Source organism: Stegostoma tigrinum, chromosome 15, assembly GCF_030684315.1.
Source record: "Stegostoma tigrinum isolate sSteTig4 chromosome 15, sSteTig4.hap1, whole genome shotgun sequence".
In the NCBI taxonomy this organism is placed as follows: Eukaryota; Metazoa; Chordata; class Chondrichthyes; order Orectolobiformes; family Stegostomatidae; genus Stegostoma; species Stegostoma tigrinum.
In genome coordinates, this window is record NC_081368.1 from 72,619,087 (window position 1) to 73,181,375 (window position 562,289).

The following is a 562,289-nucleotide window of genomic DNA, read 5'->3' on the forward strand; positions in this document are numbered from 1 at the left end:
CCATCAATTCCCCTCCGCCATTTAAATCATGGCTGATAGGCATTTCAACTCCACTTCCCTGCACTCTCCCCACAGCCCTTGATTCCTTGTGAGATCAAGAATTTGTCGATCTCTGCCTTGAAGACATCCAACGTCCCGACCTCCACTGCACTCTGTGGCAATGAATTCCACAAGCCCACCACTCTCTGGCTGAAGAAATGTCGTCTCATTTCAGTTTTAAATTTACCCCCTCTAAGTTTAAGGCTGCGCCCACAGGTCCCAGTCACCCCCCCCCCAGCGGAAACAACTTCCCAGTGTCCACCCCTTCTAAGCCATTCATTATCTTGTAGGTTTCTATTAGATCTCCCCTCAACCTTCTAAACTCTAATGAGTACAATCCCAGGATCCTTAGCCGTTCATCATATGTTAAACCTACCATTCCAGGGATCAGCCATGTGAATCTCCACTGGGCACACTCCAGGGCTAGTATGTCCTTTCTGAGGTTTGGGGCCCAAAATTGGACACAGTATTCAAAATGGGGCCTAACTAGAGCTTTATAAAGCCTCAGAAGCACATCGCTGCTTTTATATTCCTACCCTCTTCAGATAAACGACAACATTACATTTGCTTTCTTAATCACGGACTCTACCTGCAAGTTGACTCTTAGAGAATCCTGGACCAACACTCCCAGATCCCTTTGTACTTCTGCTTTACGAATTTTCTCACTATTTAGAAAATAGTCCATGCCTGTATTCTTTTTTCCAAAGTGCAAAACCTCACATTTACTCACATTGAATTTCATCAACCATTTCCTGGACCACTCTCCTAAACTATCTAAATCTTTCTGCGGCTTCCCCACCTCCTCAGCACTACCTGCCTGTCCACCTATCTTCGTATCATCGGCAAACTTCACCAGACTGCCCCCAGTCCCTTCATCCAGATCATTAATATACAAGGTGAACAGCTGCGGCCCCAACTCTGAACCCTGCGGGACACTACTCGTCACCAGTTGCAATTCCGAAAAAGAGGCTTTTATCCCAACTCTCTGCCTTCTATCAGACAACCAATCCCCAGACCAAGCCAGTAGCTCACCTCGAACACCATGGGCCCTCACCTTGCTCAGCAGCCTCCCGTGAGGCACCGTATCAAAGGCCTTTTGGAAGTCTAGATAGATAACATCTACTGGGTTTCCCTGGTCTTGTTACCTCTTCAAAGAATTCTAACAGATTTGTCAGGCACGACCTCCCCTTACTAAATCCATGCTGACTTGTTCTAATCTGACCCTGCACTTCCAGGAATTTAGAAATCTCATCCTTGACAATGGATTCAAGAATTTTACCAACTACCAAGATTAGGCTAATTGGCCTATAATTTTCCATTTTTTGCCTTGATCGCTTCTTAAACAAGGGAGCTACAACAACAATTTTCCAATCATCTGGGACTTTTCCCGACTCCAGTGACTTTTGAAAGCCTCTGCTATTTCCTCAGCCACCTCCCTCAGAACTGTAGGATATAACCCATCGGGGCCAGGAGATTTTTCAATTTTTAGACCTTTTAGCTTTTCTAGCACTTTCTATTTTGTAATGCCTACCATACTCAACTCTGCCCCCTAACTCTCCCTAATTGTTGGCATACTACTCATGTCTTCCACTGTGAAGACCGGCGCAAAGTATTTATTAAGTTCTTCAGCTATTTCCTTATCTCCCATCACTAGCCTTCCAGCATCAATTTGGAGCAGCCCAATGTCCACTTTTGCCTCTCGTTTGTTTCTTATGTATTGAAAGAAGCTTTTACTATCATTTCTAGTATTACTAGCTAGCTTACCTTTATATTTGATCCTCTCCTTCCTTATTGCTCTCTTTGTTATCCTCTGTTTGATTTTGTAGCCTTCCCAATCTTCTGATTTCCCAGTGCTCTTGGCCACTTTATAGGCTGTCTCTTATTTTTTGATATATTTCCTGACTTCCTTTGTCAGCCATGGCTGTCTAATCCCACCCCAGATAATATTTCTTTTCTTTGGGATGAACCTCTGTTCTGTGTCCTCAATTACACCCAGAAACTCCTGCCATTGTTGCTTTACTGTGTAGTACAATCATACCGGCACAGAAGTAAAGTCAGAAGCCTGCTACTTAAAGCAGTGAACTATTGCAAATCCTGCCCAAGACACTTTATTCCTCTATCACCTCAGAGGGCAGAAATCAGTCATCCACATTGCTGCAAGTCTGGAGTCACATTTAAGACAGATTTGGTAAGGATGACAAGTTTTGTCCCCAGAAGAATATTAGCTCAGAGTCAGATGAGCTTTTGCAATGATCAATTATTATTTCATTGTTACTATTTCTGAAACTAGATTTTAATTCCAGATAATTTGATTTCCAAGTTCCACCAGTTAGTCTGGCGGGATACATGACACCAGATAATTGCCCTCTGAATTGGCCTGAGCAAACTGCTCAGTTTGAGGGCATTTGGGGTTGGCCACTAAATGTTGGATTTACCAACATTGCCACAAACCCCATTAAGAACAAAGGAAAAGAAAGGCAAAGTTAGTGTGAAAGATTTCCTTCACTACAGTATAATAATGAGCCAGTGATATTTTTCGATAGTCTGACAGATCTCAAGGTCATCCTAACTTGCTGCTTATGCCAGTTATGTTCAATTTAACCGAGTTTAAATCCTGCAGTTGTTGTGGTTGAATTTGAAGCCATGTCTTTGGAGAGTTTATGTCAGATCCAAATTATTAATCCAGGATCATGTTACTGTGCACAACAACATAATAAGGACCACATTCCCCACTTACCATTTGAGGAGAAAGCAGCAATCATTTGGTGACAAACTGCAGACAATTAACTGATGGCCACATGAGAAATTGTTGGGAAGGGCCAGGTACATATTACTGGAGACTAAAGAGACTCAGATATCCCTTCTGTTCCAAACAAAAATCTTTGGATTTGAAACATTAACTCTGTTTCTCTCTTCACAGATGCTGTTGAGCTCATTTAGTTTCACCAGCACTTTCTGTTATTATTGCAAACATAACTTTGCATTTATTATAAAACTGTGCTCATTTTTGTATTATTTTTGGAAGCTCTTATTTTTGTTTAAGCATTTTTTATGTGAAGTTTGAGGGCACATCTCATCATAATATATTACCCCTCTCCCATTTCAAACACTATAGCACAAGCTCTGCCTATTAGAAAACTGAGCATTTGTAAGTGGGTCCCTGTCCAATTGGCTGTATGTGATAAGTGAGCTCCTGCAGGGGTCTGTGCTAGACCCTCAACCTTTTACAATTTATATCAATGTCTTAGATGAGGAGATTGAAGTCATGATGGTTAAGTTTGCAAATGACATAAATATAGTTAGGCAAGTATGTTGTGAAGATGACTTAACAAAGATGTAGATTGCTATAGATAGGTTTAGGGGATGGGCAAAAATCCAGCAAATGGATAATAATGTGGGAAAATGTAAAGTTGTTCATTTTGTCAGGTAGAACAAAGAAATAGGATACTACTTAAATGGAGAATAATTTACTGTGGAATTTTGATTTGCAGAGGGACTTAAGTGCCTAGTGCTTAAATTACAAAAGATTGGTATGTAGGTACAGCATGTAAATAGAATTCTATCATTTACTATCAGAGGAACTGAGCATGAAAATAAGGATGTTATGTTTCAGGTATGCAGGGCATTGATGAGACTACAACTTGAATACTGTGTGTAGTAGGAGAGGGCACTGTTTAAAAATTAAGGGTTGCCCTTTCGAGACACAGATGAGAGAATTTTATTTTCTTTCAGTGGATTGTGACTCTGCCTCATGAGGCAGTGAAGATGGGTCATTAATTTTTTTTAAGACAAAGGTGGACAGATTTTTGTCAGGCAAGGGAATCAAGGGACTACCAGTGGTAGATAGGAATATGAAATTCGAAATACAAACATATCAGATGAGAAGTTATTGAATTATTAAGCAGACTTGATGGGCAGAACCCATCCTACTTCTGCTCCTAATTTGTAATTTTTTGTGTTATTGACCCCAAATGTTAACCCCGTTTCTGTGCACTTAGATGCAGCTTGATCTGCTGAATATTCCGCGCATTCATGATTTTTATTTCCATTATCTGTAGTATTCTGCTTTTGTATTGTTCCACTGACTTATCCCTTTGTATAATCCCACGTTTTCATTGGTTTCATTTTTTCAATTATGGCATCATACCCAAAAGTGCTGGCTCGACCCAGACTAGCAACTTCAAAGTAATAATTAATGAATTGTCATTCCCACTTGTATTATCTTGTAGGAAAACATCTTTCTAATATGTAAACTATTCAGTCCCCCGTGTGCTTTGTACCCTTGACTTTCAACAATCTCCATCCTCTGAAGAGTTTTGCTTAATGAGTGGAAGTGACACACGATAATTCAAAAGAGGAATAAATGACAAGGAATGACTGATGTTAGGAAACAAGGTCATGCCTGGTTACGTCACTCCACTCAGTCTCATTTGCAGAATGATCAGAATTTGATACCAGCTCAGAAGGGTTTGGGTGACAGAGAAGAGACCAGGGATCATTTGATGCCCTGACTCCTGACTCCAGGCTTCGGTAAGGAGCTGCCTACAGACCTCATGTTTGCAGCAAGGCATTCTCTAATGGCTATCGTCTTGTATTAGCCAGCAGGTAGCAATGAGGGAACAGCAATTTCCTTAAACAGGGGCTAGAAGTCTTAAGAGATAATGGGAACTGCAGATGCTGGAGAATTCCAAGATAATAAAATGTGAGGCTGGATGAACACAGCAGGCCAAGCAGCATCTCAGGAGCACAAAAGCTGACGTTTCGTGATGAAGGGTCTAGGCCCGAAACGTCAGCTTTTGTGCTCTAGAAGTCTTAAGTATGGGTTGAAGAGTGGGGAAGAGCCAAAACCTACAATGAGGGAGTGAGAAACAAAGCAGCAGCTGGCAGATAGAAGTAGAAATCATTAACTAGTCAGTTGCAGCATAGTGGAAATAAGAGCCATGAATAGTGCTACCAAAGACTTTTGTGTTACCTGGAGGAACAGTGAGGGGAACTGGGACAGGCATAAAGATGTACCAGGCCTCAACACAACAACACACCTCATGAATCTGAGTAACTCCAAGGTGAAGAAGGGAACAGTGATACAGATTTTTGCCTTTCAGAGGATATTTTATCTGATGCAGCAATACTTTTGTTGCCCCCTGTAATTTAAGAAATAACTTGATAATAAGGTATTGAAGAGAACAACAGACACTTTACAACCTACCTTTACAGGTACTTTAGTGCCAGTGCTAGTATTAAGTTATACAGAGCAATATGCTTCTAATGATGTATCAGGTTTTACGACAGTGCGGTTAGGATGGAGTCTAAGACCTTTATAGCCCCGAGTTACATGTTATGATGTCGTGAAAGTATCATGAATATGTCCTTCAAAGGTACATTAACATACTGACCGTGAGACAGAACAGAACAAAGGCTGGTTCATGCATTTCAGAATGGCTACATTTATTGTGAAGGGAATCGAATGCAAGATTAGGGGTGTTATGCTTCAGTTATGCTGAGCATTGCTGAGACCACACCTGGAGTACTGTGCACAACAGAGGGATCTGTGTATGAAGCAGTTCAGAGAAAGCTTACTAAACTAATACCTGGAATGAGTGGTTGCCTTATGAGGAAAGATTAGACAGGCTAGGCTGTATCTTCTGTAGTTTAGAAGAGTCAGAGATGACTCAATTGAAGCACATAAGATCCTAAGGGGACTTAACTGGCTGGATGTGGAAAAGATGTTTTCTTTTGTGAGAGAATCTAGAATTAGGAGCTCACTGTTTAAAAACAAAGGGTTACCCATTTAAGGCAGATATGAAGAAAAAGTCTGAGGTGTGAGTCATTGGAATTCCTTCTCTCAAAAGGCAGTGGATGCCGAATCTTTAAAGATTTTTAAGGTAGATGGAGATAGATTCTTGATTATCAATGGGATGAATGATCATTGGGGATATGCAAGAATGTAGATTTAAGGTTAAAATCCAACCATCCATATTGAATGGTGCAGTATGCTCAAAGGACCAAGTGGCCTTATCTTGTTCCTCGTTAAACAGACAATGCAGACACTGCAACAACAGATGAATGTAGTCTGTGCAACAATCACCGACAGGACTGTTCCCTCCCAGTTGGGGAATACTTCAGTGGTCAAAGACATTCAGCCTCTGATTTTTTAATAGGAGTCCTCCAAGGTGGACTTTGAGATACACAACTGCATAGAATTGTTGAACATGGGGCTATCAGTTCAAGTTCTATACCCATGAAAATGGCCTTAACTGTGATGTTGGGTTCAAGGTGTGCTACATGTGATCTCATCACACTTCTGTATCTGTAAAATCTTCCTTAGTGTCCTGTTTTGACACCATCACCTCAATAAATTGTTATGATCTCTCTACTTTAATTAGTTTGTACAGTTTTGGATTACTTATCACTTTGGTTAGACACCCAGCATATTATACTAATCATGTTATTCTAGCCATTTAGATTGTCTCCAGCATTACCTTATTTCAAGTTTTTGTAATTATCTCTCTGCTTCATTAAATTGGATTTTTGGTCATCCCATCTCTTCTTATTCAGCTGTTGACACTTTACTCACACAGTCTGGCACTCTTGGTGACCTGCAAAAACTTATTATTCAACACTCCACTCGCACCATTGGTATGATCTTTTGATCTCTCTACCTATAAATTCTGCGCCTGTTTACTCTTTTCTCACCTGATGAAGGGGCTTTGGTGAGAAAGTTGATGACTTCAAAAGACCTATTGGATGATAATCTGGTGTGGTGTGACTTCTGACTTTACTGTAATCATTAACTGTCATTTCTTCTGGATGTAATGATCACAGCTCCCATTAGTACACAACTAACTCTTCTGCCTGGCTGATTCTCGGTCAGAAGCAATAGAAACATAGAAGATAGGAGCAGGAGGAGGATAGTATGGCCCTTCAAGCCTCCCTGGCATTCTTCATGATCATGGTTAATCATGATCTCAATGGTTTACTGGTGTGTCCGTAATGTCTGTTGTAAGACTGTCACTTCTTTAAGTTTCTTGTGAAGATGCTCATGGGCTTGGAACTGGATGAACAAAGGATTGTTGATCCAAACTTTGTGCAAGTTATGCTTTAATCCTGTTTAGCACCAAAAGAAAGGTTTATCTCCAAAAATGTGAGGCAATTGAATAGATCAATGTGAACGAGTGGGCTTTTGCTCTCACAATACCAAACTGCTTCACTGAAAAGTTATTCCGAGAGCACTAGCTCAGATTCCTGCAAGTTTCTGCGTACCTCCAATCCTAGCCTTGTGCACATCTTTGATGTTAATTGATCTAGCATTGACAGGTGTGCTTTTAGCTGCCTTGGTGCTAAGTCTTGAAATATCTATTCCTCCTTCTCCCTTCATTTCACATTACTGTTTGATCAAATTATCAGTGACTAGTCCAAACATAATGATTTGACTTGATGTTTGATAATCTGACTTGATGGCAATTTGCAAGTTGTCAAATGCATTGTATCACAATAAAGTCATGGTACATCTTAGGGGGGCTGTCAATTGTGGACAGGAGGTGAGCTACTCACTGCCGTATTCCCAGACTCTGAACTGCTCTTATAGGCAATGTAATTTTATGATGAGTTCACTACAGTTTCTGATCATCAATCCCAGGATGTTGTTTGTAGAGGACATTGCGATAGTGATGCCATTGAAATGTCAAGAAGTGATGGTTAGATTCTCTCTTGTTGGAGATGGTCATTTCCTGGTATTTGTGTGGCACGAGTGTTACTTGCCACCTGTCAGCCCAATCCTGGAAACTGTCTACGTCATATTGCATTTGGGCATGAAGTGCTTCAGTATCACAAATCGGGAGTCATGAATGGTGCTGACTTTATGATGGAGGGAATGTCATTGATGAAGTAGCGGAAGATGGTTAGGCCCAGGACACCACCCTGAGGAACCCCTGCAGAGATAACTTGGGGCTGATATGACTGACCTCCAATCACCATAGCCATCTTCCTGTATGCCAAGTAAGACTCCCACCAGCATTGAGTTTCCCTGATTCCCATTAATGCTAGTTTCATGCGGCCCTCTGTCAAATGCAGCCTTGTGTCAAGGGCAGTCACTCTCACCTCACTTCTGCAATTCAGATCTTTGGCCCAACGCTGTAATGAGATCCAGAGCTGAATGAACCTTGCAGAATCAGAACTAAGTATCAGTGATAACAGGGCGTAGAGCTGGATGAACACAGCAGGCCAAGCGGCATCAGAGGAGCAGGAAGGCTGACATTTTGGGCCTAGACCCTTCTTCAGAAATGACCCTTCTGAAGCAGAGTCTAGGCCCGAAACATCATCCTTCCCCCTCCTCTGATGCTGCTTGGCCTGCAGTGTTCATTCAGTTCTACACCTTGTCATCTCAGATTCTCCAGCATCTGACTTCCTACTATCACTAAGTATCAGTGAGCAGGTTATTCTTTTGAAGTGCTGCTTGCTAGCACGGTTAATGACACTTCCATCATTTTGTCAATGAGACAGTAGATTGAAGATGCGGTAATTGGCTTGGTGCGATTTAGACGAATGCTGTATTGATATCAGGGGCTGAGAGGCCCTGAAAGAACCTAAACTATGCATCAGTGAGAAGTTTATTGATAAATAAATTCTGAACAATAGGACTGTAAGCAACTTCTTCCATCACTCTGCTCATGATTACAGTATGGAGATAAGGCTACATAACAGGGCCAAAAGTTGCTGGAAAAGCTCAGCAGGTCTGGCAGTATCTGTGAAGAAAAATCAGAGTTAATATTTCGGGTACGGTGACCCTAGGAAAATGTAGGCTTATATGCAGAAGATAGGATTGGGAGAACAGATAATGAATAAACAACAGGTGGGGATACAGGCCGAAGAGAGAGAAGAGCAATTGGACAGTCAAAGGAGTCAACAACAATCTGGCTAGGAGGGCAAATGGCTATTAATGGAGACTGTTAATGGCTAACAATAGCTAGTGTGCATTAGCAGACTATGTGATAACAAGGCCTGGCGTGTGGGGCAGGGACTTGGACCTGGGAGAGGTCATGTCCTAAAATTATTGAACTCAATATTGAATCCGGAGGGCTATTGGGTCTCAAAGCAGAAAATGAGGTGTGATTCTTTCAGCTTGCACTGAGCTTTTCTGGAACACTACAGCAAGCCTGAGACAGAAATGTTAACCAGTGAACAGGGTGGTGTATTAAAGTGGCAGGCAACTGGAAGCTCAGGGTCATTTTTGCGGGCAGAACGTAAATGTTCTGAGAAGCAGCCATCCAGTCTACCCTTTGTTTCCCCAGTATAGATGGGGCCACATTGTGAATAGTGAATGCAATAGACTTAATTGTGCAAAGTGCCGGTGAAGTATTGCTTCACCCGGAAGATATGACAAGGCCCTTGGATTCTGAGGAGGGAGGAGGTAAATGGGTAAGTGTTACACCTTTGGCAATTGCAGGGGAAGAAGTCGTGTGGCCATGGCAGTGAAGGAAGAGTGGCCAGGGTATCCCAGAGGGAATGGTTCCTGCAGTAGGCAGACAAGAGAAGGGAGGGGAATACGTGTCTGGTGTAGCATTGCGGGAGATAGCGGAAATGGCAACTGATGATCTTCTGGATGTGGATGCTGGTGGAATGGTAGGTAAGTACAAGGGGAATGCTATCGCTATTGCAGGAGACGAGAGAGTGGGTGAGGGCTAAAGTGCGGGAGATGGGTTGGGCCCGGCTGAGGGCCTTGTTGATATTGGTGCAAGTGAATCCATGCTGGGCATTTTGGAGGCTGCCTTGTTGAAGTTTACCGAATTGGAACATACGTGATGATGATGGAGGAACTGGGAGAATGGAATGGAGTCTTTGCAGGAAGCAAGTTGCGAAGATGTATAGTCAGGTAGCTGTGGGAGTCAGTGGGTTTGTAATGGATATTAATAGCCAGTCTATCCCCAAAAAAGGAATCAGAGACATCAAGGAAGAGAATGGAGGAGTCAGAGATAGACCAGGTGGAAGTGAGACAAGGAATTTGGAAACAAAATCGATGAAATTTTCCAATTCCAGAAAAGAGAGAGAAGCAGCACCAATGATATCAATATATCAGAGAAAGAGTTGTGGGAGGTGTTCAGAGTAGGACTGGAACACGGAATGTTCTGTATACCCTACAAAGAGACAGGTATAAGCAGGGCTCATGCAGGTACTTATAGCCACTCCTCAGACTGCAAGGAAACGAAAGGAGTTAAAAGAGAAGTTGTTGAAAGTGAAGACGAACTCGGCCAAGGAGGAGGGTGGTGGTGGATGGGGACAGTTCAGGCCTTTGCTCCAGGAAGAAGCAGAGAGCCCTGAGAGCATCATGGTGGGGATGGACGTGTAAAGGGTTTACACATCCATGTTAAAGAAGAAGTGGCTGGATCCTGAAAATGGAAAATTCCGAAGCTGGCATAAGGCATCAGAGAAATATGGATGTGTGGGCCCTCTACCCTACACACTAGGCCTTGTTATCACATAGTCTGCCAGTGCACATTACCTATTGTGAGCCATTAGCAGTCTTCATTAAGAGCTATTCGCATTCCTAACCAGATCATTATCTACTCCTTTGTCTGTCCAACTGCTCTTCTCTCTCTTTGGCTCCATCCCCACCTATTGTTTACTCCTTATCCTTTTCCCCAAGGCTATCTTCTGCATATAAAGCCACACTTTCCTAGCTACCATCAGTTCTGAGAAAGAGTCACCAGACCTGAAACATTAGTTCTGATTTCTCTTCACAGATACTGCCAGACCTGCTGAACTTTTCCAGAAACTTCTGTTTTTTGTTTCTAATTTACAGCATCCACCATTCTTTTGGTTCTTATTCTGTCAACCCCCCATGTTCTGACATTCAATGTCCATGACCCCCCATGTTCTAAAATTTCCAAGTTTTTCCCATTCATTTAACCTGAAAAATCGCCTTGTCGACTCTCTACCTTCTTCACCACTTGCTTTCCCGCCTACTTTTCCCACAAACTTTGCAAAAGTACATTTACTTCTATTAACCAAGTTATTAATATTTATTCTAAGTAACTGTGATTCCAGCACTCATTCATGTGACACCCCACTAGTTACAGGTTACCACCCTGAAAATGTCCTGTATCCCAACTCTCCATCTTATATCAGTTAGCTATACATTTATCCATGCTAATTACGAGCTCCAACACGATGGCCTCTGATCTTCGATAGACTCATGCGTAGCACTTTTTAGAAATTTAAATATTACATCCATTGTTTCCCCATTATCCTGTTGTTACCTCCTCAAAGAACCCTGGAAAGGCAGACATGATTTTCCCTTTATGGACCCACAACAGTAAGATGGAGATGATAAAATGTGAGGCTGGATGAACACAGCAGGCCAAGCAGCATCTCAGGAGATGCTGCTTGGCCTGCTGTGTTCATCCAGCCTCACATTTTATCATCTTGGAATTCTCCAGCATCTGCAGTTCCCATTATCTCTCACAGTAAGATGGAGGCCTTTTTATACTAGAGTCTTTTATACTAGAGCAAGTTGGTTAAGTTAGTCAAGGAACTCAAGTTGGTGAGACATGACCTTAAGATGACCTCCCCATGCTGACTGTTCTTCATTAATCCCTGCCTCTTCAAGTGAAGTTTAATCCTGTCCCTCAGAATTATGGAGACTGCAGGTTTCTTAACAGGACTCTGCCTGTTGCATACGGTTTACTAACAATGTTATTGTGTGCCCAATGGTGCACTGTGTGCCCTGACAGCACTACAGAGGAAGAAGGAACCCTGTCTGTTGATCCACATCATGGACAGGAGATGGAAACGCCGAGATCTGGACTGTGATCTTCAAATGTACCCTTTCTGCTTAGGCAGCTAGCTGTCCCAATTCAATCACCTCTCCCTCATGTGATTATCCTGAAGCTGTGAAGGCACTTTGATTCAGAACTTGTGGAGTGAGTTCCTTATCTGAGGAAGAGGCACTTTCAATTAAACCCAACTGCAGGACCCTGTTGTTGTATATGATAATGGTTCTTCAAGAGCTAATGGTGGAGACCACATCAAGCTCCATAGTCAATCCATAGATGTTATAAGGCCATGCTTGATACAATGTAAAATTATGTTTGGATCTTGTCCTCCAATCCTTAGTAACAATCTTTAACTTTCTACCATAACCTGTACCTTACTTATGTCATAAATAAACTCACTCATTTACACCAAGAGCCTCTTCTTATTAAGATTCACCAGGGGTTTTCCTCTTCCACTGTAAAGCAAGTAGGACTTTGGTACAATTGAGAGAAGAGGATGGTGGCAGCAAACTACCCCAACCACAAGTTGGTATCGATTGGCATCACAGCGTATATCTACACATATTGATCCTCAATATAAGCATATAAATGAATTCCAACTGATAAGTATAATTTTATAAATTTATTCATGGAATGTGCATGTCATCAGCTATGTTTATTGCCCATCCCTAAATGCCCAGAGGACAGTTAAGAATCAACCAAATCATGGGTCTGGAGTCACGTATAGGCCAGCTCAGGTAAGGATGGCAGATTGCCTTCCATAAAAGACATTAGTGACCTAGATAGGAGTTTACAACAATCAACATTGGTTAAATGATCATCATGAGGATTTTTGTTTAAGTCAGATTTCAAACCTGTCTCCCCAGAACATTAGCCGGTGGTTCTGGATGATTAATCCAGTGATTAACCCAAACCCTTTCTCCAAAGTACAGAGAAGGAACTAGAGCTGAGCACAGGACAAAACTCAAAAGAAATCATTCAGCCATCATACACCTCTCAAACATCATAGCAATTGGCATAAGGTCCACAATATCAGGTTCAACTCAATAGATACTTATTCATGATTCTTACATTGCCAATAGCGAGATGAGAATTAGTTAGGGCAGATTTAGGAGAGGAATCAAGATTAATGAGACATTTGTTCACACAGGATGAACCTGGTAAAAATTAACAATTCACTAATGCTTGAAAGTGCAGAAAGGCTTCCACTGTTTTCTCAGCACTGAAAAGAGACACCACCTACTGAGTGACCCAGAGGTAGAGAGTGCTCCCCGTCACTGATCCTGAGACAGACACACATCCTGCTTTCTGTTCCAGAGAGACAATATTCCCTCGCTTACTGAACCCAAGAGAGAAATGCCCCACTAATTCTCACTAAATGTTTTACATGCATGTTAAACAAAATGTCAATTTCCCTTTGTCAAAACAATAATGAGCAAAATAGCAATCTATGATCCTATATGTCTGCAGTAATTTTAACCTGGGCTAGATTTAATTAGGAGTGATTAATAATTCCAGCCTTGCATTCCCTAGTGTTCCATGGATCCTGCTAATTCACCGTCTCATTAATGTAAATTGTGGCCTTCCCTGACACAAGTTGACATTTAATTTAGGTTTAAGAACTAAACAGTCTCATTGTCACATCGGCAATCACGCTTCTCCTCCTGAGTCACCATAGTGACAATATCATTACCGTGCACACACCCATCTCTCTTCACAATCTGATGTAATCCTGAGCCAAGCAAATCAGGGTTTCTCGAGTTCTGTGATAATAAAATGTGAGGCTGGATGAACACAGCAGGCCAAGCAGCATCTCAGGAGCACAAAAGCTGACGTTTCGGGCCTAGACCCTTCATCAGAGAGGGGGATGGGGAGAGGGAACTGGAATAAATAGGGAGAGAGGGGGAGGCGGACCGAAGATGGAGAGTAAAGAAGATAGGTGGAGAGAGTATAGGTGGGGAGGTAGGGAGGGGATAGGTCAGTCCAGGGAAGACGGACAGGTCAAGGAGGTGGGATGAGGTTAGTAGGTAGATGGGGGTGCGGCTTGGGGTGGGAGGAAGGGATGGGTGAGAGGAAGAACCGGTTAGGGAGGCAGAGACAGGTTGGACTGGTTTTGGGATGCAGTGGGTGGGGGGGAAGAGCTGGGCTGGTTGTGTGGTGCAGTGGGGGTAGGGGATGAATTGGGCTGGTTTAGGGATGCAGTAGGGGAAAGGGAGATTTTGAAACTGGTGAAGTCCACATTGATACCATTAGGCTGCAGGGTTCTCAGGCGGAATATGAGTTGCTGTTCCTGCAACCTTCGGGTGGCATCAATGTGGCAGTGCAGGAGGCCCATGATGGACATGTCATCTAGAGAATGGGAGGGGGAGTGGAAATGGTTTGCGACTGGGAGGTGCAGTTGTTTGTTGCGAACTGAGCGGAGGTGTTCTGCAAAGCGGTCTCCAAGCCTCCGCTTGGTTTCCCCAATGTAGAGGAAGCCACACCGGGTACAGTGGATGCAGTATACCACATTGGCAGATGTGCAGGTGAACCTCTGCTTAATGTGGAATGTCATCTTGGGGCCTGGGATAGGGGTGAGGGAGGAGGTGTGGGGGCAAGTGTAGCATTTCTTGCGGTTGCAGGGGAAGGTGCCGGGTGTGGTGGGGTTGAAGGGCAGTGTGGAGCGAACAAGGGAGTCAAGGAGAGAGTGGTCTCTCCGGAATTCTCCAAGTTCTTCAAGGACCGCAACTTTCCCCCCACAGTGGTCGAGAACGTCCTTGACCGTGAATCCCATATTTCCCGCAACACATCCCTCACACCCCGCCCCCGCTACAACCGCCCTAAGAGGATCCCCCTCGTTCTCACACACCACCCTACCAACCTCCGGATACAACGCATCATCCTCCGACACTTTCGTCATTTACAATCCGACCCCACCACCCAAGACATTTTTCTATCCCCACCCCTGTCTGCTTTCCGGAGAGACCACTCTCTCCATGACTCACTTGTTCGCTCCACACTGCCCTCCAACACCACCACACCCGGCACCTTCCCCTGCAACCGCAGGAAATGCTACACTTGCCCCCACACCTCCTCCCTCACCCCTATCCCAGGCCCCAAGATGACATTCCACATTAAGCAGAGGTTCACCTGCACATCTGCCAATGTGGTATACTGCATTCACTGTACCCGGTGTGGCTTCCTCTACATTGGGGAAACCAAGCGGAAGCTTGGAGACCGCTTTGCAGAACACCTCCGCTCAGTTCGCAACAAACAACTGCATCTCCCAGTCGCAAACCATTTCCACTCCCCCTCCCATTCTCTAGATGACATGTCCATCATGGGCCTCCTGCACTGCCACAATGATGCCACCCGAAGGTTGCAGGAACAGCAACTCATATTCCGCGTGGGAACCCTGCAGCCATATGGTATCAATGTGGACTTCACCAGTTTCAAAATCTCCCTTTCCCCTACTGCATCCCTAAACCAGCCCAATTCGTCCCCTACCCCCACTGCACCACACAACCAGCCCAGCTCTTCCCCCCCACCCACTGCATCCCAAAACCAGTCCAACCTGTCTCTGCCTCCCTAACCGGTTCTTCCTCTCACCCATCCCTTCCTCCCACCCCAAGCCGCACCCCCATCTACCTACTAACCTCATCCCACCTCCTTGACCTGTCCGTCTTCCCTGGACTGACCTATCCCCTCCCTACCTCCCCACCTATACTCTCTCCACCTATCTTCTTTACTCTCCATCTTCGGTCCGCCTCCCCCTCTCTCCCTATTTATTCCAGTTCCCTCTCCCCATCCCCCTCTCTGATGAAGGGTCTAGGCCCGAAACGTCAGCTTTTGTGCTCCTGAGATGCTGCTGGGCCTGCTGTGTTCATCCAGCCTCACATTTTATTATCTTGAAATTCTCTAGCATCTGCAGTTCCCATTATCTCTTTCTCCAGTTCTGTGATGATTTAGTCTGAATGGAAACCAAGCTAGCTCTAAGCTGAGTTCATTTAGGTGCCTAAGTTGTTTTCATAGAATCCTTACAGTGTGGAAACAGGTCATTGAGCCCAACAAGTCCACACTGACTCTACAAGGTGCATCCCATCCAGACTCTCCCCCATAACCCTCCACTTCCTATGCTAATCCACTTAGTTTGCACATCCCTGGGCATTACAGGCAATTTAGCATAGCCACCTAATCTGCACATCTTTGGACTGTGGGAGGAAACCCACACAGGGAAAATGTGAAAACTCCATGCAGTCAAGGCTGGAATCAAACCCTGGTTCCTGGCACAGTGAGGTAGCAGAGCTAACCACTGTGCCACCATGCAGCTCCCATTGATGATGTAAGTCAGCTTCTTGAGAGTTTGGAAAGCAAATATTTTTAAGCATTTTCCACACATTCTCAAAAAGATTTTGTACAACAATCTTGATGAGCTGCCTACCTTCTTACTGTGCTGTAATACCCTGTAGTTCCATGTCTTTAAATGTGAGAGATCAGCCAGAAATCCTGTTTCTAATTACTGCCCATTGAGCCTTGCTGGGATGTGCACTGATGGGAGCAAGGAAACGATTGGGTGATGCATTTGCAGTCAAGCATCCACTCGATGTTAGTTGGCTAAACTCACACGGAAAGAATGTGGAAAGATAGCAGAGTTGGACGGTGCCATTGGAAACTGCCTCCCAGCATGAGTTAGCGGCTTGAAGAGTCTTGAAAAAGAATCTTTAATTTGGAGAAATGAATTCTCAATCCCCTGGCCACAGTTTCTTTTATTGATCGTGAGCTGCTTTAGAAAGATCCCTCTCAGATTGGCAGGCAAGTGAAATATCAGGCATTATTACCAGGGTTTATTCTTTCACAGACTAGCGAAATTCTTTCTTGGTATCCCTGTGAGAATGTTTCATTAAACATTCATCCAAGTCATTGAGGCCATGTCTGAGGATCAATGAATCTGGATCTTGGATCCGTGCTCAGACAAATGATGAAAAGCAGTCACAGTGTTTGATCATTGATGCAACCAACCTGTGTTCTGAACTACAAACACTTTCTCACAAAAGGCATGACAAGGTACCTTACACCCATGCATCAAGCGTCACATCACTCTGACTGATCTCTCCCCTCATTTCCAGGATAAACTCAGTGGATGAATGGATGTGACCTGCCTTATCACAGTGATTCTGTCTTTAATGACATGCAAAAGATGTTCTTCTTTTTTGGGGGGGAATGCAGTATTATACCCTGTGTTGAAATGTAGACCTTCCAATATGCCAAAGCCAAAACTATGATTTAGACCTTATCAATGAATGTAGTGACAATATTTATTCACAAAGGCTTTTACCACCAAGCCTGAAGCCCTGTCCTGGCAACATCAGTGCAATAGTTAACACTGGATGACCTGAGAAATCAGTGTCCTGTTGTCAGAAATGAGGGGAAGGGAAGCCAGTACATTGTCACATTCAGTCACAACAGGTGGTGGACCTTGGTGTTTGGGTAGATGAATTTTGACTTTCAAATGAGCATTAACATTTTTGTGAAGGAAATGGAGTTTGGTGGTTGTGAAAGTTCGGTGCTGATGGGAATTCAGGTTAGACACATGATCCAGTCTCAACACTGAGCTGGAAGTTCTGAGAGTACTCTTGATTGTGTGGAGTGTCTGTGGTCAACACTTTGCTGTGGAGTGATGGAAAGTTAAGGGAGCCATCATTCTTGCAACTTTGGAAGTGATTAACAGCAGAATTGGGGAAGATTTCTGGTCATGCTTATGTTCTATAATGATGCGAATCAAGGGAATCCTCAAGGCATAAAGGTAAATGGTGGAGGATATCAGAAGTAAGGCTGCTGTGAAACTGACAAGGCAAAACAAGTTCCAGACACAAATGAAGTAACAACAGCAATTTACATGGAGAAACAGAAGTAGAAGCTTGTGATCAACTATAAACCAAAGGAGGCTCTGCAAGTGACTTGAGATATTTATTATTGTTCATTTATCACAGAATACTAAAACAATCATTTTTCAGTGAAAGCTTAATGAATTATCTAATTAAAACTGTCTTGAAAATAATAATAGAAAGAAATAATAACATCCTGAAAGCAGAGATAGGAGAAGTATTATCTAGATTTAGACCAGCAGTTGGAAAATAAAGGTGGAATATTTAACCTGACAGCAAAGTTTGAAGTTAACCAGGTCATTTGCAGATGGTTCATGAACTGAAATAAAGGGCTTGATTGTGTTCACCACCCAACAGTAATTGACATGTTGCTGAACTCTGACGCTGATAGTAAACTTGTGACATTTTGCCAGAATCTGTACTGAACCAAATAGCAAGGGCCGGTCTAGGAGAAAGACAATCAGACAAGTTTCCAATGGAGAGACGAGGACAACAAGGCAGTGAAGTGTCACCAAAATTGTTTGATCTGCACAAAACAATTACTTAGAAAATGAAATCTACTTCCAGCAGAAGGAACTGATGGCCAGAGTGTAATAAAGAATGTGGTACACTGAAGATATAAACTTGTGATATCAAGGCATACAAGGCGAAGAGCTGGAAAATAGTGTCCGAACAGTTAGGTACTTTAATTGACCAGTGCAGGTTTGATAGGCCAAAGGGCCTTTATTTTTCACCTGGATCTCAGTGACTTTATGACAACATCACAGGGAGGCCCTGCAAAATATCACTGAAGAAGTAACATCAAAAGTTTAGAACATGGAAGAAGCATGGACACCAAAAAGATGCAAATGGTGATAGTGAGAAGGCAACACTGAGAATGAAGAATGACATGGATGGTGTAGCACTGGAATAAGTTGATAAGCTTGCCCATTTAGTACAAATGATAACAGAAAGCAGCAGATGTAATGCAAAAGTTAGAAGAAGAATAGAGATAGCCAGACGTAATTTTGTAAAGACGAATAATGTGATAAAACAAGAAAACTCAAGATGGTAAGAAGGAAAACATTGAAAATATGGTATTTTCTATTCAGCTTCCTGAAGCTTCAGAAACTAGTATAAGAAGCAAAGATCTAGGGAAGAAAATAAAGACTTTTTAGAATTTGTTGATTTTATGACATATGCCAAAAGTTCCACATACAGATTAAAAGACAAAAGAAGTGCTGCTTGAAATTGCAAGAAGAAAAAGGAACTCTAAAATGCTCATCCAGGAAAGAAGAAGTTAACATTTTACCATTTGATCAGAGCTGAAAAGTGCAGTGTGAGGCGGCGAAGTGGAGGGCAGCAGAGGGAGGGGCAACCTAAATGTACTTGGACATTGGGTATCACAGAGTGACTTCAGATGGTTTACTATGGATACATGAGAATGACACAAGATAGACAAGAGGTAATCAACCTGTGGCTGGAAGAGCAGTGAGTAGTTAGGAAAGTAAGTGTTGGTAATGAGAGAATCACCAGAAGTGTGTCTACTGGAAGCGAAGACTGGGAGGTACTTCCCCGCAGGAATTTTAGTTGACAGGAATTGACAATCTACCATTGGGAGTGTGGGGAATAGGCAGGTGCAAAATGGTTGTAATGTGACAAGATCAAGTTGGTGGGGGTTGGGCAGCAAGGGGATAGTATGCTGCAAGGGGATAGAGGGGAAGGAAGCTGCAAAAGAGAGATTCAAATTTTCACCTCAACAAAGGAACATTCAGCTAATGAGAATCCAAAGAAATCTTGAACTCAATGAGGTAATTAATCTCTTGCAAATGAATGTGGAATCCCTAGTATAAGGCTACATCAAGTTCAAGAGCGATTGTACTTAGGAATAAAATGCCATGGGTCTGACTGTAAGAAACATGCATAACTGTTCAACTGAAACTTGAGCTTGAGGTTTGAGGTGCAGTAATCAGAGTAATAACTTATTGTTTAAAATTGTCGAGTTCTGTGCACGTATAGTGGCAAAACATTAACTATTGTCTTGCCAGTTTATGGAAGATATATTTAGGGTGATGGTCTTTTGTGTATAAAATTGAGAGTCATTTATTTTGGGGAGTAAAGTGTTGCTAAATTATGTCCATAGTTTTGCATGAGTTTAAATACCATGTGCCTGACAAATTAATGCTTTCCTTCATGACCACAGTCCAAAAAATATGCAGGCTAGGTGGATTGGCCATGCTAAATTTCCTGAAGTATTCGGGGATATATAGCTTAGGTGGGTTATGGGGGGATAGGTCTGGGTGGGATGCTCCAAGTGTTGATGTGAACTTGTTGGGCTGAAGGGTCTGTTTCCACACTATAGGGATTCTATGATGATCCTATGATTCTATGATGATTTCCTTGTATTTTGTGGCTTTAAATTTAAGGATGATTATTGAGGATATTGATAAATTCTTCTAATTCTGTTCCTGTGAGAGTTCAAATCGCCCATTTACCAACTCAAATATAGAATATTATGGAAATGTGACTGCATCACACAATAAATGAGTGAGTGAAAATGATAAGGTGACGTCTGAAATTGAAGAGGTTGGAAAAGCTCTAAGAGGAGATTTTTATAAAAAAACCCTGCATTCATTGACTTTTATTTAGGAAGATAATTTTTCTTATTTTGATCAATAATCAATCATTAAGATTGAGGTCCAGAATGTCAAACCAATTCATCTTGAAAGCTGTTAGCACTTCTTTGAAGAGAATATTTCCACACATGGAATCCCAGATATAGTCATCTCCATCAATTTGTCACAATTCATTCATGAGTATCTACATTCTTTGCAGCTATATATAGGGTTGTCACATTACAAACTCACTAAGGCACTATCAAGCTAATAATGAGGTTGGGTGAGGGTGATATACCATAAATATCTTCCTGGGAAAAAATGAAAATTTTCATTTTACTTGAATCATTTAGCATTACAGGCTGAAGAGCCAACTTGTGTCTCTTTCCTAGACACTAATGCAAAGCATCAGAGTGTTTGGGAGTAGACCAAATCTGCACCTTCAACCCAGGACACAGAGTTATGACCTGTCCACATTATGTGCATACCTGTCCAAGTGTGACTCAAGGACCAGCAATCAGAAGATGCCATGATTGCAAGGAGGCAACAATTGGTGTTGTACTAAGTCTGATTGCTAAATGGTAACTGACCAGTGACAAAGGAGCTAGAACAACAGAGACCATGATGTTGCTTCTCGAAGAGGGAGCTTAGAATGCACTGATCCTCCTTAATATCCAAAGGAACTCTGTGCACATTCAGAGATTGGTGAAACTATCCATTTCCTTGAGAAGTACTGAAGATTTGAACGGAGACGTATAGAAAGATGTGAAAACCGTGTTTAAGATAAATGAGGATAAAGACTTGAGTGAATATGTAGACAATGAAGAGTTAACTATGCCTTTACAATTGACTATGTGCATTAGGAGCTGTATAATAGTGATGTCTGAACTCTGTCTCTCTCACCATCTTGGGTATATACTTCAGAAAGTTTGCTGGTCTTCACTGAGAGTGAATCTTCAATTGGCAACCCAAGCATCATCGTAGAAGAGGAAAACCACAAGCAGGGCAGGCCAAGAGGGCAGCAGGAGCACCAACTAACATCTCCTAAAATGGGCAGTGCCTCCAAAGGTGGCACATTCTTTCAGAACTACCTGGATTACATGCTGGGGGGTCTTATACTCAAGATTCTTGAACATATGATCACTGATTCAGAGATCAGAGACTGGTTCCCCTTGAGCCAGAGCTGACAACGCAGGATAGGCTCATGGACCCCTCTGAGTTACTGGAACAATTCAATAGAGATGACAGAGAAATTTTCACTGCATTGAACATGAATGTCCCCAGGTGAGAGGTTCTAATGGATTGACTACATTTTTCTGTGACTTGCTGATTTTGGTAATGCCAAAGGAGAGAGTGCTGGAAGCTGAGAACCTGGGGTCAGAGTCTGATAATTAGGTTTATATAATGGCTTCAGTAAATCATGAGTTGGGATGATTGTGGCTTTCCCATTAGGAAGGAAACAAGTCTCCTGACAACACATCCTTTGGATCAGCCTGAATCTTTCAGGCTCAGAGAAGCTGCAGTGTTCTATTTCATTCCGATGTGAAAATCACAGCCTCACCTACCCTGACTAGCCCCTCCTTGGGCCTCTCCCTTCTGTCCTCAACCTCACCCCAGACTCAGGCAGGGGCTACAGACCAGTCAATCTTCACCTGCTTATCTCTCCTTGCTTAAAACTGTGGCTAATAACTGACTCTCATAACTGTTTGGAATCATTGTTGCTTCTTGTGTTTTGAGGAGCTACTACATACCTTATCAGGGTGTTTAGATTACGAACATGCAGTAAAGGTATAAAACTTACATCTAATCTGTCAAAATTTAAACTTAAAAAATTTACATCTGAAAGGATTGATCTCTTTGATCAGGTTCTCTTCACTGGTTAGTCTTTACTTTATTCATAGGAGAAAACTTTGCATCAATGAACGCTGTTTCTGGTTTTGTCAAAGACAAACTCACCAAAACTTCATGGACTCTTCCAGCAGGAGGGAGAGGACAGTGTCACATCATAGGCACAGATCCATCATTTCAGATTTGTTGGTAATGTCCCAGTCTGCTCCACTGTATAGGGGAAGGGTTCTGCTGTTGCGTTTTTAAATTAATCCATTGTCTGGAGAGAGTGCTGCAGTTCACAGTCTCTGTCTTTCAGGACCTGCATCTAAGATTATGGCAGATCTTTCAATATTTGATCCTTTCGTGTGGGTGTATTTAAATCCATGGGTTTCAAGTTACCTTCAATGTATACTAAAGAAACTAGGCGATAATCATGTGCAACCTGTGAGCTGTGTAAATATATACTGTCCTCACTAAACATGTGTGTTACATTGTGAGTGCCTTTAGTTTTTAGTTTGGTTTGAAGTACAGACCCCATAGTTTAGGCATTTCCTAAATCAAACCATTCAAAGATGTTACCATATTACATACCTCTGCAGCCGGGTGGGACTTGAGCCAGGGCCTCCTGGATCAGTGATTAAGACATTACCAGTGTTCCTCAAGAACTCTCTCCACTACATAACTCATTTTCCTACTGTACTACGTCTGGGTCAATGGTTGCAGACAAGGCCAACATTTCTTTTCATCCTTTGTTGACATTGAAAAGGTGGTGCCTGACTGTGTTCTTAAACTGCTGCAGTCTAGGTATTTCCCAAACCAACCAGTTTCAAGATGTTGACCAGTTGCTACATCTTTCATCTGTACCTACGATCAAGCATAATGGGAGGGGAGGCAATATCAGACTGTTACGTAAGGTGAATTGCTTATGCTTGATCATCAGAGAGACATAGATAAGCTGCAGAGCTGGGCTGAGAGGTGGCAAATGGAGTTTAATGCAGACAAGTGTGAGGTGATGCACTTTGGTAGGAGTAACCGGAAGGCAAAGTGCAGGGCTAATGGTAAGATTCTTAGTAGCGTAGTTGAGCAGAGAGATCTCGGTGTCCATGTACATAAATCCTTGAAAGTTGCCACCAAGGTTGACAGGGCTATTAAGAAGGCATACAGTGTTTTAGCTTTTATTAATAGAGGGATCGAGTTCCGGAACCAAGAGGTTATGGTGAAGCTGTACAAAACTCTGGTGCGGCCGCACTTGGAGTATTGCGTACAGTTCTGGTAACCACATTATAAGAAGGATGTGGAAGCTTTGGAAAGGGTGCAGAGGAGATTTACTAGGATGTTGCCTGGTATGGAGGGAAGGTCTTACGAGGAAAGGCTGAGGGACTTGAGGCTGTTTTCATTAGAGAGAATGTTGAGAGGTGACTTAATTGAGACATATAAAATAATCAGAGGGTTAGATAGGGTGGATAGGGAGAGCCTTTTTCCTAGGATGGTGACGGCGAGCACGAGGGGGCATAGCTTTAAATTGAGGGGTGAAGATATAGGCCAGATGTCAGAGGTAGTTTCTTTACTCAGAGAGTAGTAAGGGAATGGAATGCTTTGCCTGCAACGGCAGTAGATTTGCCAACTTTAGGTACATTTAAGTCGTCATTGGACAAGCATATGGATGTATGTGGAATAGTTTAGGTTAGATGGGCTTGAGGTCGGTATGACAGGTTGGCACAACATCGAGGGCCGAAGGGCCTGTACTGTGCTGTAATGTTCTATGTTCTATGTTCTAAAGCTTACTGGTGAATGCTGCAATACTACTGTTTTTTTGTAAAATCACAAAACATGTTAATTGTAGAACATAACATTTTCAAAGATGTGGAATGTTGAGCAAGAGGCCAGAAGTCATGAAAACAAATTGAAACTAACTAAAGAAAAGCTCTGTAATTCGGGTGAAATGTTATAACTGTAAAACACAAAAAGAACAGGGAGATGTAGTTGTGTCCTGAATTGCTGTAAAATGAAGTCACACAAGATTGAAGGTAGATGTGATGGAATATGGTTAAAAGATGTTAATTTGGATGGTTTCTCTGATCCACAGAATACTTTGAGGGTGCAGAATGGGACACAAACTGATTTAGTTTGAAGATGTCAGACTGTCTTTTTTTGAAATGTAGGGGAACTAACTCCAAGAAATCATGACAGAGACTCTTTTTAATTCACCCAGCAACAACTCATAAGTATTCAGCAATTCAAAAGACTTTATAAAACTGATCTTGTTGACCTGGAATGTGTATGACCAAGAAAGGAAACTGGTGTACATGTTGGCAATATAAAGTCACTGCAGGGTCAATGTGGGAATTGAACACATGCTGTTGGCAAAACTCACCAGCTGTCCAGCCACCATATGTGCTGGCACTGGTATAAAAAAAATTGCAAAATTACTGATCAGAGATAATGGGAACTGCAGATGCTGGAGAATCCAAGATAACAAAATGTGGAACTGAATGAACACAGGAGGCCAAGCAGCATCTTAGGAGCACAAAAGTGGGCTTTGAATGTACATTGCATGCCACTTTGTGGTTTAAGGTGAATTTTAATGGATATTCTAAACAAACATGCTGCTCATCTTGGAAGAAAGGATTTCAAAATCATTGCCATCACAAGGAAATTGGTAAGTTTATGAAGAATACAATCAACGGGAGTTTGACCACTAGCTGGAGGATCATATGCAGACAGATATTTATGAATAGTGTGCTTTGATAGCAGTTCTGTTGTAATTGTTAACTGGGATATCTAAAAAATCCAGTGAAGTCATTTGTTTTGAATTTGGCCTTTAATTTGGAATGTTGTCTCTGTTTCTAGTAATTGCCAAGTCTGAGTAGTGAAGTAATCTGTCAAGTACAATAGTATCAAGTATTTTTGTGCCTTGCATTCTCTCACTTAAATCAGTGAAGGACAGCCACCCATTTTCAATACAGATTCCAGCATCTACAGTAAATTGCTCCTACTTTGTTGTTTTCAGAACCAGTTCCCTTCTTGTGTGTGTCTTTCATTTGTCTTTCTACCAGCAATTCCTGTAGCAAACAGGAAAGGAAAAATAAACATTGTGAATTTACTCTTGAAAATATAATCACATGAAGTGACTTACGGAGTGAAAGGAAATGTGCTTTCAATTATGGGAAGAGCAAGACTAAATACTGTCAGAATGAAATAATTGTCTAAAAATCAAACAGCTCTTTTTATGCAAGATCAGGTGAGAATGTGGGACTCATTCTCAAAGAGTAACGTTCTGGTGAATTCTATATATAAATCAGTAAGCCTCACATGATCAGGAAGGAGAGATCACATGTGAGTGAGGCAAAGTATGAGTGGAAATATATTTTGGATGCAGCATGGGAATTTGGTGCAAAGAAGAAATTCTATGTGTGCGCTTTTTGGCTCATAGCTTATAAGTTTATTTTTCAAAAGGATACATTGAAGCCCAGGATGGGAATCAGCATAAAAGAAAATCACAGGAAACTAACTTCTTTGGTTGATAATAGCTACATTGTTAATAGGTTACTTCCAGTTTGAAAATAAATGGGACAAATATTTACAAACTCAAAACTTAAACACCAGTAGGGTATTTAAAAACTCCAATCAAAAACCAAGTAAATAAAATAGAGATGCAAGGCCAGGTGGTGTGTTGTACTTACATGATGTGGGATTGTCAGACCCCACTGTCGTTCTCAGTGACCATGCCCGTAGGCCCCTGTTTGTTTGAAGAAATTGTGGAGCTGGAGTCTGAGCTTTGATCACTTTGATATATTAGGGAGGGGAGAATTATCTGGATGTTGTGTCTCAGGAGACAGTCACATCCCTTAGATAATTTACCACTCAGTCAGTGGTTAGGGGCAGGAGGGACACAGGTAGAGGAATGCAGGAGATAACGCTGAAGGACCCTCAGTCCTTAAGCTTCTCAAACAGGTTTGAGAATTTTGCTGTCTGTGTCAAGAATAGTGGGAACCAAGGAGGGAATGCACAAACTGACCGTAGCACTATGATACAGAGAACCATTCAAGGAGCGGTAAGAAAATAGAAATGCATTTGTAACCAGGGATAGTTTACTCAGGGGACTAGGCACCATTCTCTGTGGCCAGAATCAAGACTCCCAAGGGTGTGTTGTCTGCCTGGTGCCTAGGTTCAGGCTATTTCATCCAGGCTGCAGAGGGGCTTGGAGTGGAAGGGAAAAGATCCAGTTGTTGTGGCCCATGTACATACAAACTACAGAAGGAAGAAAAGGAGTTCTGCCGACAGAATATGAACAGCTGGGGACCAAATTGCAAAGTAGAACCAAAAAGGTAATAATAGTCAGATGACTACTTGAACCACAAGCTAATTGGCACAGCATTAAGATTAAAAGGGGAAACTCATAGCTCAAAAATTAGTGTGGGAGAAATGGGCTCAAATTTATGGTTGATCGTCACCAGTACTGAGGAAGGTGGGGTTGGTTCTGACGAGATGGGATCCACCTGAATCAAGCTGGGACCAGACTCCCATGGAATCAGATAATCAGGGCTATGCATAGGGCTTTAAACTAAATAGTTGCAGGTGGGTTCATTTGCATGGAAAATGATAAAATCAAAAGTGAAGGTGAAGGTAGGATTGCAGCTTACTGATGGAGCTGATGATGCAGAAAATAAAAGGAAGGGACAGAATGTCAGAGTGTCATTGTACCAGGAACCATGGAAATATGTTAAAAGCTTTGTATCATAACACACAAACCACTTGGATTGAGCTAGATGAACTAATGCTGCAAGTTGAGCTAAATGAATATGAATTTCATAGCAATCACAAAAATGGTTACTCTGCCTAGCTTGTCTTAGGGTTTTGGTGTTGTCCCAGTTGAAATGGTGGTTCTCCTTATCCATGTGGATTGAGATGAATGAATATTAGTTGTCTTTCTGTAGCCAGTTGGTGTTCATATACTCTTGTTGGTTTCTCTCTTGTTTGTCTGATGTATGATACAGAGAACCATTCAAGGAGCAGCAGGAAAATAGAAATGCATTTGTAACCAGTGATAGTTTAGTCAGGGGACTAGGCACCATTCTCTGTGGCCAGAATCAAGACTCCCAAGGGTGTGTTGTCTGCCTGGTGCCTAGGTTCAGGCTATTTCATCCAGGCTGCAGAGGGGCTTAGAGTGGAAGGGAAAAGATCCAGTGGAAACTGGAACTTAACATTCAGATATTTGATTTTTTGGAGTGCCAGGAAAGATGGAAAAGGTGGTGGGTTAGCACGATAATAAGAAATGAAACAAGGACAGTTGTGTGTGATGTTGGTCCTGTCCATGGCAGGGAGTGTGTCTTTAGTTCTGGTGAGCAGTTGTGGTAGGGTTGACATGGGCTTGTGTGCCACTCTGATGCCCAGCAGTCACGAGTCTTGGTGAGTTCTGATGAGATCCTGATGTAGGTTATTGTAGGGTAGGGTAGTGGTACTCCAAAGAGACCTATGGGCATAACACATTCAAATTGGCAAGAAAATGGGAAAACTACACCATATGAGAGAGCACAACCCACAAACAACTTTACTTCCTACACGGATGCCTCAGGAACCAGATATTACCACATAGTGTGAAGTACAAACCAACGATCACCCAAAGGAACAAACCCACTGATTCTACAGCCTCCCAAAAGTGCACAATACCCCTTAGACCCATAGTCTCCCCATCAGGCACTCCATCACACAGATTAGCCAAGGAACTACAAAGGAGACTCAGGTATCTAGTCAACTAGTCACCCCACCCTATCCACTCAGCCCAAGAATTCCTCAACTCCATTGACATCACACATTGGACAGGACTAATGTCATCTACAAGATCCCCTGCAAAGACTGTGAGATACGTTACATCAGACAAACAGGAGAGAAACTAACAAGAGTATATGAACACCAACTGGCTACAGAAAGACAACTAATACTCACTCATCTCAATCCACATGGATAAGAAGAACCACCATTTCAACTGGGACAACACCAAAACCCTGGGACAAGCAAGGCAGAGTGGAAGATAGTTCAAAGTACTAAAGAATATGGGAGAGGAATTTAGTACAATCATCATCACTAGAGAAGTATTAGACAAACTAATTGGACTAAGGACAAGTATGTTCCTTGTCCCAGATGCTTGCATCATAGGATCCTAGAAGAGGTAGCTACAGAGATAGTTGATGTATTGACTGTGGATTTCCAAAATTCATCAGATTCTGGAGAAGTACCAGAGGATTGGAAAAGTGCTAATGTGACACACCATGTCAAAAAGGGAGGGAAGCAAAAAGCAGTTAATTATAGGCCAACATCTGTTGTTGGAAAACTTTTGGAATCAATTATTAAGGGAGTAATAGAACATTTGGAAAATCACAATCTAATCAAGCAGAGTCCTCATGGCTCCATGAAAGGGATATTATGTCTAACTAATTCATGAGAGTTTGTTTTGAGGAAGCCTCAGCCAGAGTGGATAGAGTAGAACAAGTGATAACAGCTTGGAGCTGGAGGGACATAGCAGACCAGACAGCATGAGAGGAGCAGGAAAGCTGACATGTTGAATCAAGACCCTTTTTCAAAAATGGGGGAGGGAGAAGGGAGCTCTGAAATAAATAGAGAGGAGGGGTGGGGCTGGGGAAGGTAGGTGGGTTGGTGATAGGTGATTGGTCAGTGAGGTGGGGGAGTGGATGGGGGGGAGAGAAGACAGACAGGTCAAGGAGGCGGGGATGAGAGGGAGGGTTGGTCATGGGATGAGGCAGGGGGTAGAGTGATTTTGAACATGTTTGAAACAAACAGATGGGGAAAGTGGTTAGTAACTGCACATGGCTAAGTATGCAGTGAATCCCAGGCATGAGCTATAGTTTCCACAATCATTAAGTGCTCAAACAGAACTGGAGTTCAATCTACCTGGATGCTGGTGAAATCTCAAATTTTGGAGAATAGAGGAACATAAAGAAGAATCAAAGCAAATTCTTGAGAGATGTGACATGCCCTACTTTGGCCTCAGGAGACTTGAAGGACTGTTCAAGATTCTGGCATTCTTGACTGGAATTACAAACAGAATGCAAAGTGGTCTGTCAATATTTTCACATTGAAAAAAAATAGCATTTTGTAATATGGTTAACTAGGCAGAAGTTGCTTTGTCTAATGCTGTTTTTATTTGTTCAAAATTTAATCTGCAGTCATTTCTCTAGTTAACAGCTGAAAGTTAAAATTAAACAGATTGAATCCACTGAATGATGAACTCACTTAACTGTTCTCGATCTGGTTGGATTGAACCAGTTTGGAGTTTTTATGATTTGATTGAGTTGATTTGCTTCATATTACTATATGGAGACAGATTAGATAGGATCAAGCACTTTTTGTATTGGCTCATGGAAGGTGACTGTTACTAGCCTGGAAGGTGACTCTCATAGAAAGATAACATTGGGCAAGAATAACTTCGTGATTATTAAGATGAAAAAATGCAATCAGTTATGTGCTTTCTATATTCCAATGACATATGTTATTCTTCTGTAGAGTGAGATGGAATCTTGGAATAGTTTCAGCATGATTTTGTATCTTCTCATTTTTACAGTGTTATCTAATAGCCATGAATAGAACATGCAAAACTTGATGTAAAGTGATAATTCAACGACTTCATGTATTGTGTCACCATGAATTTAAACAAAGACCTTATGTATTAAGCCAGGTCTTGCATTCCAGCATTTTAATCATTAAGTACATTGTATAACATTAGCATAGGTTAAGTTACAACATTTTCAAGATAATATACATCCATGTGGTAAACCTGCTGTTGAGCATCTCACAGTTGTTATTTACAGATGTAGGTCTGGATACAGTGAGAGATGCATTATCTGATGCGTTGCAGTTATTTAAAGTACTTTTAATGATTTGAGACAAAGACAATTGAGAATAAGCTCAATGCACAAGTACGTATTTGATAATAGTAGCATTAATATCAAGACAGTAGCTCGGAGAGAACGCAGGTAGTTCAGGACAATGTTACTATTGGAGAAGCTTTAAAGTAATTCTGCCGAGTCTTATTTAGGAACCAAGATACAAAGCGTCAAAATACACAGTGCTGGAAGAAACAAATATAGTTGTAAAATATACATCAGGGATAGCAGGAACTGCAGATTCTGGAGAATCTGAGAGAACAAGGGGTACAACTGGATGAACACAGCAGGCCAAGCAGCATCAGAGGAGCAGGAAGGCTGATGTTTCAAGCCTAAACCTTTGGGTCTAGGCCAGAAAAGACAATTAGCTGCAATTCTAGAAAATATAGATATCTTTATTCAACCTGTTCAAACATACTACATCACTTTCTTAGAGCTGATATCTCCTTCCTTTATGAGTAGGAACATGACCACTTCACCACAACAGCCCATCTCCAGATAATACAAAGTGGTCAAAATGCAGCAATGTGATTAATAAGATTGTTAAGTTACAGGCACGGGCAGTTGCATGCATTTATGACAGAAGACTAGATTAAAAAAAGTGAAGGATTGGATACTTATTTGTCCTGATGGCAATTTACTTGGAAAAGATGGGGAAAGAAACAGAGAACTCAGAACACAGGACATTACAATACAGTACAAGACCTTCGGCCCTCGATGTTGTGCCGACCTGTCATACCAATCTCAAGCCCATCTAACCTACACTATTCCATGTACGTCCATATGCTTGTCCAACGATGAATGAAATGTACCTAAAGTTGGCGAATCTACTACCGTTGCAGGCAAAGCGTTCCATTCCCTTACTACTCTCTGAGTAAAGAAACTACCTCTGACATCTGTCCTATATCTTTCACCCATTAATTTAAAGCTATGCCCCCTCGTGCTCATCGTTGCCATCCTAGGAAAAAGGTTCTCCCTATCCACCCTATCTAACCCTCTGATTATTTTATATGTTTCAATTAAGTCACCTGTCAACCTTCTTCTCTCTAACGAAAACAGCCTCAAGTCCCTCAGCCTTTCCTCGTAAGACCATACCAGGCAACATCCTAATAAATCTCCTCTGCACCCTTTCCAAAGCTTCCACATCCTTCTTATAATGCAGTGACCAAAACTGTACGCAATACTCCAAGTGCGACCACACCAGAGTTTTGTACAACTGCAGCATAACCTTTCGGCTCCAGAACTCGATCCCTCTGTTAATAAAAGCTAAAACACTGTATGCCTTCTTAACAGCCCTGTCAAACTGGGTGGCAACTTGCAATGATCTATGTACATGGACACCGAGATCTCTCTGCTCATCTACAGTACCAAGAATCTTACCATTAGCCCACTACTTTGCCTTCCGGTTACTCCTACCAAAGTGCATCACCTCAATCTTGTCTGCATTAAACTCCATTTGCCACCTCTCAACCCAGCTCTGCAGCTTATCTGTGTCTCTCTGCAACCTACAGCATCCTTCGTCACTATCCACAACTCCACCGACCTTAGTGTCGTCTGCAAATTTACTAACCCATCCTTCTACGCCCTCATCCAGGTCATTTATAAAAATGACAAACAGCAGTGGACCCAACACTGACCCTAGCGGTACACCACTAGTAACTGGTCTCCAGGATGAACATTTCCCATCAACTACCACCCTCTGTCTTCTTTCAGCAAGCCAATTTCCAATCCAAACTGCTATATCTCCCACAATTTCATTCCTCCGCATTTTGTAAAATAGCCTATTGTGGGGAACCTTATCGAACGCCTTGCTGAAATCTATATACACCACATCAACCGGTTTACTCTCATCTACCTTCTCAAAGAACTCAATAAGGTTTCTGAGGCACGACCTACCCTTCACAAAACCATGCTGACTATCCCTACTCAATTTATTCTTTTCTAGATGATTATAAATCCTATCTCTTATGACCTTTTCCAACACTTTACCAACAACTGAAGTAAGGCTCACTGGTCTATAATTACCAGGATTGTCTCTACTCCCCTTCTTGAACAGGGGAACCACATTTGCTATCCTCCAGTCATCTGGCACTATTCCTGTAGAAAATGACAAGTTAAAGATCAATGCCAAAGGCTCGGCAATCCCCTTTCTGGCTTCCCAGAGGATCCGAGGATAAATCCCATCCGGCCCAGGGGACTTATCTATCTTCACACTCTGTAGGATTTCTCTTCCTTGTGAACCTTAATCCCACCTAGTCTAGTAGCCTGTATCTCAGTATTCTCCTCGACAACATTGTCATTTTCTAGAGTGAATACTGTTGAAAAATATTCATTTAGCGCTTCCCCTATCTCATCTGACTCCACACACAACTTACCACTACTATCCTTGATTGGCCCTAATCTTACTTTCGTCATTCTTTTATTCCTTAAATACCTATAGAAAGCCTTAGGATTTACCCTGATCCTATCTGCCAACAACTTCTCATGTCTCCTCCTGGCTCTTCTGAGCTCTCTCTTTAGGCCTTTCCTGGCTACCTCATAGCCCTCAAGCGCCCTAACTAGGCCTTCACATCTCATCCTAACATAAACCTTCTTCTTCCTCTTGACCAGAGATTCCACTTCCTTCATAAACCACAGCTCCTGCGCTCTACAGCTTCCTCCCTGCCTGACAGGTACATACATATCTAGGACACACAGGAGCTTTTCCTTGAACAGGCTCCACATTTCTAATGTGCCCATCCCCTGCAGTTTCCTTCCCCATCCTATGCTCCCTAAATCTTGCCCAATCTCATTGTAATTGCCTTTCCCCCAGCTATAACTCTTGCCCAGTGGTATATACCTATCCATTTCCTTCACTAAAGTAAACATAACAGAATTGTGATTGCTATCACCAAAGTGCTCACCTACTTCCAAATCTATCACCTGGCTGGGCTCATTACCCAGTACCAAATCTAATGTGGCTTCGCCCCTTGTTGGCCTGTCTACATACTGTGTCAGGAAGCCCTCCTGCACACACTGGACAAAAACTGACCCATCTATAGTATTTGAACTATAGTGTTCCCAGTCAATATTTGGAAAGTTGAACCACAGCAGTGGACCCAACAACTACCCTGTCTCTCTCACTCCCATCGATAATCATCTTTGCTATCCTTTCCTCTACATATCTGGGACTATTCGGAGGCCTATAGAAAATTCCCAACAGGGTGACCTCTCCTTTCCTGTTTCTAACCTCAGCCCATACTACCTCAGTTGACGAGTCCCCAAACATCCTTTCTGCAACTGTAATACTGTCCTTGACCAACAATGCCACACCTCTGCCCCTTTTACCATCTTCTCTGTTCTTACTGAAACATCTAAATCCCGGAACCTGCAAAACCATTCCTGTCCCTGCTCTATCCATGTCTCCGAAATGGCCACAACATCTAAGTTCCAGGTACTAACCCATGCTGCAAGATCACCCACCTTATTCCGGATGCTCCTGGCATTGAAGTAGACAAACTTCAAACCAATTTCCTGCTTGCCGGTGCCATCTTGCGTCCCTGAAACTTTATTTCAGACCACCCTACTCTCAACCTTTTCTGTATTCGAACTACAATTTTGGTTCCCATCCCCCAGCTGAATTAGTTTAAACCCACCCGAATAGCCTTAGCAAATTTTCCCCCCAGGATATCGGTACCCCTCTGGTTCAGGTGAAGACCATCTTGCTTGTAGAGGTCCCACCTAGCCCAGAAAGAGCCCCAATTATCCAAGAATCCAAAGCCCTCCCTCCTGCACCATCCCTGCAGCCACGTGTTCAACTCCTCTCTCTCCCTATTCCTCACCTCACTAGCACGTGGCACGGGCCACAAACCAGAGACAACAACTTTGTTCATCCTAGACCCCAGCTTCCATCCTAGCTCCCTGGATTTCTGCCTTAAATCCCCATCTCTCTTCCTACCTATGTCATTGGTGCCAATGTGGACCACGACTTGGGGCTGCTCCCCCTCCCCCTTAAGGATCCCAAAAATACGATCAGAGACATCACGCACCCTGGCACCTTGGAGGCAACACGCCAACCGTGAGTCTCTCTCGTCCCCACAGAACCTCCTATCTGTCCCTCTAACTATGGAGTCCCCAATGACTAATGCTCTGCTCCTCTTCCCCTTTCCCTTCTGAGCAGCAGGGACAGACTCTGTCCCAGAGACCTGTGCCCCACTGCTTTCCCCTGGTAAGTCCCCCCTCCAACAGTATCCAAAACGGTATACTTATTGTTGAGGGGAATGGCCACAGGGGATCCCTGTACTGCTTGCCGGTTCCCATTCTGTCCCCTGACCGTATCTGAGGAGTGACTACCTCCCTGTAACTCCTCTCAATAACCCCCTCCACCTCCCGAATGATCCGAAGTTCATCCAGCTCCAGCTCCAGTTCCCTAACGCGGTTTTCGAGGAGCTGGAGTTAGGGGCACCTCCCACAGATGTAGTCAGCAGGGACACTAGTGGTGACCCTTACCTCCCACATTCTGCAGGAGGAACATTCAACTGGCCTGACCTCCGTTCCCATTATTCTAAATTCCCAAAGAGACTGTTAAAAAATAAAGAATAAAAAATAAACTTGTAACCTTACCGATCAGGCACACAGAACGTTTTTTCTGGCTAGAGGAGGAGGATGGGTGGGAGGCACTACCCGAGTAGTGTTTCGGGTAACGCAACCACACAAATATATTACCTCACTTACTCAGCAATCCTGTGTCCGCTCCTGGTCAGCGTACCTCCGCCTATTCATGAGGTAAGCTTTTTATAGGAGGAAGGGCAGCAATTTTGAAGGAAAGTGAGGCAACATTGGAAGAAGAGTCTTTAAGGTCTCAAAGATAGAGATTATATGGATGGAGAAAAGAAATGACAGGGAAGCTATTCCACTGGCTGTATTTTGTAGGTCAACAAATTGTGGGATGAGATAGAAACAGAAACAGATTTTCAATGAAATTTCTGGGAGTTCCACGAACAATAGAACAGTAAACATGGGAGTTCTTAAAGATAGTGATTGTGATTGAAATCAGCAGAGTAAGGATGTTCTGAACAGTATTCAGGAGAATTTTTTTGATTAGTCTATTTCCTACCCAATTAGAGGGAGGCATTGTTGAATCTAGCCCCGGGGAATGAAATCAGTGAAGTGGAGGGTCTTGCAGTGGGGAAGTATTTCAGGAACAGTGATCATGGTGTCACAGAGTTTAAATTAGACAAGAAGACAAGAAGAAGAACTAGGAGCAAACTAAAGCAGAAATACTCACCAAGTGGAGTAATAATTTTCAATGAGTTGTGGAGGGATCGTGTTCCAAACAAAGACTGGCAGGCAGAAATGAAATAAATCGAGGGTGAAATGTGAAAAGAGACATGGTTTAAGAGATTCTAGTACAGTCCCACAGGGTGAAGTGAGGGCATCTACATGGGAACACCACCACCTTCAAGTTCCCCTCTTAGCCACGCACCGCCCTGACTTGTAAATATATCGCTGTTCACTTGCTGGGTACAGCAGGTACGGTTCAAGACGGCAGCTCATCACCACCTTCTGTAGGGCCGCTGGAGGCAAGCAATAAATGCTGGCCCAGCCAACGACATCCACATCCCACACATGAATAAATAAAAGCCAGACCTCCCAGATGATAAAGGAGTTGCAAAGTAAGATGAAGCAGAAAAAGAAGGTACATGACAGACATAAGCATGATAACACAAAGGAATAAAATGTATGTAAAACAGTACTGATGACAAATTAAATAAACAATAAAGCAACAAAGAAGCAGATGAGAACAGATTGGTAGCTACCTTTTAAAAGGGATCATAAAGAGCCGTAAAGGTATAATAACATGAAAAGGGCTATCAGGGCAGGTAAAGACATTTCCAGAAAAATATGCAGATCTACCACTAGAGGCAGGAGGCTGGGCTGAGGTATTGAATGAGTACTTTGGTAAGGTCATAATAAACAAGGAGGTGAGATAAAGGTGGCCCCAGAAAGGTTGGTGGTAGTTAAAGTGTGCAAGTCTCCAGATCTGGATGGGATGTATCCGAGGTTCCTGAGGGATACAAGGATAGAAACCACGGATGTGCTGTCACGTTCTTCCAACCCTTTTTGAAACATGGTCAGAATTAGAGGCCTGGAAGATTGCAAATATTACATTCTTGTTCAAAACGAGGTGGGGCAAACCTGGCAAACCAGCCAGTTTAACAATATTTGGGGGGGAAGCTGTCAGAAACAATAACCAAAAGAACACCTACCGTCATTAGGACAAACATAGACAAAGAATGGAGAATCAACATAGATTTCTGAAGGGCAAATCACAATTAGCTAAGTTGAGTTTTTGATGTAAACATGATCAGGCTGGAGGTAGGACTGGCAAACAGGCATGAGACATGACAAATGAAAACTGAGCGGAAATGTCTCGGTTAGTGAAATGAGGAGAGACAATCAAAGGTAAAGTTTGAGAACAAACCTTAAAAGCCACTAGGCCAGAATGGCAAAGCTGTTAATAAGCTTCGTGGGAATTAAACCAATGAGCCTTGTCTGCACTCCATACTTTTCCATTATCTGATTATTTTATGTTCAACAGACAAAGACCCAATTTGTTATGGATTACTCTAAGATTGAGAGTGGATACTCCACGGAATAAGATACCTTTTGATATCTGTATTCAGTTGTTTGCTTTCTGTCATTCATTTTATAATTGAGTCTTGCATTTCTAATAAGCAACAATGTCCTTCAGACTTGATAGTCAGCAGAGAATCCACTAGAAAGCTGTTTAGGACATGAGAAGTAATTCTGAAATTTCTTATCAAATGGAGAAAAGCAGGTGATGATCTCTAAATATAAAAGAATATAAGTTCTTGGGAATGTCTCTAAGTAGAAATGTTGAAGGGCATATGCCTTTAAGGTGGATAAGCCTTGTAAGTTTGTTGTTTTTCAGTTGGAGGGTGACTCAAAAGGTTTCTCAGCTGAAGGAGGCTGGAGGTTGTCAAGTGCAATTATATTTGATTAATTGATGAAGATTTGGAGATGCCTTAGGTTGAAACCGCTTCTCACTCGCAGACTGAGAAGTGTGTACAACAGTGAAGAGGGCTACAAAGCGAACAGCTTTTTATTTTCATCAAAGATGTTTACTTTCTAATATGGCCCTTTCTCTCTTCAATGTGCTAGAGTAAATGAACATCCACACTAGGCTGGTATAGGTCAGTCACTTCAGACTTCCCGGAAATCACTCGACCAGGAATTGTTGAATGTCCCTTCAATGTCACTTAGAGATGGTTGTGTGGGAGAAAGAGGGCTGGGTTTGCACCACTGTGACTCCTACTGTGCTTTACCTTCCACACACCCTGCCCCCACCCTCTTCTCTCTCACAACTGCCTACCATGGTCATTGAGTATCTTGCAGAAACTGTCCAATGTTTCATCCATTTATGTGGACAGCCCCAGCAGTGAGATTAGCAAATTTAATGCAGTCAGATAGTGCATTCTTGTCATCATGGATATTGATCACTTGGATCAGTCCAAACAAAAGTAATACTGGACGCTGTTTCTTACCAGAAATGCTGACTTTGTCTCCAACACCTTTCTTCAGTTTTGAGGTATTAGCTTATTGTTGTTCCATTCAGTCCATTGAGCATGCTATGGTGTTCAAATTGATCGTGGATAATCTGTATGTTAACACCCATTACCCAGCTTCAATCAGTAACTCTTAATGTCCTTGCTGAACAAAAATATATTATTGTCAATTTCCATTTGATTTTCTCTTCTCAACAGCTTCACCAGGGAGTAAGAATTCTAGCTGCCATCAAGCAGGAGTTCAGTACCTGGGATGTAGCTTGTGTGGCTATAGGTCAGTGTTACGCTGGCACCAGCTCTCAACCAGGAACCTGGGTGTGGGCAAGAGGAAATTCCAGGCTACAAGACGATGTAAAATTCCTTATTGGACATTATTTAGGTCTCTTCATCAAAGTGCTCCCAGGACTCTTTAGACCATTCTCACTCAGGCTATAGTTAAAATATGGTTGAAGTCCAATTGGTATCCAAGAAGTTTGATTCTGGTCATTATCAATTTCTTCTTTTAAAAAACATTTCATTTCCCATCCTCTCAAACTACTAGGGCAATTTCAATCCTCTTTCCCCTCCAAACTCTACAAACAAGTTGTTATGCCTTGAATGCATTCTCATTTTTCCTAACACTCCACCTATAAATGCCTCTAATGTCTGCTCCTGGAACAGGCCCGAAAGAATTTTGTTCAGGGCAACATTTGACATCCTCTATGACTGATAAACAATCCCTCCTCATCCTTCTGGACCTGTCTGAATCCTTCAAAATGGTTGACCATGGCATTCTCCTCCAGAGCTACTCCGCTGTTGCCCAGCTGTGGGCACCACCCTCACCTGGATCTATTCCTATCTGGCTGATGGTAACCATACAAATCATCTTCAATGGCTTCTCACCTTACTCCTACCTGATTACCTTCAGTAGTCCCCAAGTCTTCCATGCCGCCTCTGAATTCTCACTAACATGTTTTCACTGGGTGAGATTTTCCAAACAAAAATGCAGCATTGGATTCTACATGTATCCAAACACTGAAGGAGGCCATTCAATCCATCATATCAATGCATGCTGATTGTTCCCAGTTCTACCTCACCACCACTTCTGCCAACCCTTCCACTCTGTCCAAATGATCCTACTTCTTTTTTGACATCCAGAACATAACGAGAAAGTTTTTTTTTTGGGTTTAAGTTTTGGGAAACGGAAGTTTGGGAAAACGGCCTTTGAGTCCTGTTACGGCTCCACGCTGTGTCAGGATCAATCTCTCTCCTGACAACTGTCTGAGTTTTGACAGAATCAGAATTGTATTGGACTCCAAGATGAACTTGTAAGCTCATATCCACACCTGCACAAGGACTGGATATTCTCATCTCCGTAACTGCATCTATTTAAGGATAGGATTCTTGGCAGCGTGGAGGAACAGAGGGATCTTGGTGTGCAGATACATAGATCCCTTAAAATGGCCACCCAAGTGGACAGGGTTGTTAAGAAAGCATATGGTGTTTTGGCTTTCATTAACAGGGGGATTGAGTTTAGGAGTCGTGAGATCTTGTTGCAGCTCTATAAAACTTTGGTTAGACCGCACTTGGAATACTGCGTCCAGTTCTGGGCGCCCTATTATAGGAAAGATGTGGATGCTTTGGAGAGGGTTCAGAGGAGGTTTACCAGGATGCTGCCTGGACTGGAGGGCTTATCTTATGAAGAGAGGTTGACTGAGCTCGGTCTCTTTTCATTGGAGAAAAGGAGGAGGAGAGGGGACCTAATTGAGGTATACAAGATAATGAGAGGCATAGATAGAGTTGATAGCCAGAGACTATTTCCCAGGGCAGAAATGGCTAGCACGAGGGGTCATAGTTTTAAGCTGGTTGGTGGAAAGTATAGAGGGGATGTCAGAGGCAGGTTCTTTACGCAGAGAGTTGTGAGAGCATGGAATGCGTTGCCAGCAGCAGTTGTGGAAGCAAGGTCATTGGGGTCATTTAAGAGACTGCTGGACATGAATATGGTCACAGAAATTTGAGGGTGCATACATGAGGATCAACGGTCGGCACAACATTGTGGGCTGAAGGGCCTGTTCTGTGCTGTACTGTTCTATGTTCTATGTTCTACATCTGTGTAGCAGCTCATCAGTTGCTGAACCTTCATCAATATTTGTGATGTTACTAGAATTGACAACTCCACACTCTTTGTTAATCCTCTGCCAGCTTGTGGTTATACAAAACCTTAATTGTTCCAATCCTATGTACACTGCCAGGGATGTTTTGTTGCATTAAAAGAACTAAGTAAGTACACGTTCTTTTTGATGCGTGTATTTTGACGCTTTCTTCTGGAACTGGAAAGCAAAGTATGTCTTTTTGCTGTACTGAGACAATGCACCTGCATGGCATGTAATACTGCAAGGCATTGTACCTGGACACTTGCAGCACTGTGATGCACAGGGCCTGCATGCTTGGACAACAAAGATGCATTGTATTTTCAATCCTCAATCTGTTGTCCCTGTTGTGTAAGAGCATAGGGACCCTGGAGCAAATTTGTGATGATGTCATGGAACTGTGCATCATTGAGTATAAGTGAGGGACAGTGGGTGGTGTTAAAACATTCTAGAAGAATACCATCAGACTGTGATATTCTGGATTGAGGCAGAGCTTTGAAAGTACATGGAGATAGAGTCCTTATCTAAAGTAACTATAACTTAGCCTGACATTTTAGCTCCTTACAGTATTGGGCTGGGAATGGACACTTCTGTCCTGAGCTACCTTAATTCAACAGTTTTTTTCATGTAAATAGCAAATAATTATTAATAACGCAATAAATCAGTTCTATTATAGACTGTGAATGTCTACAACATTACATGAAATGGTGAAGCATGTGTCAGACAGACTGGTTACTTCATCACCAGGCTATAACTCAACACTCGATTGCGAACTAGTGGTTGAAGCAGACATAGCTTTCCTTATTGCACTGTTAACCCTGCTTTATTACTGATGATCAATCCAAAAAATCCATTTAATAATCACAGTTTTAATTGTACATCTATTTTAAAAGAACAGGAATGCCACTGGTGTCAGAGCCAATGAACACAGCCCCAAGTGTGACACCAAGCTGCTCAGACCCAATGTCCCAGCCAACGAATACAGCACCTAGTATGACACCAAGCTGGTCAGAGCCAATGAGCTTATAGGATCAATTCTCATTCTATGTTGAGTTCACTGGTTACAATGAGGGGTGTCACTGTAACTACCATGGGTGTAAAGGGAGGAAGATGTAGCATCAGTCACAGGCTTCTGCTCCTGATCACTATTTGGGACCTCGTTGAGAAGTGTGTGGGATCTGGTATGAGTGTGTTTGTGTACCCAGATGAGGTGTGTATGCTTGTTTAGAGGATGCAAACAATCAAATTGGAGGAGAGGGTGTCAGTGTATGTGTGTGTGTCAGTGTGTGTGATGTGCAGTCCAAGGCCTGCATTTGAGAAGCAGATTTATTCTTTCCTCAAGAGGAAGAAGGACGCTTACCTAATGTTGAGGAAGCAAGGATTCGACAGGGCTCTAAAGAGCTGCATGGAAATGAAGAATAGACTTAGGAGAGTGAGAAAGGGGAATGGAAAAGCCTTGGCAGGTAGGAAAAGGAAAATCCCAAGGCACTTTATATTTTTGTGAGGAACAAGAGGATTGGTAGGGCCAATCAGGGAGAGCGGAGGGAACTTGTGCGCTGAGTCAGAGGAGGTAGGGGAGGTCCTTACTGAATATTTCACTTCAGTATTCACTATGAGAGGAACCTTGACGTTTGCGAGGTCAGTGTGAAACGGGCTTATATGCTCAAATAGGTTGATATTAGGAAGGAGGGTGTGCCAGAAATTTTGAAAAACATGAGGATAGATAAGTCCCCTGGGCCAGACAGGATATGCCCAAGGTTGCCACGGGAAGCGAGAGAAGAGATTGCTGAACCTTTGGTGATGATCATTGTGTCCTCACTGGGGTAGTACATTAGAGAGTGGCAAATCTTATTCCCTTGTTCAAGAAAGGGAATAGGGATAATCCTGGGAATGACAGAAATAGTCTGCTTGGCTTTGTGAGGGGCATGTCATGTCTCACAAGGCTTATCGAATTCTTTGATGATGTGACAAAACAGGACAAAGGTCATGCAGTGGATGTGGTGTATATGGATTTTAACAAGATATTTGATAATGTTCCCCATGGGAGGCTCATTCAAAAAGTAACAAGGCATGATATTCAGGAAATTTGGCTGTCTAGATACAGAATTAGTTATCCAATTGAAGACAGGGAGTGGTAGTAGATGGAAAATATTCAGCCTGGAGCTCAGTGAACAGTGTTGATCTACAAAGATCTTTTCTTGGGCCTTGTAATCTTTATAAATTACTTCGCTAAGGAAGTGGAAGAGTGGGTTAGTGGCTTGCCAATTACACAAAGATTGGTGAAGTTGCGCGTAGTGTGGCGGGCTGTTGTAGGGTGCAATGTGACATTGACAGGATGCAGAGCTGGGCAAAGAAGTGGCAGATGGAATTCAACCCAGAAAAGTGTGAACATAGAACATAGAACAGTACAGCACAGAGCAGGCCCTTCAGCCCATGATGTTGTGCCGACCATTGATCCTCATGTATGCACCCTCAAATTTCTGTGACCATATGCATGTCCAGCAGTCTCTTAAATGACCCCAATGACCTTGCTTCCACAACTGCTGCTGGCAACGCATTCCATGCTCTCACAACTCTCTGTGTAAAGAACCCGCCTCTGACATCCCTTCTATACTTTCCTCCAACCAGCTTAAAACTATGACCCCTCATGTTAGCCATTTCTGCCCTGGGAAATAGTCTCTGGCTATCAACTCTGTCGATGCCTCTCATTATCTTGTATACCTCAATTAGGTCCCCTCTCCTCCTCCTTTTCTCCAATGAAAAAAGTCCGAGCTCAGTCAACCTCTCTTCATAAAATAAGCCCTCCAGTCCAGGCAGCATCCTGGTAAACCTCCTATGAACCTTCTCCAAAGCATCCACATCTTTCCTATAATAGGGCGACCAGAACTGGACGCAGTATTCCAAGTGCGGTCTAACCAAAGTTTTATAGAGCTGAAACAAGATCTCACGACTCTTAAACTCAATCCCCCTGTTAATGAAAGCCAAAACACCATATGCTTTCTTAACAACCCTGTCCACTTGGGTGGCCATTTTAAGGGATCTATGTATCTGCACACCAAGATCCCTCTGTTCCTCCACACTGCCAAGAATCCTATCCTTAATCCTGTACTCAGCTTTCAAATTCAACCTTCCAAAATGCATCACCTCGCATTTATCCAGGTTGAACTCCATCTGCCACCTCTCAGCCCATCTCTGCATCCTGTCAATGTCCCGCTGCAGCCTACAACAGCCCTCTATACTGTCAACGACACCTCCAACCTTTGTGTCATCTGCAAACTTGCTGACCCATCCTTTAATCCCCTCATCCAAGTCATTAATAAAAATTACAAACAGTAGAGGCCCAAGGACAGAGCCCTGTGGAACATCACTCCCCACTGACTTCCAGGCAGAATATTTTCCTTCTACTACCACTCGCTGTCTTCTGTTGGCCAGCCAATTCTGTATCCAGACAGCTAAGTTCCCCTGTATCCCATTACTCCTGACCTTCTGAATGAGCCTACCATGGGGAACCTTATCAAATGCCTTGCTGAAGTCCATATACACCACATCCACAGCTCGACCCTCATCAACTTTTCTAGTCACATCCTCAAAGAACTCGATAAGGTTTGTGAGGTATGATCTGCCCCTCACAAAGCCATGTTGACTGCATTTGATCAAGCCATGCTCTTCCAGATGGTCATAAATCCTATCCCTCAGAATCCTTTCTAACACCTTGCAGACGACAGACGTGAGACTTACTGGTCTGTAATTGCCGGGGATTTCCCTATTTCCTTTTTTGAAGAGAGGAATTACATTTGCCTCTCTCCAGTCCTCAGGTATGACTCCAGCGGAGAGCGAGGATGCAAAGATCTTCGCAAGTGGCCAAGCAATTGCATTTCTCGCTTCCCAAAGCAGCCGAGGACAAATCTGGTCCGGGACTGGCGACTTGTCAATCTTAATGTTTGACAAAATTTTCAGCACATCAGATTCCTCTATCTCTATCCATTCCAGCATGCACACCTGCTCTTCAAAGGTTTCATTCACTACAAAGTTCGTTTCTTTCATAAAGACAGAAGCAAAAAACTCATTTAGGGCTTCCCCTACTTCCTCAGACTCCACACACAAGTTCCCTATGCTATCCCTGATCGGTCCTACTCTTTCTTTGACCATTCTCTTATTCCTCACATAAGTGTAAAATGCCTTTGTGTTTTCCCTAATCCGTTCTGCCAAGCCTTTCTCGTGCCCCCTCCTGGCTCTCCTCAGACCATTTTTGAGCTCCTTCCTTGCCTGCGTGTAATCCTCTCTAACTGAACTTGACCCTAGCTTCCTCCACCTTATGTAAGCTACCTTCTTCCTTTTCACGAGAAGTTCCACCGCTCTCGTCATCCAAGGTTCCTTTATCTTACCCCTTCCTGCCTGTCTCAGAGGGACATATTTATTCATCACTCGCAACAACTGTTCCTTAAACAGTCTCCACATGTCTATAGTGCCCTTACCATGGAACAATTGCTCCCAGTCCATGCTTCCTAACTCATGTCTAATCGCGTCATAGTTTTGTCTTCCCCAATTAAATATCCTCCCATTTTGCCTAATCCTCTCCTTCTCCATAGCTATGTAGAATGTGAGGCAGTTATGGTCACTATCACCAAAATGCTCTCCCACCACAAGATCTGATACCTGCCCCGGCTCGTTTCCGAACACCAAGTCTAGAATGGCCTCTCCCCTCGTCGGCCTGTCAACGTACTGTGTTAGGAAACCCTCCTGAATACACCTTACAAAAACAGCTCCATTCAAATCTTCTGCTCGAAGCAGGTTCCAATCAATATTGGGAAAGTTAAAGTCACCCATTACAACAACCCTACTATGTCCACACTTTTCCAAAATCTGTCGACCTATGCTTTCTTCAAGCTCCCTGCTGCTATTGGTGGGCCTGTAGTAAACCCCTAACGAGGTGACTACTCCCTTGCTGTTCCTAATTTCCACCCATACTGACCCAGTAGGCAGATCTTCCTCAACAAAGGAAGCTTCTGTAGCTGTGATACCCTCTCTGATTAGTAGTGCTACACCCCCTCCTCTTTTTCTCCCCTCCCTATTCTTTTTAAATGTTCTAAACCCTGGAAAGTGATTCATTTTGGAAGGTCGAATTTGAATGCAGAATATTAGGTTAAAGGCAGGAATCTTGGCAGTATGGAGGAACAGAGGAATCTTGGGGTCCACATCCATTGATCCTCAAAATTGCTACCTAAGTTAATAGGGTTGTAAAGAAGGCGTATGGTGCGTTGGCTTTCCTTGGTAGTGGAATTGAGTTTAAGAGCTGTGAGGTTATGCTGCAGCTCCATAAAACCCTGGTTAGACCACACTTGGAATATTGCGTTCAGTTCTGGTCACCTCATTACAGGAACAATGTGGAAGTTTTAGAGAAGGTGCAGAGGAAATTTACCAGGATGCTCCTGGACTGGAGGGCTGGTCTTATGAGGAAAGGTTGGTGGAGCCACGGCTTTTTTCATTGGAGTGAAGTAGAATGAGAAGTGACTTGATAGATGCGTACAAGATGATGAGAGGCATAGGTGAGTGGATACTCCAGAGACTTTTTCCCAGGGTGGGAACGACTATTACAAGGGGTCATAATTTTAAGTTGATTGAAGGATAGTATAGGGGAGATGTAGGAGGTAGGTTCTTTATACAGTGAGTGGTGGGTGCGTGGAATGCACTGCCAGCAGTGGTCGTAGAATGAGATACATTAGAGATGTCTAAGCAATTCTTGGATAGGCACATGGATGGTATATAGGGTATGCAGGGTAGTTTGATCTTGGAGGCACAACATTATGGGCCAAAGGGCCTATACTGTTCTGTGTTTTATGCTATTCAGTCACTGGGCACTTTACATCATGAATAAAGTGTGGATGGAAATTAATTCTTCAACAGGATCAAAAGAAACAGTCAGCCAGTAACTGACTAAGGGGAGACAATAGTCTAGTGCTATTGTCGCTAGACTATTAATCCAGAGACACTGGTAATGTTCTGGGGATATTGGTTCAAATCTCTCCAGTGAAAATGAAATTTGAATTCAGTTTTTAATGAGGATCCATTGTCAATTGCTGGGAAGAACCTACTAGGTTTGCTAATGTTCTTTAGGGAAGGAAAGCTGCCATCTTTACCCGGTCTGGCCTGAATGTGTCTCCAGGCTCTCAGCAATGTGGTTGACTCTTAACTGCCCTCTAGGCAATTAGGGATAGGCAATAAATGCTAACCTCACCAGAAATGCCCACATCCTCTGAATGACTGTTTTTTTTTCAATGTCAGCTATATTGAATACACTAGCAGTGCCTATTGTGACAGACACAATGTCAGTGCCCCGTCTGGGGAAGATGGTGTCCAGCTTTAGGGCATCAATGAAGAAAATCAGATACACACAGTGGCAGAAATACCCTCATAGCCATCAGCTCAAGGTAACCAGTTCTGTAAGAACATGCCTCTGTTTCTATGACATGCAAACAGTGAAGTACAACTTCAGTAAGACTGATACAATGAACAGGCACATTCCTTCAAGCACATCAAACAGCTTTCTTTAGAAAACACCAAATAAAGAAACCACGTGAGATCATGCCTTAAGTGGAGTCTTTTTCTGTGGAATCATACCTTCAATGACTGGCTCTCTGCTGACATATGTGGCCCAATAAACCAGGTTGAAAATGACAAAGAGAACAGGAAATACAATTCGGGACATTTTGTCGACTTTGCTGACGCTGTTATAGGTCTTCCTGCTCTCGAGCAGTTTCTCCTCCACTTTGGCCAGTTTGGTGTGGGTGTGTGTCCCTGCACTCTTCGAGATGGTGGCCAGACTGGGATCCTTGGTGATGTTCAGAGTGTATGTCGTCCCCACAATGTTGTATGTGTTGTTGGTTTTCTTGGCCAGGTTGACTGGTTCCCGTTTCTAGAATGGAAATTGTCAATTTAGTGAGCGAAAGAGAAAACAGGGTGGGATTTGCAGGTGAACAGGGGAATGTGGGGGCTGCAGTCAGACAATGCCACAAGAGAAGGATAAATGGAACAAAAATTAGGAAGTGCTGGAGGGACTGAGCAGCTTTGGGAGAATACACTGCTTTTGAGATTTTTCCTTATTTTTCAAGCAAGCCTGATAGTTTGTACTAAATCAATCGATAACTAAGATGGTCAGCAAAGTTGAAGCAGTTCACTTAGATTTTTTTTCATCTGCTCACATTGTTTCATGCTACTCCAGTCTCAGTCTGATTGGAAATGCAAACAGAATCATCTGGAGGGAATGTACACATGTTGTTTAACAGGAAATGGGGGAGAGACACGTGGGATATATCCCCATCTGCCTATATTTCATTCTGAACAAATGAAGAATGTCTGAGCTTCTTCGATGGTAACACCTTGTGATGGTTGTCTCATGTGAACCACTTCATTTGGCTAGTTAAAGGAATATTGAAGAGGAATACATGAATTGCAGATCTGTAATGCAGTTGATTGTGAATGACAAGCTTTGTTTCTGGAGTGCAAATTGAACCCAGAGTGAAAACAGTAGGCCATTCAGATCATTGAGGTTGCTACTCCATTCAACTAGAACATGGCTGATCATCTATCTCACTGCTTCTTTCCCGAAAACCCTGCATGTTAATAGATTCCAAAAATCTAATGAATTCTGTCTTCAATGACTGAGGTCCCATAATCCTCCAGAGTAGGGAATTCCAAAGATTCACAACCTCACAGTGAAGAAATTCCTCTTTATTTCAGTCTTAAATGACCTGGTTCCTTTCTTAACCTTATGTCCCCTTAAGCCCGACTAACCAGCCAAGGGCAACAATCCATCCACGTTCACTCTGTCATGTCCTGTAAGAATTTTCAATCAGATCACTGTTTGTTCTTCAAAATTCAGAAAATACAGATCACATTTCCTCAACAATAAGACAATCCCACCATCCCATGGATTAGTCTGCTGAACCTCTGTTGCACTACTTCTCTGACAGGTATATCCTTCCTTAGATAAGGAGAGCGAAACTGTACACTATACTCCAGGTAAGGTCACAAAGGTTCTCTATAACTGTGGTGGGAATCTTGTACTGAAATCCCCGTATGATGAAGACCACAATGCTATATGACTTTCTAAATGTTTGCTCCATTTAGGTACCAACAGCGCAGCTGCAGGAACTGGTCAAAAGCTAAAATATTCCTCGGCACGTAAGTCACTTGGTGACTCCCCAGGCTCTGTCCATCATTTACAAGGTATAAGACAGGAGTGTGGTAGAATATTCCCCACTTGCCTGGATGAGGTGCAGCTCCATGAATAATGAGGAGGCTTGATACCATCCAGGAGAAAGCAGTTTGGTTGAATGGTTTCACATCCACTAACATTCACTTCCTCCATCACCAACCCTCATCTACGAGATGTACTGCATCAGAAGCACCTAGCACAATCATTACCACTATCACACCAAGAAGGACAAGGGCTGCAGATAATTGGGAGCATCACCAACTGCAAGTTTTCCTTTAAGTCACCCACCATCCTGATTTGGAAATATGTCGTCATTCCTTCAATGTCTGAGGTGGCACAGTGGCTCAGTGGTTAGCACTACTGCCTCACAACAATAGGGACTAGGTTTAATTTCAACCTCGGGCAACTGTCTGTGTGGAGTTTGTACATTCTCCCTGTGTCTGCATGGGTATCCTCCAGGTGCTCCGGTTTCTGTCCAAAGATGTGCAGATCAGGTGGATTGGCCATGCTAAATTGCCCATAATGTTCAGGGTGGGAAATGACAGTTAGAGTGGGTTTGGGTCGGATGCTCTTTGGGGTGGGGTCAGTGTGGACTCGATGGGCTGAATGGCCTGAATCCACATTGCAGGGATTCTATGAAATGATTGTATGTCACAGAGTCAAAATCCTGGAAGTGCCTCCTTAACAGCATATCAAGGACTGCAGTGATTCATGAAGGCAGAAACACCAACATCTTGTCTGGGCAACTAAGGACAAGAAATAAATTTTGGATCAGTCAGTAATGCCTGTGTCCAAGGATGAATATGAAATAAAAGGCATTAGCTATGATTCCTTGAGTCATCGAGATCTGCAGCACAGAAAAAGGCCCTTCAGCCCATCACTTGATTAGTCTTTGTCATGTTAACATTTGATTGAGGTTAATAGATGGTGTGTTTTACTGGAATGAAATCTGATCCACCTGATCACTGCAAACCCAGTGAAATGCTCAATGCTTCATACAAACTGATCTTATGCCCCAGAACCACTATTTCTACATTAGTGAATAGTTTCTTCTAATACTGGCATGGTATCAAGCTACCTTGGAATTATAAAATTTCAAAAAGTCCCGAGATTGGAAATCGTCCAGTCTAAGAATTTAGAGCAGCCAGATTGCCAAATATGAGACTATTACTGAAATGAAATGTATAAAACAGGGTCATACACCTTGGGTATTGGCAAGAAGAAGGTACTCTGCTCTTCATGTGGTTGTGAATATAAAAGTGGGTGACCAGGGTATATTTACTCATTATCGGGCAGAAATTGGACCCTGCTGTTCAAAGTTTATTCAGTGTAAACATATCACATCAGCATTTTGTTCTTTGTCTCAAGGAATAGTTTATGGTATAGACTTGATAGACCAAAGGACATCTACTGTACCCTATGATTTGAAAAAAACTGGAAATATTTAACAGAATATTGGATCTAGTCACTTTTATCCTGGTTGCCTCGGGCATGAGTTGTATCATATGAATACATTACCAGGAGATAATAAAAATAAGACTGGCATTAGGCAATTCAGTCCTTCAAAACTGCTCTGGCATTCAAAACTGGATTGTAACCTAACTCCATTTTGCTGCCTGCTTTCCTTGATTTCCTCCTCCATCAGAATAATCTATTTCTCTCAGCGTTGAAGATCCTCAATGAGTTAGCCTTCACTGCTCTTTGGGGGAGAATTCCAAACATAAATAACCATCTGCCACCTTAAATGAGAGAACTATTATTTTTAAACTGCCCCAAAACCCCCACCATTTCAACAATTTTCCAACTATTTACTATGTTAACATGTGTGTATGTGAGAGCACGCATGCTTGACTGCAAGACTGCAAGTGTGCACTGGGGGAAGCATGAGTGCGCACAAGCATGTGTGTATGAGAGAGATGCATGTATGGCTGACTGTAGGTTTCATGTGTGAGTGTATGTAGAATGTGGATAGGAGTGTGTGTGGAGAGTACGGCTATGAGGGAGTGTGTGGGTGTTGGTTTGTGTGTTGTATAGGGGTACAGATATCCTGGGGGGGAATTTTGCTAAGGCTATTTGGGTGGGTTTAAACTAATTCAGCAGGGGGATGGGCACCAAAATTGTAGTTTGACTATAGAAAAGGTTGAGAGTAGGGTGGTCCGAAATAAAGTTTCAGGGAGGCAAGATGGCAACAGCAAGCAAGAAATTGGTTTGAAGTGTGTCTACTTCAATGCCAGGAGTGTCCGGAATAAGGTGGGTGAACTTGCAGCATGGCTTAGTACCTGGGACTTCGATGTTGTGGCCATTTCAAAGACATGGATAGAGCAGGGACAGGAATGGTTGTTGCAGGTTCCGGGATTTAGATGTTTCAGTAAGAACAGAGAAGATAGTAAAAGGGGGGGGGGGGGGGGGGGGAGGTGTGGCATTGTTGGTCAAGGACAGTATTACAGTTGCAGAAAGCATGTTTGGGGACTCGTCAACTGAGGTAGTATGGGCTGAGTTTAGAAACAGGAAAGGAGAGGTCACCCTGTTGGGAATTTTCCAAAGGCCTCCGAATAGTTCCAGATATGTAGAGGAAAGGATAGCAAAGATGATTCTCAATAGGAGTGAGAGAGACAGGGTAGTTGTCATGGGGGACTTCAGCTTTCCAAATATTGACTAGGAACACTATAGTTCGAGTACTATAGATGGGTCAGTTTTTGTCCAGTGTGTGCAGGAGGGCTTCCTGACATAGTATGTAGACACGGCAACAAGGGGCGAAGCCACATTAGATTTAGTACTGGGTAATGAGCCCGGACAGGAGTTAGATTTGGAAGTAGGTGAGCACTTTGGTGATAGCAATCACAATTCTGTTATGTTTACTTTAGTGATGGAAAGGGATAGGTGTATACCACTGGGCAAGAGTTATAGCTGGGGGAAAGGCACTTACGATGAGATTAGGCAAGATTTAGCAAGCATAGGATGGGGAAGGAAACTGCAGGGGATGGGCACATTAGAAATGTGGAGCTTATCCAAAGAAAAGCTCCTGTGTGTCCGAGATAAGTATGTACCTGTCAGGCAGGGAGGAAGCTGTAGAACGCAGGAGCCATGGTTTACGAAGGAGGTGGAATCTCTGGTCAAGAGGAAGAAGAAGGTTTATGTTGAGATGTGAAGGCCTAGTTAGGGCGCTTGAGGGCTACGAGGTAGCCAGGAAAGACCTTAAGAGAGAGCTCAGAAGACCCAGGAGGACACATGAGAAATTTGTGGTGGATAGGATCAGGGTAAACCATAAGGCTTTCTTTCGGTACTTAAGGAATAAAAGAATGACAAAAGTAAGATTAGGGCCAATCAAGGATTGTAGTGGTAAGTTGTGTGTGGAGTCAGATGAGATAGGGGAAGCACGAAATGAATATTTTTCAACAGTATTCACTCTAGAAAACGACAATGTTGTCGAGGAGAATACTGAGATACAGGCTACTAGAATAGGTGGGATTGAGGTTCACAAGGAAGAGGTATTAGAAATCCTACAGAGGGTGAGGATAGATAAAGTCCCCTGGGCCGGATGGGATTTATCCTCAGATCGTCTGGGAAGCCAGGGAGGAGATTGCCGAGCCTTTGGCATTGATCTTTAACTTGTCATTGTCTACAGGAATAGTGCCAGATGACTAGACGATAGCATATGTGGTTCCCCTGTTCAAGAAGGGGAGTAGAGACAACCCTGGTAATTATAGACCAGTGAGCCTTACCTCAGTTGTTGGTAAAGTGTTGGAAAAGGTCATAAGAGATAGGATTTATAATCATCTAGAAAAGAATAAATTGAGTAGGGATAGTCAGCACGCATTTTGTACAATAGCCTATTGTGGGGAACCTTATTGAACGCCTTGCTGAAATCCATATACACCACATCAACCGGTTTACTCTCATCTACCTGTTTGGTCACCTTCTCAAAGAACTCAATAAGGTTTGTGAGGCACGACCTACCCTTCACAAAACCGTGCTGACTATCCCTAATCAATTCATTCTTTTCTAGATGATTATAAATCCTATCCCTTATGACCTTTTCCAACACTTTACCAACAACTGAGGTGAGGCTCACTGGTCTATAATTACCAGGGTTGTCTCTACTCCCCTTCTTGAACAGGGGAACCACATTTGCTATCCTCCAGCCATCTGGCACTATTCCTGTAGACACTGACGAGTTAAAGATCAATGCCAAAGGCTCGGCAATCTCCTCCCTGGCTTCCCAGAGGATCCTAGCATAAATCCCATCCGGCCCAGGGGGCTTATCTATCTTCACACTCTGTAGGATTTCTAATACCTCTTCCTTGTGAACCTCAATCCCACCTAGTCTAGTAGCCTGTATCTCAGTATTCTCCTCGACAACATTGTCGTTTTCTAGAGTGAATACTGTTGAAAAATATTCATTTAGCGCTTCCCCTATCTCATCTGACTCCACACACAACTTACCACTACTATCCTTGATTGGGCCTAATCTTCCTTTCATCATTCTTTTATTCCTTAAATACCTATAGATCCAGAATAAGGGAGGTGAGCTTGCAGCATGGACAGGTATCTGGGACTTCGATGTTGTGGTCATTTCATAGACATGGGTAGAGTAGTGTCAGGAATGGGTGTTCAGTTTCCATGGTTTTGATCTTTCATTAAGATCAGGGAAGGTGTTAAACGAGGGGGAGGTGTGGCTTTGTTAGTCAAGGACAGGATAATGGTGGCTGAAAGAACTTTTGACGAGGACTCGTCTACTGAGGTGGTATGGGCTGAGGTCACACTGCTGGGAGTTTTTTATCGGGCTCCGCAAAGTTCCAGGGATGTGGAGCAGAAGATTGGCAAAACAATTCTGGGCAAGAGTAAAAGGAACAGGGTGTTCATTATGGGAGACTTCAATTTCCCCAACATTGACTGGAAATGCTATAACTCTGGTACGTTGTTTGGATAAGCTTTTGTCCAATGTGTGCAGGAGAGTTTTCTGACACAGCATTGTCGAAGGGCCAGCAAGAGGGGAGGCCACACTGGATCTGGTGCTTAGTCATGAACCAGGCCAAGTGTTTGATTGAGTGGTGGGTGCACTTTGGAGAAAGTGACCATAATTCGGTTACATTTAGTTTAGTGATGGAAAGGGATAGGAACATGCCACAGGGCAAGAGTTATAGATGGGGAAAGGGCAATTATAAAGCAATTAGGCAAGACTTAAGTGGCATAGAATGGGGTAGCAAAATGCAGGGGATGGGGACAATTGAAATTTGGAGCTGGTTTAAGGAACAGATATTGCGTGTCCTGGATAGGTGTACCCTGTCTGGCAGGGAGGAAGTGATAAGGTAAGGGAACCGTGGTTTACTAAAGAAATTGTATCTCTTGTTAAGCAGAAGGGAGGCTTACATGACATTGAGATGAGATGGTTCAGATGAGGCGATGGAGAGTTACAGATTAGCTCGGAAGGATTTAAAGAGAGAGTTAAGAACAGCAAGGAGGGGACATGAGCAGACATTAGCAGGTAGAATAAAGGAGAACCTTAAAGCTTTCTATAGGTATGTGAGGAATAAGAGGATGACTAGGGTAGGAATAGGGCCAGTCAAAGACAGAAGTGGGAAGTTGTGCGTGGACCCAGTGGAAATCGGAGAGGTGCTAAAAGAATATTTCTCATCTGTTTTCACTCAGGAGAAGGAAAATATTGTGGAGGAGAAGACTGAGTTACGGGTTATTTGAATTGAAAGGATTGAGGTTAATAAGCAGGAGGTGTTATCAATTTTAGAAGGTATGAAGGTAGATAAATCCCCTGGGCCGGATGGGATTTTTCCAAGGATTCTCCGGGAAGCTAGGGAGGAGATGGCGGAGCCTTTGGCCTTGATCTTTGAGTCATCATTGTCTCCAGGTTTAGTACTAGAGGACTGGAGGATTGCAAATGTTGTGCCCTTGTTCATGAAGGCAGTAGGGATGATCCAGGTAATTATAGATCAGTGAGCCTTACGTCTGTTGTAGGAAGAACTTTGGAAAGGATTACAGGAGATAGGATTTATAATCATCTAGCAAGCAACAATTTGATTGGAGATAGTCAACATGGATTTGTCAAGGGCAGGTTGTGTCTCACAAACCTCATTGAGTTTTCTGAGAAGGTGACCAAGCATGTGGATGAGGGAGTGGCAGTTGACTTGATGTACATGGGCTTCAGCCAAGCTGTTGATAAGGTTCCACACGAAAGGCTATTGGAGAAAATGCAGGGCATAGGATTGAGGGAGATTTAGCAGTTTGGATTAGAAACTGTCTTTCTGTAAGAAGGCAACGTGTGGTGGTTGATGGAAATATTCAGCCTGGAATCCAGTTACTAGTGGTGTGCCTCAAGGATCTGTTTTGGGACCACTGCTGTTCGTCATTTTATAAATGACTTGGACGCAGGCATAGGTGGATGGGTTAGTAAGTTTGCAGATGATACTAAAGTCGGTAGAGTGGCGGACAGTATGGAAGAATGTTGCAGGTTGCAGGAAGACTTGGATAAACTGCAAAATTGGGTGAAAGGTGGCAAATGGAATTCAATGCAGATATATGTGAGGTGATTCACTTTGGGAAGAATAATAGGAAGACAGAATACTGGGTCAATGGAAAGATTCTTGGTAGTGTGGATGTGCAGAGGGATCTTGGTGTCCATGTACATAGATGACTAATCATGATAGTGCTCTTAAGAAGGCATACGGTGTTCTAGGATTTATTGGTAGAGGGATTGAGTTCCGGAGCCATGATGTCATGCTGCAACTGTGCAAAATGCTAGTGTGGCCTCATTTGGAATATTGTGTACAGTTCTGGTCACCCCATTACAGGAAGGATGTGGAAGCAATGGAAAAGGTGCAGAGGAGATTTACCAGGATGTTGCCTGGTCTGGCTATGAGGAAAGGCTGAGGGACTTCGGTCTGTTCTCATTGGAGAAAAGGAGGATAAGAGGGGATTTAATACAGACATACAAGATGATCAGAGGATGAGATAGGGTGGACAGTGAGTCTTTTTCCTAGGATGACGACGTTAGCTTGTACGAGGGGGCATAGCTACAAATTGAGGGGTGATAGATTTAAGACAGATGTCAGATGCAGGTTCTTTACTCAGAGTGGTAAGGGTGTGAAATGCCCTGCCTGCCAGTGTAGTTAACTCAGCCACATTCGGGGCATTTAAACAGTCCTTGGATAAGCATATGGATGATGTTGGGATAGTGTAGGGGGATGGGCTTAGATTAGTTCACAGGTCGGCGCAACATCGAGGGCCAAATGGCCTGTTCTGCACCGTATTGCTCTCTGTTTTGTGTTCTATTATGAGAAAACTGTTAACTCTAAAGGCTGATAAGTCCCTGCGACCTGATGGCCTGCATCCTAGAATATTAAGAAATAAAACAGAGAAAATATAGCAGAAATGGCAAAGGAATTTGGTTAAAATCTTTTGAACTTCCTTACATTGTGGAAGTTTCCCAGCAAATTTTCCAAGTAAAATTGTAATATTACTTTACTTGAGAGGAGGAAGGCAGAAAGCAGGAAACTGCAGTCCAATGAGCATAGCAAAGGGAAAATTGTAGAGCTCATGGTTAAAGAGATTACAACGGGATATTTGGAAAATCATAATGGAATCAGACAAAGTCAGCATGGTTCAGTGACAGGGAAATTGTGTTTAAATTATTTATTAGAGTTTTTGTGAAGATGAAGGGAAACCAATAGGTTTGGTGTACTTGGATTTCCAGAAAATGTTTGACAATTTCTTTCGAAGGAGACCCAAATTTCCATCAACATCTGCATGAAAATGTGCCTCCTGACATCAGCTCTGGGTAGTCAAACAATAATTTAGAAGGTATTTCCTTTCCCTTGGTCCCCCCACTGTTGAAGAAATTATCTCTCTCTATCTATCGCACCAAATTCTTTCTCACCTCATTTTAGAAGCTGCTTAATCTCTTACATTGAAAAGAGTACAAATCTAATGTTTACAACATCATTTATTGCTTTTAATATCTTTCGTAGATAAATCATTGTCTCAACATCTGTTTCAGGTCACCAACAGATTCTCAATTCTGATGAACTCAGCATATGTTGCGTCTTTTCATTCAGCATTCTTAAGTATCCTCAGTAGCAGCCACCAACAGAAGCAAGGTAGTTATGAACTACCTTCCTGAAATACAGCAGTCTATGTTCTATAGATAGACACACAATGCGGTTCGGGAAGGAGTACCAGGATTTTGACCCAACGACAATTAAGGAATCGTGGTATATTTCCAAGTCAGCATGGTGAATAGCTTGGAGGGGTTCTTGCAGGGGGTGGTGTTCCTGCATATTTGCTGCCCTTGTCCTTTTAGATAGAAGAGGGCATGGGTTTAGAAGGTGCTGTCTAAGGAGCCTCAGTGAATTTCTGCAGTATATCTTGTAATGGTACACACTGCTGCTACTGATCGTCAGTGGTTAGAGGGTATGAAATTTTGTGGATGTGGTGCCAATAAAGAGGGCTGCTTAATCCTTAATAGTGTCAAGCTTCTTGAGTGATGTTGAAGCTCCACCCATCTAGTAACTGGGGAGTATTCCATTACTTCCCTAACTTGTGCCTTGTAGATATTCATCAGGCTTTGGAGATTGAGGAGATGAGTGACATGTTACTGTATTCCTTGTCTCTGAGCTGCTCTTGTAATCACAGTATTCAAATGGCATGTCAAGTTTTGTTTGGTTGATTCTCTCTTACTGGACATGGTCATAGTCTGGTATTTGTGTGGCCTGAATATTACTTGCCACTTGTCAGCCCAAATCTGGACATTACCTAGTTCTGCAAATAGACATGGACTGCTTCAATATCTGAGGAGTTGCAAATGGTGCTGAACATTGTACAATCATCAGTGATCGTCTGACCTTATGATCCAGGTCATTGAGGAAATTGTTTGTGGATGTGTGTCAGGCTTCGGCACAAGTTGTTGTCAATAAAGATCAAGGTCCAATATTGAGCTGGGCATTAGGTCCACATGGTGAGGGGAAAACAGCATCCACAACCGCACCAAATGTGGATCCATTTGGGGAGGCACGGTGGCTCAGTGGTTAGCACTGCAGCCTCACAGTGCCAAGGACCTGGTTCAAATCCAGCCTCGGGTAACTGTCTGTGCGGAGTTTGCATGTTCTCCCCGTGTCTGCGTGGGTTTCCTCCAGGTGCTCCGGTTTCTGCCCACAGTCCAAAGATGTGCAGGCTAGGTGGATCGGCCATGCTAAATTGTTTATAGTGTTCAGCGGTGTGTGGGTTATAGGGGGATGGGTCTGGGTGGGACGCTCCAAGGGGCGGTGCAGGCTTGTTGGGCCGAAAGGCCTGCTTCCACACTGTAGGGAATCTAATCTAATCTGATCCCAGAAATGCAACCAAAACCACATAGGACGTTCGTGCTACTTAGATAGCCAGTGCTCTCGACCAGCACTACACTGATTTTCAATGTTTCAATCTGAAAAGGAAAGAAGCTAGTTTGACAAGACTACAAATACTTCAGCAAGAAGGTAATGGGGAATTACCATGTTGGAAATCAAGTTCCGGGGGTTATTGCTTTGTGTTCACTGTTGGAGAAGGACTTCAGAATCCTGGAGCAATACTGTGATTCTGCCACTGAGTTGCTCTCCACTGAATACAAGTAGGGCATTATGGACAGAATTATTTAGGACAGACTAGAATGGAACAAGTAAGAGCCCAATAGAGAAGAATAGAAAAGAAAGGTGGTTAGAAGAGAAAAATACATGCAGGGAACTGCCCAACAACACAACAGTCAGATTACAGCCTGGTATATGATAGATTACTATGTATTTAGTATGAATGCACCACAACCAGTGTGCTGACAGACAGCTGAAAGCTAACATCTAATAAACTGGCCCCTAAAAGCTTTCTGTCAGAGCGAATTCCACAGGTTCATAAGTCTGAGTGAAATTCTTCCTTAACTCAGTCCTGAATGGTTTATCAATTATTCTTAGACTGTGACCCCTAGTTCTGGACATCCCCAACAATGGGAACATTCTTCCCGCATCTAGCCTGTCCAGTTCCATCAGCATTTTATATATTTTGAAACCACCTCTCTATATTCTAAATTCCATTGAGTACAAGCCCAGCCACTCCAGTCTTTCCTCATATGGCTAACACGAGGGGTCATAGTTTTAAGCTGGTTGGAGGAAAATATAGAGGGGATGTCAGAGGCGGGGTCTTTACACAGAGAGTTGTGACAGCATGGAATGCGTTGCCAGCAGCAGTTGTGGAAGCAAGGTCATTGGGGTCATTTAAGACACTGCTGGACATGCATATGGTCACAGAAATTTGAGGGTGCATACATGAGGATCAATGGTCGGCACAACATCGTGGGCTGAAGGGCCTGTTCTGTGCTGTACTGTTCTATGTTCTCTATGTTCTCTATGCCAGTCCTGCTGTCCCAGGTATCAGTCTGGTGAACCTTCATTGGACTCCGTCAATAGCAAGAATGTACTTTCTCAGACGAGGAGTCTAAAACTGCATACAAAATTAAAGGTGTGGATTTCCAAGGTCCTGTATAACTGCAGCAATGTATCCTTAATCCAATACTCAAATCCGCTCACTAAAAAGGCCAGCAGGCCATTAGTTTTTCCGATTGTCTGCTACACCTGCATGCCAACATTCAGCGACTGTTCCACCATGATACCCAATCTCATTGCACCTCACTTTTTTTCCTAAACTACCACAATTTAGATAATAATCTGACTTCTCATTTTTGCAACCAAAGTAGATAACCTCACATTGATCCACATCATGTTGCATTTGCCAAGTATTCTCAACTCACCCAGTTTGTTCAAGTCACCCTGTAGCCACTTAACATCCTCCTCACAGCACACACCGTGGCCCAGCTTAATGTTGTCTGCACATTTGGAGATATTGCATTCAATTCCTTCATCCAAATTGTTAATATTCAGTCCTACCACTGATTCCTACAGCATCCTACCACCCTGAAAAGGACCCAAACTCTCTGCCAACCAGTTCTCAATTCATGTCAATACATTACCTTCGATACCATGAGTTTTAGCTTTCCTCACTAATTTCTCATAAGGATCCTTGTCAAAAGCCTTTTGAAAGCCCAGATACACAATATCTACTGATTCACTCCTATCTACTCTACTGGTGACATCCTCAAAAATTCCCAGAAGATTTAACAAGCATGATTTCCCTTTAGTGAATCCATGCTGAGTAAGACTGATTCTGTCATCACTTTCCAAATGCTCAGTTGCTACATCCTTAATAAGTAATTCACACATTTTTCCCTACCACTGACATCAAGTTAAATGGCCTATAATTCCCCATTTTCTCTCTCCCTGCTTTTTTTTAAAGAGTGTGGCCATGTTAGCTACTCTCCAGTCCATTGGGATTTCTCCAGAGTTTATAGAATGCTAGATAATGATCAGCGATGCATCTGTTATTTCTAGGGCCACTTCCTTAAGTACTCTGGGAAGCAGAGAATCAGGCTCTGGAGACTGATTTGGGTTTTAATCCCATTGATTTCCCAATATTATTTCCTGAATAAAAAGGATTTTCTTCAGTTTCTCCTTCCTGGTTAACCCTCTGTTCCATAGCATTTCCTGAAGGTTATTTGTGTCCTCCTTAGTGAAGACAGATCAGATTTGTTCAACTGGTCTGCCATCTCTTTGTTGACCATTATGAAATCACCTGATTCTAACTGTAAGAGCTATATTTTTCTGCACCCGTCTTTTTCTTTTCATATACCTGTAGAAGCTTAATGTTTCCCTCTCCTTGCCATGACACAGATTTTAGATGTGGGCAGAAAACCACATGCCAAAAGCTGAGGTATGTGGGAACTCACCCAATGAAGTTCAATGATAATGGGAACTGCAGATGCTGGAGAATTCCAAGATAATAAAATGTGAGGCTGGATGAACACAGCAGGCCAAGCAGCATCTCAGGAGCACAAAAGCTGACGTTTCGGGCCTAGACCCTTCATCAGAGAGGGGGTGGGGAGAGGGAACTGGAATAAATAGGGAGAGAGGGGGAGGCGGACCGAAGATGGAGAGTAAAGAAGATAGGTGGAGAGAGTATAGGTGGGGAAGTAGAGAGGGGATAGGTCAGTCCAGGGAAGACGGACAGGTCAAGGAGGTGGGATGAGGTTAGTAGGTAGATGGGGGTGTGGCTTGGGGTGGGAGGAAGGGATGGGTGAGAGGAAGAACCGGTTAGGGAGGCAGAGACAGGTTGGACTGGTTTTGGGATGCAGTGGGTGGGGGGGAAGAGCTGGGCTGGTTGTGTGGTGCAGTGTGGGGAGGGGACGAACTGGGCTGGTTTAGGGATGCAGTAGGGGAAGGGGAGATGTTGAAACTGGTGAAGTCCACATTGATACCATTAGGCTGCAGGGTTTCCAGGCGGAATATGAGTTGCTGTTCCTGCAACCTTCGGGTGGCATCATTGTGGCAGTGCAGGAGGCCCATGATGGACATGTCATCTAGAGAATGGGAGGGGGAGTGGAAATGGTTTGCGACTGGGAGGTGGAGTTGTTTGTTGCAAACTGAGCGGAGGTGTTCTGCAAAGCGGTCTCCAAGCCTCCGCTTGGTTTCCGCAATGTGGAGGAAGCCACACCGGGTACAGTGGATGCAGTATACCACATTGGCAGATGTGCAGGTGAACATCTGCTTAATGTGGAATGTCATCTTGGGGCCTGGGATAGGGGTGAGGGAGGAGGTATGGGGGCAAGTGTAGCATTTCCTGCGGTTGCAGGGGAAGGTGCCGGGTGTGGTGGGGTTGGAGGGCAGTGTGGAGCGAACAAGGGAGTCAAGGAGAGAGTGGTCTCTCCGGAATTCTCCAAGTTCTTCAAGGACCGTAACTTTCCCCCCACAGTGATCAAGAACGCCCTTGACCGCGTCTCCCGTATTTCCCGCAACACATCCCTCACACCCCGCCCCCGCTACAACCGCCCTAAGAGGACCCCTCTCGTTCCCACACACCACCCTACCAACCTCCGGATACAACGCATCATCCTCCGACACTTTCGCCATTTACAATCCGACCCCACCACCCAAGACATTTTTCCATCCCCTCCCCTGTCTGCTTTCCGGAGACACCCCTCTCTCCATGACTCCCTTGTTCGCTCCACACTGCCCTCCAACCCCACCACACCCGGCACCTTCCCCTGCAACCGCAGGAAATGCTACACTTGCCCCCACACCTTCTCCCTCACCCCTATCCCAGGCCCCAAGATGACATTCCACATTAAGCAGAGGTTCACCTGCACATCTGCCAATGTGGTGTACTGCATCCACTGTACCCGGTGTGGCTTCCTCTACATTGGGGAAACCAAGCGGAGGCTTGGAGACCGCTTTGCAGAACACCTCCGCTCAGTTTGCAACAAACAACTCCACCTCCCAGTCGCAAACCATTTCCACTCCCCCTCCCATTCTCTAGATGACATGTCCATCATGGGCCTCCTGCACTGCCACAATGATGCCACCCGAAGGTTGCAGGAACAGCAAGTCATATTCCGCCTGGGAACCCTGCAGTCTAATGGTATCAATGTGGACTTAACCAGTTTCAAAATCTCCCCTTCCCCTACTGCATCCCTAAACCAGCCCAGTTCGTCCCCTCCCCCCACTGCACCACACAACCAGCCCAGCTCTTCCCCCCCACCCACTGCATCCCAAAACCAGTCCAACCTGTCTCTGCTTCCCTAACCGGTTCTTCCTCTCACCCATCCCTTCCTCCCACAACAAGCCGCACCCCCATCTACCTACTAACCTCATCCCACCTCCTTGACCTGTCCGTCTTCCCTGGACTGACCTATCCCCTCCCTACCTCCCCACCTATACTCTCTCCACCTATCTTCTTTACTCTCCATCTTCGGTCCGCATCCCCCTCTCTCCCTATTTATTCCAGTTCCCTCTCCCCACCCCCTCTCTGATGAAGGGTCTAGGCCCGAAACGTCAGCTTTTGTGCTCCTGAGATGCTGCTTGGCCTGCTGTGTTCATCCAGCCTCACATTTTATTACAATGAAGTTCAATGTAGTGTTATGAGGCTCACCTTCAGCTCCTGAACTTCCATTGCTTTCCTGCCATCCCATGGCCAGCTCCGCTTGGTGAAGTAGTTCACGGTCGCAAATTCAATCAATGCTGAGAACACAAATGCGTAGCAAACGGCAATAAACCAATCCATGGCTGTTGCATAGGCAACCTTAGGCAAGGAGTTCCTGGCACTGATACTCAGTGTGGTCATGGTCAGCACTGTGGTGACCCCTGTGGAAAAAAAATCCATGAGACCAGTTTGAATCATATTATCTTAGTAGATTCCGTAGTGATTACCATTGTGATAAGAAATTCCTTTGCGATTCATATTGGAGTTGTTTTGACAACAACAAAATTCTTTAAAATGATTAATTTGGTCTTCCATTTATATTAAATAACATGCTCCGGTTTCCTCCCACAGACCAAAGATGTGCAGGGTAGGTGGATTGGCTAAACTACGTTGCCCATAGGGCTCAGGGATATTTAGGTTAGTTGGGTTAGACATGGGAAATGCAGAGCTAGGGGAGTGGGTCTGGGTAGGATGCTCTCAGAGGGGTGGTGGGGACTTATTGGGTCAAATGGCCTTTTTCCACACTGCAGGGATTCTATGGTAATAAAATGTGAGGCTGGATGAACACAGCAGGCTCAGCAGCATCTCAGGAGCACAAAAGCTGACGTTTCGGGCCTAGACCCTTCATCAGAGAGGGGGATGGGGTGAGGGTTCTGGAGGGTTTTGTGCTCCTGAGATGCTGCTGGGCCTGCTGTGTTCATCCAGCCTCACATTTTATTATCTTGGATTCTCCAGCATCTGCAGTTCCCATTATCAGGGATTCTATGTTCCTAAGTCAACATGCAAATATTCACAACCACAGAATCACAAATTTGTTACAGTTCAGGAGGAGGCCATTTGTTCCATCATGACTGCTTTTGAAACGAGCATCATCGCCTAGTGTCAATTTTCATTTCGCCATATCCCTAAATATATTTACCATCCAAACAATTACTCAATGCCCTCTTGAATACTTCGATTGAACCCCCCTTCACTGCATTTCCAGACAGTGTATTCCAGACCCTAACTACCTGGTGTATGAAAAAGAGTTCCTATTTCACCTGTTTACACATCACTTTAAATCTCATTTGTCTCATTTATTTGTGCCTTTCATGAGTCAAAACAGTTTCTCCCTATCTACTCCTAACTAGATCATAGATCATTGGCTCCCTACAATCTGGAAATAGGCCCTTTGACCCAACAAGTCCACACCGACCCTTACAGCATTCCACCCAGACAAATCCCCCTATAAGTCAGAGCAAACCCATGCAGACACGAGGAGAATGTGCAAACTCCACACAGACAGTTGCCCAAGGGTGGAATTGAACCTGGGTCCCAGGCACTGTGAGTCACAGTGCTAACAATTGAGCTTGCTGAACCCCTAGCCTGCTAATAATTTTGAAAATATTTATCAGGTCCGTTCTCAACTTTCTTGTCTCCAGGGAGAAGGTTCCCAACTTCTTTAATCTATCCTCAAGACTAAAAATTCTCAATTTTGCAGTCTCTCAGTCCCTTCCTAACAGCACTGTTGGTGAATTTACACCACATGGGCGACAGTGGTTGAAAAAGCAGCTCACCACCATCTTCTCCTGGTCAATGCGGGAAATGTAGTAGGCAGTAAATATTGACCCAGCCAGGGCACTCTCATCCCCTAAACTAATAAAAGAAATGTTACTTGCACACCAGCAAATCTTTTCTGAGTCTTTGCTTCTGTGTTACGAGCTTTGCTTTTCACACAATATGTTCCTCGGACCCTGAAGATTTAACTTCTTTATCTTTGGATTTCAAAGCTGTCCATTGTTCAGATTTGGAGGAGAGATTAAGATTTGCTCCAACATCAAAAGTGTTAAGAGAGAGTTAAGTTAGATTGACTCTTTAAATCATTCCACATTAACATGAAGTTATGAAATTTGTTAGCATGTTGAACGATTGAAAGGGTCAATCCCTTGGATTACAGTTAAGGCTCATCCCTTAAAGATGGTGTTGTGTCACAGGTGCCACTATTAGCCTCATGGTGTTCTCGAGAGTGCTGCACATCAATATGGACCAAGGGCAGGCAGAAAGAATTAGTTTAATTTGGTGTCGTATTCAGCAGAACATCATGGGCTGAAGGGCCCATTTCTGTGCTGTACGATTCTATGATTTAAACTAGCGACTCTGATCTCACATGGATTATCACAGATTAATACACACCATGTGTTTGATCAAAGCTCCACCTGCAATCTGGGGCTAGAATTTAAAGATGAGAGCTGTCACATTAAAATGTTTGAACTTAATATAAGCCACACATAAGGAACAGCTTGAATGTTTTGGCCTACTGGAGAAGATAATCTGATAAACATGCAACCTGGGAGTCATGAGTTTAAGTCATAATTGTCCTGGAAACTCCAAGAGACAAAGTTTAATCTCACCAGATTCTGCTGTAAATAACACCACAACTGGGCAGGATTTGCCTTACCTGTTGGGGCTTGTGAACCTGCTCAATAAACTAGTCACCAGGATAGAAGAAATACGACTGGTAACCGTTCATTTTTGGAACAGCCAGGACTGTTGATAGCAAATGTAGCTGATCTGATAGCACACTCTGGGGCTGTACATTCTTCTCATATGATACGATCCTCTTGTAACACACGATCTTCCGTTGCTACATTCTATGAATTCACTCGAGACCATTTCACTTTCCTCTTGTCCTTCAACATCTACCTCAAAACCTATCTGATTGATAAGCGTTTGAAATTTGACCTGGCTTCTATTTTCATTTGGATTCTGTCCTGGTGAAGTGTTGCATTTCTATCTAAAAGGGTTAATATTTGTTTGAGTGCAATAAACAACACCCACTGTGTCATGAGGACGTGGTTGAAGAATAAAGTAGAATCTTGTGATAGTCAAGCCTGACGCAAGGTTCTCCCAACAGTCTTCCAGAATATTTTCTAACCAACCTGTTCAGAAATGTTAATATACACCTCTGGGACAGGTGGGGCTTGAACCCGGGCCAACCCTGCTGCAGAAATTCAGACACTACCACATCACTGCTCTCCCAAAATTTTTGACAAGCTATAGAGCCTATTATTATAACATTTAATGGTGCAGCGATGCAACGCATTACATTTTGTTTAGTCTGCAATACTTGCCTTGTTTGCCCAGAAAGTGGCTACCTCTCACACAGACTAGATCACATAAGCCACTAAAGAAACCACATACTTAGATTTAAGCTTCACTAAATAATCCACAAATTCAGAAGACGTGGTTGGCAGCACAAATAAACATTAAGTCCTTTTTGCTATCCTTCGGAATTGGTACATACGTTATCAGGTCAGAAACTGAATCACGTTGTCAGGATTCAAACAATTCAGAATTGTCCTGGAAACTCCAAGAGACAAAGTCTAATCTCACCAGATTCTGCTGTAAATAACACCACAACTGGGCAGGATTTGCCTTACCTGTTGGGGCTTGTGAACCTGCTCAATAAACTAGTCACCAGGATAGAAGAAATACGACTGGTAACGCTTATTTTTGGAACAGCCTGGACTGTTGATAGCAAACGTAGCTGATTGTAAGCATATCCATGTGATGAGCTATTTATCTAGTCCTTGCTCTCCAGGATGTGGATCGTAAAAGCATAATCTTAAATCATCAGCTTATTTAAATTCAATTACATAATTTACTATGGTGACACTTAAACTCATGACTCCCAGGTTGCAGGTTCATCAGATTATCTTCTCCAGTAGGCCAAAACATTCGAGATGTTCCTTATATGTGGCTTATGTCAAGTTCAAACATTTTAACGTGACTGCTATCAACTTTAAATTCTAGCCTCAGATTGCAGGTGGAGATTTGAGCAAATGCATGGTGTGTTTTAATCTGTGATAATCCATGTGAGGTCGGAGTCACTAGTTTAAATCCCAACATAGATCATAGAATCGTACAGCACAGAAATGGGCCCTTCAGCCCACGATGTTCTGTTGAATATGACGCCAAATTAAACTAATCCTTTCTGCCTGCCCTTCGTCCATATTGATGTGCTTATGTAAAAGTCCCTTAAATGCTCCTATCATATCTGGCTCCACCACCATCCCAGCAGTAAGTTCCAGACTCCTACCACTCCAGGAAAAACACTTGCCCCTCATATCTCCTTTGAATTTTCCCCCTGTCATCTTAAATGCATGCCCCTGGAATTAGACATTTCAGCTCTCGGGAAAAGATTCTGACCATCAACGCTATCTACACATCTCATAATTTTATGGACTTCTATCAAGTCTCCCCTCAGCCTTCACTGCTCCAGAGAAAACAACACAAGTTATTCTAGCATCTCCTTATAGTTCATACCAGCTATTCCAGGCAACATCCTGGTAAATCTCTTCTGCATGCTCTCCAAACCCTTTACATTCTTCCCGTAATGTGACCAGAACTGAACACAATACTCTTAAGTGTGACCTAACCAAAGTCTTCGTAATAACAATAACAATAATAAATGATGAAATGGAACTCAGTCAATCTGAGAGTATGGTGTCCTTTTTGGGTGCCATTCGTTCTGCATTGCTGAGCCCAAAGTTGCAGGAAATAAGTCTAGTTCTCATATACTGCATGTGCAAAATAAGAACTGATTTTCATTTGCCAGCATTGTCACAGAAGGAGTTAAGGGCTGTTAATTGGTGGTGTATGAATGTCTGTTATAACAGTGTGATTTTTCAGGACTGGATGGAGTTTAGATGTAAACAAGCAACAGTGCCAGCTGATTATTTGACCTCAGACACCTTGAGATGCGTCGTCTCGATAGTTTCCCCTCATCAGGGACTAGTGAGGATTCCCTATCTGCTCTATGCCTGGGGATCTGTGCCAGTTCAACAACAAAAGACCACAGAGAGCAACACTGCCACCACTACAAGCAACTCTCTTGGACTGTTTGTCCAGTCTCTTTGAGAAGTCCTAACCTAAAGCACCATGACAAATGTTGGAGCAGAAGGGGAATTCAGATCGCTGGTATTGAAGATCAGATGTGAACATGAAATTGGGAACATTAGAGCAGTATTAAACTAGCCACGCAATTGCCTGACTCAGTTTGGTCTCAGCTGATCTGCATTTTAACTCCAGGACCTGCCTTTCACAGTATTCCTTAATATAATTTTACAAAACAAATAAATTATTTGGCTCTTTTGGTGTTGTGGTAGCTCCAGTGGTATGTAACAAAATCAGTTGATTAGGAAAATATATAAAAAGGTCAGTCTGTTTCACTGGAAAAAGAATAGGATGCCTAACTATTCCATCTCATGCTCATCAGGACAGGTTCAAGAAAACCCAACTTCAATGACAGCACAGATTTATATTACAGGAAATAGGGGTATTGATTGGTTAGCAAGTGGACTCTTGCTTGGTTGAGGCATCTCCATGATCTACCATGCATTATTTTAGTTAAAAAGGCACAATGAGTGGATCAGAGAAAGTTTATAGCACAGAAAGAGGTAATTCAGTCCATTGTGGCTGTGCTGGTTGAATATCCTAGACCTTCATTCTAATCTCACTTTCTAGCACCTGGTTCATAGCCTTGCAGGCTCCAGTGTTTCAGACGCAGATTGAGGTACCTTTTTAAGTGAGTTGATGGTTTGTTCCTTAATTCCAAAACTGGGCAGTGAATTCCAGACACACATCACTGTCTGGATGAAAAGGATTTTCCTCATGTCCCCTCGAGTCCTTCCAGCAATCGCCTTAAATCTTTCCAATCTTTCCTCTTGGCTTCATTCTTCAAACCCTAGCCACATTCTTGTAAATCTCCCTTCTATTCTCACTAAAATAATAGTATCCTTCCTGTAACATGGTAACCAGAACTGAACAAAAAAATCTAGTGTGATCTAACCAGGGTGAAGGCCTCTGTTCTGTCCGTTCTTTTCATTTTTCTCTTTTCTCGTTTTTTTTTCTTCATACTTTTAACTTCCAAAACTTATCCAGAGGGGAATGGACCAGAGACCGTCGTGGGCAAGTGGGTCCTGGAGGTGAGTCCTAGACAAAAGGCCATTGTGGGAAGGTGGGTCCTGGACAGGATGCTGCTGTGGGGAGGTGACACCCCTGCAGACTGGAACTGAGGCATTGGGCTTTGAAGCCCCGTGTGGTCTAGAGACTTGGCCCAGTGCATTCTGGAGGCTACGTGCTGGCATCAGCTTGGTGAAAAGGGCTGTAAATTGAGTGCTTTGTTTTAAATGTTTTATTCTTATGCAGGACTTTTTTTATTCTTTCAATTCTGTACCAAGTACTTAAGCATCTGATGGGTAACTTGCACCTAAAATAGCACCGTAAGCAGCAACATTACAAACTTTTCACTGCACTCATTCGAGTACACGTGACAATAAAGATAATTCAATTCAGTGTTTTATATAGTTCTAACACTGCATGTCTGCTTTTATGTTCAAAATCTAACTCTGTACGCCTTCTCTACCAATTTGTGGACTTGCACTTCAAGGTCTCTCACTTCCTCTAGCTGTCTCAATACCCTCCTGTTTATTGTGCATCCCTTTTCTTTGTTTGCTCTCCCCAAATGCATAACTTTGCACCTTTACAGATAAACAAGCTTCTTCCCATGCACTGAAGTAAGTGTCAGGTCCAGGAGGCTGAAAACTGTAAAAGATGAAAAGACATTCCTCACATAATTCCTTCAAAATGCACCAAACTCCCACTTTACACTCTGCACAACCATAGCAGCACTGGGCAGGCAAGACAGCATTGAGGGCGGCCCTCTAGCCTTCCTGAAAACAACTGACAAGGCTACATTAAACTAGCTCCTATTCAAGGGAGGCAGTAGCGTAGTGGTAACGTAAGTAGCTTAGTGGAGTGTCATTAGTAACAAAAAACACTAGAACAATCATTTTGGACATGGACGCAAATCTCATCGCAGCAGATGCTGACATTTGAATTCAACAATCATTTGGAATTAATATCTTGTCTAATGATGATCATGTAACCATTGCTGTAATAAAATCAACAAATGATAGACAGAATTCTGCAATTCCATGGCTAAATGATCAGACCTCGGCTCCACAGTCCTATTACATCCAGTCATAAATGACAGTGGACAATTAAACAACTCACTGGAAGAGGAGGCTCCTCAAATATCCCCATCTTCAATGATGGAAGAAACTAGCACATCAGTGCAAAAGATAAGGCTGAAGCATTTGCAGCAATCTTTGGCCAGAAGTGCTGAGTGCCATCCTTATCAGCACCATCTGGAGATCCCCAGCATTACAGGTACCAGTCTGCAACCAATTCAATTCAATCTACGTGATATCAAGAAACGGTTGAAGCCACTGGATACTGCAAAGTCTATGGACCCTCACAACATTCTGGCAACATTATTGATGACTTGTGCTCCAGAAATTGCTAAACCTCTAGCCAAGCTGCTCTATACAGTTACAATACTGACATCTACCTGACAATGAAGAAAATTGCTCAGGTATGTCTTGTTCGCAAAAAGCAGGACAAATCCAGACTGGACAATACCACCCCATCAAGCTACTCTCGATCCATCAGTAAAGCGATGGAAAGTCACCAACAGTGCTATCAAGCAGCACCTGCTCAGCAGTAACTTGCTCAGTGACACCCAGTATCGGTTCCACCAGGGCCACTCATCTCCTGACCTCATTATAGCCTTGGTTCCAATAAAGTAGAATAATAAACCTGACAACAAAGTTGAGACACATCGATTATTGGTAATATGGGCACAACGTGAGCTGAGTGGCAGAAAATGGACAAGATCAAAATGTATTGAGAAGCAAATGGGCTTTTTAGCAAGATTCAGCACAGTTTTGTTTGGAAGAGGTTGTGCCTCACTAACTTGATCAAGCTTTTTGAGGCGGTGACAAAGATGATTGATGGGAAACCATTGTTGATGTTGTCTACATGGTCTTCAGTAAAGCCTTTGACAAGGTCCCTTATGGCAGACTGGTACAAAAGATGAAATCAAATGGTAACAGGGTGAGCTAGTAAGATGCATACAGAACTGGCCTAGTCATAGGAGACAGAGGGTAGCAGCGAAGGATGCTTTTTGGAATGGAGAGTTGTGACTAGTGGTGTTTTACAGGGATTGATGCTGGGACCTATGCTGTTCATGGTATACATAATGATTTGGAGCAAAATGTAGCTGGTCTAATTAGTAAGGTTGCAGACAATACAAAGATTGGTGGAATTACGGATAGTGAGGAAGAAGATTGTCAGAGGATACAACAGGATGTAGATCAATTGGAGGCATGGGCAGGAAAATGGTGGATGGAGTTTAACAGACAAATGTGAGGTGATGCAGCTGGTAAGTCAAGTATAGGTGGAATAGCAGAGCCCTTAGGAGTATTGATATGCAGAGGAATCTGTGTGTGCAGGTTCACAGATGACTGAAGGTGGCAGTGCAGGTAGGTAAGGTTGTTTAAAAAGGCTTATGGCATGCTTGCCTTCATTGGAAGGGACATTGAGTATAAGGGTAGGCAAGTTATGCTGTAGCTTTATAGAACTTTAGTTACACCACACTTGAAATATTGCATACAGTTCTGGTCACCACACTATCATAAGGATACAGAGAGAGTTCAGAAAATGTTCACTAGGATTTTGCGCGGTATGGGGAATTTAGCATTGGAGGAAGGTTGGATAGACTGGGCTTGTTTTCACTGGAACACGGGAGGTTGAGGGTCAACATGATAGAAGTTTATAAGATTGTGAATGGCATGGTTCGAATGGAAAATATGAGGCTTTTTCCTATGGTCAAGGGGTCAGTTACTAGGGACGCAAATTCAAAGTGCTGGGAGATTAATGGATAGCAGTGTCTCTATATCTGTATCATGATTAGTAGATAGATTATTGCCTCTGAATATTGATTGGTAATATTAGTTACAGCTCCCTTGAACCAGAATCTGCTGCTTCATGCAGCATGAAGCTGATTGCCAGGGTGTTGGAGATTTGTTTATCAGAGTAGCCTCCCTGATGTTTCCAACCAAAATATTCCAGACATATGAAAAGCAGCACTTGAAATCAATGGTATTCACAAGTAGATTTTAAAACAGAATCCATCCTCCACTTCTTTCCATCTGGCTACAATTGACCGACTTTGAAAAGGCCTTTACATTCACAAAACACATACACAAACAGCCATTTATATTTATGTAGCACTTTTAATGTAATGAGACATCCCAAAGTGTTTCACTGAAGCATTATAAGACAAAAATAACTCCAAGCTAGATCAGGGAAGGCTCATTCCGGTGAAGAAAATTTTAGTGAAAGAGGTAGGACTCACTTTGTGTCTTAAAGGTGGAGAGGTGTGGGGACCAAAATCCCAGAGCATGGGGCTAAGGAAAAAACACCAATGATGTACAAGGCATGATTTATGTACTTATGCAATGATGGAGGATTTGTAGCTGGGGTATCAAAGAAGCTATGATTACAGAAGTGCATTTATTTTGGAGTACTGCAATACTGGAGCTAACAACATTGGGAAGAAGGAGGTCATAGGTGGATTTGAAAGCATGGATGATAATTTTAAACTAAAGAAGTTTCTTAACCAAGAGCAAATGTAGGTCACTAAACACAGGGTGCTTGAGTAGCAGGACTCTGTTAGAGTGAAAGCACAGCAGAATTTTGGATGACATTAAGTTTATGAGAATGTAAAAGTGCATTAGAATGAAGGAACTGATTATATCCTGTGTGCATATGGAAATGACAGTTTACTCACCAAACACAGTGCGTGCAGGGACAGATTCTCTGTTCAGCCAGAAGGAGACCTGGGAGAGAATCACTGTCATAATGCAGGGCAGGTACGTCTGGATCACAAAGTAACCAATCTTCCTCTTTAGATGGAAGTGGGTTGTCATGATAATGTATTCACCTGGAAGGACATGAAAAGTAAAGAATTAGGCAAAGGTAGTAAAAATGTCCATATGACATGCAATAAATCAAAATCTGAGAAACTGTGACACACAGTGACAAGCCCCATTATCTACGATAACACATTCATGAGGATTTCCCTATGTGTACTGAGTTGTAGGGACACCCTGTAAATATTCAACAACTTTCAAGAATCTTTAATAAAATAATACATTATTTGATATAGCTTGAGTATTGACACCATTTGATGAAGCTTTTCATCATTACTCAACAGGGACAAACACCTGAAATACCAATCCAAAGGGGAATATCAAACTTTCTACCTTTTTATGTTAGTATTCCTACAAATTGTCTCATGAGTGTAGAATAAACACCTTTGACAAATATATCTTAATGTAGAAATGTTCCGAGGCATTTCACAGAAGCATTGTGAAGAAACATTTGAGGCCAAGTCATATTGATTGGTGACATCAGGAAAGACTGCTAAATTGTAATATCAACGTTATGGCATCACTTAACCAAGAGCTAATGTAGGTTCATGAACACAACTGTGATAGACAAATGGCAGCGTTGAAAGTATGAACATAAGCAGCAGAGATTTGGATGACATCAAGATTCCCTGTGAAGCGGCACCTATTTGGTACCTTGTTGGCCTTATTGCATCTTTAGAGCACATGTTCCAAAGTGCTTCATGACTTGATAAATTAAATACTTTTTGAAGTTTAGTCACTATTTTTCTGTAGGTGAATGACACAGTCAATTGCTTGATAGCGAAGTTTGACAGCTACAAATGAATGAGCAACTGATGGACAATAATTCTGCCTTCATTTCCAAAATTTCCAAACTGCCCAATCATGCTGTGACTGATCCATTTCAAAGGTAGAATGGCATCAACCTACACCCAAAGCACATGAGGCAGGCTGATCAGGTTCTAGATTGGCAGAAGGTTGGGGAATAGCGCTGAATGAAATACTCCAGCTGGAGAGCAGATCTCCTGAAACAGTTCAGTTGTCTGCTTCAGTCCTGTATTGACTTTGTAAATGACTGCATGTACTGTATAGTATAATATAAAATGAAAATTGCGACTTTGGATTGCTAGTATTTTTACACACCTAGAAGGAACAGCGGAACTGTATACCATTCTTTTGATTAAAATGGATTTGATACTTTTGTGAGACCAGTTGGCACAAGATGATTTTGGGGATAGATGTTAATCATCCAGCAAAATGTAGGAGAATTGTTTAATTATGGTTTGTCACAGAGCTTAGGGAAGAAAGGGAGAGTTACAACTCAGACCTATAATAAGGACTGATAAAAAGCAAGATCGCTTTCACTCTCGCTCTACCCCATCTCTCTCTCTGTCTCTCTCAGTCTCTCCCTCTCTCTCTACTTGCTCTCTCTCTCACTCTCTCACACTCTCTCGCTGTCTCTCTAGCTGAGCAGGAAAGAAAGTAACACTCAAAGACTTCTGAAAAAGGAAGAACTGCTCACTCAATCCAAGGCTTCAGTCCAAATAACCAGCTAGCAAATTGAGAATTGCTGCAGTAGAGAATAATATATCATCACCAAAAAGCAAAAATTAATTCTGATAAAAATCTCCTCACTTCCCTTTTGTGGCTTAGAATCTGAATGACAGATTTTGTGCCGTTTTATCTCTACTTTATACCCATGATATACCTGGAAGAACAGTTTGGCATTTCAGTCTTGTACATTCCCTGTGCGAATGAATATCTTGTACTTGGAGTTAAGGTGTCAAGTTTAAATTTGAATTTTAATAATTAATAACCTGTCATGGCACATGTTAGAGGATTATTTTGTATAATAAAGAGGTTTTTTTTATTTTTGCTTCATTGATTGAATCTGGTGTGAGTTTATTTTATCCGAGAGAGAAATCACAGTCAGACAGAGGTGCTATCTTTCAGATGAGAAGTTAAAGCAAGACAAGTTCTGTCTATCAGGTGGTTCAAAAAAGGCCCCATAGCACCACTCCAGAGCTGCCAAAAACTTCAATACTCTTTTATTGTTTGTTTCTTAACATTAACTAAATTAGATGTACAGTTAGTTATAAATCTTGTTAATAGCTCAAGTAAAATTGAAAGGCGAATTCAGAGTCATACAGACCTTTAGACTGCATCCAAAAGCTAATACAAAAGCAAAATATGGCCAGTGTTGTAAATCTTACATAAAAACAGAAATTCCGTACCAGCAATTTTGCTTTTGTTGCCTATACCAAAAGTGCTTTTCAACCTTTTCAACTTTACAACCATAGCTGTTATTCAGTTAGACCAGTTAGATGGTCGGGTTTACAGCTCGGGTAACTCTGATTGTAGAGTAGGTGAATAACGCAGACTTCTTCAGAATATTCTGTTTAAGATTTTGTAGCCAAAAGCTTCCTAAAGCTGGATGTAGTAATTGCTTGGAAGGCACAACATTTGTCGTGCACATGTGCAATTCATTGGTTGTGTCTGCACATTCAGCTAGGCTCTTGAGAGCAAGCTGCTGAGGTAATTGCAACTGAAGGCTGCTGAAGCACATCACCTTACCTGTGCCTGGAGCCTGAATCACAGTTGTGCAAATTCCAGGAAGCCACAAATCACTACCACGACAAAAGCAACAATTAAATTATGATCAACTCATTTATAACATGACAAATTGCAAGAAAACAACTCCGCAACTATCCTAGTATCTGTTACCAGCTTTACAGGGAAGTGGTGGTAACATCACTGATCATCCAGAGGCTCAAGCTAATGGCCTGGGGCTACATGTCCAAACATCACCACAACAGCTGGTGAAATTTACAAACTCTACTGGTAAATTAAATTAATTAATGAATCAAAGGAAGCTAGTCTCAGCAATAGCAACCATGAAACTATTATTGATTGCTATTAAAACCAATATGGCTCCCTAATGTCCTCGAGGGAGGGTAATTTGATATAGTCAGGCCTACATGTGACACCAGACCTACAGTGATGTGTTTAATTCTTAACTACTCTGAAAGGAAATTTAGAGATGGGCAACAAAAAACTGACCAGGCCAACATTCCATAAATGGATCTTGAAAATTACAATTGAGGTTAACATGCAACAAATACAAACTCACAAAATACCACTTAAAACAATCAACACTCCACCAATTACAATGATAAGTTTCCATTAGCATCATCACAAATTCCTGTTGAGGTTAGCTAGTAAAGCAGCAACCTACAAAGTACTCTTAACTCCTTCGCACAACATAGTCAAAAGAAGTGTGGTTCAAGCAGCTACTATAATTTCAGGGTCCTGGTCCCACATATTTTAAAGAGTTTCAGGTTCCTTGGGATTCAGTCTCCAGCCAAGACACATCAATTAGTTTGATCTCACTCAGCAACATGCTGCACTACAACAGGCCCCACCTTTACTTCCTCTGCAGCAACTAATTTGACATACACTTGCAATCAAAACCTTACCGTTATGAACACTGTATGATTCATAGATATGTCTAACATCATGTATTTTAAGTTTTACTGTGTGTCTGAAAAGTTTAATGATGAAGTTTTAGATACTTCTGTAGTCATGGTGATTTCTTTTAAAACTGGTTGAGGGAGTAGCTTTCAGAACTAATCAGTTTTTATTAAATCTCAGGATGGTTTATGACCAAGCAAGACAAACAACTGTGCACCCAATTCTGGAATTTTTTTTCTATTTAAGCTGAAGGGAAATACCCATAGGTTGAAGAATAAAATAAGTGTTTTTGGTTTTAAATTTGAGGCAGTTCTGCAGAAGTCTTTGCATAAAAGTGAATGTATAAAACAGTGCTTTGAGAAGGGGAAAAGATAGAAAAACTGGATTATCTTAGAGTAACATGTTTAGAGAGAATCCCAGAACAAAAGCAGTTGCATAAAACCCTGAAGAGGTTACTTGAATCTGAAAACATTTAAACCCAGGAAGATGACAGCTTGAGGAAAAGCCTATCCAATTTTCCAGACTGGGATTTAAAGAACTACAGATGCTGTAAATCAGAAACAAAAACACAAATTTCTGGAAAAACTCAGCAGGTCTGGCAGCATCTGTGGAGAGAAATCAGAGTTAACATTTTGGGTTGAATGACCCTACCTCAGACTGTTCTGAGAAAGAGCCACTTGACCTGAAATGTTAACTGTAATGTATATATAAATAGTCTGATCTATTGATATGCCTCTTATTTCATTTGCTGAATAAATTTTGTTTTTTTTTGTTAAAACTGAATCTGTCATAATATGTGTCTTTGTTTCCGTGGGAGATCACTTTTCTTTACAAGCAAAACAAAACTAGATTTGGTCTATCAAGCCAGTTTTAAGTCTTGGATCCAACTTTTTCTAGAAATAACATCGGCTGAGATCATAACAGTACAGAGAAGAACTAACAAAAATCTAAAGTTACTTTTCGAGCTGTCTTGTGAGACTGCAAGTGAAGATTAATCCTGCTGTGAAATCATGTCTCCCACAATCAATTTGTGAAAATTGACATATAGATTATGTTAAAAAAACAGCAGGTATGTTCTCCCCCTTTCATCTGGACAATATTTATCATTCGGCAGAACCATCAGAAACAGTGACCTTGTCACTTACTGCATGGCTGTTTATGGGAAATAACTGTGCATAAATTGGTCGCTGTGTTCAGTACAATAATGAAGTTATGAAAGTGAGTCTATATAAATGCAAGCTATTTTCTCTTTGATGAGGTCAGATTGCTCCTGAGTTGTAGAAGAGAAAAAATGGTTCTGAATTCCTGCATAAGATCTTCATCCAACAAGATTTAAGGAGGCTGCAGGTACAAATAATACTCTGGGACGTGCCAACATTGCTTCTGAGTAAAGGGACTCACAGAGAGAAAATATTCTATTGGACTGGGATACAAACTGATACATAATGTAGGCTAGGGCTAATGTCCTGATCAATTGTAGAACTAGGACTTTAAATTAAGGAGGTTTTGAATGAAGAGAAATTAAGAAATTCAAAGAGAAATATTGAAGATTCAGAGCAGTATAATGAAATGAGCAAAGATAGGTAGAACATGGCAGGAATGGAGTTTAGCATAAACTGTAAATACAGTCAAAGTAGGCAGAAGTATGCAGAAAATTTCTTTACCAGGATGCATGAAGATATCGAACCAGTGGCACAAATAGCATTAAATGTTTAGATTTAATCACTGTTAGAGAGGCATGGGTGCTAAGTGATCAAGTTTATAAAGTAAATATTGCAGCAAACACAATACATTGGAAGACAAATGGAGTGGCAAAGGAGGAGAGATGGCTCTGATTGTAAAGAATGACATACAAGCAACTAAAATAATCATCTAAATGCTATTAAGTGTCATGTTTTGTTTGAAAAGTAAATACTCCATTTACAAATAGGAATCTTACTTAAGCAAAGCCAGTTTAGTGGATACAAGGGAAGAACTGGCAACAGTTAATTGGGTAAATTGGCTGCAAACGTTTGCTGTAAATGTACAGTAAAACACAAATAAAGATTTCAAAATGTTCAACATAATGCATTCCACTGGAGAAAAAAATACAGTAAGACAAACTTATCTGTGGTTTCTCAGGATGCCATGTATGAGTTCAGATTAAAAGAAGAACTTTCTAATGTTGTAAAGGATAGTAAATTCTGAGGATTGGAAATGTTTTAGAAGTCAACAGAGAGATTCCAAGATGATAAAAAAAAATGGAACAAACAAAATGAGAACAAACTAGCTAGGAATACAAAACCAGATTGTAAAATCTTTTATGGATACATAAAAAGCAAAAAGGTACTTCAAGTAAATGTTGGACCCCTAGAAGCAACAATACATGAAGGACACCATTAGTATTCAAATGTTTGCCAGATCTTTATGGTTTCTGCAGTTTCCTTCCAGTTGCCAAATGAAGTATGTTCGTACAATTTAAAATGTTCATCTTTAAATGCGCCTTCATCATCTCTTATCTGTAAGCACTGCTCACCTTTGAGTCTTTGGACTCTCAGCTGCTCAGTTTAGGTTGATTCTAACGTCATTCCCTAAAGCCCTGAAATATTTCTCCTCTGATAACAAAAAATTAATGTCCATGACTGGATGGATAGATCAAGAACTTGACATGAGAACTTTCCTTCACTTTCAGTATTGTTTGTGTTGAGGCCTGCATGCTTTTATTGTGCAATGAGTTTGTGAGATTGTGGGGCTGCTGGTGTGATGTGGGACAATCAAGAATCAACCTGCTTCTTCTGTCCTGTTCCAAAAGCATTGGTCTGTCAATCCTCAAATTAATTTGACTAAATAAGTGGTGTATGAGGTTGCACTGACTCTGCCTCTGAAGCCACCTACCTGTATTTGATTGAATAATCTCCATCCCAACTGTCTGTCCCAACAGATCGTATTGGTTCAATCTGGATCCATCCTCAGCAACAACTACTGATTCCTTCTGTCCATGTGTCCAGACGTAGACCACCTCAGACCTGGTGTAGGCATCTGTTGAAACAGTCCCCAGAATCATCATTCCATGTAACTTCATAGTCTGCTTTGCTCCCTGTGTCAAAATGACCAACACTGGCATTGCAACTGCCCCCCTCCTGCTGGTGACAAAAGGATACCTGGACATTATAACACGAGGGGAATGAGCTATCTGGTCTACTCCTTTAATCTGCCAAGTTAGACAAATGAGCTCCAATTGGTGTAAGTGCATTGATGGTGCATTTGACTAGCCAGACTTACAACTGCCGAATTTCAGTGGGCAGGCATGTGTATCCATGGGGAAGTCCTCCAGATGCATTGGGCACTCTGCATTGATTGTAAGCCTGCGGACACAGGAGCAAGAAAAGAACCAGTTACTGCATGAAACCTGGCAGCCAATTTGCCATATTTCCTAAAGGTGACCGGGGTTTCAGCTTCTTCTAACATTCCAAGCAGCGAGTCCCAGACCTCCATCAGAATTTGGGTGAAAATAGTTCTCCCCATCATTTTGACAATTACTTTAAATCTCTGTCCCTTGTTATGGAATTAGGTCTTTGCCTATCTATTCTTGTCTGGGCATCTCATCATTTTGTATACCTCAATTAATTCTCCCCTAAAGCCTTTTCCATTTCAAAGTAAACAACAAAAACCTCTGATAATTCCATATAGTGAAAATATCCATTCCTGGCAACAGCCTCATAAATCTTTGTGTCTTCACCAGTGCAATCAATACTCCAGCTATAGTCTGGCTTGCAGTTTATCCAATTCTAGCATTATTTATTTTGTGAATGCCAAACCTGGAGTCAAGTAAACATCTCCTCATTTGCTGAGTTTGGGGCGATGAGTTCACCCCTTAGTCTGTGTAGCAACACTCCTTGGTAACGTGCAGCATTGTCTCTGGCTGTCCACAGATGCCCCAGAGGTGCTCACTATTAACAATATATCAACTGATGCATCATCTGTAGATTTCTTTATCATGCATAAAAACTTTACATACACCATCAAGGAACTTAGCGCTGAGTCCTGTGGAGCACCAATGGAAGCAGTCTTCCAGTCACAAAAAAGCAGTCATCAAGCATTACCCTTTGTCTCCTGCCACTGAGCAAATTTTCCATCCTATTTCCACTTTGTCTTGGATGCCATGAGTTAAAAAATTTCTGTTCAGCCTGCCAGCAGGGACCTTGTCTTAAATTTTGCTGAAGTCTCCAGATTACATGACATGTACTACCTTCATTGATTCTCCTTATTACTTCAACCGAAACCCTACTCCGATCAGGCAGACTTGACTTTCTCTTCAAAGATTCTTGCTAACTGCCTTTGATAAATCCAATGCTTTCTTACTGTAACACCATGTTGTTTGATTTCTCTGCACAGTTAATTTTGAACTGAAATAAGAAAAGAAGTGTATTTTTTTCAATGAGGATTACTTCATGTTTGGAAAATGATGTGGAGGCATTCTTCATAGATAACAAAGTGTGGAGCTGGATGAACACAGCAGGCAAAGCAGCATCTTAGGAGGACAAAAGCTGGCGTTTCGGGCCTGAACCCTTCATTAGAAAAGGGTCTAGGCCCGAAACATCAGCGTTTGTGCTCCTAAGATGCTGCTTTGCCCGCTGTGTTCGTCCAGCTCCACACTTTGTTATCTCGGATTCTCCAGCATCTGCAGTTCCCATTATCTCTGGAGGCATTATTCATGTCATTTCAAAAAAATGGCTAGACAAATAAATTACACCAAAAAATTTGTACATTGTTAATGCAAAGAAATTTGACAAGTAAAGTGCAGGAAGTTTACGGTTAACTGTCAAAGGCATTTAGAGTCACAGAGATCTACAGCATAGAAACAGGCACCTCAGCACAATTTGCCATTGCTGCTCAGTTTTCACAATTAAATTAGCCCCATTTGTCTGCATTTACAAAGAACAAAGAAAATTACAGCACAGGAACAGGCCCTTCGGCCCTCCAAGCCTGCGCCATATCCCTCCATACTTATTACATTCATGTACCTGTCTAAATGTTTCTTAAGTGACAAAGTTGTATTCACCTTCACTGATTCCAGTAGCCTGTTCCAGATATTCATCATCCTCTGTTTGAAAAAATTGCCTCTCTGAAAAATTTTGTACTTCTCTCCTCTCATCTTAAACCAATGCCCTCTAGTTTGAGGATCCCCTATTGTGGGGAAAAGCTGTTGACTATCTACCTTATCTATGCCTCTCATGATTTTACAAGCCTCAATAAGGTCACCCCTTAGTCATTGGTGGCACGGTGGCTCAGTGGTTAGCACTATAGTCTCACAGCACCAGGGACCCGGGTTCAATTCCAGCCTCAGGCGATCGTCTGTGTGGAGTGTTGCACATTCTCCCTGTGTCTGCGTGGGTTTCCTCCGGGTGCTCCGGTTTCCTCCCACAGTCCAAAGATGTGCAGGCTAGGTGGATCGGCCATGCTAAATTGCCCATAGTGTTCAGGGGTGTGTGGGTTATTGGGGGATGGGTCTGGGTGGGATTCTCCAAGGGGTGGTGTGGACTTGTTGAGCCGAAGGGCCTGTTTCCACACTGTAGAGAATCTAATCTAATCCCCTAGGCTGTGGGGTAAAAGTCCAAGGGTATCCAACCTCTCCCTATAACTCAAACTTTCCAGTCTAGGTAGCATCCTAGTAAATCCTTTTCTGTAGTCTTTCTAGTTTACTAATATGCTTTCTACAGTAGGGTGACCAGAACTGCAAACAGTCCTCCAAATGTGGCCTCAGCAACATCTCGTACAGATGCTATCAGAGATAGTGGGAACTGCAGACGCTGGAGAATCCAAGATAACAAAGTGTAGAGCTGGATGAACACAGCAGGCCAAGCAGCGTCTTAGGAACACAAAAGCTGACATTTTGGGACTAGACCCTTCATCAGAAGAATCCTTTTTCTGATGAAGCGAAGAGGTCCGAAACGTCAGCTTTTGAGCTTCTAAGATGCTGATTGGCCTACTGTGTTCATCCAGCTCCACACTTTGTTATCTCGTACAGCTGCAACAAGATGTCCCAACTCCAATATTCGATGCTCTGACTGATGAAAGCAAGCATGCCGCAAGTCTTCTTCGCCAGTCTGTCTAACTGCAACTCCACTTTCAAGAAGCTATACACCTGTACCCCGTCTTTGTTTGATGACACTCCCCAGGGCCCTTTTCTCTTGGGATTATAATGCTGAAACGAAAACTATCAGCAGTATACGAGAGTTATTGCCTGAGGCAAAGATGCAAATGACCTGGAATTTAAGGAAATATCCTAGGCAAACCAAAAATGAAATTGAAAATCTTAAGCAAATTCATTTTTTCAGGTGAATATTAGCATTAGAAACTGAAACCATGTAGAAGCTCTTAGGGACATTATTCTCTTGGCAGAATTTTAAAAACTCGTGACTTTCCATGACAAGAACTCATCGAGAAGCAAATAATTGATAGTTTTGGGCAGACATCAATAATGGCTGAAGAGAATGTTAGTTAATAAAACAAAACTTTCTATCAATCCCACAAAAATGGAAGAGTGAATGGAAGGCCTTGGTCAGAGTAAAGAGTGGACAGCTGGGAATGACCTAGAGATAATGGGAACTGCAGATGCTGGAGAATCCGAAATAACAAAGCATGGAGCTGGATGAACACAGCAGGCCAAGCAGCATCTTAGGAGCACAAAAGCTGACGTTTCGGGCCTAGACCCTTCATCTGAGCTAGGTCTCTTCCTCAGGTCAAAAAGGAAAGTACTGAGAGTGGGGATGAAAATCAGAACTGAGGTGTTTCATTGTAACAAGGTGGGACACATTTGTTCAGAATACTGGCAGTTGAGAGAGAAACCCTGGGGACGTAATGAATTTCATAAGAACAAGTCGGAAAATAAAACTCATAAGGAAAAGGTCATGCATCAGACTGTATCTTTAACTACAACTAAGAGACTGGAGCTAAACTCTTCTGTGGTGCAGAAAAAGCACAGAGGGTAGATAAGAGATATGAAACGTAAAAAAAAGTCCTTTGACCTTAATAGGATTCTTCTAAACCCACAATAATATCAAGGGAAGGAACATAGAACATAGAACAGTACAGCACAGAACAGGCCCTTCAGCCCACGATGTTGTGCAGACCATTGATCCTCATGTATGCACCCTCAAATTTCTGTGACCATATGCATGTCCAGCAGTCTCTTAAACGTCCCCAGTGACCTTGCTTCCACAACTGCTGCTGGCAATGCATTCCATGCTCTCACAACTCTCTGTGTAAAGAACCCGCCTCTGACATCCCCTCTATACTTTCTACCAACCAGCTTAAAACTATGACCCCTCGTGCTAGCCATTTCTGCCCTAGGAAATAGTCTCTGGCTATCAAATCTATCTATGCCTCTCATTATCTTGTAGACCTCAATTAGGTCCCCTCTCCTCCTCCTTTTCTCCAATGAAAAAAGTCCGAGCTCAGTCAACCTCTCTTCATAAGATAAGCCCTCCAGTCCAGGCAGCATCCTGGTAAACCTCCTCTGAACCCTCTCCAAAGCATCCACATCTTTCCTATAATACGCCGACCAGAACTGGACGCAGTATTCCAAGTGCGGTCTAACCAAAGTTTTATAGAGCTGAAACAAGATCTCACGACTCTTAAACTCAATCCCCCTGTTAATGAAAGCCAAAACACCATATGCTTTCTTAACAACCCTGTCCACTTGGGTGGCCATTTTAAGGGATCTATGTATCTGCACACCAAGATCCCCCTGTTCCTCCACACTGCCAAGAATCCTAACCTTAATCCTGTAATCAGCTTTCAAATTCAACCTTCCAAAATGCATCACCTCGCATTTATCCAGGTTGAACTCCATCTGCCACCTCTCAGCCCATCTCCGCATCCTGTCAATGTCCTGCTGCAGCCTACAACAGCCCTCTATACTGTCAACGACACCTCCAACCTTTGTGTTGTCTGCAAACTTGCTGACCCATCCTTCAATCCCCTCATCCAAGTTATTAATAAAAATTACAAACAGTAGAGGTCCAAGGACAGAGCCCTGTGGAACACCACTCGCCATTGACTTCCAGGCAGAATATTTTCCTTCTACTACCACTCGCTGACTTCTGTTGGCCAGCCAATTCTGTATCCAGACAGCTAAGTTCCCCAGTATCCCATTCCTCCTGACCTTCTGAATGAGCCTACCATGGGGAACCTTATCAAATGCCTTGCTGAAGTCCATATACACCACATCCACAGCTCGACCCTCATCAACTTTTCTAGTCACATCCTCAAAGAACTCGATAAGGTTTGTGAGGCATGACCTGCCCCTCACAAAGCCATGTTGACTGCATTTGATCAAGCCATGCTCTTCCAGATGGTCATAAATCCTATCCCTCAGAATCCTTTCTAACACCTTGCAGACGACAGACGTGAGACTTACTGGACTGTAATTGCTGGGGATTTCCCTATTTCCTTTCTTGAAGAGAGGAATTACATTTGCCTCTCTCCAGTCCTCAGGTACGACTCCAGTGGAGAGCGAGGATGCAAAGATCCTTGCAAGTGGCGAAGCAATTGCATTTCTCACGTCCCAAAGCAGCCGAGGACAAATCTGGTCCGGGCCTGGCGACTTGTCAATCTTAATGTTTGACAAAACTTTCAGCACATCAGCTTCCTCTATCTCTATCCATTCCAGCATGCACACCTGCTCTTCAAAGGTTTCATTCACTACAAAGTTCGTTTCTTTCGTAAAGACAGAAGCAAAAAACTCATTTAGGGCTTCCCCTACCTCCTCAGACTCCACACACAAGTTCCCTATGCTATCCCTGATCGGCCCTACTCTTTCTTTGACCATTCTCTTATTCCTCACATGAGTGTAAAATGCTTTTGTGTTTTCCCTAATTCGTTCTGCCAAGCCTTTCTCGTGCCCCCTCCTGGCTCTCCTCAGACCATTTTTGAGCTCCTTCCTTGCCTGTGTGTAAATCTCTCTAGCTGAACTTGACCCTAGCTTCCTCCACCTTATGTAAGCTACCTTCTTCCTTTTCACGAGAAGCTCCACCGCTCTCGTCATCCAAGGTTCCTTTATCTTACCCCTTCTTGCCTGTCTCAGAGGGACATATTTACTCATCACTCGCAACAACTGTTCCTTAAACATTCTCCACATGTCTATAGTGCCCTTACCATGGAACAATTTCTCCCAGTCCATGCTTCCTAACTCATGTCTAATCGCGTCAAAGTTTTGTCTTCCCCAATTAAATATCCTCCCATTTTGCCTAATCCTCTTCTTCTCCATAGCTATGTAGAATGTGAGGCAGTTATGGTCACTATCACCAAAATGTTCTCCCACCACAAGATCTGATACCTGCCCCGGATCATTTCCGAGCACCAAGTCTAGAATGGCCTCTCCCCTCGTCGGCCTGTCAACATACTGCGTTAGGAAACCCTCCTGAACACACCTTACAAAAACAGCTCCATTCAAATCTTCTGCAGGGACTACCCAAATTACCCAGCTGGTGAAGGACTTAGTTTCCCTCCATAGTGTTCAATGAAAGTCAAAGTGTTGATACCTGACATTAGTGGAGAGGATATCCCAGTCTCCCTCCATAGTGTTCAATGAAAGTCAAAGTGTTGATACCTGATATTCGTGGAGAGTATAATCCAGCTCCATTGTACAAAGTCCAACAGGAGCATGACTTTGTTGTCTGGACTAGTGATAATTGACTTACTTCTGGGGAATGATTTAGCAGGAGTGAAAAATCATACCTTCGCCTATAACCATGGAAAGCCTAGTTAAATTTGAAGAGATGGAACAGTTGGAGGAGCATGTTCCAGGTCCTATTCTATTGTATGTAGGGACCAATCAATAGCTCAACAAAGACCATCATCAGATTTCACACAAAATCCACAAACGGATGTTAGGGCAGCTATCTTCTATTTAAGAATGGGTGACAGTGGCTCAGTAATTAGCACTGCTGCCTTACAGCAGCAGGGACCCTGTTCAATTCCAATCTGTCTGTGTGGAGTTTGCACGCTCTCCCCATGTCTGTGTGGGTTTCCCCAGGTGCTCCAGTTTCCATAGTCCAAAGAAATTGGCTATCTGTAAGAAGTCAGAAAGTGGTGATTGATTGGAAATGTTCATCCTGGAGTTCAGTTACCAGTGGTGTACCACAAGGATCTGTTTTGGGGCCACTGTTGATTGTCATATTTATAAATGACCTGGATGAGGGTGTAGAAGGATTGGTTAGTAAATTTGCGGCTGACACTAAAGTTGGTGGAGTTGTGGATAGTGAGGAAGGATGTTGCAGGTTACAGAGGGACATAGATTAGCCGCAGAGCAGGGCTGAGCGGTGGCAAATGGAGTTTAATGCAGAACAGTATGAGGTAATTCACTTTGGAAGGCGTAACAGGAATACAGAATATTAGGCTAATGGTAAGATTCTTGGTAGTGTGGATGAGCAGATAGATCTCGGTGTCCATGTGCATAGATCCCTGAAAGTTGCCACCCAGGTTGATAGGGTTGTTAGGAAGGTGTACAGTGTGTTAGATGGATTGAGTTTTGGAGCCATGAGGTGTGTTAGAGGGATTACGTTTCGGAACCATGAGGTCATGTTGCAGCTGTACAAAACTCTGGTGCGGCCGCAGTTGAAGTATTGCGTACATTTCTGGTCGCCGCATCGTAGGAATGATGTGGAAGCATCGGAAAAGGTTCAGTGGAGATTTACCAGGATGTTGCCTGGTATGGAGGGAAGGTCTTATGAGGAAAGGCTGAGGGACCTGAGGCTGTTTCCGTTAGAGTGAAGAAGGTTAAGAGGTGACTTAATAGAGACATACAAGATGATCAGAGGATTAGATCGGGTGGGCAGTGAGAACCTTTTTCTTCGGATGGTGATGGCTAGCATGAGGGGACATAGCTTTAAATTAAGGGGTGATAGATATCAGACAGATGTCAGAGGTAGGTTCTTCACTCAGGGAGTAGTAAGGGCGTGGAATGCCCTGCCTGCAACAGTAATAGACTCACCAACTTTAAGGGCAGTTAAGTGGTCATTGGATAAACAAACGGAAGATAACAGAATAGTGTAGGTTAGATGGGCTTCAGATTAGTTTCACAGGTTGGCGTAACATCGAGGGCCGAAGGGCCTGTGCTGCACTGTAATGTTCTATGTTTTATGTTCTAAATTGCCCATCGTGTTCAGGAATGTGTAGGTTAAAAGTGTATTAGCTGTGGGAAATAAAGAGTTACATGGAAAGGGGAGAAGGTTGGATCTGGATGGAATGCTCCTTGGAGGGTTGGTGTAGACTTGTGGGGCCAAATGGCTTGTTTCCACACTGTGGAGATTCTATGATCTAAGTATTCAGTGTGTCCTCATTAATTAAGGTTTGGGAAGCAGATCCAGAGTTGATTTAGACAGAGACAGCTTACTCTGGAGGTGAGACTGAAGGAGCCCCAGCGTGTTGTTATATTAAAAAGTGTTCTGCTGAGGAAATGGAGATGTCCTCACAGACATGCAAGTGGTCTGATATTCATGAAATTGTGATACTGCTAGATATCAGGAGATATTGTGAATGGCACATGAAATTTCTATGGCAAGGCACAAAGGAATGCAGAAAACACGGCCATTGATAAGCACGTATTTTACATGGCCAGGACTTCATAAAGATATAGCGCAGTTCTGTAAACCATATCTTCAATGTTCGATGGTAGGAAAATTCCAACCCGTCATCAGACCAGTACCTTTGTCATCCAAACCAGTTTTTAAAGACCATTCAGTCCAGTGTTAATGAATTGTGTAGGACCATTAACAAAAATGAAAGCAGGATGTCCTTATAACCGTACAATTATGGATGTGGCAGTGTGAATTTTAGAAAAAAAAGCATTCATGGGATCTGGGTGTTGCTGGCTAGGCCAGCATTTATTGTCTGTCCCTAACTTCCAAGAGAGCAATTAAGAGTTAACCTCATTGCTCTGCATGTGCAGTCACATGTAAGCCATGTAAGGACCATAGTTTAATACCCTTTACTAAAGGGCATTTGTGAACTCAATGGAGTTTTCCTGGCAATCAGCAATGTTCTTATGATCATTATTAAAATCTTAATTCCAGACTTTTACTGGTTTTAAATTCCATCTTCTACCAAGGCAGGTACTCAAACCCATGTTCCTGGAACATTTCCTCGGTCTTTGGATTAATCATTCAGTGATAATACCACTGAGCCACTACCTCACGTTCTCAAAAACTATTCCTTTTAGGAATGATTACAGTTAGGATAGTAGCGGAAAAATTAAGGCAGTTTTTTCTTTCTGTTTTTAGACAGTTGAGATACAGTCTAGTCAGAATTTGAGTTTCATATCTAAAATTTTCCAGTAAATCATTAGCAGATTGGATATAAAACAAATGAAGTCAAAAGCATATCATCCAGAAATGCTAGAAGCATTAGAGAGATACCATCAGATTCTCAAAAACACAATGGTACAGATGGTATCAAAATGAATGAAAAGACATGGAATGCTATGAAGATTGGCAGTAGGGATCAGGCAAGTTTTGGAAATAGCAAGTGTTTACAGTAAAATGATATTTTGGCTCAGATTAGCATTTGTGAGTAAAGATAGCAGCAATATTTTCAAAAAATACATGCTTCTTCAAATCTATGAAAGATAAAGAGAAGGTAAAGTGAATGTTGGAGGATGAGACTGGGAAATAAAAATTGACGAAAATGGTAAAGATTTGATCAAATATTTTATGACTATCTCTGCAGAAAACTATCCCAATGATAAATCAAAGTTAAGGGACAAAAGAGGGGAGGGTACCTAAAACAACTTGAATCAGAAGGAAAATGTAACAATAAAGTTAATAACCTCTCAGTAATGATTTGGGGTTATGGGATGCAAATAGGAAAATGGTCACACTCAGACTGTATTGAATGTAAACAGCATTTGAAGGGCCAAACAGCCTGTGCTGCTTCAAAGACCCATGCTCCTAAGTGTTTTCCCTACCTGTTACCATCCTGTTTTATCATAAAATCATGAAGTACAGTAGAGGCCCTCAGCCCACTAGGTCTGAAGCTGCTCTAAATGCACTAGTACCATTTTCCAGAACCAGGTCAGAATGCTAAAACACTTCAAGTGCTCCAATACTTTCTACAGGTTGTGAGGTTACCTTCCTTAACTACATTCCCATGCAGTGCTTTCCAGACTCTTACTAAACGCTGGTGAAAACTCTTTTCCTCAAATCTCCTCTAAGCCTTCTGCCTTTCACTTTAAAAGTGGGCTCCTTTCGTCATTGATCCTTCAGCAAGTGTTTTCTCTTTACAAGTACACAATTACTCTCCCACATCTCCTGCATCCGATTGCTTTTTTCCCTGATGCTACTCCGTCTAGCTTGTATTCTGTTGCACCATTCTGCATCCTACTGTCCTCTTTAATCTCACCTTCTCACAGTTCTGCCTTCTGCAATGGTGCTCCTTCAGAAGGCTCTACACTCCAAAGGATGAATAAGTTTGTTCTAAAGAATCAGAGATATTAAGGACTGCAGATCCTGGAGTCAGAGATAACACAGCATAAAGCTGGAGAAACACAGCAAGCCAGGCAGCATCAGAGGAACAGTAAAGTTGATGTTTTGCATCGGAGCCCTTCTTCATTTTCTGAAGAAGGGTTCTGGCCCAAAACGTCAACTTCCCTGCTCCTCTGATGCTGCCTGACATGATGTATTATTCCAGGTCCACACTGTGTTATCTTTGTCCTAAAGAATACTGAGTTAAGTGAAGCCCCACAGGGACAAGAGGGAGACTGCGTATTGTTTCACGTTCACAGCCAGAGTCAGGCTGGGCTGCAGGCCATTTACATCAGCGGTAAATCCTGCAGCAGTCACTCCTTTTTTTTTCCATTTCCCTTCTACATCTCAACATTAAAATACCTGCAGGCAGCAGAGCACTGCTGTGTCAGATTGTCGTGTTGGGCAATGGGTGTCTACTCACTGTTTCTTTCCCTAAGCACTCTGAACTTCAGGTAAATTGACTGAATTCCTTTAGTTTATTTTATATACAACAATCTTCCACAGTAATCTCTCTGCAGTCATCGACTACCACTTTATTCTATGTTCTACATCAAAGGCTGAATCTAATGTCTACACACTGTCACACTCTCTCCTACCCTCCCTTTCTGAAATATTCTACCTCACTGCCTTTTTGTCTGCCACTCCTGGCCTCTTTGTCTCTCCCTTTATTGTTATCTGTCACTGTCTGTATATCTCTGCCTGTGTCACTCTCTCCGTCAATCATTATCTCGTTGTCTGTCTCTCTTTTTTACCTGCGTGTATCCACTTAACTCTGTCTTATAAATCTTTATCTCTGTACACCTTTCCATTTCTCTACCAGCCTGTGCCTTTCTGTCGCTCTTTTTCAGCTGTTCTCACTTTCACTGTATGCACATGGTAACAAACACCTGCATATACATTCATGGTTAAAAAAAATTATACATGGACATGTGTGCACACACAGTTGCACATATTCAAATGATTACAGATTACAAATTATTACAGATGATTACAAAAACAGACAATCACACAATTACTACTGCATACAAACATGGGAAGAAACACAAAGGTTAACAGTCAGTTACAAATACACACAGATATTCAGATATGGTTCCAACACAGTATAAACATGACCATGAACAAATATATGTACACACAGACTTACAAACACACAGCTACAAATCTACTCTTATAAACAGCTTATTTACATTGTGAGCACATGCACACACTTGGTTGGAAATGTGGGCTCATGTTCAAATGGTTACAAGCATGCAGATATTAAAAATAATCAAAGAGATGTAAAGACTGTTAACAATATAGACATGTAATCTCACACTTAAAATCTGCATAATAGAAGCAACACACAGATGAAAATACAAGGACAAATATACGCACACAATGGAATTTAAATTTTATGGGCAGTCCATCCAAACGTTGCATAACCTATCTAATTGCGGATGCGGACCTTGCCTCCATCCTATTTCAGTCCTGATTTGGTCAGCAGGTGGACATGCCAATTAAGGTCCGTATTCTATTAATCCAGCAACAGGGGAGGAGTTGACCACACAGAAAGTATGGCATGTGGGCTCTCAGAAGATCCCCTCGCTCAAAGGCACTCGGTGCAGAATGAGGTACCTGGCATCCGCTGAGAGCCAGCTCTGTGCCAGTGGCACCAAGTTTGCCCAGATCATCACACACCCTGATCTGAGGTTGCTGAGACCCGTGCCACCTCGACAAGATTCCTTCTCAGATGTAAAGAGGCACAAGCATAAACACACTGGCACTAACTCAAAGCTAGACACAAACATTACAAACACACATGTACATACACAAAGTAGAGCTTGACACTCTCTGTGGAGATCCTGAGAAATAGGGTCAACAAATAATGGAGCGGGAAGGTGCGGCGTGGAGACTCACTCACATTTCTGGCCTCCTCTGAATAAATACAGGGTAGGAAAGGGCCGAGGCCATTAAGGGCAGACATTTATCCTACCTATCTATTAAACTGGCACTCTTATCACCTCCCCACAACCTCTTCTTCCAATTACTGGACCTTCCGTTATGGTTCTATGTGATTCTGTCTTAGCTACCTCTCCTCCAGCATTGATCTTCAACTTAGGCCTCTTGTAATACGTGCACTGGCCACTGCTTCAGCAGTGCTGGAAAGCCATCAGCCATTGATTGGCCAACTACTCTCAAAGTTAGCCAATCCTTTTGAAAATTCTGAGGACTTCCTGTCTAGCAGGGTAGGTACCTCAGTACCGGTAAGGTTGGGGGGCAGGGGTTGGTACCTTAACAGCAATAAATCTTTTGTTTGTTTCACCATAATCTTTATCACACATCATCTAAGGGGTCTTGTGATTGGCTCCCTTACTCTTATTCTTGAATGTGTACCTGAAGCATCTCATCTTTAAATATCATCTTATTCTGTTAAAGGTTTTCCCTGTCAGTTTCTGGTTCCATTTTAATTCTGGCTGGATCTCATCTCATCCCATTTAAATAAAAAACCCTGTTACAATTGAAAAAAATCACTCTAAATTGCTCCTTGTTCTTCTCCGCTTCTCTTCTCAAAACCATGTTATTCAATGATCACTCTCACCCAAGTGCTCCTCCACAGACACTTGGTTTACTTAGTCCACTGTCTCATAACTATCACCCCTCAATTTGTAGCTATGCCCCCTCATACAAGCTGACGTCATCATCCTTGGAAAAAGACTCTCACTGTCCACCCTATCTAATCCTCTGATCATCTTGTATGTCTCTATTAAATCCCCTCTTAGCCTTCTTCTCTCCAATGAGAACAGACCCAAGTCCCTCAGCTTTTCTTCATAAGGCCTTCACTCCAGACCAGGCAACATCCTGGTAAATCTCCTCTGCACCTTTTCCAATGCTTCCACATCCTTCCTGTAATAGGGTGACCAGAACAGCACGCAATATTCCAGGTTTCCAATATTCCATTTTGAAGGCTTTGATCCATCAGAGGAGCTCTCAAGAATCAAAGCATATTGTATTGATCTTGCAGGCCAAGTTGGATTTGAGGAAGTGGAGAGTGAGGGTGTTGAAGAGCTGCTTGAGTCCCACTGTGAAGACTTCTCTACAGCTGATCTATAACAACTTATCACTGAGAGGGAAGTGGAAGCTGGAGATGAAGAAGATGAAGTTCAGGATGCAGCACCGTGACAGCTTTCCACTTCTGTTTTGTCTTCTTTCTTGGGGCAAATTGAGAAACAGTGCAGCTCTTAGAAGACAACAAATACAATGTAGAATGCAGCAGTGAAGCAGTTCATCGAATAAGATCTTATTTGGCAGGCTATGAGCTGCTTCTTCATGAAAGAAGAAAAAGGGGAAAGCAGCAAAAACTGCATGTCTGTTTTTAAGCTACCCCCTAGGAAACAATCAGAAGACAAAGAACCACAGCAGTCCACTCCTTAATTAAGAATTTTTTACCCTAACTCTGCAACTAAAACTGCGCTTGAAGGTGATGATGATGACGATGACAACAGTCCCTGCATTAACAACAAAGCAAACTTAAAACCTCCTCCCCCATCTTGTCACCTTGACATTTTTGCAAGGTAAGATGTTAAATTTACATTTATTTCATTATTAGATATGAATTAAACATTTATTCAAACTGTGCGATCCTTTGTGTTAGGCGTTTAAGTAAATTTTGAGTGATATTTTTTGGTGATCTGCGCCTAACCCTGCTTTTCCCATAGACGCTGTTATTTCTATAGCATGACTTCCTATGAAGTGATATTTGTGCAGGAAGGCAAGTACCACGTTATAGTATAACTGACTGTACACACAACCACCTAATCTCACACATGAGTACGATATGTACGATTGTGAACAAGCATATATTACATGCACATGGGACACAATTTTAAGGAATGATGGGAATGGAGTGGATGTCCTTCCAGGAAAGACGGCCATCAACTAGCTGACACATTACTGTAAGTGTGCTCTGCATCCCAATTTCAAACAGTCGCTATAGCACACTGGAAACCTCTCTTCTCAGGTGAACCTGAACTAGTTAACAGCTCGAACAGTCAGTCCTAGTTTTTTGTTGGAGCTTGGTAATAGGCATTGTTGGGGTTGCATTCAATCTCAGAACAAGGCCCAATGGAAACCTAAATTTAAGAGCCATATGACATTGGGTAGAGAAGCGTTGTCTAGCTCAGGGAGGAAGCCTGTGTTAGGTGGAGTACTGGTTTTTAACATTTGGATAGGGAAAAATGAAGGGAATGGTTATTATCTGGTAGGGGGCCAAGTAAGACCTCAATGTGTAAATGGTACTCCTCAAGGATGGTATTCCCCTCCTTCCTTTCTGCCTGTATAAAACATTCATATCTAACCAGTGTACTCACTTCTGGCCACCTGCCCACATCAACTATATTTTGATGTAAGCGGGGTAATGAGATGAAACAAGCTTTCAACAAGCATGAGTAGTCTACATTCAATGATTTACAACCAGGGTCAGCTTTGTGTGAAGTGAGATGTTGGACTGGACTTCTGCTTTCCTTCTTTATGCCTCAAACCCGTTCCCTGTTGAAAACACAGAACCATGGAAATGATACAGCGCAGTTGTCCATGCCAACCAAAAGATACTCAGACTCCCTTTCTAGGCAATTAGAGTTTTACAGCATGGTAAAAGACCCTTCGGTCCAACTTATCCATGCCAACCAGATATCCTAAATTAATCTAGTCCCATTTGTCAGCATTTGGCCCATATCTCTCTAAATCCTTCCTAACCATGTATCCATCCAGATGCCATTTAAATGTTGTAACTGTACCAGCTTCCACCACTTCCTCTGGCAGCTCATCCTACACACTCATCACCCTCTGTGTGAAAAAAGTTGTCCCTCAGATCATTTCTTAATCTTTCCCTTCACACTTTAAATTCACTAAGGCTATTGGGGTGGGTTTAAACTAATTCAGCAGGGGGATGGGCACCAAAATTGTAGTTCGACTATAGAAAAGGTTGAGAGTAGGGTGGTCCGAAATAAAGTTTCAGGGAAGCAAGATGGCACTGGCAAGCAATACGTTGGATTGAAGTGTGTCTACTTCAATGCCAGGAGCATCTCGAATAAGGTGGGCGTACTTGCAGCATGGGTTAGTACCTGGGACTTCGATGTTGTGGCCATTTCGGACACATGGATAGAGCAGGGACAGGAATGGTTTTGCAGGTTCCGGGATTTAGATGTTTCAGTAAGAACAGAGAAGATGGTAAAAGGGGCGGAGGTGCGGCATTGTTAGTCAAGGACAGTATTACAGTTGCAGAAAGGATGTCTGGGGACTCGTCAACTGAGGTAGTATGGGCTGAGGTTAGAAACAGGAAAAGAGAGGTCACCCTGTTGGGAGTTTTCCAAAGGCCTTCGAATAGCTCCAGAGATGTAGAGGAAAGGATAGCAAAGATGATTCTCGATAGGAGTGAGAGAGACAGGGTAGTTGTCATGAGGGACTTTAACTTTCCAAATATTGACTGGGAACAATATAGTTCGAGTACTATAGATGGGTCAGTTTTTGTCCAGAGTGTGCAGGAGGGCTTCCTGATACAGTATGTAGATAGGCCAACAAGGGGCGAAGACACATTAGATTTGGTATTGGGTAATGAGCCCGGCCAGGTGTTAGATTTGGAAGTAGGTGAGCACTTTTGTGATAGCGATCACAGTTCTGTTATGTTTATTTTAGTGATGGAAAGGGATAGGTGTATACACTGAGCAAGAGTTATAGCTGGGGGAAAGGCAATTACGATGAGATTAGGCAAGATTTAGGGAGCATAGAATGGGGAAGGAAATTGCAGGGGATGGGCACATTAGATATCTGGAGCTTATTCAAGGAAAAGCTCCTGTGTGTCCTAGATAAATATGTACCTGTCAGGCAGGGAGGAAGCTGTAGAGTGCGGCAGCCGTGGTTTACGAAGGAAGTGGAATCTCTGGTCAAGAGGAAGAAGAAGGCTTATGTTAGGATGAGATGTGAAGGCTCAGCTAGGGCACTTGAGGGCTACGAGGTAGCCAGGAAAGACCTAAAGAGAGAGCTCAGAAGAGCCAGGAGGACACATGAGAAATTTGTGGTGGATAGGATCAGGGTAAACCCTAAGGCTTTCTACAGGTACTTAAGGAATAAAAGAATGACGAAAGTAAGATTAGGCCCAATCAAGGATAGTAATGGTAAGTTGTGTGTGGAGTCAGATGAGATAGGGAAAGTGCTAAATGAATATTTTTCAACAGTATTCAGTGTACAAAACAACAATGTTGTCGAGGAGAATACTGAGGTACAGGCTACTAGACTCGGTGGGATTGAGGTTCACATGGAAGAGCTATTAGAAATTTCAGAAGGTGAAGATAGATAAGTCCCCAGGCCGGATGGGATTTATCCTCAGATCGTCTGGGAAGCCAGGGAGGAGATTGCCGAGCCTTTGGCATTGATCTTTAACTTGTCATTGTCTACAGGAATAGTGCCAGATGACTGGAGGATAGCAAATGTGGTTCCCCTGTTCAAGAAGGGGAGTAGAGACAACCCTGGTAATTATAGACCAGTGAGCCTTACTTCAGTTGTTGGTAAAGTGTTGGAAAAGGTCATAAGGGATAGGATTTATAATCATCTAGAAAAGAATAAATTGATTAGGGATAGTCAGCACGGTTTTTTGAAGGGAAGTTCGTGCCTCACAAACCTTATTGAGTTCTTTGAGAAGGTGACCAAATAGGTAGATGAGAGTAAACCGGTTGAAGTGGTGTATATGGATTTCAGCAAGGCGTTCGATAAGGTTCCCCACAATAGGCTATTGTACAAAATATGGAGGAATGGAATTGTGGGAGATATAGCAGTTTGGATTGGAAATTGGCTTGCTGAAAGAAGACAGAGGGTGGTAGTTCATGGGAAATGTTCATCCTGGAGACCAGTTACTAGTGGTGTACCGCAAGGGTCGGTGTTGGGTCCACTGCTGTTTGTTATTTTTATAAATTACCTGGATGAGGGCGTAGAAGGATGGATTAGTAAATTTGTAGACGACACTAAGGTCGGTGGAGTTGTGGATAGTGACGAAGGATGCTGTAGGTTGCAGAGAGACATAGATACGCTGCAGCGTTGAGCCGAGATGTGGCAAATAGAGTTCAATGCAGACAAGTGTGAGGTGATGCACTTTGGTAGGAGTAACCGGAAGGCAAAGTAGTGGGCTAATGGTAAGATTCTTAGTAGTGTAGATGAGCAGTGAGATCTCGGTGTCCATGTACACAGATCCTTGAAATTTGCTACCCAGGTTGACAGGGCTGTTAAGAAGGCATACAGTGTTTTAGCTTTTATTAATAGAGGGATCACGTTCCGGAACCAAGAGGTTATGGTGAAGCTGTACAAAACTCTGGTGCGGCCGCACTTGGAGTATTGTGTACAGTTCTGGTCACCGCATTATAAGAAGGATGTGGAAGCTTTGGAAAGGGTGCAGAGGAGATTTACTAGGATGTTGCCTGGCATGGAGGGAAGGTCTTACGAGGAAAGGCTGGGGGCTTGAGGCTGTTTTCATTACAGAAAAGAAGGTTGAGAGGTGACTTAATTGAAACATATGAAATAATCAGATGGTTAGATAGGATTGATAGGGAGAGCCTTTTTCCTCGGATGTTGACGGCGAGCACGAGGGGGAATAGCTTTAAATTGAGGGGTGAAAGATATAGGCCAGATGTCAGAGGTAGTTTCTTTACTCAGAGAGTAGTAAGGGAATGGAACGCTTTGCCTGCAACGGTAGTAGATTCGCCAACTTTAGGTACATTTAAGTCGTCATTGGACAAGCATATGGACGTATGTGGAATAGTTTAGGTTAGATGGGCTTGAGATCGGTATGACAGGTCGGCACAACATCGAGGGCCGAAGGGCCTGTACTGTGCTGTAATGTTCTATGTTCTAATTCAGCCCCTTCCTGGAGCTCAAACCCACCAATCTTGGCAACATCTTTGTAAATCTCTTCTGAACCCTTTCAAGTTTTCTTTAGCAGGGACAATTTTCCTTTGGCAGGGAGACTAGAACTGAATGCAGTATTCCAAAAGTGGTCTAACTAATGTCCTGTACAACTGAAACACAACGTGCCAACTGACTCCACTCTCTCATCTTATTTTCCAGCACATGGCCCATAGCCATACAGTTTACAGCACTTGATTTAGGAATTTTACAAAAATTTAGGGTCTGTGTCTCAACCACCAACTCAGGCAGCAAGTTCAAGACACTGACTACATTCTGCCTTTAAAAAAAGAAAGATATTCCTCATAGTCTCCATAATTCTCTGTCACTCAGCTTGAATCTATTACCCCTAGTTTTTGAACACTGCCAAGGGATGCAGGTCCCTTCTGTCTAACTCTACCTGTCACAATTTTGTATACCTCAATCATGTCACTTGCTCAGCCTTCTCTGCTGCATGGAAGCAAACCCAACACCTCCAATCTCTCAATGTCACTACAATTCTCCAGCCGAGGCAACATTCTAGTAAATCTTCTCCTCCCTGTCTCCAGAGCAGTTATGTCTTTCCTTTAATGTAGTGACCAGAACTGCACACAATACTCCAATTGTCTTAAACCACTTTATCATTATATCCCTATTTTTGTATTGCAAAACTCCTACCATGAAGGGAAGCATTCCAGATGTCTTCTTTACAACCTTATCAACCTGTATTGCTACCTTTATGGACCCAAAATCTCTCATTTCATCTACCCCTCTTAGTCTATTCTTGTTACTGTGTATTTCCTTTAACTGTTTGACCATTCTAAATGCATCTCCTCGCACCTATTAGAACTTCATCTGCTACTTTCCAACCCATCCCACCAAACCTTCTAAATTATTTTAAAACTCAACCAACAGTTACGAGCACACAGGCACCAACACTGACTTGCACGCACGATCATGTCAAAGATATCGTCATACAGGAGTAGACATGTTCACAAACTGGAACATACGCATGCATGTCTACACACACATACATACATACATGTACGCATACATGTACACATCTACATGTGTACATGCACACATACACGATCACACTTACACATAGGTACACATACACATGAATACACAAGTACATGTACATATGTATACACAGGTACACGTACCTCACATGTATACACAGGTACACGTATACATACACACACGGGTACACATACATGTACACATGTACACATACGTATGTAAAAACATACACGTGCACGTACACGTGCACAGTTACACACACACAATGCCTCTACAAAAACACAAATATGTAAACAGTCACAAACATTCACTATAATAACGGGCAAACACACATGCATAGATAATTTTAAACTATGATCTTTGCCATTACAAATACACAAACTCCCAATTTCAATCAAATAAGTACATACTTGGTTGCAAACACAAATATCTGCACATATGATTAAATGCAACATGCAAAAACAGTTACAGTCAAACATATATGATTACACACATATAGTTGTAAACCAGTAATCACAATGTACACAATGAAGCATATGGCTGAAAACAGTTAGGAAAACACATTTTCACACGTTCATTTAGAAACAAACAGCTAGTTACAAATAATAAAATGTGAGGCTGGATGAATACAGCAGGCCAAGCAGCATCTCAGGAGCACAAAAGCTGACGTTTCGGGCCTAGACCCTTCCTCTGATGAAGGGTCTAGGCCCGAAACATCAGCTTTTGTGCTCCTGAGATGCTGCTTGGCCTGCTGTGTTCATCTAGCCTCACATTTTATTATCTTGGATTCTCCAGCATCTGCAGTTCCCATTATCACAGCTAGTTACAAATATATAGGTTGCAGACACATATATATCATAGCTACAACTATAAACAGATAAACACTGTTACAAATAAACACGTGTTTAGAACCTCACATATACACAGTCCATTACAAAAACACACACACGATGTGAAAAACGCACACATGGACACACATACAAGTTTGCATTTGAGAATGGGCACAGATGTCAACATGAGGTTATAGGTATACACACAACAAATTCTTGTGGTTAAAACAAGCCCATAACTCATAAATGCACAAACACAGTTACAAAGAAATACCTGTATGTGGTTATAATTGCAAACATGCACCCACTCAGTTGAAACAATGCTATGTAAATAGTTACAAAAGACATGTGCACACACATTTACAAATAGAGAGACATAGAGATGCGGTTACAAAATGGACCTAAACGCATATGACAACAATGAAACCATTTACGAACACACACATACTGAATAATCAAGTCACACATCTTCCACAATGACAAAAAAAGGTACTCAGTGGGTTACAAATATACACATGCACACAGTTACAAACACAGCATGTACAGAAATAGTCTGAAATACACATGTATAAACACATACATATGCAAACATGGTGTCAAACACGCACATACACAGGACAGGTTTTATTGCTCCAGAAAACAACATTAAAACCAGCAAGTGAGACATTCTGGTCTGCTCTGACTTGTATAATGCAGAATGAATGCTCAGTGTAAGGAGTACATTCATTTTCAGTATCACTGGCTTTTCCCTCTGATGAATTGGGAATGAGGGGAAAATGGGGTTCGGGGTGCTATTCGCTTGACCAGTTAGATGAGGACAGGGGCTCTTCTGCCTACCCACTTCGTCCTGGGTAAGTATGAGGCAGGAAGCCTTTGATCTGTCCTTCCACGTGCATGTCAGTTGAGGCCTGTATGTGAGCAATGATTCCACCAAGATAACAAAGTGTAGAGCTGGATGAACACAGCAGGCCAAGCAGCATCTTAGGAGCAGAAAAGCTGACGTTTAGAAAACATAGAAACATAGAAAAGTACAGCACAGTACAGGCCCTTCAGCCCACGATGTTGTGCCGTGGAATAATCCTAATCCAAAAATAAAATAACCTAACCTACATTCCCCTCAGTTCGCTGCTGTCTATGTGCATGCCCAGCAGTCACTTAAATGTCACTCATGACTCCGCTTCCACGACTACCACTGGTAAAATATTCCATATGCTCACAACTCTCTGGGTGAAAAACTTCCCTCTGATGTCTCCTCTATACCTTCCTCCTAACACCTTAAAACTATGACCCCTCGTGGCAGTCAATCCTGGCCTGGGGAAAAGTCTCTGGCTATCGACTCTATCCATGCCTCTCATTACCTTGTACACCTCGATCAGGTCACCTCTCTTCCTCCTTCTCTCCAGAGAGAAAAGTCTGAGCTCAGTCAACCTCTCCTCGTAAGAAAAGCCTTCCAGTCCAGGCAACATCCTGGTAAACCTCCTTTGCACCCTCTCCAAAGACTCCACATCTTTCCTATAATAGGGCAACCAGAACTGGACACAATATTCCAAGTGTGGTCTCACCAGGGTTTTGTAGAGCTGCAGCATAACATCGCGGCTCTTAAATTCGATCCCCCTGTTAATGAAAGCCAAAACACCATATGCTTTCTTAACAACCTTTTCAACCTGGGTGGCAACTTTGAGGGAGCTATGCACTTGAACACTAAGATCCCGCTGTTCCTCCACACTGCCGAGAATCCTGCCTTTAATCCTCTATTCAGTATTTAAGTTCGACCTTCCAAAATGCATCACTTCACATTTATCCAGGTTGAAATCCATCTGCCATTTCTCAACCCAGCTCTGCATTCTGTCAATGTCTCGCTGAAGCCTGCAATAGCCCTCGATACTATCAACGGCACCTCCAACCTTTCTGTCATCAGAAAACATACTAACCCACCCCTCAACCTCCTCATCCAAGTCATTTATAAAAACTACAAAGCGCAGAGGCCCAAGAACACAGCTCTGCGGGACACCACTCAGCACTGACCTCCAGGCAGAATACTTACCATCTACAGCCACTCTCTGCCTCCTGTCAGCTAACCAATTCTGAATCCAGACAGCCGAATCACCCTGTATCCCATACCTCCTGACTTCATTAGAAAAGGTCCTAGGCCCGAGACGTCAGCTTTTCTGCTCCTAAGATGCTGCTTGGCCTGCTGTTCATCCAGCTCTACACTTTGTTATCTCGGATTCTCCAGCATCTGATTTCCTATTATCAATGATTCTACCAATGCTGCAATGACAGGCATGGGGGTCATCACATGGGAAAAATACAACAAGTAAATGTGGCTATGGAGGGGTTAGGGTGTGCTGTCTGCTGGAAGTCACCCATGCCCTTTTATCTCCTTCTCCCTGTCTCCTCCCCTCCTGGGGTGACCCTGTTCCTGGAACCCCCATTCAGTCTTCCCCCTTCTTCTCTCCAGGAATCCAATACCAGGCCCTGATGAAGGCCTAGGTGTGTGAAGGATAGCAGGCACTGCTTTCATTAGTAATCCAATAATGGGAGGGTTGTGGTTTTCTGCCAGTTGAGATGTTCTTAGGCGTGGGATTTACAGAAGAAAATTCAGCAAACAGCTGCTCTTCTGCCTCTCCCCTGTGGACCTGAGTTCCCATTGCCAATTAGGGATTTAATAACAGATATCGTGTTGGCTAAGAGTCATTAATTTTGGTGGAAGGTATTGAGCTGCCAAAGCCCTCAATGAATTTCACCCACACTCAACAATGCCCTTACATTCACAGTTACAAATATGCACATGCACAACAGGAGAAACAAATGTGCACGTGCACATAAGGTCAAAAGCACATTTGAGAACACCTATGGCTACATTTTCATGTATACATGGTGTAAAACAAAACACATATGCACATGTATGAAATTACAAATGAGTAATTCACACATATAGTTACATACATGTTCAAGCACATGGTTACTAGTATACATATAAAAATACACAGACAGCTGCACACAGATGAGCACACGCTGTCTCAAATACACTCTCTTATAAACATGATTGCAAATACGCCCATGTGTACACAGTTGTCTACAAACCTATTCAGGTGGACATAGGGACACAAATTCAGACATTTGAACACATGGTTACAAACCCACATATCCGTATCCAGTTATAAACATGCCACTAAAAACATGCATGTACTTTTACTGGTGCAAACATGGACATGTAACAACCTAGTTACAAACATGCATGTATAAAAGAGGGGTAGAAAAAACACAGAAAAGCCATGATCATAAATATGTTCCGACATAAACATGTAAAGTACATAAATCATTAAAAACAGTTTCAAGCATACACCTGGATAAACATGGTTACAAACAAACCCATGTACACACTTGTTTTGAAATACACATGAACTTCCATGCTTGTAAACAAAATACCAAAAACAAATAAAAACACCAACAGTTGGAACATAACTGTTTATGGAGAGTATTATAGAAACATATGTGTGAACATGTAGTTACAACCTGTCCCAACCTCGCCACATATAGTTACAAAATACATTGTAAGGTTGAAAATATACACATATACACTTGATTACAAACCCACAGGTACAGACATGGTTCAAAGTAAATCTGTACATATATAACGGGAGGGGTGGTCGAATGGTAATGTCACTGGACCAGGCAAATGCTCTGCAGATTTGGGTTCAAACCTTACCATAGCAAAAGGTGGTATTCATAAATCTGAAGTTGAAAGCTCATGTCAGCAATGGTGACCATGAAGCTAATATTGTTTGTTGTTTTAAAAAAAACCCATGTGGTTCACTCATGTCTTTTAGCGAGGGAAATCTGCCATCCTTACTAGTTCTGGCCTCTGTGACTCCAGGCCCAAAGCCATGTGGTTCAATCTTAGGTGCCTTCTGAAAGGGACTAACAAGACACTCAATTCAAGGGCAATTAAAAATAGGCAACACTAACTAGTCTTGCCTGGAATATCCACATCACATCTACAAAGAAATTTTGTTTAAAATACAAATGTACCTTTTTACACTTTTTTTTGAAAAAGGACTTTATAGATGTATCCCTGTACATATACCCATATAAACAGTGTCAAATATAGATAACCACACAAATTGCACCAATAACACACATGTAAAATAGAGGTGACATCACCATAATCTTAACAGACATAGGGCTGCCCTCTCATCAGAGTGACAGGACTGGTTATAGTTTAACCTGAGGATCACTATGCCTGAGGCCGGGGAGAGGTTGAGAAAGAGAGTCCTTCAAGGTAACATCAGCCAATACACGAATTGCACCAATGCTATTAGCATCACACCATGTTGGATATCAGTCATCCAAACTAACTGAACCTCATATACATGTAGACTTGGTTTCAAAGACACATATGTACTCATATGGATTTAAATACACACATGCGCACACATGGCACAAACACATGGTCAAAAAAATGCACATGTACTCATAGTTGGAAACATTTTATGAACATGGTTATAATTGCATATGCGCACATTAGTTACAAGCATACATGTGTATAAAAAGTGATAAACACATGCATGTATATATAGTTGTTAACAAACACTCGTATGCACACTTCCAAAACACATGCACATGCAGTTAGAAAGGTACAAATGTATACTGTTCAAACACACACATCTACAGCAATAGTTACAAACATAATCAACACACAAATGTGCAGACAGTTACAAACAAAAACGTAAATGGTTGCCAACAGACACATGCATACACACCCTTACAAATCTGAAGACATAAAGACAAAGATCAATCTTATGAGGCAGCTAAGATACAAGCACAAATATTGATTTGCATGATTACAAATTCACAGGTACCCTCGCAAAAATGCACATGGCCAGAACACACACATGCAAACATTTCCTCCAAACACACAGGAACATGCATTATAAATATTGCTGCACATACACACATCTAAATGCACAGCCATAAACACATGTTTAAACATGGTTACAAATGCACCCAAGTACACTGATAGTTACAAATACGTATATGGCCACAAACATAAGTAAACACTGTTAACAATACATATGAAAAAGGTGAGCACAAAGGCACGCATTCATAAATGGTCACAAACACACATAGCTTTGGGCCAGATTTTTTCAAGAGCAACAATTGCACTCAGATTGCCACCCAACTCCTTTTTTTATACCACAATATAGTTCTGCATTTCTGAGAGGAGAATCTGATCAAGCTCAGGTTCTGAAATACAAAACTACACTTCCATTCTAGAGATTATTGCGAGAAAGGGGACATGGTTTGCCATCAGTTGCCTTATTTGGTAATGTAAAGTTTCAGAATCATTGAAATCCACATTGATTGTTCCTGTCAAAAGATTAGGACATAATGTAACTGTGAGTTAAGAGTGCCAGCTGAGTAGGGTGCTAGGTAAACAGGATAGGTCATTGGGGGTAGGACACAAAGTATTTAAGATGTCAGGTAAGTAGGGTGTCAGATCAGTAGGGAGACAGATTGGTGGAGGTATGATGCCAGGAGTTAGGGTACAATGTCAATAGGGTGCTAATAAGCAAGGTGTCGTAGGATGCAAGCTGCTGTGGGGTTCAGCTAAGTGTCTGCAGTTGTCAAAGATAGGTGGGACATATTGGGTTGGGCTGAAGTGGGTGTGTCAGGTCAGGCAGTGAGGGAAATAAGGTTGCATCCTGGTGAGTGGTGGATGTCAAGTCAGGGGTGGAGGCAATGGATTCTTTTGTATTTTTTGGGGTGTTTTAGGGTCTATTGTAAGGTCCAGTCCGACCTATATAAGAGATCAGGGCAGAAGTAGTTGGGAATATGTGCGCTGGGAATTGGTTTTATTGTCACTCAGGAGTTAAACTAGGTTTTTAATTATCAACTTTTCCTGAGGAACAGTTTGCTTAACTGCTGTGAAACCCCCCGAATTCTTCAAATGAGGAGGATACCTTTGGAGGCCTTCAGGTATCAGGGATTTGCACATCAGAAACTTCAGTTTCCTGGGTGGTTCATCTGGAGTGTGTGACAAAGAGAATTCTGCAGCGTCCTCATGCGCTTTTCCCATCTAGACTTCAGAAATTCTGGGTTATAATTTCCAAAACACTTGTTTAAAAACACAGACATAAGAACATAAAGGATAAGAGCAGTAATAGTCTATTCGATCCCTTAAGCCTACCCCATCATTCTGCAAGATCATGGATGATCTTTTCTTTCAAGTTTTCTTTTGTGCCAGTTCAGTACAGCCAGCAACTCACTGATATTTCAAAAATCTATCTACCTGCTCTTTTAGTATTTTGTGATATAGCCTCCATAACTTCGGTGGTAGAGAATTCCAAACATCCACAACCATCTCGGAGAAGAAATTATCTCTCATCTCCATTTGAAATGTGTGTTCTCTAATTTTGTAACTGTGTCTCCTTGGTCAAGATCCTCCCACTAGTGGAAACCTCTTCACAACATCTATCCTGTCAAGTCTCTCAGAATCTTTTATGTTTCAATAAGATCATCCCTCATTATTCTAAGCTCTAATGAGTTTAGTTATTCTTGAAAGGTCAACGTCTTCAGTCCAGGAAACAGGCTCACGATTCTCTTATGAATGCCAGTCTCCAACACCAGTGCATGTTTTCTTAAACACAGGGACAAAAACTGTACACAGTATTCCAGGTGTGTCCTTACTAGTACAGTTGTAATAAGTTATCCTTATTTTTAAACTCTACTTCCCCAGCAAGAAAGGCCAGTTGTTTTCTTAATTCCTTACTGTACTTGCATGCTAACTTTTTGTGTTCCAGATACAAGAATACCCAGATCCCTCTGTGCCACACTTATTTTATAGGGCACCTTATTGAAGTTTTCTGAACTTACACCGATTTTGAAATTCTACTATGTTGTAATCATTATCTCCTAGAGGATACTTAACTATGAGATTTCTTATTAATCCTACCTCATTTAATGTTACCAGATCTAAAATGCCCTGTAGCTGGTAGGTTCTGTAGTGTGCTGCTCCAAGAAACAACCTGTAATATACTCCAGACATTCACCTTCCATGTCACCCTTATCCCTCTGATTTGTCCATTCAATATGCACATGAAAAACACCCAAGACAATTGAAGTGCTCTTCTTACATGTCTCCATTATTTCCCAATTTTATACTTGTTTCTACAGTGAGGCAACTTTTCAGGGGGCTACAGACACCTCCCACCCATGACTTATTTCCTTTGTCATTTATTTATTTCCTCCGAAACTGATTCCACATCATGATTTATTGTACCAATTTCACTACTCACCACTGCATGGATACCTTGCTTAATGAACAAAGCCACTCTAACCCTTGTTCATTTTTGCCTTTTGTTCTGGTACATCGAATACCTTTAAATGTTGAGTTCCCAGTCCTGGTCACCTTTCAACCATGGCTCCATGATAGCAATCAAGATAATTTATTTCTATTTGGCTGTCAACTTATTCGATCTTTATCACAGATGCTGTAATACTTTCTGATAAAGAACCTTAAGCTCTAACATTTTTATCATGATTACTCTTTCTGCTTCTAAATTCTGTTGCACTTCTCTGAATTTGTGTTCTGCTTCTTCCTGTCACACTTTAATTATTCTTTGCCTATTCACTACTCTGCACTTCTCATTGTTTCTTGATTCTTTTTGAGTTTACCTTCACTTGAACTTTCATTCCCCAACACCTGACTAATCAATTTAAAACTTGATCTACAACCCTAGCTATCTCAATCCTAGACCAAGATATACATTGTTAAAATAAACACAAATACTCACATAGTGAGGAGTTAAAAGTCTGTGTGATCTTAAACACACATTTCCAACATAGACATGCCTGTACATGGATACAAATATATTTGTATATGTACCAATACAGAAACACATATATAAAGAAATAGAAACAGATATACCTTTAGTTACACACACTTATAGGGGCAAACATTTATAACTACATATGCTTACACAAGCACACATTTACAAACACATAAGCGTGGCTAAACATGCAGGCACATCAATATGATTGCAGATCTCACGCACTGCACACACTCGCTCAAATATAGCCATGTACAGACATGGTTTTACAGCTGCAAAAATGGCCATAATCAACCACATACATAGACACATTTAGAAATGTACACATTTAAACTCACAGTTGTAACATACAATGTTGCAGTCACATACAGCAGAACATAAGAACACAGCAGAACATAGGAGCAGGAGTAGGCCATCTGGTCTGTCGAAGCTCAATAAGATCATGGCTGATCTTTTTGTGGGCTCAGCTCCATTTACTTGTCCACCCACCAAACCCGTAATTCCTTGATTGTTTAAAATCCATCTTTGCCTTAAAAACATTCAACAAGGCAGCCTAAACTGTTTCACTAAGCAGGGAATTCCACAGATTCAGAACCCTTTAGGTGAAGAAGTTCCTCCTCAACTCAGTCCTAAATCAACTCCCCCTTATTTTGAGTCTATTCTAGTTTCATTGACAGGTGGAAGCAACCTCCCTGCTTCTATCTTATCTATTTTCTGCATAATTTTTAAGATACCCCACTCCATTCTTCTAAATTCTAATGAGTATAGTCCCAGCATGCTCAATCTCTCCTCATAATGCAACACTGTCATTTCTGGAATCAACCTAGTGAACGTTCTTTGCACCCCCTCCAGTGCCAATAAATTCTTTGGGGTCCACATCCATAGATCCCTCAAAGTTGCTACTTCAGTTGATAGGGTTGCTAACAAGGCGTATGGTGTGTTGACTTTCGTTGGCAGGAGAATTGAGTTTAAGAGCCATAAGGTCATACTGCAGCTCTCTTAAACTCTGGTTAGACCACACTTGGATATTGTGTTCAGTTCTGGTCACCTCATTACAGGAAAGATATGGAAGCTTTAGAGAGGGTGCAGAGCAGTTTTACCAGGATGCTGCCTGGACTGGAGGGCAGGTCTTATGAGGAAAGGTTGAGGGAGGCAGGGCTCTTTTCATTGGAGTGAAGCACATTCAAGGATACCACTATTAACACACAATTTCAAACAGAAACTTGCGATTCACATTTTCAGACACAGACCTGCAGGCACAAGGTGTAAGTTTAATGTCTTCCTTGAACTGAGTTTGATAACATTAGAAGATTTATTTGGGCAGAGGGCGAGGCATGCGGGCTATGCCACTTTCACATCTCTGCCTTGGTTAGGTCCAGGATGGGAAAGCTCATGGATAGCTCCATCTCACCCCTAAACTAGAGCCTGCAGACTACACATGTAAGGGCCTCACCTCATTGTTGCTGGTATTCACCCATGTAGGAGGAGGTAAGCTGCTGAGAGCCATCCCATTCTTGCTGTCAAACTCTTGCCCATCTCTTCCATTCCCAAGTAGGCCAACCTTCCCCATCATTCATCAACAATCCTGGACACTGAATAGGCATATTACCAGCAGCAGCCACTGCTCCTCCAGTGGAATGCTGGTGCAATGCTGCCCGCCTCCAATTGGCCAGCAGCTTCCATAGTGGGTATTTCAGCCCTCAGGATCATTGATTCCATGGAAGACTCACTGCTGCCCCCTTAATTGCCTGATTGGTACTTAGTAGATGTCACAGGGCTCTTGCCAGCTCTTCAGCCATTGTGTGAGACATACACATAGAGACCATACTTCCAAATGCATATGTGCACAAATCATTACCATTTCAAATGTACAGGGGCCAAATAAACAATTAAAAATACATGTGCATCTAACTAATTTATGCGCATGCTCACACAATCTGAAACATACATCCACACATGATCATGTTCAGTTTAAACATACACGTACACACATGCCTAGACATGTGTACACATGGCTTCAAACACACAAATAATTATGCATATATTGGCGGACATGCAAACACACAAAGACATCTTCCGTTTATACACCTCATTTAACAAAGCAAATCAGGTTACTTCACCGGACTATTATTGCAGAGAAATAAAAACCGAAAGAACTGTGGATGCTGTGAATCAGAAACAAAAACAAAGTTGCTGGAAAAGCTCAGCAGGGCTGGCAGCATCTATGAAGGGAAAAACACATTTCAGGTCCGGTGACTCTTCCTCAGGGACTCTGAGAGGAAGAGACACAGAACCTGAAATGTTAACTCTGTTTTTAACTTCACAGATGCTGCCAGACCTGCTCAGCTTTTCCAGAAACTTTGTTTTTATTACAGAGAAATATTCTGGCACATGAACAAAACTTTGAACAAACAGCAGGCTTTAAGGAGCAAGCTTAAAGGATGGGAAAGAGATAGAAATGTGGTGATAATGAAGACTGGAGAGATCATGGAGACTGGACAGCTGGATCAGGTGGCAGACAGAGGGAGCAGTGTGACAGATTGATGTAAGCTGCTGGGAGCTACCCAACTCTTGCTGCCATACTCCTGCCCATTTCTTCCATTCCCAAGCAGGCCTGCCTTCCCTATCATTCATCAACAATCCTGGGCATTGAGTGGATGCGTTACCAGCTGGAACAAGTGTTGGTATTGTACTGGACCGGATAGCTAGTAAATTGAGAATCAGTATTCATTCTTTTAAATCCATAAATAAAAAAACTTTTCTCAGTTCAAATGAGCATGAAACTGTCAGATTGTCAAAAGAAAAACTCATCTGGTTCACTGATGTCCTTTTTGGAGGGAAACCTTAAATGGTCTGGGTTCCTTGTGACTCCAGACCAGAGCAGTGTGGTTGAGTCCACGTCACCCTTTGAAATGACCTAGCGAGCCCTCAGCAGTATCTTGAAATGATATTGGAAGTTCAAGATGGCTCATCACCATCATGATATTCTCAAATCCAATCAGGTTGGTGTAAAAAATATTGGTGAGGCTTACGTCATGGAACGGATGAATGAATGGGTGAAAGTCAACGGGAGTTTTGGAATTCTCAGCAAGAGGTGGATTTTGCAGCAGGCTGCAGGCAGGCCTGGACAAAACTTCTGGATTAGCAATTGATAATTCGAATGCAGAGCGGTTTGAGTTTGAATGGCAGAAAGATTAGGTGATCATTTACCTCATGGTGTACAAGAGGGTGCCGTTATCCACCAGCCTTAGCAGCTTGTTGGGAGTGGTCATGTTGTGTGCCACTGATTTCTTGCCATTGTGGAAGAAGGTGTCTGGAGTCCATATTTTGCTGGCTAGCAGGTTGTTCAGTGGCAATATGCGCATGGGCCCTTTAAATTTGAGCCTTTCATCCTTCCAGCTCTGTCGGAAGAATACATCAACAGTGTACTCCTGGATTCAGGAAGAAAAACAAGGGTGGTTAGGAGTTCTTACTGTGTCCCTGAGCTTGTACCTATCACCACTTCTCTGTTAGACCAATCTCTTTCCCAGTGCTGGAGAGCAAAAAATGAAGGCTGTTTAGATGCATCCTGGTGCAACAAAACCAACAGGCCGAAGCCGCAGGTTATGGTTCAGTTTCTAACATTCTAAAGAATAGAAACAGAAAGTTTTCAGTAAAATTAGGCCATTTGGTCCATTGTGGCTATACCAGCTCTGTAAGTGCAACTTAGCATGTCCTATTCATCCTGTAGCCCGGCAAACATCTCTTTGGATAATTATCCATCTTCTTTTCACAGGTTTTGATTGAATCTGCCTCCACCAAACTGTGTTTTCTGAATCTGAACTTCTAACTATGAAGAAGGTTTTTTCCTCATGTGTCCATTGCTTCTTTTGCCAATTGCCTTAATTCTTGCCCTCTTATTCTCAATCCTTCCACAATGGGAATAATTTCTCTCAATCCAATTTGACCACCCTCACAAGATTCCGAACACCTCAATCAATTCCCCTCTCAACCTTCCCCCAGAAAACAACCTCAATTTACCCAATCTTTCTATGGAAATGAAATTTGCATCTTCAAAACCATGCTTGTGTTTCTTTTACGCAATCTCTGTAATGTTTTCACATCCTTCCTAAAGTATCAATATCTGAATATAATCCTCCGACAGGGGCTAAAACAGTGTATCATGAAGTTTCGTTATAACTTCCTCACTTTGACAGAGTGTGTTGTTCCCACTTCCTCACTTTACAAAACCTAAGATCCCAAATGTTTTACTCACTACTTTTTCAATCTGTCCCTTCACTTCTTTAACCATTTATCCCAGAAAGCTGTTTGGATAAAGCTAGAAATCCTGAAAGTCCTGTAATCTTAAACAAAAACTGAAATTGGTGGAGAAACTCAGCAGGTCTGGTGGCATCTGTGGAGAGAGAAAAAGAGTTAATACTTTAAGTCCAGTGACACTTCTTAGAACTGCGCATATACATTCTTATAAATGAGACGTGCTGTGTTTAAATTATGTTAAACTTCATGCCATGTAAAAATTCTGGGAGACTCAAAGGGTTTCAAATAGAGGGAAAGTATAGATTTACTCAGATGACAACAGGGATGTGAATGCGTAGAAATGAGGACTGGTTTCAGACATGTACAGAGATTTAATCAAAGTCTTTCAAATGACACTGTTTTGAGTGTGTGACCAGTACTTTCTGATTGAAAACACTATGCTGGAGGCTATCACCTCATAGAGTCCTACAGCACAAAGACAGCCCCTTCAGCCCAAACTGGTCCATGCCAACCAAAATGTTCATCCACACTAATCCCATTCCCCTGCACTTGGCCTGTATCCTTCTAAACCTTTCCTATCCATGTACTTGTCTAAATGCCTTTTAAATGTTGTTATTGTACACGTCTCAACAACATTCGCTGGCAAATTATTCCACCTTCTTACCACCCTCTGTGTAAAGAACATGCCCCTCAGGTTCCCATGTATTCTTTCCTTTCTTACCTTAAACTGATGCCCTGTAGTCCTCAATTTCCCAACCCTAGGAAAAGACTGAGTGCATTCACCCTATCCATGCCTCTTATGATCTTACACACTCCTATAAGATTCCCCCTTCAATCTGCTATGCTCTAAAGAAAAAAGTCTGAGCTTGTCCAACCTTTCCCTATAACTCAGTCCCTTGAGTCTTGACAACATCCTTGTAAATTTCTCCGGCACTCTTTGCAGTCTAATAACATCCTTCCGAGAGCAAGGTGACCAAAACTGAACACAATACTCCAAGTGCGGCCTCACCAACATCCTGTACAACTGCAACATAACTTTCCAACTTCTATGCTCTATGCTCTGCCTGATGAAGACCGATGTGCCAAAAGTCTTCTTTACTGCCCTGTCTGTCTGTGATTCCACTTTCAGAGAACTGTGCACCTGATCTCCAAGGTCCCTTTCTTCCATTACACTCCTTAAGGCTCTACCATTCACCATGAAACTCCTACCTTAATTTGACTTTCTACAATACAACACCTCATGCTTATCCGTAATAAACTCCATTTGCCCAGCTGATCAAGATCCTGCTGCAATTTTCGATAACCTTCCTCGCTGTCCACGATGCCGCCCTACTTTAGTATCATCCACAAACTTACTAAATCATGTCTTGCACATTCTCATCCAAATCATTGATATAGAAAACAAACAGCAATGGGGCCAGCACTGACCCCTGAGGCACACAGACCTCCAGTCTCACAAGCAACCTTCCGCTATTACTCTCTGCTTCCTACCATCAAGCCAATTGTGTATCCAATTTACCAGTTCTCTGGATTCCATGCAATTTAAACTTCCAGAGCAGCCTACCACAAGAAACCTTATCAAAGGCCTTTCTGAAATCCATATGGACTACATCTACCGCCCTGCCCTCATCAGCTTTCCCCGTGACTTCATCAAAGAACACTAACAAATTTGTGAGGCATGATCTCCCATGCACATGTTGACTACCCCCTAATCAAACCCTGACATTTCAAATGCATGTATATCTGATCCCTCAGAATCTTCTCAAGAAACTTACCGACCAAAGATTTTAGGCTCACTGGTCTATAATTCTCAGGTTTTTCTTTGCATCCTTTCTTGAATAAGGCAAAACATTCGCTACCCACCAGTCACCTGGGATCTCCCCCGTGGCTAAAGATGATGAAAATACAGCAGCCAGGGCTCCCGCAACTTTTTCTCTAACCTCTTGCAGGTCTCTCGGATATGTCTAGTCAGGACCAGGAGATTTATCCACCTTCATACATTCTATTACTTCCAACACCACCTCTGCTGTGATACATACTATTGCAAAGATATTGCTACTCACTTCTCCAATTCTTCATGTCTTTCTATGGTAGACACAGAGGAGCAATATTTATTGAGAAACTCACCTATCTCTGTTCTATGTTTGTAATTTTATATACTGTTTGTAATTTTTATTAATGATTTGGATGAGGGGATTGAAGGATGCGTCAGCAAGTTTGCAGACGACACAAAGGTCGGAGGTGTCGTTGACAGTATAGAGGGCTGTTGTAGGCTGCAGCGGGACATTGACAGGATGCAGAGATGGGCTGAGAGGTGGCAGATGGAGTTCAACCTGGATAAATGCGAGGTGATGCATTTTGGAAGGTCGAATTTGAAAGCTGAGTACAGGATTAAGGATAGGATTCTTGGCAGTGTGGAGGAACAGAGGGATCTTGGTGTGCAGATACATAGATCCCTTAAAATGGCCACCCAAGTGGACAGGGTTGTTAAGAAAGCATATGGTGTTTTGGCTTTCATTAACAGGGGGATTGAGTTTAAGAGTCGTGAGATCTTGTTGCAGCTCTATAAAACTTTGGTTAGACCGCACTTGGAATACTGCGTCCAGTTCTGGGCGCCGTATTATAGGAAAGATGTGGATGCTTTGGAGAGGGTTCAGAGGAGGTTTACCAGGATGCTGCCTGGACTGGAGGGCTTATCTTATGAAGAGAGGTTGACTGAGCTCGGACTTTTTTCATTGGAGAAAAGGAGGAGGAGAGGGGTCCTAATTGAGGTATACAAGATAATGAGAGGCATAGATAGAGTTGATAGCCAGAGACTATTTCCCAGGGCAGAAATGGCTAGCACGAGGGGTCATAGTTTTAAGCTGGTTGGTGGAAAGTATAGAGGGGATGTCAGAGGCGGATTCTTTACACAGAGAGTTGTGAGAGCATGGAATGCGTTGCCAGCAGCAGTTGTGGAAGCAAGGTCATTGGGGTCATTTAAGAGACTGCTGGACATGCATATGGTCACAGAAATTTGAGGGTGCATACATGAGGATCAATGGTCGGCACAACATTGTGGGCTGAAGGGCCTGTTCTGTGCTGTACTGTTCTATGTTCAATGTTCTATGTTCTATCTCCTGCTGTTCCACACTTACATGTCAGCATTGATCCTTCAGGGGTCCTATTCTCTCTCTAGTTATCCTTCCTCCTTTAATATAATTAATATATATAATCTTTGGATTCATCCTAAAATTCTCAGCCAAAACTATCTTGTGTCCCTTTTCACCTCCTCATTTCCTTCTTCAGTAAACTCCCATATCCCCCGTATAGCTCCAGGGATTCCCTTGATCCCAGCTGCCTGTACCTGAGCCATGCCCCCTCTTTTTCTGGTTGAAGTCTCAATATCTTTTGTCATCCAGGGTTCCTACTCCTGCCAACCTTGCCCTTCACCCTCACAGGAACATACCGATCTTGAACTCTAGCTATCACACTTCTAAAGGGGTAAACAAACTACTCCCTGCAAGCTCCAGTTTAATTCCATCAAAATTAGCTTTGCCCCAATTTAGAACTTGAACCTGTGGATCGGTTTTGACCTCCTCCATAACTATTTTAAAATTATTATAGGATCCCTACAGCGTGGAAGCAGGCCTTTTGGCCCAACATGTCCACATTGAAAATCAGCATCCCACCCAGGCCCATTCCCCTATAACCCACCTAATTTCCATTTCACTGAACATTATGGGAAAATTTAGCATGGCCAATCCACCTCGCCTGTACATCTTTGGACTGTTAGAGGAAACTGGAACACCCAGAGGAAACCCATGCAGACATGGAGACAATGTGCAAACTCCACACAGTCACCCGAGGGTGGAATTGAACCCAGGTCCCTGGCGCTGTGGCTGTGAGGCAGCAATGCGAACCCCTGAGCCACCGTGCCTCCCCAGCTATTAATAGAACTATGGTCCCAAAATGCTTCCCCACTGTCACTTCAGTTTCTTCAATCACCTGTCCTGCCCTATTTCCCAAGAGTAGGTTGTGTTTTGCCTTTTCCTGAATAGGACCCTCTATTGACTGCTTGAGGAAACTTCCATGAATACATTTACCAAATTCCACCTCATCTTAGCCCTTAACAGTATGGCAGTCCCCTGACACACTCATAGCCAAATTAATGTGCTAATGTGGTCCTTCAACATGCATTAGATGCTAATGCTCTTTGACAAGGGGTTAACGTCTGAAAAAAAAGGTCCACATGAATTTAGTGACAAAACCACCTACAGTGCAGACTGACTTCAGAGTGTCCACTGTTAATTTGGTATGCTTTATGCCTATTCAATTGATCTGTGAGCACCTCTTTTTCACATATTTTCTAGGCTGTAATGATCTTATCTAATTGGTCAAACAAAAATTGTCACACTGAATATTACAGAGGAATTTACGGTGAAGCAGAGAAGGCAATTCAGTGCCACATCATAGAAACACATGTAATAGGTGCAGTGGAAGTCCATTCAGTCCGTAAAGCCTGCTCCGTCATTCAATGTGATCACGGCTGAGCATCCAACTAAGTACCCTGTTCCAGCTTTCCTCTCCTACCCTTTGATCCTTTTAGCCCTAAGAACTATATCTAACTCCTTCTTGAAAACATTCAATGTTTAGGCCTCAGCTGTTTTCAGGGAACCCCTACAGTGTGGAAACAGGCCCTTTGGCCCAACAAGTCCACACTGCACCTCAGAGCAGCCCACCCAGACCCACCCCCCTAGAATGCAGCAAATCTACACATCCCTGAACACTGCAGGCAATTTAGCATGGTCAATCCACCTAGCCTGCACATCTTTGGACTGTGGGAGGAAATCTGCACAGACATGGGGAGAATGTGCAAACTCCATACAGACAGTTGCCCAAGGATGGTATCGAACCCAGGCTCCTGGTGCTGTGAGGCAGCAGTGTTAAGCAATGAACCACCGTGCTGCTCATGGTGCCACCATTTTCTGTGTCACCATATTTCCACAGGATCACCACTCTAGGTGAAGACATTTCTCATGTCAGTTGTAAATGGCCTACCTCATATCCTAAGATTGTGACCCCTGAGTCACCTCATTTACAACTGATATGACCCGAACTCCCCAATCATCCGGAACTTTCTTCCTGTGTTTACTGTGTCTGGTCCTGTTTGAATTTTATAGGGTTTTATCAAATTCTGCTTTTTCTTGTCAATTCCAATAAATACAGTTCTAAACAATCCAGCCTTTCTCTCTCTCTGTAATGAGTCTGGTAAACCTTTGTTATTCTCATAGCCAGAACATCCTACCTAAATTAAGTAGACCAACACTGCAAACGATATGGCATGTGTGGTCTCACCAAGGCCCTGCACAATTTCAAAAAGTCATCTCTAAATATCTGCTGGCTCTCTACAACAGCAGTCACCTGGAACCACATCCTACTTTTTCACCTACAACGATGAAAATAGTCCCTCTTCAGATATTGATCCACATCATTTTGAAAGGCATTACTAAACCAGATTCAATCATACTAACACAGTACACTCCAAAGCCAAACCACACAATGTGTGAAAATGTTTTTCCTCATGTCACCATTGATTCTTTTGCCAATTACCTTAAATTTGTCTCCTTTGACTCTTGATCGTTCCACCAACAGGATCAATTTTTCCCCAACGCTTCTGTCCAGAGCCCTCAGTATTTTCAAAACATCTTGAATTTCTTCTCATCTTTCTCTTTTCAGATCAATCAACACTATTGAATTTTCTCATTCCTGGGATCACTATCATGAACTTTTCTGCATCCTCTCTAATGCCTTCATATCCTTACTAAATAAAGCATTGCACTGAAAAATAGTTGCAATACTCCAGCTGAAGGTCAAATTAATGAGTTATACAAGCTTAGCATAAGGTCCTTGCGTTTGTTTTCCGTAACTATTAATGAAGCTTAAGTTGCTATTAATCATTTCAATAATTTATGCACACATATACTGACACTCTCTACTTTTGCACTTTTTTTATAATTATCCCATTTATTTTATATTGTCTCTCTCTATTCTTCCTGCCTAAACAAACCACTGTACGTTTTCTTTGTATTTAATATCATCTACCATTTATCTGCACAATCCACCTAGCTGTAATGCCCCATTGCAGTTCTACACTATCCTCTTCGCAGTTTATAATACTTGCAGGTTGCATGTGCACCAAAATCTAGCTCATTAATATTTACCAAGAAAAACTGGGCCCTATCACCAATCACTGGGGAAGATCCTCATGATGCTTCCTCCAATCTAAAAAACATTCAGAAACCATTATTGTTTCTTGTCATTCAATCTTTTTTCCATACTGTTACTGAATCTTCTATTCCATGAGCTTAGGGCCCACTGTGTGGCATTATAAGAAATCCCTTCAGAAGTTCATGTATACCACATCCATTGCATTGTTCGTTTATGATTCCAAACTAGACCCATCAAATTTATGAGCAGTCATTTTATTTTGGAATAAACAAGATCTGTGCTCCCAGATAATTACTAAGAAAATAAAGCCAGAAGATTCTATAGAGATAGTAAGAACTGCCGATGCTGGAGAATCTGAGATAGCACGGTGTTAAGCAGGATGAACACAGCAGGCCAAGCAGCATCAGAGGAGCAGAAAAGCTTGTCGTTTTGCATAGGGACCATTCTTCAGAAATGGGGGAGGGGAAAGGGATTCTGAAATAAACAGGGAGGCAGTAGGAGGCGGATAGAAGGTGGATGAAGGAGAAGATAGGGTGAAAGGAGACAGACAGGCCAAAGAGGTGGGGTTAGACCCAGTGAAGGTAAATATAGGTGCAGAGTTAGGGAGGGGATAGGTCAGTCCAGGAAGGACGGACAGGTCGGGGGGGGGGGGGGGGCGGGATGAGGCTATTGGGTAGGGAATGGGGCTGGGGCTTGAGGTGGGAGGGTCCTCACACCCCTTATCTGCAATAATAACCAAAACAGAATCCCCCTCATGTACCACTCCGCCAGCCTTCAAATCCAACAAATCATCCTCCGACATTTCCGCCATCTGCAATCTGACCCCACTAACAAAGACATTTTTCCCTCCCCACCCTTATGTGCTTTCCAGAGGGACCACTCTCTCTGTGACTCCCTTGTCTGCTCCACACTCCCCTCTAGCCTCACCACCCCCGGCACTTTTCCCTGCAGACAAAACAAGTGCTAAACCTGACCCTATACCTCCCCCGTCACCCCGATCCCAGGCCCTAGGAAGACTTTTCACATCAAACAGATGTTCACCTGCACATCTGTTAACGTGATATACTATATCCGCTGTTCCCGTTGTGGCCTCCTCTACATCGGAGAAACCAAATGGAGGCTTGGGGACCGCTTTGCAGAACACCTACACTCTGTTTGCAACAAACAAATACACCTCCCAGTTGCGAGCCATTTCAATTACCCCACCACTCCTCGGACAACATGTCCATCCTGGGCCTCCTGCATTGCCACAATGGCGCCACCTGAAAGATGCAGGAACAGCATCTCATATTTCATTTTGGAAACCTGCAGCCCAAGGGTATCAATGTGGACTTCACAAGTTTCAAAATCTCCCCTCCCCCAACCACATGCCAAAACAAGCCCAGCTAGCCCCTGCCTCCCTAACCATTCCTCCCACCTCAAGCCCCACCCTCATTTCCTACTCACTAACGTCATCCTGCCCTCCTGACCCATCTGTCCTCCTTGGACTGACCTATCCCCTCCCTAACTCCCCACCTATATTCACCTTCACTGGCTCTAACCCCACCTCTTTGACCTGTCCGTCTCCTCTCACCCTTTCTTCTCCCTTATCCATCTTCTATCCTCCTCCCCTTGCCTCCTTATTTATTTCAGAATCCCCTTTCCTTCCCCCATTTCTGATGAAGGGTCCTGACCCGAAACGTCAAGCTTTCCTGCTCCTCTGATGCTGTTTGGCCTGCTGTGTTCATCCAGCTTCACACCGTGTTATTCCCAAGATTCTATGTTGTTTTTAAGAAAAACTACAATAAATTACCAGACAAAGTTGGAAAAGTAAACTAATCTAAAATATCTGCATAATTAATATTCTAACATCCAAAATTCACTTGACATAAATATGGGTAAACAAATGTTGATCAAACGCCCTGCAAAGCATAAATATTTCTCTTCAGTCTATGGACTTTACTCAGTCTTTAAGTGATTAGATGTGATTCAAACTTGGAAATGATTTCTTACAAGACTTAGCCTCAGAACTCCTTCAAAAGCCACTCCATCATGAACTGCCTCAATGAGTGCTCACATTCAGATTATTCACTTTTCCTTTCCGGGGTTGTGTTCTCCTTGAATCCTGCAACCACACTCCAGCACCTGCTTGTAGGCACAACTATTATTTCACAGACAGTTAGCTTCACAATGCTAGTACCACCTGAAGTTTCCCTGAGCTTTCTCTGCACAAAACACATACATGGTTTCTTTCACTCTAGCTCTCTGCTGCGCTGAACTATTAATCTTCTGAGCCTTCCCATTTTCACAGTTTGTCCTGAGCCCTAACACCAACTTAGCTGGCATTCCTAGTTTCAAAGACTTTTCTTGGGGGTTAACAGTTCAGAGTTTAGTGTATGTTTTTGGGTTGGAGCCTCTTCTCCCTGCTACTTATTGTCCAATTGACTTGCAGCCAAATAATAACAATCTTCTCTTCAGACTGTCTCCATTCAAGTGAATAAATTGACTGTTCTGGATCCCTTGAACGGTTCTCAGGTGCCTGATGTAAAACCTTGGAACAAGCCCTGCCTTTGTTCCCAGGCAAAATTGAATGTGACTAACAAAAACACAATTGCTGGAACATTCAGCAGGTCTGGCAGCATCTGTGGAAAGAAATCAGAATTAATAAGAAGTAACCAATATTCGAACACCAAGTTATCTGAAAGCTACAATTCATAGATTACTGGCTCTAAATGGTCTAATGAATAAAAAAGACATGAATATATCCTAGTTAGCTTTACTAAACCTCTAGCAAGTTATTTAAACATAAGTTTCCCCTTACAAATCTGTTCTGGCTTCCATTTGTCTGAATACGTACTGCCAACAGCAAGATGACTTGGAAAGATGGCCACAACATCTGTGCATGTAGCAACGGTAATGTTATGCCACTGTCACAGATCCATGGACACTAGAATCCAGTTTACAATTATCTCATGTACTGAAGAGGGCTAACTCCTGCCTTGAATCACAGCACTGTGTGTACATGTTACAAGCTCATGTGTAAATAAGGACCTGAAATGTATCCGTGTGCAGTTGTTTGGGGCATCTTGATATTCAGTGTGGCACAAGAAGCCAATCATAGAATCAGGAAGGATGAACATAAAGGATGGGGTGGAACCAGAAGTGCTGCAGTTGCACCGAAATGATTCATATGTTATTAGAAGGATGAGGCTTTACAGTTAAATTCAGATAGTAGAGAAAGCTTCCAGAATGAAAATTAAACTTACTAACAAGATTTCAGTCCAGGATTCTGCCTGACGTGGAGGGACATAGGAACCTAACGCCACACATGGCTCAGTGTGGGAGCGGGTAGTGTTCCCCTATCCTCCACATGGTGCAATGTGGAAGGGAGGTCAGTGTTACCCTATTCCCCACACGGTTTAGTGTGGAGGGGGTCAGTGTTCCCCCTTCCCCTCCATACAGAGGGTGTCTGTGTTCCCTTACTTCACACGGTTCAATGTTTGAAGTGGTTTACGTTCCCCTCTCATAACAAACATGGTCTGATATTGGGCTCCAACTGGGCCTGAAAGTGAACAGACCCCTCAAAACCTGAAACTTGGCTCCTCAAAGTATCCAGCAAATGTTCCAGATTGTCTCTGACCCCCAGTCACTGAGAATCCGATTTCCCCATCTCCCTGATATCCTATTCTGTAAAGTAACCATTGGGGCAGCCCCACCTTCGATCCTGGCAGCTGCCATATCTCTGTGTGGGCTCAGTCACTGTTGCTAATAAACACAGCCTTCTTTTAAATGACTTGATATTGATCAAATTATATTCATTTTGCGGTGAAATTTGTGTTTTAAATGTTTCCTCACATGGAGGGTAAATTGATTGGCCCTGTATTTGCTGGTTTTATCCTCTACAGTCTTCTTTGAACAGGGCTGTGACACTTGCAATTCTCCAGGCATCTGGCACCATCATCAGCAATCACTCGCTAATGAGTATGCTTATCCACCTATGAAATTCTGTCACTGCTCATGGGTTCTGCATATCGTTGCCTGGCTGAAGAGCCCAATCCTAGAACCATATCTCTGACCACACATTTGCAGGTATCTCCAGGAGGTGGAATTGGTCCTTGACGTCCATATCACTGGCATTCATTTCCCCGGTTTTTTATTCATACTTCCTCTCGCCAACAGTCTTCTCAAACAATTGTGTCCTTTCATACAGGAGCTGCCTCCAAGTCAGTTTCACCTGAATAGTGGTCTTCCATGCATTTACATCTCTGTTGGGTTTCATGAAGAACGTCCTCAACTTAAAAACAAATCTTCAAAAAATCTTTAGATAGTAGGAGATAGTAGGAACTGCAGATGCTGGAGAATCTGAGATAACAAGGTATAGAGCTGGATGAACACAGCAGGCCAAACAACATCAGAGGAGCAGGAAAGCTGACATTTCAGGCCTAGACCCTTCTTCAGAAAATTGTTTTTATAGGCCCTTCTTTTCTGAAGAAGGGTCTAGGCCTGAAACGTCAGCTTTCCTGCTCCTCTGATGCTGCTTGGCCAGCTGTGTTCATCCAGCTCTACATCATGTTATTTCAAAAACTCTTTGTTCTTCTCAAATTCATGTGCCTTCCTTGATGATGATTTCATTTGGCAGTCAGAACTGAAGCATCCCAAGCACAAGTTTGGCCCAGTAAACTTGCTTTGGACAATCATTGTCTCGATGCTGGTGCCATTGGCTGCTTCAGTAATGACGTTTTAAGGGCCTTCCTTCTAGCTTAGATTTCAATTGGACACGATATTGAATCACAGGCATTCATGTCAGGCTCCACCACCATGCCTGTACAAAACGAAGAGGGCAAAATCATAGTCAGTGTCTCTCCAATTTCCACACTCAGCATCCTCAAATGCATTTGGTCCTGGTTAGATGAGTATTGATTGGATACTGAGGTAATTTTATGTAATTGTATGACAATCCAGCTAGGCTTCCAGTGATTCGGTGTCCAGAAGGAATGCAGTGTAAGTGGCAGTATGCTGTTGAAAAAGGTCCAGGTTCGATCCTTTCCTGGCTCCTCATCATGGTGGTGTTACAGTGATCAAAGTCAGCTCCAATTTACTGTCCATCAACTTCTAGAATGTTCTCATGTTTATTCTTCATGGTGAACAGCCAGCCAATGCCAATTGCTTATCCTGTTGCAAGGAGCGTCAGGAGCTTCATGAGTGGAGGGGGCAGAAGGAAAACATTGGAAGTTTTAAAAGGTAACACATATTGAGCATACTCAATACCACCATGTGCTAGAATATTGAGGAATCTGCTTCACAGGGGCGCAGGCGGACAGACAGAACGCTCTGTTACTGTCACTGAGTGATTTATAACACAGGATAAATTTTCTATTGATAGGCAAACGTGAGTTGTCCTGGCTGAGCAGTTAGCTGACAGCTTCAGCAGATTGGATTGATGAACATTACTTTGCGAAACCTTAAGGCCTTGTTTAGACCCTATCAGAAGCAATGTCTCTATTTCCTGCAGGCAGGTCTAGCTCAGGGACAGAACATCGTAACCTTCTCTTTGCCTTATCACGTGACATGTTTCCTGACAAGATGCAAACCGTGGTTGGTGACAGTGTGCAGAAGTCAGGGAGAATGGAAGCTCAGACGGTTGAACATTTGCTGAACTAATTACAAGATGCATTGTGTAATTTTACCCTCAACGCTGAAACCGAAGAAAGACTAACCTTTCGATAGCACCTTGCACAAACATTGCTTTACAGCCAGTGAAGCAGCTTTGAGTTTGGCAACGCCTTCAGAAGAACAATCATAATCAAATCAAAACACTTTGCTCTCTCCGCCACTTTATTTTTATTTCCTATTTCAACCAAACATAGTGTTTAGTTTTTACTTTTGAAGTGTAGTCACTAAAGCACGGTTATGCAGGAAGCACAGCAGCCAATTTGTGTACAGCTAGCTCCCAAAAATGATAATGTTTCAAATAATCTGAATTCAGTGATGTGTTTATCCAGAACAACTCATTCCGTTTTCTTCAGTCTTTCTGAATTCTTACTTTGGAACACATGACAATAAAATCAATACGCACATTTTCTTAATTCAACCCTCTGACACCAGTCCAAGGGCTTGGCCAAGCTAAACTGCCCGGGATGGTCAGAGTCATAATCTTGTCCATGTAAAAGGATGAGAAGCCGATATCAGACAGCACACCACTTGACTTGACTGAATTCTTACAGTGCAGGGAAGAACAGGCATGTTGGCCAAGGGAGATTGGAAAACTTAGGTTAAAATATACCATGGTAGCCCAGTAATGGTTAGTATTCAAAGAATGAATAGATCATTTGCTGCAAATGCACATTTTTGTACAGTGCAAAAGTAGTCCAAGTGAACAGCAAGCATTGAAGATAGCATTAGATTGAAAGAAATGGCAGAACATGATTATTTGTGTTGACAGTGCCGGTGTTCGGAGAAACTGCTGGTCACTGGCAACCACTGTTGGCCAGTGGTTTTACACTGAATAGTACAGGCGGTAGCCAACTAACTGATGGTTGTGGGGCAGGCTGAGGTCTTATTGAGGGAGAGTGACATGATTCTTAGAGCTGCCAGTCTAGTCATTGGGCAAGCCACTCAGTAAACCCCACCCAAAGCAGGTGGCCAGAGCTGGTCCAAGGGCCAAAAGGGCCAAAATTAAGAAAAGGGCCAAGTGTGAAGGTGAACCCTGTGTTCAAGGTATATGATCTTCTATTCAAAACCAAAATCACTCAAACCTCAGTCAGTTAGCTTCAGTATTGAGATCATAGGATATAGGCCATTCAGCCCTTTGAGTCTGCTCTAGCATTCAATGGGATCCTGGTTGATTTGATATTCCACATTTCACCTTTTCCCCATAAACCTTGATTCTCTTACTGATTAAAAATGTGTCTATCTCAGTCTTGAATATACTTAATCCTGCAAGGAAAAACAACCCTTCTGTCAAATCTCCTAAGATTTTGTATGTTTGAATAAGGCTGCCTCTCAATCTTCTATATTTCAACAAGCACAGCCACAAACTATTAGCCTCTCCTCAAAATACAGTCCATTCCTGGGATCAATGTAGTGAACTTTTTCTGGACTGTCTCCAATTCCAGTACATCTTTCCTTAGATAAGGAGTCCAAACCGTTTACAGTAATCTGGCTGTGCTCTGAATTGTGACTTGTACAGTTTAGCAAAAGTTTCCTACTTTTATACCGCAGTTACCTGCGTGTTTATTCAATCAGAAACTGAATTCAAATTGTTGTTTACTCCTTCTCTGAAGCACATGGGCAAATGAGCCTTTCATTAAAAGCTTATAAGGAAGCCTAAGGAAAGTTAACATCAAACGGCCTAGACACAACATCCTCTCACAACCTGATGATTCAAATCAATGGTGAGATCCTGGAAAATGTTTTTCAACTCCCGTGTCTTCGGAGTTTCCTCTCTATAAGGGATACAATATTCATTGTTCATCTGCAACTGAATAAAGAGTGTTTGAGGTCTGGATTCTCAAACTGAGTCTAAAATTGAGTTTTCAGGGTAGTAATGATCCCTGTGCTCTTACAGACCTCAGAGATTTTGATAGCCTACAGCAGACATCTCACCACACGCAGGAAGTCCCACCACCAGGGTGTTCACAAGGTTTTCCAAAGCCAGTGGAAAGAATGCTGGTCCTACTGCAGCATCTTCTCTCAAGGCTTTGAGATGTTAATAACTTAAAACCGGCTCCATGGGGAGGACGCTCGTATTCTTGATGCCAGTCTCCTGAAGCAATTGTTCTACTTGGAACTCAGTTGTAGCATTAGACTCCAGGGATTGACAGTGGAAAAGCTTTAAGGGTGTCCTCAATCTCTGAAGGGGTCAAAACATCCCCATTAATGGGAGAGACTCTGACCTCAAGGGGCCAACCACAACAGAGAATGTTTATCCAAGAGTTTACTAAAAACGCTTTGTAGAGAATTGCAGAAGTCAAGGTAACAATGAGAGTACAAAAGCCTCTAGACTACTTCGCTTATCCAACCTTTCACCTCCCACATAGTAAGAGTCTAGAGATCACACATTAGGTTTATCAGCCATTTTAGGACCCATTGAACTGGGGTTGAAGTAAGTCATCGTCAATTCTGCCAGACTGTTATGGAAGACATCTTAAAGTGGATAGTCATGAAGCCTTTCAATGAAGTAACAGCTTATTGATATTCACTACTGAATCTCATGTTCCAGGGATTGGGAGTTGAGTGATCTCTGGGTGCTGAGTTTGCTGATTAACTGCCAGCAAACAGTGTAAGGCAACAAAGAGTGATACGTAAACATGTATATCCCACTTCCCAGTGTTACATGAGATTCCTGGGAGCTTTATAAAGTGTTCCAAATGAGTGAAGTGTATAACAGGGTGCAAAGAAAACAATTATATTGTCTGTTTGGGAATCATTAATGAGCTGTGACAGCTTACTGCAGTTACAAGATGAGAAAGATTGAGGGGGAAGAGGTATGAGAGTGGGTTATTGAATCTGGAAATTCTTTCTGACAAGGTGTGGTTGAAGAAGAGTAACAGAAACATTCAACTGGCACGGTAAGAGAATCAAGGATATGGGGAAAATGAAGCACAGGTAGAGAGCAGGGTCAGTGGTATTAACAGAGCACAATAAGGAGAGGGGTTCGGTGTTTTGGGTTACAGGGAGATGTTGCTACTATGGCATTGATACTGGACAATGAGGAAAGTAATGGAATAGTAAAATTGGAATAGTGTGAATCTGGTAAGATAGCTGTGAAATAGAGCTCCTGAGCCCAGGGCACGTTGTTCAGTCCACTTTTCCTTTAACTTCTATTCTTCCTTTCCCCCTTTTCCCATTTCTTTTTCCTTTTTTTGGTTACTAACCTCTTGTTGAAGAGCTTGACAACATTGGCTGTGGTGGGTGAGTCAAGAGCGGATTCATGGTAGTTGGCAAGTGGGCCAAGGTTGCAAGTGAGCACTTCTGAATCGACAAGGCAGCCCCAGTGCCAACTCATGCCTGCTGCGACAAAGGCAAGTTTGGGTTGCTGGCGGCATGTACGTCCAGCACAGATTTTTCATGGAGGCAGCTTCGGAGGCGAGTTTGTGCCCAGTACAAGAGCTGTAATGTTGAACACTATTTCTTTATTTCTCTATTTTTCTACCTGTGTGTTCAACGTTTTGGTTTCTTTTTCCATGTTTTAAGATGGCACCGGAGAGTGGTGATACTGTGTAACACTTTTCACTGTATTTTGTGACAAAATGCATGTGACAATAAATAAACAAATTGATTTGGGTTTGGCACAGGGCTACATGGACAGAATGGGTTAATGCAACTAGTTTGGGTTCAATGCAGGATTATGATTAGATGTTGTTGCATTGGGGATAGGCTTAAGACTATGAGGTCACCCTTAATTAAGCTTAAAGCTACAATAAAGAACAAAGTAATTTATTCCCTAGACACCATAGTAGTTAGACTGACAGAAGACAACTGGTGCAAGTGAAGGTCACAGCACATGCATTATCATCACATTTTCAAAAAGCTGGAAGATTTTAAGCAGGCAGTTACTATCATCTTTCCCTGCATCATAAACTTCAATCCCAGATTTAAATGTAACAATTTATAGTGTTCATCACCATAACACCCATTACATTTTTCCAATATAATAGTGCCTGAACTAATCCACATTGAAAGTATATTTCACATGGAATTGCTCAGAATTCGTTACCTCAATAATTTCAGTTTTTCTTGGCTGCATGTTTCTTTGTTGACTGGTTTGAAATTGTTCTTTCTCTCCTTTCCAACTTCCCTCTCCCCTCACACCACTTCCAGTCTCCTCCCCTCACACCATTTACAGCCTTCCTGCACCCCCTACCACTCTGAAGCCTCTCATTGTGTAGTTTCCTGCCTCACTGCACTTGATAAAAGACACACCCTTTGGCAAAAGTCCCTTGAGGCTTGACTCTCAGAAAAAGCCCCAAAGTCAGCTCCTGATCTCCCAGTAACTCATTTGCTGCTGTTGCACACATTTCCATGTATTTGCTGCTCCTCCAAGAACAGGCTGTTTCACCCCCATAATTTCTATAACATGCACAGAAGAAAAGCAGCTGTGATTAAAGGCGCAGCTCTTTGGAGATTTTGTTCATTTGACCTACAGATAAAATTTCTTTGATTGGTTGAGACAATTAAATTCATCAGTGCATTTTATAGTTTTTTGACAGCAAAATTGCTGACTGCCTCCATGCATTTTGAGCCATGTTACCGGGCTATGGAGAGATTGTGGGCAAGAGGGATGAGTTTGGGATTGATACAGGGCTACGAGGAGAAAGTATGGCAATAAGGACAGCATGGGGCAGTGTAAAATTTATTAAAGCATTCGTTAAGGACCCAGCAGACCTGCAATGGAGAAAACAGCCTCATTCTGTGCTGTCAATTTCTATGAGTTCAATAATTCTATAGAAACAAAATTCTAGTATGTGAACGAAAAATCTAAGTGCAATGTGCCAAAGAATGTGTCTCCAAATTCTGAAAGGATTCCGCACTTACTCCTAGCTCTTCAAGAACAATGGCTAGGACAGCTGAACTTTCTCAGTATGGTAAACCTCTTTGCGTATTGATGAGAATGTTCTGGTCACATGTTGTACAAAGATACTATTGTGTCTACAGAAATAATTTTCTGAGCAAGTTGCCATGGAAACATTACGTGACCCTATGAGAGAATTGTGAAGTGATGTGAAACGTTGCCACTACAGCAAAACAATGATTACAAGATGCGTACTTGGGAGAGGCCAGAGGCTTTATCAATGAAACTACTTACATCAAAATATATTTCCTTTCCTTAGAGATGATGTGGCATATGAATCATGTCACCGAGGAGCCATGACATTCAAACGTACTGAAATCATGTTTTTTTAATCTCCTCCACTTCAGCCTTTGTTAAACATCACACAATGGTAGGCAATGGGAGATGCAGCACCCCTGCATTGTGTCCCAGGACCCAATCCTAACACTGCTTCCCTGTTTAAGTCCTTCCACAGTGCCTCCGTGCCAGGGTTACTGTCAAACCATTTCAAGACAAAATGCCAGAAAACTATCAAGAGCAAAGTGCCACTTTTACTCTGTCTCTCTCTTTCTCTCTCTCACATACACTCACTATGGCCAACTCTATCTGTAAGAACAAAGCAAAAAGTATGAAAAGACCATGAGTGGCATCAAAGCACCAGTCATCCAGGGTCAATAGACAATAGACAATAGGTACAGGAGTAGGCCATTTGGCCCTTCGAGCCAGCACCAACATTCATTATGATCAGTATCCTGTTCCTGCCTTATTCCCATAACACTATCTTTAAGAGCTCTATCCATCTCTTTCTTGAAAGTATCCAGAGAATTGGCCTCCACTGCCTTCTGGGGCAGAGCATTCCATATATCCACCACTCTCTGGGTGAAGAAGTTTTTCCTCAACTCTGTTCTAAATGGCCTACCCCTTATTTTTAAACTGTGTCCTCTGATTCTGGACTCACCCATCAGCGGACACATGCTTCCTGCCTCCAGAGTGTCCAATCCCTTAATAATATTATACGTCTCAACCAGATCCCCTCTCATCCTTCTAAACTCGTGTATACAAGCCCAGTCACTCCAATCTTTCAACATATGATAGTCCCGCCACTCCGGGAATTGACTTTGTGAACATACGCTGCACTCCCTCAATAGCAAGAATGTCCTTCCTCAAATTTGGAGACCAAAACTGCATAAAATACTCCAGGTGTGGTCTCACCAGGGCCCTGTACAGCTGCAGAAGGGCCTCTTTGCTTCTATACTCAATTCCTCTTGTTATGAAGGCCAGCATGCCATTAACTTTCTTCACTGCCTGCTGTACCTGCATGCTTGTTTTCATTGGCTGATGTACAAGAACACCAAGATCTCGTTGCACTTCCCCTTTACCTAATTTGACTCCATTTAGATAGTACGCTGCCTTCCTGTTCTTGCCAAAGTGGATAACCACACATTTATCCACATTAAACTGCATCTGCCATGCATCCGTCCACTCACCTAGCCTGTCCAAGTCACCCTGTGTTCTCATAACATCCTCCTCACATTCCACACTGCCACCCAGCTTTGTGTCATCAGCAAATTTGCTATATTACTTTTAATGCCTTCATCTATATCATTAATGTATATTGTAAACAGCTGTGGCCCCAGCACCGAAACTTGTGGTACCCCACTGGTCACCGCCTGCCATTCCAAAAGGGGCCCATTTATCACTACTCATGGTCAGGCCTAACTGCACACCACACCTCATCCTCAGGCAGGTTTTATTGTTCCTGGATGGGGTGAAGTACAGATTCATTATGATGAAAGGAACGAATTATGAGGCCAGGTTACATAAACATGCCAGTGGTGGGTGGGCTTGATGTGGGTTTTGCCTCTATCTTTACCTGATGCGGCAATGTTTGTGTTACACCTTATAAACATGACAGTCTGAGTGGTATTGGAAGATCCAATAAGCCTTTTTAACACCTAACTGATATTCACAAATGCTACTTTGACTGACACATCAGTGTCTGGGCTGATAGCAATCTATTCGGCATGCCTCTTTCAGTGTGTCATACTTCAAGTGGGCCTGGATAAGGTGTAGTCTAAGAGCTTTACACCCTCAGGTCACATGTCATGATGCGGTAATGATATCATGGGTATGTCTGTCAATGGTATATCGATATACTGGCCATCATGAGAAGGGAGGAGTCTGCAACAAGATGGACAATCTTATAAATGGATCCAAGATGTTTGGGAGGAAAATCACAAACAAACCTTTTTACACACAATATCATGGAAAATTAAACACCCTCCTTCAAATTTCTGTGAATACTGGAGTTCAGCGAGAACTTTAAATATGAGACTAATAGATTTAACTGAAGTAACATTAATTAGAGAAATAGAGGAAATTTGAGTTAACCATAGAAGAAGTGGATCTAACCGAACAGTAGAACAGAATTGAGGGGCTTATATGGTTCCCCACTGTCCTCAATGTAGCAGATTAAAGACATTGAATAATGTCCTCTTCTGTGTTTAACAGGTTTCAGGGAATGAGTGGTCTTTTTCTATTTCTACACAGTATTACAGGCTGGAGAGGTTGAAAGTGGACTGGCATACAGTGATGTTTCAGAAAATACAGACACCAGCCAGCTAAGACAGTTGCAGCCTTGCCAATGACTCCCACCTCTCATTGGTAAGGACAGAAAAAAGGAGAATGTTGTGAAAATTCATTCCAGAGGCCTGATGAGCGTATATCAACAACAGGGAAAGTTTTGGCATCAGACAATTGCACAACACCAGAGGAGTGGCACCGTGGCTCAGTGGTCAGTACTGCTGCCTGACAGCACCAGGGACGCAGATTCAATTCCAGCCTCAGGTGACTGTCTGTGTGGAGTTTGCACATTCTGTCCATGTCTGCGTGGGCTTCCTTCGGGTGCTCCAGTTTCCTCCCACAATCCAAAGATGTGCAGGCTAGGAGGATTGGCCAAGCTAAATTGCCAGTAGTGTTCAGGTGGGATGTCGGGGGATGGATCTGGGTGGGATGCTCCAAAGGTTGGCCAAAGGGCCTGTTTCCACACTGTGGGGATTCCATGAAAGAAAGCCCTCAGCAGCCCAGAAATCCTTACAAGATGAAGATATACTGAGTCAAGAACTCCTGCATTCTGGATGAGAAAGCAGCTTAGCAGGAAAATTGGCTGTGAATCCTAGCAAATCATATCATTTTTTAATGTCTATAACGCAATCAACATGCCAATAATGTTTACAAAAGTTATTTAAGTCTTTCACGTTATGTCCACATTGTTTATATCTCAAAGACAAATGAGTTCCTTATAAAGTTGCATCCATCCCTGTGAAATAGGTTGGATAATTGCAAGCCACTTCATCTACATGTACCACCTTTGCTACAATATGCACAAACACAGAGGACACACAAACACCATTTAGCCTCTCTGGTTATTTATTGAAAGCTGCTGATCCAGCCGAGCCCATGAAATGGAAACAATAGCTGGGCACTCAATCCTTCTGCTTGTTACAAGGAAGACTCCACTATTAAGCCCTTTCACTTTGTTTTTATAACTACAAGACATTGTCGTTGAGCTCCTTTGAGTCTCTGTATCTTTGCTCAATTTTTCTATCTTAACCCAGCCCACAACTTCCTGGAGAGGAATGTTCTATATTTTATCTATTGTGGCTTTTCCTTGTGCATTTGTCCATGAATCATGAATGTCACTGTTTTGGCCAGCGTTTATTGCTATCTCTAATTGCCCTGGAGAAGGCAGTGGTGAGCTGAACTGATAAGCCCATTTTCTTCCAAATGGGAATAGATCCTATACCTCAGTATCTTCTCCAATAGCTTCCCTACCACTGACGTCAGGCTCACTGGTCGATAATTACGTGGATTATCCTTGCTGCCCTTCTTAAACAAGGGGACAACATTAGCAAGTCTCCAGTTCTCCGGGACCTCACCCGTGTCTAAGGATGCTGCAAAGATATCTGTTAAGGCCCCAGCTATTTCCTCTCTCGCTTCCCTCAGTAACCTGGGATAGATCCCATCCGGACCTGGGGACTTGCCCACCTTAATGCCTTTTAGGATACCCAACACTTCCTCCTTCCTTATGTCAACTTGACCTAGAGTAAGCAAACATCTATCCCTAACCTCAACACCTGCCATGTCCCTCTCCTTGATGAATACCGATGCAAAATACTCGTTAAGAATGTCACCCATTTTCTCTGACTCAGCGCATAACTTTCCTTCTTTGTCCTTAAGTGGACCAATCCTTTCTCTATTTACCCTATTGCTCTTTATATATGAATAAAAAGCTCTGGGATTTTCCTTAACCATGTTTGCCAGCAATATCTCATGTCCTCTCTTAGCCCTCTTAATGCCTCATTTCAGATTCGCTCTACATTCCCAATATTCTTGCAAAGTTTTGTCTGTCTTCAGTCGCCTAGACCTCATGTATGCTTCCTTTTTTCTCTTGGCTAGTCTCACAATTTCACCTGTCATCCATGGTTCCTTAATCTTGCCATTTCTATTCCTCATTTTCACAGGAACATGTCTCTCCTACGCACTAATCAACCTCTCCTTAAAAGCCTCCCACATATCAAATGTGGATTTACCTTCAAACAGTTTCACCCAATCTACATTCCTCAGATCCTGCTGAATCTTGGTATAGTTGGCCTTCCCCCAGTTTAGGTACTCTTCCTTTAGGACCACTCCCATCCTTGTCCATGAGTATTGTAAAACTTACGGAATTGTTGTCGCTATTTCCAAAGTAGTCCCCTACTGTAATATCAACCACCTGGCCGGGCTCATTCCCCAACACCAGGTGCAGTATGGCCCCTTCCCGAATTGGACTACATACATACTGCTCTAGAAAACTCTCCTGGACACATCTTACAAATTCTGCTCCATCTTGATGCCTAACACTGAGTGAATCCCAGTCAATGTTCGGAAAATTAAAATCTCCCATCACCACCACCCTGTTTCTCCTACACCTTTCCATTATCTGTTTACATATTTGTACCTCTACCTCACACTCGCTGTTGGGAGACCCGTAGTGCAGCCCCAACATTGTTACTGCATCCTTCCTATTTCTGAGTTCTACCCATATTGCTTCACTGCTTGAGTCCTCCATGGGGCCGTCCTTCAGTACGGCTATGATATCGTCTTTGACCAGTATTGCAACTCTTCCACCCCTTTTACCTCCCTCTCTATCCTGCCTGAAGCATCGATATGCTGGGACTACTAGTTGCCAATCATGCCCTTCCCTCAACCAAGTCTCAGTAATAGCAATAACATCATACTTCCAGGTACCGATCCAAGCCCTAAGCTCATCTGCCTTATCTACAACAATTCTTGCATTAAAACAAATGCACCTCAGACCAACTGTCCCTTTGTGTTCATCATCTTCTCCCCGACTACTATTCCTTTTAGTCACACTGACTCCATTATCTAGTTCCCTACAAGCTTTCATTACTACCTCTTTTCTGTCCAATATTTGGTTCCCATCCCCCCGCCACATTAGTTTAAACCCTCCCCCACAGCATAAGCAAAAGCACCCCCAAGGACATTGGCTCCAGTCCGGTTCAGGTGTAGACCGTCCAATTTGTAATAGTCCCACCTTCCCCAGAGCTGGTTCCAATGTCCCAAAAATCTGAACCCCTCCCTCCTACACCATCTCTCAAGCCACGCATTCATCCTAGCTATTCTTTCATTTCTGCACTGACTAGCACGTGGCACTGGTAGCAATCCTGAGATTACTACCTTTGTGGTCCTACTTTTTAACTTGGCTCCTAACTCCCTAAATTGTGTTTGTGGGACCTCATCCCATTTTCTGCCTATACCGTTGGTGCCCATATGCACCATGACAACTGGCGGTTTTGATGCCTGTGGGAGCCATAAGTCTGTCTGTTTATCCTCGCCTCAAATGTATTAAATTTATAAAACTTAAATTTATACAATACAAAATTTCAAACATTCATAAGCTGTTGAGTGAAAAGACTTCTCACCTCAATCCGAAATCAGATTATTATGAGATTGTGTCTCCACATTTTATTGTACCTGATGGGAAGTAACCATTGAATATTTACCCTGTTATTTGGAATTCTCTATGACTTAATGAGATCATCTCTCATTTCTCTGGATATTTTCTTGTCTACTTGTTCAAAGATGTTACTTAATACTTCTGGAGCAGGTGGCACTTGAATCCAGGACACAACCACTGCACTACAAGAATCGACCCTCTGATTCTTTTTACCTCCTGAGACAATCAGCCCAATTTACTCAGCCTCTCATCATAGGACAACTCCCTCATCCCACTGATCTACCTCGTGAACCTTTGCTGTACTGTCCCAGGGTAAGTGTATCTTCCCTCACAATGGAGGCCAGAATTGCATGCAATATTCCAGAAGTAGTTTCACCAAAGCTCTGCAATAGGTCTTCCTTATCTCCTCGTCTTGCAATAAAAGCCAACATGCAATGGGTTTTCCTCAATGCTTGCTTAATCTAAGTGCTAATTTTCTGTGTTCTTTGTATGAGTATGCACAAGTCTCTCAGAATCATCATGTGTAAATTTCATACACTTTAAAAAAATTCTGCTCTTCTCACCAAATTGAATAACCTCACATTTCCCTGCATTATATTCCGTCTGCACCTTGTTGCCCACGCACTCAACATTCTATATCTCTGTACTGTCTCTTTTAGCTGCTTTGTTTTTGCTAAGTGCCAGTTTTGTTGAGTTTTTTGGAGGGTTCCTTGCTGCAGGTCTTAGCAAGATTGCTCATCTCATCAACATTCACTTCTTTTACCATCTATCTCAGCCCTATGACATGCCCCTGTCTGATTCAGGTCCCAACTCAGCATACACTATTCTTGAAACAACGTACAGTGAATATTCACTGAAAGGCAGGTATCTCTTGTGCCCACTTTAATGATACTGTCGCTTTAAGAGGTTATTCTGTCCTTTTTGAAGAGAAGTTGTAAGGCACAAGTACAGAGCTATCTCTGAGAAAGTAAAGAACTTATGAAGCCTTGTAGTTTCATAAAAGGTAGAACAATGGAAGCAACCTGAGTGTGGCCACCTCTCACAGACCACGCTTTGTAGTTTTTTGTTGTAGTTTTTGGGCTTAGTTTTAATTAGAAGCCTTTGGAGTCTCCAAAGAGTTGAAAGCATCAATTAATATCTCATAGCTGTTAATTCCTCTGAATGTTCTCTCAATGTTATTTCTTCCTGGATTGGAGAACCACCCACAAGAATCTGAAGTTGCTTTTTTGCCAAGGGGTGTGTTTATGGGATGTTACTGTATTGAAACAGTTAATTAGAAATATGTACTGCATCTATTACTCAGTTAAGTTTTCCAGTAGTTAAGCTGTTCTGAATTCCTCTTTCTATTATTTGTATTTTAATGATAGTGTTTAAATAAATTGTTTTGCTTAGTGTCAAGTTATTTGACCAGTCACATTACACCTGGAACACAGCTCTTCACATCTATCTTTAAAATAAGAAATGATTGGTGTTTAGGTTACTTTCTTACTATATTTTGACGGGGTCTGATCTGGTCCGTAACACCATATAGAAATAGTCGCTGCGCAGCCAGACAGGTATTGGCAACATGGTGTTGCTCCTCTTAAGTGGCAAAGTAGCCACAAAGCCACACTACTCGTGGAGCATAATCTGCAAGGCTGGCACTTTCTCATACATATAATCTCATTGTCTCACCCTAGTCACTGTTTAATCACCAGGGCCACATATTTTACCTGTCCCTAGCTACGTCCCATCTAAACACACTCTTGAGGTCACTGCTATCCTGACACCAATGCCTGCTGGAGACCCGGTTAGGGAACATCACATACAGGCAAGAAATCAGACAATGGAATGCAAAGATAAGCTTTTGTTTACAGCCACTGAAAACACTCAACGGTGTAATGCGTGGAGGCTGCAAGTCTCTCCCACAATGCAAACTGAGTGCTGGGATCATTGTAAACATCTAGTTTACATTCCATGATGGTCTTCTGCAGCCAGTTCTCATCTACTGGGACCACGTGTCAATGGGTCCCACAGTGCCTAACACAGCTGAGCCCTGTCATGGACAAGGAGAGCTCCTTTTTTCCCAGAGTCCTTTACCTCCTCCTCAGGAAACTGCTCGCATTCTTCTAGTTCCTGGAAGATGCAACGTGCAAACTGCCTGTGACCAGCAACCAAAGTCACTTCATGTTTACTCTGCATACAATGCAAGTGGGCAAAGAACAACTGCAAATGAAATGTAGCTGAAGTTTACAAATGCATGTTTCATATATTTGCCTCTTCAATGTCCTAGTGTCCTACACTTTCACCCATCAAACTGACACTTCTTCATCCACTCAGTTCCAGTTATTTTGTAACATCATTTCTCATGAGAAAAGGGCAGGTGATGGCAGGGAACACAGTTCACAGTGGGCACTATGAGCATCGGGTTCCTCCTGGTCACCAGATAGCCCCTAAATCTTCCACTTTCTTTTATCTCACGCTACCTCAACAGCCCATTTCCACCCATCTCATCCCCATGTGAGGACCCACTACATTGAACTTCACACCTCCAACTGTCCTCTCTACCACATGAACCCTAAATTTACAACTTAATACCCCAACATAACCCACTCTGCTCTTCTACGTTCCACCTATGGAGGCCACAGTGATGGTCACTGCCAATTACAACACCCTCTCACAACCTACCATGCCTTCTGGCTAACACCACCTTGTGTCACTATCCTTGCCACTGCTTTCACTGCACCCCCAAGCTTGACTTATATCCTTTGTGGCAAGGGCATCCCAGTACCCCAACAAGACTCTCCTTAAGCCCTCCAAAAAAGTCAATGCATGGACTGGCAGAACTGTCTTAGTCCCAGACTTCTGACTGATTTCAATGGGCAGCCCCTAGACGTTACTGACCAGACTGCTGACCACTAGTCTTTGTGGCTGCCCAACAACTGCCCCTGAATGCTGCAGTTGAGGCACCTGTAGGATTGATGACTGTCTACTCCCTGGACTACAGTTGGACAGATCCTCTGACTGTGACCAGCCCAAATGAATAAATGTCCATGGCCTAGCCACTGGATTGTGTCCAAATTATGCCCATAACTAATTATACTATGACCCCTGATCGATAGTGACCCCCTCCATTTGACTAAACAGAAGACCACCTGTCACTTACTTTGTCACATGGCCCTACTTTATGCCTGGTTATTCTCTTGTGCCTAATATAGTTTTTAAAAGCACCTTTTGATTTTCGTTAATAATGCCAATTGATATTTTTTCATGCTCCCTCTTCACTCTCCTAATTCCCTTTTTAAGCAGTCTTTCAATAGTCCTCCAGGTCAGCCATTGCTTTGAACATCTGGTTTCTAACATAAGCTGCTTCTTTTTTTCCTTTATCCTGCACATTTTTTGATATCTGCTTTTTGCTGGGCTAGTTGGTTCTACTTTTCACCCTTATGGCAACATGTTGGCCTTGGCCTTTCACTTTTGAGTGATGTGTATTTCCAGAGTAGCTACTCCCAGTCCAGTCTGGTCAGATTCTGATTTAGCTTATTGAATAAGTCTTCATCCAATTCAGAACCTTTATTTCCAGTTCATCTGCCATGAACGGGATGCTGCTGTCAAGCAAAAAAGACAGTCTGCTTATCAAACAGATGAATACTGTGGTATATGGATTGCAGTCCTGGTATGTAGACTACCAGATCATATCAAACAGCATTCCTCTTTGCCTGTTCACAACAAGCAAGAGTTGGACCACATCCAACCAGTCCACAATTAACAAACTTACATTCCAGTGTCATATATTCTGCAACTGAACAACACTTGCTGGATAACTCCGAATGTGCAAGGAATTACACTGACAACTAATTCAGGGTTGTCAGTAGGGCTGGCAGTGTGGCACATTTGCAATGCACTAGAAGTTATGCATATTAATTCATGGAGTTCTGCTCTTCACAGACAGAAAACACAATCTTCACATAAATGGCATGTTTCAACAGAACAAAATTGGTGTCAGCCATTTGCTGGTACATTTCTTGGGAACATCGTGTCCAACCAAAATCACCCGCCTACTTTAAAATCTAAGCAGAGACTGACAGTTAACTGTTAATAGAACATAGAACATAGGACAGTACAGCACAGAACAGGCCCTTCAGCCCACAATGTTGCGCCGACCATTGATCCTCATGTATGCACCCTCAAATTTCTGTGACCAAATACATGTCCAGCAGTCTCTTAAATGACCCCAATCATTGTTACTTGATACATTCTCCATGATGATGCATCTGCCAATCAGAACGAACATGCACATCAGTCAGTACTTTCCTCTCAAACTCTAAAAAATTGAATACATTTAAATTCCCTCTTATAAAGCCAGACTGACGTTGACTAACAATGCAAATTTATGAGTGCTTTGTTAAGAATCCTATAATAATAAATGTCAGCATTTTTCTGTTGACTGATGCTGAGCCAAAAAAATACAATTTTTCTGTTTTCCCTCTCCTTCCTTTTTTGATTGTTACGTTTGTTCCCTTTCAATCCTTTAGGACTCAAATGGAATCCACAGAATATTAGAAAAAAAAAGTAATATTTCTAACCTATTTCAATACAAGCCTGCAGGTCCTGCAGCTTCTGTTAGCTTTTAGCCTCTTAAGTTCCTCCAAATGGTTTTTCTGCTAATATTAATTACAAGATTCTTCACTTTTAACAGCCCCTTAGTTACCTTCCATTTCTGATATGTAATCCGTCTGCTGCTGTGAAGATATGGAAAAAGTATTTCTTTAATGACATTTTCTCATTCCCCATTATGATCTTTCCTGCCTCTGTCTCAGACAGAATAATGCGTCAGTCAATTCCCTGCATCTTAAGAAGCTCTCACAATCTGAGCTTATATTTATGGCTATTTTACTTTCATATGCTCTTAAACTTCGTGTTACTAAAATTCTTGCAGCCCTCTGAAAATACTCTTAATCCACAGACCATTTCTTTTTGCATCGCTAAAGTCTCTCTTTTAAATCCATTCCTGCTCTCAAACAGTTTTGTAAGCCACGGGTGGACACTTCTTGCTAAGTATTTCATTTTTTTAATGAAATAGTGTTGAACAGTTCCTAAGTTTTGCACTGTTTATTGCTGCTGTAAGATCATAAGGTCATGACAAATCGGAATAGGCTGTCTAGCCCTGAGCCTGCTCCACCATTCAACAGCATCATCACTGATCCAACATTCCTCACATTCACTTTCCTGTCATTTCTCCACAACCCTTGATTCCTCAACTGATCAAGAATCTATCTATCTACACTTTAAATTTACACAAAGACTCTGCCCCCATTGCTCTCTGTAGCAAGAAGTTCCAAAAATTCACAACCCTTTGACAGAAGAAACTCATCCTCATTTCAGTCTTTTTCTTCTCATTTCAGTCTTAAATGGGTGCTCCTTCATTCTGAGTCTATGCCCTCTGGTGCTATGTGGGGAATGTTCCTCTCATCATTTATTCCGTCAAGACCCTTTCAAATCGTACATGGTTCAATGAAATCAACTCTCACTGACAGCCCAAACTTGTTTAGCCTTTGCTCGTAAGACAATCTCTCCATCCAGGGGTCATCACAGTAAGCTTTCTATGAATGCTTCCAATGCCATGATATTTTACATCAAATAAGCGAACTGAAACTGCTCACAGTACAACATGTGGTCTCACCAGCACCTTGTATAGTTGCAGTAAGACTTCCATTCCATTCCTGAGTATCTGCTACACCTGTGTTCATGCACAAGTACCCAAAAGTCCCTTTGTGTTGCAGCTTTCTGTAATTGCTCTCCATCAAATAATAGTTTGTTCTTTCACACTACCTTCCAATATGAATTTCACTTTTTACCACATTATACCACTTATCCCAACTTTTTGCCCACTTATTTAACCACTCAATATCTCTCTGTAAACTGTTTGTATCACTCCCATAGCTTGCCTTTTCAACTGTTTTAATGTCATCTGCAAATTTGGCTTCATTCACTTCTTTTCTCCAAATTATTAATGTAGTGTAAACAGATGCAGTCTCAGTTTTGACCCCTATGGAAACCCATTGGTCACAGTTTACAAACCTGAAAAAGAACCCTTTGTCCTTGTTTGCTGTTTGCCACCTATTAGTCAATTCACTATCCATGTCAGGGAACAGGCAGGGAAATGCCACTGAAAAGAGCAGGGTAGGTGGTCTGAAATGCACCTGTTTCAATGTCAGAAGTATAACAGACAAGGTAGATGAACTTAGAGTTTTGCTTAGTACTTGGAACTATGACAATATTGCAAATTAAGGAGAGTAGGCTGAAAGAGGAACAAGACTGGCAGCTGAATATCTCAGGATTTAGATGTTTCAAGTGCGATAGAAAGGGATATAAAAGGGGTGGGGAGTTGCATTATGGGAAAGGAGTATCTCACAGCTTTACTGAGGTAGGATATATCAGAGGGCTCAAGCAGCAAGGTAATATGGGTAGAACTCAGGAATAGGAAAGGTGAAATCACAATGCTGGTGGAACACTACAAGCCTCCCAATGGCCAGTGGGATATAGACAGTGAAGGTGTAGACAGACTTTAGATTTATGCAAAAGCAGCAGTGTTGTTGTAGCGGGTGATTTTAACTTTCCCTATATTGACAGGGACTTATTTCATCCCAGGGGCTTGGATGGAACAGAATTTGTAAGGACCATTCAGGAAGGTTTCTTGACACAGTACGTAAACAGTCCAACCACAGAAGGTTTTGGGAAATGAGCCCGGCCAGGTGTGTGAAATTTCAGTTGGGGAGCATTTCAGAAGTAGTGACCACAACACAGTGAGTTTTAAGATATTCATGGATAGGGACAATAGCAGTCCTTGGGTAAAGGTATTACATGGTGGGTGGGGGGGAAACAAACTATAACATTATTAGGCAGAACCTGAAGAATTTTGATTGGAGGCAGCGGTTTGAGGGTAAGTTCACATTGGACATGTGAGAGTATTTCAAATGGCATTCGATAAGAGTTCAGGAGCAGCATGTTCCTGCAAGAACGAAGGGTAGGCATGGCAAGTTATGTGAACCTTGGATGAATTGAAATGTTATGTGAACCTTGGTCAAAAAGAAAAAGGAAGCATATGTGAGGTCTAGGAGGATGGGAAATGGCAAATCCCTTGAAGTATATATGAAAGTAGGAAAGGATCTAGAAGGACTAAAAAGGGGTCATGAAAAGTCATTAGAAAACAGAATTAAGGAGAATTCCAAGGCTTCTAACATATCTATATAAAGCAAGACAGCAACCAGGGAAATGTTGGTCCACTGAAGGAAAAAGCCAGGAATCAATGTGTGAAACCAGAAGAGGTAGGTGAGGTCATAAGCAAATACTTCATGTCGGTATTCACCAAAGTGAAGGAACTGTTAGAAGATGAGGGAAGGGACTGTCAAATTTCTAAGCCAAGTGGCTATTAAAAAGAAAGAGGTGCTATGCGTTTGAAGAAGTATTAAGGCAGATAAATCCCCAGGGATGGGATTTATCCTAGAATACTGAGGGAAGCAAGAGAAAAAAATTGCTGGAGCGTTGACAGACATCTTTGTGTCCTCTTTGGCTATCAAATGAGCTCCCAGAGAACTGCAGAATAGCCAATGTTGTCCCATTAGTTAAGAAGGATTGGGATAAACCAGGAAATTCTAGGCCTGTGAGCCTCACGTCGGTAGTAGGGAAATTGTTGGAAACATTCTCGGGGACAAGATCTATACACATTTAGAAGCAAATTGACTTTTTAGTGCTAGACAATATGGTTTTGTGTGGATGAGGTTGTGTCTCACCAACTTGACTGAGTTTTTCGAGGAGGTGACGAAGACGGTTGATGAGGGAAAAGCAGTTGCTGTTGTCTATGTGGACTTCAGTAAAGCCTTTGTCACGGTCCTTCATGGCAGACTGGTACAAAAGATGAATTCACATGGTATTGGGGTGACTTGGCAAGATGGTAACAGAACTGGCTTAGTCATAGGAGACAGAGGGTGGCAGTGGAAGGATGTTTTTCAGAATTGAAGGTTGTAACTCAGGGATCAGTGCTGGGACCTCTGCTGCTCGTGGCCTACATAAATGATTTGGAGGAAAACATGGTTGGTCTAATCAGTAAGTTTGTGGACAATACAAAGACTGGTAGAGTTGCAGGCAGTGAGGAGGATCGTCAGATCATACAGCAGGATATAGATCAGTTGGAGGCATGTGCAAAAAAACAGCAGATGGAGTTTAATCTAGACAAATATGAGGTGATGCATTTTGGAAGGTCATATACAGGTGGAATGACAAAACCCGAAGAGCATTGATATTCATTTCACAGAATCCCTGCAGTGTGGAAACAGGCCCTTTGGCCCAACAAGTCCACACCATCCCTCAGATCATCCCATCTACCTAATCTATACATCCCTGAACATTACAAGCAATTTAGCATGGCCAATCCACCTAGCTTGCACATCTTTGGACTCTGGGAGGAAACCAGAGCACCTGGGGAAAACCCACATTGACACAAGGAGAATGTGCAAACTCCACACAGTCACCCAAGGGTGGAATTGAACGCTGGTCGGCAAAGTGAGGCCGCAGTGCTAACCACTGAGCCACTGTGCCACCCTATATGCAGAGGGATCTAGTTGTGCAGGTCCACAGACCACTGAAAGTGGCAAAGTAGGTAGATAAGGTAGTGAAAAAGGTCTATGGTGTGCTTACCTTCATTGGAAGGAGCATTGATTAAAAGAACAGGCAAGTAATGCTGCAGTTTTATAGAATTTTAGTTAGACCGCGCTTGGAATATTACAGTTCTGGTCATTACACTGCCAGAAGGACATGGATGCTTTGGAGAAGGTACAGAAAAGGTTTAGCAGGATGTTGCCTGGTATGGGGGATTTTAGCTGCAAAGAAACAGTGGATAGACTGGATTTGTTCTCACTGGAACACAGGGGGTTGAGTGCGAACATGATAGGAGTTTATAAGATTGTGGATGGCATAGATAGAGTGGAAAGTAAAAGGCTTTTTCCCAGGGTGGAGTGGTCAATTACTAGGGGATGCAGGTTCAAGATGCGGGGCGGGCAATTTTCTTGAGATATGCAAGGTAATTTTTACATAAAGGGGGGTAAGTGCCTTGAATGTACTGCCAAACGAGGTGGTGGAAGCAGATAATAGTAGCATTCAAGAAACATCAGGATGAATACATGAATAGGAAGGGAATAGAGGGATATGGAAGCTATAAATGAAGACAGAGTTAAAGAACAAAGACCAAAGAAACCTACAGCACAGGAACAGGCCCTTCAGCCCTCCAAGCCTGCGCCAATCAAGATCCTATGTCTAACCTGTCATCTATTTTCTAACGGTCTGTATCCATTTGCACCCTGCCCATCCATGTACCTGTCCAAATATATCTTAAAAGAGGCTAACGTGTCTGCGTCTACCACCTCCGCTGGCAACGCGTTCCAGGCACCCACCACCCTCTGTGTAAAGAACTTTCCACACATATCTCCCTTAAACTTTCCTCCTCTCACTTTGAATTCATGACCTCTAGTCATCCTGGTGAACCTCCTCTGCACCCTCTCCAAAGCATCCACATCCTTTTGGTAATGTGGCGACCAGAACTGCACACAGTGCTCCAAATGTGGCCGAACCAAAGTCCTATACAACTGCAACATGACCTGCCAACTCTTGTACTTAATACCCCGCCCAATGAAGGAAAGCATGCCATATGCCTTTTTGACCATCCTTCTGACCTGCGTTGTCACCTTCAGGGAACAATGGACCTGAGCACCCAGATCTCTCTGTTCATCAACTTTTCCCAGGACTTTTCAATTTACTGTATAGTTCGCCCTTGAATTTGATCTTCCAAAATGCATCACCTCACATTTGCCTGCATTGAACTCCATCTGCTATTTATCTACCCAACTCTCCAGTCTATTTACTATGGAAGGGCAAAATATGAGATGCAGACTTAGCAGGCCGAAGGGCCTATTCCTGTGGCTGTATTGTTTTTTGGTCAATATACTACCTCTAACGCCATGGGCTCTTATTTTGTCACTGAACTTTCTCATAGAATCCCTTAAGTGTGGAAACAGACCATTTGGCCCAATAATCCACACCACCCCTCCTAAGAACATCCCATCCAGACCCATTCCCCTAACCCTGCATTTCCCATGTCTTCCCACCTATTCGAAACATCCCTGGGCATAATGGGAAATTTAGCATGGCCAATCCACCTAACCGGCACATCTTTGGACGTGGGAAGAAACCGGAGCACCCAAAGGAAACCCATGCAGACACGGGAGAATGTGCAAACTGCACACAGACAGTTGCCCGAGGGTGGAGTCAAACCTGGGTCCCTGGCGCTATGAGGCAGCAGTCATAACCATTGAGACACCATGCTTTTGTGAGGTACCTTATTGAATGCTTTCTGGAAGTCCAAATACAACACATCCACTGGTTCCCCTTTATCCACTATGGTTGAGGTTTCCTCAAAATACTCTAATAAATTTGTTAGACACATAGAACATAGAACATAGAAAAGTACAGCACAGTACAGGCCCTTCGGTCCATGATGTTGTGCCGTGGAATAATCCTAATCTAAAAAAAGGCACATGTCATGCTTTCCTTCATTGGGCAGGGTATTGAGTACAAGAGTTGGCAGGTCATGTTGCAGTTGAATAGGACTTTGGTTCGGCCACATTTGGAGTACTGTCTGCAGTTCTGGTCGCTACATTACCAAAAGGATGTGGATGCTTTGGAGAGGGTGCAGAGGAGGTACACCAGGATGTTGCCTGGTATGGAGTGTGCTAGCTATGAAGAGAGGTTGAATAGATGAGGATTATTTTCATTAGACAGATGGAGATTGAGGGGGGACCTGACTGAGGTCTACAAAACCATGAGGTGTATAGACAGGGTGGACAGCAAAAAGCTTTTTCCCAGAGTGGGGGACTCAGTTACTAGGGGTCATGAGTTCAAAGGGAGAGGAGGAAAGTTTTAGGGAGATATGCGTGGATAGTTCTTTACACAGAGGGTGGCGGGTGCCTGGAACGCATTGCCAGCGTCTTTTAAGATATATTTGGACAGGTACACGGATGGGCAGGGAGCAAATCGACACAGACCGTTAGAAAATAGATGACAGGTCAGACAGAGGATCTTGATCAGCGCATAGCTTGGAGGGCTGAAGGGCCTGTTCCTGTGCTGTAGGTTTCTTTGTTCTTTGTTCTTTAACCTACATCCCCCTCAATTCACTGCTCTCCATGTGCATGTCCAGCGGTCGCTTAAATGTCACTAATGACTCTGCTTCCACAACTTCCACAGGCAAAGTATTCCATCCGCTCACAACTCTCTGGGTGAAGAACCTCCCTCTGACATCACCTCTATACCTTCCTCCTAACACCTTAAAACTATGATCCCTCGTGGCAGTCAATCCTGCCCTGGGAAAAAGTCTCTTGGCTATCGACTCTATCCATGCCTCTTATTACCTCGTACGCCTCGATCAGGTCACCTCTCTTCCTCCTTCTCTCCAGAGAGAAAAGTCCAATCAACATCTCCTTGTAAGACAAGCCCTCCAGTCCAGGCAGCATCCTGGTAAACCCCTTTGCACCCTCTCCAAAGACTCCACATCTTTCCTATAATAGGGCAACCAGAACTGGACACAATATTCCAAGTGTGGTCTCACAGGGTTTTGTAGAGATGCAGCATAACCTCGCAGCTCTTAAACTCGATCCCCCTGTTAATGAAAGCCAGAGCACCATATGCTTTCTTAACAACCTTATCCACTTGGGTGGCAACTTTAAGGGAGTTTTGCACTTGAACACTAAGATCTCGCTGTTCCTCCACACTGCTGAGAATCCTGCCTTTAATCCTATATTCAGTATTTAAGCTTGACCTTCCAAAATGCATCACTTCACATTTATTCAGGTTGAACTCCATCTGCCATTTCTCAGCCCAGCTCTGCATTCTGTCAATGTCTCACTGAAGCCTGCAATAGCCCTCGATACTATCAACGGCACCTCCAACCTTTTTGTCATTAGCAAACATACTAACCCACCCCTCAACCTCTTCATCCAAGTCATTTGTAAAAACTACAAAGAGCAGAGGTCCAAGAACATAGCCCTGCGGGACACCACTCAGCACTGACCTCCAGGCAGAATACTTACCGTCTACAACCACTCCATGCCTCCTGTCAGCCAAACAATTCTGAATCCAAATAGCCAAATCTCCCTGTATCCCATACCTCCTGACTTTATGAATGAGCCTCCCGTGGGGAACCTTATCAAATGCCTTGCTGAAGTCCGTGTACCTCACATCCACTGCTCGACCCTCGTCAAACTGTCTCGTGACTTCCTCAAGAACTCAATAAGATTTGTAAGGCATGCCCTGCCCCTCACAAAGCCATGCTGACTCCCTTTAATCAAGCTATGCTTTTCCAAATAGTCATAAATCCTATCCCTCAGAATTCTTTCCAAAACCTTGCTGACCACAGACGTAAGACTGACTGGTCTGTAATTTCCGGGGATTTCCCTATTCCCTTTCTTGAAAAGAGGAACAACATTTGCCTCCCTCCAATCTTCCAGTACGACTCCCATGGACAGTGAGGAAGCAAAGGTCTTTGCCAATGGCTTAGCAACTTCCTTTCTCGCTTCCTGGAGCACCCTAGGATAAATCTGGTCTGGCCCTGGGGACTTATCAATCTTAATGTTTGCCAAAATTTCCAGCACATCAACTTCCTCAATCTTGATCTGTTCAAGCCTGTTTTTCTGCTCCTCCAAGTTCTCATTCACAACAAGGTCCCTTTCCTTCGTGAAAACCGAAGCAAAAAACTCATTTAGGGCTTCCCCTATCTGCTCAGAGTCCACGCACAAATTCCCTACACTATCCCTGATCGGCCCTACCTTCTCCCTGATCGTTCTCCTCTTCCTCACGTATGAGTAAAATTCCTTTCGGTTCTCCCTAATCCTTCCTGCCAAGCCTTTCTCGTGCCCCCTAGCGGTCCTCCTCAGTCCACTTTCGAGCTCCTTCCGAGCAAGCCTGCAATCCTCTAAAGCTATGCTAGACCCTTGCTTCCTCCACCATACATAAGCTGCCTTTTTCTTTTTGACGAGAAGCAACTCTGTTCCCGCCATCCAAGGATCCTTAATCTTACCCCTTCTTACCTGTCTCAGAGGAACAAATTTATGCATCACTTGCAACAAATGCTCCTTAAACAGTTTCCTCATGTCTGTTGTGCCCTTTTTGTGGAACAATTGCTCCCAATCTGTACTTCCCAACTCCTGCCTGATAGCATCATAGTTTCCATTTCCCCAGATAAATATCTTCCCCCGGTAACTGCTCCTTTCCCTTTCCATGGCTATGGTAAATGTGAAGCTGTTGTCACTGTCGCCAAAGTGTTCTCCCACCGTAAGATCTGACACCTGTCCTGGCTCATTGCTGAGCACCAAATCCAAAATGGCCTCTCCCTCGTCGGCCTGTCCACATACTGAGTAAGGAAACCCTCCTGAACACACCTGACAAAAACGGCTCCATCCAAACCATCTGCACTAAGGAGGTTCCAATCAATATTCGGAAAGTTGAAGTCACCCATAACAACAACACTGCTATGTTTGCACTTTTCAACAATCTGCCGGCCAATGAGTTCTTCGATCTCCCTACTGCTATTTGGGGGTCTGTAGAAAACCCCCAATGAGGTGACTACTCCCTTGCTGTTCCTAACTTCCACCCATACTGACTCAGTCGATAAACCTTCCTCGGCAACCTCAGCACATACCACCTCAGCAGGCGAGTCCTCATCAAAAGTACTTTCAGGCACCGTTATCCTGTCCTTGACCAACAAAGCCACACCTCCCCTCTTAGAACATAGAACATAGAACACAGAATATTACCGCACAGTACAGGCCCTTCAGCCTTCGATGTTGTGCCGACCTGTCATACCAATCTGAAGACCATCTAATCTATACTATTCCATGTACATCCATATGCTTGTCCAATGACGACTTAAATGTACTTAAAGTTGGTGAATCTACGACCGTTGCAGGCAAAGCGTTCCATTCCCACACTACTCTCTAAGTAAAGAAGCTACCACTGACATCTGGCCTACATCTTTCACCCCTCAATTTAAAGCTATGCCCCCTCGTGCTCGCCGTCACCATCCGAGGAAAAAGGCTCTCCCTATCCACCCTATCTAACCCTCTGATTATTTTATATGTCTCAATTAAGTCACCACTCAACCTTCCTCTCTCTAACGAAAACAGCCTCAAGTCCCTCAGCCTTTCCTCATAAGACCTTCCCTCCATACCAGGCAACATCCTAGTAAATCTCCTCTGCACCCTTTCCAAAGCTTCCACATCCTTCTTATAATGTGGTGACCAGAACTGTACACAATACTCCAAGTGCGGCCGCACCAACGTTTTGTACAGTTGCAGCATAACCTCATAGTTCCAGAACACGATCCCTCTATTCATAAAAGCTAAAACACTGTATGCCTTCTGAACAACGCTGTAAACCTGGGTGGCAACTTTCAAGGATCTGTGTGCATGGACACCAAGATCTCTCTGCTCATCTACACGACCAAGAATCTTACCATTAGCCCAGTACTTTGCCTTCCGGTTACTCCTACCAAAGTGCATCACCTCACATTTGTTCACATTAAACACCATTTGCCACCTCTCAGCCCAGCTCTGCAGCTTATCTGTGACTCTCTGTAACCTACAGCATCCTTCATCACTATCCACAACTCCACCGATCTTGGTGTCATATACAAATTTACTAACCCATCCTTCTACGCCCTCATCCAGGTCATTTATAAAAATGACAAACAGCAGTGGACCCAACACTGCCCCTTACGATACACCACTAGTAACTGGTCTCCAGGATGAACATTTCTCATCAACTACCACCCTCTGTCTTCTTTCAGCAAGCAAATTTCCGATCCAAACTGCTATATCTCCCACAATTCCATTCCTGCGCAATTTGTACAATAGCCTACGGTGGGGAACCTTATCGAATGCCTTGCTGAAATCCATATACACCACATCAACTGGTTTACTCTCATCTACCTGTTTGATCACCGTCTCAAAGAAGCCAATAAGGTTTGTGAGGCACAACCTACCCTTCACAAAACTGTGCTGGCGATCCCTAATCAATTTATTCTTTTCTAGATGATTATGAATCCTATCTCATATAACCTTTTCCAACACTTTACCAACAACTGAAGTGAAGCTCATTGGTCTATAATTACCAGGGATGTCTCTATCCCCTTCTTGAACAGGGGAACCACATTTGCTATCCTCCAGCCATCTGGCACTATTCCTGTAAACAATGACGAGTTAAAGATCAATGCCAAAGGCTCAGCAATCTCCTCCCTGGCTTCCCAGAGGATCCTATGATAAATCCCATCTGGCCAGGGGACTATCTATCTTCACACTCTGTAGGATTTTTAATACCACTTCCTTGTGAACCTCAATCCCACCTAGTCTAGTAGCCTGTATCTCAGTATTCTCCTCGACAACATTGTCGTTTTCTAGAGTGAATACTGTTGAAAAATATTCATTTCGTGCTTCCCCTATCTCATCTGACTCCACACACAACTTCCCACTACTATCCTTGATTGGCCTTAATCTTACTTTCGTCATTCTTTTGTTCCTTAAATACCTCTAGAACGCTTTAGGCTTTACCCAGATCCTAACTGCCAACAACTTCTCATGTCTCCTCTTGGATCTTCTGGGCTCTCTCTTTCGGTCTTTCCTGACTACCTTGTAACACTCAAGCGCCCTAAATGAGCCTTCACATCTCATCCTGACATAAGCCTTCTTCTTCTTCTTGACCAGAGATTCCACCTCCTTCGTAAACCACGGCTCCCGCGCTCTACAGCTTCCTCCCTGCCTGACAGGTACATATTTATCTGGGACACACAGGAGCTTTTCCTTGAATAAGCTCCTCATTTCTAATGTGCCCATCCCCTGCAGTTTCCTTCCCCATCCTATGATCCCTGAATCTTGCCTAAAGTCATCATAATTGCCTTTCCCCCAGTTATAACTCTTGCCCAGTGGTATACACCTATCCCTTTCCATCACTAAAGTAAACATTACAGAATTGTGATCGCTATCGCCAAAGTGCTCACCTACTTCCAAATCTAACACCTGGCCGGGCTCATTACGCAGTATCAAATCTAATGTGGCTTTGGCCCTTGTTGGCCTGTCTACATATTGTGTCAGGAAGCCCTCCTGCACACACTGGACAAAAACTGACCTATCTATAGTCCTCGAACTATCGTGTTCCCAGCCAATATTTGGAAAGTTGAAGTCCCCCATGACAACCACCCTGTCTCTCTCACTCCCATCGATAATCATCTTTGCTATCCTTTCCTCTACATATCTGGGACTATTCGGAGGCCTATACAAAACTCCCAACAGGGTGACCTCTCCTTTCCTGTTTCTAACCTCAGCCCATACTACCTCAGTTGACGAGTCCCCAAACGTGCTTTCTGCAACTGTAATACTGTCCTTGACCAACAATGCCACACCTCCCTCTCTTTTACCGTCTTCTCTGCTCTTACTGAAACATCTAAATCCCGGAACGTCAACAACCATTCCCGTTTCTGCTCTATCCATGTCTCTGAAATGGCCATAACATCAAAGTCCCAGGTACCTATCCAAGCTGCAAGCTCACCTACTTTATTCCAGATGCTCCTGGCGTTAAAGTAGACACACTTCGATCCAGCTTGCTGTCTGCCAGCACACTCCTGTGACAGTGAGGTCCTATCCATGTCCTCCCTACGCTCATCCTCCTGTGTACTAGGACACTCACCTCAGTTTCCCAACCCCCTTCTGAACAAGTTTAAATCCACCCGAATAGCACTGACAAATTTCCCACCCAGGATATTAGTGTCCCTCTGGTTCAAGTGGAAACTGTCCTGTTTGTAGAGATCCTACCTTCCCCAGAATGAACCCCAATTGTCCATGTTCCTGAAGCCCTCCCTCCTGCTCCATCCATGCAGCCACGTGTTCAGCTGAAATCTCTCCGTGTTCTTTGCCTCACTATCATGTGGCACGGGTAACAAACCAGAGATACCCACTCCGTTTGTTCTATCTCTCAGCTTCCACCCTAGCTTCATGAAATCCTGCCTGACATCCCTATCCCTCTTTCTACCTATGTCGTTGGTGCCTATGTGGACCACGACTTGCGGCTGGTCACCCTCTCCCTTCAGGACCCCAAAGACACAATCCAAGACATCACGGATCCTGGCACCTGGGAGGCAACATACCAACCGTCAGTCTCTTTTGTTCCCAGCAAACCTTCTATCAGTCCCTCTAACTATTGAGTCCCCAATGACTATCACACTCTTCCTATCCCCCCATCACTTCTGTGCAAGAGGGACAGACTCTGTGCCAGAGACCTGCACCCGCCTGCATGCTCCTGACAAGTCGTCCCCTCCAACAGTATCCGAAATGGTATACTTGTTTTTCAGGGGAAAAACCACAGGGGATCTCTGCACTGACTGCTTTTTCCCCCTTCTAACCCTTACCCAGCTTTCTTCACACTTAGGAGTAACTACTTCCCTGTAACTCTTGTCTATCACTGACTCTGCCTCCCGAATGATCCGAAGTTCATCCAGCTCCAGCTCCAGTTCCCTAATGCGGTCTTGGAGGAGCAAGAGTTGGGTGCACTTCCTGAAGACGTATTTGGATGGGACACTAATGGCGTCCCTCGCCTCATACATCATGCAGGAGGAACATTCTTCTACCTGCACTGCCATCCCTGCTCATCCCCTAAACAGAAAGTCAAAAAAAGAGAAGCTTACCTTGATTTGTCCCTGGTGTATAAGGTTAGAGGAGGTGGATGGGTGGGAGGCCCTACAAGGGTAGGGTCTCGGGTTTTCACAACGATCACTTATGTAGCTGAGGGATGTAAAACAAAAAGGTCACTCCCTTCCCAGAAACCTCTGCTCCGAGGCGCTGCTGCTGCTGCAACCAGAAATGGAAGGCACCGACACTCTGACTCACCGGCTTCCCGACAGGCCCCTGGCCCAAGCTCCCATTCGTGCTGCTGCTGCACAATGCCCCTTTCATGAAGCCAAGGTGTCTCTGCCTGATTAGATTATGATTTTCCAGCTGTTCTACTATTACTTGTTTCATAATTCATTCCACCATTTTAAAAACAAATAGATGTTCGGAGAATCAGCCTATAATTACCCAGTTTTGCCACCCTCCCTTTTTGTACAGAGTTGTCTTGGTAGGACTATTTCAATCCACTTGTACTTCTCTAGAACCCGACAATTTTTGAAAAATGACAACCAATGCATCCTCTATGCCTATAGCTCCCTCTTCTAGAATCCTAGAATGTATGCCCTTAATTGCACTAGTTCGCCTATTACTACTTCTCTCGCAATGATGATGGTACTTAAGTCCTCCCTTGTATGCTTCAGCATTATTGGGATATTTGAAGCATAAAGGCTGATGCAAAATATCTATTTAACTTTTCTGCTATGTCCTTGTTCCCCAAACAGTCTCTTCTGATTCATTTGCTAAGGGCCTATGTTCACTTTGACCTCTCTCTTCCTTTTTGTGTATTTAAAGGAGGTCAGGTTTTATCATTGTTGTTAGCTTGCCCTTGTAGCTTATGTTCTCTGTCTCATGAATTACATCCTTAAATGTTCACCACTTACTTATTGCCATTCCTGCTGAACAATCTACAAGTTCACTTTAGCTAACTCTGTTCTTATTTCATTGTAATTTCCTTTAAGTTAAATTCAATTATTTCCTACCCAACTTTCCCACTCTTGAACTGAATATTAAATTCTATCATGTTATGATCACTACTTCCTGGGGGATCTTTTACACTGAGTAATTTATTGAATCCATTTTATTACCCATTACCAGATCTGAGGTAGCCTGCTCCCTGATTAGCTCCGTGAAATATTGCTCTTGAAAACTAACCCGACTAAATTAATTGTCATAGCTATCCTTTCCAATGTGATACCCAAACAACATGAAGATTAAGATCACCCATAATTATTATTCTATTCTTTTTTCATATTTCTATTATTTAATGATTTATATCTTTCCCCACAATTTTGGGATTTATACACTATTCTTACTGATGTCTTTTTCCCTTGCTTTTTCTTATCTCCATCCAAAAGATTATATCCAAGCACAGATCATCTCTCTCACTTCATTCCTATTATCTCCACCAAACTTTTCCATCCATCCTGTCTCTCCAAAATGTCAAATATCCCTGAAAATTAAGTGCCCAGTTTTGTAACCATGTTTCCTTAACATCTATGAAATCATAATCATTGCCCTCAATTTTCCCTGTTGGTTCATCTGTCTTATTCCGAATGTTTTGTGCATTCAGAAACAGAGCATTTAAATTTGCTTTATTATTGAGTTTCCCCATTTTTTGGTTCCTTAGTACAATATAATATTTGCATATTCCATCCCTTTCCATTACTTTCTGATTGCAATCAGCCCCATCGTTAATTAGCAATCCTACCTTCTCCCTTACCTTTGACTTTATAATTTTACGTGCAGTTTTAGATGTAACTACCAGTCCATTTACCCAATCAACCTTAGCTAGCTCTCCTGTCATGTACATTTGCTCAACAATAAGACTTTTGGAAGATTAAATATTTCATTAGCAATCCCATACAGAGCTTGCAGGCCATTCATCCAGAGATGAATTGGTGGCGAATTCAAATGACAGAATTTATGGTCACAGCTAAGAGAGAGCATTTACTTGCTGATATCTCAGCTTCCATTGCAACACTGACAGAAGGCTACAATAACTCGGTGGAATATTAACTTTCAGCTGAGCAAACATCGATTCCAGTCAGCTTGGCTGCAGACATTAACATTTAAATGGGATTACAGGGTGTTACAAAAGTCCAACAATTTATTCAACACTACATTATTAGTATCTGGCTTTGTAATATGTTTTGTCTAAGAGGTTGTTCGTGATTTGAGATTTCTCATTCAACATGGAATTCTATTATATTTTGATCACTATTTCCCAGTGAATCTTTTAGTTTGAGACTATTAACACATCCAATCGTATTGCACAACACTAGACCTGAAATAACTGCATCCTCAGTTGATTCCTCAACTGTTTGTTCAATGAAGCTATCAGAAAAGTATTTTGCAAACCCATCTTCCCAATTTCATATGCAAATTTGCTTGGTCCAGCTCATATGAAAATTGAAGTCCCCTAACAATTATTACAATTGTTTTTCCTGCTAACTCCACTTTTTCTTTTGTTGAGTCCAAGGTATAGTTAGTTAGGCAGCCTATAATCTACATCCCACAGCATTTCAGACTCTTGCTATTCATAACATCCAAAACAAATGACTATTTCTGATGCTCTGAACCTGATGCTCTTCAGTCATCCTTTACTATCAAGTTTACTCCTCCTTCTTTACCATTCTGCCTGACTTTTCACCCTGGAGTATTAATTTTCCAATGTTAGTTATTTCATTGATCTTTAACTTGTCATTGTTTACAGGAATAGTGCCAGATGACTGGAGGATAGCAAATGTGGTTCCCCTGTTCAAGCAGGGGAGTAGAGACAACCCTGGTAATTATAGACCAGTGAGCCTTACCTCAGTTCTTGGTAAAGTGTTGGAAAAGGTTATAAGAGGTAGGATTTATAATCATCTAGAAAAGAATAAATTGTTTGGGGATAGTCAGCATGGTTTTGTGAAGGAAAGGTCATGCCTCACAAACCTTACTGAGTTCTTTGAGAAAGTGACCAAACAGGTAGATGAGAGTAAACCGGTTGATGTGGTGTATATGGATTTCAGCAAGGCATTCGATAAGGTTCCCCACAGTAGGCTATTGTACAAATTGCGCAGGAAGGGAACGGTGGGAGATATAGCAGTTTGGATTGGAAATTGGTTTGCTGAAAGAAGACAGAGGGTGGTAGTTGATGGGAAATATTCATCCTGGAGACCAGTTACTAGTGGTGCACCGCAAGGGTCGGTGTTGGGTCCACTGCTGTTTGCCATTTTTATAAATGGCTTGGATGAGGGCGTAGAAGGATGGGTTAGTAAATTTGCAGATGACACCAAGGTCAGTGGAGTTGTGGATAGTGACGAAGGATGCTGTAGGTTGCAGAGAGACATAGATAAGCTGCAGAGCTGGGCTGAGAGGTGGCAAATGGAGGTTAATGCAGACAAGTGTGAGGTGATGCACTTTGGTCAGTGTAACCGGAAGACAAAGTACTGGGATAGTGGTAAGATTCTTAGTAGTGTCGATGAGCAGAGAGATCTCGGTGTCCATGTACACAGATCCTTGAAAGTTGCCACCCAGGTTGGCAGGGCTGTTAAGAAGGCATACAGTGTTTTAGCTTTTATTAACAGAGGGATCGAGTTCCAGAACCAAGAGGTTATGCTGCAGCTGTACAAAACGCTGGTGTGGCCACATTTGGAGTATTGTGTACAGTTCTAGTCAGCACATTATAAGAAGGATGTGGAAGCTTTGGAAAGGTTGCAGAGGAAATTTACTAGGATGTTGCCTGGTATGGAGGGAAGGTCTTATGAGGAAAGGCTGAGGGACTTGAGGCTGTTTTCGTTAGAGGGAAGAAAGTTGAGAGGTGACTTAATTGAGACATATAAAATAATCAGAGGGTTAGATAGGGTGGATAGGGAGAGCCTTTTTCCTAGGATGGTGACGGCGAGCACGAGGGGGAATAGCTTTAAATTGAGGGGTGAAAGATATAGGACAGATGTCAGAGGTAGTTTCTTTACTCGGAGAGTAGTAAGGGAATGGAACGCTTTGCCTGCAACGGTAGTAGATTCACCAACTTTAGGTACATTTATGTCGTCATTGGATAAGCATATGGACGTACGTGGAATAGTGTAGGTTAGATGGGCTTGAGATCGGTATGGCAGGTCGGCACAACATCGAGGGCCGAAGGGCCTGTACTGTGCTGTAATGTTCTATGTACTATAATCGTTGCTCAAGAATAACTATCAGATGTTAACTCTTCTATCTGTGCCTCTAACTCAGCTAACTTAATGTGGGTATTTCTCAAATTCTGATAAAGAGCTTTTATTTTATTCTTTGCTACTATTCTTTGCAAGGGGGATATTCACTGATGCAGTATCATCTTTAATTAAAATTCACTACTGAACCCACAAACTCCAACAGCTACTTTGATGACACTTACTTTGATCTAATTTTTAGCATGCTCTCTCCAGTTTCTTCATACCTAAATATCCATGCAACAATGCACCCCTCCATGCTAATATGTCTTCCTTTTACCTCAACCAAGGATTTTTTTATCCTCCCCCAATGTGGCTGACCAGGGTCCTCAATTGTGTCAGACAAATTTGCTGCATTTCATCTCTCACTTTCACCCAAAACATGATAACACGTTCCACTCCACCAGTCTTCACAGTCAACTACTACAACCTTGCCACCTCCAGCTTGATGCAGTCATCAAACACACCTTTTCTTGCCTTATGGCATTCAGCAGCGAACATTCCATTCCAAGCTCCTGAGCACAGCACTTGGTTTACAGAGCACTGTGTTCCTCAACACACACTCAGCACCTCACAAAGCACTTTATAACCAATTTTGATATGTGTTACTGTTTTAACATAGAAAGTGCAGCATACGATTTATACATATGCAAGATCCCATCAATGTCACTATGATAATGAAAGATAATTAGATATTGGCATTATTTGAGAATAAATAAGGACAGCAGGAACAACACCAATGCATTTCTTCCAATAGTGCCGGAGATTTTATTTTTAAACTCATTGAAGGGAATGTGGACATCACTTATCAGGCCAGCATCTATTATCCATCTCTAATTAGTCTGGAGATGGAGGTGGTAAGCTACCTTCCTGAACCACTGCAGTCTTCAGGATGCAAGGACACCCACGGAGGAAGTCCCAAGATACTGACAGTGAAGGAACAGAAGTCTATTTCTAAGTCAGGATGGTGAGTGGCTTGGAGGGGAACTTTCAAGTAGTAGTGTTCCTAAGTATCTGCTGCCCTTGTCCTTCTATGTGGTGGTTAGCTCAATTTGTTGGACAGTTGGTTTGTGAGGTAGAGTGATCCAATTGCACCAGTTCAATTCCTACATGAGCTGAGGTCACCATGAAAACCATGTATCTTGGACTTGTTGGGCCGAAGGGCCTGTTTCCACACTGTAGGGAATCTAAGCTAGTCTAATCTTACCCTCACATTAAGTTCACCACCAACTATCTCTCCGCAATGACAGAAATGTTAATGGCCCTCTGACACTATGGTAGCAGTTGAGGGTTTGAAAAGTGCTATCAGGAAGCCTTGGTGAATTTCTGCAGTGTCACTTGTAGTTCGTATGCACTGCTGCCACCGAGTAGTGGCAGTGGAGGGAGTGGAAGTTTATGAATGTGGTACCAAGCAAATGGGCTGCTTTGTTCTGGATAGTGTCAAGGTTAGATTAGATTTCCTACAGTGTGGAAACAGGCCCTTCGGCCCAACAAGTCCACACCGCCCCTTGACGCAGCTCGCCCATACCCATCCCCATATAACCCACACACCCCTGAACCAGTACAGGCAATTTTAGCATGGACAATCCACCTAACCTGCACATCTTTGGACTGTGGGAGGAAACCAGAGCACCCAAAGGAAACCCACAGAGACATGGGGAGAATGTGCAAACTCCACACAGACAGTCGCCTGAGGCTGGCATCAAACCCAGGCCCCTGGTGCTGTGAGGCTACAGTGCTAATCACTGAGCCACCGTGCCGCCCCTAAGTTCTTGAGTGTTATTGGAGCTGCAGTCATCTAGGCTAGTAGGGAGCATTCCATCACACTCTGACTTCTGTTCTTATGTTCATCTAGAAGACATAGGAACCAGGAGCATGAGGAGGCCATCTAGCCCTTCGAGCCCACTTCACCAGTCACTATGATTACGGCTGATCTTTTTGTGGCCTCAGTTCTGCTTACTCACCCTCTCACCATAATGCTTAATTGCTTTTCTGTTCAAAAATCATCTATCTTAGCTTTAAAAACATTGAATATGGAAGCCTCAACAACTTCACTGGGCAGGGAGTTCCACAGATTCACAGTGCTTTGGCTGAAGGATCTCCTCATTGATTCAGTCCTAAATTTGCACTTCTAATTTTGAGGTTTCTTGTTCTTGATTCACCCACCAGTGGAAACAGCCTCCCTGCGTCTATCTTGTCTATTCCTTTCATAGTTTTATATGTTTCCATAAGATCACCCCTCATTTTCCTAAATTCCAATGAATATAATCCCAGTCTACTCAGTCTCTCATCATAAACCAACTCTCTCAACTCGAGAATCAATCTAGTAAATCTCCTTTGCACCCCCTCTAGTGCCAGTATCCTTTTTTTAAGTAAGGAGACCAAAACTGCATGCAGTATGCCAGGTGTAGTCTCACCAGTGCCCTGTACAGCCGCAAAATAACCCCCCTGCTTTTAAATTCAATCTCTCTAGCAATAAAGGCAAAATTCCATAACCTTCGTAATTAGTGATAATGGGAACTGCAGATGCTGGAGAATCCAAGATAATAAAATGTGAGGCTCGATGAACACAGCAGGCCCAGCAGCATCTCAGGAGCATAAAAGCTGACGTTTCGGGCCTAGACCCTTCATCAGAGAGGGGGATGGGGTGAGGGTTCTGGAATAAATAGGGCGAGAGGGGGAGGCGGACCGAAGACGGAGAGAAAAGAAGATAGGTGGAGAGGAGAGTATGGGTGGGGAGGTAGGGAGGGGATAGGTCAGTCCAGGGAAGACGGACAGGTCAAGGAGGTGGGATGAGGTTAGTAGGTAGGAGATGGAGGTGCGGCTTGGGGTGGGAGGAAGGGATGGGTGAGAGGCAGTACAGGTTAGGGAAGCAGAGACAGGTTGGACTGGTTTTGGGATGCAGTGGGTGGAGGGGAAGAGCTGGGCTGGTTGTGTGGTGCAGTGGGGGGAGGGGACGAACTGGGTTGGAAGGGACCCCACCGCATCCCAAAACCAGCCCAGTTCGTCCCCTCCCCCCACTGCACCACACAACCAGCCCAGCTCTTCCCCTCCACCCACTGCATCCCAAAACCAGTCCAACCTGTCTCTGCTTCCCTAACCTGTTCTGCCTCTCACCTGTCCCTTACTCCCACCCCAAGCCGCACCTCCATCTCCTAACTACTAACCTCATCCCACCTCCTTGACCTGTCCGTATCCCCTCCCTACCTCCGCACCTATACTCTCCTCTCCACCTATCTTCTTTTCTTTCCATCTTCAGTCCGCCTCCCCCTCTCTCCCTATTTATTCCAGAACCCTCACCCCATCCCTCTCTGATGAAGGGTCTAGGCCCGAAACGTCAGCTTTTGTGCTCCTGAGATGCTGCTGGGCCTGCTGTGTTCATCCAGCCTCACATTTTATTATCATGCCTTCGTAATTACATGTTTTACTTGCAAACCAACCTTCTAAGATTCAGGCACAAGGACACCCAGCACCCCTGCACAACAGCATGATGCAACTTTTTACTTTTAAAATAATAGCCCTTTTTACTGTTATACATACCAAAATGGATGACTTCACATTTATCAATATTGTACTCCATCTGCCAGACCTTTGTCCATTCACTTAAACTATCTATAGCCCTTTGCAAACTTTTAGGATCTCCTGCACAATTTGCTCTATCATTCCATAGAATCATAGAATACCTACTTGTGGAAACAGGCCATTCAGCCCACCAAGTCCACACCACCTGTCTGAAGACACAGCCCACCCTGACCCATTCTCCTACCCAATCCCCGTAATCTTCCATTTCCAAAGGCTAATTCACCTAACTTACACATCCCTGGACACTACCAGCAATTTAGCACGGTCAATCCACCAAACTCATACATCTCTGGACTGTGGGAGGAAACCAGAGCACCCAACAGAAACTCAGGTAGACATGAGGCGAATGTGCAAACTCCATGCAGACAGTTGCCTGAGGGTGGAAATGAACCCGGGTCCCTGGCGCTGTGAGGCAGTAGTACTATCCATGGAGCCACTCATCTTACTGTCATCTGCAAACTTTAACATACCACAAATGGTCCCCAACTCCAAATCATCTGTGTAAATGTAAACAACTGCAGTCCCAACACCGATCTCTGAGGCACACCACCAGTCACTGATCACCAACCAGAAAAGAACTCATTTATCTTCACTCTTTGCTTCCTGGTAGTTAGCCAATCCCCTATCCATACTACTACATTGCCAATAAAATCGTGAACCTTTATTTTATGCAGCAACCTTTAATGCGGCACCTTGCTGATTACCTTTTCGAAATCCAGGTCTATCACATCTACTGGGTCCCTGTTATTCAGTGTGCTCATAATGTCTTCATACAATTCACCAAATTAGTTAAGTATAACCTGTCTTTCATGAACCCATGCGGCGTCTGCCCAACAGGATAATTTCTATCTAGATGTCTTGCTATTTCTTCTGTGATGATAGGGAAACATTTTCCCCACTACAGAAGTTAAGCTAACCTGCCTATAATTCCCCACCTTTAGTCTACCTCAAACAGTGGCATCACATTTGCTATTCTGGGAACTGCTGGTACTGCTCCAGATTCCAGAGAATTTTGGAAAATCACCATGAGTTCATTTGCTGTTATTCCTGCCATCTCTTTTAGAACTTTGGGATGCAGTCCATCAGGGCTAGGACCTTTAGCTCCATTAGCCAGCCCAACATTACCTCTTTTGTGTTAATGATCCTGTCTAGGTCCTCAGCTATCCTAGTCTCCTGTCATCAATTACTGGCATGTCACTCATGTCTTCCACTGTGAAGACTGGTACATGGGAGACATATTTTGGTGAGTCAGAGAATGAAATACTTGTTTTAGAATTCTTAGTCTCTGATCTATTCTTACAGCCACAGTATTTAAATGGCCAATTCAGCTTCTAGCAGAAGTAATACCCAAAATGTTGATACTAGGGATACAGTACTGTAATGCCTTTAGATTTCAGGGGGATAATAATTAGATTCTCATTTGTTGAAAATGGTTAGAGCCTGGAACTTGTGTAGCATGAATGTTAATTGCCACTTATGAAGACAAGCAATAGAAAAGGTAACTAGAGCCTGGGTTTAATGCATCATCTATTTGCATCACTCTATCAATTCTGCTCTGAAGTGTCAACTGAGATTATGCACCCAATTGTCTGAAGACTATTTGATTCAGAGGTGAAAGTATAACAACTGAGCAATGGCTGGAAGAAGTAAAGAAGTCATTGACAATCATTAATACTGTCTTAAAAATGTAAAATACCGTGGGTTCCAGAAACCTAGAATATAAAAAAAAGTGTTGAAATTCTTAGCAGGTCAGGCAGCATTTGTAGAGAGAAGAACTGAGTTGACGTTTCAGGTATGCGGGTCTGATGAAAAGCCTTGGGCCCAAAACATTGTAACTTCCATCCTATTGTGAACTATTGGGTTTTGTAATCTCTTTTCCTGCATTGATTGGTATATGGATGGTAAAAGCAGACAGGTACCTCGTTCTGCATCAAGCCTTCCAATAATGGCAATTCTCAAGATTAAGTGATTTCCCAATTTCGAGCCTGCAAGCAGCCTATTGAATGAACAGGATCCCTGAAGAAGGATATGCTCCTGGCTTTGGATGTATCCATATTTGTTGTGTTCTCAAATTTTTAACTTTTTTTTATTCGCTCACAGGATATGGGCTGCTCTGGCTAAGCCAGCATTTGTTGCCCATCTCTAATGGATTTGTGATCATTATTAGACTCTCAATTACAGACTTTTTTCTATTGAATTCAAATTCCACCATGTATCATGGCAGAACTGGAACCAGGGTTCTCATAACATTAGCTGGTTTTTTGGATTGATAGTATAGTGATCACACCAGTGGGCCATTGCCTGCCCAGTATGATCACATGATCAAATGATCACGATGACTCAGGTTGACAAGTAATGATCTGCACAGTCACTGCCAATAAGTCTGATCCATCATCAGACTGACAGCCCTGGTTGCTGTTAACTCAGCACTGTCCCTCTCTGTTTATATTGCTGAAATTGGGTCTGGACCATCAATAGAGCTAATATTCAGCACTTTCCCTTTTCCCCCACTTGTTATTCAGTATAAGAAAGCAAAAGAAGACAACTGAGTCAAGTACATTTTTGATAAAAACTGCTTTGTAATACAATATTCCCATGTAGCACAAAGTGTTGAAATACTTCTGGGACTTGGTTTTGCAAAAGATCTTTAGTGAAGTGACCCTTGAAAAAAAGTTAATTAGGAATGCCAACCCTGACTGCACAGCAGTGAAAAGAAAGCTTTGAGGGTCACCAGATCTGAAATATTAACTCTAATTCTCTTCAGAGATGCTGCCAGACATGCTGAGCTTTTCCAACAATTTCCGTTTTTGTTCCCGATTCACACCATCTGCAGTTCTTTCGGTTTTTAGTTAGGAAGAAAGTGTTCATCTCAGAGAGAGCTCTCTCCATATCAGACAGAGAACCATTGAAGCTTTGGGCATATGGAACATGCTGAATGCTTAACTCTCAGGCTCAGTGAAGCAGTGTGAGTAGGAGGACCCTAACACTGTTCTCTCTCCAATAGTTCTCACACTGCTGCTGATCTGATGCTCCAGGGGATGCAGTCAGCACACCATTCTCTAGCCTGCTGAGCATTTGGCTTCTTGTACAAAATTCAGTCTGATGTCTTATTTATTCCTTTCTCATTGTGACAAACATTCACATATCTTACATAACTGACAAGGTAATCTCTCTGAACGAATCCTCAAGTTATACCATGGCATTTGCCTACAGAGTTCAAAGGTTTTATAGCAGCATGTCACCATAAGACACAACTGATACAACTACACAAGTAAAATAAGCACAGGTGATGGTTACACCCTTTCAGTTCTCATAAAAATCTTGTGGACCTTTGCTTTACCTTCTCCAGCGTCTTTGTATCCTTTTTATAAATAATGGCTAAAGCTATTCACAGAAATTTGACTATGGTCTAACCAAGTTTTGATCCAAGTTTAAGTGATTTAAAATAGTCAGCTATTTTGCATTACTATCTCACTGAATTCTCACATTTTGGGAGATCAAATGTTCCTTGCCCAGTGAAGTAGTTGACGTTACTTCAGTAAACTTTTTTAAAGCTAAGGTAGATTTTTTAGAGCAATAAAGGAATTAAGGGATATGGTGAGAGCACGGCTAAGTGGATCTGAGTCTACGAAAAGATCAACCATGATCTTATTGAATGGCAGAGCAGGCTTGAAGGGCCGGACGGCATACTCCTGCTCCAAGTTCTTATGTTCTTAAGAAAAAGTATAGCATTAATGGTAAGACCCTGAATAGCACTGATGTACAGAGGATCTTGGGGTTCAAGTCCATAGCTCCCTGAAAGTGGCCACGCAAGTATAGGATGGTAAAGAAGGCATGTGGCATGCTTGCCTTTATTGCTTGGAGAATTGAATACAAGAGTCAGGATGTCATGTTACGGCTTTATATGACTTTGGTTAGGCCATACTTATAGTATTGTATTCAGTTCTGGTTGCCACATTGCAGAGCAGCACAACAGCTCAGTGGTTAGCACTACTGCCTCACAGTGCCAGGGACTCAGGTTCAATTCCACCCTTGGGCAACTGTCTGTGTGGAGTTTGCACATTCTCCCTGTGTCGGCATGGGTTTCCTCCTGCAGTCCAAAGATGTGCAAGCTAGGTGGATTGGCCATGCTAAATTGCCTGTGGTGTTCAGGGATGTGCAGCTTAGGTGGGTTATAAGGGGATGGGTCTGGGTGGGATCCTTCAAGGGTCGGTGTCGACTTGTTGGACCAAAGGGCCTGTTTCCACACTGTGGAGATTCTATGTAAACAAAGAAGGATGTGGAGGTTTTGGAGAATGTGCAAAAGGCCCAAAACATCAGCTTTTGTGCTCCTAAGATGCTGCTTGGCCTGCTGTGTTCATCCAGCTCCACACTTTGTTATCTCGGATTCTCCAGCATCTGCAGCTCCCATTATCTCTGACCATGACGCTGCCTGGATTAGAAGACAGCATCAGGATTAAAAATAGATTTTATTGTCACATGTACTCACTTGCATCAGTAACATTGAAACACTTACAAGCTGCCACTTATGGCACCATCTTAGGTACAGAATCTTAGTGCAAAGCAGAAAGCAAGTTAATAAGTTAAGCATTACATTATTAGCTATAAGGATAGGCTAGAAAAACTCAGCTTGTTTTCTCTGGAGCGGAGGAGGCTGAGGGGAGACTTGATAGAAATAGATAAAATTATGAGATGCATAGATGGGGTTGATGGTCAGGATCTTTTTCCCAGAGTTAAAATGTCGAAAACTAGGGGGCATACATTTAAGGTGAGAGGGAGAAGAGTTCAAAGTCAATGTGAGAGGCAAGTTTTTTTATACAGAGAATGGCAGGAGTCTTGAATGCTTTGCTGGCAGGGGAGGGGGTGGAGGCAGATATCTTGGGGCCTTAAAGGGACTTTTAGATAAGCATATGAATATCCAAGGAATGGAGGGATATGAACAAAGGGCAGGCAGATGGGATTAGTTTAATTTGGCATGATGTTCAGCACAATATCATGTGCAAAAGGGCCCGTTCCTGTGTTATACTGTTCTATGTCCTAACTCCAGTGCTACTTTTGTGTTATTTGTCCTTATTGTCCTTTGTCACTATTTTCAGTGAGCTGTATATCTGCAGCCTCAGATCTCTCCACACCTCTAACCCATTTGACACTTTCAGAAAGCATCACCTCTACTTGTCTTTTTGAAATTAATTTGCCATTTACAGGCCCCTTCCAGACATTTGTTAAAGTCAAACATATTTCAAAACAATCGTCCTCAGCATTAGCCATGTCCATCAACTAAGTGTCATCTGCAAATTTGGAAACAGTACATCAGATTCTTGTGCCACAATTCTTGGTGAACAAAGTGCTGATCATGATGGAATATGACTTCCCAACATTTGAATGATCAATTTAACACAGTCTCTCCAATTTCTTTTCTGGTAGCTTGTATTAATCCATTATTCTAACTTCGCCAAATGCATTGGGTGTTCCATCTGTTTTACTATCATTGACATTAAGCTTCCTGGGCGATACATTGCTGAACTATAGTTCCCTAGGCTTATTATTAAGTCATAGAGGTCTACAGCATAGAAATAGGCCTCTTGGCCCAACTTGTCCATACCGCCTAGTTTTCACAATTAAACTAGTCCCATTTGCCTGCATTTGGTCGATATCTCTCCAGACCTATCCCATCCATATACCTGACTAAATGTTTCTTAAATAACAAAATCGTACTCACTTCCACCACCTCTGGTAGCCTATTCCAGAGGCACACCAGCCTCTGCGTGAAAAAAATTGTCTTTCTGAACCCTTTTGTATCTCTCCCTTCTCACCTAAAACCTATGCCCTCCAGTTTTAGAGTCCCCTACCTTAGGGAAAAGCTGTTGACTAGCTACCTTGTCTATGCCTCTCATGATTTTGTAGATTTCTATAAGGTCACCCCTCAGAGTCCTAAGCTCCAGAGAAAAAAGTCCCACCCTATCCAACTTCTCCTTATAACTCAAACCTTTCAGTCCAGGTAGCATCGTAGTAAACCCTTTCTATCCTCTTTCTAGTTTAATAATATCCTTTCTGCTGTAGGGCAACCAGAACTGCAAGCAGTATTCCAAATGTAGCATGATCAATGTCATGTACAGCTGCAATAAGACACCCCAATTCCCATACTCAGTGCTCCAACCAATGAACGCAAGTATGCCCAAAAGCCTTCTTCACCACCCTGTCTCCCTATGACTCCACTTTCAACAAGCTATGAACATATACCCCTAGATCATAGAAGCATAGAATACATACAATGTGAAAACAGGCCATTACCCCGAACAGGTCCACACCGACTCACTCCCCTTACCTTGTAACTCTACATTTCTCATGGCTAAACCACCTAACCTAAGATCTCTTTGTTCTATAATACCCTCCAGGGCACTACCATTGACTGTGAAAGTCCTATCCTGGTTAGACCCACCAAAGTGCAACACCTTACATTTATCTAAATTAAACACCATCTTGCCATTCCTCAGCCCACTGGCCCAGTTGATCAAGATCTCACTGCATTCCCAGATAACTTTCTTCATTTTGACTACATCAACAATCTTGGCCTCATTTGCAAACTTACTAACCATAACTCCTAAATTCTCATCCAAATTGTTTATATGGTGACATGGTGCCTCAGTGGTTAGCACTGCTGCCTTACAGCACCAGGGACCTGGGTTCAACTCAATCCTTGGGTGACTACCTGTGTGGAGTTTGCACATTCTCCCCGTGTCTGCATGGGTTTCCTCCAGGCACTCTCGTTTGACCATGCTAAATTGCCCATAATGTTCAGAGTTGTGCAGATTAGGTGGGTTATGAGGGAATGGGTCTGGGTGGGATGTTCTGAGGGTTGGTGTGGACTTGTTGGGCCAAAGTGCCTGATTCCACACTGTAGGGATTCTATGATCTATGATCTATGAGGAACGACAGCAGACTCAACACCAATCCCTGTGGCACATTGCTATTTACAGGCATCCAGCCTAAAAAACAACTCTCTAACACCACACTATCTCCTACTGTCAAAACAATTTTGTATCCAATTTGCTAGCTCGCGCTGGATCCTGTGAGTTTAACCTTACTCAATAACCTTCCATGCGGTACCTTGTCAAATGCCTTGCTAAAGTCCATGCAGAGAATGTCTACCACACTGACCTTATCTACTTTCCTGGTCAACCCTTTAAAAAAACTCAACCAAATTTGTGAGACATGATTTCCCATGCACAAAGCCATGCTGATTATCCCAAATGAGTACTTGTGTCTCTAAATGCCTGTAAATCCCTTCTCTCAGAATCTCCTCTAACAATTTACTGCCACGGATGTTAGGCCCACTGGTCTGTAGTTTTCCAGGCATTTCCCTATAGCCTTTCTTAAATAATGGCACATCATTAACTACCATCAATCTTCAGACACTTCACCTATGGCTCTAGATGACAAAAATATTTCTACTATGGGCTGCGTAATTTCCTCCCTAGCCTCCCACAATGTCCTGGGATACACTTCATCAGGTCCCAGGGATTTAACTACCTTCATGTGTTTCAAGATTTCCCACACGTCCTCTTCTATAATGTGGGTTATCTTCAAGATGACACCATTTGTTTCCCCAAGTTTCCTTGCACCTGTGCCTTTTTGTTGGTAAATACTGTTGAGAAATGTTCATTTCAGATCTCACCCATCTCTTGTGTTTCTGCACAGAGATGAGCTTATTGACCTTTTAAGAGGTGATATTGCCTCCCTAGTTACCCTTCATGTACTTGTAGAATCTCTTTGGATTCTCCTTTATCTTATCTGTCAAAGCCATCTTATGTTCCCTTTCAGCCCTCTTATTTCTCTCATTAGTGGACTCCAAAACTCATTATACTTCCAGAAATTCACTTGGTCCCAGCTGCCTATACACGTCATACAGCTCCTTCTTTTTCTTGATCAGGGCCTCAATAGCTCTAGCCACAAAGGTTTCCCTACTCCTGCCAGCCTTAACCTTCATTCGAACAGGAACATGGTGGCCCAGCATCCTCATTAACTCACTTTTGAAAGCCTCCCACTTACAAGGCATCCCTTTGCCTGTTTTGAAAGTTCCTGTCTAAGACCATCCAAATTGACATACCCCAAATTTAAAACTTGAACTTTTAGACTAGATCTACCCTTTCCCATAGCTATTTTAAAACTAATGCGGCCACTGACCATAATTCCAAAGTGGTCCACCATTAACACTTTAGCCACTTGCCTGCCTTATTTCCCAAGAGGAGGTCATGTTTTGCCACTTTTGTAGGAGGGTCATCTACATACTGCATGAAAAATTCTTCCTGAATACATTTAACAAATTTCTTTCCATCCAAGCCCTTAAAACTATGGCAGTCCCAGTCAATGTTAGGAAGGTTAAAATCTTCTACGATTACAAACATCTTATTCTTGTAGCTATTTGCGATTTCCTTACATATTTGTTCCTCAAGCTCCCGCGAAGCATTGGGGGGCCTTTAGTATAATGCTATCAGTGATCTCTCTCTTTTTTATTTCTCTGTTCTACCCATATAAATTCACGGACAAACTGCCAAGAATGTCTTCCCTCAATACTGCTGTTGTTCTACATCTTTTAAGACATGGGGATCTTGGTGCCCCTTGAGATCCTTTAAAACCTATATACCAAAACTGAGCTCTTCTTCTAATATCATGAACTCCTTGCTGATCTTACAGCTAACTACTGAGACTTAAATACCTGCAATTTATCTGCCTTTTCATTGTTGTGTCCTATAACACAAAGTGATGCTATCGCTATTTTGATCTGTCATGTGTTATTTATATATCTGTAAAATACTAGCTCATTTTAGAAGAATAAAGAAGATGTGCTACTAATAACAGCTGAATATTTTTTCACTATTGTTTTGTTTGAAAGCTACTTCTGCCCAAAGACACTGTGCACTATCAGAGTGAGTGGAGCTAATGCAACTTCAACATTAACTCTTTCAGAATTGTTACCTTATGCAGAAAGTTCCATTCGCTTCCCTTCAAAGTTTGCTTTCTTCCCATAGTTACACAGGGGCAGGGAGCAGCCGTTAGCCGTTCAGCACCTTGAACATATCTGCTTATTTTGGTTCCACTCATGAGGATGTCTCAAACCAGAGGACACAGTTCCCGAATAAAGGGACAGTCATTTAAAAATGAGCCATGAAGGAATTTCTTCTCCCAGCTGCTAATGAATGTCTGAAATTCTCTAACCCAGAGTGTTGTGGAGTCTAAATCGCTGAAATTGTTTAAAGACGAAGTAAATAGATTTTGGAAAAATTAAGGGGTTGGTGTAAATGAGAAGTTGAGGATAGGAACATAGCAGGATAGAACAGCAGGTCAGACCTGAGGGACCAAATGACCTACTCATGCTTCTACTTCTGTGCTATTCAAAGACGTCTTGGTTGATTTGTGACCTAAATTCAAAGACGAGCTGTACCTAAACCACATCATAACACTGGATTGCAAAACGCCAATAGATCTTCATTTTAAAATTAACAATTGATGCAGCATCTTGAAAACCCTCCCTGATCTCACCATCTCTCTGCCTTAGTTTCCCACTTTAAGACCTTTCTTGGAAGCTACTTCTTTGAGCAAGCTTTGGACATCTAATCTCACAGCTGTCTAATTAGTTGGTGTCATTCCTTTGTTTTATAACCTCCTCTGAAGCATCATGGAATATTGCATTGCACTAAAGGCGCTATACAAATAAATATTGTTGCAATTAAGCACAAATGACAGGAACTCCCAGCAGTGAGTTTTAAAAATTCTCTTGGAGGACGTAAGCAGGGGCAACATTGATTGCCTGTCTCTAATTGCTCTTGTAAGGCTTGTTGGGCCATATCAGGCACTGGTTAAGAATCAACCATATTGCTGTGAGTCTGGAGTCATATGTAGGCCACAATGGGTGAGGACTGCAGATTTCCTTCCCTAAAGATATTACTGAACCCAATGCATTGTTAGTTGCATAGCTACCATTACAAAGACTAGCTTTCAAATGCAGATTACTAACTGTCCCAGCCATAAGGCCAAGTCTGAGATAAGGGGAAGGCATCTTCTCTGAAATAATGTTTCTGAAACTCATGATTTCAATGTATCAATTTGTAAGGAACACCACTGTATGAAGAGGAAGGCTGAGAGGAAAAGATGGAATGTCACACTTTGAGGGCCAACAGAAAGAGATTAAAAATACAGCAAAGATACAGAAAAAGTGCATCTAGCGTTGATATTGTGCACAACTCACAGCCTCAAATCTTTCCAAAAGACTTTGCAGCCAGAAACTGCTTTTGAAAAATACTCACTGTTGTTTGTTGGCATGTTTCCAATTGCCATCATAGAACACAGAACAGTACGGCACAGTACAGGCCCTTCAGCCCACAATGTTGTGCTGATTTATTATCCTACTAACTTGTGGAAGACTTAAGCATTTTTGGAGATATCGGCTGAGGGATTATGACTTCTTAGGACAGTGCAGCAGGATAATTAACTTGTAACAGAAGCGGTTGTAGATGCTGCCTGAAATACTGTGATAGTTCAGTTAATCTGAAGTATCTCTGAGAATCTATAGTCTGGGGGAAGATTAATCAGATCTGGAGAGCAAATGAAGTGAAGCACAAGGCACTGAGAATGTCTGAAAGCTGTCCTTAATATGAGGAGTGTGGCCAGATGGAACATTGAGTCTTACTAAGAGCTGTGAATGCATGTGTGAAGAAATTAATTTTACAGCATAGTGAAAATTCTTAGACTAAAGGCATGGATCAAATGTAGGCCAGAGAAAGATAGAACGTGTAACTGCTAAACAGACAAATACTAGTTAAGGCAGTGAATCACTGCTATTTGAGTTAATTGATGCTGAGAAAGGTGGATTGTTCTGGCACATGTACCTCTCAGATGAGTCAATGGAACACAAAAGACCTGTTTAGGTAGTGTATCTACCTCTGAACTAGGAAACCCAAAATCAAGTTCCACCTGCTCCTGAGATATCCGGTAATATCTGAGCAGGTTAATTAGGAAAATAACTAAGAGTTTTGTTTGAAATTAAGTAGTTAAAATGTATTGATAGAGCTTTCAAGTTTTAGTTTAGATTTCTAGTTTCCTTGCTTTAGCCCTACTACTCCTCTTTCAGTAATCCACACCGGATGTATACAAAAGGTTATTTGTTAAAAGACGAAGCATATTGTTGGCAGAGGACTAGAGAACGTAGAGATGAAATACTACAGGGTTAAAGGCAGGCAGACATAAGGCTGTTACTGAACTACATGGGTTTTCTGCACTGAAAGATGGGGAAGATTTTTAACAGAGTCCAGATAAAAGTAAAATGACTTTATTCAAGGGGATGTGAGTGATGAGTTCCATGCTGTATATCTCTATGACTCTATGGCAGAGAAAGAATCTGGCAGTTCAGTGTCAGCTTCCTTGTTGAACTTGAGGCATTGCTGCAGGATGAGGTGAAGAGGACAGGAGTGTTTGAAAGAGTCCTGATGGCATGGCCTTCAGTACTGAACTTTCCTGAATCGTCCTTTGCACCATCTTCCTCTTCAGGCTCTGCTCCAGTTGCTGGTCATATCACAGAGCTTGAGGCAAGCTTCTCCTGGAGCGTATAGCAGCTCTCTGTGCCCTTTCACCATAGGTGCAACACTATTCCTTTGTCACCTGACAAGGGAACAGCACTCCAAGAATTTTCGATTTTAAATAATCCCTTGGACTATAACCTGGTGTTGTGTGACTTTTGACTTTGTCCACCCTAGTCCAACACCAGCATCTCACATCCTGGTCCTCCAGGGAGAGAACTTCTACCTTTTGCACCAGCCCCTTGACCAGGTCCTGTGAGAGAATCACAGTGAATTTCTTGCCAATCTCTGGCATGTCCTCGAGAAAGGACAGCAAGTTCACAATACACTTCTAAAGGTGGTGTGAGTGCCAGGGATGTTGAGTGGTGAGTTGTTTAGAAAATGGTGGGACTAGAATCAGATATGTGAGATGCCACAGGCATAGGCTAAGCAGTTAAAGTGGTGACTTTGGTAAGATATACCAAGAAAGCTCACGCAGCCTCAATGCGAGAAACTCTCTAGAAAACTTGGAGTAACTCACACTTACCCAAAAGAATGTGAGTTTCAGCTCAAAGGCTTTGTTCATCAGTGGCATCGACATTTTCTTACTGTTACATGCCAGAATTTTTTAGAAATTTGGTAAGTAAGCAGTAAGAAGAAAACTAAATACAAGCTTTTTTATCATAACCATGTGCCATTCAGATAACTATATTTGCTCTGTATTGAGATAGCTTAAGCTAACCTTTGAGTTGTATGGATAAACTGATGCATCAGATTGTGGAAAATAAGCTCTTAATGTGGTCATAATGAAGTTCATATTTTGATAAATTACATGAACAACCTTCAATAATGGACATGAGGTTGGGATAATAAGGAAAGTTCAAAATTGAGTCTAACTGCAGTTGTGCTATGTTTCTGATGTAATTGGATTAAATCAGTGCATGGATTTTGGTTGTACTGGAATCTGTTTGATGTTAAGAAGGTGACAGTACCCTTTGGTCTTGTGCTTGACTGAGCAGCTTGACTGACAGGAATAAAACTGATCCAAAGATTTAGTGTTATCTCTGTAGTGACATTCTGGAGACAGACCAAAGAGTTCATAATAGAAAAAATATTTGTCAGCTCTCAGCTGCAAAACAGAAATAAATGATTCAATGAAAATTGAGAGACATTTTTAGATTGAATGCAAGGATAAGAAACGTCTTCATTTTTACAATGAGATGAGGAATATGAGATTCTGCTGCCCCTGGTGTGAAATGTCATGTCATTGACAAATTCTGCTTGTTTTTAACAGATCTTCAATACCTTTAAAAAAGTGCTGACAAAGCCTCTCTGCCTCCATGGCTTGAGTGGAAAATTGTGAATTGAGCTGGAACCAAAATGTATCAGCCACAATTTACTACCCGAGGATCACAGTATATGTTCAAAGAAAATCGATGGCAGCAAGTTTAATAAATTCCCAGAGTCACTTTTAAAGGCACAAGGATGTTGGAGGGAACAAAATGTACAGTGGGGTTTAATTGTTTGTGATTCAATTAAGACTCTTTAATTCTATTTTAAAGCAGTGGAATTATTGATAATGTAGGCTGTCCTGATTGTGGTTCCAGCTGATATGGTCAGACTCAGTTCGGTCCAGGCTAATGCAGGCCAGTTTGACGCAAAGAACACAAGCGAATGCTTCTCAAAACATTTACCACAGTGATCCAATATTGAGGCTTAAAATCTGGTAACCAGTCAGCATGTAATGGAGGAGGTGGAGAAGACCTACTAGAGCATGGAGAGATAGGCTAGTCATTACAGCACAGTAACTCAGTCTCCCACTTGAGGTACTCATCCGCTCTTTGTGCAGTCCTGCCAAAGACTGTAGATCTTAACATTTCTAGGACGAGAGTAACCCTGCTCATATATTCACAAAGCAATAACTTTGACAGTGCTGAAATTAAATTTAGATCAGGCATCATTCATTTTTCAATTTCTGAACTGTGATCGAAGGTAATCAGACATAAAAAGCATATGTTAATTAATTAACCCAAAGGGCTCTCAGGAAGAGGTTTTCTCAAGTTGGTATTTTTATTTGTAAAAGAACAGGTGTCCCCAAGTTTTAGGATTGAATCAATGGCAATACCACAGGAATATTAAGAGTGAGGGGAACATGGAGATAAAATAGATGGCAGGAGAGCTTTTTTTTTGCAAGTAGGAGCCCCAGTGCTGTTCAGAATCCTGAAATGTTGCAGCATAGTAACAAGCTGGAGGACAGTGTAGCTAGGTTTGAGGGCTTGGTTTTCAATCCATGGAGGCTCATTAATTAGCCTCCAAGTCAGAGTAATGCAATTAGAAGAGGTATACTCCGAAATGAACTGCAGACATTTCTCATTTAATGAACAACGTCAAACCTGGATATTATTTTTATCCAGACACTGAAACTGTAAGACAAATTGATTCTCTGATGAAGGGTCCAGGCCCGAAACTTCAGCTTTTGTGCTCTTAAGATGCTGCTTAGCTTGCTGTGTTCATCCAGCTTCACACTTTGTTATCTCAGATTCTCCAGCATCTGCAGTTCCCATTATCTCAGATAAATTGATGAAACTGGCTGTTTGAGCACTCCAGAAGTGATAATCACATTGTACACAGATCCTTGAAAGTTGCCACCCAGGTTGACAGGGCTGTTAAGAAGGCATACAGTGCTTTTATTAATAGAGGGATCGAGTTCCGGAACCAAGAGGTTATGCTGCAGCTGTACAAAACGCTGGTGTGGCCACACTTGGAGCATTGCGTACAGTTCTGGTCACCACATTATAAAAAGGATGTGGAAGCTTTGGAAAGGTTGCAGAGGAGATTTACTAGGATGTTGCCTGGTATGGAGGGAAGGTCTTACGAGGAAAGGCTGAGGGACTTGAGGCTGTTTTCGTTAGAGAGAAGGTTGAGAGGTGACTTAATTGAGACATATAAAATAATCAGAGGGTTAGATAGGGTGGATAGGGAGAGCCTTTTTCCTAGGATGGTGATGACGAGCACGAGGGGGCACAGCTTTAAATTGAGGGGTGAAAGATAGAGGCCAGATGTCAGAGGTAGTTTCTTTACTCAGAGAGTAGTAAGGGAATGGAATGCTTTGCCTGCAACGGTAGTAGATTTGCCAACTTTAGGTACATTTAAGTCGTCATTGGACAAGCATATGAACATACACGGAATAGTGTAGGTTAGATGGGCTTAAGATCGGTATGACAGGTCGGCACAACATCGAGGGCCGAAGGGCCTGTACTGTGCTGTAATGTTCTATGTTCTATGTATTTTTCAAAACATTCCTGTCCAATGCTGTTCATCAAGGCTTTTTCTAGAGGAAACATATTAAGCACAGACAAGTCTTATCAGTCCAACCACAGCTATTGCTGATGTTCGGGACTGGAGGAAGAAGGGAGGCTGTTGTGTTATAAGTAGAGACACTACTCATCTTGCTAACTGGACACCCTCTTTAAGTGCAGTGATCTAGACAAAGTCATACAGACTCAGACTTTAATTGTCATTGATTGGCACCTTCTCATCTCTAACTGAAGGATTAATAATATTCAACAATAAAGTTAGCCCGGGGCTTACGATGAAATAAAATGACAATGTGGCAAGTTGGTACAGTTAAATGTGAGGAGACCAGGTAAAAACAGGAATCGAAACAACATCAATAAGGATTTAAGACCTTTGCCCTCCGAGGAGATTCTGGGTACATTTAAAAAATCAACCCTGGGAGGTTGGGTAAAGATTTGGATTCCCAAGTAGCATAACTCATCCTGGATGATTTATTATGAGATATAAATCTGGTATTAGTGTACAGTTGAATGAAATCCTGTGATGTGCCATTTGGAATAATTCATTTTAGAAATTGCTCTGTGACATTTATGTCTTAGCTGCGCTGAATAGTGAAAGGAAATCCACTGGATATCTGCAAGTGAAAATGAGGAAAGGTTTTGATCATTTGCGTGGTGGGCTGGAGGCTGAAGTGGTTTATCATGGTTGACATGTATGGCAAATAATTGGGATTGGAGTATGTCTGTGTGTAGATGTGATACGCTATTCCTCTGGCACACACTATCATAATGACATTACATGGACTGATGAGAGACTGAAACTGAATGTAGGAACTGCCCACCTGCATCTCTCCTCAAATTTGTGGCTGAGATGCTAACAACCAAACTAGTTGTCAATATGCTGTCCTGGCTCAGTGGCCTAAAGATTTTCCTATAATGTGTTGTTCAGAGCTTCAGCCACTATGGCCTACCCACTCTGATTTCTGTGTCTTGTCCTGCACAATTCAAATCCCTCATTGCCTCTTCCCACTGCAGCATGCTCATGAAGCTTCAGTCAACTGACAGATGTTGAGTTCACATCATGTATATTCTTGGATGCGCTCCACTAATGAGCATAAGGATCTTATATGCTGCATTTGGCGGTGATGCCCAACAATTAGTTAGATAAAAGCATAATACTGTTTGTAACAATCAAACTCATTGTAATCCAATCACATTCAATCTGTCCATTCATTGTCAGCAGCCTATCTCTTAACCCTGTGTAGCTTTAATGCAAAACCTGTAAATCTAATCAGTCCTAAAGTCCTTCCCAAAATCTTAAAGTGTGACATCTATAATTTCATAAAGAAGGATAAAATAGGTCACACTTAAAATTTATGTAGAGCACAGGAATTCCTTATGAGGTAGATGGAGACCTACGAGTCTTCAGAGACCAGATAGCAAGTACAGCCAACTGAGGGACTGAAAGTGCTCTCATTCTGTCCCTCATCACATCTTGTGTGATGCATAAAACATAATGTTCAAGACACCTTGCCTCAGTGTTGAGCACCATGACCTTACAGTGCCAGGGCCCTAGGTTTGATTCCATTCTCAGATGACTGTCTGTGTGGAGTTTTCACATTCTTCCCATGTCTATGTGGGTTTCCTTGAGTTGGTCCAGTTTCTTTCCAAGGTTTAAAGATGTGCAAGTTATAGACAACCCATGCTAAATTGCCCACAATGTCCAGGGATGTGTAGGTTAGGTCAGTTGGCAATTGGAAATGCAGTGTTACAGGGACAGGGTAGGGGAGTGGGTCTGAGTGGGTGGCTCTTCAGAGATGCGGTGTGAACTTGATGAACCGAATGGCCTGCTTACGTCACATTATAGATCAAGAAATCCAATTATTGTTCATGGAAAAGGTCAAAGTTTGATAGGATGTAAAGGTTTTGAACTGAGGGGGAATTCAATGTATTTTTAATAAAATGGCATTGGGCAACTAATTGTAGGAAAATCTAGAGTAGTCAAAGTCTTCCAGAAAGGGAACAGTGAAAGTGCTGGGCCAACGAGTTCCCACAAATTTTCAAATCATAGATGATAGAATCCCTACAGTATGGAAACAGGTCATTTGGTCCATCAAGTCCACATCAGCCCTCCAAAGGGCATTCCACCCAGACCTAAACTGTTTCCTATCCCTATAGTCCTGCATTTCCCATGGCAAATCCACTAATGCCTGTACATCCCTGGATACTATGGTCACCTTAGGATGGCCAATCCACCTAACCTGTACATCTTTGCACTGTAGGAGGAAACCAGAGCACCTGGAGGAAACTCATGCAGACACAGGAGAATGTGCAAACTCCACACAGACAGTTGCCCAGGGGTGGAATTGAATCCACAGCCCTGACACTGTAAGACAGCAGTACTAACCACTGAGCCACCATGCCATTGAAGACTGGGCCAAAAAAAATTCCAAAAAAGCCCTGAATATTGGAGGATTGTAGTGGATTAATTAGGGGAAAAAAGGGATGCTACTGGTAGATGCCCAGAATACTGAGGGTAGATATCCAGGGTGGAGGAGTCAATTAGTAAGGGACACAGATTCAAGGTGCAGGGATGGGTGGTGCAGAATTTGAAAGAGGTGTGTGAGGCATTTTTTTTTACAGAAACAGTGTGATGACTGCCTGGAACATTCTGCCAGAGGTAATGGTGGAAGCAGACACACAACAGCATTCAAGCAGCACCTGGATGAATACATGACTAGGAAGGAAATAGAGGGATATGGATCCTGTACGTGAAGACAGTTTTAATATGGAAAGGCAAATCATCTCAGTGTAGGTTTAGAGGGCCAAAGGGCCTGTTCCTGTGCTGTTTTGTTCTTTGTTCTTATATCTTAGAAAGTGCAGGGGTTTACTTAAAAAAAAATAAATTAAGAGAGCAAAGAGAGAGACGGTGAAAAGACACAGGCGGCCAAAATAAAGGTATTTTACCTAAAAGGTACTTTGTAAGAATATTAAGGAAAAGAGGATAACTAGGATCCACTGTATGTGGACCTGAAGACATAGCTGAGATTTTGCATGGGTACTTTGCATTTTCAGAATTTCCCTGAAGAACAGTCAAAATATTAACTCAGCAGGTTTGGCAGCATCTATGAAGGAAAAAAACAGAGCTAATGTTTCGGTTCTGGTGACCCTTCCTCAGAACCAAGTGTTCTGAGGAAGGGTCACCAGAACCAAAATGTTAACTCTGTTTTTCCTTCACAGATGCTGCCAGACCTGCTAAGCTTTTCCAGCAACTTTGATTTTGTTCCTAATTCACAGCATCCACACATCTTTCAGTTTTTATTCAAAATATTAACTGTTTCTCCAAAGATGTTGCCAGACCTGCTTGTGTTTGTCTTGTGTTCTCTTTTTGTTTCAGATTTCCAGCATTTTCAGTATTTTGCCTTTGTTCAACACGTAAGCTGGAGTTGTTTCCCCTAGAACAGAGATGGCTGAGAGGAGGATGTGATTGTGATGTATAAAATAGGGTGCACAAATGGAATATTCTTTCCCCTTAGTGGCGGGCTGAATAACCAGGGAACGCAGAACTAAGGTAAGGTGCAGGAGATTTAGAGGGGGCATTTAAGGAAAAATATCTTTTCCTTTAAGAATCCATGCATGACACTTTTCATGGTGAGAGCATTACCAGTGAGAAAGATGGATTTCTGGAAACACCATATGTCATTTACCTTAAAATAATTCCTGAAAGAAACATTTCAGGCAGTAATTTTTTTTTGGATGGAAATAAAATCCTTTCCGTATTCCCATCCTTATCTTTACAAAACAGCCTCTTAAATCTGTCCCAGTTATGCTTCTAGGCAACAAATTGCTTGAAATTTTGCAGCCTCCAATTCTTCTAAGGAGCTCATTTAAGGTAACAACTGGTCCATTCAGAACTAACTACAGTAGTATAACTGTAAAATTGTCTTTCTCAGTTTTTATGTTGCTATTAGTAATTTGTTGGTTTTGTTTCCGACAATTTTTGGTACAATGCACTTTGGGCATATTTTACATTTGACAATAATTCTCACCATTGAATGAAAATAAACAAATCCCCTCTGAATCAGATCTGAGCATTAACTTTTTAAACCATTGATTTACTCTGTCAAAACTAGAATATTCACAGTAAAGACCAGCCCATCCTACAGGAAATCTGGGCTGGCATCATCATCCAGACACAGGAAATTTGGGGCAAGCTGGTCGCCCAGACACAGGAAACGTGGGAATGTTCTGAGAACCTGAAAAATGGCTGGATGCAACTACAGTCCAGAGTCCACCAGAGCCAGGGTGCACGTGTACCAATTCCCACGTCACCATCTTTTCACTCTATTTGCAAACTCACTCTGTTTGCGAGATGCACAATCCCATCCTTTCACGGCATCACCCCCATTCTGTCTGACATACACCCCAAATTCCTCGCCACATCCCCAGCTGTGTGAAATATATCTCCATCCTCTCATAGCACCCTCTCAATTATGTCTGAGACACATATCCATCTTTTGTTTCACCCCACCCCATTCTGTCTGAGAGACACATACCCCCATCTTCTCACCCCTCCACCATTCAGTCTGAGAGACATATACCCCCAACTTCTCATTCCACAGTTCTACCATTCAACGAGACCAGAGGTCTATTTTCTCATGAACTCACCATGTCTGTGTCAGACACTGGCCCAAAGCTTGTAACATAGATGTCTGTTTTAACTTCAGTCACACTTTCTGTGAGGGAAAAAATGGAGAAACATTTTGAAAGTAAAGGTAACTGGAGCACATTTTTCTTTAACATTAAAAACATCAATCTTGATGAGTCATTTAAACTTCCAACATAGTCCAGGACAGAAACAAGATGAACAGCAGGTTTTGCCTGACAGCAAAACATCCAACTGAGAGTACGGGGGGATTGGACAATTAGTCAGTAGATTCCTGTTATTACACAGTGTGTCTTCTATATTAATACTGCTTTGCTGCTGTCATCATTTGTAGCCCCCTATATCAATACTTCTCTTTTATTTCACAGGATGTGGGCACCCTGGCTCAACCAGTATGCATTGCCCATCTTTAATTACTCTTGGTAAAGTGACAGTGACCCACTACACTGTTAATATCATACAATCATTGAGTCAATGACATACGAGGACACTATTCAGTTTATGACCCCAAAAGCCCCCACACAAGGTTGAAGTTCTGAAGACTTTTCCACTCCTAGGCGAATCTCAAACTAAGGGGATATGTTATAGAAGAAAGGGACACTCATTTAGAGTGATATGCAAAGGAATCTTGCCTTAATAAAGGCAGTGAATGTCTGGAATTCTCAACTGCAGAGAGTAAGTCATAGGATCCCTACAGTGTGGAAACAGGCCCTTCGGCCTAACAAATCCACACTAAACCTCAGAGCATCCCACACAGATCCATCCTCCTGTAACCCATGTAATCTACACATCCCTGAACACTACTGGGCAATTTAGCATGGCCAATTCACCTAGCCCATACATCTTTGGACTGTTGGAGGAAACTGGAGCACCCAGAGGGATCTCATGCAGACACAGGGAGAATGTGCAAACTCCGCACAGACAGTCACCCGGGGGTAGAATCAAACCCTGAGCCCTGGCGCTGTGAGGCACTAGTGCTAACCACTGTGCCACCATGAACTGGACTAGACCGCTGAAACTATGAAAAGGAGAGATACATAGATTTTTGAAATATTGCAGCAATAGAGGTCAATGGTGACCTGGAATGAAAGAGGTGTTGAGAACTGGAGCAGAACAGACATGATCTTTTAGAATGGGCAGTCCTGATGGATGAATGGTCTATCCTTGCTCCTACGTCTTATTGTTTTAAGAAATCCTTATCTGCCCAAGAGAAAAAAAATTATAAGTTCAACATCTCTGGTAAGGTTAACTCATTCTCCATCCATAATTGCCCTTAAGAAGGCAGTTCATACCCACAATGCTGTTTGAAAGGGAATTCCAGGATTTTGACCCATTGTCACTGAAGAAATGGTAATATGTTTCCAAGTCAGGACAGTGAGGACTTTGCAGTTGATGGAATTCCAATGTATATGCTGTGCTTGTCCTTCTAAATGGTAGAAGCTGCAGGATTGGGAAGTAGCTTAAAAAGTCTTGAGGAGTTGCTGCACTGCATCTTGTAGATAGTGTACACATGGGCTACTGAGCATTAGTGGTGTAGGGAGTGGTTGTTAAGAAGTAGTATTCCACCAATCAAATGGTCGTGGATGGTGTCAAACCTTGTCAGTACTGTTGGAGTTGTACTCATCCAGGCAAGGTATTCCATCACATTCCTGACTTGTGCCTTATAGAAGGTGGATAGATGGTGCGAAGGCAGGTGCTGAGCTACTTCCTGCAGGATTTCTGACCTATAATTAACCATCGTATTTATATGGCTCATCCAGTTGAGTTTCTGGTCAAAGGGTAACCACAGGATGTTGATTTATTTCATCGTGTGGTTTTCTACCCATAATCATATATTTATGTACAAGATAAACTAGTTGAAGAAAAGGCAAGATCAAGAATTGTTTTCAGGCATGGGTTTCTTTCTAACACTGTTTATTACATATTAAACCCAAATATTCAGTTCTAATTCTACAGTTATTATTCTTAAAAGACAATTTTGTAAACTAACATCCAGTGCTAGTCTGTCTACTTCATTTGCATCACAGCATATTTCTCTCTATCAACCTTTCAATCTTTCACATGAGTGAAGCCAATGAACTACTTCAATCAACAATTTGTTTAAAACTTACCCATACTATGGTATTTATACACACTGAGGTGTAGCCCTGTGACGTGATCACAAGATTGCTCTAGGCTCTATAAACCCTTATGCAAATTTCTTCCCCAAGCTTTTCTTTTTACACCCATCGTTAACTGGTCATATTATGCTGCAGCTCTACAAAACCCTGGTGAGACCACACTTAAAATATTGTGTCCAGTTCTGGTTGCCCTATTATAGGAAAGATGTGGAGGCTTTGGAGAGGGTGCAAGGGAGGTTTACCAGGATGCTGCCTGGACTGGAGGGCTTGTCTTACGAGGAGAGGTTGACTGAGCTCGGACTTTTCTCTCTGGAGAGAAGGAGGAAGAGGGTAGACCTGACCAAGGTGTACAAGGTAATGAGAGGCATGGATAGAGTCGATAGCCAGAGACTTTTCCCTAGGGCAGGATTGACTGCCACGAGGGGTCATAGTTTTAAGGTGGTAGGAGGAAGGTATAGAGGAGATGTCAGAGGGAGGTTCTTCACCCCGAGAGTTGTGAGCGCATGGAATACTTTGCCAGTGGAATTCGTGGAAGCAGAGACATTAGTGACATTTAAGCGACTGCTGGACATGCACATAGACAGCAGTGAATTGAGGGGAATGTAGGTTAGGTTATTTTATTTTTGGATTAGGATTAATCCACGGCACAACATCATGGGCTGAAGGGCCTGTACTGTGCTGTACTTTTCTATGTTCTACGTTCTATCTATTCTCAAATGAATTGTCTCGATTACTTCTTTTTATAGCATTTACTATGATTTAGTCTTTACATTTTATGTCCTACTCCTGTCCCAGACTAGGACTTGGTTTGTGTTGTACATGTGTCAGCCTGGTCTTGGATATACAAGGTATAAAAACACTTTCAAGTAAAGTTGCTAAGGCTTCTCTCTCTCTCTGCTGGCTCCCATTAAATTGGCAAAACTTGGTGAAGTGTCTGAATTTGATGTAACTGAAGGAATGTGTGGGCAAGTCGGGTTGTTTTTTCTTTCTTGTCATTAGTACCTACTTCAGACGATGCTGTTTGCCTAAAGTTAACTGTTTCCTGTATCAGGAAACTTCTTCCACGACAACATTGGCTTGTTGTTAAAGAATCTTCTCCAAGACATGAATATCTATGTTGGCATGGGAATGGTTCGGATTGTTGCTTGGTGTGTTCTTTAGACTGTAACACATCTTTGAAAAGTTACCTCTCTTCCTACAATGAAGAGATTTTTCATGTAAAGCCAATCAATTTTGTCATCACTGATGTGGGATTTTTAGAATCATTTCTTCATCAAGATATGACACATCACAGCATCAGATTTCCCACATGTTTGCACATGTGAAACATCATTCATGTGTGAGGTTTGTAATAACTTGGCTGATCCCTGGCTTAGCATCAACATACAGAAGGATCTAGGTCTACAGGTCCACTGTTCCCTGCAAGTGGCAACACAAGTAAATAAGTTAGTCAAGAAGGCATGTGGCACGCCCGCCTTCATCAAGTGTGGCATAGAGTATAAGAATTGGCAAGTCATGTTGCACCTGTCTGGAACTTTAGTTGGCCACTTTTGGAATATTGTGTACAGTTCTGGTCACCATGTTACAGGAAGGGTGTGGAAGCATTGGAAAGCGTACAGAAATGGTTTAACAAGATATTGCCTGGTTTGGAGGGTATTAGTTATGAGGAGAGATTGAACAAACTTGATTTGTCTTCATTGGAATGGTGAAAGATGAGGGGTGACCTGATAGAAGTTCATAAAATTATGAGAGGCATGAAGCATCAAAGTCTTTGTCCCAGGGTTGGAAATGTCAATTGCTAGGAGACATAGTTTTAAGTAAAAGGGGATTAATGTAAAGGAAACATGACAGGCAAGTTTTTCATTCCCCCAGAGAGGGTGGTTAGTGCCTGTAATGCACTGCCAGACGATATGGTGGAGGTGAGTATAATAATAACATTTAAGAGGCATCTTGACTGATTTATGAATAGGGAAGGAATAGAGGGATACACATCACATAGAGGCAAGGGTTTAGAAAGGGCATCATGTGTTGGTGCAGTCTTGGTCGGCTGAAAGGTCTGCTCCTATTCTGTACTGTTCTTTGCTCGTTAATCTGTATAGCCACCTTTACATAATACCCCTTAATAGCTTTGTTTGACGTGAACTTATCCACATTGAAAATTTATAATTGATTTAACATCAAATGCCTTTTACAGAATTGAGTTCCAACCTACTATCACTGTATAGGCATTTCTTAATGATATTCTGAAAGATCTGGCTCCAGTCTTCAAGATATGCTCATGACATTAGGCTACCTAGCCAGTGGAAATAGGTAAATGAGAGAAATCTTGCACTGAATTTTCCCTGCAATTTGTTGGAATGGAGGGATGGATGGGAAATGTGAAGAACAGGTTAGAGGTGCCAAGCAAATTTTGACCAATGGCATCATGCCAGTTTTCTCATGGTACACTGATCTGTGCTGGCAGCCCACTCACCCGCAGCAGGATGCCAATTAGGTTGCTGAGTGAATTATTGAATTATTGGCACCTTTCACACTGTCTGTCAATGTTGGCAATGTCATACAGAGCTCTTGCTGTGCCAGCCTTCCAGCAGTGTAGATAACGCATCCTCGCAGCAGTAGGTGGGAGCAAAGTACGAATGAGATGGCAGTGCCACAGCTGCCCAGGTCCCAGTCTCACCAGCGAGTGTGGATCTCCTGGAGACTGATGTCTCTGATGACCGAACTACTGCAGTGCCAGATACTCTCCTCGGGCTTATGGACCCTTAAGGACTCCCCTCAAACCCTGCTGCCTAGTGCTCAGCAGCATTCTCAGTGATATAACGGACACTAAAATAATGCCCAAACCCCTCCAAATCCCCACAATACATCATTTTTAATTGGATGATATTAGCAGGTTTCCTCTGCATGTGGCTACTAAACTGATGGGTGCATGATTGGGACCAGAAATCATCCCAATTTCTGAAGCCTTGTATTCGCTCTAGAAAATGACAATGTTATCAAGGAGAATACTGAGATACAGTCTACTAAACTAGGTGGGATTGAGGTTCACAAGGAAGAGGTATTAGAAATCCTTCAGATGGTGAAGATAGATAAGTCCCCTGGGCCGGATGGGATTTATCCTCGGATCCTCTGGGAAGCCAGGGAGGAGATTGCCAAGCCCTTGGCATTGATCTTTAACTCATCATTGTCTACAGGAATAGTGCCTGATGACTGGAGGAGAGCAAATGTGGTTCCCCTGTTCAAGAAGGGGAGTAGAGACAACCCTGGTAATTATAGACCAATGAGCCTTACCTCAGTTGTTGGTAAAGTGTTGGAAAATGTTATAAGGGATAGGATTTATAATCATCTAGAAAAGAATAAATTGATTAGGGATAGTCAGCACGGTTTTGTGAAGGGAAGGTCATGCCTCACAAACCTTACTGAGTTCTTTGAGAAAGTGACCAAACAGGTAGATGAGAGTAAACCGGTTGATGTGGTGTATATGGATTTCAGCAAGGCGTTCGATAAGGTTCCCCACAATAGGCTATTGTACAAAATGCGGAGGAATGGAATTGTGGGAGACATAGCAGTTTGGATCGGAAATTGACTAGCTGAAAGAAGACAGAGGGTGGTGGTTGATGGGAAATGTTCATCCTGGAGACCAGTTACTATTGGTGTACCGCAAGGGTCGGTCTTGGGTCCACTGCTGTTTGTCATTTTTATAAATGACTTGGATGAGGGCGTAGAAGGATGGGTTAGTAAATTTGCAGACGACGCTAAGGTCAGTGGAGTTATGGATAGTGATGAAGGATGCTGTAGGTTGCAGAGAGACATTGATAAGCTGCGGAGCTGGGCTGAGAGGTGGCAAATGGAGTTTAATGCAGACAAGTGTGAGGTGATGCACTTTGGTAGGAGTAACCAGAAGGCAAAGTACAGGGCTAATGGTAAGATTCTTAGTAGTGTCGATGAGCAGAGAGATCTTGGTGTCCATGTACACAGATCCTTGAAAGTTGCCACCCAGGTTGACAGGGCTGTTAAGAAGGCATACAGTGTTTCAGCTTTTATTAATAGAGGGATCGAGTTGTGGAACCAAGAGATTATGCTGTAGCTGTACAAAACTCTGGTGCGACTGCACTTGGAGTATTGTGTACAGCTCTGGTCACCACATTATAAGAAGGATGTGGAAGCTTTGGAAAGGGTGCGGAGAAGATTTACTAGGATGTTGCCTGGTATGGAGGGAAGGTCTTACGAGGAAAGGCTGGGGACTTGAGGCTGTTTTCATTAGAGAGAAGAAGGTTGAGAGGTGACTTAATTGAAACATATAAAATAATCAGAGGATTAGATAGGGTGGATAGGGAGAGCCTTTTTCCTAGGATGGTGACGGCGAGCACAAGGGGGCATAGCTTTAAATTGAGGGGTGAAAGATATAGGACAGATGTCAGAGGTAGTTTCTTTACTCAGAGAGTAGTCAGGGAATGGAATGCTTTGCCTGCAACAGTCGTAGATTTGCCAAATTTAAGCACATTTAAGTCATCATTGGATAGGCATATGGACGTACATGGAATAGTGTAGGTTAGATGGGCTTGAGATCGGTATGTCAGGTCGGCACAACATTGAGGGCCGAAGGGCCTGTACTGTGCTGTAATGTTCTAAAAAAAAATTCCGCCCACTCTTCGGCAAACATCATTCAAATCATCTCCTGACTGTCTATATTCTTGATATTCTCTCTTTTCCTATATTCCGCAGATTTCTCATCCACTTGGTTAGACTTTGACAAGGAGACTGAGTTGAGCATCAATAACTGGGGGTAGGTGTGGATCTGGATTGAGATGCTTTTCGGAGGGTTGGCATGAATTTGATAAGCTGAATGGCCTGCTTCTATACTGCACGGATTCTATGATTTTAATATTGATACTCAGAGTACCACTGTGCCTGATTTTGCATCAAGAGTTAACTGAGTATCACTTTACTTGGGCGAGGTGGAGCAAGAATTTTTATACCTGTTTCACCATTGCCATGAACCACTGGGGTTCACAGCAGGGAAACCCCCCCATAGCCTCTGTCCTGTCTAGGTTTCCCATTACTCCTGCAGCCTGAAAACTAAGGCCCAAAAATGCAATAGGTGTTTTTGAGAATTCAAACTTGTCACTGAGGGTCAACCCAGCATTTCTGTCACTTCCTCGAGCCTCTCCGCACCCTGCCATCATATTGGACTTCAGTGGAGCTGTGGATTTGAATGTATTGCGCAATGTTCTCTCATGTATTAGAAATTTTCGGCTAACAACTCTGAAATGGAGAGAGGTTAAAGCAATTAAATTCGTAAGTTAAGAATGTGAGTAACAGTTCAGAACCTTCATCCAGAAGAAGTTGCAAGAAGGTAGGGTATGCGCCTAGCTTTGTTGAAGACTGGTGTTTGTCATCTTAGTAGGTTATTATCTATGGGCATTATCTCAGTTTGCATTGGTTTGTTCAAGTGCATCAAGTTGACACAAATTCAAATAAATTCATTTAGTTCGGGAGCTGACAATGTAGCCAAGCAGCACATACAACTTTTCAAAGGAGGCCCTTCCTGAATATTGCTTGTGTAAACTCCTTATCCAGCTCTTTCTACTGAGGGGTGAAAAAACATTACAGGATGACCCAAATGATTCAGTTGAAAATATTCTGCTGCTATAAAAAAACAGCAAAATGTAACAACCTTTACAAACAGAGCAACAGAATATTGAAGATTATAACAGAATTCACGGCATAAACTGATGTTGGGGAACCATAGCTACTGAGTTCATCCATAACAACAGATATCTGTCACAAAAGCAATAGCTCTGTTACTAGAAGTTACACAGGAGGCCTCAATTCATCGTTGTCTGCTCCTTCCATATACAAAAGGTCCAGAGAAACCAGAGCAGCCTCCTGCCTGGCCATTTTTTTACTCCAACTCATGTACTATGACAATGCAGTCATAGCTTTACTCAGACGTTATTGAAAGATTTATGACTAGATTTGAACTATACACAAACATGATAAATTTCCTCTAACACCAGGAATAAGCTTAGTACTGAATACAAACTTTAACTGGGAAACAACAACCTTCACATAATCCTCTTCATGTAGTAAAATATTGAAAATTGCTTCACAGAAGTGTAATCCCATGGGAAATTACCATAGAAATAAAGGGAGGAACAATGTCTGAATATCCTGTCTGCTGCGGGTCAACCATACTTCCTTCTTGCCTGCCTTCCCAGAAATGGTTGATTTCTATTCCAACTAATGTACATAACACTTGCTGCTCTCCCAAGTATCCTTCTCTTCCTTTTATAAGTCAGTAAGAAGTCAGGACACCAGGGCACAGTTTTACATGGCAAATAGTGGCAAGCCAATGACTCTTACAATTAGTTTTCAAAACATTTGATATTCAATGCTGGTTTCAGCAAAATGTGATGTTCATTATGACAACTGCTTTAAACTAACTTCTGCCATTAATGACTGGTCATTCAGAGAGACTAGAGTGCTAAATAACATCACGGAGACTGCAGTTAATCTTAATTGGCATTATCTTCAATTTTATATGAAGGATACAGAGCATAGTCTAGATTTTATTTAGAGATAAAACTGCCATAAGATAGTTTAGAATGAGGACAAATATATTATCCATCATGCCTTTAGCTGTGAGTATCTGAGGGGGAGGGACTGATGAGCTGAAGCGAAGGCTGTTTTATTGTAAGTAGTATAAAGGATGTTATATCTCTAAATCATCATCTTGCTGTGAGATCTTAGTCACTTATTTTGCAAATTCAGTCCCAATTTTGAGCTGAAACCTTTTCTCTTACTTGTTTCATCCGACCTGGCGAGGGCACTTTCTAAAGAGCTAGAAAGAAAATGAATAACATCCAAGAAAAATTCCAGCTCTTAGATAAAAATCTGTCAAAAAAGAACAGGATGCAAATGAAAACGAGTCTCAAGTTCAGGGTTTTGATGAACTGGTCCAATTTCACATTTGCACATTAAATGTTATTTTTCCCCCCCTTTCATTACCTATTTGGTTTTTGTTTCAGTGATTTCTATTATTATTCTCTATCACAACAAGATTTGAAATTTACAGTGCAGTTCAGGCATGTTAGATTACACTGTCAAGTTACACACAGACACGCTTTCACTTACCTGTGGTATTAATGAGAAAGGAGTGGATAAATTAATTTTCCAGATATTCCCTTTTGCAAGTTTTGAATGCTTAGCTCCAGGTGACTTGCATATTTTATAAGAATGTCCTGTAACTCTCTAACCAACAAGGGATTTCCTTTGTCCCATATTTAATGAGACAGCCTGACTGATCATCAGAATCTCCAGGAACAGTTTGAATGCTTCAGGCGGACCGGAACTGAAGCAGAGCTGACACATTGATATTGTTCAATCAACCTGTTCACATACCTCTGGAGAAAAACTAGGATATGAACCCAATCCTCCTGGCCTACATTGTGTTACAAGAGCCCTTAGCTAAAATGAACTGTAGGCTTTAGATAGTAATCCCCACCCCGTTAAGACTGCCCCACAACATTCAACCATTAATGTACATATACATCCAGATCTGTGCTCTTGCATGCCCTTTACAATAGCACATTTTATATTATGCTGTCTTTCCTTGTTATTCCTACAAAAATGTATCACTCCACACCTTTCCACATTAAAACTTCATCAGCCACCTATCCATACACTCCACCAACCTGTCAATCTCATTTCAAAGTTCCACACGATCCTCCTCACAGTTTGCCTAGTATGGAGGGTGCTAGCTATGAAGAAAGGTTCAGTAGATTAGGATTATTTTCATTAGAAAGACAGAGATTGATGGGGGACCTGACTGAGGTCTACAAAATCATGAAGGGTAGAGACAAGGTGGATAGCAAGAAGCTTTTTCCCACAGTGGGGGATTCAATTACCAGGGGTCATGAGTTCAAAGTGAGAGGAGGAAAGTTTATGGGAGATGTGCGTGGAAAGTTATTTACGCAGAGGGTGGTGGGTGCCTGGGACGTGTTGCCAGTGGAGGTGGTAGATGCAGACATGATAGTGTCTTTTTAGATGTATCTGGACAGGTACATGGATGGGCAGGAAGCAAAGGGATCTTAGAAAATAGATGACAGTTTTAGACAGAGGATCTCGATCGGCGCAGACTTGGAGGGCCGAAGGGCCTGTTCCTGTGCTGTAATTTTCTTTGTTTTTCTTTGTTCTTTGTTCTTTACTATTCACCCAACTTAGTGTTGTTCACAAACTTTGAAATTGTCCTCTGCACACCGAGAAGTGGATCATTTAAATATACCAGGAAATCCAGGGTTTGAATATTGACCCCAGCAACTCCTCTACAAACCTTCTTCCAGCCCTAAAAACATCCATTAACCATTACTCTCTGTCAAAACATTAATGTTTTTATCCCTCAGCCAACTTTGTACCCATGTTTCTACTCTCCCTTATGTTCTATGACCTATTGCTTTCTTTATAAGTTTGTTGTGTAGTACTGACTCAAACACTTTCTGAAGGTCCGTGTACACTACATCAACAATGCTGTCCTCATCAATCCTCTCCACTTCCACTTTACAACACTCTAGGAGGATGAGGTTGTTGACTTGCTCACCGAACTGACTTGTTTTTGTTCAGGCATTTTGTCACCACGTTGGGTGACATTATCAATGGAGCCTCCGATGAAGTGATGCTATTTTACTCCGCTTGGAATTTATACTGTCTGGTCAGTTATGGTGAGGACTGTCATTTCTGGTTTTGATCTGTATGGCTTTATACATGTGTTCCAATTGTATATGTTTGTTAATTGAAGCATGGGTGGAGAACCATGCCGCTAGGAATTCCCATGCATATCTGTGTTTGGCTTGGGCTGCTATGGTTACTTTGTCCCAGTTAAACTGATGGCCTTCATTGTCTGAACGTACAGATACTAAGGAGATAGAATAGTGTAGGTTAGATGGGCTTGAGATCGGTATGACAGGTCGGCACAACACCGAGGGCCAAAGGGCCTGTACTGTGCTGTAATGTTCTATGTTCTATGTTCTGTGTTCTATGATATATTAATGAAGGCCATCAGTTCTTTTCCTCATCAAGGTTTTTTCCTCAGGTAGGGAGTCCAAAACTAGGTATAACGTGAGAGGGGAAAAATAGGACTAGATCAGTTTAGGATATCTGGTTGGCGCAGTTGAGTTGAACCAAAGGATTTTTTTCTTTCCAAATAACTCTATGACTCTATCCAAAATAAAAACAAAGTACTGGAGAAACTCAGCAACTCTGGCAGCATCTGTAGACAGAGGAATAGAGTTAATGTTTGAAGTCCAAAGACTCTTCTTTGAAACATTCAGATGCTGCTGGGCACATTATGTTTCTCTTTTCTGTTTCAGTTTTCTGCATTTATTACTGCCTTTCCTTGAGCCAGGTCTCTGTCATTGTTACATCCTCATCCCACATGAGGATCTGTGCCTGTAACTCTCCAGTCATATAAACTATACTCCAGTTAACACTGATTTCATTACAGTCGCATTCACGGGAACTTCACCTATTAACTTTCTATTCTTTTTTGTGCACTTGGTATTATTTTCTAATATCATCTCTGGTATCCAATATTCAGCTGAGCCAGTTTAATCCTTCCCCAACCATAAAATATTGACGCCTTGTGTTCCAGAACTAGACTCACCCAAGCTAAGCCAGAACATTGGAATCTCCCGACAATATGGAAAAATGATCAGGTATGTCCTATATGCAAAAAGCAGGACGAATCCAAATTGGCCAATTATCACCTGATGAAGGGTCCTGACCCAAAACATCAACTCTCCTGCTCCTCTGAAGCTGCCTGATCTCCTGCGTTCCTCCAATTCCACATTACATTGACTCTACCACCCCATTAGTCTACTCTTAATTACCTGTGAAGTGGCCCAGAAGTTATAAGTGATGATAAAGTGATGGAATGATGTCTCAGTCAAAGTCAGAGTTTACAGAAGTGTCATCAACAGTCTTATCAGTAATAAACTGATCAGTGACCCCAGTTTGGATTCAGCCAGGGCCAGTCAGGTCCTGGCCCCATTACACCTTTGGACAAAATAGCTGAATTCCAGAGAAGAGGTGAGCATGAGAGTGACTGCCCTCGATATCAAGGCATCATTTGACCAAGTGTCACATGAGCGAGACTTCTTCAAGAATTGAACATCAGTGAACATCTCTATCTCTAACCTTATGACGGAGAGAAAATCATTGATAAAGCAACTGAAGATGGTGTGCCTGGCACAGTGCCCAGAGGATCTCCTGCAGATATATCCTGAAGCTGAAATGGTTGACTTCCAACAAACACAATCACCTTCTTTTGCACTATGTTCCCTCTGATTGACACTGATTCCAGTTTTCCTAGGGTTACTTCTGTTATCCTCATCCAGAAAGAAAAAGAAATAAAAATGAGGATTTTATTCTGTTCATGACATGGCCTAAAGAACCCAAGTGGATTTCAATTGGTTGTGAGTCAGTTTCACACTTCTACCTCCCTCAGGGCTTGTACAAAATATCCCAGGGGTATCAGAATCCAGAACCACCTTCACATCAAACTTCACATCACCTCCACCTACACCTTTTCCACCCACTGTTGAAAATCCAGTCCAGCATCTCTGATGATACATTATGGTACACCCCTTTGACACACCATAAACTGAGCATAAGAACACAAGAACTAGGAGCAGGAGTAGGCCATTCGGCCCCTTGAGCCTCCCCCACCATTCAATAAGATCATGGCTGATCTTTTTGAGACTCAGCTACACTCACCTGCCCACTCACTATAACCCTTAATTCCTTTACTATTCAAAAACTTATCTAGCCTTGCCTTAAATACATTCAGCAAGGTAGCTTCAACCACTTCACTGGGCAGGGAATTCCACAGATTCACAACCCTTTGGGAGAAGAAGTTCCTCCTGACCTCAGTCCGACATCTGTTTCAAGTTCCTCCTGACCTCAGCCCTACATCTGCATCCCTTTATTTTGAGGCTATGCCCTCTAGCCCTAGTTTCACTTGCTAGTGGAAACAACCTCCCTGCCTCCACCTTATCTATTCCCTTCATAATCTTGTATGTTTCTATAAGATCTCCCCTCATTCTTCTGAATTCCAATGAGTATAATCCCAGCCTACTCAGTCTCTCCTCAACAACCCTCTCAACTCTGGAATCAACCAGATGCATCTCCTCTGCAACCCCTCCAGTGCTAGTATATATTTCCCTCTGTCGACTTTCAATGTCTTCTGCACACTTTACACTACCACTCGTCTTAGTGTCATCTGAGAATTTTGACACACCACACTTAGTCCCCAACTCCAAATCATCTGTGAAAATTGTAAATAATTGCAGTCCCAACACTAATTCCTGAAGCACACCACGAGCTACACACTGCCACCAGAAAAACACCAATTTACCCCTACTCTTTGCTTTCTACTGGTCAACCAATCCTCGATCTATCCCAATACATTACCTGTAATACCATGCAACTTTACCTTATGTAGCAGCCTTTGCTGCGGTACCTTGCCAAATGCCTTCTGGAAATTCAGATACACTACATCCACAGGCTACCCATTGTCCATCATGCAAGTAATGTCCTCAAAGAATTTCACCATAGAACATATAACATAGAACATAGAAACGTACGGCACAGTACAGGCCCTTCGGCCCACGATGTTGTGCCGTGGATTAATCCTAATCCAAAATTAAAATAACCTAACCTACATTCCCCTCAATTCACTGCTGTCCATGTCCATGCCCAGCAGTCACTTAAATGTCACTAATGACTCCACTTCCATGACTACCACTGGCAAAGTATTCCATGCGCTCACAACTCTCTGGGTGAAGAACCTCCCTCTGACGTCTCCTCTATACCTTCCTCTTAACACCTCAAAACTCTGACCCCTCATGGCAGTCATTCCTACCCTGGGGAAAAGTCTCTGGCTATCGACTCTATCCATGCCTCTCATTACCTCGTACACCTCGATCAGGTCACTTCTCTCCAGAGAGAAAAGTCTAAGCTCAGTCAACCTCTCCTCGTAAGACAAGCCCTCCAGTCCAGGTAGCATCCTGGTAAACCTCCTTTACATCCTCTCCAAAGACTCCACATCTTTCCTATAATAGGGCAACCAGAACTGGACACAATATTCCAAGTGTGGTCTCACCAGGGTTTTGTAGAGCTGCAGCAAAACCTCGCAGCTCTTAAACTCGATCCCCCTGTAATGAAAGCCAAAACACCATATGCTTTCTTAACAACCTTATCCACTCGGGTGGCATCTTTGAGGGAGCTATGCACTTGAACACCAAGATCCCGCTGTTCCTCCACACTGCCGAGAATCCTGCCTTTAATCCTACATTCAGCATTTAAGTTTGACCTTCCAAAATGCATCACTTCACATTTATTCAGGTTGAACTCCATCTGCCATTTCTCAACCCAGCTCTGCATACTGTCAATGTCTCGCTGAAGCCTGCAATAGCCCTCAATACTATCAATAGCACCTCCAACCTTTTTGTCATCAGCAAACATACTAACCCACCCCTCAACCTCCTCATTCAATTCATTTACAAAAACTACAAAGAGCAGAGGCCCGAGAACACAGCCCTGCGGGACACCACTCAGCACTGACCTCCAGGCAGAATACTTACCTTCTACAACCACTCTCTGCCTCCTGTCAGCCAAGCAATTTTGAATCCAGACAGCCAAACCTCCCTGTATCTCATACCTCTTGACTTTATGAATGAGCCTCCCGTGGGGAACGTTATCAAACGCCTTGCTGAAGTCCATGTACACCACATCCACTGCTCAACCCTCCTGAACCTGCCTTGTGACTTCCTCAAAGAACTCAATAAGATTTGTGAGGCATGACCTGCCCCTCACAAAGCCATGCTGACTCCCTTTAATCACGCTCTGCTTTTCCAAATAGTCATAAATCCTATCCCTCAGAATTCTTTCCAAAGCCTTGCTGACCACAGACGTAAGACTGACTGGTCTGTAATTTCCGGGGATTTCCCTATTCCCTTTCTTGAAAAGAGGAACAACATTTGCCTCCCTCCAATCTTCCAGTACGACTCCCATGGACAGTGAGGAAGCAAAGGTCTTTGCCAATGGCTTAGCAACCTCCTTTCTCGCTTCCTGGAGCAACCGAGGATAAATCTGGTCTGGTCCTTGGGACTTATCAATCTTAATGTTTGCCAAAATTTCCAGCACATCAACTTCCTCAATCTTGATCTGTTCAAGCCTGTTTCCCTGCTCCTCAAAGTTCTCATTTACGACAAGGTCCCTTAGTGAAAACCGAAGCAGAAAACTCATTTAGGGCTTCCCCTATCTGCTCAGACTCCACACACAAGTTCCCTATGCTATCCATGATCGGCCCTACCTTCTCCCTGATCATTCTCCTCTTCCTCACGTATGAGTAAAATGCCTTTGGGTTCTCCCTAATCCTTCCTGCCAAGCCTTTTTCGTGCCCCCTCCTCAGTCTACTTCTGAGCTCCTTCCGAGCAAGCCTGTAATCCTCTAAAGCTGTGCTCGACCCTTGCTTCCTCCACCTTACATAAGCTGCCTTTGTCTTTTTGACGAGAAGCAACTCTGTTCCCGCCATCAAAGGCTCCTTAATCTTACCCCTTCTTACCTGTCTCAGAGGAACAAATTTATGCATCACTTGCAACAACTGCTCCTTAAACAGTCTCCACATGTCTGCTGTGCCCTTTCTGTGGAATAATTGCTCCCAATCTGTACTTCCCAACTCCTGCCTGATAGCGTCATAGTTTCCTTTTCCCCAGTTAAATATCTTCCCCTGGTAACCGCTCCTTTCCCTTTCCATGGCTATGGTAAATGTGAGGCTGTTGTGGTCACTGTCGCCAACGTGTTCTCCCACCATGAGCTCTGACACCTGCCCTGGCTCATTGCCGAGCACCAAATCCAAAATGGCCTCCCCCCTCATCGGCCTGTCCACATACTGAGTAAGGAAACCCTCCTGAACACACCTGACAAAACGGCTCCATCCAAACCATCTGCACTAAGGAGGTTCCAATCAATATTCGGAAAGTTGAAGTCACCCATAATAACAACCCTACTACGTTTGCACTTTTCAATAATCTGCCAGCCTATGAGTTCTTCGATCTCCCAACTGCTATTTGGGGGTCTGTAGAAAATCCCCAGTGAGGTGACTGCTCCCTTGCTGTTCCTAACTTCCACCCATACTGACTCAGTCGATAAACCTTCCTTGGCAACCTTCATTTCTCTTGCTGTGATGCACTCTCTGATTAGCAAGCTACACCCCCTCCTGTTTTTCCCCTCTCCCTGTTCTTTTTAAATGTTCTAAACCCTAGAATATCTAGCAACCATTCCTGCCCCTGTGAAACCCTTGTCTCCATTATGGCTATAACATCATAGTCCCAAGTACTGATCCATGCTCTAAGTACATCATTCTTATTTCTGACACTCCTTGCGTTAAAGCAGACACATTTTAACCGAACCAAATTAGTTAAACATGACCTACCCTTCATGAACCGATGCTGGGTGATCCCCATGGGAGAATTTATATCCAGAAGCCTTGTTCTTTCTTCCTTCATGACAGATTCAAGCATTCTCCCCAAATTGAAGTTAATCTAACTGGCCTATAGTTACCTTCTTTTTGTCTACTTCCTTCTTAAAACAGTATCGTGTGCTCCTGAGATGCTGCTTGGCCTGCTGTGTTCATCCAGCTACACACTTTGTTGTTGTCACATTGGCCGTTTTCCAATCTGTGGGAATCACCCCAGAGTCCCGAGAATTTTGGCATGTAATTACTAGTGTGTTAGCTATTTCCCGCATCACCTCTTTTAAAACCCTGGGATGCATTTCATCCGGGCCAGGAGACTTATCTACCTTTAGCCACCCATCCCCCAACCCATTAGCTTGCCCAGCACTGCCTCCTTAGTGGTAATGATAGTTTCTCGGTCCTCACCTGCTATAACCTTCTTGCCGTTGGTTTTCAGCATGTTATTTGTGTCTTCCACTGTGAAGACCAACACTAAATAATTGTTTAATGCCTCAGCTATTTCCTCATTCCCAGTTATTAAATTGGCCTTCTCATCCTCCAAAGGGCCAATGTTTACCTTCGCCCCTCTTGTACGATTTACATATTTATAGAAACATTTGCTGCCTGTTTTTATATTTTGAGCTAGCTTACTCTCATAATCTATCTTACAGTTCTTTATAACTTTTTTGTGGCTTTCTTTCTCATACCACTTTTTCATTATTTATTAGTTTTGATTTTGTATTTATAAGATAATTATTCCTTAGTTTTCGCTCAATCTTTTTTTTAATAATGGAGTGACCTTTGCAATTCTTCAATGTCTATCAATCCCTTATAATCATCCTGAACACCTCAATTACATCATTTCTTAATCTTCTATATTCAATAAAATATGCAACTTATATGCAACAAATAGCAACTAGTCAATGCAACTTGTCTGCATTATGTAATCTTCTCAATCTGGGTATCTATTCTCTCAATCTATTCTAAAAAGCCATTACATCCTCCCTAAGGTGCTCAGAACTGGGCTGAATTTTCCACATAGGGTTTAACCAGGTTTTTCTATAAGTCTTAATTACTTTATATGCTCCCACCCACGTTACTTACAGTGTCATCTAAGCATTGTTCAAAAAGACATGTTGTCAAAACTTTTTTTATCTTGATCTGGTCAGGACAATTCACAAGAATACCAAGAAAAAGGAAAGTAAATATTTATACTGTATGCAAGGATAATGCTGTTCGATTGGCAAGTGGGAGGGCCCGAGCCATTTGTTCGTCAAACTTGAAACAGGGCACATCAAAACTATTCTGCAGAATAATGTCTACTCTGATCAGATCACTGCACATCATGCAAACACCTCAGCAGGCCTAAGGCAATCGCTTTCAGTCCTGAAATGTATCAAGACTACCTCAGCGCAACCTGGAAGCATTATGTATCTTAACAGTTCATGAAGCTAGCTGTTTCATACAACTACAGTGCAGAATTGACAAGAGTGGTGTTTGCCATTAATACGATGCTGATGTCAAACCAAAAATTCATTCATATGGTCAATAAATTCAGTGATCAGTGTGACATCAGGAATGTAGGGGAAATAGCCCAAAGACTGAGAGAATGTATCAAACAGCATATCCCTTTGGTCACTTGCAACAAACAAGTTGCTGACATAACCAACCAGCATGCACTTGCAACACTCGCAACACGGTGCCCAAGATTTGATGCAATTCTGCAATTGGACAATACTTGTGGGATAATCCCAAAGTTTGTGAAAAATTCCACTGAGAAGCAGTTTAGGATTGTTAGTTTTGCTCACAGTATGGCGCACTTGTGTGAACTGGAAGCTACATTATTAATACACAGAATCCTGTTCTTCTGAGACAAAAATAGCATGAACACATAGTGTACCTGATTCAAATCAACAAAATAAGTCACTGTCTTCACTGGTTCATTTCTCAGCACAATGGTTTGACCAATCAGGGTCAACTTGCCTGGTTTACAATCATTACTAAACCTGGTAGTTAACTGTCACTTGTCATCTGTTGCATTCTCTTTGACAATGCCTCTACTAATCAGTGGCCAGTTGTTAACCAATCAGCACTCTCCTCAAATGGAGTATGATCGTCATTTTCCCCCTAAAATTGTTATTTTTTCCAAGTTGTTCTGATGAGAATAAAAACAAAAAGAACTGACAGAATGACCCTTTTGTTCAGCACTGCTTAAACTTTATACCTTCAAGAATCATTTAACTTAGTCAATTTATACCATTTGGAATATATCACTCCATTTTCTTTCTTCCTAGACACTTATAAATTTAGTGAAAGCTAATACTTTGGGCAGGTCCCAAGGGCAAAGCAAGACACTGCTCATATACTGTTACTTAGATCACGCGGTTTGTATTTGTTAACACGTGCTGTTTCCCACCTCTCCATCAATTCCCTCCGTGTCTATATAATTAATACCAATAAATATTTCCTTGTCTACCTATAATTCTATTAAGTTCAACAATGTCAGTTAGACCCAACCTAACAACAGTAAATGAACACTTCTCACTGATCAGTTCACCTTAATGCTGTGACACCATGTACCAAGTAACAGATTCTAGTGCATTCCCCATAAGTGACATTAGATTTGTAGTCCACTCATTGCCTGGCGTCTTTCTCATATCATTTCTAAACAATGTGGTAACATTTGCAATTTTTCAAACTAATAATTCAAGATCATAACATGTGGCCCTTTGCTTCGCTCTGAATCCAGCTGGGAAGAAAGCTGGAGCTTTAGTTCAGTGAAAGATTGCATTTCCAACAGTGCAGCACACTATGCCACAGCACATGCATTCAAAGATAGAGTTGGTACCTCTGTTTGCCATACCTTAAAATATCTCAGCAACTACCTCTTTCTATTTCACTTTCCCAACTTTGGTTCAACCTCACCCACACTCCTATGATCCGTCGGCACATCTAACTCCCTGCGAACCTTCAGCACCCCTCAGCACTTTTTACCCCTCACAATCCTGCAGCACCACTCAGAACATCTGAACCATGAGACCCCTCAGCACATCTGACCTGACAAGAACCCATCAGCATATCTGACACCCCCATGAGCCCTCAACACATCTGACAACCACATGACCCTGCAGCACGTCTGGCCCTGTGAACCATCAGGACATCACGCACCAGGAGCTTTGATCTCATGAGTTAACCGTACCTGCTCCTTTCAGCCCATCACCAACCTCTGTCTCCAAGCATGTATTTAAACCACGGGTGTGTGCTTTTTTCAAGACATTTCTGGAATGTAGTTCGTACAAGCAGCAGCATCATCGAGGGCCCTTCACTAATTGCCCTTGATGAGTAATGATGATGGGCTTTTTAAACTGCTGCAGGCCAAACAGTAATTTCTAAGGACACGCATATTCACTACTCTTCAATGGACTTTGCTGGAAGTATGACTCCTCATTAGTTGAAAACATTCTATCTGATCTCTTTTACTTCCTAACTTTATCTTTCAACTTTGTCTTCTGGGTTTTGAACACTTCACCACTCTGAACAATTTGAATCTTATTAAGCAGCCTATGGGACAGAAAGTCAAATTGTACATCAGATTATGTGAATATTTCTAAACTAGCCAAGCGCTAAAAATAAAATGGTGGTCTTACCTCCAAGACCAGGCCGCAGCCTATTGTCATACCCATCCAAAAGGCGATCCAGGATCCGGGTGAAGATGGTAATGTTGTCCTTCCCCTCTGTTGGTGCTGGTCGAGCATGTTTCTTCGAAAATCTATGAACAAAAGTAAGATATAACAATTGTTCCCAAATATTTTTTGAAATTTTGACAAAAGATGCTGACAAAGGAATAGGAAGAAGCCATTCCACTCCTTAACGTTGTGTCATCATTTACTTGTAAACTTAAGAGCTCAAACAGCAGAAGTTGACCATTCAGCCTATCGAGTCTGATCCACTATTCAATGAGATCATGGCTGATCTGATAATCTTCATCCCCACTTTTCTGCCTTTTTGTCATAACCCTTGATTCCCTTCCTGATTAAAAATCTCTCTATCTTAGCCTTAAATAATAACTTACTGATCTTGCTTCAACAGTGGTCAATGGTGAAGAATTCCATAAATTCACTACCCTCTCTCAGAAGAATCATAGAATTCCCTACAGGGTGAAAACAGGCTCCGTAGCCTAACAAGCCCACACTGGCCCACAGTGCATACCACCCAGACCCATCCCCTTATAACCCACCTATGCTACATATCCCTGAACACTACGGACAATTTGACATGGCTAATTCACCTAGCCTGCACATTTTTGGCCTGTGGGAGGAAACCAGAGTACCCAGAGGAAACCCACACAGACATGGGGAGAATGTGCAAACTCCACACAGACCATTGCCCAAGGGTGGAATTGAACCCAGGTCCCTGGTGCTGTGAGGCAGCAGTGCTAACCACTGAACCACAGTGCCACCCTTCCTTCTTCCCTCTTTAATGTGCAAGCCCTTATTCTGAGATTATACTCTCTGGTCCTAGATTGTCCCATAAGGGAAAACTCATGTTTGCTGAGTATCTGACCTTCATTTACCTAGTTCTGCTCCAAACTTTATCTAAGGTATATCTAGCAGTCTCAGTGTTGGGTAATAACCCATAGCATCCATGGAACCTTGGTGATACAGGTGGGAGAGGTCATGGGCAGGTACAGCAAAAGTTCCAGACAACTGCTCTCCTTTGATTATCATTGTTCTCCTGGACCGCCCTAACTCTAACTTTAGAACGTGATCTTAATGATAGGAAAGTATTAAATGGCACAAACCTACCCTGGGACCCGGTCAAATAATATCTTTATTTTAAAATTCTCCTCCTTGTTTCCACAGCCCTCATGGCTTTGACCTTCCCTACCACTGTAATCACCTCCAACTCTCCAAGATCTCTTCCTCTAATTCTCCTGCATGTTCTGAATTATATCTGCTCCAATGTCTGGTTGTGGTCAACTGCCTAGGCCATAGGTTCTGGAATTGTCTTTTTACTCCTCTTCACATCTCTATCTTTCTTTCTTCATTTCAGATGTTGAAAATATCTCTTTGACTGTGCTTTCTATCATACCCTATAATGAAACATCCTAAGGAAGTTTACAGGACTATTATGTTGAAAGCACAACGCATACTTAAGTTGCTATTGCTGTTGCTGCTGTTGTTGAAATTTCAATATTAATCACTGAAAAGGGTACTGACGAACCCTGAGGAACTGCTCTGCTTCCAATAAAGTAGCCCTTAATCATGCCTAAAGGAATGGATCATTCACTGTTTTTACATAATCGACCACAACAAGCAATGTTCTCTATTTAACTGTTACGAACCAGTCTCAGTCTAAATAGCACACAGAATTACCCAGAATATAAATGTGTACAATGGACAATCCAACATGGTTCTGTTCCAAAAAGTAAGTTGGTGAACCATTGTACTAATCTTTTCTATTTATTTACATGATTACTCATTATAGCATACTGCTACTTAGACAGCAGTTTCAATTTTAATTTTAATTTGTGCCTATTGATACGGGCTTAAGCCAGTTCCTACTTCATGGTGACCACCTACTTAATTAACAGACAAGTAATGATTCGGTGCTCGAATTCACATTCCACTTGGGCTTACTCAATCTTTCTTCATCTAAATCTACCATTGAAACTCAAGATCTTTTTCCCTTATTTGCTTATCTAGCTGCTCCTTCAAACCTATGTCTACAGTTTGCCGTAAAGACTCCTCTGTCCACTCTCTGGCTGAGGGAATTTTGTCCAAGTTCAGTGCTCCATTTTTCTGGTGACTATCCCAGATGGCAGTTTTCTACTTTTGCTGTACCCAAAGAAAGGAAACTTTACAGTTCTGTTACCATCCTTGCAGGTTTTTTTTGTGTGTTATCCAAAGCTCTATACCTGTGTGGTAACACAGCAACTAGGATCTATAAAAGAACTTGAAACATTGTCGATGCAATGATCCCAGCTCACGGCACAGCCGGACAAATCAGATCCCAGAAAGGAGAGAGGGTGTAGGCCCGAAATGTCAGCTTTTGTGCTCCTAAGAAGCTGCTTGGCCTGTGTTCATCCAGCTCCACATTTTGTTATCTCAGATCCCAGAAAGGACTCCAGTTTAATAAGTCATATGTAGGAAGTAATAAGGGAGTACTGCGCTGTCAAAAAATGAGGACAGTAGGAATGCGACATTGTCAGCATTGATAACATGCCACACTGGTGAACAGTTGGTGCTGAGGGCACGCTGCACCAGCAGAGGATCAGTATTGACTGAGTGCTGCAGTTTCAGGATGCTGTGTTTTCTTTCAGATGATAAACTGACAACCCAGCCTGGCCTGGCCTATGTGTGATCCTAGAACCACCACTATATTAGGGACATTTAAACAATCCTTGGATAAGCATATGGATAATGATGGGATAGTGTGGCGGGGAGCTTAGATTAGTTCACAGGTCGGCGCAACATCGAGGGCTGAAGGGCCTGTTCTGTGCTGTATTGTTCTATGTTCTATGTTCTATATGATTGCCTACCCTCTGAAATGGACTAGCAACCTAATTAGTTCTATCAAATTGTTACAAAATCTGAACAACACAATAAAACTGACTACCCGACAAAAAATTACAGTAAACTCAGCACTATGAACCTACATTGTCCTGGTGACTGATATTAGGTGGCTGGTGCCAAAACTGGGAAAGCTGTCTCACAGGCTAGTCAAGGAACAGCCTCTATCATTCTTAGAATCATACCTTAAAGGCAATGTCCCAGACACCACCATCCCAGAATATGTCCTGTCCCATTGGCAGGACAGATCCAGCTGAGGTGAAAGCACTGTGGTATTCAGTCCGGAGGCAGTTGCCTGAGATTACTCAAGCTTGACTCTGGACCTTGTGGAATCTCTTGACATCGGATCAAACATAGACCCAAGAATCACCTGCAGGTTATCATGTGCTTTCCTCCACGATACCTCAAATGATGAATCCCAAAGAGATTACAACACAGTCCTTGTGGAGGTGAAGTTCCACTTTCTAATTGATAATATCCTTCACTGTGTAATTGTACTAATATTGAACATAGAACATAGAACATTACAGCACAGTACAGGCCCTTCGGCCCTTGATGTTGTGCCGACCTGTCATACCGATCTCAAGCCCATCTAACCTACACTATTCCATGTACGTCCATATGCTTATCCAATGACGACTTAAGTGTACCTAAAGTTGGCGAATCTACTACCGTTGCAGGCAAAGCGTTCCATTCCCTTACTACTCTCTGAGTAAAGAAACTACCTCTGACATCTGTCCTATATCTTTCACCCCTCAATTTAAAGCTATGCCCCCTCATGCTCGCCATCACCATCCGAGGAAAAAGGCTCTCCCTATACACCCTGTCTAACCCTCGGATTATTTTATACGTTTCAATTAAGTCACCTCTCAACCTTCTTCTCTCTAACGAAAACAGCCTCAAGTCCCTTAGCCTTTCCTCGTAAGACCTTCCCTCCATACCAGGCAACATCCTAGTAAATCTCCTCTGCACTCTTTCCAAAGCTTCCACATCCTTCTTATAATGCGGTGACCAGAACTGTACGCAATACTCCAAGTGCGGCGCACCAGAGTTTTGTACAGCTGCAGCATGACCTCTTGGTTCAGGAACTCGATCCCTCTATGAATAAAAACTAAAACACTGTATGCCTTCTTAACAGCCCTGTCAACCTGGGTGGCAACTTTCAAGGATCTGTGCACATGGACACCGAGATCTCTCTGCTCATCTACACTACCAAGAATCTTACCATTAGCACAGTACTTTGCCTTCCGGTTACTCCTACCAAAGTGCATCACCTCACACTTGTCCACATTAAACTCCATTTGCCACCTCTCAGCCCACATATTAAATACTCCAAAATTGGGTATCAATGAGGTGCTGCAGTTCATCAGCAGAAGAATCATACTCGAGAACAATGTGCAGCCTCATGGCCCGACAAATCCTTCACGCAACTTTTACCATCAAACCAGGGTATCAAACCTGCTTCATTGGAGAATTCCAGACAGCATGCCGGGAAGAGCACCAATGGTGTCACAACCTGCTGAAGCTACCATGCATGAATACTTGCATGCGAGACAGGGTAAACAACATATAATAGACAGAACTAAGCAATTCCACGACCAATGGATCAGAGCTAATCTTTGCAGTCCTACCACATCCTGTCATGAATGGCCTTGGATAATTAAACTGAAGGAGGACATTCCACAAATATCTATACATTCAACTATTAAGACCCTAGCACATCAGTGCAAAAGATAAGGCTGAGCCGGCAAAGTGCGAAATCGATGATCCATCTCAGGATCCTTCAAAGGTCCCCAGCATCATTGGTGTTAATATTCTGCAAATTCAACATACTCCATGTTGGATACACTCTAAAGGCTATGGGCCTTAGTAATATTGCAGCAATAGCACTGAAGATTTGTAGCCCAGAACGGGCTGCAACTCCAACCAAGCTTTTCCAATACATTTACAACATTGACACCTCTGAAAATTTAGAAAATTGCCAGGTATGTCCTGTACATAAAAACGGGAAAAATCCAATGCAACTTCATCAGTCCCCTCTTGGTCATCAGTAAAAGTCAAGAAAGGGGTCATTGGGATAAAGGAGCCCAAGCAAAAGTGGAATCAATCAGTGTCAAGAGGCAATCTCCGTGCCGTTTGGAGTCATACTTGGCACATAGAAAGATGACTATGACTGCAGGTCAGTTATCTCATCTCCAAGACTTCACCGCAAGAGTTTTTCAGGGTAGTATCCTATGCCCAACCAACTTCAGCTGCTTCATCAATGACCATCCCCCCCCATCATAAAGTCAGAAGTGGGGATGTTTGCTAATGATACCCAGTTTTCAGTACCATTTGTGACTCCTCAGATACTGATATAGCCCATATACAAAAGCAGCAAGATCTGGACAATACCCAAGTTTGGGCCATAAGTGGCAAGCGACATTTGTGCCACATAAATGCCATGCATTGACCATATGCAAAAGTCATTTTCTAACTACCACTCACTGGTATTTAATGGCATGACCATCACCGAATTGTCCACTATTGAAATCCGAGGGATTATGATTGACTGTGAAATAAAATGAACCATTTGTGTTGAACCTCAGGAGATGGGAGAGATATTAAATGAATGTTTGCATCAGTTTTTTACTGTGGACAAAGAAATGGAGGCTTCAGAACTCAGGGAAATAAATATAAATGTTTTGAAAACAATTCACATTACAGAAGAGGAAGTGCTTAGCCTGGGATGATCTATATCAATGACTTGGATAAGAGAGAATGAAAGTACATTTACTACATTTTCCAATGATACAAAGATAGGCTGGAAAGTAAATGTTCATGAGGATATTTGACAAATGAGCTCCTAAAGTAGATCCAATAGAAGTCTCAATTTCATGTTGGTTTCTGAACTGATGACCTCCCTATTGATCTTGTTTATCAACATGTTTTCTTTTAGATCTTGCTTTAGCTCAGAGACTTTGTCAGCTGTTTCGCATAACCTTACGCTTTTATTTCTGACAATTTTTCATCATGTTTTTGCTTAAACTAGGCACGAAGTTTGCTTTCAATTTCTGTCCCTCCCACTTGCAAAATGATTCATCCGTTCTGCGCAGAGTTTGAAGGAAGTCATCATTGCCCTGACTAGCAGGAAAACAAATAATAAAGCTGATCACCTCACAGCCTTTTTTTTTGATTGTGGGTTGTGGTTGTTTTAAGTATTTACCGTCCGTTCCTAAAATCTCTGGAGAAGGTGCTGTGTTGAGCTTTAGTCTTGAACTGCTGTTATCCATTCGAAGAAAGTACTCTTGCAGCAATGATTAGGCAGTAACTTTGACTCAGCAATGAGGAAGGCTTGGTGAAGGTGTGTGGCACAGAGACACACTGGAAGCTGGGGGGTTTCCTATGTCTCTGCTGCCTTTGTCCTTCTAGATGCTATTGAAGAAAGCTTGGCTAGTTACTAGTGGTGTACCGCAAGGGTCGGTGTTGGGTCCATTGCTGTTTGTCATTTTTATAAATGACTTGGATGAGGGCATAGAAGGATGGGTTAGTAAATTTGCAGATGACCCTAAGGTCAGTGGAGTTGTGGAAAGTGGCGAAGGATGCTGTAGGTTCTGAGAGATATAGATAAGCCGCAGAGCTGGGCTGAGAGGTGGCAAATGGAGTTTAATGCAGACAAGTGTGAGGTGATGCACTTTGGTAGGAGTAACTGGAAGGCAAAGTACACAGCTAATGGTAAGATTCTTAGCAGTGTAGATGAGCAGAGAGATCTCGGTGTCCTGTACACAGATCCTTGAAAGTTGCCACCCAGGTTGACAGGGCTGTTAAGAAGGCATACAGTGTTTTAGCTTTTATTAATAGAGGGATCGAGTTCCGGAATCAAGCGGTTATGGTGAAGCTGTACAAAACTCTGGTGCGGCCGCACTTGGAGTATTGTGTACAGTTCTGGTCACCACATTATAAAAAGGATGTGGAAGCTTTGGAAAGGGTGCAGAGGAAATTTAGTAGGATGTTGCCTGGTATGGAGGGAAGGTCTTACGAGGAAAGGCTGAGCGACTTGAGGCTGTTTTCATTACAGAGAGGAAGGTTGAGAGGTGACTTATTTGAAACATATAAAATAATCAGAGGGTTAGATAGGGTGGATAGGGAGAGCCTTTTTCCTAGGATCGTGACGGCGAGCATGAGGGGGCATAGCTTTAAATCGAGGGGTGAAAGATATAGGACAGATGTCAGAGGTAGTTTCTTTACTCAGAGAGTAGTAAGGGAATGGAACGCTTTGCCTGCAACGGTAGTAGATTCGCCAACTTTAGGTACATTTAAGTCGTCATTGGACAAGCATATAGACGTACATGGAATAGTGTAGGTTAGATGGGCTTGAGATCGGTATGACAGGTCGGCACAACATCGAGGGCCGAAGGGCCTGTACTGTGCTGTAATGATCTATATTTCTATGTTTCTATGCTAGAGGTTTTTTTTTGTTTTGTCTAATTTATAACCACACGTGAGATGCTGGGGGACTGGATAGTGGCTAATGTTATGCCTTTATTTGAGAAAGGCTGTAAGGAAAAACCTGGTAACTATAGACCTGTGAGTCTGACATCAGTGGTGGGTAAGTTGTTGGAAGTGATTCTGAAAGGTAGGATTTATATGTATTTAGAGAGTCACAGAATAATTAGGGATCCTTAGCGGGGTTTTGTGCAAAGGAAATAGTGTCTGAAGAACTTGATTGATTTTTTTGAGGAATTAACAAACAAAAATTGATGCTGGCAATGCTGTAGATTTTGTTTGCTTTCATTGTAAGTCTTTGATAAGGTTTCGCACAGTAGGCTAATGAGTAAAGTTAGATCACATGGGATTGAGGATGAGCTTGCCACTTTGATGCAAAATTGGCTTTACAGTTGTAGAGAAAGGATGGTGGTGGAGAGTTGCTTTTCGGACCAGAGGCCTGTTACCAGTGGTGTTCCACAGGGATCAGTACTGACTCCACTTTTGTTTATCATTTATCCAAATTATTTGGACAAGACCATAGGAGGCTTACTTAGTAAGTTTGCAGATGATACTAAAATTCACAGTATATTAGACAGTGACCAACATTATCTAAGATTACAAAGAGATGTTGATCAATTGGGTCAATGAACTAAGGAGTGACAGATGAAGTTTCATTTGGACAAATGTGAGGTATTGCATGTTGGTAAAGCAAGCAAAGGCAGGACTTATACAATGGCAGGGTTCTGGGTAGTATTGTAGAACAGAGAGACATAGGGTTTCAGATATGTAATTCTTTGAAATTTGAATCATAGTTTGAAAATGTGATTAAAAAGGAATTCAGCACGCTTCTGAGGAAGACATGAAATCCTATTTTTTCCTTCACAGATGCTGCCAGGCCTGCTGAGCTTTTCCAGCAACTTTATTTTTGTTCCTGATTTACAACATCAGCACTTCTTTCAAATTTTGTTCAGCATGATTGCCTTCAATGTTCAGACTTCAGAGTATAGGAGTTTGGATATCCTGTTGAGGGTATACAGGACATTGGCAAAGCCTCTTCTGGACTACTATATGCAGTTCTGGTCACTCTGTTACAGGAATGACGTCATTAAACTGGAGAGGATTCAAAAAATATTTACCAGGATGTTTCTGGAAACAGAGGGGTGAAGTTACAATAATAGGCTATATAAACTGTGCCTTTTTTCATTGGATCGTAGGAGATTGAGGAATGACCTTATAGATATTTATAAAATTGCGTGGGGCATAAGTAAGGTGAAGGCAGTTGTCTTTTCCCTAGGGTGGGGGATTTCAAGACGATGGAGCATATTTTTAAGGTGAAAGAAGAAAGATTTAAGAAGGACACGAGGGAAATATTTTTACACAGCGAGTGGCTAGTGTATAGATTGAATTGCAAGAGGCAGTGATAGGTATTGTTACAATGTTTAAAAAACAAAGAACAAAGAACAAAGAAAATTACAGCACAAGAACAGGCCCTTCGGCCCTCCAAGCCTGTGCCGATCAAGATCTTCTGTCTAACCTGTGATCTATTTTCTAAGGGTCTGTGTCTATTTTCTCCCCGCCCATCTATGTACCTGTCCAGATATATCTTAAAAGACGCTAACCTGTCTGCGTCTACCACTTCTGCTGGCAACGCGTTCCAGGCACCCAACACCCTCTGCGTATTGAACTTTCCACACATATCTCCCTTAAACTTTCCTCCACTCACTTTGAACTCATGACCCCTAGTAATTGAATCCCCCACTCTGGGAAAAAGCTTCTTGCTATCCACCCTGTCTATACCCCTCATGATTTTGCAGACCTCAATCAGGTCCCCCCTCAATCTCCGTCTTTCTAATGAAAATAATCCTAATCTACTCAACCTCTCTTCATAGCTAGCACCTTCCATACCAGGCAACATCCTGGTGAACCTCCTCTGCACCCTCTCCAAAGCGCCCACATCCTTTTGGTAATGTGGCAACCAGAACTGTACACAGCAGTCTAAATGTGGCCGAACCAACGTCTTATACAACTGTAACATGACCTGCCAACTCTTGTACTCAATACCACGTCCGATGAAGGAAAGCATGCCGCATGCCTTCTTGGCCACCCTATTGACCTGCGTTGCCACCTTCAGGGAACAATGGACCTGAACCCCCAGATCTCTCAGTTCATCAATTTTCCCTGGGACTTTTCCATTTACTGTATAGTTCGCCCTTGAATTAGATCTTCCAAAATGCATCACCTCGCATTTGCCCGGATTGAACTCCATCTGCCATTTATCTGCCCAACTCTCCAATCGATCCATATTCTGCTGTAATCTCTGACAGTCCCCTTCACTATCTGCTACTCCAGCAATCTTAGTATCATCTACAAACTTGCTGATCAGACCACCTACACCTTCCTCCAAATCATTTCCGTATATCACAAACAACAGTGGTCCCAGCACTGATCCCTGTGGAACACCACTAGTCACGGGTCTCCAATTTGAGAAACTCCCTTCTACTACTACTCTCTATTTCCTGTTGCCTAGCCAGTTTTTTATCTATCTAGCTAGCACACTTTGGACCCCATGCAGCTTCACTTTCTCCATCAGCCTGCCATGGGGAACCTTATCAAACACCTTACTGAAGCCCATGTATGTGACATCTACAGCCTTTCCCTCATCAATCAGCTTTGTCACATCCTCAAGGAATTCTATTAAGTTGGTAAGGCATGAACGAACATTTGGTTAAGTACTTGAATAGGAAGAAGCACTATATATTATCTACAAGACACACTGTAGAAATGCACCAAAGATCCTTCAACAGTACCTTCCTAGTTCATGACTATTTCCAGCTAGAAGGACAAGGGCAGCAGATAATGGGAACACTACCACCTGCAGGCTCCCTTCCAAGCCATCACCATCCTGACATGGAAATACATCACCACTCCTTTAGTTTCACTGAGTCAATATCCTAGAACCCCCTCCTTAAGAGCATGCATCAATATCACTGCTGAATGTAAATGACAAATTTCTGTCCACTTGGGGTGGCACGGTGGCTCAGTGGTTAGCACTGCTGCCTCACAGTGCTAGGAACCCGGGTTCTATTCCACCCTTGGATGACTGTTTGTGTGGTGTTTGCATATGTGCCCCGTGTCTGTGTGGGTTTCCTCCCACAGTCCAAAAATGTGCAGGCTAGGTAGATGGGCTATGCTAAATTGTCCATAGTGTCCATGTAGCTTAGATGAGTTGTAGGGGGATGGGTCTGGGTGGATGCTCCAAGTGTTGGTGTGGATTTTTTGGGCCAAAGGGCCTGTTTCCACACCGTAGGGATTCTAATCTTCTTCGCAACCATCTGCTCTGAGGTTAGTGATTTACTGTGACCAAACCTGCACTGTATCAGGCAGGAAGATATCTGGGAACTGACTGTGTAAATAGAAATGAATAAGTCCAATCTGATAGGTTGTATACGTATGAGAATGGCTGCAGGATGACAAAAATTTGAACCTGAATATTGAAGGGTACAACATAGAACATTACAGTGCAGAACAGGCCCTTCAGCCCTCAATGTTGCAACGGCCTGTGAACTAATCTAACCCCATCCCCCTGGGTACATGACATTTGAGAAGGCTGGGAACCGAGGAAAGGTGCAGAGGTGGTTATGTTAGCAAAATAGACAGTTAAGATGTAAGTTCATGTAACCAAGATGTCGAAGCATTTTGGGTGCAGAAGATAAATGATAAAGTCAAAAAGTGATTTCTGGAATTGTTGTACAAGACTCTTAATGGTCACCTCATAACAGACTAGAATAAAAATAAAGGTAAAATTAGGTAAACTTGTTGGAAAGGTACAACAATAACAATGGGGAATTTTGATCTACATAGAGAATGAAAAAAGTCAGATGGACCAACATAGCCTAAAACAGAATGTTTTCATAGAAAGAAGTAGTTTGTTTGCACTTTCTGGGTCAACCAGAGAACAGGCAAAACTAGATCCAGTATTGTTCAAGGCTTAATTAATAACCCCATAATAAAGGCAACTCGAGATAGCAGCAATCATAACATGATTCAATTTGGCATTCAGTCTGAGGGAGAGAACGGTGGGTTAATTATGAGGGCATGAAAGCAGAGCCAGATAAAATGAGCAGGAAAATTAGGTTCAGGGATAGGTCAGGATAGATGCAGTAGCAGAAATTTAAGGGGATACTTCAGAATTCACAGAATGGATACATTCCAACAGAGAAGGAAAATTCTAAGGGGACGGCCCATCCTCTCAGGGGAGGCAGTAGTGTAGTAATAGTGTCACTGGGCTAGTAATCCAGAGGTCCACCTTAATGTTCTCATGTAGGTTACTGTAGATTCAAACCTCACCACTACTGGTGGTGAATTTTAAATTAAATTTAAAAATCTGCAATTAATATCTAGCCTAATAATGTCCATGGAACAAGTGTTGTAAAAAAAAATTATCTGGTTCACTGATGGTCTTTAGGGGGAAGAAAACCTTTGAGAATGGTGAATCTGTGGAACTCATCATTGCAGGGGCTATGGAGGCCAACTCATTGCATGAATTTAAGACAGACATAGATAGAGTCTTGAATGGTAGGAAGATTAAGGGTTACAGGGAAATGGCAGGAACGTGGGTTTGAGAAACATATCAGTCATGATCAAATCCTGGAGCAGACCTAATTCTGCTCCTACATCTTATGGTCCTATGATCACAGCTGGCTAAAACATTAAATATAGCATCTAGCTTAAAGAAAAACATTTAATTGACACCAATGGGCAGCAAATCACAACTTGGGCAGAATTCATAAAGAGCAAAGAATGACTAAAAAAAACCATGAGTATGTTGAAAAGCTAGCTAGAAATATATAATTAGATAGTAAGAGTTTCTGCAGTTAACTAAAAATGAAAAAAGTTCACAAATTGCATGCTTGTCGTATGGAAAATGAGTCTGGGGAATTAACATTGGAAAATAAGGAAACAGTCAATGAACTAAACAGGCATTTTGCATCAGTCGGAACTGAAAATCTTCTTTTAAAAGTGGTTCGCGACTGGGAGGTGCAGTTATTTATTGCTAACCGAGCGGAGGTGTTCTGCAAAGCAGTCCCCAAGCCTCCGTTTGGTTTCCCCAATGTAGAAGGGGCCACACCGGGTACAGTGTATACAGTATATCGCATTGGCAGATGTGTAGGTGAACACTTGCCCCCATACATCCTCCCTCACCCCCATTCCAGGCCCCAAGATGACTTTCCATATTAAGCAGATGTTCAGCGGAGGCTTGGGAACCGCTTTGCAGAACACCTCTGCTCGGTTCGCAATAAACAATTGCATCTCCCAGTCGCGAACCATTTTAACTCCCCCCTCCCATTCCTTAGATGACATGTCCATCATGGGCCTCTTGCAGTGCCACAATGATGCCACCCGAAGGTTGCAGGAACAGCAACTCATATTCCACGTGGGAGCCCTGCAGCCCAATGGTATCAATGTGGACTTCACACGCTTCAAAATCTCCCCTTCCCCCACTGCATGCCAAAACCAGCCCAGCTCGACCCCTCCCCCCACTGCTTCCCTAATCTAGCCCACCTTGTGCCCGCCTCCCTAACCTGTTCTCCCTCTCACCTATCCCCTCCTTCCACCTCAAACCGCACCTCCATTTCCTACCTACTAATCTCATCCCGCCTCCTTGACCTGTCTGTGCTCCCTGGACTGACCTATCCCCTCCCTACCTCCCCACCTATATTCTCCTCTCCACCTATCTTCTTTTCTCTCCATCTTTGGTCTGCCTCCCCCTCTCTCCCTATTTATTTCAGAACCCTCTTCCCATCCCCCTCTCTGATGAAGGGGCCAGGCCCGAAACGTCAGCTTTTGTGCTCCTAAGATGCTGCTGGGCCTGCTGTGTTCATCCATCTCCACACTTTGTTATCTTAGAGATATTTACTGTAGTTGTTTATGGTGTAGCCCATGTAATGAATTATCTGCCTCCATGGGTTAGATGACAGACCTGGAACATTGGCTTCCTTGCCATGCCTGCATCCTATCAGACAGTGCTTTGACCTCATGCATGAAGGCTTATTAAAGCCTTCATACTCCCAAATCCCACTCCTTCTATATCAACAAAGAGGCAGGATTTGCAGGTCAGCAAGTCTATTAGGTATTTCTTTCTCTTCAACTGAGACCCATACTAAGCAGTATCAATTCTCATGGTATCTGTGAATCCATTTTTAAAAAGAATTGTTTACATCTGTATGATCAGTGAAGTTAAATGCTGCCTAAATATACTGATCAAATCATTAGGTGTTATTTGGGAAATTGAGATACAAACATGAATACTTCTATTGGTGTCAAATCAAGCCCTGTCATTATCTCAATTCTTGCCAAGGAACAGTTAGGAAACTGGGAGTAAACAAAAACTCAAGATGATCTCACCATGAACCCATGAACTCTTTAAGCAAATTTACCAAGTTTTCTGAATGATCCCTAAAATTAAGAAATTACCATCACTTTTTATGGTTTTTACTTAAACACCTGAGCTAAGACATGTGAAACACAAATTAACAAGCATTAGGTGACTCAAATTACAGTGAATTTTCACTTTCAATAGGTGATACCGCCAGTACATATCTTAAACAATCGTAGGCTTTCATTTCAGTCTCCACACAAATTTGGCTCTACCTAGTTCCACAGATTCACCATGTACTTTCCATATTTACCTTGAGTAGGCCAGGGGTCCTAAGTAATGCCAGCTCCCATTTCTGAGTTTCACAGGCATGAAATACAACAGCAAGTCACATGTCTCCAAAACCTCTCTCTATTAGGCCATGACAGTGCTGTTTAGGTAATTTTCCAATGTTCCATTTCAACTAATAACTAACATCCCTCACCCACTTTTTTAATTAGTTAGAGACTGAGAGTAAAACCAACTGAAAGATCTCAATGAAGGATATGTGAAATCCGATAACATTTTCAATTATCAGACGTCTTTGCTGAATCTGAAATCAGGTCTGAAGATTCTGCAACCGTCAGCAATTGGATTTAATCACCAAAAAGAAAGGAATGCAAAAATGACTTTCTGTCTTCTGAATTCATACCTGTGAACCACAGGGCTGTTATTCCTTTTTTGCCTATTTTTTCAAACCCATAATATCTCTGCAGTCGCATTTGTGAATGTATGCAAGCAGTTAAGAATAAGGGGATATAAGGTTAATCTGAATAGTAGTTTAGTTGTTAACTAATTTAACAATTGCTAAAGAATGCCTTGTTTAAAATAAATTAATTATATTTGCATTCATTAAAGAAGCCTGAGGATATTTCTTTTACTCCAGACTGTCTCTCTTTTATAGAACTCAGTGAATATTTTGATGGGTGTCTGGGCCAAAACGTCATCCTTCCTGCTCCTCTGATGCTGCTGTGTTCATAGAACATAGAACATAGAAAAATACAGCACAGTACAGGCCCTTCGGCCCATGATGTTGTGCTGTGGAATAATCCTAATCCAAAACTAAAATAACCTAACCTACATTCCCCTCAATTCACTGCTGTCCATGTGCATGTCCAGCAGTCGCTTAAATGTCACTAATGACTCTGCTTCCACCAGCTCTCTTCATCCAGCTCTATACTTTGTTATCTCAGATTCTCCAGCATCTGCAGTTCCTACTATCTCTGTACACTTTTGGCATTGTCCATGGAGTTGTAGGACTTGATACAACATCCATGGTCTCCTCCTGCAGAATCATAACAATGTAGATATCCAATTGCCCATGCATCTAAATATCTAACTCCCTAGATATCTGACTATCTGTCTGTCCAGGCACTGGACCTTAGTAGGTATTGATGTGAAAGATCTGAGAAAGCATACCAAGTGTTTGTTGAGAAGAGTGAATATAAGTGTAAGCATAATTGGGTATTGACCTACATATTGAACAATGTTTTTTTTTAATTCACACGCAGGATGAGGGCATTGCTAGCTAGACAGCATTCATTGCCTGTTCCTAATTTCCGAGATGGCAGTCAAGAGTCAATCACATTTCTTTGGGTCTGGAGTCACACATAGGCTAGACCAGGTAAGGATGGTAGTTCCCTTCCCTAAAGGACGTTAGTGAACCAGAAGGGATTTTCCTGACAATCAGCAATGGTTTCACAGTTATCATTAGTAGTCCTAATTTCAGACATTGATTGAATACAAATTCCATCAGTTTCCATGGCAAGATTCAAACCTAGGTCCTCAGAACATTACCAAGGTCTCTGGGTTAATAGTTGAGCGGTAATACCATTAGACCATTGCCTCTCCACAGGATCATTCATTTCCCTGTTGTAAATTGTAAATTACAATTTCCCTGTCTATGAGCAGAGTTATGTAAAAAGAACAAGGGAGTAGGAGCAAAGTTCCAATGGAGCAGCATCAAGGTACCATTAATATTTGAAAATACTTTCTAAAGACAGAAATGGATAGCTAACTGAAATAGTCTATAAAATAGTCAAGAAGGTAGTGTAGAGATGTTTCAGACTGAGACCAAGTCATATCCTGATTGGAAGGCAAGGACCTAAAAGCTAATTTATTGGGCTATTGGCAGGTATAGATCAGCAGAGGAGTTGTGTCCAGATATTGTGAAAGTACACACAGTAGTGATTGAAGATCAGCGCTCAGATGTTGCTGGCACGGATGATAAGTTTCACCAGAGTGGGCTAAACTAGGTGTTTAAATGTAAAAGTACTGAGCCAATGGAACACTAAAAAAGTCAAACCAAAAAATGTATATGATACAGGCCAGGTAAACACCTTCAGTGAGGAAAGGATAAATATAATCCCTTGAGAAGAATGGCAGACAACTTAAAAGCAAGCCTGAAAATCATTTACCATCCTGTGAATTACTCGATCCTATTAGGGACAAAGCACAGAGAAATGTTAAAATACTCAATGAACATTGTTTTACTGAGGAGGAATTTGACAAAATATCAGCAAAATTAGAGGGAGCAGAGCGACACAGTGTGAAAATTGAAAGGGGGGAAGTAGTTGAAAGACTGGCTACACCAACCATAGATATATCACTTAGTCCAATACCACATCCCAGTTGCTGGAAGAAGTTCTGGATATAGAGAAAGGACTTGTCTTGATCTTCCTAACTTCCCTCAATACAGGAGAGGTACCAAAAGATCAGCCAATTCTAGGTGACGTAAATTTTTAAAAGGAAAGATGTCCCTAGCAACTGTAAGCCTGTTAGTTCAACATCAGTGTTGCATAATGTTTTGGAATTCATAATGAGTGTTAGAAAAAGTCAACAAGCATTTGGAGATGCTAAAGTTATTAAGGAAAATCAGCAGGGTTTGTAAAAGGCCAATTGTATTTGACTACTCTGATTCAATTTCCTACTGAGGTCAATGCAATGACTGATGAAGAGAATGCAGTGAATGTTGTCTTTCAGGCTTTGAGGAAAGTGCTTGACAAAGTACCACACAGAAGACCAGTTAACTGGATTGAGGCTCATGGAAGAGAAGTGCCAGTGTCAAATTTGATAAAAATTAGCTCAAGGGAAGGAGTCATATTAGCTGTTTGTTTTCAAGGCTATAGTACAGTAGACAGTGATATTCTCCAAGGCAGCACTGGGACCACAATGATTTATATATATATATAGGGGCTTGGGTATTAGAATACAGAGTCAAATTTCAAAACTTGCTGTTCATATTATACAACTTGGAGGATGTTTGGATGCACACAGTATAAACGATTAAATCACCTGTATTAGAATATCAATAGACAAGCAGTATGGGCAGACAAGAGGCAGGTAAAGTTTAACACTGAAGTGAGAAGTGATTCACTTTAGCAGAGGGACGGGAAGGGGCAACATCGATGGAATGGTTCAGTTCTAAAGAATCTGCAGTGTCAGGTGACCTGGGAGATCATGTGCATCGATCATTGAAGATAACAGGACACATTGAGAGTGTGATTAACTAATCCTATGGGAACCTGAGGTTCGCTAAGACAGATATTGTTACAAAAGCAGATAAGTTAGGCTGAAAGATTTGGTTTGACCACAAATAGAATTTGTGTCCAATTCTGGTCTCAGTATGTTAGGAAGGGTGTGAGGGGCCTTGAGAAGGTGCAAAGGAGATTTACCAGAACGTTCCTGGGATGAAGAATTTTAGCAACAAGGCTCAGTGGGAGAATCTGGGACAGTGGAGTGTAAGCAATTTGATAGAAGTGAAATGACAAAATGACAAAGTAGTAAACAAAGTAGAATTATTCTTCTTATTCGATAGCGTAAGGGCTTGGGAACATAGATTTAGGGGTTCAGTCAGGAACTGTCAAAGGTGAATGTGTGGAAAATGTTTTAACACACCAAGTGGTATTGATGTGGAACACAATACTCACAATGTATGTGAAAGTGGAGATGACAAACATTTCAAAAGGAAATAGAAGGGGTCACGAGGAACACGAACTTGCAGGTTCATGGAGATAGAGCAGAAGAATGGAATGTTCTACAGAGAGCAGGCATAGACTTGATATGCTATTTAGTGTATCTCTAACTTAACCATATTGCAGGCAATCATTGCGTGTGACTGTTGAGTACTGTGTTGCTCTGATGCGATGTGTTTGAACCTGGGGGAAGACCATAGCCACTGCCAGCGATGTCTCAACTAAGGCACTGATTGCTCCAAAGTTCGGAGATGCCTTGCTCAAGCTCCTCCTCCATCTCAAGAAAGGCAGGTGGTGCTTCATCCCATGGATGTCAGCAGAAGACACTCTCACCAAACTACAGCAGCCTGGATGGAGTTGGTAGCTGAGGCCACTGCCAGTAGGGGCCCACGGAAAACTCCACTTTCATCAAAGGGTGAATGATCTGCCACAGTTCAACAGGGCGAGTGCCATTGTCCACTCATTGCTGAGCCACACTGACAGTGAAATACAAAGTTGTGACAGCTGTGAATGGCACACAGGAGATCGGATCCTAAAGGACATTACTTTCCTCATCACCCACTAAAGATGCAACAAAAGGGAAAATCATATTTGACCTCAACATCACCAATTTACCAGCTGCAGTTGCATCTGTCCATGACAATATCAGTAAGAGTGACCACCGCACAGTCTTTGTGGAAATGAAGTCTTGCTTTCTCATAGAGAATATGAAACATAGAGAATGCTGGGCCATTTGAAACCTTATGATTGGCATCCTTTTGTTAAATGGGATAATAAAAGGATTCAGAATGATGCACAATAATGGGAGTTAAGATGCACATTATCTATTTGTGGATCCCAGGAGGATAAAATGACTTCAACTGATTCCTGAGTTTTCTATATACAATATTTCCTGGTTGTTCTGATAAGTACCTGCTGTTTTCACCTCTTTGTGTAATGTGTTTTCATTGTTCAGATCAGTTGGGGGCAGTACATAGCAATATGGATCATGAAGGCAGAAACCAGTGGACATCTCCAGGAGGTGAATAACACTAGGTGAAAATACTGAACAAGATGGCGGAGTAGGGCTCCTGAGCCAGAGTTTGTCTGCTCCAGCTTTTCTTTTCCTTATTTCCTTTTATTCCCCTCTTTTCTTGTTTATTTTTGCTCGACACCTTTGCTTATCTCTTGTCTCAATGTCGGACAGCATTGGTGGCACGAAAGGGCCCAGTGCAGACCTCAAGTGGTCTGAACATGGAGCAGAGTGAGCTCAGTGTGGAGGAGGGTGAGCCATTACATACTTTTCCGGCACGAGCACAGGATCCAGTATCAGAATGGGCAGCCAATACAGTGGAGGCGGCGGCAGCATCAGCGAGGTAGGGCCAGCGACGAAAGAGGGCGCCTGAGGATCAATGACTTAGCTGTTGGTTGGGTCCAGTAGGGCAGTGGAAGAGGGATGGCAACATAGGCACAGTTTATAGTGAGGAGCTGGCTCAGGACTGATGGATTCACTTTCAGCTACATCTTTCTTTTCTTTTGCCTTTTCTAAATATTATTCAAATGGCACCAAATTATGGTGACAAATGAAAGCTTTTAACTGTATTTTACTGTATTCTTACAGTAAAATGCTGTGACAATAAAATCATACAAATCAAATCATTCAGATTCAAGATGGAGAAGATAGATGGGCATAGTAATATTTCAGAATGAATATAGCATTGCACAGAGGAAGGAATTGATTTTTAACAGGTTCAGCACTACATTTACTAAATTGTTTTGCAAATACCAAACTTGATGCAAGAAACAGTTGCTTTGGCAGACAGTCCATCAGGTGCACAGTATGAAACATACTGGTATTAGTCAGGGACAGGCACAACAATGAATAGTCACATTCTCTGTCCCTATGAACAGCATCAGGCAACAAGAGATGTGATTATACACATTCCCTCAGGCATGAACAGTTTGATTCGGACTGCTCGACCATGTCCTGAAGCAAACCAGGTACCACAGCCACATCACCTTTCTCAGCACCTGCCTACGGAACCAGATCATCCCCAAGGGACTACAGTCCACATTTCAGCCTTCCCAATTTGGCCCCAACCGTGACCACCTCTACACCCAGAATATTCAGACCCTTCAGAAGCGTTTCTCCCTGCGACTCCTGAAACAGACACTCGCAGCCATGCGCCGGCACCTCCAGGCACTGCAATCCAGCCAGCCCCAGCTCAGAGCCTCCCTCTCCCAGACCTGCAAAGGACCCCTGCTGTTTTTTATCCTCCGCAGGATCCACAGACTGAACACCCAGTTCCACTCAGCTTTACTGGACACCAAAAATCGTAAGTACAACCAACTCACGGGCCCCTGCCACCCACAAGAGGATTCCTGCGCCTCCCAAATCCCGACTCTGTCCCTGCCCCTCCCCCACCATGCACCCGCCGCCATTGACCATGAGGACACGGCCGGAGACCCCACCGATGACGTCACATCGGCCTCCGCCGGCCACAGAACTTCCGGAACCGCTGCTGCAGTCACCACCTCCACGTCCAGGTACTACAGCCCACACACCACCCTCACCTCAGCTGCTGCCGCCCACCCCGATCCTCCCACCGCCGACGGAACCCCGCCCACGGTCGACGCCGACGGAACCCCGCCCACGGTCGACGCCGACGGAACCCCGCCCACGGTCGACGCCGACGGAACCCCGCCCACGGCCGACGGAACCCCGCCCACGGCCGACGGAACCCCGCCCACGGCCGACGACATCATCGCTCCGCCCACAACCTCCACAGCCTGCAACCCCAGAGGAGACAGCCACCCTGAGCCCTGCCGAATCTTCACCATCCCCCCAGACCTCCCACTGACTGAGGACGAACGGTCAGTCCTGAGCAAGGGGCTCACCTTTGTCCCCCTACAACCACACATCAACGAATACCAGTCACGGTCGGACACAGAGCAGTTTTTCCGCCGTCTTCGCCTGCATGCCTACTTCTTCAACCGGGAACCCAACCCTCCTTCCACTGACCCCTTCACCCGCTTCCAACACAAGTCCTCCTCCTGGACACCACCCCCAGGCCTCCTACCCTCCCTCGACCTCTTCATCTCCAACTGCCGTCGAGACATTAACCGCCTCAACCTCTCCACCCCTCTCACCCACTCCAACCTCTCCCCCGCAGAACGGGCAGCCCTCCGCTCCCTCCGCTCCAACCCCAACCTCACCATCAAACCCGCAGACAAGGGTGGCGCAGTGGTAGTATGGCGTACTGACCTCTACATCGCCGAGGCCAGACGCCAACTCTCCGACACCACCTCCTAACGCCTCCTCGATCATGACCCCACACCCGAGCACCAAACCATCATCTCCAACACCATTCATGACCTCATCACCTCAGGGGACCTCCCACCCACAGCCTCCAACCTCATTGTTCCCCAACCCCGCATGGCCCGTTTCTATCTCCTTCCCAAAATCCACAAACCTGCCTGCCCTGGTCGACCCATCGTCTCAGCCTGCTCCTGCCCCACCGAACTCATCTCCACCTATCTGGACTCCATTTTCTCCCCTTTGGTCCAGGAACTCCCCACCTATGTCCGTGACACCACCCACGCCCTCCACCTCCTCCAGGACTTCCAATTCCCTGGCCCCCAACACCTCATATTCACCATGGACGTCCAGTCCCTGTACACCTGCATTCCGCATGGAGATGGCCTCAAGGCCCTCCGCTTCTTCCTGTCCCGCAGGCCCGACCAGGCCCCCTCCACCGACACTCTCATCCGCCTAGCGGAACTCGTCCTCACACTCAACAACTTCTCTTTTGACTCCTCCCACTTCCTACAGACTAAGGGGGTGGCCATGGGCACCTGCATGGGCCCCAGCTATGCCTGCCTCTTTGTAGGTTACGTGGAACAGTCCATCTTCCGCACCTACACAGGCCCCAAACCCCACCTCTTCCTCCGGTACATTGATGACTGTATCGGCGCCGCCTCTTGCTCCCCAGAGGAGCTCGAACAGTTCATCCACTTCACCAACACCTTCCACCCCAACCTTCAGTTCACCTGGGCCATCTCCAGCACATCCCTCACCTTCCTGGACCTCTCAGTCTCCATCTCAGGCAACCAGCTTGTAACTGATGTCCATTTCAAGCCCACCGACTCCCACAGCTACCTAGAATACACCTCCTCCCACCCACCCTCCTGCAAAAATTCCATCCCCTATTCCCAATTCCTCCGCCTCCGCCGCATCTGCTCCCACGACAAGACATTCCACTCCCGCACATCCCAGATGTCCAAGTTCTTTAAGGACCGCAACTTCCCCCCCACGGTGATTGAGAACGCCCTTGACCGCGTCTCCCGCATTTCCCGCGACACATCCCTCACACCCCGCCCCCGCCACAACCGCCCCAAGAGGATCCCCCTCGTTCTCACACACCACCCTACCAACCTCCGGATACAACGCATTATCCTCCGACACTTCCGCCATTTACAATCCGACCCCACCACCCAAGACATTTTTCCATCCCCACCCCTGTCTGCTTTCCGGAGAGACCACTCTCTCCGTGACTCCCTTGTTCGCTCCACACTGCCCTCCAACCCCACCACACCCGGCACCTTCCCCTGCAACCGCAGGAAATGCTACACTTGTCCCCACACCTCCTCCCTCACCCCCATCCCAGGCCCCAAGATGACATTCCACATTAAGCAGAGGTTCACCTGCACATCTGCCAATGTGGTATACTGCATCCACTGTACCCGGTGCGGCTTTCTCTACATTGGGGAAACCAAGCGGAGGCTTGGGGACCGCTTTGCAGAACACCTCCGCTCAGTTCGCAACAAACAACTGCACCTCCCAGTCGCAAACCATTTCCACTCCCCCTCCCATTCTCTTGATGACATGTCCATCATGGGCCTCCTGCACTGCCACAATGATGCCACCCGAAGGTTGCAGGAACAGCAACTCATATTCCGCCTGGGAACCCTGCAGCCATATGGTATCAATGTGGACTTCACCAGTTTCAAAATCTCCCCTTCCCCCACTGCATCCCTAAACCAGCCCAGTTCATCCCCTCCCCCCACTGCACCACACAACCAGCCCAGCTCTTCCCCCCCACCCACTGCATCCCAAAACCAGTCCAACCTGTCTCTGCCTCCCTAACCGGTTCTTCCTCTCACCCATCCCTTCCTCCCACCCCAAGCCGCACCCCCAGCTACCTACTAACCTCATCCCACCTCCTTGACCTGTCCGTCTTCCCTGGACTGACCTATCCCCTCCCTACCTCCCCACCCACACCTTCTCCACCTATCTTCTTTACTCTCCATCTTCGGTCCGCCTCCCCCTCTCTCCCTATTTATTCCAGTTCCCTCCCCCCATCCCCCTCTCTGATGAAGGGTCTAGGCCCGAAACGTCAGCTTTTGTGCTCCTGAGATGCTGCTTGGCCTGCTGTGTTCATCCAGCCTCACATTTTATTATCTTGGAATCTCCAGCATCTGCAGTTCCCATTATCTTTGATTCAGAAAGCAGTCATGTTCCTTGGGTTTCTGATTTACTCAGGTATCAGGAACAGAAGAGTGTGACTGTAGAAGACGCAGCTATGTATATCCAGAAGGTAGCATTGGGGAAGCATGAGCCTTCAATTGTTCAACATTCTTGCGGTGTCTGCAGACGAGAACAGGGGCTCCAGGAAGCACAAGCAAACTGCACCATGGTGGTTATGGTTAGGCAAACTATTCCATTCAGGGCAAGGTGTCAAAAGGAACAGTCTCATTAATGGATAAACAGTGTATCCTGTAGGTGAGCAAGTTGCATTGCCTATCTGATATAAGGGTTAAAGACATCTTTGGGTGCAGGAGAGGAACTTTAAATGAGAGTTGAAGATTCTGGTCTCATGGCCCAGATGGATATAAATGGCATAAGAAGAACTAAGAAAGATGTTTTGCTGAGCAGCTAGGAGCAGAATTAAAAAGCAAAAACACAAAAGTGAATCTCTAGATTACTGTCTCAGCCACAATGAGAAATGGCATAGGACGAATAGGATCAGAGCGCAGAATGAGAAGCTCAAGGACTGGATGGGAGGATGGCTTTCAATTATAGGGTATCAGTGCCAGTGCTGGGGAATAAGGGGGAGATGTAGGTCAGGACAGCCTTCACTTGAAACTCACTGGAACCAGACTCTTGGGGAATCAAAAGGCTCTAGATAGAGATTTAAAGTGAATACTTTGTGGACAGGATTCATTAGAAAGGAGGTTTGGAAAGTTAAAGACCTAGAACAAGGTAATAATGCAGGGTAATGAAATTGTTCATTTTAACCAGACTGTGCCAGAAAATATACAAGAATAAAGAAGGCAGATTAAAATTGGAGAATTCTAAATTCTGCTTAAGAAAAACAAGTAGAGTCAAACACAAGAGAGGAGGAAAAATTGTTTCAGGTATGCTGCAAAAAAGGGAGTTTGAACTAAAACAGAGCTGAGGATCAGGAACCCTATTCCATCACTGGAATATACTTCTTGCATAGACTTAAAGCCACAGTTAACACAGTTTGCTCATTTAATTCCTATGTTTGAGAAGACAGAGGTGAATGTTTTCTTTATCTCTCTCTTGAGCAGGTGGTATGCCAGTTAAAGTGGCCAGTCCGACATTGGTATTTAGTACCGCAGAGGCGAGATGAAAAAGCAAAGAGGAATTACCAGAAAAGATTGGAAGCCAACATAAAGCTTGTCCCAAAGTGTTCTGTAGGTATTTAAATATTTTAAAATTGGTTAAAAGAAGAGTTGAATCAATTTGGGACCAGAAAGGGGATTTACAGACCGATGCAGTACACCACTGAGGTTTTACATGAATAATTTGCATCTGTCTTTACCAAAGAGGGAATTGCCACCCAGGACATGGTGACTGAGGAGGCGGCTCTGTCACAAGACACCAGAACTTGATGAGATGAAAACAAGGATATTGAAAGAAGTGGAGATTGTATAGGCATTGGCTATAATCTCTCATTCTTCCCTCGACTGGGAAGTTGTGCCGGAGGACTGAAGAATTACAGATACTTTGCTCTTGTTCAAAACATTTTGAAAGCATCACCTCAGCAATTACAGGGCGGTTCAATTCCAGTGGTGGGGGAACTTCTAGAAAGAATTATTCGGGATACAGTTTGTAATCACATGGAAAAAAAGTTGGGTGAATTGGGAACAGGCAGCATGGATTTTTAAAGGAGTTATGTTTAACTAACTTAGTCTTTTGCAGAGGTTACAGAAAGGCTCAATGAGGATAACACTGTTGATGTGATATGCATGGACTTAAAAAAAAGCATTTGATTCAGAGCCACACGATGGACTTGTGAAGAAAGTGAGGATAGGTTATGGAGTAAAATGGAGCGTGGTGACATGGATCCAAAATTGGTTGAGTGATAGTAAGCAGATAGTAACAGCAATGGCTAGGTGAAGGAAGGTTTGACATGGAGTTTCCCAAGGTTAAGCACTGGAAGCCTTGTTTTTCCTGATAGATATTAATGTCCTGGTTCTTAGCATGCAGCAGTCAATTTCAATGTTTGCTGATGATACAAAATTTGTTTACAATTATAAGGAAAGATTAGATTCCCTACAGTGTGGAAACAGGCCCTTTGGCCCAACAAGTCCACACCATCTCTTGAAGCATCCCACCCAGACTCACCCCCCTATAACCCATACACCCCTGAACACTACGGGCAATTTAGCATGGCCGATCCACCTAGCCTGCACATCTTTGGACTGTGAGAGAAAACCGGAAAGATTGAGAATTTGGGACTGTTTACCTTGGTGAAAAGATAGCAGAGGGTTTTCAAAAAAAAAAGCAAGTAGTGAATAGGGCACACAACACACTGCCTGCAAATGTGGTGGAGGTAGGCTTGATTAAGGCATTCAAGTTAACATTGGATGATTAAGTAGAAACAATGTACTCAGTAGAAGGAAAAGACAGGAGAATGTCAAAATGCTCAGAGATCCAGCGCCTGTGTGAAATACCAGCAGAGAGGTTACTCTATATAATATCGGTAGACAGCGCATTATCTAAGATCACAGCAGAAATAAACTACCTATTTTGCCCGCAGATAGAACATTGCATAATACCACGAAAGAGAGATTTGGATATAATATGCCAGTAGAGAAGGAACAGATCACTGCCACCAGTAGATACTGGTTATAACTGCTGAGGAAGACCTATTTATAATTCCAACAAAGAATGCCATGCCGACAACAGCAGGAGAAAGAGCATTGTTTATGATATCAGCAGAGATGATTTTGTATTAGTCCAGCACAAAGAGCCGTATCTACATGACTAGGCAGAGAGTGCCCAATCTGTAAAACCAGGAGAACAGCTCTGTCTGTAGTATAGGCAGGAACAGCCCTGTACATAATAATATCTGAGGAGACTCTGTGTATAATATGATTAAGATCACCCTGTTCATAACACCAAGAGAAAGACATCTATTCAGAACACTATCAGGGAGTGTACTTTCTATAATACCAGATACAGAATTTGTATAACATTTGCAGAACGCTATCCATTACGCCAGCAGAGCAGCCTGTTCATAATAACAGCAGCGAGAGCACGATCTCTAATATCAGAGGGTGGTCTGTCTATAGAACCAGCAGAGAGAGCACTACTTACAATAGCAGCAGAAATAGCACTGCCTTTAATATGAGCAGATAGGAACCTAAATGAAGGAGCAAAGGGAGCCCTGCCAATAATTCCACAATGAGGACACTATCTTTAATATCAAGAAATTGTACCCTGACTATGACACAGCAAAAAGAGCACTGTATGAAGTTATTGACTTGCTCACTGAGCCAGTGTGCTTTGTTGTTAACGTGTCATTACCCTGCTAGGTAACATCATTAGTGCACCTCCGGTAAAGCATTGGTGTTCTGTCCCACTTGTAATTTATATGCCTCGGTTTCTTGGACAGTTGGCATCATTTCCGGTTTTGTTTTTCAATGGTTTGTATATCGGTCCAGTCCAAAGTGTTCGTTGATTGAGTTCCCTTTGGAATGCCAGACCTCCAGGAATTCCCTGGCATGTCTCTGTTTGGCTTGTGCAGTTATGGGTGTGTTGTCCCAGTCAAATTTGTGTCCTTCTTTGCCCATGTATATTGAGACCAGTGAGAATTGGTCGTATCTCTTAGTGGCTAGCTGGTACTCATATATCCTTGTTGTCAGTTTCTTCCAGTTTGAGCTATGTGATATTTTTCACAGTCTTTACATGTTATTTTGTATATTATGGTCATTTTACTAGTTGTGGGTATGGGATCCTTTACATTTGTCAGTAGCTGTCACAGGGTGGCTGATGTTTGTGGGCTACCCTGTTACCTAGGAGTCTGAGTAGTCTTGTAGTCATCATTGATTTACAGTAGGCGACTAGTGTGTCTGGCTGTGATTTGTGTCCTAGGTGTGGTCTATCGTGGAGGTAACGGCGGATTGCGCTTTTTGGGTATCCTCCACAACAGACCACGACAAGTACACAAAATACGGCCAGACACACTTAGTCACCATACTGTATATCAGAGATCACCACAAGTGTATTCAGACACCTAGGCGTCACAATAGCCCACAAACTATCAACCACCCTGTGACAGCTACTGACGAACACAAAGGATCCCATACCAATAAAACTAACGTGATATGCAAATAAGGTGATAAGAACAGCAGATGCTGGAGTCAGAGATAACACAGTATGGAGCTGGAGGAACACAGCCGGCCAGGCAGCATCAGGGGAGCAGGAATGTTGGTGTTTCAGGTGTAAGGACTATGAGAAACATTGCATAGACCAAACTGGAAGAAAACTGACAATAAGGATACACAAAAACTAATTAGCCACCAAGAGACATGACCAATTCTTACTGGTCTCAAAATACACAAACAAAGAAGGACATGAATTCAACTGGGAAAACACATCCATAATAGCACAAGCCAAACAGAGACATGTTAGGGAATTCCTGGAGGCCTGGCGTTCCAACCAGAACTCAATCAACAAACACATTTGACTGGACCCAATATACAAACCATTGATGAACAAAACCGGAAGTAATGCCAACCACCCCAGCAAACCATGGCATACAAATAACAAGCGGGACAGAACACCAACACTTGACTGGAGGTGCACTGACATGTTACCTAGCAGGCTGACAAAACATTTGCAACCAAACACGCTGGTTCGGCAAGCAAGTCTACAACCTCATCCACAACCTGAGCTACAAATCTTCTCAAAAACCTTAGAGCCCTGTAACTAATATCAACAGAAATACCAGTCTATAATACAGATACAAATAAAATCCTGATGAGACCACCAGCAGAGACAGCATGATTTTGGGAGAGGCAATGGCCTAATAATATTATCGCTTGACAATTAATCCAGAGATGCAGATAATTTCTGGGATACCAGTTTGAATCCCACCATAGCAGAAGGTGAAATTTGAATTCAATAAGAATTAGAAATCAAGACCCCATGAAAAAAATTGCCAATTGTTGGGAAACTCAATATCTAAAATACTAACAGAGATCCCAATTATTTACAACATTAGCAATAGAGAGGCCTTTCTATAACAGGTTTAATTTATTGCTCCCACCTCCTCACCTGAGGGTAACTGGAAAAGGGAGCTTGTATCCTTGGCAATCTTTAACAATCAAACTAAAATTTTAAACAAGCCCCTAGTCACCTGTAGCTATATCTCCAGCAATCCCATCAGCTGCGACCAACATTATTCAGCCTCTCTCAGATGTCAGCTAAAGGCAAGCTTTGCTCAGTTGTCATATTTTCAGCTTCGTTGCTTTAATTCAATTCTTCATTTAAATGAACACTAGAATGGACAGAAATTCAATCATTTCATCTTTCTTACAATTTCAGTTGAACTGGTAAGATATACTATTTATTATTTACAAACCAATAAGCTGTGCCTTGCTGTCTATATGTAATTACAGAAGTAAACCATGAATTCTGGCATGGGTAATAAATTCATGGACTGCAGACAGTCTATTCTGAATCCATCAAAATTCTCTTTAAATTTATCCATATTTTTCTGTCTGGTCTATATTTTTAAAACTGTTTAAACTCTAGACAACCACAGTGACTGTCTATTACTGCCATCCACTTTCCATCTGTCTTCTCGATTTGCCAACATGTCCCTAGTTAAAACCACACCCATCTGAGATTTCAACATAGGTGATCAAAGGGAAGTAGGAGTCTGATGAAGCAAACTAGTCTGCCCTGGTGGGTAATGCGTGCAATTTGTTAATTTAATTAGTGACATGAGTGATTTGGTAGAGTTTTATTGAATTAAAAGTGAAGCAAACCAAATACATTGAGAGAGTAGTTATTGATTCTCAGATGAAATCTGTAAGAAACAGGTCCAATCATAAGTTAAGGAGTAGTGTAGAGTGATCTGATGATCAGTCAGACTAGGGTATGAAGACAGTGTATCGTCACTTCTATTGGGTTACGAGGACTCTGTTTATTGGTCACAGGGGGTTATACTAGACTCAGATGCCTCATAGGGGAATCTGGGACATTGACTGGAAAGTATCTTTTAGTGATGTTAACTCTGTCAGAGTGTTAATTGACTTGTGACCTCACAACTGTAACCTTGGAGAAGTGGTCAGTGCCTTGGAGAAAATAAATCTGTCTTAACTTCAAGTCAGAGATGTGATGGAAGCTCGTAAAGTTATTACACCTTTGTTCTAAGCATAGCTATTGAGCAATGCTGCTTTCTCAATGTCACAGAGACAGCAGATCACATGGATCTAAAGCCTGAAAATGCAATGGTCTGGAAAGACATCCCTTTTTATCACCACTTCTCTGCAATGACGTATAATTCAGATTGTTCTCTCACAGCAGCCTAGACCCCGTCGTACTGTATGGTGGTAATAGTGACTGTGCACATGGAACAAAGGAGCAACTGAAGTGAAGCCCAGAAACAATGTAGTGCTTTAAGTGATGGAGAAGGTAAGCCCAGTGATTGGCCCCACAAGTGAAGTAAAGTTCAGTGTCGACACTGAACTAGGCCCAGATGGGCACCAAATTGTGAACAAAGAAAGCCTACACAACAATAGCCCAGGAGAAGTACCATAGGAGAGGACAGCAAACAAGAGGAAGATTAGTCAGCTACACTGAGGAAAAGATTACGTGAATCAAAGGTATTTACATGGACAGGGAAGGAACAAGGACTCAGCAAACACACCAGAGGCAAGCATATGAATCACTAGGTTCAGTCCACACCATGAAGGAAGCTCAATGACAGGAACTCAATCCTGCCAGTATTGGAGAGGGCAGCCGTCCAGCTGCTCTCTGAGAAAGCTGACGACACTGTTGTGAAAGTTACTTTGGAGAGGTGGTATCCTATTGCCCATATTGTTGTCGAGGAACATCTAGTTGGTGTACTGAACATGTCTGATTCCAAACAGGAACTGGCTAAATAAGTCACAATTTCCTTTTTAAATTTTTAAGCAAAGTGATCTTTTACCAGAACATAAGCTCACAATATTGTAGTCTTTGTTTCAATAATACAATAAAAAGTTTTTCAACAATAGAAATGATGACAAATAGGAAAAGCAGTCTATTCCCTTATAACACAGTAATAAAGATTTTCCAACATAATGGGAAAAAAAATCACAGGGAATCAGTGCACTCTGTTACAACTTACAGTCATAGAGGTTTATTGCACGGAAACAAGCCCTTTGGCCTAAGTTCTCCATGCGCCACCCCATTTTCACAATTAAACTAGTCCCATTTGCCTCCATTTGGTTATATCCTTCCATACCTATACTATCTATACACGTGTCCGAATGTTTCTTACATACCAAAATTGTATTCCCCTCCACCTCTACATTTGGCAGCCTGTTCTGGACGTTCACCACTCCGTGTGTAAGAAATTGCCACTCTGGGCCCTTTTGTATCTCTCCCTTCTCAACTTACAGCCATAGCGTCATAGAGATATACAGCATGGAAACAGACCCTTCAGTCCAACTCATCCATGCTGACCAAATATCCCAAATAAATCTGGTCCCATTTGGCACATATCCCTCTAAACTCTTCTTATTCATTACCCATTCAGATGTCTTTTAAATGTTGCAATTGCGCCAAACTCCATCACTTTCTTTGGCAGCTCGTTCCAAACACACACCACCCTCTGCATGAAAAAGTTGCCCTTTAGCTCCCCTTTAAATCTTTCCCCTCTCACCTTAAACCTATTCACTCCAGTTTTAGAATTCCCCACAATGGGGAAAAACACCTTTTCTATTTACCCTATTCTTGACCCGAACAATTTATAAAACCCTATAAGGTCACCCCTCAGCCTCCAATGCTTCAGGGAAAATAACCCCAGTCTGCTCAGTAACTCCCAAAAGCTCAAACCGTCCAACCCTGGCAACATCCTCATAAATCTTTTCCGAGCCCTTTCAAGTTTCACAACATCCTTCCTATAGCAAGGGTGACCAGAATTGTACGCAGTATTCCAATAATGGCCTAACCAATGTCCTGTACAGGCACAACATGACCTCCCAACTCCTATACGCAATGCAATTACTAATAAAGGTAAGCATTCCAAATGTTACCTTCACTATCCTATCTACCTGCGACTCCACTTTCAAGAAGCTATGAATCTGCACTCCAAGGTCTTTCTGTTCAGAAACATTCCCTCAGACCTTACCATTAAATATATAAGTCGTGCCCTGATTTGCCTTTCCAATATTTAAATTAAACTCCATCTGCCACTCATTGCCCCATTGGCCCATCTGATCAAGATCCTGTTATATTCTGAGGTAACCTTCTTCACTGTCCACTACACCTCTAATTGATAACTATAACTACAATATTAAACCTATGCTGTCTAGTTTTGGACTCTCCCCCATGGGGAAAAGCTGGCTATCTATCTAATCTATGCTTCTCATAATTTTGTAGACCTCAATAAGGTCACTTTTAAGTCACCTACGCTCCAAGGAAAAAAGTCCCAGCTTATCCAGTCCATACTTATACCACAGCCTTCCAGTTCAGGTAGCATCCTGGTAATTCTTTTCTGCATTCTTTCTAGTTTAATAATATCCTTTCCACAGTAGGGAAACTTACCAACATTATTACAACTCGGAGAACATCTAGTGCTGGATCTCGAACAGGACCAATCTAGTTGCTTTCTAAGACATGGAACTATTAAAATATTTTGCTGGCCTTGCAGAAATTAAAATGTCAACTTACCTAATGGACTGCTGATAACTTGTACTTAATTCTGACTATCATGCTCCTGACTTAGATTCCTTTCAGAGTTATACAATCCCTCCCACAACTTTAATTCCTTTCTCCCTTTCTTTTCTTCAATTTATGTAAGTTCACTTCTTTTCCCAATACTTCAGCCTGAGAACACTAATAAACTTATTATTCTAAGGCAATTTAATTCTTGTAAAATCCTTTTCTTCAAAACACTGCTTAATACATTACTTCATCAAAAGCCTTTCAGCATTCTGGTGGCTGATATATGCCCCTCTCATAGAGTCATAGAGAGATGTACAGCACACAAAATTCAGCTCAAGTCACACCTATCTATTCAAAGAGATAGTAGGAACTGCCAATGCTGGAGAATCTAAGATAATAAGGTGTCGAGTTGGAAGAAGGGTCTAGGCCCAAAACATCAACTTTCCTTCTCCTCTGATGCTGCTTGGCCTGCTGTGTTCATCCAGCTCTACACTTATCTATTCTAATCTCATTTTCCAGCATTTGGCCTATAGTCTTGTATGCCTTCACATTGTAAGTATGCATCTAAATAATTCTTAAATATGTAAAGGTTGCTGTCTCTACCACCATTACAAGCAGTGAGTTCCAGATTCCCACACACTCTGGGTGATTTTCCTTCCTCACTTCCCAGCTAAACCTTCTGTCCCTTACATTAAATCTTGTTCCCTGCTCATTGATCTCTTTTGAACAATTCCTAATACATACTGGATTAATTTACAAATTTCTCCCCCTAACGCCTCTGAATAATTCTCCAGGAACTCTGGGTAACTTCCTCTTTTGGAACTATAGATAATGTAACCTTTTTTATAGAATAAGGCTGATTGTTAACTCCAAGCTCACAGACAAACCCGTATGTTTAACTTCAATTTTCAAAAAAAAACAGAACACAGAGGAAGCAATATTAAAACTGCAAACATATTATATAAATCTCAGTTTCATTTACAAGGAAAAAGTGGGACTAAACAGTTAAATTTTCATGTCAAATGCCAATGATTAAAATGGGTACAGTAAGAGAACTTATGGAAAATACAAAGACTAGGTTTTATTGAAGCCTTCATCGCAGTATGCACAAAAGGGACTGTATCATAGTGATGTTAGATCACATGGAACTTGGGCCTGAGTGTTTCTTACTATGTTTCATATACAGTCGTATTCAATGGAGCTTGTTCATGCTCACTCAGTGTAGAACACATTTTACTTGGGCAGATAGGTTCCTGCCATATATGGTCACAGGATCAGTGCATGCTAGTAACCCTGCTATCAGTGGTTTTCATGCCATCCAGGACAAAATACTTGTAGTTTTCAGGCAAACTGCTGATGCATTATAATGTCAATGTGCAAATGCACGGAATAAGAGATCCATTATTTTTCAGTTTATTTGGCTGTCATAGGTTACATAATTGACTTCTAATGATCCAGTTACAAATCTTTCAGGATTCTGACCAATGTTCACATATTGTCTTTGGCTTTGATTGAGTGTTTGCGACTCTCTTCAGGCATGTAACGCTAATAGGAGCAAAGGTATCCAGCTATTAGACTCGATCTACACAATGTATTACAGTCACTATATAGAAGACCCGCTAATCTTCTCTGAAATTTTCTGCCCAGACGAGATTCTACTCTTGCCACCCTTACTGCTTCCTTCAGTTGGTGTTCAGCACAGAGGAGACTGATTCATCAACTGAGAGTAGTGTGGTGGATGGTAATCAGCAGAAGGTCTCCTTGTCCACGTTCGACCTGATGCAATGAGAGCCTATTAGGTCTAGAATAAAAGTTGAAGATTACCAGAGCAGCTCAATCCTGTCTGCATACCACTGTGCCGCCATCTCTGCTGGGTCTATCTGATGCTAGTGGTGTCTGGGGTATTGTAAAGTACAATTGATTTGTTGTAAGGTATACTGGTGTGCGAGGCAGCTCACAGGGTCAAGCCTACCATTGTTTTTTCTAGTTTTGTTACTTTTTTTTATGCTTTTTATCACTTTGACACAACTGAATGGTTTGCTAGGCCATTTCAGAAGGCAGTTCAGAATCATCCACATTGTTGTAGGTCTGGAGTCACATTTAGGACATGAGTGAATCAGATGGTTTCACGGCTATCTTTAAACATTTAATTCCAGATTTAAAAATGTTCAATTCTCACTGTCTGCCATGATGGGATTCAAACCCAGGTACCCAGACCAAGACATGGGCTGAGGATTACTGTTCCTGTGAAATAAATACAATGCAAGTGTTTCTCCATGTCAAATTATTTATATAAATTCTAATATTTTCCCTACATACTAATAGTCATGTAGTTCTCCATTCTCTCTCTCCTTCCCTTCTTAAATAATAAGGTTACATTTCTGCTTTCCAATTGGCAGGGACATTTCCAGATGCTATAGAATTTTGAAAGAGAACCAACAATGCATGAGTTATGCTTATAGCCATGTCTTTCAACACTCTGGGATGAAGCTTTGATCTTTTATTGTAGACAAAAGTACCTAATTACAGTGAAAAGCCTTGCTTTGCAAGCAGTACAGCCAGATTATAGCAAATAAGGATATATAGACAAAGCGAGGGATACAGGTTACAACTGCAAAGAAGGTATGGAAAGCAAGATCAACATCATTTGAAGCTCAACTGTGCATTCAGCAGTCTAATAAAGGCAGGGAGGAAGCTGCTCTTGAATCTGTTAGAGCATGTGTTCAAGCTTCTGTCTTTTCTGCCATAAGAAAGAGGTTGTAGGAGAACATTAGCGGGGTGGGAGGGCACTTTTATGATGTTAGCAGCCTTTACACAGCAATGAGAGGTGAAAATAGTCACAGAGTAATACAACATGGAATCAGGCCCTTCAGAACAAACAGGTCCATGCTGACCACAGTGCCAATTCAGCTATTTTCAATTGCCCACATTTGGTTCATATCCCTCTAAACCATCCCATCCATGTACCTATCTAAATGTTTTTTAAATTTTGCTACTGTACCTGCCCCAAAAACTTTCTCTGGCAGCCCATTTCACACACATAACACTCTCTGCATGAAGAAGTTGCCCTCAGGTCCTTCTTAACTCTTTATCCTCTCACCTGAAACCTATGCCCTCTAGTTTTCAATTCCCCTTCCCTGGGGAAAAAAAATTATGCATTCATCCTATTTATGCCCCTCATGATTTTATACATCTCGATAAGGTCACTTTTCATTCTCCTACATTCCAAGGAATAAAGTTCTATCCTGGCCAACCTCTCCCTATAACTCAGGCCTACAGGACCGGCAACATCCTCAAAAATCTCATTTGCACACTTTCCAGTTTAACTCTGTCTTCCTATAGCAGGGTGACCAAAACTGTACACAATACTCATGGGACGGCCAGGTGGCTCACATGCCAGGGACCCAAGTTCGATTCCACCCTTGGGCAATTGTTTGTGTGGAGTTTGCACATTTTCCCTGTGTCTGCGTGGGGTTCCTCGGGGTGCTCCGATTTCCTCCCACAGTTCAAATATGTTCAGGCTAGGTGGATTGGCCATCTAAAATTGCCTGTAGTGTTCACGGATGTGTAGCTTAGGTGAGTTATAGGGGGATGGGTCAGGGTGGGATGCTCCTCGGGTCGGTGTGAACTTGTTGGGCTAAAGGACCTGTTTCCATACTGTAGGGATTCTATTAAGTACAACCAGTGACTTGTACAACTGTAACATAAAACTCCAACTTATACTCAATGCCACGATGGATGAAGGCCAGCATGCTGAATGCCGTCTTCACCACCCTATCTGCCTGTGACACCACTTTCAATGAACTATGTACTTGTAATCCTAGGTCTGTCTGTTCCACAACACTCCTCAGGACCTTACCGTATACTGTGTAAGTCCTTCACATCCAGGTCATTTGTATAAATAACTAATAACAATGGTTTCAGCACCAGCCCCTGCATGGCACACAATGAATCACAGGCCTCCAGTCCAAGAAACAACTTTCAACCATCACCCTCTACTTCCTACCATCAAGCCAATTTTGAATCTAATTAGTTAGTTCTCCTTGGATCCTAGGCAAACTAACCTTCATGACTCACCTCCCGCACATGACCTTGTCAAAGGCCTTACTAAAATCCATACAGGCTACATCCACTGCCCTATCCTCATCTATCCTCTTGGCTGCCTCTTTGAAAAACTCGAAAAGATGTGTCAAACATGACTTCCCATGCCCAAATCCATGCTGACTATCCCTAATCAGACCATGGTTGTCCAAATGTTGATTGATCTGTCCCTCAGTAACCTCTCCAATAACCTGCCTGCTACTGATGTCAGGCTTACATGCCTGTAGTTCCCTGGCTTGCCTTTGCAACTTTCTTAAACAATGGAACAACATTAGCCACGCTACAGTCTTCTGGAACTTCACCAGTGGCTACAGGTGAGGCAAAAATATTTGCAAGGGCCTCTGAAATTTCTTCCCTAGCCTTTCACAATGTCCAAAGATATGCTTAATCAGGCCCAGGGGATTTATCCATCTTTAACGCGAGCTAAAGCTGCAAACACCTCTTCTCTCATAATATTATGTTGTCCAAGACATTCCCATCTTTTTCCCTTATTTCCTTAGCATCCATAATTCTCACGCCAGTAAACTGAAGAGAAATATTCATTAAAAATCTCCCACATCTCCTGTGGCTCTACACATAGACAGCCTTGCTGATCTTTAAGGGGACCAACTCTCTTTCTGGTCACCCTCTTACTCTTAATATAGCTGTTGAACCTCCTGAGATTATCTGTAATCTTATTTGACAGATCCTTTCATACCCTCCTTTTGCTCTTTATGTTTATGGAGTCCATGATAGGGGATTGGCTTCTGTGATGGCCTGGGTTGTGCACACAACCTTCTGTAGCATCTTACAGTCCTGGGCAAAGCAGTTGCCATACCAGGCCACTATGTGCCCAGATAGTATGCTTTCTATGGAGCATCTGTAAAAGTTGGTGAAGTTCTAATGTTGAATTCCCTAAGCTGTCCCAGGAAGAAGTGGCATTGTTGTGCCTTCTTGATCATTGCATCTACACAGGAAGTCCAGGACAGATTATCAGTTATTATCACTCTTAGGAATATGATGGTTTCGTTCCTCTGCACCTCAGCTCCACTGATGCTTAAGGGGCATGTTCTCTTCCTTTCTTCCTGAAGTCAATGATCTGTTCATTAGTTTTGCCAACATTGAAAAAAAAATGTTGTTATCATTGCACTACAACACCAAGTCATCTATCTCTTTCCTGTATTCTGACTCATTTTTGTTTAATATCCATCCTACCACAGTAGTGTTGTCAGCAAACTTGTCGATGGCGTTCATTCAGAATTTGCCTTCACAGCTGTGGGTGGACATGGAGTACTGTAAATGACTGAAAATGCATCCTTGCGGGGGCTCCAGTGTTGAGGGTTATTGAGGAGAAGATGCAGTTGTCAATCTTCACTGATTGCAGTCTGTGAGTCATGAAGTTGAGGAACAGTAGACTGAGCTGGAGTTTTGAGATTCTGGTGTTGAAGGCAGAGCCGTAGTCGATCAGTAGGAATCTGACGCAGGTGTCTTTGTTATCTAGATGTTCCAGAGATGAGTGTGGTGTTAAGGAAATAGCATCTGCTGTGGACCTGTTTTGTCAATAGGCAAATTGCAAGGGATCAAGGCAGGCTTGGAGGCTACAGTTGATGTGGGCTATTATCAGCTTTTCGAAGCACTTCATGATTATGGAGGTCCGTGTCACTGGGTGGTAGTCAACGAGGCACATTGCATGTGCTTTCTTTAGTACTGGAAGCTCATCTGGTACAAGGGAATACTTTATCAATCTTCAACCCAGTCAATTTTACAAGAAAACCTTTTTACTAATTTTTTTTCAGTTCCTCAGATTCATAATTCTTTCACTTGCCTAATATTTATGAGAATTTCTCTTCTTTTCTGAAAATAGACATGAAGTGACCCTTTAGTTTTCTTCTATTTCTCTGTTCTCCACTATAATCTCTTCAGTCCCCATCGATAACGAACCCAGTTCTTATTTTCCTGGCACACATTTAAAGAAGCTTTTAGAGCCCACCTGTGGTTCTTGCTATCTTGTATGTATTTTTCCTCTTCTTTTCAGTCTCAGTTTCCCCGTCAATCTTTCAAATTTCTCCTACTCCTCAGGTTTACCACATTTCCTCCTGTCTTTAAAAGCCGTTATTTCATTTAATGCAATCTTTCATATTCTTTGTTAGCCATGGTTGATTCGCCTTTCCTAGGAATGAGTCTTATTGTCTAAGAGCAAAGAACATATGTTGTAATAAAAGCAAATAAGGCAGATGCTGGAAATCTGAAGCAAGAATAGAAAGTGCAGAAGAAAGTCCAAAGATACACAGGTTAGATAGAATGGCTATGCTGAGTTGCCCTGCCCAGGGATGTGTAGGTGGATTAGCCATGGGAAATTCAGGGCTACAGGGATAGGATGTGTCTGCATGGACTGCTCTTCAGAGGATTGGTGTGGACTCAATGAGCTGAATGGCTGATTCCACACAGGTGGGATTCTATTCTATGAAAGAAACTCAGCAGGTCTGCCAACAGAGTAAAAAACAGTTTATGATTTGAGTCCACTGAACCTTCATCAGAACTGAAAATAGTTAGGAAATGATATATTTATGCTGTGACTGCGGGGAGATTGAAGAGAGTGTATGGAGATGGTGTTCAGAGAGAGGCAGAAAGAAAGAAGTCGTAAGCAAGCAAAGGGATTTCTGATTAAAAGTCAAGAGATGCATAAGGTAGGATGTCAATGAGAAGTGTAAATAGTTTAAAATGGTTCACAGTGCTGGATAACCCATACAAAACAGGATCTGCGTATGTAGGGGGAGGGTAACAAACATGGAGTAGAGAGTTTACATTTTGAAATTGTTAAACTCAATGTTGATTCTGAAGGCTGTAGGTATCTGGACAGAAGATGAGGTATTATTCCTCCAACTTTCATTCAGCTTTGCTGGAGCACTGCAGCAGGCCTCACCCTGAGACAGAAATGTTGCTACGGGAACACAGTGGTCAACTGAAGTGCCAGGCAACTGGAAGCTCAGGGCATTTTTACAGTGCTGAACATCTGTTGTACACTGTGTAGTATTTATTTAAATATCTGTTATTGGCCGTTAAGTCATTTAATATATTTCCTAACCCACCACAGCCAAATTGTCCTTCATACCTTCATAGTTTCCTTTGTTCAGATTCAGTATATTCATTTCAGAATGAAACGTATTGCGTTCAAACTTAACATTAAACTTTATCGTATTATGGTGGCTATTTCCCAAAGGCACCCTTACAAGAAACTTACTCCAACTATAACCTTATGAAACAAACACATCACATTCAAACTTGAAGTGAAATTCTATCATATCATGATCACTATTTCCCAATTTGTCTGGCAATTACTCTGGGACGGTTTAGATTAGATTAGATTAGATTCCCTACAGTAAGGAAACAGGCCCTTCGGCCCAACAAGTCCACACTGCCCCTCGGAACATCCCACCCAGACCCATCCCCCTATAACCCACACACCCCTGAACACTATGGCAATTTAGCATGGCCAATCCACCTAGCCTGCACATCTTTGGACTGTGGGAGGAAACTGGAGCACCCGGAGGAAACCCACACAGACACGGGGAGAATGTGCAAACTCCACACAGACAGTTACCCGAGGCTGGAATCGAACTCGGGTCCCTGGCGCTGTGAGGCTGCAGTGCTAACCACTGAGCCACCGTGCCGCCCGTTAACCAGCTTCTCAAACCAGATGCTTTAATTGATCTTGAATTTAAAACTTTATATCCAGTGGTGGCTCAGTGGTTAGCACTGTTGCCTCACAGCACCAGGGACCCAGATTTGACTTCAGCCTTGGGCGACTGTCTGTGTGGAGTTTGCACATTCTCCCCATGTCTGTGTAGGTTTCCTGTGGGAAACTTCCTGGTTTCCTCCCTTAGTCCAAAGAAAAAGTGCCCATATTAAATTGCCCATAGGGGTCTGTAGATTAGGTGGGTTATAGGGGGATGAGTCTGGGTGGGAAGCTCTGAGGTTCAGTGTAGACTTATCAGGCCAAAGGGCCTGTTTCCACACTCTAGGGATTCTATGATTCTAAATGTTACCTTTACCTTTCTACACTAGATTAATCTGAGTTACATGTTCATAACAGAATAATCTCACAATTCCCAATGCATACTGCATCTGCCAATATGTTGCCACTCATTTAATCTTTTTGCAGCCTCTTTGTGCCCATGTCAAAATTTACTTCCCACCTAGCTTTGTATTGTTAACAAAATCAGATCCATTACTTTTTGACTCTTCATCTAAGTCACTTATAAGATCATATTTTGTTTTATTCATTCATGGCATGTGGGCTATTGTCTATCGCATGTTGCACTTGACTAGCTGTTCATGAACCACTACAGTCTATCTGCTTAGGTAGACCCACTGTTCTGTTAGTGAGGGAATTCCAGGTTCTTGGCCCTGTGACAATGAAGGAATGGTGATGTATTTCCAAGTCAGGCTGGTGAGCAGCATTGGATGTGGCAGTGTTCCTTTAACTGAAGCCCTAGCCTTACAGAGAGTTTTCAATTTTCATTGTGAGTTAAAACTTCCCAAGAAAATCCATTTCAAAGAATACAGAAGGAGTCATGCTCAGTGAGGAGAATGTAAAATGAAAGGTCAACAGTTACAACTGGAAAACCATGGGAAATATCTTTTTATACCCAGAAATCTGGTTGTAATCTTGAGAGGACACCAGTGTTTGAATGAGTCAGGTTGGACTGGGGTGAGACACTGGTTGTTTTCCAGCAGAGAGTCATTAGACAGAATGAGTGGTGGATGCAAATAACGTGTTGACAAGAGTTGCAATACTGTATTTAGATGTACACATTTCACAGCCCCAAACCTCCACAGTCCTTTAATGGATTGTGCCACTTGGTTACCAATGTCTCTGGGTGCAGCCCTGGAGAAAATTCCAGACTTTGATTTGTTACTTTCATTGTTGAACCTCATAGGCTTGGAATTACATTTCAGGGCGGACTGAGTGACACAGAATAAGACATGGGAGGAGACATACGCCATTCGGTCTTCAGGAAAAGAGATTGAATGCCCTGCCCACCCAGAAGGATATATCAGTGAATTTATGATTAATACATATTGGTCCAACCCATCGTGCACTCCTAAAATGGAACTCCAGTTTGACCAGGAGTTTCATTTCCAAGCCATGGCATTTTATTTTGACTAGATTTTCCCCTCTGGACACTCTAGCCTCTGACATCTCAGCATCTTCAATCAAGGGTCAGATGGATCAGTTAGTAGATACCAGCAACAAGAATGCCTGTTTGTGGTGACAAGGAGTGCTCATGTGCAATCAGTGCTGCAAGTAAAACCCATCAGCAGGCAGAGAGCTGATGCAACGATCAGGAAGGCAGTTACCATTAGAACTGTAAAGGTCTTATGTTTTCTAAATCTTTCTTAGGTTCTTACGCAGGCTTCAAAATATTAGAAAGCAAAAGTTGAAAAAAAAAACACGCAGATGCTGCTATCTTTCCCCAGTAAAATCTGCAGTGATGTTCAGCTCTGGTCACTGTGCCAAAGCCTTTTCTTCTACACCTGTGTTGCCTCACAATTGTTCGCCAAAGGCATTCCCAAATGTCTGGATCTGCCAAATCAAGCGCGTAACAAAGAATTCACAAAAAATAGCTTTTTGACAGGCTTGATAGCTCGTCCATTCAGCTTTTATTTTTAATGGATGCAGACAGGCCCCAATTCTGGTGCTCATGTGCCTGCCCTGTTACTGGAGGACAGTCAGTGCTGACCGAATATGATCTCAGCAGTTTTCATGTTAACGTGAGGTGAGGGACCAGCACACCCAGTTGAAAACGTAGCATGTAATATGATTAGATTTGAGCTCCCCTGTGGCTTGTGGGGAAGTGGTGACACCACGTTAGCATCATTAGACGAGGCATCCAATGTCCTGGGCTAATATTTTGGTCAAGTGGGTTCAAACCCCGTAGTGACAAATGAAGTCAATAAAAATAAATTCTCAAATGTAGAAACTGATCTAATGTTGTTTCTTGTAAAAAACATGTCAATTGGTTCACTGATGTTCTTTAGGACTAGCCCACATGTGACTTTTGACCCACAGCAGTGAGATGAACTGTTAGCTGATTGGCTTTGACCAAAGGTGCAGCATCGCAGTGGCTCAATCCTCAGTGCATACAGAAACTGCAGGACATGCACAAGTGTATTACTCTAGCATTCGAGGCCAGCAGCAGCAGCAGTAAAGCTCCTCAGCAATGCGGACTATGGTGTTGGCAGCAATGTACTCTTCAAGCTGGTGGCTCAAGCAAGGTGACATCTGCGGCTGAAGTGGAGTTCGCAGCCCAGCAGCAGCTTGGTTTAAAGTGGGCCCAGTGGCAAAGAAATGGCACCTAAAGCGGGATAACTCCTATATTGGTGGGTCTGACGCAGGCGACGGCAAGGCAGTGAAAGTCCCCCTTGACGGTAGATGCCAGCATGGACTAGGTTGGAAGGATTGGTTTTCTGAACTTCTTACTTTTTAAAAAAATTTATTCCTATGACCTTTACTTGTGGACTATTTATTTCTTTACTTTTCCAATTTTTTTTTGTTTCCCACGAATTTGATCTTAAGTATCTTTCATTAGCAGGGGAATGGCTTTTATTGGCAGGGGAACTTTTGGCTTTCGTTGGCGGGAGAATTGAGTTTAAGAGCCGTGAGGCTAAGCTGTGGCTCTATAAAACCCTGGTTAGACCACACTTGGAATACTGTGTCCAGTTCTTGTCACCTCATTATAGGAAAGATGTGGAAGCTTTAGAGGCAGTGCAGAACAGATTTACCAGGATGCTGCCTGAACTGGAGAGCAGGTCTTATGAGGAAAGGTTGAGGGAGCTACGACTTTTCTCATTGGAGCGAAGAAAGGTGAGAGGTGACTTGATAGATGTGTACAAGATGATGAGAGGCATAGATAGAGTGGATAGTCAGAGTCTTTTTCCCAGGGTGGAAATGACTACTACAAGGACACAAATTTAAGGTGATTGGAGGAAGGTGGAGATGTCAAAGATAGGTTCTTCACACAGAGAGTGGTGAGCGTGTGGAATACGCTGCCGACAGTGGTAGTGGAGTCAGATAATTTAGAGACTTTTTAGCAACTTTTGGATAGGAACATGGAGGATAGTAAAATGTAGGGTATGCAAGGTAGGTTGATCTTTGTTGGGTAATAGGTCAGCACAACATAGTGGACCGAAGGCCTGTACTGTGCTGTACTTTTCTATGTTCTATGTTCTGTGTTCTATGAACCAAGGTATCTTTATACCTAAGACAGAGCTGTAATGCGGCCACTGTAAATTTTTCAGTACATTTGAGTTCATATGACAATAAAGCAAATTCAAATAACTGTCCTCTGGATAGTTAGGGAGAGGCTATAAATGCTGAATCAGAAATATCCATATCTCATAAACAAATGATACAAAACTGTGCTGTCCAAGGTGGGATTTAGTCTGATAGTTTATGAGTTCTTTGACTCTGACCAATCAATAACAAGCAAAGATGACTGTAGAGCAAAATGGCGCCTATCTTCATCTCGTGATTTGCAAACTCTTTATAACCGGACCTTATCACTTCAGACAATATCAGTTGATTCTAATGACTGTGTTTTACCACAATGAACCCATTGCTACTTCAAAGCAGGAAGCCTTGGCCTCTGATTTGTGGGTTGACAGGCAGCTGCTTGTAAACTGAATCTTGTGGTGATCTGAAGGAGGTGCCCAATCCAGTGAGCACTGAATTTCAGACAAAACTGCTTGAATTTCCTCACTCTTTGTGGGCTGCCAACTGGCTGAAAGCTGTGAAGACATCTGTCCTCCAGAAAGTGCTTGATCATTGGTGTGTGTTATCTACCCAGAGGCGTCATTGCTGTTCCAAAATCAAGATTAAAACAAACAAGTGGAAAAAAAGAAAAAGAAGAGATTACAAAGATTTAACATCTCGCATCAGAAAGCCCCACATTATAGGCTCCTAATTTCCTCTGTCATCTTTCTTACACACTAAATGTGAATCCATATTGCCAGCCATTTCCTCTGTAACACTTGTATGACTATGAAATGGTCAGTGCAGACACTTACCCATGCACAGTGAGGCTGCTCTTGGAAAGAAGGGCTACCACAAGGAAGCTATAGAGTACGAAGAACCCCAAAACTTGTTCTGCCATGTCTTGAATCTGTTCACTGTATCAGCGCACTCACGTAGGACGGTGATCTGCGGAGAATCAAAGTCAGAATAACTTGCCGCACAGGATAGATAAATCAACACAAATTCTCCTTCTGACATAAACTTTCTCTCTAGATTTCGATCTGTGGGCAGTTAATCGTTTGAAAATGTTATTCTCATCATTGACATTACTGCTTTTTATGAATTGTTAATTTTTAATTTGGGTTTGTTCAGGCTTAGGGATGGCTGCTTTTCAATTTGTTCCTGCCTCTGTTCTTCACTTAGCACATTTCTCAAGCCACACACCATGTGGAAGCAAAAAGCCTAACAGGACAACTCCATGTCAGAGTTAAACTTCACTGGGTGGAATAGCACTATTGGACCTTGCTAGGTTCTGCACACATCTTCACCAGAACTGCCTCAAATTGACATCAAGAGTAAAAAAAAACTATTTGATGCAATGGCCTGCTTGTTTCTGACCTTCAACATTCCAACCTTACTGGGTTCACAGGAATATTAATGGGTCTATTCCTTAAGCTCATTCACATCAACAATTCATTTGCACTGTGATCCATGACCATCATGACATGAGGCATGACATCATTCATAGAATATTATAGAATCCCTACAGTGTGGAAACAGGCCCTTCAGCCCAACAAGTCTATATTGATCCTCAGAGCATCCCACTCAGACCTATCCCACATAACCCACCTAATCTACATATCCCTGAACACTGTGGCCAATCCACCTAGTCTGCACATCTTTGGACTGTGGAAGGAAACCAGAGCACCCAGAAGAAACCCACACAGACATGGGGGAGAACATACAAACTTCACACAAACCGTTGCCCGTGGGTGGAATCAAACCTGGATCCCTGCCACTGTGAGGCAGCAGTGCTAATCACTGAACCACCATGTGGCTAAATATGCTTTTATTTTATACAAGCAATATCGATCAGGTCTTAATCCACCTTCAGTGAATATTCAGGGGTGGCTTGGTGACTCAGTGGTTAGTACTGCTGCCTCTAAGTGTCAGGGACCTGGGCTCAATTCCACCCTTGGGTGACTGTCTGTAAGGAGTTTGCACATTCTCCCCTTGTCCGCGTGGGTTTCCTCCAACAGTCCAAAAATGTGCTGGTTAAGTGGATTGTCCATGCTAAATTTCCCAGTAGCACCTAGGAATGTGCTGGCTATGTGAATTAGCCATGGGAAATGCAGAATTACACATTTGGGGTTGGTGTGGGTGAGATGGTCTTGAAAGAATCAGTGTGGACTCAATGGGTCAAATGGCCTGATCCCACACTGTAGGGACATCTCAATGTTACCGGACAAGGCCCATAATTAGCCTCATTGATAGACATCACCATGTCTCTCACACCCACATTCTCCAATTCACCTTTGGCATCAAATAGCTCATCTTTGCACTTATGCCTCATATTTCTTCTTACCTGATTCACACAGTGATGTTCTGTGATCCTCTGAGCTTGTTTCCCTAGATCACCAATTATACAGTCTCTGATGATGGCTTTAAACAAAGTCTTCATTGTGCTGAATTCAGATTCTAATGACCTTGCTCTGATTGCATTTATTCTCTTGCAGGGATAACTGTAGTTTAGCTGTTTGCTCACTCGTCCAGAAATCAGAAGCTGATGAACTCATGCTCCACTCTAAAAAAAAATTGAATGTATGCTTCTGGTTGACCATGCCAGTATGCGCAAATACTCTACTGTTAGAGGTGATCGGCAGAATCTTGTTGAGACGGTGGGGCCTTGGTATCTGAGTGAAGAACAAGTGAAAGATCTGAACAGTCTCTGGTCCACCCAATCAAACTTTGCTTTGGCATTCCATTTTGATGAAGGATCACTGGACTTGAAATGTTAACTCTGCTTTCTCTCTCCACAGATGCTGCTGCACCTGCAGAATTTTCCAGCAGTTTCTGCTCTTGTTTTGTGTTGGCATGCTGACCCCTGCATCCAAGTACCTGGGGAAAAAGCAAGGACTACAACCAATCAGAGGGAAGAGAGTGCCCATGATCGCACAGAACCTTGGAGTAAACTAAGTGTTTTGTGGGTGAGGTGGATGTTGTGAGGGGTGGGTCAAGGAATGTCATTTTGGAAGGTTGTGGGAGAGAGTATTGCGTTTGAAACAGTGCTTCTCAGTGGATAGTACCCAGTCCTATGTCCAGACTCTCGATCAGGCACTGTTTTTCTTCGACAAAGGGACCTTGCCACCTTCTATCCCCTTCACTTCAGAAATGGCAACCTTCTCCTGCAGATTGTCTTGTCAGGGTTAGCACATAAAGACAGTGAGCATGGGTTTGTGTTGTGTGTCATAGGTTTGAGGAAATGTAAGAAAGGACTTAAAGATCATGGACACAACTGGCCTAGAATCCAGTGTTTGGGGTGAACATACTAACCTGTTGGCCTTGCTATCTATCTGTCTTTTTGGGCAAGTCTCAGGAATGATCAAGTCTGACCCCAGGTTAACATTTGTCATTAAAATAGCTTGGCCAGCTTCCCCAGAGTGGAGCAAGGAGCTCTGAGTCAGAAAATATCTCAACTTTCACATCTGTCCTTCTGGAGAAAAATCTGACCCAGAGACAATGGGAAAGAGACAGAGACCTTCACCTTGAAAGTTCACCAAACCTCTTGTATTTTTTCCACATCTGATGAATATTTGTGAGCTGCTTCAGCTGATCTCTCTTTCTCTCCCTTCTCCTAGAGCTACGATTCTTGCTTTGGTCTCACATTCTGGCTGTGACAGTTCAGTCTAATCACGTCCAAATGACAGTCCAATGGGTTTGTTTGAAATAACAACGCTGCTCTTCATCATGTGTGGTGTCATGTGACTTTTGACCTTGTCTGCCCAAGTCCAACACTGGTGAACTTCCACATCATCACGTCAAAATAGTTGTTAATTATGTTATATGAATGTGCATCGGCTAATCAACTGTGTGAGGGATTTTAACCAACCTTGACTTATGATAAGCCCCTTCAATGAGAGCAGCCATTATCCAGTGACCAGCAGGGAGTAGCTAGGCAGTGACTCTGATTGCTGTTGCAAGTTTTACTTGGTGTAGAGGTGGTGATTAACAAAATGAACCTCTCTGGAACCTCTTCTTTCAGAAAATCTCACACATGATTTTGGTTGCAGCATCTAGAAAATGCATTGATCATTTGATTGTAGGTTTGTCCTTCTGCACAATGAGTTAGAATCTGTTAATGCATTTTAAAATGTTGCAATGTTCAACCTTAAGTTATGTTTAAATTAAAACTGCTGTACCACTGGCCTTACTTCCTTTCAGACTCCTCAAGAATTTCTGCTTCTAACAACTTTTCCAGCTATAGAAGGCATTTACATCAGCAAAGGAGTTACATGGGGCTTTTTTTTTATTTTCAAGCCAATTTGGAATGAGAAAATAGTGGAGCCAACTGACATTTGGCTACCGGTAAGCGTTGGTTTTTAAGCTATATTTTCTTCTGGTTATGATTGTCAGCTGCACTTTCAGGTCAGCTTAACCACAATTTATTTTTGAATTGGATTAGTAGCCTTCCCTTTATTTCTGAGAGGTAGTGGTAGAGTACTCATTGTGCTTCATAGCACTGTTATAGTGCTTGGTTTGATCATATTTGTAAATTATCTCTGTATTCTTGGTGGACAATATCTTATCAATGGATCTATATGTTTCTCTGACACAGAGCTGATGCTTCTGAAAGGAGGGGAATTGTTCCTTTGTCTGAATTCTCTGTTATTCAAAGCTGTTACTTAGCTGGTCTTCAATTAGTTTTCTGAAATATCTTCCATTCAAGTACTGGTATATTTTCTCGATGATCTTCACTGTTACATTGTGGGAGTTTGCTTTGTACAATGCATACATTATTCCTTGTAGCTTAAGAAACTGGGTTGTACAAGGGTTGTCATAAAGTAGAGAATGTACATGTACTTTGCAATCAAGGATTTTCATTTTTGAGGATCAATGTTCATCTTCTACTTTATTCAAGTTGCAGAAACAGTTCATCTAGTTACAACTGACTGCAAAGTCAACAAACAGCCAGTTATGCCGTGTTAGTTCAAAGAAATACCAGTCTTATGACAATTGGTCCAGGATCAGCCAGTCATGGAACCAGGAGACAAGGAAATGTTAGTTGTCAAACAACTAAACAACATCAGAGTATGATTTAATTGGACTCATGTTGAAAGAAAATATTTTGAAATTATGTATGTAAAGAAAGAAACAAAGTTAACCCACCGTGGGCGGCACGGTGGCTCAGTGGTTAGTACTGCAGCCTCACAGCGCCAGGGACCCGGGTTCGATTCCAGCCTTGGGCAACTGTCTGTGTGGAGTTTGCACATTCTCCCCGTGTCTGCGTGGGTTTCCTCCGGGTGCTCCGGTTTCCTCCCACAGTCCAAAGATGTGCAGGCTAGGTGGATTGGCCATGCTAAATTGCCCATAGCATTCAGGGGTGTGTGGGCTATAGGGGAATGGGTCAGGGTGGGATGTTTCAAGGGGTGGTGTGGACTTATGGGGCTGAAGGGCCTGTTTCCACACTGTAGGGAATCTAATCTTAACATTTTTAGACCAGTATCATTCTTCTTCAGGTTTCCTGCATCCATAGTATTTTGCTTTAATTAAAATAACAAGCAGGATGACCCATTTAATCTCATTCATGAATCTTTAACTGAAGTCATTCAGACAGTAACACAGCCTGATGAACAAATTATTGTGTCAGAATGACATAATGTCAGACGATGAGATGGCAAAGTCCAAGAGGAACATTTCAGTTTATAATTTTTCAAGGAGGAATTGTCATTGCCAGTGACAGGGATCAGGTAACAATCTTCAAGAAACATGACTGAAGCAGTGAACAATTGGGTTCATTAGTAAAGCAACCACAGACAGCATCCAGCCTCTTCAAGTCATCTTCACACTTTAGTAATGGATTAGGAATAAAGACTTGCTCGTACAGATTAAGGATGTGATGCGTAAATCTCGATGGGAACCACCACTAACATCAAATAACCAATGACTGCAGAGTCAGAACACAGTCGAGAATTAATTGCTTGATTCAGAGATCCAACATATTGCATGGAACATTGTTTTAACAGAGCAGTTATCTCCTGTGAATGACACTAATGAGATAAAAGGTACCGCAGAGGATGCTAAGGGGCACTTGTCTGATTCAACAAGGAAGGACTCCTTTGCAAAGGAAATTCTCAGGATTTGGTGTCTTCTAACTGATGTATTGGATCAATTCCTACATCAAAAGTAGCGACATCCTCTGCAAAGGACAGCTGAGGAAATAATACATGGTCCAACTTAAAAGAACTTATGGACCTCACATGATCGGGAACAAAACCAAGACTCATGGTCCTTAAGTCAAAGACCTACCAGTCTTCAAGTTCAAAGTAAACACCTTCTAGAAAATGACTGAAACTTTCAGACCACTTGAACGTGTATAGTCAGTGACTTGGGGCAGCTGTGTGGCTAGTAATTGTGATTATATGAGTTTATGGACATTAGTTATGGATCTTCTGTCAGTGCAATGTTATTGTATGGTCATCTATGAGATACCTATATGCTTTTTAATGGTTTTCTGGTTGAGTGGATTTCCTACAGGGTTGAAGCATGCAGCATGCAAGGTGTCTTATCAACTACTCATTCTATTCTAGAATAGACAGACACTTCCTGATGTCTCACTGGATAAATCTGCCGTTCACTGTGTCATTGAGCCAAGTCATAGTGCCCAATTCCTAAAGAGCCTTGTTGAATTCTTGCAGTGTATCTTGGAGATGATACTTGTAGCTGTTATTGTGCATTGAAGGAGGAAGGAATAAACCTTGAAGGTGGTGGATGGAGGACCAATCAAATAGGCCGTTTTGTTCTGGATGGTGCCACACAGTGGATCTCTAGCCAACCATCGAAGTCACAATCCAGGACCCCAGCCACTGCCACATGTAGCTGATGATGTTATATTTGCCAAGAGGTAAAAGAAGCAACAGATACTTTTGAAGAAGTGCTGAAAGCCTTTGATAATTAATTCAAAACTAAAAAACAATTCCTGAAAGAGGAAGATTTAGTGCAGGACTTCAGCAGCCAGGAAATTCCATACATGATTTAATTAATGAACTTTACAGATTAGTGGAGGAATGCAACAATGGTGACTCAAGTCAGAAAGAATTATTGAAAGAATTGTTATTGAGTTTTTTTGTTGCATACCATGCAAAATGAATGGAAAACCGAGTATGCACATAGAAATAAATAAGTACAATCTGGTAGCCATTACAAAAACATAACTGCAGGACGACATGGATTGGGATTTGAATATTGAAGGTTGGTGGGTCTTTAGGAGGGACAAGAAGGCAGAAAAAATTGGTGGGGTGGGTCTATTATTTTACGATGGTAATAACAGAATAGAGCAGATGACTGAAGTTCAACAAACCAGGATGTAAAAGTGGTTTTGATAGAGATGAGAAATCATAAAGGCAAGAAATCACTTGTAGAAGGCCTCCTAAAAATAGCCACTGGTAGGATGGAATTTAAACGAAGAAGTAATGGGACCTTGTGAGAAAGGTACAGTGATAAGAGTGATTTTAACCTACATATCAAACAAGCAAAAGTAGCTTAAATGAGGGGTTCATAAAATATGTATGGGATTGTTTTTTTAGAACAGCACATTCTGTAGCCAGCCAGAAAGAAGGCTAGATTCAATCTGCTTTTGTGCAATGAGACAGAAATAATTAAAGACCTCATACAAAGGCACCCCTCAATAACAGCAAACATAACATTACTGAATTGTTATGAAGTTTAAGGGAGAGAAGAATGAGTCTAAGGCTTGCATTTAAAAATAAACAGGCAGATTTATGAGGAATGAAATCAGACATTGCTGAAGTCAACCGTCAAACTAAATTAAAGGATAAATTAATAAGATGCAGGAGAAGGCATTTATGGGGTATTAGACAATACTCAGAATAGATATATCCAAACCAGAAAGAAAAATCCCAAGAGAGGAATTACCATCTGTGTTCAACTGAATAAGTTAAAAATAATCCACTGTTCTTTGTTCTATTTTTGTTTATTTAAGTTAAAGACAATATCAGACTTCAAGAAAAATCATGTAATTATGGAAATCATGGGTAGCAGATCAGAATATTTGACAGATTTTTAAAAATCAGATAATGAGTCAAAGAATAATAAGAAAGGAAAACAGAACATGAGACAAAGTTAGGTAGAAACATCAAAACATATTTTAAAGAAAAGTTAACAAAGTGAACATTGTTCCTTCAGAAGGTGTGACTGGGGAATTAATAACGGAATATAAGGATATGGCAGATGAGTTGAGCAGGTATTCACTATGGAAGATGCAATTAACATCCCAGAAATAGTTGTGAATCAGGAAATGGAAGTAGAGGAAACTAGAAAAATTGAAATCTCTAGATAAGTGGTACTGAGAAAATAGAACTGTGATCTGACGAGTTCACATCTCCTGACAAAATTTACTCCATTGAGCTGCAGTGGCCACATCAGTAGCAACTGTTGGTTTGCTGGACGAACTTTGGCTCAGAATTGATGAGCTAGAGTTTGTGCTTTGGGCACTGCAGCACATCTGGGAGGGGAAGACGTTTTGTCGTTTTGGACGTTTTGTTTCAGGAGCCAGTCATGCCTGGTAGATTAAGTCCTTTAAAATCAGTCAGTGGTCAGGGACAACAGGGAGCAACTGCAAGTGAAGCAGGTAGATGATTCCTGCATTCAGGAACAGAGGGGCCACAGCTCTTGACCTTGTCCAACAGGTTCAAGGTATTTGCTCACTGACTGGATGAGGAACAGAGTTGTAGGGAGGCTGAGCCAGCTGGCCATGGCAGTGTGGTATAGGAAGCTATTCAAGAAGGGGGAGCAAAAAGATGTGTTATTTGTAGCAGATTCTATAATTTGGGGAATGGGTAGCATACTTCTTTAAGCAGGATCAAGAGTCCTGTATGAAATTTTGCCTGCTCGGTGACAGGGCAAAGGAAATCTCCGACCAGCTTGAAAGGATATCAGAGAGGAAGGGGGAGGATCTAGTTAAGGTTCACCTCAGGGTAAACAACATGGGCAAAATGAGGAAAGAGGACTTGTTTGAGGATTATCAGGAACTAGGAACTAATTTAAAGAACAGGTCCTCAAGGGTTCCAATCTCCACATTACTGCTGAAGCCACATGCAAATTGGCACAGCGATGCAAGAATAAGGGAAGTAAACATATGGCTAAAGGAGTGGTGTGGGAAAGAGGGGCTCCTTTTCATGGGGCACTGACATCAGAATTAGAACAGAAGGGATCTGTACCGTTGGGATGATCCCCACCTCAATCGAGCTGGGACGAATGTTCTAACAAAAAGGGTAAACAGGGTCATCAGCACGACTTTAAACTAGAAAGTGGGAGGTGAAGGGAAGCATAAAACTCCAAGAAGTATAATGGCCAATGGGAAACAAAGCCTCAGGTTAACATCTGTTGGGTTGGATTCAACTGCATGTAGAAATGTAAAAAAATATTGAAAGCTCAGGAGAGGTTATTAAAGTCTCCATCCCGAAAACAACATAGGACACAGCGGTTGGAAAGGTTTAGGAATCCAATTTCAAGTACATTAGATAAAGGGATGACAATGAGAACAGGGACGGTAAACACAAGACAGAAGGTGTTGGACCTGAATGTACACAGTGTACGAAATAAAGTAAATGAGCTTGTGGCACAGATTGAAAAAGGAAGGTATGGTGGTGGGCATTATGGAGACATGGCGACAAGAGGATCAAGATTGGGAGCTAAATATCTAAGGATATACAGCCTATTGAAAATACAGGCAAATAGGTAGAGGGGATGTGGTTGCCTTATTAGCAAGAAATGAAATTAAATTGATGGCAAGAAAAGACATAGGGTCAGATGATGTCAAGTCTGTGTGGGTAGAATTGAGGAATGGGAGACATGTACAGGCCTCAAAACAGTAGTCAGGATGTAGGGTACAAGAGACACCGGGAGATAGAAAGGGCGTGTAAGAAAGGCAAGGTTACAGTGATCACAGGGGATTTCAGTATGCAGCTGGACTGGGAAATCAGGTTGGCAGTGGATCACAAGGAAAGGAATTTGTGGAAGGCTATGAGGTGGCTTTTTTTTTAGATTAGATTCCCTACAGTGTGGAAACAGGCCCTTTGGCCCAACAAGTCCACACCGCCACTTGAAGCATCCCATCCAGACCCATCCCCCTATAACCCACACAGCCTTGAACACTACAGGCAATTTAACATGGCTAATCCACCTCACCTGCACATTTTTGGACTGTGGGAGGAAACCCACGCAGCCATGGGGAGAATGTGAAAACTCCACACAGACAGTCACCCAAGGCGGGAATCAAACCCGGGTCCCTGGCGCTGTGAGGCTGCAGTGCTAACCACTGAGCCACCGTGCCGTCCTTTCTGGAGCAGCTCGTGATGGACCCCATTAGGGAACAGGCAATTCTGGATTTATTGATGTGCAATGATGCAGACTTGATAAAAGAGCTCAAGGTGAAGGAACCCTTGGGAGGTAGTGACTAATTTGACAGAATTTGTTCTGCAATTTGAGATGGAGAAGTTGAAATCAGATATAATGGGATTACAGTTGAATCAACACAACTACAGAAGCATGAGAGAGGAGCTGGCCGGAACTGACCAGGAGAAGGATCCCGACCCAAAAAGGCAATTTTCCTCCTCCTCTGATGTTGCCTGGCCTTCTGTGTTCCTCCAGCTCCACACTGTGTTATCTCTGACTCCAGCATGTGCAGTTCTTACTACCTCCTCAGGATGGCAGCTGGTGACTAGTGGTACTCTACAAGGGTCATTGTTGGGACTACAACTTTTCATTTTATACATGATGATCTGGATGAAGGAACTGTGGGTATTCTGGCTAAGTTTTTAAATGATACAAAGATAGGCAAAGGGACAGGTAGTATTGAGGAGACAGGGAGGCTACAGAAGGATTTAGATAGGTTAGAAGAGTGGGCAAAGAGGTGGCTGATGGACTGCAACATAGGAAAGTGCGAGGTCACACACCTTGGCAGGAGGAATAGAGGCACACATTATTTTCTAAACAAGGAGAAAATTCAGAAACCTGAAGTGCAAGGGGATGTAGTAGTTCTAGTCCAGGATTCTCTGAAGGTTGACTTGCTGGTTGAGTCAGCAGTTGGGAAGGCAAATACAGTATCGGCATTTATTTCAAGAGGAGGAGAATATAACAGCAGGGGTGTGTTTCTGGGGCTTTCTAAGGCTCTGGTCAGACCACATTTAGAATATCGTGGCAATTTTTGACCCCATGTCTCAGGAAGGATAATCTGGCCCGAGAATGGGTCCAGAGGAAGTTCACGAGAATGATCCCAGGAATGAAAGGCTTAAAATATGATGAATATTTGAGAACTCTGGATCTATACTCAATGATGTTTAGTAGGATGAGGGGAGATCTAATTGAAATTCACAGATTACTTAAAAGCCTGGATAGAGTGGAAGAGTGGAAGATGGTCGGCACAACATTGTGGGCTGAAGGGCCTGTTCTGTGCTGTACTGTTCTATGTATCTATGTTTTCATTAGCAGGAGAGACTAGGACCCGGAGGCACAGCTTTGGAGTAAAGAGAAAATCCTTTAAAATGGAAATGAGGAGAAACTTCTTCAGCTAGACAATAGTGAATTTTTGGAATTCATTGCCACAGAAAGTTGTGGACACTAGGTCATTTGAGTATAATTAAGCAGAGATCGATAGGTTCTTTATTGTTAAAGGTTCAAAGGTTATGGGGAGAAGGTGGAAGAAGGGGTTTGAGAAACTTATCAGCCATGATTGAATGGTTGTGCAGGCTCGATGGGCCAAATGGCCTAATTTCTGCTCATTTGTCTTATAGTCTATGGTCTTTCACTGTTACAAGGTCAAAAATACTGGAACTATCTCCATAACATCATTGTGGATGCATCCATTCAACAAGACTGCAGCAGTTCAAAACGATGGCTCATCGTCACATTCTCAAGGATATACAATGCTGAATTTATCACCAAAACTCTCACCCACAGAAGAATAAACAAAATACTGGATCAAAATCATGAATGTCAGAGCAATCTTAAACCATAACAGAGATGTTCATCAAAACCGATACCAATCATTTTATCATCAAGAATGGATCTCTTTGTGGAGAAAAGGGTTAACTATTAGTCAAAGAGTAGTGACTGAGCATATCTTTAATTACCTATGGCATAGTGATTTCAAATCAAATAGAACTAGTACTGGACTCTGTGGGGTTCCACTGATGTTCTCTCTTTCCATCCTCTGTGTAGAGTTATGTTCAGTAAAACCTGTTCATGTTAATTCAACAGAACCAAGACCAGATCATGTTACATGGTGGCCGTGGTGACTCCGGGCATCCCTATGACCAATGAGGCAGTTCATCCAGCATGAGAAATGCAGGCTCTACACAGCCAAGTAAATTAGCAACATACGTCATCAGTGAAAGCATCGTCTCGTGACATCGCTAATGTTACTGCCATGTGAAAATGAAAATATTTGATCACATTTACATACAAAGCTTTCAATGAAATGCTATCAGTGCAATTGCACACGTATCTCCTCAATAGGTTTAAAGGCAAGTGTCATTAGTGTCATCACAATCATGTGTAATCAACTAAATTACCTCCTTGTGGTACCAATGAAATAGAGCACAGAACATAGGACATTACAGCGCAGCACAGGCCCTTCGGCCCTCGATGTTGCGCCAACCTGTGCAACCAATCTGAAGCCCATCTAACTTACACTATTCTATTATCATCCGTATGTTTATCCAACAACCATTTAAATGCCCTTAAAGTTATCGAGTCTACTACTGTTGCAGGCAGGGCATTCCACACCCTTACTACTCTCTGAGTAAAGAATCTACCTCTGACATCTGTCCTATATCTATCACCCCTCATTGTAAAGCTATGGCCCCTCATGCTAGCCATCACCATCAGAGGAAAAAGGCTCTCACTGTCCACCCTATCCAATCCTCTGATCATCCTGTATGTCTCTATTAAGTCATCTCTTAACCTTCTTTTCTCTAACAAAAACAGCCTCAAGTCCCTCAGCCTTTCCTCATAAGACCTTCCCTCCATACCAGGCAACATCCTGGTAAATCTCCTCTGCACCCTTTCCAATGCTTCCACATCCTTCCTATAATACGGCAATCAGAACTGTACACAATACTCCTAGTGTGGCAGCACCAGAGTTTTGTACAGCTGCTACATGACATCATGCTTCCAAAACTCAATCCCTCTACCAATAAAACCTAACACACTGTACACCTTCTTAACAACCCTATCAACCTGGGTGGAAACTTTCAGGGATCTATGCTCATGGACACTGAGATCCCTCTGCTTGTCCACACTACCAATAATCTTAACATTAGGCCAGTACTCTGTATTTCTGTTACTCCTTCCAAAATGAATCACCTCACACTTCTCGGCATCAAACTCCATTTGCCACCTCTCAGCCCAGCTCTGAAGCTTATCTATGTCCCTCTGTACCCTGCAACATCCTTCCACACTATCTGCAACTTCACTGACTTTAGTGTCATATGCAAATTTACTAACCCATCTTTCTACATCCTCATCCGGGTCATTTATAAAAATGACAAACAGCAGTGGTCTCTAAACAGATCCTTGTGGTACACCACTAGTAACTGAAGTACACCACTAGTAACACCAGGATGAACATTTCCCATCAACAACCACCCTCTGTCTTCTTACAGCTAGCTAATTTCTGATCCAAACCGCTAAACCACCCTCAATCCCATGTCTCCTAATTTTCTGCAATTGCCTACCGTGGGGGACCTTATCAGATGTTTTACTGAAATCCACATACACCACATCAACCGCTTTACCCTCATCCACCTGGTTAGTCACTTTCTCAAAGAACTCAATAAGGTTTGTGACGCACAACCCACCCTCCACAAAACCGTGTTGACTATCTCTAATCAAATTATTCCATTCTCGATGATTATAAATCCCAGCTCTTATAATGCTTTCCAACACTTTCCCCACAACAGAAATAAGGCTCACTGGTCTATAATTACCAGGGTTGTCTCTGCTACCCTTCTTGATCAAGTGGACGACATTTGCTATCCTCCAGTCTTCTGGCACTATCCCTGTAGACAACGATGAAATAAAGATCAAAGCCAAAGGCCCTGTAATCTCCTCCCTACATTCCCAGAAGAATCCCACCCGGCCCAAGGGACTTATCTATTTTCATATTTTCCAGAATTGCTAACACCTCCTCCTTATGAACCTCAATAGTGATAATACAACCAAGCATCATCAATAAAATTTCAGCCATTAGTGGAATTATAATCTTGTATCGTCAGTGGCATGGCACAATGTGTCATCTGTTATATTACAACCTGCGACAAAATCTTTCTAGTCCCATTCTATCCATTTAAAGGTGCTAGCCAGCAATCTGTGAATATTGCAACATTCAGGGAGTCGGGTATTCTGATGTTTATGTTCAACTGCTCAGAGGGCTGTGGCATTGAACCCTACCGAGGAACAAATGCATAGTTTGTGGTAAGATATTCGGTAAGTCATTTAGAATAGCTCAAAGGTTTAGTCATTGGGCACAGCAAGTCAGTAATTAGTCAAAGGAGAATTCCTCGTCAGTGAGGTACTATGGAAAAAGACAAGAGTTCAATCCTGCTTAAACACTTACGATTCAGGAGAAGCCTTTTGACACAGAGACAGTATTGGGGTCCTAGAAGCTTTTGGAATAAGCTGTGTGTCATTTACAGTACAATGCAGCTAAGACTCGGAGTGAAGGAAGCCCATAAGCTTTGTGCAGCTGATGAGCACTGGAGTTCAGAAAATCCTGGGGTAGTTCTAGCTTGGTGAAATTGCTGTCCATGAAAAAGCTATAGTTGTGATTACACTACAGTTTCAAGAATCCAGGGGAGCATAGACCCAAGAAAGGAGGGTGAGGTACCAAAGCACAAGTAGTCTTTGAGACAGTCTAAAATGGAATAGTTTTTGAGAGTGTTCTCAGCTAGGTCTTCACAAGAAAACATAAAATAATTCCCTGCAAACTTCTAATGAGTGTTGAAAGCCTACAATTTTATCGTTGTCTGGGGATAGTTGTGAAATCTGTTTGGTCTTCACTGACCAGGTTTGTTACCCATATTTACCTCATGTTAAATCAAGATATTATAAGATAAATTGTATAGAAATGCAGATGGTTTTATTTCTCTAAAATTCTTTCATCATGTTTTTGTTGCTTTTCCAAAACTGTAGAATCTGGTGATTTTAAATTCTTAATGAATACCTGGGATCTTACGTTTTATCTACTTTAACAGGAAGATCCTTGGCCAGATTGTTAAGTAATTTGGTGGTCTTGGTCTGAGATCATAACATTATTGCTTCAACTAAATTATACCCCTGAACTAGCAACAAAATTACAAGATGTGCCATCAGTGACATTACAACCAGAATTACACCAATGCGTCATCAATGAAATTATAGCAGTTTGATTTTCATCAACTAAATTCCATCCATTTATCATTGAAATTACATCCATGTGTTATCAGTGAAATTACATCCAAGCATCATCAATGAAATTACATCCATGCATCTTCAATGAATTTACATCCATGCATTATCAGTGATATTCAGGCATGTCACCAATTAAATGATATCCTTGAAATTAAAACCAAATATTGTCAATGCAACTACATGACACCTCATCAGTAACATTAGAGTCAAAATTACCAGTGACATTCAGACAAGTACCATCAATGAAATTAATGGAATGTGTCATTAAAGAAATTGAGAAATAGGTCATTGATGGGGATTCAGCCATTTATCATTGGCAATATTATAATCAATAGTCATTAATGACAATAGCTGTGTACCCTCAATGAGATTGCAGCTACACACTCTTTGTGACATTTCATCCATGTATTGTCAACTACATTGCTGCCCTTTAATAATGTGCATTTAATGTCATGAAATATTATTACTTATCAATAATATTATATTCCAAGTCTATTAAGTACATCTGAAGTAGCTTCTGGTAGAGCATTATGTACTATCAATGTTAGCCATCCACGTTTAATGTTAGTAGAGTCAAATTCACAGTTTAGTGTAATGAGTGACATATATGGTACCAAAGTCATAATCAATAATGATATTCCAACCATGTCCCATCACTGATATCTCACCAACATTTCATTAAACCTGTGTCATCAGTGACATTAGTCATTTTCTGCTTGTGGAACGTAATACTGATTATGCAATGAAAGTATAGCCAAGTGTAAACTGACATATTTTAAAATAATGCCTTTTCTTTGATTATTTCAAAATAATTTACCACCAACAGCACTTTTTTATTCACAAAGAGTTACATCACAGTCCATTGCTTTCACTGAGACACAATCCAAATGAGATAACATCATGGCCATCACTAATACAATGACCAACAGCCTTGGAGGCAGCCATGTGTAACCAGTAATATCAGTCAATCAGAATCTGTGATACCAATGACCTACCAACCATGGGTCATCAGTGACATCACAGCAATGTGATATCACAGCCATGGATCATCAATGACATCACAACTTTGTGTCACAAGAGGACATGGATTATTGACCCTACAATATGCTTAGGCATTCAATAAGATTATTACTCCTGTGGTCTCGTCTCAATCTAACTTCCCTGTCTCACCTCCAATAAGTCTTGCTTTCTTTAACTATTAAAAATCTCTCTCTCAGCTTAAGGAAATTCTATGGCCAAGCTTCTACTTTCTTGGGAAGAAAATTCCACAGTCTAGTGCTATGAAAGAAGAAATTCTCCCTCATCTCCATCTTAAATTGTGTCCTGCTGGTAGTCACCTCTCAAGAGGAAACATCTTTTCAAATCCAATCCCATCAAGTCCTGTCAGGATCTTATAGGTTTCAGTAAGATCACCTCTCGATCTGCCAAACTGCACTGGGTAAAGGCCTAATCTATTCAACACATCTCCATAGAAGAACACCTCATCCCAAATATGAATTGATAGAATTTTCTCTGAACTGCTTTTAGGAAGGCACTGTGGCACTATGGTTAGCTGTGCTGCCTCACGGCACCAGGTAACCATGTTGAATTCCATCCTTGAGCAATTGTGTGGAGTTTCACATTCTCACTGTGTCTGTGTGGGTTTCCTCTGGGTGCTCCAATTTCCACCCACAGTCTAAAAATGTGCAGATTGAATGAATTGGCCATGCCACATTGTGTGTAGTATCCAGGAATGTGCGGCTAGGTGAATTAGCTATGGGCAATGCAGGGCTACAGGGATAGGGTGGAGGGGGTTTTGCCTGGGTGGGATGCTCTTCAGAGGGTTGGTGTAGACTTGATGGGCTGAATGGTCTGCATCCACAATGTCGGGATTCTTTGATTCTATTTATTTATTTAAACAGGTAAACAAAACTTGTACATAGTACAAGTGATTGTGATTTCCCCAATGCCCTGTATAGCTACAGCAAAACACCTTACTTTTACACTACATTTTCCTAATGGCAACAGTATGTTACTTTCCTAATTAACATACCTATCTCAATGATATTCACATAATAGGACACCAAGATCCCTCTGCAACATGGAGTTCCGTAATATCTCTCCATTTACACAGATTACTACAGTTTTGTTCTTGCTGCCAAAGTGAACGATCTCACATTTTGCCACATTTTAGTTCACCTGCCAACTTTTTGCCCAATCAACACACCTGTCTAGATTCTTTATCCTCTACTTTATTTTGAAAAAAAAGACAAATATTTCCTTATTTTAATAGACACCATCAGAAAATAAATATACCATATATGTTTGATACCTGCATTCATGTCTCTGATATGGATCCTAAATAACTGAGACCCCATTACTGTTGCTGTTGCACTCAAATTGTTCAAGTCTGCCAATCAGCCTACCTATTCCAAACTTCATGTTTTTCAGGCAATAATTATCTATGCTAATATGATTACCCTTACACCATGTGCTTGTATCCTGTGCACCAGCCTTTAAAGTGCCTTTTGGATTCCAGTTTACCAATCTACCTGTCTCCCTTATTCACTTTGCAGATCTACCCTTACTCTAACAAACTAGTTGAATGTGATATCCTTTCCACCAAACCATATTGATGCTGTCTGATTACATTGTGATTTTCTAAGTATTGTGCCATAATCTTCTCATTAAAGGGTTCTAGCAATTAGTTAAGTTAAATGGCCTTTACATTTTAGCTTTCCATCTTTCTGTCTCTCTCTTTTCTTGAATCAAGGTGTTACATTGGCTACTTTCCAATATGAATGGGTCCATTCCAAAATCTGAAGAATGTTAGAAAGTTATAACCAATGCATCAGCTACCTTTGCAGCCATTCCTTTTAAGGCCTTAGGAAGCTGACAATCTGGTCTCTTTTCTTCTTATTCATTCACAAGATGTGGACACCACTGTTTAGGCTAGCAATTATTGCCCATCCCAAATTACCTAGAGGGCAGTCAACCACATTGTTGTTATTGGGGATATGTCAGCATCATTTCCTTGATGATGGTGATTGTTTTAAATTCCTCCTTGTTAATCATCTCATGATTTTCAACTGTGTCTGGGAAATTTTCTAAGTTTTCTATGACAAAGACAACAAAAAAACCTTTTCAAAGACTCCACAGTTTTTTTTTCTATCAGCCAATTCCAAATTCACCAGCCAGAAGATCTGCACTAGTTTTAGTTATCACTTTTCTATTTAAATTCACACTGAAATTTTATATACTTTTATATGTTAGCTCACTCATTCATATATTCTACTTTCTCTTTCAAAAATAAAACTAATTTCATATCTAATCTCTGACTAACTACAAAATTTTATCCATCACATACGGTTTAGAACATAGAACATAGAACAGTACAGCACAGAACAGGCCCTTCAGCCCACAATGTTGTGCCGACTATTGATCCTCATGTATGCACCCTCAAATTTCTGTGACCATATGCATGTCCAGCAGTCTCTTAAATGACCCCAATGACCTTGCTTCCACAACTGCTGCTGGCAACGCATTCCATGCTCTCACAACTCTCTGCGTAAAGAACCTGCCTCTGACATCCCCTCTATACTTTCCACCAACCAGCTTAAAACTATGACCCCTCGTGCTAGCCATTTCTGCCCTGGGAAATAGTCTCTGGCTATCGACTCTATCTATGCCTCTCATTATCTTGTATACCTCAATTAGGTCCCCTCTCCTCCTCCTTTTCTCCAATGAAAAGAGACCGAGCTCAGTCAACCTCTCTTCATAAGATAAGCCCTCCAGTCCAGGCAGCATCCTGGTAAACCTCCTCTGAACCCTCTCCAAAGCATCCACATCTTTCCTATAATAGGGCGCCCAGAACTGGACGCAGTATTCCAAGTGCGGTCTAACCAAAGTTTTATAGAGCTGCAACAAGATCTCACGACTCTTAAACTCAATCCCCCTGTTAATGAAAGCCAAAACACCATATGCTTTCTTAACAACCCTGTCCACTTGGGTGGCCATTTTAAGGGATCTATGTATCTGCACACCAAGATCCCTCTGTTCCTCCACGCTGCCAAGAATCCTATCCTTAATCCTGTACTCAGCTTTCAAATTCGACCTTCCAAAATGCATCACCTCGCATTTATCCAGGTTGAACTCCATCTGCCACCTCTCAGCCCATCTCTGCATCCTGTCAATGTCCCGCTGCAGCCTACAACAGCCCTCTACACTGTCAACGACACCTCCGACCTTTGTGTCGTCTGCAAACTTGCTGACCCATCCTTCAATTCCCTCGTCCAAGTCATTAATAAAAATTACAAACAGTAGAGGCCCAAGGACAGAGCCCTGTGGAACCCCACTCACCACTGACTTCCAGGCAGAATATTTTCCTTCTACTACCACTCGCTGTCTTCTGTTGGCCAGCCAATTCTGTATCCAAGCAGCTAAGTTCCCCTGTATCCCATTCCTCCTGACCTTCTGAATGAGCCTTCCATGGGGAACCTTATCAAATGCCTTACTGAAGTCCATATACACCACATCCACAGCTTGACCCTCATCAACCTTACTAGTCACATCCTCAAAAAACTCGATAAGGTTTGTAAGGCATGACCTACCCCTCACAAAGCCGTGTTGACTGTATTTGATCAAGCCATGCTCTTCCAGTTTCTTGCAATCTGATCTCTGACATCTTTATGTAGCCATAGATGGTGTATATTTCTTGGAGAGACTTTTTTTTTTCTTATTGGGATAATTTTTTGCTGAGTTAAATGATTCTTTGAAAGTCCACAACTGAATTGCTTTATTTCAACATTTTAACCTAGATTTCCTGTTTATTTTGTCTAGCTCTGCCTTTGTATCATTACAATCATCTTTAATCCAGGTTAAAACACTAGTCTCAGACCCACACTTCTCCCTGCATACTCTATTGTATGTGTAGCTGCTTTTAGGTATGTAAAAAATTACTGCCACAAATGACCTCATACCATTACTATTGCTTATCTCTATCCAAACTGATTAATCATCTTACCCTTGCAGGTCAAGCTCCCCTCTCACTGATGTACTAATTACATTCTTAAATAGCAGAGCTAGTCTGACATCTTTTCCTATGTACTTAACTTCCTGGAATGTCAAATATCCTTTAATACTCAAGCCCCAGCCTTGGTCACCCTGTAGCCATGTCTACAGTATGACTATATATGGATCTCTGTACAAACAATTCATCCATTTTGGTACTAATGCTGCGTGTCTAGGTACAGAACTTCTAACTTTGTCTTTTCACCCTGTTTTCAATGTTTGGAATTTTCTGCTGATATTTTCTTAAGTTTGTGATTTCTGTACCTCCTTGCCACACTTTGGCTATCATTCGCAAAACTACTACGTACTACATTACTTTGGTGTATCCCTTTGAGATACCACATCATATCTCACATGATGCTTTCGTCCAACTACTTAGCTGAAAGCCATGACATCAGAGGCATGTGACACCATGTGGCATGAGCAACCTCAGATTGGCACAATAAATGTTTTCTTCAAGCTGGTGATGTATTAACCCCGCAGGACATCACTGTATGTGGGCTTCTGTTATTTGGCCTGTGTTTTCAAAGCTGCTTATTACACCCAGCAGACTTAGATTTGTTGTAACTGCCCAGATGGGTGTGAGCAAGCCAATGAAAGGATAATCAGCTCTCCTGCAGAACAGCAGTTCCCGAAATTTCGTAGTGAAGGGGTTTTGCATCTCAAATAAACGTCTGGCTTGTTGTCACTTTTCGATTATTGTCAACTCTGCGTGGGAACGATATGATTAGTGCCTGTGGTGTAGTCAGTGCTTTCGGTTTAAATAAATAAATCAAAGACATTTAAAAAGTAAATCATGTCAGTTGTTTATTGCGTTGCTAGAACAGAATGAAGATAAATTATATTTTATCGGGATGTAAATAAGGTCCGTACGCAGAAACTGTCGGAACCTTCATTGTGTAAAATTCGAGGTCACTTTTTGTGAACTCAAGGGACTGGGATCTTTTTAACAGGTGGTGTGTTCATAGCTTGCGCCGTGACTATGATGAAATCAGACGAACCCATTTGAGCTTCTAACTATGACAAAACACAAAAGGGTGCAGATGTGTACAACATGGGCACAGCAGCAGAAGGAAAAGGAAACCGTGTCTTCCTGGAATACTTCAAACTGAGCGAACCTTCAGATCCTACAGTCACAAAATCTACCTCTTCTGCAAATGCACATGCCACAAACACTTGGCTCGATCCCTGTCGTCCCGTATCATTTTTTTTACTGCATGTTTACATCATAATCTTAGCATGGAGAGCACAATGAAATGTCGAGCAGAGCTGGCACTCTGCTGTATCCTGTATTTAGGAGGAAACTGCAGAAGTGAATCCAGCGCTGATTAAAGCTGCAGAAACATACACCAATCGAAACGATTTGCTTTTCTTTATAAATAGTCACTTGGATCAGTGCTTACTATAGCTGTACCTTTCAAATGCAGTCTCTGTGCTTGTGGCTACATGACTGTCCAGCTGTCAGAAGTTGATCATAATTTAGAATTTTTTTTCTTTTATTCCGTCCAGCTTCAATGCCTACATTCCCCAACACCTTCAAAACATACTCTTTTTGAACTTGAATTTTAAACAGGGTGTTTTGTTGGGCGTATAGTTCCTCAGTTAGAAGTCAGAACCGAACTCAGCGTATTTAAACGTTGAATTATTGCTTAATGGGGACCTTCTCGCGATTCACGTTAAAGGTACATTCTCAGAATACATCAGCATTATGCTTTCCTTCGGGCTCTGAGTTTCGCCCCATAGTTTAACTCACTGTTTTACAATATATTCAAACATAAAAGAGACCTTTATTTAAAAAAGAACTGATACATATTACTGCTCACCTTTCAAAATGATTTATATTCCCAACACCCTTTGGATAACGGAAAGCAATTACTTTGTTTCATCCATCCTGTACTCCTCTTGCTCTCTCTCCCTCTCTCCATTCTTTGAAGCTAGATCTCTAAAACATATTTGTGGAGCCGTCCCTTCTGTACTTCAAACTGAGAGCGTATTTTTCAAATAAACTGATTCAGTCTAGAGTCGACATGCTGCAATTCAAACCCTATGCATTAACACATTTTCAGATCCATGGTCACTGCACTCTGACACTTCCAGCCAGCTGGATGCTGACGTTTGAAGATGCTGACTTTTTCAGACAATCCTTGAATATTATTTTGTCTGGAATTGGAATCACAAATTCAAACATCTCCTCTCCTCTGACAGAATGCACTGCATTCAGCTCAAACAGCAGCCCAGACTAGCACTGCAAGCAGACTACACAATAAGCAATCGCTCAGCTCTTACCAGTGCCGGAATTTTTTTTAAAAATGCATATCCTCGTGTTGGTGCAGTCTTACTAATATCCCACAGTGTGTCTGCGAGACGTTGTTTCTGGAAAGAAACGAATATGTATTTGCTGCTTTTTTTTTCTCCCCCACTGTCAGTGGCAGATCAGATTCCCCCTGGAGGTGGAATCAGTGATGTCTGACCTGTTAAAATCACCAAATGCACAAACACAGAGACACACATGGACAGAAACACACACACACATAGACACACAAACAGAGCAAAACATGCATGCACACCAAAAGGCACACAAAGACACACGCATGCTTTCTCTTACGCCCCACACATACACCTTGCCACAGAAACACACTCCTATGTACAATAATTAGAAGACATTGGAATTTCAAAGCCGATGCACAGATGTCACCTACATACACAACATACACACGCAGACCCACATTCACCATGTACAGATGGTCGCAAAGCCACCAACTCACATACAAGTTTGGATGCAAACACACGCGCACTCACGTCCACACCGCACAAATACTCCCTTCCCCCGCAATGGACCATAAAAATATAACACACGCACACATGCAAGAGCAAACATACACAGGCATACACACATTACACACACAGTCTAGACACATTTCCTTTTGCACACATCACCCTGACTCCCTGTTTCAATTCTATTTACATTCATCAGGCCCAATCTTGTTTATCTGGTGCACTTAATACCCACTGAGGAATTATAAAGAGGGATTTTCCATTACTATGGTAACTGATATAAGGCTGATGAAGCATCTTCCACATCATTCACCTTTTTCTTTTCACTTTATGTTTTATTTTCATCTGTTATCTGACCTTCATCCTTTTCTTTTAATTTCTACGAATTTTTTTATCTCTATTGCTTCCTAAATCTTAAGATTTCTCCAATTCTTTTATTCCAATTCCATTTTTTGCTCTGTTGCCCTTTGCTGTTCTACATCCCTCGCCATGTGTCAGACATGTCACTACCCAAAGAGTCTGTGTGATCCTGATAATCGATGCACTGAAATACTAAGATTGGAGTTTCACTTTCATCCAATTTGTGCTTGACAAAGATTAATTAAAGGAAAAATGGACAGAATATCTTTGACCCTTAATTAGACTGGAGATTGCACAATGTCTGTTATCATATATTCACAGCTTGTTGAAAGTGACTGAGAAGCAGCTGTTTGGCAAGCCTCATTTTTGAATAAACAGAAACATGAGTACAAAAGAATGACATCACAAACCAAGAAGGCAATATCAGGACTAACTGGGGAATGCATGATGAGATGCCAGATAGAGACCCTAGGGACAGAGAATAATGCTCAATAAAGAGAGACAATAGAAACATGTTGCAGACAGTTGAGAGTTTATACGCGACAGAGCTAGATACAATTTTAGGTGTGGCAAAATTCAACATCATAAAATGCATTATGCTACAGCAAAGAATGATATGCATGTCTTTCTGTTCACAGGACACAAGCACATGAATAAGGCCAGAACTTGTTGCCCATTCTTGCACTTTTGTAGTCAAGATGGTGAACTGAATTTTTTAAACAATTGCAGACCATTTCGAGCAAGAACAGAAATATCATTTCAGGATTTTAACCCAATGATAGTAAAGGAACAGCAACATAGTTCCAAGTTAGTGTGCACTTGAAGAGGAACTTTTATGACTTGGTGGTGTTCTTATGCAGCTCCTGCCCTTGTTCTTCGAGGTTGTTGAAAATGCAAGTTTAGAAGGTGCTGTCAAAGGAGCCCTGGTGAGTTATGGCAGTGCATTTTGTTGATGGTGCATACTGCTGCCACTGTGCGTTGACGGTGGAATCAGTGAATTTTGAAAGTGTTGGATGTTGCGCCAATCAACCTGACTGCTTTATCCAGGGTAGTGTTAATTAGTGATAATGGGAATTGCAGATGCTGGAGAATCCAAGATAACGAAATGTGAGGCTGGATGAACACAGCAGGCCCAGCAGCATCTCTGGAGCACAAAAGCTGGCATTTCGGGCCTAGACCCTTCATCAGAGAGGGGGATGAGGTGAGGGTTCTGGAATAAATAGGGAGAGAGGGGGAGGCGGACCGAAGATGGAGAGAAAAGATAGGTGGAGAGGAGAGGATAGGTGGGGAGGTAGGGAGGGTGTAGGTCAGTCCAGGGAAGATGGACAGGTCAAGGAGGTGGGATGAGGCTAGTAGGTAGGAGATGGAGGTGCGGCTTGGGGTGGGAGGAAGGGATGGGTGAGAGGAAGAACAGGTTAGGGAGGCAGAGACAGGTTGGACTGGTTTTGGGATGCAGTGGGTGGGGGGGAAGCGCTGGGCTGGTTGTGTGGTGCAGTGGGGGGAGGGGACGAACTGGGCTGGTTTTGGGATGCGGTGGGGGAAGGGGAGATTTTGAAGCTGGTGAAGTCCACATTGATACCATTGGGCTGCAGGGTTCCCAAGTGGAATATGAGTTGCTGTTCCTGCAACCTTCGGGTGGCATCATTGTGGCACTGCAGGAGGCCCATGATGGACATGTCATCTAAAGAATGGGAGGGTGAGTGGAAATGGTTTGCGACTGGGAGGTGCAGTTGTTTATTGCGAACCGAGCGGAGGTGTTCTGCAAAGTGGTCCCCAAGCCTCCGCTTGGTTTCCCCAATGTAGAGGAAGCCACACCGGGTACAGTGGATGCAGTATACCACATTGGCAGATGTGCAGGTGAACCTCTGCTTAATGTGGAAAGTCATCTTGGGGCCTGGGATAGGGGTGAGGGAGGAGGTGTGGGGGCAAGTGTAGCATTTCCTGTGGTTGCAGGGGAAGGTGCCGGGTGTGGTGGGGTTGGAGGGCAGTGTGGAGCGAACAAGGGATATATTTTGTGTGGCAACGCTGCGGTATACAGCTTGGAGAAAGTTGCCTTTGGAGTCCTCAACATTGTTTCAGGCTTCTGTTAAGGTGCAAACATGGACAAACAAACTCCTACTGACTTCCCCGAGCTGATCAATCAGTGCTCGTCCATCATGAGCACTGCTCAGAGTAGAAACGACACTGAAGATATTTTGGGTGGGACAAATGAATGGGCTGGTTACAGCAAAGGCAATAAGTACCATCCACATTATATGTTAGAGCTGAAGACTCGTTCTCAAGAACTGGCCAGGCTTCTAGCCGATATAATATATTGCATCCACAACAGTGGTATCGACCAACAAAGTTGAAAATTGCCCAGATGTGGTTATTGACAAAAAAAGGACAAATCATGAGTGAATTTTTGAAGGAAGGTGGGTGGGAGGAGGTGTATTCTAGGTAGCTGTGGGAGTCGGTGGGCTTGAAATGGACATCAGTTACAAGCTCAGAGATAATGGGAACTGCAGATGCTGGAGAGTTCCAAGATAATAAAATGTGAGGCTGGATGAACACAGCAGGCCAAGCAGCATCTCAGGAGCACAAAAGCTGACGTTTCAGGCCTAGACCCTTCATCAGAGAGGGTCTCTGATGAAGGGTCTAGGCCCGAAACGTCAGCTTTTATGCTCCTGAGATGCTGCTTGGCCTGCTGTGTTCATCCAGCCTCACATTTTATTATCAGTTACAAGCTGGTTGCCTGAGATGGAGACTGAGAGATCCAGGAAGGTGAGGGATGTGCTGGAGGTGGCCCAGGTGAACTGAAGGTTGGGGTGGAAGGTGTTGGTGAAGTGGATGAACTGTTCGAGCTCCTCTGGGGAGCAAGAGGCGGCGCCGATACAGTCATCAATGTAACGGAGGAAGAGGTGGGGTTTGGGGCCTGTGTAGGTGCGGAAAAGGGACTGTTCCACGTAACCTACAAAGAAGCAGGTGCCCATGGCCACCCCCTTAGTCTGTAGGAAGTGGTAGGAATCGAAAGAGAAGTTGTTGAGGGTGAGGACGAGTTTGGCTAGGCGGATGAGGGTGTCGGTGGAGGGGGACTGGTCGGGCCTGCGGGACAGGAAGAAGCGGAGGGCCCTGAGGCCATCTGCCTGCGGAATGCAGGTGTATAGGGACTGGAAGTCCATGGTGAAAATGAGGTGTTGGGGGCCAGGGAATAGGAAGTCCTGGAGGAGGTGGAGGGCGTGGGTGGTGTCATGGACGTCGGTAGGGAGTTCCTGGACCAAAGGGGAGAAAATGGAGTCCAGATAGTTGGAGATGAGTTCGGTGGAGCAGGAGCAGGCTGAGACGATGGGTCGACCAGGGCAGGCAGGTTTGTGGATTTTGGGAAGGAGATAGAAGCAGGCCGTGCAGGGTTGGGGAACAATGAGGTTGGAGGCTGTGGGTGGGAGGTCCCCTGAGGTGATGAGGTCATGAATGGTGTTGGAGATGATGGTTTGGTGCTCGGGTGTGGGGTCATGATCGAGGGGGCGGTAGGAGGTGGTGTCGGAGAGTTGGCATCTGGCCTCGGCGATGTAGAGGTCAGTGCACCATACTACCACTGCGCCACCCTTGTCTGCGGGTTTGATGGTGAGGTTGGAGTTGGACCGGAGGGAGCGGAGGGCTGCCCGTTCTGCGGGGGAGAGGTTAGAGTGGGTGAGAGGGGTGGAGAGGTTGAGGTGGTTAATGTCTCGCCGGCAGTTAGAGATGAAGAAGTCGAGGGAGGGTAGGAGGCCTGGGGGTGGTGTCCAGGAGGAGGACTTGTGTTGGAAGCGGGTGAAGGGGTCAGTGGAGGGAGGGTTAGGTTCCCAGTTGCACCTCCATCTCCTACCTACTAACCTCATCCCACCTCCTTGACCTGTCCGTCTTCCCTGGACTGACCTATCCCCTCCCTACCTCCCCACCCATACTCTCCTCTCCACCTATCTTCTTTTCTCTCCATCTTCGGTCCGCCTCCCCCTCTCTCCCTATTTATTCCAGAACCCTCACCCTATCCCCCTCTCTGATGAAGGGTCTAGGCCCGAAACGTCAGCTTTTGTGCTCCTGAGATGCTGCTGGGCCTGCTGTGTTCATCCAGCCTCACATTTCGTTATCTAGTGTTAACTAGTGTTGTTGGAGTTGCATTTATCCAGACAAGTAGGGAGTACTCCATCAAACTCCTGACTTGTTCCTTGTAGATGGTGGACAAGCTTTGGGGGAATCTGAAGGTGACCTACTTGCTGTGAGTTTTCTGGGTTGTGACCTCCTCCTGAAAAGTATTTATCCAGTTGTTTAGGTTTCTGGTCAGTGGTAACCTTAAGAATGTAGAGGCTGGGGGAATTCAGTAATTATAATGCTGAGCAGCAACAAGATGTGATGGTTCGATACAGTCCTTTTTTCTACAGAAATGTAACTTGCTACTTTCAGCATAAGACTGGATATTGCCCAGGTCTTGCTGTATTTGTTCATGGGCTGCTTCAGTGCCTGCAGAATTGCAAATAATGCTGAACTTTGTGCAATCATCAGTGAACATCCCCAATTCTGATCTTTCTATAGAAGGAAGTCATTGATGAAGCAGCTGAAGATGTTTAGGCCTAGGACACTACACTGAGTAACTCCTGCAGAGATATGCTGGAGCTGGGAGGGCTGACCTCCAACAACCATAACCATCTTCCTTTCTTCCAGGTATGACACCAACCATCAGAGTTTTCTCCTTCAATCCTATTGATTCTAATTCTACTCAGATCCTTTGCATCACATGGGGTCAAATACTGCTGATGTCAAGATGTCCCATCTCATCACTGGAATTCAGATCATTTGTTCATATTTGAAACACGGTTGTAATGTGGTCTGGCTGAGTGGTCATGGCAGATGCTAAACTAAATGTTGCTGAGTAGGTAATTGGTGAGTGTGCATTGCTTGGTATGACAGGTCAGCACAACATTGAGGGCCGAAGGGCCTGTACTGTGCTGTAATGTTCTATGTAGTAATGATGACAGTTTCGCTCATTCATGGGCTGCGGTCGTGATTGGCAAGGTTAACATTTATTGTCAGAGATAGCAAGAACTGTAGATGCTGGGGTCAGAGTCAACATGGTGTGGACCCGGAGGAACACAGCAGGTCAGGCAGCATCAGAGGAACAGGAAAGTCCCTACTCGAAACATTGACGTTAACATTTCTTCTTTATCACTAATTGCAATGGTTAAGATGTTGATGAGCTGTTATCTTCAACCATTGAAGTTCTTGTGGTGTTGGGATGGCGGTCTTTTGGGGTGCCCCAGTGACACTGAAGGAATGCTGATACAGTTCCACCATCAAGTAGATTGTGGCTTGGAAGGGAACTGAAGGTGACTGTGTTTCCAAATATCAGCTGCCCTTGTCCTTCCAGATCGTCATGAACATGAGGCACTGAAACATGTCTCAATGATGAGTTGCTGCACTGTGTCTTGCTGATGGTATATTGGGTTTGAATGGTTATAAACAACAGGTTTCAATATGTAAAATGTAAAGGCACTATAGCCCTGCTCCCTCATTAGGGAGAGACAACAGATAATGGTGTAACCAGGGGTTCACCACGTCTTAGGCAAGGGGAGAGGTTGAGAAGGCAGGGCTTTCGTACTAACCCCAGCTGATGTATGACTTGAGTCTGCACTCTGCATGGTAAACCACCCGTCTGGCCAAATGAGCTAACCAACTCAACTAGTTCTACAATCCATTGATTATTTATGGTTTTGGTCTTGTACCACTCTGCTCATAGACTCACAGAGGATGCTATTTGTTCCATCAAATTTATAATGGTTTTTCAATCCGGTCTGTCTCATTCACCCACTCTCACCACGTTGTATTTTTCAGGGTTATTTCAGTCAGTGTCCATCCAAATTTCTTTGAAATTGTTGATCTATTTTGTTTGTATAACCCCCACCTCCACCCCACAGTTGTGTTACGGGATTATAGATCATGCAATTCATACCTCATGCAATTCATACATTTTGCTGTCTCCACATGCTCCAAGCAGGTTAAATTTGCATGTTTGTGTGTTACTGTTAAGCTTAAAGAGTCTAACTAACAGGAGCTCTAACCTTTGGAGAGGGCAAAGTTTACATTTACACTATTCAGTAAACTGCAGCAGGAGGCACTCATAAAAATATATTCTACATCTGTTCTATTACCCTAATGTATATATGTTACATATTCAATTAGATTAGATTCCCTACAGTGTAGAAACAGGCCCTTCAGCTCTACAAGTCCACACCGCCCCCCAGCAGCATCCCACCCAGACCCACAGTCCCACAACCCACACTCCCTGAACACCACGGGCAATTCAGCATGGCCAACCCACCTAGCCTGCACATCTTTGGACTGTGGGAGGAAACCGGAGCACCCAGAGAAACCCACGCAGACACGGGGAGAATATGCCAACTCTGCACAGACAGTTGCCCAAGGCTGGAATCGAACCTGTGTCCTTGGATATGATCTGCCTGAATAGCATGCAAAATAATACTTTTCACTGTACCTTGGTACATGTGACAATAATAAATCAAATCAGGCCAATGTCCAGCAAATTGACATAACAGTGAGCCGCTTATGGAGCATTCCCTCACAATGTTGCTTTCTTTCATTTGTTGTGCAGTCTATTTATTTAACTGGCTTCAAATATCTGACATTGTTGCTGAAGACGGATAAGTAGTGCATGGATTGTTTGTCAACATATGGATTGCTGGGTCTTTGAAATAGAACATTGGTTCTGAACTCTCCACCTGCGTCCTGCACATCCTTCTCTCTCTGTTTTCCTGTAAAGGGTTGATTCTTTTACCCAGCCCACTTGTGGTCTCGCATGTTAGATATGTGGTCTCCTAGCAACTAGATGGATTGTATGGAGCAAATCTTGATCCATGTGCTTCTCTCCATTCTGTGATTTATGTCTTTGAATTGCTGAAACAATATTCACCTTAGCTTTCCCCCATCAACATTTTTCTCTACAATTTTTCTGTGATTCTAATGCTGGAACAATGCATGTTGGGTTACCTTGACCATTAGTGTCAGAGTAAAATACTGCCAAATTCTCTCATTGCTATTCTGATAAGTATCTGTTATATGTTATTCTAATTTTCTCAGCTTTATGTACAAACCCAGGTCCGTCCAATCGAAATGTTAAATACATATTGCAACACCAATCGTTCAATGTATGCCTCACACACATTTTTTACATCAGCCTTACTGTTCAACCTAATTCTGCCACATCTGTCATTCTGTGTAAGTTATGACAGGTATTATTCTAAGTAGTACTCTCACATCTATCTATCTTGTTCTTACACCTATCATTCTACCTCACACCAATACCCATCAGTCTACCAGTCTGTCACGCCTATCCCTTATCTCTTATCTCCTTACATTTATTGTTCTAATTAACTGTCAAGCCCATCATTGTATGTAATTCTTATACCATGCTTCTGCCTTACACTGACAATGTTATCATTCAACGAAATAAAAACATAATTAGTAACAGGGAGACATCACAGCCAGAGGCTGCAAATTCAACTCAACCAAAGGTTCTGAACTGTGAATAATTGTATCAAAAGTGAAAACTCTCAGTTAGTGCAAAAAAACAGACAGACACAATTTTAGCCCCATCTTCAGCCCAAAGGATGTTTTAATCAACAAAGCCAATTGGTGAAGGATGATACTGGAGTCAATCTTTGCTTAGTCTTACATTTATTTACTGAGAGATAAATTACTAGCATGCACCTCTGACCTCAACTATGCCACAGTTGCAGTATGTGTCTCTTTATATTCTTTTGAACTATAAATTAAAATGAAAGAATCAAACCGTGCTAACCAAGTTTAAGAATAACAGTCCCTTAAAAGGACACATGAATTTCTGAATTTTTGATAATTAATTTGTTGGAAATGTTATGATAGACCACTGGGGCAGCTGGGATTTTAACTTGGGCCAGGTAGGGACACTCCATTACTCCTGACATACTCAAAGTTCGTCAAGTAGGAATGAGACCAACATAATTTGTACAAATTACATGGCATTATGAACGTGCATTAATTTGCTGAATCAGAAATGATTAGCAGAGCTGACACCTGATCACAATCAGATCAGGTGTATTGCAAAACTTTGTGGGAAGCTGGGAAGTTATTGCTGGGACCCTTGTTGAGATATTTGTATCATCTATAGCCACGAGTAGGTGCCAGAAGGCTGGAAGTTGGCTAATGTGGTCCCATTATTTAGGAAAGATGGCAAGGAAAAGCCAAGGAACTATAGATTCGTGAGCCTGGCATCAGTGGTGGACAAATTGTTGGAGGGAATCCTGAGGGACAGGATTTATATCTATTTGGAAATGCAAGGACTGATTATGGATAGTCAGCATGGCTTTATGCATGGGAAATCATGTCTCATTGAATTGATTTTTTTTAAGAAGTGACAAAGAAGTTTTGAAGAAGGCAGAGTGATGGACTTTGTCTATGTGGACTTCAGCAAGATATTTGACAAGGTTCTGCATGGTAGACTGGTTCGCAAGGTTCGATCACATGGAATCCCCAAAGACTTGAATATCCATTTGGATACAATATCGGCTTGAAAGTAGGAAACAGAGCATGGTGGTGGAGGATTGTTTTTCACTGGAGACCTGTGACCAGCGATCTGTTGCAGTGATTGTTGGTTTGATGATGGGTCATTGATTTTTGGTATTTACATAAATTTGGTATTTACTATAGGATTTAGTCATGTTGCAGTTGATGCCAAAATTGATGATGCACTGGACAGTGAAGAAGGCTATCTCAGAATACAATGGCACCTTAATAGATAGGCAGATGGCCCAAGGAGTGGAAGATGGAATCTAATTTAGATAAGAATACATTTTATTGAAGAAAATCAGGGTAAGTCTTATACACTTAATGGTAAGTTCGAGGGGAGTGTTGCTGAACAAAGAAGCCTTGGGGTGCAGGTTCATTGCTCCTTAAAGGTGAAGTCACAGGTTTTATAGGATAGTGAAGAAGGTATTTGGTACACCTGCCTTTATTGATCAATTCTTGGGTATAGGAGTTGGGAGGCCATGCTGCAGCTGTACAAGTCATTCTTATGTCACTTTCGGAATACTGCGTGCAATTCTGGTCTCCTTGCTACAGGAAAAATGTCAAGCTTGAAAGGGTGCAGAAAAGATTCACAAGCATGTAGCTAGGGTTGGAGCATTTGAGAATAGGCAAAGGTTGAATAGGTTGGGGCTATTTCCTCTGGAGCATTGGAGGGTGACCTTGTAGAGGTTTATAAAATCATAAGGGGCTTGAATAGCCAAGGACTTTTTCCCAGCATAGGGGAGTCCAAAGCTAAAGGACATAGGTTTAAGGTGAGAAGGGACAGTTTAAAAGAGATATAAAATGGGCGAAATTTTCAGGCAGATGGTGAAGCATGTATGACATGCGCTGCCAGAGGAAATGGAGGAGGATGCAACAACATTTAAAAGTCATTGAGATGGAATGTGAATAGATGTGCTTATCGAGGCATTGGCCAAATGCTGGCAAATGGGACTGGACTAATTTGGGACATCTTGTAGGCATGGATTGAAGGATTTGTTTCTTTGCTGTGCAACTGTGTGAATGTATGACTCGAAAAGCAATTTAAGTTTCCCGTTAGTTAGTCCTTGATGTATGCCATGTTTAAAGCCTTTCAATTAAAGTCAATTCTAGAAGAAGGGTCTAGGCCCGAAACGTCAGCCTTCCTGCTCCTCTGATACTGCTTGGCCTGCTGTGTTCATCCAGCTCTACACCATGTTATCTCAGATTCTCCAGCGTCCGCAGTTCCTACAATCTCTATACATACATGCAAATTATGTTTAATATGCACAGAAATTGCTGGAAAAGCTCAGCAGGTCTGCCAGCATCTACGAAGAGAAATCAGAGTTAACATTTCGGGTCTGAGGAAGGGTCACTGCACCTGAAACGTTAACTCTGATTTCTCTTCACAGATGCTGCCTGACCTGCTGAATTTTTCCAGCAATTTCTGTGTTTGTTTCTGATTTACAGCATCCATAGGTTCTTTTGCTTTTTACATTGTCAAGTTTTAGATTTACATTGGAAGAATGGTGCTTCATTTTGTGATCTGTGAATGTCACTAAAAGATTGGTCCCCTGATTAAAAGTCCGTTCACTAATAGTTAAGCTGCATTAAAGTTTGGGTATGATTGCTGAGTACATTCATCTCAATGTAAGGATGGAGAATATTTGCGGATGCACATTTTAAGTTGAAGATGTTCATGCAAATATATATTGACTAAAGTTTATTCATGTACCTTATAAAAAAAATTCAGCTTGAAGCATGACAATGAACAGTTGCTATGGTATCTAACTGTGCGCACATTTGAACACTTTCAAAACACTTGGATTTAATTGCATTACTGCTGAAAATTGGTCTCGATTTATGGAGTTTCAATTAAAGATTCACAGCCTTGTGTTAAATCAAAAGTAAAACAAAAAAAAACTTGTTTCAGTGTTTTTGACATCTAGAAATGACCTCAGGTAATTCATAGGGAGCTGTAGCAAATAAAATCTGACATCTCCCCAGCAAAACATAGTGATATAAAATAAAACAAAACACGTGGAGGCATTAAGTTCCCATGGGATTATTTGTGTATTGGAAACAGAGTTAAGGGGTAAAATCTTTCACACTCTGGTGACAAGCCTGAAGGCAGAGAGGGAACGTGATTAGGCAGGGTGGCAGCGCACCTTTGTGGAATTAAGTCTTGGGGGAAATCCTTTCCTGGCTCTCCTGGCATTGAGATGCTAACTGTTTAATAACCACCACTGGGTATGGTGCCACTGCTGCTAAGATTAATCCCACGGCAGGTGGGCCTATCTCTCCACAGTGTATTGCTGCAGTTAAAACCCATGCAGTGAGTTCGTTATTGCTTGGGGGAGAAACACAGAGTTCCTCCAAAGACATTGAGTGCCCAACTGAAAAGCAACACATCAGGAAAGGGAAACACCGAAATCCAGCCTTCCCTCAGCTACACTTGTTGACAGTCTCTTGCACTCCACCTACCTGCACTACTTATCTGATTAATAAAGGCAAGTATCCGTATGCCTTCTAATCTACCTTTTCTACCTGCATGCTGCCTTCAAGAATCTATGGGCATGCATACCAAGCTCCCTCTGATCCTCTATACATCCCAGAGTGCTACCATCCAATGTGTACTCCCAAAATGCATCTCCTCACACTTTTCAGCTGACCATATTTCCAACATTTATGTCTACATCATTAATATACACAACAAACAGCAGTACATCACTGGACCCAGGTTTCCAGTCACAAAACACCCTTCAACTATTACCCTCTGCTTCCTGACACAAAGTAAATTTTGAATTCAATCTGTCAAACTGCCCAGGATCCCATGGGGTCCTAGCTTCTTGACCAGTCAGCCATGTAAGACCTTGTCAAAACCTTGTACTAAAATCCTTGTGGATGACATCAACTTATCTAAGTACCCTGTCCTTGAAAATCTCAAATCGAACCTGTCTGACAATGATCTCCCTCTGACAAAGCCATGCTGACTATTCTTGATTATTCGTTGCCTCTCCTAATGGAAATGAATACTGTCCTTCAGAATTATTTTCAATAGTCTCTCTACGGCAGATGCTAAATTCATTGGCTTGTGGTTTCCTGCTTTATCCCTACCACCATACTTTTAAAATGGTACCACATTAATTGTCCTCCAGTCCTTTAAGACCTCTCATCTGTCCAGAAAGAATTTGAAAGTTAATATCAGAGCCCCTTCCTCCTTTGCCAGAAGAAGTGGTGCAGTCCGGCACAACTGCAATATTTAAAAGACATTTGAAAAGGTACATAAAAAGGAATAGTTTAGAGGGATAACAAAGTGTGGAGCTGGATGAACACAGCAGGCCAAGCAACATCTTAGGAGCACAAAGCTTTTCTGATGAAGGGCCTCGGCCCAAAACATCAGCTTTTGTGCTCCTAAGGTGCTACTTGGCTAACTGTGCTCATCTAGCTCCACGCTTTGTTAACTCGGATTCTCCAGCATCTGCAGTTCCCATTATCTCTGATATAGTTTAGATGGATATCAGCCAAGATGCAGACAAATGAGACTAGTTCAATTTAGATATCTAGGCATGGATGAGTTGGGTCAAAGGGCCTGCTTCAGAGCTGTATGTCTTTGTGGCTCCACAGCAGCCTTGGATTTAGCTCATCTGGCCTTGGGGATGTATTCAATTCTTAGCCAGCTAAAACTGCCAATACCTCCTCCTTCTCAGTTGTAAATGTGTTTAACTATATCAGAGTTCTCCAATTTGATTTTACCTTCATAGTGAATGCAGATGCAAAGTACTGATTTGAAGGTTCAATGTCAAAGCTTGCCATTCTGGTCTCTAATGGCCACTAAGACATCTCTAGACTTTTCTTATTCTTACTCAATAGTGTCTTCTCATGTTACTTCTTCGCTCTCCTCACTCTCTGTATTTACCATAGGTTTCCTTTTATTTCTTATCAAATCCTCTGCATTCCTAAATAACCAGGGTTCTATGGAATTTTTAGTAATACCCTTCACCTTTACTAGAACATGTTGGTCTTGCAGTATTTCTTTTTGAAAGATTCCCATTGTTCTGATGGAAAATTTCCTACGAGTAGCTGTTCCCAGTCCACTTTGACCAGATGTCTGTCTTATCCAATTAAAATTGGCCTCCCTCCAATTATTTCTGGTCCATCTTGTCCTTTCCAGGCACATCTTAAATCTTACTGAGTTTTGGTCACTATCACCAAAATATTCCCCCACTGCCATATCTACCATATACCATCCTTTGTTCTCTAAAATTAGCTGTAGCACTTCTTTTGCAGGACTTCTATGTGCTTATAAAACTCTCCTGAACACATCTGGGGAAGCTAAAATCCTCTACTATTGTTACCCTATTATTTTCACAATTCTCTGAGATTTGCCTACATATCTGTCTTTCTATATCTCCCTGACCGTTTGAGAGTCATTATGACACCCTCCTGAGGGAAGCAATGGCCTAGTAATATAAACGTTGAATCCGGAGACCCAGGGTTCCTGGGACCCGAGTTCAAATCCTGCCACATCAGATGGTGGAATTTAAAGTTTCTGAGAAGATTTGCAGCTCAGGTTGTGGACTTGCTCACAGACCCAGTGTGTTTGGTTCCAGATGTTTCATCACCCTGTAAGGCAACATCATCAGTGCGCCTTCAGTGAAGCTTTGGTGTTCTGTCCCATTTGTTATTTATGTTTCTCGGGTTGCTGGGGTGATTTTCCACTCTCCGATCCTGTTTTTCAGGGTTTGTATATCGGGTCCAACTCAATACAAGGCACACCAACATGTAGGCTAGCCAAAGAACTACAATGGAAACTGGAATGCTTAGTTGACAACAGTATCTACTCCATCTACTCCTCCCGAGAACTCCTCACCATCATCAGAATAGAAGAGGATGACATAATGATATCCACTAACATTGACCTAGCCAAAGAGGCAAAGCCACACTGCTAAACAAATCAGAAAGACAGGCACCCCACGAGACCAACAGCATCAACGAGGGCAGCGCCCTAAAACTGCTGAATCTGTGCCTCACAACACACTTCGCCTTCAACAACCATACACTCAAACAAATCAACGGAGCACCAATGGAATCCCCAATATCAGGACTGATTGCAGAAGCAGTAATGCAAATGTTATAATGAACAGCATCCCTACTATACAACCCAAACTCTGGGTCTGCTATGTAGTTAACACCTCCATGACTATCAAATGCACAAGACTAGAAGAAAATCATGGACACATAATCAACATCCTCACCGGTATAAAATTCACAAAAGAAGAAGAGAGAAATAACCAACTCCCCTTCCTAGGCATAATGGTAGAGCTTAAGAACAACAGGGAACTCCAGACTAGTGTATGCAGAAAGACCACACATATGGACCAAGTACTTAATTACTCAGCATCCACCCCAACATCCATAAAGGAACTGCATCAGGGCATTATTCAAACAGGCCAAAACACACTAGAGCAATCTAGAATTGCACAAAGCAGAACAGAAACACTTATATGGAGTTTTTAAAAGGAATGGATACCCAAAAAGCAGTCTGCTATTACCTCCGTGACAGACCACAACAAGAAGACACAACACGCCAGACACACTGGTCACCCTACTGTACCTCAGAGACATATCAGAGATAACCACAAGACTACCCAGACCCCTAGGCATCAGTGTAGCCCACAAACCAATAACCACCCTGCGACAGCTACTGACGAATATAAAAGATTCCATACTTGCAACCAATAAAACTAATGTGATATACAAAGTACCATGCAAGGGCTGTGAAAAACATTACATAGGCTAAACTGGAAGCAAACCAACAACAAGGATACATGAAAACCAACTAGCCACCAAGAAACCAATTCTCACTGGTCTCAATACACACGGACAAAGGACACGAATTTGACTGAGACAACACATCCATAATAGCATGAGCCAAACAGAGACATGCCTGGGAATTCCTGCAGGCTTGGGCATTTCAACCAGAACTGCATCAACAAAAATGTTGAACTGGACCCAATATACACACCACTGAAAAACAGAACCGGAAGTATGGCCAACCATCCTTGCAAACCAAGGCATATAAATAACAAACAGGACAGAACACCAATGTTTCACCAGAGGTGCACTGATGAAATTACCCAGCAGGGTGACGAAATGTATGCAATTAAACATGGGCTCGCCAAGCAAATTCACAACCTCAGATGGTAGAATTTGAATTCAGAAAATATCTGGAATTAAAGAGTCTAACGATGACCACAAATTCATTATCGATTGTTGGAAAACCCAACTGGATCACTAATGTCCGTTAGGGAAGCAAACTACTCTCTTATCTGTCATCTGGGCAATTAGGCATAGGCAATAAATGCTGGAATAGCCCTCATCCAGTGAATGAATGAAAAATGAATCATTCCCAACAAGTTCTACCAATATGATTTGGGTTTTACTTCCCAACCCTAATTGCCATTAAGAGTCACCCATATTACTGTGGGTCTGGAGTCACATGTTGGCCAGACCAGGTGACGACAGCAAATTTCCTTCCCTAAAGGACATTAGATGAACCACATGAATTTTTCCTGACAATCAACCAAAATTTCATGGTCATCATTAGACTCATAATTCAAGACCTTTATTGAATTCAATTTCCACAATTTGTCATGGTGGAGTTTGAATCTGGGTCACCATAACATTATTTGTGTTTCTGGATTATAAGCCTAGCAATAATACCACTAGTCCTTCACCTCCCCAACTAATCAAGCACTGTTTACGATATCATCCCTCCTTATTGAAGTAATTGACTTCCGGATCAATATTGTGACACCACCTCCTCTTTTACACTCCTCCTTGTCTCTCATAAAGATTTGATAGCCTGGAATATTGAACTGCAAGATTACCCTCTCCATTAATCATGTCTCCATGACAACATTGACATCAAACCCTTGTCATACCCCACTCTCAACTCATCTGCCATACTCTAAAGATTCCTTGCATTAAAATAAATGCCATATAAACTTGCTGAGCCCCCTCATGTCTTAACTTGACTATATGCACTCTGACTGCCAGTCTGATTTGGCTTTTCATCACCCCCTACTCCTGCTCTATCCCAATCCCCTAGCAAATTAATTTAAGTCCCCATAAATTCCATTTGCAAACCTCCCCCTCAACTCCCAAGATGTCAGTCCCACCATGATTCGGATGCAATCTTGTCGGATTTGTACAGGTCCCAGCATCCCACCAGCCACAGAACTACACCCAGTGATCAAAGGAACTAAAGTCCACCCTACTGCTCCAACTCTTTAGTCATGCGTTTGTCTATTCTAGGCATCGTTAGGTGGCACATTGGCTCAGTGGTCAGCACCGGGGACCTGGGTTTAATTCCACCCATGGCTGATTGTCTGTGTGGAGTATTCATGTTCTCTTCATGTCTGTGTGTTTCTGCCAGGTCCTCCAGTTTTCCTCCCAAAGGCCAAAGATGTACAGACTATGTGGAATGGCCATGTTAAATTGCCCATGGAGTCCAGTGATGTGCTAGCTAGGAGGAATAGGTATTGTAAATGTGGGATTTTGGAAATAGGGTGGGGTCTGTTTGGGATTCTCTCCAAAGGGTTGGTGCAGAATTAGTGGGCTGAATGGACTCCTTCCATACTGCAGTGATTCTATGATGATTCTGTGTTATACTCATCAGCATGTGACACTGAGAGTACAACCTTTGAAGTCCTGCTTTTTAATTTCCACAAATTATTGCCAAAGGACCTCATTCTACTTTCTACCTATGTCAGTGGTCCCAATGTGAATCACAGTATATCTAATAATTTGTCCACCCCCTTTAGAATGCCCTGTAGCTGTTCAGTAACATGTCTGACCCTGGTCCAGGGAAGCAATGTATTATCTTGGAGTCACATCTGTGGGTGCAGAAAAACCAGTCTGTATCCTCCACTATTCAGTCTCCTACTACTATTGTTCTCCCCCTTGTTTTCCTTACACTTTCTACAGCTGGGATCTGTCTTCACTCCCTGGAGGAACTGAGCATATCACTATTTCCCACCACAGAAAATCTGTCCTTGAGTGTGTTGCACTTTCGAGCTTTCCTGATTACCTGCCTGCAACCCCTCCTTAATGTGACTTTAAAGTGGACAAAAGCAACATACTCACTACCTACCTATCAGCTCACTGCTTGGCATTGATGGGACTTTTATCAGCTTTTTTGAATTCTAACGTGATTCCTGTTGGGGTGTAGCGGCTGTTCATGATCTGTGCCTTGCTTATTAGGCTGTTACCAGGAATTCCTGTGCAGCAATTCACTCCAGGATTGCTTTACTCCATCTGGCTCCCCTTCAAGTCAGAATAGACTATAGACTAACTATACACAGTTCTGCTTCAGTGATGCTCATTTGCAGGGCAATCTTCCCAATTTTCTCCACTGTGATGCTGACTTCCCAGTCTGGATTTCTCTATGAGTGGCAGGGCTGAGCACAACAGCCTCTGATTGGTTGTTAGCTTTTGGTAGGTAAGAACCTAAGCCCTGGAGTCTTGATTCTAGGAAAGACCTGGTAGTTTGCTAGTCCTTCCTGAAATGAGGCAATACAGATCTCACATTGGCGCACAGCTAAGAGGTGAAACACACCATGTCTCAGCAAGATTCCACCCAATATTTCAGGCTGTTGATCCTTTGTCACAATGAGGACCACTTCAAGATGTCGTAGCTGTTTTAAGTCAGACTGGGAAAGGCCAGAGGAGAGTTCAAAAAGATGTGTTCGTGAAAGCGTGAGACAACCAACCCAAAATGACAAAATACTCGATTGTGCAATACAAAATGTGATGGTTATAGAAAAAGAAGGGATCAAAAAAGAATCTCGATGGCGTGAAAACATAATGGCAGAACTACTAACAACAATTGTATCCTAAAGGGGAAGAGGAGAGATACAAAGACTAAAACGTGAGACAGACAGTGAGACAGAGAGCAAATTGGCAGCAGCAGATAGTGTAAGATAGGCAAATTAGACACAGGATGATTATTCAAGTTGCTAAATCTTTGATTAAGCAGACAGAGAGAGTCAGAGCATGTGCAAACTGAAACAGTCAGACCATGACAGTCTGCAACTCAATACTGGCAGTGAGTTACTGAAAAACCTGACAAATTGTGATGAAATTGACACTGAGTGCTTATGCAACTCATCACAGATAGACAGCGAGACAGTGAGCTATTCAGCACAGACAGTGAAGATATCATCACAAGATGTCAGTGAGGTAATGATCTACTCTACAACAGCAGGCAGTGGGTGTAAAAGTGGCAGCACAGAATACATACTCAACACAGACACACAGTGAAACAGTGAACAACTTGATACATGCAGACGTTGAGAAAGTGAGCAACCAGACTCTGGCAGACAGTAAGACTGTTATAAACACAACACTTGACAGACAGTTAATTAATTGACATAGGCAGTCAAATAGAATGAGCAACTCAACAGACAGTGAAAGAGTGGGGTAATCAACACAGGCAGATAGACAATGTGAGCAACTCAACATAGGTTAATAGTGAGAGTGAGGTCAGAGTAAAATTAGAAACCATGCAATTTGGAAGGAGTGACAGTGAGACTGAGAACTGGGTCTGAAACTGTGCAATTAACATTTTGATTGGAGATAAATAGAAATGAGGACCTAAAACAATGAACTGGCATGAGGTTTCGAAAATCATGGAATACCACTTGCCATGACAACCAGATGATTCAAAACAGAATTACTTACATTGCATTATCCCAAGGACAGAGGTCACACAACACCAGGTTAAGACCAACAGGTTTGTTTGAAATCACAAGCTTTTGGAGCACTCCGCCTTCGTCAAGTGATATTCCTTGTTCCCATTTCCAACTATATTACCTCAGCTCCCATTCTCACAGCATTATCCCACATTCAAATCTCACAGCATTACTACAGTTCTCATTTCCAAGGCACAATCCCAGTTCCAATCCCTACTACACTTTCCCAGCTCCCATTCTCACTGCATTACCTCAGCTCCAATTCCCACTGCATTATCCCAGTTCCCATTCCCATTACAGTACCCCAATTTACATTCCCTTGCCATTATCCAAGTTACCATTCTCACTTCTTTATCCCACTTTACATTCTCACTGCATTATCTGAGTTCTCATTCCCATTGCATTATCCTAGCTCCAATTCCCACTGCATTATCCCAGTACCTATTAAACTATACTGTTCAGGCTCCCACTCCCATTACAGTATTCCAACTTGCATTCCCATGTGAACTTGGATAATGATCCTTGTTACCATTCCCACTGCATTGTTCCAGTTTTCAGTCCCATTGCATTGCTTTAACACAGTTCAGATTCCTGTTACATTATTCCAATTCCCAGCCTCTTTCCATTTTCTCAATTTCCATTCCCACTACATTATTTCAGTTCTCATTTCCACATCATCTTCCAAGCTCCAATTCGCACTTCATTATCCTACCTCCTATTCTCACTGTATTATCTGAGTTCCAATTCCCATTGCTTTATCACAGTTCCAATTTCCACTGCATTTCCCAGTTATAATTCCCAATATAATTATCCCAGTTCCCACTTCCACTGCATTATTCCTGTTCTCACCTTCATTGCATCTTCTCAGTTCCCATTTTCAATTCCACATTATGCCAGCTGCCATTCTCACTGTGTTATCCAAGCTCCTATTCCCATTGCACTGTCACAGTTCTCATTCCCATTTGCATTTTCATAGTTCTAATTCCCACTGCATTATCCCAGTTCTCTTTCCTACTACATTATCCCAGTTCCCAGTCTCTTTCCATTATGTTAATTCTCATTCCCACTATGTTATCCCAGGTCCTGTTCCCATTGCATTATCTCAGTTCTCATTCCCATGTCATCTTCCTAGTTCTAATTCCCACTGCAGTTTTTTCTGTTACAGTTCCCACTATATTATCCCAGTTCCCATTCCCACGGTGTTATTCCAGTTGTCATCATCTCAACTGCATCATCTCAGTTCCCATTCCAATGCCATTATCCTAGTTCTCATTCTTATTTGATTATTCCAGTTACTAATTCCACTACAATATCCTAGCCCCATTCCCATTGGAATTATTCTAGTTCATATTCCCACTGCATTATACCAGTTCTTATCCCCACACTTTTCCAGCCCCCATTCTCACTGCAGTATCTCAATTTCCATTCCCACTATTTTGTCCCAGATCCAATACCCATGACATTATCCCAGTTCTCGTTCATACACTACATTGTCTCAGTTCTAATTGTCCCCTTGTTTAAGAAGGGTAGCAGAGGTAATCCAGGTAACTATCGACTGGTGAGCCTGATGTCAGGTAGGAAAGCTGCTGGAAAAGACACTGAGGGATAGGATCTATTCCCATTTGGAAGAAAATGGACTTATCAGTGACAGTCAACTTGGTTTTGTGCAGGGAAGGTCATGTCTTACCAACTCAATAGAATTCTTTAGAGGATGTGACAAAGTTGATTGATGACGGAAAGGCTGTAGATGTCATATACGTGGACTTCAGTAAGGCTTTTGATAAGGATCCCCAAGGCAGTCTGCTGGAGAAATTGAATTTGCTTGGGGTTGAGGGTGTGCTAGCTAGATGGATAAAAAAACTGACTAGGCAACAGGAGTCAGAGAGTAGTGGTGGAAGGGGGTTTCTCAAATTGGAGACCTGAGACCAGTGGTGTTCCACAGGAATTTGTACTGGGACCACTGTTGTTTGTGGTATACGTAAATGATTTGGAGGAAGGTATAGGTGGTCTGATTAGCAAGTTTGCAAATGACACAAAGATTGGTGGAGTAGCAGATAGTGAAGGGGACTGTCAGAGATTACAGCAGAATATAGATAGATTGGAGGGTTGGGCAGATAAATGGCAGATAGAGTTCAATCCTAGAAGATGCAAGGTGATGCATTTTTAAAGGTCTAATTCAAGAGCAAACTATACAGTCAATGGAAATGTCCTGGGGAAAATTGGGGAGAGATCTGGGTGTCCAGATCGATTGTTCCCTGAAGGTGGCAACACAGGGCAATAGAGTAGTCAAAAAGGCATACAGCAAGCTTTCCTTTATCGGACGGGGTATTGAGTACAAGAGTTGGCAGATCATGTTACAGTTGTATAAGTCTTTGGTACAGCCACATTTAGAGTACTGCACATAGTTCTGATCGCCACATTACCAAAAGGATGTGGATGCTTTGGCGAGGGTGCAGAGGAGGTTCACCAAGATGTTGCCTGGTATGGAGGGCACTAGCTATGAAGAAAGGTTGAGGAGATTAGGATTTTTCCATTAGAAAGACAGAGATTGAGGGGGGACCTGATTGAGGTCTACAAAATCATGCGGGATACAGATAAGGTGGTTGGAAGAAGATTTTTCTCAGAGTAGGGGATTCAATTACTAGGGGTCATGAGTCCAAAGTGAGAGGAGGAAAGTTTATGGGAGATATACATGGAAAGTTCTTTACGCAGAGGATGGTGAGTACCTGGAATGCGTTGCCAGCGGAGGTGGTAGACGCATTCACATTAGTGTCTTTTAAGATGTATCTGGACAGGTACATGGATGGGCAGGAAGCAAAGGGATACAGACCCTTAAAAAATAGATGACAGGGTAGACAGAAGATCTCAATTGGCGCAGACTAGGAGGGCCAAAGGGCCTGTTCCTGTGCTGTAATTTTCTTTGTTCTTTGTTCTAACTCCCACTACACTATCTCAGTTCCCAGTCCCATTGCATTATCTTAGTTCTCAATCACATGCCATTATTCCAGTTAGCGTTCCCACTACCTTATCCTGGCTCCTATTCCCATTATATTTTCCCACTTTTCATTCCAACCCAGCTCCCATTCCCATTGCATAATTCCAGCTCCCTTTTTCACATCCACTGCTTTTGCCCAGATCCCACCCTATATCTTTATCCTCCCATGGGTGTGTCCCAAACTTATAAGTCGTATCCATTCCGTCCGCACCTCTTGAGATTTTGAGCATTTTGAGTAAATTTCTCTTAGTCTCCTGTTCTCCACTGAATACAATGCTGACTTCTCCAATCCATCCATGCAACTGAAATTCCTCATCCTCAGGAACTTTTTTTGTGAATCTTATCTACACTCTCATGCTTTCACATTCATCCGAAAGTTTGATTTCCAAAGCTAAAAATGATAGCAGGGTTCAATCAAGTTTAATACAACCTCCTTGCCGTGTGGTCCTATTAATAAAGATTACAATTCTGTAAAAGTTTATTACCTGCTCTCTCAACCTGCCCTGCCATCTTCAATTATTTTTGGAGATATTATTAGGTCTTAGTTGAGACAAGTAACATTTGATTTAAAGAAAAGAATTTCAAAATCGCAATGATTTCCAGAAAAATAAATCCACAAGACACTATGGCTTTTTAAAAAAATTCACCAAATGAAAGTCAAACAAAGCAAGAATGAAAGATAATCTCTTACGACAGTTTACCAATTACTCTGCCAGTACACCAGGATATATGCCATCAGCTCCAGACACGGAATCCTTCAGCACCTTGTCTTCCTCACGAAAAATTTCAGTTGCCCTTCTTCAAAGGTTAATTTAATGCTTTCTGATGGCAATGCACAAACAAACAAGGCTCTAACTCATGTGGTCTTCATTAAAAACAGTACAGATCAGCATAGCATCCCCTCAATCTCTGCTTGTGAAGGTCTGAATGCTGTGTGTCCACAAATGTTACCTTTCAGTGACAGAATTTGCTGCAGCAACTGCATAGTTTTGTGTCCTCAGCTTCTGAATCTCGCATCTGTCCTCCTCAGCCTGCTTGTATTGTATCACTAGCATCATTATCGCGAGTTCTTCTGTATCCTTTTTATATGTTTCAAACAGTTTCCATCTCTCAGAAGATTTGCCTTTCTCTTTCAGGTTCAGAATTAATGTCCTTAAATGCTGGGAAGTTCTGTGTCCTACCTTGATTTCCTTTTTCAATTCATATCAATCTCACTGTCCCACACAACACATTTTGCAGCGGTTCAAGTCAGCTTACCAACACCATCGTTATGGGCAATAAATGTTGGCCTAAACAATGATACCCACAGCCCATGAATGAATGCAACATATAAAGCTTTGAAACCACGTATTCCATCACAATAAACATCAAGCTCCCTCTGCTTTTGTTTCCCCTTTAGAATTTCAGCCTTAATTTTGTATTGTCTGTCCTCTTTACTCTCACCAAAATGAAATACTTCACCCTTTTCTGCATTAATTTTCATCTGCCAATTTCAACAATCTATGTCCTTTTGAAGCTCCATAGTCTCCTGCACACTGCTTACAAGTCTTCCAAGTTTATATCATCTGCAGATGCCAAAAAGGTATCATATATATGAAGCTCTAGATCATTAAGAAATGTCGAAGTACATGAGTCGCAACAGTGACCCCTGAGAAATCCCACTACAAATCTTTCTCCAGTCTGAGAAACAACCCTTAACGAAGGGTTCAGACCCGAAACATTCGCTTTTCTGCTCCTCCGATGCTGCTTGGCCTCCTGTGTTCATCCAACTCTACACCTCGTTATCTCATTAGCCAAATAGTTTACTTTTGTATTTAACATGGAAATCATGCCCCTAGACCAATTCTGTATCCATATCGCTTCTGTCCCTTTTATTCCATGAACTCTAGTTTTACTAGCCAGTCCATTATGTGGCATTTTGGAAGTCAATGTGCACCACATCATATGTTACTTCTTCAAAAAATTCCAGCAACTGAAATAGAGTTTGCACTTATAAAAGCTTTGCTGGCTTTCCCTGCTTTCCTTGAATTCAACCAAGTGGCTATTAACTTTGCTCTGAACTGTTGTCTGTAGAAGTTTTCCCACCACTGAGATTAAACTCAATAGACTGTAGTCACTAGTTGTCTTGGATTGCAGAGAGTATCCAAATGGTTCTTTTCCGGTTTGGTTAAAGGTAATTAATAGAAGACTCAACAACAGCAATTTCTTTAAATGTGAACATTTATTGAGTAATTATAAAGACGAGAAAAGAAAGGAACACGTATTAAGTAAATAAAAAGAATGAACAGGAGAGGGAAAAAAACAATAAGCCTCACACCCTTCTGCCATCACAGACCCCTCGATCAATGGTTGGTCTGGAGGCTGAAGTTGTTCCTGGCACCATTTGCAATCCTAATCTGAGGTGAAGTCCGGCAACTTGGAACAAAACACTCTCTCTTTTAAAGTGCAACTAATAGCCAGGCACAGAAAAACAATTACAAAAACATATGGATTACGCGGCCTTTGGCACGCACAGGTATGTTCACGGGACTCATTCAAGATCATGCAACTGCCAGATATCAACAACAATTTTAGCCCTTCAGCCCATCCTATACGCTGGGTTTATCCTTACACTCTCTTTTGAACAAGATTGTAGTGTTTACAATTCCCCTGTCTCCTGGCACAATCTGACTCTAAGGAAGATTGAATGATTATGGCCAGTCACTCTGCAATTTCCAAACTCACTTCGCTCCATATCCTTGGTTTCATCTTATCTGGTCCTTAATAACTTCAACTGTAAATAGCAATCCAATACCTCCTCCATATCAACTTTAAACCCTTCAAGTGTCTGACTTGTCTCTTCTTTACGACATGGGTTGCATCTTACTCCTTGTTAAATACAGATGCAAATCATTTGTTTAATGCCTCAGCTGTGCCCCCGCCTCCATGTATGAATCCCCATTTTGCTTCCTAATCTACATCATGTTTCTTTTTATTATCCTTTATGATGTATATACTTGTAAAAAGACTTTTGGAATTTCTTTTAATGTTAGTTGTCTATCACTTTTCATCCTCTCTTTGCTTGTCTCATTTGCTTCTATTACTTCCCTTCTGAATTTTCTACATTCATGCTTCTTATAAGGCGATCAGTTATAGATATTTATGTCAACCATTGAAGTTGACTTTCCCATGACTAATTATTCTTAGTTGAGATTTCCCTTGTTCTTTTATGACAACAAACTGTACTTCAAGGTATGACGATCAATGTGCCTTAAATATTCCTCCAAAACTTGACCTACTCGGCCTACATCAAACACGAAAACCAAGTCTAACAGTGCCTCCTTTTGCATTGGATGGAGCACACTGCTGTACAAAATTCTTCCAGACACTTGCTCGAGGTCTTGCCCCCCTTTGGCCTTTACATAATTGTGATTCCTACTGTGTTTGCACATAGGTTAGGCCACTTTTGGAATACAGTATGCAATTCTGGTGTCCCTGTTATAGGAATGATGTTGTGAAACTTGCAAGGTGTCAGCAAAGATTCACAAGGATGTTGCCAACTTTGGAGGGTTTAAGCTATAGGGAGAGGCAGAACAGGCTGGGCCTACTTTCTCTGGTGCATCAGAGGCTGAGGGGTGGCCTTATGGAGGTTTATAAAATCATGAGGGGCGTGGGTAAGGTGAAAAGATGAATAGACAAGGTCTTTTCTCTGGGATGGCTGAGTCCAAAACTAGAGGGTATAGGTTTAAGGTGAGAGTGGGGAGATTTAAAGGGACCTAACGGGCAACTTTTTCACACAGAGGGTGCTGTATGTATGGAATGAGCTGTCAGGGGAAGTCGTGGAGGCTGGTACAATTACAACATTTAAGAGGTGTCTGGATGGCTGTATGAAATGGAAGGGTTTAGAGGAATAAGGGCTAAATGCTGGCAATGGGGCTAGGTTTAGATTAGATTAGATTCCCTACAGTGTGGAAACAGGCCCTTTGGCCCATCAAGTCCACACTGCCCTTTGGAGCATCCCACCCAACCCATCCCCCTATAACCCACACACCCCTGAACACTATGGGCAATTTAGCACGGCCAATCCACCTAGCCTTAACATCTTTGGACTGTGGGAGAAAACCAGAGCACTCGGAGGAAACCCACACAGACACAGGGAGAATGTGCAATCTCCGCACAGACAGTTGCCCAAGGCTGGAATCGAACATGGGTCCCTGGCACTGTGAGGCTGCACTGCTAACCATTGAGCCACTGTGCTGCCCTAATTTAGTATATCTGGTTTATTTAGGATATCTGGTCTCCTGGATGAGTTGGACTGAGGGATCTATTTTCGTGCTGTACATCTGTATGGCTCTGAGACTCTAATTAGAGTCCCCTATCATAAATACTCAATAATATTTGCACCACTTTATAATGTCCTAGCACATCTTTGCTAAAAGTTGGCAACCTATAGACAACATCAAGTACATAGCTGTTATCTTTGTTGCTGAGCCGTAGCTAAATAGTTCTGTTCTTGACCCCCGGGATATGCTGTCACTTTAGCATTGCAATCATTTCCTTCATCATTACTGCCAGGCCTATTCTTTTTTTCCATTCCTAACTTTCCTGAAAACCTTGTATTCAATCCTGCCTTTCTTTGGGCCAGGTGCCTGTAATAGCCACAGCATTGTATCCTGGATCTTCCAAGAAGAGCAACCTGATTGTAACCCCTAAGCCTACTTTCTTACTCTGCGTCTGTACTTTGAACGTCTGAGCCTAGATTACGATGCCACAGCCTTCAAAATTATGTGGTGTATCTTCAACCCAGCTGAATCATCTTAGTGTAGAATCACTGCTGGAGACTAAGCCATCCACTCTATGAACAGCACTAACCCCACGCAATTACGTAAAGAGTTTAATTGTTCTAAAACCTGGTTGGAAAGCTATGCAAAGAAGGTGTAATTAAAAGGCAAGTGGTGAAGTGGCAGGTAAGTGGGTGAGGAGGTAGGGTGAGTTGTGACAGAGTCAGTTTGGGTGGAATTTGGATGGGACGTGGGCAAGTGTTGGTGATTCAGGGGAATCAGTATTTTTACTTGTTCAGGAATTTAGGAAAGTTTTATCCTCCAATCTTTCCAGGTACTGTACTTAGTAGGTGTTCAGAACATAGAATTTCATAGAATCTCAGCAGTGTGGAAATAGGCCCTTTGGCCCAACAAGTCTACATTGACCCTCAGAGCATCCAGCCCAGATCCATCCTCCTATAACCCACCTAACCTAAACACCCCTGAATACTACAGGCAATTTAGCATGGCCAATCCACCTAGCCTGCTCATCTGTGGACTGTGAGAGAAAACCAGAGCACCCAGAGGAAACCCATGCAGGCAGGGAGAATGTACAAACTCCACACACAGTCGCCCAAGGGTGGAATCAAACCCGGGTCCCCGGTGCTGTGAGGCAGCAGCACTAACCACTATGCTACCGTACTGCCCATTTTTAAACATGTGGAAGCACCAGACTACAACCCAAAGCAGAAGCACCATAAATATTCTACCCTCGATGACACTAGAGTCCCAAGCGCCACATTGCAAAAGGCAAAGCTAACTATTTAAATTATCTTCAGCCAAAAGGATCATATATCTTGGCATCCTTCTGAGGTCCCAGCATTGAATTATTGCCCATGATATCATGACATCAAGAAACGGTTAGAAGCACTGAATATTGCAAAAGCTATAGGCCTTGTCAACTTTCCAGTAATAGCATGAAGATTTGTGCTCCTGATTGTGCCACAAGCTGTGCCAATACAGGTACAATACTGCCATCCGCCAAGCTATGTGGAAAATTGCCCAGGTATGCCCTGTCACAAAAAGAGCACTCTCAATCATCAACAACGTTATGGAAGGAGCTGTTGACAATGTTTATCAAGCAGCACTTATTCAATAATAAACTGAGTCTGGGTTCCACAAGCTCCACCCATTTCCTGACCTTATTAGATCCTTGGTTAAAATATGGACAAAAGGATTGAATTCCAGAGGCGAAGCGAGAGTTACAACCTTGATATCAAGGCTGCATTCAATCAAGTGGAGCACCAAGGAGCTCTAGCAAAACTGGAACTGATGGAAGTTAGGGGGTCTCTCCACTACTTGGAGTGATTCATGCCACAAATAATTTGATTTTTCTCCATATTTAATTTTTCAACCTTGAATGGCTCTGGAATGCTACAATTCTTGACTCTCTCTCTCTCTCTCTAGGTAAATATTGAAACCATTCCTGCACCTTCAATGTATCTTGCTTCTGCCAATTCCTCCTGGGTCCGTTGCTGCTTCTCCTGCCTCTTCCTCCAGGTGAAATGTTACCAATGTACCAGTCACAGCCTGAAAGGAGAGCATGGTATAAATATTAAGGATCACAGTGGCCTCAAAAACCATCTAGGCCCTTGTGTGAAGTTGAAATTGTGACTGCAACAGACGGCAAAGGTCAATGACATCTGAAGTATTCTTCCAGATGACTACTCCCAGTACTCTGGGGTTTTAGCCATCTCTACCAGTGAATGGTAGAGAAAGGGATGTTTAGATAGTTCATTGCCAACATTCCTTGGTCCTATTGAGTGATTAATGGAAGAGTATGTTAATCAATACAGAGTATTTACTGAAGAGACACTGTTCTTGGACAACCAGAAGGTTCACTACACGAAGTAGAACTACATTGGCTCAGGCTGTGACTTTAGGGAGCTAGTACAGAAAATTTAGTGCTTCCAAAAAGACACTATGTAACATCAGTAGAATGGCCAGAGCCAATGAAGAATTAGTAACTCCTTCAGAACCATTACATTTGACAAGACCAGCCTCCTTGATAAAGGCAATGTGTCTGAGACATTTCACTTCAGTCATGTTCTTGCTCAATCCCTGAACACCCTTCATAGGCATTGAAAGGTTGGCTAGACGGAGTGCAGGCACATAGTCAAGAGTTTTATTCAACTCACACATCACAATTTCTACTCTGTTTCTTGTTCTCTACGCCTCATTAAGTTACCGCTTAATCCATTAAACCATCAGCTAATCTCTAGTTCCATTTGGTGTCAGTAATTCCTTTCAGAACCTATTATATAATAAGAAGCGTGTCCTCCTGTATAATGCCCTCCTCCTCACTCCTCTGTCAGCTGTTCCTGTTCTCTCCTGTCTTTATTACTATTCATCATGAGGCCTAAACACCACTCAATGCCTACAGACACCCGGGTAGGCAAAAACATTGAACACCAAACCTACATTCACCACAAAGTGAAACCAAATTTTCCAGAGCTAATACCAAGCCAAGTTGCATCCAAAAGTAAAGCAGCAGCTTGAAATAGCAAACCAGCAACAATCTGTGAGAGATAGTAGGAACTGCCGATGCTGAAGAATCTAAGATAACGAGCTGAAGAGCTAGATGAACACAGCAGGTCAAGCAGTATCAGAGGAGCAGGAAAGCTGAAATTCAGGTTTGGGCCCTTCTTCAGAAATGAGAGAGGGGAAGGAGATTCTGAAATAAATAGAGAGGGGGGAGGCAGACGGAAGATAGATAAAGGAACAGATAGGTGGAGAGGAGATGGACAGGTCAAGGAGGCAAGGATGGAGCCAGTAAAGTTGAGTGTAGGTGGGGCTTGGTCAGCCCAGGAATTATGGACAGATCAAGGAGGTGGGGATGAGGCTGATAGCTAGGAGGTGGAGTTGGGGATTGAGGTGGGAAGGCTGGATAGGTGGGAGAAAGGAGGGACAAGTTAGAGAGGTGGGGCCAACCTGGACTAGTTTTGGGATGTGGTTGGGGTAGGGGGGATTTCGAAGCTTGTGAAGTCCACATTGATACCACTGGCCTACAGTGTTCCCAAGCAGAATATGAGGTGCTGTTCCTGCAACCTTCGGGTGGCATCGTTGTGGCACTGGAGGAGACCCAGGATGGACATTTCTTCCAAGAGGTGGGAGGAGGAGTTGAAGTGGTTTGCAAATGGGAGGTGCAGTCATTTGTCACGAACTGAGTATAGGTGTTCCACAAAGCCGTCTCCAAGCCTCCCCTTGGTTTCCCTGATGTAGAGGAGGCCTCATTGGAAATAGCGGATACAGAATACCACATTAGCAGATGTGCAGATGAACATCTGCTTGATGTGGAAGGTTTTCTTGGGGCCTGGCATGGGGGTGAAGGGGGTGGTGAAGGGGTAGGTGTAGCACTTTCGGCGTTTACAGGGAAAAGTGCTGGGTGTGGTGGAGCTGGAGGAGAGTGTGGAGTGGACAATGGAGTCACAGAGACTGTGGTCCCTCCAGAAGGCAGATAAGGGTGGAGAGGGAAAAGTGTCTTTGGTAGTGGGGTCAGATTGCAGGTGGCTGAAGTGCCAGGTTAGATCCAGAAGTTGGTGGGGAGTTACATGAAGACAAGGGAGATTCTGTTTTGGTTGTTATTGCAGGGAGGCGGTATGAGGGATGAGTTGCGGGAAACATGAGAGATGCAGTCATGAGCATTTTTGACCACTGGGGAGGGGAAGCTGTGGTCTTTGAAAACGAGGACAACTGGGATCTCCTGGAGTGGAATGTCTCATCTCGGGAACAGATGCGGTGGAGGGGGAGGAATTAGGAATAGAGGATGGCATTGTTGCAGCAAGGTGGTTGAGAAGGGGTTTATTCTGGGCAGCTATGGGAGTCAGTAGGCTTGAAATAGAGTTCAGTTGCCAGGTGGTTGCCAGAGATGGAAAGAGAGAGGTCTAGGAAGGAGAGAGAGGTATCGGAGATGGTCCAGTTGAAATTAAGGTTGGGGTGGAAGGTGTTAGTGAAGTGGACCAACTGTGGGAGCATGAGGCGGTGCTGATATAGTCATCGATGTAACGAAGGAAGAGGTGGGGGATAGGGCCATGGTAGCTTCAGAAGAGGGGTTGTTCCACATATCCTACAAAGAGGCAGGCATAGCTTGGGCCCATGTGGGTACCCATGGCCACCCCTTTTGTCTGTAGGAAGTGGGAGGAATTGAAGGAGAAGTTGTTAAAGGTGAGGACTAGTTCAGCTAGGCAGATAATTTTGTCAGTGGGTGGGGAGCTGGTCGGGCCTGTGGGACAGGGAGAAGTGGAAGGCCTTTAGGCCAACCGCATGGGGAATAGAAGTATATAGGGACTGGACCACAAAAATGAGGTGTTGGGGACCAGGGAATTGGAAGTTTTAGAGGAGGTGGACGCCATGGGTGGTGTCATGGACATAGGTGTGGAGTTCCTGGACCAAGATGAAGAAAATGGAGTCAATATAAGTGGAAATAAGCTCAGTGGGGCAGGAGCAGGTGGAGACAATGGGTTGGCCAGGGCAGCCAAGTTTGTGAATTTTGGGAAGCAGATAGAAACCTTCAGAAGGAAGGGTCACCAAACCTGAAGGATCTAGGCCGGAAACATCAGCCTATGATGCTGCTTGGCCTGCTGTGTTCATCCAGCTCTACACCTTGTTATTTCTGAGCTTTTCCAGCAATTTCTGTTTTGTTTCCTGGTTACCAGGTTAACCTTCTACCCTTGCACACCCATACTTTGTTCATACTCCAACTGACCTTTTACCTTCATAACATTCCATTACATTCTTTATCCTATTCATTGTCTGTCTATGAGCTGTAGGCTTATAAATTTAGACCTATAAATTAGTGTGATATCATATGTTGGAAACAGTCCTTTCAGATTACATGGATCACATATACAGTGCAGCATAACTAATTTAACATAACTAATCTGATCTGATGTTTAGAACCCACACAACTTTCCTTTAATCTCAATCTTTCAGTTTATCTTCTAATTATCTTTTAAGTAAGTGCCCATCCAGTTTCCTCCTGAAAATATACGAGCCACATGTCTCAACTACTTCTTGAATAGTGGGCTGTACACTCTCACTGAATAAAAAGATTGTGGTCAATTTCCCCTTTGTAATGATCTATTTCCCCAACATGTATTTATTGTCCTTGAGTTTAGTCTTCTCCAACAAGTGAAAATGTTCTCTTGACATCTAACCTTCATTGTCACTGGGCCAAATAATCTTCAACTCATTCCCAATAGCACTGTGGCTGTAGTCCTCGATTAGGCCACCTCAAAGACATTTCTCATTTTTAGAGATATAGCCTCTGAACTGTTCAGTCTCTAAGCTCCACAGCTATGCTTCCAAATTATTGTTACACCGCTGCCAGGGCTTCTCTATCCTATTGAAAAATGGAGATCAAAACCACGCACAGTGCTCTCAGTGTTCTTGATTAGAATCCTTAATATAACTTCACTACTTCAGAATTCTACTCACATAAAAATAAATTGCAGTCTGTGCTGGTGGTTTTGTTTGTCCTGTTGACCTGCAATGTTACCTTTGATGATTTGTTCACTTGCATTCTAAGATGTCATCACTCTGCCACTGTTCAGATCCTTTGTTTCTATGGTGTAAGCAATGTTTCTTTTCCTTTGGTAGCAAGGGAAGTTAATTTGCTATCTCAGTTTCAAGTTTTCCAACAACTTCTAGTTTTTGGTCTTCTTTTCCTGAGTCTTGCTGCCTTCCTCCCAGCTAAAAATTTACTCTGGAACTCTACACTCATCTATTTTAACCAGTTTCCCCATTCAACTAGTTATGAAACTTTATCTTGTGGAGCCTCAAAGACATTTGGACAAGATACTGAACTTGTTCAGTGTATGTAAGATGTCCCAGGCTACATTTTCACAGAGACAAGATTACCTTTTAATCAACAGATTAGTATGTTAATTATAAATTTAAATTATTGGGAATGTTCAGAGTACAACTAGCTGCTGCATTCACTACATTGTAACAGGTAGACAATCCAAAAATGAATGAACTGGCTTTCAGATGTCATGAGGTAATGTGGTTCTATTTTCTTTGATGTTGGTATGAAAGGAGACACAGAAGTGATGAGTCTGCTTAAACTGCTACCATTTCTCTTCCAATTCAGCCTCTTGAATTCAAATTCAACCTCTGTTCCCATAGCCAAACGTGACCTTGTACACTTCAACTGGAGCAGTCTTTGGTAGGAATTTCACTGGTCCCAAAGTTCAGACGATGCCAGAACCGTCAAAGAAGGGATCTGAGCAGCCTGCCTCTCTTTCTACTAATACGGGCAGCCCATACAGGAATAGTAGAAAACAAAAAGAGCACAAATTCATGTGTGCACAGAGAATGCGCGTTGATGTGTTAGACATTGGTATATTAGTATGCCTTTGGTCGTTGTTTGATAAATATAAATACTATTCACAAATTCCCAGAATGACGGAAGTGGTTATAGCACAGACGGAAGTCAATTAGCCCGTTACACCTGGCTGGATTTCTGAAGGATCAATTCACCTTGTCCTCCCACCACCTCACAACAGCCCTGCATGCTCTTCTTTTTCAGATAGTAATCCAGCTCCTTTTTGAAATCCTCAATTGAATCTGCCTTCACTCTTAGGCAATGCGTCCCAGAAACTAGCCACTTTGGTCAACTGCCTTAAACCTGTACCCTCTGCTTTTCAATCTTTGATTCTGTTGCAACATTTTCTCATGTCTTATTCCTAGCTACATGAGGTAAGTGCCTTTTTTAGTTGTTTGATGATGAAGAGGAAAACCTGAATTTATCAACTAGTTTGAGAGAATGTGAAAGGAGCGTTTGTTTTTTGCAGCACTGTTTTGTGCTAGTGGCATGGATGGGACACAAGGGTTGCAAAACAGCTTTTGCCTGTACAGTATTGTGGGGAGGGGGGTATGTGAAACCTAAGCGAACATCACAACAGTAAGGATACCCAGGGAACAAGGATCTTTCTGGTAATGGACTTACCTTATTGCTCTTTCCACCTCCTTGACTTTTCTTTCTCTAAAGAAACTCTGCATTCTGGGCTTTAAAACCACATTGCTGATTTTTGCCAGTCACAACACAGCACTCTCTAAGTGTTTTTGAGCTCAGCTTCAACATCTGAAAGGCTAGTCAATCACATAGAACATAGAACAGAGAACAGTACAGCACAGAACAGGCCCTTCAGCCCACGATGTTGTGCCGACCATTGATCCTCATGTATGCACCCTCAAATTTCTGTGAACATATGCATGTCCAGCAGTCTCTTAAATGTCCCCAGTGACCTTGCTTCCACAACTGCTGCTGGCAATGCATTCCATGCTCTCACAACTCTCTGTGTAAAGAACCTGACATCCCCTCTATACTTTCCTCCAACCAGCTTTAAACTATGACCCCTCTGCCATTTCTGCCCTGGGAAATAGTCTCTGGCTATCCACTCTATCTATGCCTCTCATTATCTTGTATACCTCAATTAGGTCCCCTCTCCTCCTCCTTCTCTCCAATGAAAAATGTCTGAGCTCAGTCAACCTCTCTTCATAAGATAAGCCCTCCAGTCCAGGCAGCATTCTGGAAAAACTCCTCTGAACCCTCTCCAAACCATCCACATCTTTCCTGCATGCATTGTGATATTTCTGGGCTGCATTTCTCAACCTTCTGGGAGAAATCATCAGTCACATGTTTGTGTCTCCTGACTCTGAACAGTGAAGTAACTTCACAGAGGCTGGTAGCCCGTCATCAAGCAACCCTTTACTTATACACAGATTGTGGAGATGTCTGTGTGTTTGTCTTCACTTGTGACAATGGCACCATGGTGACCATCCTGTGAAAATCAACTTAAAGACCTTTTCACAGTTTGCACACTGGCCGCACATTGTATATGTCTGAGTGAGAGTGAGTGTCTGAGTGAGAGAGTGAGTGAGAGTGAGTGAATGAGTGAGAGTGAGAGAGTGAGTGAGTAAATGTGCGTAGGTATGTGAGTGTGTCTATGATTGTTTGTATATGGTGGGGGATATTGGAGCAAGTTTTACATGGTGAGAATGTACATGTGGGATGCAGACTTCTCGAGGCAAAGGTTTTTAGTTTAGTGTCAGTGCAGTCATGGTGGGTCAAGGGGCTTGTTCCTGGACTGTGCTGTTATTTGTTCATGAGTCTGCGTGTGTGGCAATGCATGCGTGCACATGTTTGTGTGTATAGGAGTGTGTATGTTTAAAAGTGAAGGTGTGTGAAAGCGTATGTATCAATGAGAGAGTGGGTGCATGTGAGTGTGTCTGTGATTGTGTGTGTGTGTGGTGGGGGAATGGGGGGCAGGCTGTACAGGATGTGCATTTGCATGTGAGTGTGTATGCTTGCGGCTGTGTTGGATCATGTATGTATGTGTGAGAATGTATGTGAGTTTGTGCGACTGTGCGTGTGAGTGAAAGTGCATGTGAAAATGTGGGTATGTGTGTCTGAATGTGCATGTAGGAGTGTTTGAGTGAAAGTGTGTGTGTGAGGGAATGCTTGTGTATGTGAAGGGGACTGTCAGAGATTACAGCAGAATATAGATAGATTGGAGAGTTGGGCAGATAAAAGGCAGATGGAGCTCAATCTGGGCAAATGCGAGGTGATACATTTTGGAAGATTCAATTCAAGGGCGAACTATACAGTAAATGGAAAAGTTCTAGGGAAAATTGATGAACAGAGGGATCTGGGTGTTCAGGTCCATTGTTCCCTGAAGGTGGCAATGCAGGGCAATAGGGTGGTCAAGAAGGCATATGGCATGCTTTCCTTCATCGGACGGGGTATTGAGTACAAGAGTTGACAGGTCATGTTACAGTTGTATAAGACTTTGGTTCGGCCACATTTGGAGTACTGTGTACATTTCTGGTCGCCACATTACCAAAAGGATGTGGACACTTTGGAGAGGCTATAGAGGAGGTTCACCAGGATGCTGCCTGATATGGAGGGTGCTAGCTATGAAGAGAGATTGAGTAGATTAGGATTATTTTCATTAGAAAGACAGAGATTGAGGGGAGACCTGATTGAGGTCTACAAAATCATGAGGGGTACAGACAGGGTGGATAGCAAGAAGCTTTTTCCCCAGAGTGGGGGACTCAATTACTAGGGGTCATGAGTTCAAAGTGAGTGGAGGAAAGTTTAAGGGAAATATGCGTGGAAAGTTCAATATGCAGAGGGTGGTGGGTGCCTGGAACGTGTTGCCAGCAGAAGTGGTAGACGCAGACTCATTAGTGTCTTTTAAGATATATCTGGACAGGTACATGGATGAGCGGGGAGCAAATAGACACAGACCCTTAGAAAATAGATGACAGGCTAGACAGAGGATCTTGATCGACGCAGGTTTGGAGGGCTGAAGGGCCTGTTCCAGTGCTGTAATTTTCTTCGTTCTTTGTGACTGAAAGCGTGTGTGGGTGAATACTTGTGAGCATGAGTGAAAGTGGGGGCATGTAAAAGTGTTTCAGAGTGAATGGTTGAGAGTGTGTGTGTGCATCTGTGTGTGTGTACATGACTGTGCATGCCGTCTGTGGACATGTGGGAATATGCATGTATGTTTATGTGTATGTTGGGCTGTGTGTGCATGGGAGTGCATGTATCTGGATAAGTGTATGTGAGTGTGTGAGTATGTAGATAGTGACCCTGTATTTGTGAAGGCCCATTAATATGTCCTGTATTTTTTGATTAATATTAATTACTATAAAGTTCTAATTCTCATTGGGCCCTTGCTACCCTGGAAATTCTCCTTGTGTCATTTACTATAGAGACAGATATAAAATATTTGCTTACTATCACTGTAAGTCTATTCTTTTAATCTAATATTACTCTTGATACCTCTAGTTAGCCAGGACTTCAGCACCTCTTCAATGAAGACTTTTATTCCTCAAAGGAATTTAGACAACCATTTTGAGTAATGAAATATTTATTTAAACGTTTGTTGTTGGTTGTCTTAAATGTATTTTAAATCTACTTTTTTTTCCAATCGCCTCTGCAAATTTACCCTTCATTCCTCTGAAATTATCTTGTTTAAATTTAAGCATCCTTGATTTTTTCTCAAATGTAAAATACCCTAACCCCAACTGTCACCCTATCTCAGATTTAATATTAAAAATCCTTTTAATTATGCTTACTCTTCCCCAGGGTATCTTTCTCTCTAAGAATAATACTCAGATCTGCCTCATTACACAATGTTTGATCTAAAATAGCTCTAGGTTTCCTTCCCAAGGTAGTTCTGTAATATTTTGTGCTAGAAAACCATCTCAAAAGCGTGCCATATAACTATCCTCCTAGTAACTTTCATTAATTTGACTTCCCTGATTTTACGTGTGGAGATTAAATCTTCCACAATTATTGTATTCCCCTTGTTACCTGCACTTCTAACTTCCATCTGATGTAAGGTGAATAATGGTAGGACTCTTGCTGTACTGTTTTATTTTTCTGCCTTTTGTTATTACTTGGCTTGCTATGACTAATCCCTTGGTGAGGGTCTCCAAATCCATTTTGATTCCGAATGGATACCTTCAAACATTTATGCTCCTGGGTGAGGACGAATGAATTGGCTCCCTCTCTTTATTCAATCCATCTCTCAGTTAGTCACAACAGGAATATTTTTAAAATCAATACTCCTTCCCGTATGAAGGCATTTTCCCAATCCAAATATGTTTATGCATTAAAATTATTTTTTGCAACTCACTCCCTGTGTTCTGTGAACACTAGTTTGTGGAGGGCTGTGGTCATTAAATTGGATGATATTGGTAATTCTGGTATTGATAGTCAGCAGTTGATTCTTGGCTCTGCAAGTTAACTGACAGATTTTTATCCTGTTTCCTTTACAATGGTGACCTCACAGACTTACCTGCCTTTGAATGCTCAGAGTGAGAAGCAGTCTTTCCTTACCTGCTGTACCCAGGTGTCAAATGACTGTGTTGAAGCTGTAAATTTTACAACACACTCATCTATGCTAGCTCATCAGCACACTGCAATACATAGACCAGGGTTTGAAATAGTTTTTAACTCTTTTATTTGTACATTCCTGAGAGGTTATAACACAAAAGTAACTATAGTTTAGGTCATGATCAAGAGGAGGTTTATTTTTGCGAAGAATGGGAAGTCAGATTCTCATCATCTCTGCTTGATTTTTTTGACGCTCTACAGATGTGACATTCAATGGATTTCAATAGGGACTTACCAGATAGCTCCCAAACTTATGTCTACAGTCATCTATTGGCTATTTCTAGAAAAAAAGACAAAATTAAAAGTGCACCATGCACATTTGCAATTCAGGGTTCTAATCCATTGCCATAACAATTTGCCAGACTTTGGTTTCTCGATACCTATTTCAGATATATAGCTCACAGTGTTTCACAGCCAGAAAGTAAGCCAAGGTTTTCTTTCCCTACTATGGACTGCTATCTCTGATGCTTCAGAGATAATGGGAACTGCAGATGCTGGAGAATCCAAGATAACAAAGTGAAGCTGGATAAACACAGCAGGCCAAGCAGCATCTCAGGAGCACAAAAGCTTTTATGCTCCTGATATGCTGCTTGGCCTGCTGTGTTCATCCAGCTTCACACTTTGTTATCTTGGATTCTCCAGCATCTGCAGTTCCCATTATCTCTGATACAATTTTAACCTCACTGCGAAGCCTCTTCCAGGGATGCCTAACCTGAAGAAGTTACCCTCCTCCCTCCGGAAGCTTTTGTGCTCCTGAGATGCTGCTTGGCCTGCTGGGTTCATCCAGCTTCACATTTTGTTATCTCTGATGCTTGTTGAGTTTTCTCACTTTGAAAAGTACTCAGTTGGTCATTCTATCTCAGATCTCAGTGCCAGGCACCCGTATTTAATTCCACTCCCAGGCAACCGTTTGTGTGGAGTTTTCACATTCTCCCCATGTCTGTGTGTGTTTCCTAGGGGGCTTCAGTTTCCTCCCACAGTCCAAAAATGTGCAGATTAGGTGGATTAGTCATGTGAAATGCAGAGTTACAGAGATAGAGGAGGGGGTTGGGTCTGGGTGGGATGCTCTTCAGAGGATCTGGACTCAATGGGCCAAATGGCATGCTTCCACGCTGTAAAGATTCTATGAATCAGCTATTGAAGGAGGACAGCTCCTACCTTAATGTCACTTTCTTCAATGGCTACTTTAAGGGTTGATTAAAGTTCAGAGCTGCCATAACAGACTCACTTATTTGAATAGCCTTCAGCTTTTCCAAAGCTTTCTGATGTTATTTAGTCCATGCTAACTTTGCCTTTAGTTAATCTATACTGGTCGAACCTACACATTCTGAAGAAGTTCATGACTTCTCATTTTGTTGTGAGAATGGAGATTTGTACTCTGTACTGACTGGATGAAGTGCTGATGGACAAAGGATGTTGATCGTTCAGAATCACTTAAAGTGAACTGTCAACATCTTTTCTCCCCTAGCATTCCACAATCCCCCCATCCCCAAACCCTCTCACTGTTACATTTCAGTTTGTAGTGCCTTTGTCCCTTTTCCATCCCTTTGAAAGTTTATTGATACATTGTTATGTGTGATAATCAGACAGTCAATGAATGTTACTTTGGCTGCATCATTCCTTTCTTAATGAAGACATGTTGGAATTAATGTTCAATCTATCCATAGATGATCAAAGGTCGTGACAACTGTGTAAGGCCCCTACAAAAGGTGGCGACCACCACCCCTCCTCCCCCAAGTATATTCTCACCATCATGGGCGTAGCTGCCCATTTTCTAGAGGCTCTTTCCCGGAGAACCAAATCCATCAAAACACCGGGGGGGATGGGATTATTGCAATTTTTTATATGAAATGATCCATTCATAGCAAACCAGCTAGCCTATGGACTAAATTCCAGGAAGTCATGGACAATGGTGACATGGCTCAGTGTTAGTTTTTATTTCAGTCTTCATCACAGTGGGCCGAACAGGAGCACCTGATCCCGGAAAGAATGATCAGAGCACACTTCTGTGAATCCCTCCATGTCTGGGATAAAGCACTAAATTTTCTTCTGCTCATCATCAGGGACTCACTCAATCAGTCCAACTGGTTTACTCTGAATCAGTTTGTGGGCACCAAGTGTGAGAGCCTCTGAAACTGAACATGGAGAAATCCATAGAGCAGGAGAAGGATAGTTCCATGTTGAATACATAGCAGAGATATAAGACCAACTGCTGCAAGCCTGTCAAGTGACCAGGAACACTTGAAAATATCCCACATGGTGATTAAACAAAAAGCAGACAAATATTCCAGGATCTGAAAGTTTCAACCAGGAGACCATGTGTCAATTCTCTTACTAATATCAGATGAACCCTTAAAAGCCTGGTTCTGAGGCCCAGAGAAAATAAGCAAGAAACTGGGGAAATGAAATATCCAATTGAGATCTCAGATTGTCAAATCATACATAGTTTTTGTCATGTTAACATGATAAAGCAATACAACCACCAAGAAGGGGCAAGTACAAGCAACATGGCGGCTCAGTGGTTAGCACTGCTGCCTCACAGCACCAGGAACCTGGGTTCAATTCCATCCTCAGGCAACTGTCTGTGTGGAGTCCCTTTGAGGTTCCCCTGAGTGTTCTGATTTTCTTCCACAGTTCGATGATGTGCAGGTTAGGTGAATTGGCCGCGCTAAATTGTCCATGATAACATAAACAAATACCCAACACACACCAACACCCTCTCTATTCATCCATATCCCACACACATACACCCATATCCCACACACACATAACTGTGTTTCCAATGCTTTTTTCATAGGCAAGTCCTTATTCTCTTTGTGCTGCAGTCAGTCAGATATCCAGAGGTCATTGATTATTTAAACTACTGGTGTTCCATTCACTGTCTTAATTAGTGTTCTTGTCTCCAAACTGACTCTGGTCCTTTCTTTCTGAATTTAGAAACTTTTATTACTTTCAACAGGAAAAATAAAATAAAACTTCTCTGAAGTAATGAACCCACTAATTGGAGCATAAAATCCTTTACATCAGCAGCCAAGCACAGTGATAATTACAATTGCAGGACAGGTGTAATAAGGATTTTCATCAATCTAACAGCATAATTACATTCTACCATATCACTATTCGGACAGGATTTGTATTATCTCCAGACTAGTCTTATGGTGCAATCTCACAGCTCTCAATATTTTGGATCATTGCCAAGGTATTGGCGGTGGCTTGTCATCCAGTCAGGAATCAGGCCTAAACGACTTGTGCTGCAGGGTGATGTGGCTTGCAGTCAGGACACCTCTAAAGGACATGCTTTTAAATTTCAACACCTTGGTGTAACATGTGACCTAAGGGTATAAAAGCCTCAAGTTCCATCTTACTGAGGATCACCTGAAGCATGGCAGCTGCTGGGAACACGCACCTCTGCTGGACCAACAGCCTCATAGTAGTCCAATAGTTGTGTATGTGCAAATGTAATCATTGCAGGTCATAACCAACAGTAATGAATGTCTGTCGGCTCCTTAGAAACCATGTTAGCCATGCCCAGCATCTCGTGTTATGAGAGATAATATAAGCATTGCCACATCAAGTAAAATACTTTGTGGTTGGCAACACATACATCAATTGTGAGTTAAAAACGTATAGCGCTGGATGAACACAGCAGGCCAAGCAGCACCAGAGGAGAAGGAAAGCTGACGTTTTGGATCTGGACCCTTCTTCAGAAATGGGGGAGGGGACTGAGATTCTGAAATAAATAGAGAGAGAGAGTGGAGGAGGTGATGGAAGATAGATAGAGGAGCAGATAGGTGGAGAGGAGACGGTCAGATCAAGGAGGCGGGGATGGGGCCAGTAAAGTTGAGTGTAGGTGGGGAGTTAAGGTGGGGATTGGCCAGTCAGAGAAGACAGGCAGGTCAAGGAGGCGGGGATGAGGCTGGTAGGTAGGAGGTGGAAGTAGGGGTTGAGGTGGGAGGTGTAGATAGGTGGGAGAAAGGACGGACAGGTGAGGGAGATGGGGACAAGCTGGGCTGGTTTCGGAAACCAGTCAGGGGCAGGGAGATTTTGAAGCTTGTGAAGTCCACATTGATATCACTGGGCTGCAGTGTTCCTAGGCGAAATATGAGGTGTTGTTCCTGCAAACTTTGGGTGGCATCATTGTGGCACTGGAGGAGGCCCAGGAGGGACATGTTGAACAAGAAGTGGGAGGGAGAGTTGAAGTGGTTCACAACTGGAACTTGCAATTGTTTGTCACAATCTGGGCGTAGGTATTCCACAAAGCAGTTGCTAAGCCTCCGTTTGGTTTCCCTGATGTAGAGAAGGTCACATCGGGAACAGCGGATACAATATACCACATTAGCAGATGTGCAAGTGAGCATCTATTTGATGTGGGAGGTTTTCCTACGGCCTAGGATGGGGGTGAAGGGGGAGCTGTAGCACTTCCTGCAGTTGCAGGGGAAAGTGGTGGGGCTGGTGGGGAGTGTGTAGCGTACAAGGAAGTCATGGAGACAGTGATCCCTCCAGAAGGCAGGTAAGGGTGTGGAGGGAACAACGTCTTTGGTAGTGGAGTCGGATTGTAAATGGCAGAAGTATCGGAGGATGATGCACTGAATCTGGAGTTTGGTGGGGTGGTACGTGAAGACGAGGGGACTTGTTTTTGTTATTGCAGAGAGGGGGTGTGAGGGAGGGGTTGCGGGAAATGCAAGAGACGCGGTTGAGAACATTCTCGACCACTGTGGAGGGGAAGTTGCAGTCCTTGAAAAAGTGGACATCTTGAATGCCCAGGAGTGGAATGCCTCATCTCGGGACCAGAAGCAGCGGAGGTGAAGGAATTGGGAATAGGGGATGGCATTTTTGCAAAAAGGTGGGTGTGAGGTGGTGTATCCTAGGTAGCTGTGGGAGGCGGTAAGTTTGAAATGGATATTAGTTTCCAGGTGGTTGCCAGAGATGGAAACAGAGAGGCCCAGGAAGGAGAGAGAGGTATCGGCGATGATCCAGGTGAACTTAAAGTTGCAGTGCAAGGTGTTAGTGAAGTGGATGAACTGTTCGAGCTCCTCGTGGGAGAATGAGGCGGCGCTGATACAGTCATCGATATAACGGAGGAAGAGGCTGGGGATAGGCCCAGTGTAGCTTTGGAAGAGGGATTGTTCCGCATATCCTACAAAGAAGCAAGCATAGCTTGGGCCCATGTGAGTACCCATGGCCATGCTTTGTCTGTAGGAAGTGGGAGGAATTGAAGAAGAAATTGAAAAGGGTGAAGATGAGTTCAGCAAAGCGGACAAGGATGTCAGTGGGGGGGGACTGGTCGGACCTGCGGGACAGGAAGAAATGGAGGTCCTTTACGCCAGATGCATGGGGAAAGCAAGTATATAGGGACTGGATGCCCATGGTAAAGATGAGGTGATGGGGGCCAAGGAATTGGAAACCTTGGAGGAGGTGGAGGGCATGGATGGTGTCATGGACATAGGTGGGGAGTTCCTGGAATGGGGGAGAAAATGGAGTCGAGATAAGTGGTGATATGTTCAGTGGGGCAGGAGCAGGCAGAAACAATGGGTTGACCTGGGCAGTCAGATTTGTGGATTTTGGGAAGGAGATAGAAATGGGCGGTGCGGGTTTGGAAAACGATGAGGTTGGAGGTGGTGGTTGGGAAGTCACCTGAAGAGACGAGGTTCTGGATGGTCTGGGAGATGATGTTTTGGTGGTCGGTGGTGGGGTCATGATCAAGGGAGCGGTAGGAGGTGGTGTCAGAGAGCTGGCACCTGGCATCAGGTGATTTTCCACCTCTCCCCTACTTCAGCAGAACCAGGACCAATGTTTAAGGCAGTGTTTATGATAAGATGGAGGTCACAGAAATTTACCAGCTCTTCCAACCGGACTGAAACTGTGTGCAGGGCAATGATAACACTGACAGGGGCTGAGGAATTTGCTACAAATGTAAGTCTGGGCATCATTTATACCGCATCGCAGTTTGCCATGCAGGGCTGGATCAGAGTGTGAACAGAGGCTCCACACGCTTTATAATAAATATTCCCTTTCCATATATGCTAGCCCAGCAAAGTTCTCACCTCAGTCTCTGCAGTAGAAAGTGGTTGCAATATTGCCTTTCAGGGTGCTTGCAGACATGCCATATTTCACCCTAACTTGGCTGAAGCCGATTTGTGCCTGGTGACTTAGCAAGGACAAGCTCTAACTCAGTACAATGCTTAACCCCTGAAGGACACAGCTGGTAGACTGGGCCTGCAGTTGGTGCTGAGGGAATAGATAATTGGGCAAACCCTTCATGAACTCATCTCCACCAAACAAACTGCTGTAGATGCATCTGCCCTTTGCAATATTGGTAAAGGAAATCACAGAGTCATTGTAGAGAAAAATCCTTCTTTGAGGTGGACTTCAAACAAATCTAGTCTGGGGATCTATGAGGTGCTGTAGGCCATCATCAGCAGCAAAATTGTACTCTAGCACAATCTGCAACCTCATGGCTTGGCATACCTCTCATTCAACCATTACCATCAAGCTAAGAGAACAACTCTGGTTCAATGGAAAGTTCAGGAGGGCATGCCAGGAATAGCACTAGGCATACATGTAAATGAAGGCACTGTGTATTGCAAAGGCAAATGGAAGATTCCAACAACAATACCAAAGAATTATGTTCCAAAATTTGCCACTACCCTAGCCAAGCTGTTCCAGTATTGCTACAACACTTTCATCTACCGAACAATGTGGAAAAGATACACCCTATCCACAAAAAGCAGAATAAACACAAACTCAACAGTTACAGCACATCAGTCTATTCTTGCTTATCAGGAAAGTGATGGAAGCTGTCATCAAGAGTGCTATTATGCAGCCCTGCTCAGCAATAACCTGCTCAGTGACTCTCAACTGACAGTGGCAGACCTGTACATCTCATTACATTTGACTAAATGAGGCATCAAGGAACCTACTAAAACTTGTGTCAATGGGATGCGAGAAAACCTCTCCAATTGATTCGATTTATATTTCAACATAAGAAGATTGTTGTAGCTGTTGGATGTCAATTATCTCAGCTCCAGGACATCCCTGCAGGAGCTCCTGAGGGTAGAGCCCGAGGATCTTCTTCAATGATCTTCCGTCCATCAAAATCAGAAGAGGGGATGCTCATTAATGCTTGCACAATTTGGGACTCCTCAGATACTGAAGCAGCCCACAGCCAAATGCAACAAGATTGAGAACATAGAACATAGAAAAGTACAGCACAGCACAGGGCCATTGGCCCACGATGTTGTGTCGTGGATTAATCCTAATCCAAAAATAAAATAACCTAACCTACATTCTCCTCAATTCACTGCTGTTCATGTGCATGTTCAGTAGTCGCTTAAATGTCACCAATGACTCCACTTCCACGACTACCACTGGCAAAGTATTCCATGCGCTCACAACTCTCTGGGTGAAGAACCTCCCTCTGATGTTTCCTATATACCTTCCTCCTAACACCTTAAAACTATGACCCCTCATGACAGTCAATCCTGCCCTGGGGAAAAGTCTCTGGCTATCGACTCTATCCATGCCTCTCATTACCTCGGACACCTCGATCAGGTCACCTCTCTTCCTCCTTCTCTCCAGACAGAAGAGTCTGAGCTCAGTCAACCTCTCCTCATAAGACAAGCCCTCCAGTCCAGACAGCATCCTGGTAAACCTCCTTTGCACCCTCTCCAAAGCCTCCACATCTTTCCTATAATAGGGCAACCAAAGCTGGACACAATATTCTAAGTGTGGTCTCACCAGGGTTTTGTAGAGCTGCAGCAAAACCTCGCAGCTCTTCAACTTGATCCCCCTGTTAATGAAAGCCAAAACACCATATGCTCTCTTAACAACCTTATCCACTTGGGTGGCAACTTTGAGGGAGCTATGCACTTAAACACCAAAATCCTGCTGTTCCTCCACACTGCCGAGAATCCTGCCTTTAATCCGATATTCAGCATTAAAGTTCAACCTTCCAAAATGCATCACTTCACATTTATTCAGGTTGAACTCCATCTGCCATTTCTCAGCCCAGCTCTGCATTCTGTCAATGTCTCGCTGAAGCCTGCAATAGCCCTCGATACTATCAACGGCACCTCCAACCATTGTGTCATCAGCAAACATACCAACCCACCCCTCAACCTCCTCATCCAAGTCATTTATAAAAACTACAAAGAGCAGAGGCCCAAGAACACAGCCCTGTGGGACACCACTCAGCACTGACCTCCAGGCAGAATACTTACCATCTACAACCACTCTCTGCCTCCTGTCAGCCAACAAATTCTGAATCCAGACAGCCAAATCAACCTGCATCCCATGCATCCTGACTTTATGAATGAGCCTGCCGTGGGGAACCTTATCAAATGCTTTGCTGAAGTCCATGTACACCACATCCACTGCTCAACCCTCCTGAACCTGCCTTGTGACTTCCTCAAAGAACTCAATAAGATTTGTAAGGCATGACCTGCCCCTCACAAAGCCATGCTGACTCCCTTTAATCACGCTCTGCTTTTCCAAATAGTCATAAATCCTATCCCTCAGAATTCTTTCCAAAACCTTGCTGATCACAGACGTAAGACTGACTGGTCTGTAATTTCCAGGGATTTCCCTATTCCATTTCTTGAAAAGAGGAACAACATTTGTCTCCCTCCAATCTTCCGGTACGACTCCCCGTGGAGCGTGAGGAAGCAAAGATCTTCGCCAGTGGCTTAGCAACCTCCTTTCTCGCTTCCTGAAGCATGCTAGGATAAATCTGGTCTGGCCCTGGGGACTTACCAATCTTAATGTTTGCCAAAATTTCCAGCACATCAACTTCCGCAATCTCGATCTGTTCAAGCCTGTTTTCCTGCTCCTCAAAGTTCTCATTTACAACAAGGTCCCTTTCCTTAGTGAAAACCGAAGCAAAAAACTCAGTTAGGGTTTCCCCTATCTGCTCAGACCACACACACAAGTTCCCTACACTATCTCTGATCGGCTCTACCTTCTGCCTGATCATTCTGTTATTCCTCATGTATGAGTAAAATGCCTTCGGGTTCTCCCTAATCCTTCCTGCCAAGCATTTTTCGTGCCCCCTAGCGGTCCTCCTCAGTCCACTTTTGAACTCCTTCTGAGCAAGCCTGTAATCCTCGAAAGCTGTGCTAGACCCTTGCTTCCTCCACCTTTTGTAAGCTGCCTTTTTCTTTTTGACGAGAAGCACCTCTGTTCCTGTCATCCAAGGCTTCTTAATCTTACCCCTTCTTACCTGTCTCAGAGGAACAAATTTATACATCACTCGCAACAACTGCTCCTTAAACAGTCTCCACGTGTCTGCTGTGCCCTTTCTGTGAAACAATTGCTCCCAAACTGTACTTTCCTACTCCTGCCTGATAGCATCATAGTTTCCTTTTCCCCAGTTAAATATCTTCCCCTGGTAACTGCTCCTTTTCCTCTACATGGCTATGGTAAATGTGAGGCTGTTGTGGTCACTGTCGCCAAAGTGTTCTCCCACCACGAGATCTGACACCTGTCCTGGCTCATTGCTGAGCACAAAATCCAAAATGGCCTCTCTCCTCATCGGCCTGTCCACATACTGAGTAAGGAAACCCTCTTGAACACAACTGACAAAAATGGCTCCATCCAAACCATCTGCACTAAGGAGGTTCCAATCAATACTGGGAAGGTTGAAGTCACCCATAACAACAACCCTGCTACGTTTGCACTTTTCAACAATCTGCCGGCCTATGAGTTCTTCGATCTCCCTACTGCTATTTGGGGGTCTGTAGAAAACCCTCAATGAGGTGACTGCTCCCTTGCTGCTCCTAACTTCCACCCATACTGACTCAGTCGACAAACCTTGCTCGGCAAACTTCATTTCTCCTGCTGTGATACACTCTCTGATTAGCAATGCTACACCCCCTCCTCTTACCCCACCCCTGTTCTTTTTAAATAATCTAAACCCTGGAACATCTAGCAACCATTTCTGCACCTGTGAAACCCAAGTCTCCGTTATGGCCACAACATCATAGTCCCAAGTACTGATCCATGCTATAGGCTCGTCAGTCTTATTTTTGACATGCCTTGTGTTAAATCAAGCATATTTTAACCGATCCCTTTGTTCCATCACATGAAAAACCTTCCTGGTAGATTCACTGCATCCTGCCACTGCCTCATCTACTACTACGCCCCCTCCCCCCTCAGATGTGCTGCTCTGGTTCCCAACCCCTGCCAAACTAGTTTAAACCCTCCCAATTACAGTCCAGCAGAGGTTCCTCTTGAGTCCTCTTGTCTATGATTTCAGTATGAAATATCGGAAATGATTCAGGTTGTTGCTACATCCTGGTTATAAACAGAGCAGAAACACGAAATGGAAACTGCACAGTTTTAAAGGTTCACCACCTCGTGAATGTAAGACCACTAAACTGGAGATAAGACCAAAATCTGAGCAAGATGAGCAAAGGCGAAAAGTTACAAATGTTTTTTCAGTGAGTTACCCAAGAGTGTTTTGATAGAATGCACCAACCTTATGGGACATCAACATCATGGTCGTAGGCTCTCTCGAAGAATACATTTTGTTTGAAGATGCGGTTCAGCTTTCCAGATCCAGAATAATCAATGGCTAAATCCATGAATCAGCCATGATCCCACTGAATGGCAAATTACAACTCGAGGGGCTGAATGGTCTACTCCTGTTCCTATTTCTTATAGTCTACGGCAACGCAGCAAGATCGTCTAAATCATACACGAAGGCCATACGGGGACACAGAGGTGTGATTGCAGAGCAAGATCACTTGTGTACTGGACAAGTTTTGACAAGGACATAGAAAGAATGGGACCCATGTATAATGAATGCAAGAAGTGGAGAAGAACACAGCAGGAAGTGGTAATGACAGCCACTGAAGTACTCCCCTCAAACAATGACTCACTCGCCATTTGTTTTAATAACATGTAATAAGAAATGGTTTCTCATAGTAACAGAACACTCCTCAATGTTCCCTTCTATTTGAAAGGTTTTGAGAGCAACAATCATCATCTCAACAATATTAGCTGTACTCAATGAATGAGGGATTCTTAAAAGAATAAAATGTGATAACCCAGTTCATTTCCAGGAAATGCACAGGGACAAAGGAAGATCTCAACATTGCCTTATTGTTAATCTGATCACACCCCTCAGGGACCGACATGAAACTACATGCAGAGATGTGAAACAGAAAGAAGCACAAAATAACACTGTCATGCATGATACTCACTTCGAGTAATTGAGACCACAAGGAGCATAAACAACACTCGGACAAGCCAATGGCAAACCTCCATCTGAGAGGCTGAAAGGACAAGCTGTAACTGTACTTTAATCAATATTGGAAATTGGAAACCTGGTAAAAGGTATCAGTGTGACAGAGAAGTCATTTTCAAACATTGTTAAGATGAGTAATCAAATGGGAAGGAATAAGGTTCATCTGCAACCTAAGCCAAGCTGGAAAGGCAGAAATATCATCAATAATACCAGCAAAATCATTAACCAGCATGGCAACATCACTAACCAGAGACACGACATCACGAGCCAGCAACACAACATTACTTGAGATAATGGGAACTGCAGATGCTGGAGAATTCCAAGATAATAAAATGTGAGGCTGGATGAACACAGCAGGCCAAGCAGCATCTCAGGAGCACGAAAGCTGACGTTTCGGGCCTAGACCCTTCATCAGAGAGCAACATTACTTAATGACATGGCAACATCACTAACTAGCATGGCAACATCACTAACTAGCAAGTCAACAAAATTACTTCGCGAGACAACCTCACTAACTAGTGAGACGTCACTAGCTGACAAGGTAATACCATTAACTATTGGAGACAATATTACTGACCCGCGAGACAATGTCACTAACCAGTGAGACAATATCACTAACCAACAAGGTAACATCACCAACTACTGAGGCAACTCACTAACCAGTGAGACGACATCACTAACCGGCAAAGTAATATCACTAACTACTGAGGCAACATCACTAACCAATGAGACATAATTAATTGGTGAGTCAATATTACTAGCTGATGACAAAATCATTAACCACCAAGGCAAAATCATTGACCAGTGAGGCAATCTTACCAACTCAGATAACATCACTAACCCAAGAAACAATATTACTAACTACTAAAGCATCATCACCAACCAGTAAGACAGCATTGCTGAACAGTGAGGCAATCTCACTAACTAGCAAGGCAACGGCACTGACCAATGAGACAGCATCTCTGATAGCAAGACAATATCATTAACCAGCACGTAACATCACTAACCATTGAGACAGACAACATAACTAAACAGTGAAGCATTGTCACTCGTGTGATAAATATAGCAGTCACTTTGTTCCGACTTTGTAACTGATTAAATTATCCATGTCACTTAGTCAACTTGTCAAAACTCCATGAGGATGCAAAAGTGTGGGCTGGGAGTATACAATTTGACTCATATACACTGCATTGTTGACTTAGAATTAATGCAGCATGCTGTGGTGCTCTCTGCTGGGGATCAGATGAAGCATTGGTGAAACAGATCCAGCCTGAAATATTCCAGGAAATGAGTGGCTGAAACATGTCTGTCTTACAGTTGGGAATCTGCCTCTCTGGATAAATAGAAAGGTGGATTTCAGATTGAGTTCAAATGAGCACAGGGGAGACACAGAGGGAAAAAGAAATGCAGGCAAAGAGCATGGTTAAAAAAAAGAGACAAAAGAGACCATACGACATAGCACAGAAATCGGTCATTGAGTCTACCTCTCACTGCAGAGTCTGAGAGCTTGAGTCTGCTCAGCCATTAATGAGATCATGGCAGACCTGGTAATTCTGAATTCCACTTTCCTGCCTTTTCGCCTTTATGTGTTTAATGATTAAAAATGTGTCTGTCTCAACTTTGAATGTACTCAGCAACCCAGCCTCGATGTCCTCTGTCTTAAAGAATTCCAGGGATTCACTACCTTCCTTAGCTCCATCATTAGTGTGCAACCTCAAATGTTGAGATTATGCCCTCTGGTCCTAGACCCTCCCACAACGGAAACAACCTCTCTGCTTCTACCTTGTCAAGTCCCCTAATAATTTTGTATGTTTCAACAAGGTCACCTCTCATTCTTCTAAACACCAATGAATTCAAGCCCAACCTATTCAATCTCCCCTCATAAGACAGTCCCTCCATAACTGCTATCAGCCTAGCGAAGCTTTTCTGGAATATCTCCAATGCCAGTTTATCTTTCCTTAGATAAGGGGTACAAAACTCTTCACTGTATTCTAACTATGGGCTGACTTGTGTTGTGTACAGGTTTAGCAAAACCGCCCTATTTTTACATCCCAATCCATTTGAAACAATAGCCAACATTTCATTATCTTCCCTGTTTCCCACTGAACCTGGGTGTTAGCTTTTTGTGATTCATGCACTTGGACTCCCAAATCCCTCTGTTCTATAGCTGCCTACAGTCTTTCTCCATTTAAGTAATATTCAGTTTCTCTATTCTTCCTGCCAATGTAAGCAACCTCACAATTTCCCACATTATAGTCCATCCGCAAAGATTTTGCCTGCTCACTTAATCTATCTATATCCTTCTACAGACTTTTTGTATCATTCTCATCACTTGCCTTTCTAGTATTTTTGTTTCATCTGCAAATGTGGCCACAGTGCTTTCATTTTCCTCATCAAAGTCATTAATATTGTAGCCCCAGCACTGACTCCTGTGGCATTCCACTAGTTGCAGGTTGCCAGCCTTAAAATGCACCACTTATGCCAACTTTCCATCTTCTATTAGCTAGCCAAACTATGCTAATATATTGCCTCCAACAACAGGGACCCTAATCTTATTAAGTAGCCTAATGCATGGCAGCATCATATCAAATTCTTTCTGAAACTCGAATAGTAATACACCCATTGCTTCCCTTTCTTCTATCTTGATTGTTACATCCTCAAAGAATTCTAGTAACTAGATAGGTAATTCTAGACAGAAACAAAATGAGAGAAAAATATAGGGAGCAGCAGAGAGGGAGGTAATGAGACAATGAGACCAAGACATAAAGTGATGGGAGTACAGGGCATGAGTGACAGAGTAAAAGAAAAACAGAGCAGGAGACAAAGAGGGACAATAAATCAAAAAGGTAAGAGACAGTAAGATAAACTGGAAGATGGCAAAAGAGACTGAATACAAAAAACTGAAACTGAGAGAAGCAAAACATGATTGAGAGAGGTACACACACAAGCACCTAGAGCATAAAGTTTTGAAATGATTGATGTTCATGTTACATTGATTCGCCCCATTTTAATGATGTCACCTGCAGGGAATACTACTCTAGCTTTCAGAAGGAGCAGACAAATCTGTGCAAGCTCCCTCAGATCTAATAAATATGCTCAATGTAGCTGTACTTACTGTTATCAATGCAATAAGACTTCTAGGTTTTCATGAACAGTACCTGTTCTGTACACTGGTTTATCCTCTAGCACTGCCACTTCCACCAAAACTAGAGAGACACATAAACACACACGAATAGATGCGCATGCACAGACAGAAACAAACAAGCACAAACACACATACAGACACACACAGATAGAAAAGCAGATAGAGAGTGAAAGAGGTAGGAAGAGAAAGATTGACAGAGGGTTAAAGGTTTAGAGAAAGACAAAGGAAGTAAAGTGTGTTCACTTCGAGATGGCTGTAATACAAAAGCAGAGATGTACTGCTGAGGCGGTGTAAAGTTCCCAGCCCACACTAAAATCCCACAGAAACATATAAACCGGATTTCTGAAACAGGATCCATTTGGTCACCATGACAATATGATACAATGTTGGCTGTAGCCTCCTGTTCAGCTGTTACTATGGTATTATTGTTCTCTTATAAACTGCCATGAATGAAGAGGCTTCTCCTCCTCAGAAGGGGCTGTTGGTTTGTCTTCCCAAGTTTATGTTTGCTGAAGGTCAAAAACTCTCACACACCTTGAAACACATGCCCTGCAATTATCTTTCTAACAGCTGGACAGAAAAAAGCAAATGGCTTTGCAATAAACACCTATGTGGGCATACAAGTATGTGAATTAAAAGTTACTCATCCCCTGCTTTGGATACTGTACCCAGAACCTCTGGAATTCATTACTTCCCTACCCTCTGCATCACTTTTAACATCCTCAATAACAGTCAGCTTTTTGATAAAGCTGTTAGCCAATATCATTTTCCTTGTGTTCCATATTCTTTACACAAGCAACTTTTCTTTTTATTCATTGCAGAACATCCTAAGCCAATATCTATTGACAAAGATTTCAAGTGAGATGTTGAAATGATTTGAATTCTCCTCACTGCCTAGCAACCCCTAGCACCTGCAAGCCCCTTCTTCGCAGCAGTGATTAATCCTTCCAAGTGATCAACCCTTCCGAAGTGATCATGTCCTCCTTAGTGATCACACCTCCCATAATGAATGTTACTTCTTCGAACAGAGAAGGTAGAGAAGTGATTTAGTAGAGGAACAGTAATAATGGAATAAATAAGACGGAATTGTTCCATTGGCAAAATACCACAAGTTTAAAATAATTGTGTAAAGAACCTGACAGGAGATCTGGAGTTAGCAGGAACTTCCGATGCTGGATAATCTGAGATAACACGGTGTGAAGCTGGATGAACACAGCCGGCCAAGTAGCATTAGAGGAAGGCTTGACGTTTCGGGTCGGGGCCCCTCTTCAGAAATGGGGGAGGGGAAGGTGATTCTGAAATAGATAGGGAGACAGGGGAAGGCAGATACAAGATGGCTGAAGGAGAAGTTAGGATATAGAAGACAGGAAGATGCCGGCGGATTGCAGCGAGTGTGTATTTCAAAAGTCGCAGTGAGAAATGCTTCTGTAGGAGAGCAACATTCTGATTGTAGAAGTCGTCACAGTTGGGGCCAAATTTGGAAGGTTTAAATGTATACTTTAGTCGTACAGAACTGTTTCTCGGTGCGACTTTTGGAATACACACTCGCTGCAATGCGCCAGCATCTCAAAATACTCCAATTAAGCCTACCCCAACTCAAAGCCTCTCTCTCCCAGGCCTGCTAGGACATCTCCTGTTTTTTAGAACATAGAACATTACAGCACAGTACAGGCCCTTCGGCCCTCGATGTTGTGCTGGCCTGTCATGCCAATCTGAAGCCCATCTAACCTACACTATTCCATATACGTCCATATGCTTGTCCAATGACGACTTAAATGTACTTAAAGTTGGCGAATCTACTACCGTTGCAGACAAAGCATTCCATTCCCTTACTACCCTTATACTTATCTTTATACAGTCCTTAACTTCCCTCGTCAGCCACGGCTGCCCCTGCCTCCCCTTAGGATCTTTCTTCCTCTTTGGAGTGAACTGATCCTACACGTTCTGCATTATATACAGAAATACCTGCCATTGTTGTTCCACTGCCATTCCTGCTAGGGTATTGTACCATTGAACTTTGGCCAGCTCCTCCCGCATAGTTCCATAGTTCCCTTTATTCAACTGCCATACTGACACTTCCGATTCTCCCTTCTCCCTCTCAAATTGCAGACTAAAACTTATCATATTATGGTCACTATTATGGCTCCTTACTTTGAGGTCCCGGATCAAATCCGGTTCATTGCACAACACCAGATCCAGAATTGCCTCCTCCCTGGTAGGCACCAGTACAAGCTGTTCTAAAAATAGCCTCAAGTCACTCAGCCTTTCATCATAAGACCTTCTCTCCATACCAGACAACATCCTAGTAAATCTCCTCTGCACCTTTCCAAAGCTTCCACATCCTTCTTATAATGCGATGACCAGAACTGTACACAATACTCCAAGTGCGGCCGCACCAGAGTTTTGTACAGCTTCACCATAACCTCTTGGCTCCGGAACTCGATCCCTCTATTAATAAAAGCTAAAACATTGTATGCCTTCTTAACAGCCCTGTCAACCTGGGTGGCAACTTTCAAGGACCTGTGTACATGGACACCGAGATCTCTCTGCTCATCTACACTACTAAGAATCTTACCATTAGCCCAGTACTTTGCATTCCGATTACTCCTACCAAAGTGCATCACCTCACGCTTGTCCGCATTAAACTCCATTTGCCACTTCTCAGCCCAGCTCTGCAGCTTATCTACATCTCTCTGAAACCTACAACATCCTTCGTCACTATCCACAACTCCACCGACCTTAGTGTCATCTGCAAATTTACTAACCCATCCTTCTACGCCCTCATCCAGGTCATTTTTAAAAATGACAAACAGCAGTGGACCCAACACCGACCCTTGCAGTACACCACTAGTAACTGGTCTCCAGGATGAACATTTCCCATCAACTACCACCCTCTGTCTTCTTTCAGCAAGCCAATTTCTGATCCAAACTGCTATATCTCCCACAATTCCATTCCTCCGCATTTTGTACAATAGCCTATTGTGGGGAACCTTATCGAACACCTTGCTGAAATCCATATACACCACATCAACTGGTTTACTCTCATCTAGCTGTTTGGTCACCTTCTCAAAGTACTCAATAAGGTTTGTGAGGCACGACCTACCCTTCACAAAACCGTGCTGACTATCCCTAATAATTTATTCTTTTCTGGATGATTATAAATCCTATCTCTTATAACCTTTTCCAACACTTTACCAACAACTGAAGTAAGGCTCACTGGTCTATAATTACCAGGGTTGTCTCTACTCCCCTTCTTGAACAGGGGCACCACATTTTCTATCCTCCAGTCGTCTGGCACTATTCCTGTAGACAATGACAAGTTAAAGATCAATGTCAAATGCTCAGCAATCTCCTCCCTGGCTTCCCAGAGGATCCGAGGATAAATCCCATCCGGCCCAGGGGACTTATCTATTTTCACACTCTGTAGGATTTCTAATACCTCTTCCTTGTGAACCTCAATCCCACCTAGTCTAGTAGCCTGTATCTCAGCATTCTCCTCGACAACATTGTCTTTTTCTAGAGTGAATACTGTTGAAAAATCTTCTTTTCGTGCTTCCCCTATCTCATCTGACTCCACACACAACTTACCACTAATATCCTTGATCGGCCTTAATCTTATTTGCGTCATTCTTTTATTCCTTAAATACCTGTAGAAGGCCTTAGGGTTTACCCTGATCCTATCCGCCAACAACTTCTCATGTCTCCTCCTGGCTCTTCTGAGCTCTCTCTTTAGGTCTTTCCTGGCTACTTTGTAACCCTCAAGCGCCCTAACTGAGCCTTCACATCTCATTCTAACATAAGCCTTCTTCCTCCTCTTGACCAGAGATTCCACTTCCTTCGTAAACCATGGCTCCTGCGCTCTACAGCTACCTCCCTGCCTGACTGGTACATACTTATCTAGGACACACAGGAGCTTTTCCTTGAATAAGGTCCACATTTCTAATGTGCCCATCCCCTGCAGTTTCCTTCCCCATCGTACGCTCCCTAAATCTTGCCTAATCTCATCGTAATTGCCTTTCCCCCAGCTATAACTTTTGCCCAGTGGTATACACCTATCCCTTTCCATCACTAAAGTAAACATAACAGAATTGTGATCGCTATCACCAAAGTGTTCACCTACTTCCAAATCTAACACCTGGCCGGGCTCATTACCCAGTACCAAATCTAATGTGACTTAACCCTTTGTTGGCCTGTCTACATACTGTGTCAGGAAGCCCTCCTGCACACACTGGACAAAACCTAACCCATCTATAGTACTCAAACTATAGTGCTCCCAGTCAATATTTGGAATGCTGAAGTCCCCCATGACAACTACCCTGTCCCTCTCAGTCCTATTGAGAATCATCTTTGCTATCCTTTCCTCTACATATCTGGAACTATTCGGAAGCCTACAGAAAAATCCCAACGGGGTGACCTCTCCTTTCCTGTTTCTAACCTGTTTTTATCCTTTGTAAGATCCACAACCTGAGCTCTCAATTTTATTTGGCTTTATTCACCCTATCTTCTCCTTTATCCATCTTCTATCTGCCTCCCCCGTCTCCATATTTATTTCAGAATCCCCTTCCCCTCCCCCATTTCTGAAGAAGGGTCCCAACCTGAAACGTCAAGCTTTCCAACTCCTCTAATGCTGCTTGGCCGGCTGTATTCATCCAGCTTCAAACTGAATTATCTCAGTAGATCTGGACTAATTTTTTCCTTGCCGGCTGTGGTTGTTATCTAATAGACACCATCCTGAGAGGTGTCCTCCTAAATACTCACCACTCCCGTTCTGAGCACACTCCTGAACGTTCACCTCCAATGATCACCGTTTCTGCAGTTATTATGAACAGGTCAGCCAGGTAGACTTCAGAGAATCTGGTCCAAACAGGGAGCCTGACTGACATATAAACAGGAGCGTTCACTCTGAGAGCTGGATCATTGTCATGGGCTCTCCATGTGTCAATAAAGGGTGACTTAGAGATGGGATACAGGCCTCTGTGGATTATTTTACCTATGATCAACTCTTCCTTCATTAATCACTGGGAATCAGGATGTGAGTTATTCGTTCCAAGATTGCTAGTCTCTGAGCTGGTCTTGTAGCCATTGCAGTCATATGGCTAGTGCAGTTCAGTTTCTGGACAATGGTAACTTCCAGGATACTGATGTGCCTGAGCATTCTTCAATGCAGTGAGGAATGCAGTGAGATCCACTTTCACCATATACTCCTGAGATTTCTTCACAATGTTTTCAATCACTGTAGGAAACCGCAAACCAAGAAGGTTCTGAAGGGGGTAGTGTGAACTGCAGATGCTGGAGAATCCAAGATAACAAAGTAAGAAGCTGGATGAACACAGCAGGCCAAGCAGCATCTCAGGAGCACAAAAGCTGATGCTGCTTGGCCTGCTGTGTTCATCCAGCTTCACACTTTGTTATCTAAGGTTCTGAAGGGGCTGGACAGAGTAGATGCTGAAAGGTTGTTTCATTTTGCGAGGGAATCTAGAAATGGGGAACGTGGTTTAGAAACAAGGGATTTTCCATTTATGATGGGGTGCATGGTGGTTGGCACTGTTGCCTCACAGAGTCAGCAACCCGGGTTTGATTCCACCTTCGGGCGACTGTCTGTGTTGAGTTTGTACATTCTCTCCATGTCTGCGTAGGTTTCCTCCCACAGTCCAAAGTTGTGCAGGACAGGTGGATTGGCCATGCTAAATTGCCCATAGTGTTCAGGGATGTGTAGATTTGGGGGGTTATAGGGGGATGGGTCTGGATAGGATGCTCTGAGGTTCGGTGTGGACTTGTTGGGCTGACGGGCCTGTTTCCACACTGTAGGGATTCAATAATGAATTCCTCTCTGAGCGTCGTGAGTCTTTAGAATTCTGCTCAAGAAAGCAGTGGACACTGAGTCATTGAATATACTTGAATCTGGTCAGACAGATTTTGGTTGACAAGGACATTGATCATTATGAAAGACAGACATAAAAGTAGAGGTAAGGGCACAACACTTTTGGAAAGATGTGAGGCGTGGAGAGGTTGTCTAGAATGGTATGAGGTATCAGTTATGTGAAAAGACAGAGGTGTTACTTCTTTGAGCAGAGCAAGTTAGTGGTGATTTAATAGAGGAACAGAGTTAATGGAGTAAATAAGAAGAAATTGTTCCCAGTAGCAAAAGAACACAAGCTTAAAGTAATTGGGTAAAGAGCCTGAGAGGAGATCAGGAGTTTTCCTTCCTTGCAGTCAGAGTTGTTATCAAGTAAACACCATGTGAAAAGGTGACAGAGACAGTTACTGCAGTGAAATTCAAAACAGAGTTTGATAAGTACTTGACCGGGAAAGAAAATGACAGGGCTTAGCAGAAAGGGCAGGTGAATGGGATTAATTAGATTTCTCTGCCAATTAACAGCACATTCAGTCATGAGGCTTATTTCACTGATAATTTTTCTGTGTTGCACCCACCTTGCCAAATCTGACACAATTTATCAGAGATAATGGGAACTGCAGATGCTGGAGAATTCCAAGATAATAAAATGTGAGGCTGGATGAACACAGCAGGCCAAGCAGCATCTCAGGAGCACAAAAGCTGACGTTTCGGGCCTAGACCCTACATCAGAGAGCTCTCTGATGAAGGGTCTAGGCCCGAAACGTCAGCTTTTGTGCTCCTGAGATGCTGCTTGGCCTGCTGTGTTCATCCAGCCTCACATTTTATTATCCTGACACAATTTATCTTGCTCATTGGGTAATCTACAACACAGCAAGGTCTTGAAGCAATTGACCACTGATAACTTTGTGGTTTAATCATTCTACATTACTGTCCTGTGTCACCATTCATTCAGTAACAAGGCTGAATTACCAACGTGCCACTGAGTTTGGCTCTCATTTCCTGTTCATTGAAAGGTAGAGTTTGTACACATTGCTCACGTTTATCACCATAAGCATACAGTGTTTCTAACTTCTGTGATCCGCAAGCTTACAGTGCAGGCTGGGAGAATTACCTCCAAGTCAATTGGCATGAGAAGGTCAGAGGGATCTAGGCTAATTGGTACTTGAGTCAAGACTCAGCCTTGGAAGTCAACGTATATCAGCTTTCAATCTGACCACAGTATTTTTTAAATTCTTCCATACTTAGATGAGGGTATCACCAGCTAGGTCACCATTTATTGCTCATTCCTAATTTCCCAGACGGCTGTTAAGAGTCAGTGACATTGTGTAGATCTGGAGTCACATGTAGTTTTCATCCCTCAAGGTCGTTAGTGAACCAAGTTGGTTTTCCTCTCAAAAAATGGATTCACAGTCATTCACAGACTCTTAGTTCCAGATTTTTATTGAATTCAGAAACCACCATCTGCCCTGGCAGGACTCAAACTCAGTTCTCCAGAACACTACCTGGCTCTCTGGATTCATAGTCCAGTGATAATTCCACGAGGCCATCGTCTCTCCTCAGGTTGTGATGACCGAAGTCCCACTGGTCAGTAAATTAGATTAATGCAAATTTGTTTGTCTTTCTGTAGAATTCTGGCTGGATCAACATCCACTTTCACAAAATGGCTGGCAATCAAACACCTTGAGCTGCACTTCCTAAAAATTAATCTTTGATAAATAACCTTCTGTCTCAAACCTATTGTACAGAAACCAATGATGACCAAGCACTCTGACCTTCGTAGGAGACAGTTATGTGCATTCTTGCTCCATGTTCATACTGTGAATCAAGTCCTGTTCTTTTATCCAGCCCAGACATCAGGATTTCCTTAACAGCAACTTCAAATGGATACCAAACTCTGCCAGTTGCGTTAGTGAATCTTCAATCCAATTCCAAGGCTAGACAAACAGCCAAAAATAGCAAAATAAAAGCAGATACCGCATATGCAGGACATCTGGACCAGAACAAAAAGTGATATAAAAACCTTGCAGGTCTGGTAACATTTGTAGGCAGAGAAACAAAGTTACAGTTGAGTCTGACATGACTGTTCCTTCGAATAGCACTAGCTGTTTGACAATTTCAAGTTGCCCCATTTAGGCTTCATATCTACGCCAAGCTTCTGTGCCAAAAGGTGTCAAACCCAGTCCCAAGATTGGCTGGGAGTACACTTGCATTATTTAAATTTTTCACTGTGCTCAGGTAGTGCCTGACACACACCTGAATGGGGACCTGATTACGCCTGGGATCAGATTTGCTGAACCCTCAGCTGAAACAATGAGTCCTGAATCGCCAGTCTTAACGTGGGCTCTAATTACCCAAACCTGATTCTGGTTGCCCAAGATATCTCCTGACCTTTGCAAGGAGTGACCATCATTGGAAAAAAATGATGAATGAAAGCAGATGTCAGCCATTTTTAAAAGGCCTTGGGTTTTTTTTGTGAGTATTAAAGATGTTTCAAACATATCTTGTACCCACTTCAAAATGGAGATCCAGTAATGACTCATGTGCTAATTTCCAAGCACCTGTTTCTTTTTATAAGTCCCCCCTGGAAAGGTTTGTGAAATGCAGAACCACAGCCTGTTCATGCAGGAGAGGTGAACACAGTCATCTCTGGCCCTCGCTAGGATGGTGCTCTGGTCACAGATAGTGTGCCACCATTGTCCCACTGGACAGAGGAGCACTGAAGTCAGTCAACTGCAGTTTTCTGGCCATAGGCCACCTTGCTCAATTCTCTGAGTTGTGGAAGGAACAGTATTCCAGTCTCTGAGCGGAAACAAGTCAGTCCCTGTTGCTGTTCACACACAGCAAAGTCAAGGCCCTAGGACAGACACCTCAGCTGGAGGACAGCTGCGAGTACCAAGCAAGAAAAGATCAGCGACAGATCTAAGTAGCGGCACAGGAGCGAGACAAATGGAACATTAAAAAAAAGACTTTTGTTTTTTAATTAAGTTAGCTGTGCTAAATGACACCTGCAAAATTAAATTAGCTGATTTGCATTTGTGCAGGATGTCGAGTAGATGCCAGTTTCATGGGCATAAAGCTGTGAGTTCCATACTGTGAATATTTACCATCCTCTATGAGTTGTCTGTCATGTTGAGTGTGCCACTCTGTTTAATAGTACAGGAAAATCTGCTGCAATAGGTGATTGGATAATGAACTCCTAATTGCTCAAGATGCAGGGGAACCCTGCAGGCAAATGTACTGATCTTATCATCATTAACACATTACACTCCTGAAATAAAATCACTCAAATGCCCGGTAACTCTAAAAATATAAAAGCATTACATTTAACTACATTTTAGAAGATGTCACACACAAAAAATGAAGCTCGTGGGCCAGACATGGCCACTGATTTAAAGTTGTTTCAAGATCTTTCTGCTACTAGAGTACAGGGGTGATGTGAAAAGGTTCAACTGGGATCAATAAGACAATACAAATTATGACTATGAACTCCAGCTGAGCTAATAAATAGAAATTAGAATTTATCAGATAAAGGCATGATAAGGACTGATTTTCCCCTGCTTCTCTCTTTTATAGTATGCAGGCTTAATTATTACAGTCAATGCTTTTTGGCCATCCCTAATTATTCTTGAACTGAGTGACTTTCAGGGCCACTGGTGCAGTTTCAAGTCAGTCACATTGCACTGGGTCTGGAGTCACATGTAGGCCAGACTAGGTAAGAACAGCGGATTTCTTTCCCTAAAGGAACATTAGTGAACCAGATGGTTCTTTAAACAACAAGGATATTTTCCACGGCCCCATTATCAATTGTAGCTTTTGATTCTAGATTTACAATATGTACTTAATTTGAACCCAGAACCTCAAGACCCCATGTCCTGGGTCTCTGAATTATCAGTTGAGTGACACTAACACAGAGACAACACGTTCTCTTTTGTGTTTAATGGAACCAAGTTATTAACTCCAGTTATCTGCCCTGATCCCACTGCCCTCTCCTTTCCCTATATCGCTTTCCATTATTTGATATGATTTATCATTCAGTTTAAATGATTCATTTGTCTCATCCTCAGTTGGATCATTGGATGAGGGCCTTTTGATGTTATATGATAACATTTCACCAATTAAGTTAGTTAATTCGTCCACCAACATAACCACAGGCATAGTAATTGGTCCATTCCTTTACAATTTGGAAAAGCAAGACAGCATATTTGCGTCCTTTAACATAACTCTGTGAGCACCTAGTAGGTCCCATGCTGTTCACTAGTTGTCGTGATACGCAAGGGCCAAATTTCATAAGTGGCAAAACTAACCCAGCCTTGAAAGGGAAAATAGGCTGTGATTGCAGTCGGCACCGATATCCCTCTAAGTGACATCAGAGCAAGAACGACCCCTGTCAATGTGGTATACTTTCAAATGCCATCTTTGCCAGTAATGTATCTGTTACTGTGGTTGTGTCTACTTGAGCCATATGGGATGTCTGGGGTGGGTGCAATGTTATAATTCCAGTTTACTGATATTAGTCTGAATTGCTAATTCAGGGTAGATGACCACCTGATATCTTCGGCAGAAGTCTTGAAAAACAGTACAGTTTTTACATGTTAATTTATTGTTAGTTACATTACATCTGAGTTACAGGATAGTTTTTTTGTAAGACATTAGGCTGGACCTAAGAGTCAGAATACATTATTGTTTAATTATATGGAGTTAGCACTGAACAACTGAAACTAATTACTGTTTATCTCCTTCCAGAAACAGTTTTTTTTAATATCTTGATGAGTGGATCTTATTTCAGAATGTCAGTTAACCTTTTCTGACGCTAATTGTCTGACACAACATCTCCCCACCCTGAGATTTTATTTCTGGTTATTAAAATCTTTATATGATAGCTTCAAATAGTAAAGTGAATTTCTCACTACCCCATTGCCCTGCCAAGTCTCTGGCTTTATGACAGTTGAAAAATTAGTTTACTTGGAGGGGTGTTCTCTGGTATTAAAGTCAATGTTGAACATTTGTCTCTCTTGGGGGGCTTTTAATTTCTGCAAATCATGACAGAGAAGCTAATTGTGTTTAATGCTGACATGAAGTGTCACATGTGGTTCTTTTACCACAAAGTAAAGCTGTCTATGTGCTGCTGCTTCTAAACAGTTGTATCACCTTAAGAGTCCAGCATTAACTCCTAGTGGCTGTGGTGACAAGGATATCTGATTATCATATTTTGAAGGTTAATTTACAATTGGAAGACAAGTAACCCCTCCAAATTTCTGAAATCAGGAGTATCTTCTAACTTCTCAGTTACAAAGAGTTGTTGGGCACCAATAAAATTAAGCCAAGTAGTGTATTTCCTTTTCCTCTCCAGTTCAGGAAGTAGTTTGAGAACTACAAAGTTGTCCTCTTTTTTTGATAACATTATACTGACCACTGTTTGTGACTTCTGAGCTGAGTGACATCCATAATACACTGTCAAATTTTAACAGTGAATATTAAAGTTCTTTTCAAAAGTGAAATGTTGTTTCTTGATGATGAATACCTGTACTATATTCGATTGGTCTTTTAAGATTAGTCTCAGTATCACTTTGATTTTGAACAGTGTGAGCTGCTTATGCCATGCAGTTTTCAGTGAAAAAGTTACAGTTTCATTCTTGTCATGAATTGTCACTTATTAACCCAAAGAACGGTTGAGTCGCATCTTAGATATAAGAATATATGTTCCAATGAAGGGATATTTTTGTAGTCTAGGAATTTCTTTCAAGATGATTCTTATAAGATGACAATCTTTTTGTGCAAGTAGACATTATTAGGTCTGAGGTTCAAAGGTTCTTTTGTTTTTTTCCCTGTTCTCTGTAAAATGTCCTACTTTCTTACAAAAATTACATTGGCATACTAAAGCAAGTTGTATGGCATTTTAACCCCACAGTGGAACAATGAGTTCTAGTGTCTAGGATCTAAAGGCATGTGATATCAAACAATTATGGTATTTTGGTGTTACGTACCATAGAAAATTGATATCTGATCTTATTCATGTAATTTAGCTTTATATTCCATCATTTCCGTGTGCTGTTTTAAATTTAAGCCTCTCCAATCATCAGGATAACTCTTCCCAATATGAAACACTCTTTTGGTTGTAGTATTTCAATAAGAAATATTACAACATCAGAAATTCTAATCTGCAAAACCGCAATATTCTGACACTGTATATTGATCATTAATAACCATGCCAACAGGAAGACGTATTTTTCTACGAAATTGTGCTTTCTCCAATCTATGATTAGCGTTTAGCATTATTTAATTGCCAAACGTTCTTACAATATAATAAAATAGATTTGTCTCTTCGCTTACATTCTGACATTTTAAAACAAAACCAAGGGCTGAAATATGTCCACCACTTCTCTGAAATTCCTCTAATTCTGAAGCAATTCTGGGTGTTATACACTGCATCTTCCATGAAGATCACTTCCATTCCATGTCTCAATGCTGTATTTGACACAGTGTATAGTTTAACCATTACAATTGACATTTAATGATGTTATCATCACTGAATCCCTGGAGATTACCTTTTTTTCAGATTCCCTACAGTGTGGAAACAGGCCCTTCGGCCCAACAAGTCCACACCGCCCCCTTAGAGCATTCCACCCAGACCCATCCGCCTATAGCCCACACAGCCCTGAACACTACAGGCAATTTAGCATGGCCGATCCACCAAGCCTGCACATCTTTGGACTGTGGGAGGAAACCGGAGTACCCGGAGGAAACCCACACAGACACAGGGAGAACGTGCAAACTCTGCACAGACAGTTACCCGAGATTGGAATCAAACCCAGGTCCCTGGCGCTGTGAGGCTGCAGTGCTAACCATTGAGCCACCATACCACCCCTTTGGCCAGAACTGAACTGGATGTGCCACATAGATACTGTGGTTACAACAGCATGTCAGAAACTAGGAATAATGCAGTGAGTAACTCACCCCCTGACTCCCAAAACCTGTCGACCATCTACAAGGCTCAAGTTAGGAGCGAGATGGAATGCTTCCCACTTATGTGGATGAATGCAGCTCCAACAACACTCAAGAAGCTTCACACCATTCAGGGCAAAGCAGCCCACCTGATTTGCACTACATCCATCAGCGCCCACTCTCTCCAACATGCATGCTCAGCAGCACTGTATGTATCATCTCCAAGATACACTGCAGAAATCCTTCAAGGCTACTTAGACAGCACCTTCCAACTCACAAACACTAGTTTCTACAAGGAAAAGGGGAGCAGGTACATGGAAACATCACTACCTGCAAGTTCCCGTCCAAACCACTCACCACCCTGATTTGGAAATACTATGCTGTTCCTTCACTGCTGTCAAAATCTGGGTAATCCAAGATGATGGGTGGCAAAAAGTTGTGGCTGTAAGAGCTGCTCCTTTTTTGAGGTATTTTCAGTGTTGGAGCTGATTTCCTCAAATTCTAGCAACAGTAATTACTTTTTCATAAGTTTTTGCATCATTTTGGAACTTTGGGGATAAAAGATTAAAACAATGGTACTTGAAAATAGGAGGAAGTCACACAATGATGGCAGCAGTCACTACATGGGAAGTGATTCAAATGGAGAAAGAAACCTCCACAGTTGTCTGACCGAGCAGTGAATCTGTATAGCTACTGTCTCTGCTTTTGATTTTAAGTATCTCTGGACATCGGAGCTCATCTGAGAATAATTAACAAACAGCAAAATTCACAGTTAACCTTGGAGAAACCTGTGTGGGAGAGCTCACAGCAGGGGGGCAGCTAAATGGCTTTCGAAAGTGTAACTTTACTGTTCATTTTGTAAAGCTACAATAGTGGATAGAATGCGTTCTTTTTTGATTATATGTTTTAATGAGATCCATCTCTTGATTAAACCTTAAAAATATAAAACATGGGTGCTAAGTCAGCCTGGAGCAGTGTTTTTTTGCAGCAGTAAGACTGTGCTATTTTCTAGGTTTGAAGATAGCTAAGGTACAAAGAAGACTAATGTCCTCTTCCTGTCGGATGAGGGAGATTAGGGAGAATTTCTATGTTGCTGACAATTATGTCTGCAGGAAGCGTGTTTTGTTGCAAAACTTATCGGATTGCATGGATTGACTGGTGCAGCAGTTAGAGGCAATGAGGAAAGTATAAAAGCTAGGGGGTGTGACAAATGGCAGCTGAAGGGAGGGAGGAAAACCACAGACATAGTTAGGTAGATGGGTTACTGCCAGGTTTTGCAGGAGTCTCCTGTAGTACAACGATCAGTGCTGGATCCACTGCTTTTTGTTATTTATGTAAATGATTTGGATGCAAACATTGGAGGTATCATTAGTAAGTTTGCAGATGACACTAAAATTAGTGGTGTACTGGACGCAAAGAAAATTACCTCAGAGTACAACAGGATCCTGATCGGATGGGCCGAACAGTGGCAGATGAAGTTTAATTTAGATAAATGCGAGGTGTTGCATTTTGGTAAGCCAGATCAGGACACTTGATGGTATGATCTTGGGGAGCGTTGCTGGGCAAAGAAACCTTGGAATGCAGGTTCACAGCTTCTTGAAAGTGGAGTCACGGGTAGATAGGATAGCGAATACGGTGCTTGGTATGTTTGCCTTTATTGGTCACTGCATTAAGTACAGGTGTTGGGAGGTCATGTTGCAGCTGTACAGGACATTGGTTAGGCCACTTTTGGAATACTGTGTTCAGTTCTGGACTCTCTGCAATAGGAAGGATGTTGAGAAAATTGAAAGGGTTCAGAAATGTTTTGCAAGGATATTGCCAGGGTTGGAGGCTTTGAGCTACTGCAAGAGGGTGAATAGACTAAGGTTACTTTCCCCAGAATGTCAGAGGCTGAGGGGTGTTTATAAAATCATGAGGGGCAAGGATAGGGTACAGCGACAGGGTCTTTTCCCGATGGTGGGGTGCCCAAAACAAGAGGACATAGGTTGAAGGTGAAAGGGGAATGATTTAAAAGGGACCTAAGGGGTAACTTTTTCATGCAGAGGGTGGTGTACATAAGGAATGAGCTGCCAAAGGAACTGGTGGAGGCTGGTACAATTACAACATTTAAAAGGCTTTTGGATTGGTATACAAATAGGGATATGGACCAAATGCTGTAAAATGGGAGTAGATTGATTTAGGATATCAGATCAGCATAGGCGAGTTGGACTGAATGGCCTATTTTGTGGTATTTATCTCTGTGACACAATGGCTATCCATCTCAAACATGCACGCTGTATTGGAATGTAGAGGGTGATAGACTATCTGGAGAATGTATCACAAGCAGTCAATCTTCTGGAACCAAGACTGGCTCTAATGTAACGAAGGGAACACCAAGTTCCACACAATCAATTGTGATAGAGGACTCTCTAACCAGACACACAGACACCTGTTTCTGTGGCCAACAGCAAGAAATAAGAATGGTCTGTTGCCTCCCTGGTGTTAGGATCAATGATATCTGTGAAAAGGTGCAGAATATTCTCAAAGAGAAGAGGCACCAGCAGGAGGTCATTGTACACATGAAAACTCAACACTGGAAGAGAAAAGGAGATTTTGTGGGCAAGATCGGGATTCCCGGAAGGTATGTTGCCTCCCTGGTGCCAGGGTCCGGGACGTCTCCGATCGGGTGTATAAAGTTCTGAAAGGGGAGGGTGAACAGCCAGAAATCGTGTTACATATTGGCACAAATGATATAGCCAGAAATAGGTTTGAGGATATAAAAAGTGATTTCAGGGAGTTAGGATGGAAGCTGCAGAGCAGGACGAACAGAGTAGTGTTCTCTGGTTTACTACCGGTGCCACGAGATAGCGAGGTGAGGAACAGGGAGCGGGCGCAGCTGAACACGTGGCTACGCAGCTGGTGTAGGAGGGAGGGTTTCAGATATGTTGATAATTGGGATGCCTTCTGGGGAAGGTGGGACCTGTACAAGAAGGACGGGTTGCATCTGAACTGGAAGGGGACCAATGTCCTGGGTGGAAGGTTTGCTCGAGTAGTTCGAGAGGGTTTAAACTAGTATGGCAGGGGGGTGGGAACCTGAGCTGTATACCAGAGGTGAGCGTTGATGCAGGTGAGGCAGTAGCAAGAGGTAGACCAGCTAGTGGGAAGGATTTTCCTGGGAAGGAACCAAGGGATCGGTTAAAGTGTGTTTGCTTTAATGCAAGGAGTATCAGGAATAAAAGTGATGAACTTAGAGCATGGATCAGTACCTGGTGCTATGATGTTGTGGCCATAACAGAGACATGGGTTTCTCATGGGCTGGAATGGTTGCTGGATATTCCAGGGTTTAGAACATTTAAAAAGAATAGGGAGGGGGGAAAAAGAGGAGGGGGTGTAGCACTACTAATCAGAGAGGGTATCACAGCTACAGAAGCTTCCATTGTCGAGGAAGATCTGCCTACTGAGTCAGTATGGGTGGAAATTAGGAACAGCAAGGGAGTAGTCACCTCGTTAGGGGTTTACTACAGGCCCCCCAATAGCAGCAGGGAGATTGTAGAAAGCATAGGTCGACAGATTTTGGAAAAGTGTGGACGCAGTAGGGTTGTTGTAATGGGTGACTTTAACTTTCCTAATATTGATTGGAACCTCCTCCGAGCAGAAGATTTGAATGGAGCTGTTTTTGTAAGGTGTGTTCAGGAGGGTTTCCTAACGCAGTACGTTGACAGGCCGACGAGGGGAGAGGCCATTCTAGACTTGGTGCTCGGAAACGAGCCGGGGCAGGTATCAGATCTTGTGGTGGGAGAGCATTTTGGTGATAGTGACCATAACACTCTCTCATTCTACATAGCTATGGAGAAGGAGAGGATTAGGCAGAATGGGAGGATATTTAATTGGGGAAGAGGAAACTATGATGCGATTAGACACGAGTTAGGAAGCATGGACTGGGAGCAGTTGTTCCATGGTAAGGGAACTATAGACATGTGGAGATGGTTTAAGGAACAGTTGTTGGGAGTGATGAGTAAATATGTCCCTCTGAGACAGGCAAGACGGGGTAAGATAAAGGAACCTTGGATGACGAGAGCGGTGGAGCTTCTAGTGAAAAGGAAGAAGGTAGCTTACATAAGGTGGAGGAAGCTAGGGTCAAGTTCAGCTAGAGAGGATTACATGCAGGCAAGGAAGGAGCTCAAAAATGGTCTGAGGAGAGCCAGGAGGGGGCACGAGAAAGGCTTGGCAGAAGGAATCCGGGAAAACACAAAGGCATTTTACACTTACGTGAGGAATAAGAGAATGGTCAAAGAAAGAGTAGGGCCGATCAGGGATAGCATAGGGAACTTGTGTGTGGAGCCTGAGGAGGTAGGGGAAGCCCTAAATGAGTTTTTTGCTTCTGTCTTTACGAAAGAAACGACCTGTGTAGTGAATGAAACCTTTGAAGAGCAGGTGTGCATGCTGGAATGGATAGAGATAGAGGAAGCTGATGTACTGAAAATTTTGTCAAACATTAAGATTGACAAGTCGCCAGGCCCGGATCAGATTTGTCCTCGGCTGCTTTGGGAAGCGAGAAATGCAATTGCTTCGCCACTTGCGAAGATCTTTGCATCCTCGCTCTCCACTGGAGTCGTACCTGAGGACTGGAGAGAGGCAAATGTAATTCCTCTCTTCAAGAAAGGAAATAGGGAAATCCCCGGCAATTATAGACCGGTAAGTCTCACGTCTGTCGTCTGCAAGGTGTTAGAAAGGATTCTGAGGGATAAGATTTATGACCATCTGGAAGAGCATGGCTTGATCAAATACAGTCAACACGGCTTTGTGAGGGGTAGGTCATGCCTTACGAACCTTATCGAGTTTTTTGAGGATGTGACTAGTAAGGTTGATGAGGGTCAAGCTGTGGATGTGGTGTATATGGACTTCAGTAAGGCATTTGATAAGGTTCCCCATGGAAGGCTCATTCAGAAGGTCAGGAGGAATGGGATACAGGGGAACTTAGCTGCTTGGATACAGAATTGGCTGGCCAACAGAAGACAGCGAGTGGTAGTAGAAGGAAAATATTCTGCCTGGAAGTCAGTGGTGAGTGGGGTTCCACAGGGCTCTGTCCTTGGGCCTCTACTGTTTGTAATTTTTATTAATGACTTGGACGAGGGAATTGAAGGATGGGTCAGCAAGTTTGCAGACGACACAAAGGTCGGAGGTGTCGTTGACAGTGTAGAGGGCTGTTGTAGGCTGCAGCGGGACATTGACAGGATGCAGAGATGGGCTGAGAGGTGGCAGATGGAGTTCAACCTGGATAAATGCGAGGTGATGCATTTTGGAAGGTCGAATTTGAAAGCTGAGTACAGGATTAAGGATAGGATTCTTGGCAGCGTGGAGGAACAGAGGGATCTTGGTGTGCAGATACATAGATCCCTTAAAATGGCCACCCAAGTGGACAGGGTTGTTAAGAAAGCATATGGTGTTTTGGCTTTCATTAACAGGGGGATTGAGTTTAAGAGTCGTGAGATCTTGTTGCAGCTCTATAAAACTTTGGTTAGACCGCACTTGGAATACTGCGTCCAGTTCTGGGCGCCCTATTATAGGAAAGATGTGGATGCTTTGGAGAGGGTTCAGAGGAGGTTTACCAGGATGCTGCCTGGACTGGAGGGCTTATCTTATGAAGAGAGGTTGACTGAGCTCGGTCTCTTTTCATTGGAGAAAAGGAGGAGGAGAGGGGACCTAATTGAGGTATACAAGATAATGAGAGGCATAGATAGAGTCGATAGCCAGAGACTATTTCCCAGGGCAGAAATGGCTAGCACGAGGGGTCATAGTTTTAAGCTGGTTGGTGGAAAGTATAGAGGGGATGTCAGAGGCAGGTTCTTTACGCAGAGAGTTGTGAGAGCATGGAATGCGTTGCCAGCAGCAGTTGTGGAAGCAAGGTCATTGGGGTCATTTAAGAGACTGCTGGACATGCATATGGTCACAGAAATTTGAGGGTGCATCCATGAGGATCAATGGTCGGCACAACATTGTGGGCTGAAGGGCCTGTTCTGTGCTGTACTGTTCTATGTTCTATGTTCTATGTTCTAAAAGGATGAGATTCTGAGGAGAGAATATAGAAAGTTAGGCAGCAATTTGAAAATGAGGTCCTAAAGGATAGTAATATCTGGATTACTCCCAGTGTCACAAGCTGGTGAGGGTAGGAATAGGAGGATGAAACAGATGAATGCATGGAGGAGGAGCTGGGAGGGGAGAAGGAGTCACATTTATAGATGATTGTGATCCATTCTGGGGTACAAGTGACTTGTATAAGAAGGACAAATTTTATCTGAACTGAAAGGAGAGATTTTCTAGAGCTGCTCAAGAGGATTTCAACTAGTAAGGGGAGGGGTCACAAGAGATAGAGAGGAAAAAGGTCAATCTGAGACTGTAGAGTTGGGTAAAGGAGTAAGTCAAACAGCCAAGAACAAAGTAGAGAATGAGGTAGGGACTGACAAATTAAACTGCATTTATTTCAATGAAAAAGACCGAGCAGGAAAGGCAGATGAACTCAGGGCATGGTTAGGAACTGGAATATCATAACAATTAGCGACGTGGCTCAGGGATGAACAAGGCTAGCAGCTTAAGATTCCAGAGAATAGGGTCTATAGATAGGGTAGAAATGGGGCAAGAAAGGAGGGAAGTGGTGTCTTTGATTAGGCACAACATTGTGGCTATACTTAGGGAGGACAGTCCTAGGAATTTATCCAGGGAAGTTATTTGGGTGGAACTGAGAAATAAGAAATGGATGACCACCTTATTGGGATCGTACTATACACCCTACAGTGGTCAGCAGAAAACTGAGAAGCAAATTTGTAAGGAGCTCTCAGTTATCTGTAAGAGTAATAGAGTGGTTAGGGTAGGGGATTTTAATTTTCCAAACATAGTCTGGACCTGTTTTAGTGTTAAAGGCTTGAATGAAGATGAATTTGTTATGAGTATAGAAGAAAATTTTCTGAATCAGTATATGGATGGACGTACTAAAGAAGGTGGAAAGCTTGACCTAGTCTTGGGAAATAAGGCAGGACAGGTGACTGACGTGTAGGTGGGGAGCACTTTGGGGTCAGCAACCATAATGCTATTAGTTTTAAAACTAGTAATGGAAAAAAATAGACAAGATCTAAAAGTTAAGGTTCAAAACTGGAGGACAGCCAGTTTTGAGAGTATTAGAAAAGAAATTTCAAAAGCTCATTGGGAGCAGATGTTAGCAGGTAAAGGGATGGCTGGAAAATAGAACATAGAACATTACATCACAGCACAGGCCCTTCGGCCCTTGATGTTCTGCCGACCTTTCATATCAATCTTAAGCCCAACTAACCGACACTATTCCATGTACGTCCATATGCTTGTCCAATAACGACTTAAATGTACCTAAAGTTCGCAAATCTACTACCATTGCAGGCAAAGCGTTCCATTCCTTACTACGCTCTGATAAAGAAACTACCTCTGACATCTGTCCTATATCTTTCACCCTCAATTTAAAGCTGTGCCCCCTCGTGCTCACCGTCACCATCCTAGGAAAAAGGCTCTCCCTATCCACCCTATCTAACCCTCTGATTATTTTATATGTTTCAATTAAGTCACCTCTCAACCCTCTTCTCTCCAATGAAAACAGCCTCAAGTCCCTCAGCCTTTCCTCGTAAGACCTTCTCTCCATACTAGGCAACATCCTACTAAATCTCCTCTCCACCCCTTCCAAAGCTTCCACATCCTTCTTATAATGCGGTGACCAGAACTGTACATAATACTCCAAGTGTGGCCGCACCAGAGTTTTGTACAGCTTCACCATAACCTCTTGGTTCCGGAACTCGATCCCTCTATTAATAAAAGCTAAAACACTGTATGCCTTCTTAACAGCCCTGTCAACCTGGGTGGCAACTTTCAAGGATCTGTTTACATGGACACCGAGATCTCTCTGCTCATCTGCACTACTAAGAATCCTACCATTAGCCCTGCACTTTGCATTCCGGTTACTCCTACCAAAGTGCATCACCTCACACTTATCTGCATTAAACTCCATTTGCCACTTTTCAGCCCAGTTCTGCAGCTTATCTATGTCTCTCTGCAACCTACAGCATCCTTCGTCACTATCCACAACTCCACCGACCTTAGTGTCATCTGCAAATTTACTAACCCATCCTTCTACGCCCTCATCCAGGTCATTTATAAAAAAGACAAACAGCAGTGGACCCAACACCGACCCTTGGGTAAACCACTAGTGACTGGTCTCCAGGATGAACATTTCCCATCAACTACCACCCTCTGTCTTCTTTCAGCAAGCCAATTTCCGATCCAAACTGCTATTACTCCCACAATTCCATTCCTCTGCATTTTGTACAATAGCCTATTGTGGGGAACCTTATCGAACGCCTTGCTGAAATCCATATACACCACATCAACCGGTTTACTCTCATCTACCTGTTTGGTCACCTTCTCAAAGAACTCAATAAGGTTTGTGAGGCATGACCTTCCCTTCACAAAACTGTGCTGACTATCCCTAATCAATTTATTCTTTTCTAGATGATTATAAATCCTATCCCTTATAACCTTTTCCAACACTTTACCAACAACTGAGGTAAGGCTCACTGGTCTATAATTACCAGGGTTGTCTCTACTCCCCTTCTTGAACAGGGGAACCACATTTTCTATCCTCCAGTTGTCTGGCACTATTCCTGTAGACAATGACGAGTTAAAGATCAATGCCAAAGGCTCGGCAATCTCCTCCCTGGCTTCCCAGAGGATCTGAGGATAAATCCCATCTGGCCCAGGGGACTTATCTATCTTCACCTTCTGAAGGATTTCTAATACCTCTTCCGTGTGAACCTCAATCCCACCTAGTCTAGTAGCCTGTATCTCAGTATTCTCCTCGATAACACTGTCGTTTTCTAGAGTGAATACAGTTGAAAAATATTCATTTAGCTCTTCCCCTATCTCATCTGACTCCACACACAACTTACCACTACTATCCTTGATTGGGCCTAATCTTACTTTCGTCATTCTTTTATTCCTTAAATACCTATGGAAAGCCTTAGGGTTTACCCTGATCCTATCTGCCAACAACTTCTCATGTCTCCTCCTGGCTCTTCTGAGCTCTCTCTTTAGGTCTTTCCTGGCTACCTCGTAGCCCTCAAGTGCCCTAACTGAGCCTTCACATCTCATCCTCACATAAGCCTTCTTCTTCCTCTTCACCAGAGATTCCACCTCCTTCGTAAATCACGGCTCCCGCACTCTACAGCTTCCTCCCTGCCTGACAGGTACATATTTATCTAGGACACACAGGCGCTTTTCCTTGAATAAGCTCCACATTTCTAATGTGCCCATCCCCTGCTGTTTCCTTCCCCATTCTATGCTCCCTAAATCTTGCCTAATCTCATTGTAATTGCCTTTCCCCCAGCTATAACTCTTGCCCTGTGGTATACACCTATCCCTTTCCATCACTAAAGTAAACATAACAAAATGAGACGCCTTCAAAAATGAAACAAGGAGAGCCCAGTGACAGCACATTCTTGTAGGAATTACGGGCAAGGCTGGTAGGTGTAGAGAATGGATGACTAGAAAAATTGAGGTTTTGGTCAAGGAAAAGAAGGAAGCATATGTCAGGTATAGACAGCAGAGACCGAGTGAATCCTTGGAAGAATGGAAAGGCATACGTAAGATGGAAATCAGGAGATGAGAAAAGGGGACATCAGATAGCTTTCACAAATAGGTTCAAGGAGAATCCAAAGGGATTTTATAGATATATTAAGGACAAAAGAGTAACAAGGGAGAGAATCGGGCCCCTTAAAGATCAGTAAGGCCACCTATGTGTGGAACCGCAGTAGATGGGGGAGATCCTGAATGAGTATTTTGCATCAGTGTTTACCGTGGAGCAGGTTATAGAAGATATAGAACGTGGGGAAATAAATAGCGCCATCTTGAAAAATGTCCATATTACAGAAGTGGTGGTGCTTGAGGGCTTAAAACACATAAAAATGGATATATCCTTGGGACCTGATCATGTGTGCCCTAGAACTCTGTGCTAAGCCAGGGAAGTAATTGCTGGGGTAACAAGGTATAGAGCTGGATGAACACAGCAGGCCAAGCAGCATCAGACGAACAGGAAGGCTGACATTTCAGGCCTAGACTCTTCTTCAGAAGGGTCCAGATATCCTAGATAAGTCTAGTCCTATTTGGCCCATTCCTATGCATGCGCCCATCCAGAAACCTTTTAAATGTTATAATTGGACCAGCTCAGTCTGTACAGGCACCACCATTTGTGTGAAAAATTTGCCTCTTAGGTCCCTTTTAAATCTTTCCCATTTCACATTAAAACTAAGCCCTCTACTTTTGGAGTCCCCATCCTAGGGAAAAGACCTTGTCAATTTATCCTATCCATGCCCCTCTTGATTTTACAAGCCTCTATGAGGTCACCCCTCAACCTCTGACATTCCAGGGCCTATTCTGCTGATCCTTAAATCTCAAATTCTCCAACACTCCAAATTACTCCAAGATTTTTTTTGTTCAGCGCCAGTCCCCTGGACTTTACCGTTAAGTATATAAGTCCTGTCCTGATTTGCCTTTCCAAAATGCAACACCTCTCATTTATTTAAATTAGACTCCATCTGCCACTCCTTGGCCTATTGGCCCATCTGATCAAGACCCCATTGTACTCTGAGGTAACCTTCTTCACTGTTCAATACATCTCCAATTTTGGTGTGATCTGCAAACTTACTAATCATACCTTCTATGTTCATGTCCAAATCATTTCTATAAATGACAAAAAGCAGTGGACCCAACACCGAGCCTCCTGTCTGAACATCAACCCTCCACCACTACCCTCTGGCTTCTACCTTCGAGCCAGTTCTATATCCATATGGCTATTATCAATGTGTTCTAATCTTGCTAACTAATCTACCATGCGGAACCTTGTCGAACGCCTTACTGAAGTCTGCATAGATCACGTCCATCACTTTACACTCATCAATCTGCTACGTTACTTCTTCAAAAAATTCAATCAGGTTAATGAGACACGATTCCCTACTCACTAAGCCATGTTGACGACCCCGAATCAATCCTTGCCTTTCCAAATACATGTAAATTCTGTCATTCAGGATTCCTTCCATCAACTTGCCAACTGCTGATGTCAGGCTCACCAGTATATTGTTCATTGGCTTTTCCTTACTGCTCTTGTTAAATATTGGCACCATGTTAACCAACCTCCAGTCTTCCCGCACCTCACCTGTGGCTGTCAATGATACAAATATCTCAGCAAGGAGCCCAGCAATTACTTCAGAGATAATAGAAACTGTCGATGCTAGAGAATCTGAGACAACAAGGTGTAGAGCTAGATGAACACAGCAGGTTAAACAGCATCAGAGGAGCAGGAAAGCTGACATTTCGGGCCTAGACCCTTGTTCAGAAAAAGGGCCTAGGCATGAAATGTCACCTTTCCTACTCCTCTGATGCTGCTTGGCCTGCTGTGTTCATTTAGCTCTACACATTGTTGTCTCAAATACTGGCTCAAACAGTGATGTTGACATCCTATGAACAAAAGAAAATTGAAAATATCTGCAAACTTAAATCTGCTTGTGTGCATTGTCACTATAGGTTTATGTGTTGTTTTATTTATTTGAATATTTCTCTGGAAGTCTGTATATGTCGCTGGAATTGCAGTTCAGTGTTTATCACTTCAATTGCCTTAAATACAGTCTTCTTCAGCATTTAGTTTAAAAAAATTGCACTTATTTTCTTTAATCAACGGATAACTAAGATGGATTTATTTTTAAAATTTTGTCATTAAGAAGCTTTGTTGTCTTAATGAAGACAGTTAAAATCAATCTTTTTATTTTTTTTCTGTGATTTTCTTTAATTTCTGCCAATTAAAACTGAAAATCTTCAGAAATCTTTCAGAATTAACCTTTTACATCTGCAGAAAGGAAAAGAATATTTTCAAGCTTTCAATGATTGAAGACTTTATAATGGTAAAAACCATGTTTTTATTTTTTTGAAAATGAAAGCAAAATGAAGGAAAGGACTGTTAATTTTTCCAATTTCCTTTCTCCTTGGTAAGTTTCATACCTTTTTGAACAAAATAGATGTTTCAGACTCTTTCTGCAGTTTGTCCTTGAATCTACACCTTTTAAAATGGACTTCAGTAAGGCATTTGATAAGGTTCCCCATGGTAAGCTCATTCAGAAGGTCAGGAGGAATGGGATACAGGGGAACTTAGCTGCTTGGATACAGAATTGGCTGGCCAACAGAAGACAGCGAGTGGTAGTAGAAGGAAAATATGCTGCCTGGAAGTCAGTGGTGAGTGGGGTTCCACAGGGCTCTGTCCTTGGGCCTCTACTGTTTGTAATTTTTATTAATGACTTGGATGAGGGGATTGAAGGATGGGTCAGCAAGTTTGCAGACGACACAAAGGTCGGAGGTGTCGTTGACAGTGTAGAGGGCTGTTGTAGGCTGCAGCGGGACATTGACAGGATGCAGAGATGGGCTGAGAGGTGGCAGATGGAGTTCAACCTGGATAAATGCGAGGTGATGCATTTTGGAAGGTCGAATTTGAAAGCTGAGTACAGGATTAAGGATAGGATTCTTGGCAGCGTGGAGGAACAGAGGGATCTTGGTGTGCAGATACATAGATCCCTTAAAATGGCCATCCAAGTGGACAGGGTTGTTAAGAAAGCATATGGTGTTTTGGCTTTCATTAACAGGGGGATTGAGTTGAACAGTCGTGAGATCTTGTTGCAGCTCTATAAAACTTTGGTTAGACCGCACTTGGAATACTGCGTCCAGTTCTGGTCGCCGTATTATAGGAAAGATGTGGATGCTTTGGAGAGGGTTCAGAGGAGGTTTACCAGGATGCTGCCTGGACTGGAGGGCTTATCTTATGAAGAGAGGTTGACTGAGCTCGGTCTCTTTTCATTGGAGAAAAGGAGGAGGAGAGGGGACCTAATTGAGGTATACAAGATAATGAGAGGCATAGATAGAGTTGATAGCCAGAGACTATTTCCCAGGGCAGAAATGGCTAGCATGAGGGGTCATAGTTTTAAGCTGGTTGGTGGAAAGTATAGAGGGGATGTCAGAGGCAGGTTCTTTACGCAGAGAGTTGTGAGAGCATGGAATGCGTTGCCAGCAGCAGTTGTGGAAGCAAGGTCATTGAGGTCATTTAAGAGACTGCTGGACATGTATATGGTCACAGAAATTTGAGGGTGCATACATGAGGATCAATGGTCGGCACAACATTGTGGGCTGAAGGGCCTGTTCTGTGCTGTACTGTTCTGTGTTCTATGTTCTATGTTCTAAAACGATAAAACTTGGCATCTTGAAGATTATTTTCAAATACACAACAAAAAAATGTTTAAACATTAAAACAATGACTTCTGACAAATTCTTCTTCTGCCTTCAATTTCTGCACCCTAATTAGTAAAATTATACCACAGATTTAGCAATTATCTTAATGAGTGTATTTTTCTCAATTTTTTTTGCAGCCTTCCTGACAATTTTAAACAAATAGAACAATGATTTCTTACTAAATATAAAAGTGAAGCATTCTATTAACTTCTCAGCCTTGAATTTCCTTTAAATGTGGGAATTTCCAACTTTCCTTAACTTATTTTGGGTGTCTGATATCAACTGATTTTTCCTAGGTGTATGATTTGTTTTTTTTTGCTTCTTGTTGCTCTGGCGAGTCTCCATGTCGCCTGCTGAAGATTTTTTTGTAAGTTTCATGATTTGTAACTATTTTGAGTTGCTATAAGTATGCTTAGCATTCAGAACCTGCCTCCCTTAACAATGCATCCACATTTCTATTACTCTGAAGAAGGGTCACTGAACTTGAAAAGTTAACTATTTCTCTTTCCACAGATGCTGCCAGACCTGCTGAGTTTCTCCAACAATTTCTGTTTTTGATCCTTATATTACAAAATTTATTTTCCTTAATAGTAATGTCCTTTGAACTAAGTGTCACTAAATTTCTGCAGATAGCTCAAGGACGGAATTATTAGTGAATTCACAATGAATACCTCTTAATGTAGTCTTGCAGACAAAAGTTAATCTTCACTAATGCACCATGCAGCAGACTGTGATCAAATCTACCTTCAGGTGCTTTATTTGATCAAACTCTCTCAATACGAGGTTCATTATCTCCAACCTAATGCTCACCATGTATTCTCCTGTGATTTCTGAGATAATACATTGATATCACTGGTTTCATTGGCCTTTTGTGCTGCTATGTCTACATAACTGTATAGTACTGACATTTACAGACTCTCGTTATCTGGGTCTGAGTGTATAACTACCATCTTACTCTGTCACTGTCTCCAGAATCCCCTGACAGAAGTTCAGGAGTTGCTTTCACTCAGGGTACAGCACTAAGTGATTCTTCCTTTGCTGTTGGATTTGATAGATACCTTCATCATCTGCTCAGTATGCCTCAACATTACCTGACTTAAGAGACACTCACTGGCTGAGACATATCCTCTCTGGGTCTGTCTGAAAACTAACTCGTGCAGCAAATTATCCAACCACACAATGCTTGCAGCTCAATGTAACTCTTTCAAAATAGATTGCCCCAAGGTTTGCCCTGAGGCAGTGATTCTTGCTTCATACATCAAGCTATCATTTTTTTGGCATTGAGAAAGTACCAATCCTCTGGAAAGCCTGACTGGGAGATTCTAAAATACAGGGGCTTCTCCTATAACAAATGTTCCGGCAAAGTGAATTGGCTATGATGTGACTGACTGGGGAATGCTATTTCTAAAGCACAAACTTGGGTTGGCTTTAATACGATTCAGCATTATTTTTAAAAATGCAACCTATTTAAATAGAAGAATGGACTCCAATGCTAAATTGATGCTGTAAGTAAAAAGCAAAATGTAATGTCTGTAGTGCTTTTGTCTGGGTTTTGTTCCATTTTTAATATGTAAGAATTTTCAAATTTGCTCATGTAAATCATTTAAACCAAAAGTTGTCTGTGTTACAACCTGCTCTTTTCCAGCACTATTTTGAATCCAGTGTTACTCAGGTTTACAACATATTTCCATCCTACAATTAACTTCATGCCAATGACATAGGGAAGAAAGGTCAGATTGCTCTGCTTCATTCATCTGAAAATCTATCCAGAACCCTGTGCCAGTGGAATTTGAGTGGATATGGGAATTTTACTAAAAATTGCCAACACGTCAATTTCAGGGGATTTTCATGGAAGGGTGTTGGTGAGGAGCCTTGTCTCTCACAATTTTATACTGCTAACCTCTTTTGGATCATGTTCACACTATCATGCAGTACTCACTATTGCTGGGATTTCCAGTGGAACAACTCTATTTAAAGTTCAGCTGTTATTTCATTGGAAATACAGGGTTAGATTCATAAATGTATTGCCTCTTTGCAGCATCACCTGTCTGATAAACTGTCATTATAACCAGCTATAAGAATGAAGCTGCACACGTGAGGAAGATTTTTGGAAAATATAACCGTTATGCATCCTGTGTGCCCCTAACCTTCCTATAGGCCCCATTACTTATACAGCGCAATTTTCTACAATTCATTGTTGCTCCAGCAGAAAACTATCATGTTATAACAGATCCTGCTGTACAATCATCTCAAGCATGTAATATTTTTTGCTGACAAGACTCATTCATGTGAAGGGAACTGTTATTAAAGTCTGGCACTGGCACACTGTTCAGAACACATTTCTAGCTGTGCTCCCACTGACAGTGCTTCAGGGGTGAATGCTCTGCAAGTGACTTCGCTGGTGAACAGCCTCCAAGGTGGCAGAGATGAACCGTTGAACTGCACCATTGGTTTAGCCTGCCTTCAGATCATGACTGCTTTGGTAAATACGAGTAAGTGGCATTAAGGAAGGGAAGCGGTTGGACACCAATGTGATCCAGGGTGAACACATCCGTAGTAAATGTTTGTAGCTTGACGAACTCTAGGCCAAGTTGAGGAGCTGAAGAATGAGCTGCAATGTTGGGACATATCAGGGACGGGGTAAGATACCTCCAGAGGGTCAATCCGTCCCTCATACTAACTAATTCAAAATTAATCTGTGATCGGGATGGGAGTGTGTGACTAATGGTAAGGCAAGTTTGAGGATGCAGGGGGCTACAATCGAGGACCCTCAGCCCCTGCAATTGTCCAATATTTCCAAGGTTCTTGCAGGCTGTGTGGATGAGACTGAGGACTGCAGGGAACATGAGCTGGGAAACTGACCACAGTATCCCATACAGGGTGGTATTCAAGCTGGAGAAGGAAATAGGAATGTAGTAGTGGTAGGGGACATAACAATTAGCAGATAGACACAGTTCTCTGTGGCCAAAGTGGGAGCTCTGAAGGCTATGTCGGCTGCCAGGTGCCAAGATTAAGGACATCTCAGGGCTGGAGAAGGACATGGACAGGGAGGGATTGATTTTTCATAGTCCATGTTAGCAGCAATGACATTGATAAAGTAAGTTTTGCTTATAGATTTTGAACAATTAGGAGCTAAATTAAGAAGCAGCACCTCCAACCTAATGGAATACTACCTAAGTCATGGGAAAACTGACAGAGGGCAAATAAAGTCAAGGAGCTGAAATAATTAAGAGAGCAACGTAGCTAAGGAACAAACTTATTGTCCCAACAGTCAAGTCAGAGCCAGTGGGTGATGTTATTTGGTTTTGTGGACAGGAAGGAATCCAATGAGATTACCGGCTTTGGCATTAGAATCTATCCATTCTATTCATTGGAAGGAAGTGTACAACTTTATTAGAGTGATTTTCTGTCCATATCTTCACTAAAAATAGTCCAGGTGAGGAAAGTTAGCAAAGTTTGTCAGAAGAAGCAAATACTGTGAACATCAATGAGCAGTACAATCCACTTGAACGCTATGAAGAAAGATTGGATAGACTGAGCTTCTTTTCACTGGAATACAAGGGCAACCTGATAGAAGTTTATAGGATTATGAATAACATGGGAGTGGAAAGTATGAGGCGTTTTACCAGGGTGGAGGGATCAATTACTAGGGGGCACAGGTTCAAGGTGCAAGACGAGAGGAAGGGAAAAGACAGATATAGATCCTATAAGTGAAGACAGTCTTAATATGGAAGAAAAATGTGTTGGTGCAGGCTGGGAGGGTTGAAGGGCTTGTTCCTGTGCTGTATTGTTTTTTGTTCATTGTTGAATCTTCAGCTGATGTTCTTCAGGGAGCACAGGGCAAACTGAAATGGCAGATTTGACTTTGATGCTGGATGATGAACTGGCACAAGCTCAAGAGCAACACTTCATTCTTGCATTTTTCAAAGTACCAGTGACAGATAATGTTATCAGCAGCAATCTTCCAGCAATATGAACATGGATGTGAAACTGTCTAGTTCACCAGCAAAACAATTGTAGAGGATGAACAAAGACACGCAAACTACTCAATGTGTCTGCAGATTGAGAGGAAGGAATCACTTGAACAAAATGGAGATGAGCTGTATATGACTGCATGGGACCCAAACCAAACCCCTCCTATCACTCAAAGCCAATCCCTTACTGTCCCATTTCATCCCTTTTCAGCCCTCAGATGCCATTCTTTTCTGTCCCCAGAGGTCACTTCCCCAAACCCAGACCTTGCCACGTGTTCACTATAGAACGTAGAACATAGAAAAGTACAGCAGAGTACAGGCCCTTCGGCCCACTATGTGGTGCCGTGGAATAATCCTAATCCAAAAATAAAATAACCTAACCTACATTCCCCTCAATTCACTGCTGTCCATGTGCATGTCCAGCAGTTGTTTAAATGTCACTAATGACTCTGCTTCCACGACTACCACTGGTAAACTATTCCATGCGCTCACAACTCTCTGGGTGAAGAACCTCCATCTGACGTCTCCTCTATACCTTCCTCCTAACACCTTAAAACTAAGACCCCTCATGGCAGTCAATCCTGCCCTGGGGAAATGTCTCTGGCTATTGACTCTATCCATGCCTCTCATTACCTTGTACACCTCGATCAGGTCACCTCTCTTCCTCCTTCTCTCCAGAGAGAAAAGTCCGAGCTCAGTCAACCTCTCCTCGTAAGACAAGCCCTCCAGTCCAGGCAGCATCCTGGTAAACCTCCTTTGCACCCTCTCCAAAGCCTCCACATCTTTCCTATAATAGGGCAACCGGAACTGGACACAATATTCCAAGTGTGGTCTCACCAGGGTTTTGTAGAGCTGCAGCATAACCTCGCGGCTCTTAAATTCGATCCCCCTGTTAATGAAAGCCAAAACACCATATGCTTTCTTAACAACCTTTTCAACCTGGGTGGCAACTTTGAGGGAGCTATGCACTTGAACACCAAGATCCTGCTGTTTCTCCACACTGCCGAGAATCCTGCCTTTAATCCGATATTCAGCATTTGACCTTCCAAAATGCATCACTTCGCATTTATTCAGGTTGAACTCCATCTGCCATTTCTCAGCCCAGCTCTGCATTCTGTCAATGTCTCGCTGAAGCCTGCAATAGCCCTCGATACTATCAACGGCACCTCCAACCTTTGTGTCATCAGCAAACATACCAACCCACCCCTCAACCTCCTCATCCAAGTCATTTATAAAAACTACAAAGAGCAGAGGCCCAAGAACACAGCCCTGCGGGACACCACTCAGCACTGACCTCCAGGCAGAATACTTACCATCTACAACCACTCTCTGCCTCCTGTCAGCCAACAAATTCTGAATCCAGACCACCAAATTACCCTGTATCCCATACCTCCTGGCTTTATGAATGAGCCTGCCATGGGGAACCTTATCAAATGCCTTGCTGAAGTCCATGTACACCACATCCACTGCTCAACCCTCCTGAACCTGTCTCGTGACCTCCTCAAAGAACTCAGTAAGATTTGTGAGGCATGACCTGCCCCTCACAAAGCCATGCAGACTCCCTTTAATCACGCTCTGCTTTTCCAAATAGTCATAAATCCTATCCCTCAGAATTCTTTCCAAAACCTTGCTGATCACAGACGTAAGACTGACTGGTCTGTAATTTCCAGGGATTTCCCTATTCCCTTTCTTGAAAAGAGGAACAACATTTGCCTCCCTCCAATCTTCCGGTACGACTCCCATGCGAGTGAGGAAGCAAAGATCTTCGCCAGTGGCTTAGCAACCTCCTTTCTCGCTTCCTTGAGCAACCGAGGATAAAGCTGGTCTGGCCCTGGGGACTTATCAATCTTAATGTTTGCCAACTTCCTCAATCTTGATCTGTTCAAGCCTGTTTTCCTGCTCCTCAAAGTTCTCATTCACAACTAGGTCCCTTTCCTTAGTGAAAACTGAAGCAAAAAACTCATTTAGGGCTTCTCCTATCTGCTCAGACTCCACACACAAGTTCCCTACGCTATCCCTGATTGGCCCTACCTTCTCCCTGATCATTCTCTTATTCCTCATGTATGAGTAAAATGCCTTTGGGTTCTTCCTAATCCTTCCCGCCAAGCCTTTTTCGTGCCCCCTCCTGGCCCTCCTCAGTCCATTTTTGAACTCCTTCCGAGCAAGCCTGTAATCCTCTAAAGCTGTGCTAGACCCTTGCTTCCTCCACCTTACGTACGCTGCCTTTTTCTTTTTGACGAGAAGCACCTCTGTACCCATCATCCAAGGCTCCTTAATCTTACCCCTTCTTACCTGTCTCAGAGGAACAAATTTATACATCATTCGCAACAACTGCTCCTTAAACAGCCTCCACGTGTCTGCTGTGCCCGTTCTGTGGAACAATTGCTCCCAATCTGTACTTCCCAACTCCTGTCCGATAGCATCATAGTTTCCTTTTCCCCAGTTAAGTATCTTCCCCTGGTAACTGCTCCTTTCCCTTTCCATGGCTATGGTAAATGTGAGGCTGTGTGGTCGCTGTCACCAAAGTGTTCTCCCACCACGAGATCTGACTCCTGTCCTGGCTCATTGCCAAGCACCAAATCCAAAATGGCCTCCCCTCTTGTCGGCCTATCCACACACTGAGTAAGGAAACCCTCCTGAACACACCTGGCAAAAACGGCTCTATCCAAACCATCTGCACTAAGGAGGTTCCAATCTATATTGGGAAAGTTGAAGTCACCCAAAACAACAACCCTACTACGTTTTCACTTTTCAACAATCTGCCCGACAATGAGTTCTTCGATCTCCCTACTGCTATTTGGGGATCTGCTGAAAACCCCCAGTGAGGTGACTGCTCCCTTGCTGTTCCTAACTTCCACCCATACTGACTCAGTCGACAAACCTTCCCCAACAACCTCAGCCCATACCACCTCAGTAGACGAGTCCTCATCAAAGGTTCTTTCAGTCGCCGTTATACTGTCCTTGATCAACAAAGCCACACCTCCCCCTCTTTTACCACCTTCCCTGACCTTAATGAAAGATCTAAACCCTGGAACCTGCAACATCCATTCCTGACCCTGCTCTATCCATGTGTCCGAAATGGCTACAACATCGAAGTCCCAGGTACCTATCCAAGCTGAAAGCTCACCTACCTTATTCCGGATACTCCTGGCATTAAAGTAGACACACTTCAACCCAGCTTGCTGTCTGCCAGCACAGTCCTGTGACAGTGAGGTCCTGACCATGTCCTCCCTGTGCTCATCCTCCTGTGTACTAGGACTACACTTCAGTTTCCCATCCCCCTTTTGAGCTAGTTTAAATCCACCTGATTTTCCTGTCTCCAAGGCTGAACGTATTGTCCTTGGCAAAGGATTCAGCTTCATGCCCTTTTGCATCCACCTTAACGAAGTTCAGGCCTGATGTGATGTTGAACTGTTTTTCAACTGCATCTGTCTCTCCACTCACTTTTTCAGGAAGGAATCCCTAGCCCCCGTCCCACTGATTCCTTCACCTGCCTCCAATATTCTCCGTCCACTTGGACACCTTGCTCTGGCCTATTTCCTGCCCTCAATCTTTTCATTGAAAACTGTCAGCATGGCATCTGCCATCTCAATTCCTCTGCTTCTCTCATCCACTCTAACCTGTCCTCTTCAGAAATTGCCATACTTTGTTCTCTCAGGTCAAACCCTAAATTTGTCATTAAGCCCACATGCAAGAGTGATGCCATTGTTGTCTGGTGCACCGACCTTTGTCTTGCAATGGCTCGACACCAACTCTCAGACATTTCTTTGATCTCTCTCTGGACCATAACCCCACACGCGAACATCAAGCCACCATTGCCTGGACTGTCATCAACCTCATTACCTCAGGAGATCCACCAACTCCTACCCCCCTCCAATGCCACTCCCTCCAAGCTTGTGGTCTCCCAATCGTGGACAGCCACTTCGACCTCCTTCACAAAATTAATAGCCAGACTGACCAGGTAGGCCTATTGTATCAGTCTGCTCCTGCCTCCAGGAACTAATTTCCTCCTCCCTTGACTCCTTTCTGTATGCACTTTTCCAGGCTCTGCCCACCAATATCTGCAATACCTCTGCTGCCTTCTGCCATATTGAGAATTTCCAGTTCCTTGGCCTTATCTGCCTCCTCTTCACTGTGAATGTCCAATCCCTCTGTACCACCACTTCCCATCAGGGTAGTCTGAGAGCTCTTGACTTCTTCCTTGACCAGAGGCCTGAACAATACCCTTTCACCACAACTTTCTTCCGCTTGGCTGAACTTTTTTTTCTCACTGAACAATTTATCCTTTAATTAATTTTACTTTTGCCAAGTCAAAGAAGTAGCTATGGGCACCTGCATGGGTCTTTATGAGGTATATGAAACAATCCTTGTCCCAGTCCTACACTGATCACCCTCCCACAACTCTTTTCTCAGTGCATTGATGACTGCTTTGGTGCCACTTTGTGCTCCAACCAGTACAATGAAAAATTGGTTAATTTTGCCTCCAATTTCCAACCCTCTATAAATTTCACATCATCCATTTCTGACACTTCCTTTCCTTGATCTCACGGTCTTCATTTCCGGTAATAAACTGTCCTCTGCCATTCACTACAAAGTCACTGTCTCCCATAGCTACCTCCACGACAGCTCTTCAACGTCATGTCCCGTAAGGATTCCATTGCCTACATTGTATCCGTTTAGATGCCACCTGCCAAAACAGTGCTGTTGTTGTAGTTTCCTACTTCTAACATGGTGCCCTGCCCGCTGCATTTGACAGTACTAGCATCTGACCTATGCTTTTGCCCTTGACCCTTCCCAACACTCACAAAAGTGTGATCGAGTCTCACTTGCCCTCACTTTTCATCCCACCAGCCTCTGCATGCATCCATAGGGTCATCCTCCGCCATTTCAGTCAACTCTAGCAGAATGCCACCAAACACATCTTCCCCTTACTCCTAGTCTGCATTTTGCAGTGACCATTTCCTCAGGGACACCCTCGTCCATACCTTGGTGACCAGCAACACCATCCCCTCTTCCCGTGTAACCACAGAAGGTGCAAAACCGGCCCCTTCATTTCTTTCCTGCTCACCATCCAAGGGCCTAAACAGTCTTCAAGTGAAATAGCATTTCACTTGTACCTCCTCCAATCTGGTCTCTAGCATTCGCTGCACCCAATGTGACTTACTTGACATTGGAGAAACCAAAAGCTGACAGGGTGACTGCCTTGCAGAATACCTCCGGTTTGTGCACAAGTATGACTCCGACCTTCCCATAGCTAGTCATTTTAACAGGGTCTGGCTCAGATGCTCACTTGTCTGTCCTCAGCAAGCTGCAATGCTCCAGTCAATCACAGTACAAGCTAGAGAAACAAAATCTCATCTTCAAACTAGGTACTTTACGATATTCTGGATTTAATATTGTGTCTAGCACCTTCAGGTTGTGAACTCACTCCAATTTCTTCCACTTCTTTTAGCTTTGTTTGTTACATTATCTGTCACCATGGTCTCTCTCCCCTATCCCGACTCCAGTGGGACCATCTATTATTTCCAGTCTAGCAGTTGGACATACCATTGTTCTGTCATTCTCACATTCCAATCACTTAATCTGCACTGTCTGCAGCCTTTTTTTTTAGATTAGATTAGATTCGATTCCCTACAGTGTGGAAACAGGCCCTTCGGCCCAACAAGTCGACACTGCCCTTGAAGCATCCCACCCAGACCTATCCCCCGATAACCCACCCACCCCTGAACACTATGGGCAATTTTAGTATGGCCAATCCACCTAACTTGCACATCTTTGGGCTGTGGGAGGAAACCGGAGTACCCGGAGGAAATTCATACAGACACAGGGAGAATGTGCAAACTCCACACAGACAGTCACCCGAGGTGGGAATCCAACCTGGGTCCCTGGCGCTGTGAGGCTGCAGTGTTAACCACCTAGCCACCGTGCCGCCCGTTTCTCCCTCAACACTATTGCATAAATGCTGCCTGCTCCACACTTCATGTCAACTCTGATGAAGAGTCATTGGAATGTTAGCTTGCTCAGTCTCCACAGATTCTGCCTGGCCCATTGTGATTTCCAGCATTATTTTTTAATTTTCGGTACAGGTTCCAGCATCTGCAGCAATTTGCTCTTGTACAAGTTCAGGACCTGCTTAAGAAGAAATACCTTAGTCTAAATGAGGAATAAAACAGAAGTTGCTGGAAAAGATGAGCAGGTCTGGCAGCATCTGACCTGAAACGTTAACTCTGACTCTTTTTCATAGATGCTGCCAGGCCTGCTTAGCTTTTCCAGCAACTTCTGTTTCTCTTCCTGATTTACAGCATACACAGTTCTTTCTGTTTTTACCTTAGTATTTATTTCAACATAGCATCCAACTCCAATGACAGAATTCATTGTTGCCTGCCCGGTGCCAGGGTGCGGGACATCTCCGATAGGCTTGAAAGGATATTGGAGCAGGAGGGGGACCATCCAGTTGTTGTGGTCCACGTTGGGATAACAACATAGGCAAAGCTCGGGTAGAGGACCTGTTCAGGGATTATCAAGCACTGGAAAGAAATTGAAGTACAAGCCCTCAAGGGTCATAATCTCTGGATTACTGCCTGATCCACATGCCAATTGGCATAGGGAAGAGAAAGTTAGGGAAGTAAACACGTGGCTAAGGGATTGGCGTGGAAAAGAGGGATTCCATTTCATGGGGCATTGGCATCAGTTTTGGAACCGGGGGGGGAGGGGAGGTGTGGTGATCTGTACCGTTGGGACGGTCTCCACCTGAACCGATCTGGCAGCAGTATTCTAGCAAAAAGGATAAATAGGGTGGTCAGTAGGACTTTAAACTTCTGAGTTGGGGGGAAGGGAAAGTGAAAGTGACATGGAATATGGAGTTAAATGGAAAGATAAGCAACAGGATAGCATGTGTACAGGTGGGTTTAAGTTTGAGGCAGACTAAGGATACAGCAAAAAGGAACGATAGCTGAAGACATCTTAGAATTTCCAATATGTATAATATTGATAGGAAAGTTAGCATTAAGGCACTTTACCTAAGTGCTCACAGTATTCGCAACAAAGTAGATGAATTAACAGCGCAAATCATCTTGAATGATTATGATGTGGTGGGCATCACAGAGACATGGTTGCAGGGAGTTCAGGACTAGCAGTTAAACATCTAAGGATTCACAACTTATCGAAAAGAGAGGGGGGTGGGCAGAGGGGGGTGGGCAGAGGTGGGGGTGTTGCCTTGTTAGTTAAGAATGAAATTAAATCCACGGCACTGAATGACATAGGGTCAGAGGATGTGGAGTCTGTGTGGGTGGAATTGAGGAACCACAAAGGCAAAAAAACCATAATGGGAGTTATGTACAGACCTCCTAACAGAGATCAGGACCAAGATGCACTGGGACATAGATAGGACATGTCAGGAAGGCAAAGTCACGGTGATCATGGGGGACTTCAATATGCAGGTGGACTGGGTGAATAATGTTGCCGGTGTATCCAAAGAAAGGGAATTCATGGAATGTTTACAGGATGGCTTTTTGGAACAGCTTGTGATGGAGCCTCGCAAGGGAGCAGGCTATTGTGGACTTAGTGCTATGTAATGAGCCTGACTTTACAAAAGATCTTAAAGTAAGGGAACACATAGGAGGCTGTGATCATAATATGGTAGAGTTCAATCTGCAATTTGAAAGAGAGAAGGCAAAATCGGATGTAATGGTGTGACAGTTAAATAAAGGTAATTGCAGGGGCATAAGACAGGAATTGATGAAAACCGATTGGAAGCAGAGCCTAGCAGGGAAGAGAGTAGAGCAACAATGGCAGGAGTTTCCAAGTGTAATTGAGGACACAGTGCAGAGGTTCATCCCAAAGAAAAGAAAGATTATCCAGGGTGGGATTAGACAGCCATGGCTGACAAAAGAAGTCAGGAAATGTATCAAAGAAAAAGAGACAGCTTATAAAGTGGCCAAGAGTACTGGGAAATCAGAAGATTGGGAAGGCTACAAAAACAAACAGAGGATAACAAAGAGAGAAATAAGGAAGGAGAGGATCAAATATGAAAGTAGGCGAGCTAGTAATATTAGAAATGATAGTAAAAGTTTCTTTCAATACATAAGAAACAAACGAGAGGCAAAAGTAGACATTGGGCTGCTCCAAATTGATGCTGGAAGGCTAGCGATGGGAGATAAGGAAATAGCGGAAGAACTTAATAAGAGCTTTGCTTCAGTCTTCACAGTGGAAGACATGAGTAGTATGTCAACAATTAGGGAGAGTCAGGAGGCAGAGTTGAGTATGGTAGGCATTACAAAAGAGAAAGTGCCAGAAAAGCTAAAAGGTCTGAAAATTGATAAATCTCCTGGCCCCGATGGACTACATCCTAGAGTTCTGAGGGAGGTGGCTGAGGAAATAGCGGAGGCTTTGGTTGTGATCTTTCAAAAGTTACTGGAGTCTGGGAAAGTCCCAGATGATTTGAAAATTACTGTTGTAACCTCCTTGTTTAAGAAAGGATCAAGGCAAAAGATGGAAAATTTATAGGCCGATTAGCCTAACCTCGGATGTTGGTAAAATTCTAGAATCCATTGGTAAGGATGACATTTCTAAATTCCTGAAAGTGCAGGGTTAGATTAGAACAAGTCAGCATCGATTTAGTAAGGGGAGGTCATGCCTGACCTTAGAATTATTCGAAGAGGTAACAAGTATGTTAGACCAGAGAAACCCAGTGGACATTATCATCTAGACTTCCAAAAGGCCTTTGACAAGGTGCCTCACGAGAGGCTGCTGAGCAGGTGAGGGCCCATGGTGTTCGAGGTGAGCTACTGGCTTGGATTGAGGATTGGCTGTCTGACAGATGGGATAAAAGGCTCTTTTTCGGAATGGCAACCGATGACAAGTGGTGTCCCGCAGGGTTCAGTGTTGGGGCCGCAGCTGTTCACTTTACAGAGAACATAAAACATAGAACATAGAACATTAGAGCACAGTACAGGCCCTTCGGCCCTCGATGTTGTGCCGATCTGTCATACCGATCTCAAGCCCATCTAACCTACACTATTCCACATACGTCCATACGCTTGTCCAATGACGACTTAAATGTACCTAAAGTTCGCAAATCTACTACCGTTGCAGGCAAAGCGTTCCATTCCGTTACTACTCTCTGAATAAAGAAACTACCTCTGACATCTGTCCTATATCTTTCACCCCTCAATTTAAAGCTATGACCCCTCGCTGTCACCATCCTAGGAAAAAGGCTCTCCCTATCCACCCTATCTAACCCTCTGATTATTTTATATGTTTCAATTAAGTCACCTCTCAATCTTCTTCTCTCAAATGAAAACAGCCTCAAGTCCCTCAGCCTTTCCTCGTAAGACCTTCCCTCCATACCAGGCAACATCCTACTAAATCTCCTCTGCACCCCTTCCAAAGCTTCCACATCCTTCTTATAATGCAGTGACCAGAACTGTACATAATACTCCAAGTGTGGCCGCACCAGAGTTTTGTACAGCTTCACCATAACCTCTTGGTTCCGGAACTCAATCCCTCTATTAATAAAAGCTAAAACACTGTATGCCTTCTTAACAGCCCTGTCAACCTGGGTGGCAACTTTCAAGGACTTGTGTACATGGACACCGAGATCTCTCTGCTCATCTACACTACTAAGAATCTTACCATTAGCCCTGTACTTTGCCTTCTGGTTACTCCTACCAAAGTGCATCACCTCACACTTGTCTGCATTAAACTCCATTTGCCACTTTTCAGCCCAGCTCTGCAGCTTATGTATGTCTCTCCGCAACCTACAGCATCCTTCGTCACTATCCACACATCCACTGACCTTAGTGTCATCTGCAAATTTACTAACCCATCCTTCTACTCCCTCATCCAGGTCATTTATAAAAATGACAAACAGCAGTGGACCCAACACCGACCCTTGCAGTACACCACTAGTGGCTGGTCTCCAGGATGAACATTTCCCATCAACTACCACCCTCTGTCTTCTTTCAGCAAGCCAATTTCCGATCCAAACTGCTATTACTCCCACAATTCCATTCCTCCGCATTTTGTACAAGAGCCTATTGTGGGGAACCTTATCGAATGCCTTGCTGAAATCCATATACACCACATCAACCGGTTTACTCTCATCTACCTGTTTGGTCACCTTCTCAAAGAACTCAATAAGGTTTGTGAGGCACGGCCTACCCTTCACAAAACTGTGCTGACTATCCCCAATCAATTTATTCTTTTCTAGATGATTATAAATCCTATCCCTTATAACCTTTTCCAACACTTTACCAACAACTGAGGTGAGGCTCACTGGTCTATAATTACCAGGGTTATCTCTACTCCCCTTCTTGAACAGGGGAACCACATTTGCTATCCTCCAGTCGTCTGGCACTATTCCTGTAGACAATGACGAGTTACAGATCAACGCCAAAGGCTCAGCAATCTCCTCCCTGTCTTCTCAGAGGATCTGAGGATAAATCCCATCTGGCCCAGGGGACTTATCTATCTTCACCCTCTGAAGGATTTCTAATACCTTTTCCTTGTGAACCTCAATCCCACCTAGTCTAGTAGCCTGTATCTCAGTATTCTCCTCGACAACATTGTCGTTTTCTGGAGTGAATACAGTTGAAAAATATTCATTCAGCGCTTCCCCTATCTCATCTGACTCCACACACAACTTACCACTACTATCCTTGATTAGCCCTAATTTTACTTTCGTCATTCTTTTATTCCTTAGATACCTATAGAATGCCTTAGGATTTACCCAGATCCTATCTGCCAACAACTTCTCATGTCTCTTCCTGGCTCTTCTGAGCTCTCTCTTTAGGTCTTTCCTGACTGCCTCGTAGCCCTCAAGTGCCCTAACTGAGCCTTCACATCACATCCTAATATAAGCCTTCTTCTTCTGCTTGACCAGAGATTCCACCTCCTTCATAAACCACGGCTCCCGCACTCTACACCTTCCTCCCTGCCTGACAGGTACATACTTATCCAGGACACACAGGAGCTTTTCCTTGAATAAGCTCCACATTTCTAATGTGACCATCCTCTGCAGTTTCCTTCCCCATCCTATGCTCCCTAAATCTTGCCTAATCTCATCGTAATTGCCTTTCCCCTAGCCATAACTCTTGCCCAGTGGTATACACCTATCCCTTTCCATCACTAAAGTAAACATAACAGAATTGTGATCGCTATCACCAACTTTATATATTAATGATCTGGGTGATGGGACTGGGGGCATTCTGGTGAAGGTTGCCGATGATACGAAGATAGGTGGACAGGCAGGTAGTGCTGAGGAGGTGGGGAGGCTGCAGAAAGCTTGCGACAGTTTGAGACATATAAAATAATCAGCGGTTTAGATAGGGTGGACAGGGAGAACCTTTTTCCTACGATGATGACGGCAAGCATGAGGGGGCATAGCTTTAAATTGAGGGGTGAAAGATATAGGACAGATGTCAGAGGTAGTTTCTTTACTCAGAGAGTAGTAAGGGAATGGAACGATTTGCCTGCAACGATAGTAGATTTGCCAACTTTAAGTGCCTTTAAGTCATCATTGGACAAGCATACGGACGTACATGGAATAGTGTAGGTTAGATGGGCTTGAGATCAGTATGACAGGTCGGCACAACATCGAGGGCCGAAGGGCCTGTACTTTGCTGTAATGTTCTATTAGGAGAGTGGCCCAGGAAATGGCTGATGAAACTCAACGTGAGCAAATGCAAGGTTTTTCACTTTGGAAAAAAGAATACAGGTATGGACTATTTTCTAAGTGGTGAGAAAATTCGTAAAGCAGAAGTACAAAGGGATCTGGGAGTGTTGGTCTGGGATTCTCTAAAAGTTACCTTGCAGGTAGAGTCTGTGATTAAGAAAGCGAATGTAATGTTGTCGTTTATCTCAAGAGGGTTGGAATATAAAAGCAGCGATGTGCTTCTGAGGCTTTATAAAGCTCTAGTTAGGCCCCATTTGGAATACTGTGTCCAGTTTTGGGCCCCACACCTCAGGAAGGATATACTGGCGCTGGAGCGTGTCCAGCAGAGATTCACACGGATGATCCCTGGAATGGGAGGTTTAACGTATGATGAACAGCTAAGGATCCTGGGATTATATTTGTTGGAGTTTAGAAGGTTGAGGCGCTGGAGCGTGTTCAGCAGAGATTCACACGGATGATCCCTGGAATGGGAGGTTTAACGTATGATGAACAGCTAAGGATCCTGGGATTATATTTGTTAGAGTTTAGAAGGTTGAGGGGAGATCTAATAGAAACTTACAAGGTAACATATGGCTTAGAAAGGGTGGATGCTGCAAAGTTGTTTCCGTTTGGTGGGGAGACTAGGACCCGTGGGCACAACCTTAGAATTAGAGGGGTAAATGTAAGACAGAAATGAGAGACATTTCTTCAGCCAGAGACTGGTGGACCTGTGGAATTCATTGCCACGGAGTCCAGTGGAGGCCGGGAGATTAAATGCCTTCAAGGCAGAGATCAATAAATTCTTGATCTCACAAGGATTCAAGGGCTACGGGGAGAGAGCAGGGAAGTGGAGTTGAAATTTCCATCACCCATGATTTAAGTGGCGGAGTGGACTCGATGGGCCGAATGGCCTTACTTTCACTCCTATGTTTTATGGTTTTATGATCTAATTCATGAGATTAAAAGTCCCCATGTTGATGTTTATGGGACAACTATCTGCATTAACCACCTGGGAAGGAAATTAAAGATATTAGAATTTTGGTTACATAAGGTAATGTATCAACTAATAGGTTTAGCATAAGCGGCACTCTATGCAAAGGACACTCAAGAGATAAAAATTGCTTCAAAAGAGAAATTATTCACAGAGTATCAGAATCAAGTTTAATAGTCCGTAAGATGTACCAATCTTCTGTTTCAGAAGGCAATGTATTCCAAAAGAATTAAAAAGAATTGTGAAAGCACTAAACCACCTGAATTTGTGAAGTCAGAGAGAAGTGCAGAGATGGTGTATTCTGATGCCAATTTTCTTTATTCATTCAGAAGCTTCACTACCTTGACCAGTACCTCTTGCCCAACTTCAAGGTGGTGGTGAACTGCCTTAATTAAACTATAGTCCATTGGTTCAGGTACACTTACAGTGCTGTTACGGAGAGAGTCTCAGGATGTTGACCAACACAAATGCACGTATATGCCTGAATGTATAAACATTAACTATGAGGGAAAAACACTCAGGGATAGAGGGAGATGTCGTATGAGCAATGGTGCTGAAAGCCTTAACATTGAAACAGCATCAAGCTCCATACAATCTGATCATTTCTAACATCATTATTGAGCGGAGAAGAAGCAGTCTAGCACGTAGTGTTGGTGAAGATAGATGTGTAATCTCTGGCCCCTTATGGTCTTTGTAATTCTAACTAACTAACCAATATAACTTGTAATTATTATCATGCAATAAACTAAATCTTGTGTAAGACAGTGCCTCTTCTCAATAAACTCACTGCTAATTAGACAGACCATGAGTCTCAGCACAGAAGGGAGGATTGGTATCAGCACTGTATCCCAAGCACAATGCACCAGCACACACAAGCTACTAACAGAATTAATTCATCATTTCATGCTAGATTGTCAAATATATCAGATCGCCCCTTTTGCATTTTGAAACTGTTATTGAATTCAAAATCACAACTTGAAGCTAAAGTGCTTGTATATTCTCGGATAAATATGCACAAATGTATTCTGTTTCCGAGGAAATTGTTAATGTCCAGACTTACTGGACCATACAGAATAAACTGGTATTAGAACATAGAACATAGAACAGTACAGCACAGACAGGCCCTTCAGCCCACAATGTTGTGCCGACCATTGATCCTCATGGATGCACCCTCAAATTTCTGTGACCATATGCATGTCCAGCAGTCTCTTAAATGACCCCAATGACCTTGCTTCCACAACTGCTGCTGGCAACGCATTCCATGCTCTCACAACTCTCTGCGTAAAGAACCTGCCTCTGACATCCCCTCTATACTTTCCACCAACCAGCTTAAAACTATGACCCCTCGTGCTAGCCATTTCTGCCCTGGGAAATAGTCTCTGGCTATCGACTCTATCTATGCCTCTCATTATCTTGTATACCTCAATTAGGTCCCCTCTCCTCCTCCTTTTCTCCAATGAAAAGAGACCGAGCTCAGTCAACCTCTCTTCATAAGATAAGCCCTCCAGTCCAGGCAGCATCCTGGTAAACCTCCTCTGAACCCTCTCCAAAGCATCTTATATGGTATTAGCAGCTACTAAGTGTTAATTATAGCAGTCTTCAGAGTCTAAGATTAATAAAGTTGGTGAGGTGATTTAAAGGCCAACACTTTAGCTCAGCAGGTAGAAATGTTCAAATTTTACTTGACCTTGTCATTAAGAATGATAAGGTTGAGATAACCTCCTTCCATCCCTGCAACGAGTTAATTAATCATTTCAGCCACGGTATTAACCTGTTCTGTCTGGTCTTCAGTTCTGAATGAACCCATCTCTTCTATAAATGACAATATCGAAGTTGGTTTCACTCTCATCTTTCACTGACCTGGCACCTCTATATGGTTAAAGTACATGCATTCCCATCTGTAACTATAGCTCCACAAGATATGTGCTTCTTTACTGCTGCCCTGATATGATAAACACATACGGGACTTTTCTGTACTTTTAATTGGTCAGATTATGTTCCTATGAAACACTTCAGAATGTTTTTCTACACTGAAGGTGCTATGTGGATGCAAGTTGTTGCTATGTTTGGAATGTTAAAATAGCTCTGGATAAGTAAAATGCCAAGTAAACAGAGACAAATAAATAACAACAGAGAATGACCGACATTTGAATCTTTTTGGGGAACATTGCACTCTACCAGGGCTAATGATCAATCTGCCAGTCCAGTACAGACTCCTTCTACTTTTATATCTCAATCAGGAATAAACAAAATTTGCCACATTCAATACGTCACTCTGGATAATACACGTGGTTACGCTATCTCTTAGCTCAGGCAATGTATTTAATTAGTCTTAAATCTTACTGGTGAGGTGGTGTGGCAGGAGCGGTAATTCAGAGACCCAAGTAATGTTCTGAACTTGACGTTGGAATGATGGTCTTCACAGCAAGAGAATTTGAGCAGTTATACAGGGCATTGTTGACGACCCACCTGGAGTATTGTGTGTAGTTTTGGTCTCCTCGTCTGAAGGACATTCTTGCTATTGAGGGAGTCCAGCAAAGGTTCACTAGGCTGATTGCAGGACTGACATATGAGAAAAGATTGGATTAACTGGGCTTGTACTCGCTGGAATTTAGAAGCATGAGGGGAATTTCACAGAAATGTATAAAAAAACCTGATGGGACTGGACAGGCTAGATGCAGGAAGAATGTTTCCGAAGTTGGGTGAGTCTGGAACTAGGGGATCACAATCTAAGAACAAGGGTTAAGCTTTTCAAGGCTGAGAGGAGGAAGAATTTCTTCACTCAGAGTTGTGAACAAGAGTCACAGTCATCGAGCTGTACAGCATGGAAACAAATCTTTTCAGTCCAAGACGTCCATGCTGACCAGATATCCTAAATAAAACTAGTCCCATTTACCAGAAATTGGTGATATCCCTTTTAACCCTTTCTATTCATATACCCATGCAGATGACTTTCAAATGATGTAGTTGTACCAGCCTCCACCACTTCTTCTGGCAGCTCATTCCATGCAAGCACCACCTGCTGCCTGAAAACATTCAGCCTATTAAATCCTCCCCTTCTCACCTTAAACCTATGCCCTCTAGATTTCAACTCTACCCCCCAGCCCCCACCACCACACCCCACCCCTGGGGAAAAGTCCTTGTCTTTTCATCCTGTCCATGCCCCTCAAGACTTTGTAAACTTCTATAAGGTCATCCTTCAGCCTTTGACTTTCCAGGGAAAGTAGCCCCAGCCTATTCAACCTCTCCCTATAGCTCAAAGCCTCCTACCCTAGAAATACCCTTGTAAATCTTTTCTGAACTCTTTCAAGTTTCAAAACATCCTTCCTATAGCAGGGAGACCAGGATTGTATGCGGTATTCCAAAAGCAGCCAAACCAACGTTCTGTACATCTGCAACATTATGTCCCAAATCCCATACACAATGCACAATAAAGTCAAGCATGCCAAGTGCCTTCTTCACTATCCTGTCTACTTGGGACTCCATCTTCAAGGAACTATGAACCTGCACTCCAGGGTCTCTTTGTACAGCAGCAGTCACTGGACCTTACCATCAAGTACATAAGTCCTGCCCTGATTTGCCTTTCCAAAATGCAGTATCTCACACGTATCTAAATTAAACTCCATCTGCCAATCCTTGGCCCATTGCTCATCTGATCAAGATCCTGTTGTATTCTGAGGAAACCTTCTTCGTTGTCCACTAAGCCTCCAATTTTGGTGTCGTCTGCAAACTTAGTAACCAGGCCTTCTATGTTCATATCCAAATCACTTATCCAAGTGATGAAAAGCAGTGGACCCAGCACCGATCCTTGTGGTACACTGCTGGTCGCAGGCCTCCAGTCTGAAAAGCAATCCTCCACCACCATACAAATAGTAAGAACTGCCAACACTGGAGTCAGAAATAACACACAGTGTGGAGTTAGAGGAACACATCAGGCCAGGCACGGTCCCAAACTGAAACATTAGCTTTCCTGCTCCTTTAATGCTGCCTCCAGATGCTTTTCTCTAGCTCCACACTGTGTTACCTCCACCACCACCCTCTGTCTTCCACTTTCGAGCCAATTCTGTATTTAAATGGCTAGTTCTCTCTGTATTTCATATGATCTAACCTTACTAAACAGATCTATCATGAGGACTGTGGATCAAGAGCACTGTTGATCCTGCAAAGTCCTCTTTACCAACATCTGCAGGCTAATGACAAAATTGGAACAGCTGTCTCACAGACTAGTCAAGTAGACTTTTGCTTGACTCAAATGTGTGAGAGTCTGACACTCTCTGTAAGGTTTGATTCTGTAAGTATGATAATGTTCCAGGCGCCACTCTCTACATCCATGGGTATGTTTGGTCCTACCAGCAGGACAAATTCAGCAGAGGTAACAGTTAAGTGATTTCCAAAATTGGGGAGGGGTTGCCCGGTGACTCCAGCCCCCATGATGTCTGATGGTTTCAGGTTAAACATGGGTAAGGAAACCTCCTGCTAATTACTGTCATCTCTCAGCTGATAAATCAGTACCCCTCCATGTGAACAAGACTTAGAGGATGTACTGAGGAGAGCAAGGGTGTAAAGTGTGCTCTGAGTGGGGGATTTCAAATTCCACCACCAAGAGTGGCTCAGCAGCAACACGACTAATCGGGATGGCCAGGCACTAATGTACATAGTTGCTAGACTGGGTCTGCGACATTTGGCGAGGGAACCAACAAGACTGAAAAACACATTTGACCTCATCCTCATTAAACTGCTGGGTGCAGATACATCTGTCCATGAGTGTATTGGTAAGAGTGATGACCTCACAGTCCTTTTGGTGTCTCAACGTCAAAGTAAGAATATCCAAGGCTTCTACTGTGCTAAAAGGAACAGACTTCAAACAGGTCTGGCAACTTAAGACTCGGCATTCAAGAGGTGCTGTAGGCCAGGGTGGAGTCAGGGTCAGGGAGTTCTGAAGAAAGGGCTGCCAGGATCAGGCAGAGCTTGGGATCAAAGGGCAGGGGAATATGGGAGTCTGGGAAAGAGGGAGTCTGGAACTTGGAGATTCTGGAGCAGGGAATGTCAGGAGCTGAGGGCATCTAGAGTAGGTGGCATCTGGAGCAGTAGGGCACTGGGATTGGATGACCTTCGGGCAGAGTGAGCCAGGGCAGATGGTGACAGGGGAAGAGGGTGGCTGCACAGAGGGTATCTGGGCAGTACAAGTCTGAGACAGGGATCATCTGGGGCAGGGTGGAATTTGGGAGCAGGGGAACTTTGGGACAGGATATTTTGGGGTAGGGATGGGGTCATTGTGGATTCATTACTTCAGCCATCATAAGGTGAGAGCTGGATGCGATGAGCTGTTTAGTCTTTTCCAGCCTGCCCATTTGCATTTGTAGGTTTAATGACACATTCCCTGAATTCCTGCTAAGCAGGCTCCATTAAAATTGAAAAGTTGTGAATTCAATAAATAACTTTGTTTAAAAGAGAAAGTCCACATGTGGTTAATGGGTAGTGTTGGGAGATTTGCTATGACAAGCATTTCTGGACATTCAGTTTGCTGAACAGTTTATCAATTATTTGGTTTTGGAAGATGCAGTTTATGCTTCAGTCTCACTGGCTAATTAACTGGGAAATCAATGGACGAATGAACCAGGGAGACCTCAACACAGGAGGCGCTTCATCCCTGGCCAAGACTGGCAGAATAGCAAACTCAACAGTCACAAAGATTTATTAACTTAATTTAAGAAAATGAAATTCCTTACTGAATCTGCTGAAAAACTTTTCTTTCTTGTAGAAGTTTCTATGTTGGTTGTAGAGCTCCATATCTGGGACATCATCTACTGAAGAGATGCCTTAAACCAAAGAGCTGCAGTGAGAGCAGGAGCTGACTCTGTAACATTGAGAAGGCTGAGGTAGAGCTCCTATCTGGAAAAAATAATGGAAAGTTTAAATCCCAAAGGGGGCAATTCAGCCTGTCATGTCTGTACTAGCTATGTGCCTTCTTATCCCACTGTCTAGGTCATAGTCCTGTAGGTTACAGCACCTCAACCGTTTTTCCAAGCAGTTTTGAAAAACATTGCGAGTCTCGGCCTCTGCCACCCATTCAGACAATGAGTTCAACATCCTCACCACCCTCATCAAAAGCAAAGCCCTCTACCCATTCTTCCACTAATGAATTGAAACCTGTGCCTTCTGCAGCTTACTCATAATTTTATACACTGTAATCAAATCTCTCCTCACTCTCTTCTGTTGCAAGGAAAACATCCACAGCCAATTCAAACTTGCATTTGAGGCAACATTTACTGCTGTTTAGCATGGCAAGATCCCACACAAATGAAAGATATAGCCAGTCACATGACTTCTGCAGGTATCAGTTGTTGCTAGGTCAGTTGTTACTTTCCCAAAGAGTGATTGATAGCTATTTGATGAAGGGCCCTGACCCAAATCCTTGAATTTCCAGCTACACTGATGCTGCCTGATCATTTGTATTCCTCCAGCTCACACTGCGTCGACTGACTTCCAGCATCTGCAGTTCTTGCTATCTCACACACAAATGAATTGTGGTGTTTGGAATGGACTGGCTGAGCCTACATTGACTGGGATATAAAGATACCATGCCCCCTCCAAACCCCACCCCCACTCCACTCTGTAAAAATGAAAGTCAGAGTATCACAAGAGCACAATTCTAAGTCCAATTTAATTGCATTACCCAAAGAGTGACAGTGAAATTTCGACCATAAGTTCATTGAAATTTCTCCCATGGTCTAATTCACTGGCTAGAAAACCAAAGGCCTTTTGGATCAAAAGCCTGTAGAAGCAAAAAACTGATAAGTACATTGGTCTTACGGGGCGTGGGGAATGGATCTTTTGGTCTGAATTTCAACATGTGTCTGGCTTCTGGTCCCTCTTTTCTGATGGCCAAGAAGCTCAGCCCTGTAAACACTTCAGTAATTATCTCACCAGGAGGCTTGTCTAGTCATTTAGCTTAAAGCACACAATTACTTGGAAATGCTGTTTGACCTATTGCTAAAAAATACACTGAGTTTCTGGCCCGAACAAAGTGAGTCACAGAGCTGGAACAAAGTGCTAAAACAATGCCATATTATACAAAAATTCTTCATGTGGCCAAGACAGCAAGACAAAGATTATAGGAACAGGAAACGACTATTCAGTCTCTTGTTCGTCCAACAAAACCCTGCCTAATATAAACTAACCTGCATCACCGCATATCCCGTTACATCTTTGATTCACAAATAGCTTTCAATCGCTCTTTGAAAAAGTAGCAAATGACCTAGCATCAACGGTCACATGCAGAAGACAGTTCAAACTTCTGCACTATCTGGTTGTGAAGGTATTTTTAAATTTCACACCTAATTTAAGTCACGCACCCTGATTTTAAACTCCTCAACCAGCTATCCAATTTATTTTGCCTTGAACTATTGAAAACTTTGATCAAGTGATCTGAAGCTTCTCAATTCTAGGATACCTGGGCGCAATGGACAGCAATACAGCAGACATTTATGGAGCTAAAAGATTTTCATTACCAGAACAGGTTGCATAGACCTTAACCTTGTGTTTCCTTAAGTTTTGAAATTGTGGAATTCAATGTTAAAACCTTGAGGCTGTAAAGTATCTAAAAGGAAAATGAGGTGTCGTTATCGGGCTTGCATTGAGCTTCATTGGAGTATTACAGCAGGCCCAGGACAGAAACATTAGCATGAGAGCAAGATGGTATGTTGAATTGCTGCACAACTGGGAGGTCAAGGGTGATGAAGGGTCTAGGCCCGAAACGTCAGCTTTTGTGCTCCTGAGATGCTGCTTGGCCTGCTGTGTTCATCCAGCCTCACATTTTATTATCTTGGGAGGTCAAGGTCATTGCTACAGACAGAGCAGAGGCGTTTTGCACAGCAGTCACCCAGACTGCGTTTGATCTCATCCATGTTCTGGGGCCTGCTGCAAGGCTTGAAGCAGTGTGACTAATTTGTTAAAAGCCCTCAGTCTGCAAGTTTTTCCTGAGAAATGTCGCACTCATGCTCTTTCATGCAGCATCTCCAAACCAACTTGGAGTTGTTGTCTGTGTGATAGAGTAAGTGTCTGGTAGTCCTGAAGCTAATTCTTTCCTTGAGTTAGTCTTCAGGTACCTTTGGATCTTTATTGGATCTTTCCAATCATCCATGGAAAAACTATATGTCAGTAAAGCCCCTCTGTATTAGAGGGGTATAGGCTGACTTCACGCCACAAAACAGAAATTCTTCACCATAAGATTAGATTAGATTTGATTCCCTACAGTGTGGAAAGAGGCCCTTCAGCCCAACAAGTCCACACCGCCCCTTGAAGCATTCCACCCTGACCTATCCCCCTGTAACCCCATATACCCCTGATCACTACAGGCATTTTAGCATGGCCAATCCACCTAGCCTGCACATGTTTGGATTGTGGGAGGAAACCGGAGCACCTGGAGGAAAACCATGCAGGCACGAGGAGAATGTGCAAACTCCACACAGACAGTCGCCCGAGGCTGGAATCGAACCTGGGTCCCTGGCGCTGTGAGGCTGCAATGATAACCACTGAGCCCAAAATATAGCAAATATAAATATAAATATAAATATAGCAAACCTTTTATTAGCCAGCATCTATGGTACCAGGACTGTGCCAGTTGATCAAAAATTCTGGATAATCAATTCTGGATAACACACACTAAGTAATAGAAAAATAATTCAGGGGTTATACACATCACTATTATACTTAATTTACAGCATAAATCACATAGAATTTTGCAACTTTGCCTTGAATAAAACCTACCAGCACAGTGAATACAAAGTGTGGAGCTGGATGAACACAGCCGCCCAAGCAGCATCTTAGGAGCACAAAAGCTGACGTTTCGGGCCTAGACCCTTCATCAGATGAAGGGTCTAGGCCTGAAATGCCAGCTTTTGTGCTCCTAGGATGCTGCTTGGCCGGCTGTGTCCATCCAGCTCCACACTTTGTTATCTCGGATTCTCCAGCATCTGCAGTTCCCATTATCTCTGACCCCTGCCAGCACAGTGCCTTCTCACTCGCATCCTTATCTGACCACTCGGACATCATGGCTTTTGATGAGAAATTGACTTGAAATTAAATCAGCAGTTGATATTTCATGTAGCCATATGATTGAACAACAAGTATGTTCATAGTGCGGTAAATAAACATTTAAAACTATTAAAACTGGACAGAATAATACAGCAAACTTTGCAGTATTTGAGGTACATCATTTTTACGGGTTTATTGAGGGTGCCGGTTCATAAGGTACTCGTTAAAACACAAAGTTTGCTGTATTTACAACTCTGCAGTGCGTAACTCACATTCTGCCTCAACAAAGCTTGGTCACCCTTGTCTTGGTACAACTAAGACTGAATGAATGCAGGAATACACCCCAATTGCCTGGATGAATACAGCTTTAACAACATTCAAAAAAGTCAGGACCATCCAGATCAAAGCAGTTTCTTTAATTGACACCCCACCCACTACTTCTCACATTTATTGCTTGCACTACTGCTACTCAGTAACAGCAGTATGTGCCACCTTTAAGATACACTGCAGAATTTCACCAAGGGTCATATGAACATAAGAATAGGAGTTCTAGCCCTTGAGCCTGCTCCACCAGGCTCAGTAAGACTTTTGACTCAGCTGTGGCCTATTTCAACATGCCTGCCCTGAGCCCATAGCCCATGATACCCTTGCTGAATAAAATTTTCAGTTTAAATTAACAACGGAATTAGCATTGACCGTTGTTTCTCAGTCCAAAATAGTTAATCTCACACTTGCTTCTATTAAAATCCATCTCCGCAGATTTGCCCATACACCTAATCTGTCAACATCCAGTTCTAACTTTGAGCTACCCTCAACACTCTCTACAATGCTGCCATTCTGTATTGTCTGGACTTAAAACGGAGATGAGGACAAATTACTTCTCTTAAAGGGCTCATGAATCTGTGGAATTCAAATTCCTAGCGTGTGGTGGATGCTGAGACACGGAATAAATTTAAGGAGGATGTAGGCAGATTTTTAATTAGCAATGGGTTGAAGGGTTATGTACAGTGGGCAGGAAAGTGGAATTGAGGCTTAGATGAGATCAGCCATGATTGTTTTAAATGGTGGAGCAGACGTGAGGATCTGAACTGCCCACTCCTGCTCCTGGTTCTCTTGTTCATACAGTTTCAGTCTGTGAAAATGGAGCCTTACAACCAGAACGAATTAAAAACAGAACTGCCATCAAAATGTATGATTCATCTTAGATCTATTACAATTGAGGGAGGAACATCCACAGGGAACGATCACTCAGATTGTGTTAGAATCTCAGACTTTGAAAACAAAAATAGAAAAATCTCGGGAACAGAACGACAGTTGACTCTAAAATACCATAAGAGGCTATCAATTTCATAAAATTGCAAACCCTCTAAACAATCACAAAACAAACTAACAAACATAATTCAATTTTTCTGATGCTAGGAATCACTGCCCAAGAAATGGAGCAAAAAACCCTTCTCAAACAAAAATAGTGCCCAGCTTTATCTCGAGAAAGTTACCTTTGCAACAGATGTGTGTTTAAAAAAGTATAAAGCCAGGAACAACACCAAACACCATTAGACAGAAAAAACACACAGAATACTGGACAAACTCAGCAGGTCTGCAGCATCCGTGAAGAGAGAAACACAGTTTACATTTTGAGTCCAGCATCACTCTCTACCATGAGAAGGAAATGCTGACACTCAAAACACACTTTCATTTGAACTTATATCTTAGATAATTGCATAGATCCGAAAGAAGATACATCATATCCATTCTGAGGAACAATAGGTGACCCATGTGAACCAGCCATGATGGAGCTTACCCATGTCCATGGGCTTCTAACACAATTTAAGTTTGATACAATATGAAGTTGCAAAACTAGGAGGAAGCCAATATATCAAAATATTATGCATCCAGAGCGCTGTTGTACATTGAAATACATGGCATAAATCATAGAAAATAGGCACAGGAGTAGGCAGTTGAGTATGTCAAGCCTTTTCTGCCATTCAATACAATCATGGCTGATCTTGCACTGCTCATATCCACTTTTCTGCCTTTTCCCCATAACCCTTGATTCTCCTACTGATCAAGAATCTGTCTCAGTCTTAAACATACACATGGACTCTGCCCCTACAGCTCTCTGTGGCAAGGTGTTCCAAAGATTCTCAACCCTCCAAGAGAAGAAATTCCTTAAATTTGTGTCAGGATCAACATTTGAATCAATCATTCTCAAGGCAATGGCTCACGAATCCTCTGAATTCAATGCAAACGCATGGGCGGCACGGCAGCTCAGTGGTTAGCACTGCAGTCTCACAGCGCATTGAATTCAGAGGGTTCGATTCCCACCTCGGGTGACTGTCTGTGTGGAGTTTGCACATTCTCCCCGTGTCTGCATGGGTTTCCTCCGGGTGCTCCGGTTTCCTCCCACAGTCCAAAGATGTGCAGGCTAGGTGGATTGGCCATGCTAAATTGCCCGTAGTGTTCAGGGGTGGGTGGGTTATAGGGGAATGAGTCTGGGTGGGATGCTTCAAGGGGTGGTGTAGACTTGATGGGCCGAAGGGCCTGTTTCCACACTGTAGGGAATCTAATCTAATCAAACACAAACTGCAAGAATCCTCAAACCTCCAAGTCAAATTTATGAAGTCAGAGAATTTGGGTGTTGGGGATGGGGGTGTGAAGAAGAAAAAGGAGGGAATATAATATATATGTACTACACCTCAGTGGCAATGTGGAAAGATACTGTTGGCCTGAAAAAGTTAACTCTAAAGCGTTTGTATAGCTCCAACCACAACATAGAAGACAGCTTTTGGGAGCAGCTAGTTTATTCTGTTTAGCTTTAGTCTGGACAGTTGTAATTGTTCCAGTCTGTTAGCCTACTGTAAACAACTATTAAACTTAGCCAGGTAGCTCAGTAACTTGTTATCCTGCTATGTAATCTTACTCAAGAGTGTGTCTCCACTGCCAAGAATTCTACATCATCAGTCTTCACCATTCGGGATAAGTCTCTAGAATGACACTACCTAGAGGAATTGGTGACAGCTTCTTTTATTTCAAAAATCTACCTTATCCATAAAAAAACCTCTCTTACACATATAATACTAATATTTTCAAATAATTGAGGCACTAGGAGGGTCTGATAACTGAACGGGCCACCGTTTAGTTTCAGCATGAAGATCTTAAGCATGTTGACTTGACTTAAAGGAGATCACAGCCAAACATCGCTGATTATATGGTGATAGAGGTAGAGATTTCATTGATTCACCTTATAGCCAACGCTTGGGCTCCTTTTTGTTGCCTCATAGCCTCCGAATGTCTTAGACAACTGATCGAACGTGATTATTAGGGGCACGAAGTTGGCACCATGTAACTAAAGGCAAAAGGGGAATAACAATGGACTTCAGTACAACAAAATGTGGAGCTGGATGAGCACAGCAGGCCAAGCAGCATCTTAGGAGCATAAAAGCTGGCGTTTCAGGACTAGGCCTTTCATCAGAAAAGGGGGATGGGGAAAGGATTCTGAAATAAATAGGGACAGAGGGGGAGGCGGACTGAAGATGGATAGAGGAGAAGATTGGTGGGGAGGAGAGCATGGGTGGAGGGGTGGGGATGGGGTAGGTCAGTCCGGGGAGGACGTACAGGTCAAGGGGGTGGGATGAGTTCATTAGGTAGGAAATGGAGGTGCAGCTTGAGGTGGAAAGAGGGGATAGGTGAGAGGAAGAACAGGTTAGGGAGGCGGGGACGAGCTGGGCTGGTTTTGGGATGCAGTGGGGGGAGGGGAGATTTTGAAGCTGGTGAAATCCACATTTGACACCATTGGGCTGCAGGGTTCCCAAGTGGAATATGAGTTGCTGTTCCTGCAACCTACGGGTGGCATCATTATGGCACTGCAGGAGGCCCAGGATGGACATGTCGTCGAAGAAATGGGAGGGGGAGTTGGAATGGTTCACAACTGGGAGGTGCAGTTGTTTAGAGTGAACTGAGCGTAGGCGTTCTGCAAAGCAGTCCCCAAGCCTCCACTTGGTTTCCCCAATGTAGAGGAAGCCAAACCGTGTACAGCGGATGCAGAATACCACATTGGCTGATGTGCAGGTGAACATCTGCTTGATGTGGAAAGTCATCTCGGGGCCTGGGATGGGGGTGAGGGAGGAGGTGTGGGGGCAGGTATAGCAATTCCTGCGGTTGCAGGGGAAAGCGCTGGCTGTGGTGGGGTTGGAGGGAAGTGTGGAGCGGACAGGGCAGTCGCGAAGAGAGTGGTCTCTTCTTGTGGTAGACAAGGGTGGAGTGGGAAAAATGTCTTTAGTGGTGGGGTCAGATTGTAAGATGGCGGAAGTGTCGGAGGATGATGCATTGTATCTGGAGGTTGGTGGGGTGGTGTGTGAGGACTAGGGGGATTCTCTTTTGGTGGTTATTGCGGGGGCAGGGTGTGAGGGATGAGGTGCGGGAAATGCGGGAGACACAGTCGAGGGCGTTCTCAACCACTGTGGTCAGGAAGTTGCGGCCCTTGAAGAACGAGGACATCTGGGATGTGCAGGAGTGGAATGCCTTACCCTGGAAGCAGATGCGGCAGAGACGAAGGAATCGGGAATAGGGGATGGAATTTTTGCAGAAATGTGGGTGGGAGGAGGTGTATTCCAGGTAGCTGTGGGAGTCGGTGAGCTTGAAATGGACATTGGTTTGTAAGTGGTCGCCTGAGATGGAGACAGAAAGGTCCAGGAAGGTAAGGGATGTGTTGGAGATGGTCCAAGTGAACTTGAGGTTGGGGTGGAATGTGTTGGTGAAATGGATTAACTGTTCGAGCTCCTCTTGGGATCATGCGGCGGCGCCGATATCAATGTAACGGAGGAAGAGGTGGGGTTTTGGGCCAGTTTAGGTGCAAAAGAGGGACTGTTCCACATAACCTACAAAGAGGCAGTCATAGCTTGGGCCCATGTGGGTACCCATGGCCACCCCCGTAGTCTGTAGGAAGTGGGAGGAATTGAAAGTGAAGTTGTTGAGGGTGAAGACGAGGCGGATGAGGGTGTCTGTGGAGGGAGACTGGTCGGGTCTGCGGGACAGGAAGAAGCAGAGGGCATTAAGAATTAATGTAAAAGCTTAGGAAAATAATCCCATGAATCTTCTCACCTACCCATATCTCCTTACGTGGCTCAGTGTCTTGTTTTGCTTTAAATACTCATGTAAAGCACCTTTGGACATTTAAATAGCACTTTGAACAGAGTAAAATGTAAATTGCTGTTGTTATTATAAATGTGTTTTAGTGGAATTTGTGCGCTAGTCTTAATCCTTCAAAAACACATTCCCCCCACCCAGGTCATGGGAGTTGCTGGTGGTGGTGATTCTGGACAGTCTATCAGCTCATGGCCTCCTCCTACTGCGGAAACTGTTATATAGCAGAAAGCATCCCCTCTCCCAGGAGGCACTGAGCCTCATTTACAGCCCATCCATTGTTCCATTCCTGTGGAAAAAAGGACGGGACAGGAAAGACAAAGCATTTGATATCCCTCAGTGCTGCCCCATCTGTGTGTTTTATCAGGTATGGTACAGAATTAATTGTGTCATTGTAACAAAAATATGTTGTTAACGCATCAGTCATTTATATACATCCACTGTCTATTAACCATGCTCTCAGACTCATTATTAGCAATGACATATAAAGAGTGCTAGCTACATTTATGCATTTACTTCTGATTATGTTATTTTGCCACTGAAATAACTCCACAGAGGCCACTATTCTGTCGGCAAGTCACCGACATAGAGAGTCCTTGACACTGATTCACCTTCTCCAAAGCAAGCTCTCAGCAGCAAGATGTCTGACACTCATTGTTTTTATTTTTCAGCCCGGACTCCTGATTGGACCAGAATAATAGCACTAACAGGTAACTCGTATTCTCTGCGATCCATCTGGCTGACCTTGCTGCAATTCCTATAGCCACATGATCTGTCACACCCATATGGCATTCATACGTTAGATTCCCTACAGTGTGATAAAAGGCCCTTCAGCCCAACAGGTCCATACCGCCCCTTGAAGCATCACACCTAGACCCATCCCCCTATAACCCACACAGCCCTGAACACTACAGGCAATTTAGCATGGCCGATCCACCCAGCCAGCACATCTTTGGACTGTGGGAGGAAACCGGAGCACCCAGAGGAAACCCACGCAGACACGGGGATAATGTGCAAACTCCACACAGTCAGTCGCCCGAGGCTGGAACTGAACCTGGGTCCCTGGCGCTGTGAGGCTGCAGCGCTAACCACTGAGCCACCGTGCCGCATGACAATTTGTCATGCCCATCTGCCACAATGGTCTGACACACCGTAAAATACTGGCTGAAACACTAGGTCACGTGGTCTGTCACATTGACTGTCAGATTTTTGTTTGCATTGCTTACCTTTCAAGAAATTTTAAATAGATGGCGTCTTTATATTTTTATGCAAGTGTATTTTTTGAGTTCAGGGTAATTTTGCATTCAGGCCCTCACTCCCTATCGTACACCCTCACTGTTTGTTGCAGAATGTATAGGACACTCAAGGATCAAACAACAAACACCTTGATGCTAGGCTCCAGGCTCTGATTGATCTTAACCCCTCTCCCTCACTTGACATGCAAGCTGAATAAACACTTCATGAGAGCATGGATGAGGGTATAAACTGTTCAACAGGGTTATTAACCAGTAATTGGATTGTCAAATTGAAGCAAAGAAACATAATAGGTGTTCAGTAATTGCAAGTTGAACTATCACTCTGACATGACACAGGGACTCTGGCACAATAAGCAGATTTGTAAAACCATCATTTGATTGTCAACTGATTCTCCTTAAACAAGCTATTTCTCCCTCCCACTTTAAAAGTGAAATGACTGAACAGAGATTATATACAAGCCTGAAACTAAATTTTCCAATTAAGTGAATCCAACAAGGTGTTATCTGGACGTGGGTCATATCAGTTTATTCCTTCCTCGGATGTCTGACTGTGTTTAATGATCAGTCCTTTCAATAGGAAGGAGCAAATCAAGTGCAGATAGGTCATTACTTACATCTGACATGCCCCTCTTCCCCATTTCACCAGCCCTAACTTTCTGGGAGGTATTCTCTGGCCAATCCCAAACTGAAATCTTTCTCTAGTTTCTCTTACCTTGCCTCCTTTTCCCTCACCCCTATTCCAACCAAACCGCTGGTAATCCAGTTTCCCTTCCTGGTTCATATGTTTATTGGCCATCACCTCCCAGAGCCATGCTCATGTCTCGAGATTGTTGAATAATGAAGACCCTATCTCATTCAAATCTGCCACTGTTACTTCCTTCCTCATACAAAGCAACATTCAACCTTTGAAAAGTACAGTTCCATTGTCCTTTGTAAAGACCTTATGCATTTCACCAAACAAATCTGTGCTCATCTATCCTAAAACTCCAGATTTGAATCCTTCCAATCAGGATTTACCCCTGTATCAAAGATACAGATAACATCACCTATGACTGTGCCTTTCTTTCCTCATCTTTCTCGTTATGTCTTTTCCCTTGTTAACCACACCATTCCCCTCTAATATCACCGCACTATCACCTTGCTGACAGCAGTATCCTGTTACTGTTGAACAACATGAAACAGCCAACTTCATCTGTTAACCTCTGATGTCGAGTGTCTTGTAATTCACATCAACAATGAGGGTGTTGCTTGTTGGCCAGCATTTATTGCCCATCCCTGGTTGTCCTTGAGAAGGTGATGGTGAGCTGTCTTCTTGAACCACTGCAGTCCACATGCTGTACATTGACCCACAATGCCATTGGAGAAGAGAATTCCAGGATTCTTACCCACTGACAGTGAAGGTACAGTGATATATTTCCAAGTCAGAATGATGAGTGGCTTACAAGGGACCTTGCAGATGGTGTTGTGCACCTCTATCTCCTCCCCTTCTTCTTCTAGATAGAAGTGGCAGTGAGTTTGGAAAGTGATGTTTAAGTATCTTTGGTGAATTTCTGCTGGGAACCTTGTAGATAATACACCTACTGCTACAAGCATTGGCGCGGAGGGAATGTATGCTTGGGATGTAATGCCATTCAAGTAGATTGCTTTGTCCTGGATGGTGTGAAGCTTCTTGAGTGTTATTGGAACTACAATCACCAAAGCAAGATATACCATGTTTTCAGGGTAATTGCAGGTAATCTGGGGGCTGAAGTTTGAAGCTGAACCAGACATTTTTACTGTTAATCCTCTCAACCCCTCTCGTCCTGCATTAGATCCCATGATCCTTCGCTTCTGGGATCATTCCCTATAACCCACCCCTCTGCAATCACACCCTGAAACTTTTCCCTTCTTAACTCCTGTGGCTCCTTGAGAGCCCTTTTGCCTAATTCTGCCATATTATGGAGGGCAGCAACTCTGTGCTCTAAATTTTAATATCCCTGAGATTTTAGATACTTCATCTGGTATAGTAAGGTTATCACGCATTGAGATGCAATGGCTTGGGTATACAGGACTACCACTAGCTCCAGTTTTCATTCGTTATTAGCTGGCACAGGAAATCCTCTCTCTAAATTATTTGTCAGCTATGAAGACAGACTAGATAGCCTCTCTGCTCAACCTCATTCTGAGGGGGAAGCTGATTAGGATGTATAAAGTTCTGAGGGGCACAGACAGAGCAGATGGGGAGCAAACTTTCCCCTTAGCAGAGGACACAGTTTTAAAGTAAGGAGAAGATTTAGAGGGGATTTGAGAAATGCTTTTACACTCAGATTTGTGAGGGTATCTCAAACTCACTGGCTGAAAGGGTAATAGGCGCAGAAACCCTCAAGACATTTAAGTATTTAGATGAGCACTTAAAATGACATTGCACACAAGGCTATGGACAAGTACTATGAAATGGAATTAAAACGGATGAATGTTCGATGACTGGCACAGACAGAATAGGCTGTAGGGCCTATTTCTGCACTGTAAGAATTCTGTGACTACCAATAGCTCAATCTATACTGGCATTCTTGTGGACTCAATACTTTTGTAAATTAATGCAGCATCATCTCAAGAGTCTAATCAATGCTCACAAGTGGGTTTGAACTGTGATAAAATATAATCACAGATTCATAGTTGATATGCTAATAAATGCATCAAATGAGTTTTACTTTTCCATCATCTGCATGTTAAGCTGTACTTCCGTAAATAATATTAAATGCAAAGTGTTTTTCTTGTAGCATTCTTTATTAGTGGTCATCAGCTGCAGGAATATATGAATAGCAGGCCATACAGTCCCTCAAATATGTTCTGCCATTCAATGAGATCTATGGTCTAACTCAAAGTACCAGCTTTTGGTTCAGATCCCTGAATACCTTTGCTTAACAAAACTTTCTCTTAGATTTAAAATTAACAACTGATCCAGCATCCATTGCCATTTGTTTTTGCTTTAGGTGAGGTGATGGCCTAGTGGTAATATCACTGGACTGTTAATCCAGAGACCCATATAATGTTCTAGGGACCTGAGTTTGAATCCCACGATGGCAGATGGTGGAATTTGAATTCATTAAATCTCTGGAATTAACAATCTAATGATGACCGTGAATCGATCGTCAGGAAAATAAATCCATCTGATTCACTAATGTCCTTTAGGGAAGGAAATCTGCCACCCTCATCTGGTTTGGCCCACATGTAACTCCAGACCCACAGCAATGTGGTTGGTTCTTAACTGCCTTCTGGGTAATAAATGTTGCCTAACCATGTCTTGTGAATGAATAAAGAAACAAAAACACTTTGTGTGTATGTATATTCATGCATTTAAACATTTAATTGCAGTTTGGATTTTAGAAATCTGAGCCATCAACTAGTTAATGAGAAAATAGCAAAAATGCATTTGAATTATGCCTATAATATGTTAAAATCTTGCTGAGCTCTTCACACACATCTAAAAGTAAACAGTAGTTGACGCAAGTCATAAAAAGAGATATTGTGTTAGTGAGCTGAAAGTCTGGTCAAAGCAGTGGATACTTAAGAGCGTCTTAAAGGAACAAGGTATAACAGAGAAATAGGCAGAATTCAAAGAGGGAATTCGAAATACTTGGACATCAGCTACCTAAGGGACACAACTAACTGGGCTGCAATTGAAATCCAGGTGACATGAGAAGTGAGAATAATTCAACAGCAGATGAATTGATGGTAGGGAATAGTTTGTGGCACAAACAGAAGACGCTGGCTTCACCCTGTCCAATGTTTAATTGGGCAGAATTTCTGTTTATCTGGGATTGACTGTTAGTTAAGTAATCTGGAAATTTAGATAGTGGAGGTGGAGAGATGTTGATGTTGTGGAGCTGGATGTGGTCAGCTTGCACGTACAATTGACTGGAAAAAGTCACACTAGGCTGTGGCAAAAGCAGAATCCTGGCAGTGCTTAACACTGACCTCCTTGACCAAGTGTGCGATTACATGCTCTGGTACCTCTGAATGTTACTCAACAACAAACGTGATGATGCTGTGAGATAATTCTCATTTAAAGAAAGGGATTTGTCTGTAAAAGCTAATTGCTAACTCTAACACAAAAGCTACAACACCCGTAGTTCCAAGTGAAAGGAATTTATCCAGGATTCCTAAGGAACTATCCAGGTGGATTGGGGGTTTGGGGGGGTGGAGGGATGGGAGGAACCTTTCCTGACTCTAGCTTCAATTTTTCAGTCAATGTTATGCGGTCAGTCAGTCAGTCATTCATTCAAGAGAGAAGCATGCATCAATCCCCAAAATGGTGGAAGTCTTTCAGTGGTGTGGCATGTGCTCAGCAGCATTCCTAAGAAAAAGAGTTTCACGCAATTAAATTATCTTAAAGACAGTTATTGTTATTAATCCCAGAATGGATTGTTGGGACACAGACATTGGAAAAGAAGTGAAGTTTCTGAAATTTAAAAGTATTGAGGTTGTATCAGGGGCAGTTAACACTGAAATGAAGCAGATTCAGAATAACAGTATTAATTAAGAAAGTTATCTACAGTTCCAGCAGATGAGTTGAAATTTTAATTGCTTCAAGCCCAAAGCACTAGAAAAGCAATTTCTCTCTCTCTCTCTCTCTCTTTTGTAAATGAGCTGGACTGGTCTTGCTAGAGATGCAACACTAGATGTTCTTAGAATTGCAAAAACATTTGTAATGTATTCATACTGATATAAAGCTGTTGTCTCGATCTAATCTATAAAGCCAGCTATTCCAACTGTATATTTTAAAACTTTGCATTTGTTTTATAAGGGAGCAGTGTTTATAATGTCTTGTTTATCTTCATTTCTGTTGTCAATACATTTATAATTTTGTTAAATTCTGCACATTGTGTACTTAAATTTCAGAAAAAGATCACTTGGGTAACAAAAAAGAACAATAAGCTTCAAAATCTCCCCTGCCCCCACTGCATCCCAAAACCAGGCCAGCTCGTACCCACCTCCCTAACCTGTTCTTCCTCTCACCTAGCCCCTCCTCCCACTTCAAGCCACACCTCCAATTCCTATCTACTACTCTCATCCCGCCCCCTTGATCTGTCCATCCTCTCCGTACTGACCTATCCCCTCCCTACCTCCCCACCTACACTCACCTCTACAGGCTCCAACCCTGCCTCTCGAACTTGTCTGTCTCCTCTCCACCTATCTTCTCCTCTATCCATCTTTGATCCGCCTCCCCATCTCTCCCTATTTATTTCAGAACCCTCTCCCCATACCCCTTATCTGATGAAGGGTCTAGGCCTGAAACATCAGCTTTTGTGCTCCTAAGATGCTGCTTGGCCTGCTGCTTTTATCCAGCTCCACACTTTAATAATCTATCCAGCCAGGTTCCTGTTGGGACTCCAGCAAGTCCAGGACCAACATTAACTGTTCTATCCATAACAATAGGGGCCACTTGATCTTAATACAAATGGCTGAATCGTACCAGAAATTGGCTCAGTGTTAATTTTGCTGAGTTTCATGGAGAATTCCTGTTAGTTATCTTCCCAAATTTGCCTTATTGCCTACCACACCCCATGACATCCAGAAATAACACAAAAAACACATTGTAGAGCTGAAGGAACAAAGCAGGCCAGGCAACATCAGAGGAGCAGAAAAGTCAACGTTTCGGGTTAGGACCCTTCTTTAGAAATAGGGAGGGGAAGGGATCTCAGAAATAAAGAGAGAGAGGAAGGGTGAGACTGGGGAAGATATGTGGGATGATGATAAGTGAGTGCAGGTAGGGAGTAGTAGGAATTGATCAGTGAGTTGGGAGGGTCAGATAGGTGGGAGAAGATGGACAGGCTATGTCAGGTCAAGAAGGCGGTGATGAGAGAGAGGGTTGGTCATGGGATGAGGCCGGGGTGGGGAGATTTTGAAACTGGTAAAATCCACATTCAGACCATTGGGCTGTAGGATCCTGAGATGGAATATGATGTGCTGTTCCTCCAGTTTGCGGGTGGTGTCATTGTGACACTGGAGGAGGCCCAGGATGGTCATGTCACCCAGGGAGAAGGAGTGGGAAGTTGGAATGATTCGTGATCGGAAGGTGTAGTCATTTGTCATGAACAGAGTGCAGATGCTCTACAAAATGGTCGCCAAGCATCTGCTCGGTCTCACCGATATAGAGCAGGCCATATTGGAAGCAGCGCATGCAAGTTACAAAGTTGACAGATTTGCAAGTGAACCCCTGTCGGATATGAAAGGTTTGTTTTTGGCCTTGAATGGAGGTGAGTAAGATGGTGTAGGGGCAGATGAATCACTTCCTGCGGTTGCAGGGAAAGATGCTGAGGGTGGTGGGCAAGTGGGGAGGGTGGAGCAGATAAGGGAGTCGCGGAGAGAGCAGTCCTTACAAAAGGCAGATCGGGGTGGGGAGGGAAATATATCTTTGGTTGTGGAGTCGGATTGTAGGTGGGGGAAGTGTCAAAGAATGATACATTGGATGCGGAGGTTAGTGGGGTGATACGCGATGACAAAGGGGATTCTGTCTTATTTTTGTTGGGATGAGGGGATGCAAGGGCAGAGGTACACGAAAAGCAAAAGATGCAGTCTAGAACATTTTCAGTCGTCGGGGGGGGGGGGCATGTTTCAGTCCTTGAAATAGGAGGCTATCTGGGAAGTGTGGAAGTAGAACGCCCCATCTTGGGAGCAAACGAGGTGGAGGCAGAGGAAGTGGTTTAGGGGATTGAATTCTTGCAGGGAGGTAGGTGACAGGAGGTGTAGCCAAGGTAGCTATGAGTGTGAAATAGATGCTGGCTTCGAGGTGGTCACCAGAGATGGAGATAGAGGTCCAGGGAGGAGAGGGAGGTATCTGAGGTGGTCCAGGTGAATTTGAGGTTGGTGTGAAAGGTGTTAACAAAGTTAATGAGCTGTTCAAGCTCCTCGTGGGAGCATGATACAATCATCAATGTAGCGGTGAAAGAGGTAGGAATAGTGCCAGTGTAGCAGCAGAAGCGAGATGGTTCCATATATCCCATGAAGAGGCAGGCATAGCTTGGGCCCATTCGGTTGCCCATCGCCACCCCCTTAGTCTGTAGGATGTGGTGGGAGTCAAAGGAAAAGTTGTTAAGGGTAAGGACGAGTTCAGTTAAGCGGATGAGGGTATCAGTGGAGGAAGGCTGGTTGGGCCTGAGGGAAGAGGAGGAAGCAGAGAACTGCTATGCCTTCTGTATGGGGGATACAAGTGTACAGGGATTGGATGTCCATAGTGAAGATGAGGTGTTGGGGCTAGGGAACTGGAAGTCTTGGAAGAGGTGGAGGGCATGGGTGGTGTCCCAGTTGTAGGTGGGGATTTCTTGGACCTTGGTGGGGGTGGAGAAAAAAGTCAAGGTCAGTGGAAATGAAAATGTTGCCTGTTAGGTCCCTTTTATATCTTTCACCTCTCACCTTAAACCTATGTCCCTCTAGTTTTGGACTCCCTTATCCCGGGGAAAAGATCTTGGCTATTCACACTATTCATGTCCCTCATGTTTTATAAACATCTATAAGGTCATTCCTCAGCCTCTGACCCTCCAAGGGAAATAACACCACCTATTGAGCCTGGTCCTGGAGTTCAAACCCTCCAATCTCAGCAACATTCTTGTAAATAATTTCTGAGCCCTTTCAAGTTTCACATCATCTTTCAGAGAAACTGGAATTGAACACAGTATTCTAAAAATGGCCTAACCAATATCCTGTACAGCCATAACATGATCTCCCAACTCCTATATTCAACGCACTGACCAATAAAGACAAGCGTACCTTCTTCACCACCCTATCTACCTGCAATTCCACTATCAAGAAACAATGAACCTGCACGTCAAGGTCTCTTTGTTTGCCTCATGCAACATCTTCCATCACAATCTCACCCATCCAATTCCCCAAATGACAAATTATGCATAGAATCTGCGCCATTTACTCAGGACATCTCATCATCTTTCCCCTACCCACACAACCATTAACAACCTTATTCCTTTCATCTCACTCAATCCTTCCTTTTGACTTTCAAGTTAGGAATTGTAGCCATTTACTTTCCATCGGTAGGGAGGAGATTGGAAAAAATGCAAGTCAAATATCTCGAGGTTCTTGAGAAGTTATTGGATGCTACTACTTGGAAAACAAGCCTCTCACTGTTCAAGTGGGAGAATAACATCTTGTTCAAGAAAATGCAATTTCTTACTTTCAGTATTGAGAAGTTCCTCATTGCCCATCTCTCATGATTTTACCAACTTTCCTGCCAATGCTGCACTGTTCAGAGGTTGAGAATGTTCTGACCTTGTTTTCCTTATTCTGCTCCTGTAGTATTTTGGGATATTTACTGTCTGGTGGCCTGGTGTCAGTCAGAGCGAGCTGTTTGGGTGGTGGAGAGTGCTGCTGTTACAGACTCCATTAGCCTGGATCAGGCTTTAGCTGTCACATTCAGAGATATAGCAATGGAGGGTATCCCACATGATTAACACCCTTTTATTTATCCATCCTTACTTCTCCTCCTGTTACACTATCACCATATTTGTACATTCATACAGTTCTCCAACATTCCCAGCCCAGTTTTCATTGAACGGGGAACATCTGACAGCTTGAAGGATAACAATAATCAGTTTGGGATATTCAAAACTAATTAACACCTATTGAATTAAGGGTTGTGGGTATTCACTGATATACCCTTCCAGTGTGAGGAGAAGGGAGAGTTTGAAACAACTTCAGGAAAGAAAGGCAGACAGAGAGAGAGAGAGAGAGAGAGAGGGAGACAGAATTGGCACCTTTGGGGAGAGAGAGGGACTCAGTATGTTCATGAGAGATAGAATAAAGTCAACACTTTCAGGAGAGGAAAGAGTCAGAACTGTCAGGGAAAACAGAGGGAGAGTGAATCGGCAGAGATAATGGGAACTGCAGATGCTGGAGAATCCAAGGTAACAAAGTGTGAAGCTGGATAAACACAGCAGGCCAAGCAGCATCTCAGGAGCACAAAAGCTGACGTTTCAGGCCTAGATCCTTCATCAGAGAGGGGGATGGGGAGACGGTTCTGAAATAAATAGGGAGAGAGGGGGAGGCGGACCGAAGATGGATAGAGGAGAAGATAGGTGGAGAGGAGAGTATAGGTGGGGAGGTGGGAAGAGGATAGGTCAGTCATGGGAGGACAGACAGGTCAAGGGGGCGGGATGAGGTTAGTAGGTGGGAAATGGAGGCTTGGGGTGGAAGGAGAGGATAGGTGAGAGGAAGAACAGGTTAGGGAGGCGGGGACGAGCTGGGCTGGTTTTGGGATGCAGTGGGGGAGGAAGAGATTTTGAAGCTTGTGAAGTCCACATTGAAACCATTGGGCTGTAGGGCTCCCAAGTGGAATATGAGTTGCTGTTCCTGCACCCTCGGGTGGCATCATTGTGGCACTGCAGGAGGACCATGATGGACATGTCGCCTAAGGAATGGGAGGGGGAGTTGAAATGGTTCGTGACTGGGAGGAGCAGTTGTTTATTGCGAACCGAGCGGAGTTGTTCTGCAAAGCGCTCCCCAAGCCTCCACTTGGTTTCCCCAATGTAGATGAAGCCACACCGGGTACAGCGAATACAGTATACTACATTGGCTGATGTGCAGATGAACATCTGCTTAATATGGAAAGTCATCTTTGGGTCTGGGATGGGGGTGAGGGAGGAGGTGAGGGGGCAAGAGTAGCACATCCTGCGGTTGCAGGCTAAGGTGCCAAGCGGGGTGGGGATGGAGGGGAGTGTTGAGCAGACAAGGCAGTCACGGAGAGAGTGGTCTCTCCGGAAGGCAGACGAGGGTGGGGTGGGAAAAATGTCTTGGATGGTGGGGTCAGATTGTAGATGGCGGAAGTAAATCCCTATTTATGTCGGAGGATGATGCGTTGTATCCGGAGGTTGGTGGGGTGGTATGTGAGGACGAGGGGGATTCTCTTGGGGCGGTTATTGCGGGGGCGGGGTGTGAGGGATGTGTTGTGGGAAATGCGGGAGACACGGTCAAGGGCGTTCTTGACCACTGCGGGGGGATGTTGCGGTCCTTGAAGAACACGGCCATCTGTGATGTGTGGGAGTGGAATGCCTCATTCTGGGAGCAGATCCGGCAGAGGCGAAGGAATGGCAAGCAATTTCAGGGAGAGTGAGATATCAACACCCTTTATGGAAAGAGAGAGGGAGAGACAGAATATTTGGGGGAGGGGTGAGTGTGTGAGAGAAGAGTCAACAACTTCAGGGAGTGGCCTAGTGTGGGTGTGGGGCTGTTTGTTGATGAAGTGCTCTCTACCTCTCTGTATAATGAGCTGAGGCTGTCCCGGGAGCCCTGTCACAGGTACTGGGTGATGTGCAGTTTTACAAATGAGAGAAACGGAGCCTGATGTCAGCAGTCATTGGCAACAGCTGCTTAGATACAGATTCAGTGTTTCTCCATCTCTATGGCAATACATATTGCCATGTATTTGGGGTAGTTAAGCAGCAGTGCTGCCGTAGGCTGCCCCCAAACAGGAATCCTCACTCTACAACAATCACACCTTACCTGCTTCAGACCCCAAGCCTCATCTCCATCCTCAGGGGTGTGCCAACTGCCTGAATCCTGATTCCACTTATCCCAGCTCTAAAATTTTCAACCCCTCCCACCATAAACTCAGAGACATGTCCCTTTTTTGCTAACTGCCACATCACCTCTCCATGCATTGAAGTTTATTCACAAACACTAGGCCTGCACTTCAAACTGCCCACAATCTACATCTGGCTGGAGATTCTCAGCTGTAAATCGGCAAAAATGTAAAACTCCAACCCACAGTGAGTGCAGCTATTTACAATTTAACCACAACGTGTGCGTAGCTGCACCTGGAGAGGTCAGTCACGAACACTTTGATGAGATATCTGCTGCTTTCTGAAACTGAAACCTCCTGTCTAGGATTTTACACAATTACACAGCACTACAAGAGATCCTGTAAGAAAAAGCCTCAGTGTTTCCAACTGCTGTCTCACCTCACTCTGGGAATCAGCTTGGTGACAGTATGGGTTCAGAGAGACTGAATGGTACAGCTCAGAGATCACAAAATCCCTACAGTGTGGAAACAGGCCATTTGGCCCCCTGAGTCCACACTGACCTTCCAATAACCATTCTAACCAGACCTGCCCCCTACCCTATCCCTGCAGCCCCGTGTTTCAAAATGCTAATCCACCTAGCCTGCAGATCCCTGGACATGATGGGCAATTTAGCATGGCCAATTCGTCTAACCTGCACATCTTTGGATTGTGGGAGGAAATCCACAGAGGAGAGAAAGGGAGAACATACAAACTCCACATAGACAGTCGCCCAAGGGTGGAATCAAACCCATGTCCCCGGCTCTGTGAGCCAGCAGTGCTAACAAATGAGCCACCTTTTTATCTTGAAATATTTTTAAATTACAGTTTTCATACAAACACACAGACACACTCTCTCATACCTGCACACACACAAACAGATGTACACAGGCACAGCGTTACTCTCATTCAGACACATATCATATATAGGAACACCAGAATACCAGGATCTTGGGGTGCAACTCCATGGCTCCCTGAAAGTTGTAACACAAGTGGATAAGATGGTAAAGGAGGTGGACAACATGCTTGCCTTCATCAGTCAGGGCACTGAGTATAAATGTTGTTGGCAAGTCATATCGCAGCCGTATAAAACTTTTATTTTGGCCACATTTTGAGTACTGTGTGCAGTACTGGTCACCACTCCATAGCAAGGATGTGGAGACTTTTGAGAGATGCAAATGAGGCTCACCATGATTTTGCCTGGATTGGTGTGTATCAGTTATAAGGAGATGTTAGACAAACTTGTCCTGTTTTCACGAGAGTGTTGGAGGCTGAAGGGCAAAATGAAAGAAGTGCATATGATCATGAAAGATATGGATAGAGTGGAAGTAAGATTCTTTCTTCCCAGGGTGGAATTATCAAACATTTGGAGGCATTTGTTTAATGCGAGGGGGGAATAGTTTAAAGGAATTATGAGAGCATTTTTTTTAAACACCAAGGTGCAGGTGTCTGGAATGCACTACCAGGAGACATGTTAGAAGCAGATGTAATAGCAATATTTAAGAGGCATTTAGACACACGTGAACAGATAAAGAATAGAGGGATATGGACCCTGTGCAGGCAGATGGAATTCGCTTAGAATGGCATCTTGGTTGGCATAAACATGGTGGACTGTAGGGCCTGTTCCTGTGCCTTACTTTTCTATGTTCTATATCGGAAAAGGAAAACAAATTAATAAAATAATTAAGTAGCTATTTAGAACACATTAAGGAAGGCAGAGCAACTGAATGTCAAAGCTGAATCATGTGCGAGATCCTGGATACAATTATAATTCAGGGTGAACACGTTGCCAGAAAACATTTGTAGCCAGGGCAGACTTGGCTTGGAGATGATGAACAAGAGTCCAAACTATGATACCTCAGGGAGGGACAAAGTTACCAGAAGGTATTCACTCCTCTTAGATTAGTCTGCGATAACAATACGTAGTGCTGGATGAACACAGCAGGCCAAGCTGCATCATAGGAGCAGGAAAGCTGATGTTTCAGGCATAGACCCTTCTTCGGAAATGGTGGAGGAGGAGGAGGTTCTGAAATAAATAGGGAGAGACAGGGAGGCAGACAGAAGATGGATAGAGGACAAGATAGATGGAGAGGAGACAGACCGGTCAAAGAAGCAGGGACGGAGCCAGTAAAAGGTGGGGAGGTAGGGAGGAGATGGGTCAGTCCAGGGAGGACAGACAGGTCAAGGGGGTGTGATGAGGTGAGTAGGTAGGAGATGGGCGGTGGGGCCTGAGGTGGGAGGAGGCGATAGGTGGAAGGACAGGTTAGGGAGGCGGGGACGAGCTGCGCTGGTTTTGGGATACGGTAGGGGGAGAGGAGATTTTGAAGCTTGTGAAGTCCACATTGATACCATGAGGCTGCAGAGTTCCCAAGTGGAATAGGGGTTGCTGTTCCTGCAACCTTTGGGTAGCATTGCTGTGGCACTGCAGGAGGCTCAGGATGGACAGGTCGTCTGTGGAATGGGAGGCGGAGTTGAAACAGTTCACAACTGGGAGGTGCAGTTGTTTTGTGCGAACCGAGCGTAGGTGTTCTGCAAAGTGAACCCGAAGCCTCCGCTTGGTTTTCCCGATGTAGAGGAGGCCACTCCGGGAACAGCGAATGCAGTCTACAACATTAGCAGATGGGCAGGTGAACATCTGCTTGATGCAGGAAGTCTTCTTGGGGCCAGGGATGGGAGTGAGGGGGGGAGGCGTAGGGGCAGGTGTAGCTGGGTGTGGTGGGGCTGGGGGGAGGAGTGTGGAGCAGACAAGGGAGTCACAGAGAGTGGTCCCTCTGGAATGCAGATAAGGGTGGAGAGGGAAAAATGTCTTTGGTGATGGAGTCGGATTGAAGATGGCGGAAATGCCAGAGGATGATGCATTGGACGATACATTAAGTTCTTTATGTAGAGGGTGGTGGATGCCTGGAACGCGTTGCCAGTGGAGGTGGTAGATGCAGGCAGTGCGGGTTTGGGGAACGGGCCAGGTGCCAGCTCTCTGACACCACCTCCTACTGCCCCCTTGATCATGACCCCACCCCCGAACACCAAACCATCATCTCCCAAACTATCCACAACCTCATCACTTCTGGTGACCTCCCACTCACAGCATCCAACCTCATCGTTCCCCAACCCCGTACTGCCCAGGATATAGAACATAGAACATAGACCATAGAACATTACAGCACAGTACAGGCCCTTCGGCCCTCGATGTTGTGCCGACTTGTCATACCGATCTCAAGCCCATCTAACCTACGCTATTCCATGTACGTCCATATGCTTGTCCAATGATGACTTAAATGTACTTAAAGTTGGCGAATCTACTGCCATTGCAGGCAAAGCGTTCCATTCCCTTACTACTCTCTGAGTAAAGAAACTACCTCTGACATCTGGCCTATATCTTCCACCCCTCAATTTAAAGCTATGCCCCTCGCGATTGCCATCACCATCCCAGGAAAAAGGCTCTCCCTATCCACCCTATCTAACCCTCTGATTATCTTATATGTCTCAATTAAGTCACCTCTCAACCTTCTTCTCTCTAACGCAAACAGCCTCAAGTCCCTCAGCCTTTCCTCGTAAGACCTTCCCTCCATACCAGGCAACATCCTACTAAATCTCCTCTGCACCCCTTCCAAAGCTCCCACATCCTTCTTATAATGCGGTGACCAGAACTGTACGCAATACTCCAAGTGCGGCCGCACCAGAGTTTTGTACAGCTGCAGCATAACCTCTTGGCTCCGGAAGTCGATCCCTCTATTAATAAAAGCTAAAACACTGTATGCCTTCTTAACAACCCTGTCAACCTGGGTGGCAACTTTCAAGGATCTGTGTACATGGACACCAAGATCTCTCTGCTCATCGACACTACCAAGAATCTTACCATTAGCCCAGTACTTTGCCGTCCGGTTACTCCTACCAAAGTGCATCACCTCACACTTGTCCGTATTTGCCCGCTTCCATCTGCTCCCCAAAATCCACAAACCTGACTGCCCTGGTCAACCCATTGTCTCCTTCCTCACTGAATGTATCTCCACCTATCTGGACTCTGTTCTCTCCCCCTTAGTCGAGAAACTCCCTACCTACATCCGTGATACCACCCATGCCCCCCACATCCTCCAGAACTTCTAATTCCCCAGTCCCCAACACCTCATCTTTACCATGGACGTCCAGTCCCTTTACACCTGCATTCCCCATACAGAGGGCCTAAAGGCCCTCCACTTCTTCCTGTCTTGCAGGCCCGTCCAGTCCCCCTCCACCAAAACCCTCATCCACTTAGCCGTACTCGTCCTCACCTTCAACAAATTCTCTTTCAATTCCTTCCGCTTCCAGACACGGGAGTGGCCATGGGCACCCGCATGGGCCCAAGCTATGCCTGCCTCCTTGTAGGTTACGTGAAACTATCCCTCTTCTGTGCCTACGCTGGCCCTAAACCCCACGTCTTCCTGATGGCTGTATTGGCGCCGCCTCGTGCTCCCACTAGGAGCTTGAACAGTTCACCCAATTTACCAACACCTTCCACCCCAACCTTAAGTTCACCTGGACGATCTTAAATACCGTGCTCTCCTTCCTGGACCTCTTTGTCTTCATCTCAGGCAACTACCTAGAAACTGATATTCATTTCAAGCATGCCGACTCCCACAGCTACCTAGAATACACCTCCTCCCACCCACCTTCCTGCAAAAATGCCATTCCCTATTCCCAATTCCTTCGCCTCCACTGCATCTGCTCCCAGGTTGAGGCATTCCACTCCCATACATCTCAGATGTCCTCATTTTTCAACGACCGCAACACCTCCCCACCGACCTCAATTATCAAGAATGCCCTCAACTGTGTCTCCCGCATTTCCCACAACTCATTCCTCACACGCCCTCCCCGTAATAAACAAAAATCAAAACAGAATCCCCCTCGTCCTCACGTACCACCCCGTCAACCTCCGGATCCAACTCATCATCCTCTGACACTTCCACCAATCCAACCCCACCACCAAAGACATTTTTCCCCACTAACTCTTATCTGCCTTCCGGAACGACCACTCTCTTCGTGACTCCCTCAACCGCTCCACACTCCCCTCCAGCCCCACCATACCTGGCACTTTTCCCTGTAACTGCGGGAAGTATTCAACCTGCCCCTACACTTCCCTCCTCACTCCCATCCCAGGCCCCAAGAAGACTTTCCACATCAAGCAGATGTTCATCTGCACATCTGCCAATGTGATACACTGTATCCGCTGTTCCCGTTGTGGCCTCTTCCACATCGGTAAAACCAAATGGAGGCTTGGGGACCACTTTGCAGAACGCCTACGCTCGGTTCACTGCACCTCCCAGTCGCAAACCATTTCAACTCCTCCTCCCATTATGCAGACGACATGTCAGCAACTCATATTCCACTTGGGAACTTGCAGCCTAATGGTATCAATGTGGATTTCACAAGCTTCAAAATCTCCCTTCCCTCTACAGCATCCCAAAATCAGCCCAGCTCGTCCCTGCTGCCCTAATCTGTCCTTCCACCTATCCCCTCCTCACACCTCAAGCCCCACCCCATCTCTTACTTACTCACCTCATCCCGCCCCCTTGACCTGTCCATCCTCCCTGGACTAACCAATCTATCCCTACCTCCCCACCTACACTGGCTCTTTACTGGCTCCATCTCCGCTTCTTTGACTGGTCTGTCTCCTCTCACCTATCTTCTCCTCTATGCATCTTCTATCCACCTCCCCCTCTCTCCCTATTTATTTCAGAACATGCTCCCCCTCCCTCATTTCTGAAGAAGGGTCTAGGCCTGAAACATCAGCTTTCCTGCTCCTATGATGCTGCTTGGCTTGCTGTGTTCATCCAGCTTTGATATCTCAGATTCTCCAGCATCTGCAGTTTCTACTATCTCTTAGGTTAGTCTTCTGTTATGGCCTGGTTTGTCAGGTGTCACTGCAAGTGAGGCAGGTAAGGGGGCCTGGAGAGTTGGAGTTCTTTTGCGATCTCCAACAAGTTTGAGATTCTTTCAGCTTCTCTGGGTGGGTGTGAGGGCTACAGAGTGTTGACGTAACTTACTATGGCATCATACAAATGCGGGGAGGAAAACTGAATGACATGTTGGTAAGGGGCAGTATTGTGAAGGAGATTTAACTGTTTCCTCCAGACATCGGCAGTTTCCTGCCTCATGCCAGGGTTTGGAACACTAGGGTTAAAGAAGAAGATGCATTGGGATGGGGGAAGGATACAGTTATTATCATCCCTCTAGCTACTAACCTCATAGGCTGGACAAACGAGAAGATTGTTCATAGACTGTATGATGAACTAGACACAAAATTAAAGCATCCGAACCTCAAGTTTAATAATCTCTGGGTTATTACCTGACCCAATCTCATATTGGCATACCAGGAATTGGATTCAAGAGATGAATGTGTACCTCAAAGACTAGTGTGGGAGAAGGACATTCCAGTTCATGGGCCACTGGCACCAATACCATAGAAAATGGGAGCTATGATGGTTCGCTGTTCACCACTTGAACTGTTCTACAGCTGGTGTTGTAGCCAACCACATAACTGGGGAAGTTGAGTGGATGCTAAACTAAATAGTCGGAGAAGGATATTAAATTTGGGAACATGTAGTAAATCAAAGAGTAGAGGCAAGGCCAAAAATAGGTAACAATATAGTAACTGATAAAAATAAAAGACCATGACAGGAAGAGATAGGAGTATGAATCTGTGAGTGAACCACCAGATGAAAGTAGAATTAAAAGTTAAAACTGAGGGCTTGTATCTGAATGCATAAAATCCCTACAGTGAGAAAGCAAACCATTTGGCCCATCAAGTCTACAGTGACCGCTCTGAAAAGCATCACCCAGACAACACATCCTTACCATAACCCTGTAACCCTGCAACCCTGCATTTCTCATGGCTAGTCCATCTAGACTGCACATCCCTAAACACTATGGGCAATTTAGCATGGCCAATCCACCTAGCTGTACCCATAGGAAGCCCACATAGACACGTCAATCAAGGGTGGAATTGAATCAGCATCTGTGAAGGAAAAAAACAAAGTTAACATTTTGGGTCAGTTCTGCCAGTTCTGAGGAAGGGTCACAGGACCCGAAACGTTAACTTTGCCTCTCTGGCAATTTTGCTTCTGTTTCTGAATACTGAACATTGCAAGACATTTAGAAGGAACAGGAAACTAGAAAAAAGTTGGAGGTGGCTCTGTTAGTTAATGTTGGTGTTAATGCAACAAAGATGGATACCCTGAATTCAGAAAACTGGCATAAAATTAGCTTGGGTAGAGATGATAAATAATAAAAGCAAAAAGTTACTTGCAGAAGTGAGTGTACGGCTCCCCAAGTAGTCATTTCATAGTATAGCAAAAAGGAAGAAAAAATGATAATCTGTCTGTAAAATACTGCAATAATGTTGAAGGATTTTAATATACATACAGACTGAAAAATACTGATGGGCAAAGGTGGACTTCATAGAACATCCCTGGAATAGTTTCTTCAAAGATGTAGTCTGGACATGACTAGGGGGCATGCTATACTAGAACTGGGTATTGTGTAATGAGATAGTATTAACTAATGACCTTATAGTGAAGTTGCTTCTGGGTAACAGCAATCATAATATGATTGAATTTTACATTCAGACAAGGAGGAGTGGATTGCAGATTGGTATTTTAAATTACATACGAACCACTATGAGGGCATGAACACAGACCCAGCAAATCATGTTCAGGGTTAAGCTAATGCAGAATCAGTGGCAAACATTGAAGGGGAAATTTAAGAATATGCAAAATAGATTCATTCGGACAAGAAAGAAAAACTTCCAACAGAAGGTCTCTACTTGTCGTTAACTAAAATAAAACTTTGTGACTTGGATATATGTTGCCGATCCTTCACTCTGGTGGTTAAAATCCTGGAAATCCCTCCCGGATGGCATTTATAGGTCAATAGCGTGAGAATTGCAGCAAGAAGGCAGATCACCACCGCCTTCTCAAAGTTAACTATTGATTAACCAATAAATGCTGGTCCAACCAGCAAAATCAGGTCTCACAAATGAATAAGCAAAAAAAGAGCACGTAACAAAGGCTGCACAGCAATCATTTGTGATTTGAATCTTCATGTAGATTGGAACAGTCATATTGGCAGAGATAGCCATGAACAAGAAGTCACAGAGTACATTCGGTACAAATTTCCCAGAACAATATGTTGTGGGTCCAACCAGGAATCAAATTATTCTGGATATGATGATATATAATGAGGCAGATTCAATCATGATGTCAGAATAAAAGATCTCCAAGTAAACAGTGGCCACAGCATGATAGAATTTAGCATTCTGATTGAGGGGGAGAATGGGCAGAAAAATACTTTGCCAAGAAATTTATCAGTAAAAATGATTGATGAATAATGGCAGATAGTTAAGAAAATAATTCATGGCTAACTGCAAAGGTATATACAAGTGAGGAGAAAGGAACCTAGGTACGGGATAAACCATGGTTAATCAGAAGAGTTAAGGGTCATATCAAAATGAAAAAGAAAAACATACAACGTGGCAAAGGTTAGTGCTAAATCGGAGGATTAGGAAAGGTTTAAAAGTCACCAAGGATGACCCAAAAAAAACAGAAATGGAGAAACTAAAATTTGAAAGTAAACTTGCAAGTAATATCAAGACAGACAGCAAAATCTCCCTTGAATACACAAAAAAGTAGACAGAAACCAAAGTGAACATAGGCCCCTTACAGAACAAATGAAAAATGAACAAATGAGCAAATGAAAAAGTACAGCACAGGTACAGACCCTTTGGCCCTCGAAGCCTTTGCTGACCATCATGCCCTAATTAATCTAAAAACAAACCTGCCGTTATTTCCCTAGCCATTCGAAAAATAATTAGGGATTTGACAATAGCCAAGGAGTTGAATAAATACTTTACATCAGTCTTCTAGACTTGAGCAACATCCTGAAATTACTAAATATTCAAGAATCAAATGAGGAGAGCAAACATAAAATTACTATCACTAGAGAAAAGGTTCTAGGAAAAATAAGCTAAAGATCGCTAGGTACCTTGGACGTGACAGGGTACACCCAAGGATATTAAAGGAAGTAGCTGCAGAGATAGTGAATGCATAGGTTGTAATCTTCCAGAATTCCTTTGATTCTGGAAAAGTCCCAGAGGATTAGAAAGCTGCTAATGTAGCACTTCTATTCAGAAAGTGAGGGAGACAGGAAAAAGACAGAAAACTATATGCCAGATAACAAAGTGTAGAGCTGGATGAACACAGCAGGCCAAGCAGCATCTCAGGAGCACAAAAGCTGACGTTTCGGGCCTAGGCCCTTAATCAGAGAGATCTGATGAAGGGTCTAGGCCCGAAATGTCAGCTTTTGTGCTCCTGAGATGCTGCTTGGCCTGCTGTGTTCATTCAGCTCTACACTTTGTTATCTTGGATTCTCCAGCATCTGCAGTTCCCATTATCACTGATATAAACTATATGCCAGTTAGCTTAACATATAGTTTTGGGGAAATGGTAGAGTCTATTATAAAGGATGCAATATGACAGCATTTAGAAATAGGAGCAGAACAGAGCCATTCGGCCCATCGAACCTGTTCTGGAATTTGATCATGGCTGATATGTTTTTCAACCCCATTCTCTGCCTTCTCCCCATAACCATTGATCTTCAAACCAATCAAGAACCTATCTGTCTCTGTTTTAAATACACTCAATGACTTGGCCTCCACAGCCCTACGTGGCAATGAGTTCCACAGATTCATTATCCTCTGGCTGAAGAAATTCCTCATCTCGGTTCCCAAGAGTTGACCTTCACTCTGAGGCCATGCGTTTGGGTACCAATGCCTCCTACAAGTGGAAACATCATCTTCACGTCCACTCCATCCAGAGCTCTCCGTATTCTGTAAATTTCAATAAGGTCTCCCCTCATCCACCTGAAGTCCATCATGTACAGACCCAGAGTCCTCAACTGCTCCTCATTTGACAAGCCCTTCGTCTCTGGGATCATTCTTGTAAACCTCTTCTAAAACTCCTCCAAGGCCAGCACATCCTTCCTTAAATTAGGGGCCCAAAACTGCTCACAAATGTTCCAAAAGTAATCTGACCAGAGTCTTGTACAGCATCAGCAGTTCATCTCTGCTCTTGAATTCTCAGACTCTAGGAATGAATGCAAACATTGCACTTGCCTTCCTAACTGCCAATAAACCTGCATGTTAACCTTAAGAGAATCCTGAACTGAGTCTCCTAAATTGCTTTGTGCTTCAGGTGTCCAAAGCTTTTCCTCATTTAGAAAATAGTCCACACCTCTGTTCTTCCTATTAAAGTTCATTGCCTCACACTTTCCAACATTGAATCATAGCATCCCTACCGTATCAAAGCAGGCCATTTAGCCCCTTGAGTCTGAACAGCATCCCATCCAGACCCACCCTCAGATGTATTCCATCTGCCACTCTTTGCCCATTCGCCTAGCCTATTCAAACATTTCTTTGGCCTCCTCACTTCCTCAACACCACCTGTCCTTCCACCTATCTTTGTGTCATTTGCAAACTTAGCAACAATGCCCTCAGTTCCTTCCTAAAATGGTTAATGTATAACATGAATAGTTGTGTTTCCAACACTAACACATCCCTAACTTCATAGTCACCGTTTGCCATCCTGAAAAAGACTGCTGTATCCCACGCTCTGCCTACTGCCAGTAAGCCAATCTTCTATCCATGACAGGAACCCTGCTAATACCATGAGCTCTCTGATGAAGGGTCTAGGCCCGAAACGTCAGCTTTTGTGCTCCTGAGATGCTGCTTGGCCTGCTGTGTTCATCCAGCCTCACATTTGGTTATCTTGGAATTCTCCAGCATCTGTAGTTCCCATTATCTCTAATACCACGAGCTCTTCTCTTATTTACCACCCCACTGTATGACGTCTTGTCAAAGACCTTCTGGAATTCCACGTCAACTGGCTTTCTTTTATCTAACTTGCTTGTTATCTCCTCAAAGAATTCTAATAGATTTGTCAGACTTGACCTCCCCTTGATGAAGCCGTGCTGACTCAGCCTTATTTTTCATTGACTCTCATCCTCAATAATGGACTCTAAAATCCAGTCAATGACAGAGGTCAGGCTAACTGGCTTATAATTTCCTGTCTTCTGCCTCCCTCCCTACTTAAACAGGGGTGTTACTTTAGTCATTTTCTAGTCCTCTGACTCCAATGACTCCTGAAAGATCACCACCAATGTGTCTACAATCTCTTCAGCAATCTCTTTCAGAATTCTAGGGTGCAATTCATCTGGCCCGTTAATTTATCTGCTTAATGACTTTCAGCTTCCCCGGCATCTTCTCTTTCGTGATGGCCACTGCACTCACCTCAGCCCCCTGACTCTCTTGAAGTTCTGGTATCTTGCTGGTGTCTTCCATGTTGAAAACCAATGCAAGCTAACTATTAAGTTCCTCTGCCATTTTTTTTGTATTACTACTTCTCCAGCCTCATTTTCTAGTGGTCTAGTAGCCACTCTGGCCTACCTCTTATGGTTTATGTGTCAAGAAAACTCTTGATACCTGTTTTAATATTACTTGCTAGCTTAACCTCATATTTCATTTCTTCCACTTCATTGTGTTTTTAGTAATCATCTGCTGGCTACAAAGGCTACCCAAATCTTTGGCTTTCAATCAACCTTCACGACATTGTATGCTTTTTCTTTGGGTTCAATGGTGTTCCTGACTTGCCTTAACAGGCATAGTTGCTTCATCCTCCACTTAGCAGCTTCTTATTCCTTGGATGAATTTCTGCTGTGCCTCCTGAATTAGTCCCGGAAATATCTGCCATTGCCAGTTCACCGTCTTCTCTGCTAGGGTCCCCTTTCAACCAACTTAAATCAGCTCCTCCCACGTGTTTTGTAGTTGCCTTTACTCAATTGTAATTCAGGTACATCTGATTCCAGCTTCTCACTCTCAAACAGCAAGGTGAATTATTTCATATTATGGTCACCACCCCTTAGCTGCTTATTCACCTGAAGCCGCCTTATCAAGTATGCTATTACATATCACCAAATCCTGGGGTCTACCACACACTGCTCCAAATAAAATCTTGTAGGCATTTCATGAATTCCTTTTCTTGGGATCTGCTATCAATTTGATTTCCCAGTCCACCTGCAATTAAAAGCCCCCGATGATTACGGTTATGGTGTCTTCCTAACATGACATTTCTACCCCCGGATTTATTTTCTTCCCCACATCCTGAATATTGCTGGGAGGCCTGTATATAACTTCAATCAAGGTCCTTTTCCCATTGCGGGTCGTCAACTCTACCCACACAAATTCTACGCCTTTGGACTCTACTTCACTGCTTGCTATCAATTTAACATCATTTAGTAACAACAAGGCAACTCGATCCCCTCTGCCCCTCTGCCTATCCTTTCAATAGAACTTGTATTCTTGGATATTTAGTTCCCAGGCCTGATCCCCTTGCATCCACTTCTCTGTGATATCCACAATATCGTACATGCCAATTTCAGTCTGCATTACAAGCTCATTTACATTGTTTTGTATCTTGCATTCATTTAAGCACATAACCTCAGTCCTGCATTGATTCACTCCCATCTCAAAGTTGACTCCTTATCTGTAGCCCTGAAGTTAAATTCCTGGTTGTGATCTATTACGTATTCTGAAGACTTTAAGAACTCCTGCCAAACAATTCCTTCAAACCGACAACCAACAACACCAGCCGTGCACACCAGGTTAACCATTTCAATAATTTTCCATACAACTGGACTCATCTCCAACTATTTTGCTTAAGTCCCTATGCATAGCCCTAGTTATGCAATTTTCCAGGACTCTGGTCCCAGCATGATTCAGGTGCAGCAAATACCATTGGAACACCTCCCTGCTTCCCCAGTGCATCATATGACCAAGCATAGTCAGCATGGCTTCATTAAAGGGAAATCATGTCTGACAAATTTATTACAATTCTTTGAGGCAACAAACAGGTTCAATAAACAGGAAGCAGTGAATGTAATTTATTTGGATTTTCAGAAGGCATTTTGCTCAGGTATCGAAATTCAGGCTATATAATAAGGTCCTATTGTATTAGGAATAGTATAGGGTAAAGGCATTTTCAGGATGCCAACGTGTAACTAGTGCTGTGCCACATTCTTCTGATGCCTGAATTCCTTCTTTGCCCAAACAGGACCAAGGAAGGACTTCAAAGACTCCCTGAAGGCTTCCTTCAAGAAACATAATATGGATGTCAACTCAAGGAAGACCTTTGTCTGGAAGAAACCAACTTGGAGAGACCACCTGTATGAAGAAATACAAGTCTTTGCGAAAATCTGTAGGCAAGAGGACAAACAGAAAAGGAACCAGAGAAAGTAATGCTAGTGATTTTGAGGCCTAGGACCAATTTCAAGTCCTGGAAACCCCTGCAAACTGTATGGTTGGAGATGTGGATCTAGGATTGGGCTCACTGCATATGGACCGACAGAACCCATGAGCAGTGACAGGAAATTTCCTCGGTGAACAATCATACTCAAAGTGAGTGATCGCCAATGACGGTGTGCCACTGCTATTCACTATATACATTAATGACTTGGATAAGGAAACTGATTGTACCCTAGTCAAGTTTCTAGATGACACAAAAATCAATGGGAATACAAGAGATAAGGTTAACCTGATGATAGGACAAACAAAGTGTAAAAACATGGCAGATGTTTTCATAGTGTGGGAAAATGTGAGATTATGGAATTGAATACTCTTTAAATGGAGAAAATCTGCAGAAAGCTACGAACACAGTGATTTTGGAATCTTGGTCCATGAATAATGAAAAAAAGATTAGTATATAAGTTCAGTGGGTGAAAGGGAAAGCAAATGGGCTTTGGTCTTCAATTCATAGGGAATAAATTAGCAAGGTTAAAACTGTACAGAACATTCACCAGACTACTGCTGGAATATTGTGAACAGTTTTGGACCCATCAAACAAAAGGTGTACTGACACTGGAGGCAGTTCAGATAAGATTCACTCAGCTGATAGCAGATTTGGAGGGATTGACTTATGGAGGAGATGTTGAGTAGATTGTACCTGCATTAATTTAAATATAGGGGACTTGGCAGGGTAGATACACAAAGGTTATTTCCCCTTTGGGACTGTCTAGGATCAAACAGCATAATCTCAGATTGAAGGACAGAACACTTAAGACAGACGTGAGGAAGAATCTCAGAGGCTGATGAATCTGTAGAGTTCCTCACTCCAGAAAGCTGCCAAGTTTGTCATTGAAAATCTCTCACAGCCTGGAGATTTCTTAATCGGGAAGGGAATTAAGGAAGAAATGTGGAGTTGATGATTATCAGGTCAGCTACAATCTCAGCCTAGTTTGGGCTCCCACTTCAAATACCAAGTGTATCACTGCAGGAGAGCTGTTGGTGATCTGTGTACCACTATGGGAGAGCTGTTGGTGATCCCCAGTGTATTACTGAGGGAGAGCTATCAATGATGCCTTGTGGATTACTGAGAGAGATCTGTCAATGAGTCAAAGATGACTGCTGTTCATAAGGATCTGTGCTGGGTCCACTGCTTTTCATCATTTATATAAATGATTTGGATGTGAACATCGGAGGTATGATTTGTAAGTTTGTAGATGACATCAAAATTGGAGGACTGGTGGACAGCAAAGAAGGATACCTCAGAGTGCAACGGGACCTTGCTCAGATAGGGTGAGGAGTGGCAGATGGAGTTTAATTTAGATAAGTGGGAGATGCAGCATTTTGGAAAGGCAAATCAGGGCAGGATTGATACACTTACTGGTAAAGTCCTGGGGAGTGTTGCTGGACAAAGAGACCTTAGAGTTCATAGTTGCTTGGAAGTGGAGTCATTGTTAGATAAGATAGTGAAGTAGGCCATTTCTGGTTGAGCAGCAGCGCGAGTGGGAGCTTGGAGCAGGAGCCTGTCGGGAAGCCGGTGAATCACTGTTTTTGAATCTACAAAAAGCTTACCTCGAGTGTCGGTGCCTTCCATTTCTGGTTGAGCAGCAGCGCAAGCGGGAGCTTGGAGCAGGAGCCTGTCGGGAAGCCGGCAAGTCACTGTTTTTGAATCTACAAGAAGCTTACCTCATGAATAGGTGGAGGTACGCTGAGCAGGAGCGGACACGGGACTGCTGAGTAAGTGAGGTAATATATTTGTGTTGTTGTGTTACCCGAAACACTACTCGGGTAGTGTTTCCCACCCATCCTCCTCCTCTAACCAAAAAAAAGGTTCTGTGTGCCTGATTGGTAAGGTAACAAGTTTATTTTTTATTCTTTATTTTTTAAACAGTCTTGGGAATTTAGAATAATGGGAATGGAGGTCAGGGCAGTTGAATGTTCCTCCTGCAGAATGTGGGAGGTAAGGGTCACCACTAGTGTCCCTGCTGACTACATCTGCGGGAAGTGCACCCAACTCCAGCTCCTTGAAAACCCGCGTGAGGGTACTGGAGCTGGAGCTGGATGAACTTCGGATCATTCGGCAGGCAGAGGGGGTTATTGAGAGGAGTTACAGGGAAGTAGTCACGCCTCAGGTACAAGAAAAAGGCAGATGGGTTATGGTCAGGGGACGGAAAGGGAACCAGCAGGCAGTGCAGGGATCCCCTGTGGCCATTCCCCTTAACAATTGGTTTGAAATGTGTCTACTTCAATGCCAGGAGCGTCCGGAATAAGGTGGGTGAACTTGCAGCATGGGTTAGAACCTGGGACTTCGATGTTGTGGCCATTTCGGAGACGTGGATAGAGCAGGGACAGGAATGGTTGTTGCAGGTTCTGGGATTTAGATGTTTCAGAAAGAACAGAGAAGATGGTAAAGTGGGGGAGGTGTGGCATTGTTGGTCAAGGACAGTATTACAGTTGCAGAAAGGATGTTTGGGGACTCGTCAACTGAGGTAGTATGGGCTGAGGTTAGAAACAGGAAAGGAGATGTCACCCTGTTGGGAGTTTTCTATAGGCCTCCGAATAGTTCCAGAGATGTAGAGGAAAGGATAGCAAAGATGTTTCTCAATAGGAGTGAGAGAGAAAGGATAGTTGTCATGGGGGACTTCAACTTTCCAAGTATTGACTGGGAACACTATAGTTCGAGTACTATAGACGGGTCAGTGTGCGTAGGAGGGCTTCCTGACACAGTATGTAGACAGGCCCACAAGGGGCGAAGCCACATTAGATTTGATACTGGGTAATGAGCCTGGCCAGGTGTTAGATTTGGAAGTAGGTGAGCACTTTGGTGATAGTGATCACAATTCTGTTACGTTTACTTTAGTGATGGAAAGGGATAGGTGTATACCACTGGGCAAGAGTTATAACTGGGGGAAAGGCAATTACGATGAGATCAGGCAAGATTTAGGGAGCACAGGATGGGGAAGAAAACTGCAGGGGATGGGCACATTAGAAATGTGGAGCTTATTCAAGGAAAAGCTCCTGTGTGTCCTAGATAAGTATGTACCTGTCAGGCAAGGAGGAAGCTGCAGAGCGCGGGAGTCGTGGCTTACGAAGGAGGTAGAATCTCTGGTCAAGAGGAAGAAGAAGGCTTATGTTAGGATGAGATGTGAAGGCTCAGTTAGGGCACTTGAGGGCTACGAGGTAGCCAGGAAAGACCTAAAGAGAGAGCTCAGAAGAGCCAGGAGGAGACACGAGAAGTTGTTGGCAGATAGGATCAGGGTAAACCCTAAGGCTTTCTATAGGTATCTAAGGAATACAAGAATGACAAAAGTAAGATTACGGCCAATCAAGGATAGTAGTGGTAAGTTGCGTGTGGAGTCAGATGAGATAGGGGAAGCACTAAATGAATATTTTTCAACAGTATTCACTCTAGAAAATGACAATGTTGTCGAGGAAAATACTGAGATACAGGCTACTAGACTAGGTGGGATTGAGGTTCACAAGGAAGAGGTATTAGAAATCCTACAGAGGGTGAAGATAGATAAGTCCCCTGGGCCGGATGGGATTTACCCTCGGATCCTCTGGGAAGTCAGGGAGGAGATTGCCGAGCCTTTGGCATTGATCTTTAACTCGTCATTGTCTACAGGAATAGTGCCAGATGACTGGAGGATAGCAAATGTGGTTCCCCTGTTCAAGAAGGGGAGTAGAGACAACCATGGTAATTATAGACCAGTAAGCCTTACCTCAGTTGTTGGTAAAGTGTTGGAAAAGGTTGTAAGGGATAGGATTTATAATCATCTCAAAGAATAAATTGATTAGGGATAGTCAGCATGGTTTTGTGAAGGGAAGGTCGTGCCTCACAAACCTTATTGAGTTCTTTGAGAAGGTGACCAAACAGGTAGTTGAGAGTAAACCGGTTGCTATGGTGTATATGGATTTCAGCAAGGCATTCGATAAGGTTCCCCACAATTGGCTATTGTACAAAATGCGGAGGAATGCGATTTTGGGAAATATAGCAGTTTGGATTGGAAATTGGCTTGTTGAAAGAAGACAGAGGGTGGTAGTTGATGGGAAATGTTCATCCTGGAGACCAGTTACTAGTGGTGTACCGCAAGGGTCGGTGTTTGGTCCACTGCTGTTTGTCATTTTTATAAATGACCTGGATGAGGGTGTAGAAGGATAGGTTAGTAAATTTGCAGACGACACTAAGATCGGTGGAGTTGTGGATAGTGACGTAGGATGCTGTAGGTTGCAGAGAGACATAGATAAGCTGCAGAGCTGGGGTGAGAGGTGGCAAATGGAGTTTAATGCAGACAAGTGTGAGGTGCTGCACTTTGGTAGGAGTAACCGGAAGGCAAAGTACTGGGCTAATGGTAAGATTCTTAGCAGTGTAGATGAGCAGAGAGATCTCGGTGTCTATGTACACAGATCCTTGAAAGTTGCCACCCAGGTTGACAGGGCTGTTAAGAAGGCATACAGTGCTTTAGTTTTTATAAATAGAGGGAGCGAGTTCCGGAACCAAGAGGTTATGGTGAAGTTGTACAAAACTCTGGTGCACCGCACTTGGGGTATTGTGTACAGTTCTGGTCACTGCACTATAAGAAGGATGTGGAAGCTTTGGAAGGGGTGCAGAGGAGATTTACTAAGATGTTGCCTGGTATGGAGGGAAGGTCTTACGAGGAAAGGCTGAGGGACTTGAAGCTGTTTTCATTAGAGAGAAGAAGGTTGAGAGGTGACTTAATTGAAACATATAAAATAATCAGAGGGTTAGATAGGGTGGATAGGGAGAGCCTTTTTCCTAGGATGGTGACAGTGAGCACGAGGGGGCATAGCTTTGAACTGAGGGGTCAAAGATATAGGACAGATGTCAGAGGTAGTGTCTTTACTCAGAGTAGTAAGGGAATGGAACACTTTGCCTGCAACAGTAGTAGATTCGCCAACTTTAGGTACATTTAAGTCATCATCGGATAAGCATATGGACGTACATGGAATAGTGTAGGTTAGATGGGCTTGAGATTGGTATGACGGGTCGGCACAACATCGAGGGCCGAAGGGCCTGTACTGTGCTGTCATGTTCTATGTTCTATGTAGGCATTTGGTTTGCTTGCCTTTATTGGTACTTGCATGGAGTATAGGAATTGGGATGTCATGTTGCAGATGTTCAGGATATTTGTTCGGCCATTTTTGGAATACTGGGTGCAGTTCTCATCCCCCTGCTATGGAAATGATGTTGTGAAACTTGAAAGGGATCAAAGAAGATTTACAAGCATGTTGACAGGGTTGAGCTGTAGTGAGTGGCTGAATAGACTGGGGTTATTTTTCCTGAAGCATCGGAGGCTAAGGGGTGACCTTATAGAGGTATATAAGGTCATGAGGGACATGGATAGGATGAATAGACAGGGTCTCTTCCCCAGGATAGAGAGTCCATATATTTTAAGGTGAGAGGGAAAAGATTTAAAAGGCAACTATGGGGCAACCTTTTCACGCAGAGGGTGCTGCATGTATGGAATGCGCTACCAGACAAAGTGGTAGAGGCTAGAATTACAACACCTAAAAGACACCTGGATTGGTACATGAATAAGAAGGGTTTAGAGGGATATGGACCACATGCTGGCAAATGGGACTGGATTAATTTAGGATATCTGGTTAGCATGGACCAAGCATCCATTTCTGTACTGTATAGTTCTATGACACCATGAATCTTAATCACTTTATCTATCTATCTTGATACCTAAAAGAAGAAGCATATATGCACACAAAAATCCCTCTGATACTTCACAGGATTCCCTTGTCTTGTTATCCTGCATCACTTCACATTTATCCACATCAAATTTCATTTGCAACTGATCAGTCCATCTGACCAGCCAGTATATATATTCCTATAATCTCAGACTGTTCTCACTATTTATCACCTCAACAATTTTCAGCACTTCCACGAACTTGCTGATCAATTATCATGTGTTCATGTGTTCAAGTCTGATTCATTAACATATACAACAAACAGCAAGGTCACCACCATTGACTCTTGGAACACCCCATAAAGGGAGAATTGTCAATGATCCCCATTACATCACTGTGGGAGTGCACTCTGTGCTGCCCAGCATATCACTGAGGCAATGCTCTCCCTGTAGCATGTGGCACACCTAAAGCTGAGATGTGAGCCTGGTGAGACTACCAAACAGGACTGCATGCACAGTAAACAGCATAAGCAGCAAGTGATCTTTGGGGCTAAATAATTCTACAAGCAACAGATCAGATCTAAGCTCTGCAGTCATGAATGGTGGTGACCAGTTAAACAACTGGCTAGAGGAGGTGGCTCCACAAATATCTCCACTCTCAATGATGGAAGAGCCCAGCACACTTGCAAAAAGAAGAGGCTTTAGTATTCGCAGTAACCTTCAGCCAGAAGCGCCCAGTGGATGATCCATCTCGGCCTCCTCTGTAGTCACCAGCATCACAAATAACAGTCTTAACCTAATTTCATTCACTCCACACGATATCAAGAAATGGTTAGAGGCACTGGATATCACAAAGGCTTTGGATCCTGAATCTTATTATTCCAGCAATAGTACTGAAAACCTGGAGGTCCAGAATGTATTGTACCTTTTGCTGAGCTGCTCCAGTATAGCTGCAATACTAGCATTTTCCTGACAATGTGGAAAATTGCTCAGGTTTGTGCATATGAAAAAAGCAGGTCAAGTCCAAACCAGTAAATTAGCACCTCATGAGTCTATTCTGAATCATTAGATTTCTACAGTGAGAAAATTATCTTCTGATTCCCCATAGCTTGTCCTCCATTGAGAAGGCACAATCAGGAGAATGATGGAATGCTCCCCACTTGTCTGGGTGAATGCAGCTCCAAAAACATTCAGGAAACTTGACATCATCCAAAACAACACACCATTGATAATCACTAGGAGCAGTGTGTACCATCTACAAGACACACTCCAGAAATTTGCCAAGGCTTCTCAGATGCCTAGTGTAGTACCGAGGGGGTGCTGCCACAGATGCTATATTTCGAATAAAATTGTAAACGGAATGGCCACCTACCAGATTGGGTGAATGTAAGGGATTCAATGGCACTGCTCAATGTTGAGCAGAGCTAATCATCCACTCTCTTGGCAAACACAGTCCCCTGCTTCAAATGCTGCTGAAACAGGTTATGCTGTCATTTAATTTCATGCTGTGATTATCTCCATGATCTTGCTGTGTGGAAAATTGTCTGCCATGTTTCCCACATTGTGACAGTGACTAGACTTCAAAAGGCACAGTAATGGCTGCCAAGCACACACTGAGATCCAGCAATCATTGAAGGGGTCCAACCAATCAGACAAAATTCAATTCTTCAGCATCTTTGATAATGGAAAATGCCAACAGTCTGACTGGAAAACACAGGCTGAACTAAATGAAAGATTCTTCGAGCATGCTGGAACACTCAAATTTCAGATGTTTCAATTCATGTTTCACCAAAGCAGTTCTCTAAAAATTACATCTCTAGAATTACAATAAGACAGATCACGGAAAATAGGAGACAGAGAAGGCCATTTGGCACATCAAGCGTGTTCCACGCTTCAACATAACCATAGTTGATCATCCAACCCAGTACCCTGTTTTTGTTTCCCTATGATTCTTTAGCCCCAAGGATGATATGCGACTCCTTCTTGATGTCAGGTGACAATACATGCAGTGGACTGACATTCACTGGGGACCAGTCAGTCCATGCATGGATTTTCACAGGAATAAAACTCAGTGCACTGACTGCCGCAAAAGACAAGTGCGCTGATCTGCACATGTACCAGATACTGTACACTTTCAGAGGTTTTGTCAGATTGTCGTGGATCCCACGGGCTCTTAGATTCTTAACCAGTCCATTGTAACCTTGTCAATGCCTTACTGAAGTCCACGTAGACCAGGCCAACCACTATGTTCAACTATATATCTCATCAACTTTTCACACAAGGCAACACACCAATTCCCACAAGACTCTGTACAGTTAGCGTACTGATTCTCACAGGAGACAATAACGTCAATGCGCTCAAAACAACAAATTCTGGAAACCACAGTGATTGAGACAGCATCCATGGAGAGAGCAAACTAACATTTCAAGTCTAGATGACTCTTCATCAGAGCTTAAGTGTAGAGAGCACAGTATTTATGTCACCGTTAGGGGTTGGGGAGGTAGCTGGCAGTGATGGGGTGTAGAATGCTGGTGCAGAAAAGTTTTTGATCATTTAATTTGTGAGAAAGTCAACATGTGAGAATGGTAGAACAACGGTGCGTCCGACTGCCAGAGCTGAAAGACTTTGGCCTTGGCTCCACCCACTGCAACTGGATCCTCAGCCTTCTGACCCACAGGCTGCAATCAGAAACAACAGGTATTTGTACCTCCTCCACAATAACACTCAACACTGGAGACCACAAAGGATGGGTCCTTAGCTCCCTACTGTAATCCCTTTACACCTATGACTGTGTTGGCAAATTCTGAATGAACGCCACCTACAAATTCACTAATGACACCACCGTAGTGTGATGGCATCTAATAACAATGAATCAAAATACAGAAGTGAGATAGAGGGGTTGGTGACGTGGTGCGATGAAAACAACCTGTCTCTCAACATCAGCAAAACTAAAGAACTGATCACTTACTTAACAAAGAAAGGAGAAGAACATACCTCCATCTACATCAATGGAAACGAGGTTGATAGAGCGAAGACCATCAAGTTCCTCGGAGTGATAATAACTGAAAGCCTGTCCTGGACTTCCTATGCAGATGCAACAATTAAGAAGGCATAACAACACCACTTATCCCTCAGGCAGTTCAGGAAATTTGGCATATCCATTAGGTCCCTCACCAACTTTTACAGATGCACCATGGAAAGCACACTGTCCAGGTACACAATGACCTGGTACGGCAATTGCTCCGCCCAGGACCATTAGAAACTATACAACATGGTGTGCACAGCCCTGACCATCACGGAAGCCAACCTTCCATCCATGGGTTCTATTTACATGACTCACGGCCACTGAAAGGTTGCTAACAGCATCAAAGACCCATCACACCCCAATAAAGGTCTCCTACAACCTCTTCTGTCAGGCAGAAGATATGAAAACCTGAACACATGCACGAGCAGGTTCAGGAACAGCTTCTTCCCAGCCGTTATCAGATGAACACTCAAGCCTCAAATAACGTTGCCCTTGCTAATGTTGAGTTCTGTGCATTGTAACCTGTATGCCTCTGTCTAAGTCTTTTTGATCTGTACATCTTTTGCTTACTATGATCTGCCTTAAACAAAGCTTTTCACTGTAATTTGGTACATGTGACAATAAATAAATAAATCAATTCAAAGGGAAGAAATGGGAGAATATAACAAGTAAAGCTAAAAGGGAAGAAACGTGTTGGTTCACAATTCAAAGGCGTTAAACTTAATATTACGTTCAGAAGGCTGTAAGGTGCCTAGTTCAAAGATGAATATAGAACATTACAGCAGAGTACAGGCCCTTCGGCCCTCGATGTTGTGCCGACCTGTCATACCAATCTCAAGCCCATCTAACCTACACTATTCCATGTACGTCCATATGCTTGTCAAATGATGACTTAAATGTACCTAAAGTTGGCGAATCCACTACCGTTGCAGGCAAAGCGTTCCATTCCCTTACTACTCTCTGAGTAAAGGCACTACTTCTGACATCTGTCCTATATCTTTCACCCCTCAATTTAAAGCTATGCTCCCTCGTGCTCACCGTCACCATCCTAGGAAAAAGGCTCTCCCTATCCACCCTATCTAAACCTCTGATTATTTTATATGTTTCAATTAAGTCACCTCTCAACCTTCTTCTCTCTAACGAAAACAGCCTCAAGTCCATCAGCCTTTCCTCGTAAGACTTTCCCTCCATACCAGGCAACATCCTACTAAATCGCCTCTGCACCCTTTCCAAAGCTTCCACATCCTTCTTATAATGCAGGAGATGTTGCTCCTCCAGTTTTTCACTGACTTGCTGCAGCATGCTGAGGACAGATAAGTAGGCATGCAAGCAGGAGCTGTGTTTAAATGACTGGCCACAGGAATGTCAGCGTCATGCTTACGTAAAGACCAGCGGTTTCCCCAAACGCCTTGACCCAGTCTGCATTTGGTTTCTTGAATGTAGAGTAGGCCACGTTGGGTGCAACAAAAACAATACACAAGGTTGGAGCAATTACGGTTGAAATGCTGCTTCAGCTGGAAAGACTGCCTCAGCCCTTGGATGGTGAGCAGGGAGGAGGTGAGGGGCAGATATTGCACCTTCTGAGGCTACATGGAAGGTGCCATGGGAGGGAGAGTGATGTTGGCAGTTGTGGAGAGGGCTAGGGTGCCCCAGAGGGAATGATCCCTGTGAAATGCAGATGGTGGAGTGAGGGAAAGATGTGTTTGGTGTTGGCGTTCTGCTGGAGTTGTCTAAAATGGCAGGGAATAATTTTCGAATGTGGAGGCTGGTGGGATGAAAAGTGAGGACAAGGGGGACCCAATCACTCTGCTGTGAGTAATGGGAAGGAGAAAGGGTGGAAGCACAGGTGATAGGTCAGATGTGGGCCCTGTCAACCACAGTGGGCGGGAAACCACAGTTATGGAAGAAGTAAGCCATATCCGCAGCGATGTTTTGGAAGGTGCCATCATCCAAACACATGCAAAATAAGCCAAGGAATTGGGAGAATAGGATGGAGTCCTTGAAAGACGTGGGGTGCGATGAGTTCTAGCGAAAGTAGCTTTGGGAATCAATGGCTTTGTAGTGGATGGCAGTGGACAGTTTGTTCCCTAAAATGGAGATGAAGGGGGAAAGGAAGGGAAGTATCAGAAATAGGTGATATGAAAGGTATAGAGGGTTGGAAGTCAAAGGCACAATGAACAAAGTTTTCAAGGTCCTGGTGGGAGTACAAAGTGGCACCAAAGCAGTCGTCGATGTACTGAGAAAATAGTTGTGGGAGGGGTCCAGTGTAAGGCTGGAACAGGGATTTTTCCACAAAGCCCATAAAGAGGCAGGCAGAACTGGGCCCATGCTCATAGCTACTCCTTTGATTTGGCAGAAGTGAGATAAATTAGAAGAGAAATACTTCAGTGAAAGAACAAGTTCAGCCAGGCACAAGATGGTGGTGGTAGATGGGGATTGTTCAGGCTTCTGGTGGATGAAGAAGCCAAGAGCTGTCGGACCATCCTGGTGGGGAATGGAAGTATAGAGGGATTGGACATCCATGGTGAGCAGGAGGTAGTTAGGGCCAGGGAACTGGAAATTGTCAACGCGGCGGAGGTCATCAGAGGAGTTGAAGACATAGGTGGACAGGATCTGGATGCGTAGAAGAGAGGATGGAATCAATGTAGGAGGAAATGAGCTAAGTGGGGCAGGAACAGGCTGACATGATGGGCCTACCAGGGCAGTCTGGCTTGTGGATTTTGGGAAGGAGGTAGAAGCAAGCTTTCCAGGGTTGGGAGACTACAAGGTCAGTGCTCTGATTCCCAAAGGATTCAATACAATCTGTACTGACAATACAGTCAGTTTATTGATACTCAAAGTAGAAAATGCACAGTCAGTGCATTGATTGTCACAATGAACAATGCAGTAAGTGCACCGAACTGCTCATTTACCAGGGGCTGTGCACTCTCGGAAGTTTTGTTAAATTGCCATGGATCCCATGCATTGCTTCCCCTGAAGCTGGCCACACTATTAAACAATTGCATATGCGAACATGCCAGCAATGAGCATTGAAAGCTGCAGTCTTTCTCAGTATAAGCATTCTCACAGGAAAATCAGTGAGAGAGTAGTTTCACAGGGGGATTTCAGGCTATGTTGGATAGTGTAGTTGAAAGTAAGCATTCACCTTCTGTATGTGAAGCAAGCACAAAGTGTATAATCGTACATTATTAATCCATCCTGCTCCTAACCGGAGCCACCGAGAATATTGGTTTGATGTTTTTAGACAGGACGCAAGAGCCACCTAATACTGATACCACAACCAGGGTACCGGTAATCTTGCAGATTCAAGGACTTACATCATATTTGGATGAAAGGCTTTGCCTTTCAAAGACTTGGCCTTGACCAATCAGACCATTTGTTATCTTCTAAGAGAATGTGTTGGAGAATGAGAAAATTCTAAACTGATGTGGTGGCTTGTGCCTCTGATACAAAACCAACAAGCCTCGACACAATTGCTTCTGAAAATGACATTGACGCAAGTTGTTATTTCAAGAACGAAATAGGAAATCTACATGAAGATTAAAGGAACAAACAGAATAAAGCTTAATCTAAGAAAGAGACATTGGAAACAGCAATGGATGGTGTTAATTAAGGACTTACATCATATTTGGATGAAAGGCTTTGCCCTTCAAAGACTTGGCCTTGACCAATCAGACCACTTGTTATCTTCTAAGAGAATGTGTTGGAGAATGAGAAAATTCTAAACTGATGTGGTGGCTTGTGCCTCTGATACAAAACCAACAAGCCTCGACACAATTGCTTCTGAAAATGACATTGACGCAAGTTGTTATTTCAAGAACCAAATAGGAAATCTACATGAAGATTAAAGGAACAAACAGAATAAAGCTTAATCTAAGAAAGAGACATTGGAAACAGCAATGGATGGTGTTAATTTGTATTAAAAAAGGCAAAGATTATAGGTCAATTAATTTCTTCCCAAATAACAACAACACCACTGAAAGTACACGCAAAAAAAAACCCAAGTGTTGCTATATTTGAATTTTGGAAAGATTGAGACAATTTTAAATAAGAGCAAAAGGTAAGCGTAAACTATTGTGACTTTTGAGGAAATTGTGTGTATTATTTAAAGAATAAACAAGCATAATTTGATAATGCTTGAAGCTAGTCAGCAAAATTTGACTTCTGTTTTAAAAATTTTAAGAAAGTGTTTTTGTTGTAAAACTGGATAGTAGGGCTTCTCTAGATCTCCTAATTCAGACAGAACAGTAACTAATAGATACCCCCTCCGCTGAGAAGAGGAGATAATGACAAAATAACAATTGTGTAGGAATAATTCACTTTCGGTGTAGCTAAATGGGATGCTTCAAGTGAAAAGAAAGTGTCAATGAAATTAATTAACAGGCAGCAGCCTTGCCAATGAACTCTTTTTAAAGAATATCAAATTGAATGATTTGGTCTCCACCTATGCCATCAGAAGGTAAGGAGGGTACATATGCACATGCACACACACCTGCCATTCTCCAATTTTCACCTTTCAAAAAGATTGACTGAAAGCGTGTGGCAGGATCTTGGGACACTGACATAAGTGTGCAACAAGGTTCGCTACATCAGAAGTAACTAACAAGAGGAATGCATGGTGAAACAACACTAAAAAAAGTCTCAGACATGTACATCTACTTGACAAAACTGTTATTGTGGCTGATAGAGCAGAAACTGTAATTTAAATGGACAGGTAATCCATAGAGAGAATGATACAGCTGAGAGATGGTAAAAAATTAACAAAATAATTTTATGCTGGGGCAATGTAAGATTAAGAGGGGCAGTATTTCCAAATAAATTTCTACAAGATGGTAGAAGTGAAGGAAGATGTGAATGTTTTCAGTGCATGTGTGATCTGTCGCTTAAATTGAATGTAGGGTAACCAGCTCAGATGAGCCAAAGTGCTCAAAAATGAAAGGATAGTATCAAATGAGAAAAGGGGAGAAGAGAGGGAGAAATCCACCAACATGATGCAAGGAAAAAGGAAAGCAAAAACTAATGAGGGACAGAAGCCAGGACCAACAGTGGCTCACAATCACAGGAAGGCCAGCAAGTGGACTGATCACAATACTCACAAACAACAATGCTGCAAGAAGAGGTAATAATTGGAAAGACAAAGTTACAATAGTCCTACCACAGCCTAGGGCTGCTCTCTAATTACAGACTGGTGTTGAGTTTAACCTGAGGACCACATGCTTTAGGAAAGCTGATGGGTCATTCATGGTAACCTGATGGGTTGAAGGGCCTTTTCTCTAAACTGTAGATTATTCTAGGACAAGCCAGAAAGAACTATCATTGCTGTTTTAAATGGGCACCCCCTTAATTATTAAACTATGACCACTAGTTTGGGATTCTCCCACAAGAGGAAACATCCTTTCCACATCACCAGGATCAAGCTGTACGAAGTTTATATATTTCAATGACGATACCTCTGAATCTTCTAAGCTATGGAAACAGGCCAACCTGTCCAGCATTCCTCATATTCCTCCAAAGGCAATCCACCCATTCTAGCTATTAGTTTAGTAAACCTTTTCCAAACTGCTTCACAGCACTAATATTCATACTTTCCCTTAACTACACTGATCACTACAATACATGATACTCCAGATGTGGTTTCACCAATGCCTTATCTAACTGAAGTGTAATAGTCATGAGATAATGGGAACTGCAGATGCTGGAGAATTCCAAGATAATAAAATGTGAGGCTGGATGAACACAGCAGGCCAAGCAGCATCTCAGGAGCACAAAAGCTGACGTTTCGGGCCTAGACCCTTCATCAGAGAGGGGGATGGGGAGAGGGAGCTGGAATAAATAGGGAGAGGGGGGAGGCGGACCGAAGATGGAGAGTAAAGAAGATAGGTGGAGAGAGTATAGGTGGGGAGGTAGGGAGGGGATAGGTCAGTCCAGGGAAGACGGACAGGTCAAGGAGGTGGGATGAGGTTAGTAGGTAGCTGGGGGTGCGGCTTGGGGTGGGAGGAAGGGATGGGTGAGAGGAAGAACCGGTTAGGGAGGCAGAGACAGGTTGGACTGGTTTTGGGATGCAGTGGGTGGGGGGGGAAGAGCTGGGCTGGTTGTGTGGTGCAGTGGGGGGAGGGGACGAACTAGGCTGGTTTCGGGATGCAGTAGGGGAAGGGGAGATTTTGAAACTGGTGAAGTCCACATTGATACCATATGGCTGCAGGGTTCCCAGGCGGAATATGAGTTGCTGTTCCTGCAACCTTCGGGTGGCATCATTGTGGCAGTGCAGGAGGCCCATGATGGACATGTCATCTAGAGAATGGGAGGGGGAGTGGAAATGGTTTGCGACTGGGAGGTGCAGTTGTTTGTTGCGAACTGAGCGGAGGTATTCCGCAAAGCGGTCCCCAAGCCTCCGCTTGGTTTCCCCAATGTAGAGGAAGCCGCACCGGGTACAGCGGATGCAGTATACCACATTGGCAGATGTGCAGGTGAACCTCTGCTTAATGTGGAATGTCATCTTGGGGCCTGGGATAGGGGTGAGGGAGGAGGTGTGGGGACAAGTGTAGCATTTCCTGCGGTTGCAGGGGAAGGTGCCGGATGTGGTGGGGTTGGAGGGCAGTGTGGAGCGAACAAGGGAGTCACGGAGAGAGTGGTCTCTCCGGAAAGCAGACGGGGAGGGGACGGAAAAATGTCTTGGGTGGTGGGGTCGGATTGTAAATGGCGGAAGTGTCGGAGGATGATGCGTTGTATCCGGGGGTGGGTAGGGTGGTGTGTGAGAACGAGGGGGATCCTCTTGGGGCGGTTGTGGCGGGGGCGGGGTGTGAGGGATGTGTTGCGGGAAATACGGGAGACGCGGTCAAGGGCGTTCTCGATCACTGTGGGGGGAAAGTTGCGGTCCTTAAAGAACTTGGACATCTGGGATGTGCGGGAGTGGAATGTCTTATCATGGGAGCAGATGCGGCGGAGGCGGAGGAATTGGGAATAGGGGATGGAATTTTTGCAGGAGGGTGGGTGGGAGGAGGTGTATTCTAGGTAGCTGTGGGAGTCGGTGGGCTTGAAATGGACATCAGTTACAAGCTGGTTGCCTGAGATGGAGACTGAGAGGTCCAGGAAGGTGAGGGATCTAATGGAGATGGCCCAGGTGAACTGAAGGTTGGGGTGGAAGGTGTTGGTGAAGTGGATGAACTGTTCGAGCTCCTCTGGGGAGCAAGAGGCGGCGCCGATACAGTCATCAATGTACCGGAGGAAGAGGTGGGGTTTGGGGCCTGTGTAGGTGCGGAAGAGGGACTGTTCCACGTAACCTACAAAGAGGCAGGCATAGCTGGGGCCCATGGCCACCCCCTTAGTCTGTAGGAAGTGGGAGGAGTCAAAAGAGAAGTTGTTGAGTGTGAGGACGAGTTCAGCTAGGCGGATGAGAGTGTCGGTGGAGGGGGACTGGTCGGGCCTGCGGGACAGGAAGAAGCGGAGGGCCTTGAGGCCATCTCCATGCGGAATGCAGGTGTAATAGTCATGCTTCACTTTGCTCAATAAAAGCATGTACATAGGTGTGTGTGTCTGTGATTGTGGGAATTTACTTGTGCTATTTTGAATTTATAAATCAAGGAAAGCTGGTCTGTTTCTTCATCCTGGATCTAAAAGCATCCATTTGTGTTCAGAAACTGAGGAAGAATAGTGCACAGTAAATATATATCCAGGTGGAGACATACTGCCAGGGAAATGAAGCATGGGGAAGGTTTTCCACCATTAGGAAACCTACCTTATGCTCTCCTCACTGGGATAACAAATGATAAGAACTCACTTCTATGACAAGCCAGAGAGAGCCATCATTGCTGTTTTAAATGGGCACCCCTTTAATTATTAAACTATGACCACTAGTTTAGGATTCTCTCCCAAGAGGAAACATCCTTTCCGCATCACAAATGACGACTGTTGGAAATTAAGATCCTCGTCAAAACTAAATTATTTCAGTATTTAGCATTCCTGTATAATGTCAGACCTTGTTTAATGGTGTTCCACTAGTAACTAGCCTTCTACAAAAAGCATATTTCTAGAATTTAAAAACAAAGAAGAGTGTTATAAAGTGGAGGTTGACAATCCCTGCCCCTCTACCCCCTCGCAACCGCGCCCGCATCCACGAAAACTAAAACCAAAATACCCAAAGAAGATCTTCTGGCATCATAATCTGTAAAAGGAGTGTGAAAAGTGGTGTAACTTGCTTTTGCAACTCCTAGAGATTATGTAAAATAAACCCTTGATACTCACTTTAAAATCATCAAGTAACAATTTATTTATCTAACTCTAACAGTGAACAAATTAACTAAACTAATAAGAAAAAGAATAAATCCCTTCTAACTACTAGCTATTCCCAAATACAGCATATACAGAAAAATATAGAATTTAGTCTCTCAAAACTACAGCTAATCTATGTGACTTCCGGCATGTCTGTGCCTTCTCCATCGATTCTTCCGATAGGAATATTAGCTAGTTGTGCCATTGGCACCCTTTTATTGAGATGGTACTTTCTCAAAGACTTAGAGGAGGTTTTGAAAGCCAGCAATTCTCTCGAAAGCTGAGAGTCATTAGCTCTGACGGACTGTAGTTAACTTAGGCTTTGTCCAACTGTCCCCTTCTTTAGGATTGGTCCTATGTTGTCAAAACCATTAGATTTAAATTTAATAGGTTTTTTGGTAGCCATACACATGGTTCAAATTGATTGACTAGATTCAAAAGCCTGTTGTCGTGGCAAAAATTTGTTTGGCTTGCTAACTGCTCAGCCTTTCGAAACAAATGTTTCAATTTGGGTACTGTCTACATACTTGCAAACTTTCAAGCTGCTGCTCACAGACACATTTCAAATTTTGAAGTACAGAAGAATCACATGATATTTTAGACGAACAACTCAATGCTTTCCTCCCCAGCATTTTACAAACACCATATTCTAACTTTATGCTTCCCAATCCTCAATTACTATACCCAACGTTGTGACAAAAGGTCACAAAAATCACCAAGGTCATGATGTTCCACTGAATTGACGTTAAAGCTTCATCAGCCTGAAAATAATATACATCTGTAGAAGGTGGTGGAAAGTGAGGCAGTCCAGGAGATTTAGCTACCCCCTTCTTTCGGGAGGGCCAGAAGTTTGAGGGAAGAATAAACCTTCTTATCATCAACAAATGGCAGGACTTGAGCAGCTTAGAGGAACTGCAGATCTTGGGATAATTATTCACAGATCCGTGAAGTCGGCAGAGCAAGTGAATAGGATAGATAATCAGGCATGCAGGACACTTGCTTTCGTCAGTCGTGGTATCGGAGCAAGGAGGTAACGTTGGAGTTATACATAGCTTTGGTCAGACTACAAATGAAGTACTGTGTGCATTTCTAGTCACTTCAACAAATGGAGGACATGATAGTACCAGTGGGTGTACAGAAAAGATTCACCAGGATGTTGCCTGGGCTGGAGCAACTGAGCTTTCAGAGGAGACTAGATAGGCTTGGATTGTTTTTTTTAGAATGGAGAAGACTGAAGGGGCACATGATGAGATGCGTAAGACCATCAGGGGTATAGGCAGGGTGAATAGAGAGCAGCTGCTCCCCTTGTTTGAGGCGTCAATCATGAGAAGGCATCATTTTAGGATAAAGGGCAGAAGATTCCAAGAGGATTTTAGGATAAAAAAAACTCTCTCACTCAGCAGGTGGTGGGAATCTGGAATGTACTGCTTGGGAAGATAATAGAGGTTGGAAAACTTACAATCTTCACATTTTTTTGGATAAGTAGTTCAAAAGCGTAACATTAAAGGATATGGGACAAGTGCAGCAAATTGGGATTAGCATGCCTTCAGAGGTAATGTTGGTGCAGACTCGATGGGCTGAAGGGTCTTTTCTGTCCTGTATGATTCTATGAATCTATAAATCAGAGATTGTTACTACCAAAGACTGTGAACATCAGGAATGAACACCTTCAACACACCAAACCATTACAGTCCACCAGCTATAATTCTTCATTCTACAGAATGGCTTCAGCTTCAACCAAATGTTGTCATCGGCCACTAGTCATGTATTCCCTTCCTCTCTCTAATTAACTCATGTACCATATCTAACCTACTGCTACTTAAACTTAAATATCTACAATTTCTTATAAATGATCAACTATCACTGTCAGTTAGCTGTGATCACTAAACCCCGAATACAATCAGCAGTTATCTTATCATGTGCATACTCCATCACGCTTTGCCAGTTTCCTAAATACGCCTTGTACATGATATGTAAGGAGATCAGATTAGCACTGGCACTTCCTCTTAAAAATATACATCATTTTGGGGACTGACAGTCTATACTATGTCAATCACCTGTCTGAACTCTCTCAGTCAATGAATATGGACAGTTACTCATGATGTCAGGATGACAGTTGTCCCCTTGCCCACATCTGTTTGAAGTCAGTTTTCATTCCTTCTGGGTTCAAAACATTCTCTTCTCCCAAACACTGCAATCCATAAAGTAGTGTTAGCCAAAAAATTCTTTGATGTCAGTTCAATGAAACATCATGACCTCAGCAATTCTTGTGACCTTTCCTTTGTTTTTGATACACTAGAAATATGTTGGCAGATATCTCATGTTGTCCATTTCTTTTGGGCTATGTCACCTGGATGGCAGTAGAAGCTTTAGCTTTTCTGATACTATGTAATGTTTCAAGTTGACCACCCACCGGTCAGACTGGGCTCTGCAAGCTGTAATGTTCCAGTTATCAGCAACATTGCCAAGGATGGAATTTGAAGCATCTGTGACATTGTTCTTTGGTTGGCCTTTCTTCACATATTGCAGCGAAGCATCAAGTTGTACATTGAGGTCCCTGGTGATTGCATATCATACATTCTTTAACTTGATGCCCTCATGTAGACCATAGCTTGTGAACAGCTAGGCACTGACCTGGTGGGTAAAGTAAACCATTCCCCATATAAGATTTGAATGTTCCACTGAATCTGTTGGCGATGTCCATACCTGTAACAGACTCTATCACCTGTTGATGCTACTACTCAGCTGCAATTACTTTGAATATACATCCTTCATCTAGCAAATGAAAAACTTTCTAAAGGGACTTTATGTGAGGTTTTAGAGTCTATACAGCTCAGAAACAGGCTCTGTGGCCCAACTCAGCCCCTCCAACCATGTTTCCTAAACTGAACTGGTCTCATTTCCCTACATTTAGCCCATATCCTTCTCACCTTTGCTATCCCATGGAGCCATCCAAATGTCTTTTAAATGTCATAATTGTACTCACCTCTACCACTTCCAGCTACACACCACTCTGTGTGCCCTCCAGTCCCTTTTAAATCTTTCCCATCTCACCTTAAAGCCATGCCATCTAGTTTTGGACTCCTGTACTCTGGGGAAAAGACCTTGGCTATTCAACTTATCTATGCCCCTCATGATTTTATAAACCTCTATACAGATCATTCCTCAGTGTCCTGTGATCCAGGGAAAAAGGTCATGGCCTATCCAGCCTGTCCTTATAACTCAAAGCTTCTAGTCTCTGTAATAACAAGGTGTAGAGCTGGATGAACACAACAAGCCAGGCAGCATCAGAGGATCGGGAAAGCTGACCTTTCAGGTCCGTTCAAATGCATCAGCAGTTCCTACTATCTCCTAGTCTCAGAAATACCCTTGTTAATCCTTCTTTGCACTCTTGCCAGTTTAATAACATCCTGCTGAAAACAGGGCAACCAATATTGTAAAAGATACTCCAAATGTGGTCTTATCAATGCCTTGTACAGCTGTAATATGTCTCCCTAACTTCAGTACTCAATGCTCTGACCAATGAAGGCAAGCATGTCAAAAACCTTCTTCACTTAATAAAAACCAAAAGAACTGCAGATGCTGTAAATCAGGAACAAAAACAAAGTTGCTGGAAAAGCTCATCAGGTCTGGCAGCATCTGTGGAGGAGAAAACAGAGTTAACGTTTTGGGTCCAGCAACCCCTCCTCAGAATCTTTGTACCTTCTTCACTAACTTGACTACCTGGGACACCATTTTCAAGGAACAATGTACCTGCAGCCAGAAGTCTCTGTCTGACAACACTCTCCAGGGCCCTACTATTATCTCATAGAATCCCTACAGTGTGGAAACAGGCCCTTCAGCCCAACAAGTCCACACCAAACCTCAGAGAATCCCACCCAGACCCACCCCTCTGTAACCCTCCTAATCTACACATCCCTGCACATCTTTGGACTGTAGGAGGAAACCAGAGCACCTGGAGGAAACCCATGCAGACACAAGGAGAACGTGCAAACTCCACACAGATAGTCGCCCAAGGACAGAATCGAACCCAGGTTCAGAGCGCTGAGAGGCAGCAGTGTTAACCACTGAGCCACTGTGCCACCCTAACTAAGTCTTGCCCTGGTTTGTCTTACCAAATGCAGCACCTTGTATTTCTCTGAATTAAAGTCCACCTCCCATTCCTCAGTTGATCAAGATGCCATTGTACTCTGAGAAAACCCTCTTCACTGTTCACCATACCATCAATTTTAGTGTCATCTGCAAACTTATTAACCATGCCTTCTGTATTCTCAGCCAAATCATTTATATAAACGATGAACAACAATGGGCCCTGCGCCGATCTTTGTGACACACTGTTGGTCTCGGGCCTCCAGTCTGAAAAGCAATTCTCCACCACCATCACCTTCTGTCTGCTATCTTCATGCCAATTTTGTATCCAGTTTGCTAGATCTCCCTGATCCCATATCATCTAACCTTACCAACCAGACTACAATACGGAACCTTGTTTAAGGCCATGTGGAAAACATCTACAGGTACCTTCACCTATCTTCTTCAAAAAACTCAATCAAATTTATGAGACATGATTTCCAACACAAAGTCATGCCATCTCTAATTAGTATCTGTCTTTCCAAATGCATGTAGATACTATCTCTCAGAATCCCCTCCAACAACTTACCACCACTAACATCAGCCTCATCAGTCTGTTGTTCCTTGGTTTTTCCTTGCAGCCTTTCTCAAGTTATGGCACAACATTAGCCACCTTCCAGTCTACTGGCTCCTCACCTATGCCTGTCAACAATGCAAATTAGGGGCCCTGCAATTTCTTTCTTAACTTCCCACTGTCCAGGGAAATACTTGATCTGGTCATAGGGATTTATCTACCTTAATGAATTTCAAAACATCCAATACCTCCTCGTGGCAATGACCAGTTCCATAAGCCTTACAGCCAAGTTTGTTCCAGTGAAATTGCATTTCATACCTTTATGTTCGAAAACTGCCGAGGAATTAGTCAATTAGAACATAGAACATTACAGCACAGTACAGGCCCTTCGGTCCTCAATGTTGTGTCGACCTGTCATACCGATCTCAAGCCCATCTAACTTACACTATTCCATGTACGTCCATATGCTTGTCCAATGACGACTTAAATGTACTTAAAGTTGGCGAATCTACTCCCGTTGCAAGCAAAGCGTTCCATTCCCTTACTACTCTCTGAGTAAAGAAAACACCTCTGACATCTGTCCCTTATCTTTCACCCCTCAATTTAAAGCTATGCCCCTCGTGCTCGCCATCACCATCCTAGGAAAAAGGCTCTCCCTATCCACCCTATCTAACCCTCTGATTATTTTATAATTGATTGTTTCACCTTGACTACTGATGGTATAAAGTTAACTCAGTCTGTGAATCCTGAAATTGCCTCAAACTCTAAACTGATCTTCCAAAATATTAATGATAATGGGAACCGCAGATGCTGGAGAATCCGAGATAACAAAGTGTGGAGCTGGATGAACAGAGCAGGCCAAGCATGCTGTGTTCATCCAGCTCCACACTTTGTTATTCCAAAATATTAATGTTGTTTTCAGGATCTTTATGACCATTATTAGAAATACCAATACATCCATTCTTGTGAGCCCTTTAATACAAAGTGAGTATAAGTTGCTCTTTGTCAACTTCTAATCAAAATAAGGATTAAACCTTTTCTTCAAACCACTGAAGCTCTGAAAGAATGTCAATGACATGCCAATCCATTGTTATATGTTTGCTTTTCATTTTCATCATGCTCTTTTTGTTCTTAAAATTACGCAATGAAAGTCTGTACTGCCCTGATGAAAAATTGTTAAAATTGGATTTCTTGTTGTCGGCTTTCTCTTATTTGCTGCTGTAGCTTTAAAAGTAGATGTTGTCGAATGTCTTTTATTCTCGCTTTCCCTTTCAAAGCTGCAAGCTTGTAATGACTGGGTTCCTGGGTAGGTGGCATCCATTCCTTAAAAATGGAATGTTTATGTTATGCTGACATTATTTTAAATTCTGAGCTAATTCTTAAATATAAAATGATAAAATCCACAACAACTGGACAGAAATAAGGCCAGTTTAATACACAACATTATCAATGTGTTTCAGCTGTAATTTTATTCAGGGAGCACTTTGTATTTTTCTTTTTATGAACTTTTAAAACCTCTGTTTCATTTTATTCCAGCCAACTATAGTCGGTTACAGCTATTGTTCCTTAAAGACAGAGCAATGCTATAAGAAGGATAGAAAGTGGGGACAAGACAGGAAGGGAAATGGATTTTTGATTAGAGATAGTATCACAGTTGTACTTCAGGAGGATATTCCTACAAGTATGTCCGGTGAAGTTATCTGGGTGAAACTTAAACATAAAGGGAACGTTCTGAGGAAGGGTCGCTCAACCTGAAACATTAACTCTGATTTCTCTCCACTGATTAGATTCTCTATGGTGTGGAAATAGGCCCTTCTGCCCAACAAGTCCACACTGCCCTTTGGAGCATCCCACCCAAACCTGCTGCCAAACCTACTGAGCTTTTTCAGCGATTTCTATTTTTGTCTCTGGTTTACATCATCCACAGCTCTTTTGGTTTTTAATAAGAAAGGGAGGATGACCTTATTAGGATTGTACTATAGATCTTGCAAACTCCCCAACCCCACCAATAGTCTGTGGAAAATTGAGAAACAAATTTGTAAGGAAATCTCACTTATCTGGAAAAAAAAGGGTGGTTATGGTACAGGATTTTAAGTTTTTAAACATTTACTGGGAATGCTATAGTGTTAAATTCCTCTCTATCCATGCCTTTAGGAACATTTTCTGATGCAGTAGGTGGATGTACCTACTGGAGAAGGTGCAAACCTTGACCTACTCCTGGGAAAAAAAGGCAAGGCAGGTGACTGAGATGCCAGCAAGGAAGCACTTTGGGGCCAGTGACCATAATTATATTAGTATTAAAATAGCGATGGAATAGCATAGACTGTATGTAGAATTAAAAGTTCTAAAATTGGAGGAAGGCCAATTATGATTGTATTAGGCAAGAACTTTCAGAAGTTGATGGGGGTGGATGGAGGATATTCACAGGTGAAGAGATGACTGGAAAATTGGAAGCCTTCAAAAATGAGATAACAAGAGTCTGGAGATAGTATGTTCCTGTGAAGGTGAACGGCAAGGCTGGTAGGTCGAGGGAATGCTGGATGACCAGACAAATTGAAGTTTTAATCAAGAAAAATAAGGAAGCATATGTCAGGTATAGACAGCAGGGATCGAATGAATCCCTAGATGAGCATAAAGGCAGTAGGAGTATACTTTAAAGTGGAATCAGGAGGGCTAAAAGGGATTAGATTAGATAAGATTCCCTACAGTGTGGAAACAGGCCATTTGGCCCAACAAGTCCACACCACCCTTTGAAGTATTCCACCCAGACCCATTCTTGTATAACCCACACACCCCTGAACGCTACGGGCAATTTAGTATTGCCAATTCACCTAGCCTGCACATCTTTGGACTGTGGGAGGAAACCGGAGCACCCGGAGGAAACCCACGCAGACAGGGGGACAATGTGCAAACTCCACACAGACAGTTGCCTCAGGCTGGAATTGAACCTGGGTCCCTGGCGCTGTTAGACTGCGGTGGTAACCACTGAGCCACTGTGCTGCCCTTAATGAGATAATGAGGATAATGTGATAGCTTTGGCAAATAGGGTTAGGAGAATCCAAAGAGTTTCTACAAATATATAAAGGACAAAAGAGTAACAAGGGAGAGAATAGGGCCCCTTAAAGATCAGCAAGGCCACATGTGTGTGGAGTCACAGCAGTTGGGGGAGATAATAAACAAGAATTTACATCAGCGTTTACTGTTGAGGAGGATACTGAAGCCAGAGAACATGGGGAAATAAATAACAACATCTTGTAAAAAATGACCATATTAGAAAAGCAGTGGTACTGCATGTCTTAAAACATATTAAGGCGGATAAATCCATGGGCCCTGGTCAGGTATATCCCAGTGCTCTGTGGGAAGCTAGGGAAGTGATTGCTAAGCCCCTTGCTGAGATGTGTCATTGATTGCCATGGGTGAGATGCCGGAAGATTGCAGGTTGGCTAATGTGGTGCCACTACTTAGGAAATGTGGCAAGGAAAACCAGGGTACTATAGACAGGTGAGCCTGACATCAGTGGAGGGCAAGCTATGGGAGGCAATCCTGAGGAGAGAATTTGGGTGTATTTGGAAAGACAAGGACTGATTAGAGATATTCAACATAGCTTTGTGCATGGGAACTCATGTAACTTGATTGAGTTTTATGAAGAAGTAACAAACAGCAGGCCCAACCAGTCCTCCTCCACTGACACCCTCATCCGCTTAGCTGAACTCCTCCTCACCCTTAACAACTTCTCTTTCAATTCCTCCCACTTCCTACAGACAAAGAGGGTGGCCATGGGTACCTGCATGGGCCCAATCTATGCCTGCCTCTGTGTAGGGTACATGGAACAAACGCTCTTCCATACCTACACTGCCCCTAAACCCCTTGTCTTCCTCCATCACATCAATGACGGTATTGGCACCAACTTGTACTCCCACGAGGGGCTCGAACAGTTCACCCAATTCACCAACACCTTCCACCCCAACCTTAAGTGCACCTGGAACATCTCTGATACCTCTCTCTCCTTCCTGGACCTCTGTTTCCACCTCTGGCCAACACCAATATCTATTTCAAGCCCACTAACTTTAACAGCTACCTAGAATATACCTTCTCCCACCCACCTTCCTGCAAAAATGCCATCCCCTATCCCCAACTCCTTTGTCTCCAGTGCATCTGCTCCCAGGATGAGGCATTACACTCCTGAATATCCCAGATGTCCTCGTCTTTCAAGGACCACAGCGTCCCCTTTCAGTGGTCGAGAATGCCCTCGACCATCTCTCCTGCATTTCCTGCAACACATCCCTCATACCCCCGCCCCGCAATAACAAACAAAACAGGATCCCCCTCAACCTCAAGTACCACCCCACGAACCTCAGGATCCAATGCATCATCATCCGGCATTTCCGCCATCTGCAATCCGACCCCATCACCAAAAACATTTTTCCCTCCCCACCCTTATCTGCATTCCAGAGGGACCACTCTCTCTGTGACTCCCTCGTCCGCTGCACACTCCCCTCCAGCCCCACCACACCCAGCACTTTTTTCTGCAACCGCAGGAAGTGCTACACCTGCCCCTATGCTCTGCCCTCATCTCTATCCAGGCCCCAAGAAGACATTCCATGTGAAGTAGATGTTCACCTGCACATTTGCTAATATGGTATACAGTGTCCGCTGTTCTTGTCGTGGCCTCCTCTATATCGAAGAGGAGGCTTGGTGAACCACTTTGCGGAACACCATTAGCTTGGTTTGTAACAAACAACTGCACCTCCCAGTCGTGAACCACTTCAACTCCCCCTCCCGCGCCTCAGACGACATGTCCATCCCGGGCCTCCTCCAGTGCCACAACGATGCCACCCGAAGGTTTTAGGAACAGCACCTCATATTCCACTTGGGAACACTGCAACCCAATGGTATCAATGTGGACTTCACAAGCTCCAAATTCTCCCCTCCCCCAGGAACATCCCAAAGCCAGCCCAGCTTGTCCCTGCCTTGCTAATCTGTCCTTCCTCCCACCTATCCCCTCCTCCCACCTCAAGCCCCACCCCCATCTCCTACCTAGTATTCTCATCCCTCCCCCTTGACCTTTCCGTCCTCCCTAGATGGACCTATCCGCTCCCTAACTCCCCACCTACACTCACATTTACTGGCTCCACCTCCACCTCTTTGACCTGTATGTCTCCTCTAAACACTCTTTTATCCATCTACTATCCGCCTCCCCCTCTCTCCCTATTTATTTCAGAATCCCCTTCCCCTCCCCCATTTCTGAAAGTTTTAGGCTCGAAATGTCAGCTTTTCTGCTCCTCTGATGCTGCTTGGCCTCCTGTGTTCATCCAGCTCTACACCTTGTTATAACAAAGAGGATTGATGTTGGCTGTGCTGTTGCTGTGATCTGTATGGACTTCAGCAAGGTACTCAACAAGGTTCCTCATGACAGACTGGTTAGTGAGGTAAATCACATGGAATAACAGGGAGAATCAGCCATTTGGATACAGAACTGGCTCAAAGGTAGGGTGGTCATGGAGGTTTGCTTTTCAGACTCAAGGCCTGTGACCCGCAGTGTGCAACAAGGTTTGGTGCTGGGTCCACTGCTTTTCATCATTGAAATAATTTCAATAAATGTGAACATAGTTCGTAAATTTGGAGTTGTAGTGGACAGCAAAGAAGGTTATGTCAAAGCACAACAGGTCCTTAATCAGATAGGTCAAGGAGTGGCAGATGGAGTTTAATTTACCCAAGTATAGGATGTTACATTTTGGAAAGGCGAATCAGGGCAGGACTTATACACTTGATGGTAAGGTCCTGAGTAATGTTACTGAACAAAGAGACCTTGGAGCGCAGGTTCATAATTCCTTGAAACTGTAGTCCCAGATAGTGAAGATGGCATTTGGTACACTTGCCTATATTGGTCAGTGCATTGAGTACAGCAGTTGGGATGCCATGTTGCAACTGTATATTGGCATTGGGTAGGTCACTTTTGGAATACTGCATTCAATTCTGGTCTCCCTGCTATTGGAAGGATGTTGCAAAACTTGAGAGGACTTAGTAAAAAGAAGATTTACAGGGATGTTGTCAGGGTTGGAGGGCTTGAGCAATAGGGAGAGTCTGAATAGGCTGGGACCATTTTCCCTGAATCGCCAGAGGCTGAGGGGTGACCTTACAGAGGTTTATAAAATCATGAGGGGCATGGATATGGTGAATAGACAAGGTCTTTTCCCAGAGGTGCGGGAGCCCAGAACTAGAGATTATACATTTAAGGTGAAAGGGAAATGATTTAAAAAGGGATCTAAAGGGAAAGATTTTCTTGCAGAGGGTGGTGCATGTATGGAATGTGCATCCAGGCGAAGTGGTTGAGGCTGGTACAAATTACAACATTTAAAAAGGCATCCAGATGGGTATATGAATTGTACGGGTTTAGGAGCGATATGAGCCAAATGCTGGCACATAGGACTAGATAAATCTAGAATATCTGGTCAGCATGGATGGGTTAGACCAAGTGGCCTGTTTCTGTGCTGTACTACTCTGTGACACTATGACCCATATAAGGGCATTTAACTTTGGGCAGCTCTGCATTGTGACTGGTGACTACACAGCTGTAACTGACTTTTACCTATCTAAGAATTGGCACTGGACATTCCTCCTCCTCCTCCTCACTGCCTGTAGCAAGCAGCCTATTCTCTCATCACTTTTCACCCACTCTCTGGCATGTTGCATTATGAGTCAGTGTTCTCCCTGCTCTGAATATCTTCTGCTGTAACCTCCAGATTCCCACAGAGAACAAATTTCCTTTGAAGAGATGTGTGCTTGATCGAAATAGTATCAGTTTGAGCCTTCACACAGATCGCTACATCATGTTTGACGCTGGCCAACATGCAGCGATGATACAAATGAATTTTCTGAGTGAGGTTTGCTCACTGTCCCCATTGGAAAGAGTAGGAAAGGATTAGTCACACATGATGAAACCTGCACCTCAGAGTCACAAAACACAGAGGACGCCCTTTGGCTCATCAGGTCTATGCTGATCTAATGAGGCCAATTTCATTTTCTGGCACATGTTCTGGAATGTTACAGCACTTTAAGCGCTCATCCAAGTAGTTTTTAAAGGTTGTGAAGCTTCCTACCTATGCTACACTCCCAGGTAGTGCAATTCTAGATTCCCATCACTTCTGGGGTGAAAAGAAATTTCATAGAATCATAGAATGTGGATTCAGGCCATTTGGCCCAACAAGTCCACACTGACCCTCTGAAGAGGATCCCACTCAGACCTATCCACCTTCCCTATCCTTGTAACTCTGCTTTTCCTGTTAATGCATGTAACCTACACATCCCTGGACACTATAGGCAATTTAGCATGGCCAATCCACTGAGCTTGCACATCTTTGGACTATGGAAGGAAACCAGATCACCTGGAGGAGACCCATGCAGACATGGGGAGAATGTGCAAACTCCAAGTCATCATTGGATAAGCATATGGACATACATGCAATAGTGTAGGTTAGATGGGCTTCAGATCGGTATGAAAGGTCGGCACAACATCGAGGGCCGAAGGGCCTGTACTGTGCTGTAATGTTCTATGTTCTACGTCCACACAGACAGTCACCCAAGGCTATAATTGAATCTACATGCCTGGCGCTGTAAGACAGCAGAGTCAACTACTGATCCACAATACCACCCCTCTGAGGTCACCCCTCAGCCTCCTAACGCTTCACAGAAAAAAAGTCACAGCCTATCCTGCCTCTCCTTATAAACCAAACCTTCCACTCTCCGAAACATTCTTGTACGTCTCTTTGCACCACTTCCAGTTTAATAATACACTTCTTACAGCAGGGTGATCAAAATTGTATGCAGTACAACAATTGAGACCTTACCAATGTCTTGTACAGTGATAAAATGATGTCGTAATTCCTGTATCAATGCTCTGACCAATGAAGGCAAGCATTCCGAATGCCTTCTTCACCAACCTGTCTACATGTGATGCCACTTTCAAGGAACTATGCACCTAAGCCAGCACGGTGGCCCAGTGGTTAGCATTGCAGCCTCACAGCACCAGGGACCTGGGTTCAACTCCAGCCTCCAGCGACTGTCTGTGCGGAGTTTGCACATTCTCCCCATGTTTGCATGGGTTTCCTCCAGTTCCCTCCCATAGTCCAAATATGTGCAGGCTAGGTGGATCGGCCATGCTAAATTGCCCATAGTGTTCAGGGGTGTGTGGGTTATGGAGGATGAGTCTGGGTGGGATGCTTCAAGGGGCGGTGTGGACTTGTTGGGCCGAAGGGCCTGTTTCCACACTGGAGGGAATCTATTCTAAGCCCTTCGGTCTCTTCATTCAACAACCCCCCCCCAGGACCTTACCATTAACTGTGAAAATCCTGGTTTGTCTTACCAAAGTGCATCAGCTCACATTTATCTGACTTAAACTCCACCTGCCATGCCCTGGCCCGATGGCCAGTTGATCAAGATCCTATTGCACTCTTAGCTAACATTCTTCACTGTTCATTATATGACCAATTTTCTTGTCATCTGCAAACTTACTAACCATGCCTGATATATTGTCATCCAAATCTTTTATACAGATGACAAACAACAGTGGACCCAGAACCAATCCTTGTGGCACACTGTTGGTCAGAGGCATCCAATCTGAATAACAATCTTCTACTACCACCCTCTGTTGCATTATCAAGGCAATTTGTATCCAATTGTACAGCTGTCTCTGGATTCCATAAGATCTAACCTTATTAATCAATCTACCATGCGGTACTTTGTTGAAGGCCTTGCTAAACTCAACGTAGACAATGTCTACCACTCCACATTCTTGGTCATCACTTCAAAAAACTCAAAATTTGCGAGACAAGATTTCCCACAAACAAACCCATGCTGATTATCCCTAATCAGTCTAGCCTTTCCAAATGCACATAGATCCATTCTCTCAGACTTCCCTCCAACAACTTACCCACAACTCTCATCAGGCTCACCAGTCTGTAATTCCTTGACTTTCCTTTGCAACCTTTCTTAAATAATAGTACAACATTAGCCACCCTCCAGTTTTCTGGTACCTCACCTGAGTTTGTTGATAATACAAACAACTCCGCTAGGGATCCCACAATTTTGACCCTAGCTTCTCACAATATCCTGCAATGCACTTGATCAGGTCCTGGGGACTTCCAAACTTTCATACTTTTTAAGACCTCCAGCTCCTCCTGTTCTCTAATATAGGCTATTTATTTTCCTGTGTTCCGTACCTTCGACATCTCCACAGTAAATATTGATGAAAAATATTCATTTAGGGTCTCATCCATCTCCTGTGATTGCACACATAGATGGCATCATTGATTTTTAAGCAGCCCTACTCTCTCCCTAGTTTCTCTTTTGCCCTTAGTATACTTGTAGAATGTCTTTGGATTCTCCCTCACGCTCTCTGCCAAAGCTTATCATGTGTCCCATTTTTGCCACCCAATTTCCCTCCTGGTTTTGGGATGCAGTGGAGGAAGGGAGATTTTGAAGCTGGTGAAATCCACATTGATACCATTAGGCTGTAGGGATCCCAAGCAGAATATGATTTGCTGTTCCTGCAACCTTCGGATGGCAGCATTGTGGCACTGCAGGAGGCCCATGATGGACACGTCGTCTAAGGAATGGGAGGGGGAGTTAAAATGGTTCACGACTGGGAGGTGCAGTTGTTTATTGCGAACTGAGCGGAGGTGTTCTGCAAAGCGGTCCCCAAGCCTCTGCTTGGTTTCCCCAATGTAGAGGAAGCCACACCGGGTACAATGGATACAGTATACCACATTAGCAGATGTGAAGGTGAACCTCTGCTTAATATGGAAAGTCATCTTGGGGCCTGGGATGGGGGTGAGGGAGGAGGTGTGGGGGTAAGTGTAGCACTTCCTGTGGTTGCAGTGGAAGGTGCCGGGTGTGGTGGGGTTGGAGGGCAATGTGGAGCGAACAAGGGAGTCATGGAGAGAGTGGTCTCTCCGGAAGGCAGACAAGGATGGGGATGGAAAAATGTCTTGGGTGGTGGGGTCAGATTGTAGATGGCGGAAGTGTCGGAGGATGATGCGTTATATCCGGAGGTTGGTGGGGTGGTGTGTGAGAACGAGGGGGATCCTCTTTGGGCGGTTGTGGCGGAGGCAGGGAGTGAGGGATGTGTTGGGGGAAATGCGGAAGACGCGGTCAAGAGCGTTCTCGACCACTGTGGGGGGAAAGTTGCAGTTCTTGAAGAACTTGGACATCTGGGATGTCCGGGAGTGGAATGCCTCATCCTGGGAGCAGATGCGGCGGAGGTGGAAGAATTGGGAATAGGGGATAGAATTTTTGCAGGAGGGTGGGAGGAGGTGTATTCTAGGTAGCTGTGGGAGTCGGTGGGCTTGAAATGGACATCAGTTTCTAGCTGGTTACCTGAGATGGAGACTGAGAGGTCCAGGAAGGTGAGGGATGTATTGGAGATGGCCCAGGTGAACTTGAGGTTGGGGTGGAAGGTGTTGGTGAAGTGATGAACTGTTCGAGCTCCTCCGGGTAGAAAGAGGCGGCTCCGATACAGTCATCAAAGTAGCGGAGGAAGAGGTGGGGTTTGGGGCCTGTGTAGGTGCGGAAGAGGGACTGTTCCACATGGAACACCTGATGTGGCCATGGGCACCTGCTTGGACACAAACTATGCCTGCCTCTTCGAAAATTTCCCTCCCCAACCCTATCTGCCTTTTGTAGGGACTGCTTTCTCTACGACTCCCTTGTCCAGTTCACATTCCCCACTTGCCTCACCATCCACAGCACCTTTCCCTGCAACCACAGGAAGTGCTACACCTGCTCTTACACGTCCCCGTCACCGACATCCAAGGCACCAAATAAACCTTTCACATCAGACTGAGGTTCACCTGCATATCCATCAGCTTGATCTACTTCATCCGCTGCTCCCAATGTGGCCTCTACATCAGTGAGCCCAAGTGGAGGCTCCGAGACTGCTTTCCATAGTGCCTGCATTCTGTACGTGACAAATGACAACACTGCCCGGTCGCAAACCATTTCAATTCTCCCTTCCACTGCCTGGTCGCCATGCCCATCCTGGGCCTCCTCCAGTGTCTCAACAACGCCACTCGGAAACTAGAGGAGCAGCACTTCATATTCCACCTTGGGAGCCTACAACCCAATGGTCTCAATGTAGATTTTACCAGTTTCAAAGTCTCCCCACCCCTCAGCCTTATCCCATGACCCACTCTCTCTCTCATCCCCGCTTCCTTGATCTGTCACAACCTGTCCATCTGATTTCCCACATATCCACTCTCCCCACCACTGCCTACCAAACACTCACCTACCTTCCCAGCCCTCCTCTCTCTATTTCCCAGCTCCCTTCCCCCTCCCCCATTTCTGAAGAAGGGCCCTGTCCTGAAGTGTCAGCTTTCCAGCTTCTCCCCTCCAGCTTCACAGTGTGTTAAGTCAGGTTTCAAACTGTCTGTTGTTCACACAAAGACACTTGTTTCATACTGTCTGCCGTTGACACTGACAAATTTCTGACTGTTTGCTGTTCGTACAGATAAATTGATGAGGGTCGAGCTGTGGATGTAGTGTACATGGACTTCAGTAAGGCATTTGATAAGGTTCCCCATGGTAGGCTCATTCAGAAGGTCAGGAGGAATGGGATACAGGGGAACTTAAGCTGTCTGGATATAGAATTGGCTGGCCAACAAAAGGCAGCGAGTGGTAGTAGAAGGAAAATATTCTGCCTGGAAGTCAGTGGTGAGTGGTGTTCCACAGGGCTCTGTCCTTGGGCCTCTACTGTTTGTAATTTTTATTAATGACTTGGATGAGGGGATTGAAGGATGGGTCAGCAAGTTTGCAGATGACACAAAGGTTGGAGGTGTCGTTGACAGTATAGAGGGCTGTTGTAGGCTGCAGCGGGACATTGACAGGATGCAGAGATGGGCTGAGAGGTGGCAGATGGAGTTCAACCTGGATAAATGCGAGGTGATGCATTTTGGAAGGTCAAATTTGAAAGCTGAGTACAGGATTAAGGATAGGATTCTTGGCAGTGTGGAGGAACAGAGGGATCTTGGTGTGCAGATACACAGATCCCTTAAAATGGCCACCCAAGTGGACAGGGTTGTTAAGAAAGCATAGGGTGTTTTGGCTTTCATTAGCAGGGGGATTGAGTTTAAGAGTCGTGAGATCTTGTTGCAGCTCTATAAAACTTTGGTTAGACCGCACTCGGAATACTGCGTCCAGTTCTGGTCGCCCTATTATAGGAAAGATGTGGATGCTTTGGAGAGGGTTCAGAGGAGGTTTACCAGGATGCTGCCTGGACTGGAGGGCTTATCTTATGAAGAGAGGTTGACTGAGCTCGGACTTTTTTCATTGGAGAAAAAGAGGAGGAGAGGGGACCTAATTGAGGTATATAAGATAATGAGAAGCATAGTTAGAGTTAATAGCCAGAGACTATTTCCCAGGGCAGAAATGGCTAACATGAGGGGTCATAGTTTTAAGGTGGTTGGAGGAAAGTATAGAGGGGACGTCAGAGGCAGGTTCTTTACACAGAGAGTTGTGAGAGCATGGAATGCGTTGCCAGCAGCAGTTGTGGAAGCAAGGTCATTGGGGTCATTTAAGAGACTGCTGGACATGCATATGGTCACAGAAATTTGAGGGTGCATACATGAGGATCAATGGTCAGCACAACATCGTGGGCTGAAGGGCCTGTTCTGTGCTGTACTGTTCTATGTTCTATGTTCTAAGTGTCACGCTGATAACACAGAAAGATGTGTCAAATTGTCTGCTGTTCACAGAGACAGACAAGTTTCATACAGTTTTCTGTTTACATAGGCAGACAAGCTACATACAGTCTGCAATTCAGATAGTCAGACAAGTATTGTATCATTTGCTGTAAACACAAAGGCAAGCTTCAAATTGTTGTTCACACAGGGAAATAAGATTCATACTGCCTGTAACTCAGAGACAAGATTCATAACCTTTGCTGTTGATACAGTGAGAGAAGTTTTACATATCTGATATTCACACAGGGAGGCAAATTTCTTACTGTCTGCCGTTCAGAGACAGAGAGAGACAGACAAAGTTCATACTGCGTGTCATTCAGAGATACAGGTTTTGTACAGTTTGCCATTCACATAGATAATTAAGTTTCATATTGGCCATCATTCACACAGACAGGCAAGTTACTCACTGTCTCCAGTTCACACAAAGACATTTCAAATTATTGTTCACACACACAGACAAGTTTCCTACAGTCTGCCATTCACAGAGACACTTGTCTTTCTGCGTATGAACAGCAAACAGCTTGAAATTTGTCTGTGTGTGTGAATGGCAAACATTGTGAAGCCTGCCTCTCTGTGTGAATAGCAGACAAAATGAAACTTGAATTTCTATATGACCTGCAGACAATATGAAACTTGTTTCCCTGTGTGAACAAGAGAAACATGTCTTATATAGTCTGCCATTCCAATAGACAGACAAGTTATAAGCTGTTGTATTTTCACACATGGAGGCACAAACACTCTGTTGTTCACTTTTGGAGACGCAACTTTCAAACACTCCACTGTTCGCATTTGGGGGCACATTCAAACACCCTGTTGTTCACAGACAAGATTCAAACTGCTGCTTAGACAGACACATTTCAGTCTACTTGTTTTTAATAGAAACAGATGCTTCAAATTGCTGTTCACACAGAAAGTCACATTTCAAACCATTTGTCATTCACAGAGGCAAGATTTAAACAGTCTGCAGTTCACACAGGGTCATGTTTTAAACACTTCTATTCCCACAAGGAGATTTTTTTTTAAAAGAGGTCCACTGTACAGAAACAGGGTCATCATTTAAACAGTCTGCTGTTCACCCAGATAACATTCAAGCCGACTGCTGTGTTTGTACATGGTGACAAATTTCAATCTGTCTGTTCATAGAGAGATACAAGATTTAAACTGTCCAATGTTCACATTCACAACTTTCAAGCCATCTGCATTTCCACACAGGCACAATTAAACCTGACTGCTCTTCATACAGAGAAACACAATGCAAATTATCTGCTGATCACATATAGAATTGATTCATAAAGACCGCTGATTATGCATAGGTTCAAGATTTAAACTGTTTCCTATTCACAAAGAGAGATAAGTTTGAAGCAGTCTGCTGTTCATACAATGACACAAGTTTCAACCTGTTTGCTGTCAATAGAGGCTTAAGATTAAAGCTGTCTGCTGTTTGTACTATAATGATCTATTATACACAATTACTGTGGAATAATAAATTTGATTTGTTAAATCTTTTTGTTACTCAAGTGATATTTTGTTAGAACATCAACATGCAAAAGAATTAGAAGTTTCTGAACAAAAGAAATGAAGATAAAGACAATTTTTAAAATAACTCTATTTCCTTGTACATCAGATTCAAAATATTTAAACCTTAATAAGAATAATGCATGCACCCTTTACAGATTGAACAGAAACAACTCCTTAGTATCAGAACATATCCACCCTGGCACAGCTTACAAATATTGTTGCAATTGTGAATATCAAGTGCTGTACCCGTAAGCAAGATCGAAGTCCAGTCATTTCCAAAGTAGAAAGCGACCTTTCATTTTTAACACAGATGACCTTGAAGTAATCAACATTTCAACTCGTCTGCTGGAACTATAACAAGAAACAGGTGGCCCGAAGCGTCAGCTTTTGTGCTCCTAAGATACTGCTCGGCCTGCTGTGTTCATCCAGCTCCACACTTTGTTATCTATTGTGATCCTGGTTTAGTTTCATTCTGGTGCTGAGTTAGCCATTATGCAGGGTCAATTCTATTTCCTTAAGAAATTCAAAAAGTCTTCATTTCTTTTCAACTGACTGTAACCTAATTCTCTAGGTCTTCTAACAATAATAACCTTTTTATTCCAAGATAAGATCATTATAAAATATATATAATTATTTTCTTTTGAACACCACTTAATTGTGTTCGTCTGTCAAAATACCTTGCTGCATACTTTTCCCTCAAATAATTTACCAGGATGAACTTGAAAAGTCTGTTAAGTCCTCTGGGTTGTTCCCCAGAAACACTTATCACTTTCTCTCAGCTGGAATTATGGCATTGTAGTTTTTAAGAGTTATTTGTTAACTCCAAATACACAGACAAACCCATTTGTCTAACTTTGAATTCCAAGAACTCATTCTTACAGTAAATGATATTGAAATACATATCACAACACAGAGAGACAAGTTTCAAACTGTCTGCTAACCAGAGACACACGTTTCAATTGGTGCATAAAGAGCAGAAAGTTAGTATTGGCATCAAGTGATACACGGTCTCCATATTGAAAAATTGGACAATATTGAATTTTTCATGACATCAATAAAAACTCAAAATATGGAACTCAACTTTAAACCTAGCTGGAGAAACAAATTTGCAAACTACTGAGCCTGACCAGATAATATTCATGCAACCAGGCCTTGAACAATCAACTTTCCATTGAAAACAGAAAGGCTTGGAATTGCCTGGCCAGGTGCTAATGGCCACATTGTTTCAGAATGAACTGTTTTTACACCTCCAGTGAGCCTAATTTGTTAAAAGAATATTTCGCAGACTTGGTGTCACCCAGCTTCCTAAGAGCCCAGAGGCATTGCCCAATAGGAACAGCATTTGACATGACCTGTGACCTTCAAATATGGAAAGTCGTCATCTCACTATCCCTGATAATGGGAACTGCAGATGCTGGAAAATTCCAAGATAATAAAATGTGAGGCTGGATGAACACAGCAGGCCAAGCAGCATCTCAGGAGTTTTTGACGTTTCGGGCCTAGACCCTTCATCAGAGAGGGGGATGGGGAGAGGGAACTGGAATTAAGCTTTTGTGCTCCTGAGATGCTGCTTGGCCTGCTGTGTTCATCCAGCCTCACATTTTATTATCTCACTATCCCTGATAGTATCCCTAGGGTCTAGGCCCGAAACATCAGCTTTTGTGCTCCTGAGATGCTGCTTGGCCTGCTGTGTTCATCCAGCCTCACATTTTATTATCTCACTATCCCTGCCTGATGCTAGTTTGGAATTAGGCCATAGAATCTTTGAGAAGGGGGCAAAGAGGAGGATAAAGATGCAACCTGGTGTCCCAGCTCATTCTGCTTTTGCATCTTCTTCAAACAGCATCTTCAGAAAGTACCTTGACTGGTAGCCAAGCTACTGAGCATTTCCAGCATCTTATATCTCATGGTGAGCATCATCAGACTGATCTGACCCAGACAGGCCACCTTGGTGAGATGAGCTGAAGACCAGAACCAGTCCTAGAACAGGGAGGCACCCAAATCAACAACTGCTGAGGCTGAAACATCAGCCAAGGCTCAAAGACCAAGGAACAGCCTATCCCATTATATTGAACAGGTGTTATCAATCCTTTTAGACAAACAGTTCAAATATAGCGGAGGGATTTGTGGATAGGGTGTAGCAAATCCTCAGAAGCAGTGTAGCTTTGAGACCGTTTATGTAGATATTTAAGATATTTGTTGAACAGTCCTGTGAAGTTACTGATAGAGTTAATTAAAATACAATTATAGAGTCTGATAAACATTGTTTTCCCTTGGAAAACAATAAAGTACATAGAATTGTATCATAGAATCCTTACAGCGTGGAAACAGTCCTTTGGCCCAACCAGTCCACACTGACCCTCAGTGCATCCCATTCAGACGCATCACCCGAATTGACACATCCCTGAACACGATGGGCAATTTAGCATAGCCATTCCACTCAGCCTGCACTCCTTTGGACTGTGGGAGGAAACCAGAGCACCTGGAAGAAATCCACACAGACATGGGGACAATGTGCAAACTCCACACAGACAGTCACCCAAGGATGAAATTCAACCTGGATCTCTGGTGCTGTGAGGCAATAGTGCTAACCACAGAGCCACCTTGCTGCCCCTAATTAAAACTGCTCCTGGTGAGGCTTGAACACAACTCGGCATAAGTACCGTACACTAACCGATAGCGCCACTGCAGTTATATAGTGCTGGGCTTTCCCCTATTTTAGTCCCTTTTGGCTATCATACAGCATAAAATGTTGTAAAGGGTTACTGCAAACTGGTCAAGGTTAGCCAGTGTAAAGGTATACACACACCTTTTTCACTTTACAACATTGGCACCTCTGAGTGGTACTGATAAGAATTACCCAAAAGAATACTCCAGCAAAACGGACCCTACCAAAAAGGAAAGATAGCTGACCAGACATTGGGCAGAACCAGGCAATTACATTGTTGAAATACACAAACTGTAGATTTTGAGATACGAGCCCGAGACAAAAAGATAAAGTATCTGCTATGGCCAATCATATGATTTCATGGGAAAGTCGAATGAAATATTTAAATAAGAAGTGGCCCAATTGGGTAAACGTTTGCGACAAACCAGCATCAGATCTAGATCCAAGAGCCATATTTGCCGGAAAGAACATAGAACAGAGAACATTACAGCACAGTACAGGCCCTTCGGCCCTCGATGTTGTGCCGACCTGTCATACCAATCGCAAGCCCATCTAACCTACACTATTCCATGTACGTCCATATGCTTATCCAATGATGACTTAAATGTACCTAAAGTTTAGAATCTACTACCGTTGCAGGCAAAGCATTCCATTCCCTTACTACTCTCTGAGTAAAGAAACTACCTCTGACATCTGTCCTATATCATTCACCCCTCAAGTTAAAGCTATGCTCCCTCGTGCTCGCCATCACCATTCTAGGAAAAAGGCTCTCCCTATCCACCCTATCTAACCTTCTGATTATTTTATATGTTTCAATTAAGTCACCTCTCAACCTTCTTCTCTCTAATGAAAACAGCCTCAAGTCCCTCAGACTTTCCTCGTAAGACCTTCCCTCCATACCAGGCAACATCCTAGTAAATCTCCTCTCCACCCCTTCCAAAGCTTCCACATCCTTCTTATAATGCAGTGACCAGAACTGTACACAATACTCCAAGTGCGGCCACACCAGACTTTTGTACAGCTTCACCATAACCTCTTGGTTCTGGAACTCGATCCCTCTATTCATAAAAGCTAAAACACTGTATGCCTTCTTAACAGCCCTGTCAACCTGGGTGGCAACTTTCAAGGATCTGTGTACATAGACACCGAGATCTCTCTGCTCATCTACACTACTAAGAATCTTACCATTAGCCCTGTACTTTGCCTTCCAGTTACTCCTACCAAAGTGCATCACCTCACACTTGTCTGCATAAACTCCATTTGCCACCCCTCAGCCCAGCTCTGCAGCTTATCTATGTCTCTCTGCAACCTACAGCATCCTTCGTCACTGTCCACAACTCCACTGACCTTAGTGTTGTCTGCAAATTTACTAACCCATCCTTCTACGCCCTCATCCAGGTCATTTATAAAAATGACAAACAGCAGTGGACCCAACACCGACCCTTGCAATACACTGGTCTCCAGGATGAACATTTCCCATCAACTACCACCCTCTATCTTCTTTCAACAAGCCAATTTCCGATCCAAACTGCTATATCTCCCACAATTCCATTCCTCCGCATTTTGTACAACAGTCTGTTGTGGGGAACCTTATCGAATGCCTTGCTGAAATCCATATACACCATATCAACCGGTTTACTCTCATCTACCTGTTTGGTCACCTTCTCAAAGAACTCAATAAGGTTTATGAGGCACAACCTTCCCTTCACAAAACCGTGCTAACTATCCCTAATCAATTTATTCTTTTCTAGATGATTATAAATCCTACCTCTTATAACCTTTTCCAACACTTTACCAACAACTGAGGCAAGGCTCACTGGTCTATAATTACCAGGGTTGTCTCTACTCCCCTTCTTGAACAGGGGAACCACATTTGCTATCCTCCAGTCATCTGGCACAATTCTTGCAGACAATGATGAGTTAAAGATCAATGCCAAAGGCTCGGCAATCTCCTCCCTGGCTTCCCAGAATATCCGAGGATAAATCCCATCCGGCCCAGGGGACTTATCTATCTTCACACTTTGAAGGGTTTCTAATACCTTCTCCTTGTGAACCTCAATCCCACCTAGTCTAGTAGCTTGTATCTCAGTATTCTCCTCAACAACATTGTCGTTTTCTAGAGTGAATACTGTTGAAAAATATTCATTTAGCGCTTCCCCTAGCTCATCTGACTCCACACACAACTTACCACTACTATCCTTGATTGGCCCTAATCTTACTTTCGTCATTCTTTTATTCCTTAAATACCGATAGAAAGCCTTAGGGTTTACCCTGATCCTATCTGCCAACAACTTCTCATGTCTCCTCCTGGCTCTTCTGAGCTCTCTCTTTAGGTCTTTCCTGGCTACCTCGTAGCCCTCAAGTGCCCTAACTGAGCCTTCACATCTCATCCTAACATAAGCCTTCTTCTTCCTCTTGACCAGAGATTCCACGTCCTTTGTAAACCACAGCTCCCGCACTCTACAGCTTCCTCCCTGCCTGACAGGTACATACTTATCCAGGACACACAGGAGCTTTTCCTTGAATAAGGTCCACATTTCTAATGTGCCCATCCCCTGCAGTTTCCTTCCCCATCCTTTTCTCCCTTAATCTTGCCTAATCTCATTGTAATTGCCTTTCCCCCAGCTATAACTCTTGCCCAGTGGTATACACCTATCCCTTTCCATCACGAAAGTAAACATAACAGAATTGTGATCGCTATCACCAAAGTGCTCACCTACTTCCAAATCTAACACCCGGCCAGGTTCATTACCCAGTACCAAATCTAATGTGACTTCGCCCCTTGTTGGCCTGTCTACATACTGTGTCAGGAAGCCCTCCTGCACACACTGGACAAAAACTGACCCATCTATAGTACTCGAACTATAGTGTTCCCACTCAATATTTGGAGAGTTGAAGTCCCCCATGACAACTACTCTGTCTCTCTCATTCCTATTGAGAATCATCTTTGCTATTCTTTCCTCTACATCTCTGGAACTATTCGGAGGCCTATAGACAACTCCCAACAGGGTGACCTCTCCTTTCTTGTTTCTAACCTCAGCCCATACTACCTCAGTTGACGAGTCCCCAAACATCCTTTCTGCAACTGTAATACTGTCCTTGACCAACAATGCCACACCTCCCCCTACTTTTACCATCTTCTCTGTTCTTACTGAAACATCTAAATCCCAGAACCTGCAACAACCATTCCTGTCCCTGCTCTATCCATGTCTCCGAACTGGCCACAACATCGAAGTCCCAGGTACTAACCCATGCTGCAAGTTCACCCACCTTATTCCGGACACTCCTGGCATTGAAGTAGATACACTTCAAACCAACTTCTTGCTTGCCGGTGCCATCTTGCTTCCCTGAAACTTTATTTCGGACCACCCTACTCTCAGCCTTTTCTATACTCGAACTACAATTTTAGTGCCCATCCCCTTGCTGAATTAGTTTAAACTCACCCGAATAGCCTTGGCAAATTTCCTCCCCAGGATATCGGTACCCCTCTGGTTCAGGTGAAGACCATCTTGCTTGTAGAGGTCCCACCTACCCCAGAAAGAGCCCCAATTGTCGAAGAATCCAAAACGCTCCCTCCTGCACCATCCCTGTAGCCACGTGTTCAACTCCTCTCTCTCCCTATTCCTCACCTCACTAGCACGTGGCACGGGCAACAAGCCAGAGACAACAACTCTGTTCATCCTAGCTCTCAGCTTCCATCCTAGCTCCCTGAATTTCTGCCTTAAATCCCCATCTCTCTTCCTACCTATGTTGTTGGTGCCAATGTGGACCATGACTTGGGGCTGCTCCCTCTCCACCTTAAGGATCCCAAAAACACGATCAGAGACATCACACACCCTGGCATCTGGGAGGCAACTCACCAACCGTGAGTATCTCTCGTCCCCACAGAACCTCCTATCTGTCCCGCTAACTATGGAGTCCCCAATGACTAATGCTCTGCTCCTCTTCCCCTTTCCCTTCTGAGCAGCAGGGACAGGCTCTGTGCCAGACACCTGTGCCCCACTGCTTTCCCCTGGTAAGTAGTCCCTCCCAACAGTATCCAAAATGGTATACTTATTGTTGACGGGAATGGCCACAGGGGATCCCTGCGCTGCCTGCCGGTTCCCTTTCCGTCCCCTAATCATAACCTATCTGCCTTTTTCCTGTACTTGAGGAGTGACTACCTCCCTGTAACTCCTCTCAATAACCCCCTCTGCTTCCCGAATGATCCGAAGTTCATCCAGCTCCAGCTCCAGTTCCTTAACGTGGTTTTCAAGGGGCTGGAGTTGGGTGCACTTCCCACAGACGTGGTCAGCAGGGACACTAGTGGCGACCCTTACGTCCCACATTCTGCAGGAGGAACATTCAACTGCCCTGACCTCCATTCCCATTATTCTAAATTCCCACGACTTAAAAAATAAAGAATAAAAAATAAACTTGTTACCTTACCAATCAGGCACGCAGAACTTTTTATTTTGGTTAGAGGAGGAGGATGGGTGGGAGGCACTACCCGAGTAGTGTTTCGGGTAACGCAACCACACAAATATATTACCTCACTTACTCAGCAGTCCCACGTCTGCTCCTGCTCAGCGTACCTCCGCCTATTCACGAGGTAAGCTTTTTAAAGAATCAAAAACAATGACTCACCGGCTTCCCAACAGGCTCCTGCTCCAAGCTCCCGCTCGCGCTGCTGCTGCAACCAGAAATGGCAGGAACCGACACTCGAGGTAAGCTTTTTAAAGATTCAAAAACAGTGACTCACCAGCTTCCCGACCGGCTCCTGCTCCTGCTCCAAGCTCCAAGCTCCCGCTCGCGCTGCTGCTGCAACCAGAAATGGAAGGCACCGACATTCGAGGTAAGATTTACAAGGATGTTACCAGGATTGGAGGGATTGAGCTATGCGGACAAGCCGAATAGGCTGGGGCTATTTTCCCTGGAGTGTCAGAGGCTGAGGGATGACCTTATAGAGGTTTATAAAATGATGAAGGGCATGGGTAGGGTAAATACACAAAGTCTTTTCCCCAGAGTGGGGGAATCCAAAACCGGAGGGCATAGGCTTAAAGTGAGGGGGTAAGATTTCAAAAGGGACATAAGTGGCAAGGTTTTCAGAGGGTGGTGCATGTGTGGAATGAGCTGCCAGAGGTTGGTACTATTACAACATTTGAAAAGCATCTGGATAGGTATATCAATAGGATGGGTTTAGAGTGATACAGGCCAAATGCTGGCAAATGGGATTCGATTTATTTAGGATATCTGGTCAGCATGGGCGAGTTGGACCAAAGTGTGTTTCCATGCTGTACACCTCTATGACCATAGGTTCACAAATCTGAATGAAGAAATTCTTCCTCATCCTGTCCTGTGTAGGTTAACCCTTATGTTTAGGCTGTGATCCCTAGTTCTGGATTTCCGTAACACTGGAAACATTCTTACTGCATCTAGCCTGTCCAGCCCCATCAGGATTTTATATGTTTCTATGAGCTGCCCCCTCATTCTTCTGAATTCCAGCAAGCACAAGCCCAGTCAATACAGTCTTTCCTTATACTTCAGTCCTACCATCCCTGGAATTAGTCTGGTGAACCTTCGCTGGACTCACTGAATAGCAAGAATGTCCTTCAGACTAGGTGTGTCCTCACCAAGTCCCTATATAACTGCAGCAAGACATCCTTATTCTGATACTCAAATTCTTTCGCTGAGAAGGTCAGCATGCCATTATCATGTTTAAAACATTACCTGGGTCTCTGAATTACTGGTCCTGCAGCAATACCACATGTCCTCTCCACAAAGATTCAAGACTGATTAACTATATTAACTAGGGACATGATCCTAATGCTGGCAAATAGGACCAGAATTATTTGGGATATGGGTGGCATGGTGACTGCTTCACAGCACCGGGGGTCTGGGTTCAATCCCAGCCTCGGGCTGTGTGAAGTTTGCACAACTTCCCCAGTTCTGTTTGGGTTTCCTGTGGGTGTTCTGGTTTCCTCCCACACTAGAAAAATGTGCAGGTTAGATTGATTGGCAATGCAAAACTACCCAAAGTGTCCAGGGGATGTGTAAGTTAAGTGGATTAGTCATGGGAAATGCAGGGATGCAGGGATTGGGTAGGGAGGTGAGTCTGGATAAGATGCTCTTTGGAGAGTCAGCATGCACTTATTCGGCCAAATGGACTGTTTTCACACTGTAGGGATTCTATGATTCTATGATGTCTGATCGGCATGGGTGGGTTAGACTGAAGGGTCAGTTTACACACTGTATCTCTCTGTGATTCTATTGTAGGGTACACCCTCAGCAAGCACCACAGCAGGAACAAGAACAGAGACCCACCTTGCTGCTGGAGGGACTGGTGAGGCAAATGGCAGTAGACTGAGGGAGATGACACTCAGCCTCAGTGTGACAGTGGCAAGCCTCTCCGTAGTGGATGTGCGGTGTCAAGTGGGATAGTTAGGATAATGCCTGGTATGAGAAAAGGTAGAAAACTGCCCCCTCGAGTTCCTATGGAACACAGGGAGATCCAGAAGTATCCTTAACACAACCCATGGCTTAAATCATACACGCTGCACCTGTCGAGGAAGACTGCCTGTAGTGGTTGCACAGGGCAGCTAAAAGAGGGGCAGAGACTCGCCCATTAGAAGCTAAATTGGGAAATGTGATTTGTCTCCATCCAAAAGTGCCAGTGAGTCTCTGCGTAGAGACAGAACACATCTGGGCTTGGACCTTATATAAAGGGTGTAATTTGTCATTCGACCCAACAAAGTGCTGCATTTGGCAGATGCCCAAACCCAATAAGGTCTCAGAAGTTGCCACACACAGGGATTTGGACAGAGTTTGTAACCATTGTGGAGTTAAGGATTAAACCCGCAGATGATACATGGACCAGCATCACCGGCAGTTCTGTCAAAGCACACAAAGCCATTCACCAGCCAAAGACACAACGGCAATTACAAGACCAGTGAGCACCCAAATCCAGAGAGACTGTACACCTTTCTGAAACAGGCAGAGGGTGAAAGCCATCAACAGTTTACTGCAACAGGAAGTCCAGTCCCCTGTGGCATCCACTAACAATTCACTAATTTGGCCAATTTGGAAGCTGGACAGCTCTTAATGACTTACTACTGACTATTGAGAATTAAATAAACTAACTGCTGTTATGTCAACTATAATAACAATCAACCCCGAGGCAATGATGTCACAAGCCCCACAACAAAATATTTTATACTGCTGAACATGAGCAGTGTAGTTCAGTCTATATTACATTACAGACAATGCTAGTGACTTAGCTGCCCTATCTGTCTACTGTTCACCACAGATGACCAATCCGTCCATATTTCCATTCACTTCTTCCTTGACCAAAGGCTTGAATACTCCCCATCCACCCACCATCACTCTCGTCCGCCTGCTGAACGTGTTCTCTCAGTGAACAATTTGTCCTTTAATTCATCTCACTTCTGCCAAGTCAAAGTAGTGGCTATGGGCAGCCACACTGGTCCCAGTTATGTCTGCCTCTTTATGGGGTATGTGGAACAATCCCTGTTCCTGTCCTACACTGGCCCCCTCCCACAACTCTTTTCTTGGTACATTGATGACTGTTTGGTGCTGCTTCATGCTCCAGCCTGGATCTTGGAAAATTTGTTCATTTTGCCCCCGACCACCAACACCACCACCCCCCTTTTCATGCAACACTTGCCCTTTCACCTCCTCCCTGCTCTCCATCCATGGGCTGAAACAGTCTTTCCAGGTGAAGCAGCATTTCACCTGTACCTCCCCCAATCTTGAGTATCATATTCGTTGTACCCAATGTGGCCTACTGTACATTGGAGAAACCAAATGCAGGCTGGGTGACCACTTTTCAGAATATCTCTAGCCTGTGCACAAACATGACTCCAACCTTCCTGTAGCCAGTCATTTTAACACAGCATCCTGCTCACGTGCCCACTTATCTGTCCTCGCCATGGTGCAATGCTCCAGCAAATCACAGCTCAAACTGGAGAAACAAGATCTCATCTTCAGACTAGGTACTTCACAACCTTCTGGACCTATTCTTGAATTCAACACCTACAAATTTTGAACCTATTCCTTCCCTTTCTTTTAGCCTGTTTGTTACATTCTCTACCTCCATGTCCTCTCTCCCCTCCCCCGACCCTGGTGGAACTGTCTGTTCTTTCCAGTTCGGCAGTTAGACACACCATTGTTCTGTCATTCTCACACTCCAATCAATTAACCTGAACTGTCAGCATCCTTTCTCCACCCCACCAACTATTGCATTAATGCTGCCCCCTCCACTCTTCGCTTCAGCTCTAACATGGGAAACAGGGGAAACACGTGCATCAGGACCATAGCCCTCCCCAGAGATGTGAGCTAACTGCATAGTGGGCTTAGTGCGACATTGCCACGTTGATGGTTTTGTTACTAAGGCTACTTTCCCTGCCTGACTTTGCTAAAAAGAATGCCATGTGAGAATTGACTGAGCAGTATGCAGATGCTGCCCTCAGAACTGAAGCAGGCCACAGTCAACAGCATCCCCCACACTGCAAGTATCCGAACCCAGAGCTTCCCTTTACCTTGGAAGTTGCAGCCATGGATGCCAAACTCAAAGCCATGCACATCCAAGACCACCATAACAGACACAGACCGGCAGTTTATGCCTCCCGACTCCTTTCCACAGTGGAGCAGACCTTCTGTGTGTGTGCAAGAAGCATTTGTTAGTCGTGTTCTGGGCGGTGAACCACTAGGACTGTATCATTGGCCTGAATCCCTTAGCACTCCTCACAGAACACACACCCATCCAACTGGACAGCCGAATAAAGGTGGTACAGTCAGTCAAAACACGCAAAGCGCACTGGTCCCAAATTCTGCAAGGCCATCACTTTACAGTACCAAGCTACCAAGCTTCCTGTGCGACAACATGAGCTGCAGAGTGAAATCCCTGAGCGTCACAAAGTGGCCAATGATCCCAAAGGACCATTTGCGGCAAAACAAAACACAGCACAGGAAGCAAGGGCACTTGGGGAGCAGAGAAAGCTGTAAAAGTATTTCTAGATGGATCATCTATGATGGAGGATGAACACCAAAAGACAGGACGTAGTGTATATCACACACGAGTATATAAAAGTATATATTACATGGAGGTCCAGAGAGGTGAATCCCTGGAGAATTAGCACTAAATCTCCCTGGTAAAATAGGCACTCAAGCTGTTGAACTAGCAGCTGTAGCCAACATGGTCAGCCACCCAGACACGCTCTTCCCACCAGCAGACATACACTCAGACAGCATGTACATCTGCAACAGATCACAGTATCACAGAAACCAGTCTTCAGACAATTCAATTTACTCCAATTGACATCTAGAAGTGATTAGAGGCAGTGGAGACTTCAAATGCTATGCGTCCTGACAACACTTGAGCAATAGAACTGAAGACTTGTACTATAGAAATTGCCGTTCCCTTAGTCAAGCTCTTAAGACAGTTACAATTCTGGCATCTACTTGACAATGTGGAAAATTGCCCAGGTATGTCCTATACACAAAAAGCAGGATAAATCAACCCAGCCAATTACTGCCCCATCAGCCTACTCTCAATCATCAGTAAATGGACGGAAAGTGTCATTAAGAGTACTATCAAGGAGTATCTGTGCAGCAACAACATGCTCAGTGATGCCTACTTTGGGTTCCAACAGGGCCACTAGTTTCTTGACTTCATTTCAGCCTTGGTTCAAATATGGACAAGACAGCTGAATTCCAGAGGTGAGGTAAGAGTGGCAGGTCTTGACAGCAGGGCAATATTTGACCAAGTGTGGAATCAAGGAGCCCTAGCAAAAATGGAATCAGGCAAAGTCTCCACTTGTTGGAGTCATACTTGGCACATAGGAAGATGGTTGTGATTATTGTTGGTCAGTCATCTGAGTTCAGGGATCTCTCTGCAGGAATTCCTCAGAGTAGTGTCCTAGGCCGAACAATCTTCAGTTGCTTCTTTAAGGACCTTCCCTCCATTATAAGTTCAGAAGTGGGGATGTTCACCAGTTGATTGCACAATATTCAGCACTTCCCAGCAACATATTCAAATGCAACAAGATTTCGACCACACCAGGATTAGGCTGACATTTGTAACATTTGTGCCACACAAATGCCAGGCAATGGCTGTCTCCAATAGGAGACAATCTAACCACTGCCCCTTAACTTTCAATGGTGTTACCATAACTGAACCCCTCAGTATTAATATCCTGGGGGTTACCATTGGCCAAAAACTCAGTTGGACTTGTCATATAAACACAGCAGCTACAACAGCAGGTCAAAGGCTCAGAACACTGGGGAAACTGCTGACTCCCCAAAGTCTGCCCATATCTACAAGGTAGAAGTCAAGAGTGTGATAGAATTCTTCCCACTTGCTCGGATGGGTGCAGCTCCAACAACACTCAAGGAGCTTGATATCATCCAGGGCAAAGCAGCCTGCTCCCTCTACCACAAATCAATAACAGCAGCATGTACTATTTGGAAGATGTACGGCAGAAATTTACCAAAGATCATTAAGCAACACCTTCTAAACTCAACTAGTTCCACGTGGAAGGACGTGGGCAGCAGGTACGTTGAAACATCGCCACCTGCAAGATCCCCACCAAGCCACTCACCATCCTGACTTAGAAATACATCACCATTCCTTCACTGTTCCACTGTTTTAAAGAGCTTGGAAGAAGCAGGCCATAAGTTTAATCTGGTGGGCCCTCTTGATCCACTACCAGTGCCAGTCACTATTCCCGATCCTGATCCAGTGTCAGCCCCATCATATTCCCGACCCTGAAGCAGTGCCTGCCCCAGTCAAGATTCTCGATCCTGTCCAATGCCGGCCCAGTCACTGTTCCTGACACTGGGTAAGCACCAGTCACTGTTCCGATCCTGATCCAGTGCCAGTGCTGTGTCAAATTCCTGGAATTCCCTCCACAAGGGTATTGTGGGGGTCAACAATGTGGACTGCGGAAGTTAAGGCAGAAGCTCACTACAACCTTTTCAAGTACAACTACGGGCAGGTAATAAATGTTGGCCCGGCCACATCAAGCAATTAAATTACAAAAAAGTAACTGACTTTGTGACACTGTGGGAAGGTTTGTCTCAGCAGATGGCAAGCCTTTACAGTTCATATCTCAGTTTATCTTCCAAACAGCCCAGGGCCTTAATTATGGCAAAATTAAAGCTATGAGCCCATCAAAGAACAAAAAGAACAAAGAAACCTACAGCACAGGAACAGGCCCTTCGGCCCTCCAAGCCTGCACCGATCAAGATCCTCTGTCTAACCTGTCATCTATTTTCTAACGGTCTGTGTCCATTTGCTCCCTGCCCATCCATGTACCTGCCCAAATATATCTTAAAAGACGCTAACGTGTTTGCGTCTACCACCAATGCTGGCAACGCGTTCCAGGCACCCACCACCCTCTGTGTAAAGAACTTTCCACACATCTCCCTTAAACTTTCCTCCTCTCACTTTGAACTCATGATCCCTAGTAACTGAGACCCCACTCTGGGAAAAAAGCTTTTTGCTATCCACCCTGTCTATAACCCCTCATGATTTTGTAGACCTCAATCAGGTCCCCCCTCATCTCTGCCTTTCTCATGAATATAATCCTAATCTACTCAACCTCTCTTCATAGCTAGCACCCTCCATACCAGGCAACATCCTGGTGAACCTTCTCTGCACCCGCTCCAAAGCATCCACATCCTTCTGGTAATGTGGCGACCAGAACTGCACACCATACTCCAAATGTGGCCGAACAACTGCAACATGACAAGCCAACTCTTGTACTCAATACCCCACCCAATGAAGGAAAGCATGCCATATGCCTTTTTGACCACCGTATTGACCTGCGTTGTTACCTTCAGGGAACAATGGACCTGAACACCCAGATGGGAGCCCACATACGATCCCTGAATTTAATTTGGCTCATGACAAAAGTATATATCTGTTCTGGGATAGTGCATTGCCATGGTTCTTCCCCATGGGTGCTTTGCTCGGCCAATTCATCTGCCCTTATATTTCCATTTGGGGAAGTTCTACGATGGTGCTTTTGTCCCAGTGTGTCTCAATTTTCCTTTGTTGACGTTGTTGTTCTGGTCACCGATAATACAATTTTTGACATAAAACATTATGTCAAAAATTGTATTATCGGTGACCAGAACAACAATGTCAACAAAGGAAAATTGAGACACACTGGGCCAAAAACACCATCGTAGAACTTCCCCAACTGGAAATATAAGGGCAGATGAATTGGCCGAGCAAAGCACCCATGGGGAAGAACCATGGCAACGCCCTATCCCAGAACAGATAGATGCTTTTGTCATGAGCCAAATTAAATTCAGGGATCGTATGTGGGCTCAGGGTACCAACGGCAATTTAGAACAAATACAGGAGGGAACACACATCATTGCCTATAATAGAAGAATAGTGGGGATGGTATGAATGAATCGTAGAATCTCTACAGTGTGAAAACAGGCCATTCGGCTCATTGAGTCCACTCTGACCATCTGAGGAGCATCTCACTCAGACACATCCCCACGTTTCCCACCCTAGACACTACGTGCAATTTAGCCCAGCCAATCCACTGAACCTGCATATCTTTGGACTGTGGAAGAAAACCAGGAAACCCGGGGAAAACCCATGCAGACACAGGGAGAATGTGCAAACTCCACACAGCCAGTCACCCAAGGCTGGAATCAAACCCAGGTTCCTGGTGTTGTGACGCCGCAGTGCTAACCACTGAGCCACCGTGCCTCCCAATAGTAGTTGGAAGGACAAACCAGTCAAGGACAGACTTGTCCTGAAAGGCAAATTGTACCTGGTAGTGATCCAAGACAAAAACCAGACAATTTATCAATATCATGATGTCTGGGCCATTGTGTTGGCAGCCAGAAATGAGTGAAGGCATAAAACATTATGTCAAAAATTATATTATCGGTGACCAGAACAACAATGTCAACAAAAGAAAATTGAGACACATTGGGACAATAGCAGGACTATGGACTGACCTCTAAGTATATTATGTCAGCCCCTTTTCACTCTGTGAAGGGGCAGTACAAACACATCTTGATCATTGTGAACATTTTTAAGTAAGTCAATAGAAGCTTTCCCATACTGAACTAACACCAGTGGATCTTCTAATACAACAAATGCTCACCAGCTAGATTCCTCCCTGTCATGCAGAATCTGAACAGGATACCCACAGCCCAGGTAATGCATGTCGAGATGAATATTTTTGGCGTTAGCCAAAGGTTTCATAATGTCTACCATCCTCAATCCAGTAGGGTTGTTGACAGGATGAACTGTCCCCTCTAAAGGATAAAAGAACAAAGAAAATTACAGCACAGGAACAGGCCCTTTGATCCTCCAAGCCTGCGCTGATCCAGATCCTCTATCTAAATCTGTTGCCTATTTTCCAAGGATCTGTTTCCTCTGCTCCCTGCACATTCATGTATCTGTCTAAGTACATGTTAAATGACACCATCATGCCTGCCTCTACCACCTCCACTGGCAATGCTTTCCAGGCACCCATCACCTCTGCGTAAAGAGCTTTCCACACATATCTCCCATAAACTTTTCCCCTCTCACCTTGAAATCGTGACCCCTAGTAACTGAGTCCCCCGCTCTGGGAAAAAGCTGCTTGCTATCCACCCTGTCTATACCTCTCATGATTTTGTAGACCTCAGTCAGGTCTGCCCTCAACCTCCATCTTTCTGATGTAAATAATCCTAATCTACTCAAACTTTCTTCATAGCCAGCACCCTCCATACCAGGCAACATCCTGGTGAACCTCCTTTGCACTCTCTCCAAAGCATCCACATCCTTTTTGGTATTGTGGCGACCAGAACTGTACGCATTATTCCCAAATGTGGTCAAACTAAAGTCCTATACAACTGTAACATGACCTGCCAACTCTTGTACTCAATACCCCGTCCGATGAATGAAAGTGTGTCGTATGCCTTCTTGACCACCCTATCGACCTGCGTTGCTACCTTCATGGTACAATGGACCTGAACACCTGATGCTGAGTAAGGAGTCCAGCAAAACAACTTTCCCTGGAACACAGTCCTGCCCTTTATCCTCTTGATCCTATAGAAATCACCCTCAACTCAGTTGGATTCACTGCTATGTTTTAATGACCAGATACCCATGAGAGATAACAAATCCTTACCAGGACTGGATATGACAGCGCCTGAGGTCACAGTCCTTAGCCATGAGAAAACTGTAAAAATCCTGCACAACAATACACAGTTTGCACAGAAGGCAGAACTGTCAAAATAGCAAAGGGAAAGAAGCAAAGGCTTATTTTGATGGGAAAGTGAGCCAGGTACAATACAAGGCAGGGTAGTGGGTTGTGCTGCAGGACTTTAAGCTCGGAACGTTCCTGTTCCAGATATTCAGATCCCCATTCTGTTGTAGAAAAGACATGCATCTCAGTGCATGAAATTTTACTGGACTCCAAGAAGAAGGATTGTGAACCAATTAAAGGTACAGGGAGCCCAGAGCAATGGCCATCAGTTCCAAGCTGTATTTAGAGGGGTTGGAAGAAGCCAATCCTAATCCTATGGGCCCTGCTGATCCAGTGCCAATCCCAGTCACTGATCCTAATCCCAACCCTGGACAAGGCCGAGTCACTGTTCTTGATCCTGATTCAGAGCCAGTCAAAGTCACTAGTCCCAGACCTGATCCGGTGCAAACACCAGCCACTATTCCAGATCCTGACTCCAGGTAATTCCCAGGCACTGTTATGGATCCTGCCCCAGTGCCAGTCCCAGTCAATATTCCCAATCCTGATCCTGATGCTGAGCAAGCACCGGTCACTGTTCCAGGCCCTAACACTGAGCACTGTCCTTTCCGAAGCATTGACCTCAGAATCAGAATCACAGCTGGTCAGGCCCACCCCAGCAGGGAGAGTAAGGCCTCAGCACGCAGCTGCCTTGACATGAAAGAGGTGGATAAAAGTAATCCTCCCTGCCGTTCCCTCATAGAACTCTCTACTGCAATGTTGTAGCCCAGAAAGTTACAGTGCCTTTGCTGTCACATTAACTCTGGCACTTCAACAGTACATCGGTGCGTCTACAGGGGTAGGAACACTGTGAAGATGGTAAACCATGTAAATATTAAATAAGACATGACAGATGCTAACTTGGCCTCTTTCAGGAATCAAGTGGAATACAGCGGACAGCCCTTCTTATAGTCAGAGTCATGCAGCATGGAAACAGGCATTTTGTTCCAACTAGCCAGAGACTATTTCCCAGGGCAGAAATGGCTAGCACGAGGGGTCATAGTTTTAAGCTGGTTGGTGGAAAGTATAGAGGGGATGTCAGAGGCAGGTTCTTTACGCAGAGAGTTGTGAGAGCATGGAATGCGTTGCCAGCAGCAGTTGTGGAAGCAAGGTCATTGGGGTCATTTAAGAGACTGCTGGACATGTATATGGTCACAGAAATTTGAGGATGCATACATGAGGATCAATGGTCGGCACAACATTGTGGGCTGAAGGGCCTGTTCTGTGCTGTACTGTTCTATGTTCTATGTTCTATGTTCTATGTTCTAGTCAACTCTGACCATGTTCCCAAACTAAACTAGTCCGACCTGCTTGCATTTATACCATATACCCCCAAACCTTTCCTTTTCATGTGCTTATCCAAAAATCTTTTAAAAATATTGCAACTGCACCTGCATCCACCTCTTCCTCTGACAGTGAATTCCACACACCAGCCATTCGCTGTGTAAAAAAGTTGCCCTTCGTATCATTTTTAAATCTTTCTCCTCTCACCCTAAAAAATGCCCTCTCATTTTGAACTCCTCCACATTAGGGAAAAAACATTTTCTAACCTTATCTATGCCCCTCATGATGTTATAAACATCTCAATCTCATAATTTCCAACAAAAAAAAACCCAGCCTATTTTTATAACTCAGACTCTCCATTCAGTTTCCTGGAAAAATCGTTTTCTGGACACTACCCAGTTTAATAATGTCTTCCCCAGAGCAGTAACTAGAACTGGAATTATTGAATGGCAAAGCAGGTTCTCTGATGCCCTGTACAAACTTCACATGATACCCAAACTCCTGTAACTTAAAATTCTGAGCAACGAATCATAGAATTCCTACAATGTGGAAGCAGGCCATTCAGCTTAACAAGTCCGCACTGCTCCTCAAAGTGCATCACATACAGATCCACCACACCAATTCCCAGCCTATCCCTGTAACTGTGCATTCCACATGGCCATTCCACCTAGCCTGTACATGTTTGGACCCACACAGAGACAAGGAGAATGTGCAAACTCCACACAGTCAGCAAAGCGTGGAATCAAGCCTGGGTCCCTGGTGCTATGAAGCAGCAGTGTTTACCACTGAGCCACCACACTGCCCAATGAAGTCAAGAGTGGCAAATGCTGACTTTCAAAAATTATGTACTTGAACATCTAGGTCTCTCTGTTCTGTAACATTACACAAGGCCGTACTATTAGAACATAGACCATAGAACAGTACAGCACAGAACAGGCCCTTCAGCCCACGATGTTGAGCCGACCATTAATCCTCATGTATGCGCCCTCAAATTTCTGTGACCATATGCATGTCCAGCAGTCTCTTAAATGTCCCCAATGTCCTTGCTTCCACAACTGCCGCTGGAAACGCATTCCATGCTCTCACAACTCTCTGTGTAAAGAACCCACCTCTGACATCCCCTCTACACTTTCCTCCAAACAACTTAAAACTATGAGCCCTCGTGTTAGCCATTTCTGCCCTGGGAAATAGTCTCTGGCTATCAACTCTATCTATGCCTCTCATTATCTTGTATACCTCAATTACGGCCCCTCTCCTCTCCTTTTATCCAATGAAAAAAGTCCGAGCTCAGTCAACCTCTCTTCATAAGATAAGCCCTCCAATCCAGGCAGCATCCTGGTAACCTCCTCTGAACCCTCTCCAAAGCATCCACATCTTTCCTATAATAGGGCGACCAGAACTGGACGCAGTATTCCAAGTGCGGTCCAACCAAAGTTTTACAGAGCTGCAACAAGATCTCACGACTCTTAAACTCAATCCCCCTGCTAATGAAAGCCAAAACACCATATGCTTTCTTAGCAACCCTGTCCACTTGGGTGGCCATTTTAAGGGATCTATGTATCTGCACACCAAGGTCCCTCTGTTCCTCCACACTGCCAAGAATCCTATCCTTAATCCTGTACTCAGCTTTCAAATTCAACCTTCCAAAATGCATCACCTCGCATTTATCCAGGTTGAACTCCATCTGCCACCTCTCAGCCCATCTCAGCACCCTGTCAATGTCCCACTGCAGCCTACAACAGCCCTCTATACTATCAACGACACCTCCAACCTTTGTGTCATCTGCAAACTTGCTGACCCATCCTTCAATCCCCTCATCTAAGTCATTAATAAAAATTACAAACAGTAGAGGCCCAAGGACAGAGCCCCGTGGAACACCACTCACCACTGACTTCCAGGCAGAATATTTTCCTTCTACTACCACTTGCTGTCTTCTGTTGGCCAGCCAATTCTGTATCCAGACAGCTAAGTTCCCCTGTATCCCATTCCTCCTGACCTTCTGAATGAGCCTACCATGGGGAACCTTATCAAATGCCTTACTGAAGTCCACATACACCACATCCACAGCTCGACCCTCATCAACTTTTCTAGTCACATCCTCAAAGAACTCGATAAGGTTTGTGAGGCATGACCTGCCCCTCACAAAGCCGTGTTGACTGCATTTAATCAAGCCATGCTCTTCCAGATGGTCATAAATCCTATCCCTCAGAAGCCTTTCTAACACCTTGCAGATGGCAGACGTGAGACTTACTGGTCTGTAATTGCCGGGGATTTCCCTATTTCCTTTCTTGAAGAGAGGAATTACATTTGCCTCTCTCCAGTCCTCAGGTACGCCTCCAGTGGAGAGCGAGGATGCAAAGATCTTCACAAGTGGTGAAGCAATTGCATTTCTTGTTTCCCAAAGCAGCCGAGGACAAATCTGGCGACTTGTCAATCTTGATGTTTGACAAGATTTTCAGCACATCAGCTTCTTCTATCTCTATCCATTCCAGCATGCACACCCGCTCTTCAAAGGTTTTATTCACTACAAAGTTCGTTTCTTTCGTAAAGACAGAAGCAAAAAACTCATTTAGGGCTTCCCCTACTTCCTCAGACTCCACACACAAGTACCCTATGCTATCCCTGATCGGCCCTACTCATTCTTTGACCATTCTCTTATTCCTCGCATAAGTGTAAAATGCCTTTGTGTTCTCCCTAATCCGTTCTGCCAAGCCTTTCTCGTGCCCTCTCCTGGCTCTCCTCAGACCATTTTTGAGCTCCTTCCTCGCCTGCCTGTAATCCTCTAGAGCTGAGCTTGACCCTAGCTTCCTCCACCTTATGTAAGCTACCTTCTTCCTTTTCACGAGAGGCTCCACCGCTCTTGTCATCCAAGGTTCCTTTATCTTACCCCTTCTTGTCTGTCTCAGAGGGACATATTTATTCATCACTCACAACAACTGTTCCTTAAACATTCTCCACATGTCTATAGTGCCTTTACCATGGAACAATTGCTCCCAGTCCATGCTTCCTAACTCATGTCAATTGCATCATAGTTTCCTCTTCCCCAATTAAATATCCTCCCATTTTGCCTCATCCTCTCCTTCTCCATAGCTATGTAGAATGTGAGGCAGTTATGGTCACTATCACCAAAATGCTCTCCCAACACAAGATCTGATACCTGCCCCGGCTCGTTTCCGAGCACCAAGTCTAGAATGGCCTCTCCCCTCATCGGCCTGTCAACGTACTGAGTTAGGAAACCCTCCTGAACACACCTTTCAAAAACAGCTCCATTCAAATCTTCTGCTCAAAGGAGGTTCCAATCAATATTGGGAAAGTTAAAGTCACCCATTACAACAACCCTACTACGTCCACACTTTTCCAAAATCTGCCGACCTATGCTTTCTTCAATCTCCCTGCTGCTATCGGGGGGCCTGTAGTAAACCCCTAACGAGGTGACTACTCCCTTGCTGTTCCTAATTTCCACCCATACTGACTCAGTAGACAGATCTTCCTCGACAATGCAAGCTTCTGTAGCTGTGATATCCTCTCTGATTAGTAGTGCTACACCCCCTCCTCTTTTTTCCCCCCTCCCTATTTTTTTTAAATGATCTAAACCCTGGAACATCCAGCAACCATTCCTGCCCCTGAGAAACCCATGTCTCTGTTATGGCCACAACATCATAGCACCAGGTACTGATCCATGCTCTAAGTTCATCACTTTTATTCCTGATACTCCTTGCGTTAAAGCAAACACACTTTAACTGATCCCTTGGTTCCTTCCCAGGAAAATCCTTCCCACTAGCTGGTCTATCTCTTGCTATTGCCTCACCTGCATCAACTCTCATCTCCGGTATACAGCTCAGGTTCCCACCCCCCTGCCATACTAGTTTAAACCATCTCGAACTACTCGAGCAAACCTTCCACCCAGGACATTGGTCCCCTTCCAGTTCAGATGCAACCCGTCCTTCTTGTACAGGTCCCACCTTCCCCAGAAGGCATCCCAATTATCTACATATCGGAAGACCTCCCTCCGACATCAGCTGCGCAGCCACGTGTTAAGCTGCGCCCGCTCCCTGTTCCTCGCCTCGCTATCTCGTGGCACCGGTAGTAAACTAGAGAACACTACTCTGTTCGTCCTGCTTTGCAGCTTCCATCCTATCTCCCTGAAATCACTTTTTATATCCTCAATCCTTTTTCTGGCTATATCATTGGTGCCAATATGTAACACGATTTCTGGCTGTTCGCCCTCCCCTTTTAGAACCTTATACACCCGATCGGAGACGTCCCAGACCCTGGCACCAGGGAGGCAACATACCTTACGGGAATCCCGATCCTGGCCACAAAATCTCCTGTCGATTCCCCTAACTATCAAGTCCCCTACCACGAGTACTTTTCTATTCTGCCCCCTTCCCTTCTTTGCCACAGTGTCAGGCTCAGTGCTAGAGAACTGACTACCATGGCTTTCCTCTGGTAGGTCATCGCCCCCAGCAGTATCCAAAACGGTATACTTATTGCTGAGGGGAATGCCCACAGGGGATCTCTGCACTGTCTGTCTGTTCCCTTTCCTCCCCCAAACTGTAACCCATCTATCCTTGTCCTGAGCCTTAGGAGTGACCAACTCCCGGTAACTCCTCTCAATTACCCCCTCTGCCTCCCAAATGATCCGTAGTTCATCCAGCTCCAGCTCCATTTCCCTAACACGGTTGTCAAGGAGCTGTAGCTGGGTGTACTTCCCGCAGATGTAGCCAGCGGAGACGTGTGCCACATCTCCCAACTGCCACATTCTGCAGGAGGAGCAAGCAACTGCCCTAGCATCCATACCCCACTTATCTGAACACCCACTCAGTACTAAAGTAGAAAGCTTAGTTCAAGTTGCTATAAAATTAATAACAAACTTATATTCAATAGAGAAAGTTTAGAATGAACCTTACCTTATTAACTAGGTTAGAGGAGGAGGGCGGGTGGGAGACACTACAGTTGTAGAGTCTCGGGTTTAGCCGCCTTGCTGATATATATGGTCACTGCTTTCCTTCCCAGCTGCCCCCTGGTCCTCGTCACTTCCTCCGCTGCTCCCGCTCCTTCTGTGAAAGAGAAAACACTGCTGCCCGCTACCGGTAAGTAATTTTTAAAAACTGCCTTACCTTAGCTGCAGTCTTCCGGGTTCGTCCTACCTCCGCTGCTGCTCGCACTCAAAATGGCCGTTGGCGTCGAAGGGTGAGTATTTATACTCACTGCTTTCCTTCCCGGCTGCCCCTCTGCTCCTCGTCACTTCCTTCGCTGCTCCCGCTCCTTCTCTGAAAGAGGAAAACACCGCTGCCCGCTACCGGTAAGTAATTTTTTTAAAAAACTGCCTTACCTTAGCTGCAGTCTTCCAGGTTCATCCTACATCCGCTGCTGCTCGCACTCAAAATGGCCGTTGGCGTCGAAGGGTGAGTATTTATACTCACTGCTTTCAAAGCAACAACACTTATTTCCCCAAGTTCTGTAGCCTCTACGTTTTTCTTGTCATTGGTCTCCTGAAGATGAAGTAGACAATCAAACCAGGAGAGAATTACCCTGACTACATGTGGTTCTCTTCTGCCAAAGCGACCAAGCGCAATGATGATATTCTTTGGGTCAATCTGGACCACACAGTAATGTATGGATGTAACAACCAATAAGTGGATTCTATGAAAGTAAATGGGAATTCAGGGCATTGTTACATAAGAGTTGAGCCCCCGGAAGACTGATGGAGATTCAGGATATTTCGCCATTGGTCAGGACAAAGAATTCAAAGGTGACCAAATACGCCCCAGAAAACCCACAGACAGTACATACCGGGTAGCTGAAATAAGAAACAAACCAAATCCAGACCTACGTGCTCCTTTCTGCAGTTGTCTGAGAATTACGCATGGACTGCAAAATGGGTTAGTTTTGAAATATTGGATTTTGCCAGTGTATGACAACCACCAGAGAATTGTACATGTGGTGTTAAATACATACAGAACTCAGCTGCCTTCATGCCCTCCCCACTTCAGAATCTGAAATAACATATAGATTACTGGGACATAAAACGCGAAATTGATGTGGGCAAGGCCAGTCTCAGACCACCAGGTCACAGTAAAAGCAACATAATTAATGACTTAGCAGCAGCTTGCAGAGTAGGCGTAACCATGGTCAATAACTCGATTTGACTCATTTGGACAATAAATTCAGGATTTTATCCAAACAAATTACACAAGCCTTGGACTACAATCAACCAAGACAATCAGCAAGATGCTAAAGGGGAATTAAAGGAGAATCAGGCCAAATAACACTTGCTGCTGGTGCGAGAAGGGCACACCAGGAAATCATCCATGGAAAAATGATTACATTAGCAGGCAGAAGAAAGGAACCCTGTGTAATATATATGGCCATTGGATGATCGAACAGTTGAGGGACAGCATTGAGCAAACTAATCAAGACAGGTCTGATCTCCGATCAGTGACAAACAAATTGATTACATGTTCCATGAAAAGAGAGACCTTAATATTTCAAATTGTCAGTTGCAACAACCACAGCCTGGTTCAACAATGAATGCAAAGAAACCCCAGGAAAGGCTGGATAAATGTCAGCAAATGAAACATTCTATCCAATGTATTCAAATAGGCATGCCTTTTGTAGTCTTTGGGTAAGCACCAATTTACTTTGTACCATTGAAATCGAGAGCCAGGTTACTGACATCACTTGAACAGCATACAGGAGGGAGGAAGGATACTGCATCACAACTTCTCTGAAGCATTCTCAATTCAGAATGTTCACCTGTGACATCCATAACACCACTTTCGGCATTAGGCTCTACATACCAGCCAGGATTAACCTAATTGAACTCAAACATACATAGGAGAAGTGAGATCTTTGTAAATGTCAATGATGAGCTCCAGTGTAATTTAAGAGATTATTTGAAAAACTACAACACTGGTACTGAACTTCTACCAGAAAAATTACATCAGGTCTAGAAACAATTGGTTGACAAACAGAAAGTTTTCTCTACGGTTATCTGGCAAACACAACAGATACAAATACCAATCACCAGCTGGTGGGATGGCTTTTGGAATTGGAGCACAAGTGTACAAATCCACCCTTTGGTTCACCTCCTATCACACCTCGCTGTTCATTTTACTTACCTCAATGTATATTAGTGTCCTAGCAGTTTATGTGGTCTCCTCGAAACAAAGCTGGGTAACTGCTTTGTGGAACACTTACATTCTGTTCACAAAAAGGCCCTGAGATTCCAGTTGGAGATAGTCAGAACTGGCCAATGCTGGAGTCAGGGATAACACAATGTGGAGCTGGAGGAACACAGCAGGTCAGGTAGAAGAGGAGCAGGAAAGCGAACGTTTCAGGTCGGGACTCTTCTTCAGAAATGGGGAGGTGGAAGGGAGCTCCAAAATGAAAGGAGAGGAGGGATGGGGCTGAGGAAAGTAAGTGAAACGGTGATAGGTGAGTCTAGGTAGGCAGTGGTGAGGATCAGTCAGTGATGTGGGAGAGAAGACGGACAGGTTATGTCAGGTCAAGAAGGTGGGGCTGAGAGGGAGGGTTCGTAATGGATGTGGAGAGATTGTGAAACTAGTAAAAGTGTGATATCCTACTCTTCGTAGGATACTTGGAACAGTCCCTCGTCCACAGCTACACTGGCACTATCCCCCAACTCTTCCTCCACTATTTCGATGACTATAGCTGCCTCATGGTTCCATGAGGAGCTTGAACAGTTCACCAACTTTACTAACAGCTTTCACCGCAATCTCAAGTTCACCTGGGTCATCTCTTACCCTCCTTCCTGGACCTCTCTGTCTCCATCTCTGGAGACCGCCTCGAAACCAATGTCTATTCCAAGTCGACCGACTCCGACAACTCCCTGGACTACATCTCCTCTCACCCACCTTCCTGCAAGAATGTGATCCCCTACAACAATTCCTCTGCCTCCACTATGTCTGCTCCAAAGATGGGGCATCCCAGATGTTCTCTTATTTCAAGGGCCACAACATCCCCCGTTTGATGTTCTCGACCACATCTCCTGCGTTCCCCACACCTCAGCCCTCACACCTCCTCAATGCAACAAAAACAAAGACAGAATCTCCCTTTAGCTGACGTATTACACCACTAACCTCCAGATTCAACGTATTATTCTCCCCAACTTCTGCCACCAGCTATCTGACCCACAACCAAGGATATATTGCCCTCCCAACCCCTATCTGCTTTACATAGGAACTGCTTTCTCTGTGACTCCCTTATCTGTTCCATGCTCCCCACTAGCCCAGCATTTTTCCCTACAACAGCAGGAAGTGCTACACCTGCCTTTACACCTACACCCTCACCTCCATCCAAGGAACCAAACAAACCGTCCACATCAGACAGAGATTCACCTGCATATCCACTGATGTGGTCTACTGCATCCACTATTCCTCTTCTACATTGATGAGACCAAGTGGAGGCTCGGAGACTGCTTTGTAGATCACCTGCACTCGGTTCACAACAAATGACAACACCTTCCAGTCATGAATCACTTCAACTCTCCCTCCCACTCCTTGGTTGACATATCCACCCCTGGGCTTCCTCCATTGTCACTATGATGCCACCCAGAAACTGGAGGAGCGGCACCTCACATTCCGCCTTGGGAGCCTACAGCCAAATGGTTTCATGTGGACTTTACCAGTTTCAAAATCTCCCCACCCCAGCCTCATCTCATGATCAACCGTGTCTCTCATCCCAGCCTCCTTGATCTGATACAACCTGTCCACCTTCTCTACCACCTATCTGCCCCTCCCACCTTGCTGATCAATCCCTACCACACCTTACCTCCACTCACCTATCACCATCCCACCTAGACCCACCCCTCCTCAGAACTTCCTTCCCCCTCCCCCATTTCTGAAGAAGGGTCCCAACCCGAAACATTAGCTTTCCTGATCCTTTGATGCTGCCTGGCCTGCTATGTTCCTCCAGCTCCACACTACGGAAAATCAGAGATTTCAGCTGCCTGCCACTTTATCACATCATCCTGTTCCCTAGTCAGCATCTGTCTCAGGCTTGCTGCAGCGTTTCAGTGAAGCTCAGCGCAAGCTGGAATAACAACACCTCATTTTCTGCTTGGGGACCCTGTAGCCCTCTGGACTCAGTATTGAGTTCAATCATTTGAGGGCCTGAACTCTTCCAAGTCCTAGTCCTCTACCCCACACACCAGGCCTTGTTATCACACAGCCTGCCATTCCACACTACCTGTTGCTAATCACAAAATCTCCCCATTAACAACTATTCACTCTCCTAGCCAGATCGTTATCAACTCTTTTCTCTATCCAACTGCTCTTCTGTCTCCTCGGGTTCTCTCCTTCATCCTATTGTTCACTCCCTCCATATCTTCTCCTCATAAACTGATATTTTCCCAGCTACTATCAGTTCTGAGGAAGGATCTGAAACATTAGCTCTGATTTTGTCTTCACAAATGCTGCCACACCTGCTGAGCTTTTCCAGCAATTTTTGCTTTTATTCCTGATTTACAGCATCTGCAGTTCTTTTGGTTTTTATGTAGATTTGAGACTGTTTACACAGAACACAGAACATTACAGCACAGTACAGGCCCTTCGGCCCTCGATGTTGTGCCGACCTGTCATACCAATCTGAAGCCCATCTAACCTACACTATTCCATGTACGTCCATATGCTTGTCCAATGACGACTTAAATGTACTTAAAGTTGGCAAATCTACTACCGTTGCAGGCAAAGCGTTCCATTCCCTTACTACTCTCACAGATTTCTCAGCAACTCCCTCAGTGAGTGTCGGTAACACTGGAGGTCACCAAATCCTTGCCTTCTGTTATAAAGGATTCCAATTCGTCACTTTTGAACATCTAGCTTCAAAATTCCCTCAAAGATTGCTCTACATAGACAAATGCTCATGGCCAGTTTGCTTGCTGTCCTTTTCAGGTACCAAGTTTTCCTGGATTCATGTGACTAAAGATTCCAGCGCCTACCTCAGGGGCACAATTCCAGCTTTTCTACAGAGAGCCAGCTTTGGCAAATTGATACTACTCTGGATTTGGAAATTGCAAGAACTGCAGATGCTGGAGTCAGAGACAACACAATATGGAGCTGAGGAACACAGCAGACCAGGCGGCACCAGCGGAGCAGGCAAGTTGACGTTTCGGGCCGGGACCCCCCACAAAAATGGGAAGGGGGAAGGAAGCTGGGGAATAAATAGAGAGGGGGGGTTAAGGTTCAGGCAGACAGGGGTTCACCTGCACATCTGTCAACTTGGTCTACTGCTGCACTGTTCCTGACGTGGCCTCCTTGACATCATTGAGGCCAATCATAGACTCTGAGGCCGTTTTGTAGAACATTTGCGCTCTGTATGCAACAAATGACAACACTTTCTGGTCACTAACCATTTTAACTCCCCCTTGCACTCCCTGGGTGACATGTCCATCCTATAAGCCCATAAGACATTGGAGTGGAAGTAAGGCCATTCGGCCCATCGAGTCCACTCTGCCATTTAATCATGGCTGATGGGTATTTCAACTCCACTTCTCCGCACTCTCCCTGTAGCCCTTAATTCCTTGCGAGATCAAGAATTTATCAATCTCTGCCTTGAAGACATTTAACGTCCTGGCCTCCATTGCGATCCGTGGCAATGAATTCCACAGGCCCACCACTCTCTGGCTGAAGAAATGTCTCCTCATTTCCATTCTGAATTGATCCTAGTCCTCCTCCAGTGCCAGATTGACACCACATGCAAACTGGAGGAGCAGCACCTCATATTCTGCCTCAAGAGCCTACAGCCCAAAGGCCTAAACATGGAATTTACCAGGTTTAAAATCTCCCCACCCCTGGCCTCATCCCATGTCCAAGCCTCCCTCTCATCCCTGCCTCCCTGACCTGACTCAACCCGTTCATCTTCTCTGCCACCTATCTGCCCCTCCCATCCCACTGACCAATTCATCACCATCTCACTGATCTTCCCCAGCCCCACCCCTCCACTTTCTATTTATCTCTGAGTTCCCTTCCCCCTCCCCACTTCTGAAGAAGGGTCCCGACCCGAAACGTCAACCCCTCTGCACCTCCGATGCCGCCTGGCCCGCTGTGCACCCCTAGCTCCATGCTGTGTTGTCTCTATTCTGGATTTTCTTTTTCCTAGTTGTTAACAGTTCTGAACAGTCACTGGACACGAAATGTTAACTTTGCTTTCTTCCCACAGTTGCTGCTGGACCTGAGATGCTGCTTGGCCTGCTGTGTTCATCCAGCCTCACATTTGGTTATCTTGCTGCTGGACCTGTTGAGTTTTCCCAGCAAATTCTGATTTTGAAGCATTTCCAGTGTTTGATAAAGCTATTCAAAATCTTGAGGGGTCTGAACAGAGTAGATAGGGAGAAGCTGTTTCCATTGGCAGGAAGATCAGAGGGCACCAGTTTAAGATGGTTGATGAATAAAATGACAGGGTTGCAAGGAAAATTCTTTCATGTCGTGAGTATTTATGCATTACCAGAGCGTTATGGAGGCAGATTCAATCGTGACTTTCAAAAGAGAATTGGAAAATTATCGAAGAAGAAAACATTTGCAGGGTTTTTGGGAAAGAGTAAGAAACTGAAATTTGATGAGTTATTCCTGAAGGCCTGGCACAGACAGCTCAGCTAGAATGGTCTCCTTAATGCTGTACCCATTCTATGATTCATTACATTAAAGGTGCTGTAAAAATGTAAGTTGTTGCACGGATTCGTCTTCATTAGAATCTCACCTAAACCTCCTTTACACATCACGTGTGATATGGTAACAGAAACAGTAAACTCACAACTTAGGTTGCCTTTATCGTTTCAAAAGTTTTGGAACCACTAAACCGTGCCCACGAGTAACATTTCCGGCTCTATCATGCTTTTTTAAAACTCTGACCCACAGGTTAATGCTCTCTTTCCAGACTTTGTCCGTCCGAACAGGATGGTGTAATATTTTTCCACTTTTGAGACATGCGCATATCGAAATCCTGTTGGTCCTCACTCTTTAAAACGTAACATCTGCAAGCAAAACACGAATACATTTTCACAGCAGCGTGTTCTCGAATGCGAATTGTGAATGGAATGCTATGGGTTATTTGGGATTTGCAAAGAGTTCGGGAAAACATATCTGATTTCCAGCCACAGAATCGGAGATTTGACATTTGAAATCAAACGTGGCAATCTCCTGAGCTGTCCGCCGGATTGTCAATGGGGGAGGGTGGAGACAGGGTCTGATGACAAGAGATAATGGGAACTGCAGATGCTGGAGATTCCAAGATAATAAAATGTGAGGCTGGATGAACACAGCAGGCCAAGCAGCATCTCAGGAGCACAAAAGCTGACGTTTCGGGCCTAGACCCTTCATCAGAGAGGGGGATGGGGGGAGGGAACTGGAATAAATAGGGAGAGAGGGGGAGGCGGACCGAAGATGGAGAGTAAAGAAGATAGGTGGAGAGGGTGTAGGTGGGGAGGTAGGGAGGGGATAGGTCAGTCCAGGGAAGACGGACAGGTCAAGGAGGTGGGATGAGGTTAGTAGGTAGCTGGGGGTGCGGCTTGGGGTGGGAGGAAGGGATGGGTGAGAGGAAGAACCGGTTAGGGAGGCAGAGACAGGTTGGACTGGTTTTGGGATGCAGTGGGTGGGGGGGAAGAGCTGGGCTGGTTGTGTGGTGCAGTGGGGGGAGGGGATGAACTGGGCTGGTTGAGGGATGCAGTGGGGGAAGGGGAGATTTTGAAACTGGTGAAGTCCACATTGATACCATATGGCTGCAGGGTTCCCAGGCGGAATATGAGTTGCTGTTCCTGCAACCTTCGGGTGGCATCATGGTGGCAGTGCAGGAGGCCCATGATGGACATGTCATCAAGAGAATGGGAGGGGGAGTGGAAATGGTTTGCGACTGGGAGGTGCAGTTGTTTGTTGCGAACTGAGCGGAGGTGTTCTGCAAAGCGGTCCCCAAGCCTCCGCTTGGTTTCCCCAATGTAGAGAAAGCCGCACCGGGTACAGTGGATGCAGTATACCACATTGGCAGATGTGCAGGTGAACCTCTGCTTAATGTGGAATGTCATCTTGGGGCCTGGGATGGGGGTGAGGGAGGAGGTGTGGGGACAAGTGTAGCATTTCCAGCGGTTGCAGGGGAAGGTGCCAGGTGTGGTGGGGTTGGAGGGCAGTGTGGAGCGAACAAGGGAGTCACGGAGAGAGTGGTCTCTCCGGAAAGCAGACAGGGGTGGGGATGGAAAAATGTCTTGGGTGGTGGGGTCGGATTGTAAATGGCGGAAGTGTCGGAGGATAATGCGTTGTATCCGGAGGTTGGTAGGGTGGTGTGTGAGAACGAGGGGGATCCTCTTGGGGCGGTTGTGGCGGGGGCGGGGTGTGAGGGATGTGTCGCGGGAAATGCGGGAGACGCGGTCAAGGGCGTTCTCAATCACCGTGGGGGGGAAGTTGCGGTCCTTAAAGAACTTGGACATCTGGGATGTGCGGGAGTGGAATGTCTTATCGTGGGAGCAGATGCGGCGGAGGCGGAGGAATTGGGAATAGGGGATGGAATTTTTGCAGGAGGGTGGGTGGGAGGAGGTGTATTCTAGGTAGCTGTGGGAGTCGGTGGGCTTGTAATGGACATCAGTTACAAGCTGGTTGCCTGAGATGGAGACTGAGAGGTCCAGGAAGGTGAGGGATGTGCTGGAGATGGCCCAGGTGAACTGAAGGTTGGGGTGGAAGGTGTTGGTGAAGTGGATGAACTGTTCGAGCTCCTCTGGGGAGCAAGAGGCGGCGCCGATACAGTCATCAATGTACCGGAGGAAGAGGTGGGGTTTGGGGCCTGTGTAGGTGCGGAAGATGGACTGTTCCACGTAACCTACAAAGAGGCAGGCATAGCTGGGGCCCATGCGGGTGCCCATGGCCACCCCCTTAGTCTGTAGGAAGTGGGAGGAGTCAAAAGAGAAGTTGTTGAGTGTGAGGACGAGTTCCGCTAGGCGGATGAGAGTGTCGGTGGAGGGGGCCTGGTCGGGCCTGCGGGACAGGAAGAAGCGGAGGGCCTTGAGGCCATCTCCATGCGGAATGCAGGTGTACAGGGACTGGACGTCCATGAATATTCACCATGGACGTCCAGTCCCTGTACACCTGCATTCCGCATGGAGATGGCCTCAAGGCCCTCCGCTTCTTCCTGTCCCGCAGGCCCGACCAGGCCCCCTCCACCGACACTCTCATCCGCCTAGCGGAACTCGTCCTCACACTCAACAACTTCTCTTTTGACTCCTCCCACTTCCTACAGACTAAGGGGGTGGCCATGGGCACCCGCATGGGCCCCAGCTATGCCTGCCTCTTTGTAGGTTACGTGGAACAGTCCATCTTCCGCACCTACACAGGCCCCAAACCCCACCTCTTCCTCCGGTACATTGATGACTGTATCGGCGCCGCCTCTTGCTCCCCAGAGGAGCTCGAACAGTTCATCCACTTCACCAACACCTTCCACCCCAACCTTCAGTTCACCTGGGCCATCTCCAGCACATCCCTCACCTTCCTGGACCTCTCAGTCTCCATCTCAGGCAACCAGCTTGTAACTGATGTCCATTACAAGCCCACCGACTCCCACAGCTACCTAGAATACACCTCCTCCCACCCACCCTCCTGCAAAAATTCCATCCCCTATTCCCAATTCCTCCGCCTCCGCCGCATCTGCTCCCACGATAAGACATTCCACTCCCGCACATCCCAGATGTCCAAGTTCTTTAAGGACCGCAACTTCCCCCCCACGGTGATTGAGAACGCCCTTGACCGCGTCTCCCGCATTTCCCGCGACACATCCCTCACACCCCGCCCCCGCCACAACCGCCCCAAGAGGATCCCCCTCGTTCTCACACACCACCCTACCAACCTCCGGATACAACGCATTATCCTCCGACACTTCCGCCATTTACAATCCGACCCCACCACCCAAGACATTTTTCCATCCCCACCCCTGTCTGCTTTCCGGAGAGACCACTCTCTCCGTGACTCCCTTGTTCGCTCCACACTGCCCTCCAACCCCACCACACCTGGCACCTTCCCCTGCAACCGCTGGAAATGCTACACTTGTCCCCACACCTCCTCCCTCACCCCCATCCCAGGCCCCAAGATGACATTCCACATTAAGCAGAGGTTCACCTGCACATCTGCCAATGTGGTATACTGCATCCACTGTACCCGGTGCGGCTTTCTCTACATTGGGGAAACCAAGCGGAGGCTTGGGGACCGCTTTGCAGAACACCTCCGCTCAGTTCGCAACAAACAACTGCACCTCCCAGTCGCAAACCATTTCCACTCCCCCTCCCATTCTCTTGATGACATGTCCATCATGGGCCTCCTGCACTGCCACCATGATGCCACCCGAAGGTTGCAGGAACAGCAACTCATATTCCGCCTGGGAACCCTGCAGCCATATGGTATCAATGTGGACTTCACCAGTTTCAAAATCTCCCCTTCCCCCACTGCATCCCTCAACCAGCCCAGTTCATCCCCTCCCCCCACTGCACCACACAACCAGCCCAGCTCTTCCCCCCCACCCACTGCATCCCAAAACCAGTCCAACCTGTCTCTGCCTCCCTAACCGGTTCTTCCTCTCACCCATCCCTTCCTCCCACCCCAAGCCGCACCCCCAGCTACCTACTAACCTCATCCCACCTCCTTGACCTGTCCGTCTTCCCTGGACTGACCTATCCCCTCCCTACCTCCCCACCTACACCCTCTCCACCTATCTTCTTTACTCTCCATCTTCGGTCCGCCTCCCCCTCTCTCCCTATTTATTCCAGTTCCCTCCCCCCATCCCCCTCTCTGATGACAAGAGTTGCTTTTGGAAAAAAAGTGGGAGGCTACGGGGAAGATTGCAACAGAACTGCAAAGAAAAGGGGGCATCGCAAAACAAAGTGAGCCGAGCAAACAAAGCGAAACAGCGGAGGAAAACGAAAGGGACTTTAAGGGATTAACGGAGGGGGCTGGCGAAGGCGGTTGCGAACCAAAGCAAAACTAGGGAGTCGCGGAACAACCGGGGGAAAACAAACGGCAGAAGGGAAGGAGAAACAGCGGGAACCTTGCACCTGTCCAAGTGGGTGAGATTGCACGACCGCCGCCCTGCAGCAGCGTCGGCAGGAGCCCGGGGCACGAGCCGTTACCAGGGAGGAGCAGGAGCCTCTCTGTCTCTCTCCCCGGTTGCCATGGACCAGTCGGGTGTACTGCAGGAGACTCTGGCCCCAGGGCACTGCTGCCGGACAGTATCCTTGAGGACTTTTACGGGTTTAGATAGAGATTTAAGGCTATCTGCTCAAAAGTCATGGAAGATGCTGATGGAGTTTGATGGAAGTATAATAGTAGTGTCTGTTAAATATTGTTTTTCCTTGATCAAGTGTTCAATAAATTTGTGTTGGATTTTCAAGAACAAAGAGCAAAGAAAATTACAGCACAGGCACAAATTTTTCAGCCAACCAAGACTGCACCGACATGTAGCCTGTCACAACTGAAACCCCCATGCTTCCAGGGACAGTCCCACTCTATTCCCATCCTATTCACATATTTGTCAAGATGCCCTTTAAAAGTCACAATCGTATCTGCTTCCACCACCTCCCCCAGCAGTGAGCTTCAGGTGTCCAACAACTCTGTGTAAAAAACCTTGCCTTGTATACCACCATTAAACCTTGACCCTTAGACCTTAAACCCATGGCCACTGGTAACCGACTCTTCCACCCTGGGAAAAAGCTTCTGACAGTCCAGTCTGTCCATGCCCTTAATAATCTTGTAGACCTCTATTAGGTCGCCCCTCAACCTTGGTCGTTTCAGTGAGAACAACCCAAGTTTCTCCAACCTCTCCTCATAGCTAATGTCCTCCAAACCAGCAACATTTTTTGCTGTACCCTTTCAAAAGCCACCACATCCGTCTGGTAGTGCGGTGACCAGAATTGAATACAATATTCCAAATGCAGCCTAACCAAGGTTCTATAAAGCTGCAACATTACCTGTCAATATTTAAACTCAATGCCCCAGGCGTTGAAAGTAAGCATGCCATATGCATTGTTGACTACCTTCTCCACCTGCGTTGCCACTTTCAGTGACGTGTACCTGTATACCCAGATTCCTCTGCCTATCAGCACTTTTTCATTAGGCTCACAATATCTCTCATTATCCAAGGTTCCCTAAACTTGTCATACTTATCCTTCATCCTTATGTGAACGTGCCAGTCCTGAGCTCCCAGCAACTTAGACTTGAAAGCCTCCCACATACCATATGTTGATTTGACTTTCCTCTGACTGTTGTCCCATTTGTCAACCTCTCAGTGTAACTTGCCTGAGTTGTAAACTAAGTTATTGCAAACTGGTTAAGGTTAGCGAGGGTATATTTGCCTACCCTTCACTTTACAAAGGTATACAGGTACAACAAGTAATCAATAAAGCGAACAGAATGTTAGGTTTTATTGCGAGGGGATTGAGTGCAAAATTAAGGGGGTTTATGCTACAGTTATATGAGGCATTAATGAGACCACACCTAGAGTCCTGTGTACAGCACTGGTCTCCATACTTATTACGTGGAAGTGCCAGTATTGGACTGGGGTGGACCAGTGCAGAAATCATGTGGCACCAGGTTATAGCCTAACAGGTTTATATGAAAAAACAAGCTTTCACTGAAAAAGGAGTAAGATTCCGAAAGCTTCTGTTTTCAAATAAACCTGGTGGACTATAACCTGGTATCATGCGATTTCTAAACTTGCCCATACTTATTAAAGGATGCTAATGCATTTCGGAGAAGGTTTACTAGACTAATGCCTGGAATGAGTGCATTCCCTTATGAGGAAAGGCTGGATAGGCCATGCTTGTATGTTCTGGAGTTGAGAAGACTTGGAAGTGACTTAATTGAAACTAAGACCCTGAGGGGAGTTGACCAGGCAGATATGAAAAGGATGTTTCCTTTTGTGGGAGAATCTAGTTCTAAAGGTCATAGTTTAATTCAGGATTCACTAAGTTAAAACAGAGATAAGGGGGGAAAAATTGTCTCAGAAGATTGTGAGCCTTTAAGAGTTCCCTTCCTCGAAAGGCAGTGGATGCAGAAACTTTAAATATTTAAAGGCAGAAGAAGACAGATTATTGATTATCAAGAGGGTGAAGGATTATCGGGTATATGCAGGAATGTAGAGCTGTGGTTAAAATTAGATCAGCCATGATCTTATAGAATGGCAGAGCAAGATCAAAGGACAATTGGCCTACGCTTGTTTGTAAGTTGGTATGTTCAGATGTTAGGCTGTTCACTTAAAAAGAAACATTTCAAATTGCCTGCTGCTCATTGCCAACTGTTTCCAACAGGCAATGACTGCCTGGTCACAATCAGCATTATTGGTTTCTGAACAAGCCGAGACATAATTGTTCAGTTACCAGGTAATATTGTGTGTAACTAGACACACATACAGGTTGGCAGTTGATTCAAACATACCAATTAAATTGTTTCCTCCTTTTGGGATCTCTTGAGAAATCAACCCATTAATTGCTCTCACATAGCTCCCTAACTAACTAGATTTTTGAAAATTCCATTTGCTGGTGTAATTTTCCTGCTTCTATCTCACATCTTCCATTTTATGATCTCATTCAATTGCACACATCCCGTTATTTTACCATTCAATCTCAACCATGTGCCCTGGAGAGAAGTTGCTGTCAAATACAGCAAACCCATTAGATTGCCTTCCACTATTTTCCTGAAATGAAATTTTGATTATCTCCTTGAACTTCAAATAAATGTTCCCTTCTTGAATGCTGGAGAAAGCAACTTGTAATAATTTATCTTGATCAATTCCCATTTCACAAACAAAATGATCATTTTACATAAGAAGCAGCCGTGCATCCAGTAGAGGCTACTTTTTATTTCCCTATTCAAACGAGCATTCAATGATGGCAGTGCCATTGAATGTTAAGGGAAATACATCCTCTCTTGTCAGAGGTAGACATTGTCCAGCACTTTTCCCTTATTCTTTCATAGTACGTGAGCATCGCTAGTTGGGCAGCATTTTTATATTCATATTGAATAGCAGGATGAGGATGTCACTGGCTGGGCAGCATTTATTGTCCATCCCTAATTGCCCAGAGGGCAGTTCAGAGTCAAACACATTGCTGTGGGTCTGGAGTCACATGTAGGCCAGGGCAGGCCGCTTCTTCCTGTCCCGCAGGCCCGAAAAGTCCCCCTCCACCGACACCCTCATCCGCCTAGCCAAACTCGTCCTCACCCTCAACAACTTCTCTTTCGATTCCTCCCACTTCCTACAGACTAAGGGGGTGGCCATGGGCACCCGCATGGGCCCCAGCTATGCCTGCCTCTTTGTAGGTTACGTGGAACAGTCCCTCTTCCGCACCTATACAGGCCCCAAACCCCACTCTTCCTCCGTTACATTGATGACTGTATCGGCGCCACCTCTTGCTCCCCAGAGGAGCTCAAACAGTTCATCCACTTCACCAACACCTTCCACCCCAAACTTCAGTTCACCGGGGCCATCTCCAGCACATCCCTCACCTTCCTGGATCTCTCAGTCTCCATCTCAGGCAACCAGCTTGTAACTGATGTCCATTTCAAGCCCACCGACTCCCACAGCTACCTAGAATACACCTCCTCCCACCCACCCTCCTGCAAAAATTCCATCCCCTATTCCCAATTCCTCCGCCTCCGCCGCATCTGCTCCCATGATAAGACATTCCACTCCCGCACATCCCAGATGTCCAAGTTCTTCAAGGACCGCAACTTCCCCCCACAGTGATCGAGAATGCCCTTGACCGCGTCTCCCGCATTTCCCGCAACACATCCCTCACACCCCGCCCCCGCCACAACCGCCCAAAGAGGATCCCCCTCGTTCTCACACACCACCCCACCAACCTCCGGATACAACGCATCATCCTCCGTCACTTCCGCCATCTACAATCCGAACCCACCACCCAAGACATTTTTCCATCCCCACCCCTGTCTGCTTTCCGGAGAGACCACTCTCTCCGTGACTCCCTTGTTCGCTCCACACTGCCCTCCAACCCCACCACATCCGGCACCTTCCCCTGCAACCGCAGGAAATGCTACACTTGCCCCCACACCTCCTCCCTCACCCCTATCCCAGGCCCCAAGATGACATTCCACATTAAGCAGAGGTTCACCTGCACATCTGCCAATTTGGTATACTGTACCTGGTGTGGCTTCCTCTACATTGGGGAAACCAAGCGGAGGCTTGGGGAGCGCTTTGCAGAACACCTCCGCTCAGTTCGCAACAAACAACTGCACCTCCCAGTCGCAAACCATTTCCACTCCCCCTCCCATTCTTTAGATGACATGTCCATCATGGGCCTCCTGCAGTGCCACAATGATGCCACCTGAAGGTTGCAGGAACAGCAACTCATATTCCGCTTGGGAACCCTGCAGCCTAATGGTATCAATGTGGACTTTACCAGCTTCAAAATCTCCCCTTCCCCCACCGCATCCCTAAACCAGCCCAGTTCGTCCCCTCCCCCCACTGCACCACACAACCAGCCCAGCTCTTCCCCTCCACCCACTGCATCCCAAAACCAGTCCAACCTGTCGCTGCCTCCCTAACCTGTTCTTCCTCTCACCCATCCCTTCCTCCCACCCCAAGCCGCACCTCCATCTCCTACCTACTAACCTCATCCCACCTCCTTGACCTGTCCGTCTTCCCTGGACTGACCTATCCCCTCCCTACCTCCCCACCTATACTCTCTCCACCTATCTTCTTTTCTCTCCATCTTCGGTCCGCCTCCCCCTCTCTCCCTATTTATTCCAGAACCCTCACCCCATCCCCCTCTCTGGTGAAGGGTCTAAGCCCGAAACGTCAGCTTTTGTGCTCCTGAGATGCTGCTTGGCCTGATGTGTTCATCCAGCCTCACATTTTATTATCTTGGATTCTCCAGCATCTTCAGTTCCCATTATCTCTGATACAATTTTAACCCCCAGAATAATATCGGTGTCTCTGGATTAACAGTCCAGCGATAGTACCACTGATTTATTGTACATCCCCGATTTGCACTTGTGCTCCTCAAATGTTACTTAATCTAAAGCTGCCCAGGCCTTGTTGCACTTGAGCATGGCCTGCTTGAGTATCTGTGGAGTCACAAATGGTGATGAACATTGTACAATCATCAGCTAATATCCCCATTTCTCACCTTATGATGGAGGGAAGATCAATGATGAAGCAGCTGAAGGTGATTAGGCCAAGGACACTATGCTGAGGAACTTCTAGGGAGCTCGAGTAGCTCAGTCAGGAACACATCATATTCTTGACCCCTTGTGTGGCACAGCAATAGTGTCCCTACCCCCAGAGTGGATAGCCCAGATTCAAATCCTGCCTGCTCCAGAAGTTCATAACAACATCTCAGAAAAAAATAGACCCGGAGGAGCTCCCACAGAGATATCCTGGAGCTGAGATTATTGACCTCCAACAACCACAACCATCTCTTTTTGTTTCAGGTTTAATTCCAAGCAGCAGAGATTTTCTCCCTGGTTCCCAATGATTCTAATTTTGCTTGGGCTCCTTCATGCCAGTCAAAACCAGCCTTGTGTCAACACAGTCACTCTCACCTCACCTCTGGAATTCAGCTCTTTGGTCCAAGTTTAAACAAGGCTGTAATAAGGTGAGGAGCTGTCCCTGGCAGTGCCCAAACTGTGAGTTACCAAGTAGGTGCTACTGTTGACAATGATACCTTCCATCACTTTACTGACGATCAAAAGTAGGCAGTAATAAATTGGATTTTATTTGTCCTGCTTTTTTATGAAGAGGCCATCCTGAGCAAGTTTGAACATTGGAATCTACATAACAGTGTTGTACTGGAACAATTTGGTCTAAGCCATGAACAGTTTTCAGTTCAATAACCAGAATGTTATCCAGGCACACAACCTTGTCAGCATCAAATATGTTGCGTATCATTTTTTGATATCATGTGGAATGAAACAAATCAGCTGAAGACTGTCATCTATGTTGCTAGGGTCCTCCTCTGGAGGAGGAGGCCATGATGGATCATCCACACATCATGTTTAGCTGAAAATGTTTACAAATGCATTAGCCTACAATGTGCTGTAAGCCACTGCTATTCATAACTGCCTGTGGCAGGACGACCGAACTTTAATTGGTTATGGAATTGTTTTCACAGTTTGGTTTGTACGCAGTCCTGTTGTAGTTTCAGCAGGTTGATATCTCATTTTCGGGTATTGATGGTGCTGCTCCGAGTTTCGCTCTTGCACTCTTCATTCATGCCCTGGCTTGATGGTAATGGTTGAATGGGGGATATGCTGGACCAGGAGGTTGTAGATTGTGTTGTAGTACAATTCTGCTGCTGCTGCTAATGATGATGATGTCCCATGGTGCCTCAGTGATTGGTGAGGAGGAGGTTAAGTATGTAAATTCCCTCTTATTGATTCCCTTACCACCTGCTGCAGACCCAGTCTAACAGTTGTGTTCTTTAAGACACAACCAGCCCAGTCAGCTATGGCACAGCTCAGCCACTCTTGGTGATGGACAGTTTAAGATGCCCACCTCCACCCAGAGAACATTCTGTGCCCTTGCTACCCTCAATGCTTCTTCCAATTTGTGTTCAATATCGTGGAGTATCGATTCATCAGCCAAGGGGTTTGTGGGATTAGTGAAAGTGGGGAAAGAGGGATAGGTAATCAGAAGGAGGCATTCTTGCTATTTTTGACTTGATACCATGAAAGTTATTGGGGCCTGGAGTCAATATAGAAGATTTTTGGGGTAACTTCCTCTTGATCGCCACATTACCAAAAGGATGTGGATGCTTTGGAGAGGGTGCAGAGGAGGTTCACCAGGATGTTGCCTGGTACGGAGGGTGCTAGCTATGAAGAGAGGTTGAATAGGTTAGGATTATATTCATTAGAAAGATGGAGATTGAGGGGGGAACCTGATTGAGGTCTACAAAATCATGATGAGTATAGACAGGGTGGATAGCAAAAAGCTTTTTCCCAGAGTGGGGGACTCAGTTACTAGGGGTCATGAGGTCACAGTGAGAGGAGGAAAGTTTAAGGGAGATATGCGAGGAAAGTTCTTTACACAGAGGGTGGTGGGTGCCTGGAACGCGTTGCCACCGGAAGTGGTAGACGCAGACACGTTAGCGTCTTTTAAGATATATTTGGGCAGGTACATGGATGGACAGGGAGCAAATGGACACAGACCGTTAGAAAATAGATGACAGGTTAGACAGAGGATCTTAATTGGTTCAGGCTTGGAGGGCCGAAGGGCCTGTTCCTGTGCTGTAGGTTTCTTTGTTTCTTTGTTTTGATCACTGTGCTGCCACTTCTCGCGGCTCGTCCTGCTAATGTTAGACATGGTGGTAAGGGAAGGTGGTGGTGGCATGGTGGTAATTATATTAGATCAATAATTCCAGAGACATGGATTAATGGTATGGAGACATAAGTTCAAATCCTACCATGGCAGAGAACAAAATTTGAAATCAACTAATACATCTGGAGTTTTTAAAAAAAAATGTTTGTCCAATGATAATCAAGAGTCAATTGTCATTAAAAACCTGCACAGGATTCACTATGTTCTGTCCTCACCTAGTCTGGTTTATCTGTGATTCCAGACCCACAGGAATGTGGATGAATCTTTAATGCCCTCTCAGTGAGCCATTCGATTAAGTGACAATTGGGGATTAGCGACAATTGAGGATTAGCAAATGTTGACAATGCCCATGTACTATGAAAGAATAGAAAAAAAGCGCATGTCCAGGGCTGGGTAGTTAGGCCCTCATGCTTCTGGCTTTGCATCATCTTCTCCAGCAGAGATGGAGAGAGGCTCGTAGTGTAGCTCATTCTGTTTAGATATTCTGATTATCATGGTTGAACAGCTGTGGGGGTGGTATATGCTGTATTAGTTGAGTGTGACAATTGCAGAAGTGCTAAAACTGTTACTTCGAGGTGAAGCTAGTGCTGTAGATCAATCCTCATTACTGTTCATTACAGTCCATCTGGTAGATTTGCTGCCTCCATCCCCTTGGAATCTCCTGCTTAGACTAGTGTGCTTGAGGAAAACCACATGGCAGTCTAATCAGAGGAGTGTCTAGTGTTAGACAAGACACAGATCATTGCGTGAGACCAATAGGAGCAGGTCATACTAATGGGACGCACATTGTCACGATGACTATGAAGAAGGTGCAGATTGTAGGTTTTACTCTTTCAAGACCCTGGGCAGCTGTTCCCAATAGCACATATGCTGCTATCAAGGCACTCCTCAGTATTAACTCTTTCAGGCCCATTCAGTAAGTATGCATCCAAAGAAATTGTTGGTAGCTCAACAATGAGGGTGTGGTGCATCAAGTTGTAGGTGAAGTTAGTGGGATAGTCAAGACGTTTGAAGATGTATTAACTGATCTTGACCCACTCCAGTTAGGTAGTCTTGTGAGGCTGCAGAAGATGGTTTGAGGCTTGACCTGAGACATTGCCTTGCCCAGGTATCTGGTCCTATCACCTTTCTGACTGGGTATTTGGAGACATCCCTGGCCCCTGCAGGACATCGTTTCTTCTTACCACTGCTCCACCAGTACAGTGTCCAAAAGCCCAGGGCTCCTTAGCTGTACCATGGTCAGCCATCCCCATTATTTTCCAGGCTAGATTCAGATGGAAAATGATTCCTTTCACCAATGACAATGCACTTTGAACTGCAGGATAACGCCAAGAAATGCCAGTTATCAACAGTATTCGGCACATGTTGACAAGTCCAACCAATGAACAGCATTAGGAGTGCTTACTGCATGCAGATCATTAAAATGAACTGGCAGTGAAAGGTTGGCAAACTCATTGTGCTATCAACTTGCTCTTTGAAACATTTAAACCCTCCTTAAGAATTAACTTTCATTGTTCATTGCAAGGCCATAATAGGGTTTAATAATAAAGATAGCAATTTTCAAGTCATTACATGTTGAAGAAATTAAAATCTGCCAGTGGCTATAAAGATTAGATTATATTAGAAACCCTACAGTGTGGAAACAGGCTCTTCGGCCCAACAAGTCCACACCGTCCCCTGAAGCATCCCACCCAGACCCATCCCCCATAACCCACAAACACTATGGGCAATTTAGCATGGCCGTTCCACCCAGCCTGCACATCTTTGGACTGTGGTAGGAAACCGGAGCACCCGGGAGGAAACCCACACAGACGCAGGGAGAACGTGCAAACTCCACACAGACAGTTGCCCGAGGCTGGAATTGAACACAGGTCCCTGATGCTGAGAGGCTGCAGTGCTAACCACTGAGCCACTGTGCCACCCCATAATGTCATTGTTCAAATTTGAGATTTCCTCGAAATTTGCAACAACCAGAGTTTTGTTGTGGGGATGATGAAAGTCACAGTTTGACAATGTTATCAATTATTTGGCCCTTATAATTCCATTCTAATTTCAAATCCACTTTTTCTTAACTAAACACAATACTGGACAGATATAATAATAAAAACAGCATGCACTTTAGAAAATGTAATAAATTGTCATAATTCGTTCCGGCACCTGGCCAGAAGACTGAAAAAATATTTAATCTAACTTGAAGATAAAATTAACTTCACAAATCAACTCATATCAAAGTGCTTGGAAAAATTTAAATTAACTGCCCAACACCATAGCAACTACAATTTCAAGGCTGAATCTTCACTTTTTAATGTTTCCTCTGCTTTTATGGTTACACAATAGATTCTAATCAAAATCAACCCACATTAACCTCTTCAGCGCCACATTTAAATCATAAAGTATTTCCCAATTCAGGGTGCACAATCATAAACTGAAACGAACATTTTCAAGAATTATATTCACACATCAATATTCAAAATATTGACTCCTGTGAAGGGTTATGAACCATCATAAATTTCAGTTGCCTGTCCAAACATCAGTTCAGTGACAAATTCAGATTGTTGGCCCTTCTTGAATCAGGTTAGGATGTCTTCTTGCCTTCAAGTCAGGAGTGTGATGGAATACTCCCCACTTGCCTGCAGGGGTGCAGCACCAACTCCATTCGAGAAGCTTGATGCTATTGAAGGCAAAGCAGCCCGATTGGCACCACATCCCCAAGTATCAACTCCCTCCACCACTGACGCTCAGTAGCAGCACTGTGTACCATCTGCAGGATGCACTGCAGAAATTCACCAAAGACCCTCACCTTCCAAACCATGATACTGCCACGATGTGCAAAGCACGATATGCAAACCCAACTGGATTCTTGAGAACACCACCATTTGCAAATTCCCCGACAAGCCACATACCATCTTGACTTGAAAATATATTGCTGTTCTTTCACTGTTTCTGGGTCAAAATCCTGGAATTCCCTCCCAAACAGCATTGTGAGTCAACCAACTGCAGTGGTTCAAGGTGACAGTTCACCATAAACTTTCTCAACGGCAACTAGCAATGGGCAATGAATGCATTGCCAGCGATGCCCACATACCATACATATATAAAAAGAAAAAGGTGTAGCATGCAAACAAGTATAACATAGCTGAGAATCAATGGGAAGCTGTCAAGGAAAAGTTGGGGTATCAGACAACCAAAAAACAAAAGAAAAATAAAAGGAACATGGGATGTCCAGGAGTAGATTGTTCATATTGTGTACCTGAGGTGATTACCTCTGAGTCAGCTCCTGAACACATCCACTCCATCACTTGAACAATCCTACTTCTCCCTATGCTCACCTGACTGTCCCTTTACATTTGCTGCTGAAACTCTCAACAAATCTTTGTTAGCTTGGGCTATAACACTTCCACATCCCATCTGGCCAGTCTCCCACTTTCCACTCTCTGAGAACACAAAATCATCAATATGTCTGTTGGCTATGTCTGAACCCAAACCATATCCCATTCATCCTCTTTCCCTGTACTCACTGATCTGCACTGGCAACTCATTCAGCAAAGTCTCCATTTTTAAATCGCCATGGTTTTCAGTTTCTCTATGGCCTCTCCACAACTTCTGTCCCACTTCTGTAACAATCCTAGCCCTACAGTCTTACAGCATCTCTGTGCTCCTTCAATTCTGGCCTTTTGCTCATTTCAATGTCAATTACTCTATCACTGGCAGCCCAAATCTCTGGAATTCCCTTGCTAACCTTTTCCAACTGTCTAGCTCCTTCTTTTTCTTTAAAAGATGATGCTCAAAACTAATCTCCTTGATGTAACTTGTGATTTTGCATCCAGAAGTTTAAAATAGTTTAAAAGGCTCAAGTATGGCAGCTTGGAATGTTTTATGCTTAAACATTTTCACAAAATCAACTTGTTGCTACAAGGACTCTCAGGGCCAATGGACTTATGAAATATTTAGAAATTAGAGGAAACTTTTGACTATAATATTTTATTTACTCCCTAAGGCTCAATGTTCATGAATTTGCTTTGGTGTCTCAAATAATTGCTGTATTGTTGAGTCCAGTTTTACTGACCGAAAGTTATTTTGTCAGCAAAGGGAATTTCTTTGGGCTTCTCCAAACTAGTTGTTGTAACATCAGCCAAGAATCAGGAGAGGTCTCTGAGGGTCTAAACAGACTCACTGCTGATCTCTCACCTAAGTTAAACAACCAATTTGAAGAAGCCCCAAGGAAATTTCCTTCAATGACGACCAAATAGCTTTCAGCAAGTGAAACTGGAAATCAACAATTCAGGAACTGCACTATCCTGAATATCTCCCCTTCGGTAGAATTAACATTCCCTGTTCAGTAATCTGCACATGTATAATAACCCTGGCATGGAGATATGCCAGTACACTTCAGTCACGCTGTTAGCTGTGGTTGTCTATTTTACAATACTTACAACCCACGTTGAATTTAACTGTGTGGAATGATGTCGTCTGATCAATGTCCATGTGTGTTCCACAGTGCAAAGCTGGATGAACACAGCAGGCCAAGCAGCATCAGTGGAGGAAAGTTTGACGTTTCGGGTGGAGACATTTCTTCAGACAGACAGGTCAAAGAGGCGAGGTTAGAGCCAGTGAAGATGAATGTAGGTGGGGAGTTAGGGAGGGGATAGGTCAGTCCAGGGAGGACAGACAGATCAAGGAGGCGGTATGAGGTTAGTGGGTAGAAGATGGGGACGGGGCTTGAAGTTGTAGGAATGGTTAGGAAGGTGGGGACTAGCTGGGCTGGTTTTGGAATGTGGTCGGGGATGGGGAGATTTTGAAGCTTGAAGTCCACATTGATACTCTTGGGCTGCAGGGTTCCCAAGCGAAATATTAAGACACTGTTCCTGCATCTTTTTGGGAGGCGTCATTGTGGCAATGCTGGAGGCCCAGGAGTTGGGGGTTGGGGGGGGGGTGGGTGTAGAATTGACATGGTTCACGACTGGGAGGTGTAGTTGCTTGTTGCAAACTGAGCGTAGGTGTTCCGTAAAGCAGTCCCCAAGCCTCCACTTGGTTTCCCCGATGCAGAGAGGCCACAACGGGAACAGCAGATACAGTACATCGCATTGACAGATGTGCAGGCAAACATCTGTTTGATGTGAAAAGTCTTCTTAGTGCCTGGGACGGGGGTAAGCGGGGAGGTGTAGGGGCAGGTGTAGCACTTGCCTTGTTTGCAGGGAAAAGTGCCGGGGCTGGTGGGGCTGGAGGGGAGTGTGGAGCGGACTAGAGAGTCACGGAGAGAGTGGTCCCTCCGGAAAGCATATAAGGGTGGGAAGGGAAAAATTTCTTTGCTATTGGGGTCAGATTGCAGATGGCAGAAATGTCAGAGGACGATGCATTGCATTTGGAGGTTGGTGGGGTAGTACGTGAGGATGATGGGGATTCGGTTTTGGTTATTACTGCGGATAGGGGGTGTGAGGGATGAGTTGCAGGAAATGCGGGATTCCCCATGCAGATGGCATTAAAGCCTTCCACTTCTTCCTGTCCCGCAGGCCTGACCAGTCCCCCTCCACTGACACCCTTATCCAGTTTTCCGAACTCGTCCTCACCCTCAACAACTTCTCCTTTAATTCCTCCCACTTTCTACAGATAAAGGGGGTGGCCATGGGTACCCACATGGGCCCAAGCTATGCCGACCTCTTTGTAGGGTACATGGAACAATCCCTCTTCCAAAGCTACACTGGCCCTGCCCACCCCCCCCCCCCCCCATCTCTTCCTCCATTACATTGATGGCTGTTTCGGAGCCGCCTCGTGTTCCCACAAAGAGCTCGAACAGTTCATCCACTTCACTAACACCTTCCACCCCAACCTTATGTTTACCTGGATCATCCCTGACACCTCTCTCTCCTTTCTGGGCCTCTCTATCTCTATCTCTGGAATCCACCTGGAAACCGATATCAATTTTAAGGCTACCAATTCCCAAAACTACCTAGAATATTCCTCCTCTCACCCACCTTCCTGTAAAAAGGCCATCCCCTATTCCCAAATCCTTTGCCTCTGCCGCATCTGCTCCCGAGATGAGGCCTTCCAATCCCAAACATCCCAGATGTCCTATTCTTTTCAAGAACCGCAACTTCCTCTCCACAGTGATCGAAAATGCCCTTGACCGTGTCTCCCGCATTTCCCACAACTCATCCCTCACACCCCCTATCCACAATGACGACCAAAACAGGATTCCCTTCATCCTCACATACCACCCCACCAACTTCCAAATCCAACGCATCATCCTCCGACATTTCCGCCATCTGCAATCTGACCCCATTGGCTAAGACATTTTTCCTTCCTCACGCTTATGTGCTTTCCGGAGGGACCACTCTCTCCTTGACTCCCCTGTCTGCTCCATACTTTCCTCTAGCCCCATCAGCCCTGGCACATTTCCCTGCAACCAAAGCAAGTGCTATACCTGCCCCTATACCTCTTCCCTCATCCCATCCCAGGCACTGAGAAGACTTTTCGCACGAAACAGATGTTCACCTGCACATCTGTTAATGTGACATTCTGTATCCGCTGTTGCCGTTGTGGCTCCTCTGCATCGGGGAAACCAAGCAGAGGCTTGGGGACCGCTTTGCGGAATGCCTACGCTCAGTTTGCAACAAACAACTACACCTCCCAGTTGTGAACCATTTCAACTCCCCCCTCCACTCCTTGGACAACATGTCAATCCTGGGCCTCCTGCATTGCCACAATGGCGCCACCCAAAAGATGCAGGAACAGTATCTCATTTCGCTTGGGAACTCTGCGGCCCAAGGGTATCAATGTGGACTTCACAAGCTTCAAAATCTCCCCACCCCCGACTACATCCCTAAACCAGCCCAGCTGGTTCCCGCCTCCCTCACCATTCCTCCCACCTCAAGCTCCACCCCATCTCCTACCCAATAACCTCATCCCGCCTCCGTGACCTGTCCATCCTCCGTGGACTGACCTATCCCCTCTCTAACTCCCCACCTACATTCACCTTCACTGGCTTCACCCCACCTCTTTGACCTGTTTGTCTCCTCTCACCCTATCTTCTCCCTTATCCGTCTTCTATCCGCCTCCCCCATATCCCTATTCATTTCAGAATCCACTTCCCCTCCCCCATTTCTGAGGAAGTGTCTCAACCCGAATTGTCAAACTTTCTTGCTCCTCTCATGCTGCTTGGCCTGCTGTGTTCATCCAGCTTCACACCGTGTTATTGCAGGTTCTCCAGTATCAGCAGTTCCTACTATCTCCATCTGAGGTGATGCAGGTTGAAAGTGAACCCTGTGCTGCCTCTTCATCTCCATGACCAGGGAACCAAGTCTAGTGTCAAACACACACCACTCGGTGACAGCTTTGGCTCAATTTATGGTCCAGGGTCATTTGAGGCTAGTGCCATTTCTAACTCACTAGCCTAGCTGGATGCCTGGCTGTGCTTCTTAAATACTCTAGATGCAGCAGGAATTGAAACTGCTTGATTACTTGACATTTTCATGAAGGCAACCTGAACAAGACCTCCACAACTAGTGAGAGAAGGCCGCTATGGTGATTTATGCCAACAGCTTGACACCAAAGATGTGGATATGGTGCAGCAAACAGATTATTCACTCATGTGAATTGTCATAAAAACATAGAAACTTGGAGCAGGAATAGGCCATTTGGACCTTTGAGCCTGTTTTAGCACTGAACATGATCTTGGTTGATCCTCTATCTCAAAGCTATATTCCCACTTTTTTCCATATACACTTGAAGCCTTTAAGATCATAAAATGATCCATTTTTATCTTGAATCCATTCAATGACTTGGCCTCCATAGCCTTCTGCGATAAAGAATTTCATAGGTTCACTACTCTCAAGTAAAGAAATGTTTCTTTTTCTCAGTCATAGTACATAGAACAGTAGATCATAGCAGAAAAACAGGCCCTTCAGCCCACAACATCTATACTGACCATGATCCTATTCTAAACTAATTCCATCTGCCTACACATGGTCTGTATCCTTTTCATGTATCTGTCTAAATTCCTCAAACTATTGTATCTGCTTCTAACAGCTTCCCTAGCAGAATGTACCAGGCACCTACCACCTTCTGTGTAAAACAAAACTTGCCTCACACATCTTTTTAAACTTTTCTCTTCTCACCTTAAACCTCAGCCCCCAGGTTTTGACATTTTTCTCTGGCAAAAGCCATGCCGCTCATAATTTTATATACTTCTATCAGGTCACCCATCAGTCTCTGACTCACCAGTGAAAACAATCCAAGTTTATCCAACCTCTCCTTATAACGAATACATTCTAATTGAGGCAACATCCTGGTAAAACTATTTTGCATGCTCTCAAAGCCTTCACATCCTTCCTATTGTAGCCAACCTGAAGTCCTGTACAGTTGCAACGTGACTTGCCAACTTTTATGCTCAATGTCCTGTCTGATGTAGGCAAGCATGCTGTATGCCTTCCTTACCACCTTATCCACTTGTGTTGCACTTTCAAAGAACTATGGACTTTGACCACAAGATCCCTCTCCATATCATTGCTCCTAAGGGTCCTGCCATTTACTGTATAGTTTCATCTTGCATTTGACCTCAAAAGCATCACGTCACACTTGTCCAGTTAAACTCCATCTGCCATTTCTATGTCCAACTTTCCAACTGATTTATACTCTGCTGTATGCTTTCCCCCACAATTCTACCAACTTCCATGTCTACTGCAAACTTACTAATCAGAACACCTACTTTATACAAATCATTTATATAAATTAGAAACAAGAAGTCCCAGCACTGATCCTTGTGAAACACCACTGACCATAGATCTCTAGTCAGAAAAAACACCCCGCCATAACTAACCTCTGTCTACAATGGCCAAGCTAATTTTAGATCCAAGATAATAAAATGTGAGGCTGGATGAACACAGCAGGCCAAGCAGCATCTCAGGAGCACAAAAGCTGACGTTTCGGGCCCAGACCCTTCATCAGAGAGGGGGATGGGGAGAGGGAACTGGAATAAATAGGGAGAGAGGGGGAGGCGGACCGAAGATGGAGAGTAAAGAAGATAGGTGGAGAGAGTATAGGTGGGGAGGTAGGGAGGGGATAGGTCAGTCCAGGGAAGACGGACAGGTCAAGGAGGTGGGATGAGGTTAGTAGGTAGATGGGGGTGCGGCTTGGGGTGGGAGGAAGGGGTGGGTGAGAGGAAGAACCGGTTAGGGAGGCAGAGACAGGTTGGACTGGTTTTGGGATGCAGTGGGTGGGGGGGAAGCGCTGGGCTGGTTGTGTGGTGCAGTGGGTGAGGGGACGAACTGGGCTGGTTTTGGGATGCGGTGGGGGAAGGGGAGATTTTGAAGCTGGTGAAGTCCACATTGATACCATTGGGCTGCAGGGTTCCCAAGTGGAATATGAGTTGCTGTTCCTGCAACCTTCAGGTGGCATCATTGTGGCACTGCAGGAGGCCCATGATGGACATGTCATCTAAAGAATGGGAGGGGGAGTGGAAATGGTTTGCGACTGGGAGGTGCAGTTGTTTGTTGCGAACTGAGCGGAGGTGTTCTGCAAAGCGGTCCCCAAGCCTCCGCTTGGTTTCCCCAATGTAGAGGAAGCCGCACCGTGTACAGTGGATGCAGTATACCAGATTGGCAGATGTGCAGGTGAACCTCTGCTTAATGTGGAATGTCATCTTGGGGCCTGGGATAGGGGTGAGGGAGGAGGTGTGGGGGCAAGTGTAGCATTTCCTGCGGTTGCAGGGGAAGGTGCCGGGTGTGGTGGGGTTGGAGGGCAGTGTGGAGCGAACAAGGGAGTCACGGAGAGAATGGTCTCTCCGGAAAGCAGACAGGGGTGGGGATGGAAAAATGTCTTGGGTGGTGGGGTCGGATTGTAAATGGTGGAAATGTCGGAGGATGATGCGTCTGCAACCACAGGAAATGCATACTCCTCCGACACTTCCGCCATTTACAATCCGACCCCACCACCCAAGACATTTTTCCATCCCCACCCCTGTCTGCTTTCCGGAGAGACCACTCTCTCCGTGACTCCCTTGTTCGCTCCACACTGCCCTCCTACCCCACCACACCCGGCACCTTCCCCTGCAACCGCAGGAAATGCTACACTTGCCCCCACACCTCCTCCCTCACCCCTATCCCAGGCCCCAAGATGACATTCCACATTAAGCAGAGGTTCACCTGCACATCTGCCAATCTGGTATACTGCATCCACTGTACACGGTGCGGCTTCCTCTACATTGGGGAAACCAAGCGGAGGTTTGGGGACCGCTTTGCAGAACACCTCCGCTCAGTTCGCAACAAAGAACTGCACCTCCCAGTCGCAAACCATTTCCACTCCCCCTCCCATTCTCTAGATGACATGTCCAGCATGGGCCTCCTGCACTGCCACAATGATGCCACCCGAAGGTTGCAGGAACAGCAACTCATATTCCGCCTGAGAACCCTGCAGCCATATGGTATCAATGTGGACTTCACCAGTTTCAAAATCTCCCCTTCCCCTACTGCATCCCTAAACCAGCCCAGTTCGTCCCCTCCCCCCACTGCACCACACAACCAGCCCAGCTCTTCCCCCCCACCCACTGCATCCCAAAACCAGTCCAACCTGTCTCTGCCTCCCTAACCGGTTCTCCCTCACACCCATCCGTTCCTCCCACCCCAAGCCGCACCCCCATCTACCTACTAACCTCATCCCACCTCCTTGACCTGTCCGTCTTCCCTGGACTGACCTGTCCCCTCCCTACCTCCCCACCTATACTCTCTCCACCTATCTTCTTTACTCTCCATCTTCAGTCCGCCTCCCCCTCTCTCCTTATTTATTCCAGTTCCCTCTCCCCATCCCCCTCTCTGATGAAGGGTCTAGGCCCGAAACGTCAGCTTTTGTCCTCCTGAGATGCTGCTTGGCCTGCTGTGTTCATCCAGCCTCACATTTTATTATCTTGGAATTCTCCAGCATCTGCAGTTCCCATTATCTCTAATTTTGAATCCATCTTAGCACCTCATCATGGATTTCATGTGATTTGATCTCCTGGACCAATTCATGATGCGGGACCTCAAAAGGTAGGTACTTGAATAAAGTTCATGTAGACAATATCCATTATCCTATCTTCAATCATCTTTGTCACTTCCTCAATCAAGTTTGTGAGATAAGAACACCCCTGCATAAGGCCATGCTGACTATCCCAAGTAAGTCCATTTTTGTTGCCAAATGCGAGCAATTCCTGTCCCTAAGTGTCTTCTTCAATAATTTCATAACATAGATGAAAGTCTCACAGGCCTATAATTTCCTGGATTATCCCTGTTGCTCTACATAAATAAAGGAGTAACATTGGCTATTCCCCAGTCCTCTGGGATCTCACCCATGGCAAAAGCTGATACGAATATCTCTATCAAGGCCTCAGTAATCTCCTCCCTTACCTCCCACAGCATCGCGTGATAGATCCTGTCAACTTTTTTACCTTAATATTTTTCAACACACTCAACACCTCCTCTTTCTTAATATGATATGCCTAAAAAATCAATGTACCCTCCTCTAATCATACCATCACCCATGTCCTTCTCTTCAGTGAATACTGGTGTCAAGTACTCATTGAGGACTTCAACCCTTCCTCAGGCTCCACACATAAATTTCCTCCTTTTTTTACTGAGTCATAGAGAGTTAGATCTGTACAGCATGGAAACAGACCCTTCAGTCCAAGGTCCATGCTGGCCAGGTATCCTAAATTAGTCTAGTCCCATTTGCCAGCATTTGGCCCATACCTCTCTGAGCCCTTCCTATTCATGTACCCATTCAGATGCCTTCTTAAAATGTTGTAATTTTACCAGCCTCCACCACTTCCTTGGGCAGCTCATTTCATACCCTCTGCCTGAAAAATTTGCCCCTTTTACGTACATTTTAAATCTTTCCCATCTCACCATAAACATATCCCTTCTTGCTTCGGACTCCATTACCCTGGGGAAACGATCTTTGCTATTCATCCTATGCCCCTCATGATTTTATAAACCCCTATAATGTCACCCCTCAACCTCCGATACTCCAGGGAAAATACCCTAGCCTACTCACTCTCCTGACAGCCCAAACCCTCCAACGCTGGCAACATCCCTGTAAATCTTTTCTGAACAGTTTCAAATTTTACAACATCCCTTCCCTAGCCAGGAGACCAGAATTGAATGTATTATTCCACAAATAGCTTAACCAATGTCCTGTACAGCCACTACAGGACCTCCCAACTCCTAAACTCAATGCACTGACCAATGAAGACAAGCATACCAAAAACCTTCTTCACCATCATGTCTACCTATGACTGCCCTGCATAACTGACTACCTCTGCTGATTAGTTTCAAGTATCTCTAAACATCAGAGTTCAAAGAAAATTAAACAAAGTGAAATTCATTACTGGCAGTTGGAGAAACCTGTGTGTGTGGGGAAACTCACAGCAGGAGAGCAGCAAAATGAATTTTTAAAAAGTGTAACCTTACTTTTATTTGTAAAAATCTACAATCGTGGATAAAGCATGATTTTTCTTTGATATGTTTTATTAAAATCAGTCTCTTGATTAACCTTTAAAAATATAAAACATAAGCACAAAGTTACCCTAAAGCAACATTTTTAGAGCAGTGAGACTGTGCAATTTTCTGGGTCTTAAGGTGCAGAGAACAAAGAAAATTACAGCGCAGGAACAAGCCCTTGAACCCTCCAAGCCTGCACCGATTGAGATCCTCTGTCTAAACCTGTCATCTATTTTCTAAGGGTCTGCATCCCTTTGCTCCCTGTTCATCCATGTACATCTTAAAAGACACTATTGTGACTGTGTCTACCACCTCTGCTGGCTACGCGTTCCAGGTACCCACCACCCTCTGCGTAGAGAACTTTCCACACATATCTCCCATAAACTTTCCTCCTCTCACTTTGAACACATGGCCCCTAGTAATTGAGTCCTCCACTCTGAAAAAGCTTCTTGCTACCCATTTTGTCTGTACCCCTCATTATTTTACAGACCTCAATCAGGATCCGTCCTCAATCTCAGTCTTTCTAATGAAAATAATCCTAATCTACTCAACCTTTTTTCATAGCTATTGCCCTCCATACCAGGTAACATCCTGGTGAACCTCCTCTGCACCATCTCCAAAGCATCCACATCCTTTTGGTAATGTGGCGACCAGAACTGTACGCAGTACTTTAAATGTGGCTGAACCAAAATCTTCCGAACCAATGTAACATGACCTGCCAACTCTTGTACTCAATATCCTCAATTCCCCGTCCGATGAAGGAAAGCATGCCATATGCCTTCTTGACCACTCTATTGACCTGCATTGCCACCTTCAGGGAATAATAGACATGAACACCCAGATCTCTCTGTTCATCAATTTTTCCCAGGTCTTTTCCATTTACTGTATAATTTACTCGTGAATTAGATCTTCCAAAATGCATCGCCTCGCATTTGGCCGGATTGAACTCCATCTGCCATTCATCTGCCCAACTCTCCAATCTATCTATATTCTGCTGTAATCTCTGGCAGTCCCCTTCACTATCTGCTACTCCACCAGTCTTCGTTTCATCTGCAAACTTGCTAATCAGACCACCTTTACTTTCCTCCAAATCATTTATGTATATCACAGACAACAGTGGTTGCAGCACAGATCCCTGTGGAGCACCATTGGTCACAGGTCTCCAATCTGAGAAACCCCCTTCCACTACTACTCTGTCTCCTGTTGCCTAGCCAGTTTTTTATCCATCTAGCTAGCACGCCCTGGACCCCATGCAACTTCACTTTCTCCATCAGCCTATCATGGGGAACCTTATCAAATGCCTTACTGAAGTCCATGTGTATGATATCTACAGCCCTTCCCTCAATCAATTCTGTCACGTCCTCAAAGAATTATATTAAGTTGGTAAGACATGACCTTCCCTGCACAAAACCATGTTGTCTATCACTGATAAGCCCATTTTCTTCAAAATGGGAATAGATCCTATCCCTCAGTATCTTCTCCCTACCACTGACTTCAGGCTCACCAGTCGATAATTACCTGGATTATCCCTGCTACCCTTTTTAAACAAGCCAACAACATTAGCAATTTTCCAGTCCTCCGGGACCTCACCCGCGTTTAAAGATGCTGCAAAGATATCTGTTAACACACAGAACACAGACCATAACAGCACAGTACAGGCCCTTCGGCCCTCGATGTTGTGCCGATCTGTCATACCCATCTCAAGCCCATCTAACCTACACTATTCCATGTACATCCATATGCTTATCCAATGACGACTTCAATGTACCTAAAGTTGGCGAATCTACTATCATTGCTCGCAAAGCATTCCATTCCCTTACTACTCTCTGAGTAAAGAAACTACCTCTGACAACTGTCCTATATCTTTCACCCCTCAATTTAAAGCTATGCCCCGTGGTGCTCGCTGTCACCATCCCAGGAAAAAGGCTCTCCCGATCCACCCTATCTAACCCTCTGATTATTTTATACGTTTCAATTAAGTCACTTCCCAACCTTCTTCTCTCTAATGAAAACAACCTCAAGTCCCTCAGCCTTTCCTCATAAGACCTTCCCTCCATACCAGGCAACATCCTAGTAAATCTCCTCTGCACCCTTTCCAAAGCTTCCACATCCTTCTTATAATGCAGTGACCAGAACTGTACACAATACCCCAAGTGCGGTGCACCAGAGTTTTGTACAGCTTCACCATAACCTCTTGGTTCTGGAACTCGATCCCTTTATTAATAAAAGCTAAAACACTGTATGCCTTCTTAACAGCCCTGTCAACCTGGGTGGCAACTTTCAAGGATCTGTGTACATGGTACAATTTTATTTCATTTCATTTATCTAATATTTGATATTATAGCAGCACTAAGCAGAGCTTAAGACTAAAAATGACAGGAGATCTCAGACCCGTGTTATGCTGCTCTTGCTCAATATGGGAGCTCAGGGACGTGGCTGATGTCCGTGACTCCTTCACGTGCAGGAAGTGTGTCCAGCTGCCGCTCTCGTTAGACCGCATGACGGCTCTGGAGCTGTGGATTGACTCACTTTGGAGCATCCGCGATGCTGACGAAGTCACGGATAGCACATTCAGCAAATTGGTCACATCGCTAATTAGGATAGCTGAGCCAGAAAGGGAATGGGTGACCAAAAGGCAGAAAAAAAACAGGAAGGCAGTGGTGTCCCCTGTGGTCATCTCCCTCCAAAACAGGAAGGGCAGGAAAAAGAGTGGAAGGGCTATAGCCACAGGGGATTCTATTGTAAGGGGGGGAGATAGGCGGTTCTAGGGTCAAAAACATGGTATGTTGCCTCCTAGGTCCACCGGTCAGAGATGTGTCAGATCAACTGCAGGACATTCCGAAGGGGGAGGGTGAACAACCAGCTGTCATGGTGCAATTGGCATCAATGATATGGGTTAAAAAAAGACAATGAGGTTCTACAAGCAGAATTTAGGGAGTTAGCAGCCAAATTAAAAAGTAGGACCTCAGAGGTAGTAATCTCAGGATTGCTACCAGTGCCACGTGCTAGTCAGAGCAGAAATAAAAGAATAGCCAGGATGAATGTGTGGCTTGAGAGATGGTGCAGGAGGGAGGGGTTCAGATTTTTGGGACATTGGGACCGGTTCTGGGAGAGGTGGGACTATTACAAATCGGACCGTCTACACCTAGAGCCAATGTCCTCGGGGCTAATAAGGCCCCGGTTATTTCTTCTCTTGCTTCCCTCAACAACCTGGGATAGATCCCATCCGGACCTGGGGACTTGCCCACCTTAATGCCTTTTAGGATACCGAACACGTCTTCCCTCCTTATGCCGACTTGACCTAGAGTAATCAAACATCTATCCCTAACCTCAAAATCAGTCATGTCCCTCTCCTTGGTGAATACCGATGCAAAGCACTCGTTAAGAATGTCACCCATTTTCTCTGACTCAATGCTTAACGTTCCTTCTTTGCCCTTAAGTGGGACAATCCTTTCTCTAGTTATCCTCTTGCTCTTTATATATGAATAATAGGCTTTTGGATTTTCCTGAACCATGTTTGCTAAAGATATCTCATGTCCCCTTTTAGCCCTCCTAATTCCTTGTTTCAGATTCGCCCTACGTTCCTGATATTTTTCCAAAGCTTCATCTGTCTTCAGTCACCTGGACCTTATGTACGTTCCCTTTTTCCTCTTAGCTAGTCTCACAATTTCACCTGTCATCCATGGTTCACTAATCTTGCCACTTCTATCCCTCATTTTCACAGGAACATGTCTCTCCTGCACGCTAATCAACCTCTCTTTAATCAAATGTGGATTTACTTTCAAAACAGTTTCTCCCAATCTACATTCCCCAGATTCTGCCAAAGTTTGGTATAGTTGGCCTTCCCCCAGTTTAGAACTCTTCCTTTAGGACCACTCTCATCTTTGTCCATGCGTATTTTAAAACTTATGGAATTGTGGTCACTATTTCCATAGTAGTCCCCTACCGTACTTTCAACCACCTGGCCGGGCTCATTCCCCAACACCTGGTCCAGTATGGCCCCTTCCCGAGTTGGACTACATACATATTGCTCTAGACAACCCTCCTGGATGCTCCTTACGAATTCTGCTGCATCTTGACCCCTAACACTGAGTGAATCCCCCTCAATGTTGGGAAAATTAAAGTCACCCATCACCACAATCCTGTTGCTCCTACAGCTTTCCATAATGTATTTATATGTTTGTGCCTCTATCTCACACTCACTGTTGGGAGGCCTGTAGTACAGCCCCAACACTGTTTCTGCACCCTTCCTATTTCTGAGTTTCTGTCCATATTGCCTCACTGTTTGAGCACTCCATAGTGCCCTCCTTCAGCACAGCTGTGATATTGTCTTTGACCAGTAATGCAACTCCTCCACCCCTTTTACCTCCCTCTCTATCCCACCTGAAGCATCGATGTCCTGGGACATTTAGTTGCCAATCATGCCCTTCCCTCAACCAAATCTCAGTAATAGCAATAATACACTCCCAGGTATCGATCCAAGCCCTAAGTTCATCTGTTTTGTCTACTACACTTCTCATTTTAAAACAAATGCACCTCAGACCACCTGTCCCTTTACTCATGCTGTCTTCATTATCTTGCTCCCTACAGGGTTTGGTTACTACCTCCTTTCATTCCAATAACCTGTCAAATATTTGGTTCCCATTCCCCTGCCATATTTGTTTAAACCCATCCCCTTAGTGTTAAAAAAAGACCCCCAAGGACATTGGCTCCAGACCTGCCCAAGTGTAGACCGTCTAATTTGTAATAGTCCCACCTTCACCAGAACCGGTCCCACTGTCCCAAAAATCTGAACCCTTCACTCCTGCACCATCTCTCAAGTCACACATTCATCCTGGCTATTCTTTTATTTCTGCTCTGACTAGCACGTGGCACTGGTAGCAATCCTAAGATTGCTACCTTTGAGGTCCTACTTTTTAAACTTGGCTTCTAACTCCCTAAATTCTGCTTGTAGGACCTCGTCCAGTTTTCTGCCTATGTTATTGGTGCCTATATGCACCAGGATAGCTGGCTGTTCGCCCTCTCCCTTCAGAATGTTCTGCAGCCGATCTGAGACATCCCTGACCCGTGCACCTGGGAGGCAACATACTATTTGGGAGTCTCTTTTTTGACCACAGAACTGCTTATCTACTCCCCTGACAATTGAATCCCCAATGACGATAGCCCTTCCACTCTTTTTCCCACCCTTCTGTACAGCAGAGCCAGCCATGGTGGCACAAACCTGGATATTTCTGCCTTCCCCTGGTGAGCCATCTCCCACAACAGTATCCGAAACGGTATACCTGTTTTGGAGGGAAACGAATGTAGGGGACACCTGCACTGCCTTCCTGCTCTTTCTCTGCTTTTTGGTCACCCATTCCCTTTCTCCCTCAGCAATCCTAATCTGCGGTGTGACCAATTCACTAAACGACCCTGCTCAGCATTGTGTATGCTCCAAAGTGAGTACATCCACAGCTCCAGAGCCGTCATGCGGTCTAACAAGAGCTGCAGCTGGGCACGCTTCCTACACGTGAAGGAGTCAGGGACATCAGACTTGTCCTTGAAGGCTCCTATATTGAGAAAGAGGAGCATACAACATTGGTCTGAGATTTCCTGCCATTTTGAATCTTAAACTTAACTTAGATAAATGAAAAAGGAATCAAAGAAGTTTTTACCAATCACACAATATAAAAAAATAGAAAATGCCTTACCTTATCTACACACCACTGAGTCCTGTTTTTTTGGCTAGAGGAGGAGGGCGGGTAGGAGACACGACACGTGTAGTGTCTTGGGTTCAGCCACTGCCCAAATAAATGAAGGCTGTTATAATGGTATTGTGCTGTTCCTGTCGGATGTGGGAGATTAGGGAGAGTTATCACTTTACTGATTATGTCTGCAGAAAGTGTGTTCGGTTGTGAATCCTATCGAATCACATGCATCAGTGGGGCAGCAATTAAAAACAATGAGGAATTTACAGAACCCAGCAGGGGGGAGGGTGGGCAGGGGAGGAGAGTGGGTTGATGGCTGCCATTGTCAGGAAGGGAGAAAAACCGCACATACAGTTTAGTAGATGGTCCTCCAGGAAAGGTACGAGGGGGTAGGAAGGTGATGCAGGAGTCTCCTGTGCCTATTCCCATCTCAAGCAATTATTCTGTATTTGAAAATGTAGGGGATGATGGACTCTTGGGGGAATGTAACACTGACAGCCAGGTTTCTAGAGCCAGTCTTGGTACCAATGTAACGAGGGGTACGTCAGGTTTCAAGATATTGATCGTGATAAGGGACTCTGTAGTCAGAGGCACGGAGGTTTCTGTAGCCAATAATGAGGTTTTAGAATGGTGTGTTGTCTCCCTGGTGCCAGGATCAAGGAAATGTTGGACAGGATGCAGAATATTCACAAAAAGGGGCAAGGGACGAGCAGGAAGTAATTGTACACATTGGAACTAATGACATATGAAGAAAAAAGGACCAGCTTCTGAGGAGAAGATAATAGGAAATTAGGCAGGAATTTTAAAAGTGGGTCCTCGAGGGTAGTAATATCTGAAATACACCCGGTGCCACGAGCTAGTGAGAGTGAGAGTAGGAATAGGAGGACAGAGCAGATAATTGTGTGCCAGAAGAGCTGGTTTAGGAGAAAAGGATTCACATTTATGGATCATAGGGATCTCTTCTGGTGTAGAAGTGACCTGTATAAGGTCATGCAAAAGGAGGTCTATTGGCATTATCACTGGGCTGTTAATCCAGAGACCCAGATAACATTTGGGTAGCACTTTGGCTCAGTGGTTAGCACTGCTGCCTCACAGCGCCAGGGTCCCATGCTCAATTCCACCCTTCGGCCACTATCTGTGTGGAGTTTGCACATTCTCCCCATGTCTGCGTGGGTTTCCTTCGGGTGCTCCAGTTTCCTCCCATATTCCAAAGATGTGCAGGCTAGATTGCTCGTAGATTTCAGGTATGTGTGGATAGGTGAGTTATAGGAAATGGGTCTGAGTGGGATACTCTATCGATCAGTGTGGACTTATTGGGCTGAAGGGCCTGTTTCCACACTGTAGGGATTCTATGAATAAGGACAGATTGGACCTGAATTGGAAAAGGACTAATATACTGGCAGATAGATTTGCTAGAACTGCTCAGGAGGATTTAAACTCCTGAGCAGGGGGATGGGGGGAGGTGAGACACAGGGAGATAGTAAAGAAGGAGATCAGTTTGAGACTGGAGCAGTTGGAAAAATAGCAAGTCAAACAGTCAAGGCAAGCAGGAACAAAATAGAGAACAAAGGTAGAAATGATAACTTAAACTGCATTTATTTCATTGCAAGGGGCCTAACAGATAAGGTAGCTGAACTCAGGGCATTGTTGGGAACATGGGACTGGCATATCATAGTGATTACAGAAACGTGGCTCAGGGATGGACAGGAATAACAACTTAATATTCCAGAGTATGGTGGCATTTTTTATTAGGGATAATGTTATAGCTGTGCTTATGGAGGATATTCCTGGAATTAGGCTCTGGGAAGTTATTAGGGTGGAACTGAGAAATAAGAAAGTGATGATTATCTTATTGGGATTGTACTATATACTCCTCAGTAGTCAGCACAAAATTGAGATGCAAATGTGTAAGGAGATCTGTTATCTGTAAGAGTAACAGGGTGGTAATGTTAGGGGACTTTAATTTTCCAAACATAGACTAGGCCTGCCATAGTGTTAAAGGCTTTGATGGAGAGGAATTTGCTGCGTGCGTACAAGAACATCTTCTGATTCAGTATGTCGATGTACCTACTCAAGGAGAAGGAAAACTTGACCTTTTCTTGGGAAATAAGGCAGGGCAGGTGACTGAGATGTCAGTGGGGAAATACTTGGGACCAGTGACATAGTTCTATCAGTTTCAAAATAGTGATGGAAAAGTATAGGCCAGGTCTGGAAGTTAAATCTCTAAATTGGAGGAAGGCCAATTTTGAAGGTATTAGTAAGAAATTGTAGAAGTTGATTGGAGGCGGATGTTTGCAGGTAAGAGGACAGCTGAAAAATGGAAAGCCTTCAAAGATAACAAGAGCTCAGAGACAGTATGTTCTTGTTAGGATGAAGGACAAGGCTGGTAGATCAACTCCAGTCTCCCAGCCAGCGTCGATCCTCTACCTACCAAACTAACAGGTCCAAAGAAAATGCTGTATCCCCAGCCCTGCACTCATCCCTGAATATTGGGGCACCAAAGACACCTATGTCAGACTCCTGCTCGTTGACTGCAGCTCTACCTTCAACATCATTGTTCCCCACCAGACTGATCTCAAAACTGCATGGCCTTGGTCTCAGTTCCATCCTCTGCAATTGGATCAGCTTTCTGACCCATAGGCCACCGTGAGGATAGGTAACTGCACCTCCTCCACAATAATACTCAACAATGGAGACCCCGAAGGATGCATCCTCAGCCCCTTACTGTACTCCCAACTTGATGCCAAATTCTAAATGAACACCATCTACAAGTTCACTGATGATGCCACCACAGTGGGATGGTACCTAACAATGATGAGTCAAAAGAGAGAAGGGAGATGGAGGGCTTGGTGACTTGGTGTGATGAAAACAATCTTTCATCATTGACGAAAGTAAAGAACTAATTGTTGATTTCAGAGCGAAAGGAGGAGAACACACCCCATCTACATCAATGGGACTGAGGTTGAGAGTGTATCAAGTTCCTCAGAATGACGATAACTAACGACCTGTCCTGGACTTCCCATGTAAATGCGACAGTCAAGGCGGGATAATAATGCCTTGTCTTCCTCAGGCGGTTCAGGGAATTTGGCATGTGCATAAAGGTCCCTCACCAATTTCTACAGATGTACCACTGAAAGCATACTGTCTGGGTGTATAATGGCCTGGTATGGCAACTGCTGTGTCCAGGACCTTGAGAAACTATACTTACGAGGGAAATCAGGAAGGCAAAAAGGGGACACAAGATAGCTTTGGCAAATAGGGGTAAGGAAAATCCAAAGGGATTCTACAAATACATTAAGACAAAAAGGGTAACTAGGGAGACAATAGGGGCACTTAAAGATTAGCAAGGCCGCCTATATGTGGAACTGCAGGAGAAAGGGGAAATACTAAACCAATATTTGGCATCAGTGTTTACTATGGAGAAAGCATGGAAGATAAAGAAATTGGGGAAGTAAATAGCAACATCTTGAAAAATGTGTGGGATGTCTTAAAACGCATAAAGATGGATAAGTCTTTGGGACCTGATCATGTGTACCCTAAAACTATGTGGAAAGCTAGAGAAGTGATTGCTGGGCCCCTTGCTGAGATATTTGTGTGATTGATAGCCACAGGTGATGTGTCAGAAGACTTCAGGTTGACTAATGTGCCGCCAATATTTAACAAAGGTTGTAAGGAAACACCAGGGAACTACAGGCCGGTGAGCCAGACATTGGTGGTGGGCAATTTGGAGGGGCTCCTGCGGGACACAATTTACATGAGTTTGGAAAGGCAAGGACTTATTAGCCAACGTGGCCTTGTGCATGAGAAATCATATCTCACTATCTTTAGTTTTTTGAGAAAGTTACAAAGAGGCAAAGTGGTAGATGTGATCTAGATGGACTTCAGTAAAGTGTTCCACAAGGTTCTGCATGGTAGACTGGTCAGTAGATTAGATCACATGGTTTACAGGGCAAACTCCACCATTTGGTTACAGAACTGGATCAAAGGTAGGAGACAGTGGGAGGTGGTGGAGGGGTGCTTTTTAGGCTGAAGCTTATGACCAATGGTGTGCCACAAAGATTGGTACTGGTTCCACTGCTTTTCACCATTTACATAAATGATTTGGATGTGAACGTAGGAGGTACGGTTAGTAAGTTTGCAGATGACACAAAAATTGGTGGTGTAGTGGACAGCAAAGGAGGTTACCTCAGAGTACAATGGGACCTTCATCAAATGGGCTGAGGAGCAGCAGATGGAGTTTAATTTAGATAAATGTAAAGTGCTGCATTTTGGAAAGGCAAGTCAGGGCAGGACTTATACAATTAATAGTAAGATCCTGGGAAGTGTAGCTGAACTAAGACACCTTGGAGTACAGGTTCATAATCCCTTGAAACTTCATAAAATGCCTTGGGATCCTTATTGATCCTACTTGCAAAGAATATTTCATGGCCCCTTCTAACTCTCTTAATCTCTTATTTAAGTTGTTTTCTGCTTCCTGAAAATTCTTTGAGTATCTTGTTGATTTCAGCTTCTTGAATCTTACATATACTTCCTTTTCCTTTTTGACTAAAGTTTCAATTTCTCTTATCAACCATAGTTCCCAAATCTTGCCATCCTTGTCAGTCCTCCCTGCTGGAATATTTGGTTCTGAACACTGGTCAACCAGTCCAGAGATGTAGATTTTTCCTCAAACAGCCATGCGCCCAACCTACTTTCACCAGTTCTTGCCTAATACCTTTGTAATTAGCCTTCACCAATTTAGAACTTTCACTTGAAGCCCAGTCTTATCCTTAATAATTCTCTTAGAACTTACAGGATTATGATCACTCCCTGACTGAAACTTTGATAACCAGGCCAAGTTCATTCCCTAATACAAAGTCTAATAGCCCAACAAAGGAAGATCTGTCTACATATTGTTTCAAGAAACTCTCCTAGAGGCATCTATCAAATTCCGCCCCATCTAAGCACCTGACACTAAGTCCAATTAAGATTGGGAAAGTTTAAAGAAAACACTGCAACAATCCTGTTGTTTTTACATCTTTCCATGCTTGCATATCCATTCCTTTAATTCCTGCTGGCCATTGTAAAATCCTATCAGAGCAATTGCACCTTTCTTATTCCTGAATTATACCCACATGACCCCTCCAGGATGTTCTCTCTCAGTACAACTTTGACATTCGCTTTAATCAGTTGTGCATACCTCCACCCTGTTTTACATCCCTTTTTTGTATCAACTGAAACATCAAAACTCTGGAATTTGTAGCTGCCAGTGTTGACCTTCTCTCAACCATGTTTCTGTAATGGTTACATCAGAGTCCCATATACTGATGCAGCTTGTAGGGTTTACCTGTTATACTCCTTACATTAAAATAAATACACTGCAGACGAACATTCCCACTGTGTGCATTAACCTGAACTTGCCTGTCCTTCCTAATTAGACTTACTTAGCTTATCCTCTACCTTCTCATGAATCACTTCACACACTAACAGATTGCACTTGCTGCCATCTCCCTGTGACAGTAGTTTAAATCCTCCTGATTGACCCTACTAAGGGCACAAAAACAGAAATTGCTGGTAAAACTCAGCAAGTCTGGCAGCATCTGTGGAGAGAAAGTAAATTTAAGTTTTTGGATCCAGTGAATCTTCTTCAGAGCTTCCTGCAAGAATATTGGTCCCCCTTGAGTATACGTGCAACCTATCTTCCTTTATAGATCCCTCCTGCCCTGGAAGAGTTCCCAATGATCGAAATATTTGGAGCCCTCTATCCTACACCAGCTCTTGACAAAACGCATTCAACTGTATTCCACAGCTCCAGGCACTCCATGCAGCAAATCAGAAGCTGCAGCTGAACACACATCCTGTATGCAATCACCATGGAGACTGGAAGTGTCCCCGATATTCAACATATTGCAGTAAGAGCATTCTCAGGGCTGAGTTCTCCTGCGATTGTGAATCTTAGCAACCACTGACAATAAAGTGGAAACTGATTACACAACCTTAACCACTACCCACTGAATCTCATTTCTCACTCTATTCCTAACAAACTACAAAAAGAAATACATTAACTCCCTCCAGGCACTGCTCACAGTCTCTGGACCTAAGCAGCCAAGGCTTTGTTACTTTTTGAACCTCAATGTAACCTCTTGAGTTTTGCTTCTGGATTCAACTCCACTCTTGACACCACTGCTCTGATTGTCTTAAAATGTCTACCCCACATTTTGAGACTATGTCCCCTGTTTCTAGATTCACCAAAAGGAGAAACATCATCCAGCATTTGGTCTGTTAAACCCTGTTAGAATTTTAGACACAGTCAAGGTAATTGAGCACAGGTTTATACTATAAGTCCCACCGACGACATCACAATCTTCACAGAAATTTGATGCACCACTTGCACTCATCAACTGACAATCTGCACCAGCTACAATTTAAAACTCATGCCAATACTTTTGCCTCATCCTCACACACTTAATCCTGGTATCAGCTTAATGTTTATATCTCACAGTTTGCACACACTGCCAGCTGCCAATGGTGACAGGCACATTACCCAAACGTATTTTCATCACACTCATTGGCACACTTTTCTCTCGCTCTCTTGCGGGCAAATAGACAGGTGAATCAGCAAACCAGTTGTGAAGTAGGTGGAGTGGGGAGGGACATCATGACTGTCTTTTTGAGAATGAATGGAACCGTGACCATTGAGCTGTTAGCCAACAGCTTCAGTGAAGTCAGGAGGCTGATGGACTGTCCTTGCAAATTGCAGTTTCTCAAACCCCAGTTCATCCACATCCTTTCATCTATGTGCAACTTTCATAGTATAACCAAGTACCTACTGTCTTCTGCAGCTAGCTCTTCTCACTCTCACTGGCATTGCCGCATTCACACCTCTTCATTCACTGCATAGCCCTAGTTTGCACACTTCTGCTCTCACATGCTCAAGTACTGCAGCCTTGGTGGTGCTACTTGAGGGTCCAAAGGCAGATCAAAATTGAGAAAGAAGAAACACCTCTTCGAGATCTAACTCTGCAAGTCACTACCTTTGATAAAATGGTACTGTAGGTCATTTGGAAGGTAACATAGAGGTAATATTTTCACATGCTATATCGCTGGGCGTGAGAGGACTATGGTGAACTCTTTGCTTTTGTGCAATTTTGTGTCATTGGAACCAGACTTAGTGAAAGTTGTAACATTTAAGGGCCAACAGTTTCAAAAAAATTGCTTTATTCAAATCTTAACTTCAGATTACCACATTTGGCTGTTCCAAAATATTAGGTATATTCTATTTTATCTAGGAACAACAGCAGGGTTAGTTGCAAGGTTTTGATTAGGTCACTGATAGCAGTTACAGGGTTAAAGCTAGTTGAAGGAAACAGAGAAAGACAGAAGAAAGCACATGCAGAAAATGACCCAAACTGTACTGCTGATTGGTCACTGTGCTGTTGTACATCTGTGTCATTGGGGATTCAGTGAAAAGTCAAGTGTAGTTGGTTGAGTCTATGCTGTTAGAAATCAAAAAGCAGCTGTGGAAGTTAGAAGGAAGCTAATTTAAGGTTTAGGAATAGTTCTGGGACTTGTAGACTCTGAAGAAGCTGTGTGCTACTAATGGCTCAGTACAGTTGTGAGAAAGGCTGGAGCAAATCCACTAATAGTATTTGCTTTGTACAAGTGGACAAGATAAGAGAAAGGGACAAAAAAAATTCCTTGGTAGCACAGGCTTGGTGAAGTCCATTGTAAGTGAAAAGCTGGAGTGGTACATTTAAGCAAGTGCTGGAGTGCAATTTTCAGAATGCAGGGAAACATCCTCAAGAAAGGAAGGTGGACAACCAGAATTGTGAAGCCTTTGGAGCGGTTCAAGGTGGGACTAACCTTCTGGGAGTTTCAAAGGCCAGATCAACAAAAGTGAAGATTTATAATCCCTTATGAAATTTTAAATGAGATCTGGTGGCTAGCAGGCTCACTAATATTTGAGAGGGGAGTGCAGAGAGATCTTGGTACCTGTCTTAATCACATCTGCAGTTTGGTGCATTCTGAACATTGTTTGACCAGCTTGTCTGTTAGCCATATTACTCAATTCTGGCTGACAGAATCCAACAGCTCATTCCCACTTCCTACCTACATTCATCTCATCCCTGCCTCCTTGATCTGTCCATCTTCCCTCCCATCTACCCGCCACTTCCTCCTAAATGACCAACCCCCATCCCAACTTCCTACCTACACTCACCTTTACTGGCTTCATCCTCACCTCCTTGACCTGTCCGTCTTCTTTCCACCTACCTGCTCTACTATTCACGCTGGTGAATTGAATTGTGATTGGGCAACACATGCTGAATAACATGAAATGTGCTAAAAGAATCATAGAATCTGTACATGAGCAGGCCATTTGGCCCACTGTGCCCACAAAGACCATCTGAAGAGCATCCCACCCAGGCTAATCTCATCCCTGCAATTCTACATTTCCCATGGCCAATCCACCTGACCTGTACATCTTTGGACTGTAGGAAAAAAAATGGAGCACCCAGAGAAAACCCACGCAGACATGGGGAGAATGCATAAACTCCATACAGACTTGAGGCCAAAATCAAACCCAGGTCCTCAGAGCTGTGAGGCAGCAGCGCTAACCACTCAACTGATATCCTATCATTTGGTCCCCGCAAATAACTCCACCTTCAATCCCATGACTTCTACCACTAAAAAGGACAGCTGCAGCACAATGCAAGATAATACCACTGGCAAGTTTCCCTCCTAGCCGCTTAGCATCCTGACTTGGAAATATATCGCTGTTCTTTCACTGACCTTCTTGGTATTCGCTCCCTAACAACATTGTAGGCATTCTCTAGATTCTTAAAACTGCAACTGTTCAAGGGGGCAGCTTACCGTTATTTTTTCAGGAGCATTCAGCCAGACACAGCCAAAATTCCAGAATGCATAAATAGATTAGTTATTAGGATTCTGCAAGGCGGGTCTTTTATATTGTCTTGGTCGATGCAAAGGTGGTCAGCTGGCTTTATCCTTCTTTGACTTTTCTACAGAAGACCGGCTTTCAGAGGGCAGCGAAGAGTCAACCACATTGCTGTCGATCTGGAGTTACACGTAGTCCAGGCCAGGTAAGGATGACAGAGTCCCTTCCCTAACGGCAACAGACAACCAGATGAGGATTTAACACAATTTGGAAGCTCCATGGTCATAGTTTTACAGTCACATTTACTAAGACTAGGAGCAGAATTTTCCCATGTGCAGTTAACTTTTTTTTAAAAAATTCATTCACAGGAATTGGGCTTTGCTGGCCACGCCAGAACTCATTACCCATAACTAAGTCCCCAGAGGGTAGTTAAGAGTCAGTCACACTGCTGAGTGTCTGGAATCACATGTAGGCAAGGTCAGGTAAGGACAGCAGTTTTCTTCCCTCCTACACTCTCCATCGAACAAGGATTGATGCCCTGGCTTGATGGCAATTGTAGAATGGGGTCATACTGGACCATGAGTTTGCAGACTGTATTAGAACATAATTCTGTTGTTTCTGATGGCCCACAAAGCCTCAAGGCTACCTAGTCTAGAGTTGTTACATCTGTTAGAAATCAACTCCTACATGATTAGGAGTCATTAGCACACAGTGCCTCAATGTCTGTGAGATGTACACTGGTGAAGTTGAGGTCAAATTAGCGTTTCTCTGATTGTTCTTTCACCATCAGCCACAAACCCAGTACAGCAGTTATGTCCTCCCGGAGTCGGTCGACTCAACTGGTAGGGATGGTCATGAGCTACGTTTGGTAGATAGGGGTAGTCCATAGCAGAATAGGTTCTGTGCCCTTACTATGGTCAGTACTTCGTACAAGTGGTGCTCAGGATAGATAAGTATCAATTCAACAGCTATGCCAGCGCAGTGAAGGCTGGAAGAACTTCTAGAGCCTCTCTCCTGAATGTATACCTCTTCACACTTCTGGTGGCAAAGAAGTCTGGGATAATGGAATTGAGGAATGATTTTGTGAATATATTTGTCAGCTAGTCTGGGAATTTAATCATAATTATTCATGAGACTCACTTTTATAAATTCCAGAGTTCTGAATTATTTGCATTTTAATTCTCCTAGTTGCTGAGATGAGATTTGTACTCAAATCTCTGGAGCCATGGCCTCTGGGCTATTGTAAAAGGAAAATTCCATGGATTCTGGAGATTTGAAACAAACAAAGTACTGAGGAACTCAGCAGGCCCGGCAGTGTCCATGGAGACAGAAAGACAGAGTTCTTGTTTGAGTCATGTACAATTCTTCATCAGAACCGAATATTAGCTTGGTCACTTACCATCTGCTACCACCACTTACCATCAATTCCCATTTGAATTAGTCCAATAATTTATCCTTTTATTTTCATCTCTTCATTCTAAACAACAAACACCTCCATCTCTTCCACATGGAATTCCCATCCCCTATTCCCAGCTCAGTATATACAGAACAGATCGATGTACTTAATGCCTCAGGACAACGCGCAATGAATTACAAATACTGAAAACTTTTAGAATATCATCACCGTGGGAATGTAGGTGCATAGCATACTGTAACAGCAATGTGAGAAAATACATCTACTTTTCAGTTTTCAAACTGAAGGATCAATATTGTCCAGGGCATTCGGGGGAATTCCGCTGAGGAATCTCACTGTCATCCACAAACTGGCATGTCTGAAAGAATAGAGAAGTAGTGGGACTTGAGTGCAAGCCTATTTCTGAATAACACAGTATCCCTGTTTGTGAAGTGGCTGTGGAAAGATTTGTGCTTCACGATGGAACATTTGCATGTTTACTCCCCTGAACAGACGCACCTTACAGTTAATCTTAAAAATATTTCCATTCTCAGCTATGTTTGAAAGAGTGTGACACAGAATGATACTGGGGTTTAATGGATCCAGTTGTAAAACAGATTTCACAACCTTTGTCTGTAATAATGACAACAACTTGGACATTACATTAGAGGCAATATCCAAATCATCTAAAGGAGTATTATTACAAAAAGTGTGAGAGTGAGCCACAAGGAGGGATGTCACGTATAGTTGGTAACAAAGGCATGAGTGGAGGATTCAGCAGCAGATACTTTGAGGCAGAGGAGTAGTCACTGTGAAGGCACAAAAGTGAGAAGCTGATTTGTGATTTAAGTATGGCATAAAAGTTGCAAACAGACAATTGCAATCATATCAGTAGTTATGGAATGGATGTTGGACCAGACATCAAAACCAATGGCTTCAGATTTCCCAATATTCAATTGGGGATGATTTCTACTTATCTAGTGCTTGACGTTAAAGAAACAGTCTGAGAATTTAACAAGTAGAGGAAAATGAGTTAGAGATTGTACAGTACCTTGCAAGGACAGTCAGGTCAAGGACAAGTTTGTTTGATAAAGGTAGAGTTAGGGTTTGAGTCAGATCCAAAGGAGAGCGGGTCTAAACCTGAAGGGAGAAAATCATTTCCAATATCAGTTAACGTGGACACCAGGAGAGGAGGGTGCAGAAGCAATTTACAAGAATGGTCCCTGGAATGACAAACATCAGTTATAACAATATATTGAGGATACTGGGGACTGTCCTTGGAGACAAGAAGTCCGAGAGGAGTTTGGATAGGGGATTTCAAAATCATTAATGGGTTGGATAAAGTAAATAGAGAGAAGCTATTCCTGCTCATTAAAGAAGAAAAATAGGTTTCAAGTGATGAGCAAATGAAGCAAAATGATGTGATAAGAAACATTTCCACATTAGGAGCACTCATGATGTGGAGATGCCAGTATTGGGCTGGGGTGGACAAGGTCAGCAGTAACATGACATCATAAGCTTTTGGAAAGCTGCTCCTTCATCAGGTGAAGTCATTGTGATTTCAAATAATCCTGTAGGATATAACCTGGTGTCATATTACTTCTGAACATGACAATTAGTAATGGCATGGAATTCACCATCTGGAAATGTGGTAGAGGCAGGTTTATTGAGGCATACAAGAGGGCATTGGATGATTATCTGAAGAGAAGCGGTGTACAGGACAATGAGGAAAGGCAGGTGTTTGGCATTAGGTTATAGAAATGTTGTGGCACAATGGGATGCATGTCCTTTTTCTGTGCCATTACACTTCTGTGATTCTGTGGCAAGATGAGCAGAGTGAGGACATGAGAGGTTAGATAAGAAAAAAAGAGAAATAGGTCTGGTTAAGCCTTGGCAAGGAAGAGCTTTAAAGACATTTTGACTTGTTTTGAGAAATGGTGCTACTTAGCCATTGTAGTTAGTGTACTGGCTGACTTGCCATGGTTATGTGAACCCTACCCTTGCTGTAAGTGCTTCATTGTGTATCACGTGAAACATGACATTAGGAATGGTGTCACTGAAAATGCATAGGTTTTCAGGGCTTTGATAGAGCCAGCTACTGGGTGGGGAGAGGATGAATTTTTTTTAAAAATAAAAAGCAGTCTGCAACTGATTACTAGATGGCTAAATTTTGCCTATTTTCCACATAACAGACAGAATTGAAATTTTCTCCACTCTCATTTGCTAAATGAATGGATGAATAGATTGGGATTGAGGAAGAAGTACATGCAGAAGAGTCAGCAGTAAGATTAAGATCAGAGGGCAAAATGTAAATATTTTAGAAGACATCACACCAAGGAAATGGTGTATGTTCAAAATGGGGAAAGTGGTGCTCTAAATTCTGGTAACAGCTTCGCTTTACACCCAAGTGTTTAATCAGGAAATACGCAAAGCAAGGCTTTAAAGATGATGCTGGAGAAATGAAGGAGGATGATTTTGACTAATCATTCCATATTATTCACAAGAATTGTTAGGTCCATAGGTGATCAATGGTATGTGACTGTTCAAGTGGCTCAAGTGATTGACCTGAAGATAAAGTTCCTATTGTGAGATCAAGGATATGATGGAACAATTCTCATCCACAGAGTGCAAATGAAGCTGAGACCCCAACGTAAATGGGACGATTTGGAGCTCCAGATATTAAGCAAATGTTAAGTAAAATCTAATCCCCTCAGCTGAAGCGAGTCTAACACTTGCACAAATAAACTGACATGGATTTTGTAGTGTAGTAAGTGTGTTCCTACCCCTGGACTGGAGACCCAGGTTCAAGTCCCACCTGTTCCAGAAGTGTGTGATGACATTGCTGAATGGGTTGGTTAGAAAAATGGGTTAAATGAAAAGGAAGAAAAAAAGAGACATGGTTTTTGTACTGCAGTGGTAACATCCCTGCCCCATACCTCGGTGGCCCTGTTGCACATCCCACCTGCTCCTGATGTGTGTAACCACCTCTCTAAACAGACTGATTAGTTTTTTCAAATGATATTTGCCAGAAGAGACAGCATTTCACAGAGCACTAAGCCATTGACTGCTGAAGAGGCCCTCAGAAGATTACAAAAATATTTTTACAGATCTTGCATGTTTTTCACATCATCCCGATTTAGATCAGAAAGTGAAGAGAGTTTCAACTGCCCTCAAAGCCAGTCTGAAAGAAAAGACAGAGGATTAGAACAGAAAGAGTAATCAAGAAAGTAATAACTCCTATATATTAGATTAGCAGTGAGACAGAATAGGAACAATCTGGAAAATTGAGAGTGTACAGAGATTGAAGAGCTCATCAACAAAAGCTTTGAAGAGATCTCGCTATGCCATGCCAACCACTGGAGAAATGTCCTGAAGAAGGGTCCTGACCCAAAATATCAACTTTCCTGCTGCTCTGGCGCTGCCTGTGTTCCTCTAGCTCCACACTGTATTGACTCTCTCTCACTGAAGAAATGTTGCCATCACTCACCAGGGCAAAAGTCTTTTTGATCCTTGATGTGAAGGATGGCGACTGGCAAGTGAGGCTGAATGAAAGCAGCAACTTTCTAATTACATTCTTAATGTCATTCAGGACATACAGATGGCTTTGCCTGAAGCTTGAAGTTTCACATTACCACTGCTCCATAATATTATCAACACAGACAGCGCAAGATCATCAGTGATGCTCCCAAAGTAGAGGCCATAGTGAATGATCTTCTGATGTATGGATGTTGGAGAAACAATGGAAAAAACTATAACAGTCCATGTTCAGAATCTAGTGCAACTGCTAGAGAGGGTTCACCAGCTGAACAACACAAAAAAGGGTGCAACTGAAAATATCTAAAGTCAAGGTCAGGCAACTGTAAGAGGACTTGACCCAGATCCATATAGAGAGACAGCTGCAGCAGAGTTGCAGAAACTAGATGATGCGATTTGTTGGATTTCTTGCCCAATTTGTTGTCGGTGTGCACATCGACACAAACCTTAGAGAACATGCAACAGTATTGGGATACAAAAAGCACTAGCTTCCATTCGAATTAAACAACTAAAGATGACAGTGTGAGTGCTGAGGTTTTACAACATCTATGCTAAACTCCCCTTTCAATGTGCTGAGAATAAAATAGGATTAAAAGCAATTTTTATATAGCGAGGAAGTAGATGCATTTACATTCAGAGCATTAAAGCAAATGAATGATGCTGTGCTGGGACCGAGAAAGAATACATAACTGTTGTTACAGAGATAGTAGCAACTGCAGATGCTGGAAAATCTGAGATAACAAGGTGTAGACCTGGATGAACACAGCAGGCCAAGCAGCATCAGAGAAGCAAGAAAGCTGATGTTTTGGGTCTAGGCCCTTCTTCAGAAATCGGGGAGGAGGAAGGGGATTTTGAAATAAATAGGGAGAGAGGGGGAGGCGAATGGAAGATGGATAAAGGAGAAAATGGGTGGAGAGGAGACAGACAGGTCAAAGAAGCACGGTTGGAGCCAGTAAAGGTGTGTGTGCGCATGGGGAGTTAGGGAGGGGATAGGTCAGTCCATGGAGGACGGACTGGTCAGGACAGGATGAGGCCAGTGGGTAGGAGATGGGGGTGGAGCTTGAGGTGGGAGGAGTGGATAGGTGAGAGGAAGGACCGGTTAGGGAGGCAGGGACAAGATGGGCTGGTTTTGGGATGCATTGGGGGAGGGGAGATTTTGTGAAGTCCACATTTGATACTATTGGACTGCCGGGTTCCCAAGCTGAATATGAGACCTCTTCCTGCAACCCTCGGATGACATCGCAGGAGGCTCAGGATGGACATGTCATCTAAGGATTGGGAGGGGGAGTTGAAATGGTTTGCGACTGGGAGGTGCAGTTGTCTGTCACAAACCAAGCATAGGTGTTCCGCAAAGTGGTTCCCAAGCCTCCGCTTTGTTTCCCCAATGTAGAGGAGACCACAAAGGGATCAGCAGATACAGTATACCACATTAGCAGATGTGCAGGTGAACATCTGTTTGATGTGCAAAGTCTTCTCGGGGCCTGAGATGGGGGTGTGGTGGGGGAGGTTCAGGTGCAGGTGTAGCACTTACTGTGGTTGCAGGGAAATGTGCTGGGGGTGGTGGAGCTGAAGGGAAGTCTGGAGCTATCAAGGGAGTCATGAATAGAGTAGTCTCTCTGGAAAGCAGATATGGGTGGAGGGAGAAAAATGTCTTTGGTAGAGATGTCAGATTGCAGATGGCGGAAGTGCCGGTGGATGATGCGTTGGATCCAGAGGTTGTTGGGTGGCACGTGAGGATGAGGGGGGTTGTGTTTTGGTTGTAATTGCAGGGAGGTGTGAGGGATGAGTTGCGGGAAATGCAAGAGACACGGTCGAGGGCATCGTTGACCACTTAGGAGGGGAAGTTGCGGTCCTTGAAAAACGGGGACAAGGACATCTGGGATGTCCGGGAGTGGAATGCCTCATCTCAGGAGCAGAAGCCGCAGAAGTGAAGGAATTGGGAATAGGGGATGGCATTTTTGCTGGAAGGTGGGTGAAAGGGGGAGTATTCTAGGTAGATGTGGGAGTCGGTAGGCTTGACATGGATATCGGTTTCTAGGTGGTTGCCAGAGATGAAAACACAGGTCCAGGAAGGAGAGAGAGGTATCAAAGATATCGGTGAACTCAAGGTTGAGGTGGAAGGCGTCAGTTCATCCACTTCACTAATCGCGCTCCTTGTGGGAACACGAGGCGGCAGTGACACAGCCAGTCATCGATGTAACGGAGGAAGATGTTGGGGATAGGGCCACTGTAGCTCCAGAAGAGGAATTGTTCCTTGCATCTGACAAAGAGGCAGGTACCCATGGCCACCCGCTTAGTCTGTAGGAAGTGGGAGGAATTAAAAAAGAAGATGTTAAGGGAGAGGACGCGGTCAGCTAAGCAGATGAGGGTGTCAGAGGAGGGAGACTGGTCGGGCCTGCGGGACAGGAAGAAGCAGAGTGCCTTTAGGCCATCTGCATAGGGAATGCAAGTGAATAGGGACTGGATGTGAATTGGTAAAGATGAGGTGTTGGGGACAGGGGAATTGGAAGCACTGGAGGAGATGGAGGGTGTAGGAGGTGTCATGGATGTAGGTGGACAGTTCCTGGATCAAGGGGGAGAAAATGGAGTTGAGATAATTGGAGATAAGTTCAGTGGGGCAGGAGCAGGTGGAGACAATGGCTCAACCAGGGCAGTCAGACATGTCAATTTTAGGTAGATGATAGAAACAGGCGGTCTATCTCCTTCGCAAAATTTCATAACCCCTTCCCCTCCCCAATTTCTGAAGGAGGTTTTAGACCCAAAACGTCAGCTTTCCTGCTCCTCTGATGCTGCTTGGCCTGCTGTGTTCATCCAGCTCCACACCCTATTATACCTAATTATTGTGTTCAATCATCAGAATTTTAATTTATGTGGAGGTATAGCATTGGACTGGGGTGGATTAGGTCAGAAGACTTCTAAAAGGTATTAGGGTGGACAAGTCCCCGGGTCTGAATGGGAGTTATCTCAGGTTACTGAGGGAAGTAAGAGAGGAAATAGTTGGGGTCTTAACAGATATCTTTGCAGCATCCTTGAGCACGGGTGAGGTCCCTGAGGACTGGAGAATTGCTAATGTTATCTTCTTGTTTAAGGAGGGTAGCAAGGATAATCCAGGTACTTATAGACCAGTGAGCCTGATGTCAGTGGTGGGGAAGATGCTGGAGAAGATACTGAGGGATAGGATCTATTTACATTTGGGAGAAAATGGGCTTATTAGTGATAGGCAGCATGGTTTTGTGCAGGGAAGGTCATGTCTTACCAACTTGATATAATTCTTTATGGATGTGACAAAGTTGATAGATGAGGGAAGGGCTGCAGATGGCATATACATGGACTTCAGCAAGGCATTTGATAAGGTTCCCCATGGTAGGCTGATGGACAAAGGTGAAGTTACATGGGGTCCAGGGTGTACTAGCTAGATGGATACAGAACTGGCTAGGCAACAGGAGACAGAGAGTAGTAGTGGAAGGGAGTTTCTCAAAATGGAGAACTGTAGCCAGTGGTGTTCCACAGGAGTAGTAGGGACTGCAGATGCTGGAGAATCTGAGATAACAAGGTGTAGAGCTGGATGAACTGAGCAGGTCAAGCAGCATCAGAGGAGCAGGAAAGCTGACGTTTCAAGCCTAGACCCTTCTTCAAAAATAGGGAGGGGAAGGGGGTTCTGAAATAAATAGGGAGAGAGGGGGAGGTGGATAGAAGATGCATAGAGGAGAAGATAGGTGAGAGAAGACAGACCAGTCAAAGAGGTGGGGAGGAGCCAGTAAAGGTGAGTGTAGGTGGGGAGTTAGGGAGGAGATAGGCCAGTCCAGGGAGGATGGACAGTTCAAGGGGGCAGGATGAGGTGAGTAGGGACGAGCTGGGGTTGGGGTTTGAGATGAGAGGATGGGGTAGGTGGGAAGAAGGACAGGTTAGGGAGGTGGGGACAAGTGGGGATCCACAAACCTGACTGCCCTGGTCGACCTATTGTCTCCGACTGCTCCTGCCCCACTGAACTTATCTCAAATTATCGCGAGTCCATTTTCTCTCCCTTGGTCCAGGAACTCCCCACCTAAGTCTGTGGCACCACACACACCCTCCACCTCCTCTAGAACTTCCAATTCCCCTGTCCCCAACACCTCATCTTTACCACGGACATCCAGTCCCTACACACCTGCATTCCCCCCTAAAGGCCTCCGCTTCTTCCTGTCCCACAGGCCCGACCAGTCCCCCTCCACTGACACTCTCATCCGCTTAGCCAAACTTGTCAACAATTCCTCCCACTTGCGACAGACAGAGGGAGTGGCCATGGATACCCAGAACGGTCCAAGCCTTCCCTGCCTCTTTGTAGGTTATGTGGAACAATCCCTCTTCCATACCTATACTGGCCCTAAACCCCACCCCTTCCTCAGTTACATTGATGACTGTATCCTCAGGGAGCACGAGGCATCGCCAAACTCGAACAGCTCATCCACTTCGCCAATGCCTTCCACCCCAACAATAAGTCCACCTGGACCTCTCTTTCCTTCCTGGACCACTGCCTCCATCTCCAGCGACCACCCTCAATCCACGTCAAGCCCACCAACTCCCACAGCTACGTAGAATACACCTCCTCCCACCCACCGCCCAGCAAAAATGCCATCCCCATTCCCAATTCCTTTGCCTCCACCACAACGTCCCACCCCCTCAGTGGTCAAGAACGCCCTCCACCGTATCTCCCGCATTTCCCGCAACTCATCCCTCACACCTCCGCCCCGCAATAAAAACCAAAAGAGGATCCCCCTCATCCTCACGTACCACCCTACCAACCTCATCCTCCGACACTTCTGCCTTCTGCACTCCAACCCCACCAAAGACATTTTTCCTTCCCCAGCCTTATCTGCCTTCCAGAGGGACCACTCTCCGTGACTGCCTTGTCCACTCCACACTCCCCTCCAGTCCCACCACCCCCGGCACTTTTCCCTGCAACTGCACGAAGTGCTGCACCCGCCCCTACACCTCCCCCATCCCACGCCCCAAGAAAACTTTTCACATCAAGCAGATGTTCACCTGTCCATCTGCTAATGTGGTATATTCCATCCATTGTTCCCGTTGTGGCCTCCTCTACATCAGGGAAACAAAGTGGAGGCTTGGGAACCGCTTTGCAGAACACACACGCTCGGTTCGCACTAAACAACTGCACCTCCCAGCTGCGAACCATTTCAACTCCCCCTCCCATTCCTTAGACAACGTGTCCATCCTGGGCCTCCTGCAACGATGCTACCCGAAGGTTGCAGCAACAGCAACTCACATTCCGCTTGGGAACCCTGCAGCCCAATGGTATTAATGTGGATTTCACAAGCTTTAAAATCTCCTCTCCCCCACCACATCCCAAAACCAGCCCAGCTCATCTCCACCTCCCTAACCTGTCCTTCCTTCCTCCCACCTATCCTCTCCTTCCACCTCAAGCTGCACCCCCATCTCTTCTCTACTAAGCCACATTAGGGACATTTAAACAGTCCTTGGATAAGTATATGGATAATGATGGGATATGTAGGGGGAGGGGCTTAGATTAGTTCATAGGTCGGCGCAACAGAGGGCCGAAGGGCCTGTTCTGCGCTGTATTGTTCTATGTTCTATGTTCTATGTTCTACGTTCTAACCTCATCCCACCCCCTTGACCTGTCCGTACTCCCTGGTCTGACCTATGTCCTCCCTACCTTCCCACTTACACTCACCTTTACTGGCTCCAAACCCGCCTCTTTGACCAGTTTGTCTCCTCTCCACCTCCCTTCTCCTCTATCCATCTTCTATCCGCCTCCCCCTCTCTCCCTATTTATTTCAGAATCCCCTTCCCCTCCCCCATTTCAGCAGAAGGGTCTAGGACGAAAAGGTCAGCTTTCCTGCTCCTATGATGCTGCTTGGCCTGCTGTGTTCTGCAGAGATCCATGTTGGAACCACTGTTGTTTGTGATATATATAAAAATGATCTGGAGGAAGATATAGATGGACTGATTAGCAAGTTTGCAGATGACGTTAAGATTGGTGGAGTAGCAGACAGTGAAGGGGACTGTCAGAAAATGCAGCAGAATATAGATAGTTTGGAGAGTTGGGCAGAGAAATGGCAGATGGAGTTCAATCCAGACAAATGCAAGGTGATGCATTTTGAAAGATCCAATTCAAGAGCGAATTATACGGTAAATGGAAAAGCGCTGGGGAAAATTGTTGCACAGAGAGATCTGAGTGTTCCGGTCCATTGGACCCTGAAGGTGGCAACACAGGTCAATAGTGTGGTCAAGAAGGCATGTGGCATGTTTTCATTCATCGGACAGGGTATTGAGCACAAGACTTAGCAGGTCATGTTACAGTTATATAGGGCTTTGGTTTGACCACATTTGGAATACTGCGTACAGTTCTAGTCGCTACATTACCAAAAAGGATCGGGATGCTTTGGAGACGGTGCAGTCGAGGTTCACCAGAAAAAGTTGCCTGGTAGGGAGAGCGCTAGGTATGAAGAAAGGTTGAGTAAATTAGAATTATTTACATTAGAAAGACGGAGGTTGAGGGGGAACCTGATTGAGGTCTACAAAATCATGAGAGGTATAGACAGGGTGGATAGCCAGAGGATATTCCACCCCCCCACCCCCAGAGTGGGGGACTCAGTTACTAGGGGGGTCATGATTTCAAGGTGAGAGGGGAAAAGTTTAAGGGAGATATGCATGGAAAGTTCTTCACGCAGCGGGTAGTGGGTGCCTGGAACGTGTTGTCAGTGGTGGTGGTAGAGGCGGGCACGATAGTGTCATTTAAGATGTAACTAGACACATTCACGAATGGGCAGGGAGCAGAGGGATACAGATCCTTGGAAAATAAGCGACAGGTTTAGATGGAGGATTTGGATCAGCGCAGGCTTGAAGGGCTGGAGGGCCTGTTCCTGTGCTGTAATTTTCTTTGTTCTTTGTTCTCTAAGTCACATAACACCAAGGTATTAGTTTTGAGGAAGGGTCACTGGACCCAAAACTCTGATTTTTTTCTTCACAGATGTTGCCAGACCTGCTGAGCTTTTCCAGCAACTTCTGTTTTTGTTAGAGTTCTGCACATTTCCCTCCACTTCACCTGATGAAGGAACAGTGTGCTACAAGCTTGTGATTTCAAATAAACCTTTGGATGCAGACCTGATGTCATGTGACTTCAGCATTTTAATTGATACTGGTTTGGGAGAGACAAAGTGACAAGGAGTCCAGCACAAACCACTGCAAAAGTATCTCCCTTAAGCCATCTCTTTCAACTCCAAAGCACCTGCAAAGAATCTGACTTAATTTGCTGAGATATCACCTGGACATGCCATACAAACAAGGGGAAGAGGTTACATTGCCAACATAGAGTTGAGAGTATTATACCCTATCAAGAGAGTTAGAGAATGCTAATTCAGAGTGTGAAGTCTTCCAGATTCAATAAGACAAAACACTGGACCTGACTGAGAAACTAATGGGTTTGTCTCAACATAGTGACAACATTTTCAGACCTGTTGTTGGAGATAAGGATAGAGGAGAAACAGGAGAGTGACTTAAAAAGTTTGCAGTTAACCAAAGAAGCTAACGGTTATCACTACATTTCAGGGTGATCCTAGCAACAAGACCAGGGCCCAATAAGTGATTCAAGCAGCGTAGACATTGATTGGCCAAAACAGTTGTCTACCACTTGCGTCTTTTAACCTGCATCACTTGAATCTGAGTAAACGAAGGGCAAGGCCAGGGTGAAGAAAGATAATGGTATTTCTTTAAGTATAGGAGATTGAGGGCTGCACTGATTGAAATCTTTAAAATTGTACAGAAGTTGATCAATAGAGAAAAATAAATCATTTATTTTACTCAGTAATCTGGCTCCTACCACCTTCCTTCGGCCTTCCTCTTTTTGTCCTTCACACTATGTGTGAATTTCCCTTCCTTCTTTCCTGTTGTCTTCACTCTCTTAATCTGTTATCACAGACTTGTCAGCAAATCTTCAAGCCAATGAAACAAACTGGTGAAGTGACAGGAAAGGGACAGCCATGGTGAATGGTTATTTTTCAAACAGGTAGGTTTTGGATGGGTTCCCTGGGATTTGGCACTGTTTTCCTTGATCTATATTAATAAGCTAGATATAGGTGTACAGAGCAACATTGCAAAATTCACACATGACACTAATCATAGAATTTTGTGAATTGTGAGCAAAGTAGTGGTTAGACTTCAAAGGACATGGAAATATAGACTGCTTACTGCATAGAAGAAGGCCAATCAGCCGATCATATCTGTGCTGACATAGGCATGATGCAAGAATGGGCAGCTATTTGGGGGATGAAGGCCTCACTTTTTATTCCCAGGTCACATTGGCAAAGGCAGAAGAAATCTCAGCTCTGCAAATCCAACTTTAAAAATGGCCATCCACACTCCCAATTTTTGGTCCAAGAGATCAGGCTGAATTAGTTGGACCAAGTGACCTGGGAAAAGCTAAGGTGGGAGCCAATTCCCAAGACGGGAAGAGAGGAAAGACTGCTTCAAGGTAAAAATTAAAATAAAATAAATAAAGTGTGAACTATTCCTCTGGCCTTCACCACTTACATTCTCCTCAATCCCATATGTTCCCTATGTCTTATCCTCTATGGTTTCTCATAGTCTTGGGCAAGCTCATGCCTTTCCATACATCCACAATGCTCCTCCGCTGTTCTACTCCCATCTCCCCATCTCCAACATGTTTTCACAACCCCGTGCCAACAAACTTCCACCCACCCCATCATACCAATTTAGCTCATATCCACATAGACCCATGCTTGCAGGAAATAAGGTAAAGTTCTATGTTGGTATTTACATTCCACTGGGAAAAGCACTCTCATTCATTAAAAAAATACTCTTAATAGGTCTTGACAGCTATGACACTTTTTTTCACATGGCTTCATAGTTCTTGACAGGTTTGATATTTCCAAGGAGTAATGTACCTTTTGTCACAATCACTTCTAGAATTTACAATTTTAAAGGGCATTACCATTTCAAAGGATACTTGACACCAGCTACTTAAAGGGTCTATTCCCCAAAATGACCTCCAGCTGAATGTATCCAGATACCATATCCACAGATGTGCCTGCCCAGATTCAAAGGAAGTATGCACATGAAATGCACTGAACCCATATTTGCCCGGTCTTGCATGATCTGGGTTCTATATACTGGGGTTACCAAGATGGGACTGAAATGGAAGTAGCTGACATTTAAACAGTCAGTTTTGTTCAGGGACCATGTAAGTAGTAAGTCCAAACTAATCCCATTCCAACACCTGCATCCAACCTCTCCTCCGCAGAACGTGCAGCTGTCCGCTCCAATCCCAACCTCACCACAAAACCAGGCGGACAAGGGAGGCGCAGTTGTGGTATGGTGCACTGACCTCTACAATCGCTGAGGCCAGACACCAACTCTCTGACACCTCCTCCTACCGCTCCCTGGATCAGGACCACACCCCCAAGCACCAAACCATCATCTCCCAAACCATCCACAACCTCAATACCTCAGGTGACTTCCCACCCGCAGCCTCCAACCTCATTGTTCCCCAACCCCACACTGCCCACTTCCATCTCCTTCCCAAAATCCACAAAACCGCCTGCCCCGGTCAACCCATTGTCTCTGCCCACTCCAGCCCCACTGAACTCACCTCCACCTATCTCAACTCCATTTTCTCCCCCTTGGCCCAGGAACTCCCTACCTCCATTCATGACACCACCCATGCCCTCCACCTCCTTCAGAACTTCCGATTCCCTGGTCCCCAACACCTCATTTTCACTATGGACGTCTAGTCCCTATACACCTGCATTCCCCATCCAGATGGCCTATAGGCCCTCCGCTTCTGGCCCAACCAGTCCCCCTACATCGATCCCCTCATCCGCCTAGCCGAACTCGTCCTCACCCTCAACAACTTCTCCTCTAATTCCTCCCATTTCCTACAGACAAAGGGGCTGGCCATGGGTACCGGCATGGGCCCAAGCTATGCCTGCTTCTTTGTAGGTTATGTGGAACAATCCTTCTTCCATACCTACATTGGCCCTAAACCCCGCTTCTTCCTCCGTTACATTGATGACTGCATCAGCACTGCCTCGTGCTCCCACGAGGAGCTTGAACAGTTCATCCATTTCACCAACATCTTCCACCCCAACCTCAGGTTCACCTGGACCATTTCCAACACATCCCTCACCTTCCAGGACCTTTCTGTCTCCATCTCATGCAACCACCTAGAAACCGATATCCATTTCGAGCCCAGCAACTCCCACAGCTACCTAGAATACACCTCCTCCCAAAATGCCATCCCCTATCCCCAATTCCTTCGCCTCCGCAGCATCTGCTCCCAGGATGAGGCATTCCACTCCGGAACATCTCAGATGTCCTCGTTTTTAAAGGACTGTAACATCCCCACCCTCCCCACAGTTGATGAGAACACCCTAGACTGTGTCTCCTGCATCTCCCGCAACTCATCCCTCACACCCGGTCCCTGCAATAACCGCCAAAAGAGAATTCCCCCTCATCGTCACATACCACCCCACCAGCCTCCGCATCCAACACATCATCCTCTGACACTTCCGCTATCTGCAATCTGACTCCACCACCAAAGACATTCTTCCATCCCCAACTTGTCTGCTTTCTGGAGGGACCACTCTCTCCATGACTCCCTTGTCTGCTCCACATTTCCCTCCAACCCCACCACACCCGGCACTTTCCCCTGCAACCGCAGGAAGTGCTACACTTGCCCCCATACCTCCTCCCTCACCCCCAAGAGGACTTTCCACATCAAGCAGATGTTCACCTGCACATCTGTCAATATGGTATACTGCATCAGCTGTGGCCTTCTCTACATTTTGGAAACCAAGCGAGGCTTGGGGACTGTTTTGCAGAACACCTGCACTCAGCTCGCAATAAACAACTCCCCCTTCCATACCACAGACAACATGTCCATCCTGGGCCTCCTGCAGCGCCACAACGATGCCACGCGAAGGTTGCAGGAACAGCAACTCATATTCTGCTTGGGAACCCTGCAGCCCAATGGTATCAATGTGGGTTTCACAAGCTTCAAAATCTCCCCTCCCCCTACTGCATCCCAAAACCAGCCCAACTCATCCCTGCCTCCCTAACCTGTTCTTCCTCTCACCCATCCCCTTCTCCCATCTCAAGCTGCACCCCCATTTTCTAACTGCATTTACTAAACTCACCCCTCCCCCTTGACCTGTCCATCCTCTCCAGACGGACCTATCCCCTTCCAGCCTCCCCACCTACACTCACCTCTACTGGCTCCATCCCCGCCTCTTTAACTTGTCTCACTCCTCTCCACCGATCTTCTCCTCTATCCATCTTCAATCCACCTCCCCCTCTCTCCCCATTTATTTCAGAACCCTATCCCTCCCCCTTTTCTGAGGAAGGGTCTAGATCCATAACATCAGCTTTTGTGCTCCTGAGATGCTACCTGACCCGTGTTCATCCAGTTCCACGCTTTGTTATCTCGGATTCTCCAGCATCTACAGTTCCCATTAACTCTGATAGAATTTGAAAGTGCTGCTTTTGAGGCAGGCCTCACAATTTGGGACCATTTCTGCCACTTCAGAGGTGCAACCCAATGGTCTGCTAATTTTTTCCATATTCACTCATAGGATCTGGGCGTCACTGGCTAGGCCAGCAACAGTCAACCTATCTGGAGTCACATGGAGACCAGAACAGGGAAAATGGGAACATTTTCTTCCCTGGAGGAACACTTGTGAAGAGATTGGTTATATAGACATCATTAGATCAGCTTTCTATTGTAATTTGTTTTAATTCAATTGAAACTTTATCATCTGCCATGCCGGGATTTGAACCCACATCCCCAGAATATTAATCTGAGATTCTGGAATTCTAATCCAAACGATATTACCACTACACATCCAATTTAGAATGCAAAATGATACATTTAGATTTGAAATCAAGGAGAGGCAATATGAAATAAATGGTAAAATTGGGTGCAGGAACAGGGAGACCTGGCTGTGCATGTTCACAAATAACTGAAATGGCAGAGAAATGAAATAATGGTTAAAAGAGTATTTGGAAACTGGATGAGGCAGAGAATACAGAAGGAAAGACATGATGATGAGCCTGATGAAACACTGATTGGGTCTCAACTGGTATACTCTGTTGAAACCCCTCATGATTTTGAACAAAGCAAATCTCTCATACTTCTTTTGTCCAAAGAGAACAGTCCCAGATTCTCTGACCTATCCACATCACTGAATTTCCTCAATGTCATTTTCATTAATCTTTACTCTTGGTAATGCCTTTAAACCTTTCTTAAGGTATGAGGTATGCAGATGGACATGGATGCCAAAGTGGAAGTCGGCTATTCAGCATGTTGGGTCTGCTCCACCAATGAGATCATGGCTGATCTGATAATCTTCATCTCCGTTTTCCTGCCTTTTCCCCATAACCCTTGATTTCCTTACAGGTTAAAAATGTGTCTATCTTAGCCTTGAAAATACTTAAAGACCCAGGCTCAACAGAATGGTCCCTTTCTAATTTGTACCTGTTCTATGATTGTAATAGCTCTGCATCTCAACTCTCTTCCTTTCTTCTATTCTCCCTTCTCTTCCTCTCTTTCTTTCCATAACTTTTACCTTTGCACTTTCCTTCTCTTTCATTCTACCCTCAAACACTGCTCCCCTCTCATCACGCACCCCAGTTTGTCCCAAGGTGTCAGAGTTCAGACTGTCTTGTTTCTGCCCTGAAATCATATTTAATAGTAACTTTCTCGCCCATTTTCAAGCACAAAACTCTTAGTGACAGTGAACTTCCACATTATTCAGATTTACTTACAGTTAATAAAGTTTAAAAGGCAGCCTCTCATGTTGGACAAAAGCTGTGGGTATTTCAGTCCTCTTGCAGAAGTCAGCTTTAACAATACAGCAACAACCTGAACAAAACCACCAGAGGTCAGCAATGTATGAGCTGCTCAGAAAGACCACTTTGTGTTCCTTCTCTGTCTAAAGTGTTCCTGAACTGTCTTTCAATATTTGGTGTTCTCAGTGGACTCTGAATTGGACAAATATTCAACCAGGTGGGTTATCACAATTGGCAAAATCCAGTCTCTCTATACAGAGAGTCATAGAGTTGTATAGCATGGAAGTAGACCTTTCGGTCCAACTTGTCCACACTAACCAGATACCCTAAATAAATCTGAACCCATTTGCCAGCATTTGGCCCATATTCCTCCAGACCCTTCCTATTCATATACCCATCCAGCTGCTTTTAAAAGTTGTAATCGTAAATGGCAGAAGTTTGAAGTTTTTTTCGATTCACTATGAACTTGATGATATAAACCTTCGAAGAAGCAAACCAGCCAGATCTTAAAATAACGAAGGGTCAGTTTAAGCATGTATCACACCGAGTTTGATTCTTGCTATGAAACCAAATGAGTCTTCTCACCTTGTCTTACAAAACTCACAGCTTCAATTGCTGTTTGAGCCCTCATGGTGAGACTCATGGCCTATTTCCACCACATCTTGCTACACACATCATTCCCAGAGTAATTCACTGCTCACTGGTGATTCTGAAATTGACCAGCATCTCTTGAGCTCGTGCCATCTTTAAAAGCCCATTGTGCACCAAGGGTCTGGAGCTGCCCTGCACAGTTCCTGACATTTGTCCTGGACATGGAGGACTGTGAGAAACTGGCACTCTGCCTTGGTGGCATGGTCCTGGAGGACCTCCTGGATGGTATGATGCACAGATGGGACTTCCTGTTCCCAGAACCAGCAGTGACGGCCATGTTGGCAGAAACTGTCCAGCCTACCCTAAGGTTGCCATCCAGGTTAAAGCAGTTTCAGCCATCCAGAGGATTTCCCAGCACTGTAGCAACAAGTACAACACCGGTCTCCACTTACCAGTGTAAGCGCCATCATCTTCTCTCCCATATTTCACATTTACCCCACCTCCGCTGCTGTACCCATCTCCCATCACGGCTCACGTTCTCCCACTCTCACTCTTGTAGACATCTTCCCACTTGCCCTCACCATAAACTGTGCGCCACAAACCCTGCATGGCTTCTGTCCTGCCTACTCATTTGTTCAGAATGCCTCCACAATAACCGCTGTGCTACCCATTTTCATGTCCCTTAATACCTGCTCTCTCATTACATGAGAACAACAGCCCACTATAGGATGAAAGCACTCAAGGTGAATGATGCGCGGCCTGATGTTCAGCTCCTCACACCTTATGAATAGAGAATGCTGACTCTGACTGTCCTGAGCCAAATCCCAGGATTGATATGAGGTTGCCCTTGACTTACTCTGTTGGATCTCCCCGAGTAATGGCTAGACCCTTTGAATGGACTGAGGCCTGCTGACAACTATGAGATAATTCCTGGCTTTGTGTCTATACAAAATGGCATGGCAAGATGGCATTCTATGAGCCTGGTATCTCTGGCTGAGGGGGAAAAGTGCAAAAAGGCTAGGCAAGCAATGTAAGGCAGGGATGCTCTGAGCATCCAGGTGGGCACACAGTGAGTGCTATGAGAGCAAACAAACAGCCAGGAGGTATAGGGTGTGTGTCGCTGAGCACACAGTGTCCTTGCTGCAGCATTACAATGATAGCTGTTGGTACAGCCTGATGTGCAGCACTGAAGTGCAGAAGTATCCAGTAAATGGATTTGAGCGAGTTTATAGATGCTGACACATATTGTTGCCAATGTTTGTGAATGTGGGTTGCATACGGTCATTGCTAATGAAGCATCCCAAGATGTTCGTGTCTGGTGTTCAACACTGACATTTTTCACAATGAGCAGTGAGCTTAACCCACCACTAACCCACATTGGTTTCCATGTTGTGTATTCCCAATGGTTATTTATTTTGGTGAGTTTGGTAAGATCACAATCAATAGAGGGTTAGACTGTTAAAAGTGTTTAACAAGAAATAGAGAGTGTCAATTGGAAATCTCTCCACACCGCTTGAGAAAACCAGGGACATTGAGACAAGATGACCTCAACATCAACACAACCGTTTCATCCAATTCTTCTGCTTATTTTGTCATAGCCCACATTACTCAGAACTTGGTGATATTCTGCCTAAGGAGGTGATTTTACTGTAAATCTCACTTAAAACAAATATAATAGGAAAACCAGCCTCAAAATGTGTAAGATATCTGAACACCCTAGAATGCAAAAAAACTGAATAAGTTACTGTTTGGGGCAGGCATGTGTTCAATTGAAATGTTACAGTCTGTAAGAGAAAAGAACTATCCACTTTGTTGGTGATTTTGAAATATCAAATGGTACTATGGCAAGCGTTAGCTAGTTGTTTTTCTGATGTGATGATGCAGTCAATTTAAAAAGGTTATTTTGTTCTGGTTTCTTTTTGAACGAGAGGTCATCAAGGCAGAGACCCAAAACTGTCTACTGGAGCTGGTGTAAATCAATAATTTAAGCAAGCCTTAGGCTTTTTGAAAAAAACAGACGTAACAATGGAAGGGGAGCGGCCAGTTCTCCCAGATCAGGCTTTTTAGCTTTTTTTAAGCTGCAGTAGATTGAAGCTGTTTGGGCCCCCGAAGGGTTGCAAACTTCAGTAAGTGATTCCTAACTATGAATTTCTCTGAAATCTCTCAATGTTGTTTCCTCCTGGATTGAGAAACTGCAATAAGAATCTGTGCCTGAGTTATCTTTTTGCCAAGTGGTGTGTTTATGGGATGTTACTATTTGGAACAGTTAATTAGGAATAGGTACTGTATCTATTATTTGGTTAAGTTTTACAATAATTAAGTTACTCTAAATTCCCCTTTCTTTTGTTTCAATGTTAACACTTTGCTTAATGTCGTGTGGTTTGATCAGTTGTGACACATCTTGAACACAACTTCACATCTACCTTCAAAATGAAAAAGGTTAGGGCCTTGGCTACCTTCTTAATATTTTCAGGGGGTCTGGTCTAGCCCATAACACTGGAGACAGTCTAACTAAAAGTGTAATCTCTCCTTGTTCAAAAGTGGCTGCCAAGACTCTTGAAGTTACTTTTAATTAAAAATTTCTACTTCCTGCAATGTATTCCAAAACATAGCAGAGATAAGGTCCAAACATGAAAGCAACTGTTGAGAGAGACAGCTGTTGTTACTGCTCCATGCTTTTTTGATGTTACAGCCTGCTGTAATAAACAGACTACTTCAATAATGTTAGTTCTTTGATTATGTTTCATATGTGCTAGCTGGCTGAAGGCACACAATGGGGATAATCCTCATTAATGAGGTTTCAATCCCCTACTGTCAAAGCTAATAAAGGTGCCATTGAAACAGTTATGGGAGTCCTCAGCATCCTTTTGCATAATAGATTTTAGTAAACGTCCTTTGTCCCTGGCCGCTTCTACAATCAAAATGTTTTTTGCTAACAATGATAGTTGTGAAGTTCTGCAAGGAGGTCTGTGCAGAGATGTCTCCTGTTAATCCACTTCAGGCGTTTTTAGAAACTTGAGTTCTTTTATAAGCTAGGTAATTTATGTAGAGATAGCAAGAATTGCAGATGCTGGAGTCAGCACCAACACAGTGTGGGGCTAGAAAAACACAACAGGTCAGGTAGCAAAGAAACCGGAAATTCGACAATAGGATTTAGGCCCAAAACATCAGCTTTCCTGCTCCTAAGATGCTGCTTGCATGTGTTCATTTAGCTCCACACCTTGTTATCTAGAAAATTCAACATTTCAATTTAGGACCCTTAGTCTGAACTGTAGCTTCTGCAGCTGTTTTTAAACAGTATCCTGAATCATCTAAAGCTGTTTCCTTTCAAACAAGTGTCCCAAGCATTAAATCAGTCCAAAAAAAAGGAAGATTAAATGTCTACCTATTCCAACATTGTGACATCTTTTCTAAACACAAGCTTTCCCCAGAGGTGTATTCTGGATGTTAAATGAAGACAAGGGACGCATACCTCTCCAGTCCACTTGAGTTGAATACTATATGATTAGCAAATGAGCCATAAATTCAAAAAAACTGCAGAAGCTGGAATCCAAGGTAGACAAACAGGAGGCTGGAAGAACACAACAAGCCAGGCAGCATCTGGAGAAAAGGAGCAGTCAACGTTTCAGGTATTCATCTTCTTCAGGACCAGAGGTAGAGGTGATCAACACTTGCAAAATAAAAGTAGACTGACTCTTGAGGGAAGTAAACTTGCTAGTTTATATAAAGAGAGACAGAATGGGACAGAAGGAGTTACTCTATAGTGACCTAGCAGGGACTCAATATTCTAGATGTCTGCCTTCTGAACATGGCAATTTCCAGTTCTGACCTTTCATAAAGGGAATGTCATTGATAAAGCAGCTGAAGATGGTTAAGCCTAGGACATTACCCTGAGGAGATGACTGGCCTCCAAGAACCATAACCATCTTCATTTGTGCCATGAATGACTCCAATCAGTGAAGAGATTTCCCCCCAGTTCCTTACTTTCGCACTAGAAGTTTGAAATGGAAAAGACACAGACTCAGCATGATGACAGGGCATCTAGGATGTGACTACTGAAGCAGATTGAAGGATGGTGAAATTATCAGAAGGACTGTGAAGGAAACTTAAGTTATAATAAGTGAATTTGATGCCAACTCAGGCATACAAAGACAGGAATTAAGAGAATTAAGAAGAAAATGGAAGAAAAGGGAAGTGGTTTTTCAAAAAAAACCCAAAGCTTAAGAATTGAAGGAATGATAGCCTGCATTTGCAATAGGTCATTTTTAGCATCAGGGAGTTTGGTTGACAAGAACTAACATTTTTCATAACATTATTGGGTACTTAGACCTGAAATGATTAGATTAACTTCCCTCAATGAATTTGATTTCTACCTATTACAGGAGTACAGCAAGCTCACTCCATTTGTTGTGTGTCAATGATGAGGCAGACAGCAAGATGCTGTTTTTATGAAGATAACTGTGCAGTGACAAACTTGGACAATATTTTGATTTCTTGCTGCAAATCACTCATCTGCACCCACCCCCCCAATTTGCTGTGATATTTTCACATTTCAAACTAACCATCCTTTTGGCAGCCAGTTTTTGGATCACTGAATTGACCCTCTAATTTACACATCTTTTTCAGGTTTTCAAGCTATTATAAATGCAGTCGTAAAGTAACTATGTTACCACATTGGAACTGAGAAAAGATAACCAATGAACTCTATTTCCCCTACAAAAATTTTAATCAACTGTTGTTAGTCAGAGGACAGAAAGAGATGGACACACAGCCAGAACTTCTTTCATTCTCCTGTCTTCTCTCTGTAAGTGGCATGGTTAACTTCAATGAGCTGTGGAATATTTTCAAACCCCTTTTAAAAGGTCAGTTTAACATGATATGCAGGAAGTTCTCTGAAGTGTAAACAATAGGTATTATTGATTCAGATTCAAACTCAGAGTAGACTTCACATGCGACACACACACAAAAAAAATTTCTGTAAAACTAGGAATAAACTGATTCAGTTATATGGCTTAGAGTTCATCTAGGTTTCCTTCATTAATCAAGTGGTTGATATCAATGTGCTTCAGAAATTCTTTAAAAGTTCTTAATTACACAGCAAGATTTTTTTTGTATACTAGGAATAAGTTGTGTTTTCAGCCAAATACCAGAATCTTTCTTGAAATCAGGACTTGAGAAGGCTTGAAGACTAGAGTCAGGCTTTGCTAGCAGCCTGGAAGTTCTACTTGTTGTATTCTCTTCTGACATTCAAAGCAGACTGCCTGGGATCCAGAAAAATGCAATGGGGAAAATATCCAAAGTTGGCAGGTCAATTTTACAGTGTATAGGACTTTGGTTCAACCACATTTGGAATACTATGTGGCGACCAGAACTGTACGTTCCCAAGGATGTGGATGCTATGGACACAGTGCAGAGGAGGTTCACCAGAAAATGTATCGGCGCCGCCTCTTGCTCCCCAGAAGAGTTCGAACAGTTCATCCACTTCACCAACACCTTCCACCCCAACCTTCAGTTCACCTGGGCCATCTCCAGCACATCCCTCACCTTCCTGGACCTCTCAGTCTCCATCTCAGGCAACCAGCTTGTAACTGATGTCCATTTCAAGCCCACCTACTCCCACAGCTACCTAGAATACACCTCCTCCCACCCACCCTCCTGCAAAAGTTCCATCCCCAATTCCCAATTCCTCCGCCTCCGCCGCATCTGCTCCCACGATAAGACATTCCACTCCCGCACATCCCAGATGTCCAAGTTCTTCAAGGACCGCAACTTTCCCCCCACAGTGATGGAGAACGCCCTTGACCGCGTCTCCCGTATTTCCCACAACACATCCCTCACACCCCGCCCCCGCCACAACCGCCCAAAGAGGATCCCCCTCGTTCTCACACACCACCCTACCAACCTCCGGATACAACACATCATCCTCCGACACATCCGCCATTTACAATCCGACCCCACCACCCAAGACATTTTTCTTTCCCCACCCCTGTCTGCTTTCCGGAGAGACCACTCTCTCCGTGACTCCCTTGTTCGCTCCACACTGCCCTCCAACCCCACCACACCCGGCACCTTCCTCTGCAACCGCAGGAAATGCTACACTTGCCCCCACACCTCCTCCCTCACCCCTATCCCAGGCCCCAAGATGACATTCCACATTAAGCAGAGGTTCACCTTCACGTCTGCCAATGTGGTATACTGCATCCACTGTACCCGGTGTGGCTTCCTCTACATTGGGGAAACCAAGCGGAGGCTTGGAGACCGCTTTGCAGAACACCTCCGCTCAGTTCGCAACAAACAACTGCACCTCCCAGTCGCAAACCATTTCCACTCCCCCTCCCATTCTCTTGATGACATGTCCATCATGGGCCTCCTGCAGTGCCACAATGATGCCACCTGAAGGTTTCAGGAACAGCAACTCATATTCTGCCTGGGAACCCTGCAGCCTAATGGCATCAATGTGGACTTCACCAGTTTCAAAATCTCCCCTTCCCCTACTGCATCCCTAAACCAGCCCAGTTCGTCCCCTCCCCCCACTGCACCACACAACCAGCCCAGCTCTTCCCCCCACCCACTGCATCCCAAAACCAGTCCAACCTGTCTCTGCCTCCCTAACCGGTTCTTCCTCTCACCCATCCCTTCCTCCCACCCCAAGCCGCACCCCCATCTACCTACTAACCTCGTCCCACCTCCTTGACCTGTCCGTCTTCCCTGGACTGACCTATCCCCTCCCTACCTCCCCACCTATACTCTCTCCACTATCTTCTTTTCTCTCCATCTTCGGTCCGCCTCCCCCTCTCTCCCTATTTATTCCAGTTCCCTCTCCCCATCCCCCTCTCTGATGAAGGGTCTAGGCCCGAAACGTCAGCTTTTGTGCTCCTGAGATGCTGCTTGGCCTGCTGTGTTCATCCAGCCTCACATTTTATCACCAGAAAATGTTGCCTGGTATGGAGAGCGCTAGCTCTGAAGAGATGTTGATTAGATTAGGATTATTTACACGAGAAAGACGGAAGTTGAGGGGGGAACCTGATTGAGATCTACAATCATGAGAGGTATAAACAGGGTGGATAGCAAGAAACTTTCTCACCTCCTCTCTGCGCCCCCCCCCCCAAAAGAGTGGGGGACTCAGTTACTATGGGTCATGATTTCACGTTGAGAGGGGAAAGGTTTAAGGGAGATATGCGTGGAAAGTTCTTCATGCAGAGTGTGGTGAGTGCCTGGAATGCATTGCCAGCAGAGGTGGGCACAATAGCGTCATTTATCTAAACAGATACATGAATGGGTAGGGAGCAGAGGGATACAGATCCTTTGAAAATAGTCAACAGGCTTAGATAGAGGATCTGGATCGGCGCAGGCTTGAAGGACTGAAGGGCCTGTTCCGGTGCTGTAATTTTCTTTGTTCTTCAGAATCAAAAGAAGAATCGACAGAATATAAATTAGGGGGTACAATTCTAAAGAGAATTGGAGGATCAAAAAAAAATGGTTTTGGGTGTTTTATGTGCACAGATAATTGAAAGTGGCTGGATGGGTTGAGAGAGAGATGCATATAGAGATAAATAAATGGGGGGATGGGTCTTGTGGGGGAAGGTAGGCAGGCTGATGATGATATATGGATGGAGATCTGGGGTTTTGGAGATTGGTCAATGGGAAGAAAGATGGACAGGTTGTGCCAGGTCGAGGAGGCAATGATGAGTGAGAGAGCTGGACATGGGATGAGGCCGGGGTCAGGAGATTTGAAGCTAGTGACCATTGAGCTGTACGCTCCCAAGGTGCAATTTAAAAAGGTGTCGTTCCTCCAATATTCATGGGACTTCATTGTGACAGTAGAGGTGGTCTAGGATGGACATGTCACCAACAGAGTGGAAATGGATGTTGAAGTGGCTGGCAACTGGAAGGTGGTGTTGATTGGAGCATAGTTACTTTTTTTTTCCATAGAGCATCTAAGTGTGCGCTTGGTCTCTCTGACAGAGGAGACCACATCTGGTGCAAACGGATGCAGCAGCCCCCATTTGGACTAAACTACAAACAACCCTTATCAGTCTACTGCATCCATTACCAAAAGGCCCTGCTCCCACTCTGTCAGAATTCAATTCTATTCTTGTAGTTGTACTGCCAGTCAAGCGGGCTGCTTTGTCCTAGATGATGTCAAGCTTGAGTGTTGTTGGAGCTGCATCCATTGAGACAAGTGGAGAGTATTCCATTACATTCCTGGACTTGTGCCTTGTAGGTAATGGAGGGGCTTTGGGCAGGTAGGAGTTGAGTTATGCACTGTAGTATTCCTAGAAATTGAACAAATCTGGTTGAGTTTCTGGTCAATGATAACCCCCCAGGATGTTGATCATGAGGGATTCAGTGATGATAACACTGTTGAATGTTAAGGGGTGAAGGTTTAGACTGTCACTTCTTGGAGATGGTCACAGCCTACCATTTGTGTGGCACAAATCTCACTTGCCAGCCCAATCTTGGCTACTATCCAGATCTTGTTGTATGTGAATATAGATTGCTTCAGTATCTGAGGAGTCATAAATTGTGCTGCCCATTATGCAATCATCAGCGAACCACCCTAATTCTGACCTTATGACAGAATGGGGCCTTGGACACTACCTTGAGGAAATCTTGCAGATGTGTCCTACAGCTGAGATGACTGACCAACAACAACCACAACCAAGATAATAAAATGTGAGGCTGGATGAACACAGCAGGCCCAGCAGCATCTCAGGAGCACAAAAGCTGATGTTTCGGGCCTAGACCCTTCATCAGAGAGGGGGATGGGGAGAGGGAACTGGAATAAATAGGGAGAGAGGGGGAGGCGGACTGAAGATGGAGAGTAAAGATAGGTGGAGAGAGTATAGGTGGGGAGGTAGGGAGGGGATAGGTCAGTCCAGGGAAGACGGACAGGTCAAGGAGGTGGGATGAGGTTAGTAGGTAGCTGGGGGTGCGGCTTGGGGTGGGAGGAAGGGATGGGTGAGAGGAAGAACCGGTTAGGGAGGCAGAGACAGGTTGGACTGGTTTTGGGATGCAGTGGGTGGAGGGGAAGAGCTGGGCTGGTTGTGTGGTGCAGTGGGGGAGGGGACGAACTGGGCTGGTTTAGGGATGCAGTAGGGGAAGGGGAGATTTTGAAACTGGTGAAGTCCACATTGATACCATTGGGCTGCAGGGTTCCCAGGCGGAATATGAGTTGCTGTTCCTGCAACCTTCGGGTGGCATCATTGTGGCAGTGCAGGAGGCCCATGATGGACATGTCATCAAGAGAATGGGAGGGGGAGTGGAAATGGTTTGCGACTGGGAGGTGCAGTTGTTTGTTGCGAACTGAGCGGAGGTGTTCTGCAAAGCGGTCCCCAAGCCTCCGCTTGGTTTCCCCAATGTAGAGAAAGCCGCACCGGGTACAATGGATGCAGTATACCACATTGGCAGATGTGCAGGTGAACCTCTGCTTAATGTGGAATGTCATCTTGGGGCCTGGGATAGGGGTGAGGGAGGAGGTGTGGGGACAAGTGTAGCATTTCCAGCGGTTGCAGGGGAAGGTGCCGGGTGTGGTGGGGTTGGAGGGCAGTGTGGAGCGAACAAGGGAGTCACGGAGAGAGTGGTCTCTCCGGAAAGCAGACAGGGGAGGGGATGGAAAAATGTCTTGGGTGGTGGGGTCGGATTGTAAAATGGCAGAAGTGTCGGAGGATGATGCGTTGTATCCGGAGGTTGGTAGGGTGGTGTGTGAGAACGAGGGGGATCCTCTTAGGGCGGTTGTGGCGGGGGCGGGGTGTGAGGGATGTGTTGCGGGAAATACGGGAGACGCGGTCAAGGGCGTTCTCAATCACTGTGGGGGGAAAGTTGCGGTCCTTAAAGAACTTGGACATCTGGGATGTGCGGGAGTGGAATGTCTTATCGTGGGAGCAGATGCGGCGGAGGCGGAGGAATTGGGAATAGGGGATAGAATTTGTGCAGGAGTGTGGGTGGGAGGAGGTATATTCTAGGTAGCTGTGGGAGTCGGTGGGCTTGAAATGGACATCAGTTACAAGCTGGTTGCCTGAGATGGAGACTGAGAGGTCCAGGAAGGTGAGGGATCTAATGGAGATGGCCCAGGTGAACTGAAGGTTGGGTGGAAGGTGTTGGTGAAGTGGATGAACTGTTCGAGCTCCTCTGGGGAGCAAGAGGCGGCGCCGATACAGTCATCAATGTACCGGAGGAAGACGTGGGGTTTGGGGCCTGTGTAGGTGCGGAAGAGGGACTGTTCCACGTAACCAACAAAGAGGCAGGCATAGCTGGGGCCCATGCAGGTGCCCATGGCCACCCCCTTAGTCTGTAGGAAGTGGGAGGAGTCAAAAGAGAAGTTGTTGAGTGTGAGGACGAGTTCAGCTAGACGGATGAGAGTGTCGGTGGAGGGGGACTGGTCGGGCCTGCAGGACAGGAAGAAGCGGAGGGCCTTGAGGCCATCTCCATGCGGAATGCAGGTGTACAGGGACTGGACGTCCATGGCGAATATGAGGTGTTGGGGGCCAGGGAATTGGAAGTCCTGGAGGAGGTGGAGGGCGTGGGTGGTGTCACGGACATAGGTGGGGAGTTCCTGGACCAAAGGGGAGAAAATGGAGTCCAGATAGGTGGAGATGAGTTCGGTGGGGCAGGAGCAGGCTGAGACGATGGGTCGACCAGGGCAGGGAGGTTTGTAGATTTTGGGAAGGAGATAGAAACCATCTCCCTATATGTCAGGTATGACACAATCACCAGTAAGTTTGCCTGATACCCATTGATTCCAATTTTGCTACGGCTCCTTAATGCCACATTCAGTTGAATGCAGCCTTGATGGTCAAAGGCTGTGACTCGCACCTCGTCTCTGGAATTCAGCTCTTTTGTCCATGTTTGAACCAAGGCTGTAAATGAAGTCAGGAGCTGAGTGGGCGTGATGGATCCCAAATTGGGCATCACTGAGCAGGTTATTGCTGAGCAGATGCTGCTTGATAGTACTGTTGATGACACCTTCCATCACTTTACTGCTGATTGACAGCAGATTGATGGGACAGTAATTGGCCGGATTGTATTTGTCTTGCTTTTTATGTACAAGATATAGCTGGGCAATTTCCCACATTGATAGGTAGATGCCAGTGTCATAATTGTCTTGGAATAGCTTGGCTAGGGGAGCAGTGAGAGTTCTGGAGCACAAATCATCGGTACAATTGCTGGAATGTTGTCAGAGTCCATAGCTTTTGCAGTCCTTCATGCCTCCAACAGTTTTTTGATGTCACACAGAATGAATCAAATTGGCTGAAGACTGATATCTGCCATGCTGGGGACCATTCGAGGAGGCCAGAATGATTCATCTACTCTGTACTTCTGGCTGAAGATTGCTGCAAAGGCTTTAGCCTTATCTTTTGCACTGACATGCTGGGCTCTTCCATCATGGAGGATGAAGATGTTTTTTAAGAGCTTCCTCCTCCAGAAAGTTGTTTAACCATCTACCACCATTCATGACTCGATGTGGTTGGACTGCAGAGCTTAGTTCTGATCTGTTGGTCGTAGGATTGCTTAGCTCAGTCCATCACTTGCTGTTCATGTTGTTTGGCATGCAAGTAGTCCTGTTTGGTGGCTTCACCAGGTTGACACCTCATCTTCAGGTATGCCTGGTGCTGCTCCTGGCCCGCCCTCCTGCATTCTCCATTGAACTAGAGTTGATCCCCTACCTTGATGGTAATATTTGAAGGGGGGATATGCTGGGCCATGAGGTTACAGATTATGCTGGATTACAATTCCACTCTAGCTGCTGACCCACAGCATCCCATGGATGCCCAGTGCTAGGTCTGTTCTAGGTCCGTCCCATTTTAGCCCAGTGATAGTACCACACAACACAACAGAGGTTATTCGCAATGTGAAGGCAGGACTTTATCTCCAAAGGGACTGTGCGGTGTTGCTCTTACTAATACTGTCATAGACAAATCTGAAGCTGGCAGATTGGCAAGGATGAGGTCAAATATGTTTTTCCTTCTTGTTGGTTCTCTCACCACCTGCTGCTGACCCAATCTAGCAGTTATGTTGTTTAGGACAGGACCAGCTCAACTGGTAGTACAACTGCTGAATCAATCTTGGTGGTGGACATTGAAATACCTCACCCAAAGTACTTTTAGTGCCATTGAAGAAGCACTGAGGATGGCAGTGTTGTTCAACATGGAAAAGTACTGATTCATCAGCTAGTGGACGCGGTATATAGCAGGAGATTTCACTGCTAATGTTTAATTTGAAGTCGTGAGACTTATGGGGTCCAGAGTCAATGTTGAGGTCTCTCAGGGCAACTTCCTCACAACTGTATAATACTGTGCTGCCATTTCTGCTGGGTCTGTCCTGCTGGCAGGACAGGGCATATCGATGATAGTGATGGTAGAGTCTGGGACATTGTCATACTCATGGAATCATACCTTACAGACAAGGCCAGGCTGTAGCTTGACTAGTCTGTTGGACAACTCTCCCAATTTTGGCACTAGTCCCCAGATGTTGGACAGAAGGAGTTTGCAGGGTTGACAGGGCTGTTCCTGCGGCCGTCTTTTCCGGTGACAAGGTTGATGCCAGGTGATCTGATTTCATTTGAGGCTTTGTAGCAATTGATACAATGAATGACTTCCTAGGCCATTTCAGAGGGCAGTTGGGAGTCAACCACATTGTGACTCCAGACCCAAGTCATTAAGGCCAGACCAGGAGAGGATGGAAGATTCTTTTCTGAAGGACATTAGGGTTTTGTGACAACTGACAACAATTTCAGATCATCTGTAAATTTTAATTTTAGGCTTTTTTTAATTGAATTCAAATCCTACCATCTGCCATAACAGGATTAAAACCTGGGTCCCCAGACCATTAACTGAGTATCTGGATTAATAGTAGAGAGATAAGACCCCCAAGCCATCGCCTCCTCCCTTGTGTTGAGATCCAGGTGCTATAACACGGATAGTATGATGGGGTTTAATGGCTTTCCACCTAATACCAATCTAAATTGGAATATCTGTAGTTCTGTTGTGCTTTTTTGACTGTCACACAATGACAGGTATGAAATTCCAAAGGATTGTGGTGAAGTTGTGTCTTTGTTACAACTATTGGAAATGTCCAAAATTGTGCTCAACTTGCAGCACGTGATTGGTTGCAGTTATGCTTTCTCACCAGCAGAGTTTGTTTGTAAACAGCCAGGGTGGTAAAAGGTTTGATCTAAAACAGCCTCCACTTGGTTTCCCCAATGCAGATGGTAGGAAGTGTCAGAGGATGATGCATTGTATCTGGAGGTTGGTGCGATGGTGTGTGAGAACGAGGGGGATCCTCTTGGTGCGGTTGTGGCGGGGGCGGGGTGTGAGGGATGTGTCGCGGGAAATGCGGGAGACGCAGTCCAGGGCGTTCTCGATCACTGTGGGGGGAAAGTTGTGGTCCTTGAAGAACGTGGACATCTGGGATGTGCGGGAGTGGAATGCCTCATCTACAATCTGACCCCACCACCCAAGACATTTTTCCATCCCCACCCTTGTCTGCTTTCCGGAGAGACCACTCCCTTCGTGACTCCCTTGTTCGCTCCACACTGCCCTCCAACCCCACCACACCCGGCACCTTCTCCTGCAACTGCAGGAAGTGCTACACCTGTCCCCACACCTCCTCCCTCACCCCTATCGCAGGCCCCAAGATGACATTCCACATTAAGCAGAGGTTCACCTGCACATCTGCCAATGTGGTATACTGTATCCACTGTACCCGGTGTGGTTTCCTCTACATTGGGGAAACCAAGCGGAGGCTTGGAGACCGCTTTGCAGAACACCTCCGCTCAGTTCGCAACAAACAACTGCACCTCCCAGTCGCAAACCATTTCCACTCCCCCTCCCATTCTCTAGATGACATGTCCATCATGGGCCTCCTGCCGTGCCACAATGATGCCACCCGAAGGTTGCAGGAACAGCAACTCATATTCCACTTGGGAATCCTGCAGCCCAATGTTATCAATGTGGTCTTCACTAGCTTCAAAATCTCCCCTTCCCCCACTGCATCCCAAAACCAGCCCAGCTTGTCCCCACCTCCCTAACCTGTTCTTCCTCTCACCTATCCCATCCTCCCACCTCAAGCCGCACGTCCATTTCCTACCTACTAACCTCATCCCGCCTCCTTGACCTGTCCGTCCTCCCCGGACTGACCTATCCCTTCCCCACCTATACTCTCCTCTCTCCATCTTCGGTCCGCCGCCCCGTCTCTCCCTATTTATTTCAGAACACTCTCCTCATCCCCCTCTCTGATGAAGGGTCTCGGCCTGAAACGTCAGCTTTTGTGCTCCTGAGATGCTGCTTGGCCTGCTGTGTTCATCCATCTTCACACTTTGTTATCTTGGATTCTCCAGCATCTGCAGTTCCCATTATCTGTGTTTGGCTTCTTTCAGTCTTAAGATGGCAGGTTGCATTTTCAGCAATTTACTACCTAAATAAAAACCAAAATATGCCATGGTGAGTCCAATTAAGAGCAGATCCTATGATTCTCTTCCCCAGGAAAGTGTGAACTTTGTTTGACAATACGACTGCCATTTGCACGCAGCAATGTGATAATGGCCCTGGTTAGTTGTTTTGAGAGAAACAGAAAGTGCCGGAAATATTCAGCAGGCTCCTGAAACATCTGTGAAGGAAGACAGAGACAGAAAAAAAAGTGTGAGCGCGAGAAAGAGCGAGCGCACTCAAGATCGATGCGCTTTTGTATTTCTGCTGAGTTTCTGCACCATTTTCTGCTTATATTTCAGGTTTCAAGTTTCAGCAGTATTTTGCTTCTGTACTTGTTTCGTGCTGTTGGCTGGAGGAAAACTATTGGTCAGAAGATTAAAGATAACAAGCACACTCACCCATATCCTCCAACCTTTCTCAGAAGAGTTCCTAGAATCTTAAGATGTGCCTCAGGAAGCAGCAGCCTCAAAAAGGCAGCACCTCCATAGTAATGAGTGACACTCACATGTAGTATTGAAGTCTTCAGACTCGGATTTGAACCCATAAACGTGCAAGTGACAGGATGCTACCTGCCAAGCACCACTGACATATAAATATTATTGGAAAAGCTCAGCAGGTCTGGCAGCATCTGTGGAGGAGAAAACAGAGTTAACATTTCAGGCCTGGTGATCCTTCCTCAGAACCGAACCTGAAGTGTTAGCTCTTTTCTCCTCCACAGATGCTGCCAGACCTGCTGAGCTTTTCCAGCAACTTTGTTTTTGCTCCTGATTTATAGCATCCGCAGTTCTTTTGGTTTTTACAGGTGTTATTGACCCACCAGCAGTGAGGCCTCTAGCTACTTTCACTCAGCTAATGAAAAACATCACACACACAATACGGTTGCACATACTTAAATGCGCATCACTTTCTTAACAAATATTTTTTAATCACCATTCAGTGCAGACCCTTTTAGCCCATTTCTTCCACGACAGCTTACAATTCTACATGAAGTTATCAGATATGTCCTATTTCACATAAGAACAAAACACCATCAATCTGAAAATCTAATACAAACACAATGCTGGACAAATTCAGCATACTAACAAGGAACAAGAGTAAGTCACTCAGCCTTTCAAGGCTGTTCTGCCATTCAGTAAAATCATAACTGATCAGATTTTAACCTCAACTCTATATTCCTGATTAGCCCTGATAATCTTTCATCCCCTTGGTAATCTAGAGTCTATCTATGCATAAAAAATACTTAATTCTGTATCCACTGCCTTTTGAGGAATGGAATCCCAAAAATACTCAATGCTCTGAGATAAAGAATGTTCCCTTATCCCTGTTTTAAATGGGTATCTCCTTTTTTTAGAAAAAGAAACTATAACATCCTGGTTCTAGATTCTTCTACAAACAAAAAAAAACTCTTTCAACATCCACCCAGTCAGGATCTTCTATGTTTCAATTAAGTCACCTCTGACTCTTCTAAACTCCAGAGAATACAGGACAACCTGTCTACCCTTTCCTCATAAGGCTTATTCCAGATATCAGTCAATAAGCCTCCTCTAATGCTTCCAACACATTAACATCCTCTGCAAGTATGGTGTCTGGTACTGTACACAGTACTCCAGATACAGTCTCACCAATGCCCTGTACAAATGAAGTGTAATCTCCTTACTCTTGCACTTAATTCCCTTGCAATAGAACATAACATTCTATTAGAATCATAGAATTTTACAATACACAAGGAGGACCATTGGGCCAGTACCAGTTCCCAAAACAGCTACCAGCTGGTCCCATTCTCCAGTCCTATCTCAGTAGCCCTCTAAATTCAAACATACATTCGGCTCTCTTTTGAAAACTCCTTTGGAATCCGCCTCCACCATTCTCTCAAATTATGCATTCCAAATCCTAATAACTCTCCAAGTAAAGAAGTTTCTCCTCATCCCACTCCTAAATCTGTTGCTGACAGTCTTAAAATTGTGACCCCTATTTACTGACACACTAATGTGTGGAAATAGCATATCCTCCTTTACTCTCCCAAAATTGTTCATAATTTTGAACATCTCATTAAGGACACCTCTTGTTCTTTTCTGATCCAAGGAGAAAAAGCCCAATTTCTCTAATCTTCCCTTGAATCTAAAAATCCCTTGTTCAGAGTATCATTCTAGAATCTCTTTTGCATAGTCTCCAGGGCTTTAACATGTATTAAAAAATGCCCAGAACTGAACACAATACTCCAAGTGCGATCGGATCAATGATTTATAAAAATATACCTTCACTTCTTTGCTTTTACACATTACTATAAAACCAAGAATGCTATATGCCTTCTTAACTAATTCAACTCACCTTCGGAGAATCATGCAATATGAACTGCAATGTCCCTCTACTCCCCTCAATACTCATGAATCATGTAATATGAACCCCAATACTCCCCTCAAAATTGTCCCATTGAGCCTGTATTGTCTCTGTTTCTTCTACCAAAATGCATTACCACACACTTCTCTGCATCAAATTTCATCTGCCACTTATCTACCTGTTTGACCAACTTGTTAATGTACCTCTGAAGTCACTCAGGATGATCCTTACAATTCACTATTCTCCCTAGCTTAGTATCGTTTGCAAATTTAGAGAATTTTCACTCAACACCCAGCTCCAAATCTTTTAAGTTAAATAAAAAAATCAGAAAAAGCAAGGGTCTTAACTGATCCTTGCATATCACCATTTTCAATTTGTCTCCAATCTGAACAATGCACATCGCTACCTAAGCTCCATTTCCTATCTTTTAAGCCAACATCTAAGCCATGCTGCCAAGGATCCATCAATTCACAAACATTTCTAATCTGCTACCCAATCTGCCATGTAGCACCGTATCAAAACTTTCCGAAAGTTCAAATATACAACATCCACAGCACTACCCTCATCCATTGCTTCCAAGAACTCAATCAAGTTTGTCAGACATAACGATCTGTCCTTTCTTAAAAAGAAATCTTTATTCATTCACTGGCCAGACAGCACTTATTGCCCATCCCTATTTGGGCAGAGGGCAGTTTAGAGTCGACCACACAGCTGTGGATCTAGAGTCACATGTAGTCCAGTCCAGATAAGGATGGCAGTTTCCTTCCCTAAAGGACATTAGTGAGCCAGGTGGGTTTTTCCCCTACAATTGATAATAGGTTCATGCTCATCATTAATATTCAAATTCCACCATCTGCCATGGCAGGATTTGAACCTTGGTCCCCAGAATGTTATCTTGACCTCTGGATTTACAGCCCAGTATATTACCACTAGGCCTTTGCCTCCCTCTGACAAAGCCATGTTGACTGTCTACAATTAATTTATTCATATCTAAAGTGCATATTTTGCATGTATTATGGCCTCCTTCTGTTTTCCCACCATTGATGTCAAGCTTAAGTCTACAGTTTCCTGGGTAATTGTTTGCCCCTTTCTTCAGCAATGGTTCACATTTACAATCCTCCAGTTCCAATCCCCAGGACTGATCCTGTGTTCAGAGAGGCCTCGAAAATTTCTGTTCATGGCTCTGATTTTCTCCTTTACCTCTCTAAGCAAATTGGATTCACCCCATCCAGACTTGGCAACTTCTCTACTGAGAATGCAACCAGCCTTTTTAAGCGTTTCTTCTTTATCTATCACTATAATGCTCAGTCACTTAACACCCAAATTTCAACCAGGCCATTGTCACAAAATTTTCTGCTTTGGCAAAACCAGAAACAACATTCATTTCACACCTCTGTCCCATATCTTTTGCTTCTGCGAGCAGTTAACCCTTCTCGTTCCTTAAGGGCTCCACTCTATCCTTCATTAATCTCAGTGCTTAGCACTACTGCCTCACAGCGCCAGGAGCCAGGTGCAATTCCAGCCTTGGGCAACTGTCTATTTGGAGCTTGCACATTCTCCTTGTGTCTACGTGGGTTTCCACTGGGTGCTCTGGTTTCCTCCCACAGTACAAAGATGTGCAGGGTAGGTGGGTTGGCCATGGTAAATTGCCCATAGTGTTCAGGGATGTGTAGATTAACTGCATTATAGGGAGACAGGTCTGGGTGAAATGCTCTGAAGGTCCGTGTGGACTTGTTGGGCTAAAGGGCCTGTTTTTCACATTGTAGGATTTCAATGATTGAAGAACTTTATACTTTTAACTTTACTGATTACTTGCTGTGTCCGCATATTAACTTTCCATGATTCAGAGCAGGCCTGTAAGGAGAGAAACACATCCAATACGAATGCCATTTATACCTGCCAATCAGTCTGCACTCATCTCATGCAGTATAATAGCTAGTTCTCCCCTTAAAATTAGTACTCTTGGCAGTGGTCATGATTTCCAGAGAGTGGTGGGTACCTGGAATGCATTACCAGTGGAGGTGATGGAAGCAAGCAACTTAGTAACATTTAAGTCATACCTTGGTAGACACCCGAACTCAAGGCAAACAGAGGGATAGAAACCGCAGTTGAGCAATAAGTAGCATATCTAAATAAGGACTAGCAATCAGTGCAAGGTTGGTGGGCCAAAGATAACAGAGTGGAGCTGGAGGAACACAGCAGGCCAGGCAGCATTAGTGGAGCAGGAAAGTTGATGTTTCAGGTCTGGACCCTTTTCTAAAGAAGAACCCACACCTGAAACATCAACTTTCCTGCTCCTCTGATGCTGCCTGACATGCTGTGTTCCTCCAGCTCCACTCTTATCTCTGATTCCAGTATCTGCAATTCTTAGTAACTCTGGTGGGCCAAAAGGCCTGTTTCTGTGCTGTACATTATTGTATTCTTGAACTGCATATTTATATTGTTCAAGATGAATATTCACACATGTGGCTTCACTGAGAAACACCAAGTATTGTCATTTGTTAAAACTGCAGAATCTGTAACTTTGTTATCAAAGTGTGAAGCTGGATGAACACAGCAGGCCAAGCAGCATCTCAGGAGCACAAAGGGTGACGTTTCGGGCCTAGACCCTTCATCAGAGCTGAAGGGCCTAGGCCCTAAACGTCAGCCTTTGTGCTCCTGAGATGCTGCTTGGCCTGCTGTGTTCATCCAGCTTCACACTTTGTTATCTTGGATTCTCCAGCATCTGCAGTTCCCATTATCTCAAATCTGTAACTTTATTCATTTCAGATGTCCTCTGGATTTATCACTTTGTCTTTAAAGTCATAACTCCCTTCCCAGAATTAAACACAAATTTGGTTGTCTAACCATAATTTTAACATTATGAATACAATACCTTATATTGATATAAATTAATATCAGACAGAATTCACATGGCATATGATGCATTTCTAAATATTCTGGCATTACATAATTTATAATAGATTCTTTAACATTTTTCCTAATATAGATGTTAAGCTAATTGGCCTTTTTTTTAAAATTGTCTTGCTCCTTTCTTTGAAAGCAAGAGTTACACGGGCAGTTTTCCAATCATCTTGGACTTTTCCCCGAAGATAAATATTCCTGGTAGATTGCTTACCTGTGCATCGTCTATCTCTGTAGCTATTTCTTTTAATACCTTTGTATACATCCCATTAGATCCAGGGGACCTATTAATCTTTAGTTCCGTTAGTTTCCTTCAAACTTTTTCTCTCATGACAATTCTTCTCTTCTACATTTACCCCTTGAATATTTAGTAATTTTGTGGTGTATTAGTGTCTTTTATTGTGAGGACTGATACAAAGTATCCTGCTAACTCATCTCCCTTTTACCTGTGTACTGGTGTCAACCTCCATGATTTGAAATCCATTGCACCCACATCATTCTTAGAGTTATACGTTTAATTCCTTAAGCTTTATTTACCCTGTACCGGTTTTCCCATGGCTCAGGTAGTAATCCAGGCATTACCACCTGGAAGGTTCTGCTTTCTAATTTAGCTTCTAACTGTTCAAAACTTTTCAGAAGGACTTCCTTTCCAATCCTATCGGTAACAATGTAGATATTGACAACTAGCTCCCTCTCTCCTCCTCCAAGTTTTCTCCATGACTGAGGAGATATCCTTAACCAGGGCACGAGGCCAGCAACATTGTCTTCAGGGCTCCCACTACTGGCTGCAGAGAACAGTAACTACCCCCTCATTGTACTGTCCCCTACCACTACAACATCCCTATTACCTCCCACCCCACCTCATTTGACTCGCTTCCTGTACCAAGGTGCTGTGGTCAGTTTGTTCATGCTCCCTGTAGTCCCCATACTCCTCCACACAGCTTATAACTGCTGGGGCTGAGGCTCTTCAACTGTCACACCACAATCTACAAACACTTACTACATATACGTTCACTCTGGATCACATTGTTTTCCAGCAACTTCCACTTGACTCAGCAACCATGCATCATCTATCCTGCCATCAAAATCATTTGTTTTATCTTATTAATTAATTACTCCAGATTCTCTGCTCTTTTATAATTCACTATAATCACATTTCATCTTTATAAGCTAAAAAGAGACAAAAAAAATCACCATTATCAATCTAATATTTGAGCAGATTTTTTTTTAAAAGGAAAGAAGAAAAAAAAATCACTAGAGACCCAATCACAAACTACTCACTTTATCAGCTTCTTTCCTTGCATTCAGTCACATTATGGTTTGTGACATCTCTTGTCAGTAGTTTCACTGCAGGCTGGCCTTTCCATCCATACCTTTTATCCTCTCCAACTCATCTCTTGCTCTGGAGCATTTAGTTCTTGCAGTAAATCCTGGTTAAAGCATCACTGTTCCAAGCTTGCACCAAAATTTCCACTTTGAAAGAAATTTCCAACAGTAGTCAAACAGTAACTCACTTGTTCTTTGTCACAGTCTGATAAGATTCCACACTGCTGCTGTTCCAACACTAACTGTGCTCCTTGTAAACCATGTGGTGCCTTCTTTTCCTTAAGAAGATCTGTTCAGAGAACCTGTTTAGCTACCAATCATTTCTGAAGAAGGCTCTAGGCCCAAAACGTTAGACGTCAGTCGTCAGTCGTCAGTCGTCAGTCGTCAGTCGTCAGTCGTCGTCGTCCTCCTCGTCCTCGTCCTCCTCCTCTGATGCTACTTGGCCTGCTGTGTTCATCCGGCTCTACACCTTGTTACTGCAGCTACTAATCAACATCTCCTTTTAGACAAAGGAATTCAGGTGCTTGAATTTTAACAGCCAGGATTAGGCAGCTACTTCCTTTAATTAGGCTATTTTTACTTGCTTACCTAATCTAATTGAACTTCGACAAACTGAGCTTGGAAAGGACATACCAGCTGAGTTTCCACCTTGAATCAAGTTCCAATAGTAATCAATCAATAATTCATTTGGCCTTCATCTTACACTGCTGAGGTCCCACATTAACTGTGTTCCCTACCTTCTTGAATAGAGGGGTTACATCTGCTATTTTCTAACACCTTAACTTCTTTGCCTCAAAATTACCCACAAACTGTATTTCAAATCACATTAATACTTGAATGAATCAGTTTGAGCTACTTCTGTTCTCTCCTTAGAGAGTCCAATTCATAGACTGGCCACTGACTCTGAAATACTGTCTCCATTAGTTTTGAATTTATGTCCTTTTATATTAAGCTGTGTCCTCTGGTTCAACTGTAGATGCTGAAAAGTTGTTGCCCCTCATGTGGGAATCTAGGATTCTCCTATTTAAGATGGAAATGAGGAGCAATTTCTCCTCTCAAAATGTCATTAGTCTAAGGAATTATAAGACCATAAGACATAGGAGTGGAAGTCAGGCCATTTGGCCCATCAAGTCCACTCTGTCATTTAAATCATGGCTGATGGGCATTTCAACTCCACTTCCCTGCACTCTCCCCGTAGCCCTTGATTCCTTCTGAGATCCAGAATTTGTCCATCTCTACCTTGAAGACATCCAATGTCCCGGCCTCCACTGCACTCCGTGGCAATGAATTCCACAAGCCCACCACTCTCTGGCTGAAGAAATGTCGTCTCATTTCAGTTTTAAATTTACCCCCTCTAATTTTAAGGCTGTGCCCATGGGTCCTAGTCTCCCCGCCTAACGGAAACAACTTCCTAGCGTCCCCAGAGAGCAGCAGATTGTGGCTCATTGAGTATATTCAAGGCTAAGTTAGATTTTTAATTGACAATGGAGTCATGGCTATGAGGACCTGTCAGGAAAGTGAAAGTAATGCGTGAAATAACTTCACAGAGGGAGGTATCCTGCTACCAAGTCACCCTCTATTTACACGTGTACAATCCTTGACTTTAACGCTGTATCAACCAGAGTCAGGCACAAGGGTGTCAGTATCTCTGACACTCAGCATTTTCAATCTGTTAGCCCCAATTAACCAGATTAACAGCTCCAATCAGGGAACTCATACACTGTGAAAACCAGCTGCTGGCTGACCTCTTTACAACGATTGTGAAGTGATTATATCACATCACGTCAGCTATGATTTTATTGAACAACAGATCAGACTCAAGGAGACGAATGGCCTACTGCTGCACCTATTTCTGATGATCTCATGACTACTCAACATCTTTTATTTTTTAATTTATTCATGGGATGTCTACATAATTGTCCTTCTTGAATCTACTGCAGTCCACATGGTGATGAAATAACTTGACAGAGTCTAAATCAGTATGTCCTTTCAAAATCCAAAAACAGCAAATATATTACCACCTTTTCAGCATCCCTCCTGGGGAGGGAACATGTTCATTTTCTCTCATCATTCTTCAAGTTCCAATTCCTCCATACCCTTAGATATTACTCTAAGTCATTTCTATATCCTTTCATAGACAACGAAATCTGTTTGGTGGCCTCCTTGATGGTCATAGAATCAGAGTTGGACAGCATGGAAACAGGCCACTTGGTCCAACTCATCCATGTAGACCAGATATCCTAATTGAATCTAGTCCCATTTGCCAGTATTTAGCTATTTAAACCCTTTCCATTCATGTATCCATCCAGATGCCTTTTAAATGTCGTAATTGTACGAGCCACCACCACCATTTCTTCTGGCAGTTCATTGCAAACACATACCACCCCGTGTGTGAAAAGATTGCCCCTTAGGTCCCTTTTAAATCTTTCCCCTCTCACGCTAAATCTACGACCTATAGTTTTGGACACCCCAGCCCCGGTGAAAAGACCTTGGCTATTCAGTTTATCCATGCGCCTCATGATTTTCTATACCTCTATAAGGTTACCCCTCAACCTCTGATGTTCTGTGGAAAATAGCCCGAGTCTATTCAGCCTCTCCCTATACCTCAAACCCTCTAACACTGGAAACATCCTTGTGAATCTTTTCTGAACCCGTTCAAGTTTCACAACATCCTTCCTATTGCAGGGAGACCAGAATTGAATGCAGTATTCCAAAAGTGGCCTAAGCAATGTCCTGTACAGATGCAACATGACCTCCTAACTCCTATACTCAATGCACCGTCCAATAAAAGCAAGCGTACCAAATGTCTTCTTCACTACCCACTCTACCTGTGAGTGCACGTTACAATGTTGCTGCTCCTGATGCAAGAATACTGTTGTGGGTGTCATCATTGCACTGCCTTCAAGTCTCGAGTGCTGAGGCTTTCAAGAGGCCATCAAGTAATTATTTAAATTGAAACAATTTACAAGGTTATGAGGAAAGGGCATGAGAAAGGTACTGTCATTGTACTCACCATACTGACATAAATGGGCCAAATGGTTTCCTTCTGCAGTATAGTAATTCAGTGAGTAGAACAGGGAGTAGAAGTTTGAGAGTTGTGTGAGCAGGATGTTGGTGAGGGATGTTCAGAAAGCTCAATGTTGTACTGGGGTCATTGACTACATCTCTCTGGTGACTAGACGTATCAAGTTACCAAAGCTTCCTTCAGTGCTGTGACCAACCAGGAGGTCGGCCGTTTATGTGCTCATCAACCTGGGAAATGCAACCATCCAATGTGCTTCCAACACTGGAATTCCTGAGCAGCAAATCAAGACCACTGGAAACTTGATTCGGGAGTCATTCGGAAGTGTTAGCGCTAGGGCTGTGGTGCTTTATGGATTCTTCCGCTCCTATGACTGTTGCCTAAAGATTACAGCTGTCCTGAGATTAACCCTTTTTTTGTTCCTACACATCAGATCATGAAACTTGCCATCAACTAAAGTTTCTTGTGGAAATCACCAGTAGCTATGAGGAATTTAAGGGAACAGCAGACAGAGAGATCCTTAGCCTGGTTGGATGTCACAGAGCAGTTGCAGGCAAGCTATGTGGATGGCACAAGACAAGCAAGGACAGCATACAATACAAAATGGCCTTTGTCTGCACTGACTATCCAGACAGCTTCCCTGTAAGCCCACATTCACCATGGCCAATCCACCTAACATGCACTTCTTTGGACTGTGGGAAGAAATCAGAGCACCCAGAGGAAATCCATGCAGCTTAGGGAGAATATGTAAACTCCACACAGACAGTTGCCCAATACTAGAATTGAACCCAGGACCCTGATGCTGTGAGGCAGCAGTCTTAACCACTGAGCCACTGAACATACAGTGGCCAATCTCCTGGCAATAGTGGCTCCAAGCAGTGGTGGGAGTACAAAATATTTACCAAGTATTTTCCACCCCCTTCCAACCACTTCAGAAAAAGAAAAATAGAATGCTGAATTCTGAACGAATAAGCGTAGGATAAGATTTTTGATCTCTCCATGAAGTGGAGCTCTGTTTCAATGTTGAATTTTCAAAAAGAAACAAGTTGTACATTAATTCTATTCAAAAATAAAACAAACATTGAAGTTGCATATGAAACCAGGCAAATCAATTTGATAGCACTAAATCAAAGTCAATATTCCATCAAAATCCATTTGCCTAAAGTGGCCAGGATCCATTTTCAGATTGAGAGTCGACATTTCATTTGACTTCCTGCAAGGGATCCCTCATCTCCCAAAGTAACTAAAAAGGAAAACTGGACACTGATCGAACATACAGCCTGTTTCAGCAACTTACATTTAAATAAGAAATGTATCCAAATATAGTTATGTCAGGTTGCCAGCGCCTGCAGTGTTTTGCTTTTATCTGTATTATCATAAAATCTTTAAGGCAGCAAAACATCTCTTGGCACCTGATCAAAAAATGACTGGATAAAATTTGAGGTGAAACCATGTAAAGAGATGTTGGGGAAGTGACCAGAATTTTGCCTAAAATGGTGGGTTTAATGGATTATCTGATAGGAAGATGTTATAAGATAAATCGTCTACATTGCTCATCACAGTGTAATGTCCGTCTGATAGATTTGCTGCCACACTCTCTTTCCTGGCTGGGATCTCCAGTACCTGATTAGTCTGGTGTTGTACAAGAAAACCACTTGGTAGACCAATCCGATTTTTAAAAAGATGTAAAAACCAAAAGAACTGCAGATGCTGTAAATCAGGAACTTAAACAAAGTTGCTGAAAAAGCGCAGCAGGTCTTGCAGGATCTGTGAAGGAGAAAACAGACATATCATTTTGGGTTGGGACCCTTCCTCAGAAATGGGGGAAGGTGAACGGAGCTCGGAAATAAAAAGAGAGTGGGGGTTTGGGGCTGGGGAAGATACGGGTATGGGTATAGGTGAGTGCAGGTAGGCAGTGGCGGGGATTAGTCAGTGGGATGGGAAGAGCAGAGAGGTGGGAGAGGAGATGGATAGGTCAAGGAGGTGAGAATGAGAGGGAGAGTCAGTCATGGGATAAGACCGGGGAGATTTTGTACCTAGTAAAGTCCACATTGAGATCATTGGGTTGGAGGGTCCCAAGGCGGAATATGAGGTGCTGCTCCTCCGGTTTCCGGATGACATCATTGTGACACTGGAGGAGGACCAGGATGGACTTGTCATCCAGGGAGTGGAAGGGGGAGTTGAAGTGGTTCGCGACTGGACCTAGGCTACTCCTCCTTTCACCCACATTCCAGCAAGAATGCAATCCTGTACTCCCAATTCCTCCGTCCCCACCGCACCTGGTCCCAATATGAGGTGTTCCACTCCCGAACATCACAGAAGTTCTGTATTTCAAGGACCGCAACTCCCCCTCTTCAGTGGTTGAAAACGCTCTCGGCCACATCTCTTGAGTTTCACGCACCTCTGCCCTCACACCCTCTTCCTGCAATAAAAATGAAGACAAAATCCTCTCATCCTCATATATCACCCCACTAAACTCTGGTTCAATGCATCATTATCTGCCACTTCCACCACCTGCAATTTGACCCCACAACCAAGGATATATTTCCCTCCCCACCCCTATTTGCCTTCCATGGGGACTGCTCTCTCTGCAACTCACTCGTCCATCCCACACTCCCCACTAGCCCCACCACCCCAACATCTTTCCCTGCAAACGCAGGAAGTGCTACACCTGTCCCCTCCATCCCAGTCCCCCAAAAAACCTTCTAAATCAGGCAGATGTTCACCTGCACATCATCTAATGTGATCTATTGCATCCACTGTTCCTGATGTAGCCTCCTCTACACCAGTGAGACCAAGCAGAAGCTCGGAGACAGTTTTGTACAGCACTTATGCTCGGTTCGTGAGAAATGACAACACCTTCCAGAGATGAACCACTTCAAATCCTCCTCCCACACCCTGGCCAACATGTCTATCCTGGGCCTCCTCCAGTGTCACAATGATGTCACCTGGAAACTGGGGGACCAGCACCTCATATTCCGCCTTGGGAGACTCCAACCCAATAGTCTCAATGTGGACTTTCCTAGCTTGAAAATCTCCCCATCCCCAGCCTCATCCCCTGTCCAACCCTCCCTCTCATCCCCACCTCCTTGACCTGTCAATCTTCTCTCCCACCTAGCCTCTCCTCAAACCTCAGTGACCAATCCCCACAACTGCCTACCCGCACTCACCTATTGTCATCCCACATACCTTTCCCAGCCCCTCTCATCCCTGCCTCCTTGACCTGTCCATCTTCTCTCCCACCTATCCGCTTGTCCCACCTCGCTGATCAATCCCCACCACTGTCTACCTTCACTCACCGATCACCATCCCACCTGCCTACCATCCTCAGCTCCAACCCTCCCTTTCTATTTATTCCAGAGCCCCCTTGCCCCTCTGCCATTTCTGAAGAAGGATCCCGACCCAAAACATCAGCTTTCCTGCTCCTCTGATGCTGCCTGGCCAGCTGTTTTCCTCCAGGTCGTGTTATACAGACAGAAGATGCTAGGACAATTTATGAAAGTGGACATTATCTGAGTACCTGTGAACAGCATACAGAAAACCTATAAAGAATGGATTGTCTTTGTCTAGAATGTTAGATTATTCCTGTTCTTAACCATTGACTTGCAGAATCTGACTCATAGAGATGGTCAATGTATGCAGTCTTTAGATTTTGCTTTGGGTATCACACTCCTCAGACCTGCCACTCCTGTACTATTTATACAAGGTAACAAAGAGAGAACCTGCATGAATAACACCTCATGATCCTCACTAGGGGTTCAAGCTGATAACATGCAGAGCTGCCGTTCCACAGAGGCCCCTGTGCCACTGGTCAACCTCTGCAGTCAGCTGGTGTGGTCAAAGACCATAGGCTAAACAGGCTTGCTTTAGGATACCCTGAAAACCCTTCAAAATCAAGTCACTCAGATTGTACTCAAGAATTGAAGATTTGGGATCACAGGGGTCAGAGGAATGTTATTGATATCTCAGCCATGGGCTATACCCTATCAAAGTGAGTCAGGAGAAAGATGAAGGATTAGACAAGAATGGGATCAGCATATTAGAAAGCTGCTAGCTAGCCTAGCGTGACTTACTAGATCCTGTTGCTAGGCAACATTGCATTGTGATTGAAGCCAGTGTATTTTTTTCCTCTTTGATTAAAAACACATTTTTCAACACAAAGCCCGAGCTGTAGTGGGGGGAATCTCCATAAGCAGAGTGAGTACAATTAAACTGAAGCAGGAGAATACAATGCTCTCTTTAGCCCCAGGGGCGAAATAATCACTGAGGGGTTAGAAATACTTTCAATACCAAATGTACAAGAGGTAATGCAATCACACTCTTGTTCTCTGTCGATCAAACTCTAAGAGTAATTTGTGAACATCAAATTTAAACACCCACAATCTGACACATGCCCACAACTTTCACAGGCACAGAATCTGGGCATACAATCAAAAATCAATGCACACGCTATCGTGGGTTTGAGTCAATAAATGATACAGCACAAGAGGAGGCCATTCTGTATATTTTGATAATACTGCCACTTGAAAAGCTCTCCAATTAATTCCACTCTCACTACTCTTTTCATTTAGCCCTACATTCTTCCCCACTCCTCATTTCACATAATTATTCAGTTCCCTTTGGAAAATTTCTACTGAGTCTGCTACAAGCTCACTCTCAAGTTTTACATTCCAGTTCAGCAGCTGACTGCATCAAAAACATTGCCACGTCATTCCTTTCGGATCTTTTCTGATGTATCATAAATCTGGGGTTTTGGTTACAAAGTTTGTCCTTCCCTACTATACCAAAGCAGCTCCTAATTTTAAACACCTCTGGTCAATCCTTACAGAATCCTCTCTGCTCGAAGGGAGCTAAAATCAATTCCTTCAGTCTCTTGTCATGACCAGATTGTATGAAGAGAAAACCAAAGAAACCTGGATTCTTTTCCATAATTTCAATTTTATATTTTGTTTCTTTTTAAAATAGTCAACTTTGCTGGGCTGATAAAATGGTACAGGCTGATCGCAGGAACATATTTCCAGCAACTTCTGAAGCTTCTGCATTGTGTAGGCATTTCAGCTGAAACCCACACATCGAAGTCAGACGAACTTCCTGCTTCAAAATAGCTCTGGACAAAAGAAGCCTTATAGAACTCTAGAACTTTAGTTAGGCAACACTTGAAATATTGTGTACAGTTCTGCTTACTGGACCCAAAACATTAACTCTGTTTTTTTCCTTCACAGATGTTGCCAGACCTGCTGGGCTTCTTCAGCAATTTGTTTTCGTTCCTGATTTACAGCATCTGCAGTTCTTTCAGTTTTTACCAGAAGGATGTGGATGCTTTGGAGGGAGTACCGGAAAGATTTACCAGAATGTTGCTTGGTATTGGGGATTTTAGCTATGAAGAAAGGTTGGATGGAGTGGGTTTGTATTCACAGGAACGTGGGAGGTTGAAGAGTGACCTGACAGAACTTTGCAAGATTGTGAATGGCATGGATAGAGTGGAAAGTATGAGGTTTTTTCTCAGCGTAGAGGGATCAATTTCTAAAGGGCACAGGTTCAAGGTGCAGGGGTAGGGGGTGGGGAGGGGAGGGGGTGAAGTTTCAAAGAGGTGTGCAAGGCAAGTTTTTTACACAAAGGGTAGTGAATGCCTGGAATGCACTACCAGAGGAGGTGGTGAAAGCAGACACAACAGCAGCATTGAAAAGCACTGGGCAAGTACTTGCATAGGAAGGGAACAGAGGAATACAGATCTTTTAAGTGAATACAGTTTTAGTACAGAAGGGGAAAATGTGTTGATGCAGGCTTGAAGGGCTGAAAGGTCTGTTCTTGTGCTATATTGTTCTTTGTTTGTTCTAAGACCTATTTTGGTAAAATGAGCATTAATGCCTTTGCATTTACCACGTGACTTTGGAAACTCTAATAGGGGAGGTAAACTACACTGTTAGCCTAATAATCTGCCAATTAGCCAATTCAGATGGCCCATCATAGCCTGAAATACCTGGCCTTGTCGCATGACTGAAATCAGAGCTGTTTAAATGTTTAAATTGCTTAAATGCGCAATTCATGGATTCTAAGTCAGTTGTGGTTTGATTTCCAGAAGAACATTAGGACTCCAAACTGAATTGGCAGCCTACCTTAAGATTCTCCTACAAGGAGAAACCATCGGATCCAGCACGCTGAAGAAACTAATATAGGACACCGACTTCCAGGAGGTTGTAACTCACATGCACCCATTTTTAATATAGGGATACTTATCTAAAATGTGTAATTTATAGCTGATTTCAATTTCGGTCCTGACTTCCATAACTTCCTGGATGCTTACGCATATGGATGGAATGGCACAGTAATTACCCCATGCCTTGAATGTTTTGTAAATAAATTCTATCTTTGTCTTCATTGAAAAGAATTTTGTGCGGGTTTATTTCAAGAACTGAAATCTGGGTACCAAGGTTTGAGGAACCTTTGGCCTACTTCAATAAGGGTTGAGAGTAAAAAAAGAAAAGAATCAAACAATACCAAGCCGTCTCAGGTTCAAGAAGGGAGAACAATCATAATTTAAAATCACTCCCATTGTCTATTGTCTATTTTACAATTTAAGCTTGGTATCTCTGATCTCATTTGTATAACAGGTTAGTATTGCAGCAGGAAATTTATGAATCAGTAAACCATTTTGAGGTCAAATTTGCTCCCATTTCCTTTTTAGTTAGGGTCAAGGTCAGCTTACACTGGACTGTAGTCTCCTCCCTTGGATCGGCTAGAGTGAGGATCAGGTTTCCACTGTAATATGATCTTTCTTTACAAACTGGTGCCTCTTTCAAGGCTTATACTCACGTGTGCTCCTTGTCATATTTCAGCAGTTAAACTGATCATGGGAATCAGGGTAAATGTTGCAGCATTTAAAGGGATGTAGCTGATAGCAATGGTTTTATCATTTTGAAGAGAAAGGGATTGAGAACAAGTCACTGCAAGAAAATGGAACTTGGGGGTTCATGATTAGCGATCCCATTCATACAAGTGATAAGTTTCACAGGTCATTCTTCATGAAGGGAAAGGTAACAAATGTGACTCCACTGTTCCAGACTGGAGACAAAAGTAGGAACTACAGACCAGTCAGCTTGGCATCTCTGACAAAGAGAATGATCAAATCTATTACGATGATGTAATAACAGAGCACTTAGAAAAATCACAAATTAATTGGGCAGTGTCAACATGGATTTATAAAGGGAAATTATGCCTGCCAAATGTGTCAGAGTTATTTTAATGATTGTATAAAGTGATGAGGATAAAGAACAATCTATAGATGTAGGGTATATCTTTCTTCTGTCATGGGGTGTAGGTATCACTGACAAGGCTGGCATGTGTTACTCATCCCTAATTGCCCTTGAACTGTATGGCTTGTGAAGCCTTTTCAGAAGGCAGTTAAGAGTCAACCACATTGTTGTGGGTCTTGAGTTACATGTAGGCTTGCAGATTTCCAACTCTAAAAGCCACAATGAATGCAGATGAATTTGATTTGATTTGATTTATTATTATCATGTGTACCAAGATACAGTGAGAAATGTTGTCTCATGTGGTTTACAAACAGATTGTACTAGACAAGGCATCAGGGTAACAAAACAGACTGCGGGATAAAATGTTTCTGCTACCAATAAGATGCAGAAGACAGATCAAGATTAACATTAAAGAGGTCCATTCAAAAGTCTGATAACAGCAGAGAAAATGTTGTTCTTGAATCTTGAATCGTACCTGGAAACAAACATTTATAGAGGGTGGATGAGAGTTAACCGGGGTGGGAGGGGACCTTGATTATGTTGAAAACAACAAATGCTGGATTTCATAATGGGTCAGATGGCAGAGAGAGAGCTAGCTAGCATTTTAAATCTATACGCCTATTCATCAGATTATGTCGGTTGCTTTCCCAATGCAGTGGGAAGTATAGATGAAGTCACTGGACGGGAGGCTGGTTTGCTTGGTGGGCTGGGCTGTGGTGATGACTCTACTTCATTTCTTTCAGTATCAGGAAGATCCGTTGCCATACCACATTGTGATGTGATCCGTCGATAAAAATTTGTAAGAGTTTTTCTGGATATGCCGAATTTCCTTAGCATCTTGAAGAAGGAGAAGTGTTGTTGTGCTTTCTTGACTGTAGAGTCAACATGGGTGGACCAGGGCAGATTTGTTAGTGAATGTCACTCCCAGGAACTTGATGCTCACAGCTGTCCCTACCTCAGCAACATTGATGCAGATATGGCCATGATGCCCACTCTGTTTCTTGAAGTCAATGATAAGCTCCTTCATTTTGCTCATGTTGATGGAGAGATCATTGGCTTTACACTATGCCTTCAAGCACTCTATCTCTTGCCTGTTCTCCATCTCATCATTTGTCTGAGATCAAACTTACAATGGTAGTGTTGTTGGCAAACTTGTAGAGTTCATGCAGAATTTGGCCAAACAGTCATGCATGTATAAGGGAACATTGTAGGTGGTTGAGTATACAGCCTTGTGGGCCCCTTTGTTGAGGATTAATGTGGAGGAAGTGTTGTCATCTATCCTTACTGACTACAGTCTATTGGTCAGAAAGTCAGAATTAAGTTACAAAATGGGGAGGAGAGACCTGGGTCGAGGAATTTGGAGATGAGTTTGTTTGGAAATATGGTGTTGAAAGCAGAGCTGTAGTCAATAAGTAGGAATCTGACACAGGTATCCCTGTTGTCCAGATGTTCTAGGGATGAGTGTAGGACCAGAGAGATGGCATCCACCATGGACCTGTTGTGCCAGTTGACAAATTGCAAAGGATCATGACAATTTGAATTTTTCTGAACAAGGGTCTAGGCCCAAAATATTAGCTTTCCTCCTCCTCTGATGCTGCTTGACCTGTTGTGTTCATCTAACTCTACACCTAGTTATCTCAGATTCTCCAGCATCTGCAGTTCCTAAAATCTCTGAGGCAATTTGTGAGGCTGGAGTCGATGTGAGCCATGGTCAACCTCTCAAAACACTTCATAATTTTGGAGGCCAGAGCCACCAGGGGTGGTCATTGAGGCAGGCTGCCTGAGTTTTTATGACAATTGAAAATGGTTTTCTAGTTAATGTCAACCTTTCTTTTTTTTAAATTACAGATTTATTAATTAAATTCAAATTTTACCATCTGCCATGGTGGGATTTGAACCAAAAACCCATTCACATGGAGGTTGGGTTACTGGTCTAGTCACATTGACATTACACTACTGCCTCCACCAGAGTGGATTTTCAAAAAAATACAATTGATATGGTGCTATGTACATAGGTGGCTATTACACGTGTAAAGCTCATTTTTTTGGGGGGGAGGGGTAGTAAACTATTGTAGTAAGGGGAACTTCTGAATAGAAAACAAAGCTTAGGACCCAAAAAAACGATATATAACTGTAGAGATGTTGCAATGATTAGTGTTACACAATCTATATTAATGATTTAGATAAAGCAGCTGTCAAAGTCATTTGCAGCAAGGTGAAAAAACAGACAACAGGCTCTGCTGCTGAGTTGGCACCAAGATCTAAGTAAAGAAAGATTAAGGAACGCTGGAGTCACTTTGGGTGCATGGGTGTACAACTTGACACAAATACATCACTTTGTATGCCAGTTCTGTGGTCTCCATTAATCTCTGAAAGCTTTGATTATTTATGTTTCTCCTGTACATGATCTTGAGGGGAGCTGATCACCGTAATGACTCAAACGTGCACGTCATGTGGAGCAATGCAAACAGTGCTGAGGCTGTGATTCTCCACTGTCCTCTGGGAAAAATATCAACTCTGGAAAGCAGGAATGTAAGCTGGATGGTTGGGTTTCAGGACTCAATCAGCGTAGTTTAGTTCCTGTGCACCTCATTGAGACAAGAATGGCCTTTGCAAACTAATCGTGAGTCTGTAAGATGAGTAAGATGTAAGATCTGCTGTAAGAGGCGTAACTCTATTCTGATGTTCTGACCAGGAAGCTGAAAAGGAGGTTATTGTTGCAAAGGGAACACATTAAGTTATAACTAATAGCAGAAAAAAACCAGAAGAACACTTAAAACATAAATCACACATTCCCTGGAGGACAGGAATGTCTGCGCCATAATTGCCTCACAATTCAGAGTCTGCCATTGAAAGTCATTCACCTTCAAACTGAACTGTTCTCAGGTCCTCTTGAGCCTGTCTGACTCATCTCACCACCGTCCTGGATTCCTCAGCTCCCTCAGTACCTCTATCAGACTCCCCCTCTTCGTCATGGAAAGTAGTTGACAGATCCATGTCCCGCTCTTTAAAATTTTCCCTCCATCATTAAGCTTGGTTATAAAGGCTGCAGTGAACAATCATTGTTCTGAAGACCCTGTCCAGTGAGGACTCAGAAGTGTTCCTAAGTGGTCCAGGTAATAGACGCAAATCTTCAGAAGAGCCATTGTCTGTTCGATCGTTTAACTGTGGGCTGCATTGTGCCACTGCTTGCCATCAATCTGAACGCTTCATATTGGGGTCACTTGCCATGTCTTCTGGGTTGCTGCTTGTCATCCACAAGCCAATGTTGGAGATGATGTTGATGGGGGAGGCACAAACATTGAAGCAGCCTGGGAAGGATGCAGCATGTCACATTGTCACAGCTCCCTGGACTGTGGCAGCCCATCTTTAGGAATTGCTGCCTGTGTTCACATATGAGCTGAACCCTGAGGATTGAAATCCTATCCTGTTTAGCAATTTGGGTGGATGATGCCAGGCTGCTCTGAGTATCACATGAGCAGCCACTGACCCCTGTCTCCAAAGATGACTGTGAACCTGATGCTTTGGGCAGCTCAGTCAGTGGTGAACTGGACAAACTATCCTGCATTCCTGTAATTCAATAAAATGAGCTCCGATCAGGAGATACCACGGAGCTCTTTAGCTGTGGTTTGAAAGGAGTCAGTGGCGAGGTCATTCATTGTTGCTGTGATTTTCAATGTCACAGGCATCATGCTGCCTCCCAAGCTGAGCAGCAGTAATTCTGCCTGCACAAGGTGACAGGCACAGTAACAATGTCTCAAGACATGTGAAGGTATCTACAACACTGCAGTACGCGCATCTGCAGGGAGCAGCAATGTCACAAATACACCCTCTCAAAGTGCACCCTCTGCCATAAGCCACGTTCTCAATACACCCCTGCAAGTATACCCTCACCCACCCTCTCCCTGTATATTTCTCTTCACATGCCCCCTCTCCGCGCATACCCTCTCTCCCCCATGCCCCCCGCTTAACATGGCCGAATGGAATTATCAATGGACTGTTAATCCAGAGACCCAGGTAATGTGCTGGGAACATGGGTTTGAATACCGCCATGGCAGATGGTGGGATTTAATTTCAATAAAATATCTGGAATTAAGAGTCTAATGATGACCACAAATCCATTGTCAATTGTTGGAAAAACTCATCTGGTTCACTCATGTCCTTTAGGGGAGGAAACTGCTATCCTTACCTGGTCTGGCCTACATGTGACTCCAGACCCACAGCTATAGATTAGATTAGATTCCGTACAGGGTGGAAACAGGCCCTTTGGCCCAACAAGTCCACACCGCCCCTTGAAGCATCCTACCCCGACACATCCCACTATAAATGACACCCCTGAACACTACGGGCAATTTAGCATGGCCAATCCACCTAGCCTGCACATCTTTGGACTGTAGGAGGAAACCGGAGTACCTGGAGGAAACCCACGCAGACACGGGGAGAATGTGCAAACTCCACACAGACAATCGCCCGAGGCTGGATTCGAACCCGGGTCCCTGGTGCTGTGAGGCTGCAGTGCTAACCACTGAGCCACCGTGCCGCCCTATGTGGTTGAATCATAATTGCCTTCTGGGCAATTAGAGATGGGCAATACATGCTGGCTTAACCAGTGACGCCCTCATCCTAAGAATGAATATTAAAAAAAATCCCCTTCTCAGTACATTCCATTTTAGTACACACTGTCTCAGTATAACCTCTGTGGGTATGCCCCCAACTTGGTTTTCGCCCTCAGTACACAACTCGTCAGTATACCCTCATTCAATACTTACTCTCAGTTCATGCCCCTCTTCATACACCGTCAAACAGTCCGTCCTTTCTCAAATAACCTTGTCTTGATACAACTGCTCTCGGTATGCTGCTACCTGGTCCCGTCACTCTAAGTAAGAGGGTCAGGTTTAGACGGTGCAGTACTGATGGGGTTTTATTACTCAGGAATGATGTATTTTCAGAGAGAGAGTGCTGCTCAGGAAGGGTGTTAGGCTTTAGGGGTGCTGCACTGTTAGAGGGTCAGTACTGAGGGAGACCACACTGTTGGGAGGGTTGGTGTTGCCAGATTACTGTAGTCTGAGCTGGGTTTTTGAACACACCTTTTCCTCATTTTGCCTAACATATTTGCGCCTGTGAACAATACTCCAGCAGGCTGGGGTGTTAATGAGTGTTTATGACATGCTAATGAATGCAAAACAGGTTCGCAACAATGAAGCTTCTGGGAACTTAATATCAATACTTTAAACCTGCCTTTAGGAAAGCACATTTTTGCCAGCTACCCAATTAAGTTCCTCCACTTGCTCTTCGTATAGATCAGAGTGGATTGGAAAGATTCCACCACAGACTCTGATTCTCCCTGCACAAAAATAACCAGACATGCCGAGCGTTTCTAGAATCTTCTTTCTATATTTTAGATTTCCATTATCCACTATGTTTTGCTTGAGAATTTGCTTGCTGAAAGAAGACAGAGGGTGGTGGTTGATGGGAAATGTTCATCCTGGAGACCAGTTACTATTGGTGTACCGCAAGGGTCGGTCTTGGGTCCACAGCTGTTTGTCATTTTTATAAATGACCTGGATGAGGGCGTAGGAGGATGGGTTAGTAAATTTACAGACGACACTAAGGTCAGTGGAGTTGTGGATAGTGATGAAGGATGCTGTAGGTTACAGAGAGGCAAAGATAAGCTGCAGAGCTGAGCTGAGAGGTGGCAAATGGAGTTTAATGCGGACAAGTGTGAGGTGATGTACTTTGGTAGGAGTAACCGGAATGCAAAGTACTGGGCTAATGGTAAGATTTTAGGTAGTGTAGATGAGCAGAGAGATCTTGGTGTCCATGTACACAGATCCTTGAAAGTTGCCACCAAGGTTGACAGGGCTGTTAAGACGGCAAACAGTTTTTTAACTTTTATTAATAGAGGGATTGAGTTCTGGAACCAAGACGTTATGCTGCAGCTGTACAAAACTCTGGTGCGGCTGCACTTGGAGTATTGCATACAGTTCTGATCACCACATTATAAGAAGGATGTGGAAGCGTTGGAAAGGGTGCAGAGGAGATTACTGGGATGTTGCCTGGTATGGAGGGAAGGTCTTATGAGGAAAGGCTGAGGGACTTGAAGCTGTTTTCATTAGAGAGAAGAAGGTTGAGAGGTGACTTAATTGAGACATATAAAATTTTCAGAGGGTTAGATAGGGTGGATAGGGAGAGCCTTTTTCCTAGGATGGTGATGGCAATCGCGAGAGGCATAGCTTTAAATTGAGGGGTGAAAGATATAGGACAGATGTCAGAGGTAGTTTCTTTACTCAGAGAGTAGTCACGGAATGGAATGCTTTGCCTGCAACAGTAGTAGATCCGCCAAATTTAAGCACATTTAAGTCGTCATTGGACAAGCATATGGACATACATGGAATAGTGTAGGTTAGATGGGCTTCAGATTGGTATGACAGGTCGGAACAACATCGAGGGCCGAAGGGCCTGGACTGTGCTGTAATGTTCTAAGTTCTATGTTCTATGTTTAATTATGATATGTGGCATTCTTGGGATTTCAGGTTCATTGTACTTGAAACACAAGAAATTAACATGTTGATATATCCCACAATTAGGAAAAAAGAGAACGCAGGGCGTTGAAGTACAGAACGAGGCCATTCAGCTAGCCACCCATTCTAATCCCACTTTGTAGCACCTTGTTCATAAACTTGCAAGTTCCAGTGTTTCAGATGCAGATCAAGGTTCCTTTTAAATGAGTTAAGGGTTTGTGCCTCAACCACCAAACTGGGCAGTGAATTTCAGACACCCGCCACTCACTGAGAATGAAGATGTTTTTCTACATGTTCCCTCTAATCCTTCAATCAATCATCTTAACTTTGTGTCATCTGGTAATTGACTTCTCCACGAGAGTTACCTGTCCAATCCTATCCAAGCATTGCATGATGTGATCACCACAATTATCATCTGCTTCATCTGCTCTAAAGTAAATAACCACAACTGCTCCAAAAACAGGATATGTTCAATTTCATTGTAAAGATGTTGCAGGATACAAGTAATGAAGTCGTGCTGCAGTTATTTGGGCTTTGGTGGGACCACACTTGTGTTAGTTTTGCACTCTTAAAGAGAAAAGTATGCTTTCTGTAAAGTGAGAGTAATGCAAATGCAGTACATTGATTCTCATGATGAGTGTGTCACCTTTTGAGGATATAGATATAGAATCCCTACAATGTGGAAACAGGCCCTTCAGCCCAACAAGTCCACACCACACCTCAGAGCATCCCACCCAGACCCATCCCCCTATAACCCACCGAACCCACACCTCCCTGAACACTATGGGCAATTTAGCATGGCCAATCCACCAACCCTGCACATCTTTTGACGGGGGGGAGGAAACCAGGGCACCCAGAGGAAACCCACACAGACACGGGGAGAATGTGCAAACTCCACGCAGACAGTCACCTGAGACTGGAATCAAACCCGGGTCCCTGGTGCTGTGAGGTAGCAGTGCTAACCACTGTGCCATCATGCTGCCCTTTGTGTGAAATCAGCTTATGTTCTCCAAATATTAGACAAAATGAGATGCTAACTCATTGAAATATATAAATTTCATTCAGAGTTTAACAGGGTGGATACTGGGGTGATTTGTTGCCTGGTTATAAAGCTGAGATCTAAGAGTCCACATCGGGACTCAAATGAGGAGATATTTGTGAATCTTCGTCATTTTCTAACTCTGTCAGTTTGCAGATGTTTTATTGTTAATATGTTCATGACAAAGATTGATAAGTTTTTCAATACAAATGCATTGATTGGATATAAAGAAGTGATCAACTGTCAGTTTTGAGATAACTGTTCAGCTGGGATTTGTCTCAAATATGTTAAGTGCAATTTCATCCACATTGGACCAAACAAAAATCAGAATATTTCCCAAATGATGTGGAAGTTGGAATGTGGGGGACGAAACAGATTTATGGATCTCAGTGTAGAAATCACTAAAAACTAGTGGACAAGTAAAAAAAAGTAAATTGGTCCGCAACTCCTCAGATTAGCCAGAGATCATCACTGAAAGTGTGATGTTATCTGGAATGCTATTAAGATAGGGGTCATCTGAAAATTCTAAATAGATTTTTGTTAATTATTGGTATGATAGATGTTGTTATTCAGACTGATGGAGACCTCAATGGTAAGTCTGTCTCAGTAAGCAACCACAGCAGTTCTATCTTTCACCATCCAAATTCATGTAACAGCATCAGCTTGGGCGAAGCTTAATGCAGTCTTCAGTATTCACCCTTTCAGAACTGTTAGAAATTGACAAGAGCAAAGATGAGACCATAAGATGTAAGAATTGAAGTAGGTCGTGCAGCCCATTAGGTCTGCTCTGCTGTTCACTGAGATCACAGCTGATCTGATAATCCTCAATTTCAATTTCCTGCCTTTTCCCCATAACCCTTAATTTCCTTCTAATTATAAATCTGTCAGTCTCAGCCTCAAATACACTCAACAACCCAGCCTTGACAGGCCTCATTCATTAAGAATTCAATGATTCACCCCCCTCTGAGAGAAAAAAAATGCCCCCTCATCTGAGTTTTAAATGGGCGACCCCTTATTCTAAGATTATGCCCTCCGGTCCTAGATTTCCCCAAGAGGGGAAACAACCTCTCCTTATTTAACTTGTCAAGCGTCCTGAGAACCTGTATGTTTCATTAAGGTCGCCTCTCATACTTACAAACAACAAGCATAAGCCTACAACAGTCACAGGGCATATATTTGCAGTTCACATTGAACTGCAGAGTAACATTGGGGTACTTGAGAGGCTGCAGTGAGGGGGAAACTGTGCTCGGAGGGAGGGGTGAGTTGGCTCTTAAATGAAGACCATACCCCAGCGAGGGTATTCAGAGATCATTCCTCTTACCTATCCTCTCAGGCAGAAGGAATGACTGAAGCAGTATTAACCAGAACACTGTCAGAGACTATCAGGGATACAGTCACCTTCAATTATACCTCAGGATACTTTTCAAGCTGCAGACAGCAACATCACCAACATTTCTCAATTCCCCACATGTCATTGGATCTGGGAGCTCACTGAAGTCTTGTTCAGGAGGAAAGGACACTACTCTGTCTCCTCTCTAACCAGAGAAGATTAAGAGGAGTGGATTCCTGCAGATGGTGAAGTAGTAACCATTCCCATAGTGCAGGGAGCCATTGGCTGTGCACATGTGGCTCTGCGGGGACAGGACCTTAAAA

General features: G+C 43.6%; 1 protein-coding gene across 7 annotated transcripts; it reads right to left on the bottom strand.

Annotated features, from left to right (window-relative positions):
* Positions 1-29,788: 29,788 nt before the first annotated feature.
* On the bottom strand, positions 29,789-317,026 carry LOC125458709 (gamma-aminobutyric acid receptor subunit alpha-3-like). 7 transcript variants are annotated; one of them, XM_048544196.2, is made up of 12 exons: positions 265,246-265,298; positions 264,270-264,844; positions 242,763-242,895; positions 198,659-198,780; positions 178,379-178,446; positions 109,543-109,763; positions 78,496-78,578; positions 78,109-78,252; positions 71,643-71,795; positions 61,916-62,127; positions 46,312-46,606; positions 29,789-30,342 (listed from the first exon to the last, which is right to left on the bottom strand). In XM_048544196.2, the coding sequence occupies exons 3-12, from the start codon at positions 242,846-242,848 to the stop codon at positions 30,329-30,331; spliced, it is 1,398 nt and encodes a 465-aa protein (XP_048400153.2). In that variant the 5' UTR covers positions 242,849-242,895; positions 264,270-264,844; positions 265,246-265,298; the 3' UTR covers positions 29,789-30,328. The 7 variants fall into 7 exon arrangements, with proteins under 7 accessions (XP_048400153.2, XP_059507502.1, XP_048400154.2 ...); XM_059651519.1 differs by lacking the exons at positions 264,270-264,844; positions 265,246-265,298 and adding an exon at positions 316,953-317,026; XM_048544197.2 differs by lacking the exon at positions 265,246-265,298 and having other exon boundaries at positions 264,733-264,885.
* Between the last annotated feature and the right edge of the window lie 245,263 nt (positions 317,027-562,289).

Excerpts from the sequence above, each read along its gene's own strand:
- LOC125458709 (XM_059651519.1), bottom strand. The coding sequence starts at position 242,848 with ATGGCAGAACAAGTTTTGGGGTTCTTCGTACTCTATAGCTTCCTTGTG. Across the intron at positions 71,796-78,108 it reads GATTATTCAATCAAATACAG|GTGAATACATTATCATGACA; the intron begins GTAGGTGGCTTC and ends ATGTCCTTCCAG. Across the intron at positions 62,128-71,642 it reads CCCTGCACGCACTGTGTTTG|GGGTCACCACAGTGCTGACC; the intron begins GTGAGTAAACTG and ends TTTTTTCCACAG.